This window comes from Oryctolagus cuniculus, chromosome 10 (assembly GCF_964237555.1).
Source record: "Oryctolagus cuniculus chromosome 10, mOryCun1.1, whole genome shotgun sequence".
Taxonomy (NCBI): domain Eukaryota; kingdom Metazoa; phylum Chordata; class Mammalia; order Lagomorpha; family Leporidae; genus Oryctolagus; species Oryctolagus cuniculus.
This window is the reverse complement of record NC_091441.1, coordinates 29,339,657-29,913,142: the sequence shown is the minus strand read 5'-3', so window position 1 is coordinate 29,913,142 and position 573,486 is coordinate 29,339,657. Positions and strand designations below refer to the sequence as shown.

The window sequence follows — 573,486 nt, the reverse complement described above, 5'->3', positions numbered from 1 at the left end:
TAATTCTACACGTCCCATAACTCCCAACCTTTTCATTTTTCCACTCTACTCCCAGGCTTTTGGAGAGAAACAACCTAAACTCAAGTAGCTTCTCCTTTCCTAAATCCCCAAAGTTAAGCATCAGCGGCTACTTGCAGGTGCACGCCCGCCTCACTCCTCGACTCCTGGCCGGGTAGGATTCTTCCCCCTCAGGCAATCCTGCTTTCCCTGAGGCGGGCAGCAGCGGTCAGCCATGCCTCCTTAGATTTTCCCTCTGAAAAAGCTCGTTTTTCTGGAAAACTCTCACTTGCCCAGAGTGAGGACATAGATTCCAGGAAGTTGGTTTCAAATGCTAAAAATAGAACAGGAAGCAGATCTGTGTGAGTAGAGAAGAATGGAAAAATCCACAGCTCCTTCCTGCCTGCCGCCGGCGGGAGTCCCAGGCCCTCCATCCCCCCCTCCCAAGGCAAGTCAGGCTGAACACACAAAACACTTCTTCCTAACGGACCCCAGGGTCCAGGGAAGGAGGGAGGCTGATTGTCACCGCGAATCTTTGTGCACAGAATTTTAAAGTATATAACGTGCATGTCAACCCTCTTTACAATTTTTCCTTAGAAATTAATCTCAAGGGAAAGGTTTCTGTGAAGGGAACCCGAGGCCTCTGTCAGGACACCTGGTGATCGGGGGTTGCGCATTGCTGGTGCTGCTGCCCTGCCCTGAGCACCCACGGTGGCCCCCTAGGGGGCGCCTGCTGTCTGCCAGGGAGGCAGGGGACGTTTCTCCAGGAGTGGCAGGTAACCAAAGCCAGACCTCAGATGCTCTTCAAAATAGGATCAATACTTAATATTGTAAAGACGGTCAGGTCATAGCACGCTCTGCAGCCTGCAGGGACAGAGCTGGCAATGAAAATGGGAATTACTGGATTCACTGGGGGCTGAGCTAGTCCACCCACAATAATGGAATTATGGGGATGGCTGGAATGCAGCCTGCCGTTTTATTGTCATTCGATTTGCCTTTTTTTGTTGTTGTTCTTATGTTCCCACTTTCCTTCCTCTTTTATACTACTTAAGTATATTTTTAAATTTGTATTTACATATTTAAGAGACAGAGATACAGAGAGAGAAAGAGAGAGAGAGAGAGAGGATTCCCCATCTACTAGTTCACTCCCCAAATGCTTGCAACAGCCAGAGCCAGCCCGTGGCCCCAGCCCTGGTCACCCACGTGAATGGCAGGGACGTAATCACTTGAGCTATCACTGGTGACCCCCAGTGTGGGCACTGCAAGCTGAATCCGTGCTGGAGCCCAGGTACTCCGACATGGCACGTGGGCCTCTCAGTCAGCGGATGAAACACCGGGCTAAGCACCTGCCCCCACTTAAATATGTGTTACAATTCCTTTCTAATGTGCCTATTGGCTTTTCAGCTAGAAGTACTTGCATTACTTTTTTTTTTTTTTTTTTTTTTTTTTTGACAGGCAGAGTTAAACAGTGAGAGAGAGAGAAAAAAAAGTCTTCCTTTTTCCGTTGGTTCACCCCCCAAGTGGCTGCTGTGGCCGGCGCGTTGTGCCTATCTGAAGCCAGGAGCCAGGTGCTTCTCCTGGTCTCCCATGCGGGTGCAGGGCCCAAGCACTTGGGCCATCCTCCACTGCCTTCCCGGACCACAGCAGAGAGCTGGACTGGAACAGGAGCAACCGGGACAGAATCCGGCACCCGACCAGGACTAGAACCTGGGTGCTGGCGCCGCAGGTGGAGGATTAGCCTAGTGAGCCATGTCAGCCTGCATTGCATCTTAAAGATTGCCCTAGGGATAAGAATACACACCCGGAATTCTGCAGTTAATATTCTGTCCTTTCATGGAAGAGGGAGGAGTGTCACGGAGGCATAGTGGCCCTGCCCAGCGCTCTTCCTGCTGGAGAAACGCTGTGATTTCTTATTAAATAGTCATATATCTTAAAGAACTAGAGAGGAAAACGTCACAGATTTACCCAGCTGTGTGTGTGTGTGTGTGTGTGTGTGTGACTGATATTCTTTGTTCCTTCATTAAAGTCCTGATTCCCTTCCTGCATAATTTCTGTCCAGCTGGAAAAACTTCTTCTGCCTTTTTTTGCAGTGCAGGGCTATTGGAAGTGGTTTTTTGTTTTGTCTTGTTTTGTTTTGTTTAGATCTACTGTTGTCTTGCTATCCATCAGGGCAGAGCGGGGCTGGTGCAGGGGTTGCGGGGAGTTGGTTCAGGACCCCCACAAATACTACAATCCACAGAAATGCTCACGTTCCTTACAGAAAGCAGCATAGCACACGTGTGTGCCTGTAACCCACAGCCTGCATGCTTTAATCCGTTTCAGGATTACTTGCAATGCCAAACACAATGCATCCGCTCTACTGAATTGTTTAGGGCAGAGGGACAAGGCAAAAGGCTTGCGCAACACAACCACGGTAGATCTAGTAACATTTCCACTCCAGGGTTGGTTGATTCCATAGACGCGAACTCGTGGATATGGAGGTCTGACTGAATCTGCTTCTTTTTTTTTTTTTTTTTTTAAGAACACACTTGCTTAGTATAGAATTCTGGGTTATTCTACCATTCTCTGGCCTCCTGCTTTCTCATAAAAGTCTGAGGATATCAAACGCTTGTTCCCCAGGATACTGTATGTTGTTTATCTCGGCTGCTTCCAGACTGCCTCTTTATCTTTGGTTTTCAGTGGTTTGCATCTAATGCACCTACTACATGCAATTTTTCTTTTGTCCTACTTCAGATTCTCATCGGGGGGTTTTAGTCTATTTACATCTTCCACCAGATTTAGGAAGTTTTCAGTCATTATTTCTTCAAATATATTTTCAGCCCTCTTCTTTTGCTTTCTTCCTCTGAGACCCACAGATGCACCTGTTAGACCTTCAGATAACGTCCCGCCGTCCGAGAGACTGTGCTCATCTTGTTCTCTCTTTCCCTCTTTCCTCTGTTGGATCATTTTTATCCATGGATCTTACATTCACTGATACTTTTTTTTTCACGCCAGGCTCTGTCCTCCGACCAGCTAGGGCAGAGGGAAGGTGGATTCTGTCACAGTTCTAGTGCCCCCAACTCACGCCGCAGCATCTTGTTCTCAGCCCAGCGCCGTTAGAACAGGAATGCACCACACGCCGGTCCATGTTCCCACGTTGTAATGACCTTCAAAGCTCCCCATTTCTTCAGTCTGCAGAAGCTTCCAGTTGTTGCTTTTTGAATTGTGTCCAGAATCTAGTGTTACTGTCTGTGGGATGCTTAGTTTGTTAGCATCTTGTTCTGTTTCAGGATTGGAATGGGTCAGGGTGGGTGTTTCAGCACAGTGAGTTAAGCCACCATGTGGGATACCCACGTCCACATCAGAGAGCCCGGGATCGAGTCCTGCCTCTGCTTCCAACCCAGATTCCTGCTAACGTGCCTGGGAGGTCCTAGGACTTAGATTCCTGCCACCCCTCTGGGAGACCTGGCTGGAATTCCAGGTTCCTGGCTTCGGCCTGGTCCGGCCCCAGCTTTTGCATATATTTGGAATAGAGGAAACACTCACCTGCACTCTCTTCTCTCTCGCTCTCTGTCACACTGCCTTTCAAATACATTCAATTTTTTTTTTTTTTGACAGGCAGAGTTAGTGACAGAGAGAGAGAGACAGAGAGAAAGGTCTTCCTTTTTCCGTTGGTTCACCCCCCAAGTGGCCGCTACGGACAGCGCATTGCAGCCGGTGCACTGGGCTGATCCAAAGCCAGGAGCCAGGTGCTTCTCCTGGTCTCCCATGCGGGTGCAGGGCCCAAGGACCTAGGCCATCCTCCACTGCCTTCCCGGGCCACAGCAGAGAGCTGGCCTGGAAGAGGGGCAACCGGGACAGAATCCGGCACCCAGACCGGGACTAGAACCCGGTGTGCCAGCACCGCTAGGTGGAGGATTAGCCTAGTGAGCCGCAGCTCTGGCTCTACATTCAATTTTTAAAAAAGAAGAAATTGAGCACACCACTATATATTAAGCCTCCCCTATAAACCCATTTTCCCCTCTTCAAGAGCTCTTTTTTCTTTTTAGATACTTTTAAATATTGGTACAGTCGTGTATATTCATGGGGGAAAAGAACCACAGCACAGAGTGCAGTGGAGAGGGAAAAGGCCAAGCCCCGTGGCCTCCGCGCCACCAGTCCCTCATGCTCCATTCTTCACTGTTGTGTGCACGGACAAATGCAAGCGTGTTCATGGACATCGAGTCCTTTTACACCAAAGCAACACAGCAGTTTTTTTTTTTTTTCATTCTTTTTGTTATTATTGTTAATTCCAGAATCCTCACAAACAAAACATGGTACCTCTTTGCCAGGGCTTTTTTTTTTTTTTTTTTTTTTGACAGGCAGAGTGGACAGTGAGAGAGAGACAGAGAGAAAGGTCTTCCTTTGCCATTGGTTCACCCTCCAATGGCCACCGTGGCCGGCACGCTGCAGCTGGCGCATCGCGCTGATCCAAAGCCAGGAGCCAGGTGCTTCTCCTGGTCTCCCATGGGGTGCAGGGCCCAAGCACTTGGGCCATCCTCCACCGCACTCCCTGGTCACAGCAGAGAGCTGGCCTGGAAGAGGGGCAACCGGGACAGAATCTGGTGCCCCGACCGGGACTAGAACCCGGTGTGCCGGCGCCACAAGGCAAAGGATTAGCCTAGTGAGCCATGGCGCCGGCCGCCAGGGCTTCTTTAAAAGGACTATACAAACATTGTGATTTCAGTAGTATGTTTGTTTCCCATAAGAATAAGGGTGGCTAGCACCGTGGTTCTCTAGGCTAATCTACCACCTGTGGCACCAGCACCCTGGGTTCTAGTCCCTGTTGGGGCGCCAGATTCTGTCCTGGTTGCTCCTCTTCCAGGCCAGCTCTCTGCTGTGGCCAGGGAGTGCGGTGGAGGATGGCCCAAGTGCTTGGGCCCTGCACCCCATGGGAGACCAGGAGAAGCACCTGGCTCCTGGCTTCAGATAGGCACAGAGCGCCAGCCATCTGGGTGGTGAACCAATGGAAGGAAGACCTTTTTCTCTGTCTCTCTCTCTGTCTAACTCTGCCTGTCAAAAAAAAAAAAAAAAGAATAAGGGTCAGGGGGCCGGCCCTGTGCCATAGCAGGTAAAGCTACACCCTGCAGTGCTGGCATCCCATTTGGGGCGCTGGTTCTAGACCCTGCAGCTTCACTTCCCATCCAGCTCTCTGCTAATGACCTGGGAAAGCAGGTCATTAGCTCAAGTTGGCTCAAGTCCTTGGGCCCCTGCACCCTTGTGGGAGACCTAGAAGAAGCTCCTGGATCCTGACTTCAGCCTGGCCCAGCCCTGGCCATTGTGGCCATCTGGGGAGTAAACTAAGGGATGGAAGATCTCTCTCTCTCTCTCTCTCTCTCTCTCTCTCTCTCTCTCTCGGTCTCTTTCTCTTTCTATGTTAACTCTGACTTTCAAATAAACAAATCTTTAAAAAAACAAAAGACATGAGCACTCTGAAAGTTTCCCAAAGCTATAGTAGTAGATTATATCCCAAAGAATAAAATAACATCTATTAGTTCACACTGATACAAATACATAAATGATTGAATGAATAAACAAACAGGAGACACAGCGGCAACTCTTCTTTCATGAGAATCCTCACTAATAAGTATAGAATGAATGCAGGGCTGGCAGATGGCCACGAGAACACCACAGTGACGATGGCTGTGGGCAGGATCCATCAGTGAAGGCCGGGGTCAGCATGCAGTCAGGAAAAATCAGGAGGGGCCAGCGTGGTGGTGCAGTGGGATAAACCCGTGCCTGTGATGTTGACATCCCACATGGGCACTGGTTTGAGTCCCGGCTGCTCCACATCTGATCCAGCTCCCTGCTAATGTACCTGGAAAGCAGTGGAAGATGGCCCAAGTGTTTGGGTCCCTGCTACCCACATGGGAGACCCTGATAAAACTTGTGGCTCCTCGCTTCAGTCCGGTCCAGCCACGGCCATTGTAGCCATTCGGGCAGTGAACCAGAGGATGGAAGATGTCTCTCTCTTGCACGTGCTCTCTCTCTCTCTGGCTCTGTAGTTCTGCCTTTCAAATAAATAAATCTTTTTTAAAAAATGGAGATAACCTCAAAATACCTTCCTCAGACTATTGTTTTAAAGATTTATTTTATTTGAAATAGTTTCAGAGAGAGAGAGAGAGAGATTTTCCATCCACTGGTTCACTCTCTAAATGGCCACAAAGGTCAGGGCTGGGCCAGGCTGAAGCCAGGAGCCAGGAGCTTCATGTAGGTGTCCTTCTTGGTACAGGGGCCCAAGGACCCGGGCCATCCTCCGCTGCTTTCCCAGGCTCATTAGCAGAGTGCTGGATCGGAAGTGGAGCAGCTGGGACTTGAGTTGGTGCCCACCGGGGTGCTGGCACTGCAGGCAGTGGCTTAACCCTCCACACTGCCACAGCGCCTGCCCCAGACCATTTACTAATTCGCATGGTGGAATGAGCTCTTGGATTCTCCGCCAGGAAGTGGACCCTAATCCCCCACCTCAGAGTGTGGGCTGAGCTCGGTAAACCCTCCAACGAACAGAGCAGAAAGAAGACGCTGACTTTAGCGCGGAGAAAACTGACAGAGACCACATCCAAGTGATGGAGGACGTATGGGTACCTCTAGCGACAAGGACACGTCACCTCCGTGGGCTTCCTCCCCAAACCCTCGAACCTCACTCCAGTCCTGAGAAACCCTCAGGCAAATCCCCTCTGGTGCACGTTCCGCAAAATATCAGCGCAGGACGCGGGAAAGGCGTCGAGGCTGTGAAAGGCACAGACACCCCAGGGAGGTGAGGCAAACGGGGATCAGTGCAACGCGGTAGCCGGGCCGGGATCCCAGCACAGAAAAGGGGCACTGGAAGTAGAAACGGGGAAATCCACTTGCGACCTGCAGTTTGGTGGGCGGGATCGTCCCAAGCTTTGCCCCATGGTGGTGACCTAAGATATCCTAGGAGAAGCTGGGTGAAGGGGACGCGGGAATTCTCTGGATAATCCCAGCGAGTCTTCTAGAATCCTGAATTACTTCCAAATGAAAAGTTCAGAAACAGTTTTTCCAGTCTCCAGCCCCCGAGAGTGGGTAAGAATGCCGGTCACCTCACCTGCTCCCCAGCACTGAGAACTACCAGGCTGGCCGTCTTGGCCAATGTGATGGGTAAAGTGGGATGTGCTATGTGGATTGCTAGTTCCTTTATTGTGAGAGACCCTGGCATCTCTTCTCGCGACCTCTGCCCATTCGTGTTGCTTTTTCCGGGAGCTGTCCGTTTAACGTGCTGTTCATTTCTGCAGCATCCCTATGCAGCAAGTGTTTTTATGCCGGTTTTATACTGAGAAATTGAGGCTCAAAATGGTCAGGAAACTGGCCCCCAGCTTCCCCCACGAGAGTAATGGAGATGGAACCCAGATTTGCCCAACTCCAAACTCCAGACGCTGCCCAGTCCCCGGGGTAGGTGGGGGTAAGCAAACAGGGTAATCAGAGCAAAGCCACCTTACTCTGGTCTAGTTGTTTTGATTGAGGATGAGGAACCCGTGGAAGAAGGGAGGAGAGTCACCCAGGTCACACAGGGGCGGGCAGAGAACTAGCACCCAAGTCTGCTGGCTCCCAGCCCTGGGCTCTTCCCACCATGATTCCTCCTGGGGCGGCGGGGGGAGGGGTGGGCCAGGGGCTCCTGGAGCTGCTCCCACCTGCCCACTCGTGGAAACTCTCACATGGGAAATTCTCAACCTCCTGTTTCCTAATCAGGCCTCCCATAGGACTGAAGCATGTTAACAAGGTTTGCTTCCATTTTGTCATACTGCAATCAAAGTTGTATTTTAGGCCAAGTAGGGGATGCAAAGCTTTAACATGGCTTGCGTTAACTCCTGAACTAGGCGATCCACAGGTGACAGCTCCTCTTCCTCCCCTGGTCATGTAATGTCCTTCCTCTGTGGACTGCAACGCAAGGTCACCTGAGCCGGCAGGCTTCCATCTCACCTGGCTGGCACCTGCCGAGACCACCCTTGGGGGGTGTGGCCTTTGTCCGTGTCTTGTGTGCAGTGCCGTGCACCTTCCCCTTTGAGACGGGAGACTCTTTAGCGTCCGTGCAGCTGTTCTATGCCGAGAGCTTGGGTAAATCTCGCGAGGCTGACTCGGTGCTGTGTTCAGGGCAGACACTCCAGCAGTAAGAGCTGACACCTTTTGCAGACTCCACATGCCATATCCTTTCATACTCCCGATAGCATCCACTCCGTTTGACAGATGAGATGCTGAACACACAGAGCCAAGGTGACAGGGCCAAGGTCAGACAGCGCGTTATGGCCGGGAACTACACCCAGGAAGTCTGGCTGCAGAGCCGTGTTCTTCACCCACCAGGCTCGGTCTGAGGGATTAGGAAGCCCTATTGCGGTAGGCACTTGAGTCACTAACAAGAGCCGCACAACAGAGGGCCAACCCCGTGGCACCGCCCGCACTGCCAGCCTCCCCCCTTGGATCATCAGCTCCAGCGCCCATGGCTCTGCTTCCGATCCAGCTCCCTGCTGACGTAGCGGGAAGGCAGCAGAAGATGGTCCAAGTCCTCGGGCCCTGTCACCCACGTGGGAAGCCAGAGCGGAGCTGTTCCCTCCTGGGTCCAGTCTGGCTCAGCCCTCAAATGGCTGTTGTGGCCATTGGAGCTGCGACCCAGCAGATGGCAAACCTCTCTCGCTCTCTCCCTGTCTTTCTCTGTCACTCTGCCTTTCAAATAGATAAATAGGGAAATCTTGTTTTTAAAGCCATAAAATAGGTAGATAACCCTTTCCAAAGCACAATCTAGAACCTTCTTCCCCAGACTTTAATCTTCCAGTCACTCCCCTGATCTCTGCTCTGGCTGACCCTGAGTCACTTAACATCTTTCAAATTGGCTCAATTGTCTTTGCCTAAGTGAGTTATGTGAAAAGAAAAGTGACCTCATGTCACTATTTTAAGTGGAAAAACAGTATCCTTGACGTTAAGCAAACAGTAACCTAAAAATAAATGCCATAGAAACAAAACAATGCCAATAAGTGCCAGCAAGCCTCCACACGCTCTGTTCCTTTTTGGCTAACATAGGGGAGGGTGTGCAGGCAGAAGGAGAGGTGTTCATGACAGGTTAACACCAGCAGGTAATCCAGAGGGGTGCGAGGAAACTGGGAAAAAAAGCAATAAGAGCCTCCAGTAATTTCAGAAGAGACAGAAACCCTAAAAGGAGAGGGGTCCAAACAAAGCAGAATTTTGTTTCTACCTCACACAAAAGTCCAGAGTTATGCAGGCCGGACCCAAACTCCCAGTGTTGCGAAGAGGAGCCTTCTATCTCGGGGTTCCATCATGTGTGGCTTGCAAGGTCCCCTCAAGGCCTAAGATTGCTGCTCTAACACCAGCCATCACATCTGCTTTCCAGAGAGCAGAAGGAAGGAAAAGGAGAGAAAAAGCAACCTGGGGCCGTGGTTAAGTTGCTACTTGGGATGCCCACATGCCGCGTCCCAGTGCCTGGTTCAGGCCTTGGCTTCTCAGCTTCTGTTTCAGCTTCCTGCTAAGGATCAGATCAGGGCTTCCCGCATGGGAGATGCACATGGACTTGTAGGCTCCGGGCTTTGGCCTGGCCAGCCACGGCTGTTTTGAGCGGATGCATGGGAGATCTCTGTCTGTCTTTCAAATAAAATGAAAATCAATAAAGATGTTTAAATGCCTTTAAAAGAACACAATGTTTAATCAGAAATAAAAGGAGTATCCTTTCTCTGTAAAATCACTCTCTCACTTTTGCTTATACCCCTATCAGAACTTGCCAGGGAGACCAGGAAACAGCAATTATGTTAGGCAGTCACATGCCCGGCTTAATAGTATGACAAAGGGGTTCTGTGACCAGGGAAGAAGGGGGACGTGGAGACAACAGCAAGCTCTAAGATTCCCTGATGCTCCGGGTGCCTGCGTGCCCCCAGGACTCACCTTGGGGGACCCCCAGCTGAGCCCTCCACCTGGCTCTGCAGGTGCCCTGACCCCAGGCTCCTCTGGACAGCGTTGCTTCTCAGCTGGGAATGGCACCTCTCTTCCCCACCAAGGTTGCACTTGGTCATGAGAGCCTCCCAGGCTGCCCTGCGCTCTGAGCCCATCACCTTCATGCGCCTGGGGCCAGGCAGGCCGGAGCGAGGCTCAGCAGTCACGGAGCAGACAGCACTGCTTGGGGAACCAGCTCCTCTCCTCTCTGCACCAGCTGTGCTGGCCATCCACACCCACTCTCTGAGCCTTTACCTCATTGAACCTGGCACCACCACTCCAGACCCACTTTCCCAGGCCACAGCAGAGAGCTGGATTGGAAGTGGAGCAGCCGGGACTTGAACCTGAGGTGTAGTGGGTTAAGCCGCCGCCTGCAGCGCTGGCATCCTGTATGGGCACCAGTTCAAGTCCTAGCTGCTCCACTTCCAAATCAGCTCCTGCTGTGGCCTGGGAAAGCAGTAGAAGATGGCCCAAGTCCTTGGGCCCCTGCACCCGTGTGGGAGACCCAGAAGAAGCTCCTGGCTCCTGGCTTCAAATCAGCTCAGCTCTGGCCGTTGCGGCCATCTGGGGAGTGAACCAGTGGATGGAAGACCTCTCTCTGTGTCTCTACCTCTCTCTGTAACTCTTTCAAATAAATAAAATAAATCTTAAAAAAAGAAAGGAATTCTTGTGAGTGAGTGGGTCAGCTCCACAGCGCATACGCCTCGCTGTGTTTCCTGGCTTGCCACATGATCCACCCTCTGCCATCCCCCAAGCCTCAGCAGATGCCTGGAGCAACGGGTCTGCTCAGTCTTCACTGTGAACCCTCCTTGCCTCCTAAGTAGCTTCTCTCCAGTATTTTAAAGCAGCAAAAAAGCTGACCAATGCGGACACTATCTGCAAAGCCTGGTGTCAGCTCAGGTCCCTCAGCCGCTGTGTGGTCTTAATCAGTCCTAAGGAGGTCTCTGTCCACGGTCGGCTTGCAGGAGCTGCTGTGCCCCAGAGCAGGCGCTTCAACAGCAGACGTGTGTTTTCTCCCAGCCCTGGAGCCTGGCATCCAGGACCAGGGCATCGGCAGGGTTGGTCCTTCCAAGGGATTTGAGGGGAAGATGCGCTCCACACCGCTCCTGGCTTCTGGAGCTCCACTGGGACCCTGGTGTGGCTTGGCTCCTAGAAACATCACCTTGGGTCTTCGCCTTTCCCGTCACGTGGCCTCTTCCCTGGATGTGTCTCTGCCCCAACCTCTCCCCCCGCCCCCAACAGGACACGAGTCACATTGGTTTACCTCAACCGGTTACACTCACAAGGAGCACATTTCCAAATCAGGTCACAGCGTAAAGGACCAGAGGTCCCAGCTGCACCTGTAAGTGTGCCAGCATGGCCTGTGGGGCACGGGGGCCAGGCAGGTGAACACGTAGAGGCAGAGAGGCGGCCAGGATGGAAGAGGACGTGCAGTCTCTTCAGGGTCGCGCAGCTGCAGAGCTGTTGTCTTGCCACAGGCTCCAGCTGGCCAGACTGACCGGAACCAGAGGGCCTGGATGTGTGATGTGGCGTTAGGAAAGGATCCGAGAGATGGGCGTGGCCTGGAGAAGGGCAGAATGTTCTACCACTGTGCTTGGGCAATTTCCAGTTGGTGCCTGCGAATGGAGAAAAAGACTGAAACCCAGCTCCCTGCCAGTGCAGACCCTGGGAAGCAGTGGTGATGGCTGGAGCAGGTGGGTTCTAACCCTAACCCTAAGCCCAAGCCCAAGCCCAACCCCAAGCCCAACCCCAACCCTAACCCTAGCCCTAACCCTAACCCCAACCCCAACCCCAACCCCGACCCCAACCCTAACCCTAGCCCTAACCCTAACCCTAGCCCTAGCCCTAACCCTAATGCTAACCCTAACCCTAGCCCTAGCCCTAGCCCTAACCCTAACCCTAACCCTAGCCCTAGCCCTAACCCTAACCCTAACCCTAGCCCTAGCCCTAACCCTAACCCTAATGCGGGAGACTTGGATTGAGCTCCTGGCTCCTGGCTTTTGCCCAACCCAACCCCACCCCACCTGTCACAGGCATCTGAAGAGTAAACCATCGCATGGAAGCTGGGTCTGTCTGTCTTTCTCTCTGCCTCTCAAATAAACTTAAAAAACAGAAAGAATCTTAACCTCGCTGCTAACAGGCAAAAGGCAAATGAAAACCCATTGACACACCGTCTCACGCCCCGCCGCTGTCTGAGCCTGACAGTACGGAGTGCAGGCGAGGACCAGGCCAGCTCAAGGGTACACAGGCGGGAGTGTAAATCAGCAGAACCACTTCTGGGGGAAGACGCCACTGCTCCATGGCCCTGGCCTCCCACCTCTAGGCCTGGGCATCTAGAAGAGGCGCCCAGGGGACCTCACAGGCCCCAGGGTCTTCCAGCAAGGTCATGTCCTCCGCCCAGCCCCACAAATCCAACACATCACACGCTGTGCGGAGTGGACAGTGAGAGGGCCATGAACGTCTCCAGTGTGCAGCAGTCAGATGGGGAAAACCGCAAAGAAATCAAGTAGCCAGCCAGGCAGGGCAGGGGGCCAGGGGAGGGCCGGGGTCCCTGCAGCTAACAGGGGAGAGGGATGGAAGTAGCAGCAAGGTGACAACTGGCCCAGGAGGGCTTAGGAAGCCACGTCAGAGGAGGATGGCTCCGTGTGCCTGATGGGATGAGCAACGTGCAAGCCACTGGCCAACATGAACAGCTTAGCGTCCAGAAAGATCCACCGGAAGTGGACTGAGGGGCAGAGGGAGAGGCGGGCGGGGTGGACGCCTCTCCTGCCAAGCTGGCCTGGGAATGAGAGTGGGAGCACAGAGAGCGAAGGGAGCTTTTCTTTGACAACTGGAGAGACAGGGCAGTCAGGCCCCGGAGGAAGTCAGGATGAAAGAGGCGGGGCCGTGCAGCCTGCAGTGAGGCTGGGGGCCCAGGGCACGCGACGTGCAGAGGCGGCCCAGCCTGGGGGAGGCAGACTCCCCACTTCTACCCCTGCGTTCTGGCTCCCAGGTCAGGACTCTGAAAGTCCACGTGGGGTGTGAGGGCCGGGAGCTGGGCACGTGCGGTGGCGGCGGTCACGGCTCTAGGACGTGAGCCCACCCTGGGGCACCCCTGCGACCCCCTGGGTGCCCTGTCCTGGCGCCGGGCATCGCTGGCTGGCCCCAGGCGGGGATGTGCAGAAGTCTCTTCCTGAGACAGAGGTCCCTCCCAAGGCAGAAAGCTGTGAAAAGCCCATTCGGAGCCAGAGCAAAGCAGAGGCCGGCCAAGCTCGGGTCATCTCTCAGGCGTGCTCCAGGCCTCCACAGAACTTGACTTTGATGGAGCCAGGAGCAAAGGGCCAAAGCAAACAATAGTGGGACCCCCGCCCTCTGGAAGCCAGCCCGGGGCCCCCAGCCTGCCACCCAGTAGACAGAAGCTCCAGTGACTCACTCCTCCCCAGGGAGCCAGCGTGGGAGGAAATGTCCTCAGCGTGGGGGCTCGGGAGGGGCTTTGTGTGGAGGAGCCTCAGGAAGGTCCCTGGTATCCAGGAAGGAAAAACAAAGCAGGGATTAAAATCACAACAGCTGGCAACAGCGATCTGGATCTGTCCCGGGCCTGTGGGTGCCTGGAGGAAATGCGGTGAGCAGTGGAAGGCGCTCTGGGCTGGGCTGGATTCAGAAGCCGGGTTTCCCACCCTGGCCAGGGCTAAGCCCCATCCTCCTGTGTGGTGGCCGGCACAAGCATGGAGCTAGGCCCAGTGGGCCCGTCTGCTTCTCCCGGACCAAGATAGCGCCACCCACTGGCCATGCGATGCTGACAGCCTCATGGCGTCACCATGGTGTGGGTCTCCAAGGACCGGGAAATTACTGGAGATTTTGCTTGCACGCGGCTAGCATTGTTAAGCACCTGTACTTTAGATTCCTCACCCAAAAACAATTCTCCTCTGCATTAAACGTCTCTGCAGAAATTCATGCACAAGGTAAGGAGGTAGAGGAGACAAAAAATATATAATGTGTTGAAGCCAGAACCTTCCGAAAGTCAATCCCAGACCCCCAAAGGCGTCAACTGGACACACACTTCGCCCTTGGCACGGCCAGGAAAGAAGAGTGACATTAGGGCAGCAATAGTGGGGGGCGGGGGGGGGCCCCTGAGACGGCCCAGGTGCTCTGAGTGTGGCTGGAGAGAGGACTCGAAGGATGGAGTCGTAGAGCCAGGTGGCTGGAAGTGGCATCTCCGTCCAGCTCTCTCAGACACAGGACGCCTGGGGACAGACCCTGCGCAATGCCTTGCTCGAGCCCAGACACACGTTCCTTTCTACCTTTGTCCATCCCTTGTACCATCTATACACAGGCCCACGCCAGGGGTGCCCCAGCAGCAGAGAGGGGGCCAGAGAAGTGTTCTAGAATATTCTTAGAGTGCATGTCACGGCACCTAAGGGACTTGGAAGGACTTCAAATCCACCCTAAATGAAAGGTGGAATTCATCAGTCTCAGACACCGCCCAGTGTGTCTGCATCTAAAACAGGTTTACAACATAATCCTTACTTCAGGTCCATGTTTGTCGTTTCTAATTGAACGTTTCCTGAACAGGAAAACCATACACACCTTTTTTCCTGTCCCTCCTTTTACTGTCTTGCACAAGTCCAGAAATCGACCCATTCTTCCTTTGTTCATTCGGCCCACAGCCGCGGGCCCGCTGCCCCGGGGGCCTGACGCTGGGCCAGGGCTCTGGAGCGCAGCAAGGCACATCCTTGCCGGGGTGGCCAGGGAGGTGGGAGGGCCCCGGAGCTGGAACAGCAGCAGCTGTGACAACGCAGCGCAAAGCCGTCCCCGTGCCATCCCCGCGACCGGACGGGAGTGCCTGCTCGCTCAGGCCCCTGCCCCGCGCCCTCTTTTCAAGGAGCTCCTGCTGACCACTCCCCATCGCACCCCCACCCCCCTTACCTGCCTCTGTGTCCTCCCAGTACCATCGTCACCACGAAATCAAAGCTCTGGCTCTGTTCCCTGCTGCGTTCTCCTACTTCAGTGTTCAGCAAATATTTGCTGAAAGAAGCAAGAAAGAAGGGAGGAGGCCGTGACCCACCCACCCTGGCCGACTTGAGGAGGGCTTCCAGGCGGAGGTGGCCTTCGGGCTGAGCCTTACAGCATGAGTGGGACAAGGGAGGGAGACAAGCAGTTTAGGCAACAGGAACCTGCAAAGTCAAGGAGACCGGAAGAAGCCACCCTGCCATTGCTCTGGGTTTGGAGCAGGTGCAGGAAGTGGGGCCAGCGAGGCAGGTGGGGACAGCTCCTGGAGGGCCTTGTCACTGGCTGTGGGGACTCATCCAGGGCTGCTGATGCAGCAGGGTTGTGAGAGCACCAGCCAACCAGGGAGGACCACAGAGCAAGAAGCTGCGGCCTGGGAGGCTTCGTGGAGGAAGTGAGACCCATGCAAGGCCCACATGGGAGGCAGGCAGGCTCAGGGCTCAGGGGGCCACGGTAGCTCCCAGTCAACAGGGGAGAGAGTGAGCGGTGCCAGGGGCAAGCTGGCAGGGGCCAGCCTCCTGGGTGAAACCCTCTCCCCACAGCCCCTGGGCGGCTCGTGCTAATTTTCCAGTTGGGGAAGCCCTGAGTGCACAGCTCCCGGTCCCAGCTTCACCCCGCATTGATCAGCTTTCACTCTCCTCTGCCCCCCCGCCTGCCTGGTACCCGCTGAAGGCCAGGATGCACCCCAGACACAGCTCAGCCCCCCCCCCCACTGCCCGCCCCGTCTCAGGTCCTGCTCCCTCTGTTTTCAGGAGCATTGGGGTTGGCCTCAGCTCAGCAGGGCCTGGGGAGAAAGGGGCGCAGAGGCTGGGTCTCCTCCTGGCTTTCTGTGCACCTCCCCACCCAAATCATACTGCCTTCCCCGCCCCTCCATGCCACCCCACACAGGCGAGGAGGGACAGACACCCCAACACAGGGCTGCCCCTGGGCACAACATTGGGCACCTAGAAGAGGAGCAGAGACTGTCCAAAATCTGGGAGACCTGCAGGAGGCGCCCCCACATTTTGGGGGCTGGGGAAGGGGCATTAATATGGACTCACTCAGCACTGCAGCAGAACTCAATGTCATTTTGGGTACAAAAACCAAATGCATTATGTATGACTTGCTGGCACACCGGATATATTTAACGACGTTTAGAGCAGAAAACCTACAAGACCTCTGTTGGGGGGGGGGGGCATCGGGGCGGAAGATTCCCTCTCCCCACAATTTCTGAGCTTTCCTTGGTGCCCCCTCCCCAGCTCTCCCTTGGGGAGAGGACAGGCAGAGGCCCCCAGCCCCAGGAGCCCCGCTCTGGGCGGAGGCTGTGAGCCGCTCATCTCCCACGGTGGGAAGCCAAGTTGATTAACTTCATCATGGTGGTGAGCTCCCTGATGTTTTTCTTTGAGACGTCTCGGCTCGAAACGATCCTGACCCGAGGCAATTTACAGTTACTTCCATTTTTTTTAATGAAGTCTGATTTAATAGTCGGAATGGTTAATGGCCTCGTCTGTCAGACGTAATAAAACAGAGCCTAATTGTATTTTAAAAAGGCCCTTTTGGTATGAACAGAAGCAACAACTTGATGGAATTGAGAGAGAGGGCTGTGGCATGTGCTAAGATGGCTTCCCAAGGGTGCCCGACACTTTCTCCACCGCCATTCCTCCCTCCCCTCATCCCACCGTCCTTCCTCCTCCAGGAACTTCCCAACCTGTTGGACCCAGGGCTAGAGGCCGCTCCCTGGATGCCTCGGCCTAGGGCTTCACCACCTTCCCTAATTACAGTCCTCCATGCCCTCCCACGGAAGCAAATGGCCTTCTACCCATTTCATGCCTGGGAAAACTGAGGCCGGCTTGCTTGACTTGCTTAGAGCCCCAGGGCAGCGTGAGTCAGGGCCTCAGCAGACACTGCGGCCAGCCGACACTCCCCACTGGCTCTCCCCACCCAACCAGCTGCCTCATGAGAAGGAGGCCCAGGGATGGGCCCGGCACGGGCTCATGTCCTGCCCTCTGAGGTCCACCGTGGTCAGCCACTGACTCGGAGGCAAAGAGAAGCAATTCACCCAAGAGCCCCACGCTTGTTCAAATGGACCTGAGGCTCAGCATCCGGCTACTGCATAAAGAATACAGTCAACCTTCTACAAGACACAAAAGCAGGCCCCTTCCTGCAGGAGAGCCTGCAGAACCCCTCACCCCAACCTGCCTGCCCGTGGCCCAGCACTCCAGGTTTACCAGTTATCCCAGCCGAGTGTGTCTCGGGTCATGGTCTTCTTGAGGTTTGCTGTGGCTCAGGTACGTGCAGCCTGGCGTATCCTGCACCAATGCAGAATGGCCCAGTCCTGAGAGTGACAGATGGAGAAAAGCGCGCAGAGGCTGTGGCGGGGGGAGGGGGCCCTCCACCTGCAGCCACGTGGGCCCTGGTGAGGGTCGCTGGACCTCCGTGCTGTGGTGGCCACATCTGGGGATCATGGCATCTCAGGAGAGCCCTCCTGTGGGGTCACCTCATTCCTGGCCCTGACTTCAGTGGGCACTAGGCTGGGGGCGGAGGTGGGGGCCGGGAGGGACCACAGAGCCGTGGGAAACAAGCCTGCCAAGGCAGTCAGGTGGAGGCGGGTTCTTGCCCAGCACCTCTGACTGCGAGGCCAGGGTCTGGGAGAGGCTTCTGGGAGGGCCTGTGAGGCTCCCTGGAGCTTGGCTGGGCATGGCCTCTGGGGCAGGGCTGCCGCTGCGCAGGTCTGTCTGGCGGGCCCCCGCACCCAATGGGAGGCCTGCAGGAAGCTAGCTCCTGGCTTGGTCCAGGCCATTTGGGGAGTGAACCAGCAGATGGAAGATCTCTCTCCCCTTTCTCTGTAACTCTGCCCTAACCCCGCCCACCTGCTCTTTTGATTCAGCTACTGGCAGCGCCGTACTTAAATCATTCAGGTCAATACCTTGGGTGTCGCTGCCTCGGCCAATATACCCTCCATCTGCCTACGTCTCACCGCGTGGCTGCTGCCACTTGGGTCCAACACAGGCATCAGGGGCCGGATTGCCATTGCTGCAAGAGCCTGCTCACCGGGCCTCTGCTTCTGCCCTCGCCCTCCTCCAGGCCGGGGCGACTCTTTAACTTAGACCAAGGCAGGGACAGAGCCAGGGACTGCAGGGCCCTCACTGTGAGCCGAGCGTTCCACCACTTCACCCTCACCCGGAAGCGCACGGGCTCTGCCCTAACACCTGCTGCTCTCTTCTCTGGTGAAGGCACGCACGTCTCTTAAACTCACTCTGCTCGGCCCTTCTCTCCCATCGGCCCACCGAGGCTTGGCGTGGTCACCAGCAAACCCCCTGACCTAACCTGACCTCATCCGTACCAGCAGGTTTGGACAGGTTGACCATTCACTCCCCTGAAGCACCACACTCTCTGGTTCTCCTCCGTCCTCTCTGCAGCTCCTGCTCAGAGGGTTCCTGGCTCCTTTCTAGCTGTAGCTGCATCCCCGTGCCTCTTCTCTGCCTGTCTGGAACCACTCCTTGGAGAGCTCACGCGTGCCTCGTCCGTACTTGCCCACACCCATGCCAGTCCCGGCGTGCTCACCCCTTTCTACCAGGCCCCACTCCTCTGGGCCTGCAGAACTCCCTCCAGCATCTTTGCTGAGTGGGGCATCAGTTCTCCCAGCCTTTGGGTATCTGGAAATGTCTATCTCACTGCCATATCCGAGGCCACATTCCTGCAGGATGCAGAATACGAGACTGACATGATTTGCTTTGACTTTGTTTTCCTTTCAGGACCTCAAAAATTCATTCATTAGCTGGTAGCTTTTATTTTTTTGGAGAGGGTTCATTCAGTCAGTATGCCTGCTGCCACGCCCCTGTATATACTGTCTTTTCTCTTGTTTACAAACATTTTTTCTCACGGAGGCTTGGCACTGAGGCACAGCAGGTAAAGCTGCCACCTGCAATGCAGGCATCCTATACAGCGCTGGTTCAAATTCCGGCTGCTTTGGCCGGCGCCGCGGCTCACTAGGCTAATCCTCCGCCTAGCGGCGCCGGCACACCGGGTTCTAGTCCCGGTCGGGGCGCCGGATTCTGTCCCGGTTGCCCCTCTTCCAGGCCAGCCCTCTGCTGTGGCCCGGGAGTGCAGTGGAGGATGGCCCAGGTGCTTGGGCCCTGCACCCCATGGGAGACCAGGAAAAGCACCTGGCTCCTGGCTCCTGCCATCGGATCAGCGCGGTGCGCCGGCCGCAGCGCGCCGGCCGCGGCGGCCATTGGAGGGTGAACCAACGGCAAAGGAAGACCTTTCTCTCTGTCTCTCTCTCTCACTGTCCACTCTGCCTGTCAAAAAATTAAAAAAATAAAAAAAAAAAAATAAAAAAAAATAAAAAAACAAATTCCGGCTGCTCCACTTTCAACCCAGCTCCCTGCTAGTGCACATGAGAAAGCATCAGAGGACGGCCCAAGTGCTTGTGCCCCTGCACCCACGTGGGAGACCTGGATTGAGTTCCAGGCTCCTGGCTTCAGCCTGACCCAGCCCTGGCTGTTGCAGCCATTTGGGGAGTGAACCAGCAGATGGAAGACCTCTCTGTGTCTACCTCTCTTTGTAACTTTGCCTTTCAAAATAGGTAAAACGAATCTTTTTAAAGCGTTTTCCCTTTATCTTCCATATGGTGATTTAACTGTTCAACTATGTGTACTTAGGTATAGTTTTCTTTTTATTTATCCTGATATTCCTGGACCCGTGAGTTGCTGTTTTTAAGGAAGCTTGAAAAGTTTTTACTTAATATTTCTTCAAATATTTTTCTGTCCTATTTGCTCTCTTCTTCTGGAATTCCAATATGTAGGTTGCATTTCCACGTCTCTGAGTCTGCACTTATTCTTTTATTTTTATTTAGTTTTTAAAAATATTTTATTTATTTATTTGAGAGGTAGAGTTACAGACAGAGAGAGGGAGGGACAGAGAGAGAAATCTTCCTTCCGTTGGTTCACTCTCCAAATGGCCGCAACAGCCAGAACTGTGCCAATCCAAAGCCAGGAGCCAGGAGCTTCTTCTGGTCTCCCATGCAGGTGCAGGGACCCAAGCACTTGGGCCATCACCTACTGCTTTCCCAGGCCACAGCAGAGAGGCAGATCGGAAGAGGAGCAGCCGGGACTCAGATCAGAGCCCGTACGGGAGGATGAACCCACTGCAGCACAGCGCCGGCCCCAACACTGATCTCTTCAGTGTCTCTCCCTCTGTGTGCTTCATCTGAGTGCTGATTTGAAGCTCACTGATCCGTTCTGTGGTATCTAATCTCTTGAATTTTTACTGCACGTATTATATATCCCAATTCTGGGGGTTTTAGTGGTTTGTTTCACAGGTTCCATATCTCTCCTGAAATGTTCCGTATCTTTACCATTTAATCTACTATTCCTAGTGGCTCTGCAAAATCTTTAAAGAGCTTTCAGTCCACGTCTGCTAATTCCAACATCTGCATTGTCCGTGTGTCCTTTCCTGCTGCCGTTTCTTGACGGTGGCTCCCATCATCCTGCTTCTTTGCACATCTTGGGACTCCGGATTCTACGTTGGACATCTGGGGGATGGAGTGTAGAGACCCGGGATCCTGTCGGCTTCCTCTGAAGAGGATTGTTCTAGCAAACTCTTAGCTCCTCACAGGGCTGATGCTGAGACGGCCTGGCTTCAGGGTCTATTCAGGTGGGTCTTCTTCAGTTTGGTCCTTAGTCCCCGGCCTGCCCTTCCTCTGAGGGTGCAGGCTTTCGGGAGTTTCGGCAGGGAGCCTGGGGCCTCACCCACCTCTTCCAGCTTGGAAGGACTTACACGGCAATGGGGGTGACGTCTCCGCTCAGCTCCTCCCCCCGTCCAGCTGCGCCTCTTCCCTGGGCGACAGCTAAGGAGTCGGGCGAGGATTTAAGGAGAGTTCTAGGACTCCCTGGCTCAGGGCTGCTCCTTCAACGCTTCAGTTTCCAGACTACCCATGAGCCCCAGACTGCCACTTGCTGCATCCTGCCTGGGCCAGCAGGTGCCCCCAGGGAAAGCAGCCTTAGTAACGAGGCTCTTATCCTGTGTGTTTCCTCTCTCTCAAGTGTTGAAGATCCTCCCATATATTTCGGCTCAAGGTCAGTCTCCCATGCCTCCAGAGTATATAATTACCATCAGAAGAATTAGTCTGATATAAAGCCACTCCGTGGTTACCAGACACGGGACATTCAATCTGTTGGTTTCAGACAGTGTAATCTGATGAATCCCAAATTTATGTCTACAATCCCGATCTCCCCAGACCCAGACTTGAGTGTCCAACAGCTTTTGGAATGTCAAAGAGGCATCTGAGACTACACATGGACAGAAACAATCTCTCAATCATTTCCCTTGTGAAATTACCCTGCCTGGACTCCGCCTCTCAACAATGTGTACCTCCACCACGCACAGCCAACTTTGCCCACGTCCTCGGTGCCTCCTTGTCCTCACATTCTACATCTGGTCCACCAGCAAATGCTCAACCCTGTATCCAGACGCAGAGATGCATCTGAGATGTCCATAAAGCAATGGGAGAAGGAAATGAAACAAGAGCAGGCATGAGCTGACAGCTGCCACAGCCGGGGGATGAGTCTCCGGCTCTGCGCTAGTCTTTTCTGGTTTTCTGTCTGAAACGTCATAGTTACAAGTCCAGACACACGTCTCCCAACCCAGCGCAAGTTGCCACCGCTGGCCTGGATTTCTGCAACAGCCACCAGCTGGCCACAGGGCTTCTATCCCTACCCTCATGTAAATGACTCTCAGTCCCGCTGTCCGATCAAAGCAAACAGTGTTAAGGCTTCTGTGGAGAGGCACTGGCGATGTTCTGCACAGGTGCCCGGCCCCCAGGCAGCCTCTGCCCGGGGCTTTCAGTGCCCACTGATGACCCTTGCTCGGACACAGAGAATCATCTTTTGTGTCTTTTGTGTATTCCACTTTCCAGCGAGGCCTTGGGACCGTCACCCCATCCCTCCCCCTAAACACACACACACGTGTATACACACACACACGTGTGCACACAGCAGGGCCGAGCTGTCCCCAGGACCACCATAATGCCCACCGAGAGTGCTCCTTCAGTCTCCCAGCCTGTTTCTCCTCCACCCACCCGCCTGCCAGGCTCCACACTTGCCCATCCTGCGCCCCGCTCCTTTGAGTCAGGTTTGCTAGCCATGCCACTTCAGACTACTCATTCCACATTCTGCGTGCAGAGCCCATCCGCTCCCACATGGCCAGAGCGAGCCACACAGCAGCAGGTGTCTCAAGCTGCCTCCTCCCATGTCCTCCACGCATAGGCGCTCGGTTCCAACTGTGCACCCCTGCAGCTCAGGCACCGGAGCCGGTCAGGTCCTTGGAGCCCTGTGCTGGTCACACTCCCCATTCCACTCCTGCTTCCTTCAAACTAAGACGGCAATGCACCAGTCCTGCTCTTGCCCATATACACGTGCACGGGAACCCAAGACTGAGACTAACCCACTCAGGGAATGACACCTCCTTGGCAGCCTGACTGGAATGACTTCCTGGGACTTTCACCTGCTTGCAAGGATATGGAACCAAACATCTCTTGACTCTTCCTGGAATGCCACGGGGTGAGAGGGCTCTTGCGATGTGGGTGAGATTTTGTATCCATAGAAGCTTCCTATCTTGTTCTTTTTCTTGCGCTGACAATACCTGGGACACCATGCACACCCACGAAGAGAAGTGCAGTGGGTGGGCTTTGGTGTAGACAAGTAGGAAACCACAGACTTCAGGGTGGAAGCAACTGTCCGTGTGCTCATGGTCTTAATGCCACCTTCCCTTGTGCACTGCTTTATAGCGACATGGGCAAATGCACATCGTAAATGCTTTATGATGACTCAATAGGACGTGTGTGACGTGCTGTCCTTCGACGGCTATGGGTGGCTCAGTGCATGGTGCAAAATTGTAAAGAACACTGGGCACAGATGCCATGTTTCCATCAATCCCTCCAGTAATTTCCGTCTCTGGTTTTCACTGAATAAAGCTGTCCTGTAGCATTTCCCACGAGAGGCCACCTCAACAGGGCTCAATCTGGAAACATAAACGAACGGACACTACCCACTGTTCTAAGCTTCATGGCCACTGTGTAGTTTATAAAGCAGCCATTGCTCCTGGCATCTCCCCCTCACCCTCTATATCACCTACAGCCCAGAGAGAGCACCCAACACTCACCATGGACAGTGCCTTGAAGACAGGAGCCCAAGGGCTGCTCTAGACACCACACAGGCAGATTCTTCCACGTCCGTACCAACGCACGACCAACCTCTGCCTGCCTGTGATCCCCGCCTGCCCCACACCCAGGGGAGATGACGCCACACAGCAGGAGCTGGCTCGGGGTGGGGTGACGAGGACGTGGGAAGGGGGTGCCAGGGGAACACAGCCAGAACAACTCAGCTTCCGACCTTTCCCACCAAGATGGCTTGAAGGGGCTGAGCAGAGCCAGGCAGCTTCGGGTTCAACCCCAGGTCTGTCACTCACATCCAGGGGCCCCTGGGCAAGTTCTTCGAGTCTGGAAACAAGGACAGTGACGTGTGCTTCCACGGGCCATGGCATCTGAGTGCACAGCTCACACGTAATACAAATGAGAATCGGAGCCCCTGAGCTTAAGGAGCCCGAGACGTGTGCCGATAAATTCATTTAAATGTTCTTACATCGGCGGGTGTGGTACATTCCGTGAGAGATGTTCTGTAAAGTAGAGACAGAAGCACACAGAGAGATGGGGGGGGGGGGGGAACATGCAGGATCAGAGCTCACACTCTGCAGTAAAGAGGTCTAGATTCAAACCCACGCTCCATTGAGCAGCTGGGTGACCATGGGCGAGATACTTATCTGAACGCTCAGTTTACCCATCTGTGAAATGGGGACACTACCTGGAGTGCTGAAAGGATCAAGGGAGACAATGTATATAAAGCTCGGGTAGGGGGCCGGCGCTGTGGCATAGTGGGTAAAGCCGCTGCCTGCAGTGCTGGCATCCCATATGGTTGCTGGTTTGAGTCCTGGTTGCTCCACTTCTGATCCAGCTCTCTGCTATGGCCTGGGAAAGCAGAAGATGGCCCAAGTCCTCGGGCCCCTGCACCCATGTGGGAGACCCAGAGGAAGCTCCTGGTTCCTGGCTTCGGCTCTGCTCAGCTCTGGTCGCCCCAGTCATTTGGGGGAGTGAACCAACAGATGGAAGACCTCTCTTTCCCTCTGGCTCTACCTCTCTATAATTCTGCCTTTCAAATAATAAATAAAATAATCTTAAAAAAAAAAAAAAAAAAAGCTTGGTTAGAAGACAAAAGCTCAAGAAATGTAAAGATCATGTTTATCAGCGATTAATGAGTCAGGCCATGTCGTCCAAAGACTTCGCTGAGGCGCTCCGTGGGCCCAGCAGAACAGTTGGTTTCCACAAGGTAGCCTGAGTGGGAACAAGGAACCAGTGTAAAACCAAAGGGGACTGTCTAGCACCCGGATACTTCAAATTCCTTCCCACCAGTGAGGCAGGGACCTTGAGGAGCTTCCCCATTATCTCAAGAGATATTATCAGGGAGATGGGCTTGGTCCCCCTTGCCCTGCCTGGACCAGGCTCAGACCAGTTTACGGGGCCAGCGCTGACCAAGACTGACCCACAGCTCCTAATGTACTCCCTCAAAGCTTCTGCTTGCCACACGACACCCCTCCCAGCCGCCACGACAGCCAACGTCAGACTATACAGGGAGTAAAGATGGGGGCCGCTGGATTCTGGGACAGCTTCTCCGACTCCCCAGAAAACCCAGGAATACCCCTCCTCTGACTAGAAGGGACCTCCCCTTTCATTAGACGGCCCACAGAACATCTAACACGGCGCCCCTCGAGGCAGGCCCCCTCCATGGCATGTGTCCTGGCGCGCTCAGGAGAACGCCTGCTGCTCACGGAGTCTGACGCTGACTCCCTGCTGAGATCCTTCTCAGAGCAGTCAAGGATCTGGGTCCTGGGCAGCCCCGCAGCAAGGACCCACACCAGCTGGAAGTATCCAGTCTGGGAGTCCAGCTATGGTTTTTCTCCAGGTTTCTCGGAGAGTTTAGATTTGGTGGCACGGGACCTCAGCATGAATGACTCCCTTTTGGTTTGATCTACTGGGGTTGAGTGCAGGAGCTCAGGCGAAGACACTGGTGTCTCCTAAGCTGTACGTCACCGACCTTAGCAAAGTGCCTGGCTCGCTGAGACCACCTACATGGCTCATAGCCTTGCTGTGCTGAACATATTCCTAGATGTCTCCGTAAAAACTTATATCAGGGGCCGGCGCCGTGGCTCAATAGGCTAATCCTCTGCCTTGCGGCGCCGGCACACCGGGTTCTAGTCCCGGTTGCCCCTCTTCCAGGCCAGCTCTCTGCTGTGGCCCGGGAGTGCAGTGGAGGATGGCCCAAGTGCTTGGGCCCTGCACCCCATGGGAGACCAGGAGAAGCACCTGGCTCCTGCCATCGGATCAGCACAGTGCGCTGGCTGCAGTGTGGCGGCCGCGGCGGCCATTGGAGGGTGAACCAACGGCAAAAGGAAGACCTTTCTTTCTCTCTCACTGTCCACTCTGCCTGTCAAAAACAAAAGCTTATATCAGGGTTCGATCTTCACACCCACAAAGAAAATCAGTCTTGCCACTTCACTTCCACCCTTCCTGCCAACCCCCAACACCCAACAGCTCCTGTGGTGGTAGTGAGCTCCATCACCATGACCGTGGCCAGCAATCTGCCCGCTACCTGGCCAAGAACTAAGGCCCCTGACAGCACTCAAGGACGAATTCTCAAGAACCTTCCCGGAGAGCATCGCGAGAAGCCAGCGGGAAGGAGGTGTCTGCCCTTCAGAGAAGGATCTTATGCGTGTTAATTTCTCTGCTTCTTCCCCCTTCCTCTTCATTCAGTTCCTTCAAGCACAAGGAGACGTCAATGGACCGTAAAGGAATGTCTCCGTCTTCCAGGCTGGGGGCAAGCAGGTGGGTGTGGGGGGCACGTGGTATGCTCTATCCCTCCAATCTGGAAACTGAGCCAGGTGGAGGTGAAGGTAACCCACAGGGGGACTGCAAAGTAGATTAGCCGGTCTAGACGTGTGTACTCAGGAGGAAATGGCCAGCCTGCTCTCCCCGCCCCCACCCCCATTCCCTGCAGGCTAGAGAGGACCCAGAACCAGAAAGGCAATTAAGCGCTCAGGGGAGTCTGTGCCAGGTCTCCCAGACTCCTCTTCCCCCCAGGTCAGGGCTGGAGAACCGGGCAGTGACTCCAATCTTTTAAGAGCTTTGTTGGACGGCTGCCAGTGCTCAGCCCTGTCTGTCTGTGATTCTCTTTCATTCTTCTGAGGTTTCCCCAACTACCGAGTGCTCCCTGGCCCTCTCCTTGCCTGGTGATTAAGCTCTGAGGGCGAGGTCATTTTTTCCCACCACGTACCTGTTATTTGGTGAAGATTTCTTAAACTACCCACTTCCATTTGACTCGGGGTCTGAGACACACTTGGATGGGGGGGGGGGGGTGGACTTGCTGAAAAAAATCTTTTAAAAGAAGACCGAATGTAATTTTAATGCACAGTGGATTTTTTCCCATCTGCCAAAAGCCATCCGAGAGAGGGCTGCTACGGGCTGTTAACGCTGGTGATTGCCGAGTTGGAGCACGTACCCCTGCAGACACGAAGTCAGAGGCCTCTGCCACCCAGACTACCAGGACCCGCTGATCTGGGCACAGAGGAGCCCCGGGGAAGCACCGCCGCCCAGGTCCCCGGAGTCTGTGGCGTGGTCTGTCGTCCAGGAGAGAAGTCACCGGCCCAGGAACACTGGGATCCAAGCAAACTCCAAACTGGGCTCACGTGGAAATAAGCTAAGCGGTCACCGCCCCAGTCTCTCCCCTGCTCCAGAACCCATCGCTGAGAGCAGCCACAGCTGAACCTTCAAACCCCTGTTCAGCACCACCCTGCTTACACTGTGGGGTGCGAGTCACAATCTCCTCGTGCCCAAACAGCGCCTGTGCCTGCCCGGCTCTGCACAGACAGCAATTAGGGCCCCGGAGGATCCTCTGGCCGAGCAACAAAGGCCAGACCCACGCTGTTCACGTAGCTGCCAGGGGCAGGATCAGAACCCTGGAGCGTAGCCCCTCTCACACTGGAAGGCCCAGGTGGCTTTGAAGGAAGTGAACTCTCAAGTCCACGGCAGCGATTCAACACCCCTCAGGGACCCACTCCACAAATCCTTCAAGCCAACCTTTGCTCCGAATAGTACTTCAAAGCTTAGCAGAACCTTGGATCACAAAAGAGAAAATAAGAATAGCAGATCAAGTTGTGGGAGGAGGGGGAGGCGGGAGAGGGGGTTGGAGAGGCCTAGCAAGCATTTCAAGGAAAACAACTGAAAAATGAATGAGCCATCAGGAAATGAAGGCATTACTCCACTCAAGCCAGGTCTTCTGAGAAAGCTGTCAGGGGGTCAAAGGGCGTTTCTCGCATACCTGTGATAAGTAAGATACCGTGGGAAACGTTGAAGGAAGAGAGGCGGCACCCTACAAAGAAGTATTTAGGAGAGGATGATAGGACCCTCTGACCTTAAAACCAAAGAGGCAGTCACTGAATCTGAAGTACGCCCCTTACACTTGGGCAACCCTCGTGCAGCACACAGACTCGCCGGGCCCAGGCTTCCTTCGTGGGGGTCCCCACCACTGCCGACCCCGGGACCCGCACAGGAGCCCTTGAACAAGTAGCTCAAGAAACGGCAAGTGCTGCTGCCAGTTCCTGCTCTGGGAGGGGGCTGTTCGTTTTCAAAGTGGGCGGTTAGTAGGGAAGACTTTGCAGAGAGCAAATCTTAACTGGGTCTTGAGGAATGGGTCGACTTTAGGAGTGCCAAGTCAAGTCGAGAGAGTTTTCTGAAGCAGAGAGCAGCTCATGGTCTAGCAAGGAAGTCAGGTGTACAAAGGCCCCATTAGAATGAGGCGAAGGAAAGCCCTTTCGCCAGCACCAACAACCTCCAAAGGCAGCGCTGCCAAGGGGCAGTGAAGTCTGGGGAGAACGGGAGACTGTGGTGGTGCCGACTCCTGGGCTGAGCTTTCAGGAATGAACGGTGTTGCATCAGGCCATCAAGAAAGCAGACATTCAAGGCACTTAGGTCAGAAAGAGCAGCACTGTCTACGCTGGGAGGCTGGCATCGTGGCACAGTGGGTTGAACACCTGCTGCAATGCTGGCATCCCATACACGAGCACCAGTTTCAGTCCCGGCTGCTCCACTTCCGATCCAGCTCCCTGCTAATGCGCTTGGGAAGGCAGCGGAAAATGGCTCGACTACTCGAGTCCCTGACACCCACGTGGGAACTGCGATGGAGTTCCAGGATCCTGGCTCCTGGCTGTTGCAGCTATTTGGAGAGTAAACAAGTGGATGGAAGACCTTTTTCTGTCTCTCCTTTTCATTCAAATAAATAAAACAAATCTTTAAAAAAAAATCTACGTTGATTCAATACTTTGACAATATTAAAGATTTCATTTTCCTCATATACCATGCTGTGTTCTTTCCAATAAAGTGAAGCCATGAAGCTTAAGGAGATGGTGTGTACTAGAGAATCACACCGTCTCTACTCAACGGAGGCCTCCAGAGCCTGTGCTGTTTGGCCTGACCCTTTCTCAGCATCTCTAGGAGCGATAGTCCTGTAGGTCAGGCTGTTCGCTTTTACGAACGCAAGGCAGCAGCATCTGCACACAGGGGCTCCTGGCGCCTTCCGGCTTGAGCAGTAATGGGCAGCAGCCCCTTGTTCCCCACCACTCTGGCCCCTCACCCGTCACTCGCCCTCTCACGCCTTCCCCTCATCACACCAGCTTCCCCATTGTCCTTGCCCAACCAGGAGCACCCATGTGGGAGACTGGGATTGACCAGGATTGACCCGGTCGAGCTCCAGCTGATGAGAGCAGCTGGTGAGTGAACCAGTGGATGGAAGACTTCACTACTGGACAAAGGCCAAAAGAGGAGTGGGGTTTCCTTACACAACCTATAGGGATCCACGCCCATGCTGTAGAAACGAAATGATGGCCTGTCAGGTTAGAGCTTAGAGAAAGGAAAGAGAGAAGTCAGGTTGTTGAAAGGGGGGCTTCTGAACTCTAAGGGGGCCATTCACATACCAAAAGCAAATGATGAACACGAGTTTAACCCGAAGCCACAGACAGAAGCGGCTCAGGATATGATGTAAGAGGTGTCCCTTGTGAAAATTAAGAGGAAATTACAATGCGAGAAACAATGCAAGGACTTCTCAAAATGGACTCTGGAGGCCACCAGGAAGCAGGAGCCCAGCTGTCGCCTTGAATGTGAGCTTTGGTCAGCCCTGCTCTTTAACCACAGGTGTCTGGAAGAATCAATTACATCGTGCTCTGGGGCACAAGATGTGTATCTGGGGGTTACGAGACCCCGATTTTATGGACATGTCCAGCTACTTATACATTCTTTATCTTCACTGTGTCACAAGGCCCCTGAATAGCCCAGGTAAGCTGCCACTTTTCAGCTCTCCTTGGAACATTCCGAGCTATCCGAATCTGTGTCTCCCTGAATTACAATCCCCAAGTTCCCAAATAAGCTTCCCCTTCCACTTTTATAGTTTCTGAGCTTGCATTCACCAACCTGCTTCATCAGAGAGGAAAGAGTAACTCCCTGGACAGGGAGAAAAATTTGGTAGGAACAGAAAAAAATAATCACAGTCCAGGTGCATCGGACTCTCAGAACCCTCAGGGCTTGTGGACTCCTTTCCTAGGCACAGTCCCGGAAACGCTGCCAGAGGCATGCATGCAGCATTGTGGAAGCACCAGCCCAGCACTGACAGAGGCAGGTGTCTCTCTGGCCTGAGAAAATACTACTGGCTACCCAAGGCTGCAGCAAGATGTTCAGGACATCCCAAAGTCCCAGCATCCCCCTTCCCATCCACCCCAAACCCAAGCAGATCAGTAGTCCTACAGTAGGGAAGTGGATGCTGTTAGAGGCAGCAAGACAGGACAACATGTGAGCAAAAGCCAGGGCCCCGCCTACATCACAGTAAGCACAGCCAATGTGTATGAGACCCCAGAACCCCGGCAGGACGGTAAAGGATCTAGCTATACACATAAAGGAACCTGCTTCGCGTCTCACCTGGGATCCCCCACCCCTTCCCAGCCACCAGACGCCACCATGGCGGGGGGCGGGGGAGGGGGACGGAGGGCACAGAGGCTTTGAATAGCTAAGCACCTATTCCAAAGAGACAGTTTTAGCCTGAGACAGACTGTTCTAATCCGAAGAGAATGCTATCCTTGATAGGCAAGTTTAAGGTCACCCCCCTCCCTTCCCACAGCCAGATGGGGCTCATGAAGAATTTTAAATTCATGACATGAAATGAAGAAACTGCATCTTTCTTTTGCATGGTCTGAGTTTTAATGTGTGGGAAGAGGGGAGAGGGAGAGCGTGGCTGGGCCAAGGTCAGAGGGCCCACAGGGAATGCAGCTTAAATCCCGGCCGACAATCACTTAGGTCTCAGCGCTCCCACAGGCGAGGCCGGGGAACCGGTGTGTAAAAGCTCTCCTGCAGACGCCATTTGGGAACCACTTATGTAAGCACTGGCCGAGAATCGGCCTTGGACAGGACTGAGGGAGAGGACACGTGTAGCATCCAAGGGCAGTTGTGGCAATGGCGGAGTGGAAGAAAATCCCCGGGCTTCGCTGGGAATGGCAGGGAGGGAGTTACGGGGGTTGCAAGAAGTTCTCCTACCAAGGGGAGTTACAGCGCCGATGTGGGCTGCAGGAAGGGGCCCAACTAGAACATCACAGACCAGAGTAACTGTTGGGTAAGTCTAGATTTGCTGAACTAGCTGGGGTTCAGTGTGTAAGGCCTGGACAACTGGCCCTCTGCCTCCAGGCTAAGGAGCTGAGGAACTGGAGGGGTGGTGGCGGCTCAAGGAAAGCTTTGGAGTCACAGCGATGGCAGGGGACTGCCCTGAGGGACTGCAAAAGCCCAACTCACCAGCCAGCCCGTAGGCAAGATCAACCGTAGGCAAGATCAGATTCTGGCTCCCAGGACCAGCGCTGCGGTGTAGCGGGTAAAGCTGCTGCCTGCAGTGCTAGCTGGGCACCGGATCGAGTCCTAGCTGCTCCACTTCCAATCCAATTCTCTGCCATGGCCTCAGAAAGCAGCAGAGGACAGCTCAAACGCCTGGGCCCCTGCACCCGCATGGGAGACCTGGAAGCAGCTTTTGGCTTTGAATTGGCTCAGCTCTGGCCGTTGTGGTCATCTGGGGAGTGAACCAGCAGATGGAAGACTTCTCTTTCTCAAATAAATAAATTTTTGTTTGTTTGTTTGTTTGTTTTTAATTCTAGCTTCCATTTTACCTTTAGTAACAATGAAAACACCAAAAGGCTTTCTTCAGGAAGAGCAGTAGAAATACACTGAGGGAGAAGGGATTTCGCAAAGCCTGCATCTATGTATTGTTCAGGGTTTTTTTTACTCAAAATAAATAAAAAGGTTCTTCTATAATCATTCAGCTTCTTTAGAGCACCAAAATGTACAATGACCACCCTAAAAATACTTCCTGAAGAATACATTTATAAGTTGGAAAGTCAGTCAGATTCTGGCTAACCAACTGATCAACAGCATTAACAAGGAGTTATTCACAAACGCTCTCATGTACTGCTAATGAACTTGGCATGTTTACCACCACACATGGTCCATGTATTTTCTGTTCATTATATTTGAACACTTAACACCAGCTGATCAGTAAAATTCTTTGGTTTCACTGTACACTTTTATTTGCGGATGCTTGTAACACATAGGACAAGGACATGTTTAGTTCTAAATATACTAGTCAAAGTATTCTCAATTTGGGATACATTTTTTAAAACCACACAGTAAAAGCATGTCTAAAAATTTTTTATCTTTTAATATTTAACTTCAAACACCAAACTAGACCAACACAGATCCTCTGTGGTCCCTAAGGCAAGTTTTAAAAACTGATACTTTCACATGTCCCTTACACCTTGCCAACTGATTTGTTGCATTTTAGACTTTTCCTATGACTTGTCTTATGTTTCTCTTTCTGAATAAGCTACTAGGGAAGCTTCAAGTGTTTCCTGTAGAATACATATACTTCAAAAAGTCTGTGGAAAATGCAATCAAAAGATGAGTACATTTTGGTGCAAAAATTTTGAAACCTGGGGTGGAGCAGGTAAAGCCGCGGCTTGCAATGCCAGCTTCCCATAGGGGCGTTGGTTCAAGTCGCGGCTGCTCCACTTCTGATCCAGCTCTCTGCTATTGGGCCTGGAAAAGCAGAAGATGGCCCAAGTGCTTAGGTCCCTGACACCCATTTGGGAGAACAGGATGAAGCCCCTGGCTTCAGCACGGCCTAGTCCCCGTCATTACAGCCATCTGGGGAGTGAACCAGCAGACAGAAGATATCTTTTTCTGTCTCTCCCTCTAATTCTTTCAAATAAATAGATAAATCTTTGTAAATTTTTTTTGAAATCCATACATATGAAGGGTCTTCAAAAATGCATACTGTGAAAAAAATCAGGATGGATTTTAAAAATTCTTGAACTGGTATCTTTTAACTCCATTTTCTACAAACTTCTTGATGTATCATCTTGCATTTACAAGCTGGAAAAAAAAAATACCACCACCAGTGGTTTTCCCTGGTTGCTGGAATCTGGGTGATTTTTTGTTGGTGCTTTTACATTTCACAAAGCTAATGGGCATATTTATGAGGATTAAAATCAGCAAAAAGATGAAAATACATTTTCTGTGTATTTATAGAAATGTGATCATCAAAAGTTATGGGAACACTGAGGATCGGCGTGGGAAGAGGAGTCTATTTTTTTAACAGATGATTTGAGAAGCAGAGAGACACAGAGAGAATTCCTATCCAACGGCTCACTCTGCAGATGCCAGCAGCTGGCACACACCAGGAGCTGGGAGCAGTCAGGTCTCCCATGCGGGTGTAGGAGCTCAGTCCCTTAAGTCATCACTGCCGCCTCCCTGGGTTCACAGGGGCAGGAAGCTGGAGCTGGCAAGTGAATCCCAGCACTTGGATGTGGGGTGCAGGATCTGAACCCCTAAGCTAAACGCCTGCTTGGAATGGGAGCCCATCTCGACAGACACTCGAGGAGACAGAGATGCCCATCCTGGGCAGCCTGGAAGAAAAGCGGGGCACACAGAAGTTGGAGGCTGAATTCCGGGGCTACCAGGCACAGGTATCAACGAGAGCAGCTCACTGTGGACCTGTCACAGAACTTCACGCTACACAGTTTTTGATACTCGTAATACAGAAAAGATGGCGCAGACAGTTAGGGTCTTTAAAAAACCCTCAAAGTCAGAGCACGCCTTGACCAGGCCACATTACTGCTCAAGCATATGGGTAAAGCTTCCTAAAAGCACTCCACGCGTCTTCACCCAGGCAGCAGGTGGCGTCTGCACTCCGGGAGTCTGGGGCACATGTTGGAAGGGGCTGTGACGAATGTGAACGTGCATCACTAAGGAAGAAGGTTCCGCTGGATCCTGACTCCTGCTCGGGCCAGGCTGAGTCCAGAGGGTGTGAACTCCCAGCCATCTGACAAGGACCACGAGGAACCACCCGGACACACCTTACACAAAACACATTCCTTGGTTTTACAGCACATGTTAGACGAGCTTTTAATTAATCCTCTGAAGTAGAAACCCTTTAGATTTAAAAAAAAAAAAAAACAACACTGGTCCAGTTCGAGACCACTCCAGCTTCCGCATTTTCCTCCGCGGGCCAACCTTAGCCACAGCCACATCCCACCCAGCGAGGGTGCGGCGCGCCCTCCTCCTCTGCCTACGGGCTGGTACTTACCCTTCTGGTGAACACTGCCAACGTGCAGCACGCAGATCTGAACGGGTCTGTGGGATTCGACGTGGCTGTTGTCGCCCCCTGCCACCTCCGCAAAAACACATCCGGGCTGGCCTCAGGGAGGACGAGGGGCACGTGGGAGCTGAGTCCCTCCCGCAGTGAGCCAGACAAGACTAGAACTGCCCCAGAGACGCTCCTAAGCTGGATGTTCATTGCATGCCACTGGGTTTGTGTGGTGTTAGATTTCTTCTGTGGCAAGCAGTAGCTGCTCCAGCAGGCTTTATTAAGCATTTCTGAGTTTGCCCATCTTGCAGTTTTCCCGAGACCTGCAGGTAGGGCCTGACACTGGGTACTGACTGTGCCAAGGGCTCTCGCAAGTCCTCGCATCTGATCCTCAGAGCCACCCTCAGGTTAACTTCCCAATTTTGGGAATGTGAGGAGAGACGATGAACTTTGAGGCAGTCAGATGAAGTCATTTCTCTGGTCATATAAATTGGCAAAATCGGGGTTCAAACCCTAGAACTTTGATTCTCATTCTAATTACATTTTCCGTTACATCAGAAATAACCAAGGCTCGAAGCTAGCAGAATCTTACTTTGTCCAAAAATGGCAACTGAATTTTGTATTCTGTTCTTAATATTTTTATCAGTTCAATGGCCCTTAGTATTTCACTATTCCTGTCCGGCTTCCTGTTAATGCATCCTGGGAGACAACGGATGACAGGCCCAAGTGCCTGGGCCCTCGCTATCTACGGAGGACCCAGAGTTCTGGGAGCCTGCCTGGGGCCTGGCCTGGTTCTGACTATCCTGAGCTCTCGGAGAGTAAACCAGTTAAAGTTAAGATCTCTGTGCTGTCTTCTAGTTGCTCTTTCAAGTAGATGGTAATAAACATTTTTATATGTAAAACAGCTACATGCATAATAGCTACTCCCCGTTGAGAAATACTCAAATAAAAGACTAAATCATACAGATCCTACACCTTTTCCCAATTTCATCTTAAAGGCTTTATGTACAATACTCCTCTGCAGCCAATCACTGACCATGGACTCTCTGAACCAGAACACGAGTTACTCCTTGGTGGCAATGCTACGTAGAGAAAAGCGGCACGCTCACTCCTCCAGTGGTTAGATGTAAGCAGGGGAATCGTGGTGTGCACCCGCTGTCAAAGGTGAGCTTGTGAAGAATGTAATATAAACAAGCCAGGTTCTTAGACACGTCTCCCTTTTTAATCTTTGGATCTTAAAAAATACAGAAGCAAATCCATTAAGTATTCTAAGATGAGGCCGGTTTTCTAACAGCTGAAAACCAGAGGGAGACAGGAAGATGGGGAAAATAGGGCCACAGGGGATAGAAAACGAAGCTGACATTTAGGCAAATCAAAATTGCACAACACACAGTCTAGGAATTATTAATGGAACCCCAAAATTTGGTTTACCAAATCAAGTTTTTAATAACTTTGATTTTATGTTAAATGCCTGGATACCAGAAAGATAAAGCACAGGAAAATAAACCTTTAATTAAAAAAATTAAACTTTTAAAGTGTAACACTTTCAACAGTTTTCATTTTACACATAAAAAGTTCGATTTCCCTTTGCTTCTAACTTCCTGTATGTATGTAGCTTGTAGCAGCAAATTCCCCTTCATCAGCTGCAGAACAAGAAACCACAGTGGTTCGCAGGCCGCTAATTCTGCTACAGATGAAAGCATTCAATTATCACTACGAAATCCAATTCCTTAGAAAATGTGCTCGTGGCTGATAAATACGGTTTTAAAATGTGGTGATACCCACATGCTATTATTCCAGATCTTGATTTAAACACTGGAATGAAGTAGCTGGTGGTTTTTGGGTAAAACAAAGACACTCATCTGTTTGTTTTCTTTTTCAATATAAAAGGGTAACCTAGACATTACAATAAAATATTTTATTAAGCCAGATGGCAAGTTAGACTTGTTTCAGTTTTTTTCTTTCCCACTGCAACCTAAACACATCTATCAACTGCAAACAGCTATTTATAAGTGGGCCATCACTTGTATTAAACTCCTACTTATATGGCACTTATATTTTAAATAATGAGATCAAATACTGCTAGTAGCAAATCAGTATACAGATAAGCTCTCATGAAAAAAACACCCCAGCAAAACATGAAATCAGAGTAAATGCATTTTTAGCTTAAGTTCAATGGAAGTGGTCTCAATAGAGAGCTGATGCTGGGCAGTGGTTAAGGTCTCATCCCATTTGTTACTCACCAGGAAAAGCAACATCCATAAAAAAAGAAAAAAAAAAAAACTGCACAAATTTCAGGAAGTTCTCTAGATGGACAATCTCCAGCTAAAAGTGAGCAAAATGGTAACAGTTTCACTAAGTAGACACACCAGAGGTTACCAGTGCGTTTCTGTAACAACATCCCTCACTCCCTGCCACGCAGCCCATCCTTGGCTGCATTATAGCTGGTATCTCCCAACTCCTGACTCAGCCTGCCTAGGGGCTGAATCCTGTGGCAGGTTATGAAACCCCGGGTGGGCAGCTCTTTATGGCTTTCTGTCTGAGCTATGTGGTCTCCATTATTAGACGTGAGCTTCATGATACATCTACTTGTCTTGTGGTCATCATTTCCTGCTCACCACGTTTGGCAGCAGCTCAGTAATGCTCACTTTCACGCACGTTCATACCCACAACAAGAACTCCTCTTGTCCTGCTTCAAGAGTGCTGCCCACCTGCAAATCCAGGGTGTCATCAAACCCTGCACTGCAACTCGGCTCTGCCCCCGTGCTCCTGGATAGCATTTTCCAGAAGCACTTCTCCCTTCTCTCATCACATCCTCCCCACTACTGCAAGACTTGTCCAGGGATCTTACGATCACATAGCACTGAGAGGAGCAGAGGCAGCCAACAAAACTATTGAAGGCGAATTATACAAACTAGCAAATCCCTATCATAAACGCCATCTACCCTAGGACAGGATAAGGGCATGTAGCTTGAACTGGGGGTAAACTCACACTCATTCTCCGACAGTCCCTGAAGAGCATGCTTGGTCTATAATCACCTGACTTAATTTGCTGACTAGCACGACCTACAAGAATCAGTTAGGAAGTCCACAAGTATTTCCATAACTGGTCACTACAACAAAAGGTAGTTTTTTATGTATGAACACTGGCTAATTGTTCTTCAATTCCTAAATTTGTGAGCTTTTAGCTTGGGCTCATTGTATATCTTGATGATACATCAAAAAGGAAGCTGAAAAGCTGTACAGTGTGAATCTTGAGTCTCCAATGAAGCCAGTGCTTAAAATGACTGCACTGGGTTTCTGCAGTTTGATGGGAATACGCCTCTTGCTACAACTGGGCTTTCAAAATAGTCTGAAGCCAATGAGAAGAAAAGATCTCCGAAGTGATTAGTGTCCAAAAGTAGCCTTTTATCTGTCCTTTCCTCTTTAGCCACTTGATAAGCATTGGAGTTACGGACATTGCAGCCATTATAAAAACCTGCACAGATACCCAGTGTCCCTGTGTATGGCAGCCTAATCAGCAGGAAGTGTTCCCAGATGACGCCAAGGACTCCAGGGGCTGGAGCTGCGGCAGTGAGTAGAGCAGCCGCCTGCAGTGCCGGCATCCCATATTGACACAGATTCGGTTCCTGGCTGCTCCACTTCTGATCCAGCTCTCTGCTGTGGCCTGGGAAAGCAGAAGATGGCCCAAGTCCTTGGGCTCCTGCACCCACATGTGAGACTTAAAAGAAGCTCTGGGCTCCTGGCTTCAGGTCGGCCGACTCCAGCCATTGTGGCTATTTGGGGAGTGAACCAGCGGATGGAAGACCTCTCTTTCCCTCTGCCTCTCTGTAACTCCACCTTTCAAATATTTTTAAATAAATTTAAAAAATAAATAAATAAAGAGACTCCAATTCCCTGTTAGCTCAAGGGAAGTTGTGGTTCAATGTTGGAAGGTTCCTTTCAGATTGTTTATAGCTGTGTGTTATAGAACATTAGTAGTAAACCTGTTCCAGTTATCTCCTGATTAAAAAAATTTCAGGATGATAAAACTATGATGATGTCTTTTGTTAAAAATATTTATTTGAAAGGCAGAGTTATAGAAAGGTCTTCCATCTGCTAGCTCACTCCCCAAATGGCTACAACAGCCAGAACTGTGCAGATCTGAAACCAGGAGCTTCTTCTGGGTCTCCCACATGAGTGTAAGGGCCCAGGGACTTGGGCCATTTTCAATAGGCCTTTTAAAAACCAAGTGGTATTTCCTTTCATGCTAAAAGTGCATTTCTAGAGTAAACTTGAACTCCACCTTCTGATTTTTGTTTCCAGCACAGATCTTGGTTTAGATCACTAACCTGGCCTACGCAAGCTGTGAGATAAGCTAAACTGCCTAACACCACCAGGGGTGGGGGGAGGGGATGATACTAAACAGTGCCTGTCTGTCTGCACGGGGTGCGGGGGGAGTGGTCTTTTTGTATAACTTCAAGTATAAAACACGAAGTGCACTGTTCAGATCACTTCTGTATGTGGAGTACACACATCACGTGTTTTCTTTTCCCAGATGACTTAAAAAGCATCAGTTTAAATATGTCAAGGAACATCATTAAATAGCAGTCCCACAACGAGGTCAACAACTCCAATGGCTCTTCCTTTAATGCTGGGGAAACTGGCCACCTTTCACTGGTGACAGTACGGAAGTAGAGAGCATACAGAGTAAAAGGAGAAAGCACACACATGTGCACACAAAGTATACCCAAACTGACCAGAGTCACAGGACACTGAAGCAATGCTTTCTTAAGCAGAATGAAAAAAAAAAATTTTTTTTGGTACTTTAAATAGACTAAAATATTTGGTGTGGGTGGAGGAAGGAAATCAGTATTTCACAATTTTCACTTGAACACCAGCTGCCATAAAGGCTCAGCTCCCCGCTCAACGATACAAAGGAAGCACAGCTTACTGTGGACAAGCATCGGCTGAGGGCTTCCAAGGAGCACAGTTACCCTCTCCACTGCAGCGCAGATGCGGCCACGAAGGACAAGCAGAGGGAGGCGAGGACAGAGTCTGCAGCCAGCACAGCGTCTGCCCCGTTACTGCCGCGTGACCAAGAGCTCGCCTCACGCGCCTGCCGTCCTGCCTGGGACACACCTCAGGAGGACGGAGGCTGCAGATCTGACAGTCCCTGCTCCCTCTGCATCAGGACTCGCCACTGCCTGCTCACTCCCTGCAACTCACATTCACCAAGAACAAACAGAAGACCACATCCTGGCTTCTTGAGCAGGGCAGACTGGAAAATGCAGTGGAGGCCAGAGCATCAGAAGTCATAGTTTCCCTTGCAAGAGAAGAAATCTACAACCACACTCAGTTTTCCTTAACTGTGAAAAAAGTGAGATTTAACCCTGCAGGGACAGGATGCATACCCAGGTGCTGGAAAACTTAACCTCGTTACCTCTTCTCTTCGTAGTGGAGCACCAGTGACTTCTGCTGGTGCCCTTTACTCTCAATGCTGTGCTGGTGCCTTAAGCTAGGATCGGTCATAAACTCACAGCAATGAGTGATGGGAGGACATGGATCCAAGAAACTAACGGAAGCCAAGACAGCCATAGGGCAGCTAAACAGCGGCCACGACCATGTCCATCTAAGGAGATCAACTCTACTTGGGGTGCCAGGGACAGGCCTGTGTTTAGCACTGAAACTCCTGCAAGCAGGGAACCCCCTCAGGCCCGGCACCAGGGCAGCTAGTCAGCCTAACACCACTGGCTCCTTCCTTTGTATCACCTAAGAAAAGACAACATTTTTCAAAAGTGTAAGGCAAGGGGCCAGCGCTGTGAAGCAGGTTAATCCTCCACCTGTCACGCCGACATCCCATACAGGCGCTGGTTCTAGTCCCAGCTTCTCTCGATCCTGCTCTCTGCTGTGGCCTGGGAAAGCAGTAGAAGATGGCCCAAATGCTTTGGCCCCTGCACCCATGTGGGAAACTCGGAAGAAACTGGTTCCTGGCTTTGGATCGGCTCAGCTCTGGCTGTGGCAGCCATTTGGGGAGTGAACCAGTGGATGGAAGCGCTCTCTCTCTCTCTCCACTGTAATTCTCCCTCTTAAATAAATAAAATCTTAAAAGAAAAAAATGAAGAATCCCAGTCGCACCTCTCACTGCTGTTGTGAGCTCAGCCCTCCCAGTTCTACCCTTTAAAAACAAACAAAAGAGTGTAAGGTAAGCTTTAAGGGCACTGGCCCCCAAGACACGCTTAGGTTACTAACGGCTACCTCCTCCAAGCCTGTTCAGCAGCTAGTTATAACACAGATCTCTAATTTAAAGGTATTAACTTTAAGAGTAGTTGGTAGAAACTTGGCCATTTAGTGAGCAGTGTGCAGAAATCACTCGAAGATAAACCTTTTAAGGCTTCTTCTGGCTTTGTCCAGTTATTCGGCATTTTACTGTTATCTTCTTGAGGTTCTCAGAGCTAAGTGAATAATCCGGTTTTGCATGTCTTTTCACATTCTTTTTTTAGGTGAGAGCATTCTATGCCAGCTATTCCCCACATTCTTGCTTCATATACTGAAGGAGGGCTGCCAGCTGGAGACAGCTCCCCGGTTACGAAGGACCAGGATTGCGCCACTGTGCTCCGCGCTCGGTGAGCAGCTCTGCCCTTGGGAAAGAATATTCTCAGATCTGAACATCTGAATTTTGCCTGCAGTGCTGTGGTCTGGTTCAACAACTAAAGAACCGCTTTCATCTTTACCTCTAGTTTTTCTTGACTTAACCTGCTTGTGTAAAATGAACAGTCTCTCAGGTTCACTATCACTCCTAAAAAGACGCAATGCGTATGCATTCCAGTCAGCACCACAGAAACAAAAATGAAGCCTGCAGCATAAGCAGCTGCAGAAATGATGTATGTGGGCTCTGCATTTTGGCAGGATTTTTTTAATAAAAGGTCGTAATTCATGCACGCTACCTCTTGCTACATGTAATAATCATTCCTCCCCATTAAATTGAGCCATGTATGCTGTGTATCAGTTACATAACCGACAGAAGATGACATTCTGGAAGCAGGGACGTACGCTCACCAGAAAAGGATCCTCACTCTTTCTCACCAAATTTTTTCCAGTTTGAACAACCCAAGAATGTTATTAATGAGAGTGGCAGAGACATTTTCTTAGCGACTTACTGAGAAGAAGAAAAATCTCACCGGGAGAACAGAGACTTTAAGACTTCTATTTCTACAAATGTTGAAACCCAACTTTATGCTACAGCATTGTAAAGGGTAGAACTTAATATAGAACTAGGAATATGGCAAGTTACCTAGTGACTAACACTGTAAAATAGCCAAAAACTTTAAAGACACAGGGAGAAAGAACAGTGAGATGCAAAATACATAGTTAAGTAATTTTAAGATCTCACTTTTGTTCTTAAGTCACCATATATGGATTTCATTGTTCAATAAATTATGATTTTTAACTACAAACAGGAAGTAAATCCCTCTCCCCTCACCTAAAAGAGCACACGGTAAATTCTGGAGAAACCCAAGAGCTCTTTTTTCTTTTTTTAGGAGGGTAGCACAATGCCATTTTTAAAAAAAATCTTTTGAAGAAAAATCTGTTTTCTTAGTGGAATTAACAACTCCTCTTCCTCCCCATCTGGAGGGACAGTCTACTTCTAAGAGGCCCTTGCACCTTAAGCAACGGTGGCCTTGGGGGCCCATTATGTTCCCATGGCAACAAACCAAGTGACACTGAAGTTAGCCCAAATTCAGGCTAGACACCCTGTGGGTCAGGGATGGCCACAGGCCTTGGAAAACCCATCTGCATTGAGCAAGTGGCCTGAACCACTTAAGGGCTATCATTAGATACAGAACTTGAGGTGGTACTTCCCAGTATTAGGCAACACTACCACACTGGAGGGAAGAGGTTGTAAGGAGGAAACCACCTAGGTGTATCATCAAATAAAGAGGAAAGTGAATTTTAGGCCATCACATTCCAGATACCCACGGCACGTGTAACTCAGTGGGAGTCCACGGCAGTGCTTTATTGGCTGTTGTAAACTCCACTTAGGATTCTTACTTGTCAAGCTGCTTAAGAATGCAATACTAACTCAACTGCCAAATTAGGACTCTGGCAGAATAAAAGCCAAATTACTCTGCTGGTCTGTCAATGGCAGGACAGTGTCGGCAAGCAAATGAAGAACTTTTTACTGACACCTGAGATTCAAACAACAGAAGCGTTTAACACTGCTGAAATGACTCCAACTTGGTGCTTCTGTGAGTGTACGTACATATATAAATGTATATGCAGATCATAAACAACACTTCATACTAAAAAGGTAGAAGCAGTTCTGCCATGTTTAAAGTCAGCTATAATATGCAGAACAAAAACAGCTGAAGAAATTACGAGAACCCATGAAACAAGTTCTTTCCATAAAGGCTACCATGGGACTATTTCCTGGTGGTGAGGTTCACAGCACAGGAATTCTACTCCAGGAGATAATCTGCCCCTCAATCCTCACATACACACAAAGGTAAGTCTATAGAGAAAAAATATTCACAAAAACTTGAAAACTAAGATATAAAAGGAACTCAACAGCAGGAATCTTTGTGCCTCTGGGAACTACATACTGTCATCATTATCCTGATAGTACCAAACACAATCACGTAGTGTGCCCCAAGATGGAAGGTGGGCTAGTATCGTAAGGAAAACACCGGCTGCAATGCCAGAGACACTGACAATTGTAAACCAGAACCTGGCCATTTAGGGTATCTGCCAGATGTGCAACTACACGGAACATCTGAACCATGTGAAGATTTAAGGGGCTGACCAATCGGACGACTACTACTTCATGATGAAAAAACTGAACTCTGGGCATGGAAAGCACCTTCCTTTTTGGTTAACAGTAAAATCCCAAGGGCAGAATCATTCTGCTATATGCAGATAAAACACAGTTGACAGGGACACCAGTTGCTGCCACTTGGATTTTTTTTTTTTTATTTGACAGATAGAGTTAGACAGTGAGAGAGAGAGAGAGAGAGAGACAGACAAAGGTCTTCCTTCCGTTGCCTCACCCCAGAAATGGCCACTATGGCTGGAGCTACGCCAATCCGAAGCCAGGAGCCAGGTGCTTCATCCTGGTCTCCTATGCGTGTGCAGGGGCCCAAGGACTTGGGCCATCCTCCACTGCCTTCCTGTGCCACAGCAGAGAGCTGGACTGGAAGAGGACTAACCGGGACTAGAACTGGCACCCATATGGGATGCCGGTGCCGCAAGTGGAGAATTAACCAAGTGAGCCACGGCGCCGGTCCTTGGATATTTGTTATCAGGAGAAAGGAAGGAAGAATAAAACTCAGTTGCTGAATATTAAGGAGTTACTAAAACATACGGAGAAAAGTAAGCAGGCAATAATTCAAGCATCAATGCTGTAGACACGGGAAGGAGGAAAGTCTTTCATTGTTCATGTCCACAGATTGCTCAGTTATTCTTAAAGGACACTTACTGGGGTGGGGCTGGAATGTGACGGTAAACTGGGAATCTCGAAGCAAAGATTGTACGCAAAGACTGATCTTAAGATTGTCCCGTGTTACTGTGTATCCCACCACCAACTCATCAACCCTGAGACCAAGAATACCCAATACTGAACCAGTGCTCTAAGTATCAGTAATTAAAATAAAGATATCTCAAAGATACACGTGAAAAGCTTTTGGAAGAGGCAGAGAAACTAACTGGGTATATATTCTCTTTTAATTTATCCACCTAGAAGAGACCAGACTGATTGTTTGTCACCATCAAAGTCTTAGTCTTGGTGAAACTGACAAAAAAGGCACAAATAAAGCAACACTAAAATAATTTTAACAAAGGAGGAAAACATGATGATGTATAATGCAGACCAGACACCACTGGATGTGGCTGAAGGCAGAAAATATAGAGATGGTACACTACCTGTAAATACAGACTCGGAATACAGGAGGGACTGCAGAGGAAGAATATTCAGTCAGCGAGAAAAACCAGGCCGATTTGCCCCTGGCAAGGTGACAGGTCCTGATCTGCGAGCCAGGACCACGGCGGCGTTACCTTCTACTACTCCACATCTATCGCAGTGTCTGCCTCCGACGAGACAGGCACCAGCACACGTCTAGCAGCCGAATGAAAGCACCACGTGTAATCAGGAGGATGATGTGGTTCAAACAGTCTAGACTGCTCTGAAGCGGGTGAACACATCACAGCCAGCAGTACCAAAAGGGTGGCCCAAATTCAGATTCTCTAAGCTCAACCTGCGCTTACAAAGACTATTCTAACTTTTCCTTTTAAGCAATGACATTTTTGCCCTCCCCAAAAAAATCCTGTGTATAAAACCCAAGCTGCTACAGGTTAAACCAAAGTCACTAGGGAACTCCCCCAGGCTCTAGCCCCCTCAGCCAGCCCCACAGCTGTCTCGAAACCCCCCGGGAAGACTAGCGCTCATCCTAGAACTGTGGTAGCAGCCTGGCTGCTTTGTTGTCAGTCATGAAAATACACTGTTAGTACAATGAAGGATAAATTGTGAATACTGTTGCTAATTTAAACAATGATTACAATTCAAGAGAGGGGACTCTTATCACCTAGAATAAAAATCACCCCTGAAAAGGAAAAATAAATCTACCAGAGTTTTAGGCAACAGTAGGCAAAAATATAAAGCAAAAGAGAATCCCATTTGAAAAGCAAGTAAGATAGTGAAACAGATTCACAAAAATGTAATCCCCATGATGAAGTCAGGCGCTTAACATGTAGGTATATCGGCTCAATACAACAGGCGCTTCCGAAGAGTCAAGTGTCGGTTTCCTACTGCACAGAAAACCCCCCAGAGTTATGGAGACGTTCTCCGCTACGGAAATGCCAGAGGGGGCCACTGCTTCAATTAACATGTCTATCAGAGTAACTGCCAGAACCTTCTACCACTTCCAAAGTTGTTCTCTGACCCCAACTCTGTCCCCCATCACTAAAAGTTCTCAAGTAAATAAAGGCTTTCAAAGAGGGGCAGAGGGCTCCACTGGTTATCTCCAGCGGGCTCGACAGTGATGACCCCTGGGACACTGACTAATCACAAGATGGGCAGCAGGGAGCAGGAAGTCTAGAAGCAAGCAGCAGAATGGGGGGACACGTGCAAGGAAGTGGTACTGACCTGGCGCACATGAGAAATGTGCACATCAGAGTTTCAGGGAGAAGAGATGTTAGTGAGAATGACACCAAGCAGTCTACCACAACATAAGGCCCCTTCAATGTCATACAAACTGTGCCGGTCTTCAGGTCTGGATTAGCGCAGCTCATTCTGCACAGAGCATCGGTGCCCAAGAACCAGCCTCCGAGAGGCACGCTGCTCTCGTCAGCAGCAATGCGTATTCCCCTGGCTCATCTCGTGCCCTCCAAGTCAGGGGCTGGTCAAGCATCACTTCCTTCCAGAGGTCTCCCCAGACGGCCCACGGAAGCAACCCATCCGTTAGTCTCCAGCACAGCAATCTGCTCACCTCCTTCACAGGCTGAGTAAGGGTTTGAGTAACTGCTATCGAGAAAGGCCGGGACCACTACCTGTCTTGTTCACCCTCACCCCAAACCTAAGAAAGCTCCTGGCATATAACAGGTGAACAATAAATACTTGTTGAACGAATAAAACATTCCTAATCCAAATGTACATGAACATATACATACATAAGGATAGGAAAATGGGAGAGTATCCAACAGAAAACCACCAAATGCTGAAGGTATCAAAAACGATGCCTGTACACAGATAAAGGTGAATATGGTTTCAAAGAATAAGTGCCAAAGATATCTTCGAAACTACGGAAATTTATGAAAAGGGGCTCAGGACTGGCTATCTTCCATTTCTTCCAAGACGAGAGAAATGTTTGCACGGCAGTGAGTCACCAGGTGGCTGCAGAAGGGGCCGTTGCCACCTCTGCACGCTCCTCTCCCGGCAGACACGGAAGATGGCCAACCACATACCCAGAGCAACAGCTCAGACTGCACCTAATTTTAAGCTGAAAATCTTGTTAAACAGATTCTCCCTCACCGTCTAAAATTCTGCATTCCTAACATATAAAATAACATTTGATTTATAAACTGAACACAACATACTTGTTGGTCCTTATCTGCTAACCACGCCTCAGCATTGCTTTCCTAGGCATTTCACAGAAGCAATTACATTTACAAAAGGTCCATTTCACAATACAATCTGGTAAACTAAATCCAATGAAACTACTCAAAAGGGCAGAAGGCCTGTGTTGGATTACTTTAAAACACCTTTTCAAAAAGGCTATTTATACTTATGATCAGAATTTTTTAAAAATTAGGATAAATCTGATGAAGTAATTCTAGCATATCCCTGAAAATAATTATACTGCTACTTGTGCATTTTTTTAATGAAATGAAGGGAAAAATCCATAAACTACTAAGTTATACAAGTCAATTATTATCTGGTGCAGTTAGGTTGTAAGGCAACGGGACTTCATCCATAGACACTTACACTGTACTCCAGAATCAACTGGTGCTGGCTCTGTCAGTGCAGTACTACTGGCAATGATGTCATGCTACACTGTTTTGGTATAAGAACAAAGTGGTAATGGAGATAAGAGGCTTGGAAAGATTTTCAGTATGGTTTCCTTATAATGAAACTTAGCAGTAAACAAACACAAAAAGAATGAGTATTTAAGCCCACTGAACACATTAAGGTCAAGGATTTCAAAAATTAATCCACTTTTCTTCCCCCAAGAGTTTATTTTTGGTAAAAGGCAGAAAAATTAGTTTTTCTACAAGGAAAATCTGCTTCTAAATGATAATTTGAAAATCTTGATATATATTATATATTAAAAAAGACACACAAAAATAACGGAGAAATGGGAATAACAGATTAGGTACTGTAACTTTATAAAGGCTTGCCTAGATCAAGAAGCAGCACACACACACCTCATTTATGCAAATTAAAAATGTGTATAAACAGCACAATACTGTGATACTGGATCATGATACATTACCTGTACACATTACTACTACTGTTATTAATAAACCTTTGGGACACGCAGTTTTATGCCCAACAAGACAGCATTAAGTCTTTAAAATCTTCTCTTCCTCCTTTATGGGAGGGTATTTCTAGACACTAATTTTCCCATCTAATATTCAAATATAGGAAACAGATTCCACAAGGTGCTTTAATTGATGAGACCTCAAGTGCTGTTTTCTCTCTTGAATTTCTGGACAGTAAACAGTCCACGGGGACCATACACGAATACTATGATAGAAGAGCTGTTACACGGAGTCTGTCGATGGACTTGGCTGGTGCTGAAGCTTTACGACATGCTTGAGCAGCGCACTGACGGGGATCCCATCTGAGTTAATACTTTGTCCAACCACTGTAGAGGTCCATTCAGATGAAGTTCAATCCAGCAAGGAGTACTTGTGACTGTCTGCCTTCTGTTTAAATGAATACAAGAAAATAATTATAAATTAAAGCAACATGAATAGGTTTAGGCATATACGCTAAGAATTGAGAAATTAGAAGGCTGCATATACTAAAATCTAGTTTCTTTTTCTTTCATTTACAGCTGGGGCTCTGCCAAGGCCAGGTGGTGCCAAGGTGCCATGAGCTGGGAATGCAATCCAGGTGTCCCATGTGGGCACTCAATTACCTGAGCCTTCCCACTACTGCCTCCCAGGGTCTGCATTAGCAGGAAGCTGAAGTTAGGAGCAAAAGTCAGAAATTGAACTCAAGCACCCTAATATAGGAATAATAATTAATTAGTAATTAACTTTGGAAATCTCATTATTTTGAACCCTGTTGATCCTCAAAGTCAAGCAAGGTACTTCTAATGAATTTTGGGGGTGAGCACTGTGGCACAGTGAGTTAAGCAGCCGCTTGGGACGCCTGCATCCCTGGAGTACCTGGGACAGAGTCCTGCCACAGGGCTTCCAATCCAACTTCCTGATAATGTACCTGGGAGGCAACAAATGATGGCCCAAGTACTTGGGCTCCTGCTATCCATGCAGGAGACCAGGACGGAGTCCCTGGATCCCAGCTTTGACTTAGTCCAGTCTTAGCTGTTGTGGACATTTGGGGAGTGAATCAGTAGATGGAAATCTCCCTCTGCCTTTCAAATAAAAATAAACATTAAATAGGAATTCTTCAGACATCTAAATTCCCTGTTCCCTGTATTTCCTAAATGTTATGCTAACAACTAAGCTGGCAACAAACTGAAAAATCATTGTAGAAATGTAACCATTAGGTCTCTGAGGAACTCCACTCCGGCACCATCGAAGACAAAAGCTCCTGGTGCCCACCCACAGTAAAGCACACAGGTTCGATTTGTACACATTACAGGAAACTGCTTGATTATCTACAACCAGAGGTACCTGACTCCAAACACCCATCAAAAACCTATTCTATATTGCTGCTTCTATAATCATAGATTTCAATTTATCTCTGATTAAGAATGTGAAGGAAAGATGACAGCATCTCTCTCCACAATTAGAACTCTTCTTAGCAGACCACCTATAGACACACACTCTCCCTAACCCCATTAAATTCCTACTGTACTCGGCATTATTTTGATGTTTTGAAGAAAACAAAGTCTGACCTAAAAAACTATTATCAGATAGTACCACCTCAATCTAGTTTTACTGTCAATTTAGGTCAATTCAACTCCAAATGAAAACAGGCATTCAGATACTACATATCAAAAGGATAATGATCAAACAAAAGAACTACAGTAAAGTAACAAAATTAGGTATTCTCCAAACAACCCAGCATAAGAATGATAAGCCTTCACTGTAGGATATAAATGTTTAACATACTTTGTTTTTATAAAACTGTTCAACCAGCAGACTTCAAATCTGGCCATTTCACAAGGCAGATGCCTCAAGGCTGACACTGAGGCATAACAGCAGAGCCACTGCCTGTGACACTAGCTTACCATGTGGGCACTGGTTTGTGCCCTGGTTGCTCGACTTCCCATCTAGCTTCCTGCTAATGACCTAGGAAGAGCAGCAGAGAATGGCCCAAGCACTCGGGCTCCTGCCAGAGTGGGAGCCCAGGATGGAGCAGCAGGCTCCTGGCTTTGGCCTGACTCAGCCCTGCAGCTGTGCTCACTTGGGGAGTGAATCAATGCAGGGAAAATCTCTCTCTCTCTGTAACTCCTTCAAATAAATAAATGACAAAAGTCAGATGCTTCGTAACTTGTTCAAAAACAGGTAACCAAGTCCAAATCAAACCAAATAAATGTTGAAGGAACTAAACAAAACAGGAATACAACTACTATATGATATGAGTATTTCTTAAGCAGGCATGCACAGAGTAAGCAATACTTGGACAAGTTGCCGAAAGACAGTGTCTTAAGTCCTATCCTTTAGTGTGCTAAGAGAGAACTCTTCCCACTCTTTGATGTGGAATCCAACCTATCACCTAATTTGGCAATAATATTGTACACATTGATGACAAATTAAAACTGAGTTTTGTGAGACCCAATTATGTAACTGTTAATCCTCTCCTTAGAGAAGAGGTTAAGAGTCAAGCAGAACTGTCTTCCAATCCCATCTCAACCACTTACGATATGTCCTGGGGCAAATTATCAAAATTTTCGAAACAAATTTCCAAACAATTTGTAAATCACAAAGAGTGCAACTGCACCGATTTTAATCATTTAAACAAAGGATTAACAACATAAAGCGTCATTCTTCTCAGGATATACAGTACAGTGGCTGGCATCACAACAAGTACCCTTCTACTCCTGAATAACAGTCCCCTGATCTGAACCTCAAAGAGCAACCCCCATTTTCTTTGGAGGATATGTTTTATCCAGTGGATGACCAAAACCATGGATAACACCGAACCCTATACACACTATTAAGGTTTTACCCATACATACATACTTAGTACCTATCATTTACAAATTAGGCATAGTAAAAGATGAATAATGACATAAAAATAGAACAATTATAAGAATATAATAATTTACTTAAAGCTTATTTCAGGAATTTTCCATTTAATATTTTCAGAACTTGGCTGATCACAGGAACTGAAAACTGTAGATGAAAGAGGACTATTGTATTTGGCCTTAACTTACTTGTCCAGTCTTATTTTTCTCTATATGCTTTCTGCCAAACCAAACTGCTATTGAATTGTCAGGATTATAATTTCCTATCTCACCCACCCTGTCTGTGACCACTGCATCTTACAGAACCTGGACTGAGACCGTGTGCCATCTTTCCCAGGCAGCCATCCTCAAGTTCTAACTGCCAATGCTTCTCTTTCCATGAGCTGACATAGCCTTGCAATATACTCCTTTTATGGTATTCAGCAACCTGCATTATGTTAAAATGTGTGTCCGTGTTAATCAGATTTCCTATAATGCCAGCACAGTAATTTGCAACAATTTTGATTCTACAGACCTCCACCTTTCTTTCATTATTTTACATAAGGATCGGCTGACTCTATTACCAATATGAAAACAGACACATGGGAACTCCAAAAGATGCGAACAATGGAATAAGAAAAGAATTACACAGTGGAAACTTAAAAACTGAACATGGATTTCATACCGGTATTCTGCTCCCCAGCCTTTCACAAAACTCATTCTTATGGTGCACATTCTAGTTAGCTGATAGACGGCTTCAAACCCCTGATTAACAGACTGAGCCAGAAGAGCAGCAAATTCCTGGTTGTTGAAGATCTTGAGATTACAGCCTATGATTGAGGGGAAAAAATAAAAGAAACTGTGTAAAAAATAGTATCACTATTAGAAAGTAATTTTAAAATAGCTAGAGGTTTTAGAATACAAGCATGCAAATCATTGCCTGATTCCTAACATTAGCAACTAGAAAAACGAAGCGAATTGATGTGACAGGTTTATTGACATTGTTGAATCATACCTGGTGGAATTTTACACACTGTTGCAGGGTGCCAGCCGTATCTCTGATTACAATTGGGGCTCTGCACAAAGATTGCACTATCACTTAGGCACTCAGCAAAAACTTCCCCACCTATGTAATATAAGCGCACTCCTCTTCCTAAAACAAAATACATATGGGATTAGTTTTATAACACTGTTTCAGTGTGACTTTAGAAGAGTCTTCGTGGAGACATTCTAAAATGGTGTGAGCTATTTCACAGCTATGCTTTTCTGAAGTCTAACGTCGAAATATACCACTGTATATTTTTATAGTTTTTTTTTTAACTATAATTTTACTAAGTTTTAAAAGCAACATGAGGGTACTTCAAAAACCTCATGGAAAAAAATGGAATTAAAAGATAAGTTTACTTCGGTGCAAAAACCTTTTTGAAATCCATGCATACCTTTGATAGCACACATTTGCCACGACCTTCTTGAAAACCCTGCACATATGCTTATCAAAAGCATTTAAACAAGAAAAGGACAGGGATAGTAAAATATTTTCACACAAAGTATATATTATTTTAAAATAAGAAACAGTTAATTTAAGGAATTAGCTAATGCTTTGACAAAGATATCTTCATTAAAATAGTTTTTCCTTAAAGATCCACTAAGATTAAGAAGGTAATAAAAAAGATTTCAAGAGTTTAAGCATCATTCACCTTTTTTGAAACTATGTATCATGGTGGCAACCAAAATCTCTCTTAACATAAACGGAATTAGTTAAGGGAAAACTTATCCTAGCAGACAGTTCTAACAGCTCGTTCAGCATCTGACAGATCAAAGACACACACACACACAAATCAGAAATAAGAATTTGTAAAACAGAACTGTCGGAGGCAGATCCTGAAGTGTCCCTAAGAGTCAGCCCTGGCACACGTGCGCCTTCTCTGTTACTCAATCCAGCCAGGTGCTGTTGGGAAGGGACTCTGCAGGTGGCATTAAGGAAGCAAATCACTGGAGGAGGATTATCTTTGTTGTGCAGTAAAAGAAAACAGGTAAAACAACCAATAAGCCAGATTTGGTAGATGCAGAAACTGGTAACTTATTAAGATTATGGGATATTTGTAAAACAATCAGGTGCTTGCCCATTAGTAAAAGATTAAGTTGAAAAAAAAAAGATTTTTCAGGCAGTATTCTCTGATCAAAACTACTTAATACACTAGAAATCTGAAGTACAAAAAATGATCTGATAAATACAGCAACCCAAAATTTTATAGAGAGAAGTGAATAAAGTTTCTGTTAAATTTTTATGCGGAACCCCAATTAAAATACAAATACACAGAAAACCCCCACAATTATTCTGGTAAATGTAGGAGTAGACAGATATTCAGAAGCCTTTCTGAGCTACAAGCACATCTGGGTACGTTAACGAGATTATCCACATTTATACACCAAGCAAGATTTGAGAACTTCCACGTGGAAACAGTTAACAGATCTCCTAATCACTATCATTTTGCAGGACCAAAATCACTCTGGCTATCAGCAGTATTTCCCATGGGAGATGAGAGCTAATTCTAGGAAAACAGAAGCAAAGTTTGGTTAAGTTACTTTGAAGATAAGAATGACATTCAATTATTAAAGGCTTTCAAACTTATTTGATTCACTGCTAGAAAAAATATTGAGGACTCCAAAGAGCTTCTGTTTGTATGGATCACATTTATGGAAACTTAGACGTCAGATATTAAAACAGACTTAAAAACACGCACAAGTTCAATTAAAAATAAATCAATCATATCACCATTAATGTTTACAGAAAACAACCATATTATCCAAAAGAAAAAAATAGTGAGAAGAGTGACAATGCTTCACATTTTTGCACATCTCTTAGGTCTGTCAGAACATAGCTGGATTTTCCTATCAGATCTACATTTGGTAGATCTTGCAAATCCATATGCCATGTAGCCTTTGAAATACTCCAGTGTGTACTTATGAAAGAATGAGAGTAAAAATGGTACCATCGTAATAGTTCTGACCTCAGAAACTTGCAAGTGTTTCTGGGATTACCAGATCCGAGACCACACTTTGAGACCCCCCTGAATTATATTAAATGATAGCTCTTGCTTTAAATATTCAGCCTAAGATTTTTAAAATCATTTAATATATGAGCTCACAGAAGGAAGAAAAAAATACAACAGGGGATATAAACAAACTGAGGAAGAGGACCTCATGATTTATAACAATTAACCCTACTATCTGAACACACTCATTTTATGATGGCAAAAACTTAACAAACTTATGTTATTGTAACACACATTACTGAAGAACTTTTCAGTGTCAAGGGTGCCAAATAATAATTTGAAGGCAAGAGTTTGCAGATTGAAGAATCAAAGAAAGCCTGTGTACTTAACCATGACAGCAGCTGAACTGCCAGAGGACTGGGTTCTTATACGTAAGTTCTTTGCACAAGGAACATAAAACATACCTATATGTCTTCTTGTCATTTCTACTGTGGCGTTTCGGTTCACATTGGACAGTAACCCTAAGCAGAACCTCTCTGAGTTTGATGGATCTGTAAAGCCATCTACTGTGAGGGAAGGCTGTGAGGCATGGAAGGTCTCTCCAACCCTCTGGTTCAATTCATAATATGCTATTGAACACCAAAAGGCCGGTTCTGAATAAGTAACTGGCTGCAAATCTAGGAGAAATGAAGCATAAAAAAAAGTATGTGAACAATTCAAGTCATAAAGAGATGGAATCTCATCATCTCACATGCCCTGTGCCAGCACACACTGGCAACACCTAAGAGACCGAAGTAACATGTGTATCCGTTTCCACAGCTCCTACCAGATTTTCCAATTTTCAAATCTCCCTCATCTCACAACGTCACATTATGTTGGATTATTCGTTTTACCAGTAGTTTCAGCTTAGTTCTTACTCAAATACAAAACTACCAGAGCCCAACTCTGCAACTTGTTGTACTTAGCGCATTTCTAAAAAGCATAATAAAGGTAAATCTACTAGAATAAAGCTGGAGCAAAGATTAATGAGTTGGAAGTCACAAGAAAAAACATTGTCTTAAAGGAAGACAAAAAACGTGAGATATTTTTTGACAGTTCTCTATTTTAACATGAGACTCTCAGTGAGTTACCAAATTAGAACCAAAAAGTACTAAAACACAAAGAGTATGCAAGTATCAATAGAACAAGGGCTCAAGAGTACTCATTTCATCAGAAAAGTGGGAGCACATGTGCTGAACCTTGGCACTCTTGACTAAGTGTATCATAAATAATAATATTATGGAAGAAAAAAAACCCTGACAACTTTGAAGAACTTTGAATGGCTAGAAACTGAAGGGAAACTATAAATATAAAAGAGCACGTAAAATAAATCACAGGAACGCATAAGTATATACACACATATATGTGTATACAGCTCTAAAACACATACATATTTTATATGTATATACATATATTTATATATACCTCTTATAGTAGTAACTGATAAGATATACTGTAAAACAAACCCATAGATACATATAATAGGCTATAAAATTTTTGATGAATAAAGTATAATTTCAATGAATATAAAGATCATTTATTACATTCATATGTACCAATAGAGACTTTAGTGATACTGAGACACAATAATATCTATTTTGTCTTTTAAAATATTTATTAATTTATTTGTAAGTCAGAGTTAGAGCGAGGTATACCACCTGCTGGTTCATTCCCCAAGTGGTTGTACCAGGCAGGTTTGAACCATGCAGAAGCCAGGAGCTTCATCCAAGTCTCCCACAGGGGTGCAAGAGCCCAAACACTTGGGCCATCTTCCATTGGCTTTTCCCAGGCCATCAGAAGGTAACTGGACTGGAAGCAGAGCAGCTGGGACATGAACCAGCACGCATATGGGATGCCAACATAGCAGATGGCAGCTTGATCCGCCATGCCACAACACTGGCCCCCAGTAATCTCTATTTTAAAAAAGCACTAATGTAGGGACAGGTGTGTGGCCTAGCAGTTAAGCCGTTGGTTAAGATGGCCATGTCCCACATCACAGTGTCTGGGTATAATTACAGCTGGGGTTCCTGCTCTGGCTTCCTATTAATGGGGACCCTGTGAGACAGCAATGATGGCTTAGGTAACTGGGTCCCTGCCACCATGTGGGAGACTTGGCTTCAGTTCCTAGATCTCAATTTTGATTTGGCCAAGCTCCAGCCATTATAAGCATTAAGATAGTCAAACAGCCAACTGCAGCTTTCTTTCTCTGTCTCTCAAATAGATTCATTTTTAAAAAATTAAAAGCACTAATTTAAACCATTTGCATGATTACCTGATTATTCCTTGGTACTCCTTTCTTGCTTAGAAAATAGTTTTATGCAGGTGATACAGTGTATGAATGGCAGGGGAAAAGCTATTTGCAACTTACCCAAGCTGTGATTAACAGGGGAAAGAGTAGTAGGAGACAGTTCTGCTGGAGAGCCTAAAACAAAAGGATTCAATTCTTTAATGCTCAAGTATTTCTAGAACTTCTATATTACTTAATACAACTGGTTATACTGGTTGTAATTATCACCAATAATACACAACTTAAATGCCAAGAATTCAAAACATACTGCTGCTTTAATTTGGAGAGCTCCTATACATAAAAGGTACAAAAGATTATAAACAGTCTGGCTTCTAGCCACCCAGCTCCTCTTTCCAAAGCCATCTAACGTTGGAAGTGCTTATGTATGCTCCAGAAACACCGTAAGCACACATACTTGTAATGTGCCTCTATCAGAGATCGCTCATGTTGCTGTGTTTCCTATTCACCATCTACACCTATCAGCCAGCTGTGTGGCATCATACTATGAACCCATATTGATGGTCAGTCAGGCTATTTCAATCTACTGCTTCAAAACCCAAGATGGGAACAATTCATCTTGCACATTTTGCATACTTCCAATCACACTGAAGGACAGTCTTATCAGGGAAACTGTGAGATCAGATTTGTGCATTTTGTAATTCTGATAGATATCTGGCAGAATTACCACTCAGTAACAACACAAATGGAGAGGGATGCCCTTGGTAAGAGGTGTTGTGTCTTAATTTGCATTTCTCTTAAAAATGACATTTTGCTTCCTTCTGTGATGAGTCTGTTCTGCTCATTTCTGTATTGTGCTGTTGATCACACTGTCCTTACTGACTTGTAAAGGCTCTTTTAGGATTAAGGATATTAGTCCTTTCACGGATGGATGCTTGTATTTGGTCATCAGTTTTGCAACTCAATTCATTAAAAACAAATGTTACATGACTTAATTTGTGAATCATTTTGGGGTTTGTCACATGTTGATAAAAGTGGTGGTGATGGTTCCTTCTGGCTGAAAGACAACATTTCAAGTATTTTCTCAGTAAGCATGATACTGGCCTTAAGACTAAGAAGAAAAAAACATTACTTAAGATTTTTGTTCATGGCTAGTATCAAGCAACACTAGTCCGCAGATTTACATGAGTACTGTGTGTAAGACTCTGTGAACAAGGTCCGAACAATCTGGAAGCTTAATGTCTTTATGCTCTGGAACGGTTTAAAGAGTATAGTACCAGCATAATCAGTCAATAATTTCCTAGCATTTACTCCAAGACATTCTGTTTCTTCTATCCAAGTGATTTGTTGAGAATTTTATTTTCCTATAAAATTGATCTCTCCTTATATAGGTTAAATCTAATCAAGAAAATAAGGTGAGGTGAGGGAGGGGGAGAAATACACAAACTAGGAAGATGAACAAACACACACAACGGAAAAAGAGGAAAAAACAAACACCGATAGACTACTTGGCTCAATTCTATGCAACTATATTTAAAAGACAGTTTTCACAAAATGTTAAATAATCATAATTACAAACATGAGATACATTTTGTTTCTGGTCCTCATTCACTACACATTTAGGGGAAGTTATCTAAAAGAGGATGACCCAAAGCTTTAAAGGTACCCCCAGGCACAGATGCAGAGTAAGAGGTGAGCCTAAGCTGCGCTCCCTCTCACCACACACCACGATAACCAGGGCGGAAAATAGCAGGCGAAAGGTGAAACAGCAGCTCCTGGATAAGCAGGTGAATCCGAGAGAGAGAACAGATGAGGATTATTTTTTTAGAAGACAAAAGTCTTCCATAACACAATTGAGTTATGTTCTTTTTTTGTCCCTCACTCTGAAAAATCTGTTGGCAAGTCACAACAGGTACAAGAAAGGTCAAAATATATTTAGAACAATGAAGAAAAATTCACTGCTGTTTCCTGAAGCAGATGTAAGTAAACAAAAGTCACTACCAGAAATGGAAGAAACTGTCCAATTACTCATATCTATTAAAGACTTACTTCTCCATTCAATACTTATCAAAAGGGACCAGCAGAATCACTTAGACTAACAGGAGTCCAGGCAAATGTGACAAAAATTAATTTACAGATTACAGAAAGGCAGGCTCATTATAAAATTACAAAATTAAGCTTGTTAGTTAATATGAACTTTGAGGCAAATGCAACTACTCAAGTCTGGCCCACTAGAAGCACTCAGTTGTTAGACGTGATAATTGTCCTGTTTCAGCTACTTTCAATCAACTGTCTGCTACTGCAGCTAAAACAGCTACAGAAATCTTTGTAAATATATTCTTGCATACAGGTTCATATATATTTACAGGACATATTTTTCATAAAGGAATTGTTCAATAAAAAGGAAATTTTACTCAGTACCAGAGAGTCCTCTCAAAATGTTCAGTCTCACCAAGAGTTTATGAGCTGGTGTTTCTTCACATCATGTCACTACACGCTGACATCAGCCAATCTGACGGGTTTAAAGGGAGCAATGCTTTTTTTGTTGTATATAGTACACTCATGTTCTTGTTTCCATTTTTCTATTAACTACTGTATTTTTTTTTTCCTTTTCTGTCTACAAAATTTTAAATTTAGAAGTCAGTTCTTCCGACTTGTCAGTCATTTGCAAATATTTCCAACAGCTTTTGGATCTGTTCTAAAAACTTTTTTTTAAACAAATAGATGTTAAAGTGGTTTTAGGTTCAAAGAAAAATTGAATAGTAAGCTCAAAGAGCTTTCATCTACCCTTCCCTTCCCCCTACCCTATCCACAGGAACACCCTCATATCACAATGTACATTTGCTACAATCAATAATCCAGCATCGACATACCATTATCACCCAAAAAGTCCACAGCTTACATTAGGGCTCATTATTGGTGTTGTGTGTTTTACTGGTTTTGACAAACGTATGACAATATGTATCTACCACCTACAACACATACAGGAACTGCCCTAAAAATGCCTTGTCCTCAACCTAGTAATCCCTCCCATTTCTATAACCCCTATCACTGGTCATCTTAACTGTCCTTCAGTTTTGTTTCTTGCAGAATGTTCTAGAGTCGGAATCAGACAGCTTATGTAATCTTTTCAGAATTGCTTCTTCCATTTTCATGCCTGTTCATGCCTTGATAATTCATGCACTCAATATTCCACCATCTGAATGTACCAGAGTTTGTCCATTCACCTCTGATAGATATCGTGATGGATTCAAGTTTGAGCAATTATGAATAAACATGCTATAAACATTTATGTGTTGGTTTTTGTGCAGATTCATCTAGTTTTGATTCATCTGGGTAAATACAAGGGGCAAAACTGCTAGATCATAACCTAAGAATATGGTTAACTTTTGTTAAGAAACCATCAAACTCTTCCAAGTGGTTGTCCCATTTCACAAACCCACTAGTAATGAATCAGAACTACTGCTCCCCATCCTTATCAGCATTTGGGGTTCTCAGTGATTTGGATTTTGCCATTCTAACAGGTGTATAGAAGCATCTCATTGCAGTTTTAATTTGCTTTGACTTCTTTTTATCTGTTGTATATGTACAATCATTTTTTGCTTGATGGGTACAGCGAGGCGTATATAAAGTATGTTTTCATTAAAAAAAAACTTTGTATTCAAAGACTACTCTGTTCCACATACTGCTTCTGATGTCATGACTTGCATCTTTTTACGTTGTGTGTCCTAATTATAGTTATGTTTCACCTTTCCACCTTCATACTACAGACATGTGAGTTACATACCTAACTATGTTATTCTAAATTTGACTATAGATCCACCTTTATCAGTGCATTTTATCCTTTGTGGGTTTTCAGTTTAGTAATTAGCATTGTTTTGTTTCTGTTTGAACAACTCCTTTGAACATCTGAAGGCAGGTCTTATGGAGATAAACTCTCTTAGATTTTTGGCGGTCTGGGAAAGTTTTTCTCTTGCATTTCTGAAGGCGAGTTTTGCTGGATAGAGTATTTTTGGGTTTTCCTTTCAGCATTTTGAATGTATCAAACCACTCCCTCCCAGCCCGGAAGGTCTCTGCTGAGAAATCTACTGATAGTCTAAGGTAGATTCCCTTGCGCATGACATGCTCATTTTCTCATGCTGTTTTTATTCACAAGAGCAAAGAAAGAATCTAAATGTTGACAAATGAACAGATAAAGGAACTACAGTATATATGCATAACAGAACATCATTCAGTCTTAAAAATACAGATGCTACTATGTATAACAACATGGAGGAAACTGGAAGATATTACACTAAATAAAGACAAAATATTGCATGGTATCATTTATGTGAATGCAATGAATGTAAAAAATTCAAATACACAGAAAAAAATAAAACAATGAATACAAAGGAGAAAGGAAATTTAGAGATGTATCTTAAAGGGCATAAAAAGTTGCAGATACATAGAAAAAGTCTAGAGATGTAACATACAACAATTGTAAGGCATATAGGAAACTTGTTGAGAGTATATTTTAGGAGCTCAATACATACATACACACACACACACAACTATGAAAGGATGACTGTTAACTTGCTTGACTTAGCAATATCTCAAAAACACCCATTCTTCACAACTCCCTGTCTTTGGAAACTAGCCAGAGGTAGTCTAGTGCAGCAATTAATAAAAGAAACTCTAGATTCTGACAGCCTAGGTATGAGTTTCTGTCATTTTCTGTGATATTCATTACAATGTTGGGTTTCTAACTTTTGATAAATTATGCACCTTTTTATATTAAGTCATTTTGCTAGCTGTAATTATATGTAATATTTAAATTTTGCTATTTTACTGTGCTAAATTTTTAGAATTCACATGTATCATAATTTTACCTGTAAAATAACAGTTTAAATGCTATTTGACTCAGAATAATGGTAGAAATATAAAAAGATTAAAAAGAAATGTTATGTGTATTGTATGTCAAATCCAGCTACAGAAATATACAATGTGTAACTACTTTCTCAAGCTTATTAAGTTCTATATATTTCCAAATTTTTTATGGACATATTTCTGTTCAAATTCTTTCTCATTTGTTTTTGGTAAAAACTTCTGCAGAGTTCTCCTTGAATATAGAAGACCAGGCAAAATCTTTACTTTAGAAATAATGAGGAAATGCTGAACAAATGAAAAACATCCGATTTTCTTTTGTATCTTTTTAAACTTTTTTGTTTAAGATTTTATTTATTTATTTATTTGAGAGAGTTACAGACAGAGGGAGAGACAAAGAGAAAGGTCTTCCTACCATTGGTTCACTCCCCAAATGGCCACAAAAGCTGGAGCTGCGCTGATCCGAAGCCAGGAGCCAGGAGCTTGGAGCTTCTTCCCGGTCTCCCATGCAGATGCAGGGACCCAAGGACTTGGGCCATCTTCTATTGCTTTTCCAGGCCACAGCAGAGAGCTGGATTGGAAGAGGAGCAGCTGGGACTAGAATAGGCACCCATATGGGATGCCAGCGCCAAAGGCGGAGGATTAACCTACTGCGCCACAGTGCCGGCCCCCTTTCTTTTACTTAAAGACTTATTTATTTGAAAGGCAGAGTTGAGGCCAGCGCCCCGGCTCAATAGGCTAATCCTCGCCTGTGGCGCTGGCACACCGGGTTCTAGTCCCAGTCGGGGTGCCAGATTCTGTCCCGGTTGCCCCTCTTCCAGGCCAGCTCTCTGCTGTGGCCAGGGAGTGCAGTGGAGGATGGCCCAAGTGCTTGGGCCCTGCACCCCATGGGAGACCAGGAGAAGCACCTGGCTCCTGCCTTCGGATCAGTGCGGTGCGCCGGCCGCAGTGCGCCGGCCGTTGCGGCCGTTGGAGGGTGAACCAACGACAAAGGAAGACCTTTCTCTCTCTCTCTCTATCCACTCCGTCTGTCAAAAAAAAGAAAAAAAGGCAGAGAGAGAGAGGGGGAGAGAGAGATTTTCCATTTGCTACTTCACTCCCCAAGCGGCCACAACAGCCAGGGCCGGGCCAAACTGAAGCCAGGAGCCTCTTCCAGATCTCCCAACGTGGCTGCAGGGGCCCTGGCACTTGGGCCATCATCCAGTGCTTTCCCAGACACATTGGCAGGGAGAAGGATCAGAAGTAGAGCAGCTGGGACATGAATGATTGCTCACATGGGATGCATCAAGAGATAAAACAGCCAATAAAGCGCATCTGTTAAGCAGACACTGAAACTGCCAGATAAAACTTTAAAATGCCAACTGTAATACTAAAAAACTGGCAATGTGAAATGAATTCATATAACTGGATTAACAACAGACCCAAAGTCAGACCCACAAATACTTATCACTTGATTTTCAACAAAGGAGCCAAGGCAAATCAAAGGAGAAAGGAAAGTCACTTCAACAAACAATGCTAAAACAACTGGAACAAATAAATTCTGAAGGGAAGTTATGAAGAGCGGAGCCACTAAATCCAAAACATTACTTTTAACACTTTAACAAATGTTCTTGAAAAACCAGTCTAAAGCAAACATACAGTAGTGCACACTTGATTAGCCTAAAAGGCAAGAAAACAAGAATAGAGAAATAAAAAAAAAAAAAAGCGAAATGGTAACCTAAATGCAATATCAATGATCATTTTTAAATGGAATAAAAATTCTCATTAAAAGACAAGACTATTAGGCTAAGCAAGACACAAAAGACTGTTAAGCTAAGTCACAAGAAACATACCAGCTGCTCCACTTCTGAACCAGCTCCCTGCTAATGGCCTGGAAAAACCAGTGGAAGATAACCCAAGTGCTTGGGCCCCTGCCACCCATGTGGGAGACCCAGATGAAATCTCCTGTGTCAGCACCAGCCATCACAGCCACTTGAGGAGTAAACCAGTAGACGGACGACCCCTGTCTCTCCTTTTCTAACTCTTTCAAGTAAATACATAAATCTTGAAAATTTAAAATTAAGATATATTAATGAGACATTTTATACTCAGAGTCAATGCATCAGGAGGAAGTAATAATTATAAATGTGCATCACTTAATTACAGAGACCAAGAACATACAAAGTCAAAACTAAGAGAATATTAGAAACAAATAAATCCAAAATCAGAGTTGAAGATTTTGAGACTGTTCTGCATGATGACAAACAAGTAGACTGAAAATCATAAAGTATTAAGAATATTGAAACAATCACCGTGTTGACATCATTGACATTTATAGAACACTAAACTACATCCTATACTCTTCTCAGATATACATGGAACCCTCAGAGCACGCCCACGTACATCATAAAACAATTTTTCTGTAATTTCAAAGGACTGATGTTGTACATTGTATATTCTAGACCACAACAGAATCAAATCAGAAGCAATGAAGAATCTAGAAAGAATCTAGAAAAAAATGCACCCTTGTTTAAAAAGAACTTTCAAGTAACTCATGGAACAAAACATTTGAGAAAAATTAGAAAATAACTGATAAATAAAAATAATGCACAAAAAATCTGTAGCATGGAGCTAAAATAAAACTTAAAGGTTTACATTAGAAAGTACTTGATTCTTTCAGTCTCCCTTCCTCTTTCTGTAACTCTGCCTTTCAACTAAATACATTAACCTCCAAAAGAGAGGGGCCAGTAAACCCCTATTGGTGTGCTGGTTCCAGTCCTGGCTGCTCTGCTCTCCAGACCGCTCCCTGCTGACGCCATCTGGAGAAGCAGCAGAGGATGGGCCAATTACTTGGACCTCAGACGTCATACAGGAGACCCCAGATGGAGTTCTGGGCTCCCGGCTTCAGGCTGGCCCAATCCCTGCTATGGAGGCCATTTGGGGAGTGATGCAGAGAACAGAATATCTCTTTTTCTCTGTCTCTATCCCTTTGTCACTCCAACTTCAAATAAATTAAAAAAATAAATAAAGAATTGAATGATCTACTGTATTGACAAAAGGAAAGCAGACTAACTGCAAAGTAGCTGTAAGAAAATAATGAAGAACAGAAGTAAAATAGAAAAGAGACAAAAAATAGAAAAGATGAAATTGGTCTCTTGAAATTACTGATAATTGCCCTACAAGATTTATCAAGAATGAAAGAAATGACAAATTATCAATATTATAAACCTGAAAATAGGACTTTATTAAAAATCTTACATACTTTAAGGGAATAACAAGTTTTAGAAATAATTTTATAGCAATAAATTCTACAATTTAGATGAAATGAATAAATGTCTTAGAAAACACAAGTTACCAAGCATAAACTGAAAATGGGGGTTGCACTGTGGCACAGCAGGTCAGGGCACAGCGTCCAATCCAAGTATTCCGTACGAGTGCTGGTTCAAGTCCCAGCTACTCACTTCCAATCCAGCTCCCTGCTAACACGCCTAGGAAAGCAGCAGCAGATTACCCCAATGCTTGGGCCCCTGCACCCATGCAGAAGACCCAGATGGAGTTCCAGGCTCCTGGATTCAGCCTGGCCCCTCCCTGGCTAGCAAAGCCATCTCGGAGTGAAGCAAAAGATGGAAGATCTCTCTGTAATTCTGCCTTTCAAATAAATAAATCTTAAAAAAGAAAACAAACTGAAAATCTAAATCCTCAATTTAAATAAACCCTTCCCTACAAGAGATGGTTTCTCTGGTATAATCTAGAAATAAAAATAATACTAACCTGACACACAGTCCTTCTGAAAACAGGAGTAGAGAATCCTTAACAATATATTTATGATATTAAAGGGCTAATTCATCATTATTAAATAGATCAAGGTTGGTGTTATTACAAAATCACTTAGTGGAGTTTACCACATAAAGATTAAAGCATTAAAACTACAAGGGTATTTCAAAATGCTCATGGAAAATGGAATTAAAAGGTTAAACTTATTTTAGTACAAAACATTTTCTGAAATCCTGCATTCAAGGGAAATGAACCACCTAACAGATGTAGAAAAAGCACTGGACAAAATTCAACAATCATTCATTAAAAAAACTCAGAGCATCAGGATCAGAAAAGAACTTTCTCAACCAGATAAAGAAAATCTACAAAGTATCTACAATTTCATCTTACTTAATGGGGAAATACAGAGTTCCTCTATAATCAAATGCAAAAATATGACTTCTATTCAATTGTGTACTGTGATCTTAGCTAAGACAGGAAAAGAAAAAGGCATATATTTAACAGATGACATAGTTGTGGATGAGAAAAATCTAAAGAACCTACAGAATACTAGAACAAACAGTGAATTCAGTAAGGATACAGGAAAAAAGATCAATATACAAAAATTTTCCTAAATCTTAGGAAATAACTTAAAAATAAAATTTAAAAATGGCAACATTTGCAATAACATTAAAAAGTTTAAAGTGCTGTGGAATGTATCTAATGAAATATACACTGTACCTTGCCACCAAAATCATGAAAACATGGCAGAGCACTGGTGATAACAGTAAGCTCACTATCCTGACATCTGCAAGCCTGACCCCATATTTTTTACAACCTTATTTTCCTATTTTATAGAGAAGATCCTGAACATGAAGGTGAACTACATCTGTCTGGATTTGTTTGTTGTTTTCCTTCAAATCTTTGTGCAAAAAGAATTTCCGTTTTCTTAATGGATAATATTTTCTTCAAATATATTTATATCATACTTAACTGAGTTAGGAACATTTTCAATTGCTTTACAAATAGTAACCCTGTTGATACCCTATGAGTTAGATACTATCATTATCAATTATTTTACAAATAAGGAAGCTGAGGACCTCAGTCACCCAGCTAGTATGTGGAAGAGGAACAATGCAAACTCAGTAATTCAACTCAGAGTCTGACCATGCTGTCCTGAATATTTACATATGGCTAGAAAAGCAGTCTTCCAAGTGGAGTATCTGAACCCTAGCCTAGGAGTAATTTTCTATTAATTTCTAATTTTTTCTGTGCTTCAATCTGTACACTAAATACCTGCATACAATTTATAAATAATTAAATATGTATTTGCTATTAGTAATATTCTCTCAAAACCTCTTTACTAACTGTATTAGCTTTCCAGAGCAGCTGTTACCAAGTGCTGGCTTGAACCAGCAGAAATATATTCTCTCCCAAGTCTGGAGGACAGAATCCCAAATCTGTCAGCCGAGCCATGTTCTCTCCAGAGCTGGCAAAGTCTATTGCATGCCTTTCTATTCAGTTTCTAGTTTCTCCAACAATCTTTACAGTTGCTTGGCTGGTAGCTGGGAACGCCAATGGCTGCCACATACGCACATGGCGTCCTTCCCTGCATGCATCTTCTCTTCTCCTAAGGATAGACCCTCCAATCATACAGGACTAGGGGCACACCTTTCTCCAATACGAGTTCATTTTAACTAATTACATTTGCAAAGATCCAACTTTAGAATAAAGTTACATTCTGAGGTACCTGAAATGTCTAGGACTTCAATATATCTGTTGGAATACCAAATTCAACCTATTGATACATGCAGATTAAAAAATCTTTTAAGGGGCTGGAATTGTGGTACAGAGGGTTAAACTGTCACTTTGAATGCCAGCATTCCACATCAGAGTGTCAGTTTGAATCTCAGCTGCTCTGCTTCTGATCCAGCTTCCTGTCAATGCACCTGGGGAGGCAGCAACAGATGGCCCTAGTGTCTGGGTCCCTAGGATCCACACGGGAGACATGGATGGAGTTCCTGGTTTCTGATTTTGGCCTGGCCCACACGTGGCTGTTGTGACCATTTCGGGATCAAATGAGCAGATGGAAAATTTCTGTGTCTTTGCCCTTCTGTCACTCTGCCTATCGAATAAAGAAATAAATCTTAAAATAAAAACAAAATCCCAAAAACCTATAAGCCTGCATCTTTATATAAAAAGAGTTCAAAAGGTTCATGGAAAATATATATCATGAAAAAAATATGCTTGATTTCCAAAACGCTTCTCACTCAAAAAACTTATCTTTTAATTCCATTTTTCTAAAAATTACCTTCATATAGCCTGGACCAAATACAGTATGTTTAGAAGATAAAAGACTAAACCACAGGGTATGGAATCCACATCTGAGGATCCATCCTACAGATGCTATTTCTTGATACAACTGTTTGGACAAGTATGTTCGTGAAATCATCATGACTTGAAAAGGGACTAATTACAAAAGGCACCAGTTAAGCCAACTTTCAAATTTCATGTGCTGTTCAGCCTGAGCACTAACATCCACAAGGCTTTAAAGATTAAAGACATCAAACCAACTTCTACCATCTCATGAACCAGAATTCAGTTACTACAGGAAGTGCTTTCAAATGTGTCATTCTAAAAGTCACTGATATCACTCTGTTGAAACAGAACTAGAACTAACCATCACTGAATGGGTGTTTGCACACTAACTGGAACTACTGTGGTCTTTTGTGTCTGGCTTCTTTTATTTAGAGTAACGCTTTCCAGTTCCAAGGTTCACCCATTTGTAGTACTTCATTATCATTTATGTGGCTGAATAAAGTCTGCTGTAGGGCTGTATCTCATTTTATTCATTCATTCATCATTTTATGGATATGTTGCTTTGTTTCCATTTTGGCAATATTATGAATAATGCTTGCATAAGCATTTGTGTACGTTTTTTATGGACCCAGCTTTAATTCTCTTGGGTATATGTACCTAGGAGTGAGGCTATTAGGCCATATGGCAACTCAATACTTTTCCAAAGCAATTAAATCGTTTTACTTCCTACTGACAACGTATGAGGACTCAAGTTTTTCTATATTTTCACTAAAACTCAGTACTGTTTTTCTTTTTTGATTATAGCCATCTAGTAGACGAGAAGTAGTATCTCACTGTAGTTCACGGTATTTAGCATCTTTTCATGCCATTCACTTTCAAAAGCCACAGCAACAGCTGTCCAACACAATGAAAAAAAAAAAAGAACATTTTTGCTGATTCAAGAACAGAGTTCTTTAACATCCAGGAATGTCAGAAAGACATATTTGGAAAGTCAAACAATTTGCATTCAGGCTATGCAACATATTATTTCCCATAATCATGTTTCTTAATTATCTGCTTCTCCTAACAGCTCTTGTAAGTATAATCAGGTACAGGAGTTTCTTTAACCTGGAATCTAAAAAAGGAAAGAATTTAAACAAAAGAATTATTGTGGAAAACTTCCTCCTCCTAATGGTAATCTATTTGAAATAATTTAAATGATTCTAACTGCACAATGGGGTAATGTAAAATGTACAGAAAGGCTGACCATATACTTTGTCAGACTGTGATATTAAAATATGCAATTCTTAAGACAGATGGCAGAATGACAGAGTCAAAATTGGCACAGCTGTTTAAGCCGCCACCTGCAGCACCAGCATCCCATATGGATACAGATTCCAGTCCTGACTGCCCCACTTTCAATCCAGCTCCCTGCTAATGAGCCTGAGAAAGCAGTAGAAGATGGCCCAAGAGCTTGGGGCCCCTGCACCCACGTGGCAGACCTGGAGAAAGCTCCTGGCTTTGGCCTGGCTCAGCCCCAGCTGTTGCAGCCATTTGGGAAGTGAACCAGTGGGTAAAAGATCTTTCTGTGTCTCTCCCCTTACCTCTCTGTAACTCTGCCTTTCAAGTAAATAACACAAAAACTTTAAAAAGCTTTGTTGTATGTGGCATTTCTTGTATGATCAAAGTTTTTCTCCATCACTGTTTGGAGTGGATACCCAAATATCAAAATTTAATCATTTTAGGTCAGGTACAAGGTTTGATGAGTGAACAATTTGCTAGAATTCATAACTCACTTAAATTAAAGGAGCACTGAAAAGCTGAACACCATCCCCCTACTAAATTCTTCTAAAAATCTGTATTGGGCTAATTCTAGTCATTCATCACAAAGAGTTATTCATAAAGTAACTAAAACTTGATAAACAGAAGCAAGCCTAAGAATACTTAAAAATAAATAAAGCATATGAGTGTCTTCAGAATTCTGACAATTATTCTGCAGAGTAGCATATGTTAATATTTCAATGACAGCATCACCCTCTTTGATAGTTCAGATATGGTTACATAAATGCAGAAGATTCTTCTTTTTTTCTTTTGTACATTTCTCAACTTCTCTAAATTTAAGAGAAATATCTCTTGAGAGTTTCAGAAAATGCAAGAAATGCATAGCCATCCTTGGTATCCACAGGGGACTGGTTCTAGGACTCTTTGAAGACACCAAAATCTGCAATGCTCAATTCCCTAATACAGAATTTATATAAAATTTCTGCAGTATCTGCATATACTTTATGTATCTTCTGCTATAAATTTAAAATCACCTATATATTACCTATAATATGTAGCACCATGTAAACACTGTGTAAATAGTTGTTACACTGTACATCACTGTCAGGAAATGATAATGAGTAAAGTTTGCACATGTAATCTCATCTGCAGCTGGCTGGCTGTGTATCTAATTACCAAGGACTTCTGAAAGACATTTTTTACCTGTGTCCATACTTTGGTTCAACTGTTGATCACTTGTTTCTCCATCTTCACTGATATATCCAGGAGGTGGTGTTTCTACAAAAGTTTAGACGAGGTCAGGTATGGCTGCAACGTGCTCTCACTACTTTTTTTCCCAGGCATCAAGGATAACCCATGAATCACTCCAAATAACAAATAAGAATGTTATATGACATTATTATAAAAAGCAATGTTGTATACTGAGGGCTTATGGATTCAGGCTCTGATCTAAATCCCATAGGTTAAGTCCTTAAAACGTATTTAAATACAATTCAGCAGACTTCTGGGCATATTTCCTCAGACATTATTTACAGAGCTGGCTCATACCCGTATCTATATGTGCGATTATATATATGTAGATACATAGCTATAAACCCATATCTATATTTGGCAAGATCCAAAAATGTAACTTCAAAGATGTCTCAGTTCTGAATCAGTAGGCTTCGAAGGCAACAGTACCTATAATGTTGTTTGCTTTTTTTTAAACTAATATAATAGATGGATATAGAGAAGATTAAAGGAGAAAGACACTTGTGTCTCTGGAATGCAAAAGTAGCACTGGCTTATGTTGTATATTAAGATCTACAAGGTGGGGTCGGCGCTGGGTTCTAGTCCCGCTTGCCCCTCTTCCAGTCCAGCTCCCTGCTGTGGCTCGGGAGGGCAGTGGAGGATGGCCCAAGTGCTTGGGCCCCTGCACCCGCATGGGAGACCAGGAAGAAGCACCTGGCTCCTGGGTTTGGATCGGCGCAGCGCTGGCCGTGGTGGCCATTTGGGGGGTGAACCAACGGAAGGAAGCCCTTTCTCTCTGTCTCTCTTACTGTCTAACTCTATCTGTCCAAAAAAAAAAAAAAAAAAGTTCTACAAGGCAATATATGGCTAATGGTTCAGGACTGGTCTAATTTGGTTAATTCTAACCAAAAACTACATTTCTCCAGGAATTTCTAACTAGTAAATTCTAAGAGGCTGAAGGAGAAAAATTCAACTCAAATAGACTGCTGCAAAAAACAGGGGTAAAGCCTCTGAAAATAAGGATTAAATTCTAATGTGTCATTTCCAACATATTTCTGACACTCAAGGAGGCATCATGAATAGCTGAGTACATTTACACGATTTGCTATTTCAATAAGGAAAAATAAGTTCAAGACTTTCAAGGGTTTCACATTTTACATTTGCTAAATTGTTTTAAGCAATAAAAGATAATGGAGACGTATTCCTAAAAATAATTTTGTAATAATCTAAAGAGGAGAGGGAAAAAGTGGGTTAAGAGTCTCCTTCATTAACCTTTTACAGTGTCATTTCTATATGATTAACACAAATTTTTAAGTATCAAATTTTTTTCATTTAACTGTCAGTATGTCCAAATTTTAAATACTAAAAAATCAAAGAGTAAAATATCTGGATATACTCAAACAACAAAGAATTTAAAAGTAAGAATACATATCATTAAGCACTACTTTAATGGCTAAAGCTAATAAAATTAAACATACCTAAGCTTTGCCAATTTAACCACCAATGTCTCAAAAGGACTAAATAGGAAGAGCTGCTGAACTTTAAAATAGCTTATCCATTGTATTTCTCTACTTATTTTCATTATTATTTATCTGTAAGATAATAAATAATGAAGCTTTTAGCATATTAGAGAAAATGCTAAAATTTCTTTTGAGGTAGACTACAACTACATCTTTTGGTTTCTTTCACTTAGAGCTGGATAAAGCACTACTATCAAGAAAGGCAAACAGGTATAAACTACTTCTAACTTTCTAAAATCCATTAATTAAATAATTAAAGAAATCATGGAAGGAAAATGAGCTGAAACATCTTTACAAGTGGAAGTCACTGAGCATTTTTATTAACATCCTTCCAGATAATCACGGGGATGTGTCTACCAAGACGGCGTGCTAACCACCTAAGTTTTCTAGGCCCTCCCACACCCAGGCAATGTCCTGTTTCACAGCCCACCTCCTTCCCTCATCCTAGCCCATCACACGGCACTCCTCTTTCCCCTTTTCTCCCAAGTCCTCTAAAAGCTTCTATTTCCTGGCAATCCAAGGAAGCAGCCTTAGATTCTCTCATGAATACAACAGTAATCAAAGAAATGTACAGTGAGAAATCACTTCCTATCTGTAAAACCAGTTATTTAAAAATAAAATAAAATAAAACTCATCTTTTCCTTATTTAAAAACTTTTTTTAATGAACAAGCATGGTTTTCAGGATGGGACACACTGAGGAATTATTTGTGTGTGTACTTGAAACTCTTAAGTTCTCTATAAATTTTCAGTTGTATAAAAACAGGAGTGGAGCAGAGGAACCTTAAAAAAGAAGGAAAACACTAAAAATCCAGCACATAGCTTCATCCTCATCCTAGTCCTTCCTAACTTCTGTAGTGCAAGAGAAAAAAACAAAAGAAAACATGTAGGAAAAGTAACAAAGCATTAGCTATTCTCCTAAACAGCATTAAAATCCGAAAGTCCAATACCACATGGTGGAATATTACTGGAGCATATGACTTACACTGCAATCTGAAGACCATGAATTTGAAACTCATTTTTCATAAGGAGTTACTGAGACCCAGATGAAACCTAACTGAAATACAGGTTTTCTGGTTTTCACTGTGTTGCTACATCTATAGAATCAAATGCCACATCTCAAACATTACCAAAGTTACCTAAGATAATCGGTTGTTTTTAGTTACATTTCTATCAGGAATATTTTTCCTGTACCATTTAGTTTGTTTACATTCTATATCTCTCTCAGCTTTACAACCAAGATAGGTTTACTAACAGCTTTTCTTTTCTGCTCCCCATTGTTCTCTGATTAAAGCCACTGCAAAGAAAATAAAATATAAGGTAAAACTTTTCTCCAAATAAAACTTTAATATTTTACTAAACATTAATGTACATTAAGCCTTAATGAACTAGGCTTATATATTTCATAAAACAGACACCCCAAAAATCAAATTTTTCTATTCAAAATCCCAAATTCACGATTTACTAATACTTGAACATTTATGGACAAAGTGTGTGTGTATCCAAGTTTTAGAAGAGTAAGAGGGCAACAATACCTGGGATGTAATTACTCTGTGGCTCAATTCCTGCGGGAAAGTTAGTGTTTTCTGGAATGGAGTGGGTATAGTCATCCAGAGGTGGAAGTTCAGTTAAGATCTCCGTGTGCCGGGGCACTAATACTGGAGGCAGAACTGAAAGAGTTAAAGAAATGTTAGTCAATGCCAAGAGTAAAAGGTGTGGGGGACTTTATCAAGTTTTCACCAAGAAAGAGGAAGGCGGGAGGAAGCTTCCTTTTCAAAGTTAGCATCCATCTTTTTGGTATTATAGCAGCAGTCGGGAAACTGACAAGTCTGATTGAGACTTTTAATGTATTAGCATGTAGCACACCATCGAAATTTCCAACTTCAAATTTACCTCATGTTTTTGGGGCCAGTGTGACGGGTAATGTAATACCACAGAAGTTCATAAATCCCCACTGGAAAGGCTGAGGAAAGATCTGCCTTGAAGTATGAAATCCCATTTAGGGAATTTCCTAAGAAGACAGCTATATGTCTAACAAAGTTTCACGCACACAACTGCCTGAACAGTCCTGCCATGAGCTTCACTAAACTGCTCCTGTACACATGGTGTCACCCAAGCACTTCTGCAAACACATGGAGAACAGTTACTGCGCAAGCCTCGGCCAGCTCCAGGGCACTGCTCATCGGGGCGACCGCCGGACACGACTCTGCCATGAAATCCCATCTCTCCCAGCAAACTGATGCACCACGTCATGTTTTTCCATGTAAGGCATCCTTAACTACTGCCAAATAATATGCTGAATTTAAGGCAATCTGTTAGGATTTCAGGCTAAAAATTCCCTGGGTCACCAGAGTACCTGAATATACTTAAATCCAGGCACTTAATTTGAAACCAGGGAAAAAAAAATCTCTGCCATGGTCCTACCTGGTGTCTCAACTCTCTGGTAGTGGTAAGGGTTTACACATACTTCATCCTTTTTAAGATTGAAAGCATATTCGCAGTTTTCAATTGCCTTGAGTTCATGATGGCTGTGAAGGTCAGGCCAGCGCCACAACCGGCAATATATAACATGCGGCAGTCCTTTCCGATGGGACACCTGAAGACGACCGTCAAGAGACCTGTGGGGAAGCAAGGGGGAAAAAGGCGGGAACTTTAAAAAAAGAAATGGATGTAGTCATATGGGCTAAATTAGTACAATGAGAGCACAAAGAAAGAAATGACAGCCATTTAGTTAGTTTTAGTGACAATCAGGAGGAAAAAGGTACTCTTTAATGGCTCTGATAAAAAAAGTAAACAGCAGCACTAGCAGATGTTTCTTATAAATATGCTACATAAATGACTCAAATGCCAATGCAAAGCTAACCACATGGGGAAAATTGATTTTTGAAAAAGAATATCATATAGTTGTACTTGAAAAACTTTTTGTCAATTTCTACTAAGCCAAACTTGGATTCAGAGATACTTCTAAGGGCATTCACTCTGCAGGTGACTGGACAGTCAAAAAAAAAGGACTGGTGTGAAGAATGATAAATACCAACAATGATGTGATAACTCACTCGGACTAATGTAACTCATTACCCAGTTGTGGTTATTCTGATAACTCAGGCATATTTGCATAATTCAGATAAATGCAGATGGTGATGAGATGAAATGAACAAATACTAATATACTCAAAAAGAAAATGAGGCGACTTTAAAAAAGAACATAAAATGAGTTAGCCTACTGTTAACTGTGACATAGGGGTTCAGTAAGTAGCTATATATTAGTATAAAGATGAGATTTAGATGATAACAAGAAATTTAGCAAAAACTGGTCATGTGTCTACTTAAAAATTGGGCCAACAACAGTTCATAACCTAATCTCAAACTAAAATGAGAATATATTTATCAAAGTTCTTATTTAGGGAATAAAATAATTTAAAGAAGATTCAAAACTAGAATTGCATTGATCAAAACATCAGCTGAAACATTTAATATATCTTTCATAACGGCAAGCAGGTGTTTTAAATGCTCTGCCTTGTTTTTACATTAAGGAAACATCCTAGGCAAAATGACACTCAGCAACCCAGTACAGGTCTTCCAGAACACCCCCCTCCCACAAGATCGCTAGGATTCCATAGAGGGCAGAATATTCACCTGGTTTGTTCAGAGAAGCTGTAAAGGCCTGTTGTATCCCACTGATCTATCGTATTTGGTGTACTCAGTCCCCAAATTTCAGAGCAAGTGCTGTGCATAAATTGAAAAACAAAAAATTGATGTGAACATGGAAGCATGGTTATTCAAAATACCATGATGTAAAACATGGAGAATGTACAGAACACTTCCTTCACCCAGAAAATATACACTGCTTCACTTTTCCACAGGCATTTAGTGCTGGTGACTATATTTTCTATATGAAGGAAGCCAATAAAATGAACATGTGACTCCAGATAAGTTATGGTTATGTTTTTAAAATGCTCTCTAGCTTAATGAAATCATGACTATGATGCCCTTCCCAATATCCTCTACTCAAAAGATGTTACCTATGCCATTAGCCTTATTGACAGTTCCTCACTTTATAATCCAGATTTTTGTTCATTGGTATCTTTAATACAGGAAAATTCTAATTGAAACAGACACACCTCCACATGAGGATTTTCACACTGTTTGGCTGTGATACTTACACATTCAGTTTTACTAAAAATTATTATTGCTCTCCAAAAGGTAAGATTTTTGAAATTATTGTAATAAAATAGCACACCACCTTGAAATTTTTCTCCCACACTTCTTTCCAAAACATGGGCAACCTAGAAAATTCTCCCTGCTTTCCCTGCCACTTCTTTTTAGTCACTCATGATCCGCGGGAGAAGGAAAGAGCTTACGAGGAAGTCCTGGAATGGAATTCTTAACTGCCAACATCTCTCAGGCCCAAAGGTGTGCTTTTAAAATTAGTCCAACCTAATTCAATTTCTCACTTATTCTAAATCGCCAATATTTCATGCATGGAGGATGGAATATATCAAAAACACCTTCTGATAATAAATCAAACTGGTTAACTTCCAAATGTGCACACCACTGTCGGCTACCTGGTCAAAGTGCTGAGTTCCTGTAGCCAGCAGCACGATCCTGGGGGCTCCTGGTCAGGCTTCCATGCTACATACAGGTCCTTCGCACAGCCACTGGGCTGCAAGAAAGTCATAGGCCCTGCTTTGGAGCTACAGTAACTGAGCTTTAGCTAAAAAGCAAAGTGAAAAAAGCATGTTCCTAATACCTCACGACACTTTAGAGATTCGCCTGCCTTTTAGTAGTCTATAAAAGTCAGAAAAAACTCCAAAAACACATCTTCAATCTTTTCTTCTTCCCAAAAAAAATACTGATTAAAAATCCATGACATTTAAGAGACATCTGTCAAACACCTACCAGAAACACACAGCACGGTATAGTTTAAGGTACAACAGAATCACCTAAATTTTAGTCTTATGAATATATGTTAAGGAAGGGATAGTATACAACTGATTATTCTTTCTTGGACAATAATCCAAGGAAAACAACTGACGGAAGTGTAAATCAAGACATTATTCTACTCTTAAAATACTTGAAAGAGCTCTTCCTCAAGTTACACAAAAACCAGAATCAAAAATACAGCATGAAGAGCGTCAGTTCTACTTTAAGTGAGCTCTCAGAGGCCGCAGCTCCGAGGCAGCCAGACCCAGGCCCGGTTCCACCCCGGCCACCTTCAGACTTCAAGTCTTTCATTCACTATACATATCCCCTCACATAACTGGAAGGATTATTTACAAATAGTAAAGTTGCTTCTAGCTAGTCAAATCCTTGCTTATATATGAAAAATACTTTTAAAGGAACCCAAACACAAAGTATCTAGAATATAAAGTGTCTCAAAACTAAACACACACTTGAAAATTAAAAAGGACTCTGATCAGAGAAAAACATCCATGTCCACAGACAGAATGACAATACCAGAGATACCATCTCTACCAAATTTATACATTTTATGCAGTCTCAATAAAAAGGACAACATCTTTTTAAAGATTCAGACAAGACTATTCCGCATATAACACAGCAAAATAATACGACCAGCAAAGCCTGACAAAAAGAGACTGGCCCTACCAGATTCTGAAACACATTATACATTCTCAGTAATTAGAACAGCATGCAGTCAGCTAAAGAATGCACACACAAAACAGAACAGAGTTCTGCTTCCAGGAACCTCCTAACTTTCCTTCAGATAACAGTGACAACCTAGTTAGTGATTAGAATCACTAATATCTGAAAACAGGCCAAAACCAGACTGAAACAGTTCAAGAGGGAACCGCGCTGAAGGGCTGCTGTGCTCCCCAGGCTGGGTGCCCGGGTGCTCTCCAGTCTCAGGCAGGGCAAGTCCAGCTCTGGCAGAAAACTGCACTTCCACTGACCTAGAGTAAGAGCACGAGCTGGGGCTGCTGGAGAAGCTGCGAAGGAAGGAAGAGGTCCTGCCAAGAAGGAAGCCGCAAAACAGGAAAAAAATGTTTAAAAAAAGCAAAATACAACTCTGAATCCCATTCACCTTTTTTTTGTTGTTGTTAATTAATTAATTAATTTGAAAGTCAGTTACAGAGGGAGAGAGAGAGAGAGAGAGAACGACCCTCCATCTGCTGGGTCACTCCCCAGATGGCAGCAACAGCCAGGGAAGGACCAGGCTGAAGCTGGAAGCCAGGAGCTTCTTCCTAGTCTCCCACATGGTCCACCCACCTCCTTGACTAAGGCCTAAACGACACATGCAGAGACTGTTGAGGCCCTGCTACGCACCAGCCCCTCAAAGTGGAAGAAACGGAGAAGCGGCTGGATTGAGGCCACCCAAAACTACCTGCCAGAACAAGGACCAACAGCCTGGGAGGAACACAACACATTCAGAAGCTCCACAATGCTTAATTCTGAATATTCAATATACAACCCAGACTCACTAACCACGTGAAGAAACGGGAAGATGTCACCCCTAGTCAAAACAAAACCAAGAAAACTAACAGTAACAGACCCCAAAAGGAAATAGAGGACTAGGATTTGAGAGTAACTATTATGAACATGTTCGAGGACTTAATGAACAGATGGAGAATTTTAGCTGAGTAACAGAAACTATAAAAACAAATCAAATTATAGAACTAAATTTACAAAATCAGAAATTTATAAAACTTAACCTGATGGTTGGAGAAGACAGATTTGAAGATGGGTTAGCAGAAATTACCTCATTGGAAGAACTGAAATTAAAGACTGAGTGACAAAATGAACAGTCACACAAACATGTGCAGTCCCAGCAAGAGAAGCAGAAGGCAGACCAGCAAAAAATAAAAATAAAAAAAAAATAAAAATGGAAATAATGATGGCTGAAATATTTTCAACTAAACTTACAGATCCAAGAAGTTCAGTTAACGACAATGAGTTTAACCACACTACAAGTAGAGAAAATCCCATTTAGGCGCATCATTGTCAAACTAACACAGACAAAAAGAAATTTGTTTAAGCACTGAGAAACACAAAACCTCCAGGCACGAACAACTCCTTCCAAACACCTCCACTAAGAGACCTGCCCAAACTTCAGCAGGGCTTCAGGCAGCACCCCAGAGACCATCTTGGTTCCCTGGGAACTCCTATCTGGAAAGCTCAAGGCTGTCAAGACAATATACCAGTTGTTCTACAAGTGATGACAAGGCCCCTGACCTCTCAAAGCTTCTAACTGTATATCCATTTTTTGAGTTGTAACAGGGGTCTTCAAAATGCCACAAGCTTCCTGAAGTATCCTCATATATGTATCTCCTCTAAAATCAGGAGAATCTTTAGATCAAAAACCTGAAAGTCATTCCTTCAAAATTCAGGGAAAAAAGAGGCCTCTATCTCCCAGTCTGTGGGAGGAGTAGAAGTCTAACTTCAATAAACTCCAGTGCCAGTGACTAAGCCTTTTCCACTTTTCCGACCACCTGAGCACCGCTCTAGCCTGCACCCTGCTCCCGCATTTGCCCTTAGTGCCCAGTCACCCCTGTGTCAATCAGAACCGCACTCGCCCTCTCTAACACAGCAGGCACTGAACCAGCTCCTGCCTGCACTGCCGACCTCTGGTGGCAGCCAGAGCGACAACCCACCACACTAGTGGCAGGCGAAAGTGAAGGATTTCTCATCAGAGGCAATGCAGTAGATCTTTAATGAAATGAAAAGGAATGCGGGGAATCCCGCAATTGCAGTGTATACCAACTAAAACATCTTTCCTAAAAGAAGACAGACAAAATAGCCCACCATGTTCAAGTAAACCAAAACTAAAGGGATTTGTTTCTAGTAGACTCTGCACAGAAGACATGTCAGAGTAAGTTCTTAAGAATGAAGAGAGGCCGGCGCCGTGGCTCAATAGGCTAATCCTCCACCTAGCGGCGCCGGCACACCGGGTTCTAGTCCCGGTCGGGGCGCCGGATTCTGTCCCGGTTGCCCCTCTTCCAGGCCAGCTCTCTGCTATGGCCAGGGAGTGCAGTGGAGGATGGCCCAGGTGCTTGGGCCCTGCACCCCATGGGAGACCAGGAAAAGCACCTGGCTCCTGGCTCCTGCCATCGGATCAGCGCGGTGCGCCGGCTGCAGCGGCGGCCATTGGAGGGTGAACCAACGGCAAAGGAAGACCTTTCTCTCTCTGTCTCTCTCTCTCACTGTCCACTCTGCCTGTCAAAAAAAAAAAAAAAAAAAGAATGAAGAGAGGCTGGCGCCGCGGCTCACTAGGCTAATCCTCCGCCTTGCGGCACCGGCACACCGGGTTCTAGTCCCGGTCGGGGCGCCGGATTCTGTCCCGGTTGCCCCTCTTCCAGGCCAGCTCTCTGCTGTGGCCAGGGAGTGCAGTGGAGGGTGGCCCAAGTGCTTGGGCCCTGCACCTGCATGGGAGACCAGGATAAGTACCTGGCTCCTGGCTTCGGATCAGCGCGATGCGCCCGGCCACAGCGCGCCGGCTGCAGCGGCCATTGGAGGGTGAACCAACAGCAAAGGAAGACCTTTCTCTCCGTCTCTCTCTCACTGTCCACTCTGCCTGTCAAAAAAAAAAAAAAGGGAAAAAAAGAAAATATATGACGTTGGGCCCTGCGCCCGCATGGGAGAATAGGAGAAGCACCAGGCTCCTGGCTTCGGATCAGCGTGGTGCACCGGCCGTAGTGGGCCGGCCACAGCGGCCATTGAGGGGTGAACCAACGGAAAAAAGGAAGACCTTTCTCTCTCTCTCTCTCTCTCTCTCACTGTCCACTCTGCCTGTTTAAAAAAAAAAAATTTTAAAAAGAAAGAAAATATATGACGCAAAACCAGAGATTTAAAAGAAATTAACACATCTCCAATCCAGGTAACCTCAGTAATTCCTTGGACAGTTAGGCTGCAAACAAACACACGCACGCACGCGCACACAGCGCTATACTATACCAACCAATTTCACCAACCACCTTGATCTAACTAATAACCAACACTTGGGGGAATCCTTTTTTTTTTTTTTTTTTTTGGGGGGGACAGGCAGAGTTAGACAGAGACAGAGAAAGGCCTTCCTTTCCACTGGTTCATATCACAAAAGGCCTCTACGGCTGGCACACTGCGCTGATCTGAAGCCAGGAGCCAAGTGCTTCCTCCCGGTCTCCCATGGGGTGCAGGGCCCAAGCACTGGGGCCACAGCAGAGAGCTGGACTGGAAGAGGAGCAACTGGACAGAATCTGGAGCCCTAACTGGGACTAGAAACCGGGGTACTGGCGCTGCAGGTGGAGGATTAGCCTAGTGAGCCGCGGCATCGGCCCGGGGAATCTTCTTTAAAAAAATAAAAATGGAACATTTTAAAAAGAGAGAGAAACACATGCTAGGGACATAAAAAATAGTCAATCGTTTCTAAAAACTTTTCAAATCTGTGATTATGTTCTCTGGTGAAAAGGAAGTGAAGTTAGAAATCAGTAACAAGATATTTAGAAAAGTCTCAAATTTTTGGAATAAACAACACACTTCTAAACCTATGCCTCAAAGAAGAAATCACAGAATAAATTAGAAGATAGCATCAACACACAATATAAAAAAATGAAATAAAATAGTTCTTTGAAGGAAATGTTTATACAGAAAAAAGAAATTTCCAATTGATGATTTAATCTGAATTAACAATAACATATTCTAATCAACATCGTACTAGCTGCTAGCCAGTAAGATACAGCGAGAAAAAAATAAAGATAAAAATATTGGGATGGAAAGAACAATACAACTGCCCCTTTTGGGCCAAAGGCAAACCACAGAAATGTTTACATAGAAAATTCCATGAAATCTATGAAGCAACCTCTAGAACTCACTAGCGAGTTTAGCAATGTTATAGACTATAAGGATTATTTGTAAAAATCCATCATTATTTCTGTTACAGAAATTAGTAATAAACATATGAAAAACAATTCCTCATCAACAATAAAAGCTGTTATAATTTCTATACCGTGGAAACTATAATGAGCAAAAAATTTGACAATTAAAATTTTAAATTTCATTTGTGTCAAAACATAACAAAAAAAGTTCAATGTGTAAGAACTATACATTATGGGGCCGGCACTGTGGCGCAGTGGGTTAAAGCCCTGGCCTGAGGCGCAGGCATCCCATATGGCTGCCAGTTCTAGTTCCCGTTACTCCTCTTCCGATCCACCTCTTTGGCTATGGCCTGGGAAAGCAGTAGAAGATGGCCCAAGTCCTTGGCCCCTGCACCCACATGGGAGACCCAGAAGAAGCTCCTGGCTCCTGGCTTCGGATCAGCACAGCTCCGGCTGTTGCAGCCATCTGGGGAGTGAACCAGCAGATGGAAGAGCTCTCTGTGTAACTCTGTCTTTCAAATAAATAAAAATACATCTTTAAAATAAAAAAATAACTATACATTAACCACCAAAAAGCTCGCCCAAAGATTTTTAAAACCTAAGCATATAAAGAAACACACCATATTCACAGACCAGATGATTCAATGTTAAAATATCTATTTTTTCCAATTCCCTAATGATTATCTTTTTGTTTCAAACTTACTATATTTACAATTTTAGCAATGTATTTTTTGTAGCATTTAACAAGTTCATCCAAAATGTGTATGGAAATAGAAAACATTTGAAATTTTGTTTTATTTACATTTAGTTGATCGCATGAAGCTGAGCACAACAGACTATCAGTGAATGGATCTACTATACACGAAGTTCTAGAAGAGGTAAGACAAAGTAAAAAAAACTTCAGAGCAGTTACCTCAGGAAGAACAAAGAACTTTCTATGTGATTGTAATGTTCTGTATCTTGATACACTAGGATACAGGGAAACTACAAGAAGTGGTATTAAAAGGTAAGCTTATCTTGGTGCAAAGTTTTGAAATCAGGCAGTTTTTCCCTAACATGCATTTTCTATGAAGCTGCACCTATCACTTGAATGCATGGATTTCAAAAAATTTTGTATCACAATAAACTTAGCTTTAAACCCACTTTCCACAAACTTTTTTTAAAATTTATTTTTTAAGGAATACAAATTTCATCAGTACAACTTTAAGAATATAGTTATTCTTCCTACCATACCCGCCCTCCCACTCCACAAACTTTTCAAGTACCCTTATACGCATCTGTCAAATTAAGATTGTACACATGGTTTATGCACATAAGAATTTTACCTCCTCCTTACCCCCCAAAGGAAGGCAAGAAAAACACCACAAGAGCACTCAAAGAAAGAAGGAAAAACAGAATGGGCAGTACCAACACAAAAAACTTCACAGGGTTGGTGTGGTGCAGGTTAAGTCGCCAACCTGGCTGGAGACCCGGGATCCAGCTCCTAGTCAGCTCCCTGTTAATGCTCCTGGGAAAGCAAGGAGGATGGCTCAATTACGTGGGCCCGACACCTATGTGGGAAACCAGATGGAGTTCCAGGCTTCTGGCTTTGGCTTGGCTCAGAATTGGCTATTGTGGTAATTTGGTGAGTGAACTAGAGAATAGAAGATCTTGCTCTCTGTAACTCTGCCTTTTAAATAAATTAATATTTTTAATATTTCATATGGTAATTTAGCAAGCGATAGAGAAGCTTCCCTGTGAACTGATATTCAAAGATCTCTAAAGTATTACCATAAGCGAAAAAGGCAGGCACGCAACAGCACCTATGCAGGTGAAAGGTCTACAAGTATCTGCTTCCATTCGCACAGACACAAACCATCAACAGCAGGTACTTCAGGTGGGAGGGGAGGAAGGATGGCTTTTCAACGTGAATTTGTATGTATGTAGACATAAAAATATACTTCTATTAACTTTATGAACGTATTACTTTTTACCTAAATTAAGCAAAAGAAAATACTGGCGCAGAATTAAATGCAGGTGAATCTTGCCTCCCAAGACTTTAAACAGATACATCGCTTCTAACCTTAGATTCATTCCTAAGCACAGATTACTGTTTGCTAGTCTGCATTCTTTCAAGCTCACTTCGGGCATTAGTAGGGAAGGAAAGTATTACCAGGCCAGCCTGAGCCCTATTCATTCTTCTGGAACTATGTTCTAACATGGGCCTTTCCTACCAATCTTCTTCCATGTACATTTAAGCTCACTAGCGTCCCACAAAGTGACCAATTCTTTACTATGCCTAGCAGACTAGGTCAATTTTCAAAACTTTGGGGCTTTAAATCATCTTTAATTACCCACTCTTCCTCAAAGATTGACCCTGCCTAGCCACACTGTAGTTTCCCACGAGACTGAGCACCCGAAGCCCAGTCTGTGCTACCTAGCAAGCATGGTACTTGATGACTCAACTACATCTATTAATTTCAACTATTCTTCGTGGAGTCAGTTGATGGGAGGTTCTTGTCTTGGCCAAAGCAAGAATTCAGATATGAGACAGAGAGTAGCAGTAAGCACACTAGGCACGTTTAATGAAGACAACACACCTGATGGACCAAATGGGCATCTCTGTAAAGAACCAGTGAAGGACTGAAAACCCAGTCTGCATTCAGGTGAGGATGTGCGCATCTCCCAGCCCTCACTTCTGCAGAATTACTGGGTTGGGGATTTCAGGACATAGAGTTCCCAAAAATCCTCCCTGACCTTATCAGCACAGTGTTGTCAGACCTAACAGCCCCTTTGGTGAAGGCAGGGAAGATTTCCCTTGGCTGCCTCCAGGGAGAGGGCTGAACCCATCTAACAGGGCTACTGAACAAGAACAACTACTTCAGAGGTAACTGCTGGTCTGTTTTCAGGGCTTGCTTCCTCATTCCATTGCACAAAAACTCATTTTCCTTAAACATCCCTTTTCTTTAGCTCCTCTTACAAATATCAGCTAATGTCTATGTAGCTACCTTACAAAACGTTTATGGAGATGTGGATGTCTGGAGCTGTGGTTAAGATGCTGCTTAGGGTGCCTGCATCTCTTTACCAGAGTACCTGGGTTAAAGCCTGGACTCCGCTTCCAATTCCAGTTCCTGCTAATGTGCACTGTGGGAGGCAACAGATGACGTCAAGTGCTTGGGTCCCTGATACCACATGGAATATCCATATTGAGATCTGGCCCAGCCTGGACTACTGCAGACCATTTTAGGGGTGAGCAAGCAGACAGAAGCTCTTTGTCTTTCAAATAAGATAAAAATAATTTTTTTAAAAAAATTAAGTTCATGGAAAATGTGTATTATGTCAAACAATTTCACAATTTTTTGCAGGGGCTGGAGCTGTGGCACAGCAGGGAAAGTCGCTGCCTGCAGTGCCGGCATCCCGTATGGGCACCAGATAGTGACCCGGCTGCTTCACTTCCAATCCAACTCCCTGCTAATGTGCCTGGGAAAGTAGTGGAAGACGGCTCAAGACCTTGGGTGCCTGCACTCAGACATATTAAGAAGCTCCTGGCTCCTGGCTTCAGATCGGCCCAGCTCCAGCATTGCAGCTATCTGGAGAGTGAACCAGCAGAAGAAGACTTTCTCCCTCTCTCTCTGCCTCTCTGTAACTCTGCCTTTCAAAGAAATAAAATTTTTAAAAACATTTTCATTGCAATTTCACTTTTCCATGAACTTTATCAAATATCCCTTTATTCAGAATGGAGAAAGATGGGTTTGAAAATGTTAAACAAATAGTTACTTGTTATGTGAAAACAATATTATCATAGTAATAATAGCAATATCTCAAATACATTAGTTCACATTTCCTAAACTTATCTGACAATCTAACCTCCATAAATCCTGAATTCATAAGTATTGAAAAATGCCATGCAAAAATTAGTCTCTACAATTCTGCCTGATCAAAATTTGATACTGATTCTTAATGCAATTAGGACAGACTATTACAAAATGCTGCAAGAAGATGGAATGCACTATAACAATCCACAGTGATGTCCCTGCATCAGTACATGAGCAAGCACACCTGCACTAGTCTCTTCTGCAAAACCCCGCAGTTCACTGGATGGAACACAATTTCTCAAAGGTAAATTATCCCCTACCAACTAGGTAACCTTCCTGTTTACTATCTTGAAATATATTGAAATCATATGAACACTAATATAACAATCTTTGTTGGGGCTTATTATTAGCTAACCACCAGACTAGCCAAATGACTTGGTAGTAATTCTGTCAGCAATTCTTATCAAATTTCCCTAGTAATCACTCTTACAGTACTTACCAGCAAAATTAACACATTAAAGATTTTCTTTATCTAATAACTGACCTTTGAAAACAAGTTAAAAATCCAGCGTACAATTTTATACACTTGCATTTTTTAAAAAAATTTATTTATTTGCAAGGCAGAGTTACAGAGGAAGAGAGAAAGAGATCTTCCATCCAATGGTTCACTCCTCAAATGGCTGGAGCTGAGCCAATCCAAAGCCAGGAGCTTTTTCTGGGTCTCCCAGACGGGTACAGGGGCCCAAGCACTTGGGCCATCTTCTATTGCTTTCCCAGGCGCATTAGCAGGGAGCTGGATTGGAAGTGGAGCAGCCAGGACACAAACAGGCGCCCATATGGGATGCCGGCACTGCAGGCAGGGACTTTAACCCACTGAGCCAAAGAGCTGGCCCGGCATATTTTTATATACATTTGCATTTATATTCATTTGAATTTTTGCTCAATCATCTACAAACATTTCAAAATGTTTGTACGTTAACATACTTTTTTTTTACATCAAGGATGTGTATTTATTCACATTCTCGTTATCAAAAGATAAGAGAAGCAATGAGAACTAAGTCGAAGAAAACACCAACAACACTGGGTAAAGGAAAGCTCCTATCACAGAAGTCTGACAGACCTTCAGTTTCACCGTTCCTGCCAAACTTGCAGGATTCACTGCAGCAGTTTAACCACTGTCAAAAGTAATAAACCCCGCTGTTTTACTAATTTGTCATTTTCCTTATCTTTTTGGTTTAAGAGTACATTCTTCTACAAATCAAAAAGGATATGAATATAGGCTGTCATCGTGCAAAGATGAAAGTATACTGAACATGAGTAAAATAATAAATTAGCAGAATGGCATCCACAAAATAAACTTGCTAAACCTCCAGCTCTTGATGACTGATAAACTCATGCAATAAATATGACTTACAGGGGAATAATCCGTGGCAACACATCCATAATTATTACAACAGGACAGTCCTTTCATTTGTACATGACCAGCAAGACTCTGAGTCTATATATCAGGTAGCTCACCAATCAAAGGCTGATCATTGTAATAAAAAGAATTCTCTGTAATTCACATACTGTTGTCTGTATAACCATCATCACTGTACAGGTGGGGGAACAGAGAAGAAAGTCCTGCTTCTATAGCTTCTATCTTTACACCACCAAAAAGAGAACTCAGCAAAAGATACAGATAACAAATAAAAATATTCATTGATGCAAAGTTGCCCAAAACAAAACAAAACAGGATTCCAGGCAGTTAAGCAACAAAACATCACAGAGACAATGTGATAAAGCCAGGGTACAGGCCTGAAAAGCCTGAGCCTTCAGGGCACACTGCACTCTGCAGAATGACAGCTTGATCCACCAGCTCCCCACTTTTCTAAGGATGGAAACTTGCAGTTAAAATTTTAAGTTTAAATGTCTTCATTTAGAGGTCACTGAGAACAATATAACTGTTTTGACTAAGGTAACATTCTTATCAATGACTGAAAATGATGGCCTTTTATCTGTATCAGAATCTGGCCTTTTCCCTACAATTTTTTGCTGGCAAAATGTAAATAACCTGATTGAGAAACATGTAGTTGCAAATGCACATTTTTAGTTGCTTTATTTGCAAATGCTATTAACTACCTCTTGAAAACTTGGGTTATTCTTGAATAAAAATAATTGAGAAATACACAAGAAATCCAGTAGGCTATTGTCTCAAAAAATGAGTCACCCACAATAAACGAGCACTGACATTCTTTCATAATTAAGGCATTATCAAATCTGGAGACAGTTAATAGGGTCTTTAACTGGCTTAAGCCTCCATTCCATACAGAATGTATTTCTCAGTTTATTTGTAGCAACAAAACATTAACCAAAGTCATTCAAAAGCGAACTCAGTCATCAAATGTGCATCTTAAAATGCCAGGTTTCATTTCAAGTTCCAAAACTGAAAAGAGTATGCCCAGATCCCAGATACCTTAGGTGTTATATAGCTTCCACTGGAACTCACTGTTCTTAGTTACCTAATTTTACAAGAAGACATACAAAACAGAATTCTTAAAAATATGAAGGTAGGGGCTGGTGCTGTGGCATAGCAGGTAAAGCCACCGTCTGTAGTGCCAGCATCCCATATGGGTGCTGGTTCAAGTCCCGGCTACTCCACTTCAGATCCAGCTCTGCTGTGACCTGGGAAAGCAGTAGGACATAGCTCAAGTCCTTGGGCCCCTGAACTCGCGTGGTAGACCTGCTAAAAGCTCCTGGCTCCTGGCTTCAGATGGGCACTGCTCCGGCCATTGCAGCCAATTGGGGAATGAACTAGTCGATGGAAGACCTCTCTCCCTCTCTCTCTCTGCCTCTCCTTCTCTCTATGTAACTCTTTCATATAAATAAATAACTCTTTAAAAAAAAAAATGAAGGCATTCCAAAAAGTACAAAGGAAACTGGAATTAACTATTCAGTACCCAAAAAGCTAGAAATGCAAGTGTAGTTTTTTCATAATATGCATGTTCTGTGTACTTTCTGAAGAATGTATTTCTTTTTTTTTTTTTTTTTTTTTGACAGGCAGAGTGGACAGTGAGAGAGAGAGACAGAGAGAAAGGTCTTCCTTTGCCGTTGGTTCACCCTCCAATGGCCGCCGCGGCCGGCGTGCCGCGGCCGGCGTGCTGCGGCCGGCGCACCGCGCTGATCCAATGGCAGGAGCCAGGTGCTTCTCCTGGTCTCCCATGGGGTGCAGGGCCCAAGCACCTGGGCCATCCTCCACTGCCTTCCCAGGCCACAGCAGAGAGCTGGCCTGGAAGAGGGGCAACCGGGAAAGAATCCGGCGCCCCGACCGGGACTAGAACCCGGTGTGCCGGCGCCGGTAGGTGGAGGATCAGCCTAGTGAGCCGCGGCGCCGGCCCTGAAGAATGTTTTTCATGTGAATGTTTCTCAAAATCTTTTGAACCAAATAATCTTTTACATTTTCCATGAATATTTTGAGGTACCCTCCTATGCGAATGTTGATTTCTCCTGATCAGTAATACAGTGAGTTCAAATATATCCAGAGACGTCAGGAATTAACTTTCTTTCAAGATCTTTGGATGCTCATAAAATAAACACTCCTTTGAAAGACTCTTAACAATCCATACTACAAGAAAGTCTGAGCTCCAGTCTGTAAAGCTGATGTATATACCAACCTTTACAGGAAGCAAGCAAACTTTTTTGGGGAAAACCACTTCCAAGTATGTATTTCAGCTTCTTGGATACCTCAGGGAACATGTATTCCATGCCCTCTGATTTTTGTATTACAAAACGTTTTAAGCACCCATTAAAGTAAGAGGAACTATGGAATAAGCAGCCATATATATTAATCAGAGTCTACTGTCAACATTTGTTTGCTCTAGTCTGTATCTATCATCTAATGTTTCCTCCAACAACACGCCTTACTTTTTTGCTTTTTTTTTTTTTAAAGTGAAGTTGCACACACCCTAAATCTAGACAAGTAAATATATATGTTAACTCGAGTTCATTGTTCTTTTTTAAAGTAAAATTTACCCAGTGTGAACTACGAATCTTAGTGGTATCATTTTGAGTTTTATCGAATATGTAAAACTGGGTACTTTCAACCCTAACAAGATCATCACTCAGGACCGTTTCTCAGTCAATCCCTGTCCCCGCCCCAGGGGCAACCGCTGATTTCAGTGTCTCTTAGAATGCCACAGACAAGGAATCACACAATATACTCTTCTGGGTCTGGTTTTTCTGGGTCAGCATGACCCCGAGATTCGCTACGCTAACATACCCCTTGCTTTTTAGCTTTCCATGACCGCCCACCAACTGCTTGGGCATTCTTTACAGACCAGTGCCTGCCTGTTGCTACGAACATACCAGGGCATGTCCTTCTGAGGGCGTATGCGTTCATTTCTCCTGGTTAAAGCGTGGAGGTAAAATCCTTGAGCCAGTGGGCAGATGCACAGTTTTGTAATAAACTGGCAGACCTCTTTCCAGACTGGAAGCACCATTTTACATTCCCTCCCTCGACCTAGAGTCCCCAGGTGCTCCGGAGCCTTCCCAACATTTGGAGTGGTCAGTCTACTTAGATATTCTGGTGCTTGTGCAGTGCTACTGCATGGTGGTTTCAGCTGGCATTTTCCTGATGACTAACAATACTGCATACTTTCCCATGTTCTCATCACTGAGCCTTTGTATATGTTTTGTCAAGTATTCAAATATTTTGCCAATTTTAAAAACTGAGCAATTTATCTTTTCACTCTTGAGTTAGAAAATTCAGATAAAATCCTTCAGAAATGTTTTGCAAATATTTTCTCCAACTCTGTGACTTCCTTATTACTAATGTCTTCAGACAAGCTGTTTTTAATATTAATGACATCTAACTTAACAACTTTCTCTCACACTTACTGCTTTCAATAACCTTAAAACTTTGTCTCCAAGTCACAAACATATTCTCTTATTTTCTTACACAAAGCTGATAGTTTTAGCTTTTTATTAGGACTATGATTCACATGGAACTAGTTTTTCTTAATGTTAGAAGGTCAGGTCACCGGGCCAGCATTCTAGTGCAGCAGCTTAAGCCTTACCACTTATGACGTCAGCATCATTATCAGAGACTACTCTACTCCACTTCCCATTCAGCGTCCTGTTAATGTGCCCGAGTACTTGGGCCCCTGCCACCCATGTGCAACACCAGGATGGAGTTCTTGGCTCCTGGCTTCAGCCTGGCACAGCCAGTTACTGTAGCCTTTTGGAAAGCAAACCAGCAGATAGACAATCTCTGTTGTTTACCTTTCAAATAAAGAGACAGATGTATCTTTTATATAATGAGCCTTTTCTTTCCCAAAGAAGCGCCTCTAGGTATTTTAGTTAAAGTAATAAAGAGCGGTTTAATTCAGTCATCTGAATCTCCCCTGGTCTCCTCACAAGAAAGGGTCACACTTCCTGGGTTCTTCTTCCGTCCAGTACTTTAGAATTATATGCTAGACATTGTGAATTATATGTGACACAGAGTCTAGGTTCTATCACATTCTTCCAGTGTTAACTTTTGTTTTAGTAGACAATTAACTGGATGACATTCAACGTGCAAACTGTCTTTGAGCGATTCAAATCAGCCTTTATCTATAGCAGGGCTCACTAAGTGTATCCCACACAGGTGGGGTTGGGGGCCAACCACTGATTTCAGCAGCGTTTGTAAGCAGAATCCAATGCCCCTCTGTGTCGCTCTCCGTGCTGGGATTTTTCCCCCTCTTCAGTAGCTGTGGTTGTCCCAAACTCTTGACCTCTAGTTCTTTACGCCAGAAAGACAGCAGTTTTACACTGAATTCTATGAAAACAGAAAATTCACCCATGCCAGTGTCAAATCCCTCTAACATATGCCTCTTTTTATTACATTCCACTATCTTTCATTGTTTTTCAAACCTTGTGCAGAGTTTGTTATGTGAGGCAGGGTCAATGTGGGTAAGAACAGACCTGGCCATAGGAGACTCGTTTTCTTTAATTTCTCTCAGCAAGATTTTGAAATTTCAAGTAGAGACTTTCTTTTTGAAATGTATTCCTACCTATGTCAGTTTTTTTTGGATACAATTCAAGGAAATGGTTTATTTCCATTTGTTTGCTGCTGTACACATGAAAATCCAATTTTTAGACACTGAAATGTTAAGTACAGCCTTGCTACATTTGCTCCAGTGGCTGTATTTACAACTCCTTAGGTTTCCTACAGAAGAAACCATGTCGCCTATGAACAGAAAGCACTGTGATCCCTCCTCGCAGAGCTCCATGCCTTGCATAGGCTGTCCTCTTGCCACACCGGCTGGGTCCTCCCCCCACAACGGCTGCTGAACAACAGGAGCGCACCTTCTTGTCTTGCTTCTGATACTCAAGCATGGCGTTTCAGGATCAAGACTATTCTTAACTGTCAGCTTTTCTTGAAAGGCCTCTGAGGCCAAGGAAGGCTCTTACATTTTTGAGTTTCTAGCAGTATTTAATTTGAATGAATGATGGGATTTTGTCCAATGCTTCTGACCAAGTGAGGTGGGCCTCCTGGTTCTCTTTTGTTTATCCAGTGACTTAAATTGACTAAAACCCTGCCTGGTTGGGATAAATCTTAATCACAGTATTATTATTTTCATATTTAACTAGAGAATATTTTAACAATTTTTTCATCTATGCTCATGACAAATATTCATTAATTTTTCTTCTTTTAAGAGTTGTCATGGGGGGTGGCGCTGTGGCATAGCAGGTTAAGCCACCACCTGCAGTACCAGCATCCCGTATGGGTACCAGTTCAAGTCCCAGCTGCTCCACTTCCGATCCAGCTCCCTGCTAAGGCCTGGGAAAGCAGTGGAACATGGAGCAAATACCTGGGCTCCTATACCCACATGGAAGACCCAGAAAAAGCTCCTGGCTTTGGATTGGCTCAGCTCTGGCCGTCGCAGGCATCTGGGGAGTGAACCAGCAGATAGATGGACGATCTCTTTCTCTAACTCTGCATTTCAAATAAAATAAACAAACCTTTTGGAAAAAAAAATTGCCATGGAGGGCTGCAACTATGGCATAGAAGGTTAGGCCTCTGCCTGCAGTGTTAGCATCACATATGGGTACCGGTTCAACTTCCCGCTGCTTCACTTTCAATCCAGCTCCCTGCTATGGCCTGGGAAAGCCACGGAAGATGGCCCAAGTGCTTGGGCCCCTGCACCCACATCGAGACATTGTTGTTCCTGGCCTCAGCCTGGCCCAGCCCTGGCCCCTGGCCCTTGTGGCCATTTGGGGAGCAAACCAGAGGATGGAAGCTTACTCTATCAATCTCTTTCTGTATTTATGCTTTTCAAATAAATTAAAAGTTGTTGCAGTCAGGTTTTACTATTAGGGCTACATCAACCTCATAAAACAACCCTTTTTCTGAGTTTCTGTAAGGTTGGTGCTATTTCTTGTGCAAATGTTTCAAATGACCGGTAAAAGCACCTGGGCCTGGAGTTCATTGTGGGAAAAATTCTGATTATGAATTCAATTTCTTTAATCATTATAGGGCTATCTAGATGTTCCATTTCTTCCTCCATCAATAGAGGAAGCCTAAATTTTATCATTACAAATAGTCATGAAATTTAATAAAGTCATTAGTGCATTTTTTTATCCTTTAGATCTGTAAGATCTAGTCTTTCATCACTGCTACAACTGATTTGTGGCTGTGCACTCTTTTTAAAATCAGTCTAATGGGGGAAAAAAATCAGTCTAACGGAGATCTTAGCTTTCCAAAGAACTGCCTTTGGCTTTGATAACCATCTTTTTTGTTTTAAATGACAGGGCTCCTTCAGGGATGTTACAGGGGTGAGGGTCCTGACACTTCTTTTTCCCCCCTTTGAAAAGCAGAACAAGAAACAGAGGCAGACAGAGCTCTTCAGCCTGCTGGTTCACTCCCCAAATGCCTGCAACAGCCCAGACTGGGCCGGGCTGAAGCCAAAGATCCAAGTACTCACTTGCTGCCTCCCAGGGTGCACATCAGCAGGAAGCTGAAATTAGCAGCAGAGCCAGGACTGGCACCTAGGCACTGTGATAGAGAGACGGGTGTCCCAAGTGGCTTCCTAACTGGCAAGTGTTGCTCCAGCTGGTCACTGATTTCTTCTCATATGTTTATTATTTCTTCCTTTTACTCACTTTCCATTTTATCTGTTTCCCCTAGTTTCTTCGGAAAAATCTTAGGCAACTTTTTCTTAGCTGGTTTAATTATTTAAAGCTGTAAATTTCCAGTCAAGCCTAGCCGCATGCCACATATGTGATGTTATATTTTCACGATGTCTTAGTTTCAAGTATCTTTTTTTTTTTTTTTTTTTTTGACAGGCAGAGTGGATAGTGAGAGAGAGACAGAGAGAAAGGTCTTCCTTTTGCCGTTGGTTCACCCTCCAATGGCCGCCGCGGCCGGCCTGCTGCGGCCAGCGCATCGCGCTGATCCGAAGGCAGGAGCCAGGTGCTTCTCCTGGTCTCCCATGGGGTGCAGGGCTCAAGCACTTGGGCCACCCTCCACTGCACTCCCGGGCCACAGCAGAGAGCTGGCCTGGAAGAGGGGCAACTGGGAAAGAATCCGGCGCCCCGACTGGGACTAGAACCCGGTGTGCCGGCGCCGCAAGGCGGAGGATTAGCCTAGTGAGCCGTGGCGCCGGCCTCAAGTATCTTCTTATCCCCTAATTTTTTAGTAAATAACCCCAAAGTCAAAGAACTATGTTAATTTCCAGTTTTTAACAGATGTCCTATTGGTATTAATTTCCTATTGTTGGCAGAGAACATAGTCTGTGGATTTCCAACTTTTCAAATTTTCAAAATTGAGACTTGTGGCCTGCCAAGAATCTTTCCTGATGAGGTTAGCGTGACCACTTCTGAGTATTCTACTGATGTTGGGTTTAGTATTCTATAACTATCAATTAGGTAGTTGTTAATCTAACTCAGAACTTCTAAGTTATTGTTATTTTTTCGTCTAACTGTACTAATTGCAACTGTGATTTTGTCCCATCAATTCTATCACGTTTTGTTGCATGCACTTTGAAGCTCTTTTTATCAAGCCGACACGCATTTGCGATGATGACTTATCCACCTAAGTAAACAGCGACCTGTCATCCACAGTGTCCTGGCTCCACTGCTTCTGATTAACAGTCACCAGCTGTTCACATCTCTCTTCTCCTGCACATTCATGCATTTCTCAGCAGCTGTTCTAAGACGTCCTGTTTCATCAGTCTGACTCTGATGCACCTGAGTGGGGTTCTCTTCTGGTTACTCTGTGTGAGTCAGAAGGAATCTCTTGTTTGGTATTCAACTGCTGACAGATTTCAAGCTCTACCACTCTCTCTCCTTCCGTCTCAAATCTGGGAGAGCCTAGCCACTCCCTCTCTACTAAGAGAATTTCAAACCAGGGCAGTCTCAGCACATGCACAGGACATGACCTGTTACCCCAGCCCCCACCCCTAACCGCAACAAAACCCCAAACTTTCATCACTGCTCTCACCAGGCATTTTTGGACCAACCTGGGAACCTTTCCTGCTTTCCCCAGAAAGCCTCAGTACGTGAGTAATAAACTTTTCCAAGTTCTCTCGGTGCATGTATAGGAAACATCATCAGTCTCACATTAAGATCAAATTTGGGGTGGGGAAAGTCCATCCCACATGAGGGTACTCAAAAACACCGTAAAAGTACGGAATTAAAATATTTTTATTTTAGTGCCAAAAAATTTTGAAATCCATGCATAGTTTTTGCTATATGATTCACTTAGTGACATGTGCCAGGCACAGTACTAAACCCTTACACATGGATGAAATCTCTCAATCCTCAACACCAGCGCGAATTCGGCATTGTCGCCTGCTTTTGACAAGTAAGGTAAAGAGATAAAGTAATGTGCGGGAAGTCAGCTAAGCAGCCACGTGGTAGGGCCCAAGTCTGCCTTCTTACTGACATCATCTGCTTCTTACAAAGTTAGCAAAAAGTAATTAAATGCAGCAAGCCAAAATTCTCCAAATATACAATACACAATGTGCAAAATGACAAAATTAAACATTTCACTACAAGAGCTATGTCCTCAGGAAAGACAACCCCTTTGGACAAGTACATATACTAACACAGCCCTTTCCAAATTAAAATAGAGGAAATAATAGATTTCTCTAGTTACAGTCTTATAAAAGTAAAATCAATACTCTTACTTTTCTTCAGTTTAAAACAGCTCTTCTCAGAGGCAGAAGAAAAAAACCAGGCCATGATTGAAAATACTTTTAATCTCTACCTTTAAATGTGATGTTAAAAACATATACCTTGAAATTCTGCTAGGTTTCTACCACCTTTGAAAAATTACAAATATCTCCCACCACCCCCACACACCATTCTGTATTGCTGAAAGGATTTAAATATCAGTTCTAAAAATGCCCTTCCAAAAACAGAAACCTTTTTTACTTAAATAAGTATATATGGCTAAGACTTTATAAAGTCCTCAAAAAAAAGTTCCTTTGATAATGCAGCCTATGGAATTTCTAGTTTTATTTTCACATATATTATTTTAAACATTTTTTTAAAAAGGAGCATCTAAATGACAAAAGAAAATGTAATAGAAAAACATGCCAGCTCAATCTTTTAAGTGAACAAAAAAACTGAAATACACGTCAAACAAAAATTACAATCCAAAATGAGACTCAAATTCTAATTTTTTTGTAATGGTTGATTTCGCTTTAAACAATTATCTTTTTTTTAAAAATCATTTTTTTTTAAAAATTTCACAAAAGCAAAGCTCAACTACTGTGGTTAGCATTTGGAAGTTCAGCAAGTGCATTCATGTGCAGAGGTTAAAATGTCAGACTGGGCCCACTCTGTGGCCTGCCTAGCAGATTAAGCCACCGCCTTCGGTGCTGGCATCCCATATGGAAGCAAGTTCCAATCCCGGCTGTTCCACTTCAATCCAGCTCTCTGCTATTGCCTGGGAAAGCGGACTCCTTGGTCCCTTGCACCCACATGGGAGACCTGGAAGAAGCTCCAAGCTCTTGGCTTCGGATTGGTGCAGCTCTGGCCGTTGTAGCCATTTGGTGAGTGAACAAGTGGATGGAAGACCTCTCTCTCTCTCTCTCTCTCTCTCTCCCCCTCTCCCCCTGTCTTTCTTTCTCTACCTCTCTGTAACTCTGCCTTTCAAATAAATAAATCAATCTTTAAAAAGTCAGACTTCTGTATTACTTATACCTATTAATGCAAATGATACAAACCCATCACATAAAAACTATGAGGAAATGTCCTTTCGAGTTATTTCAAACATTCTGCATAATTTTTTGCACAGTTTCAACTGCAGACTTTCACGGCACTCTGAGGACAAAAATAACTTTCCTTCACTGCCCCCAACCGGATTGGCTCAGCAATTTGGTAAATATTATATCCCCTGAAATATATACAAAACCAAGATGTAAAAGAAAAAAGCCTGTGATGAGGGAGCTAATCAGAAATCTCCTAATATATTTCTCTAATTTAAGCATTTATAGTTTTACAAAAGCCTCAAAATGACCATTTCACACAGCTTCCCATAATAACCCAAATACAGAAATGGAAGTAATATTGGAATTTGAGAATAAAGACTAACTTAACACTTCAAAGAAAAACATAGCAACAGAAGAAAACCCTAGTTACACAAGTTATAATAAAATAGTCTCTGAAAATAGAGCATCATTGGATAATTTAACAGGTATCATGGTCAAATATTTGTGTAGAATAAAAGTTTGTTTTGTTGGAATGCACACACTTGATGCAAATGCCTCTCATGTCCCTCGAGCTCCCCATACCTTCTTCCTGTTCCTGGCAACCACTGAATCTGGAACACCACACTGTCACAAGGAGGAAGCAGAGAGCTCATAAGACAAGCACTTGGTGAGCTCCCTTCATTGACTTCCAGGAAGCTCTTGTCAGCCTGCTTTCCTCCTTTTTTGCATTAAATTGCAACAAGATCTCAAGGCTTTCCCAGCCATGCCCAGAGAGATGTATTAACAATAAATCTCTTTTCTGAAATGGAAGATTCAGCTTGAACTAGATCAAAGCTTCATCGTCTCAGTGAATTCTACTCACTCCATGCCCTCCAGGACGTGCCAGCTGCCATCTGTAAGGCCCCTCCCGGTCCTGGAACAGTGGCAGGGAGTTCGAGGGCGAGGGCACAATCCTGCCTGGCTGACTGGACTGCCATCTGCTGCAAAGCACTGTGGGGCTGGGCTCCCGTGGAGGTCAGAGGCCCTACAGTTGCTTCCTCAAGCAGCGACTTCTCAGGCTGCTTCCACGCGGGTCACTTCGACCCTCCATCCACGTTGGCCTCTTGATCCTTTTAAGACAAATCCAGCTATCTCACTCAAGCCTGCTCAATGAAATAACGCTTTCATCTTTGACTATCAAGTGCAGCCACCCCATCGTGACTTCTTCCTTTCACTGATGCAGAGGCAGCTCCAGCTCGTCTTTCACTTCTCGGCTTGTCCGCATAGAAGTCAGGTCTCAGTCTATCTCAAACCTCCGCAGACACACGTAAAACTGAGCAGTTCTAGTGAAGTCACCAATCTGGACAGAGGAGAAGGGAAACGCTACCACATACTCTCCCCATGGACGTTCTCCCTAGCATCTGTCCCTGGAGGCCTTCTTCCTTGGGTCAGCCTGTAACTGTATGGACACTCCTCTCAGGAAAGCCTTTCTGCAAGTCCTGCAGCAGCTGGGGGAGGGGCTGGGATGGGAAGAGGGTAGCTCCTCAACACCGACTGTAGGTTACTACGCACTGTCCATTGCTCCTGGATTTAGGATGCATTATGAACGCATGCCAGAGGAGTTTCCACGGCAACTTTTGGTTATGGTTCTACTTCCAGATCAAACATGATCAGGTCACAGCAAGCCAATATTCCTTTTGCAACAACTACAGAAAGGGGGAGGGGAGGGGAGGCAACCTGCTCAAAGACAATGCACAGCTGCCAAAGCAGTGAGATCCAGACGACCTAGACTGCAGCAGAAAGAACACTTTCTAGGTGAAATGAGAATCCTCTGCCAATCCTCTCCAGGGGTCATCTGCAGGTTCTAGGCACAGGCTAAGGACTGGGTTCAATCTGGCAAAAGAAACTTTACTGACTACACAGTGGAACTCTGACAATCATGAGAGCCTCTCCCCTCAAGTGAGTATCAGATTCTAAAGCTGAGGGGTGAAGACTCAAACTGTGAAAGAGTAAACAGGAAATCTCCCAGTGTCTGTGGGATCCAAGAAGGGAACCTCCGGCCCATGGGCTGTGTAAGGCCTGCAAAAACCATCTGGTCTGGCCCTGCCGAGGCAGCTGCAGGCAGGACTCGTACACATCTATAGCAGCTAATGTTTTAAGTTGAGAATTCTGTGTGGCCTGCAACTAGTGTTATAAATATCCAAATGGCCCTTGGCAGAAAAAAGGTCCCCCCCCACCCCGGCAATTAGGTGACAGCCAACCAGGTTTTCAATCACAATCTCAGTACAAAAGGTAGAGTAAGCCAGTAATAGACTACACAAAATCAGGATGGCAACCCAGTCCCAACCATATTCAATCTGATTACAGAGTAAGATGATAGGCCTCTCTTGCTATCTACCTGACTTTGGTAGGGTCAAATACTGTTTGGGAAGACATCATTGCGGCCAACAGAATACTCTTAATACATGAATTTTATATATTATATGCAGTATATGACATAAAACCAAAATTACATGATCTGAAGAGGTAGGAAAATGTGATAACCTAAAAAATGAATAGATAATAAATAAGTATATGATCCAGACACTAGAATTTGTAGACCAAGTCTTTAAAGTAATTATTATAAACACATTAAGAAAAACAGACAAAATGGAGAAATTCAAGAGAGACCTGAAATCTAAATCTATACCATCTAAGGAACATACTAAAACCATACTAAATACTGAAACAGGCCGGCGCCGCGGCTCAATAGGCTAATCCTCCTCCTGTGGTGCCAGCACCCCAGGTTCTAGTCCCGGTCGGGGCGCCGGATTCTGTCCCAGTTGCTCCTCTTCCAGGCCAGCTCTCTGCTGTAGCCCAGGAGTGCAGTGGAGGATAGCCCAAGTGCTTGGGCCCTGCACCTGCATGGGAGACCAGGAGAAGCACCTGGCTTCTGGCTTTGGATCAGCGCGGTGCGCCGGCCACAGCGGCCATTGCGGGGTGAACCAACAGAAAAGGAAGACCTTTCTCTCTGTCTCTCTCTCTCTCACTGTCCACTCTGTCAAAAAAAAATATATTAAAACAATATTTGAAGTTAAGAACTTATTAGGGGGCCAACACTGTGATGCAATAGGTAAGGCCACCCCCTCCAGCACCAGCTGGAGCTCCCAGCTGCTCCAGTTTCAATCCAGCTGCCTGCTAATGCACCTGGGAAAGCAATGGAAGACGGCCCAAGTACTTGAGCCCCTACACCCACATCAGGGACCAGAAGTTCCTCACCCCTCGCTTCGAATCTGCCCCCAAAATACACAAGCTGTAAATGAGGAAACAGGAAAAAATAAGAATACAGTATTGGAGACATTTTAATGTTAGGCTAAGTACAAAAGAAGATTTAAGGCAAGAATGTAGGACATGCCAAACTTATGTTTACTATTATGTTTCCTCTCCATAGTCCACATGTGGTACTTAACTCCTTTGCAGGCACCTTGAGTAGTGATACATTTACTTTATTGCCAGTGGGGACCACAGACCTGGAAATACTCTACCACAAAACAGGAAGGGGTAGGAGTAAATAGTATGTTTAAATCTCATCCCAAATAATTATCATCTTTTCAGAATGTAGTCAGTCAAATAGGAATGGTCCGGGCAAGCTGGAATGGGGCCACATAAAGTTGGAAAGAGACCAGGAGCATTGGGAAAACAAAAATGGTTTAATTTTTATAACGCCTATTATTTCAGCAATGCTGACTCTCGTCCCTGCAGCCAATACATTCAGCTAAAAGGACAAGGAAAAGTGCAGATGTTGCCTACTCCATCAGCTGTTAAAATTACACAGACTGCTTAATCTGAGTATAATTCATTTTGTAAAGGTACAAAGGACAAGTGGGTATTTTCTCTGACACAGTAACAAATATGCCCCACACACATGTGAATGTATCATCTACACACAAATGCTCTGAATATCGGGGTCCTGGAGAAGCCTTTTCAAAACATCAACAACTGTAAACGCAGGCACCAGATGAAGGGCAAGGGCTTACACAGCGCCCTGCAGAGTGCACTTCTCAGGATCCCAGGGCTCATCATTCACAACCTCAAAGTTCTAATTTGCATCTACGAAGTTTCATGGTTCTAACTCACTTTAACGAATAATTGTTGCACAGTTGAGTAAACTCAATTATGCATAATATGCTGCTGTGTGGCAGAAACTCTCCCTAAGACACAGCCAATACAAGTTGCCATCTAAAATGTAGTGAGCTTCCCTGGAGAAAATAAAAGGAAGGAGAATGAAGATGTGGAGTATCTGTGACTATTTCAAATCAACGTATCCCTGCTGCAGAGCTTTACAGTTTACAACCTTCCCTAGAGTGGTATGCAGAACTAGGTATCCTGCCGAGATGGCGCAGGCTCACTGCCCCGAGCTCACACTCAGCAGTCACCAAGAAGTGACTCCAGCACAGGTTCGTCAGTGTCCGAGTCAGCGCCCATCAGCACAGTGCTCCCTGCATACCTCAATACACACACACATCTATATGTATGAATGACAAGGCGAGAGAACCATCCTCTTCTGAAATAAGGAAAAAGAATTAAAGAACTGAAGAACATTACAGTTTTGGTTCAAAAAGACTTCTCTTCAGCTGTTTCTGATTATCCAGAGAAGTAACAGGAAATGAATATAAAAACTCAAACACAAACTGACAAATCCCTATAAAGTTATTTTAAATTACTCTGATGTTTAAAACTTTAGGAGATGCAAAACAAAATTCAAATGTCAATGACAGCATTAAAAAAAACATATTACCCTGAAAAGATACCTATGACACAAATAATAAAACTGTCACCCAAGAGGGAAACTGGGTGACAAGAAAACAAGGGTGGGTGGGAGACTTACTCTTTTACTGTGTAATCTGTGGTTGATTTTTGAATCATGCGCACGTACTTTTTGTTTCTAAGTAACATACTTTTGGAAAGCAGAAAGTCATAAAAGAGAACGCTCAGAAAATGAAAACAATTGCCCTTTAACAGAAATACTGACTTCAAGGAAATGAAAACATAATCAAGTTTTTTCTCTAAAGACTGATACCCAGAATATATATAAATACATATGTATATATGATTTATTTATTTATTATTTGAAAGGCATAGTTACTAGAGGCAGAGGCAAGTCTTCCTCTGGTTCATTCCCCAAATGGCCGCAACAGCCAGAGCTGGACTGATCCGAAGCCAAGAGCCAGAAGCTTCTTCCAGGTCTCCCATGCAGGTGCAGGGGCCCAAGGACTTGGGCCATCTTCTACTGCTTTCCCAGGCCATAGCAGAGAGCTGGATCAGAAGTGGAGCAGCCAGGACTCGAACTGGCACCCATATAGGATGCCGGCACTGCAGGCACTGGCTTTACCCACTATGCCACAGCAACAGCCTCGATAATCAAGTCTTAAGTAAGACAATTAACCTGCTTAAAAATCCCACTTAAATATTTAATTATGCAGGGTATAAACATAAAATACAGTTTTACATACAAACACGAGTATTAGGGAAAAATATTTAGGTCATCAATTAAGTAACCACTATTAATTTGACTTCCAAAGTTTAATGATTAAGTATAACATTTCCAGATGTATACTTTGCAAACTAAGAAAATGCCTATTTCTATCTTGTTACCAAGAATAGTAAATATTATAGAAAGCATTTTCTAGATCCATCAAGACGATCATAAAGTTCTTCTTAAATATGTGTGGTATCCCACATAAACAGACTTCCTACAGTTTAATCAATCATGAATGCCTGAGATAAACCTTCCCTACTTATGTTTTTGTGGTTTTGTTTTTAATAAACCACTGAATTCTTGTTTCTGATATTTATAACATAAAAAGAGGCTGGCATTCCGGTGTTGCAGCAGGTAAAGCGACCGCCTGAGACACCGGCATGGGAAAAAGTTCATGTGCTGTTTGCTCCACCTCTGATCCTCCAGCTCCCTGCTAACGGGCTGATAAAAGGCAGTAGAAGATGGCCCAAGTGCTTGGGCCCCTGCCATCCATGTGGGAGGCCCAGATGAAGCTCCTGGCTTCAACCTGGATGTTGGGACCCTCTAGGGAGTGAACCAGCAGATGGAAGATCTCTTATGTCTCTCTTTCAAATAAATAAATCTTTAAATACATATATAACTTAAAAGACAATTTATGTGAAAGGGACAGAGAGATTTCTCATGTGCTGGTTCACTCTCCAAATACCCCCACCGCTGGCACAGAGCCAAGTCAAAAGCAAGAGCCAGGAGCTGGGAATTCCATCCTGGTCTCCCAAGAGTGAGCCCAGAACCCAAGTACTTGAGCCATCACAGGGTGAGCATTAGCAGGAAGCTAGAATGAAAGCAGAGTTGGAACGCAAACCCAGGCACTCTTGTATGCGCTGTGGGTATCCTAGGTGGCATCTTAACCACTGTGCCAAATGTCTATCCTGATACTCAATTTTTGGATTTATGTTTATAAGTGAGATTGATGGGGCTAGTGTCGCTGCACAGTGGGTGAAGCTGCCGCCTGTGACACTGGAATCCCATGAGGGTGCTGGTTCAAAGCCCTGGCTGCAGAAGATGCCCCAAATGCTCGGCTCAGGCTCCTGAACTGATGTGGGGGACCTGCAAGTGTCTCCTGGCTTCAGATCAGGCCAGCTCCAGCCACTCCAGCCATCTGAGGAGTGAACCAGAAGATGGAAGAGCGCTCATGTGCTCTGTGCTCTCCCCTCACCAATAAATAAATAAATCTTAAAGAAAAAAAAGTCCAGTGACATCTATATAAACAGAAGCTGACTTCTCTTCATACTGGAGATTGGTATGAACACTTCTTTTAGTGTCTTTGTTTAGTTGAGTATTAAATGAGTTCAATTTTTTTTTATTATTAGCATTCAAGAAACAAAGGTTTAGAACTGGTGGTTTCTAGTTCTTTGCTATGATAAAAAATACTGAAATAAACATCAGAAATATCACCATATTCTTTGTTTCCTAAGGATGAAAGATGAAAAATGTGCTTACATGGTCAAGACATCACTTTAGGAAAGCCTTTATAATTTATGATTATGAAAATAAAGTCTGTGTCCCTACACATTTATGCGTAACAGATATTACAAAACTGCCATTTTGGGGCCCAAGGTGCCTTGCTTTTAACTTCACAAAACTCCGTTCCCATAGATTTTCAATCCTGTTTCACTGTAAATTATGTGTTCAAAGTCAATCTTCCTTCTTATGTGATCCTTACAAAAATATCAATCGTGATTCTGATTTTATGATTGAGATATCACACATTCCCCAGTCTCAAAAATGTGTGAGATGGAAAAGCTTCAACTCTGTATTACTTAGCTCACTGCAGCTTAACAGGCAAGTTCCACTTCTGAATTACTTTGTCTCTTCACATACAACAGTGAAAGGAATCAACGACGACATGTATCTAACCGCAGCTTCAGACCTTCTTAAAGCCAGGACTGTTCTGTCCTAGCTTCAATCCCACTCTAAAAAGAGGGGTCAAGTGGGAGGGTAGGAGGAAATTCTTGAGACAACAAAACTGGCATTTTAACAGACAACATTAGCCATTTAAAAAAAAAATTTATTTTCTTGAAAGGCAGAGTGACAGAGAGAGAGAGAGAGAGAGAGAGAGAGAGAATATGACTCTTCCACCTACTGGTTCACTCCCCAAATGACCAGAACAGTCAGGACTGGGCCAGACTTCTTTTCCATCCGGGTCTCCATGTAGGTGGCAGGGGTCCAAGGACTTGGGGCATCCTCTGCTGCCTTCCCAGGTGCAGTAGCAGGGAGCTGGATCAGAAGTGGAGCAGCTAGGACTCAAAATGGCACTAATATGGGATGCCAGCACCACAGGCAATGGCTTAACCCACTGTGCCACAATACAAACCCCAAACCACTACTTAAAATTAGGTAATTTTGGGGCTGGTGCCGTGGCTCACTTGGTTGATCCTCCACCTGCGGTGCTGGCATCTCATATGGGCGCCGAGTTCTTGTGCCTGCTGCTCCTCTTCCAGTCCAGCTCTCTGCTGTGGCCCGGGAAGGCAGTAGAGGATGGCCCAAGTGCTTGCGCCCTGTACCCGCACGGGAGACCAGGAGGAAGCACCTGGCTCCTGGCTTCGGATTCGCACAGCACCGGACGTGGCGGCCATTTGGGGAGTGAACCAACGAAAGAGCTTTCTCTCTGTCTCACTGTCTAACACTATCTGTCAAATAAAAAAAAAATTAGGTAATTTATGTATCATGATAATATCGATGAAACTTATTTTAGATTTATAAAATCATAAAATATTAACACTTGCAATTTTAAGTAAATAAGCTTACATTAAATCAATTTGTATTACAGCTTAAATAACTGTTTCCTAGCCTCACTTCCAATCTTTTACACTCCATAAACAAGTTAACTGAAATACAACTAAGATTTAAGGATGTTTACTAGTTAAGAAATGACTAATAATCTAAGATAATGTAAAATTACTAAAGACACAGCCATATACTTTATATGGCACCCAACTACAGTGTAAGAAGCCAAACTTTCTGATAGACAACAATTCATACTAACAAAATCTACATTTTAGATCTACAAAAATTTACTTAATTCTTTGAAAGGCAGTGTGACAGAGAAAGAAGGAAAGAGATCTTCTATCCATTGGTTCACTCTTCAAATGGCTCCAACAATCAATACTTGGCTAGGCCAACGCTAGGAGCCCGGAACTCCATCTGGGTCTTCTACATGGGTGGCAGGGGCCCAAGCACTTGGGCCAACACTTGTTGCTTTCCCACACATTAGCAAGGAGCTGGATCCAAAGCAGAGCAGCCAGACTTGAACCAATATGGGATGCTAGCATTGCAAAATGGCAGCTTAACCTGCTATGCCCCAATGACAGTCCCCAAAAATCTACACTTTCAGCATAAAAAACTCAAAGAATATAAACAAGTTTCTAAAATTAAAGAAAATTTTGATAATGAAAATAATTTATGAAAAAGCTCTAGAATATGAAAAGAAAGCTCTATACGAGGCTGTAAAAAGCATGAAAAAATGAGAGAAAGACACGTGACCGAGGTGACCTCTGTGGTTCAAATGCCTCCCACAGTTCACTTTCACCATCAGGCGCTTAAAACAGTCCGCTCTCGGGCTCCGCTCTGGAAAACCACTGCAGTGCTAAGCTGAGCCTTAGCCACAGCTGTCCAGAAACTCCATCTCTGTGCCCCAGAGTACCCTCTGATGAGGTGGACACCCACTAACTGGTCTCCCTGCCTCTACTCTTTTTTTTAATAAATAAATACATTTTTAAAATACATTTTAAATATTTATTTATTTATTTGAAAGTCAGAGTTACACAGAAAGAGAAGGAGAGGCAGAGAGAGAAAAAAAGAGAGGGAGGGAGAGAGGGAGGGAGGGAGGGAGGTCTTCCATCCACCGTTTCACTCCCCAATCGGCCACTATGGCCGAAGCTGTGCCGATCCAAAGTCAGGAGCTTCTTCTGGGTCTTCCCACGTGGGTGCAGGGGCCCAAGGACTTGGGCCATTCTCCACTGCCTTCCCAGGCCACAGCAGAGAGCTGGATTGGAAGCGGAGCAGCCAGGACTCGAACTGGCGCCCATACGGAATGCCAGCACTGCAGGCAGCAGCCCTACAGCTATGCCACAGCACCTGCCCCACGCTATCTCTACTCTTGACAGCCTCACAACCAGTTTCCTCACTACAGCCAGACAAGGAACCTGAAATCCAACTGAGTTCGGAGCCTCCTGGCCCTAAGACGCTCTGAGGACTCTGCCCTCAGCGACCACACTCAGCTGTGTGAATGCCCCAGCACACACGGCATGCTGTCACTTTACAGCCTATAGAGACTCACCCCTGCCACCTCCCACCCCTCCCTGTGCCCTCAAAGGACACCAGCCTGTTTGGGACCCTTCAGCAAGAATCCCACCTACACCATCTGCATACCTCACACACACTGCTCTCAAGGAAATGGGCTTCAAGTTCCTCCTCCACACCACCAAGACCCCACTCGCTATTACTCCTCCAGAAGCAGTCTCTGGACCTACACCTACCTCACACCCACCACACCTCGTGAAATTATCTTTTCAGCTTATCTCCTCTACCAGAGGCAACTCAAAAGCGAGGAATATATTTTAACCCTGGGGAGGAGGAACTTACCAGGCATGCCATGGGCGTTTTATGTTTACTGAACTGAAATGCCAACCACTATGCTAAGAAAAATTAACAAATACAGCATGACTTGTCCCTAGCCAATTTACTAGCAAGTCCCATCAGCTCGACTTCCAAAACACATGCCCAATCTGTTCACTTCCCATGCCAGTGCACAGCCACACCACTCAGCTTCCATCATCTTAAATTTATACAACTCTTAACAGCTTCCTAACTGCCCTGCTTCTGTCCGCCTTTACACCACACACACACACACACACACACACACACACACCTATTCCCCCCAGCATCTCTCCAGCAGCCAGAATGATCTTGTAAAATGTAAAATGTTTACATCCTTTAAAAAGTGATTAAACAAATGCCTTATCTGCTTCCCATTATATTCAGTGTCCAACACTCACATAATCAAACTCTTTCCACATTTTGGACTCTCCATCCAGAGGGCTCCTTCCCAGTCCTCCAGTCCAAACAGCCACTTCCCCCTCCCAGCCTTCACCCTGCTCTTTCCCTGCCTGGAGGCCTCTTCCCTCAGCTCCCTGCTGCTCCCGCAGCGCTCAGCTCAACATCACAGCCCAAGCAGAGCTGCTTTTCGTCCTGCAGTCACTCCCTAGCCTGTCACCACCCTGGTCTCCTTTGCACTCACACCCGTGGTCAATCAGAGTTTGTTTCCTTCCTGTTCACTGTGTGTGCTTGCCCAGGAGGAGAGCAGGAACTTGGGGTTTTGTTCTTTCCTGTCTAGAAATAGTGCCTCACACATAGCTGGCACTCAAGCATTTGGAAAACACAAGACTTAACTGACAAAAACGGTCCTTATTTAAGATATATCTGAAAGAAGTAAGGTAAAAAGAGATCACAGTCTACCAACTGAGGCAGCAAATACCCTACTGTTAGTGTTTGCAGTGAGGCTGGTGTTATCGAGGTCTGTGATCTACAAGCATCGGTAGTATGTTTCTCAAAGTTCACCCGGAATATGTCAAGCATATTAGTTTCACATGCTATAGACACTAGCCCAAATGTATGATCACAAACAATCATTTTAGAGAATCCCACATTTTTGACACTTCCCCAAAACCCTATAATGTACAAAAGTCATGAAACATTTAAAAACCACCCACCACTGTTTAAAGAGCAACGCTTCTAATAGTGGTGCTTCCCTGTAAGTGATTCTACATGCCGAAAACCTGAGCCTCGTCGGTATGGGGCTTATCTTCCAGACAGGTTCTGACTACCACCCCCGACCTCTAAGGACTGCTCTCGCTACTGCTTCTTCTTGGAAGTAATGCTGAAACTCTAAGTACCTTATTCTGCTTGATCAAATCTTCTCACTGCTCAAGAAAATGATTTGTAAAATCAACAAGTCTTAACTGGTAAAACAAAATTGATGACAGGTTAAAAACAGCATATTCATTCAATTCCTGCAAGCGTTTTCAACAGTAAGGTCACCCCGACTTCACTAACGACACTCACCTTGGTATGGTGACACATTTAGTATTACAATTCTGAGTGGTGATGGCTTTCTCAAGCTCATCTAGTCGTCCCGTTTTCTTCAGCTTCTTCACCAGACTCTTCACGGCCTTCTCACACCACTTCTCTTCCTGGCCATTCTGCTCCCCTCCTCCCGCTCCTCCAGAGCCACCGGCCGACTTCTTCCACCCCAGCAGTCTCTTCACCACTGGCGGAGTGAACGGCAAGATGGACGACATGCTCTCACAAGAGGCGGACCACACTGCGAAAAGAGCCTCCTGTAGCTAGCCTAGAAAAGATATTGAAAGGATCATATGAGACTAATTTTAAATTTAACTAAAAATCAACACATTATAGAAGGAAAACTAAAAAATCATACAGGGGCTGGCACGGTGGCACAGTGGGTTAATCCTCTGCCTGCAGTGCCGGCATCCCATATGGGCGCTGGTTCTAGTCCTGGCTGTCCCTCTTCTGTTCCAGCTCTCTGCTATGGCCTGGGAAAGCAGTACAAGATGGCCCCAGCACTTGGGCCCCTGCACCCGCATGGGCGACCTGGAAGAAGTTCCTGGCTTCGGATCACCACAGCTCTGGCCGTTGTGGCAATTTGGGGAGTGAACCAGTGGATGGAAGACCTCTTTCTCTGTCTCTCTGTCTTTAACTCTACCTCTCAAATAAATAAAATTAAAAAAAAGAGACAGATGTTTCAAATTATTACTTTTACAACCATGAAAATATTGTCTTTACTAATTTAAATGGTCTGCAGAAACAGGCTCTTCAGAAACAAAGACAATGTTACTACAAGTACCAAAGTCTTATGGACAAATACAGTAATTCTGCAAATAAAATCCTTTAGAGAGATCTTCCATCTGCTGGCTTACTCCCCAAATGACCGCAATGGCAAAGGCTGGCCAGACCAAAGCCAGGAGTTTCATCCAGGTCTCCCATGCAGACACAAGGATCCAAGTCCACTGCCACTTTCCCAGGCTAGGCATGTTAGCAGGGGGTTGGACAGTAAGTGGAGCAGCACCCATATGGAATGCCAGCATTGCAGACAGCCGCCAAATCTGCCATGCCACAACACCAGCCCCTACAAGTAAAATCTTTCTGAACATTATTATCCCTATCAATATGACTTCATATTTAAACTCTTAATAGTATCAATGGTTAAAATATTTTTTACAAAAACAAAGTTGTTTTCATTTATAGGGCTTCAATTTGTTCTCAAAAGACCTAACAAAAATACACTTAAAAAGTACAAGCCCACTCTTGCCAAAATTTTAAACTTTCATAACTAAGTAAGTATCATAAAACAAAATTCAAAGTTTTAAGATGGGATGGAGTTCCTGGCTCTTGGCATCTGGGCTGGGGTTGTTGTAACCATTTGGGGAGTGAATAAGTGGATGGAAGATTGATCAATTACTCTCTCTTTTCAAATAAGCATTTTAAAAAAATAGAATTATATTAGAAATAAAGTTTTAAGAAGGGAAAATGCATGAAGTCCAAAGTAAAAACAAGAATAAAGAAATAAAGGTAGGGAACTCACAATGTGGCCCAGCAGGTTAAGCCACTACATGCAACACCGGCCTCTCACATAAATGCTGGTTGAGCCCTGGTTGCTCTGCTTATCATCCAGCTCCCTGCTACTGCATGTGGGAAAGCAAGTGCTTAGGCTCCTGCCACTCCTGTGCCACACCTGGCCCAGCCTTGGCTACTGGAGCTAGGTAGAGAGTGAATGAGTTGATCGAAGATCTGAGTCACTCTTTCAAATAAAAAAAAAAAATCTTAAAAAAAATTTAAAGGTAAACAGAGCCTGTGGAAAAAAGGTCTGGTTCACCTTCACCTGCCTTTAGCGGGATGCCTAATTTAACCTCTTTTTGAACATGTCTTCATTTTCATCCAAGCAATAGTGTGAGTAAAGTTGAAACAGTTTCTCTTCCATACCAAAGTGCAATTTATAAAAGTATTTTCATGTTATATTTATACCTACGCTACAGGCTTATCGCACCTGCAATTACAAGGTAAGGTATTATCTTTTGATATTTCTATGAAAAATGAGGATTAGCTTCCTTTTATCACATACTTGCCTTCTTGTGAGAATTAGCTCCCAATTGTAATTAAATAATTATGTATATAATATTGTTACTTGATGAGATTGAGCAAACTATGTTTCTTCTTATACATTTTTGCTTTCCCAGAGTTTTCTTATCTTTCATTGGCTTTCTATGTATTTACCACAAATTCTTCCCACACTCTGTCCCAGTTCTTCAATTAAATGTTTCTTAGTCAAAAACATCAGCAAGCAATTAGCTCTCCTTATTCATAGAACCCTCATATCCTATAGCCCTGTGTTCACCCACTCCAAACCAAACCAATACTCATCACCCTGCTGGGTTACAGTTGTCCTAGGAACTTCCTTCTCTCTCTGGGAGGGAGCCCCTACCTCTTAGTACCACAACTTCTTCTTTTCTTGGTTCTCTCCTCAAATGCCTGAGGGCTGTGCCAGGCACAAGTCAGGAGAATGGATTCCAATCCACGTCTCCCACACGGACGGCAGGGACCCCAGTCATCACCTGCTGCCTCCCAGGTGCGCATGAGCAGGAAGCCGCACTGGCAGAACAGCAGCCAGGACTCAGACTACTATTAAGCTGAACCACAACACCCACCACACACCAGGTTTTTTATTTTCTTTTAATAACTTGATATTAAAATAAAGAAAAAATATATAAAATGACTAATATTGACAAAAGGAAACATGAAGACTTTCACCTCTTTATTTCAAGATTTACTAAAAATCCTTATTATCGATAGAGACTGCACATAAGCAAAAAAAAAAGGAAGAAAAAGAAAACCAATGGATCAATGGAAAGGAACGGCATCTAGAAATAGAAACCCAATTTCCACCAAGGCACCAAGTCAGTCTATTTTCAACAATTTCTACACAATCTGAAAGATAATAAACCTCAACTACTATTTCATACCATCCTTGCTGGGAAAACATCTTGAGATCTTGGGAGGAAAAAGGCCTGATATTTTCATGACATCAAGACATTAAAAAACAAAAACCAGAAAGAAAAAAAGCAAACTATCAAAATTAAAAATAAGGTTGTCAGTGGGTTTGAGTACAGCAGTGAAGACACAACTTGGGACACAGTCACCCCTTATCAGAGTACTGGGGTTCCCAGCTCTTCCTGCTTCCTTCTTCCTGCTAACGCAGACCCTAAAAGGAAGCCAGGTGATAATGGCCTGAGTACATGGGCCCCTGCTATCCACACAGCAGACTAGATGGAGTGCTGGGCTCCTGGCTTCACCATGGCTCAGTTCTGGCTATTGTGGGCATATGGGAAGTTAGCCAGCAAATACAAGATCTATCTCTTGTCTCTTGCTCTGCCTTTCAAATAAAATATGTCTTTCAAATAAAAATGAAAAACATATGCGTATCAAAAAAATACCAGTGAAAAATGAGTAGACCAGGGAAAGTTTTTTATAGTTCATATATCTGATTAAGAACCACTATAGAATATATATATATAAACACAAATCAAATTTTTTAAATGGAAGCCAGTGTTGTGGCATAGCAGGTAAAGCCACCACCTGTGGCACCAGCATCCCATACAGGCAGCAGTTTACTCCGCTTCCAATCCAGCTCCCTGCTAATGTGCCCAGGAAAGCAGCAGAGGATGGCTCAAGTGCTTGGGCACCTGCACCCACATGGGAGATCTGTAGAAGCTCCTGTATTAAGCCTGGTCCAGCGCTGGCCTTTGCGGCCATGGGAGTGAACCAGCAAATCGAAGATCTCTCTCTCCTCCTCTGTAACTCTTTCAAATAAATAATCTTATTTTAAAAATTAAATGTAAAAAATGAACTCAATTACTTGTTAGATTTAAAGAATTGGCCGGCGCCGCGGCTCACTAGGCTAATCCTCCACCTAGCGGTGCCGGCACACCGGGTTCTAGTCCCGGTCGGGGCGCCAGATTCTGTCCCGGTTGCCCCTCTTCCAGGCCAGCTCTCTGCTGTGGCCAGGGAGTGCAGTGGAGGATGGGCCAAGTCCTTGGGCCCTGCACCCGCATGGGAGACCAGGAGAAGCACCTGGCTCCTGCCATCGGATCAGCGCAGCGCACTGGCCGCGGCGGCCATTGGAGGGTGAACCAGCAGCAAAAGAAGACCTTTCTCTCCGTCTCTCTCTCACTGTCTACTCTGCCTGTCAAAATAAATAAATAAATAAAAATTTAAAAGAAATTAAAAAAAGATTTAAAGAATTAACTAGAGGCATTTCATGAAAGGAAAAGGAGCACATTAAGAGGTGTTTAATGTCACCAATCATCAGAAAAACACAAATTAAAACCACAATACAATGCTGTTTCAAACCACCTAAAATGGTTTAAAGATTTCCTGACAGTACCACATGCTGGTGAGGACGTTAACATGAAATATGAGCATTGTCACTACCGATAAGAAAAAAAAGAAACCGCAAGCTCAGTTTCTTCAAACACAAAATTACAAAAGTCAGTTTTAATTGTAAAGTCAAGGTGTTAGCAAGACTGGACCTTTAAGTCTCCTCTTGTCTTTTTCAGCTTCTAGTGGCTGCCTCTACTCCTTAGCTTGCTCCCTTTCCTCCATCTTCAATCACCCAATCTCTGCTTCTACTGTCACACTGCCTTCTCCCCTCCCACAGTCAGATCTCTCACTACCACCCTCTAGTAAGGACACCTGAGATTACGCTTAGGCCCAGGCAGATAACCTGAGATAATCGACCCATCTCAAGACCCTTAACTTCATCACACCCACAAAACCTGAATATCTCTGGGGACCTTAGCCTACTAGATGGAGCAAACGGAGTCTTCACACATTGCCGAATTCAGTATGAAATGGCACAGCGCCTCTGGAAAAATCAGCAAGCTCCTACACACCCATCTAGCCTGCATCACAACTCCCTCCTAGACATATATACAAGAAAAATGGTAACAGGTCCACAGAGACCTGTACAAGAATATTTATAATCATATCCAGCCAAAATATCAAAAAATGGTATATTCACATAAAGGAAAATATGTTGCGCAAAAGATACCAAACAGAGCATCCACTGTGCGACTCCAAGCAGGTGATACAAGCTCAAGGACGGTCTCAGAGGCACTGGGGAAGGGAACAGGATGCTCAACAAGGCACAAAGGACCTTTCTCACATGACAAGCCAGGAAGGACGTGAGCACACAATTATGAAAACTCATGAAACTGAATATTTAAAGTTTTTGTACAGGATGGGCATTGTGGTGGAATGGGTTAAGCCACCTCTTGGGATGCCCGCATCCCATATCAGAGTGCCTGGTTCAAATCCTGGCTACTCCAATTCTGATCCAGCTTCTTGCTAATGCACCTGGGAGATAAACGATGGCTCAAGAACTTGGGTCCCTTGACACCCATGTGAAAGATCTGCACTGAGCACCTTCAGTCCCAGCCCAAGTTTTTGCAGGTACCTGGGGAATGAGCCAGCAAATAAAGATCTTTCTCTCTAATAAATCTTTTAAAAATCATGTCTATGAACTTAATTCGAAAAAATTTTAAATGTGTCTGGAAAGTTCCATTAAGAAGTTCCTTAAACAGATGTTTTCATTTAAGAACTTCTCCAGGAGCCAGCATTGTAGCTCAGCAGCTTAAACCTCCACCTGCAAGGACAGCAGACCAGGCTGCTCTACTTCCCATCCAGCTCTCTGCTAACGGGCATGGGAGAGCAACGGAAGATGGCCCAAGTACTTGGGTCCCTGCACACACATGGGAGACCCAGAAGAAGCTCTAGGCTCCTGGCTTCAGCCTGGCCCATCCCCAGCCATCGTAGCCATTTGAGGAATAAACCAGTGGATGGAAGCACTCCCGCTCCCCCTCCCCCCTCTCCCTCTTCCCCTCCAACTCTACCTTTCAAATAAGTAATTAAAAAAAAAAATCCTTAAAAAAAAAGTAAAACTAAATAACTTCACCAAACCTTTAACTTCTTTAGGAAGGAAGTTGCGACTGACCGAAAGATATTAACCTAAAGGCATCCGCCCACAACTTGCAGGCAGCCCTGGAAATACATCTAGGCACATGCTGAGGAACAGGCCTGGGGTGGGAGGGTGGAAAATTGGTTTTTATTTTCTTAAGGACAAAAATGAGAGCCCCAGTGACATCAAATCACAAATGTTACTGAGGTACTGACAGTAAGGTGGCTATAATAGATATACATTAACTTTAAAACTTAAGAAAGTTAAATACAACCTCAAGGAAGAACTTTGGATGTTCTTAACGCCACTTTAACACATGGTCTTCTAATTGAAGATTCGCAGACCTTGACACAGTTTGCTAGAAATTAATGGTCACAACCTAATTAGGAATCACATCACTCACCTCAAAAGGGAAAAATAATTAACGGGTCCTCAAGCTCTGTTCAGGAGACTGCCCCAAGGGCCTCCCAGAGGAGGGAGCATGGTATGCCCAGCCTCGCAAACCTGGCCTAGCACCCTTCCCTAGGAACACAGGACTCCACAAGGTGCTGCACTGGCAACACTGACTCCAGCCATGGTTCGGACATTAAAAACCTGAAAGGAGTCAATAACACCACTGTGTCTCTCTTTTTCATGATTATTACTGATGAATTTATTTGAAAGGCAGATTGAGAGAGAGAGAAAGGGAGGGAGGGAGGGAGGGAGGAAGATGCAGAGAAAGAGAGAGGTCTACCATCTCCTGGTTCACTCCCCAGATGGCCACAACACCAGGGCTGGGCCAGGCTGAAGCCAGGAGCCAGGAACTCCATCTGGGTCCTCCTCGTGGGTGGCAGGGACCAAGTACTCAGAATCTGTTCTGATGCCTTCTCAGGTGCATTAGCAGAGAGCTGGATCAGAAGCAGAACCACCAGGACTCAAACTGCACTATGACATGGAAGGCCGCAGGTCTCAGGCAGCAACTTAACGCTGTGTCACAATGCCTGCCTGTCTGCCTGCGTTTTTCTTTAGCAATATAGTAGAAAGGGTGGGAAAGTGCCGCCGCTCAGAGGGAGGGAATTATAAAGCAAGTAAAGAAACAACAATGGGAACTTGACAGGCGCCTCATTTAACTGTGTGCAGGAATGGACTCTAGAGTACACATAAATGTGCATTAGAGTATATAAAGCTACATCTCACCAAAACAAAGCAAACAAAACTCCATCAAATACATGTAATAATCCACCAACTAAAAGCTTGGGTCTACGAGGCAGCAAAAAAGTATACCCGGCTCCCTCTGGCCCCGGCTGAATTCCCACACTGTGCCACAAAGTATGCTCTAGGGGCGCCAACTACATGAACCTTAACTTCGTCTGACAGTCAGCCTAGCACAGAGAACCCGATGAATTCCACCTCTGACAGCACGTCACAAGAGTGACACCAGAGCAGAAACCTGGAGAGCACACCAGGCAGAAAGCTCGACATGCTTTCTAGAGACAGGAAACATTTTAGGAGCTACAAGAAAAATTTAGGTTATCGCTAGAATACGGAGTACAGGAAGCACAAGGCCAGCCCAGATTTAAAAGCTCAAGACAGAACTTAGTGCTAATGACAGGAGTAAAAGTTCCACTATTTCAGAGACAACTCACGTGTCTTACTGACTCACTGCATGTGGACAGTCAGGGAGGAGAACGCAAAGGTAACTGAGTGGTACGGTAACCATGACTGGAAGTTTCAAAGAGGAGCAAACCTGAGGACTGAGTTACATGGTCAGTTTCATATAGGCCTGATTAGTAAGTCAGTAACCATGTGGTCACAAGGCCAGAGCAAGCAAGAACTACAGCAGACTGAGGACAGAGATTAGTCAGTGCACAAACCAGTGAGAGCCCTGGCCCTGGACAGGCAGAGAGGATCCTATCTTCCAAAAACCAAAAGCAGGCTTGGTTTCTGAGGACAAGTCCAAGCTCCAGCTCCACACCAGTTGTATTCCTAGAATTAATCTGTCTGAGACAGCCTAAGTAATCTCTGCTTCTTTTGAAACACTGTTAGAAAAAGCAAAATATAAACACAATCTACATAAAAGTGCCCACACTTTTGGCTCAATTATTATTGGCCAGCATTGTGGAAAAGTGGGTAAAGCCACCGGCGTTGAAGGCAGTTGCAGGTACCCCAAACACTGTTTCAAGTTCCTGCTGCTCCACTTCCGATCCAGCTTCCTGCTAATGTGCCTGGGAAGACAGCGAAGATGGCCCAAGTGTGTGTGGGCCCCTGCACCCACATGGGAGACCTGGATGGAGTTTCAAGCTCCTGGCTTCAGCCTTGGCTAGCCGCGGCCATCACAGCCATTTGGGGAGTGAGCCAGAGGATGCAAGACCTCTCTGTCTGCGAGTCTATCTCTGTTAACTCTGCCTTTCAAATAAACAAATCTTGAAACAGAACTTAACCTAAGAAAGTCAATAAACGTTTATAAATAAACTCACAAAAATGAAAGTGATTCTCAGAATAAACAGTTATACTTTTGTTAGTAAAAATGTTTTTTAATTTTTAATTTATTTGAAAGGAAGAAAGACAGGCAGAGAGATCCCCCATCCACTGTCACAACAGCTACAGCTGGGCCTGGCTGAAAACCAGGAGCCCAGAATTGGACACAGCTTTCCCACATGGAGCCACACAGCTGAGCCTCCACCTGCTGCCTCCAAGAATGCGCATCAGCAGGAAAGTGATTTGGAAGTTGGGCTGAGATCTGAACCCAGGAACTCCAACATGGGATGCACGCATGCCAGGTGGCAACTTCATTGCTCTACCAAACGCCTGCCAAGAGAAATGTTTATGGGTTGTGATGTATTTTTGAGGGTTTCCAAGTTTCCTATGAAATATTTCAAAATTTTTGTTCTTCGTAGAGAGGAAAATATCTTAAATGTAAGCCTACTCTGGGTCATCCGAATGACCATGTGGCCTGCACTGCCACATGATTTCTTACAGCAGCAGCTATAATCCCCGGGGAAGTAAGGGAACACTTGCAGTTACCAGTTTTACATTTGCATGTCTCAGTAACCCTGGGTGGCTAACATGGTCACTATCTCTGGAAAATTTGTTAATAAAACGGTATTTGTTAGGAATGCTGTTAACATATTTCAGTTAGTTGAGTTCTTATTTTAAGAAACCAAAGCATACATTTAGGCGGTATTTCTGAAATATAAAGATGGAATGCAAGTTGAAAAGGAATAATGTGCTCCAAGTTGGACAACTGGAATTAAACAAAAAAGAAAACTAGATTTATGACCAAGTTATCAAAATGTAAATGAGACATTTACAGAATATATGCAGATGTCTTCTATGGCACCAAGTGCTCTACTCAAATTTTTTTCAGCATTGCAAGAACTGAAAACTTAAGCTCAGATGCTAAATGTTTCTAATTCCAATAGTAAATGATACTTACATAATGCACATTGTAACAGAAGACTTCACCACTCAATGAGAAAGCTTATAAAACGGTACCATAGCAAAACCAGGATTCTGAGGTTACTCATCGGGAAGTTTCAGTTGGGTCAAAGATCTGATTATTCTGAACACCTAGTAAGTAAAACCTCCAAGTTAGTACTAACTCTAACAGTTTTACAGTGGCATTCTCTGCATGCTTTATTCAACCACAGGTCACCTTCTCTGCAGACCTTCAACTGTCAGTAGTCCCAGCTGTCTTGTACTATTCTTAATGTTTTTATTCTGACATAAGTAGGCCCTGTCACTGATTATGTATTAGCAAAAAACCTCCAAATCCTTAGCATGATTTTTCACTTTGTCCTATGAAATACACAAATTTGCACTTCAGTGTAAAAACTTTTTTTTTTTTTTTTTTTTTTTTTTTTTTTTTGACAGGCAGAGTGGACAGTGAGAGAGAGAGACAGAGAGAGAAAGGTCTTCCTTTGCCGTTGGTTCACCCTCCAATGGCCGCCGCTGCAGCCGGCGCACCGCGCTGATCCTGGCAGGAGCCAGGAGCCAGGTGCTTTTCCTGGTCTCCCATGGGGTGCAGGGCCCAAGCACCTGGGCCATCCTCCACTGCACTCCCTGGCCATAGCAGAGAGCTGGCCTGGAAGAGGGGCAACCGGGACAGAATCCGGCGCCCCAACCGGGACTAGAACCCGGTGTGCCGGCGCCGCAAGGTGGAGGATTAGCCTATTGAGCCACGGCGCCGGCTCAGTGTAAAAACTTTTATGATGTAATGTTGCTACTTTATAGAGAAATCCGATCTCGCCCCCAAGTATGGCAGGAAGACTTTACTGAGTACTTAGGTCAGAAAGCATAGGCTCACTGAATCCAAGAAGCAAGTGGGGCAGGTACTATTAGTTACATATCAGAAGTCCAGACACAAGTACCCTGAAGTTATAAAGACAATCCCTGTTAGACAGTCTTATAGACATTTTAGCTTTACTTTTCATATTTAGGTTTCTGATCAGCAATTTGCTTCTGTTTAAGGAGATGGTGATTCAATCATCTTCCATGAGGATAGCCTATTTTATCGGCATTATAGAATAAAGTCTACCTTTTAATAATGCCACTCCTGCACATATCAAATCCCTATGGAATAAAAACCTGATGGGGGCCATTCTGTTCACTGTGTTCTTACTCATTTAACACCAGTATCACAGAATTTTAATTACCATTGCCTTCTAGTTAGTCTTGGTATTTTCCAAGGTAAGCCCCCTCATTTTTCAAATTTATGTTAAGATATTGTTGGTTATTTTAAATTTAGCATATTACTTTCTACAAAATCCCTACCAGACTTTGACAATTAATTTATACAAATTTGTGAACAAAAAGTGTTCCTATTGTAAGAATTTTTGAACTACATATCCATTAGAAAGTACAGTTTTTTCCATAAAGACCTCACACATCTTGTTAAATTTACTTATTCCTTGAGGAATTTTTATTGTGAGTAGGATGTTCCCATTATTTAAAAAATCAAGCATTTCAAGCTTACAAAAAAATATCACTCTGGTGAACCCATATACATTCCATCCAGCTGTCAGATCTTAATATTTAAAAAAAAAAAAAAATTGAGAGAGACAGAGTGAGAGAGCTCTCATTTGCTGGTTCACTCCCTACTGCCCTAAACAGAAAACAAGAATTCAGTCCAGGTCTCTCACATGAGCAACAGGAATCCAACTACTCGAGTCACTACCTCCTAGGGTCTGCATTAGGCATGAAGCTGCAAACAGGAGCCAGAGGCAGGACTCAAACCCAGGCACTTGGTCATGAACCAACAGGGTAAACACCTGACTGTATTTTGCAGTATTTGATTAGATATTAAGACTTGATGGATACAGCTAAAGTTCTTATGCACACCTGTCTGATCTCGTTTCCTTACTTCTCAGAGATAATCACTATCCTGATGTTTGCCACTGCAGCCACACAAGTTTACAAATTTTAAAAATGTACATATAAGTCAATACTGTTCACAATTTGTTTTCACTATTACTATCCATGTCAATATATACGTGTGTGTGTGTGTGTGTATATATATAAATTCTAACTTCTAGTTCATTCATTTTAGCTATCATACATCATCCCATTACATGAGTTCATTACAGTTCATTGCCCATTTTCCTCTTGACTAGTCAGTTTCCCAATGTCCCACTCTTAGGAGGTGCCATCAAAGTATCTTCTTATACTATGTGAAAGTTCTCCTCGGGTACAAACTGCTTAACCAAACAAGCCCCCGAGAGAACCTAATGTACACACACTCTGAAGAGCAACATCTCACCAGAGGGTTGTACTTGATTCTCCAAAGTAAGGGTCATGAATCATTAGTGAGCATGAAATCACTGTTGTAGATCCAGAAATGTTATCTTTCAAAAACAATAAAATTCTCTGAAAACAGCCTTCCATTCAGTTGTCACACATAAAATATATTTCCCACTACAGGTCTATCAAAAAACAGCCTAAGGAGGTCACAGTTTTAGAATATACACCAAGGAGTAGAAATGCTGCTGTCCAGCTGCTCTGCCTCTGACCCAGGCACCAGCTAATGCATCTAAAGAGAAAGGAGATGGCTGGTACACGTGCTTAGGCCCTTGCCATACCCACATGGGAGATCAGATGGAGTCCCTGGCTTCAGTCCATCCCAGACCTGGCTATTCAGCCATTTTGGAGTGAGCCAGAAGATAGAAATATCTCCTTCTGTGTCACTTTGCCTTTCAAATAAATCTTCTATAAAAACCCTTTCATGCACTATGATCTTCCAAAAATCATTAAGTCGAACACTGTTTAGTTCATTTTTTTAAAAGATTTATTTATTTGAAAGGCAGAGTTACAGAGAGGCAGAGGCAGAGAGAGAAAGGTCTTCTATCTGCTGGTTCACTCCTCAAATGACCACAAAGGCCAGGCGGAAGCCAGGAGCCTCTTCTCGGTCTCCCACGTTGGGGCAGGGGCCCAAGCACTTTGGGCCATCTCCCATTGCTTTTCCCAGGTGCATTGGCAGGGAGCTGGATCGGAAGTGAAGCAGCCAGGACTCAAACTAGTGCCCATATGGGATGCTGGTGCTGTGGGCATCTGCTCACCCAGCTGTGCCGCAGTGCAGGCACCCCATCATGTCTTAATTACTAAAACTACATAATACATACCCTGTTATTTATAAAGTGAATTCTCTTTCACATGCTACAACTTTCATTGAAATGACACTGAACTGGTAACTGGAAGCTGAATTGGAAACAGAGCAGCTGGGACTCAACCAGGCTCTCTGATACAGGATTATAGGTATTCCAAGTGGCATCTTAACCACAGCACCAAACATTCACCCAATCTGATTTCTACTACCAACCATTAGTTTTACCTAATCTAGAACTGAATTACATCTTACGTAGTCTTCTGTGTATTCTCTAAACTAATACCCTTAAAAAAAGTTCTCTTCTCTTTCTAGTTTTCTAAGAATTTTTGTCATGAGCAAATACTGAATTGTATCAGGCCTCCCCTATCCCACTCCCTCCATAATTCAACAAGATTTTCATAAGCGTTTTCTCTTAATGTGTTAATATGAAGAATTTCATTTACAGGTTTCCTAATGTTTAATCATTCTTACATGGCTGAGACAAACTCCAATTAGTTATAGCTTTGTTTTACGTAAATGCTAATATTTAGCCTAGAATTCCTGTTATATTCATTAGTGAGATACGGCCTGTATGTGCCTCCTTCTCATACTCCTCCTACTCAATCTGGGTACCAACATTATAGTGTTTTACAAAATACTTTTTTCCATTTTTTTAATTAACATTTTGTTCAAGTCTAGAATTACTGGATTCTTCACCTGTTTGGGAATACCTGCCCATCTTGGGGTAGGGACCAGCATTTTATTGGGGAATTTTTAATTTCACTTTGGTATAGCTTGCTAACTATTAACTTAAGCTTTTCAATCATAATCTAGGGGCCGCTGCCTGCAGTGCCGGCATCCCATATGGATGCCGGTTTGAGTCCCAGCTGCTCCACTTCCTATCCAGCTCTCTGCTATAGCCTGGGAAAGCAGCAGCAGATGGACCAAGTCCTTGGGCCCCTGCACCTGGAGGAAGACCTGGAGGAAGCTCCTGGCTCCTGGTTTCAGATCGGTGCAGCTCCAGGCGTTGTGGCAATTGGGGAATGAACCAGCGCATGAAAGACCTCTCTCTGTCTCTGCCTCTTTCAAATAAATAAATAACCTTTTTAAAAAATCATAATCTAGTCAAGTTTCTAATTATCATTAAGCCAATTTGATAATTTATTTTGCTAGAAATTTTACACTTGGCCTATTTCCAAATTTAAATAAAGCAATTAATAGCTTTCTTGTAGCTTAAAAATCTCAATCTGACTCCAGCTATCCCCCTTTTCATGTCTAATATATTTGTGTCTTCCTATTCTGCATCAACCATGGCAAATCTAAGTCTATTCATTCAGCTTAGCACCTCTGCTTTAGTTAATCTAGCTGTATCTGTTCTCTGTTTATTAACATCTGCTCTTAGCTTTATTATTTCCTTTCTTAAACTCACTACATTCAAAACTATTTTTCTAACTCATTATACTACACTGTTAGCTCATTAATATTCTGTATTTACTAATGAGCAATAATGGTTTGTTCCCCAAGTAGGCAAACGTGCTTTTGTTGTAACCCACATTTGACAAGTATTTTCATCATTCTATTCTGTTTTTTAACTTTCATGGAGATTTTCTTCATTCTATATCTTTTTTTTTTTTTTTTTTTTGGACAGGCAGAGTGGACAGTGAGAGAGAGAGACAGAGAGAAAGGTCTTCCTTTGCCGTTGGTTCACCCTCCAATGGCCGCCGCGGCCAGTACACTGCAGCCGGCGCACCGCGCTGATCCGATGGCAGGAGCCAGGTACTTATCCTGGTCTCCCATGGGGTACAGGGCCCAAGCACTTGGGCCATCCTCCACTGCACTCCCTGGCCACAGCAGAGAGCTGGCCTGGAAGAGGGGCAAATGGGACAGAATCCAGCGCCCCGACCAGGACTAGAACCCAGTGTGCCGGCGCCGCAAGGTGGAGGATTAGCCTAGTGAGCCGCGGCGCCGGCCTTCATTCTATATCTTTAAAAACATGTATCTCAGTATATGACCATCGACTTGGGGACTGCTGGTGCTGCTATTCTGCTATGTTACTAATTTAATTGCATTGGGGCACAGGCTGTGATTTGGAAACTACAGATACTTTGAAATTTGTCACTTTTTGGGGCTGGCGCTGTGGTGTAGTGGGCTAAGCTTCCACCTGCAGTGTCGGCATCCCATATGGGCATCAGTTTGAGTCCCGGCTGCTCCTCTTTGATCCAGCTCTCCACTATGGTCTGGGAAAGCAGTGGAAGATGGTCCAAGTGCTTGGGCCCCTGTATCTGTGTGGGAGACCTGGAAGAAGCTCCTGGCTCCTGGCTCCGGATGGGCTGTTGCAGCCATTTGGGGAGTGAACCAGAGGCTGGAGGACCTTTGTCTCTGTCTCTCCCTCCCTCTGTAACCCTACTTCTGAAATAAACTAAAACAACTTGTTACTTTCTTTCAAGTCCAGCACATAACCAATTTTTATAAAAATCCCAATAGGTACTTTAAATAATACACCCTCTGTAATTATTGGATGCTTGCTAAGCATACTCTTTCATTCCTTTATAACCTTATTGTAATTCTTAATTTTTCTTGAATTACTGAGAGGTGTGTTAATATTTCCTACATTTAAGGGCCAGCACCAAGGTGTAGTGGGTAAATCTGCCAACTGCAGCACTGACATCCTACTTAGGTGCCGATTTGAGGCCTAGCTGCTCCACTTCTGATCCAGTTCCTTGCTAATGCACCTGGGAAAGCAGAGGATGGCCCAAATACAAGGGTCCCTGCACCACATGGAAGACCTAGAAAAAGCTCCTGGTTTCAGACTGACCCAGCTCCAGCCAACGCAGTCATTTGGGGAGTGAACCAGCAGATGGACTACTGCAACTCTGCCTTTCAAATAAATAAACCTATCTTTTAAAAAAATATTTCCTACATTTGTACATATGCATGTTCTTTTTTTTTTTTTTTTTTTTGGACAGGCAGAGTGGACCAGTGAGAGCGAGCCACAGAGAGAAAGGTCTTCCTTTGCCGTTGGTTCACCCAGAAATGGCCGTTGTGGCCGGCACACTGTGCTGATCTGAAGCCAGGTGCCAGGTGCCAGGTGCTTCTCCTGGTCTCCCATGGGGTGCAGGGCCCAAGCACTTGGGCCATCCTCCACTGCCTTCCCGGGCCACAGCAGAGAGCTGGCCTGGAAGAGGAGCAACCGGGACAGAATCCAGCGCCCCAACTGGGACTAGAACCTGGAGTGCCGGTGCCGCAGGCGGAGGATTAACCAAGTGAGCCACGGCGTCGGCCACATACGCATATTCTTGTAATTCCACTAATTTTCCCTTATACATTGCACTTAATAAAACTTTTTCCACTCCTTTAATTTTTAAAAAGTTACTTATTTTATTTGAAACGCAGAGACAGATGAACAGACATGTTTCATCTGCTGGTTAACTCCCCAGCTGCACAGCAGCCAGGACTGGGCCAGGTCAAACCAGGAGTCAGGAGCTTCATCTGGGTTTCCCAAAGAGCAGCTGAGCCATCCCCTGCTGCCTCCATGTGCACTGGCAGAAAGCTGCATGGAAAGCAGAAGAGACAGAGCTAGAACCAACACTGCAATCAGGATCGCAGGCGTCTCAAGCAGCGACAAGAGTGCTGTGCCACAACGCCCACCACCCCCTTCACTTTTAAACTAAATCATTATGGCCGGCGCTGCAACTCACTAGGCTAATCCTCCGCCTGCGGCGCCGGCACTCTGGGTTCTAGTCCCGGTTGGGGTGCCAGATTCTGTCCCGGTTGCTCCTCTTCCAGTCCAGCTCTCTGCTGTGGCCCGGGAGTGCAGTGGAGGATGGCCCAAGTGCGTGGGCCCTGCACCCACATGGGAGACCAGGAGGAAGCACCTGGCTCCTGGCTTCAGATCGGCACAGCGCCGGCCGTAGCAGCCATTTGGGGATGAACCAACGGAAAAAGGAAGACCTTTCTCTCTGTCTCCCTCTAACTCTGTCAAAAAAAAAAAAAAAAAAAAAAAAAAAACCTTAATCATCACACTTTAAGGAGTACTCTGCTAACACACATCTAACACACATTTAGGTGGATTTTTTCTTTCCTTCATTCTTCTCTAACAAGTTTAATCTGAAATGATGTATTGGGTTTACAGAGACATTTAAGGTTATTTCTACCATCTTATTTTGTGTATTCTAACTCCTATGCATTTTGCTTCTTTGTTCTCCTCCCCTGACTTCCCATTGATTTGGAGTTATGTGTATACTCTATCTCAATTCTTTTCAAGAGCTACCCTACAAGTTTTTGTAATGAAAAATTAACTCATCAGTAGGTTGCAGGTAAGGACAGGAGTTTATTAAAATTCATAATAAAGGGAATTATAAAAGAAAATAATCTCATGAAGATAGGGAGAAGAGATTTAAAAAAAAAAAAAAACAGAAGCAAGATTCTTAGAAACTGCGAGCAGATCAAAGACTGTTAACTCCAGGCTATCTACAGGGAAAGCTGAGGAACACCCAGTCACACAGAATCCTCCAAAGGTTAAGCAACTGACAACAGCAGTTGTAGCAGCTCAGGAGAGGAAAGGAGATAAAAGAGGTAGGACTGGCCGAGAATTATTTGAGAAGGCCATTCTGTGTCACTGGGAACTGCCCCTCTGCCACGCTGACGCACTGCACTGGGTCAATCTTCCTGGATGAGGAGATGCCTGGCTACCATTAGGAAGGGGACACTGGGAGGAAACGCTAAGAGGTCACTGACTCCCAAGCCCATCCTGCCAGTAGGTTCTGGCTCCCAGATACTAGCAGCCTAAGGTTAATCAGATCAAGATTCTTCTCTAGAGTACCTTGTGGGGAGCAACTCGGACTAGACTAAGTTACTGGAATTAAGACTTATTCTATGCATCTGCTCTCCCACAATATGGCGCTGGGAGAGAAGAAAACAGCTTCTACACAGCTGCCTCCAGTTCAGCCAATAAACTGTAGGACTTGCTCCTGATTGGAGGAGAGCAGCGTACTCGGCGTGTGGGCAGCCGAGTTGGGATTGGCGGAGGAGGACTATAAAGGAGGAGAGAGATGGCATGCACCAGGAACATCTAAGGGAACACCTGTGCAGCCCCCGAGAGAGCCGGCCGGCGGTGTGCCGCTCCCCTGCGGAAGTGGGGAATGTGGCCAGGGGGAACCGCCCTTCCACGGAGGTGGAAGGGACAGTAGCCAACCCGGGAAGGGACAGCAGCAAACCCGGGAAGGGCCGAGCAGACGAAAGAACAGCGCAGGGTTTAGTGTCGTTCCTCCACGAAGAGGGGGAGCGACATAATGGTGCCGTGACTCGGATATGAAGCCTAGGCAGGGTCCTGTGTCGTTCCTCCACGAAGAGGGGGAGCGACATAATGGTGCCGTGACTCGGATATGAAGCCTAGGCAGGGTCCTGTGTCGTTCCTCCACGAAGAGGGGGAGCGACATAATGGTGCCGTGACTCGGATATGAAGCCTAGGCAGGGCTTAGTGTCGTTCCTCCACGAAGAGGGGGAACGACATACCTGACCAACCCCGAGGAAAGGCGTGCAGAAACTAAGATCGAGGGTGTAACAGCCAACAGCCCACACAGATCCCTCCACAGAAACTGGAGAGAGACAAGCCTCACTCAACCTTCAGTTCCTGATCAGCTTTAGAGACTTCTACTTACTCATCAAGAATTACTGATTATCTGAAGAAAAAAGACAAACAGAAAAATGCAGCTCCAGTAATACTGAGACTATATAGAGAAAGAAAACATCGTGAAAATCAACAGAGCAACCCTGAAGCCAGAGCTGCAGGCTCTCCAAGGGAGCATTCAGGGAACAGAGGAAAGCTCTAGGGGAGCTCGGGACAGCAGAGAGGAGAGGGGATCCAGAGGAGCTACAAGATAAAGGAGAAGGAATCTCCTATTTAAAAAAAAGACAGATGGAAAACAGAAGAGAAAATAAAAATTAGAGGACAGTTCCGGAGACTCAATGTCCAAAATACTACTAGGAAGACCTCCGAGGTACATGGAATAGGGGACCCAAAAAAGAAATTGAGAAAAATCCCCTTAAGTGAAGATGAGCTTTCAGCCTGGATTATGATCCCAGTAGAATGCATGAAAGTACACTTAGACCCAGGCCTGTGGCAGTGAAACTTCCCATCACTGAGGAAAAGGAAGAGCCTAGTCTCCAGGGAGAAAAAATAGGTCATACAGAAAACCAGAACGGTTTTGGTTTCCTCAACCACTGTTTAGTGTTTAGAAGTGAATGGAGCACTACAACTGTCAAAAAAAAAAAAAAAAAAAAAAAAGCTTCCAACCCAGATTTCTATTACCAGCCAGGGTGGAATAAAGGCATTTTCAGACATGTTAACATCTCCAAATATTTACCCGACAAACTCTCTCATGAAAGGTTCTGTAGGATTGATTTCATCAAAAGAGCAAAACAAGAGAAAAACAGACCTAAGAAAAGAGAAAAATGAAGGAACTGCCTGACAGTGAAAGAGGGTCCCAGCCTGAGCCCGTGCAGCAGGCAGACAAACCGGTGCCAACCAGAGCAGATCCAAAACACTGCTGCGCTGGGGCCGCCTGCAGCACCGGAATCCCATATGGGCACCAGCTGAGTCCCGGCGTTCCACTCCGATCCAGCTCTCTGCTATGGCCTGGGAAAGCAGCAGAAGATGGCTCCAGTCCTTGGGCCCCTGCACTTGTGTGGGAGACCTGGCAGCAGCTCCTTGCTCCTGGCTTTGGATCAGCACAGCTCCGGCTGTTGTGGTCAACTGGGGAGTGAACCAGCGGATGGAAGACCTCTCTCTCTGCCTCTCCTCTCTGTGTAACTTTGACTTTCAAATAAATAAATCTTTAAAACACACACACACACACACACACACACTGCAGACACCTTTCTCCCAAGTGAATACCATCAGTCACAGAAACCCCACTGTCACTGAGGAGCCCCAGGATGAGAAAAGTAAATGAATGGGAGATAATGGCAAAGGGTTGTAGTAGGGTGTTATGGCTGGAACACAGTATGCACACACACACACAATTAAATTCCCAAAGTCCACACACATACACACAACTCCCCAAAGTCTAAAGAGACTTTAAACAGTTGATGGATTAAGGGTGGAAACTTGATCTAACTGTGGCATCTGGGCAGTGGGCCTGGCTGGAGGTCTTTTTAAGTCACTGGGGGCTGTCCTCAGAAAGGCAGTAGGTGCAAGGGGGTTGAATACATAAGCCAAGCATGCGTCTCATGTCTCACCATGTAACCTTCCCTCTGCCACCTTCTGGCCTAACCGCTGCCTGAACCAACGTGCCACCTGATCGTGGACTGTGAACCTCTAAACTGCCAAGCCAAACAAGCCATCTTTCCGCCTGACGTTCCTACGGGGTATTTTAATTAAAGTAATGAAAAGCTTACTGACAAACGGGTTATCAGTATCTTAGCCAGCAATTTCTGATCCCACAGAATACAAATGAAATAGACTTGTGCCTAAGTGGAATTTGTGTATTACATGTGCATTTTCATTACACATGGAATTTCTTTTGACCAGAACTCTTCAATTGACATGGGATAAAAACCACAGACAAAACTGTAATTTTCTATTAACCACATCAGAAAGGTAAAAATAGGCATACCTTAGATCAGGCTGCATAACAAAGCACCATCAACTGGCTGGCTTATAAACAAGGGAAATTTCACTGTCACAGAAAGGCTGGAAGTACAAGATCAGGTACTACCATGGTTGAGTTCTTTGAAGCCCTTCTTCCAGGCTGTTGACTGACACCTTTTCTGATGTATCCTCATGTGAAGGGGAGACAGTGAAAAAGCTCCCTGGGCTCTCTTTTATGAGGGTACCAATCCCATCCAGGAGGGCTCCGCCCTCACGATCTGACTGCTTCCCCAAAGCCCCAAAAACATCATGTGGAAAGTCAGGATTGCATTGTTTGAATTCTGCGAAAACATTCAGTTCATAGCAAGATGAAATAGTTTTAATAACTTAGTAATTTATTAATTTGTCCCAATACACCCAAAATATTGTTTGCAATCAGTATTAAAAAATGACTGTGATATCTTACATTCTATCTTTATACCATTAGAAACCTGGTTGGGGTCTGGCGTTTTAGCACAGCAGGTTAAGCCACCTGCATCCTACACAGAACACACGTTTGAGTCCCAGCTCGTCCAAGTCCAGTACAGTTTCCTGCTAATGCAATTAGGAAGGCAGTGGATGAAGGCTCAAGTATTTGGACCCCTACCACCCATATGGGCAACCAGGATGCAATTTCTGGCTCCTGGCTTTGGCCTGACCCAGACCAGGCTGGTGCAGCCATCTGGGGAGTCAACCAATAAATAAAAAGATGGTTCTCTCCCTCTCTCTCTCTCTCTTGCTCTTTCAAATACATAAATATTTAAAAAAAAAAAAAAATCTAGGGGCCAGCGCCGAGGCTCACTTGGTTAATCCCATCTGTGGCGCCGGCAGCCCAGCTGCTCCTCTTCCAGTCCAGCTCTTTGCTGTGGCCCGGGAAGGCAGTGGAGGATGGCCCAGGTGCTTGGGCCCCTGCACCCGCATGGGAGACCAGGAGGAAGCACCCGGCTCCTGGCTTCGGATCGGCGTAGCTCTGGCCATAGCAGCCATTTGGGGGGGGGGGGGGGTGAATCAACAGAGGGAAGACCTTTCTCTCTGTCTCTCTCTCTCTCACTAACTCTGTCAAAAAAAAAAAAAATCTAGTGTGTATGTTACACTTGTGGCCCATCTGAATGTGGAGATTTCAGGAATTCATAGTTACATAAGGTTAACAGCTACCGTTCTGGACAGAGAAGCTCTAGGAGGATACACCAGAAGCTAGTAACAGTAGAACTAGGCAGCAGGAGGAAAGAGATGTATAGGAACTTCTCATTACTTACTGTTTTGTTCTTTCTCTATTTTGTACCATGTGCATATATTACATATTCAAAAAATGAATATACCCCCAAAATAAATCACAAAGGTAGATTCTCTGGCTTATTCCTATAAATCTTGCACACATATCTACACAGATACAAACTGATATACAAAGAAAGTTATCTACTACACACCACAAGACTGGAAACTTCAATTTTCATCAGTATGGAGTGATGAAATAGTGATCCATACAGACTGGGGCACTCATTATGTACTGACATAATGCACAAAATGTACTACTAAGTGAAATACATGACCATCTGTACTAAAAGGCAATATATACACAAAACTGCGCATTTAACTTAAAATCTCTGGAATACATGAAACCCTGGTAACACTACAGGCCTTTGGGAAACAAGGGGCCAACTGGCAAACAAGAGTTGTCACTGTGTGCTCTTTAATTTCTAATTACAATAATGGATTGCCTATTTAAAAGTTCACCTTTGCTATCTAGCTGTAGATATTTTTACTTATCCCGCTTTACTTCGATGATATTTAAGTCCATCTAAGAGTATAATTCTTCCATAGAGTTGTGAGGCTTCTTTCCCCCAAAAGCTACAGATGTCTTGGCTTTGGCTAATTTTTTAGCCTACATTTCCCAAAGTTCTTTCTCCTTTCATCAAATGGCATTACAACCTCATCCCCAGATACTAGACCCTATTTTAGCAAATTCCTCAGGACCAGCTTTTTCTTTAAAAAAAAAAAAAAAAAAAAAAAAAAAAAAAAAAAAAAAAAACAAGAAAGAAAATCTTTTACTTATTTGCAAGGCAGGGTTACAGACACGGAGAGGCAGAGACAGAAAGAGATCTTCCACCCATTGGACTTACTCCTCAAATGGCTACAATGGCCAGGCTGAAGCCAGGAGCTTCATCTGGGCCTCCCACATGAGCGCAGGAGCCCAAGTACTTGGGCATCTCCTACTGCTTTTTCCAGGCACATAAGCAGGGAACTGGATTGGAAGTGGAACAGCCAGGATTCCACCCAGCACTATAAGGGATGCCAGCGCTGCAGGCAGCAGCTCTACCCACCACACAATACCTACCCCAAATAGCTTTTTCTTAACATTGAGTGATTTTTCTTCTAGTACCTAGGAACTTCTTCTTAAAAATCCACAATACGCATAAGAGAAAACTCATCTTGGGTTTTATCCAACATTTCCTTGTGTTTGCAATAGGAGGAATGGTCCTGTGTCTGTTCCACAGTCTATTAGTGTCATTTTAAGAAACTTTATATAGAGTAATATAGTCATAGTCAATAACAGCAAAGACTGAAAAAAGCAGTATCAGAATCAAGAAAAGATCGCTCAATTTAGCAGTTGATTTAGAAGGGCAGTTGATTTAGAAGGGCAGTGGAAAGGAATATTGAAAAAAGAATGGTAAAAATCATAAGGTTGAAGTCGAGGACAGAGGAGTTACACATAGAAAGCAAATGTAGATTGACCTTTTAAAAAGTATGGAGTGTATGGGTGCCAGTTCGAGTCCTGGCTGCTCCTCTTCCAATCCAGCTCTCTGCTATGGCCTGGGAAAGCGACAGAAGATGGCCCAAGTCCTTGGGCCCCTGCACCCATGTGGGAGACCTGGAAGAAGCTCCTGGCTCCTGGCTTCGGATCGGAGCAGCTCCAGGCATTGCAGCCAATTGGGGAGTGAACCAGTGGATGGAAGACACCTCTCTCTCTGCCTCTCCTCCCTCTGTGTAACTCTTTCAAATAAATATATAAATCTTCTTAAAAAAGAAAAAGTATGGAGAGAAACTTCAATATCTTCAAACCAGAAAAATAAAAAATTTCCCCCCAAACACCTATATGAATTTTAAAAAGAAAATCAAAGTTAAATATTTTAGTATAAAATACTTGAAATATGATGGCGCTGCCTCATCCGGGATGCTGCTGGTTCCACTGCAATAGTGGAAAATCAGTCTATTAGATTCTTGGCATCTATGTTCAAATACATCACGCCAAGCAGAGACAAAAGGCAGTGTCACTAATAATCCTGGAACTTCACAACAAAGAAATTTTAGTAACCAGGGCAATAGAGCATTGAAGTACATAAAAACCAGTTTTTCAAAAAAAGATTTCTCAATCCTCACTGAACCACGTACTTTCCAAAGTAGTAAGCTAGTAAGGAAACATACTGCCAACTGGAAACCTAAGTTGGCCCTGTGGAGGGTGCTGTGCCTTTTAAACAAAAGCAAACAGGAACATTCATCTGTTCCATTTTATGAACTGTCAAAACCTAATGTGATGGGAGACCAGGAGAAGCACCTGGCTCCTGCCTTCGGATCAGCACAGTGCGCCGGCCGCAGCATGCCAGCCATGGCGGCCAATGGAGGGTGAACAAACAGCAAAAGGAAGACCTTTCTCTGTCTCTCTCTCTCACTATCCACTCTGCCTGTCAAAAAAACAAAAACAAAACAAAAAAAAACCTAATGTGAGAGTTCGAACTGAACCCTGGAAGCCAGCGTCAGGTCAGTGAAAGTCCCCGTGACGGAGGGTTCTGCTGTGTAGAGACGTCTGTCCTTTCCCTTTGAGTTGTGCTCCAGAACCAGCTTATGAACACGCGGCTTACGTACTAGCCTATCATTCCCAGACTGCAAGAAAGCACCCATCAGGCAACTACGCAGCAGCAGGAGTAAATATCAGGTACTCCTGCCCGTCCCGGAGCAGCACCTAATACCCACGTCAGATCACGTGCGCTGGTACTCCGGCGGGGCAGTTCACTTACAGCCAAGTCTGGAGTAGCATTGTCCAAGAGAACTTCCTCCAACGGCAGAAATGTCCTTCATCTCTGCTGTCCAATATAGATGCCATTAGCCACATATGGCTATCTAAAGTTAGGTTAAAATCAAACAAAAGCAAACCTACCACTCAGTTCCTCTGGCCCGGGGCCACATTTCCAGCACCACACAGTCGCATGCGGCTCGCAGATACCTCAGAGAACAGTCCTGTTCCTCAGGGGTGCTTCAAAGGCTTCCCGGGGCAGTGAGAGGAACACCGTTCAGGAAAAGCTTCAGCCACTGCCCGTGCCCGCTCCCACAAAGCAGCTCGACCCCTTTCATCTGGTCTACATTTTGAGATTCCGCACAGTGCTTTTCAAGGCTTTCTCTGGCTGCTGCTGAGTGCACCGGCGTGCATGCTTTAAGCATGAAGACTACTGGTTTAGAACAGAAATGGCCAATAAACCTCAGGACACTGCTCAGTCCTCCTGATACTTAAAACATTTTAAAAAGCAAAGCTTCATAAACCAGCTAACATTAACAACAGCCTAACCAGTTGGCCAGGATGTATTTAAAAAGTTAGTTTAAACATGGAAAATTTGCATTCATTGACACAAAAAAACCATCTCTAGTTAACAAAAAATTTCCATAGCTCATTCAAGTTAAGAGGAAAGACTCAGGTCCAGCCTCTACTGCACCACTTCCAAGGAGCTAAGGCTGTGTCCTCTAGGCCCACTGCCTCCTACTTTGAAATGAAAAATATGACTGAGACAGAGCGTTGCATTACTATTTACAAGACCTCAGCCATTAGCTCTGCACAGACTTGCTGTTAGCAAGGAAAGTGCAATTCACTTTTCAAGTAGACAAAGCAGATCACATACTTACTAAGATATTTCCTCACGTCCAGAGTCTTCTGATGTACAAGGCTTAAGGTCACAAACAGGTGGACTGCCAATGGTTCAAAATCATGCTTCCTTGCTAACTACACGTTAAGTCAGAAATTACTCTCATTCCCCAAAAAAGAAGGGAGGTGTGGAATATTTAAGGAACTGCAGGTTTTCATGTGCATACTAGACATACTACCTAATAGACTGAAACCAAGTGCACACTCAATTTCCGCTGCTCTCCAACTCTGAGGTCAAGATAATCCCCAACCTTAAAAAATGCAGACTATGAGGAAGAATTAATGACAATTTCACAGCAAATTCAAATGGTAATGAGAATGAATCACTTTAGGATTTGTTTTTTCTTAAGAGTATAAAATTAAAAGATACACCTGAATTACCAAGTACCTGTCTTACCCGTGTGATCGGTTATAATTTAAAATCCATTTAAGGAAAGGAGAACCACTCATTCTATAATGTAAGTCACAGAACTACCTTAATAGTTCCACCCATCTGGTCAAGTTAGAGGCAGTGTCTAAATCCACTTGGCGTGGCCAAATCATATCCTCCCTACTTAAAGTTGCTGAATTGTGGTTGAGTGCTGTGGCATACTAGCCTCTGCCTACGGCACCAGCATCCCATATAGACACGAGTTCCTGTTCTGGCTCCTCCTCTTCCAATCCAGCTTTCTGCTATGTATGGCCTGGGAAGGCAGTAGAAGAAGGCCCAAATGCTTGAGCCCCTGTACCCACGTGGGAGACCCGGAAGAAGTTCCTGGCTTCAGATCAGCAAAGCTCTGACAGTTGCGGCCATCTGGGGAGTAAACCAGCAGATGGAAGACCTTTCTCTCCCTCTGTCTGTAACTCTACCTCTCAAATAAATAAATAAATAAATCTTTTTTAAAAATGCCATTTGGGGCCAGCACTGTGGCATAGAAGTCTGCCCCAACACCAGCATCCTATATGGGAGCTGGGTTTGTGCCCCATCTGCTCCACTTCCGATCCAGCCCCCCGCTAACAGTCTGGGAAGAATGGTTCAAGTGTCTGGGTCCCCTGCCACCCATGTGGCAGGCAGAAGCTTCTGGCTGCAGAAGACTGCACATTTGCAATCATCTAGGGAGTGAAGGAGCGGACTGATCCCTCTGCCTCTCCCTCCACTCTCTGTAACTCTGATTTTCAAAATAAAAATAAATAAATCTATTTTAAAATGATATTTTAGGGGCTGGCACTGTGGCACAGTGGGTTAACGCCCTGACCTGAAGCACCAGCATCCCATGTGGGCGCCGGTTCTAGTCCTGGCTGCTCCTCTTCCAATCCAGCTCTCGGCTGTGGCCTGGGAAAGCAGTAGAAGATAGCCCAAGTCCTTGGGCCCCCTGCACCCACGTGGGGACCTGGAAGAAGCTCCTGGCTTCGGAACAGCGCAGCTCCGGCCATTGCGGCCATCTGGGGAGTGAACCATCAGATGGAAGACCTCTCTCTCTCTCTCTCTCTGTCTCTCTCGAGTGAACCATCGGATGGAAGACCTCTCTCTCTCTCTCTCTGCCTCTCCTCTGTGTAACTCTTTTAAATAAATAAATAAATCTTCAAAAAATAAATGACATTATTAGAAAATTTATTTCTACTTTTATTGGAAAGACAGAGAGAGATCTTCTCTCCACTGTTTTACTCCCCAAATGCCTGCAACAGCTGGGGCTAACCAATGCCAAAGCCAAGCGCCAGGAATTCAATCTGGGTCTACCCCATGGGTGGCAGACCCAAGCACCTGAGCTATCACCTACCACCTCCCACGTTATGCATCGGGAGAACGCTGGAACTGGAAACTCCGTGGAGACTGGAACCCAGGCACTACGATGTGGGATGCAAGTGTCTTAACTACACCAAACACCCACTCCCTATTTTTGTTTTAAGGCTCAATGCTAACATGGAGCGGACGGTTTAAAAAGTAACTCTGAGGTAGGAAAGTGGATAAGTGGATCTTAAAAAGCTATCAAAGCCAATAATGGATGTAAGTCACATATAATAGGCAAGAAGCCCTCAAAAGAGAAACTGGCCAATTGTCCACATTCACTCTGTCCTAGAAATCTAATATACTCTCAACGCCTGAGTGAAAAGTTTTACATGACACTCCTGCACAACAGCAAAAAGAAATGACTTCCTCTGAAGAAAAGGTGTGACACAGGGTGCTACACCACTAAGATCGCCACCATTCGTCACTTCTGGCTAGCACGAAGGCCATTTCTGTCTGGAGTCATGGCTCTCTGAATGGCGGATAAATCAGTTATCGCGGTCATGGTAGGTTTGTGGGTCTCTCACGAAGTCATTCACTACTTCATAATGTTCTACCCCTTCAGGAACATGTGTTAATCATCCTGAATGACAATCTGAAGTATATTATGTAGATTACTGCACTCTTAAAAAGATTTTCCCAAACGTGATTTAAGCTAATTGATTAACACTCATTACTAGGTTTTCAAGTCTGGTCCTGTTCTCAAAGGCCCCAGACATGCTAGTCAGGCTCTGCAGATTATCTCCATTATCCTCACAGGCTGTTATCTGTTTTTCCTTACAATAGACCATAGGTTAACAGTCCCTGTCCTCCTCCACCCCTCTTGAGGCCTCCCCACACTACCCATAATCTACTTGCTTCTAATCTCCTATGGGCTTAGAAGCCTGATAACTTGGCTTGTTAGAAACATTTTAAATACATGCCAACAGGTTCTGATTAAGGTTCTCAAAGGCTCTCCTATGCTCTAAGATATGGACTTGGACAATTTGGCCACTCCAGGTCTTTCCTGCTTAAAGGCTGCTTGTCAGGGATAATAGTGTAGGCAAAATATGTGGATTAGAAAGAGCCCAACAGGGGCCAGCGCAGCAAGTTAACACCCTGGCCTGAAGCGCCGACATCCCATATGGGCGCCAGTTCGAGTCCGGCTGCTCCACTTCTGATCCAGCTCTCTGCTATGGCCTGGGAAAGCAGTGGAAGATGGCCCAAGTGCTTGGGCCCCTGCATCCAGGTGGGAGACCTGGAAGAGGCTCCTGGCTTCAGATCAGCTCAGCTTCCGCAGTTGCAGCCAATTGGGGAGTGAACCAGCAGATGGAAGACCTCTCTCTCTCTGCCTCTCCTCTCTCTATGTAACACTGACTTTCAAATAAATAAATAAATCTTTAAAAGAAAAAAAAAAAAAAAAGAGCCAAACAAAGTGAAACTCACATCCAGAAGAGAGCAAAAGAAGAGGACCCTATGTCTCAGGCAATGGAAATCATTTAATCCCCACAGTAACAGTAACAGGCAGGCCTTACTACACCTATTTTCTAGAGTTGAGTAATTTACTCAACATTGTAACTGAGAAACCAAACTTCAACCTAGAGCTCTGATCAAAACCCCAAGGCCTCTCCTTCACCTGAGACTGCTACCAAACCCTTATTCTCAGTTTGTTTTGACACCTTATTCCTAATTCTCTCACCCGGACCCTGACTCAGATTTGCTTTTTTCCCCTTAATCAGTTTTTATAACTACAGGGCAATAGGTAATCAAATTAAACTGCTCTGCAGGTGTGTCTCTGCTCAACCACAAACTTGTTTCTGAAAGATCAGCTATACCTTCAGTTTCCACAGACCACACACATCGAAACACAGTGGCTGCTCCAGTGATCCCATGAGTTCACACTACACATCTTCTCCAGTACCCTCTTGTCCAAAGCACAGAGAGCACCGTGAGCTCACTGCCGCAGGCATCGTGTGCTCCCACACTTAGTACACTATCTTACTCAAACACTAGGGAATGGGGCAGAAAACATCAAGTGTCCACTGTCCTAATTGCATTAAGGAACAGGGATGTAATGATTTGCTGTGAAACACTTTATTGCTAGCCCACAGTCTGAGACACAGAAAAAAACCATTGAATAAATGTGACTTGTCCACAAATACAAGTTGTTCAAGTAATGCATAACCTCTCCTAAACCAGTTTTAAATTCCTTACACCTCATTTATTTAATAAAGATTTATTTATTTATTTGAAAGAGTTACAGAGAGGCAGAGAGAGAGAAAGGTCTTCCATCTGCTGGTTCACTCTCCAGATGGCCACAACGGCCGGAGTTGTGCCGATCCGAAGCCAGGAGCTTCTTCCAGGCCTCCCACAGGGGCCCAAGGACTTGGGCCATCTTCTACTGCTTTCCCAGACCATAGCAGAGAGCTGGATCGGAAGTGGAGCAGCCAGGACTCAAACCAGTGCCCATATGGGATGCCAGCATTGCAGACCAGGGCTTTAACCTGCTGTGTCACAGCGCTGGTCCCTACTTCACATTTTTGAGATTTATTTTTTTGGGGCCGGTGCTATGGTGTATCAGCAGTGAACCAGCGGACGGAAGACCTCTTTCTCTGTCTCTCCTCTCTCTGTGTAACTTTCAAATAAATAAATAAATCTTTAAAAAAGAAGAAAAAAGATTTATTTGGGGGCCAGCACTGTGGCATAGCTGGTGAGGCTGCCGCCTGAGTGCCGGCATGCCATATGGGTGCCGGTTCAAGCACTGGCTGCTCCACTTCCAATCCAGCTCTTTGCTATGGCCCGGGAAAGCAGAAGATGGCCCAGGTGCTTGAGAGAACACATGCGAGACCCGGAAGAAGCTCCTGGCTCCTGGCTTTGGATCGGCCCAGCCCCGGTCCTTGCGGCCATTTGGGGAGTGAACCAGTGGATGCAAGATTGATCTCTCTGCCTCTGTCACTCTGCCTTTCAAAAAATAATTAAATAAATCATTTTTTTTTTTAAATCATTTCTTTGAACAGCAGAGTGACAGGGAAGGAGACAGAAAGATCTTCCATCTGCTGGTTCACTCTCCAAATGTCTCAGGCTGGGCCAGGCCAAAGCCAGGAGCCTGGAAGACCAGCTGGGTGGCAGAGACACAAGTACCTGCGCTATCACCTGCTGCCTTCCCAGGCACACTGGCACTGAGATATGGGGTGTGGGCGTCGCCAAGGGTCCCTACATTTCACATTTTCTGATATACTCTTGTAATATTTAGTGGAAAACCACCTTGCTTTTACAGAAACTGCGGGCCTAAAAATGGCTCCTCTGCGCCCATCAAAACAAGTCTCCCTTCATCCTCTAAAAACTCGTTTCCAAAATATGAATAAACCTCTATCTGCCAGAATGCTCTAAATACGGCTTTTACATACACCACAAAATCCACTTGTATTTAAAGCTGCCAGAGGGGCCGGCGCAGTGGCTCACTTGGTTAATCCTCCACCTGCGGAGCTGGCATCCCATGTGGGCGCCGGGTTCTAGTCCTGGTTGCTCCTCTTCCGGTCCAGCTCTCTGTTGTGGCACGGGAGGGCAGTGGAGGACGGCCCAAGTGCTTGGGCCCCTGTACCTACATGAGAGACCAGGAGGCGGCACCTGGCTCCTGGCTTCGGATCGGCACAGCGCCAGCCATAGAGGCCATTTGGGGAGTGAACCAACGGAAGGAAGGCCTTTCTCACTGTCTATAACTCTACCTGTCAAATAAATAAATTAAAAAATTTTAAAAAACTGCCAGAAAATTAAGTTTTGGGGGTCCTAAAGCACAGTCAAAACCAAACAAGCGTAAGAAAAACTTTCTAGGCTTCCAAGTCAAAACTGACAATTTACAAAATGTAAAAATTCAACAAGTCTCTGACCAGCAGCTAAACGGAGTGTGTTAATTCCCACTCATGCATTTCCCCCTACTGTGAAGCAGTAATATTTCAACACCGTGATTCTAGTACTTACAATATAAAAATGCAAGGGGGCCTCTTGACATCTTGAAGTAGAAACCACCTCTTCCTATTAAACACAACTTGTGCTGAAATACAAAAATCCAGCCCCAATATTCCCACCTAGGAGTTAAAACACATACCAAGGCTGACAAACCACAAACAGGAAATCACCCTGCACAATTTCTTACAAGACTATTATTTCATTACCGATTGTGTAGAAAATTAACCTCTTATGACTAAGCACTGGTAGGTTACAACCTTGAAAAACCCAATTTTTTGTTGAACACCTAAAATTCAAAACCACACTGGAAGGTGAACGTAGAAAAAGCACGCTCTTCCGAAGAGCAGTTTCTTACTAAAACACCCCCAGAAACGGACTTTCCAAGCTCGTTACATTAAACACAGCCAACACTTAAACGCAATGAAATGCGGATTTCAACTGCGAGAGGGTAAGCGGGCACTTGCTTTAGCAATGTTCAAACACATCAACTGTTTATATTTACCAACACAGCTACGTTTATGTGAAAACTAAGAAATCTTAAAAACAAAACCGCTGTGTTTCAGAATTTAATACAAACGTCTGCCACATGACTTTCTAGGGAAGGGAATTCTCAAAATACCCTAGGTAGGGGTTTTAAGGCAAATGAAAAAACCCTCACCACGATACACTGATGAAACACGTTTTACATTCCTTCCATCACTGATACATTTGCCTCACTAATCCGTGTACCAAGCAGTTCAAACCTCATTTAACTATCTGACTAACAGCTCTCCACCAGACGAGAACTTTTAAAACTGAGGTCGAAAGTAGAACAGCCTGTGTACTTTCTGTACAGTAACAGCAAATTTACTCCATCAGACCCAAGGAACGCATCCTTATCAGTGGTACAGGTTCAACTTATGTGAAATTAGAAGAAAATAACAAAAAAAAATTTTTTTTCAACCTTAATTCATGTCAGGAACTTCTGAAAAGACAGAATTACTCCAAAGCAGTTTACCTGACCGTCTACTAACAATAACTTTACAAATGGCATTTTACACAAGTTTGGAATACCAAGTCGATATTCCACACCGTAGCAAACAAGAATGCCTGTTAGAAGCACAACTTCCCAATCCGTCCCACCTGCAGGCTTTTCAAAAAAAAACAAAGGTTTGGTAGGCGACGAGCGGGCGGTATTTAGCTTTTCAAGGGTCCAAAGGAAAACACCAAAAGCAACCTAGATCACGTTTTTCTCGCGTCTTGGATCAAACAAGGGTTTGTAAGTAACGAGACAGACAGACAAGCGCCTGACCCACGGGCAGGTCCCGCCAGAGAAGGCAGGGATCCGAGCTGCGACTGCGTGCGGCCAGTCTGCAGCCCGCGGAAGGCGAGGGCGCCGAGCAGGCCGGCTCCGGGAGCAACTTTGCCGGGCCGAGCCGCAGCCTGCGCGCGTTCGAGAGCGCACACCGCCCCTCGCAGCCCGCGGCTCTCACGGTTAACAAAGGTTACAGCACCACACGACAAAAAGTGGAAGCAAAGTACCAGCCGCTCCTCACGCGCTCCCGACAACTCCCGCAACCCGAGCTCCGGCCCTCGGGCTGGAGCGACCACAGCCACAACCCACCGAGCGTGCGGCGCCGGCGACCCGCCCGCGGCCGGCGCGCCCACGGCCCCGATCTCGCCCCACCCCAGCCCCCACCCCGCCGGAGCCATGTGACCCCGCCAGCGGCCCCGGCCGCCGCCGCACGCAAACACACCCCTCGCCCGCGGCCCGCGGCGCCCGGGCCGTACCTGCGCCGAGGCGCCAGGTCCCGCCCCGTCAGAGCCGGGGGGCCCGGGACCTTTTGTTCCGTCCTCTTCCGATGGGATGGAGGGAGCTGGGAGGCCGAGAAGGGAACGGGAGAAGGGAGGCGGAACTGAGAACACTCTCGGCGCCGTCCCCGCGCCCCGCCCCCAGGCCCGTGCCCGGCCGGGCGCCCCGCCTCGCGGCCAGGGTGGGGGCCCGGCCACCGCCCGCAGGCAGGAGGGGGTGGGGACGCGCGCGCCCCGCCGCCGCCGCCGCCCCTCCTCCCCACCGGCGCGCGCCCGCCGCCCCTCCCGGCGCCCGCGCCCGCCCCCGCCGGCCCACCTCCGCTTCCGCCCTCCGCCCTCGGCCGCCGGCCGCCGCGGCGCAGCGCACCCACCTCTGGGCGGCTCGCTCGGCGCTCGCGGGCTGCAGGCTGGCGAGCTGCTCCTCCGCCGCCGCGGCCGCGCGGGTAGACCCGCCTCCCACCCCGGGCCGCGAGCCCCGCCGATTCGCCGGCGCAGCCCCGGGGCTGGCACCCTGCCTCCCGCTGATTGGCGCCCCCAGCCGCCCGTTAGGGCGCGAGGCACGCCGGCCGAGCGCCGCGCGGGGCGCGCACGGAAGACGGAGGGAGCGGAGGAGGGAAGGAAGGAGGCCGAGCGCCGCGGGAAGGGCCAGGGGGCGAGCGGGACGCGGGGAGTCGCGGGCCACCGCCTCCCACCTCCCTTTGCCTTCGGCCCGCCCCGCCTCCCGGCCGGACCGGCGGCGCGCGCAGCCAATCAGCGCGCGGGGAGCTCGGGGTGTGAGCCGCGCGTCGGGGGCCTCGAATCGGAAGGGAGACGTCGTTCGCTGATTGGTCCCGCCTCCCCCGTCGAGCGTGAGGCGAGGCGCGGCGCGGCCGGGCGGGGTGGGACGGCCGCGGTTTCGCTCGAGTTGGTCGTCGGCGCGCTCAGGGGCGGGGAGGGGCGGGAAAGAGCCGTACCCCACAGGGCCGGGGTGACGATCTCCGGCGGCCCCGGGCCCTCCCTGACCCCTCGCCAGCGCTGCTGGGTAGCGTCTGTGGGAGACTGACGGCCAGTTCACGCTCCGTCCTGAAGCCGAGAGCTTGCACGTGCTCCTCTCCCGGGAGGCCGCTGGCCTGCCCCAGAGGAGGGGACGCGCCTCGGCCAGCGAGAGGGTCCTGCGGAAGCCCGGGTACCAGGCCGGCGGCTGGCCGCGCCCGTATGCAGATGAGCGGGCTGTGGGCGGGGCCTTCGTGCGGGGCGCCGGGGGGTGGGGGGGCGGGCCCGAGATCCGTTCTGTGCTTTTGGGGTCCGGGTAGGAGATACTGGGTACTTTTGTTAAACCTGAACCTTGGGCCCCCCGTTAGTAAAAATGACATTGGTAATGCACGTGCAGATTGGTCCTTGCGGAGTCTGGAAGATGAGCACCCGGCGCACTGCCCCTTGACTGCTAGTTTGTCTCCCCTTGCTCTTTGGTCCCCGTGCGGGCAGTGTTCCTTGGCCCCTGTTGGAGGCAGCAAGGCCCTAAACTGCCCAAGCACGCACAACACTTAGGCGCAGTTTTCTTGGTTTTATCTTGGGGGCACGCAAGCCCCTAAGAACTGTTGAGCCCAACTAATCACGCGAAGGATTTCTTAAGACCCTACTAGTGGGGCCAGCTTTGTGGCTTAGCGGCCTAGGAAGTAAAGCTGCTACCTTCGAGGCTGGCATCCCAAATGGGTGCCAGTTCGAGTCCAGACTGCTCCACTTCCCACCGACATCCCTGCTAATGGCCTGGGAAAAGCAACTGAAGTTGGCCTGCGTGCTTGGGCCCCTGCCACCCACGTGGGAGACCTGGATGACGCTCCTGGCTTCCTTGTGACCCTCTGGGGAGTGAACCAGCAGATAGACGATCTGTCTCCACTTTTTCTGTCCATAACTCTGACTTCCAGATGAATTAATCTTTAAAAAAAAAAAAAAACTAGTTGGGCAGTGAATCCCATAGGACTGAAGTTGAACAGAAACTGAGCTCACACAGGTAGCTGGTGGCAGGAACAGGAGTTTGCTTGGCTGGATGTCCAGCCTCATCCTCTCGTGGTCCGTCCTTTCTAACATAATTGGAGACTCTAGAGAAACAAGCTACTGTAGCAATACAAGTCAGTAATCAGGAAGTACTAAGTGAGCATTTGAAACAAGTGTTTGACATATACTCCTCTTTTCTCAAAAAACGGGGCATCCCAGAGGAGGGTGTCTTCAGATGCACCTTGAGAGAGAACTGACCTTCCCACAATCTCTCGGGTTTCCCAGATGCCCTTGCAAACTGCCCTTCATTTCTGCCATCCTGCTCCTCAAACACCAAGAACGTTTCCCCTGGAAAGCTGGAGTGAGGAGCACGAACCCTGGAGCCAGGGAGATTGCAGATTTGGACTCGGCTGGCAGGTCCCCCGATCTGTGGTCATTTGGCCAGTGGAACTCACCTGCAATGATGCCTGCTTGTAAACAGTTGTGCAATGCTTCATTAAAATTATGAAAGCAGATAGCGGCTGGCGCCGAGGCTCACTAGGCTAATCCTCTGCCTTGCGGCGCCGGCACACCAGGTTCTAGTCCCGGTCGGGGTGCCGGATTCTGTCCCGGTTGCCCCTCTTCCAGGCCAGCTCTCTGCTGTGGCCAGGGAAGGCAGTGGAGGATGGCCCAAGGGAGACCAGGAGAAGTACCTGGCCCCTGCCATCGGATCAGCGCGGTGCGCAGGCCGCGGCGGCCATTGGAGGGTGAACCAACGGCAAAAGGAAGACCTTTCTCTCGGTCTGTCTCACTGTCCACTCTGCCTGTCAAAAAAAAAAAAAAAGCAGATAGCACAGGGCTTTGAAGTTAAAGGAAAGTCAGTGCTTTGCAGACATCTAGGCTAAGATGAACCTACTCAGCAGAAATTCTTCCTTAAACAGTTTTCTTGTGAGGTTATTGCATTGTCAGTTTGGAGGCAGCTCTTACAACTTTTTAAAAGGGGCTTGAGAAAGAGAGCCAGGAACCCACCTCCGGGCCTCCTGCTTCCATGCTCCAGAACCGTCAAGAAGGACCATGGAGGGCAGAGCCCATTCTTGGGTTTGGCTCCTTGTTCCTGCTAATGCAAGTCGACAATTTTACCTGCTATGAAATGGCATATAAATAATGGCCCTGGCACACAAATATTTTCTCCTATCGCATTGGGTGTCCACCCGGGTAGTGGGAGTAGGAGCAGAAGCAGGAATGGCTGGGATTCCGGGAGAATCTGTTCCTAGTGTAATTCAAGCAGATTTTGTTAAATTCATTTACTTATTTGAGAGGCAGAACACTCCCATCTGCAGTTCTCTCCTAAAATGCCCACCATGATTGGGACTGGGCCAGGCCAGGTCAAAGCTGGGAGCCAGGAACTCCATCAGGGTCTCCCACGTGGCTGACAGGAACCCTGCATTAGCAGGAAGCTGGAGTCAGGAGCTGGAGCCAGGAATCAAACCCAGATGCTCCAGTATGGGGTGCAGTATTTTCACACTGGCATTTTAACTCAGGCCAACTGCCCACCCTGAGAAGATTATTCTTCATATTTTTATATATTTTTTACAATTCAATAGGCAATATGTCTGAAGTCTCACTTAGACCATCTCTTCAAAGTATCAGACTCCGGGTCCTTAATTCTTCCATTTAGGAAGCCTTCCAGAATCTGTAAGATTGGGGAAAGGAGAGGCTACCAATGTAGTCCCCAAATGGCTTAGAAATGAGAGCGTGTCTGCTGTCCCCTCTGTTAGAAATGCATCTAAACCAAAGTGGGTCAGGACAGAAACTGAAGGCACGTAGAGCAGTGATTGCCATGGCAACAATCGGCTTGGAAATCCACTAGGGTTCCTCAAGATCTATCAGTAGGTCCCTATCGTATACATTATACTGAGCGAGTCTTATTTTTATATGGACAACACCAAGTTTAACCCTTCATTACACATGACATTGCAAAGCCCATAGAATCTGAATCAGTTCAGGAGGGAAAAAAAGGAGTTCAGTGTGATAGAAAGACACATCAGAAAAATGATAATCATGGTTGCTCCTGGAAGGAGCTGGAGGGTCATGAATGGAAAACTTAAATTGCATCACTGATTCTTCTGTAGTTCAGTTTTTAAAAAATATACCCATGTGTTGATTTTTTTTTTCAAAAGACATAAGTCATACTCCATCTTCTTGCTGATCAATCTGCAAAGCCCTTCCTGGCTTCCCCAGCCCAGAGCTGTATCACTCACCAGTGAGTTGTCCCCTTACAGAGTGATAGACCATGACTTCTCTTGGATGAATGTCTTGGTCCATTAGTTTAGTCTTAGGCAGTTTCCTGATTTTTCTTGTGTGTATATTTTGTCTCCACATCGGCACTGTCAATACCTGAAGTAGAGAGACAGTTCATTCTCAGTTGTCCTCCCACATCCCTACCAAAATACTGAATAAAGAAAGGTGAAACGTAGCATCTGTGCCACAGAAAAATAATACATGTGCCACAGACTGCAAGCATTCCCTGTGAGTCTGCCCCCTCCTTCCAGCTCGCCCTTACCCTCGATACAACTGTTAGAGCTCGTCTCAACAGCCAAGTTCTATATCTGCTCATCCTACTGGGCCTAAGTTGCAGGAAGCGTTAACAAGGTAAGCAAAGAGCCAGTGACTTGCTACTGAAAGGACAGTGACATTAAGTGAGGCAGTCTTAGTAAAAATTGTAAAGAACCAATGTGTGGGCTTACTTTCATCATAAATGATAATGGAAAACCCAGCACTAGCTGCATTTTTATATTGATACAATGAAATTTGTTGTTTTAAATGAATTTCTATCAATATCATACACAGCACACACCCAGTCCTTCTTTACATACTAGGCTGTGCTAAAAGTAAAAAAAAAAAAGTGACATTTAATGGGAAATGCTAGAGGCAAGAATCAGACACATGCTTGTACAAGAAGAAAACATGAAGTTTAACAGGTGTTCTTCAGGTATCTGGTATGAGCCTGCCATAAAAGTATTGGTTGAACATGATGAAAAACTCTTCTTGTTTTTTGGAATTAAAGATAGAAAGAGATGGAAAAAGAAGTTGGTTCTGCTTGAGAGAAAATAGATGGCCAAGCAAGTTATATTTTTCATTATTCTCCAGCTATTCAATAATGATATTTCTTGTCTCTGTATTTAAAGACATAAATGATCATTGAATTAATTGATCCTTGGACAACTAATCCAGTAATGTTTCAAATATTACTTGGGAAATCATAAAGGCACTTAAATATTATCTGAGATGTACATATTCTGGGAAAAGACTAAATAGGGGCCAGTGTCTCAACCTGAAAAACAATATACAAGTTGCTTAAAGCTCTGTTGTGAGAGAAGATTATGTAGCAGTCGTATGTCAACAATAGGGCCCTCTGCCTTGATTGTAATTGTCTGTGTGTGACAATATTGACTGAGCCAGGCGGCTGCTAGGCAGGACAAGTGTATGAAGGTATAATACTCTGGGAGAATTTCAAGCGTATTAGCATAATTGCTCTGATGAAGGCTGAAGAGCTTATTTAACATAGCTGACTGCAGTAGACAATAGATGCATAATCAGTGTCCTAATGATTGAATTAATGAGCCCCAATTGTTTGTCCTTACTGTAAACAGTCCTTAGCCATGAAAAAGACATTTTGCTGAAGCAGTCCAACAATTGTGTTAGCTGATGAGTGGCCAGAATATAATTAATGGTAGGAATGAGCCAATTCCTGTAGGGCCCTAGAGACCGCAGCCGTGGCTCTCAAGAGATATATCATGTATGGCTTCATGGAGGTTTCCTACAGCACTTCCTTCTCTTCATATCATCCCAGAGCCCCTCTCTATGCTCTTACTTTTCAGTTAAGGAAGCTGAGGCCTGGGGCCTCTCCAAAGGCCTGTGACAACTTACTACCAGGGAATTCACACCTCACACCTGTCTTTTCTGCTTGGGCACTGCCTGCCCCCAGGCTGCTCCCCCACAGTCCTGACCCTTCACCCCTCTTCAGCCCCCCGGTTCTCAGTACCTTTGCTGCGTATGTCCTAACCAACTATTCCACAGTAGATATGGCGGCAAACTTCCTAACCATGTCCACACCCCCAGTGACAATACAAATGAGTCTGTCTTCAGGTTCACCCTTGCAGCCACTGCCTGTAAAACACTTGCTCCTCCCTCTGGAGGAATTTCCTTCCTCCATCTGCTCTCTGCCTGCTTGACACTTGATCTACATTGGAAGCCCACCCAACACACACACATACCACCCCCCTACCCCACCCCACCCCCACACAATCACCATTATCACCATCATCATTTCACCTTTTAAATTTTTTCTTCAAAACTCTTCGTAACTATCTGGAATCTTCTCATGCGTTTATTTCTTGTACCTGTGTCTCATTTGTCACTGCCTTGGTTTAGACTTCGTCGTCATTTTTCACGGGAATTATTGCTATTACTGATCTTCCTGTCTAGTCTTCCTCTCTGCCAATTTATTCTCCTCCCTGTTCCCAGAATTCTCTCTCTCTTTTCTTTTTTTTTAACTAGAATTTTCTAAATGCAAATCTGGTGTGATTTGTTAGTGATTAAGTTAATAGTTTGCCCTTTTATTTCCCCATCAGGATAAAATCAAAGCTCTTTAACACATCCTTAAAAATCCTTCAGGATCTGTGCTGGGGCCAGTCTCTCTAGTTTTGCATCTCAGCACTCGATTGGACTGAACTCCTGACAGTTTTCCTAGTACACCTTGTTCCTCCCATTTCTCATTGCTTATGCTGTGCTCTCGCTCCTACAGCAATGCATTCACCCCGTTGTGCCCGGCCAGCTTCTACTCACCCTTCAAAATTCTGTTCCTTGTCAGCCCATTCATCTGTACATGTGTACACACACACAAGATATTCATCATCATAACCAGGGTGCTTAGTTGCAAGCAACAGAAGAAACTGGTGTTGGGCGACTTAAGGAGAAAGGGAGTCTATTGAAAGGATATGAGTGGCTGGCTTGGTGGCTGGGAAGCCTACCAGAACAGGCTCAGGCAGTGAGGCAGGCGCAAGGCAGATGAGCAGCAGCCAGGAGCACAGCCCAGACAGCGCAGCACAGCAAGGGAGGGGCGCCAGCAGCACTGCTGCCACCCTCCCACACAGGACCCCTTGGCTTGCCCCTCCAACCCAGTGCTGCCAGGAACCAGTGCCACCAACTGCTGGTGCTACCAGCACTGTTGCTCCTGAAAGCCAGATGTCACCGCAGTGCCTGCTGCTGCACCCAAATGCAATCTCCGCTAAACCAACTCTGCATTTCTAGAGCTCCTTCCGTGAAGCCTGGAGCAGGTTCCAGGACGGAGCTCAGCGGAGGTTCCACACTCTACTCCCAGGCACATAAGGAGCTTTTCTTGGCTTCCGTATTCTAACTGACCTCTGCCACCCTCTGGTAATCCTTAGGGAATTCTTTAAACAAATACAGGGAGTATTTGTTGTGGAGCCTGCAAATGGCAAAAGTTTACCACGTTCTCAAATCTGTTCAACAAATAAACGGTGCGTCTACCTGTGCCTGATTCTCTTTGCAGCTTCGGGATATAAAGATGAATAAAGGGACCACTTCATCCCCACTAGGCTGGCTATGATCAAAAGACAGAAAAAAGACAAGTGTTATCAAGGATGTGGAGAAATGGAAACGCTCACATATTGCTGGTGGGAACATGAAACAGTGCAGTCATTTTGAAAACCAATCTGAAGTTTCTCAAGGTGATTCAGCAACACAGCCATATGCAACCAGCAATGTTACTACAGGTAGATGAGATGCCCAAGAGCGATGGCATACAACTTGTATGAGAAGACTCATACACAAATGTCCATAGCAGCACGGTTCATAAGAGGCGAAGAATGGAAACAACCCATGGTCCACAAGCTGTTGAATGGATAAATAAAATGTGGCAAATCCGTGTCACTCAACCATGAGAAGGAATAAGGTATTGAGACCACGCGCTGTGGGATTCCACTGATACAAAGGTCCAGAATAGGCAAATCTACAAAGACAGAGAGTAGATTAGCGTTTGACTGGGTCTGGGAGTGGAGGCGGCTGGATGGGAAGTGACCACTAACAAGGTTTCTTCCTGTGGCAGTGAGAATGTTCTAACATTAGATTCTGGTGATGATGGTTCAGCTCTGTGAATGTATTAAAAGCCATCAGATCGTATGCTTTGAATGAGTGAAATGTTTGCTACAGGAATGACATCTCAATAAAGCTGTTTTTAAAAACAGAATATGATTGATTTTAAAGGGCTCTTTTCCCTCCAGGAAGTGGCACACTTTGGGACAGCGAAGAGTTAACAAGGAAACTGCACAACTTCCAGTTAGGCTGAGCCTTTTCTCACTCCTCCTGCCTGTCCCGCACTCCTCAAGCTGGAAGAGGTCCCCTGTTTCCTGTCTCGGTGTTTACTCACCACGGCTTTTATTGTCTTTCTTGGAACACTCTGATCCTTGAAGTAGGTTCTGTCTTTGAACATTGAATCACCAGGGCTAGGTGCAGTGCTGGGTATACAGTAGGCTTCCAAGAGTTGTCTGTGGAATGGCGAATAAAGGAGAGAGCCAGAACTGGGACCTGGGTGTCCTGAGCCTGAAATCAGATTCCTTCCAACTACACCAAATTTGTGGGGGCCAGAAATGAAGACTCCCCAAACCTGACAGCTGGCTGGAGAGAAACCCGCACCTTGAACCAGGGTGTCTGCCACAAGCTGTCAGTTTCCACGTTCGTGTTTACATTTGCACTGTAAACATCATCTTGCAGTTTTCTTCCTAATTGTGCTATGTCCTTCGAATAATCTTTTCACTCACCTCATTTACAGCTCTCTCCCTTGAGTTCATGACTCAGCAGAGACTTGGCAGGCATCTGTAGCACCCTGAAAACACCCATTGGCTGGCTCGCATGGAGAGGGGCTCTCTGCCTATGCACACGGGGTGCTAAAGGCTGTGACTTTAGAGATCTGGGTTTTCACTTCCCGAGAAGCACAAGTAGAACTGTTACAAGGAAGGATCACTGAGAAAATTAATTTTTTTCACAGGCTGGTCAGGTTGAGCTTTGCAACAAATGTTCTTTAGTACTTTTGTTAAAATGCTTTACCAAGGGAGCGTCACAAGCCATTTAAATTGTACAATCAAGGCAAGTATTTGGTGCAGGGGTTGAAACACCCCTTGGGACGCCTGCATTCTTTATCAAAGTGTCTGGGTTTGAGTCCTGGTTCTGCTACCAAATCCAGTTTGCTGCTGCTGCATACCCAGAGAGGCAGCACTTGAGTTCCTGACCCATGGGGAAGACCTGGATTGAGTTCCCTGCTCCTGGCCTTGGCCTAACCCAACCCCAGCTATTGAAGACACCTGGGAATGAACCAGTGGCTGGAAAATCTCTCTCATCTCTCTGCCTTTCAACTAAATAAAATAAATAAGTTTTTCCAAAGTATTCAATTGTTTTAGAATATTAACAAAGCTGTGCAACCATCACCACAATCTAATTTTAGAACACATTCATCACCCCCCCAAACAAACCCCAAGCTGTTACCATTCATTCCTCATTCCTCCCTCCCTTGCCCTTAACCCTAGCCAACCTCTGCTCTACAAGTTTGTCTTTATAAAATTGCCTGAATTTATTATTCTGAATGTTTCACAGAAATGGAGTCATATAGTTTAGAATGTGATTTCTGTGTATCTTCTTCCACTTAACATCATATGTTCAAGGTACACCCATGTTGTAGCACATGTCAACACTTGATTCCTTGTTGTACTGAATAATATTCCATTATTTGAATGTGCCATATTCTATTTATCCATTCATCAGCTGAGGGGCATGTGAGTTGTTTCCACTTTTTGCCTCTTATGAATCCTGAATAATTCATATATTTTTCTCTACTACTTTTCAAATCATGAGTTTGTTGTATAATTCCCTCCACCCTCCTTATACTCCATTGCTAATCGTGCTGCACAGCAGTTTATAGGATTCTGCCAGACTTTTTTAAATGGCTGATTAATGGATATTGAAGTCTGAGATCTGCCTGACAAATGAACAGCCTTGATGCTACTGTAGCTGCTTACCAATATACAAAATACCTCTACAAACTAATAAAATGATTGTCTCTCCGTTGACATTTTGTGAGTTCTGCTAAAAGATGCCAAGGAGAGATCTGGTATTTAGTCTACCATATTGGATGAGTCCTTGGTTCCGACACCTGGCTCTGGCTCCTGACTCCAGCTTCCTGCCAGCACAGACCCTGAGAAGCAGTGGTGATGGTTCATGCCATTGAGTCCCTGCCACCCATATGGAAGACCTGAATTGAGTGCCTAGCTTCCAATTTCAGCCCTTGGCTCAGGCCCATCCTTTGGGAAGTGAATCAGCAAATGGGAACACTCTTCTCTCTCTTTCTCACAAATAAAAAGTTTTGTAAGTAAAATAAAAAAAGCTAAAGAGCCAAGTTTTCTATTCATTCAACAGGTGTTCTTGTAGAATCTGCTGAGTCTTAGGGACTGTGCACTGTGCTGGGAGACCTGGATTTAGACATAGCCCTTGCCCTGCAGGCTCCTCTATTCTGCAGGGGAGGTGGTGCATCCTGGCTCGGAGGTCAGAACAAATAACGCTGGCTGGGATGATGTGGCTAGGAATTAGCCAGGCAAAGGTCAGATGGGAGAGGACCATGGATGGGAGGAAGGGAGAAAGGAAGGGGGGAGAAGGCTTGAAAAGAGTTGGAATTAAACAACGAGCCACATTGTCAAGGGCTTTGAATGCCAAGCTAAAGAAAAGATTCTCTGGAGCCTTTGCCATGGCTTGGTAGACTAAGCCTCTGCCTGCAGCACCGGTATCCCATATGAGTGCCAGTTCGTGTCCTAGCTGCTCTTCTCTGATCCAGCTCTCTGTTATGGCCTGGGAAAGCAATGGAAGATGGCCAAGTGCTTGGGTCCCTGCACTTACGTGGGAGACCGGAAGAAGCTCCTGGCTCCTAGCTTCAGCCCAGCCCATCCCTAGCCATTGTGGCCATTTGAGGAGTGATTCAGCAGATGGAAGACCTGTCTCTCCCTCTCTCTGTAACTCTACCTCTCAGAAGAATAAATAAATAAATAAAATCTAAAAAATAGCAAAAGTAAACATTCATGGAATGTTAACCCTTGAAAGACAAAACAAACGCCAAAGCTGTTGAAAATGCACAATATGAAAAAGCAATAATCGATTGTTGTGGGGGTACTTCAAAAAGTGTGTGAAATGGAATTTTAAAATGAGTTTATTTTGGTGCAAAAATTTTAAAATTCGTGCCTACAGTTTTTGCATAAGATGCATTTTACATGAACTTTTTTTTTTTTTTTTTGGACAGGTAGAGTTAGACAGTAAGAGAGAGAGATAGAGAGAAAGGTCTTCCTTTTTCCGTTGGTTCACTCCCCAAGTGGTTGCTATGGCTGGCGCTGCACCAATCCGAAGCCAGGAGCCAGGTGCTTCCTCCTGGTCTCCCATGCGGGTGCAGGGCCCAAGCACTTGGGCCATCCTCCACTGCCTTCCCGGGCCACAGCAGAGAGCTGGACTGGAAGAGGAGCAACCTGGACTAGAACCCGGCGCCCATATGGGATGCCAGCGCCACAGGTGGAGGATTAACCAAGTGAGCCACGGCTCCGGCCCCTTACATGAACTTTTCAAAGACTCATTGTATGCAGTGACTTCTAAGACTGTATATATGATACATAGACAATAAAATAAAATAAAAATAATAGACACTTACTCAATAGAACTGGCACTACAGAAGAATGGGAAGAGATCATCAGTTGTACTTCACATTAGCATAAATATAATTAAGACCATTTAAAATTGTCTATGCTTCTATTTTTTATTTATTTGAGAGACAGAGAAAGAGAGAGAGAGAGATCTTCCGGTCACTGGTTCATTTGCCAAATGCCCTCAACAGCCAGGGCTGGGCCACACAAACACCAGGAGCCTAGAACTCAATCGAGATCTCCCCCATGCATGGCAGGGACCCAAGTGCTTGAGTCATTCCTTGTTGCCTCCCAGGGTGCACATTAGCAGGAAACTAAATCAGAAGTGGAACCAGAACTTGCACGTAGGCACTCTCATATGGAATGTGGCTGTCCCAGGCAGCATTTGTTAAAATTTATTTTTCCTTTTTAAAGCTGTATTCATTTATTTATTTGAAAGGCAGAGAGAGAGAGAAGGAGAAAGAGGGAGCGAGAGCGAGAGATCTTACATCCGCTGGTTCTCTTCCCAAATGGCCACAACAGCTAGGGCTGGGCCATGCTGAAGCCAGGAGCCAAGAGCTTTTTCCAGGTCTCCACATGGGTGTAGGGGCCCAAGAACTTGGACCGTTGTCTGCTGCTTTCCCAGGCGCGTTAGCAGGGAGTTGGATCGAAAGTGGAGCAGCCGGGACACAAATCACTGTCCGTATGGGATGGCAGTGCTGCAGACAGAAGCTTAACCTGCTTTGCCACAGCACCGTTCCCCACCACCAAGTAGCGTCTTAACCACTGCACCAAATGCCCATCCAGAATTAATAATGAATACCATCTTGGAAAGAGCCTTCAACCAAAAGGGCTCTTCATTATTTTTGCCTGCAAATATTACATCCTCTTGTTGTGTCAGGGCAGAACACAGGGAATATAAAAACTAAGCATTTATTGGGGTGGACATTTGGCCTGGTTGCTGCATCCCAAGTGGGAATGTCAAGGTTCAGGTGCCATTTCCACCTCTGATTCCAGCTCCCTGCTAATGGAGCCCTCAGAGGCAGCAGTAACTGCTCAAGTCGTTATACCCCCTCCATCCACGTGGGAGACCTGCACTGAGCCATTGAGCTGGCTACTGGCTTCGGCCTGGCTCAGCCCTGGCTGTTGTAGGCATTAGGGAAGTAAACTAGCAGATGGGAGTCTCTCTCTCTCTCTCTCTCTCTCTGTGCCTCTCAAATATAGAAATAAATAAAATTATGCATTTATTTTATTTTATTTGAAAGACACAGTTACAGAGAGAGGGGGGAGAGACGAGATAGAGAGAGAGAGGAGAGCGAGCTCCCCTGTCTTCTGGTTTACTGCCCAACAGCTGCAGTGGTTAGTGCTGGGTCAGACTGAAGGCTGGAGCGAGGAGCTTTTTCTCGATCTCCTACGTGGGTGCAAGGCCCTTCCTCTGCTGCTTCCCCAGGCCATTAGCAGGGAGCTGGATCAGAAATGGAGCAGCTGGGACACGAACTGGCGCCCATACGGGATGCTGGCATCTTAGGAAACGGCTTTACCCGCTACGCCATAATGCCAGCCCCATTAAGCATTTCTTATACATTACAAGCAAAGTACTATCCTATGGGCTGTGCAGAAGATCAAGGAATGAATTTCCAGCTCAGCTGGGAACGGGGGAGGTAACAGGAAGGAGGCTGCCGAGAGGAAGACAGCCAGCAAGTATTGCTTCCTGTCGTGCCAGCTCCTTACAGCTCATTTGATTTCATTTGATCTTCCAATAACCCCATCAAGAAGGTGCACGGATCATAAACAGAAGTCCCCATACAGGTAAGTAACCTGTCCAGCTGACGTGAAAAGCAGGAAGTAGACATGTGAACAACCAGGAGTGGGGTTGGGCTCTCTTAGAACCCACGTTCAAGGGCATGTTTGTTTGTTTATCTGCTCTTTGGCTTTGGGGAAGAATCTTTTTTTTTTTTAAAGATTTATTTATTTATTTGACAGGTAGAGTTACAGACAGAGAGAGGGAGAGAAGCCGGCGCCGTGGCTCAATAGGCTAATCCTCCACCTTGCGGCGCCGGCACACCGGGTTCTAGTCCCGGTCGGGGCGCCGGATTCTGTCCCGGTTGCCCCTCTTCCAGGCCAGCTCTCTGCTATGGCCAGGGAGTGCAGTGGAGGATGGCCCAGGTGCTTGGGCCCTGCACCCCATGGGAGACCAGAAAAAGCACCTGGCTCCTGGCTCCTGCCAGGATCAGCGCGGTGCGCCGGCTGCAGCGGCGGCCATTGGAGGGTGAACCAACGGCAAAGGAAGACCTTTCTCTCTGTCTCTCTCTCTCACTGTCCACTCTGCCTGTCAAAAAAAAAAAAAAAAAAAAAAAAAAAAAAAAAAAAAAGAGGGAGAGAGAGAGAGAAAAAAAAGTCTTCCATCCACTGGTTCACTCCCCATATGGCTGCAATGGCCAGAGCTGGGTCAATCTGAAGCCAGGAGCCAGGAGCTTCACTCAGGTCTCCCCTGTGGGTGCAGGGGCCCAAGCATTTGTGCCATCTTATACTGCTTTCCCAGGCCATAGCAGAGAGCTGGATTGGAAGAGGAACAACCAGGACTCGAACCAGTGGCCACATGGCTTGCCGGTGCTACAGGTGGAGGCTTAGCCCACTACGCCACAGCGCCCCTCCTGGGGAAGGGTCTTTTAGACCCAGGCTGGTGCTAGCATCAGCTGGAGGTGTAGTCGCTCTGGTGTCTGGCAGGTGATGCTGACTATTGGTATGATGTTTTGGGCTTTCTCGTGAAGGATAATGGAAACAGAGACGTACAGACCGCTGAGGGAAGACGCAAGTTTAGGGGAGGGTTTCGATACGATGGAATAGGTTGTAGACAGAAGGGAGTGACCTCTTAGGAAGGGAGAAATGATGGTCCAGGAGAGAGAACATATAACGGTGAGGTTGATGCTCTTGGGTTGGTGAGGCTGTGACCCCATACACAGCCAGGGAAGGGGGGTTCACAGCTAACGTTTCAGCATGAGATTCACGTTCTCACTAGGGGGTCAAAACTGGTTCTCCTGTCTTAGCTGTTCCACTTCCAATCCAGCTCCCTGCTAATGCGCCTGGGGAAAGCATCGGAAGATGGCCCAAGTGCTTGGGCCCCTGCCCCCACATGAGAAACCCAGAAGAAGCTCCTCGCTTGGGCCTGGCCCAGCCCTGGCCATTTCGGCCATCTGGGAAGTGAACCAGCAGATGGGAGATCCTCCCTGCCCCTCTGTCTCTCCCTTTCTCTCTGAAACTCTGACTTTCAAAATAAATAAGTAAATCTTAACAGAAATTTAAAAAGTAAAAAAAAAATTAAAAATAAAAGCAGGTTGAGAAACACTGATCTACGAGAGCTGCAGAGCAGGCAGAGAGGACGCAAGCCTCCAGGCGCGTGGTCGGAAACGTGCGGCCACTCTCGTCTGACAGCATCTATTTCCCTAGCGAAACAGGGAAGGAATGATGAGAAGCAAACTCAGGGAGGAGAAGAGAGTTTCGCAGGTTGAGCATAGATGAGGAAGTGTGAAGTTGACAGCCTGCAAGGCAGGAATGTGAACTTACTAAAGTCTCAGGTGACGTTGGTGACTCTGATGGGAGACCCATCAGCATGCTGTTTGTCCTCCAGCCACATCCAACTGCTCGGATCAGGCCGAGGATGGGGATCTTACAAAGGGAGTTCAGTGGATGCTGATGTGGGCAGAGGTATGTGTTGTCACTCCCCCACTCGTGGATGAATGACACCAGACCCTGCGCTGTTCTCTTTGCCCAGCCCTTCCCAGGTTTGCTGCCACTCCCCGACTCGTGGAGGAACGATGCAGTCCCAGGTTTGCTGCCGGCCCCCTACCCCTCCTCCGCGGAGGGGAAGCACCCCCGCCGCTTTCCCCGCTTCCGCGGAGGAGCGGCACACCGCCGGCCGGCTCTCTCAGGGGTTCCTCAGGGGTTCCTCAGATGTTCCTGGTGCATGTTGTCTCTCTCCTCCTTTATAGTCCTCTTCCACCAATCCCAACTCTGCTGCCCACATGCCGAGCACGCTGCTCTCCTCCAATCAGGAGCAGGATCAGCTCCTGCAGCTTGTTAGTTGAATTGGTGAGGCAGCTGTGTGGAAGTTGTTTGCTCTCTCTCAGCGCCATATTGTGGGAGATCAGATGCATAGAATTAGTTCTAGCAGTTCCAGTAGTTTAGTCTAGTCTTGGTTGCTCCCCGCAATGTGTCAGAGTGGAAACTTCAGAAGTTCATGGAAAATGGAATTGAAAGACAAAGTGAGGGGCCAGAGCTGTTGCACCATGAAGATGAAGCTGCCTCCTGCAGGGCCCACACCCCATATCAGGGCTCTGTTGGAGTCTTGGCTGTTCCTCTTCCTATCCAGCTGCCTGCTGGTGCACCTGGGAAAGCAGCAAAAGGATGGATCAAGTACCGGGTCCCTGCCACCCACATGGGAGACCTGGATGGAGTTCCTGTCTTTTGACTTCAGTCTGGACCAGTCCCAACTGTTGCAGTCATTTGGGAAGTAAACCAGAGGATGGAAGATTCCCTCTATCTGTCTGTCTGTCTGTCTGTCTCTCTCTCTGCCTTTCAAATAAATAAGTAAAATCCTTTGAAAGATAATGTAAACCCACTTATAACCAAAAGAGTAAAGCTTGTGGTTGTCAGTGCCCCATCTGCTCACAGGGCTCCCCATACCAGTATACCTGTCTGTGGGCATCCTGCTGGCCAGTGTACCCTGCTGGCCACTGTCAGGGCAGGCCAGAAGTACTGGGAACGTAATGGACTGGCCTTCAGCCAATGGCAGGTGGAATGCCCCAATTTCCTTGCCCCTGTGGGATGTTCCATGTATTTTTTTTTTGAAGATTTATTTATTTATTTGAAAGTCAGAATTACACACAGGGAGAAGGAGAGAAAGAGAGAGGGAGAATCTTCCATCCGCTGGTTCACTCCCCAATTGGTCGTAATGGCCGGAACTGTGCTGATCCAAAGCCAGGAGCCAGGAGCCAGGAGCCTCTTCTGTGTCTCCCATGCTGATGCAGGGGCCCAAAGACTTGGGCCATCCTGTACTGCTTTCCCAGGCCATAGCAGAGAGCTGGACTGGAAGTGAAGCAGCTGGGTCTCGAATCAGTGCCCATATGGGATGCTGGCACTGCAGGCGGCGGCTTTACCAGCTACGCTACAGTGCTGCCCCCCCCTTATATTTGTTTGATAAATACCCTATAGGAGATATTTTCAAAAGTTCTTGGGAAAAATGTAACTAAATGATAAGATGATTTTGGTGCAAAAACCTTTTGAAATTCATACAGCTTTTCATCATACACATTTTCCGTGAACTTTCGGAGACCCCTATGCTCACTTCCTTCCCTTCCCTGACTTTCCCTCATTCTACCAGTGCTTTCTGGGATCAGCTCCGAAATAAACACTGGCACCCAAATCTTTGCTAAAAGTCAGCTTCCGAGGGAACCAGCCTGGGACAATGATGAACCATAGTTGTTTTTGTTTTTGTTTTTGTTTTTAACAAGTTTTTTTTTTTTATTTGAAAGTCAGAGCTATACAGAGATAGGGAGAGAGAGAGAGAGAGAGAGAGAGAGAGAGAGAGAGAGATCTTCCATCTGCTGATTCACTCTCCACATGGCCGCAGCGGCTGGGGCTGGGCCAGGCCCAAGCCGAATGCCTGTGAAGCACTCACGGTGTGCCAGGTTCTGTGCTGGGACCTTTGTGTGTGTTGTGTAATTTAATCTCATACGCTGTGGGGTAGGAGGCAACTAGACACAAGTGCTCATCTGCAGTGGTTTTGCCTTTGGTCTTGCCTCTCGGTCTCCAGGTCTCTCCCCTGCCATAGTCTCACCCTCAGCCTCACCAAGTCACATGCTCCTGTGGTCAAAGCCTGACCCTTGTCAACAAGAATTGCATCCACCCAGTTTCAAGTGCTCCACTCCCCAGTCACTATCTCTGTTACCCTAACGCCAATAGTCCTCAGGTCCTCAGCCCACCTTTCAGCCCACCTCCATCAAGTCTTAAATTCGCTCCTTACCTGACTTAAAAACTATGGTTCATCAGGACCAGTGCTGTGGCATAGTGGATAAAGCTACTGCCTGCAACACCAGCATCCCATATGTGTGCCAATTCAAGTCCCAGCTACTCCACCTCCAACCCAGTTCCCTGCTAATGGCCCAAGTACTTGGGCCACTGCCAACCACCTGAGGGACCTGGATGAAGCTCCGGGCTTCTGGCTCCTGGCTTCTGTCTGGCCCAGCCCTGGCCATTGAGGCCATTTAGGAAGTGAACAGGCAGATGAAAGACTTTTTCTGTCTCTCTCTCCCCCTCCCCCGCCTCCCTCTCTCCCTCCCTTCTCCCCTCTGCCTTTCCCTCTCTGCAACTCTACCGTTCAAATAAATAAATCTTTTAAAAGAGAGAGAGGCTCTCCAGTGAAGATGGAAAATCCTAAAGCATCCCCTTTGCTCCAAAATACTATAACAAAGAACACTAACATGACATAACTGGGTTCAAAACCAAGATAAAAATCTCTATGATCTAGAAACAGAATAGGAACATCAAGAAGCTGATGGGGCCGCAGGCACAGTGTACTAGGCTTCTGGGCTAGAGGCGACAGTGCCTACAGAACAGTGGAAACCCACTGGACACATTATGTGATGGTGATGGGTCATCGAAACATGGAACATGCACTTGACCATGAAAAGGAATGGAAGAATAAGGCTCTGCTGTCTTATGTGGGAGCTTGCAGCTTTTATAAAGGCGAGAGGGATGATTAGGGAGGCAAGAGATACAAATACGGCCCCACAACTGGGAGCTGGCCCGAGCTGCCTGCTGGCCTGAGGCTGGATCTGGAACCCGGCATCACTACCTGGCAGGTGCCCCCACCACACCACAAAGATGAGACCCAGTTCCAGACTGATACTCTAGTAAGAGGGTGAGGGAAACTTAACTAGACTCTGTTCCACACCTACTAAGTAGGGAAGAGACAGAGAGACATCAGTCTCCCTACCCAAGTGAGCTTACAAATTAAAATCATTGCAAGGTGCTTGAGGAAAGCTAAGCTAAGAAACCCCACAATCACAGTCGATAACTAAAACATCAATTTGCAGGGCGAGCTTTCAGTGCAGCAGTTAAGACATTACTTGGGATGCCTGCATCACAGTTGAGTGCCTGATTCAAGTCCCAGCCCCTCAGTCTGATCCAGCTTCTTGCAAATGTGCATCCTGGGAGATAGCAGGTGATGGCTCAAGTAGTCGGGTCCCTGGCACCCACGAAGGAGACCCAGATGGAACTCCAAGCTCCTCACTGTGGCCTGGCCAAGCCCTGGCTGCTGTTAGCATTTGGGGAACCAACAGAAGGATGATCTCTCGCTCTCTCTCTAAAATAGAATGAAACTAAATAAATAGAAATGCAAAAATACAGGGATTTGCTCTACTGGAAAGAAAATTTAGAGGTTATTCTGAAGAAGATTAAAATATGAGTATGTTCAGCATGCTAAAATCCATCTAAAAAGAGAAACAAAAAATCATGCAGGCATAAATAAGAACTATATGTGACATAAAAATTAGTACAAATCTTTGAAATAAAAATATAGATTTTGAAACTGAAAACATTATAGGCTACAAGCAGGCACTGTTAAAGTGCAAACTAGTGGACTGGATCATAGTATCACAAATCCACTCAGAACACAGCAAAAAATATATTCAAAGTTTTAAAGACTAATTAAGAGACATGGAGAATAATTGAGAGATTCTACATCTAATAAAAGTTCCACAAGGAAAGACAGAGGGAATGGAGAAGTAATAGTTGAAGAGGTAATAGCTGCAAATTTGTCAGAATTAAGTGACATAGTCCTTGATGTGAAAGTATGTTCCAAGTGCCAATGAGGAAATATAAAACAAAAATCCACACTTACATTCTTCACAGTAAAACATCAAGACCATGCAAATAAATGGAAACACTTTAAGAACTCCTGGAGAAAAAAGTTAATCACCTAAAAATGAATAATTAGACTAACAGCAAGTTTCTTGTTGAATACAATATGGGCTAAGAGGCAATAGACTATCTTCAAGGTACAAGAAAGAATATTTGGCAAACTAGAATTTTATACCCAACGAAGCTGTCATTCAAGAGAGCAAAGCATAGGTACAGAAATCCTCACTGAAAGATAATATTCAAAACTTTAAATCTAAGGAAATAAGAATGGAAGGAGGAAAGGAAAAAGAGAATGAAATAAAGACAAGTGAAGGCATGAAACACAAGAAAAAAAATGGTGGGGGCTGGCATTGTGGCGCAGCAGGTTGAGCTGCCATTTACAAGGCCGGACTCACCTATTGGAGTGCTGGTTTGAGCCCCAGCTGTTCCAGTTCTGATCCACCTCCCTGCTGCTGCACCTTGGAAAGCAGTGAGAGACGGTCCACACCCTTGGGTCCTTACCAGCCAAGTGGGAGACCCAGAGGGCGTTTCAGGCTCCTGGCTTTCATGTGGCCAAGCCCCAACTGCTGTGGTCATCTGGGGAGTGAACCAGCAGATGCAACATCTCTCTCCTTGTGCCTCTCCCTTTCTCTCTATAACTGCCTTTAAAGTAAATAAAATAAACCTTTTTAAAGAAAAATGATTAGCAAAAAATAGAAAATATTTTCGCATGTGTCAATAATATTGGCTAAACAAAAATAGGAATAACTGCTGATATACCTTTACAAAATGGAAGGTAAATTGATATTCTAAACAATAAGAAGACTGGAGACATAGTGCATTCAGGTTCTCAGTGTTTTTAAAGGACAGAAGTGTTAAATAGTTATAGAAAATTTAAAGTTAAATCTGTATAAATATTTAGAATAACGACTTTAAAGAATACAGATAATATCTATCGTTTCCCCAAAAGGGGTTTCAGAATGGGGGCTACACAGTCAATGACTTGAGAAAAGCAATGGAAGATAGCCTGAGTACCTAGGCCCCAGCACCCACGTGGGAGACCCGGAAGAAGCTCCTAGTTTCTATTTCCACCTGGCCCAGCCCTGGCCATTGTGGCCATCTGGGGAGTGAACCAGCAGATGGAAAATCTCTCTGTCTCTCTCTCTGTCTCTCTCTCTCTCTCTCTCTGTAACTCTTTCAAATAAACAAATCTTTAAAAAAATGGATACATGTACAAGAGAAATTGGCAAGTCTCTAATTACAGTGTGAAACATTAATCTGTCTTTTTTATTAACTGCTAGATCAAGAAGACAGACATTAGGAAGGATCCAGACGATGTGACTAGAGTATTAAGGAATATGATCTTAGCAGATTGCTTAGAAAATCCTGCTGTTTGGGAGGCTGGCCAAAAGGACCACTGGGAGAAGACAATATCACCAAAAACGCATAGGCTGGGGTTTCGGGACGGACAGTCAACCTCAGCCAGCAAGTCCCGGGTGCCTATGGTGGGGCAAGGATTTAGTAGATGGAAAAAGGCTCAAGTGTGGGTTCCAGACTTGACTAGGTCACCTTGAGAAAACCACTTTGCTTCTTCTAAAGATCAGGTTCTTCTAGACTAAACACCATCGAGTTTTGTCCTGAGGACCACGGAGTTCACACCTTGACTCATATTGAAAGCCTCCTGTATGCAAGGCATGATAATGGCTGTAACAATCAGAAAGACAGTGCCATGTAACCTGCCTTCCAAGTGCCAAGATGCACTTCGACTGCGGCTTCCAGGGATTCCTTCATCACTTAACCAGGCAAACACAGGCTCTGCAACCAGACTTATATAGATTTCAAGTCCAGCTCCACCACTGTCTGTCTCTGGGCCTTCTTTCCTAATTCGCTAAACTCACATAATAATAGTACTGTGACATAGCATTGCTAGAAATGACTGGGCTAATACTTTGAACCCGGGATTGGATAAATCAGAAGCATTCATTAAGTGGTTATTGATAAAATCCGTAGGATTCAACGACCAATAGCTATTGTTATTAATTATATTAGTAATATCACATTAGTAGGAAATTATACAAAGAGTTAAGATAGCTAAGGATGGGGGAAAGAACCAAGAAAGGGTTTGATTGCCAACGTATCTTAATGCCCCCAGGTCCAGAATGATAGTGGGAACAATTATTAGTTGGTACTAGGGAAGCATTACTCTCTCCTTAGGCTAACATCTTTGATGTGGTGTAGGATTATCAAATTCAGCCACTCGCGGTTTTTAATTCCCTCATAGCCAATGGCCACATCACAGTTCTCTGACAAGAGCCAACTGACGAATGCATGAAAGTCTATAATTAAAGATCCTCTTGGATTTCAAAATCAATAGGAAGTACCTGTCATTTTCTGATGATGAGAATCATGTTACTAAACAATGCCTGAAGATTAATCTTGCTCTTCTAATACAGATTATGGCATTTACTATGTTACCAATACATGCACATTCATTAATGTTGCCCTTTAGGCTTCACAACATCTTTCTGAGATAGGCATGGGTACACACAATTTTCCCCATCTTTAAGGAAATAGAAATACACAGTTGCAGTACCCAGTCTAAGGTAGCTATCCAATTAGTGGCACAGCTAGGACTGGAATCTAATTGCCTGCCTAGGTTCCTTGAGCTAGGTCCCTCCCAAGAGAAACAACATGGGTCAGAAAATTTTGCATGGACAGCAGAGAAGACAAAGCATATAGATCAATCAGTTCAACAAAACGTGATAGACTCAGCCTAACCTGCTGAATGAATTGATGTATTCTTTTAACAGTATTTCTGCTGGCCCTGGTAGCATACAGAGCCTTAATGGTTGTCCTATCCAGAATTTAAATTTAGCAAGGAAGGAGAGCAGAAATGAGACTTTTTTTTTATTACAGCAGAGGGAAAATGTCCACGAGGCTCACAATGACAGCAGCACAGTGGAACTATACCTCCCTTCTTTATAAACGGCTTCTCTTCCACTTACAAGGACTCCATGGGGGCTACCTATTCTTAAATGACCTCTGTCGTCTGACCATAGCTGATTCCTCCATGGGTGGACCACTGACCCAGTCTGTGCCCGTCAGAAAGCTACCCAGGGCCACCGCAAGCCCATATGGCACCTTTGTGCAAATCAGAAAAAGTGGCTTTTCCTTCAAAACACGTTCTGCTCATTCGTGAAGAAATTGTTGACATCTACAGTGTTTATGGCACTGGGTTTGTAACAGTGACTCCAACATCAGGAATCCTGAACTCGAATCTAAAAACAAACATGACAGCATTTTCAATCCAGTACAGGGCTAATAAAATTCAGGAGCTTGGACTAGACATCCATGCTGACACCTGGCTAAGGCTGGTCTACCTTGAGACACAATGGACTCCCAGGGTGGACCGAGGCCAGCTGCGTAGCAGAAGGGGAGGGCTGAAGTCCTACCTGGGGTGGTAATTCTGGTTATTCCTGGAGGTTCCTTGATATCCCTGTCTCTCGTGTTGTTTGGATGCCCAATTTTTCCTTTTCTCCACAAGACAAAACATCCTTCTCTTTTGCTTATACAAAAACCGAACAGGATTTTGTTGTTGTTGTTATTTTGCAACCAATGGAGCTGCGAGTTTATTTGCACTAATTCCTGCATCCCACAGTTTGTTTTTTTTTTTTTTTTTTTTTTTTTTTTTTTTTGACAGGCAGAGTGGACAGTGAGAGAGAGAGACAGAGAGAAAGGTCTTCCTTTGCCGTTGGTTCACCCTCCAATGGCCGCCGCGGCTGGCGCGCTGCGGCCGGCGCACCGCGCTGATCCGATGGCAGGAGCCAGGAGCCAGGTGCTTTTCCTGGTCTCCCATGGGGTGCAGGGCCCAAGCACCTGGGCCATCCTCCACTGCACTCCCGGGCCACAGCAGAGGGCTGGCCTGGAAGAGGGGCAACCGGGACAGAATCCGGCGCCCCAACCGGGACTAGAACCCGGTGTGCCGGCGCCGCTAGGCGGAGGATTAGCCTAGTGAGCCGCGGCGCCGGCCGCATCCCACAGTTTTAAAAGCAAATGGAGAAGGGTACATTGGCCTTAATCTCAACTTGAGCAAGTATGATTTTTACACAAAGGGAACTGCTCTGTTTCTATCTAGTCCAGCCCAGTAAGTCGTTTCATTTTCTATGTCCATGCCTAAAAAGAAAATTACATGTTGGCTGTCTGCTTTAATTGTTTGTAATTACTGAAATTTGCAATCCTATCCTGTGGTGTGTTCTCAGACCTCGCCTCCTGGGGCATTCTTTCAGTGCATTTTGTTGGCAGTAGCTGTAGCAATTAGAAAATTAAGAAATGTATAAAATCCCGAGGGTTATCGATTTTGACATTCCTTTCCTTCAGTCCATGTTATGGTTAGAAATGCGGAGGGCCCTGGACAAAATTAAATGGAATCATGAACGTGGCCATGGATCCACGGAGTACATCCTGTTCCAGAATCCTCCACTCTCCCTGCTGGTTCACGCAACTCCAGGACTGTCAGTTTTGGGGCTAGGATCTCTCTTGGCCTCTGACCTCTTGTAGAGGCCAGTATCTTCAGAGAGCCATCTCCTGTCCAGGGCACAGCATAGCCTCTTGTGTTTCTCTGTCAGGTTGGACTTTTAATTTGTAGTTACAGCCAAAAATGCAAAGCAGGAAGATTGGACCTTATTTGTCTGTATGGGTACACACACCTGATTACATGCAGCTGTGAAGCCATAGGGCTAGTTTAAAACAAACACAGAGGGCCTGAGACCGCCTTCCAGTCTTGTGCAAATGGCTCCAGGTGTATTTTCTCTGTGGATTCAGAAGGATTCACTTGGAACCATATTACCTGGTAAATGAGGTGAATAAGCGACCTGCAGTGTGTAGTTTAGGAGCAAAAATAAAGGATGAATAAGTCTTTTTTTAAAGATTTATTTATTTGGGCTGGCGCCACAGCTCACTGGGCTAATCCTCTGCCTGCGGTACCAGTATCCTGAGTTCTAGTCCCGGCTGGGGTGCCAGATTCTGTCCCGGTTCTCCTCTTCCAGTCCAGGTCTCTGCTGTGGCCTGGGAGGGCAGTGGAGGATGGCCCAAGTCCCTGGGCCTTGCACCTGCATGGGAGATCAGGAGGAAGCGCCTGGCTCCTGGCTTTGGATCGGTGCAGCGCGCCAGCTGTAGCGGCCATTTGGGGGGTGAACCAATGGAAGGAAGACCTTTGTCTCTCTCTCTCTCTCTCACTGTCTAACTCTGCCTGTCAAAAAAAAAAAAAGATTTATTTATTTGAAATTCAAAGTTACACAGAGAGAAGAGACAGAGGGATAGAAAAGTCTTCCATCTGCTGGTTCACTCCCTAATTGGCTGCAATAGTCAGAGCTGCGCTGATCTGAAGGCAGGAGCCAGGAGCTTCTTCCAGGTCTCCCACATGGGTGCAGCAGCCCAAGGACTTCTACTGCTTTCCCAGTCCATAGCAGAGTTGGATCAGAAGTGGAACAACTGGGTCTCGAACCGGCTCCCATATGGGATGGCAGCACTGCAAGGCGGCAACTTTACCCGCTAAGCCACAGCACTGGCCCCAGGATTAATGTCTGAAGACTGGTTTTCTTTGTGCCTCAAAACCTGCTTCCAATCAGCAAAGAACTTTCCAGCAATATCCTTAGAATAAATATATAGTTGTCCAAAGAAAGTGCTCAACAGGGAACCATTCATTTCGATAGAAAGAGGTTATTTGTGCTTGCCATTCGGAATAAGTCAAGTACAAGGGAATGATACACGGCTGAGGTGATAGAAATGCTAATTATCCTGATCTGATCCTCACGCACTGTGGCCCTGTATTGACAGGTCACACACTGCCCCATAAATGTGTGTGATTACTCTATCAATTAAACAAACACAGAAATGATAGTTAAGTGACGGAAGCCAGTCATAACCGACTACATGCTGCATAATCTCAGTTGTATGAAGTGCCCAGAAGTACATAAATCTACAGAGACAGACGGGAGAGCCGTGCCTGCCTAGGACTGGGTGTGGAGTGTGAAGACAGAGTGGGATGGCTGCCAGTGGGTTATTCTTTGGAGTAATAAAACAATGTTCTAAAACTTAAAAAAAAAAAAAGGATGAAAAGCACTAACATTCACCTATATGAGATATTATAGTTATATTTATATTATATTTATGTTTCTAGAATATTCACCGAATGGTTCTGGGGAGAAATGGCAACTTAGTAGTAATGAATTTAGAAGTAATTAGATCTTTACCTTCTGCTATATCCTAAAATAGCATTCCAATATATTAAAAGGACAACATAAAATCATAAAACTTTTAGTGATTAAAAACTGTGAAAAGAAATGTAAGCAAATATCATGTGGTCTTTTCTAAGTACAAAATTATGAAAAAGTGGAAAGATGAGAATAATATATCCACATAAAGCATAAGACCAAAACATTGTATAGAGAAAAAGTGCTTTATAAAAGGTAGAGTTAATAACCTTGCTATATTTAGAACTCTTATAAAGCAATAAGAGAATATTGCATACTTACATAAATAAGAAGCATTATTTTTAAGGGTTAAACTTACTAGTAACTCAGAAAAAATTATATATTAAAAATATTGCAACTGGGATTGGCTCTATGGCGTAGTGGGTAAAGCCACCGCCTGCAGTGCCAGCATCCCACAGGGGCACTGTTTCGAGTCCCTGCTGCTTCACTTCTGATCCACCTCACTGCTAGGGCCTGGGAAAGCAGTAGAAGATGGCCCAAGTCCTTGGGCCCCTGCACCTGCGTGGGAGACCCAGAAGAAGCTCCTGGCTCCTGACTTCGAATCGGCCCAGCTCTGCTATTGCAGCCATTTGGGGGGTGAACCAGCGGATGGAAGACCTCTCTCTCTCTCTCTCTCTCTCTCTCTCTCTGCCTCTGCCTCTCTGTAACTCTGACTTTCAAATAAACAAATAGCTAAAAACATAGGGGATGGGTATTTGGCCTAGCAATTAGGAATCTGGTTAAGATGCCATGTCCCATGGGGGTGGAGCGCTTGGATTCATTTCCTGGTTCCAGCTCTCAATTCCAGTTTCCTGCTTGTGCAGACTCCCAGAGGCAGCAGTCGATAGCTCAAGGAATTGAGCTCCTGCCACTCACACAGGAGACAAGGATGGAGCTCCTGGCTCTTGGCTTCAGCCTGGCCCAGTCCTGACTATTCTGGGCATTTGGGGGATGAAGCAACACATAGGACCTCTCTTTCCCTCTCTCTCTGTGCCTTTCAAATAAATTTTGTTTAATGTTGTACCTGGAGCCATATTTCTAAGTATATGAATGTGCTTTTTTGCTTAATGGCTCCATGCCTTTGATGTCAACGTAATCAGCCTGGGAAATCCATCTGGGCTGGAATAAGGGGGAGGCAAGGAGTTGCTGAGTTGAGAGGTGGGAGGGAGAAGGGGGCTGAGTGAGGCAGGTAGAGTTCTTACCATAGCAAAGAGTTAATGATTTGCTTCTAATATCTGCGATAGGGACTTGTAACCTGGAGAAAGTCTTGGGAGACAGGCTTTGTCAGGAGGAATGTGACGTCTGGATTCCTACCACTGCTCTTTTAATCCTGTTAGGAGCTCCCCCGGAGGACTCAAACCATGCAGTTTCTTCCACTTCTGCCTGGGATGGCAGGACTTTGGAGTCCACTGACTCGGGGACAAGAGGACCTCGTACGGAAACACTGGAGGGTCCAAAGGCGGACTTCTGCTCAGACGGGACAAACGACAGAGAAATACGGACGCAGGGCAAGGAAGTCAGCAGCTAGAATTCTCATTCTCCTCCCTGCACAGGCTGGGCAAACCATCACCATACAAGTAAGCGTGGGGACGCTCAAGGCTGACAAAGTCGGAGCTCCTTTGCCATCCCCTGCCCTGATTTCCAATTATCTGTATTGCTGGAAGTCCAACACATCCTTGCCCTATTAAGCATATGCTTCGTGGGATCAGCGCAGGTGAGGAGATCCACTGCCCAGCGAGGCTCTCCCTGCTCCCAGCGCCATCTGTGCCACCAGCCGTATCGAGGGTGACTTGGTGAGTCACTGGAACCCAGCAGAGGGTCTGGCGAGATTCCTACAGAAAGCAGGATACGGTCATCGTCCTGAGCCCTCGCCCAGCCTGCCGTGGTTTCTCTGACATGCCCTCTGATTCCCCCAGACCAGCCTTTGGTTCTCACTGCTAGGCCGTGGCTCTTCGACACACGCCCTTGTTCAGACAGAATGAATGAGACGAGGTGTTTGGGAACCTGGTTCCTCTCCACGAAGCCCAGAGGACAGTCTCTTCCTGGGGGTCACACGGTAGCTGGTGGCAGAGTGAGGACACAGCAGGTGCCTGAGCTGCTCCCCCAGGAGTCCTGGGCTGGAGGAACATGCTCCCATTCATTGCCTAGCAATAGTCCTATGACCCCCTTTGAGGGCAGCTCCCCTTCGAAGTGATCTAGACCCACATGGAATTCAGCACAAATGGTTTGTACACTTGGACAGGATTGAGTGATTTTTAAATATGGGCATTCTCCTCCTTGGGCTCCCCGCCCCCCCAAAGAACACCCTTTCCAGGGCCTCCCTGCTCCAGCCACTCCTGCCAGCCACAGGGCTTGCACATAAGGCAGCTACACTTTGTGACTTTTTCCAGGTAATACAAGCACATGGTACAGAACTCAAAAAGCACCAACAAAGTAAGCGGTGGAAAGTGACTCTTTCACACTCCACCATTCAGTTCTCCTCTCCAGACAAAACTGTTGATGTCCGAGTATTGGATACCTTCGAGAGTCACTCCTTGAATACACAGGTTTGCATATTTATATTCATATGTATGTCACTTTTCAAAATGGGTAGACAGTTGCTATTTGTAGTGTTGCTACTTGCTATGTTTTCATGTAACATATCTTGACTAGCGTTACATATTAGCATACATGATTAAGGAGTCTATATATTTTCTTTTATCAATTTTTATTTATTTCCTTTCAACTTGAAAGGCAGAAAGAGAAACAGAGAGATCTTTTCACCTGCTGGTTCTTTCCCAAATGCCTACAACAGCGAGGGCTGGGTCAGGCCAAAGCCAGGAGCCCAGAACTCAATCAGAGTCTCCCACCTGGGTGGCAGGGACCAACTACTTGAACTCTCATCTGCTGCCTCCCAGGGTGGGAAGCTACACTTGGAAGTGGAGCTGGGACTCAAACCCAAGCATCCCTAGCAGTATCCTAACTGCTGTGCCCAACACCTGCCCCAATATTTTCTCTCTTTATTTATTTTTCAATTTATTTATGTGAGAGGCAGAGAGACACAGCGAGAGAATGACCTGTCTACTGATTCACTCCCCAGATATTGACTAGCTGGCCTTTAGAGAAAAAGTGCACTGCCCTCTGCTCAGAGCTAATTGTGATGATCCCATTCTCTTTGCTGGGGAGTAGATCAGGAGTAGACACAGGACCCGGATCCAAGGAGTGATGGTGAGAAGAGCTCGCCTGGGCACTCACCGGCAGCCTCTGGACAGGATGCCAGGACGTACTACTGCTGTCTTGCCCCAATAGAAGGACGTCAAGGGAGCTGTGCTAAGGACGGCCGCGTGCGGAGATGAGAAGAACCTGAATTCTGGCTATTTCACGTAATCAAGCCCAGGATCTGATTTACCCCTGACCTTCTATTAGGATGGAGGGTCTCCCTTGTTGTTTAAGACAGTTAGAGTTAGGAAAGTCCATGCCTTGCAGTCCACATACATTACGACAGGCTCGTTGTGCAATGGCAACACATCAATCCCAACACCCAGTGGCTTTTACATCAGAAATATGTACGCCCTGTCTTCACTGTGCAAAGCAGGTTGACAGGCACTCTGTGATGCCCGCTGATGGAGGTCCCAACACTTTGCAGCTGGTGCATCTGGAAACAGAGAGCTTTATGGTCAGCAGAGGGGAAAAGAAGACCTGGGGAATGAAACTATTGCTTCTCTATTATAGAGTAAGTTTCTTGAAGATAGAGGCTGGGTTTCTTCATGATCTATCTCCAGAATCCAACAGTGAGTGGTTTCTCAATGACTGCTTGTAAGAAGCCATTTCTCTCAGTGGAACAGGTCGAAGGCACGTTAAGGTGGTGACAGTTCTAGGTCCCCAAAGTCATTCCATGACTGAGGTTCCTCCCATCACTTTAAGATCTAAAAGGATGTCTTCATCTCCATGGTCAAAGTCGGCTAACGAGAAAATGGATTGACTGCCTCAGGCAAGCCTAGGAGAGAGTGAAAATGTCTTAAGAGGCGATCAAACAGGTTTTCTTATGTGAGTGACATGCTAGTTGCATGTGTAACTTCCGCTCAGTCTGCTGAAGAAAACTTAGGTCCATGACCAGACATAGCTGCAAGGGAGGCTGGGGAAAGTTAATTCTATCTACACAAACATATGCCCAGCCAAAACACTGCACCAGTGAAGTAGGGAAGAGTGAATGGGGGCCCATGACAATGTTTTACCCCAGGAAATAGAAGTCTTGGGTGAACAACTGGTATTCTCTGCCACAGAAAGCATGGGTAAAGTAAACATGTAATAACTAGAACTAGAACAATGAAACCAGAAAACTTTTCTGTTTCAAACACATTAAGGATTACCCATTTCAAATCTACTATTTTACTTTTAGAAGTTATTGTATTAGTCAGGGAGCCAAAAGAATATATATATTTTAAAGATTTATTTATTTATTTGAAAGTCAGAGTTCATAGAGAGAGGAGAGGCAGAGAGAGAGAGAGAGAGAGAGAGAGAGAGAAAGAGGTCTTCCATCCACTGGTTCACTCCCCCATTGGCCGCAATGGCCAGAGCTGGGCTGATCCGAAGCCAGGAGCCAGGAGGTTCCTCTGGGTCTTCCCACATGGGTGTGGAAGCCCAAGGACTTGGGCCATCTTCTACTGCTTTCCCAGGCCATAACAGAGAGCTGGATCAGAAGTGGAGAAGCCGGGACTCGAACTGGCACCCATATGGGATGCTGGCACTGCGGGCGGCGGCTTTACCCGCTACACCACAGCCCCAGCCCCAGAAGAATATATTTTTAAGAGCTGATGTGGCACAGCAGGTTAAACTCCCACTCGTGATGCTGACATCCCATATCGGAGTTCTCTTTCCAGTGCTGGCTGCTTTGCTTCCCACCCAGCTTCCTGTAACACGCCTGGGAAGGAAGCAGATGATGGCTCAGGTACTTGAACCCCTGCTACCAAGGTAAGTTCCTGGCTCCCGGCTTCAGCCTGGCTCAGACCTGGCTGTTGTGGCCATGTGGGGATTGAAGCATTAGGTGGAAGATTCTCTCTCTTTCTCTGCCACTGTTTCAAAAAAGTAGATCTTCTAACAAATGAAAACCATACAATGACCCTCTGCAAGCCAGAGAGCCTAAGAATCCAGTAGCAGCTCATTCCCAAGACACTAGAAGCCTCAGCAAGAAAAGAGACCAATAACACATCCCCAGTTCAAGGCTAAAAGCTCAAAAGCCCTGCCCCCAGAGGGTTGCTGGTGCAAGTCCCAGGGTCCGAAGGCCAAAGGACCTGGTGTCCTAGGGCAGCAAACCGCAGAACACGTGCCCACTCCAGAAGGAAGAGCTGGAGTGAGAGCGTCCCTTCTCTGGTTTCACCCTCTGTCTAACCCGGCGTGGTTGCATGGTGCCTGCCCACATTCAGGGTGGGTCTCCCCACTCGGCTTTCCGGCATACCGCCTGTCTTCCCTGGAAACACCCACACAGACACACCCAAGTGTCCCTCAGCCCAGTCCACCTGACACCCAAAACCGAGCATCCCACACTGCGGTTCCATCAATAAATCCAGTCCCATGACTTGGAATATTCTTCTGTGTTTAGGACTCAAATTCCTAATGTTAGCCACGACCTCTTTCTGTAGCTTCAGACTATAAATGCCTCATTTATATCCTCAGTTAGATGTTTCATGTAAATATAAAACATAATATCCCAGAATAGAACTCCTGATTTTCCTCTATCACCCTCTAAGCCCTGGCCCCTTCCGTTGTCCCATCACAGTCATTCTCATCACAGCAAACGGCACCACCTGTTGGGTGGGGCTAATCCCAGGAGACGGGGAAAGCCTGGAGGACTGCACAGACTGGAGACCCAGAAGAAATTACAAATGTAGAATGGGATCTCGGATAGTGTCTGCAACAGAAAAAGGACATGCATGCAAACCCTGCTGAAATGCAAGTGGGATTTGTGGTTTAATTAGCAGTATTGGACCAATGCCAGTCTTCCACATTGATCATTGCACTATGGCCATGTGAGGTATATTAGCACTAGGGGAGGCTGGGAGACAGTAGATGAAGGCGCTTTCGTCCCTCATTGCGTCCGTCTGCTTCCAGCTCTTGCCCTTGTGCCATCACCATGTACGCGGCAGCCATGTCTCATTTTTAAGACACAGATTAGGGGTTGGCATTGTGGCATATGTGGTTAAGCCACCACCTGCAATGCTGGCATCCCCAGCTGCTCCACTTCCAATCCAGCTCCCTGCTAATGTGCCTTGGAAAGTAGAAGAAGATATCCGAAGTGCTTGGGCCCTTGCACCTATGTGGGAGACCTAGAAGAAGCTTCTGGCTGCTGGCTTCAGCCTGGCCCAGTGCTGGCTGTTATAGCCATTTAGGGAGTGAACCAGTGGATGGAAGAAGATCTCTCTCTCTCTCTCTCTCTCTCTCTCTCTTTCTCTCTCTCTCTCTCTAACTTTGACTTTCAAGTAAATAATCTCTAAAAAAATACAGCATGCATTAGATTACGTCATTCCCTTGCTTAATACATTCCATGACTGTGTTCAAGCCCCACCTCTAGCTCCCTACTCTGGCTTCCTGAGAATGCAGATTCTGGGAGGCAACGGTGACTGCTCAAGTGGTTGGGTCCCTGACACCCCCATGGGAGACCTGAATTGAGTTCCTGGCTTAGGCTTCCCAGGTGGTTGAGGAGTGAGCCAAAGGATGGGCGTCCTCTCTTTCTCTCTACTTCTCTAAAAGTCAGAACAAAAACCATTTGGGTGACTTTCCCTATTCCATCGCAAATAAAGTACAAAGTCCCACCTAGTGCAGGACCGGTGCTGTGTGATGCAGCCCCTACCCACTGTTGAGACCTCCTGTTCTCTCACTGGAATGTGGGCCCACAGCCATGTCTGGACAGCCTCTCCTCCTCTGGGACTTCTGCTCTTTATTCCACAAGGAATAGTCATTTGAGCTTGGTCCACTTTAGGCCTCTTATGAATAACACTGCTAGGGACGTTCCTGTACAAGGTATTGTGTAGACATAGGTTTTCATTTCCCGTGGGCTCGCCATCATGGATTCCTTCTAAAGCAGGGATTAGCCAGCCTTTCCAGCAAAGGGCCAGATGGTAAACACGTGGGCTCTGTGGAGGCAGTCAATACCTACAGAAGTGACTCAGCCCTGTCACGGCAGTGCAAACGCCAACACAGACGATATGCAAACACGTAGACCACAGTGCATTCCAGTAACATTTCATTTATGGGCACTGAAATTTGAAATTTCATATGAAGGTTACTTGCCATGAAATAAGATTTATCTTGTGTTTTTTTTTTTCCTACCCATTTAAATATGTAGGAATCATTCTTAGCTCACAAGCCATACAAAGACACAAGGAGGGGCTGACACTGTGGTGCAAGGGCATTAATCCTCCACCTGCATCCCATATGGGCACCAGTTCATTTTCTGGCTGCTCCTCTTCTGATCCATCTCTCTTCTACGGCCTGGGAAAGCAGTATAAGATGGTCCAAGCTCTTGGGCCCCTGCACCCACATGGGAGATCCGGAAGAAACTCCTGGCTCCTGACTTCGGATCCACCCAGCTTCAGCCATTGTGGCCATTTGTGGAGTCAATCAGCAGATGGCAGATCTTTCTGTCTCCCCCTCTCACTGTCTGTAACTCTACCTCTCAAATAAATAACTAAAATGTTAAAAAAAAAAAAAAAAACAAGGGGAAGGCCCGATTTGGTCCATGGCCCATAATCTGCCAACCCTGGCTCTAGAGCACATGGTGATAATGCCCTGGGAAGCATTTATTCCAAAGCCTCCACGGCTCTCTTGAGATCTCCGCTCTGCACTTCCTCCCATGAGAACGCAAGCATTATCTGATGTAAACAATCAGCATTTGGTTGAATTAATTAGTCTCATTGATCCTTATCAATAAATATTTGAGTTGTTTTCAGTTTTATAAAGCTTCAAATGGTATTTCAGAAATTGTTCTGCCAGTAAGTAAGTTTTAATAGATTTGATAAACCTTCCTTCTAAAAATGTATATTAACAGACATACGAATGTACAGATTTTCCCACACCCTAGCCCATCTGGATATTATTGAAGGGGTAAAGGAAAGAATAAAACAAGGAAGAGACTCATATGAGGTGTGTGTGAAGTATTTGTGATGCTGTGGACTTTCCCCTAATTATTGCATTGTGTTTGGTGAGACCTCGCATGGATTTGTACACAAGGGAAATTAGCCCCTTATCTGTTAAATGCATTGCAAATGAATTTTTTGTGGTGTTTTTCTGCTTTGATTTTTTTAACTTTGGACTTTTTTTTTTTAGGATGTCCTTGCTTCCATATAAAAATTTTACAAGGTTTTTGGAAGAGATTAATTTATTTGTTTTAAAGGGAGAATGACAAGAAAGAGAGCTTCCGTTTGCTGGTTCACCCCCTAAATTCCTACAACAGCCAGGGCTGGGCCAGGCTAATGCCAGGAGCCAGGAGCTCCATCTGGGTCCACGCGTGGGTGATGGGAACCCACATACCAGGCCAGCACTGATGGCCTCCCAGGTGCATAAGCAAGACGCTGGATTGGAAGTGGAGTAGCTGGGCACTCACATCGAATGGGCACTCACATGAGATGCAAGGATCTCAAGTAGTGGCTTAACCTGCTGCAACACAACACCCACTACAGTTTATGTGTTTTCAGTTGTCAAATTCATTAAATGTTTCCTTATTGCTGTGGCTTTTGTGTCATACTTAGATCTTTCTCATTGCAGGATGACAAAGGTGGGGCCAGTGCTTTGGCATCGCTTGTAAAGCTGCTACCTGCGGTGCCAGCATTCCATGTGGGATGAGCTCCTCTTCCAATCCAGCTCCCTGCTAATGTGCCTGGGAAAGCAGCAGAAGACGGCCCAAGTGCTTGGGTCCTTGAACCCATGTGGGACCTGGATGAATTTCCTGGCTTTGGATAGACCCAGCTCCGGCCCATTGCGGCCATTTGGGGAGTGAACCAGCAGATAGAAAATGTTCTTTCTTTGTCTCCCCACCCCCTTCTTTGCACCTCCACTCCATGGAAGAGGACCTCTCTTTTGGTTTTGACTGCCTTTATCTGCCCACTCTCGAACCGACCAACAGGTCATCAGGAAGGGTTTTCCCCAGTTATGAAACTGAGTAAGACTGAAGGTGATATCCTTGGCAGCCCTACAACGCTGCATGTTTGTAGGCCTTTGTCTGGAAAATCAGCCCCACACCAGACATTCCCTGGGTCTTTTTAAAGATTTATTTATTTATTTGAAAGGCAGAGTTACAGAGAGGCGGGGGCGGGGAGGAGAGAGAGAGAGAGAGGGAGAGAGGTCTTCCATCCTCTGGTTCACTCCCCAGATGGCTGTGACAGCTGAATCTGGGCTGATCCAGACCTAGGAGCTGGGAGCTTCCTCCAGTTCTCCCACAGGGGCCCAAGGACTTGCTTTCCCAGGCCGTAACAGAGAGCTGGATTGGAAGTGGAGCAGCCAGGACTTGAACTGGCGCCCATATGGGCTGCCGGCACTGCAGGCAGTGGCTTTACCTGCTATGCCACAGCGCCGGCCCCTCCTGCTGTGTCTTCTGTGTGCTGTTCATCATCCCTAATTCCCTATCCGTGGAAAGGGACTCTAACATCAGGAAGCCATCGACCACAAGCCCACCCTCACTGCCGACACTAATTGCAGGTGCTGGGTCCCTCTGACCGTCCCTGAATGCGAGGGTTCACTAGGAGGAGTCACAGCCCGCTGAGCTCTGCTGTACGCACTGCCACGGTTAGTGCACAGAGCACAGTCAGCCAGCGAAGAGGCACACGGGAGAGCCGGGAGCCCAGCGCTTGCACCCGTCATTTTGCAATGGAGTCAGCAGCAGTGGCTCTGTAGCCTGCACTCTTGTGAGATGACGCACACAACGTACAGCCAGCCAGTGTCTGGGGCTTTTATCGGGGTCTGTCACCAGGCACGGCTGCCTGCCCCTGTGACCCAGCTCAGGCGCCAGCCCTCTCTGAGGAGGAGCAGAAACCAGGGGACTCCAAGTGCCTGCCCTGCATCACCAGGTTAGACTCCCCAGGGAGCCCCAAGGCTGCTGACAAACAACACATTCCTGTCAGGCTTGACATTCCATGGGCTTTGAGATTCCCTCCCAGAGAGGGTGCGCAGCGCTGTGTCCAGGCCAGGTCGAATGCTCCACGACAGGGCCCTTGCACGTCTAAATCCGCACCTGCTCCGAATTAGAGGGTGAGGTATTGGGCCCACGTGTTCTCTTTTTGGCTCAGTTCTCTCTGTATCTGGCTGCTGGAGCTCCCAGCTCCTATGGGGCAGTCAGTGAGTACGTATGGAAAGGATGACGTGCGTGTGTGCATGTGTGTGTGTGTGTGTGCGTGTGTGTGTGGCTACTTTTGACTGCATCCTGGGAGGTTGTGGTCACTCTCTGGTAACATCACGGCTGACGTTTTTCTTTGTTGTCCTGAGAGAACGGGGATCCTACCATCTCTCCGGAAGGCAGCCCTTCCAGTCACCTGCTCACCAAGGAGGCACCCAGATGGGAGTCAGACCCTAGTTTTTTTGTTTGTTTGTTTGGTTGGTTTTTTTTGACAGGCAGAGTGGACAATGAGAGAGAGAGACAGAGTGAAAGGTCTTCCTTTTGCCGTTGGTTCACCCTCCAATGGCCACCATGGCTGGCGCGCTGCGGCTGGCGCACTGCACTGATCCGAAGGCAGGAGCCAGGTACTTACCCTGGTCTCCCATGGGGTGCAGGGCCCAAGCACTTGGGCCATCCTCCACTGCACTCCCTGGCCACAGCAGAGAGCTGGCCTGGAAGAGGGGCAACCGGGACAGAATCCGGCGCCCTGACCGGGACTAGAACCCGGTGTGCCGGCGCCGCTAGGCGGAGGATTAGCCTAGTGAGGCGCGGTGCCGGCCCAGACCCTAATTTTCCCAACGTTTAGAACTTCGGCAAGCCAAATGCTTATTTTAAGTTCCTCTTTTCCTTTCCAAAGGGACAGTGAAACTCTTTCTACCTGGTTTGTTCTGAACCATGGAATCCCTTTATTTGAGACAGCCTGCCATGGCTCGGTCTGTATTAGGGGATGGTGTTAATGAGTCAAATTCATCAGTGCCGGGCTGGAATAGAGTAAGACTACTAAGGAGCTGAGCACGGTTCCACCTGTGGATGACTGGGCGCTTACTGTGCTTGCACTGACTTTCAGAGCTGGTTCAATTGAGCCCCTCAACTGCTCCACAGTTTTATGGTTTTCAAAGGAAAATTCCCACCCAGGGATGTGTTGGACCTTGGCACTCTTCAAAAGTGCTTTTTTAAAAATTTTTTTTCATTTAGTTTTCATTTGAGAGAGAGAGAGAGAGAGAGAGAGAGAGAATGCTTACTTGCTGGTTTATTTTCCAAATGCCCACAACAACCAGGACAGGGCCAAGCTGAAGCCCAGAGACAGCAGCTCCGTCTGGTCTCCCAGGTGGGTGGCAGGGACCCAAGTACCTGAGCCATCACCTGCTGCCTCCCAGAATGCACAGCAGCAGGACACTGGATGAGAGGCAGAGGCAAGGATCTGACACTGTGGCGTAGTAGGTTGGGCCTCACCCGTGGCACTGGCATCCCACATGGATGCCAGTTTGAGTCCCGGCTGCTCCATTTCTGACTCAGCTCCCTGCTAATGTGCCTGGGAAAGCAGCCGAAGACGACCCAAGTACATGAGCCCCTGCACCCATGTGGGAGACCTGGATGAAGCTCTTGGCTCCTGGTTTCAGGCTGACCCAGCCCAGCCATTGCAACCAAATGGGAGTGAACCAGTGGATGAAAGATTCTACCCCCTGCCTCTGTGTGTGTGTATGTGTGTGTGTGTCTCCCTCTCTCTAATTATGCCTTTCAAATAAAGTAAATCAATATTTAACAACGACAAAAAGCAACATTTGACCAGATGTTTAAGGATAGTAATGAGAAGCAGCAACAGCAAGTCCTGGACACACCCGGCGTGTCTCCTGCAATCACCCGTGCCGTTGAGGTCCTGCCACACTCTGATAGCACAGTAACTGCAAAGTGACCGTTCACTCAGCACTTACTGTGTGCCAGGCAATGTTCGAGGCATCTGTAGACACTGAACCCCGTGAGGGGCTGGCGTTGTGGTCGTCTTTGCCCGGGAGGCTGAGCACAGAGAGGTTGGGCGACTTCTCCATTCCACTCAGCTGCAAAGTGGCTCTAGGACTCAACCACCAGTAGCTGAGGTGGGGTCTGATGGATCGCCTCTCTCCTCCCCACCTTGCCCTTGATGCTAATACCAGGTAAATTGCATTATCCTGAGCTTGAAGGGTGTCTTTGTTTTCTATTGCAATGTAACAAAGTAGCGCAAATGGAGCAGCTTCACATATCGTCTCCTAGTTGCCTTGGACTGGGAATCTGGATAGCATTTAGCTTGGGTCCTCGCTGTGAAGTCTCGCCAGGTGGAAATCAGGTTGCTGGGACGGGCTGCGATCTCCGCCAAGGCTTGGGGCCCCTTCCAAGCTCACTGGTGGTTTGCAGAACTCAGTTCCTTGTGGCTGTAGATCTGAGGCCCTGGAGCTTCCATGGGCTGCCTGCCGTCCTCTGTCATGCCCTCCTCCCGACACAGCAGCTGAAGAGTTGAGATAGGACAGCAGCAGGACCTGCTACATCAAGCTCCCCCTGACCGGACGTGCGTCCAGCTCCAGCTCCAGCTCCAGCTCCAGCTCCAGCTCCAAACCAATCACAAGCAAGACGTGTCCAGACTCTAAGGGCAAAGCGTCCTCGGCTGTCCCGTGAGAGACTCTCCCCCGACCGTGGGCATGCTCAGAATGCCCAATGCAGTTGAAACGTGACCTCCCTGGGGTGAGCCAAAAAAGCAGCCCCGTCTACACAGAACACTGCCAGGTGCAGATTGAAGTGCTGTGTGCCAAGGGGAGCAAGCCAGAGACCAAGATGGCACGGCCATGGCTGCCCTACCTGAGAGAAACCTCCCTCCAGCTACTGCCAGAGAGCCAGTCACACAAGCTCTTCATGCCATGCTGTCCCCTTGCGTTAAAGCCAGAAGCCCCCAGTAAGCCTTGTCTGTGTCGCACGTTGGGCTCTGGTCATTTTCCATTGCCAGGAGTCAAAGAACCTGAGGCCAATATCACTTTGCTTCTCACTTTTTTTAAAGTTTTTTTTCTTTTTATTAATTTATTTAAAAGGCAGGGTGACAGATCTTCCATCGGCTGGTTCACTCCCTAAATGGCTGCAATAGCAGGAGCTGGGCCAGGCAGAAGCTAGGAGCCAGGACGTCCTACTTAGGGTCTGGTCTCCTATGTAGGGACAGAGGCCCCCAAGTACTTGGTCCATCCTCTGCAGCTTTCCCAGGTGCATTAGCAGAGAGCTGGACCCAAAGCAGAGCAACCAGGACTTGAACAGGATGCTGGTGTTGTAAGCTGTGACTTAACCCACTGTGCTGGCCCACGAATCTGGTTTCTTCTACCTCTGACTTCCAATCATGCTGCAAAAGGGTTCACCTGATAAGGTCAGGCCCACCTAGGCCAATCTCCTTTTTGATTCAACTCATTTGGGCCCTTAAATACATTTGCAAAATCCCTCCACTTGTGCTGTGCACCTAACCACTCGCTCTCAAAGGGAGGAAATGACACAAGCCACAGCCCCCTGGAGGCAGCAATCTTGAAGACTTATTAACAATGGATGGGATTAATGTTAATGGTTCATGGATTAAAGACAGAGGCTTGACCCAATTACAGTGTCTGAGCGGTGGGCCCAGTGGGAGGTCTGGGTCCCCGGGGGTTGCGGGGGAGCCTGTGCTTGCAGGGTTGCCCTTGCCAGAGGGTCGGTTTTCTAAACCCAGCTGGGCCCAGCTTCCCACCTTGCTTCCTGGTTCGCCAGGGAACCCTCTGCACACATGAGGCCTTTGCCAGCCTCCACCCCCATCAGAGGCCAGACACACAGCATGGAAGCAGAAGACCTTTCAGGGGGAAGGAGGGGGTAGGAATGGAGGCAGGGGGAGAAGCAGCCCCCTCCCCGTAGGGCGATGAACTTCAGGACTTCCCTTGAGCAGCCAGGGCTCCTGCCTCACCCCCAGCCCCTCCCTGAGACTACCAGGCAGTCCCCCCCACCCCACCCTGACCCTGCGCGCACACGCCTGTGTGTGTCCCGCATTGGCGTGCCTTGTCGTAGAAAATCTTGGCATCCCAGATTCCTGACGCCCTGCCTCCATCCTGGGTCATGTGGCCTTCGCCATCCAGCTACCAAGGCTGGTGCACTTGGAGATTTGGGTGTCACTGAGAGCTGGCTGAGAGAAATAAATGAAGGATTGGCCATGACATTGCCACGGGCAGGCCAAGGGAAAAGGAAAGAGGAAGCGTCCCAGTTTACGTCACCGTTGCCCTTTCCAAAGCATTCTCAAATCTTTTTGGGAGGAGTCTCGGCCTCTTAGACGGATATTCTGGGGTGGTCAGCTTCCTACCCTATAGGATCTTAATCAAAATGCGCTTCCCTTAGGATTCCCCTGAGCCCACGCCATACATGCCCTTGCAGTGTTTGCCCAACATCCTATCTGCAAATCTGGGGGCTGGAAAAACGTGTGTCCTGGCATGGAGCCGCATGGAGCCCTGTCCATGGCGTGGGACAAAGTCATCAGCTTGGTCCTCCCAGGAAACAGAGCCTTGTCAATGTGACAGCTACGACAGCTACTCACCAGCCATGGAGCCAGGGGTTGGGGAGGAGGTGTTTGTTTGCTTTAGGAGATAGAGGGTCTCTTCTGTCATTAGATAAGACCATAAGAGCTCCAAAGAAAGTTGGGAACATAAGCCAGCAGGCGGAACACTTCTTCACTTAAGAACAAAACATCAACACCAATGATGCATCTAGACTGAGAGTGTGAGTAGAGTTTGTGAACGATTCTGGGTCAAGATGGTGCCGTTGGCCACTGTATCCACTCCCCCTTCATCTCCCAGTGTCCAGTCCAGCACCGTGCCTGTAGCATTGGAATAAAGATGTAATTTCTACCCAGAGTGCCTTTGGGGGAAGTGGTGCTTATGAATTCTTGTGAGAATTCGTTTTGTTCATCCGTTCTTTCATGTATGTAAGCAGGCCTTACTTAAAGCTGAAAAGGGATTCTTTCTGTCCTGAGGACGCTGACATTAGGCTCTTTCCCCTTCGTAGGGTAGGTAAAGCAGAAAGAAAACCACCCATGATGCAATGTGACATAATATAGAATGTGGGGTATTCATACGTGATACAAAGTTTTCTTACGGGAATCTGATGACAACTGTAGTCCCTCTCTTAAGTGTAAAGTTCAGGTTCAACATTCAGTGTTACCTCCACTTTCTAGAAGGTGCCCATCCTCCGACTCCTAGTAGCAGAGCTGCCCGCCAGCAGTGCTCCCGAGCCCATGGAAGGTCCACTTTCATAGGACAGGTGGGAGGTCTGGAGTCTCCACGTTTTAGAGTTAATGCGGTGATTCTGCTGCGTGAATGGAGTTAAGAACTGTTGTTTCAAGGGATCCGATTTTAATATACAATATAGAAAATGAAAAGACGATACAAAGGATGGCTTCCAGGAGGCTGCAGAGGAAGACAAGCTGAGCTACAAGGCCCTTGGCTGAGGGGCTGCCCCGAGCCCCGGGGCCTGAGCGAGCAGTGGTCGGTGCACACAGGTTCTCCAGCCTGGGAGCCGCAGACCAGTGCGCCACTGAGGCCGCCTGCACTTGCTGGAGTTCTGTCCTTTGTTCAATGCAAACCTCTCCCCCTCGGAACACATGGATCCTCCAGATCACAGCTTAACTCTCACCTCCTGCGAGTGGGCAGCATCCCCAGGGGAGAAGCGCTGTGTTTGCAGTGTCATCTTGCAAACCGCACACCGACGCTCTGTTCACCTCCATTTCCTAAAAGTGTCCAGATCAAGCCCGCGGGGCCTTTCTAATCCACACCTCGCAGTGCGGGTCCTTCCTTGTCCCTCTCACCCTCTTCCTGACACCCCTCGCTGAATGTGGTGCTGTACATTAAGGACGGGGCGGGGGGCTGCTTTTCTCTGTTCCCTGTTCTCACTCTGGCAATCCAAGGGGAAGAGTAGATAGGAAAAGGAAGGGAGAATTTGAATAGCAGGGAGTTTTGTATGAAGACACAAACATTGATTTCATTGCCTACTGAAACCCAATTAGAATGTCAGTAAAGGGATTTTTAAGGCGTCAACCCAAGTGAATGGGGAAAACGAAAGAGTAGAAAACAGCAATAAAATTCAAAAGCTGAGAAGCAGCTAGACAAGGGGTAATTTGCCTGGCAAATCCAGGAAAATGGAATTCTAAGGCAACAGTGTGGAATGTGCGGACCCAGCCTGATCTGTAAGGCTAATTCCCACAGGGCTGGGGAACTGGCAGCGGCCGGCCCTCTGGAAGCGGTGGGGAGGGGGTACTCAAGTCTGCAGTCACAGCCCCCAGGTCCTGAAGCCAGGTGGCCCTCTCTCCACAGCAGAGAAAGATGGGAGAGGGCAACACCCACGGTCTCTGGACTGCTAGAGGCAGGCTGTGAAGAGGACAGGGGATCTGAGTTCCCCTGGGGTCATGGTCCCCATTCCCAGATGCCTGGCAGCCAGACCTTCTCCCTGGGGCTTGAGGAGTCCCTTGCTAATCTGAGCGGCCCTGAAGGCAAGAACTGAAGATGTGGCATGGCAGTTCTTACAGGGAAAACCCAAACACACCAAGACGACGGTTAACAGTTGACAAATCCACCCACAGCCCAGTGCTTCCAGGAAGATCTTTTGTCCTCTGACTTGAATATAAATGGGGGGCAAGATCCTTGTCACACAAGATTGGTCTAAGTATTAAGTGAAATAGTACTTGTGGGCCGGTACTGTGGGGCAGTGGGTTAGAGCCCTGGCCTGAAGCGCTGGCATCCCATATGGGCGCCGGTTCAAGTCCCAACTGCTCTTCTTCCGATCCAGCTCTCTGCTATGGCCTGGGAAAGCAGTAGAAGATGGCCCACATGAGAGACCTGGAAGAAGCTCCTGGCTCCTGGCTTCAGATTGGCGCAGCTCCGGCTGTTGCGGCCATCTGGGGAGTGAACCAGTGGATGGAAAACTTCTCTCTCTGTCTATTTCTCTGTAACTCTGTCTTTCAAATAAATAAAAATAAATCTTTGAAAAAAAAAAAAAAAGAAACAGTACTTGTGAAGTGTGCACATAGTAGGAGTTATGTAAGTTTTTGTTTTTGTTGTAAATAGATTAACAAACTAATGATGACCAGAAATCTAAAGAAATCCTGAAACAGGAACTGCAGAGGCCAAGACAAATGGAAAATGAAGTTGCTTAGAGACTGCCATGTAGAACAAGAACCAGTAGCTCCCGACACCCGTCATTTATGGCTATGTAAAATACGTTTATGTGGAAATACATACACATAATAATATACTAAAAGATAAGTTATGTTGGCATGCTCACAAGGAGTATTTAGGGATTGCAAATACAATAGTAAATCTGGAAAATTTAATAGGAGCTTGGCAGTTAAAATTAAGGAGCTCTCCTGAGAGAAAAGATAATTGAATCATCCAGAAATTCTGACAGTCACATATAGAAACTCCAGAAAGTGAGAGAAAGGAGAAAATAAAGGAGAGAAAATCAAAGAAATCATTCAATAGGAGTTCCCAGACCTGAGCTATTTTCTGGCGTCTCCATGAGTGTCCAAAGGGACTCACAGAGAGATGACACAATGGGAGACATCAAAATACTGGGTTCAAGTGGACCCTGCTTTTTCCAAGGAGGATAAAAGATAACCAAGAACCGGGATGGAAGGAAATTTCCCAACAGTGACAGCGGGAGCCAGAAGGCGGGAGCAAGAAGGACAACGTCTTCCAAAGTCTAGAGGAAAATGGTTTCCGAACCACCAATCAAGACGTTCCTACACAGTCCAAATCCGCGACATTTTATTTTCCGTGCAACTTTTTCTGGGAACTACAAGAGGGGATGCTCCACCAATGTGAGGGAGGAAACCTACGGGAAGACAAGTCTTGGAGGCAGAACAGAGAGAGAGAGAGAGAGAGAGAGAGGTCAGAAAGGAGAAGTTACCATCATACCTTTCTGATGGCTTTTGGTTTCATCATGAACAAGTTGGACAGGACAGCCAGGATGACAAATCCTGCCTTTTGATGGGTTTTGTCCCCTCCCCCTGACTGATTGTTAGCTGCTGATCTGATTTTTTTTCCCCAAAAATTGCCCCTAGAAGACTGTCACAGCTTCTCAGGTCTGCCTCTCTTAGAGCCACCATTCCCCACCCTGCCCCCAGCTGCTACTGCAGGAAGTTTCTGGCTGAAGTGACTCTTGCCTTGCTCACCGCCTTGTCCATGTGGAAATTCTTCTTTCTCATGAGACGAGAGCCAAGGTCACTTTCCTTCGCTGCCCTTTTACCTGTAACACCACGCAGATGCTGGGTGCTTGGGGTGGAATGGAACCGGCCCACGCTGCACCAGGCTGCGAGGTCTGGGACAGGTTTGTACATGATGATTAAATCGCTGGAAAATCTGTCTCATATGAGAGAAGAGAGAAAACTGGGGAAGAATTTGGGGCTGAATTAGTGAGACAACTATAGCAATAAGAAAACAAGATTGCCCTTCTAGCGAACACAAGTGCAGGACGGTAGAGCCATCAGCCATAGCGAGCTTCCCCACAGCCGCAGTAATGGACAGAATAAACACTGATCAGCGTTACAGAACTGCAGAGGAGGGGGTGGGAAGGGAGCATGTGGGGGTGGGGCCGAGCCGAGGGCATGGGGGAGGCAGGAGTGCTGTCACTCCTATGGGATGTCAGCAGATAATGACTAAAATGCAGAAAGTACAACCCGGGGTGGGGGGTATTCCTAGGTCCAGAAATGTCGACACCAAGATGATTGGCTAAGAGGATATCGCTGGTTGTCTCTGGAACGGGAAAACTCAGGGTAGGGAATAGTGAACAGTGATTTTTGGTAAATTTGTCTGCAAGGGAGAGGGAGAGAGAGAGAGAGAGAGAGAGAGAGAGAGAGAGAGAGAACGCTCTCATCTACTGCTTCACTCCCTAAATGCTCACAATGTCTGGAGCCAAAGCCAAGAACTCAATCCAGGTCTCTTATGTGGGTGGCAGGGACTCAAACTACTTCATCCATTACCGCTGCCTCCCAGGGTGCACATCATCAGGGAGGCAGAGTCTGGCTGGAGCAGGCCGAGGCGGAGGACCAGACTCTGATGCAGAACACGGGAGTCCCAAACAGTATCATAACTTTTATGCTGAGTGCCTATCCTGGGACTGCTGTGTGTGTGTGTGTGTGTGTGTGTTTTAACAATAAAACTAAACTGGAAAAAAAAGGCATTTGGCTTGACAAAAATATAATGTCTATTCATAACTTTAGTAAAAAAAGAAACTTTTAGAAAAGTCATAGAAGTGGCGAATGGATAATCACTGCTTCTTTTCCATTCGCGCCCAGGTGTGGAGCAGCTCCATCAATGCCCAGAGCAGCTTGGTGTGGCTGTTGGTGCTGTCATGTGGTACGCACACCAAAGCCTAAGTCCTAGGTTAGACCTTGGAGGCCTGAGCCCAGGTAGTTAGGGAGACTTTACCAGGCAGGCCCCGCGGGGCACAGGCTGGGGAGAGCGGCAGTCAAGAACTGGTGCCTCCACACTGCTATTCTTTAAAATCTCTGGGATGTTTTCAGTGCTTGCTTTCTGTCTCGTCTTTAACCCCGTTGAGCTGGTCTCTGAGAAATCCCTGCTTCAAAGATGTGTCTTAGCTTTTTTTGTTACTACAACAAAATGCCTGAGGCAGGCTAACTTTATAAAGAAAAGAGGTTTGTGTTGGATCACGGTTCTGGGGGCTCACAGGCCAAGGTCAGGCGGCCCCCTTGGTTCAGCCTCTGGTGATGGTGTCCTTGTTGGCAGAGCCCAGGGCACACAGGGCACCACATGCCAAGCTCCCATGATTCATCCTAATGTCCTAATCTAATTCAATCGTTTCCAAAGGCCCCCACCTCTGATGACCACAACTGGACTGTTTCCACTTGGGGAAATAAACTCCTGTAGGAGTCCAGGGATCAAATGCTCAAATCTCAGCAGGATGCCCCCGGCACACACACAAGGTGCATGTCTGGCTCCCCCGGGGGCTTCAGCGTCTGCCTGGTGAAGGGATTGATCTAGAGCCTGCCCAAGGGCCCCTTGATGCGTCCAGAAAGTTGCTGACAAATACAGCTCCTCTTTTGAACCCATTTACATCACCCACACCCAGCAGTAACAGCCCTTGTTACATCATCTCACAAACGACCAGTTGTGAGGTTCTGGCTAGGGGTGTGTGTGTGTGTGTGTGTGTGTGATTTGGGCTTGTGTCCTCCAAACTGATGGAAAGTTCTCTGAGAGCAGAAGCCCACGCTAGGCCTCCTGTGCCCCGCCCCCAGCACCTACTGCAGTGTTGGAGAGACAGCTCATGATCAGGCAAAATCCCATAAAGGACTAATGATGTAGAGATTTTCTGCGGGATGGGAACAGAATTGCTCCTAAGCCTTGGTTCTGTTCTCTGAGCAGTGCCTGGAGTTAAAGCAAGCCCTCACAAAAGCAGTGGTTCCCTCCCTACGGGGGCTTGCACGCAAAGCAGGTCGGAATCTCAAAACCAGCCCCTTTTCTCATTAAGACTCCCAAGGGCACAGTGCATGGAGAAACCTCCCAAGAGGACGGGTCAGCTAAACCTGTAAAACCTTACAAAAATGCATCACCAGCTACTTCCTGTCTGGGAACTGAAAAAAAAAATACAGCAGAGGGAACGAGCCAGGACTTCACAGCACCCCTGAAATGTCAAATAATCAGGGGCTGGTCACAGAAAAGTGGCGCCTGTATGTTGCTTAACGAGGAAAGGAAAACAAAGTGATATGTATCTGTGTGTATGCACGTGTCCATGGAGGTACGTACGAGGGGACTTCAAAAGGATCATGTAAAATGGAATGAAAATGTAAGGTTACTCTTGTGCAAAGACATTTTGAAATCCATACATAGATTTTTCATAAAATGCATTGCCGTGAACTTTTTGAAGATGTTATATATATATATATATATATATCCTATATGCATGCTAGAAAGATACAAATGGAAAGATTACAGGAGAACGAATGAAAGTTGAGTTTGTTTTTTTAAGACTTAAAACTTGCATTACTTTTGGATTTGGAGAAAAGATCTATATTTTATTCCTTCCAATGACACCACATGGCCACATTGCCAGCCACGCTTATGTAGGCAGTGGCACTGGTAAACACACGTAATGTGCAGTAACCAGTGCTCTCACAGACAGCCGGAGACGGCACCTGTCCCCACTGCGAGACAAGCGAGGGTTCATTCTGGGCGGCCCACATAGCTAAGGAAGCGTGATTCTGGGTGTCTGGGTGATGCACCAATTAACTCCAGAGCGGGACATGCCCAGCAGGGGCTAGAGACAGTAAAAGGGGTGGTTAAGAAAGCCTGCTTTTAGTGGTAGGGGAACTGGACTGGGCGGGGAGAGGGAAGAGGAGCAAAGGGAAGACGGGAGCCAAGTGGAGTCAGACATATCATTAAACTTTTACTATGCTTGCTCTACTCCATGGCAGGTGCTCTGAGGCATATTAGAGACGCAAAAGACTGGTTTATCGTCTAATTAGAACGACAGGCCTAGCATTTATAAAGCCATTACAGACAACTGTCAGACTGGATTGTTTATAATTAGTGCCAACTAGCGAGACTCAGTGAGTGCTCTGAGAATACTCTAGATTTTTAAATATTTTAAGATGCTTTGGATATGTGCATTATGTAAGTACATGACATATATGTATGCACATACTTGTTAAGCAGAATTTAAGAATTCAAATCGGCTAAAAATGAGCAAGGACTGAACACTGGAATAAGATTATGGAATCTGCTGTCCATATAATCAGACCTCCATACCCACAACCACAGCATCCACCAGCGATGGACTGAGAAGATTCTAAAGTTATAGTGGAGAGAAGGAAGCTCTTCTGGTGTTCTCTTGCATAGCAGGGCAACAGTAAATGGTGATAATGTACTGTATAGTTCTCTCCCTAAAAAAAGTGTTTACAATGTTTTTACCGTAAGGAAAAGTTCAGTTTTCAAGGAAATAGGTGTGATTACCCTGACTGGGCATCACCCAGTGCACATGTGTATCAGAACATCACACCGCACCCCAGCGATCTGCACAATTTTTATGTATCAGTAAAAAATTTTGAAATTATTAAAAAAGAACATATTTTGGGGCCTGCGCCATGGCCCACTTGGTTAATCCTCCACCTGCAGCGCCAGCATCCCATATGGGCGCCGGGTTCTAGTCCTGGTTGCTCCTCTTCCAGTCCAGCTCTCTGCTGTGGCCCAGGAGGGCAGTGGAGGATGACCCAGGTCCTTGGGCCCCTGCACCCGCATGGGAGACCAGGATGAAGCACCTGGCTCCGGGCTTCAGATCGGCGTAGCTCCAGCCATAGCGGCCATTTGGGGAGTGAACCAATGGAGGGAAGACCTTTCTCTCTGTCTTTCTCACTAACTCTATCTGTAAAATTTAAAAAAAAACTTCTAAAAAATCAACAAAATAACAGTACAGTAATAAAAGTGATAGTACTGTAAAACTACCACATAACAGCTATTTACACAGTAATGGGTGTATTAAGTAATCTAGAGATGACTTAAAGTAGATGGGAAGATTTGCAAATACAAGGCCATTTGATAAGAGGAACTTGAGTAACTGGATTTTGGTAGCCAGAGCGGCGCCAATCCAAAGTCAGGAGCTTCTTCTGGGTCTCCCACGTGGGTGCAGGGGCCCAGGGGCTTGGGCCATCTTCCACTGCTTTCCCAGGCCATAGCAGAGAGCTGGATAGGAAGAGGAGCAGCTGGGACTCGAACCTGTACCCGTACGGGACGCTGACGCCATAGGTGGAGGCTTTAGCCCAAGACACCACAGCGCCAGCCCTCTGTATGAACACGTGGTAGGGAGGCTCCTTGAGATTGGCGGTGCAAATGGGAAAGAAGCACAGGGACCGAATCCGTGGGATCCGCAAGCCGAGCTGCTGAGACCCTGTGCCCCCAGGAAAGGCTCGGTGGACAGGGGAGTCCACCCCGCTGAGGGACTCCGGTGCGGAGGCTGTCAGTGAATTTGCTGGGGAGAGGGGATGGGCTGTAGAGTCTGCAGGAGATTGGCCGTGACAGGCATTCATCTATGACCATGAGGGCATGGGGCTGCAAGCTGCTGCGAGGCTGGGGCCTCGAACCCACGCGTGGACACCGGGAGGGAGCTCACGCCACCTGCCCCCCAGGCTGAAACTTACCCGGAACCCGACTCGGCAGAACAAGGCCGTTTGCTCAGGGATTGCAGTGCAGGGTTAGGATTTTTAAGTGCATATCCGAGTAATGCCTGCTAGGGCTGGTGGTGTGGCACAGCAGGTTAAGCCGCCACCTGCGATGCAGCACCCCATGTCGGCTTACTGGTTCAAGTCCTGGCTGCTCTGCTTTCCATCCAGCTTCTTACTAGTGCGCCTGGGAAGGTGGCAGACGATGGCCCAAGTACCTGGGCCCCTGCCACCCATGTGGGAGACCTGCATGGAGTTCCAGGCTCTGGGCCTCGGCCTGGCCCGGACCTGACTGTTGTAGCCCTCTGCGGGGTGAACCAGTAATGAAAGCGCTCTCTCTCTCTCTCTCATTGTAACTCTGTCTTTCAAATAAATAAATAAATCTTTTTTAAAAAGCCCATCTAAGAGCTAGTTTAGCAAATATAGAAAGAGTCAAAGGGAGAAATAAAAAATCACCGATAATTTTCCTTCAGTTAGCATTGCTAGATTTAGCCAAGAAAAATAGAAAGGCAATATCTGCCCTCCCCCCTGCCACACACACGCACACACGCGCACACAGGGACATGCATTTGCTCCATATACATGTACCAGAACATGATCCATTGCTTGGCTGTAATTCAGACTCTGAGAGTGTGCTTTGCATCCCTGCCTTCACTCCCCGCCCGCCCCCTTTCTGAACCTCCTCCTGCCCCAGTGCTGTTCCTTCACTGCACTGGGTTCTGGGCCCCAGGCCAGATTTAACTGCACCCCCAGGAGGCTTCCGGGTTCTCCAGCGCTACCGCTCCTCTCCAAAGCAGCTCCACCTCCGTCCAGCCTCTGGGGTTCTCAGCGGCATCTCCCATCTCCTGGGAGGCTGGAACTGCCCAGGCCATTGTCTCTGGGCAGGCACCAAGACATGGCTCGCGGTGCCTACCACGGTCCCCGCAGGTCCCTGCCTTCAGGCCTAGCCCCTCTCTGATGCCACCTGATGCCAGCTGGGCCTACGTGGTCACCCTGGGCAGAAGCAGAGCCCTGTGCCCCTGGGCCAGCTCCCTGACCTTGTCTGTCCCACCGGGCCACAACCAGCCTGCAGCATATGTCAGCCTGCTCCCTGCTTCTGCAGCTGTCCCCGTGTCCATCGCCCACCCTGCCAACGCCAAGAGGACACAAAGGACAAACAGACCAGCCTGCTTTGCCCCATCTGCTCTGTATCCAGTCCCCAGCCCAGTGCTCGGCCCAGGCTCCTCTGCTTCTATCTCTTTGTCCCGCCCCCTCTCCTTGTCTTCCCCCTACAAATCACCTGTGCCCTCCGTGACCCCTACCTTGGCCTTCTCCGTCCAGCTTAGGAAAGGAGTGGATGTGAACTAAAGACCTGGGGGAGGAAGATGGGGTGGAGGCGGCGAGAGGGCGAGAGGAGAGCAGCAGGGTTATTTTTCGCCTCCCTCTTCACAGGCGAGGCGGGTTCTATTCCTTTTCCTCCTAACCAAGAGTACCTGGGCACTCCAGTACCTTGCCACAACCCTACCTACAGCCTTCTGTATTTTGCATCTTCTATACATTGAACACTGTTGTCTTATTTTTGTTTTGACAAAGAATGGCTGTGCTCCAGGGACATGTATTTCAGAATATTGTGGGGGACCCCTCCCAATTTTAGCAAGACAGGGAAACATTGCTGAAACCCCAGTCAATTAATAGAGCCAGGAAGAAACAAAACGCACCCAGGGTCATTCCTAAAGCAATCTCTGTCAATTCTGCCTCAAGAAATTGACACACACAGGTGCGTGATGAACCAGAGCCCGCCCTCTTCCCGCTGAATTAAGTGGTGTGGGGGGGGACATAACGTGATTTCATAGGCACGTGCTATGAACCCCAACCCCAGCTTCAACTCTGTCGATGCTGGGCCTCCAAGGATGTCTTCTTCGGTGTAATCCTTTGATCTGCCTTGATCTCCACCCCCTCCTCATTTGACTACTGAAGTGGAAAAATCCATCATTTCTGCAGCTCGTGCCAGGCAAAACGCACACAGCCTCGGGCGCGCCAGCTCTTGGGGAGGGCTGATTCAGGGAGAGGAGCCCAGGAACCCCCACCGTGGATTCAGCCGCTCCTGCGGCTTGCGACTTGAGCACCCTCACCTACAGAACCGAAACAAGCAGGAGAATGCGCAGTGTGGGGCGAATGGGGGCTCGTTGTCACTTCTTTTGCTTCTTTTTCCTTTGCTGTTTCTAAAACCATGAAAATGAGGCACACCTGCTCTTTCCTGAAGCGGCAAACCTTTCATCACACAGAAGTGTGTGAAGTGGGTAATGAGCATGGGTCTTCAATTGAAAAGTAAACACCAAGAAACCACATTATTTATTTATTTGAAAGGCAGAATTGACAGCGAGGGAGAGTCAGAGAGACATCATCCATCTGCTGGTTCACTCCCCAAATGGCCACAATGGCCGGAGCTGGGCCAGTCCGAAGCCAGGAACCAGGAGCTTCATCCAGATCTCCCATGTGCGTGCAGGGGCCCACGCACTGGGGACCGTCTTCCACTGCTTTCCCAGGTGCATTAACAGGGAGCTGGATCAGAAGTGGAGCAGCTGGGACTTGAAACAGTGCCTATATGGGATGCCAGCACTGCAGACTGCCATAGCACTGGCCCCACAAGCCACGTTGTTCTTGCTGTTGTTGGTTTTTCATGTATTCGTTTATTTGAAAGGCAGCATGGGGTGGGTGGCGGGGAGAATCTTCCATCTGCTGGTTTGCTCTCAAGTGGCTGTAACAGCTGAGACTGAGGCTCAGGGCCCAGGAGCTCCATGTCAGCGTCCTATGGGAATGGCAGAGGCCCAAGCCCTTGATGCATCATCGGCTGCTTCCCAGGTGCTTCAGCTGGGAGCTGGATGGGAAGGGCACAGTGGCTGGGACTGGCACCCGCGCTCTGCTGTGGGATGCGGGCGTCCCAGCCTGCACCACCACAGCAGCCCCATAGACCACTTTAATACTTTCCAGGCATCCTTAGACCGCAGGTTTTGCATCCCCAGGGGACAGGAGCCCAGACATCCCTACCAGAAAGTGTGGACGAGGCCTTGGGGTCTCGTACGGGCAGGTGAGCTGTATCCCTGGTACTCCATCATCCATGCGGGGTTCTTTCCAAGTAGAACCAGCTAACAGGGAGTTTGAGGACATCGGGGGGACCAACCGTGGGGAGAGCAGAGGCTGCTGCCCAAAGCCACGGCCGAGGAGGGCCCTGCTGGCCATGCGTCTGTGCGGCTCCCTGGGGCCTCCTCTCCTGCCCGCTCCCGGACCCGTCCTGCACAGACCTGCTGGGGCCGCCAGTAGGAGACACCACGTTCCCATCTTGCCTCCTGGCTGAGGACTGAGCACAGGTTCTTTAGGTCTTTGGGTCAGCTGTGCTGTGTCAAGTAGCAGCAATAACCATTTAATACGGGGGCAGGCAGGGGCTTCTGGAAAGGATAAATGCACAGTGCCTAGCATTAGGGTGGCCCTTGAGAGGGACACAGGGAACGGGGAGCAGAACAGCAGAGCCCCCTGATCCCCCTGGGGGGCTGGAGTCCTGGTGCTCACAGCCCCAGCTCTGCGCCAGTCTGGACAGATTCCTGCTCAGAACGGGAGCTGCTCGTAGCTCCTTTTGAAGGTCGTGCTGTTTTCCACATCCTTCTGAATTTGGGGCTTTCTCAAAGTCAGCCAGACTGGCCGCAGGGGCCTCCATTTCCAGGTGCTGCCTATAGGCTGGGGTCTGGGGCTGCCACGGGGTCTAGGCAGGGCCTGCATCTCCAGGTCCCACAAACTCCCACTCCGTCACGTCTGCACCTGCAAGCAGCGCACTCCCCTCTCCTCTCTGCTCGGACCCTGAGACCTTTGAGCCTGAGGCCGCCGACCACCCTAGCTCAGGCCCAGCGAAATGACCAAGCGTAACACAGCCCTGCAGACGTGAGCGTGGGCCTCTCTCTCCCTGGTCTCCGGCCTCAGAGGTCAGAAGAGCAGACGGTGTCCTGGGGACTCCAGGCCTGGAGCAGGAGCCTCGACATGGGCTACCTGTTCCCTACCCTCCCTTCCCCCAGTGGACGCCACAGTCAACCCCCAAGTCGACCTGCCCTGTGCAGCTGGGGTCAGCCTGCCTCCAACCCTGCCTCCTCTTCCTCGCGGTTCCCGGTGACAGGAGCCAGGAGCCTGCACCGCGTCCCAGCAGCTGCGGCTCAAGTCCTCGGACACGTCCTTTCCCCGGCACACTTTTCTGGCTTTCTCTCCTCCCCTGGCTTCCGCATCCCCTCCATATGGTTGCAGGCTGGAGAGGAATTGTGGTGGTCACGTGAGGACCACCCACCTCCTTCCTCTAGGGGGCCCCCGCAGCTCCTCTGGCTCCTCCTGGTTCCCTCCCTGCAGTGAGGGTTGAGCGGTGCCACTGTGGTTCTCACAGCACACTGCCGGCCCCACCTGCCCAGCTGCTGAGTCTGTGGGGCTGCCGGGTGGGGGAGACCAGAGAACCTGCCTCTCCAGTGAGCTCAGTGGTCGCTTTGATGGTGCTGGACCAGGGAACGCACTTGGAGAACCACTGATCTGCGTCCCCCAGAGAGGCGGAGGCTGAGAGCCTTCTCCAGACACCTGCTTCTGCGCTTCAGCAGTGGGGTGCTTGGCCCCTGCTGGCTCCTCTAGGCCCCCCCCCCCCCGCCGCCTCCGGCCCCTCGCCTGCATTGCTCCTCCTTGCCCACCGGGTTCCCCCCCCCCCCCCCCCCCGCCTCCGGCCCCTCGCCTCCATTGCTCCTCCTCGCCCACCGGGTTTTCCTTCCCTCCCCGCCCCGGCTTGGCGTCTGCGCCTCGGGGCCCCTCCACACACGCGCGCATCCCCAGCCATGAGCTGGCACTGACTCTGCAGAGTGAGCTCACAGCCATCTGGAGACGCTGGGCCACCCTGACTGACATATGCTAAAATACAGGCGGCAGAAAGAGTCTGGGCAAAGAGACCAATTTGTTAATTTAATTGAGTCGCAAACAAGCGGGAAGCCAACAGGGTCCGCGTGAAACCTGTCAGGTGTTCTCAGAATCCACCTCTGGGCTGGGCCAGAGCTGAGGCCTCCCCGTGCAGGCCAAGTGCAGGTGCGGGGGTGGGGTGGGGGTGGGGGTGCTGCCTGTCCTGCCCCTGTGCTGTGTCCCAGCTAGGGGGCTGGGGAGCAGAGAGACCCTTCACAGGGGCTTGTGTGCCTTCCCTGGGTGGGTGAGCCACCCCCTTCTCCCGAGACAGCCCAGATCCCGTGACTGACTTGCAATATAAAGGTGGGGCCCAGACAAGGGGGTTTGCTTGGAGCTAAGGGGGTTCAGTTTGCACCAGGACGGTTGGTCAGCCCCCTCCCAACTCCGTGAGGGTGGCAAGAACTCGCCACAAAGCTCCCCACAGGAGGAGGCCACGCTGAGCTCCTCGCTGTCCTGGCCTGCACTCCTTGCCCGGGAACACACTCCCCACCCCTCCCAGCCATCATGTGTGCTGAATCCTTGTCCCAGGCTCTGCTTCCAGGGAGCCCAGCCTAAGACTGCCCTACCCCTGTCCACCAGACCGGAACCAACAGCACTTCTAATTGTTCTGGGGGTAAGAAATGTTGAACAACAACAATAATAATACTGGATATTTGCTGATTTCCAGGGGCCTCTCAGCTTCCCTGTGATGTCCCCTAACGCCCGCAGGTTCCCAAAGAATTAGTGCCTGCACAGATGGGTAGGGCCTGAGGCCAGAAAACCATTCTTATCCTACTTTTTTTTTTTTTTTTTTTTGAAGGTGGGGGAGGCAGAAAGAGTTCCCGACCAGTGGTTCACTGGCAGACTTCTTTACTTCTAAGAATCCCAGGCTAGAGGGCCAGCACTGTGGTGTAGCGGGTAAACCCCTGCCTGTAGTGCCAGCATCCCATGTGGGCACCGGTTTGAGTCCCAGCTGCTCCACTTCCAATCCAGCTCTCTGCAGTGGCCAGACCCTTTTGCTGAATTCCCTTGCAAGCCGAAGCCACAGTGTCTGCCTCCTGCCCTTGGAATAAGAGCTCTGAGCCTTGGATCAGTGTTCAAAGCCCTCGTGCTCTGTGCTCTGTCTGCCCTCCCCCACCCTGCTTGAGCGTCAGTCAAGCTGTGACCCGCCTCTTAGACCCTGGCTCTGACTAAAGTCTCCAGGCCTGCCCAGCTCTCCTCTGCAGCTCCCAGCTGTCTCTTGCACCATGTCAGCCCAGGGCAAGGTGGCATGTGGTCCACAAAGATGGCCGCCGGCAGCCGTTTGCACCTCTACAGCTGCCCAAGCCCCTCAAGCCGCAGGCTGTGGTCTGTTGGTCACCCGTGTGGACTTGAGCTGGCCTCGTGCTTTGTTTTGGCCACTAAAGCCCAGTGGAAGCTGGGGTTCAGGCCAGAGGAGCCCAGAAACTTCTGGACTGGGATTCTTAGAGGTAAAGAAGTCATCCTGCGCTGCTGGAGAGAGAAGCCAGAGAGACTGCAGAGCGGGGAGTGAGCCCTCCTGGGCCCCAGCAGACCCCACACAGAGCAGACAAGCCTGTCCGGCCCAGCCTGTCAAACCTCAGACTCGCGAGCCAATCAGTAGCACTGCAGCGTGGGGCTGTTTCTTATACAGCAGTATCTAACCCAACCTTAGCATCTGCTGGTGTGAGTCGGTCTGGGAGGGACCTGGTTTCACAGGGCAAGTCCCCGGAATCGGCTCAGTTCCTGGAAATGGGGAGGTTACCCGCCCTGGCGGGGTGCCTGGGAGGCTGCGCAGCACCGGGGACAAAGCACGGTGTTGGGAGTCGGCCTCCACCTAGCTGAGTCCTGGTTTCCCCGCATACTAGGAGCAAGTTACTCTCCAGGACCCACTTTGTGCTAAGTCCCTGTGCATACACAAAGTTCATGAGAAATGCGCATTAGGAAAAAGAGCTGTCCCTATATCAACTTTGTTTGCATGAAAGAAAACGTACCTTTTTTCTTTTTAAAGTCTGGCATGATATTGACAGGCAGAGTGGACAGTGAGAGAGAGAGACAGAGAGAAAGATCTTCTTTTTTTCCATTGGTTCACCCCCCCAATGGCTGCTGTGGCCGGCGCGCTGCACCGATCCAAAGCCAGGAGCCAGGTGCAGGGCCCAAGCACTTGGGCCATCCTCCACTGCCTTCCTGGGCCACAGCAGAGAGCTGGACTGGAAGAGGGGCAACTGGGACAGAATCCGGCGCCCCAACTGGGACTAGAACCCGGTGTGCCGGCGCCGCAGGTGGAGGATTAGCCTAGTGAGCCGCGGCGCCGGCCGGCATGATATATTTTTAAGTCTATTTTGATTTACTTGGAAAGGTAAAGGGACAGAGCAAGGGAGAGATTTTTCACCTACTGGTTCTGTCCTCAAAGACCCCCAACAGCCAGCGCTGGGTCAGGCTGAGACCAGGAACCAGGATTTCCACCTGGGTTGCTGATGTGGGTGGCTGGGACTGGAGCCATCCTCAAGGGCCTCCTGGGGCGCCCCTCGGCAGGAAGCTGGGTCAGCAGCCGAGGCAGGACTCTATCCCAGGTGCTCTGGTATCGATCGCATGGACTTCCAAAGGGTAGGGTATTGAGGAAGGGCCAGCTTGGCCTTGACCTCGAGCTTGCGAAGACCTGAAATGCTGCCTGCTGATTTGGGACAAACGTTGCTGGCTGTTCTGGAGCAGGGAGGAAGACTGGTGGAAAAAGTACACCCCAGGGGCCGTGCTGTGGTGTAGCGGGTAAAGCCGCTGCCTGCGGGACCTGCATCCCTTATGGGCGCTGGTTCAAGTCCTGGCTGCTCCACTTCCCATCCAGATCCCTGTTCATGTGCTTGGAAAAGCAGCAGCAGATGGCCCAAGTACTTGGGTGCACCCACGTGAGAGACCCAGAAGAAGCTCCTGGCTCCTGGCTTCAGATCAGCCTGGCTCTGCCTGTTGCAGCTATTTAGAGAGTGAACAGTGGATGGAAGATATTCTCTCTCTCTCTTTCTCTCTCTCTCTCTCTGTCATTCTGTCTTTCAAATAAATAAAATTTTTAGAGTGCATCCCAACCTTGAACTTCATCCTTTGTATTTTTCTACCACTCACATAGTGACTGGCAGGGTTCTCTCCAAGGAACTGCTAAGTGCTTAGCGCGGCCATGAATGATTCATGGTTCTGTCATTTTCTGACAGCTGCTTCTGCCACCGTGGGGGTCTCTTGCTCAGAGAGCACCCTAACGAGTTTGCGTGAATGCTCGCCCGGGCTGGACCAGGTGGGGTAAACCAACAGTTTAATGTTACCTGATCTTGCGAGCTGCTGAGTTGCTTCTTTACTAAACTTCCTTTTAGCTTTGTGTCTGGTCCTTTGCGGCTTATTCCATAAGAAGCTGTCCCTAATATTGGAGATTTTTTTGGTTAGTTTTAAGCCTGGTTCATAGCAGCAGAAGTACATCCCATTCCATCGAACCATTTGTTGACCGATCACGCTTTATCTTGTTTTTCATTGATTTTATACCCGTGTTTTCTGACACAGTCACGCCTCCTCACAGTTTTGGTTGTTGCGTAAGACAGTGACCGTGGCTCAGTGTGCATGGGCTGTGAATGGGTCACGTGTGGTGGGCTCATGTGACAGAATAGTACAGGACAAGACAAAGGCCCAGGCTGCAGCCGTGCCAACAGCACAGGGGAATCTCACAGGCAGGATGTAGAGCGAAAGGAAGCAATGATGTAACTGAAAGGAAGCAATGATTTAATGATGCATTCTGGGGTGAGGAAGACGTGAGAATTATGAGCAGGGATAGCTCTGAGGGTCCTGGAGACGCCCCTGGGGACTGCTGGGGACTCTGGCCAGGTGTCACTAGTTGGCCTTAAGGTGGTTACCCACATGTTTGCTAGCACAGGTAATTGTGCTTTTGACAATTAAAAGGTTGAGGAACGGCACTGTGGCACAATGGGTTAACGCCCTGGCCTGAAGCGCCGGCATCCCATACGGGCGCCAGTTTGAGACCCGGCTGCTCCACTTCTGATCCAGCTCTCTGCTGTGGCCTGGGAAAGCAGTGGAGGATGGCCCAGGCCCTTGGGCCCCTGCGCCCACGTGGGAGACCTGGAGGAGGCTCCGGGCTCCTGGCTTCAGATCGGTGCAGCTCCAGCCGTTGCGGCCAACTGGGGGGTGAACCATTGGATGGAAGACCTCTCTCTCTGTCTTTGCCTCTCCTCTCTCTGTGCAACTCTGACTTTCAAATAAATAAATAAATAAATCTTAAAAAAAAAACGGTTGAAAAAGCAACTGCTGTACATAGTGAATTGGGAAGGAATTTTGGCTTTACCAAATTCCATCCCATTCATCAGCCATAAGCTTCCTGATTTATCATTTATCTCTGTGTTTGCCAGTTAAGTTAGACTGAAATTCATCCAATACCAGCTCAATCTAAGAGTGAGAACTTCAGGGTCTGAAAACTGTAGAGGCCTCTTGGATATTTTTGCCTTTTTTTTTTTTTTTTTTTTGCACTTTTAGATTTAGGCAGAGTTACAGAGAGAGAGAGGGAGAGATCTTCCATCTTCTGTTTGGTTCACTCCCCAAATGGCTGCAATGGCTGGGGCTGGGCCAGGCCAAAGCCAGGAGCCAGGAGCTTCTTCCAGGTCTCCCACGTGGGTGCAGGGGTGTAAGTACTTGGGCCGTCCACTGCTTCTTTCCCAGGCCCATCAGCAGGGAGCTGGAGCAGAAGCAGAGCAGCCAGGGTCTTAAGCTGGTACCCACATGGATTGCCAGAATTGCAAGTGGCAGCTTTACTTGCTATGCCACAACACTGACCCGGGTAATTGCATTTTTAAAAAGATTTATTTATTTATTTGAAAGACATAGTCAGAGAGAGGCAGAGGCAGAGGAGGGGGTGTCTTCCATCCATTAGTTCACTCCCCAAATGTCCCCAATGGTCAGAGTTGGGCCAATGGGAAGGAAGCCAGGAGCCAGGAGCTTCTCTTCTGGGTCTCCCACGTGGGTGCAAGGGCCCTAACACCTGGGCCATCTTCTACTGCTTTCCCAGGCCATGGCAGGGAGCTGGATTGGAAGAGAAGCAGCTGGGACTCAAACTGGCGCCCATAGGGGAGGCCAGCACTGCAGGCGGTGGCTTTACCTGCTACGCCACAGCGCACTGACCCCTGGGATAATTGCATTTTAAAATGCATTTTCCCTGGCAATTGTGACCATTTGGGGAGTAAACCAGTAGATGGACAATTTCTCTCTGCCTCTCCTTGTTTCTCTGTAACTCTGCCTTTCAAATAAATAAAATAAATTTTCTAAAAAAGATAAAACTACATTTATTTTTAAAAATGCAATTACCCAATTTGTTGATGGGAAATTGACTTTTTTTAAAAAATAATTTATTTGAAAGGTAGAGACAGAGCTCTCCCACCCACGGGTTCACTCCCCAAATGCCAGCAACAGCTGGGGCTGGGCCAAGCCAAAGTCAGGAGCTGAGAATTCAATCCGGGCTTCCTCCATGGGTGGCAGAGACCCAAGCGCTTGAGCTACTTTCTATTTTCTCCCAAGCTGGAATCCGGAGTGAACCAGGACCCAAGCCTCAGCCCTCCTAAGCAGCGTCTTAACCGCTATGTCAAATGCCTTCCCCTCTCTCCATTGTAGCTGCTAAAATGGATCTGGACATGTGCGGGGAGCAGCCGCTTTCTCATAATTCACCTTGTCAGAGAAGCAAAATGGGCCGTGCACTGCACTTCCCCATACTCCGGTACACGCCAGAAGGCAACCCGGGATGAGCGGGCTTTACTGCGGATGCAAGAGACCCAGCGGCCAGGCCAGGCCACGCTAAGCGAAAGTTCCGGGCGCTGTCCAAGGCTCCTGCGGCTGATGGCTCTGGCTCTCGCTCCTGTCGGATCGCACTTTGAAACTTCAGGCGCGCCTTTCTCTAGAGGGAGAGTATTATTAGCACAGCACTTCACCTTATCAACCTTGACCCGAGGCTCTCTGGAGGTTACAGATGTAACGTAATGTAATGGACTAAGACAGGTAGCAGAGGGTTCAGAGACAGCAAGCAAAGCGGGGAGAGGGGAGGGAACCCCAACACAGGAGAGATGTTTGCAAACAGAGAGGCGGGCTAACAGAGGTGGGGACTGAGCTGCGCCGAGGGCACTGTGGCTGTGGCAGAGGTGGGGTTGGTTCTGGTACCGCCAAGGTAGCGAGCAGCCGTCCAGTGCACACCGGGCTCTTTCTCTTCTTCTAAGTTGTGTAGCAGAGGACAGCACGGTGGGTAAGTTCCTGTGTCCGATACTGGAGTACCCGCTGCAGTCCTCAGCCCCACGGACCCGGCTGTCGGATTCCCCAGGATGCCAGGCTGCCTGGAGCAGGTGCTGGCCCGTAACTAGCATGCGCCAGGCACCGGCAGTGACAGCTCCTGCTGAGGTCCTCTCCACCCCGGGGTTGGCCAGACAGGGTCAGATCCACTTCCTGGGAGCGAGATCACAGGCCCCTGGAGAGCTCTATTGTGGTCTTCTCGTGGCCGGCTCGTGGCTTGCATGTGTGCAAACCTGGCGGCATTACGTGGGTCAGCCCTGATGGCCAGACTCTGTCCTCCTCCCCGGCACAAAGGGGTCTCATCGGGACACTCCTGCTGCCTTCAGCCACAATCACCTCAAGTCCTGCTCCCCGGCCTACCCGAACACTGGCTCCAATGCGCTATCTGCAGCGTGTGGGCGTGACCTTAAGCCAATCCAAGTACTTTTCATTCGTCAGGCGATATGCAAGTCCCCTCCTCCATGCAGCCTTCCAGACCACTCCAACCCTGGCTGTCCTCTGACCTTCAGCTGCCCTGGAGGTGCCCAGTGTGGACCGTGGTTATCCACAGGTGTGCTGTTGGACTGGCCTCCACGCGAGGTGCTCTTGCCTCCTGAGTAATTCCTTTCACTCTTTTCCAACTTGCTCATCTCTGGCCACTCGCCTGATCCCAGCCGCCGTGCTCTGGACCTGGGGCCCCTGCCGGAACCTCCTCACCGATGCGCTGCGCCCACCCCTGCCCACCCAGGGCTGCCTTTACAAAGCTCCTGGGTATCTCAGCTTCACCCTGCCGTGTTGCCTGAAAAGCCTGCAATGGCCTTGCGTGGCCCTCGGCAGCCCACCATGAGCTCTGGCAAACCCACAAACACAACAGTGGGGGGGCGGGGTCAGTCTTCCCAGCCGCCCTGCAAGCCGCCGTGGGCAGTGGCCTGGTGGGCTCTGGCAGCCGAGGCCAGCAGGAGTGCTGGTCTGCACGTGGGTTCTAAGGAAGGGCCCTGGGGGACGCCACGAAGTGAGCTGGGGGAGGCCAAGAGAGTACAAAAAAAATAGACTTGGACTTCGGTCTGCTCCTGGCACAGAGACTCCTAAACCCTTGGCATTTCCTGAGTGACTGGAGCGGGCATCTTTTGTTATTCGCAGCAAGTCCCTCCGGGCTGTACCTGAGTCCACACTGATGAGCACTCCTGGCAGGGCCGCCAGGCTGCGCCGGGGTGGGGGCTGCTCACCGTGGTCAGAGGGTCTGCCCCAGTGTGCCAATAGATAATTTTCTTAGAAAGGGTAAGGGCTGGGTGTGTAGCCAAGCAGTTCCGTTGCCGGTTAAGACCCTGCATCTCACATCAGAGCAGCCGGGTTGGACTCCAGCTTCCTGCTACTGCAGACCTTGGGAGCAGTGGTGACGGCTCAAGTCACTGGGCTCCTGCCACGCACAAAGGAGACCCGGACTATCCCTGGCTGTGCTGCGTGGCCGGGGCAGTGAGCCGTCCTGGCCACTGGAGGATCGTCACCACTGTGCCAGCCACATTGCTGCTTTGCTAGCCATGGTCTCCCCCATGGCAGGTGGGAGGCAGAGGTCTCTCTGAGACCCCGTTCCTGGTGGGGAGGAGGGGATGGCGGTGGGGGTGGAGAGGCCGCTCGGGACAGCACTGGCTGCCGAGCCAGCCATGCACAGTCCCGGGGCTCCCTTCCAGCTGCCGACTGCTCTCAGTTTTCTGCTTGGGACAAATCATTAGAGCCAGTCTCTGCGCCTGCTCCCTGCCACCTCGTTTGAATATTAATTGCAGCCAAAGCAAATTAGGAGAACAAATCTGCCGTTCCTGAAACCCGCTGTGTACGACAGAGCCAAACGTGAATTTGTTTTCATGCGATTGCTCGCTTCCATTGGTGCCGACAGAGAGATGACTGGCTTGGAAACAGGAGGTGAGGGCTTCCTCAGTCACACAGCCAGGAGGCAACTGCTGGGAGAGGAAGAGCTCCCGGGGGGCCCGGCCAGCCCAGGCTTAGGAGGGAAGAAAGCAGAAGCAAATGCCACCTCCTGATATGCACGGAGCAGGGCATGCTTTGGGATTGTCCCCACCACAGCCCTGGCCAAATGCGGGGTGCAAGCCACATCCAAGCTGTGGCCCGTCTCAGGGTGGTCAGAATTATCTCAGTGTCAGGCTCCTTGCCGGCTGCCCACGGCGAGTGACAAGGGTCAAGCTAGTCCCTTTGTCCTTGCTACCTCCAAGGAATCTGCAGATAGGATGTGGCCAAGGGACGGAGTGCACGTGTGTGCCACTTCTGGTTGATCGATTATTCAACAACAAGCCGGGGTGCAGAGAGAGAGCAGGTGAAGGAGTTAAGGTTTGGGTATTCGACACTTCGTCCTGTATGGACAAATGTGACCACTGGTAGATGGCTTTTGGCTCATTTTAAATCAGATGTGTGTTGGGGGATTTGTGGGGAAGAGGTGGGCTGGGGCAGGTCATCTGCTCAGGGCTCTCACCGTCTTGGACACCTGCGCCCCATGGCAAGGTGGAGATGGAACACGAGTGAGCCGGGTAAGAATCTTCCTCTCTGGGTGGCAGGTGAGTGTGGGATCCAGAGGGAAGCAGCCCAGGTCCTGGGCTTTGCTTGGCTCTTCCTGGGGCCCAGGAATGGCCCGGGCAGTGCACAATGAGCAGGTGCAGGGCTCATGGAAGCAACCTGGGTCTGTGTTCTAGCAAGGTGCCCCACCTGCAGGACCGCTGGGCTGCAACAAGGCCCGGCAAGCCCAGGCAGCTGTGGGCCAGCTCCGGGGTGAGCAGAGGTCATTGGGTCCATGGTGGCTGGAAACTGGAGCTGTCTGTGGGGACCACAGCAGGTGCTCGCCAGTGGTTAACAACCAGCTGTGGGCTGCAGGGGGCCGGGGAAGCCCTGACTGTAGGTTTTGTCCATTCCTTTTTTAATTAGAAGATTATTTTCTTACTTCATTTGAAAGGCAGAGAAACACATACACTCACAGAGACAGATGAGACCAAGAAGAATCTCTCACCTGTTAGTTGATTCCTCCAAATGCCCATGACCATGAGGGCTGGGCTGAGCAGAAACCAGGACATGGGAATGCAACCTGGGTCTCCTACATGACAGGCAAGGAGCACCTGATGCCTCCCGGGCAGCTGCATTGGGAGTGGAGCCGGGACTTGAACCCAGGCCCTCCGGTATGGGATATAGGCACCCAGGTGGTGTCTTAACTGCTAGGTCAAATGCATACCCAGATTTTGCCAATTTCCATGGTGTAAACACTCCCATCATGGCCAGTCTCAAGCTGCTAACACAATGACACTAAGTGATGGGAGCAGACATCCATAATTAGTTCTTTCAAGAGCCTGGGGAGGGGAGGCTTCCGGGGGGGGGGGGGCGAGGAGCAGACCCGTAGCTTGGGGTGTCTGCTGGAATGATCCAAGTATGCACAAGTCCAGAGGCCTCCTTGGCCGGAACCCAGCCAGGATCTGCAATGGGGGAAGCTGGAACCAGGAGCCGCCTTTGTGGGCTGCAGGTGTCTTAACCAGCATTTGGCTGAACCACTAGGCCAAATGCCTGCCCTACACTTACCTTTTCATTCCACTCTCCGTGAATTTTTACAGGTTCCCTGCTAGAAGAATAAGGAGTGGGATGTGTGGCCAGAGAGAACCTGGGCTTTTCCCTCCAGGAGAGAGGATGCTCACCTTTGGCCTGCCTGCCCTTGTCCTGCCTGCTGATTCGGGACACAAAGAACAATTCTGTGTTTTGCTCCTTAAAACGTTAAATATTTGTATATGTAAACTTTTTTCTATTTCTTTTTAAAAAATATTTAATTTGAAAGGCAGAGAGAGAGAGAGAGAGAGAGGTCTTCCATCCGATGGTTCACTCCCCAAATGGCCGCAATGGCCTGAGCTGCGTGGATCTGAAGCCAGGAACCAGGAGCTTCTTCTGGGTCTCCCACATGGGTGCAGGGGCACAAGGACTTGGCTCATCTTCCACTGCTTTCCCAGGCCATAGCAGAGAGCTGGATCGGAAGTGGAGCAGCCGGGTCTCGAACTGGTGCCCATATGGGATGTTGGCCCTGTTGGCAATGGCTTTACCGCTATGCCACAGCACTGGCCCCCTTTCCTATTTCACAAAGGTAAATTTGAAAGAGGCACAAAAGATAAGAAAAACATCACGTAGTATTCCACCAGGCAGAAATGCACACTGTTGCTCTCTTGGTGAATATTCTAGCGTTTTCTGAACACCACAGCGTGCACCCGTTCACGCAGGTTTTAGGAGTCTTCCTTGTCCATGCCGGAGTCCCGTGGGCTCGTTCTCACGTCGTGCAGCATTCTATAGCAGAGGGCTCTGTGAGGGGGTGCAGCCCCTGGCTTTAGAAGGCATCGTCGTCCATTTATCAACCCTCCTCTTCTTGAAATCTGCTTTGCGTCCGGTGTCTTATTTTATTTATTCATTACAAACAGGCTCTGCTGCGGTGCCTCCTAGCCAAGCCCTGCCACTCTACGGCTGTTCTTGGCGTTCTGCGGGCTCAAACACAAGCGTGCATGTTTTCACACTTTCGATGCATCGCGGGTGGCTTTCCAGAAACCCCCCCACGGTTAGCCTCCAAGTGCGCCCACTTCACCAGTGTCGACGCTGGATTCCACTAGTTTTAAAAACTCAGATGTCTGAGCTAGTTTGATTTCTGTTTACACTACAGAAATTGGCAAAACACAGGGCCGGCGCAGTGGCTCACTTGGCTAATCCTCCGCCTGTGGCACCGGCATCCTATATGGGCACGGGTTCTAGTCCCGGTTGCTCCTCTTCCAGTCCAGCTCTCTGCTGCGGCCCGGGAGTGCAGTGGAGGATGGCCCAAGTGCTTGGGCCCTGCACCTGCATGGGAGACCAGGAGGAGGCACCTGGCTCCTGGCTTCGGATCGGCGCAGCGCATCGGCCATAGTGGACATTTGGGGAGTGAACCAACGGAAGGAAGACCTTTCTCTCTCTCTCTCTCTCTCTCTCTCTCTCTCTCACTGTCTATGACTCTGCCTTCAAATTAAAAAAAAAAAATTAAAAAAAGAAATTGGCAAAACCTGGGTATGCATTTGACCCAGGAGTTAAGACACCACCCGGGAGCCTGTACCCCATCCTGCAGGGCCTGGGTTCAAGTCCTGGCTCCACTCCCAATGGAGTTTCCCAAGAGGCATGACATGAAAGAGTCACATCATGAATGACTGAGAACAATCAATCAAAATACCAGCCCAGTAAACTCCACATTTCCACAAGAGACTTCAACATTTGGCTCCCAAGGAGATAACAAACATCCCAGCTGTCACGCTCAGCGGCACTCGCCACACAGCACACGGCTCCTGATTGCAACAGGGAGCCCAGGGAGGCCATGACCAAGGAGCTGCCACCGAGCAGACCCATCTCACAAGAGACGTGTGCACCTGGCCACACAATCCCTCAAAGGAACAAAGAACGGACAATAGCAGGAAGTGGGGGAGAAAGAGACAAGCTGTTAACAGGCGAATTAGGACCCGACAGGAGCGCAGACTCACAAGCGATTCAGCGCGCCTGGTTCTGCCTGGGATTTCACAGTGGTTGGCTTCAAATTGCTAATCTCTTTTGAGAGCCTTGGCGCTGTCTGGGAGGAAGGGGTAAGTGGGCGATGGAGCCACGTGGCAGCCCCCACCACGCTGCAGCACGGCCGAGCACGTGCACCGTCACGCCTCTTTGCTTTGGGATTTAGAGTGGAGCTCTGGCTCAGAAACACAGAGTTCTGGAGTTCAAGGGGGCCTCCACCTGTCATTTTCAGTTGCTTCTTGGTTTAGGTTGAGGCAGAAAGTCACCTTGCAGGGGACAGTTTCGCATGCACGTGTCTAAAGCAGCAAAGGCACCAGGTGCCCTGGGAGAGGTAAGATCTTCTGTGGCTGTGCAAGAGCCGGGGGATCAGGAGAAGCGGAGTCAGAGACTGGGGAGCTGGCCCGTCCCTGGGCCTACGGATGGAGGGAAGCCTGTGAGAGCAAACCCCTCCCGGCCCCGCTTCCTGGAGTAGAGCTTGTGCAGCAGAGCCAGGCGGAGCTCAGGGGAGTGTAAGCAGAGCCCCAGGTTTGGGGTCTGTGCCTAAACAGTGTTGCCTTCTGTTAGTCCTACTGTGGCATGGAAATGTTGAAGCATTGGCCCAGCAGCCGCTGCGCAGGGCAGGAATAGTGACCGTCAGCGCCCCCAGGTGGCAGCAATGGAAGCGGCACAAATACCCCCTTTTGCACACCTGGCAGCCCTCTCTGGCTGGTATTTGCCACCTGGACCGCGTTCTTTGGGATAAGTAAACCCTGGGCTATGCTGGAAAAGCGAGGTGTCCCTGGAGGCACGTGTCGGATTTTCTGTTATTTGGGGGGTAGCACTGGGTCATTTAATTGGTTTGAAACCTAACAACAAATGGGTCTTGTCTTGTACTCAAAGCTGGCTATTACAAATCACTAACCCAAACCCTTGAGAGCACAAATATTTACAAATATATGTGGAGAAGTCAGAGCTGAAGTCCTGGACAGTGCTGAATGGGACACGCTGTATGGTATTTTGAGACGTTCGTTTAGCTGGGGTTCCCAGCTCCGCTTGATTCTAGTAACAATCATAGTAATCCCAAAACGTCGGGTGCGAGCTCACTGTATGCCTGATTCTCCGCAGTGCTTGGAAGCGCTGACTCACTGCGTTCTCACAGCGACTCCTCCGCGAGGATTTGTCTCGTAGACAAGGAGCCTGAGGCCCTGGCGGGCAACTTAGGGCTCCCCAGCAGGCAGCGGCAGAGTGAAGACTTGAACTAGAGCCAGCTGACTCCAACATGCCGCCTCTGATTTATGAGTTTTTAAATTTCTTCTTCTTCTTCCTCCTCCTCCTCCTCCTCCTCCTCCTCCTCCTCCTCCTCCTCCTCCTCTTCTTCTTCTTCTTGACAGGCAGAGTTAGACAGTGAGAGAGAGAGAGAAAGGTCTTCCTTCCATTGGTTCACCCCACAAATGGCCTACAGCCGGTGTGCTGTGCCAATCCAAAGCCAGGAGCCAGGTGCTTCCTCCTGGTCTCCCATGTGGGTGCAGGGCCCAAGCACTTGGGCCATCCTCCACTGCCTTCCCGGGCCACAGCAGAGAGATGGACTGGAAGAGGGTCAACCGGGACAGAACTGGCGCCCCAACTGGGACTAGAACCCGGGGTGCCGGTGCCACAGGCTGAGGATTAGCCTAGTGAGCCGCGGCGCCGGCCAGTTTTTAAATTTCATGTATTTGAGTGTGTGAGAGAGAGAGGGAGAGAGAGAGGGAGAGAGAGAGGGAGAGAGAGAGGGAGAGAAATCTCCCAACTACTCCCCAAATGCCTGAGCTGGGCTGGGGCTCACGTTGAAGCTCAAGGGGCAGGAACCCAGTTACCCAATTCCACCTTTTCTCCGTGAGGCCTTTCCTTCCCCCCCATGCTCACCTGCTCTGGGGGCCCCTGTACGCCTTGCTGGGGGCCTGCCAGAGTCCCCAGCATCCTCGCAGCGCCGTGAGGGGCTGGCACCAGGGGCTGTGGCTGACAAACTTGTCTTCGGCCCGGAGTTGCTGGGAGGAAGCCTCGGGTTTGGTTACTTGCTTTTCCCAACCTCCCTTTCCTCATTTTCACATAGGTGATATCTAGGCCGAGGCTAACGCGTGCCGGGTGGATACGGACCTGTCCACGGAGTCAGGGTCAGTGTACTGTGGGGTTTTAGATGCGAAGGACTAGTGGAGACTTTGATTCCATTACCTGCCGACTGCGCCACTCTGCTCCCCGAGCCTCCGTGGCGTAACTGGTTCTAACGGGGACAATCAGTTCTCGAAGTGTCCAAAGCCCAGTGGGGTAGACCCAGGACAGCTCAAACCCCACGCTACTGCCCTCCCCCCACGGTCACAGGAGGAGCCCTTGGGTGAGGGCCTTACGGACCTGGGGGTGGAAGGTGGGGGTGGAAGGCAGGGGTGGAGCGCCCTGAACCTTTCCCTTTAACCCGCTGTCATCGCTTCGTGACAATACCCACGACCCCATTGTGGGCACCCACACACTGCCTCCTGCCTGGGCTTACGCTGGCCCTGTTCCCACTGTGCCAAAAATCTGAGCCTCAGAGAGGCAAAGTGGCCTGTCCGAGGCCATTCGTTACCAGCTGATTTGGACTCGGTGCTACTGCTTTGCCATCCAGTTGCGTGGCAGGCCCACGTACATGCGTGCACCTGTGTATGCGTCTGTGCACGTGTGTGTGTGTGTGTGCCCGTGTGCGCAGGCGTCTGGGCAGGGAGAAGGTGGTTGCGTGTGAGACCTGGAGCCGAGGAAGGCAAGCGCATGAGCAGCACTGCAGGTGTCCTGCATGGGCCAGTCTGGGGGCTCCTAGTGCGATCACATTGGAGCTGCCGTCCCACGCGCTTCAAGCCCATTCTCTCGTGTCCCTGGGACTGAGCGCTCCCTGTCTCCCAGCTCATTTTCAGCCGCTTGGGTGCTGCCCCTCCTGCACCTGCTGACTTCTCTTCCAGGCCACTCCACTCCCTCTGGCCCCTGCTCAGGGCCCTGGCTTGTCCCCTGTAGCCTGTGGCCTGGCCGGGGGCACTAGCATTCCAGCAGGGGTGACATCAGCACCGGCGCCCACAGCAGGCTGTGAGGGGAGGTTGCTGGGTCACTCGATGGCCTTGGCAGATCATAAAAGCTGGAAATGCCTGGTGAGGTCATCACACCAGGCCCTGGGGGCTGCACCCCACCACCTCCCCTTGGAGAGGCAGAGAAAGGGGGCCAGGCCTGCAGGGCTGCGTGCCCCTCCCTCTGCCCTCAGGCTGGGCAGCCCTGAGCCCAGGCTGCTGGGCGCCACCCCCAGGCCGCTGCTCTGCTGAGACAGAGGGTGGGGAAGAGCCGGGAGGCAGAGCAAGAAATGAAGCAATGAGTGTGGCTGGAGGAGCCGCCGGGCTGCTGGCCTGCCCTGCGGCAGAGCTGAGTGCGGGTCACAGGTCGCTCAGGGGCAGGCCTGCTCAGCCCCTGCCCCCGGGGTGGGGGGTGGGGAGCCTCATCTTCCTGGGCTGGGAGCACAGAGCCCTCTGCAGTGGGAGGCAAGCCCGGGGAGACTCCATTCTTCCCCACGTAACCGCCAGCCCCTCCTCACAACCTCTGCTGCTCTAAGGTGGCCAGAAAATGACACGGAAGCCCTTGCAGCCTGAGCCTGGTCTTCCCGGACGGAGCCCAGCCCCAGGGCACAGTGAGGGCTCCAGGCGGGGGAGCTTCTGAGAGCAGCTGGTGACCGGCTGGGTCTTGGGCAGGGAGAGGCAGCCCTGCGCCATCCATCCGCCCTCGGAGGCGCACGGCGGCGGCGGGCACTGGAGTGAGGCTGTCGGAGCTGGCCGGAGGTGGCCGCCCCACCCCAGGGGAGCTTGCCCTGCTCACTGGCGCGGAGGCCCTGGCGGGAACTCTGCTCCGCAGCTGCAGTCGGCTCCCCGGGCGCCGGAGGGGTGGGAAATGCAGCGGCAGAACCATCGGAGAGCTGGGAGAGATGACCCGCTCGGCTGGCTGGCATTTCCAAGACGGCGGGAACACCGGCGGCGATACGCCCAGGCTGTCAGCTTGGGCAGGGACCTCCCGGGCCGGGCCACGCACAGGCCTCCAAGCCAGTCCCAGAGGGGCCTCTACCCTGTCCCCTGGGAGCCTGGGTCCTCAGGCACGCGCGCCGCGTCACACCCAGCCACCCGTACACGTGTTCTGCCGCGGCGTCTGGGTTGATGGGTCTCAGGTGCACTACACCTGGAAGACCCCCTATTCTCAGATGAGCGAACTGGGACTTGGAGCCAGGGCCATTGAGGGAGCAGCCAACAGAGCACAGGGTTGTGCACGAGGCTGGGCGCTAGGGTGTGGGGGCGGGGAAGAGCCCTGGGCGCGCAGCCGAGTCCAGATTGTCCTGGCTTGGTGCAGGTGGTGGTGCCCTCTGTATGGCCCCGCCGACATCCTCCACAGCAGTGCTGGCCACAGGGCACCCTGGGTACAGCCCCCGGGCAGGACTGGTGCACGGGAGTTCACGTCCCTGCCCACACCTGGCAGTGAGAATTCGAATGTCCCTGTTGGGGTGGGTGAGGGTCCTGTGGGTGGTCGGTCTACAAGGTTTCTGGGAAAAAGGGGCCCTCTGGAATTCCCCCTTGGGAGGTGGGAGGGGACCTGCTGTGGTCCCCATCGGGAAGCGGGCCCAGGGAGTTGACCAGAGAGGCTGTGCCGGCCACTGCAGTCGCTAGCCCTTCCCTCACCCCCACCCCCAGTCGGGCCTTGGTGGATGCTCCCTGGTCTCAGGCCAACCCAGGGTTTTGGAGGGGTGCTGTGGCCAGGCCTGGGCCCAAGCTGGGCAGCACGTGGCCTGTGCTCCCCAGGGTCTCCTCCTCTTGCCAACTCTGGGTTTTGTTTTACTGGAGAAAGTGGCACTGCCTCCTCCTGCCCCTCATGGGGGAGATGCTAAGCCAAGGTAGCCTCGGAAGGCAGGAGGGGTAGGGCCAAGTGCTTCCGGCGGCCAGGGGCGGGGCCCACACTGGGACCCGTGCTGGGGAGGTGGAGGGGGCGGCCTGGCTGGATCTCCGGGCTCACCGTGTGCACGCGAGACTTGGGGGTGGCCCTCTCCTGCCGCTTCTCTGCCTCTCTGCCAGCTCCGGCCATGCCCCGGGCGTCTGGGGCCCCGGGGTTAGTCCCTGCGGACCTCGCCGGATGAGCCCAGGTCCTGCCCGCAGCGGCCGGCCCTTCCCTCCCTGCACTCACACTCGGCCCGCAGCCCATCTGCCAGCTCAGCGCTGAGTCGGCGCTGCCGGGATGGACAGCCTCGCCCGTGGGTGGGCGTCGTCGTCGCCAGCCGGGCACAGCAGCTGTAATTGGGACGACAGCCCTCTGGGGTCCCCGGCGCCGCCCCGCCGCCTGCTTTGTTTCCCGCGGGCGCACTGCGCGCGGCAGCCACGCGGGGGCGCTGGGGCAGCGCCTGGGCGCACCTCCCGTTCCGCGCGCCCCGCCCGGTCCCCGCCCCTCCGCGCGCCCCGCCCAGTCCCCGCCTCCTCCGCGCTCCCCGCCCAGTCCCCGCCCCCTCCGCGGGCCCTCGGGCCCTCCAGGCGGGCTGCTCCGAGCACCGGGCGCGGCCGCCCACTGGGGCGGGGTCTGGGTCTCTAAGGGCTGGGAGAAAGCCATGGCCTTGACACTGCTGTCAGGACAGGCACGCAGTGGCCGTGGAGCGCTGCCCGCCCGTGCGTTCTTGGTGGTGCAGTTGCATTTGTTAAAGTTTTATTGGCACGCCGGCGTGGAGGCCTAACGGGTGAGGCCGCCGCGTGCAGTGCCGACTTCCTGTGTCTGTAACTCCGCCTGTGGAATCAAGAGAATAAATCTCTTTAAAATTGTATTTATTTGTTTGGAAGGCTGAGTTATGGAGAGAGAGGTCTTCCGTCCAATGGTTCACTCCCCAGTGGTCTCAGCAGCTGGAGCTGGGCTGACCAGGAGACAGGAGCTTCTTCCGGGTCTCCCATGCAGGTGCAGGGGCCCAAGGACTTGGGCCATCCTCCATTGCTCTCCCAGGCCGTTAGCAGGATGGGAAGTGGAGCAACCGGGACTTGAACCTATGCCCATATAGGACACCAGTGGCGGTTTTACCCTCTGCACCACAGCCTCAGCCCCAGTAAGTGAATCTTGTAAAAGAAATTATCTTGGGTGTCAGGGCTGTCCGTTTGCACACTCACTATAGATCATGAGTGTGAGGGAGACCCAGCGCTCTGTGGGTGCCAGGCCCATGCACTGTGGCAGGTAGAGACGGGTCCAGTGGGGGCCTGCGTGAATCCTCTGGCTGCCATGTCTGAGTATCAAGCTGGACAGCGCAGTGCCCAGGGCTCCTCTCCCTCCCTCCCTGGCCCTTAGCCAGCTCTATCACCTTCTGTGCTGGGCCCACTGCCACCCTCCTGGGCCTGGACCCTCGATGATAACCCACCTCCTCCACAGCTGGGGCTAACCTGGTAGCTGTGTGGTCTCAGGGCGACAGAGGTGCACAAGAACAGCTTAGCGAGGACCCTGTTGGGGGGCCAGGAAGAAGGTTCTAGAAGATGGGCACGCTGGGCTCAGGTCCACCCCATGGCCTGGAAAGGGACTGTGTGGAGAGGAGCAGCAGCAGACTCTGCACTAGCCTGGGGGAGGGGGGGCTCCAGTCTAGTGGGGGAAGACAGACGCTGTCCAGGCAACACAGATGTGCTCAGGGAGCCCCTCGGGTTCCAAGCAGGCAGTGGCCCCTGCTCCCTGGGAGGCCAGGAGTGGCTTGAGGAGGAGCTGCTGGATGGAGTCCTCCAACGTGGGGTGATGTTGACAGAGCTGGGTGAGGAAGGGGCCGGCAGGCTGGCAGCAGAGAGGGAACCTGAGGGCTGCCAGCCAAGAGCAGGGGCCTCCCACTGAGGCCTTGGCCCCCAGAGGCCTCGCCGAAAGCCCCTTGCCCTTGGAAGCTGGGTTACTTCCTCTGAGCAGGCAGAAAGTGGGAAAGTAAAAGCATCAGGATGACAGTTTGGTTCCCATGAAGTCAGAGAGGTGTCATAGATGCAAGATGCAAAGGATTCTGGGAGTCTCAAGAGAGCTCCTGCTGTGGTCCCGGTAAGCAACAGTGTGGGGTGGGGAGTCGGGCCCGGCCCTGGCATGCTGGGCGTAGCACCGGCCGGGCGCAGTGCTGGCCTTGCCAGATTCCTGTGGGTCTCCCAGAGGTCTTTTCTACTGTGAACACCCACAACCTCTGCTTTCATATTGCCAGCTTTGAGGTCTGGTGAGGGCTTCTGTCTGGTTTTGTTCTGAATCTCAGTTATTTTCCTGTATCTCCCACCACAAGACTTTGGTGAAATGATTTTCTAAGCCAGACCTTTCTTTTTATTTACATGCAGATTTTTTTTTTTTGTCTGCCAGCGCTGTGTTTCTCACCATGTCCGCGTCTGTTCTGCCATTAGAGTGTTTCCGGCTTTTGATGGCTGTGCACTTTGGTGAGGGGACGGGTGCATTTCTGTTGGGCATGGAGCTCGGAGCAGAACCACTGGGTCTCGAGCTCCCGTCATTGGACCGGTGAACACTGCCGCCAGCAGCAGGCAAACGGTGCTGTTTGCTCCATGTCCTTGCCAACACTTGGTTTTATCTGCTTTAAAATGTGGACAGTTCTGGTGTTTGGGCAGCAGTATTTCACTGTGGCTCTATTTTGTGTTACTCTGATGACAAAGGGTTGAGCACTTTTGCTTGTGTTTATTGGTCGTTTTGGTCTCCTCTTTTGTGAGGTGCTTCTCCAAGTCCTTGTTCATTTCCCTAATGGGCCGTCTGCTGTCTTCACCCATCTTGGACGCCAGCTCCCTTTTTTTTCCAGGTGCAGCCAGCGTCCTCAATGTGCCCACACTGTATTTATTACAGTGTCACACGATGCCCATGGACTGGCATGGCAGATGACAGTCAGCATGTAGATGCCAAAACTTAAATGTGTAAATATCTTCTTCTTTTAAGATTTATTCACTTATTCAAAAGATAGTTTCAGAGGAAGAGAGAGAGAGAGAGAGAGAGAGAGAAAGAATTTTCCACCCACTGGTTTATTCCCCAAATGACCACAACGACCAGGACTGGCCAGGCCCAAGTACTCGGGCATCTTCTGCTGTTTTCCCACGGTCAGTAACAGGAAGCTGAATGGGAAATGGAGCAGCCAGGATGCAAATCAGCACTATTATGGGATGCTGACTTACAGGCAGCAGCTTAACCCACTATACTATGAAGCTGGGCCCTAAATGTACAAATATCTTAACTTTAAAATTTTTCTGTGACTTTGTTTTAAAGTCCTCCATTCCCACTGCGAGTCTAATTGCTCTCTTTGGATTGTTTTTTGTTACTGCATTTTCTCCAGTAGTAGCAGGTTAGCTATGCATTATTTTAATATTTCTATTGACTTTTTTTACTGTTTTAAATTTTTTATTAATATAAAGAGAAGAGATTTCATGTAATTATTGGCTTTCTTGAAGGTGAAGTCATGCATCCTCAAACCTAATACTTTTTGCCTCCTTAGCAATGCAATGACCTCAGAACACTTTCATTCCATTTATTCCCCCTCTTGTTTGTGTTTTTTTGCATATTCTCATATGTTAAATTCCATTAGTAGCTGATATTATTTCTTCTTCTTTTTTTTTTTTTAATTTGACTTGCAGAGTTGAACAGTGAGAGAGAGAGAGAGACAGAGAGAAAGGTCTTCCTTCTGTTGGTTCATCCCCTAAATGACTGCTACGGCTGGAACTGCGCAGATCTGAAGCCAGGAGCCAGGAGCTTCTTCCTGGTCTCCCACGCGGTGCAGGGGCCCAAGCACTTGGGCCATCCTCTGCTGCTTTCCCAGGCCGCAGCAGAGAGCTGGACTGGAAGAGGAGCAACCAGGACTAGAACCCGGCGCCCATATGGGATGCCAGTGCTGCAGGTGGAGGATTAACCAAGTGAGCCATGGCGCTGGCCCCTTTCCTTATTTTTTTTTTCCTGAAGTTTTGTGAGTCCATCTGGAGTGCTTTTCTTCTCCCAGAATAACTTCCTGTAGCCTTGCCTTGGTATAGTTCTACCGGCAAAGCATCGCTTCTGAACGTGAACTCAGCTTCACTTGTGCCTGTTTTGCTGAGTGGATTCTGCCCCGGGTTCTGTTCCTGCAGCATCCTGAAGAGACTAGCATGTTGACGTCTGGCTACTTTGTTTCTGTTGAGAGATCAGTCATCTGTGCTACATTTGCTTCTTTTAAAATACATCTTTTTTTCTTTTTCTTTTTTTATTTTTGTCTTTAATTTTTGGTGGGTTTGCTCCGATGTACCTAGGTATGTGTATGAGTGTGTTCTTGGGGTATCCAGAACTTTTTGAATCTGTAGCTTGATTTCTTTAATCAGTTTTGTACAATTCTCAATGATTATTTCTAAATTTCTTACCTGGTCTGTTTCTCTTCCTTTGCTGGGACATCAGTTACATGTATGTTGGATCCTCACATGACACATTTTTTTTGTCTCTTCTGCCTTTTTCTGTATTTTCTATCCTTTTGATTATGTCTCCCAATTCAACATTTTCTTTTATCCTTCTTCCAGTTCACCTATGCTCTTTGCAGCTGAATGTAATCTGATATTAAATCCATCTATTGAATTCTTAATTTTATATATTGTGGTTTTACTTCCAGATTTAACATTGATGCTTTCTTTATACTTTCCAGTTTCTGCCAAAATTCTTTATCTATTTCTTCCTTTTTTTGAAAAAAAGATTTATTTATTTATTTGAAAGTCAAAGTTACACAGAGAGAGGAGAGGTAGAGACAGAGAGAGAGGTCTTCCATCCAAAGGTTCACTCCCCAGTTGGCCGCAACTGTGCTGTGCTAAGCTGTGCTGATCTGAAGCTAGGAGCCAGGAGATTCTTCTAGGTCTCCCACGCAGGTGCAGGGGCCCAAGGACTTGGGCCATCTTCTGCTTTCCCAGCCCACAGCAGAGAGCTGGATCAGAAGTGGAGCAACCAGGTCTTGAACTGGCGCCCATATGGGACGCCAGCACTTCAGGCCAGGGCATTAACCCACTGTGCCACAGCACAGACCCCTATTTCTTTCTTTATTAAAAAAAGATTTATGGCCAGCGCCGTGGCTCAATAGGCTAATCCTCCACCTAGCGGCACTGGCACACTGGGTTCTAGTCCCGGTCGGGGCGCCAGATTCTTTCCCGGTTGCCCCTCTTCCAGGCCAGCTCTCTGCTGTGGCCTGGGAAGGCAGTGGAGGATGGCCCATGTGCTTGGGCCCTGCACCCCATGGGAAACCAGGAGGAGCACCTGGCTCCTGCCTTCGGATCAGCGCGGTGTGCCGGCCACAGCGCGACAGCCGCAGCGGCCATTGGCGGGTGAACCAACGGCAAAAAGGAAGACCTTTCTCTCTGTCTTTCTCTCTCATTGTCCACTCTGCCTGTCAAAAAAAAAAAACCGGATTTATTAATTTATTTGAAAGTCAGAGTTACAGCTGGAGGGAGAGGCAGAGAGAGAGAGAGAGAGAGAGAGAGAGAGGGAGAGAGAGAGAGAGGTATCTTACATCCACTGATTCACTTCCCAGATGGTTGCAATAGCCAGGGCTGAGCCAGTCCAAAGCCAGGAGCCAGGAGCTTATCCTGGGTCTTCCATGTGGGTGGTGGGGGCCTGAGTACTTGGGCTGTTTTCTGTTTCTTTCCCAAGCCATTCAGCAGAGAGCCGGATCGGAAAGTGGAGCAGCCCATATGAGATGCCCGTGTAGCAGGTGCGGCTTTACCTGCCACGACACAACCCTGGCCCCTCGAAGTCTATTTCTAATCATTTCCAAATGTGGACATTCTGTGAGTTTCTTTCTTTTTTATTGCTTTCAGAATAGATTTATTGTGTATATTTTATGTTTACCGTGATGTTAAGGGACCTGTATAGAGAGCGAAATGATTACAGAAGTGTAACAGATGACCCTCTCTCTCACCTCACGTGGTTACTCTGTTTTCTCTCTTGGTTTGTGGTCAGATCTTGTCTCCGTGTAAGCCTGGTTGTTTTTGCCGAACATCATACATGAGAAATATTAGAGGCGAATTTGAAATTCTTAACCACCTTATTTTGCTTTAGGTATGCATGAGGCTGAGAGCAACTCATCCTAACTCACGCAGGTTTCAGTGTGACTGTAGCCGCCGTGAGTACTGGTTTATTCCCGTACGGGTGGGGTGCAGGCCTTTTGTATTTCAGCTGGGAGCCTGGGGTATTCACGAAGACCCATTCACTTGAGTGGTTCTGAGTCTCCTGGTGAATTACCTGGGGAAGTCTGGTCCCACGTTCCTGAGCCTCCTTTCCCGGCTTACTTGTGAATGACGCCCCCTAAAGCAGCAATTACTTTCTGATGCCTTCAAGAGCTTTGCTTTTCAAAAACATTTTTTCCAGCTTTTCCAGGTGATCTCGGTGGGAGGACTGGCTCAAGAGGCCCCATCAGCCGCCCCTCATATTTGAGTGATCCCAAGCAGGGCAAAGGCTGGGGCTGTCCTAAGGCCAATTTCCAAGGTCCCTGATGAGTTCCCAGACATTCTTGTTACTGAAAACTGACTCAGGGGCCGGCATCCTCTTCCTTCCTTCCCTCCTTCCTTCCTTCCTTTTTCTTTCTTCTTTCTTCTTTCTTTTTTATTTTTTAGCTTTTTAAAGATTTACTTTATTTGAAAGCATTACAGAGAGAGGTAGAGAGAGAGAGAGAGAGATCTTCCCTCTGCTGGTTCACTCCCTAAATGGCCACTACTGCCGGAGCTGAGCCAATCTGTAGCCAGGAGCCAGGAGCTTCTTTTGGGTCTCCCATGCGGGTGCAGGGCCTCCGCTGCTTTCCCAGGCACATTAGCAGGGAGCTGGATCGGAAGTGGAGCAGCCAGGACTTGAATTGGTGCCCATGTGGGATGCCGGTGCTGCAGGCCAGGGCTTTAACCTGCCACACCACAGCATCAGCTCCATGACTTGCAAATAAATAAATAAATAAATCTTTTCAAATAAATGCTCATGATGAGGCTTTCTGGTCACGGATGCCATAAAGGTCTGTGTTTTACATGCAGTCACGTGGGTGCCGCGTGAGCTCGGCTTCTGACGGCTTGGGATCTTGCTTACGGAACTGGTGGGAGACTGGCCCCGAGAGGTAACCGCGGGGTCACGCTCAGCTCACGAGGCCCAGGCTCACTGCCCTCCTGTTGCCCTGCTGTCTCCTGGCAGGTCTGGGCAGGGGGCTCTGAGGACGCTGGCCCTCACCTCGTAAATCAAGGTACAACCTTGGCTGTGGCCACAGAAATTGCATTTGTCTCCAGGCAAAGCTGGGAAGCAGACACATCTATCTCGACAGCCCCATGGAGTGCTCCCTGCACTGGCACATAGGGTCAGCCTCTGCTCCCCTCCTTTCTCCTCCTGCCCTTGGGCTGCCCCAGGAAGCTGGGGGTGGGGTGCAGAAGAGAGGCTGCCGCTCAGAGAAAGCCGGGTGTCTTGTGCCGGGCTTAGGGCAGTCAAGGTTTGCAGCAATGTATCCGTCCCAGAGAGCAAAGCCAATGATAACGAGGCCAGCACTGTGGCGGAGCGGGTAAAGCAGCTGCCTGCAGTGCCGGCATCCCATGTGGGCTCCAGTTCAAGTCCCGGCTGTTCCACTTCCAATCCAGCTCCCTGCCAATGTGCCTGGGAAAGCAGTGGAAGATGGCCCAAGTCCTTGGTAGACCTGGAAGAAGCTCCTGGCTCCTGGCTTTGGATCAGCTGCGCTCCAGCAGTTGCAGCCATTTAAGGGGTGAACCAATAGATGGAAGACCACTTTCTCTCTCTCTCTTCCTCGCTCTGTTACTTTGCCTCTCAAATAAATAAATAAATCTTAAAAAAATATAGTGAACAATGACATGTGAGCGAAAGAAGGCTGAGATCTTGCTTGGTGCCGGCCAGGAAGACAGAACCCTCAGGAAAGAGGAACTCCAACCCTCCGTGACAATGACACGGGCACACGTGGGCACGCGTGTGTGTGTGCATGCATGCACACAGAAGAAAAGAATATGTAGCAAGCTTCCCCATCCAGGAAAGACAGAAACAGAAAGAAATTCTGGGTGGTGTTTGGCAGTCCGGCTTGCAGGCATTTCCAGGGGGTTCTTTTGGTCTTGGAGTGGAGTCACTCCAAGACCACAATATTTACATCCCACAGCCAGGGACTATGCAATCCTGCCTAGCGCGCAGCTTCAGTGCTGACGGGGAGACCGGGTCTCTCTCAGTGGCTCCTGGGAACAGACACGTGGAACCTTGCAGTGGGAGAGTGGAAAGAGGCGTTGGAGGCCATCTCATCTACCCCCTCGTTTTCCGGATGCTGAAGCCCAGAACTACAGCGTGGAGATGGCTCTCTTGGGCTGTGCAGAGAACCGTGGCACGGGAAGGCTTGGAAGCCAGGCTGTAAGTCCCGGTAACCCCATCAGGCTCTCCTTGGCAGTGCTATACAAAAAAGGATTGAAAATAGATGATTAGGGAAGGGACACTCTCCTCAAATCGCAAGCAAGAGGCTTTGAAATACTAAGTGCTACGCCAATGGTTAGAGCCTGCTGTTGGCATCAGAAGCCATACTGATGTTTCTCGCTCTTCTCAACAGATACGAGTCACGCAACGCATCTGTGGCTCTCAGCAGAGTGCGTGGACCGCAGCCGGCCCCCACCTCACTTAGGCTGTCCTGCATTCAGCCAGCTTCTGTGCAGTGGGCTTTGGAGGAAGGCAGATGCTAACAGGGCTAGGGACATCCTGGTAGCCAAAGTCGGGGCACCTGCACCTTGGCCTTGGCAGTGACCAAGTGGCTGCTCCGCCCTAGGGTTTTGTGTCTGGAGAGACCACGCACAGTTGAGATGGTAGAGATGGGCTGGAGCCTCTTGTGCTGGGGCTGGGGGTAGGGTCAGCCCCTAGCAACATTGTTCTTGGGGCGTGACCTTGACCCCTTGGTCTGGAGCCCTGCCTTTTTGAGTCACTGCCAGCTCACTGAGGCTGGGTCTTCCATTTCCTGTGAGTCTTGTGAGCTAGGATATCCCTTTAGACCAACTCCCTTTCTGCCTCCTAGTTGGTCTCCCACCACCGGTGTGCATGGACGGCGGATGCCAGGGTCTGCACGAGGCTTTCTTGGCTTTGTGCACCTCCCCACAAAGATTAGAAATGCACTTGTCTAAATCAAACAAAGTTGGAGCTCGAATTAAATTTCACCAGTGCCTACAGTCTTGCCCCAGGAAAGGAATTTTTGGAGTGAGAGAGAGAGAAATCTTCCATCCTGCTGGTTCACTCCCCAAATGACCACAATGGCTGCGCCTGGGCCAGGCCAAAGCCAGGAGCTGCTTCTGGGTCTCCCACACGGGTGCAGGGGTCCTAGGACATGGGCCATCATCTGCTGCTTTCCCAGGCGCATTAGCAGGGAGCTGGATTGGAAGAACAGCAACCGAGACTTGAACCAGTGCCCACATGGAATGCCAGCCTCACAGGCGGAGGCTTAACCTGCTATGCCACAAGGCTGGCCCCAAAAGGAATTTTTGAAAAGTTTATTTATTTTCAGTTTCTTTCTTTTTTTTTTTTTTTTATTTTTGACAGGCAGAGTGGACAGTGAGAGAGAGAGACAGAGAGAGAAAGGTCTTCCTTTGCCGTTGGTTCACCCTCCAATGGCCGCCGCTGCAGCCGGCGCACCGCGCTGATCCGATGGCAGGAGCCAGGATCCAGGTGCTTTTCTTGGTCTCCCATGGGGTGCGGGGCCCAAGCACCTGGGCCATCCTCCACTGCACTCCCTGGCCACAGCAGAGAGCTGGCCTGGAAGAGGGGCAACCGGGACAAAATCCGGCGCCCCGACCGGGACTAGAACCCGGTGTGCCGGCGCCGCAAGGTGGAGGATTAGCCTATTGAGCCACGGCACCGGCCTTATTTTCAGTTTCTTGAAAAGGAGAGTGAGAGCAAGAGTGAGAGTGAATCTTCCCAATGCTTAGAACAGCCAGGGCAGGGCCAGGCCTAAGTGGAGAGCCAGGAACTCCACCTGGGTCTCCCGTGTGGGTGGCAGGGGCCCAAGCACTTGACCATCCCCTGCTGCCTCCCAGGGTGCATGAGCAGGGAGCCGGATGGGAAGGAGAGCCGCGGGGCTCAGCCTGGGAAGGGAATTGTAAAGGACAGAGTGTCTCAGTGTGCAGCTGGTCACCCGGCCCCCGGGCTGGTTTGTGCAGTACCAGACTTGTTGTAGGACATCAGCCAGGGGCACAGGGCACCGTGGAAGGTCCTAGTGCGGGGAGGACCAGGTGGCATTTGGACAGAGGGCCCCGCCCACCTGCGGGTGCCACCTCCTCCTTCTCTGGCATCGCTCCTCTCTGCTGGTCCCTAGGGGAGCTGGAAACAGTCCCTGGTGTGGTGCACAGACCTGCGGACCTGCCACAGAGGGCAGCACAGCCACTCCCCCTCCCCCCGCCTCCTCCCAACCCCTCCTCTTCTCATTCTCCCTCTTCATTCTGAGAACGAAAGCAGAGTAACAAGAAGCAGGTAAGAACAGTCAGGTAGGCACGATGGATTTACTGCTATTCACAGCTCAGAGGAGGACCCCCAGGTGGGCTGACACCTGCTCAGAATCAGGAAGGGCTGGGGTGCATGGCCCCTCGGCTCCCAGGCCCCTCCACGAAGGTGTTTTCCTTTATCTTTTTTTTTTATTAAAGAAAATGTCTTTTATCATTTTATTTACTTCTTTTACACTTTATTTCAAAGGCAGAGAGAAAGAGACAAACAGAAAGGTCTTCTATCTGCTGTGTCACTCCCCAGACGCCTGCAACAGCTGGGGCTGAGCCAGGATGAAGCCAGGAGCCAGGAGCTCCATCCGGGTTTCCCACCGGGGTGGCAGGGACTCCGGGACTTGGGCCATCATCTGCCGCCTTCCAGGTGCGCATCCGCAGGACACTGGAACCGGAAGTCGAGTCGGGACTCAATCGCAGGCGCTCTGATCTCTGGTATGGGATGGGCGTGTCTCAGCTGGTGATTTCACCAAATGCCCCCCCCCCTTCCATCTCTTCTGACTATGAAGAAATGAAGGAGCTGGGCAGGATGCTGAGTGATGCAGGGACTCTCAAACCGACAGGTGCACTGGGGCACAGAGGACCAGGGAGGGGTCTCTCCTGTGCCTGGAGGCACAGAGCGGCCTCTGTGTCGCCTGGGTGTCCACATCTTGTTATACGCTTTCTTGTTCTGCCACCTCTCTCTCTCTCTCTCTCTCTCTCTCTCTCTCTCTCCCCCTCTCCCCTCCCTCCCCCCGACACTGCCACCCCACAAAGGCCCACCTGCCTGGCACATCCCAGCCACCAGAAAATGAGGTGGCTCTTTGCCACCTCAGAGCATGGCTCCTGTAGGAGCGATGCTGGAATGGCAAAATCAGAAAGCATTTTCATTAACACATGCGCTTTCTCTGCCGCGCCAGTTCAAGGAGAAACCCCGTTCCACAGAGGGAGGTGGAGCGTGGGGCTGCGTCTCACAGTGTGGATGTCAGGGCTTCTGGGCTCCGATGGAGGTGAGAGAGGCGCCGTGGCTGTGATGCTACCGAGAAGCCAGGGGAAGAGCCGAGCGTGTGGACAATCCACGTGGACCAGAGCTCTCGGCTTGGGCTCTCCCAGCAGGGGTGCCGGGGGTGGGCTCCAGCAGAGAGCAGGCGGGGTGCGGGTGGGTAGACTCCGGGAAGAGTAGAGAGGGCGTTCCCAGGGAAGTGCCTGGTGCAAGTGGTGAGAACATGGCGGCTGTGCCAGGAGCAATGTGGAACAGTGTGTTGGGGTTGTGCTTGGCTCCCTGGTTTCTAGGCCAAGGGCTACCCCCAGTCCATGGGAAAACTATGCAAATTAGACAAATGCACTCCTTGAAGACACTTTACTGCCATCTGCTGGAACGTGGTTATAACATGCAAATCTCTGGTTTAACACACAAATCTGTCTAGGGGGTGAAGGACTCCTCTCAAAGGTGGTGGTGTTGTGCAGTATGCAACCTGCACAACTGATCTCAGTGGGCCTGCAGGCCTCACTCTTCTTGGCCCTCGGGGAAATTCTGTGAGAGACTGAATTTCCCTTAGCAAATGCCCTTTCTGCTTAAGATTGGGGGGGGGGTAGCCTGGGAGCCCCACCTGAATCAAATGAGCATAATGAGGATCAGAGATGTTGGAGGCCCCTGGGAGGGCACCGACCACCCACGCTGCCCCCAGGGTCCCTGCGCATTTGCTGCTTGCGGTGGGGGGCACACAGGGACAGGCGGAGCTCACTCTATCTCCCTGCCTCCTTGGTTTCCTGTTTGGCTTTTGTTGCCAGGGGCAGAGTTCACGGTGAAAGAGAGGGCGGACAGGGATGAAAGCGAGGCTGTGCAAGGCAGACATTTCCGCAGGAGACTCTGCGGGGCCCTGACTCTGGCTGTTAAGGAGGGATGACATCAGCCCGTGCACCCCCAAGTGATGTCCAGGCGCGGGTGCGCGCACGCTGGCGCAGACAACGGGATCGGTTTCCGGGAGGATTGGAGACGCTTTGTCCCTGCCGGTCAGAACCTCGCTGGACTTGGGTTTCTTGGTTTAGGCCACGTGGGCCTGCGGCTACAGGTCAGAGCAGCCCTCAGCCAGAGGCTGTCTCCCCAGGGAGTCTTCCGCCCACCTTGCACGTGGCCGTGACCTCTCCCTAGCTCCCGGCCCTGAAAGGGATAAAGCAATCTGCTTGCTCTGCCCCCAGCCCCGCGTAACTAGGAAGGGACTTGAAGGCCCCTGTAGCTCAGAGGCCACCCTTTTTGCCTCCGGAGGCTTCGTGCACTGGGGCCTTTCTTCCTAAGGCCGGCAGAGGGAGCCAGGGAGCCGCGCACACCTCCGCGCGTCCGTCGCGGCCTCCGGTAGCGGCGGGATTGGAGGGTCCCCGCAGCGGCCGGAGAGCCCCTGAGGAAGAAGGGCGGGCCGGGGCAGGAGAGGGGGGCTGGGAGCTGGGAGTCACCGGTGCAAACCCCGTGCGCCTTTTTCTGAAGACTGTCCTCTACCCCCTCCCCCGTCCGCAGGGACTCAGAGGACTCCCGGAAGGGGGCTGGGGTGGGAGGCCTTTGTTCTCAGGAAGGGGCAGGCGCTGTGGTCTCCTGAGGGGTGATGGGCAGGGGCCCTGGACCCCCAAGTTGAGTTTTGTGAATTTGTCCCACCTGTCCTGTTTCTTGGCACCCATGCTTTCTGGTAAGTCTTTCTCCGTGTCGGCGCGGGGACATGATCCACCTTCTCAGCAAGCTGATGCAGGCAGCCCAGGAGCATGGAGATAGCCCCCTCCCCCTCCCATCCGGAGTCTCCTCTCCAGCACTCTCGAAATGCAGGTGACCCCTTGTGCTTTGGTTTCACGAATGCCCCCAGGTTCCTGTGTTGGAAGCGGAATCCCCCGGATGCCTTTGGGACAAAATGAGGGGTCATGAGGGTGGGCCCTGGATGGCGTTAGTGGCTTTAGAAGAAGAGACACTCAGACCAGCACACGAGCCACGTCTCACTGCGATGCCCTCCGGCAGGCTGTGATGGAGAGAGGAGGCCGGCTCCGGGGGCTGAGCAGGTGCATCGTGGTGGTCTTGAACTTCCCGGGGTCTGGGTCCACAGGCAGGCCTGGTTCTTTGTGAGTTGTGTGGTCTCAGATACTCAGTCATGGCGACAGAAGGTGACTGAGGCCCCTTCCGGTGACTGAGGGACCTCATTCCTTCCTCATCTCTCTCCAGGGCAACTCACCCAGGCGGCCGGAAGTCACCTTCCAGCACGAGGGCACTAGCTGCCTCCTGGAATCTCTCCGCTATGGCTTCACATGGGCCAACGTTTTGGGCAAGCGTGTGGAGGTGTCCGGGAGCCGCCTTCTGCAGGTGAGGGCGCACGTGTTTGTGGTGCGGGACCCACAGGCCTCCTCCTCCTCCTCTTCCTCCTCCTCCCACTCCACCTGCTGCCCTGCACTGCAGGGAGCGCTCTGGGCCAACCCCAGGACACCCAGCTGAGTGGAGCCCTGGCACCTAGCCCTGTGCTTCTTGCCTGGGGCCATGCTCATCCCCAGGCCCAGTGCTCCAGGGTGGCTGAGGAACCTCACTAGAAGATTCTGGAAGAAGGTGAGCATTTATGTAGCTGGTAGCTCTAGGCATTATTGTTTATGCTCAGACACAGGCATCGATGTGATGGGAGACAGACGCCCACACATGCATTTGCAAACCCAAATGGGAAACTTCCCAGGGGTTTTCTCCTGTAGGGGGCTGCTGCGGCCCCCAGCCCGCCACCTGCTGAGGAGAGCTTGGAGAAGCTTCCTCGCCATCACGGGCCATTCCCTGGGGACCAGAGGGAGGGAGGGAGTGGGCTGAGGGCGCACGGCTCAGAGCAGGCTGCACTGGAAACCCAGAGCCTATCAGAGAAACGCTGCAGGGCCACCTCTGCCCCAGGGAAGGGGATGATGAAGGGAGACCCCTTGTGTGCCACGGCAGGTGACGGGTAGGGCCGGCTGTGCTAAAACAGTCAGCAACCCTGGGACTTTCCCCCAGCTCTCCCACCAAGGGCTCTACCTGGGCACACACATGCACACGTATGCACGCACACACATGCCTGTGCCCAGGCTCCCGGGGCCCACAAGCCCAGGATCAAACAGTGCTCACAGGGCTGAAACGTGAGCTGGCGGGAGAAGGGAGCCCGGGGGTGCCCCCGGCACACGGCAGCCCGGATGACTGACATGAGAACCGGAAGCGGGAAATCAAGCTGAGCCAGCGAGTTCCACAAGCTCCGCCCACCTCCCCTCCCAGCAGGAGGCAGGTGAGTGTGTGTGTGGGTGTGTGTAAGGGTGTGTATGTGTGGGGGTTATTTTCAATAGTGGCTCCCAGTGGACAACAGCCTGGCCTGTTGCTGTCCCGAGAACTTCCAGAAATCCCGGTCACAGAAGTGCCACTCGCACCATCATGCGGTCAAGTCAATGAATACTGTTTAATAAATAGGCCAGAAAATCAGCGGAGAGCCTTTCTCGGCGGGATGCAGCGTGCGACCGACGTTCTGGAAGATTGTCCCTTGAATCACTAAGGCAAACTTTGTTGAGTGTCATTTTACATAGAGCAATCACATAAAAAGAGTTATAAATAGAAAAAAGTCCAAAGTTCCCCGGCAGCCACAGAAATCGAAACATGAAAAAAAAAATTGGAACGAAACAAAAACACAACCACGCCTCCCCCTCCCCCCTTTGCATCAAGGTCTTGGTCCTACAGTACGAACATCTTTGGATATTTTACAATGTACAACTCCAAACCGCAGCCAAGAAAAAACCCAAAGAGCTAAGCAGTCATCTGAAAAACTGAGTTTATAAGAAGTCGTTACCTTTACAAAATATAAACAAGAGCCCAACACCGCAGAATTGCATTTGTTCCTTTGTTTCTGGTCAGTTTTGCTCCACCCTAGGCCCTCTGAGGAGGTGGAAGGAGGGGGCGTGGCCCGCGGGCTGCGGCGTCCCAAGAGCGAGGGTCTGAAATGGAACCCCGGGCCCAGGCGGCCGATGGCTGGGGACCGCGCCCGCGACCACCGTCTCCGCGGCTCCAGGAGTCCGCGTCTCTCCCCGCGAGCAGCGCAGGGCCGCAGTCTGAGGTCTTCTCGTGCCTTTTTGTTCGTGTTTGTTCAGGAAAAAGCCAAGGCGATGGGAAGAGCCGTAGTCTGCAGTGGTCCCAGCTCGGATGAGGGGCTCCAGGCCAGGCCCTCGGGGATGGGGTACCCCGGGGCAGCCTCAGACTGGACCGTGGGGGTGGGGATGGGGCCGGGCAGCAGGAAGGCACTGGGCTCTTCTCCCGCACCTGCCAGGGAGCCAGGACGGCGCTGTCAGAGTCCTTGCAATCCCAGAGGCACTGGGGCCTCCCTTCCATCCAAAGAGGGGAGCCCAGCGCCTGTGCTTCCGAGGGCCCAGGAAGGGGCTGAGCGGGATCAAAGACAGCAAAGGGGGGCGCCTCCCCCCTCCCCGCCCCCGCAGCACCGAGGCCCTGAGAAACCCTGGCTCGCCGGGTCGGTTTCCAGGACCCACTGTGTGTCTGTGGAGGGCTTGGGGGGGGTGTTAAGAGGTGGCCTCTAGTCCCCAGGGACCCTGTGCTATGCTGGAGAGGGCACCGAGATGGGGCATTTGCTGGGTCCTGCTCCCCAGGGGCCTGCTGAGAGCAGGGCTGCGTGGCGCGTACCACCACAAGCCCCGCGCCACCTCTCCCTCTCTCCGCCAGCACAGAGGTGGAGGTGATGGAACAGTCCAGGGGGAGCGAGTGTTTGGGCAGGGCCTTGGGGAGCACTCCCACATGCAGGCTCCCTCTGCAGGGATGGGTGTGCGCATGCGCGGGGTGGACCCTATACCACCAGCCCCCTTCAGAGCCGGGTGACACCGAGGCACAGAGGAGGCCTCCCTGCCAGCAGGGCATTCTGCCTGGATGGCAGGTGAGCATTGTCAAAAGGATCCCCCACCCCCACCCCCACCCCCACCCCAGGGGAGCTGGGGCTCAGCCCTAGTGGCTGCCCCAGGACCTGGCCCTATCTGGCTGGTCTCCCGGCCATATGGTTGCCCCTGACGGCGCCACACAGTCAAGTGCTCCTGGGACCCAGTGTGGGCTCTGCTCCAACTGTGAAAGCCAGGGAGACAGCCTGGGAGAGGCAAAGGCTGGGGCCATGCGGGCGGCAGGAGATGCTGGGTCTCAGACCCGGGAGAAGGCAGACAGGTGCCTTGGAGGCCTGGGCTATAGGTCGCTGCTGATCTCTGTATCTCTGTTTTCCTTTTCCCTTTGTGAAGCGGGAGGTTCAGGCCCCCTGTGGGGCAGGGTGGGCCTGGGGAGGGGGGAGCAGGGCAGAGCAGGCTGATGGCGCCGGCAAGGACCAGCCTAGTTGTTGGCTTCAGACATGGAGGCCACGTGGTTGAGGCCGGCGAGCCCGGGCAGCCCAGCCAGGCCCGCGGCCCAGGGGTCGGGCAGCGGGAAATAGGGCCGCGCCGCGGCCACGTTCTCGGCCAGTGCAAAGGCCAGGAGGCCGCCGGCGTTGCGCTCGGCCTCCAGCTGCGCGCGGCCGAACAGCTTCATCTGGGTCTCCTCGAACTGCCGCTCCAGCTCCTGCAGGCTCAGCGCGCCCTTGGGCGCCGCCAGGAAGTGCTTGGCGGGGCTGGGGCCCGGCAGGCACATGGCGGCGGCGGCGGCGGCAGCAGCGGCGGCGGCGTCGCCCAGCGCGGGCGGCATCACGAAGGCCGCCTTGTCGGGCGCAGGGCTCCCGGGCCCGAAGAGCAGGCTGGCGGCCCTCCAGGCGGCGGGCTTGCGGCCGCGCCGGGGCCGCGCCATGCGGCAGCTCTGGCGCTTGATGTGCCGGTGCAGGTGGTCGGAGCGCGTGAAGCTCTTGTAGCAGAACTCGCACTGGTAGGGCCGCACGCCCGTGTGGATGCGCATGTGGTTCTTGAGGTCGTAGTTGTGCACGAACTTGGCGTTGCAGTGGATGCACAGGTAGGGCCGTTCGCCCGTGTGCTTCCGCATGTGGATCTTCAGCTTGTCCTGCCTGCAAGGCAGAGCCCGAGGGTCAGTCGTGGGGGGATGCCGGGGCACTCCTGACCTCTGTTCCCCCCCAGCCCACCCTCCAGCACCTGCGCAGGCTGCCTACTGCCATGGTGTCAAGTTCCAGGAACCGAGGTCCGGGCGAGGATGTACCTTCAACAGCTGCAGGGCTCCAAACAGGAATGGATTACCCCGTGGGGGAAGAGCCCTGTCCTCAATCCCCTCCCCCACCTTTATAGGCGCTCAGAGCAGGGAGCCCCACTCTTCATGGGGGCCCGCCTCACAGACTGCAGAACGGACTTGCTAGGTGGAGGGGTTGTCGCAGTCAGCACTCTGCCTTGGTCCCCTGATGGCGCAGCGCGGTCCCCACTACTGGATACGCGCACAGCCACTTTGCCCAGATAAGGGTCTTCTGGGTTCAGCCTGGTGCTTTTGCCCGCAGCCTTGGGCTCCTCCCAGCCCCCTGTTGAGCTCTGACCATCCTGGGCCCAGGCACACCTCCTTCTCGTCCCTTGCAAGGCGGTTTCTGATCCTAAGCCCTGGGCTCTCGTCTTTGCAGACAGTTTCAGGGTTTACAAAAGAACCAGGTGCAACAGGAATGCAGCCTCATCTGGGGCGCAGCTTTTGAGGGCTTAAGGGTATTATTCAGAGGGAAGGTATGGTACAGGGTGGGGCTCCCCCAGGGAGTCTGGGAGCCCCTGCCCCAGCCGCAAGCCCATCACCAACTTGCTGGGTGACCTCAGGCAAGTTACTTGACCTCTCTGTGCGGAGCTGAGGCTAGGGCCAGATATCAGGCCCCATTGTGTGGGGCTGGTGGGGAGAACCAGCCAGCGAATCTCTTGGTGGTCTTGGAAGGGAGACTGGCACCATGGGGCTGTTTTCCTGAACACGGGTGCTGAGTCCAGCACCAGCATCAGGAGCCGCTCATCCTGGCTGAGCTGGGGTCGGCTGGGCGGCAAGAATGCCCCCTGGGATCTTCCCCAGCTTCCCCAGCCCTGCACGCAGCCTCCCACCTCCTCCTCCCAGGCGTGGCTGCGGTGGAGCCTCGCTCTCTTTCCAGGCTGGGCTTGGAGGTCAGAGCAGATGTGGAGTCCCGCTGGCCTCCCTAACGTGGCCGGATGTAACCAGACCTCGGCACAGCTGAGCAGGAGCTGGTTCCTGGTGCCTCCTGGCCGCGGGAGCTCTTGTTGGCTCTCGTGTTCAAATGGATTCTCCAGGGGTGGGACGGGAGAGAAAAGTGCATGTGCGTGCGTGTGTGTCTATGTGTGCGTGTGCGTGCGTCTGGCAGGGGTGGGGAAGGAGGACCAGGGAGGACGCAGTGTTCCAGGGAGGTGGGGCAGGGGGAGGGAGCAGAGTGGATAGATGGGGAGGAGGGAGAGGGTGCCACTGCCAGAGGCAGGCTGGTCTCTCCACCACCAGACCCTCCCCCGCCACAACCCACTGGCCCCCCTCCCGGCTGCACACCACGTGCGTGCCACCCCACGCCGGCTACTACTGAACCCGGAAGTCACCAGGGCAATTGGATTTTTCAGCAGGAGGGGCCTGGGGAGCATCGAGGCCGGTGGGTTTCCAGCTTGAGCTTGCACCTAACCACAGTGAGGACCTGCTCTCAAGGCCCTGGACCCCTCCCCCTGAGGGTGACCCAGGAGGGTCTGCATGCAGTCTGCATGGCTGAGTTGTCGGCCACTGATGCTGCCGCTGGTGGCGACAGCGCATGGAGACCCGCGGCTTCGGTGACCCTCTACTCTGTGGGTGGGCACACGGAGGCCACCTGCCAAGCTCATCCTGACGGCGCTGGCCTAGCTGAGACTACACTTCAGGCCCTCACCTCTGCACTGTGACCCCGGGGAGAAGCGTGAGGGTGGTGTGCACAGAGCCATCCGTACCCTTGCGGGGATGCCGTGACACCGTCCCACCCGGCATGCCTTAGATCTTCAGAGATTCATCCCAGTGGCTATTGAAGCCGAGAGGACCCCACAGAGGGCTCAGTGCAGGGTCATCAGCCCACTTAAGCCTTGGGTGGTTGATCATTCTTAGACACAATTAGGAGAATTGACCCCACGGCACTGTGGAACAATGAACAATGCAGCTGACAAATCTGCAAATGTTAAGGGCCTCCTCTAAACACCCACACGTTATCCCTAACTCCTCATGAGGTCATTGGAAAGAAATTCCATTTCCATGGCAACCAACCCAAGTGCAGAAGAGGTGTTGAGAAGGCGCCTATGAGGTCCTTTTATCCAGCACCTGCTGGCAGGTGACCACGCTGCGTCCATGACCCCGGCAGGTGCTACTCAGAGGGGAGCTATAGGGTAGGGGTGGGTCCTCCCCTGGGGGTTCCTGCTCCAGCTACAGACCCACTACTAACTGTGGCGGGGTGACCTTTAGGGAAATTATTCAACCTGTCTGTGCAGAGCTGCCGTGAGGGCTGGACACCAGTCCTCATTGCCCAGAGCTGGCGGGGAGACGCTGGGTTCATGTGAGCCACTGGAGTCAGCAGGGCCTGGCAGAAGACCCTCAGCCTTAGGAAGCTGATTGCCTTTGTAAGGTACCCAGTCTTCCTCGCGGGGCACGGAGGCCTGGGCGTGGTTGGTTTGCAGCTGTTCTGGGGGTGAGCGAGGGTGGATTTTCCCTCTGAGGGCCCCCAGCCTGCGCCTGTAAGGGCTGCCCGGGAAGGTGCAGACACAGCCATTGGAAGAGGAGACGCCTGCGGGAGGAGCCATCTTTCCCTGCTGGCAATTTTCATGAGAGCAGGAGGGAGGGGTGGGCAGAGTGGGCAAAGCCCATTATAAGCCAGTTCTGGAAACGCCTTTTTTTTTTTTTTCGGGACCTTGCAGCTCAGCAGGCACACTTGAACCCCCTCAGGTCCACACCCAGGTGGCAGGCCCTGTCCCCTGCGTTATCAGGGAAATACTGAGCCGACCCAGCTCCCGCGCCTTCCAGATGGCGAAAGCGGGGATCAGAAAGGGAATGGCTTTCTAAGGCCACAGTGCGATTTTTCACGTGGGTATCAGGATGTGCGCACTGGTGGAGCTGGGCTCAGGGCTGCGCATGCTCCAGGGGCCGGGCCAGGACCCTGAGCTTCAGGGGGCTGGGCTGCACCACTGTGACCCTGGGGTGTGGAGTGTCCGCACCCAGGGCAGGGGTGGATAGGCACTCTCTGGGAGCTGCTCTGGCTGCTGGCCTCCCCTCTGACAGCTCTTCCCTCCTTGCCCTGCTGCTGACAGGCACGAGCCGTGCCCTTGGTTACTTCCCTTCGGGTAGGAAGGTCGGGGTGTCCGATGGCTGGTGTGCTGACTTAGCCCGTGCACTGCTTGCAGAGCGCTTTACGAAGTCGCCAGCCTCCTGTCTGCACCCACATCCCTTGCAGGCCAAGCTCTTGCCAACTTTGCCTCCCTGACCACCTGCTAGAACGCGCTGTACTGCCAGGCCCCGGTGCAGGGCCGGCCACATCCCAGCGCGCATGCTCGTGAAGCCTCACTTCTGCACCTGCTGCGCCCATCTTCTGTTTGGCCACCGAGGCTCCATGCTTCGGGCTCCAGCAGGAGGCCCAGCCCGGATGCCAGCGAGTCCCTTCCCCACTCCTCCCTGCACCCACCTCTTCCAAGTACCCTCTTGCAGACTAGTCTGCCTGAAATGTCTCCTGCTACAATCCCTCCCCACCATCTTTCAAGGTCAAACTCAAGGGCAGTCCTCCACAAACCTTGCCCTGTCCATATAGGTCTTGTGCTGTCACTCAGAGCATCCTTCTGAATACATGTGGCCTGAACACTGCCCCTCAAGGCAGGTCGCCTGGTGGACAGAGGGAGGGGTGGGGGTGATGTGTCATGGGTTCTGCTGCCTCCTAGAGGTTTCACACGTGTCCCCACTACCCTCCTGGCAGATGCGGCGCTGGCGGGCAGGACTCCGCATCTGCATCGTCCGAGGCCTCGTCTGGACCACACAGGTGCTCCTGGCAGACGAGCACTGTTTTTCAGAGGTCGCCTTTGCCGGCGCTGCCTTTGTCTTCTGTGTGCGTGTTCTTTCCTATCCCCTCCTATTTCCCCTCCTGCATGCAGAGCCACTGCCTGTCCCCGTCTTGTCAGGAGCGTGGGAGGCAAGAAGCCATGGCGGGCAGCAAGTTCACGGGCAGGGAAGCAGCGGCCCCAGACTCCGGCCTCCTGGGAGCTCCGTGGGCCAGGGTGGGAGGTGGCTGTGGCCACGGTTGCCTTGTGGAGAGGGAGGCACAGCAACGCGCTCGTGGCTTCCCTGTCCTTGGACAACAGGAAGCTGGGAGCCACCTTAGGGAGCACCTACTCCTACCCTCTAGGGTTACATGTGCGAAACAGGCTCGGAGTGGGGTGAGGACGTGGGCAGGGTCACAGGGCCAATCAGAGGCCCGGCCAGGCCTGACATGGGGCGGGGGGGCTCTGATAACCACTCCATCGCGTTTCCAAAGCAGTACGGGGCGGAGCCTGTGTCCACTTATCCAGGGCCTGGGGGCATGCTGCCGGGACCTGCTCTGCAGACACCCTCGCGCTTCGCACGGTGCGCACACCCCGCATAGGTGCGGCCGGCAGGGGGCGCGCTGTGCGTTTGTTGAGGGGCCAGCCGGGGGCCGATTTACCCAGCTCCAAACCCCTCGCTCTCCTCGCTGGCTGTGGCGCTCCTCTGCCATCTCCTCCCTCTTCCCCGCCTCAGGCACCGAGACCAGGTCACGTGCAGCCCCTCTTCCAGCTTGGAGAGCTCACTGTCGGGAAAGCCGTGCGCACCCGCATGAGCTCATTTCCTGAACGGAGGCGAGGGGTCGTGAGGCCTGGGTCTGGGGTCCACAGCCTCCAGCCTGGCCCCCTTCTCCCCCCCCGGGGGGGGGGGCAGACCGCTGCCCTGCTGCATCCGCCCGGGGCTTCTCGGTAACCTGCTGCCCCGGCTAATGACATTACATTATCTTAATAAGGTTCCCAGAGCTGCCAGCAGTGGGGAGACGAGAGAAAAAAATAGATGGAGAAAGAATCCAGGCTCCGGGCCTTGTGTGGAGCACAGACGCCGGCCGGGGAGGGGTGGTCCGCGTAGGGCTGGCCCCGGAGGCAGGGATGGCGTCGGGGGCTAAAAGTTGCATCCACTGGGAAGTCAGAGGGCGGTTTCCTAGGCAGCAGGGTTTGTGCCGCCTGCCCAGGGCTCCACACTGTCCCAGGGCCAGTCTCCCCTCATCTTGTCCCATGAGACACGGGCGCCGCTGCGGGCAGTCCAGCCAGGAAGCGGGGGCTACTGCAGGGGAGGCTGGTCAGCGTGTTCACTAGGAGCCCCTGGGGAGGCAGGAGGCAGGGCGCCCAGCCCCTGAAGGAGCAGGCACATGGCGGGGAGGAAGAAGAGGCAGGAGCAGAGGCCTTGGGAGGGCCCAGGCCCACAGTGGGCAGCACGGCCCACCCAGCACAGCTGTGGCCCTCCCTGCCAGAGGGCTCCTCCTTGTACCTGGGTCGCCGCTTCCTGCTCTTCAAGGCCCATCCTAGCAGTTGCCCGGGGCTCCCAGCTCCCAGACCTCCTGGGAATAGAATTATCAGGCAACCCCCGATGAGGAGAGTCCTGGTCACCTAGGTCCCGGCTACCCCTGCCCTTGGTCCTGGCGGACCTGAGATGGACGGGTGTGGGCAGAACCTGAGGGACACAGCGCTCAGTGACCTCGGGGTGACCAGAGCAGGGAGGGGCCAGTGTGGGGTGGATGCAATCGTCTAGTTGAAGCCTGTGAGGCCCTGGTCCTATCTGGAACGGATCCATGGTGGGATAGCAGGTGGGACTGGCTGAAATCCAGAGTGACTCAGCGATGAGGTGCCTGAGAGCAAGAAAGGGACAGTGCCACCGTGGGAGGCCCCAGTGCCTTCTCTGCAGACAGAGAGGACAAAGCTGCCGGCAGGGCCTCCGGGTGGGCGTGGCCTGCTGGGCAGCCCCCATGTCCTGCACCTGGGTTGTGGTTGCTGAATTAGGAATGATGTCCCCACGGGGCATGGACACTATGGGAGGCCACCACGCAGGGGAAAGGCAGACCCTCCACCTTCCCATAGAGGGACGGCAGGTGGCGTCCGAGGACTGACGCCAACTCCAGCAGGTGACATGGTGTCCGAGGAGGTGGAGGGCAGCGTGTCAAGGCCCCTCTTAGCTTCGGGGGCTGAAGGACCCAGCTGGGTCCAGTCTTAGGGGAGTGACTTGGCCTTGCAAGGGGGACTGGGGATTCCAGGTCAGTGAGGCAGCCCTGGCCTAAGTGGCCGCTGAAGGGTGGTGGCGGGGACATTCGGCCACAGAGCAGGCCTCTGTGGAAAGGCTGCAAGGGGCCCTGGCTACAGGGCACAGGCTCAGGGGTCTTCAGGGATAGAACAGGACCCTGGAGACGGCTGGGACGCAAAGGGCCAGTGATTCATAAGAATGTGGGGGAGGGGAATGAGGGGGCAGCCGCAGCCCAGCGAGAAAGAAATAAGGCCCCTTATGGCAGGCAGCCCAGAGAGGCCTCCTTCTCCCCTCTCCCTGACCAACCGGGAGTTACTCTGCTCCTGGGGAGGCTGGGTGTGGGGGTGGGGTGGGGGTGGAGCACCCAGGGCTGGTCTGATCTCTTCCGAGGGTCAGAGCCCAGTGGGAAGCCAGCGTGGGAGGAGTGGCTGGGGGCTGGAATGCAGCCGCTGCAGCTGGAGGCAGGCCCTGGGCCCAGATGGCTGTCTTCCTGCGCGCAGGGGTAACCAGGAGAGGGCAGGGCGCACGGCTGGGTGGCCGGAACTGCCCCCGGGCCCATCTGGCCTGGAGGGGTAGGGGGACTGCAGACCCCGAGGCCACCTAACTGACCACCAGGAATGTGCAGGGAGGGAAGGTTCTGGAATGTTACTCCCCTGGAGCTCAGCATCACGCACAAACAGGGAGGCCCTGGAGCACGTTCCAGCGTCCGGCGGGTGAGCCGTCTGTCTGCAGTGACCGAGTTCAGACTCTCCCCAGGGAGGTCGGGCCCGCGGACTGGCCACACCTCGTGTGGATCTCAGGGAAGGCTGAGCGTGGGCAAGGCCCACACGGGGGGGTGGGGGTGGAGATGGAAAGGGGCTGGGGACTCGGGGTGCAGGGAGGGCTCGCTGTCCTACTCTGGGATGTGTAACCTGTGACGGCCACCAGCGAGGCTCTGCTCTGAAGGAGAGGGGCCCCCAGTGTTAGCCAGGTGTCTGCCCAGGGAGCAGGCATGGGACAGCAGGGGGCGCTCCAAGCAGATTCAGCTGCAGGCCTTTGGGGATCTGGCCTGGGTCTTGGAAGCCATTGCCAGGGCTGCGAGGAGGCCCTGGCTCTGAAGATGTGTGAACCATTCTTGAATTTGGCCTTTGGCCGGGGCTCTGGTCTGTCTTCCCCTGTGTCATCCCAGTGTTGTTTGGGGGTTCTGGCCCGTCCTGTGGCGGCAGCATCGGGTGGCAGAGCTGTCACCCACAGGGAGGGGGATCTCGGGGAGTTTGGCTCTGGCTGCCCTTCGGGGTAACAGGAGCAGAGCTCCAAGGTCAGCATGGCTACGGCCCAGAGGAAGGGGGTGTCCTGGGCCTGGGGGTCCGTCCCTCTTTTTCTCCCGCTGATGCCCCCTCCACTGTCACCGAGAAGCACTGGGGACAGAAGCAGCTGTGAGCAGGGCCCCAAGGCCACCTTGGGAGCAATGGGCGCTGCTCCTGAAAGCCATCAGAGGGGTCTGCAGAGCTGTTTCAGCGGCGCCACTGTCCCCTGCAGCGGCTGGAGGGGCCTCCTCTTGTTTTCTCCCGGAAAATCAGGGTCCAACTTGATACCCGGGCCTGTGCCGCCAGCTGTCACTGCAGCCTCTAGGGCCCAGCTTCGGGCCCACACAGGAAAATCCCGGCAATGAGGCTTTCCAGGGGGATGGGAGGCAACGGGAGCCCCCAAGAGAGTACGTGGTGGGGGGGTCTCTCCAGGTGAGTGTTCCCAGGACAGAGGCAGCGTGGGGCAGTACTGAGTCTGGTCAGCCATGGCCGGCACTGCCAAGCTCACTCCCCACCGGGCACAAAGCCGCTTGTTCCATCCCTCACCCCAGGGACCGCCCACGTCATTTACCCCAGTGAGGCCCACCAGAAGCCAGTGGGTGGACAGATCTGCCCCGTGTCATCCCGCCAGCCAGCTCTGCCCACAGAAGCTGCTGCGCATAGAAAGGCACTATCACACCGGCCGAAGGAGGGGAGGCCACGAGCCAGCAGGAGCTGCTGACGTATATGGGTTTTCAAACTTTGTACCGGCACCACGTGTCTCCACTACACGGACAGGCGGCGGGCAGCACGTGAAAAGAGGCCTCTCTTTACGGTCCAACCCTGAAATGACCGCAGGGGTCTCTGTGGTCTCCTGGCCACAGCCGTGGCTGCCCCTCGTAGAGTGGGGTTCAGGTCTCAGTGCCACCACTTATGGACTGGCGACAAAGGCAGGAGAGCCTTCACACTTAGGGCAGCCTGGGCAGGCAGAACAGGCTGCCTACGGAGCAGCCGCTGCCGCAGGTGCTGGTGGGAATGAAATGAAGGGGCTGCTCTGTGCCAGGGTCGGTGGGGGGGACTTCCGCCTGCGTCCCAGGCACTTGCAGCAGCGAAGGGGCGGGGAGGCTGACTGAGCAGGGGCCAAGGCTGTTCCACATCTCTCAACCAGAACAGCTCCGCTCCGGCCTGCTCTGTCTTGGGCTCCCGCCTAATACTGCAGGAGGCTACTTCCAAAAGTTCCTGGGAATGGAATGAAAGGGTAAGCTGATACCGGTGCAGACATCTTTGAAATCCATGCGTGGCTGTTTCATAATTTTAAATAATTGGTGGGCTTTTGGAAGACCCCCTCATAAGCACGGATTTCAAAAAATGTCGGACACCAACATAAACTTACTTTTCATCTCCACATTCTGCAAATCTTTAAGTACCTTTGTATCGGAGAAAACATGTGAGTGCCTAAAAAAGGAGTTGTGAATCACTGCACCAGGCTGTGCCTAGCAGCCCTCCTGGCAATGGACTTGGCCGGTGTCTGGGATCCATCGGGGTCTCTGGCCCCGCCCCTGGCCCCGCCCCCGGTCCCACCCCCTGCATCCCTCCCGTGCCCACCCTGGGGGGGGGGTGGGAGGAGCGGCAGGTGCGCACCTGGTAAAGCGGACCTCACAGATGTTGCACATGTATGGCTTCTCCCCGGTGTGTGTCCGCATGTGCCGCGGCAGCTTGCCGGCCCCCATGATGACCTTGTGGCAGATGGGGCACTGCTGCGAGGCCTTGGGCTTCAGCTTGCGCTCCTCCACCAGCGGCCAGGGCGGGAAGAGGCTCCCCAGATGGGCGGCACTCAGGAAGTTGAGATAGGCACCGTAGTCGTTCTCCGCCTTGATGGGGCCCAGCGGCCCCGCGGGCAGGTCGGGGAACACGTCCTTGAAGAAATCGTGGGGGAAGGGCGGCGGCGGGGGCGGGGGCAGCTCCTCCTTCTCCTCCTCCTTGATCTTCCGGCTCCCGATGACCAGATCCAGCGGCCCGTTGTCCAGGGGCTCCATGGGCTGCTCGGGCAGCTGGGCAAAGGCCCCGAAGTCGCCTGGCCAGAGGTGGGGGAAGAAGTCCGGGGCGAAGGGAGACAGGGAGGGTCTCCTGTCGGGGATGCTGGCTTTGGGGTACAGGTTCTCCCTCAGCAGAGACTCAATGGAGAAGTCCCGGATCACGCCCAGGTGGCCGGGGCTGCCGGCGGGGAAGGCGTCGGGGAAGTCGCTGGGGGCATCTGAGTACGCCTTCTCCATGAGGTGGTCCGCCTTGGAGGGGCTCTGGCGGCAGCTGATGTCCTGGGGATCAGGCAGGTTTTCCTGGTCGGCGAAGTCCTCCGTGTCGTCATCGTCCTCCTCCTCCTCCTCCTCTTCCTCCTCTTCCTCCTCCTCCTCGTCCTCCTCGTCCTCGTCGTCCTCGTCCTCGTCGTCCTCCTTGTCGTCCTCCTCGCCGCCTTCGCCGCCGGGCTCCATGATCTCCAGGCACACGTTCACGATGCACTGGATCTCCAGCAGGCGGGCGGCGTTGAGGACGTGCTTGACGTTGGCCGCGGTGATGGTGAGCGTGGAGGTGTAGGCGAACTCCAGGATGGCGGCCAGGGCCTCGGGCTGCACGAAGTCGATCTCGTAGACGTAGGGCTGGCTGGCTAGGGTGCCGGCCGTGAAGAGCTTCTTGAAGTACTTGCTGCAGGCGGCCAGGACGGAGCGGTGGGTGCGGTACTCCTGCTGCTGCACCACCAGCAGCACGTCGCACAGCAGCCCGTCGTGCCGCTGCTCGTTGAGGCTGCACAGGACCTCGCTACTGTGGTTGGGGAAGGGAATGCCGATGAGCTCGTCAATGCCGCTGGCCATGTTCTCAGCCAGAGCCCTGCGGGGACACAGAGAGGGGGACGCGGGTGAGCGAGCGGGCTGCGGGATGGGGGACTCGGCTCTGGGGCTCTGGACTGGCTGCAGGTGCACACCACGGCTTTGCTTTCCCACCTCGCCTGTAGCTCTCAGTCTGGCCCCTGCACCGGGGCTTTCGCTCACCACTGGACTCTCTTCTTTTTCCCCTAAGACTCCTGGAGTCGGGTCTCTCGCTGGACAGCTAGGGGCAGCTATTTAGCAATCTTACAGACGCTTCCCCAAATTCTCCTTGGTCAGTGTGCACCGTGGGAAACCGGGACGAAGCCACGGGCAGGCCAGCTGGCCCTCGCGCTCCAGGGATGGGATCCGCCTTCCGCACAGGCCACGTGGCGCTTCTGCCAAGACATGCTCTGCTGGGCCACACACCCTCTGCCCTCTGACTTTCACAGGCTCACTCATCTTTTGCACTGGCTACTACGAAGCTCACACCAATCTTGTGGTTCGTTCTCAGAAGCAAAAGGGGGTTCTGTGCCATGTTTTTGCCTCCTGACCTTACTCCTGGCTTCACATTATTTGAGAAAGTTGCCTTTCACTTGAAATTCTTGATCATTTTTTTTTAAAAAAGGTTTATTTATTTATTTGAAAGTCAGAGTTACACAGAGAGAGGAGAGGCAGAGAGAGAGAGAAAGAGAGAGAGGTCTTCCATCCACTGGTTCACTCCCCAATTGGCCGCAACAGCTGGAGCTGCGCTGATCCGAAGCCAGGAGCCAGGAGCTTCTTCTGGGTCTCCCACACGAGTGCAGGGGCCCAAGGACTTGGGCCAACTTCTACTGCTTTCCCAGGCCACAGCAGAGAGCCGCATCAGAAGTGGCGCAGCCGGGACTTGAACTGGCGTCCCTATGGGCTGCCAGCACTGCAGGTGGTGGCTTTACCTGCTGTGGTACAGCACTGGCCCCTTGATCTTATTTTTAAAAACACTGATATCCTGGCCGGCGCCGCGGCTCACTAGGCTAATCCTCCGCCTTGCGGCGCCGGCACACCAGGTTCTAGTCCCAGTCGGGGCGCCGGATTCTGTCCCGGTTGCCCCTCTTCCAGGCCAGCTCTCTGCTGTGGCCAGGGAGTGCAGTGGAGGATGGCCCAAGTACTTGGGCCCTGCACCCGCATGGGAAACCAGGATAAGTACCTGGGTCTTGCCATCAGATCGGCGCGGCGTGCCGGCCGTGGCGGCCATTGGAGGGTGAACCAACGGCAAAGGAAGACCTTTCTCTCTGTCTCTCTCTCTCACTGTCCACTCTGCCTGTCAAAAAAAAAAAATACTGATATCCTGGGGGCTGGTATTGTGGCACAGCAACTGCCTGTGATGCTGGTTAGAGTCCTGCTGCCCCACATCCGATCTGGCTCCCTGCTAATAGCCCGGGGAAAGCAGTGGAAGATGACCCAAGTGTTTGGGCCCCTACCACCCACGTGAGAGACCCAGATTAAGCTTCTGGCTCCTGGCTTTGGCTTTGCCCAGACTCAGCTGCTGCAGCTCTCCGGGGAATGAACCAGTAAGTGGAAAATCCCTCTCTCTCTCTTTCTCTTTTACTCCCTCCTTCCCTCCCTCCTCTGTCTAACTCAGACTTTCAAATAAATAAATATTTTAAAAATGCTAATATCCCATATATATGTACTTATGAGATGTTTTACCTACAAATACCAATTTAAATTCAACATAAATGCAAGTCCCTTCCTGGTCAGAGAGGAGGGAAGCCCTCGCCAGGGGTGGGGGACAGGATCCGAGTCTCCAGGGAAAAACAACAGTGAGACAGCTGTCAGCAGCCAGGACCAGCTAAGTGGGACCACTCAGAACAGACCCTGCCTAATGCGGTCGGCGACGGGGCCTGGGAGAGGGACTTTTGCTGTCCCTGTGAGACCGGGTGAGGCTTCACAGGAGAGAGGGCTGGCAGGAAGCTCTCGGCCCCCTCTGTCGCCACCTCCTCCACGCTGTCCACCTGCTTTCCGGCTTTCCACCAGGAAGTGAAGCTGCACAAGGCCCTCAGCCCAGTGAGCAGGTGCAGTAGCCTCGTCCTGGACTTCCAGTCTCCAGGACTGTGACCTAAATAAACCTCCTTTCTTTATCGATTATCCGTGTCAAGTATTTAGTGATAGCAAGAGAAAACGGACCAAGCCCTGCTGCTCAATCCTGGGGGAGCTGGCTGTGAGGCGTGAGGACGCCTGCATGGCACAGCCCCAGGGAGGGCTCTGCGCAGTGAGGAACGGAGGCCTCCTCAAGCAGCCAGCACCTGCTCGCCAGTCCTGGAGCCCCAGCTCCACCTGGGCACCCAGCTGCCCTGGCTGACACCCTCGCTACAGCCTCATGCACTCTGGGGCCATGGACAACCGAGAGACAGTCGGAGTTTGCTCCTGCTGTCAGCCGCTAGTTTGAGAGTTCTCTGTCGGGCAGTGACAGAGAACAGTACAGGTGTGTGACGGGCAGCAGGGTGGCATCCCATTGGGTGGCAGGTAAGACCCTCCATCCAACAGAACCAGGAGACCTCGGCCGTGTTTTGGCGGATGGGATGCGACTCTGCTGACGAACCAGCTCATTTCTCTGACCCCCCCCCCCCCCAGAGCCCCCTGAAGGTGGCAGCCGGCCGGAAGCCCATGAACCGTCTCTGAAAGGCCTGCTGGCAAGTGCCTCTCCCCTTGCCCTGCTGAGAACAAAGCCAGAGCTGGGCAAACCCCAGGAAGCTGTTCTCTCCGCAGAGCCAGCTCCTTGCCCCTCGGCGGCTAGCTCCTTCAAAGATAATGCTTTAAACGCTTCTCGGGAAAAGTCTCCCCGTTTCTCTGCCTTGTGTTTTAAAGGCAGGCAGAGTGTGAGAGAGAGAGAGACAGAGAGAGAGACAGACAGACAGACATACACAGAGAGAGATACTCCCCCAAATGCCTGCAACGGCCAGGGCTGGAGCAGGGCTGAAGCCAGGAGCCAGAAACTCCATCTGGGGTCTCCCACAGGGGCAGCAGGGGCTCAAGCACTTGGACCATCATCCGCTGCCTCCCAGTTCGCATTAGCAGGGAGTTGGATTGGAAGCTGAGCAGTCGTGACTTGAACTGGCACTCTGATTCGGGATGCCAGCTCTGCACACAGCAGTTTAACCCACTGTGCCATAACCCCAGGCCCCTTCTGCCTTTCTAAATCAAGCAGCTGGAAGCTGCTGGTGTGTGTGTGTGGGTGCCCAGCTGCATGCGAGCCCCCTGGGGAATGGAGGGTGGGTGTCCTGTGCCACCTGTGCCATCTCCTGCCCAGCCCAAGCAGTCTCTCTTTGGGATCTGGGTCAGCAAATCACAGCTGGATGATGTTGGGAGGCCTTTTTCCCCCTGCAGGCTCCTGCTTCCTCGTTCTGTGACTGGCTGGTCACGACAAATCTGCTAACACGAGACCCCGAGGAGCTAGAAGCATACAGTGGATCTGGCCATGGGGAGCGGGCAACAGGTCCCCTTGACCCTGGACTTGAAGGCTGCTCTGCCCTGCAGCAACTTCTCCCTGTGACTTGGCGGGTGCTGTTCCGTTCCTGGAGGAACAGATGTAACCATGGTAGCTCGGTGCTGTTTTTCCAGGCAGGAGACTAACCCTGGGGTCAGGGATGGGAGGCGTGGGCTGCCATCTGATGTCTCATTGTCTCTTTGGGCAGAAGCACCCCTACCCTGCCCTCTGGGAGCTTCCCTGCTGACCTTCAGATTCCCATGCCCTGGTGGGCCTGCAGAAAGCAGTGTGCCTGAGGGGACGCCATGCCTCCCCCACCTCCCCTCGCCTCCCATTGCCCAAGTTAGGGCAACTCCAAGAAAAACTTGTGCAGGGGAAAAACTGTGTGTGCACGCACACACACACACACACACACACAAAACTAAACAGAAACACTCTCAACAGCTAATAGAGGCTTGATGCAAATATGAACCTCTGGTTGCAAGGGGACAGAAAAATACGTAGTTCAGATATAATGAGGACAGGACAGTGGACAGAGGGAGCTCAGATTGGGGCCAGTGCTGTGGCGTAGCGGGTAAAGCTGCCACCTGCAGTGCTGGCATCCCATATGGGCGCTGGTTCTAGTCCCAGCTGCTCCACTTCTGATCCAGCTCTGCTGTGGCCTGCAAAAGCAGTAGAAGATGGCCCAAGTTCTTGGGCCCCTACATCTGCGTGGGAAACCTGGAGGAAGCTTCTGGCCCCTGGCTTTGCATTGGTGCAGCTCTGGACATTGCGGCATACTGGGGGAGTGAACCAGTGGATGGAAGACCCCCCTCTCTCTCTGCCTCTCCTTCTCTCTCTGTATAACCTTGGCTTTCAAATAAATAAATAAATCTTAAAAAAAGAGGAGCTTAGAGATTGAGAGACAGCCGTGGGCATTGTGGTACAGGGGGTTCATCTGCTGCTGGGGACTCCCAAACTGTATCCCAGTCAGGCCTCTGCTTCCAATCCAGCTTCCTGCTAACGCACACCCCGGGAGGCAGCAGGTGATGGCTCAAGTCCTTGGGCCCCTGCCACCCACATGGGAGACCTGCATTTGGGTTCCTGGATTTGGCTTGGTACAGCTACAGCTGTTGTGGGCACTTGGGGGAATGAACCAGCAAAGGGAACATATCTCTCTATCTCTCTCTCCTGTCACTCTGCCCTTCAAACACATAAAACAAACACATAAACTTAAAAAAAAAAAACACAAAGAAATGGAGGAGAGCAGTTAGAGGAAGGCTGGGGGTCTGAGACCTTCTTAGGTGCAGCCACCACAGCAGAGGGCCTGAGGCCGAGCCAGCATCCCCCAGGCCTCTGTCCTCGGTGGAAGCTCCTGCAGCCCACACAACCTATCTGACAAAGGCAGCGGTTCCCACCTCTGGTCTGGGTTTATGCAGTGGTGAACAGGAGCCCCTCCTCTCCCACGGGGACCTGTGCTCCCCTCTCTCTGTACCTAGGGGCCAGCATGTATGACGGTGATCAATTCATTCATTGAGCACCTGGCACCTGCCAGTCACGACCCTCTACTCCTTCCTCAGCCAACAACGTTCTGAAGGGTGCATGTTTTTATCAGCACCTGCAATGCTGAGACAGAAAGCGAGGTGTGAAGAGGCAGGTGATGTCCCCAAGGCCACACAGCCAGGAAGTGTCTGAGCCCACACTGGAACCCTTCTCACCTTCTCCACACCTGTTCCCTACAGAGTCTGGCTGAGGGGCAGAGGGGCTGGAACTCCTGCCCCTGAAGGTGGACTCTCTCTAGGGGTTTGAGGAACGGGCTGTGCGCCAGGGAGCTGAGATCCACTTGAGCCAGCTCAGGGGTGGGCTCCAGCACGGAGTGTAGACACCACGGCAAAGGAGCCCTGTGGGCTGGGCATCAAGGCAGGCTTCCAGCAGAGCCGCTCCGCCTGAGCTGGGAACGGGAGAGAGGATTTCCCTGGGCAGGGAGGCAGGAAGACCTTGCCCTGCATCGTCAGAAACGGGAAGGCTTTGGGCTTCTAGAAACCCTCCGAACAATCTGCTTACCCTGATTCCCTGAAGGGGACCCACACGGAAGCTGTGCCTGGAGTCGGCAGACAGCGGGCGGGGGCGGGTGGGGGGAGAGCAGGGGTGAGGGCGGGGCTCTCAGACAGCCTGGCTCCACCAAGGTTGGCCTCTGGGACCTGGCACTCACCCGCCCTGAGCTCAGTCTCATCTGTACAACACAAGCCAAGTCACAAACGGAGGGATGGTCCCAACCCTTGCCCCGGGGACCTCTGCCAGCTGAACAGAGCCCTGTCATCTCATTCTTAAGGCACTCGCATTAGCTCATTTCATCCTGACAGCCGGTCTTATGATCCCTATTTGATGGGGACAGGAGACGCTGCGTGCCTTGCCCCAAATCACTCAGCCAGAAACCAGCGGGGCAAGACTCGGTATCTGCTTCAGTCCCGTGGTTTTCTTGTCCTCCATGGCTGCCTTGGTGCTGTGACTTTCGGGACAATTCTGTTGCTGCGATCCTCAAGTTCAGTGTCTATGTCCTTGAACTCTGCTCCCTGCAGCCTGTCTGGGGCTCCCCTCTGCCACATCCCAGCATGGGCTGCCCACAGTCAGCGGATTCCCCCTGCCCCCAGTCCCCAGTGCCTCCCCAACCTGCAGCTTTAAGGCCACCTGCAGAATGAGTGGCTGTGGGGAAGGTGGGGGTGGGGCAGGAGGGGCACAGCTCAGGATGAGAAGGGCTGTGAATTTCCATTCCGGCCCTGGGAATGAGGCTGGGTAGCAGCTACCTGGGTCCTTAGGGTGGTTCTGTACTCCCTGTGGTCTGCAGGCAGTGACACCCACAACGGGGTGGCGGGCCCAAGCCAGAGAGAGAAGGCGGCGAGGCCTGGCCCCAGCAGCTGGCCAGTTCCTGGTCTCTGCTGGGCGTGCCCCACCCTACCCTTGGCAGTCTCCCCAAGCAGGGCAGCCACACCCCTTGGCCCTGGCATGCCCCTGGGCCTTGGCCGCCCTGGAGGCTGGGACTAGACGTGTGGGCTGGAGGCTGGACGGCCTGCACCCCGCCTGCCGAGAGCACCCCAGGCAGAGCGCCCACACTGGGTGAAGCCTGCCGCACCTGCTCTGCCGCCCTGCCAGGACACGCCGGGAGCCTGCAGTCCCGAGCTCAGCCGGCCCCGTGAGGTCCCTCAGGCTCTCTGTGCTGTGCAATCCGTTCTGAGCTTTCTTCCTCTGCCAAAGGCGATGGCCATCCAGATGTCCCCGCACCTCTGGAATGCAGCCTCACCCCCCAGGACCATGCGCCGCCTTCTCCCCAGTGCCCAGCCCCGTCTCCCGCCCCAGGACAAGTGAGGGCAGCAGCAGGGACCAGACCTGGGAGGCAGGCACTCCTGGGTCCTCTTCCCAGCTGCAGATTTTCTCTGCGTCCCCACATCGGGGGGCCTGCGTGTTTTCTCCCTGCTGAAGTCCCCTGAGTTAGTGACGTCATACGTCTGCCGGAACTGAGGTTCGGAAGAGCTTGTTCACACGCGATTCTCTCCACACGCTTGCCGCGCCCCGCAGGAATTATTCTGCCCATTGTGCTGACGAGAAACAGGCTTGTGCGGTGGCCTGACTTCCCTGAGGCTGCAGAACTGGTCCTCTGGGCCCGGCTGTGTCCCTGGCCAGCCCCTGGCCCTATCTCCTTCCACACTGGAATCGGTTGAGCAAACAAGGCACAGGGCCTTGGGGTAGGAGGCAGCACAGGTGGGCATCCCTCCTCCTAAACTCTCGCCAAGGAAGAAATAAGAACAGACAGGAAGGGTGCCAAGGGGGTGGCCCAGGGGGTGTGCAGATGGGAGAATGAGAGGAGGCAGCCCCACCTCTGGGCTGTGAGGTAGGGGTGGGGTGTACAAACCCAGTTCTGTCATCACCCCCTGGAGGAGCCCCTTCTTCACAACAGGTGTCCATGAACCTGTGGTGGGTCCCCCGGGACTGCTGCTCCAACCCCTCCATCCACGGAGTGGCTCAGAGCCCTTTACCTGTCAAAACACCTTCACCTCCATGGTGTGGCCAAGGCTGTATTATACCCATTTTACAGATGAGGAAACTAAAGGGAAGTGGGGCCGAGGTCACAGAGTGAGGTAGGGCTTTGGCTGCTGCAGAGTACACACCGTCCCCAGAAGCATGGCTTTTTTTACTGCCCATGGAGTGGACAGTGTGAGGGGAGACAGAAAGGTGGCTCTGTAAGGGGCCACATGGCCTGGGAACTGAGGGCAGGAGGGGCATCAGGCTGGCGGGCTCCTGATGGTAGGGTGGGTGCAGGGTGGGTGCACACGCTGGCCCGGGGGTGTCTGGGCAGGCAGAATCAGTGAGGCCTCCAAGCTGCCATCCTGTGATTATTTTATTCCTTCTTGATTTATGAGAGGGCATGAAGGGGCCTTGGGCAGGGGGTTGGGGCGAGGGGAGACTTATTTTCGTCTAAGCAAAACTGCGCACCTCTTCCTTTATGTTAAAAATAAAGGCTTTACTGCTTGTGTTTATTACAGGCCATTTCCTGAGCCAGAAAACTCCTTGGGAGGCTTATTAAACCTTATTAAACCACCGAAAATGTAGATAATAAAATCAATCACTCGTCTCTGTGCAGAGCACCAGGGCACGCGTTGCTGGCTGCAGGAGCCCTCCCTGGGGGCCTGCTGTGGCTCCCGGCAGCTGTGTCAGGGGGTCTCAGCCTTGCTGGAGCATCGGGGAGCCCCCTCCAGCCCCCACCAAGCACGATTTCTGCCCTAAGGGGCATCTTCGGTGGACGAGTAGGGATGTTCAGATTTTGTGAGGTCAGGATTTGGGTGCAGCCACCAGGGTGAAGCAGTTCCCAATTCCCGCCTTTCCTGGGGATGTCCGGGTATCTGTTCTAGAAGATACTGCGGCGGCTGTGCAGCTGTCCAGCCTCTGAGTGAGTGCCCCACCCCCCAATGCCACCTCCATGCTGCAGACATGGTCAGGGAGCCGAGGTCTTTGCTGCTGAGCCTGGGGCTTTACATGGAGCAGAGAGGGAGGTGGCACCGGTGAGGGCATCGGACAGGAGCATGAGGAGCGAGGGTGGGAGTGCCCAGGGCGCCCGAACTCTGGCGGGGGGGGGATTAGAATGAAAACCCTGGCTCTGCTCTGACACTGATGAGTGCTATGACCCCTGTGAGCTCGTTTCTTCCTGCCCGTTGGACCAGGAGGCTGTGGAGAGGCCTCGCTGTCCTCACACTGGAAGGCTCTGTGTCTGAATGGGTCCTTGGACTCCAAGGTCACGGGCAGCCCGACTCACATGTCTTGGGGCTGCTGTGTCTGACTGTGGGTTTCCCACTTCCTCCCCTCGCCTTTCCCTGCTGGGTCACACGAGAGAGTAAGTGGCAGCACCCCTTGGGCTTCCAGGAACTTGGCACAGTCCAGGAGGGGCCGAGAGAAGGGGACTGCACGGCTTGGCGAAAGGACTTGACCTCTTCCCCCTCGTGCCCCGAGAGGTGGGAAGAACCCCGGCTGGGTCACCCCGAGGATGGCCTTGGCACTGGGGAGAGGCACTGCTCTGGCAGCTGCACAGATCCCTCGCAAACGCCCCCCAGGCACCCCCCGCCCCCCCATGTGGGGTCGGGGACGGGACGGGGTTGCAACCGGCCCGGATGCTATGCTGACTTGACGAGCTTGACGGGAACACAGCCAGAGGGAGACCGTGGGGTCAGCTCGATTTGGCTGTCCAGGCCCAGCGGCCGCCCTAGATCCTTTACGTGCAGTCCTTAGTTCTGTCCTCTTGGAAACCCACACAAGTGGCTACTGTCACCAGGATTACACCATTTTATCAAATGGGGAAACTGAGGTGGAGCTGAGACTCGGAGCCTGGCGGGCGGCCTCCTGCTGCCCTAAGCTGTCTCCAGCTCGGCCTCCAGCTGCGCCGCATCTACCCAGTGCTGCGGGGGAGGAAGGAGTTCTTGGCCCTGAGAGCTTGCAGTGGAGCCGGCGAGAGATACAAGTAGAGACCCCCAAAGGAAGGGTGGGCTTCTGGACTGTGGTTAAGACGCCACGTTGCAGAGTGCCTGGGTTGGAGTTCTGACTGCATTTCTGATCCCAGCTTCCTGCTACTGTGCTTGCTGGGAGGCAGCAGGTGATGGCTCGAGTGCTTGGGGTCCTGCCAGCCACGTGGGGAGATCTGGATTGAGTTCCCAGCCCCTGGCTTTGGCCTGGCCTAACCTTGGCTGTTGTTGGCAGTTGGGTAGTGAACCAGGGTGTGGGAGATTTCTCTCTTTCTCATTCTCCCAAATAAATAAAGTATACAATAAAATAAAACCTTATTTAAAAAAAAAAAACAGTGCTAAGAGGTGCAGATGGGGTGCTTTGGGCCAGAGAGCAGGGGCTCCTCTGGGCTTGGGGGGGGGACTCCACCAAGGAAGTGAGCCCCACCCAGGCAGCCAGGGGGTGAGGCGGGAGAAGGAGAACATTCTAGCAAGGGGAACAGCATGAGGGGAACTGAGCATGCGCGTGCAGACGGGCGTTGCCTGAAGTGTGGGGCTCTGAGTTCAAAGCCGAGCAGTTCAGTAGGGCAGCAGCCCACGCCCACGGAGGTGGGGGCCAGGGGAGGAGGGCCAGGGAGGTAGGGGCACAGGATGGAAATCAGGGAAGGTCTGCATGGGAGAGGAATCGGCTGGGGCTCATGATGGGGGAGAGGAGGGCGACTGGGGAGCAGTTAGCAAATTGCGTCATCTGGCCACGCAGCCACTGCCCAGGATTCTCGGCCCCTCCCCTGCCCTTCTGTTACCCTGGACCTCTGTGTGGGATCCGATGGATCCAGGGGGAGGAGCCCACCAGCGGTGGCAGAGGGCAGAGTTACAGGCGTAGGCGCCCTGGTTATACCTGGAAACATCTCTGCCTCTGTCTCCACCCCCCACTGCCCACCTCACCCGGGAGGCCAGCTACAGGGCAGCAGCCCAGCCGGATGCCCTCAAGGATCCCACCGCTGCCCGTGTTTTCCAAAGGAAGTGAAACCTGGGATTTGCCTCTGAATTTGCACTTTTGTTCCAAGCAAATGCACGCACCGCGAGAGCCGCCTGGCATTTGGCTGGGCGAGAACATACTGGCAGCTTGCAATTTCCAGGCGTAATTACACAGCTACGTGTAATATTATTACATAGAACTTTTATTGCACTGAGAAAGTCCAAGCACTTCCTTCTGCTATTTATACCCGCGCCCGGCCTCTGCTCTGTTAGACTTTCCTCTCTTTTGCAGAAGCTCAGCGCTGTTTGGGTCCAGGAGCCCTTTCCAAAGACAGGGCAATCAGGACATGAGATGGACACTCATTTGTCACCAGCGGTTTACTTGTGGCGTATCAGTCAGTCAACAAACGCCACTGATCACTTGCCAGAAGCGTGGGCTTCCTCCCACGTGAGACTCTATCAAGGACCCCAGACCTGCTTTCAGAGGGCTTCTGGCTTTGTTGAGTGAGTGACGCTAATATTACAGAGAAATAGGGACCACTAAGGCATCCGGTGTGGGAGCGGTCCTCCTGTCTCAGGGTTACGGGATCTGTCCAGCGCCTTCACAACCCCCAGGGAGAAGCCCCCACCGGTCAGCACCTCAGGGGTTCGGTCCCATCTCAGTCAGGCCACCACCAATCCATCTGTCAGGAGGCTTCTGGTCTCCAGGCAATCACAGACGACAGTGAAAATACTCAAGGAGGAGAATCAGCCCCAGCGCACGGAGCCTGACCGAGCCGGCCATGAGCCAGGATGGGCCCAGTCATTTTCTTGCTCCGAGGAAGTCTGCTCCCTTTTGATGTCTCAAGTTCAGAACTGTTGACTATGAAATACAAGGTTAAAAAGTTGAACAAGAGCTGGCATAAAACCCCCGTTACTTGCAGGCGATATGGTTGGATACTTTCCTATACAAATAACGGGCAAGTTCAAAACTAAGTTAGAAGACCTCGTTAGTTGGCAGTTAAAATGGAGACAACACCTCGAAAGGTAAAGACGTGTGCAGGATCCCTACTGAGAAAGGTTTAAAACACGACCCAAGTGCTTTTTAAGAGACTTAAGTCAGTGGGATGATCCACCCTGTTCTTAGCTAGGGAATCGCAGGAGTGTGAAATGCAATTGCCTCTAAACAATTCAATCAAGGCCGTGCGGTCCCAAGAAAAATATCAAGCAGAATGTCCACTGAAATTAGATAAGCTGATTCTAGAGTTCATTTAGAAAAATAAGGAGTTCAGAATATTCAGGACATTTTTGAGAGAGATGAGTAATAGAAGCAGGGGAACTAGTCCCACCAGATACGGAAACACATATTACCAGATATGAAAACATATATGACCAAATATGAAAACATACGTGGCCAGAAAACATATCTGACCAGCATCATAAAGATCAAAGATTTAGTCCTGGATCAGGTGCAGGGCAAAATACCAACAGAAAGTCCTGGGCAATCCACAAATAGCCTCACATGAGTTTATATATATACATATACATTTAGCATGCAATAAAGGTAGAATTTCAGCATTTACTTTAAGGTAGTTTTTTTTTAAATAAATCTAATTGGGACAACTGGTCAATGATGTAGGAAACAGAAGAAAAGAAATCTGGGATCCCTTCCTCACTCCTTACACCAAGGCAAATGATACCTGCAGCAAAGATTTAAAAGATTTTGAAAATCATGAAAAGAAAATATCGGAGAGCTATAGTCACAAAAAGAAAACATTTTCTAAGTAAGATGGAAATCCCAGAAGTCGTAAAATATCGATACATTTGGCTAAATAATGATTTCAAAAGTTACACGTGTCAAAAATCCCCTAACAAAGGCAAGGCACAAATAAACCGGGAAAAACATTTGCAGAATACATGTCAGGAGCTCATTTCCTTATAGAGACAAAGTTTATATAAAATAGCAGGGTGAAGATACTAGCATTCTGGAAAAACTGGCAAGAAGCATGACCAGGAAGATCACAGAGAAAAGAAACAAATAGCTTTTACATGTATGCAAAATGCTCACCGTGAGTCAGCATTAAGGACACAAAGCACAGACTTCAATTTGTGCCTATCAGACGGACAAAAGTTAAGCACTCGGTATCTGTGTTACTTTTACTAACTGCATGTACCTAGCGTACAGACAAGGATCTTCCCTGCAGCACGGATTCTACAGCCAACACCTGGAAACAGACACATATGCCCACCCGTGGGGCCGGCTGCGTGCGTCGTGGAGTACTGTGCATTCCTCTAAGTGGACGCGCAGAGCTCTGATTCAATGACAACCGCAAAGCATGCTGCTGCAGGGTGCACGGTTTGTCGGCACGCTTGGAGAGAAGGTGGCGCCCATGTGTCCTTTTTTTTTTTTTTTTTTTTTTTTTTTTTTTTTTTTTTTTTTTTTTACAGGCAGAATTAGATAGTGAGAGAGAGAGAGACAGAGAGAAAGGTCTTCCTTCTGTTGGTTCAGCCCCCAAATAGCTGCTAAGGTCAGTGCGCTGCGCCGATCCGAAGTCAGGAGCCAGGTGCCTCCTCCTGGTCTCCCATGCGGGTGCAGGGCCCAAGGACTTGGGCCATCCTCCACTGCCTTCCTGGGCCACAGCAGAGAGCTGGACTGGAAGAGGAGCAACTGGGACAGAATCCAGTGCCCCAACCGGGACTAGAATCTGGGGTGCCAGCGCCACAGGCAGAGGATTAGCCAACTGAGCCACGGCACCGGCCCTCCATGTGTCCTTAGTGGCTCCTGGATGCCTGGGTACCAAGGAGGGGTTGGAGGGCCACCAGAATTGGGGGGTGGGGGATGGAGGATGGGGTGGGCGGGGCTTACTTTTATCATGTATGCTCTTTGGTGGCATTTGATCTGGATTCTTTCACAAACTCCTAAGTCTTTGTGGGATTTTTTAAAAAAGCTTTATTTAATTATTTTGAGAGAGAGAGAGAGACAGAGACAGAGACAGGTTTACTCCCCAAATAGCCACAATAGCTAGGGCTGGGACAGGCTCAAGCCAGGAGCCAGAAGCTTCTCCCAGGTCACCCACGTGGGTGCAGGGGCCCAAGCGCTTGGACCATCTACCACTGCTTTCCCCAAGTCATTAGCAGGGAGCTGGATTGGAAGCAGAGCAGCTGAGACATGCCAGGCTGAATCGGCGCCCACATGGGTTTCTCTGTCACAGCTTTTCTTGTTATAAAATATTGTTAGTGATACAGGGCTGTCTCTGGTGCGTGGTTGTGAGGACCAAGTCAGAAAATGGGTGAGAACAGGTTTGGCTGCCATCGAGGCCTGTGGGACACAGGGCAGGGTCCTGGGTGGGCCATGTGCTGCCCTACACCTGTCTACTGCGATGGCAAGGTCCTGTGGCTGGGCAGGCCACGCGCCTGAGCTGGGCTCTCCGACGGTGGAAGAGGCAGGATTTCAGCCCAAGGGGGTGATCTGTTAGTCCCACGTGTATTGCACTGCTATGGGGAATACCCACGGTGGAGGGGACCGTGGGGTTATTTTGACGCCATCTGAACTTCAGGAATCCTAGGGAGGTACGGCTACAAATGTCGGACCTCACAATGATGAAAGCCTTGTGGTTTTCCAATCGCCGCTTCCAAATAATGAATTCCTTGGCTCACCCCATTGCCCACTGAGCTCTAAGGGTGGGGGGGGAGGTGGCGCGGATGAGCTCCTTAGGACACACAGCTGGGAAAGAGGCTGGGTCTCCCCCACTGGACTTGTCACTCTCTTACTGCCAAACAGCTCACCACCGGCCCCAGGAGACCCCACTGTCCTCCATGGTCCTTTAGGGCCCTCCGCAGTCTGGGCTCCAGCTTACGTTCCTGGTTTCCGACCTGGACCCCTTTGAGCTGGTCTCTGCCCCCCTTTCCAAGCCCCGCAGGCTCAGGTCAGCTTGGGGGTCTGTGCCTGTGACCTGCTCACCTCCCCAGGGCCACCTCTCTCATCCTAGCCTCTTCAGCCCCAGCATGAGCGACACCTTCCCCTCTAGCCTGCCTCGTGGCATTCACACCTCGCATGTCCGCCCCCTCCTCGCCACTGCGTCAGAACAGGCGTGTATGCCCACGGACCACAGGGAAGCGGCAGTGTGTCACTTCCACTGCTGGCATGCACGAGGTGCTGGGGTGGGCAGATTCCCACGTGGAGGAACGAGGCCTCCCGCCAACCAGCCCCGGCTGGCCCTCGGCATGCATGGCCCATCCCGGACACAGGTCCTTCTGTCCCTACCAAGCCTTGCAGTCCCCACCACCATCTGGGCTGCAACCGAATGGGAGGCCCTGGGCCAGACCCTACAGCTCAGTTACACCGGCCTTCCGGGTGAGAGCCAACACGAGGCTGTAAGTGACGCAGCAGCTCCCTGACGCATATCAGCTAACTCCACGAGGCCCTTGTCTCCTTAACTGTCTTGCCTGGATTTCTGGAATCTTGCCTGGATTTCTGCAATCTTGTCTCACCATCAGGACGGCGAACACATGTGGTTGATAATTCTCCATTTCCCACCATGCTTGGAGGGGGCTGGGCTGGGATCACAGGAGAGAGCAACCCTGACCTGCCGGCTTACGATTGTGAGGAAGGCAGGCAAAGCCCCGAGTGGCTCTAGCACAGCCGCGCGCACACACACACACACACACACACACGGCTTCTCATTCGGTTGCTGCCCTCCTCCGTTGCTGCTAGGGTTTGGCTCTGGTTTGAGGGGGCCCCCAAGGGTTCACGTCTGGCAGCTTGGTTCCCTGCACCCCCCTGCAGTGTGGTGGTGTTAGGTGGGGACAGTACCAGGTGGTTAGATCATGGAGGACGCCCTGTTCCCCCTGCACAGATTCATGTACTTTTCATGGGACCCCAATTGGTTTCCATGAGAACAAGTTGTTACAAAAAGAGCAAGCTTCCCTTCGGATCCCTCCAGCTTCCCCTCTCACTGTGGGATCTCTCCTTATCACGCATGCTCCCACCACGATGCCATCAGCCATGTCGGGTGTGGCCAGCAGGGCCTCCCCAGAGCCAAGCAGGTGCGGGCTCCACACTCTCCAATCTCCAGAACCATGAGTTGAACCAACCTCTTTTCTTTGTAAAGTACCCAGCCTCGGGCATTTTGTTATAGTCACAGAAAGCTGACTAAGGCCGTGTGCAGGTAGCATGCACACAACACCTGCAAGCCCACCACCACACAGTCAAGGCCACCACACTGCAGCCTTCCCCCAGGGGGAGAGAGCTGCCTGTCTTCCTGCACTGGGTCACGACTGATTTACTCACTATGCATGCTTTCCAAAAATGCCGCCCTCAGAGCTGGGGAGACAGGCACTTTCAACCTCTAAGACACGGGACACAAAATCCCACAGGAGCCTGAGACGACTGAGCACAAACACTGGGATGGGAGCTGAGCGCTACTCCGGCGACAGCTACCCCCCCCCCCGCCCCGCCCCCAGCAGTCTCCCAGGGAGCCGGGAGCTGGGAGCTGGCCTGCCTTGTCCCCTGGGGACAGAAGCTCCCAGACCGCCCAGGCTGTTCCCCAGAACAGCAGCCGGGAGAGACGACAGGACCCTTCCTCCGCCTCCTCCCACCCTTTCCCAGGTGGGCCGGCTTGTTTTTCCAGACAATTCAGCAGGAGCTGGAGGGAGGCAGAGAGCCCTTTGCTACAACAGTGTCCCAACAGAGGCCGCCCCGCTGAGTCTGTCCTGTGTGTCGTGGGCCGGGTGGGAGGAAGTGGCCAAAGATACAATTAGAACATGTCCCGGCCTCCCCACAAGGCCCACCAGCCCCAGCGTATAATAAGGCCCCACGCATCCACCCTCTGCTTTGGGTCAAACGGGATGCATTTTTAGATTTTTCTAGGGATTCTGTGCTAGCAGGAAAAGCAGAGGGGAGGGGGACAGGGAAGGGGCCAACAGTTCCCAAAGAGAGGAAAGCAGGATGAACGGAGCCAGGACCGGGCGGCCGCCTTCGCCTTGCCAGCCTTGTCTGTTTCCAAGTGAGCCACTGGGGCCCAGGCTGTGGCTGTGACTGTGTCTCCCTCCCTCCTGACACCAAGGTGTCTGCTCCCATCCTTGGTCCCATGGTGTACATGTGCACAGTTCTACCTGCCGGCCTCCTGCTGGTTACCTGGCCCTGCCAATAGCCAGAGGTGTCACCAGCATGCCCAGCTTCCAGCCTTGGTCTCACTCATCTGCCTCCTCAGCTAAAATGAGGTTTCTTACACCCCCACATCACCTTTACTGGCCTGACTCTTGGTCATCTTTTAACACTTGACCTAGGAGTCACCTCCTCCAGGAAGACCTCCTGAGTTAGGAGTTTGTCCTGCATATTTCTTTCCCTCTCTCTCCGGAGAGATGTACCTGGAAAGTGGGTGTCAACGATGATGGGTTTGGGGAGAAGGCAGAAGTAACCCTGGGGGTGAGGCCCTGGAGCTGGGGTTGGCAGCTGGGGGTGTGAGGAGAATGTTGGGGTATCCGGCGTTCCCATAGTCCATGGGGTGAGGGGTGCTGCCTGGAATGGACAGAGATACAGTCCATCTAACCCTGGCTACTTGAGAGGTGGCGGGCGGGCCGCCTGGGAGCGAGGGGGCTGGGTGCGTGGGACAGTAGGGGACACAGGCACGTGACTTGCCCTGGCTCCCGGAGGCCAGAGGATTCGCCCGGTGTGGGAGGCAGGACACCTGGGAAATGGTTTCAGGCCACTGACAAAGCCTCAGCCCAAGGGATGCTCGTTATAAAGATCCTGAAGGAACACTGTGCAACAGACGGAAAACTGCAGAGGACAGCGTGGTGGGGACGGCTTCCTAAAATAGACACAGTCTGACGGCGGAGGCCCAGGAAGGCGCCGTTTCTTCCTTCACTGCTGTCCCACCACCCTGACCACCCTCCGTGCCCTGGGGGCCTCCCACCTGGGAGCCCCTGGCCTCGTCCTCCTCTGTCAGGGCTTCTCTCATCCTCCCTGCCCCGAGTCCCCACTATGCCCCTTCCAGTAGCTCTGAGCGCCCACCAGTTCCCTCGGGCAGTGGGGGGCACAGCAGGGGTCTTCAGACCATAAGGCCCCTGACTCCACCGGGACACTGTGTGCCGCCACACACGGCCACAGACAGCTGCTGTTCGGATGCTCACAGGAGGGACTGAGGCTGCTGGAACACACGGATGGGGAAGCATCACCCAGTCACAGGAGCAGGGTGTGGCCAGGAAGGTTGCCCGTCCAGCCCAGGAGTGGAACGTCACCTCCCTGATGGCCAGAAGGGGGCGCTTTCTGGACCCTCCACAGGCTGGAGCACCGAGCTTCACCTTGGTAGGCGCTTGGTGTGACGTTTATTGAGTGATTGAGCACATGTGGCCTCACTGACCCAGAAGGAGTATCATCTCTACTTTCTTTCTTTTTTTAAAGATTTATTCATTTATTTGAAAGGTGGAGTTACAGAGAGGCAGAGACAGAGGCAGAGAGAGAGGTCTTCCATCCACTGGTTCACTCCCCAGAGGGCCGCAAAGGCTACAGCTGGGCTGATCCGAAGCCAGGAGCCAGGAGCTTCTTCCCAGTCTCCCACATGGGTGCAGGGGCCCAAGGACTTGGACCATCTTCTACTGCTTTCCCAGGCCATAGCAGAGAGCTGGATGGGAAGTGGAGCAGCCGGGACTTGAACCGGCGCCCACATGGGATGCCAGCACTGCAGGCGGCGGCTTCATCCACTACGCCACAGCGCCGGCCCCTACCTCTACTTTCATAAAGAGGAATGGGCCCGGGAGCACGGCACCAGAGCCGGGCACAGCCCTCAGGCCCTATAGTCCGAGCTGGTGGACATCCTGCCCTGCCCTGCCCTGCCCTGCCCTGCCGTGGTGCTAGACCGCACACGTGCCAGATGTCTGTTCTTACATGTCGTCAGGACAGAGGAATGCGGCCGGACATTTATGTGAGCCGAATCTCCCAAGGAGACACGAGAGTCTTGCTTCTTCTGATTAAGCAATCAGGATAAAGAGGATTTCCTCGGAAAACCTACGGCCCAAGAGGGCTTCGAGACTGCTGCAATTTCACAGCGTAACAGAGATGTTCTGTTTTGTTCCCGAGTACAGCAGGGCCCTCTGAGGCACAGGACGCGTGTTCCCAGGTGCTGTGGTTAGCACCAAGCCCTGTCTGTGCCATGTTTTCTCCTAGACATGCACACCTATGGTGACGCTTGTTTATAAATGATCACAGTAAGAGGAAAGAGAATTAGAATGACATATGGTAATGAGAGTTATCTTAGGGGGCCGGTGCTGTGGCGCAGCAGGTAAAGCTGCCTCCTCCAGTGCCGGCATCCCACATGGGCACCGCTTGGAGTCCTGGCTGCTCCACTTCCCGTCCAGCTCTCTGCTGTGGCCTGGGAAAGCAGTGGAAGATGGCCCAAGTGCTTGGGCCCCTACAGCCACGTGGGAGACCCAGAAGAAGCTCCTGGCTCCTGGCTTCGGATCAGCACAGCTCCAGCCGTTGTGGCCCTCTGGGGAGTGAACCATCAGATAGAAGGCTTCTCTCTCTCTTCTCTCTTCTCTCTCTCTCTGTAACTCTGCCTCTCAAATAAATACATAAATCTTTAACAAACATAAAAGAGCTGGGAGCATTGCTGTGTGCAGCGATTAGACGAAGGGTCCACAAGGGCAAGGCTGCACAGGATCTTTTACAGTCAGGGCTGCTGAGGCCCAGAGAGGGAAATGGTCACGTCCACCTCATCCTGGCCCGAAGTTCAGCTGGCCATCATGGCCGGACGCCCTCCTGGCATGGGGACCACAGCCCCGGGGCCCACGTTTGCCTCCTCCTGCTTGGCTCTCCCCATGAAGGGCGGAGGCCCAGGCACCCCGGGGTGGGGCGGCACCCAGTCAAGGTGAGCACGACACACTTCTCCCCTTTGAGGCCACCTTCCCTCCTTCCTGCCACCCAAGGACTCAGCTCGGTTCCTCAGGACCTTCCCAGGGCCAGCACTGAAAGCCCCATGTTCTGGAAGTCTCTACCATGGCCAGCGAGCTGGGCGGGTTGGTCACCCTAGGCTGACTCCACCTCTCTGCAGGTGCCGCCCCCTCCAGTGCCTTTCAGAACCACGGGACTGCAGCTTCACCAGACAAGCGGTGCCAGCCTCTTTGCTCCAGCCCCGCCCTGGAGGTGCTTCCCTGCCCACCAGATGCCAGAGAATTCCTGCTGCCATCTTGGGCTGCACCTTCCTGCCCTTTATTTTGGGGGGGGTTGAGAACCTCTATGGAATCTTGCACATGGCAGGTTCTGAACTGTTCGCTAATAAGGACAGTGACAATCGTGGGATCAATCTCTGGCAATCCAGTCCTCCTGAGCGGGTCTTTCCAAATCAGTGTCAACACAAAGCTGGATAATTACCTTGGAAATTTGAGCAATGTGGCCACCGTGAAGTATGAGGAGGTGGCCCCGGCCAGCTGAGGAACAAAGCCGGGCTGGTCCACATGTAGGCGGCAGCTGGATGGGGTAACCAGAGGGCACCTCGCTAAGCTCTGCCCACGCCAACGTCCATCTCCCCTGCCAGCCCAGCGAGATGCCACCCAGCTGGCTGTTCCCACCACTGGGAAGTGCCACCAGGGGAGAAGGCAGCAAGGGGCTCTGGCCATTTCTACCCCGCACTCGGTGACTGCAGCATTTCTGGGCCAACCCCAGAAAAGCATGCGTGAGCTCACGGATCAGCCAAGGACCTGACTCCTGGGAAGACCCAGGGACCTCCGGCCACCATCCACACCTCTGTGGGCGTGGAACAGTGGTGAGGGAGGGGAACAGTGGTGACAGAACCAGGAGGGGAAGGCGAGTCAAACGCAGGGCAGGCATCCTGGAGGAGGAGCAGCAGGGGGTCGGAGGGGCACTAGAGAGGCAGCCCAGGAGGCAAAGTGTACAGGGGGCTTCTCACGGCCCTGGTCCCTCAGGGTCCCGTCAGGCATCCTTTTCCTTCAGGAAGACAAGGAGTCCATGGCCGAAGGTGCTGAGTGCGCAGCACGTGGCTCGTCTCTGGGGTCTGGGAGAGGCCCCCCGGGAAGCCCTGATGGCAGAAGGGGCTCCTCCTGTCCCCATTCCCCTGGCAGCGAGCTCATGAGCGTGGCACCCAGGCCAGGCTGCTGCCAGGACTTTGAACCGTGAGTGAGCAGCAGCAGCGACAGAACTTGGTGTCTCTTATTTACAGCCGTGATTTCTGAATGACACCGATTTCGGGGATAGCTGGATACCAGCGCCTGCGAGTGCACACATACCCGAGAAAGTCCACAATAACATCCACTCCACCCCGCAGAACTTTGCATTTCTCTAACCTGTTCCATCTCTCTGCTTGGCCGGCCCCTGGCGATCCTGGCTGGAACAGGCAGGACACGCACGCCTTTAGGGGGTACTGGTCTGGAGCGGCGTTTGCTAAACGCTTCGGTCGTGGAATTCGTGGAGAAGTTACAGGGCCAGGGCACACGGGAGCCTGGGGAAGCTCAAGGACGGGGCATGGAGCCCTCTGGGATGGACGCCCGGACACCGGGCCTCCTGCTGCAGTTGGATGGGGCCCTGTTGCTGCTGCCAGAGGTAAGGGATGGGGGGCAGTTTATCTTTCAACCCACTTCCACCCCCGGGGTAGCTCAGGGTGGGGGTGTGCCAGCCCTGCCCTCTGCCAGCCCTCTCCACTCTCACACCCCACCCAGCGCCAGGTTCCAGCTCAGCAGGCAATGCACAGACAAGCCCCCGGAGGCAGCCCCCACTGCAGAGGGCTCCCTTATCCAGCCTGCAGTATACGCTCTCTCCTCTAGCTGCTGGGCCTCACCTTTGCCTGCCGAGTTCCCCCCAGTCCTTACAGGGTGTCCCTGGGGACTGGGCTGGTGGCCGCCTTGGCTCCATCTGCCCTGGTTTGCAGCCCTGTCCCCAGAGCCCACCTCTGAGTCGACCTCATCCAAGTTCCTTCTGGATTGTAGTCTCTGGCTAAAATCACACACATGCTCAGAGGACCCACTCGCCCCGCTGGTGTGGGCTCTGCTAACCTCAGGGGGTGGTCGTGTGTAACTAACAAGATCAGCCATCATAGCCAGCTTCAGTGTGAAGCAACACCTATGGCACACGGCACATTTAATGCTGACCAAGTGCCATCTCTGTGGATGATGGCATTAAGGGTGCAAACTCAGGCATATATGGAGCGGCCACAAAATTACAGGCATCTGCAGGACCTGGATATAACTCCAGGGAGCTGGCCACCACTGGGAGCCTCCCAGCTCTCCCCTCTACTTACAGCACGCTACTTTTATAGCTTCCTTGTCCCCTGCTCCCGGGTCCTTCAAGGGTGAGTCTGCAGGACGGAGAGAGGGAGGCTGGGCACAGTCACCTGGGACTGACTGGAGCTCCTCTTCTAGCCGTGCAAAGTAGGGGCCATGAGGAGGCCTGGGTTTAAGACCTGGCTCTAGTTCCTGCCCAAATGCGTGCCCTGGATAGGGCGGGTGGCCTTGTGGGGTCACAGCTTCCCTCTGGAAGAGAAGGGGCTGGGCTCTACCCTCATGGGCTCCTGATGGCATTGCAACCACCGCGTCTCGATAAGGGAAACAGCAACAGTTGGACAGGCGATGGGCCCCTGGGTGGGAGGTCTACCTCCCGGCCTCCCCTACTTGCAAAGTGAGGCGTGCAGTGGCTAATCTCACGCGTCCACCTGGCTAGGCCGTGGTATTCAGGTTCTCGGTCAGACACAAATAGGTGTGGCTGTGAAGTATCTTTTAAATGAGGCTGACATTTAAATCAGTAGACATTGAGGAAAGTGGAGTGCAGGTGGGCCTCGTCCAATCAGGTGAAGGCCATAGGAGAAAGAGTGGGAGGACCAGAGGAAGAGGGAACTATCTCCAGACACCTTTGGACTGGAGCCGCGGCATCAGCTCCCCCCGGGCCTCCAGCCTGCCCACCTGCTCTGAGCCCTGAGCGTATCACAAGCACCAAGTCCTCGAAATAGGCAGATCTCTCCCTCACTTCCTCCCCCTTCTCTCTATACACACATGCACACACCACTGGGTGTTTTCTCTGAGAGCCCTGACTGGTACAGTGCAGCTGGATGAAGTCAGTGGGGCTCAAACTTCAGCTCTGGGGGGTCTGAACCCAGGCACCCACCCATGAGACACCCTGGAGACTGCTGAGAGACACCCACGTCCAGGCCAGTTAATCGAACTTTCTGGGGCTGGACATCAGTGTTTTTCCATCTCCAGGACCTCCCCAGGAGCAGCCAGGGCTGGGCCTTGCAGGGGCACCAGCAGAGTCACTTCGGAGCTGACAATAATGTGTATTCCCTGGCCCACCCAGGGCTGTGGAGCAGGACCTTCAGGGGTGTCCCTGACTGCTGGGTTTCTCCAGCTCCCCAGCTCCCCAGCTGCCATCTAAGGGTTGAGAGCGCCAGGCAGGGGCCGTGTCTTTTTGTCCCCAATGTTCTGCTATGACACTTCTGTGGCTTTGAGGGCTGGAACAGACCGACTGGTCTTGGGTGGAGTTCAAGGGCACCCCTAAGGTGTGATCTGAAAAGGGGACCCACTCTGCAGAGCTCATGGGGTCACACGGACTCAGCACCGTCCCTGTGACCCCCCCCCCCCGGTAGGCCACCTGTGCTCCTGGAGAGCACCCGCCCTGCCCCGCCCACCGCGGTACCCCCAGCCACAGGCCAGGGCAGGGCACGAGGGGCGCTCTCTGTTGCTTGCCTGATTCAGTCACTGAGTGCACTGTCCCATCCCCCTCGGCCCTCCTGCCCAGGTGTCACAGCAGGTGGCAGGCCTCTCGCCCGCCCCACGCTCCCCTGCCAGAGTTGAAAATGCCCCTCCTTCCCCCTTTGTCTCACTCTTCCTGGCAACTGTGTTGGTGAAGAAATATCCCCACCGTGTCTCACAGAGACCCAAGAAAGCACCTGGGTGGGGGGGGGGTGCCTCTCCCCTCCCCCTCCCCACCATGCATTCTGAGCCTCTATTACCAGGAGCGAGCTTCGTGCTGCACCTGCCTCAGCCTGCACCCTGCTCCTCCCAACTGCAGGGCCGTGCCCCTCACCGCCAGACCCAGGGCCTCCCCGCTGCACTGAGTACATCAGAGGACGGTCTTTGTCCTTGAGAAAGGCCAGGATGAGGGCAGGACTTGAGGCAGTGCAGCAGATTAGAAGGAAGATCCCATACAGGGCCCAGGAGCTAAGTACTGGGAAATGGTTTCCAGGGAGTCAGGTCCGGGCCTTGGAGAGGGAGGAATGTGTCAGAAACGTGAGGCCTCACCAGAACCCTGGCATCGCTGACCCATTTCCCAGGTGGGGCAACTGAGGCTCATCCGAGGTATCAGTGCTGAGTGGCAGAGCCAGGACCCAAACCCAGGTGTGAGTGACTTCATGGGCCCAAAGTCAGGGTCAAGGAGGAGGCATGGGACCTCTCCCTCTGCTCATTCAATGAACACGTGGGAGAAGCAGGTATCACAGGGGCAGGCATTGAGGGTGCGAGCACAGAACAGAAGGCTCAGCCACGATGAGCTAACGTCCAGCGCACGAGGGAGGGAACACTTCAGGCTACGGCATCCTAGAAGGTGACCAGGCTGCTCCTGGTGGCCTGGCTCTAGCGTTATTCTCAGCAGGGCCTTGTGCCCTAAAGCCTGGGCCGCAGACGGGTCCCTGGCCTCCAGCTGTGAAAAACATAAAGACACTGTCATCAGAGTATGTCATCGGGAGAACAGGAAGGTGCTACCTGCTGGGCCGGGATCAGAGGCAGCAGGAGGAAGGCGAGGAGGGCGTCTGCCCCCATCCCAGGGCTGCCAGCCCAGGGCCTCAGCAAGGCTGGATGGAGCCTGCCGCACCTCAGTGTGGGACGACACCTGCTCACCCTGACACAGCAACAGCAAGGCCAGAGATTCCCCCCGCCGCCCCGAGTCATACTTTGTACCCAGGCATCAAGGCAGGCTCTGCAAGCCCCGAGCAGCCACCAAGTGGGCCAGCACCTGTGCCTGCAGGGAGAGAGGGGCACACAGGTGCCACCAGAGGGACTTCCAGGTTAGCCAAGCTCCGTGAGCTTCAGGGTCCCCCACAATACCCCCGCCCCACCCCATCTAGTTTCTGCCCTGAGCCCCTCCTCACCTTCCTGATGAGTCTGGGGTCTCCCCTTGCTCCTGACCTTCCCCGGGGGTCCTGGCCTCTCTCCCAGCTCAGCCTGGCACAGCAAATTTTCCCGTGGTTTTATACACTGAGATTCTGGGTTCAGAAAACATGCACATCTCACTTTTCCCACGGCAGGCTAAGCTCCTTCCGTGGAGGGCCCTTGTTGTATTCCTCTTCATGTCTGTAGCACAGGCCCGGGTGCACAGCAGGTGCCTCATACACATACGACAAGTGAGTATTTCCCAAGAGCTGTAGATTTCCGGAGATTGTGAACGCGATAAACATACTTCCCATGAAAGCACTCCTCGCACTGTTTGGAGGATCCAGAGGTTTCTGGTGTTACCCAGGGGTCTGGCTGATGAACACTAACGAAGATCTGAGAGTCTGACACACTTCCGGTTATTTGTGATTCGGGGTGAAGAAGCAGAGATGACGCAACAATGGAACAACCACACAGCTTAAATATGGGCAAAGGGATTGGACATTCCTCCAGAGGACATACCAACAGCCGATAAGCATATGAAAGACGCTCAATGTCACTTAGCATTACGGAAACGCCCACCAAAGCCATAACAAGATACCACTTCCTACGCGGCAGGATGGCTAATATCAAAACCAGAAAACAGCGAGTGAAAAAGGAGAGAAACTGGAACCCTGGCACATACGGCTGGTGGGGACATAAAGCACTGTGGCTGGGAAACAGTGCGGGGTCCCCCGACATTGAACATGGACTTGTCATATGGCCAGCAGCTCCACTTCCAGGCATGCAACCAAAGGAAGCGGAAGCAGAGACTTCAGGGAGCACCTGCCACCCTTGTAGCAGCAGCATCTTTCACAGGAGCCGAGAGGCGGACATGGCCCCAGAGTCGAGGACGGATGGCTTCCTAAGCAAAATGCAGTGTACTACAGAAACACGCGGCTTCACCAAGAAAGGGAATTCTGACACGTGCTACCACATGGGTGAGCCTTGGGACAAAGCACTGGGTGACAAGAACCAGGCACAGAGGTCAAACACTGTGTGGCCAAATTCCTAGAGACAGAGGGTGGGGGTCACCATGGACTAGGGAGTGTGTGAGTGTGTGAAAGGCAGGGAGCGGGGGGATGGGAGTTAGTGTTTAATGGGGTCAGGGTTTCAGTGGGGAACCCGAGAAAGAGCCAGAGCTGGATGGCGGTGACGGTTGTATAGCCACGTGACTCAGTGCCACAGAACTGTCCATCTAGACAGCTGGATGGCTACTATCAAAACCAGAAAATAGCGAGTGAGAAAGGAGAGAAACTGGAACCCTGGCACATACGGCTGGTGGGGACATAAAGCACTGTGGCTGGGAAACAGTGCGGGGTCCCCCGACATTGAACATGGAATCTTAGCACGAATGAATGCATGAACGCAGGAAGTAAGGGTGTGAGGATGGCCCTAGACCCATGCCATCAACCAGCCAGGATTTCTCGTCCCTGCTGTGTGAGATGGCGCCAACACTTTGCTCCTCTGAATTTCCAGTTTCTTATCGGTAAGATGGGACAAGCAGCTCCCTCACGGGGGTAAAGATACCCATGTTACAAAGGGGGTCCACGGAGGAGACGTGCAAGCTCTTCAAAAAGGTCACAAAAACCCCTATCGCCTAGAAAGCGTGCAGGGATTTCAATCTCGTTTCCTGCACCTAAATACACGCATGACTCTATTTCCCCTCCAGCTTTCTCACATGTCAGGTCTGGATCCCTCCGCCAGGATGGGCCCCTTAACTCCCCTCTGCCCTCTCACGCTCCGTCCCTTCTCCCTAAGCAGGCCCTGGGCGCTGTGGCCGTGGGCCACGTGTGCCTGGTGCCCCGTTCCAACTCCCTCGTCCCAGTGCCAACCCCGAAGGAGGCCTGAGAGACTCAGTGGGCAGACAGGGGTGCAGCAGGCACGGCTACAGGCGCTCCCCCCAGGGTGCTCGCAACAAGCAGAGTGGAGCGCAGAAGGCAGAATGTCCCTGTGGGAAGTTTGCGGCAGGGGTATTTTTAGGGTGGGAGAGGGCGGGGGCTATTTTTAGGATGGGATGCTCTTCCCAATAGCTCTCAAATCCCACCTCCCTGTGGGGAGTGCAGGGGAGGCAGCACCGGGGCCTCACGTGGCGGGTGGGTCAGCTGGCACGGCGTGCAGGGCAGGAAGTCGCTCCAGCCCTCGTCCTGGGGCGGGGACCCCAGATGTCTGACCCCGGCCAGGCCCCTCCACAGCCACTTGCCTTGTGGGAATGGAGCCCGGAGTGCCCTCCCTTGCTGCAGGCCACACGCCCACTCCCTCCGGGATGACCTGAAAGGGAAGTTTATAGGAGGAAAAGGACTCAAAGGGCCCTATTTAACAGCACGCACTGGGCGGAGGGGCTTCCTGACAGGAACCAATGTGGAAACCAGGCCCAGCTTGGCCGGGGAATGCTGGTTTGGCTTAGGACCGGCCAGAGTGGACAGCAGGCTCAGGCAGCTGCACGTGGCCAGAGCGCTGGCCTGGTCCCAGGTCACTCTCTCTTGTGTCTGCTTTCAGTAAGCGGCCAGGAATGATCTGGGCATCTCAGGGGCAGAAGGGTGTGTGTGTGGGTGGGGAAGTGGCCCCTCAGCCTTCCTAAGGTCTCAGGGACAGGCAGGGCGGCCGGCTGCGCTGGGCAAACCAGGAGCAGATGTAGGCCGCAGAGCAGGCCTGAGTCACGGGGCGGGCAGGGCAGGCAGGCGGTGGTTGTCTTTATTCTTGGGCTTGGGCGTGGGGTGCAAGGAACAATGCGAGCCGAGCTGTCCTCTGGGCTGGGATGGGCGCAGGGCCCTGGGCAGGTACAGGCAGGCTCCAGGCAGGCTGCTCTGAAGGCCAAAGAATGAAAGCAGGCCCCGACTGTGACCGGAGGAGGCCTGGGTCCCTGCCTCCCCACCCCCACGAGACCCAGCAGGAGGCCTTGCCTTCTGTACGGAGCTAAGTCTGGCTGCGGCTGGCCAGCTGGCCTCCGCCCTCACTCCCCACCGCCTTTTCTTCAGAGCCAGGACCTGCGGCTGCCAGGGGAGGGCTGGTGTGGGCGGCCCAGCCCCTGCCCGGGCTCGGCCTGCTCTTGGGCGCCATGCTCCTGCAGGGTGCCCCTCCCAGTCTCCCTAGCTCTCAGGGGTCTCACGTGTCTCCTCGGGTCCCCAGCAGGAATCCAGGCTCTTGCGGGGGAGGGCCTCACGCTCCTAAGGTTGGCCTCCAGCTGGCGTCCATCAGCCCTGAGCTGTCACTTTTTCCCGTCCCCTGGAACACGAGCCCTCAGGGGCAGAGAACAGCCAGCGCCCATGGGCAGGTGGGAACACGGGGCGCCTCCTAGGGACAGCAGTGAGGCCCACCCACGTGCATCCCCCCCGCATGGAAAGAGGCGGCCTTCATGCTGAGCTGGGATGTCCCAGCTTGCACAAAGCTCGGGCGAAGGGCTGGAGACAAGACCAGGGCTTATTCTCAGAGATGCTCTCCCCGGTTAAAGACAGCAGACAGAGGCAGGCTGCCTGGGGAAATACTGGCCAGGCCTCCCAGCTCCGAGCTCAGCACCCAGGCCTCCCAGCAGTGGAAGTCCTTCCGGTCCTGTGATGTCTGTGTGACAGGCCACAGAGTTATGAACACATCGACACCTTCTTGGCCTTTTAATTTTCAAATTTCCCTCGACCCTATGACCCCTCTAGTTAATTAAACTCACATCTTGCCAGCATCAAAATAGGTCATCTCTCGGAGTGCACAGAGAAGCGGGCGGCCCGGGGGACAAGGAGAGAAGAGCAAAGAGCCGTTAGGCAATTTCCCGGGATGCAGGCCACGCATCCCCACGCAGCGTGTGCGCTCTCTTTCTCTCTTACATGCACACACACACACACACACACTCACACACACACAAGCGCCCCAGGCACTGCCACCAAGTACACCTCTGAGTGGGAGCTGGCTGGGTTGCATCTCCTTGGGAGGCTGTCAGTCTCCACCTATGTCATCCCTCCCCCTCCCCAAAGGCCACCTTCTTTGACGGCAGGCCAGGGACACAAGGGGCACGGGGGGGCCCTCCAGGTGGAGCTCCTCACTTTCTTGAGCTTGGAGGCTGGTGGTGGCACAATGGGCTCTGGCCCAGCACCCAACAAAGACACAAAATGCAAGTGGCAGCAGCCTGGCCAGAGAGGAAGAGTGTGCGTCTGCCTGACACCCCTGCTTCCCCACCGTGGCCCTGGCACCGTTCTGGCCACCTCCCCACTCCCAGTGGGGGATCTGGGGCTTCACCTGCTGCTTCAGGGCTGGCACCAGCCCTCAGGCCGGCTTCCAGGGGTGGGAAGGACAGGAAAATCCTTTATACTTTTCCCCAGAGCTGGTTTTGTCCTGCCTGCCTCTGACGGGGTATTCAGGTTCAACAGAGGGGACCACCTGCTCCGCCGCTAATCCCCCAGCACCTGCAGGCATTGGAAACACCGGCTCAAGGGGCCTCCTTCCCAGCCCTCTTCCCCCTATTGAACGTGTAATCCATCCACGCACACCTAGCAGGTGCCCTGCCACCCCTCTCCACGCTCCTCCCCACACCTGCCCTGCTCCCTCTGCCCCTTCTGAGCCTTGGCCCTGGCTGTTGCAACAGCATGAAGTAGACAGGTTGCCACTCCCCGGGGCAGGGGACTCCCCCTCCCCGCCTCAGTGAGTGGCTCCTATGTCCAGAGCACTCCCGCAGGAACTTGATCCCCTGACCCCTCATTTTATTTCACAAGCGGGCTGGGAGGCAGCTCAGAACCCCTGAATTTTATTAACGAGGACGCTGAGATTTGAGGGTGAAGGAAGAAACTGGCAGTCTGGGACGTGCAAGAGGTTCTTTGTAAATAGCCCTGAGTTCAAGGTGGCAAGGGCCTGGGAGAGCCAAAGTGCTGGGCACAGGGGAGGGCACTCTTCCTCCATTCGGGCTCCATCCGGGACACGGACCCCAAACACTCCCCACGTTCCCAGTGCTGGCCGGCCGGTTGTGGTGGAATGGTTGCCCAGGTAACTGTTTTTCCAAGTAGAGAAGATGCAAAGGGGCAGCCCACAGGGCCTGGGGCTTGGCAGGAGCCTCATTCAAGGGACCTATTGACGTGCACCTTCTACAACCCACTGGGCCCTGGGGACGGCTGCCATGTTGATGACCCCACAGGAAACCTTCTGCACATGCAGGTCCAAGCCAGGGGTCCTAATGTGCATGGCTCCACCGAGAGCCATGGGTTACAGGAGCACACGGTCCCTGCACCCCATCTAGAACCGCATCCACGTTTGCATTTTCAATGCAGCTCATTGCACCAGCCTGGTGACCATCATTAACAACGTGCATGAAACCTGCGAGAGAGGGCATCGTCAGTGCCCTTGCCACAGAGAACAAAGAAAGAGCAATGTGGGTCCACAGTGCCGAGGGCGTGGTGGTGCACCCCTTACCCACCCACCCCAGGGTGCTGATATGGAATCGTCCCTCCAACACCCCCCCCCCCCAGCTCTCATGGAGAATGAGCCGGGGAAGGAAGAAGGATGAGTGGGGTGCATCTTCTGGACCCCGCGAGACAGAGCCCAGTACAGGTCCCGGCACAGGGCTGAAGGCAGTTTGCTGAGTGAATGAGAGGGCAGAGGAGCAGGGTGAGAAGGCACCAGCCAGGGCGCACTGAAAGGCTGCCAAAGAGCACAGCTCTCCTTGCAGCCCAAGAGGTGGGTGAGAGGACCCCAAGGATGCACAGCTGGCTGTGTGGCAGCAGCAGCAGTGACTTTCAGGGAGCAGCCACTGGTGTGCATGCCCTGTGTCAGGTCATCCTCATACCCAACTTGGTCTCAGCATCGCCAGCTGTCCACAGGCCAGCCCAGGACCCCCGAGTGGTGCCGCTGCCTCCCTGGTTGCCAGGGGAACGTGTTGGGCAGGAGGCAGCCCAGGCTGATTCAATCCCTCAGCCTGCCCCGCAAACCTGGCAGCACTCCAGCTTCAACTGCGGCTGCGTCCACTCGGACTGCAGTGTGCCGGGGCACATCCGGGAGGGCGTGGGGGCCAGGGACTGCCCTCTGTTGTGTGAAGCAGCAGGCTGCTCCCCAGCTGTGATCGGCCCCAAGGCTCACGGGCTGTAAAGGTTACGAGCTGGATCCTCAGGGGTTGGAGGTGACAGAAGATTGGGGAACAACCGGATTTACTTACTAAGATGGCCCTCTGGCTTATCCCCCATTCATTCATTCACTCACTCATTCATTCATTCATTCACCCAACAAGTAGGTGTCAACCACCAGGATGGAGTCCTGTAGGGAGGAAGCCCTGGTGAGACCCAGGGCTGTCTCTAGCATTTGAGACTTGGACCCAAGGCTCCACAAAGGCAGCATAAAGGTGGGGAAGAGGGATCAGCTGGACTCTATAGAGAACACCTGTGCTGGCCCTGGGGGTGTGTCCTGGGTGGGGGCGGGGCCTGCTCAGCCCTGGCCTATGCACCACAGGGAGTCCAGGAGGCGTGCAGCAGAGGGGAGCAGCCCTGGGATGCCCGGCGGTGCCGAGGGTTGTGCAGAGTGAGAGCGCAGCCCCCGACCCTCTGAAAGGCTCAGCGATCCAGAGTGGCAGGAAGAGCTGGAGAACTTCCACCTGCTACCTCTGTCCTGCCCCTAGTGTACACCCAGGGAGGATGCGCAAGACACACATGCTTTACATAGCAGTGGTTGCTAGGAAACACAGAGGGACCTTGTTTTTTTAAATTGAGGTAAAATTCCCACAACAAAACAAACCAGTTTAAAGTGAACATTTTCTTCACTCGCAGTATGGTGTAACCACTCCCTACCTCTATCCGATCCCCAAACTCTTCCCTCACTCCGAATGGAAACTCCACTCCTATCGGGCAGCGGAATGCCCCGTCCTTTCTCCCTACCTGCTCTGCTTTCTCTTTCTCTGGATTGACCCAGTCTAGACGCGGCACAGACAGAATCGGGCAGCACGTGACTGTCGTGGCTGGATTAGCATGTTTCAAGATCCACCCATGCTGTGGCGTGCGTCAGAACCTCATTCCTTTTCTGTGGCAGAATAACATTCCCCTGTATGGATGTACCACGGTTCGTCCTTCAGTCCTCTGTGGATGGCCACTGGGTTCTTCCCACCTTTGGGCTGTTACAGACGGTGCTGCTGCGAACATCTGTGCACTAGGGTCTGTTTGAGCGCCTGATTTAATCTGTCTCAGGTACATGGCCTTGAGTGGAACTGCTGGGGAGTTATAGTTTGTAGAGCTGGTCAGTGGGTCCAGATATACAGACAGGGCAACTACAGCCTAGGTGGTCTGTCTGCCCTGCCACAGGTCACACAGGAGTCAGGGGCCCGTTTTCAGTTCAAGCACAGGTGAGCCATGACTTGGCCTCCTTGCTGTGGGCTCCACGGTGCCCGGGGCAGTGTTTCTTACACACAGCAGTTGCTCAGTGTTTGTTGAGCGAATGACAGAAAGCAGCCACACACATCCCGCCTGAGAAGGAAGGTGCCCTCACCCTCAACCCATCTCCAAGGTTCAAAGCTTCTTGCAGAACCAAGGGTCAGAATAAACAGGCCCAGAGCCTTCCTCCTTGGAGGGATGAACTCACCTAGGCTGGTGTCAGGGGTGCTGCCTCAGGGAGCCCCCGCAGCCCCAGGAGCCAGCCCACCCCTCAGTCACAGCCTCCCAGGACCAAGCCATGGCAAACCCATCCTCACGCTGGGCAGAGGGGTGCACCTGGGTGGCCGGCTGCTCTTCAGGGCTCTCAGGTGCCAGGTCATTCCACAACAGTGGCATGAGGTGGCCCTCTGAGTTGACAGGGGCTCTGGGGAAAGGGGCTTTGGTACACATCCAGGGGGACCCAATAGTGGCGTCTCTGCTGGCAAGAAAGCCCAGGCCAGGGGCGGCACACGGGTGCCCAGCGCTGACAACACAGGCAGGGCACCTCCTCGGCCTTCCAGCTCCTCTGAGGGCAGCCAGAGAGGCTGTCGTAATGACACAACTGGCTCTCGGGGTCGGCATGGGATGTCACCACACACTGGCAAGCGCCACTCCTCTGGGAGCCACTGGGTACTGCGACACCATCTCCGTGTCCCTGTGAAGACACGAGTGCTTCAGTGTCACTGTGCTGGGCCCACACTGCCCTGATTCCTGCACCCAGTGGCCCTGGTACTGGATGCACACACACGCCCATGCGACTCTCAGATGTCTGAGGGCAGGCATAGGGCTACCCGCGGATAACAGCACATCTGGGTACTGGGCTGTGTCCTTCCACTACACATCACTTCCTGTTTCTCTGTGAGCCGTTGGCATACGTCCACTGAAGTCACGCTCATTAAGGCGTGGCAAACAGCTGCCCGTGGTACGCTGGTTAACCTGCATGGAGGCAGTAGCAAGAGCTGGGAGTTTCTTTAGTGTAGCTGCTAGGAGAGTTTTTAAGTGGAGATGTGGCTGGTGTGGTACTTCTCTGTGCACTTGGGGATGTGGAGAGGAGGAAAAGTGGCCCTTGTTCTTCAGTTGTCACGGTGGTTTGACGCCCAGGGTAGGAGGGGCATTCTGTTAGCGGAATGAAAACAGTCCCCACGAAGCATCATCGTGCGCCATCCCCTGCACCGCCACACTGCGCCCCGTGACAGGGCAGCTGACTCGGGGGACATTCAGAGCATGAGCAGGGATCCGAGTCATCGTTTTTTTCTTTGCAGGTGGGTCGACGGGTGAAAAGCGCTGGCAGTGGTCTCTGGGTGTGATCAGACTGTTTAGTGAATTTGCATTTTTTTTTCAGCTGACCTACGTGACCAGCAATCCCTCTCCTTATCTGCAGGGACCCAAGATGGAATGGGGCTGCCACACAGGCCCGCAGCTGAGAACCGGCAAAGTCCGCTGTCCTCTCTGGTTATGAGGTTGTCAAGGGCCTTCTGTCAGCAAGCCCTATTAGGAACTCACTTCCCTCTCACGTGGGCCCTGAACAATGGTCTCCCGTGGGCCAAGGGCAGGGAGCCGTGTGCGCCCAAACCGCTCGCGGGGACTGTGAACTCTGCTGGCTGAAGCTGCCCTCAAACTCCACTGAGACGGTCTCTCCAGGGACAGCCCCCTCCCCCTCCCTGCCAGACACCTGTGCAAGGGTCTCCATGCCAAGTAGCCTTCCAGAAACTTCTGTGGGCATGATGTCTTCTTGGCATCCAGTTTCCTTGTCTGTGACCCCTGGCAGGTGTCCCCTGTGCTGAAGTCTGGGACAGAGGGTGCAAACAGCTCCCCCCACCCAAGTCCTGCAGTAGTGAGAGCTGGAATCCAGCTGTGGCTCAGCCCTGGTGCAGAGGAAGGAGCTGGCCATGGTCAAGGGCCAGCAAGCAATGAGGCCCTGCCAGATGACTGACAGATGCACTGTCCCCTCCCCATGCTGGCTGCTTTAGGGCCTGTCCCCCGCGGCCTTGAAGGAGCAAATGGCTGGGTTGTACTTTGCACAGTGACTGTTCTTTGACTTCTCCTTCCCCCCTGGGAGCTGTTCAGGCTGTGGCTTTGGGTTGACTCCCAGCAGTGGTGGCAGGTGGCTCTGGGGTCCCAGCCAGACACCTCCCTTCCCTGCTCCCTGGGTGGACCCCACTGGGGCACAGCTGGAGCGCACAGCATGCCGTGGCCCCGCTCCCTCCCTCAAGGGGGTTTCCCCCAGCACCAGCTGTAGTTGAGCCCTCCCACACCATTGTCTGGCTCTCGGAAGCCTCACGAAGACCCCATGTGTACCAAAGACCTGAGTGGCACCTTGAGTCTGAAGCTCCCGGCAGGGCACGGGGCTGTGGAGGATGGTGGCCGGGAGCTGGAGAGGGCCTCTGTCACCCCAACCCCTTTGCTCGCAAGCAGCCTCCCAGCAGGCTGCTGCCCACAACTCCGCATGCAAACCCTCACTCCCCTGGGGTAAGCCAAGCCTGTACTTCAGCCCAGCCCCCGGAGCGGCCTCCTTAAATCTCCTCTGTCAACTACATCTCAGAATGACCGTGGTCCCTCAAATCCACTTAGCTGAACCCCAAGGATGTCTGTGCCCGGGCCTCTGCTGGCCCAAAAGGAGGGGAGACCCAGGTCCTTGCTCTCAGGGGCCTTGGGGCTACAGCAGGCTTGGGAGGTACTGTGGGTGTGTGCTGGGGCATGGTCCCATTGCCCCAGCCCAGCTGCAGCTCGGTGTCTCTCTGCCAGCAGAATTTTCCTGCCCAGAGAAGTTTGTCACAGGCTAATGTTAGGCTGGAATCTGTAGGGCAGGAACAAACACGGACAGACAGGCAGCAGAAGACAGGGGAAGGCAGCCCTGGTGCAGGGTCTGGATTCTCGGCTGTGTGACTGCGCAAGTGCCTGCACTGCTGGGTGCTCAGTCTTCTCATCTGTAAAGTGGGCAGAATGGTAACCAACTCCACCTGGTCGGCTCATGGAGGACGGTTCGGAGAGTTCATAGTGGGGGCACTTAGACCAGTGCCTGGCTGGGAGGCAGCTCTTCTATCATCATCGGCAGTGAATATCTTCAGGGACAAACAGAGTTGACCCCGCAGAACTGGGCTTTGGAGACTCACTGTAAGGAGACTGTGGAAATGGGAGATCCCGGGCCGGCATTGTGGCACTGTTCACATCACTGGCATCCCATATCAGCTGCTCTGCTTCCAATCCAGTGCCCTGTTAATGCACCTGGGAAAGCAGAGGAAGATGGCCCAGGTGCTTGGGCCCTTACCACCATGTGGGAGACCTGGTTGGAGTTCCAGGCTCCAGGCTTTGGCCTGGACTAGCACTGGCCATTATGGCCATTTGGGGGAGTGAACCAGAAGAGCTCTTTCCTTCTGTGCCTTTCTCTCTCTGTCACTCTGCCTTTCAAATAAATCTTTGGAAAAGTAGCAGAGGGCCGGCGCCGTGGCTCACTTGGTTAATTCTCCGCCTTGCAGTGCCAGCATCCCATATGGGCACCGGATTCTAGCCCCGGTTGCTCCTCTTCCAGTACAGCTCTCTGCTGTGGCCTGGGAAGGCAGTGGAGGAGGGCCCAAGTGCTTGGGCCCTGCACCTGCATGGGAGACCAGGAGGAAGCACCTGGCTCCTGGCTTCGGATTGGTGCAGTGCTGGCTGTAGCAGCCATTTGGGGAGTGAACCAACGGAAGGAAGACCTTTCTCTCTGTCTCTCTCTCTCTCTCACTGTCTATAACTCTACCTGTCAAATAAAAAAAAAAAAAAGTAGCAGAGACAATCATCCACCATACTGAAACGAAGGAACACCTAGGATCTTCAGAGACCCTGCCTGCCTGTCTGAGCCTTAGGTCCAGGACTCTGCTCGATGGGGGCCTCTGTGGGGGCTCCGGCTGCTTCCTCAGGGTCCCTGGTGCTGCCTGACTGTGCCTGAGCCTCAGCCAGCGGTGGGCAGCAGCCCCCCTGCCCCCTGCTCTGCCTACTCAGAATTTTGCTGATTCATCCAGTTCGGGAACAGCTTGGCTCATGTCACCCTCTCGCTCCATCACCTTCGACGGGTCATCACCCACGGCTAGAAGGCTCCTCCTGAAGTTGGCTTTCCACTTGCTGCCACCTGCTTCCTGCTTCCCCACACACTAACCTCGGTGAGCACTGAGCTCTCGGATGGCTCTGCCCTGTTCCCAGGGCGCCGCCGGCATCATCTCATTCAATCCTCATAACAATCCCGTGAGGGAGCTACTGCTCCATTTTACAGATGAGGATGTTGAGGCATAGAGCAGTCCAGGAGTGCACTCAGGGTCACACATCTAGGACAGGGTAGAGCTAGGGCTGAGTTTCAGAAGCCAGGCTGCAGAGAGTGTGTTCCCACCTGTTGTCCCTTAGGGCCCCATCCAGTGCCCTAAACCTAAACACAGCTCTGGATCTCAACGCCGGGGATGCATCCCGAGAAATGCAGTCTCGTGGTGCACATGGCATCTGGTGTGCCTGCACAGGCCTAGACAGTGTGGTCAACCACTGCATGTGACCTCCTGAAGCACTTAAGAGACGCAGTAAGCCTGAGACGTGTGGGGCTGCCCGCTGGGTCACAGTCAAGCTTTCTTTATATGTATAGAAGGAGGATACAGAACACAGTCTGGAACACGGCCGTTTACTGTCACCCCCGTGTTAGGCACCACACACAACTGCACGTCTGCTGCACTTTTCTGTGACACCAGTGTCATCAGCAACACAGGGGCACACGCACTGCATCCCAGTGTGACCGTGGCTACCAGGCCACTGAAGCAGAGAACTTTCCAGCTCCATTATAGGACCTATTCCAGCACGCGGTCCCTTGTCAGCACAGGACTGCAGTGGCTCTCCACACCACAAGGCTTCTAAAAGCCACTGGTACCTGACTACTGTAGCCCAATTAGTCAAACTCTCTGTAGGTGGGTGTCAGGCCTGGGTGCAATCTGAAAGCTTCCCAGGGGAGTCCACTGACCAGGTAGGACTGTGACGCACCGTGCCAGAACTCTGTAAGGTAGGAGATCCTGCCCGTGACTCAGAACTGGGCACAGAGGGTGGGCTGTGGCCAGCCCTAAGATCTTCCCACTATGGCCAACAGGAAGGTCCCATGGGATGGGCTGGGGGCTTGGAAAGTGGCATGGCCAGAGAAGGAATGTGTGCCCGTTTTCTGGAGCCCTGGGTTTTCTCCATTATAACAGAGGAGCACGAGAGGCCAGCCACGTGCACCAACACCGTGTTCTGACATCCGAGGCACGAGTGCTCCTAAGGCACTGGCATGAGGGTTCAGCAGCAGGACCCATCAGCTAGTCTGAAGTCTCTGTCAAAGGCCCAGGAAGCCAAAAGTCATTACAAGGACACCTGCAGAGCTCTAGGTGCCGTCCTGCACTGTCCTGATCAAACATGGTCCCCAGGTGAGTCACACTGAGGTGGGACCACCTGGTCCCACGGCTCAACTCTGCAGGTGACGGAACAGCCGCGGGCAGTGAGAGCAAGCAAGGCAGGAAGAATGGACCAAGTCCTTTCTGAGCTCCTTCTGTGTCCTGAAGGCCCCTAGCCAGGCTGAGTTAGCTCATAGGCAGGCATCAGAAGGAGAAGATGGGAGGTGAGCAACAGGGGGCAAGAGGTTGAGACTGGGCATGCTCGGCAAGACCTAGGCCAGTCTTCCCAGCCTCGGTGCCCTCTCAAAGCCTTCACTTCCGGGAAGGTTGGCCACTGGCGGGCAGACGAGTGTTCTCCTGTCCCGCTGAGCCTGACACACCCACTCCGTGCCTCTGTGATGCAAGTCACACCTCCACCGCCTTGCTGGACGAGGCCAGCCCACTGGACACGTTCCTCTCTGCTCCTGCAGCAGAGGCTGCCGGGTGCCAGCCGCCTCTCCCTGCAGCTTCCGTGTGCAGCATGGTGCTGACAACAGAACTGTATCGTGGGCACACACGCAGTTTAGAAGGGTGTAGCAGCCACGTTGAAAAAGTAAAAAGAAACAGTTAAAATCAATTTCAATGATACATTTTTAATTAACCTAATATATCCAGAATAACATTGTCTTGATATGTATCAATAATGAGATACATTGTGGTGTTTTTAAAAAATTAAGCTTTCAAAACCTAGTGTGTATTTTCCTCTCTCAGTGCATCTGAGAGGGGTCTACATTTCAGATGCCCTCCAGAGAGAGGCAGCTCATGGCCCCAGCTTCGGACAGCTCTGGACTGTGTGTCTCCAGCGTGGAATCATGTATTAGGGCTCTTAGGCACATCAGCTGCGAGACCTGGGGGGAGTCTCTGGACCACCTGGCCCCACTGCTCAGCTCTGCAGGCGACGGAAGAGTGAGCGACTTGCTCTGGATCACAGCGATCGGAGTCCAGCCAGGCCAGAGGTCTAACCTTCCAAACAAGACCCTGATGGTCTTTGCTGTGCGCCGTGCTGCTGACAGGACTCTGCTCACCTTACCCACTGTGTGTCCCTGAGAAAGGTGGCCCTGGACACTGATCACCCAGCAGTACCACCAGAGGCCACCCAGAGGCTCCCATTTATCCCACTTGGTTGAGTCCAGTGCTTGAGTATTTCCACTGAGGCCACGGCCTCCCTTCACCCCTCACTCCTCCAGTCCTGGGTTAAGCAGCGGAGAGATAGGGACGCAGGAAGAAGGGACGTGGGCAAAGCAGCAGGGTGTGGCTGTCAATCACGCAATCTGTGGCAGTGGAAGTCACTCCAGAGTCATCTGTGCACTGACTGCGAGAATGAGGGCTCCCTCCATGCCATGAGCCCCAGAGTGGCCCTGCGTCCCAGCCACAGCGCCCAGGATGAAAGGGCGGGGAGGGGCAAGCTCCACTTACCAGACTCATGGCATTCATACTCTCAGCCCAAGCCCTCTGCCCCCATCAGCTGAGCTGCACGGCTAGGAAGCGGCAGTGCTGTGCCCTAACCTGCTTCTGCCAGTTGTACTTGTTCTTGTGAGCTCTGAATTTAAATACAATGCAGACTGACGAAACAGAAGTCCCCAAAGAAAGCAAACTAAATGCATAGACTCAAAGGTGAGTCACAAAAAAACATGCTGTTTGGCTGGGAGTGGAGGAGATGATAAAATACTGGAAAGCAAATCAGAAACCTACAAGGGTTTTGCACTCACATACACTTCATGAAGGTCTAAGTTCTTACATCATGCTGATCAGGCCAATCTGGAAAGCCCAGGGGATTCAGGACAGTCAAGGCAAGATCAGTGGGAATCCCAGCCACAGAGGCACGCAAATCCAAGTCCCCGATTCATCTCAACAGACAGGTGAAGAAATGCACATGGATATGTCCTAGGTTGGGTGTACAAGTTATTCAAGTGGCTTTTCCTGCTCTGGCTGACCTCTGGACTGCCTAGGTAACTTGAGCCCTGATCAGACAGATAAAGGCTGAGCAGGTCAAGGTTTTGCTGGCCTTGCTTGCAGGGGCAAGAGCATGGGACACAGCTGGACCCCGCTGGACACTGAGGTTGGGGGTAGACAGAAGCTTTGAATTTTAGCAGAGACCTTATATGGGTCAGGGACCTGTGCGGACTAGGTAACTCAACGGTGAGAATTTAATGCAGGATTCACTTGCAGTAGGAGGTTGTTAGGGGACGCAGGGGGATTCAGAGGAAAACTGCACTAGCAGAGTGCTGACCCTGGGCTTTGCAGGTGGAGCCGGAGCCACAGCAGGAACTGCCTGGGGGCAGCGGGGTGGAGATGCCCCTTGATGTGGAGGTAGGCTGACATCTGGCTTCTCCCTGTCTCCTGCCCCAACCTTGCCCTGCCCTCCCATCGGCCAAACCCAGCCCGAATCTCATTGGCAAGGGAGCCTAGCAATGCAGCCTGTATGTCGGCCCCCAGGATGCAGAGGAGGGATGAAAGCCGGGGTGCAAACAGGCCAGGCCTGGCCCAGATCTCCCAAAACCCAAAAGACCCCACTGAACGACCCAGAGAGTGGAGTTTAGGAACTTCCCGGGGCCAGTGTCATGGTGCAGTGGGCTAAGTCACCTCTTGTCCTCCTAGTGTTTCTAGGTCATGTGCAACTATCCAGGCAACTCCCAAGCTTAGGCAGCTAAGACTGGGGAGGGTGGCAGGCCACAGCTGTAGCACTGGAGCCTGTTTCTGGCTGCCACCTGCTGTGTGCCTCAGGGAAAGTTGCTGCCCTGCTCTGGGCTTCAGGGCCTCCTCTGCAAAATGCAGGGCTCAAATGCTTCCTGTACATTTCAGGGCCATCACTCTGAACATCGGTTTTTACCCTGCAGGCTTTCAGGGGAGGTGGAGAAGAAACCAGGGAGCAGGTAGCTGGTAGATGGAGACCAGGCTGACTCTGGAAATGGCTGTAAAAAAATTCCTCAGCTGAGACTTTTTTTTTTTATCCCTTATCACGTGCTTCTTCCCACTAAAAGCAAAATTCTGAGAAATAAATCCTGGTTAATTGAGAGTTCTGGTTACTTGGGGTGCACTCCATCAAGGTTTTACTGCGTTTTCAATTGCAGCGAGTGACACAGTGGTTTGCATATGCAGTTACTTCTTAAGTGACTTCTGTTCCCTGACCTCATATCTGTTTCATTAAAATTGAACGCGCTGAGATGGAGGAAGGAGCACAGGGCAGGATGTTTCCACGTGGGTCCAGCTCTGGGGAGACAGCGTGAAGGTGACGAATAGGAGAGCTCAGCCGTGCCCATGAGATAGTTGCCCTGCCAGGAGCCAGCCGTCGGATTTCCAGCCGCACTTTCTAGCGCTTTGCAACCTGGCCGGGCATTTCTGGGTTATTTCTTCTTACTCCAGGGCAGGTCAATTTGGTACAGAAATCTCCCCCAGTGTCCTCCAAGGAGGGACCATCATTTAGCTTTGGCTGCCTAAGCAACATAACAGATGATTTCACTACTCCCCAAAGGCTGTGAGACCGAACTCGGTCGCATTCTTAGGCCTGGGGGACAGTAAGGAGTGTGTGGATCCCCACGGCCACGGAGGCCACTCTGAGGCAGTTCCGTGGCCAGCAGAGCCAGATATACATCTGCAGGGGCCAAGCGGTCACAGCAGGAGGACAAGCTGCCCGGGGCAGGGTGGAGAAGCTGCGGGAAGAACCTAGGAGTGGGGCTGACCAGCAGGGATCTCCCTAAATGACCGTGGAGTGAAGGAATGAATTAACTAGCTGTGCCTCCCTGAGGCGTCTTCCCACAGCCCACAGCTGAGGGACAGATGGCTGTCTCCCCGACTTGCTTCTTTCTGAGCAGCCAGATGGGGGAACTCCCTGGCCTGGGCACTGATAAACAGGTGGTTACCTTCTACGCGGAACCCAGCGATGAATGGGAAGCCTATTTCAGCTGAGCGGAATGGGCCAGAGTAAGGCAGCCACTGGACGCGTCCATCACCATCCCGTAGCACCCAGGATTCTGCCTTCCTTGGAGGCTCAGACCCCTGGTCCCAGGAGTGTCCTTGCACCCCTTTTCTAGAAGTTTCCTTTAATTCAGGCAGCTAAACACAGTTACATTCCTTAAGCGGGAAAGAGAGTGCTCCTGGCAAACATCTGATTGGAAAGCCAAAATGGGAAGAAAAAAAAAAAAAAAAAAGAAAGCATTTTGGTTTCTTAAGAGGGTGTGTGGGAAGCAAGAGGGAGACGAAATGGAATCACAGGCCTGATTCCTTAAAGACAGGTTGCAAGCTGAGCTGTGACTTTCACGAATCCTCTGAAATGCTCTGAGCACAATTCTCTGACTGTAAATGCGCTTTCTGGGCAGGGGACAGGGGAGGAGAAATGGGGCTCCTGGTGACATCGGGGTGGCCACTGATGGTGCCCCGTGCTCCTGCATGACTCTATGCTTATTTTTTTCCTTTTAAAGTAATTACCAGGGTGTGACAATGACAGGGAGATGGCTGGCAGGGCACCAGGCTGGCGTTCTGTGCTCCAAGCTATGGCCTATGGGGCCGACAGCACTGCTCCACTGCTTGGGGGACAGCAGGGGTCAGTGGGGGAAGACAGGGGACAAGAGACTTTCACCTGTGCCTGGAAGTCTAATTTTTATAGCACACATGTTGACACGGCAGCTAAGACACTGCTTGGGATGCCTGCCTCCCACATCAGAGTGCCTGGGTTTGAGTCTGAGCTCCACTTCCAATTCCAGCTTCCTGCTCATGTGCACCCTGGGAGGCAGCAGGTGATGGCTCAAGCGGCTGGATTCCTGCCATCCATGCGGGAGACTCAGAGTGGGTTTCCAGCTCTCGGCTCTGGTCTGGCCCAGCCCTGGCATCTGGGAGTGAATTAGCAGATGGGGGATCTCTGTCTCTGCCTACAACTCTGCCCCATCGTGTGTGGGGGTGGAGAGGAATGGGTGAGAAGAGAGCCAAGGAGCGTGGTGACTCAACTCACTCAGTGGTCCCCTCCTTCCCCTCCAGGACTTCTCTGTAGCAGTTCTCAAATTCTGCATTGTGTCTACACTGCTTTCCCCACTACACTGCAAGTTCTCTAAGGGTAGTCTGAATTTTCTCTCTCTCTCTCTTCTTAAAGACTTGTTTATTTAGTTATTTGAAAAACAGAGTGATAGAGAAACAGAGAGATCTTATATTTGCTGGCTCACTCCCCAAATGCCTACAACAGCTAGGCTGGGCCACACCAAAGCCAGGAGCCAGGAACTCCATCTGGGTTTCCCACCTGGGGGACAGGGACTCCAGGACTTCAGACATTGTCTGCTGATCTCCCAGGTGCAGCAACAGGGACCTAGATCAGCAGCAGAGTAGCCAGGCCTTGATGTAGCACTCTGCTATGAGATGTGGGCGTTCCAAGTTGCAGCTTTTACCTACTGTACCGCAACGCCTTCCCCAGCTGTATTTAGGTCTGTGTCTCTGTTCCTGCCACCATCATCACCATTATTGCTACTCCCGTTGCCATTGCAGCCACCACCACTGCAGTCAAGGGGCCTCCTGCGGAGCACGTGCCCAGCACTCTCGCGTCACACAGCCTTCCCCTCCCACGAAGGAGGCCCACACACTGACTGCAGTGGTCCAGGGTGGGCAACTGACTTAAGCCAGGCTAGCCAGGACATCTCTATGGTGGCTGAGCCGGTACAGGCCATAGCAGTAGGAATCTCAGATGTTACCTCCATCTCGTCCAAGGAAAACCCAAGAGAGCTCACCCGTGGAGCGAAAATGAGTGCTCAGCTATGCAGAGGGAAGCCGAGATGAGAGAGCACATGGCGCCAGAGAGATAAAAAAGCTGAGAAAATAATCAATTGTCCATGGCTTCTGTGACTTCTCTCAGGAGGCCTGGCTGTAGTCTATTTCTTACTTTTAAGACCCATTAACAAACCTCTACGTCCTTATAACCCTTGGTATTTTTAGCTCAAGCTAGCTTGAGTTGGCTGTCCATACTCCCAATCAGAAGTGTCTTCACTAACCCCAGGTGTGTGTAGACACCCCTTCACAGGTCCCAGCCGTCTTCCTGCTAAGCCTCAGAATCCCTCATCCAACACCCACTACCTACAGAATCCAGTGAGTAGGCAAGCTAAAAATCAGTTGGCAAAGCAAATCAAAACCTCCCGCCCCAGGAACTATTGGCTATGATGGCTGAGAAAACAGAAGAGTTTACGACAGGAGAGTGTGGGAGGAGGGCGTCACAGTGAGGCCCTCTGAGCACAGATTGAACAATGGGTAGATTTCACCAGGCAGAGCTGGGCAGGTGTGAGGGAGATCCAGGCAGCCGCCCTGGGCCAAGTCACTGTTTGGGATGGGCCCAAGGCTCATCTTAGTGTCTTTTAAATCACATCTCACCAGGCTGACTCTGGGTCTTGGCAAATCGTTTTTTTTTTTTTTTCTTACTGTTGCTTGGGATGCCCTAGATGAAGGGAGCACTTAGAAGAGGGACAGCAAGCAAAGCCAAAGTGTGGGCCTGGCCAGAGCTGGGACGCTTGGTTCTCCCCCTGCCGCCCAGCTCTCGTGGGCTTGGGGAAGTGCCAGGGAACTCGGATGGGCCTGGTTTCCAGGCCTGGCTTTGACACCAGTGTACTCTTCTAGGGAATTCTGTACTTTGGCTTCCCAGAATTCAATCTACCTCTGCAGGCTGCAGCTCCTGTTTGCCTTTGCGGCTCCCTGGCTCCCACCCTGGTCCAGGTGGAAAGGATTCATCCTGGCTTCCAGGGGGTAAAGCACATGACCAAGTATAAACCAATCCGTGAATTCCATTCTGACTACAGGGATTGGCTCAGGGATGGACGTGTGACATAAGCTAGCCAATCAGGCTCAATCAGAACGAATCCTAACCAAGCCCATTCTTTTTTTTTTTTTTTTCCCCTTCTGGACTTGAACTATGAGGCTGTGCAGCCCTGAGAATGAAGCCAACCTCTGTGGAAAGCAGAGCTGGGAGACAAAGAAACCTGTGTCCTGGCTTCTCTGAGACTGAAGCCGTGGGGCGTGAGTCTGACCCCATGCACAGACCGTCACGTTAGGCACCAATCCGTGTTCCGTCTTGCTTAAACCAGTTTGATACGGGGTCATCCTTATTTGCATCCAAAAATCCTCTTGAGACACTCTGTCTCAGTTGCGATGGGATTCTCAAGAGTGGTCCTTTGCAGGGGTAACTGCCAGCAAGAGCTGAGGGCCCGAGAAACCCTCCATTAACTACCAGTGGGCCCCAGCGCGAGATAATGACCCCGGATACAGGGTTCTGGGAAGCAGCATCAGTGTTCTCCGAGCAAAAGAAAATGTGCAGCACCTGGCCTCACCTTTCACACGACTCATCCTAGAGCAATGCTTGGCACAGAAGAGGAGCTTAGTAAGTGATGGGCACGTGCTTAGAGCTACCGAAAGGACTCACGTCCAATGGCCGACCCTTGCAGGCCTCCCCGCCCCCCATGCTGGGTGAAGCCTGCCCCAGGAGGCCCCTTCCCACAGAGAGCACTTCAGAGGACTTACACTCTCTCTCTGGCTTTGATTGAACTTCGCAACCACCCAGCAGCCCTCTCTCCAGCCGTGCAGGCTTTTAAGTGCTCCCTTGTGCACCTGCCTCCCCGGAGAGGTGGCTGGGCCTGGCCAATGCTTCTGTCATTCCCAACAGCCGACTGGCAGGGTACAATCCTCCAATCCCTCTTACGGTGGGGGTGAGCCCCACTGGTTCTGAGCTGGCCTCTCGCAAAAGGGGGCTGGTCATCACCTGTCCACCCACCTGCCAGGACAGGTGCACAGGCTCCAGTCGTCCATGTGTGTCATGCATCACTTAAGTCTAGTCCAAACACTACGCACTTTGACATTTTCTGTGCTTCCTTTAGCCTGCTGAGCTGTAGCCACAACTAGGACCTCATCAGAGCCCAGGGCCACTCCTGGGTGGGCACCCCTGCCCCGTGTCCTTGGCTTTCCTTCACTCCTCTCCATTAATGCCCTCGGTCTCCTGGACACGGGGTTGCAGGGTGGGGGTGGGGGTTGGCCGCATTGCCCCAGGTTTTTTCTCACCAGGCACCCGCTTCTCCACCTTTCCTCCATCGTCAGCAGATTTGGGTTGGAAATCACTTCCGTGGGAGCCGGGCGACTCTGCAGTCAGCCTGTGTGCTTGACAATCAGCTAAATAAATGGCGCGGGGGTCACTGGGAGAAGCAATCCACAGACTTCCTGTGACAGGCAAAAGTGAAGCCCCTGGGCGAGCTGAACCTCCCCTGGGGGTGGGCAGGGGGTCGCTGCTGCAGGAGGAAAATTCTAGGCATCTTATTATCCACCGACTCCCTTTCCAATTCTGACCTTAAGAGTACTCTTAACCTTCCTCCTCCGGCTTGCTAATGGGGAGATAAATCTTGGGAGAGTATCTTAAATTCTTTTTTATCACAGACTGTATCGCCGAGATAATAAGACCAGCCTTCAGAGTAACCATTAAGCCACAAAAGGTGTGGTCATCATTTATGATTTTTTTAGCCTTAATTGCTAGACAGACACTTTAAGTGGGAAGTCTGTCTAATGAGCCCAGTCATTAAAACATCAAAAACTGTTATCTGGGGTTTCTATTTTAGTTAGACATTACATTATTTTAATAAGGGGGCCGCATTTCTTGTCACTGGGTTTGGTAATGGAGGCTTAAAGCCACCCCGTGGGGATGGGGGGAGGGGAGGCGCACGCTCGCCTTTGCAAAACAAGGTCGCAAATCAAGAGCCCTGGGAGGCAGATGCAGATGAGCGGGCCTGGGAACCAGAGGGAGGAGGGGACCGCCCCGCTGTCCTAGCTGGGGACAGGGGAGGGTGGGGGGGTGTTCTGGCCTCCTCATGCATCACTGATCTCTTGCACCTTCGTGCAAGCGTCCACGGTCTTGGCCCTCCCTGCTGCCTGGGGCAGGGGCCAGTGCACAGGCTCAGCCCAGCTCTCCTCCTCCTCTCGCTGGCCTGCAGCTTGGCACCTGACAGCGCCCTTGATCTGCGCACACCCTCAAGATTTTGACACTCATCCTTTGCTCCTTCTTCTTGATCCAGACCAGTACCGTCCTAAATGGGCCTCACGTGCAATTTCAAATGCTCCAGTAGCCACATTTAAATAGTAAAAATAAACAGGTAAATTTCATTTTAGGGACATTTTATGTAAATCAATATATCAAAAAATTATCACTTCAACACATAATCCATATTTGAAAAATGATGACTGAGGTTTTTTTTTTTTTTTTTTTCACACTGTCTCACACCTGCCGCTCACCTCCAGACTGGCCCAGCGCACTCTGATTTTCCCAGTAGCTGTTACCAAGCACATAGTCGGGGCCTAGCTCTGCTCTCAGCAACTTCCTTACATTAACTCATTAGATGCAGTATTTCCACCAAGTAGCTCAGGTTACAACCGAGGAGGCAGAGGCAGAGAGAGGCTGTCACTAGTTGGAGGCCAGGGGCTTGTAAGTGCTACTTCCCCCTCAATGGCACCTCATAGGGAGGGGCTCAGCATGGTTTTGATGCCCACCTGTTGATGTCCCAACTCATTCTGCATCCACCTGGGCCCTGGAGGACTTGGGGAAGGGCCAGTGCTGCCCTCTCTCTGTGTGTCTCACATCCACAGCTGCGGGAACCCCAGGAACCCCAGCTGCCTGTGTGGGACATGTGTCTAAGACCAAGAGATCTTCCTCCAATGGGGAGGTATGCCAACCTGCAGTCCTTCTTTTGAGAACAGAAAAAGAAAATTCCCAGAGGTTAAAGAGTCAGCCTTGAAAGCCCAACTTCTAAGAACAAAAACAGAAAGCACCTGACATGGGAGCAGATGGCCCTGGTGTTGACTGTCAACGAAGGGAGATCAAAAGGCAAGAAGGCTACACTCACAGCAAAAACGTCACCCATTACCCAGCCAGGGCCGCACAGCGGAGGCTCCACACACGCCCTTGCTGGCAGACGCTCAGCGAATCCGGACTGCAGGAACGAGCCGGCCTCGCCTTCCTGGGCTTCATCCACTGTGGGAGCGTCATCTGGGAGCACCCTTCCACCCAACACAAAACGGAGAGCCAAAACCAGGCACCGAGGCCAGGTGGCCCTGTGCAGAGAGGTTTGCATCGAAGGAGAACGACGGCTCCAGGTTGGAGGATGGAGGCAGGGAGCGAGGAGGCCTCCAGGGTCTGCGTCGCTGTTTTGCTTTGATCACACACAGGCACAGTGGACCTCTCTTCGCTCACGGGATTTGCAAAACACAGAGAAAGAGGGGCCGTGCGGAAAAGGAACACCGGCCTTTCCCAGAGGGAGTCAGAGCTCCCAGCACTGGCATTTGGCCTTCCGATTGTCAGAATCCAAGCCAGCTGACTCTGTTAATAAAGAACAGAGCCAGGGAGGCGAATACAAGACAGGGAAGAAGTGACAGGTGCTAGTGACTCACAGACCCATACTCTCAAAGCTCACACAGTCCCAGAAAGGGACATGAGAGGTTCGCTCTGGCCCTTCCAGGAAGGCAAAGGCTCAGAGCAAACCATCAGCAGCCAAGACCTCTGGCACAGAGCGAGGACGTGAGGGCTGAGGGACAGGTTAACATCAGCCTGTAAGATCCAGAAGATTCTGACCCCCAGCTGCACCAAGGTCATGGCACGGGAGGGACTCGCACACCACAGCTTTGAATCCAGCCAGAGCACCCTCCTTGCCCCCTGGTCTTGGGCAATTGCTTTACCTTTCAGGACCTTGCTTCCTTGATCCGTGAGACAGGATGACGACAGTGGCTTTGCCAAGTTGGGCAAACTGGTAAAGATATATGCACGGTAGTGTTATCATATGACTGAGCAATGCCACTCCCAGAGGTGTCCACCCAAGACATGAAAACTTACATCCACATAAAAGCCTGAACGTGGACACTCACAGCACCTGTATTCCTGAAAACCAAGAAGTGGACACAAATCAAATGCCCATCAACTAATAAGCTGGACAGACAATACATTCCTGCAGTGGATTATTTGGCTATGAAAAGGAATAACGTACTGTTGTATGCTACAATGTGCACAAACCTTAACATTATTACACCGAGTGAGAGAAGCCAGTCACAGGGAGTATGATTCCATTTTTATGAATTGTCCAGAAGAAACAGAAAGATTAATGGTTGTGAGAGCTGGCGGGAGGGAGCAGGTTATTGGAAGGGGAGAGGAACTGCTAATGGTGTGGTGTTTCTTTTTCTTCTTTTTTATTTTTTATTTATTTGTTTTCAAAGAGCTACAACGAGAGGGAGAGAGAGAGAGAGAGAGAGAGAGAGAGCGAGCAAGTGATCTTCCTTCCACGCTGGTTCACTCCCCAGATGGCCACAATGGCCAGGCTGAAGCCAAGAACCGGAGCTTCATCCAGGTCTCCCATGTGGGTGGCAGGGGCCTAGACACTTGGGCCATCCTCCGATGTTTTTCCCAGGCGCATTAGCAGGGAGTTGGATTGGAAGTGGAGCAGCCGGGATGCAAACCAGCACCCATATGGGATGCTGGTGTTACACATGACAGTGCAAACCTGCTGTGCCACCATGCCAGTGCCTGAGCCGCACACTTTTAATGATTAGATAGCCTGGTGTGTGAGTTACACCTCAATAAAGATGTAACAGGGCACTTCAAAAAGTTTGTGGAAAATGGGATTAAAAGACAAGCCAGGAGCTTCTTCCAGGCCTCCCACGCTGGTGCAGGGGCCCAAGGACTTAGGCCATCTTCTACTGCTTTCCCAGGCCATAGCAGAGAGCTGGGTCAGAAGAGGAGAAGCCAGGACTCCAACCGGTGCCCATATGGGATGCTGGCACTGCAGACTGTGCCACAGCGCCGGCCCCTCAAATTCTTTTTTTTTTTTTTTTTTTTTTGACAGGCAGAGTGGACAGTGAGAGAGAGAGACAGAGAGAAAGGTCTTCCTTTGCCGTTGGTTCACCCTCCAATGGCCGCCGCGGCTGGCGCACCGCGCTGATCCGATGGCAGGAGCCAGGAGCCAGGTGCTTCTCCTGGTCTCCCATGGGGTGCAGGGCCCAAGCACCTGGGCCATCCTCCACTGCACTCCCTGGCCACAGCAGAGAGCTGGCCTGGAAGAGGGGCAACCGGGACAGAATCCGGCGCCCCGACCGGGACTAGAACCCGGTGTGCCGGCGCCGCAAGGCGGAGGATTAGCCTAGTGAGCCGCGGCACCGGCCCCCTCAAATTCTTAAACTGTGACACGGAGCTTGAGCCCTGCAGGCTGGTGCCAGCACCGGCCCCTGCATGCTGGGGCCGACAGTGTGGTGCTTCCCACACTGTACCACGTGCTGACAGAAGAGCGCCCTGAATTAAGAATCCATCGGCACAGTCTTGCTGGTCTCGTACTTTAGAACCTAATACTGCTTCTCCGTCCTGACAACACACGCGGCAACCTGCACCAGGCTACAGAGCGACGTGCAAGGCTCTGCCCACAGCAGCAGGTGCTGGTGCCGGGCAGGCACAGGGTGGGGACTGTGCCACCCTGGGAGGGGCTGAATGACCCTGCTCTTCCCTCCCAGCCTCTCTCTGGCCTTCCGGAAGTCCTGGCAAGCTCCTGCAGCCTCAGGTACAAGGACTTTTGGTGGTGTCTCCTCCTGGGAACCTTGCGGTTCCAAAAGGGGCGGGGGGAAGGCACAGGGCCGTGTGAAAGGCAAAGCATCACAGGCCTGTGCAGAGAACCGGCAGGGCAGAGAGAGAGCAGCTGCCCCTGGAGATGGGGGCCGAGCCCTGTGGTCATGAGAGAGGGCCAGAGACGGGGACGAGGGGCAGATGACACAGGCAGGACAGCAAGACCTCTGCAGGAGAAAGGGGGTCGGCAGCCCAGGAGGGATGGAGGTGGGGGGGGTCACTCGGGACCCCCGGGCTGTCGCTGTTTGTGGTGATGGTTTCACGTGTATCTGCTGGTGTCCAGAGCTATCCAGCTACATTTTAAGCATTGGCGGGGGGGGTGTTATTGTTCAACAAACCTGCTAAACACGTGCCCGCCCTGCAAGCAGGGGACAGGGTCTCCATCCTGACACTCACTGGCTTGGGACAAAAATGGCCCTGGCACTAGGAAGAACTGAGAGGGGTGCTGGGGCCGGCTAGGGGCCCGGGGAAGCGGCATGGAAACAGTTATATAAAGCGGCAGGCTGCCCGGAATGGTCTGGTTGCGAGGATGAAGGTGATATAATTGGAATCAGAGCTTTGGCTGAACTAGGAAAGGAGTGGAGACTTAAATATCAGGATGCAAAGGTTACCTAAGGGGTAGAGAGGAGGGGAGGGAGGGGAGGGAGGAGGAGGAAGGGGGAGGAGGAGGCGGAGGGCTGAGGAGCAGCTGAGGCAGCAAAGCTGGAGGAGTTCACACAGGGGCTGGCGAGAGGATTCCTGGAGGTCACCGGCACTCCCAGGGGGCCTGGAGAGGCCAGTGCAGATCAGCCCAGCTGCGGCAGAGGCCAGAGGCAGCCTCGGGGTGGGCAGAGTGGGGGGCAGGGCCGCTCAGGCACTCCCAGGTGGGGAGTCATGCACCCACGAGGGAACCCGGTGGGCAGCGTCCCCTTCCCCTCCGAGGGTCATTCTCAAACGGAACCATCTAGGGTCACCTGGAGGCCAGGCAGGAGCTTGGCTCGGGTGCAGGGTTGGGGCGGGCCAGGGACAGCTCCACAGGTGCCCATGAGGGAATGCAGAGCTCCTTGGTACCAGCTGGGAGTGCCGATTCCTTTGGCCCGAACTCCTTTGCTCTCAAAAGGAGACGCAGGTTCCCAGGGTTTGATTTTGGGACCGAACGACACTGCCTCCTCCTCCTTTCACTAACAAGAAAGCTTTCTCAAACATTTGCCAGCATGAATGTGACGTTCCACCATTAGAGGGTCACTCCTTTGAGCGGCGTCTGAGGCTGGGAGACTGAAGTTACTATCACGGGAGTCGGACTCTGGAGCCCAGGCCCTCTCTACCTGCAGGTGCAGCTGGTGCCCTTAGGGTAACATGCTCAGGTACAGCCACAGCCACAGTACGGTGGCCTGCAAGGCTCCAACGTCTGCAGTTTCATCAGGCTCGCGGACACGTAGAGAGAAAAGTGGAAAAGAAACATTTGGCCAGCTAGAGTTGTTAAATGTCCCTGAAACTCCATAAAATAAAGTGGGGAGAGAGGCCAACGCTATGGCGCAGTGGGTTGATGGTGATCGTTCAAGTCCTGGCTGCCCCACTTCTGAGCCAGTTTCCTGCTAATGTGCCTGGGAAAGCAGCGTAAGATGGTCCAAGTGCTTGGGCCCCTACCACCCATGTGGGAGACCCGGATGAAGCTCCTGGGTTCGGCCTGGCCCAGCCCTGGCCAAGTGGCCATTTGGGGGGAGAACCAGCAGACAGACGATCTCTCTGTGTCTCCCTCCCTCTCTGTAACTCTGCCTTTCAAATAAAATAAATCTTAAAAATAAAAGCGGGGAGAGGGGAGCCCTGGAGGGTGAGGGGCAGCAAGGGCTGGACAGCCCCTCACAGGAGACCCTCTCAGGGGGTGCAGAGTGGGGAGACCTCCTGGAAGAGGGGATTTGAGCATGCAGTGTGGGGGACGGGCACGAGGAGCCCTGCCAGGAACCCACAGCTGTCATGGACCCACCGGGGTCCCAGGGGAGGAAAGCCAGGGGGCCAGGGATGCCAAGCACAGCACCCCCCAAGGAGACGGACCCCCCACACCCAGCCAGCCCTGACCCCCACCCTTGGTTTTCCAGTTCTGAACACCTGGAGCTTGTGGCTCTCCCCCCCACCCCGCTACCCCCATGCAGCCTCTTCCCTTTCTAGAGCCCGGAAGACTCAGAGGCAAGTGAGAAACGGTGCTTAGGAAGCATTCATGACTTTGAGATGTTCCCAAAGATGAGCGGACGAGTGAGCAGCGGCCTTGCAACAAGCCCACAGCTCGGGCAACGAATGCGTGGAAAGCTGCCTCGCAGGTAGGGGTGGGTGATGGGAGAGGCGGAGTCTGGGGATGGGGCAGGAGGCGGAGCCATGCACAGGCTGCAGGTACTGATTTCCCAATGCCCCACATAAGCAGATGTTAGTGTTATGATGGACACAATTGAGTGTTATTTATTAGAAAGGAAAACACGATATTTTTATTAGAGTAAAAGGCACCTTACACACAGGTGGATGAACCACAATTGGCCACCTTTCCCATAAAACACTTCTCTGGGTTACCCACCCTCGGGCTCAAGGAACCGGTTCCTTCTCATTTCTCCCAAATGTTCTACGGGCCTAAGCAGCAGCAAGGTTGGTCCTCAGAGAAAGGCACAAACCACTGGGCACCCATGGAACTGCAGGCTGGAGGCTGGTCCCATTTCACAGACACAGAGACTGAGGCACAAAGAGATGGAGTGACTGAGCCACGGGCCCATGGGAAGGTAGTCAGTGGTGAGACACCACGGGTCCTTATTTTCAGCTCAGTGACATTTCCCATTCCGGTATTGAATCTGTGGTTATTAGCGTCGGCAGCAGCATTCCCGGGCAGGGGTGGGGAGCGCTCGCTGTGTGTGTTGTCAGCGCGCGGGTCCCATCCGTGAGGCGTGCTGATCAGAGGGACGCCCCGGGACTGCCTTGACCACCCCCACTCCACCCTGGATGTACTGTGTGGCCCAAGGCCCTGCCCTGTGCCCTCACCTGCTTCCAACAGCAGCCCCGTAGAAGCCTCCTCTCCTCCAGCCTGCGCCGAGTTCGGAAGCGGCGTGGTCTTTAGGGAGCTAATTACCTAATTAGCGCATCCAGAGGAAGGCTTAGGCTATGAGGCTGATGATAAGGCAAAAACCACGAGACAATTGTGTGAGGTGGCTCCTCGCTGTCAGCCTCCTCGTCTGCATCAAATCATTCATTACGATTCTTAATCACTGCTTTTCCCGGCAGAACCCCCGAGATTGCAGCCCCCTCCTCACCGGCCTTCCTCGAACACACACGCTGCACATCTTTCCTCTCCCGGGCCATGGCAGCCATTCTTTCTGTCCCGCCCTGAGAGCAGCCAGAGCCCCCGGCCTGGCTCTGCGGCTGGCGGGCACCTGTGCCAGCTGGCCCTGTCCCCGAGAGAGAGGACTGGCTCCAAGGGGGAGGCCCAGGGAGAACCGAGCAGAACCGAGCCTTGGGGCGTGGTCCGGTGTGGTTGCTGTCAGCAATATTGTGCAGCTGTCAGGTGCCAGGCCCCTGGCCTTCTCCCACCGCTGATGGACAGAACCGTGACCAATGAGTAGGTTGTGTGAGGTTTGAGGTTCACACAACGACTTTCTAACACAGCCACGCCAGGGATGGCCTGCACTGTCTGGGCAGCAAACCCGCCTCCCTTTGCTGGACACGGCGAGCAGCTGCTGGGTCATGGTGGAGGTTCCAGAAGATTCTTCCCCTTCCCAGCCAAAGCTGCTTGTGGCTTTCTGTGAGTCCACGTAATAAGCAATTAATTGCAAACTGAGAGCGCCAGCCAGGAGCCTCTGAGAGTCCTTACATGTGTTTTCCCTTTGCTAAATACGGGGTAACCCATGGTGAGCTGTACCCCAGGACTGTCCTGAAACTTTGGCCATCGTCCAGGGCAGGGAGGCAGAGGGGAGAAGGCAGGGTGGGGATCGGCAGGAAGTGGAATGGGAGACAACCTGTGCTCCCCCCACCGCCGCGGGCTGGCTGTGAGGGTTAAGGCAGCCACGGTGGCACCTTAGCCACGTCAGGGCCCGAGTCTGGGACCTTCCTGTGGGCTGGCTGCCCCTTCTCCCCTCCTTGTCAAAACAGGAACCCCCCCACCCCAACATGCATGCATGTATGCATACATACATACATACACACACAGGGCCTTCAGAAAGTCCTTGGAAAATGAAAATCACGATGCATACATTTCAAAAACTTTTGCACCAAATATCTTTTCATTTTCTACACGCTTTTTGAAGACTGCTTAGTACAGCTATGTATGTATCGTACGTCTAAATATTTATACGTGGGGTGTATGGAATCAAAACACTCAAGCATAGGCAGTCTGGGAAGAAAGAGAAAGCAGCAGCGCATAATTTTTTGTTAGGCAAAGGTAGCAGTTTAGAACCCTAAAATGATTATATATGTTCTCTTTGAGTTGACAATTCCACATCTAGTTCTTTATCCTAATGGCTAAGAATGTGCAATGGTTTTGTTATATAATATTAATCTCAATGTTGTTAGTTTGTGGGGAAAACAATTTAAGTGGCCAACAAAGAAAAGGATATAGGGCAAGCGAAGTGTGAGGTGGTACATTTATACAACGAAACGACTCGCAGCTATTAGAAGAGACAGGTGTTTCACTGTATGGAAATCTGCTGGGCTGTGATGTGTGCACACTGTGTGTACAGAATGATCCTGATTTGTTTAATACATTCATAGAAAAATGCCTGCAGCAATATGCATTTATAACAACAGTGAGTGAGAGGAAGAGTATAGCAAATTCCTTCTCTTTTCCCTCCCTCCCATCTCCCTCCCTCCCTCTTTACAAAGAACATGGACTGCTTTTATGACTTAAAAAGTTTAGTTTATGTACGCTTTTCCCAGGAAAAGAAGATCAGAGCAGATGGTCGAGCGAAGCATTTGTAAAATGCGTGTGCAGTAAACCCGGCGTGTGTGTGTGTGTGTGTGTGTGTAGCCACACAGTCACCAAGGAGAAAACAAGCAGGCAAGGGATTAGCGGCCGCACCTCTCAGCACTGGGGCTGCTCCTGCTTGTACTTGTTTACGTTTTTCTTTATGAAATGTGAATTTCAATGAGAACGAACTTGAACTTAAGAATCCTGCGGCCTCTCAAGTGCTTGGTGGTTCAAGTGGACTTGGTGCTTTGAGGGAGCAGTGACACGGGGTTGCCCACACACACAGCCCCAGGCCCGGGACACTGAGTGTCATTGCCTCTGGTGCCAGGCCACACTTAAAGCTCCCTTCACCTACCCAGCGAGGGGAGATGTAGAATAGGCCACACCCCGGCAATGCGGTTGAACACAGACGAATGCCCTGCCCTGCCCCACCCCCCTCTCCTCCCTGCACTAGGGGCAGCACCCCAGCCTGCTGTCACCAGGAGTAATTCCCAGGCCCCACACTCGCAGCCTTTCCTGCCTCTCATCCCAGGCCCTCTCTGTGCTCTGCGTCTTTTGTGCCTTCCTGCATAGGCCGGGGTCCTGGGCACCCAGACTGGGCTGCAGAGGTGGCCGAATAAAGTTTTGGACGTCCAGGCAGGAGCCAGGGCCAAATTCACGCCATGAATCAGGACCTCAGAGTTGCACAATTCCTGGACAGGGCTGGGCAGTAGAGCCTAGTACATCGAGCCTGTGCCTGGCAACGGTTTGCCACGGGCACAGCCTCTGCTGCCAGGGTCCTCCCGCTGCTGGGGGCTCCCGGGGGCATTGCCTCACCACTGCCTGGGACTGCTTTCCATGCCTTGCTTACCAAGCCTTGTGTTCCTCGTGACTCCAGCAGGTACCCGCTGCTACCTCCCGGATGCAGCCTTTCGCTCACCCCACACGTACACGGCAGAACCAGCACTCGCGCTGGCTGCACTGGGATGGGGAGAAGCCACAGCCCGCACACCTCAGCCCGTCACAGGAGACCTCCCTGGTGGCCTGCACACCTCAGCCCATCATAGAAGATCTGCCTCGTGGCGGCCCCACCCGCATTTCTGGTGGGATGCTGACTCTTGCCTACGCAGAATTTCCAAGCCAACTTGCTCCATGAGGGCCGCTGAGCCTAGCACCTGCGTGTGTTTGCTTCTGTCATTCCTCAACCATTGCTGCTGAAAATGCGCTTCTGGGGACATCTCCTCCAGCAAGCCTTCCTGGCTAACCCCTCGGAGGCCTCACATCTGAATGGAGAAAGCACAGGGCCGGCACGCTCAAGTGTGGGGCTGCACTACCCCAGAGGGAGCTGCCTTCCTCAAGGCAGGGACTATTACTGATACTTCTTCTCTGCTGTGGCTCTCAGTGTGCTCCTGGGCCCCCTGGGAAAACCTGCGACCAAATGCAGCCATTGCCGTGCCCTCCAAGGACCCAGCAGCCATTGAAACTGCAGGTGCGTTTCCAAGCACGGCAGGATATGCCATCCCTCCATGATGACCATGCACCTTCCAGTCATTATCTGAAACGTAGATGCTCCCAGTGCAGACAGCCTGGAACGCACAGCCAAGGTCAGGAGACAAAGGGACGTGGGAGGGGAGGAGTCAATGAATGAATGGGTGGCTTGGGGAGGGTGACTTAGCCGGCTTGCCTCTCAGTCTCTGCTGTGTCTAACAGCACGGGCGTTAGGGCGCTACAGTCTGGGTTAAGATCCTAGCTCAGCCCCTTCCCTGCTGTGTGACCTTAGGCAAGTTCCCTGGCCTCTCTGGCCCCGTTCTGTCATCTATCGAGTAGTGAGCAGCTCCATCCCAGAGCCTTGTGAGGGCTCGGGAAGATAACACAAGTAAAGCATCTAGGACAGCCCCATACCAGGACGGAGGTCACGAGCGGGCAGTGGTTCTTCAGTGCAAGTCCCCAGAGAGCTGCCCCCAGCGCAGTCAGTCCTGGGCACCCTTCTCTCCACACCTCCGCTCGCCAGATCCTTTCAGGGTTTTTGTTTGTTTGTTTGTTTGTTTTACTAGGCTTTGTGAAACTGGTGAGGGACCAATGGAAGTATGTTGGAGCTTGAACTGGAATTTTACTGGCAATGCTAACTGGTCACCTGCCATATATAAGCTTCTATTTATGAACTGCTAACTTCCTCTTTTCCTCTTTTTGCCATCAAGATGCAGGCCTGTTGTCTAAGGGTTATAGAAACCATTTCTGGCCGGTGCCGTGGCTCAATAGGCTAATCCTCCGCCTGAGGCGCCGGCACACCGGGTTCTAGTCCCAGTCGTGGCGCCGGATTCTGTCCCAGTTGCCCCTCTTCCAGTCCAGCTCTCTGCTGTGGCCCGGGAGGGCAGTGGAGGATGGCCCAAGTCCTTGGGCCCTGCACCCCATGGGAGACCAGGAGGAGCACCTGGCTCCTGCCATCGGATCAGCGTGGTGCGCCGGCTGCAGCGTGCCAGCCGCAGTGGCCATTGAGGGGTGAACCAATGGCAACAGGAAGACCTTTCTCTCTCTCTCTCTCTCTCTCTCTCACTGTCCACTCTGCCTGTCAAAAAAAGAAACCATTTTTACAGGGTTCATATACACTCTTCATTTTTTTTGGTGCAATACACACCTATGATTTTACACTTTTTTTTTACAGTAAAAAGTTCATGTAAAGAAACTAAAATATTTAGCCTTTGGCTTGGGCTTTCTTTTCTAGCAGCTCATCCCAAGAAAACAGTTGGAGGTTATGAGCCACAGGGTGCATATTGGTATTTGGGGAAATGGGAAACTCTCCAAACACAGAGCAATGATGATATGAACAGCACAGGGTCATTAAAATAAGATCTCCTTTTAGGAAACGCTCACAAAAAGATGCTAAAGGTAAAAGCAGCATCGTACCCAGAATAATCTTGATCTTTTTTTAAAAGATTTATTTATTTATTTGAAAGGGTTGCAGAGAGAGAGGGAGGTGGGGGGGGGGAGAGGGAGAGGGAGAGGGAGAGGAAAGAGAGAGGAGGGGGGAGAGAGAGAGAGAGAATCTCCCATCTACTAGTTTACTCCCTAGATAGCCACATCGGTTGGGGCAATTCAATGTCTGGAGCCAGGAGCTTCATCTGGGTCTCCCATGTGGGTGGCAGGGACCCAGGCACTTGGGCCATCTTCTGCTGCTTTTCCCAGGCCATTACAGTGAGCTTGATTGGAAGTGGAACAGCTGGGTCTTGAACAGGCACCCATATGGGATGCCAGCTATGCCACAATGCCAGGCCCAATCCTGATCTTGTAAAGAAAAAAAATAAGCACATGCTTTAAAAATGGTGCAAGACAGGACATAAAATACTAACAGGGACTGACGTTGTGGCACAGTGGGTTAAGCCACCACTTGTGATGCCAGCATTCCTGGTCACAGCGCCAGTTCAAGTGCCCTCTGCTCCACTCCCAATCCAGCTCCCTGGCTAATGCCTCTGGGAAAGCAGAGGAGACTGGGCCAAGCACTTGGGTCCCTGCACCCATGTGGGAGACCCAGATGGAGCTCCAGGCTTGCGGCTTCAGCCTAGCCCAGCCCTAGCTGTTGTGGCCATTTGGGGAATGAATCATTGGCTGGAAGATTCTCTCTCTCTCTTTCTCTCTCTCTCTCTCTCTTTCCTTTCAAATAAATCAAGTTAAAATATTACTAGTTCTAATTGGGGTTTTTGTAAGTGGTAGAGATGTCATAATCTTCCACTTTTCTGGTTTTCTAAATTTTCTAAAAATAAATTAATTATGAGGAAAAAAATGGACTCTTGGCACATCAGTCTCTTAACCTCCAGCCTGGATGAGAACGACCTGGGGGGGTGTTAAAACACAGGCCGCTGCAATCCACCCCAGGCTTTCTGGTTCAGGGTGGGGCCTGAGACTCTGCATTTCTCATGGGTTCCCAGGGGACACGGATGTTGTGGTCCAAGGAACCCACTTTGAGCACCTGCGTCTGAGTTCACGTCCACGTGTGGCAGGCAGGGCCTGAACATGGCCTCCAGGAGGGCCCGGGCACCTGCTGAGACCCTTCCCGGGGGCCTGCGGACCACGTGTTGGTTTGATGGGGTCCCTCCTGTGCTCTGGGAACTTCGGAGGCTGGGGGGGGGGGGCGCGTGGTGGGGAGCTGCAGGGGCTGCGATCCTCCCTCGTGAAACATCCATGGATCAGGACATCACAACCCTGGAAATCAGGGGCTCCCTGACTGGGGAGGGGGGTGAGGGCCGGTGCGGTCCTAAGTGAGGCCAAGGCCTGGCACATTCTGCCTCGGGGGCCTGGGGTAGGGCCTGAGGGCCTGCATTTCCACCACAGTTCCTGGGCCGGGGTCCGCGGCCGGTCCCCAGCAGCACCCCTTGAGTGCCACGACCTTGGGTGCAGGAATCTGGAACCCAATCTAATTACAAGGGGGAACCCCCCCGGGGTGGGTGTCTGAGGCAGCAGAGTGTCAGATTCCACTTGCCTTGTAAGAGACGACTGGGGGACACAGAATGTGAGAAGGCTCAGAGCAGAAGCGGGGAGACAGGAGTCCAGTCCTGGTCCCCGAGAGGTGGCCGTGGCCGTGGGCAAAGCAGTCAGGTCCAGGGCGCACATGGGAACCTGGACAGGCAGGACAAACTGTGGGACCAGATGCTGGAGCAGCAGGGTGGGGAGCGGGGAGGCTCTGAGCTGCCACGCAGTGGGCAGGGCTGCAGGCACCCAGAAAGGAGGCTCACGCTGACCCCCCATAGGCTGGGTGAAGCAGCTCTTCTGGCATCCGCTCTCCGTGGGAGGCACGGGCCCTCTCCCACTTGCCTGCAGAGGTGCTGGGAAGGCTCACACACCTCCTTGGGGCACCAGCCCTGAAAGGAAGGAGCCCGGCTCTCTGACCAGAGTCAGGGGCACCCCTGGGGAAAGCAGCCGCTTCCCACGCCGGCTACTAGACCATGAGGGCTTCTAGACCACGCCTGCCCCTAGACCACGCCCACTCACAGGCCACGCCCACGAGCAGGGTCCTTCCCTGTGTCCCACCGCAGTAAAAACACCGATGTTCCTCCCAGAGCCAGGCCATCAGCTGGGCCTTCATTCAGTTGGGAGTGGGGAAGAGGAAGTGGGACCACCCACCACCATCTGTGCAAAATCATGCACAAGCAACGCTGCAGCCTCTGGGGACTAGATCTTCCGGCAGCCAGCGTCCCTTGCTGTTGCCGGAGTCAGGGGACAGGCAGCGTGCACATTTGCTCTCGCTGTGTACCCTCACCTCTCCCTGCCACTTTTCCTTTCTGACGTTTGCCTGATTACGCTCCCCCCTGCCCTTTTAAAAACCGCACTTAATTGTATCACAATATTAAAGGGCGACTTGGAGGCCATGCACACTAGGACTCCCCTCGTCCCTACACGCTAAGGCACCTGATTCCTCCTGTGCCTGGGTCCTGACGCCTCCCCTTTATACAAACTGGCCCAGGCGGGGTGTCTCCCCAGTGCCAATGGGAGTGTGGATTTAGCTGCAGGTGGAACTGATGGACAGTAATTCGCAGGCTTCTGGATTGAATTAAAGAGCTGAGCAGCAGCGCCGGGGACAGCAAGACGGAGCCTTTGCGTGGCCCGAGAGGCAGCTTCGCATCAGGGAAATGAGTTTTAGAAGGGGGCTGAGGCCTTTGCCCTCCCCACCCCCTGCCCTCCCAGTCTCGATGCCAGACAAAGAGGGTAGGCAAGGGCTGTGCAGGGCACATGGTGGCCATGGTGTCCTGCGGGCTCGGAGTGACCACGGGAGAAATGCATTCGCACCCAGCAGCGGCAGGAACCTCAGAGGTGGAGGCTGTGGAGCTGACATCACCGCTGAGCACGCCTGGAGCCCAGCGAGCTGCTGAGGTCGCTGGTGCTGACTTTCAGCAATCACGGGAGGCTTCCTGCAGCTGTGGGAGGAGGCACCCGAGCCCAGCAGGTGCACAAGCTGAACCTGCAGCCACTCCAGTCTGGCTCTCCATGCTGCTGTGACCAAACCTACCCCAGAGGTACGCCTGGGACCGCCAGTGATGCCAGCACGGCCCGGCGGAGGCACAGCGGTGGGGGCAGGCCACTTGTCACTCAGCCCCTTTTGCAGCTAACAGTGCTTTGTAAGCCCAGGCCACATGACTGTGCCACGTCCGGCTTCATCCTCTAACAGGGCACACTATCCAACCGAGGGAATGGCCCACAGCTGGTCTCGGCATTCCTCTGTGGCTCCATGGGCTGCCCCTCGTTGTCCTCTCCTGCTATGAGGGTGCCATGGTTTTATGCATGCTTTCTCAGCTGGGGCAGGCTGTGTGGGAGGCGGAGGGCAGAGCAGCTGCCCACCCCTGTGCCTCCCATCACCGTGCTGGCATCACTGTGGGTGTGGGAATGAATGAGTGAGTGTATGAGCCAACGAACAGACTAGACAGGAGCAGATTAGGTACTGCACACGCTCCAACTCTCCTCTCCCTCCTGGACCCCGGTTCCCTGCAGGAGGGGATATGGATCCATGGGACTGAGGGAGCCCCTGTTTGGATCTGTCCTGAGTGGCAGCACAGGTGCACGGAGCAAGCAGGCCTGATGCTGTACCTCCCCCGGGTGCATGGACTGCTCTATGATCACCCGTGACGCGCTCAGCTCCGTGCTCAGAGCTGGAAGGAGCACAGAGAGCAGCATGGGATACACCTCCTGCCTGCTGGGGGGTTGTGAGCCAGTGAAAAGAGGTGGCCCCAGTTGTGGGGAGCGTGGTCCACTGCGAACCCTTAGCCCGGGCCGGATGGGGGACCTCAGCTATAGATGCCACCTGGCCCAAAGTCATAACCTTCAAAGACCCACCTGCCCTCAATGACCACATAAAGGGGAGGGCATTTTGAGAGCCAACTGGAGGGGGCCGTTTCGCTCTGGGGGTGTGGGTGGGCTGACGCCATGGGGCCAGCATCACTGTACAGTCTCCTTGTGCCTCTCTGCCTCGTGCACGAGTAGATTGCCCCGGGGCACTCCTTGCAAACATCCTGCACCCTAGGGCGCCTCCTCATCAGCTGTTCAAAGAACCCAGGCTTTGAGAAGCAGGGGAACCCACACTGTAAAGCCATCTGCACAGCGACACTCAGGGTTAATCCTGGAGTCCAATTCTAAGCACTGTGAGGACAGTGGGTGCAGAAATGAGTGGTGCAATAGGAGGCTAGCAAAACTCCCTCCTCGGAGCCATCACATGTGTTCTTACTAACGCATCCGCAGGAGCTGAACACATGCATGCCGCAGCCTCCTTTCTTAGTACGCAAGTTGTTTGTCTCGTGTCTTATGTTAGTGCTCAGCTCTGGGGTCGCTGATGGACAGGAGGCGATGTAGCCTGGAGACGTGAGTGGCTGTCCTGCAGGGCTCAGCCACCCAGGAAAAATGCCAATTAAGGCGAGGCTGTCAGTGAGGAATCATTTTGGTTGTCATGTTTAACCCCACGACCTGGGGAACCACAGGCTGGGTCCCACCTCCCCAGCTCTCCAGCACACGGGGTCCCTTAAACTGGCATCTGCTGCTTTGGGACATGGTGCCATCTACCAGAAAGGTTGAAATCTCTGGGGCTGATGGAAAAGCAGGGGCAAGCTTGGGATGGGTGGGGTTGGGTGGGGGTGCCCCACGTGACCACATTGGGAGACAGGGGTGGCAGATCCCTACCAAGTGTGCCATCCTCCCTGGAGCCGAACACAGTGCAGCCAGCAGCTGCCTCTGAGAACCGTGGTGCTGTGCGGTGCCTTCCCCTCTGCGGTGGCTTTTGCTCCTGAGTTGGTGTTTTTATCCCACTGTGGTGTTGAGTACAGCTGCAGGGGGGTGGGCGGATCTGCACCCCCCCCCCACAGGCCTGGCCTGCGTGAGGACCGCAAGGGGCCTCAGGAGTAATGGCACAGGGGGCTTGCCCTGGAGGCTGCGTGGCCCCAGGACTAAGGCTGGGCCCTCACTTTCAGGTGGCTGAGCCCAGGGATGCTCGTGGGATGCCGGTTGGTGTCCAAGTCTGTCTGAGCCACCACTGGGGACTCAGTTCCCTGAGGAAGAGGAGGAAACAGGGACTCAAAGAAGGAAGTATGTCCGTGTTAACTGGCAAGAGTCCCACGATGTCACCCTCAGCTCCCCTCGGCGGTGGCAGGAGAGATGCCACAGTCGGAGCAGACCTAGGGAGCTCCCCGAGAAGCAGAGCTGGGGGCTCTGAGTCCTAAACGTTTCAGAACCATGGCCTCTATGTGCCGGAGACAGTGCACGAGTTATCCTGGCGAGCCCCTCCTCGGTAAGCTGGGATCATCCTACCCCCAGATAAGCCACCCGAGGATCAGGGGTTCCGAGAAGCCCACCGTGCCTCAGTGGGAAAGGGGGAGCTGAGATCCACGCCAGGTCTAAGCGGATTCTTCCTCCCAGGAAGGAGCAGAAGGGATGTCGCTCCTGAACAGAACTCAGGAAGCAACAGCATTTCCAGGGAGGAGGCTGCCTAAAGCTGCGCCTCTTCTGGATGTCCCATCGGCTTCTGCTCCTGTGCCACTGAGCCTCTGGCCAGGGAGTGCCCTTAACAGGTGCAGGGGCAGCCTCTGTGCTGGGCGTAAACCACCATTCAAAGGCGACTCTTGGGAGCTGCTTCTAACTTGGTCCCTGGACCCCAGCGGGCTGGGGAAGGAAGTGCTGGACTCAGCAATAGGACAGCCAGGCAGGTGGTCAAGCCCCATGGCAACAGCGTGGTCTCGGGGCCGGTCACCCATACTACGACTCTGCCATCCGTCAGACTAGGAGGGCTCTGACACCCCACAGGTGTCTGCCTTGCCCCTTTCTAGGTGGCCCCAAAGCACAGGGTGATCCAGAGCGGTGGCCCTGCCCCGGCAGCCTTGGGAGACCCCATCCATCAGCTGTCTTTCCAAGGTGGTGTAGCCGCACCACAGCAGCCAGCTAAGAATGCATGGCACCAGGCAGCCCTTACCCAGTGTGCTGTGGGCATGAGAGCCCAGCGAAGGGGAGGCAGAAGTGGGCAGCAGGCCCCCACAAGATCACCCGGGCATCTGCAGTCCACTTCTAAAAGCCGTGCACATCTGGCCAGGGCTGGGCTGGGGCAACGGGCCATTCCTGTAGCATTTCATCTCTTCAAAGGATGCCATTTCCACCATCCACATGCGGGCTTTCGGCTTCCTCTACCACCTGTCACGCTGACTTCCCCCGTCACTGCTACCTGTTCCGATTAAGTCCCTGGTAATCATTACCCTGAAATACGCATTATGAGAGAATTCTTCACGATCACCGGAAGAATGACTTCATCTAAGAGCATGACAGGATTTCGTCATGCTCAGGTCTCAGCAGCTTCTTGGTATTCTTTACTTTTTCTTATTTATTAGAAAGGCAGAGTGGGGAGGAAGTGGAGGGGAGGGGGGAGAGCAAAGGGGGGAGAGCAAAGCGGGGAGGGAGGAGGAGGAGGGGGAAGGAGAGGGAAATCTTCCACTTATTGATTTACTCTCCAAATGTCTGCAACAGCAGGTCCTGGGCCAGGTCGAGGGTGGGAGCTGGGACTTGGTCTTGGTCTCTCATGTGGGTGGCTCTCGCATCACCTGCCGCCTCCCAGGGTGCACATTAGCAGGAAGCTGGAGCTGGGGGGGTGGAGCCGGGAAGGGAAACCAGCCGCAGACATCCCAAGAGGCTTCTTAACCACCGTGCCAGATGCCTGCCCTGGGAGTTTTATTAAACACGTGAAAATGACTGTCACTTTAATGGACTCCTCGACTTCCTGGGACTTGGAGACAGTCCTGGGTGCCACTCCCCTCTGTCCACATCAGAGCAGGGCTCAGAGCCCAGGCTGGACAGTGTGGCCACTGAGTGGCCCTTGAATCAATCACCTGGGACTGACTGTGGGCTTAAATCCCCACTGCTTTCCAAAAATCTGCTTATCCCCAGAATTGCAGAAGTCCAAGGCCCCAGGGGAGATCCTGGACAAATGGATGCCTTCTGCAGTTCCGCATTCCCTGGGGGTACCTGCTTGGAATGGGCCATGGCTAGCTCTGTGGGTTACACACGACATCTCCCCAGCTTTGGTTCCCATCAATCCCCACCTCCCCCGAGAATGGCTGTGTGATGGGAGAGAGGGAGGAAGACCAGAGCTCGGCAAGTCTGTGCAGTTACTTAACCTGGTCAGGGTCACCTGCAGGCTCCCCGTGGGTCTGAGCAAGCATGAGTCCCTGTACAGTCAGAATGATCACCTACAGGGGCCGGTGCTGTGGCTCAGCTGGTAAAGCTGCCACCTGCGGCACCAGCATCCCATATGGGTGCCGGTTCAGTCCTGGCGCTCCTCTTCCAATCCAGCTCTCTGCTGTGGCCTGGGAAAGCAGTGGAAGATGGCCCAAGTCCTTGGGCCCCTGCACCCATGTGAGAGACCTGGAAAAAGCTCCTGGTTCCTGGCTCAGCTCTGGCTGTTGTGGCCATTTTGGGAGTGAACCAGTGGATGGAAGATCTCTTTCTCTCTCTCTCTCTCTCTCTCTCTCTCTCTCTCTCTCTGCCTCTGCCTCTGCCTCTGCCTCTCTGTAGCTCTGCCTTTCAAATAAATAAATAAATATTTTTTAAAAAATGACCACCTGCTGCCTTGGGGCAGGGAAGAAGGGGGAGCGAAATGGAGAGATGGGAGAGGGAGGAAAAGGGCAGAAGGGGTGCAGGAAGACGCATTGCCTAAGGAAGCTCTTTCCGTGCTTACACAGCATGCGTCCAGGCCACACACCAGGGCTCAACCCTCGCTTCACAATGAAGAAACCGCAGCACAGAGAGGCGACTTAGCTGGCCCGTGAGTGCCAGAGCTGGGACTCGAACCCGAGCCCATGTGCTTGGAGGCTGTGCTGAGCTGCACCCTTTGCCCCAGCTCAAGGCGCCACCCTAAAGAGACCTCAGCTCAAGCCTCATCCCGGCTTTCTGCACACTCAGCCAGGGGCGGGGCCTCATCTTCCAGACTTGCACTTCCCTTCCAGGGGCTGCTCCTACCTGGCTCAGACGGCAGCCACGCAGAAGGTGCAGGGCGGGATCTGCGTGCCTGTCCTGCTGGAGCCCTAAGTCTGCTCTGAGAGGGTGTCCCTGGCCACGGGGAAGGCCCTGTGGGCCAGCTTTGCCCCTCCCCCCCCACCCTGGGCCCTACTGCCCTCTCCTAGGCTCCCCCCACGTGAGCCTCGCCCGGCCTTTCATCACCGTGGGGGCTCCGGCCTGGCTGCTGCTCAGCCCTCTCCTCCGCCTGGGTCTGCACAGAGTTCACCGCCATGTTCCTGGAAAAGCTCCCAAGAGCTGGAGGCCAGGTTCACTTGGAGGGTGCACGGCAGGGTGGGAGGGGAGCGAGGGGGAGGACCAGGGGAGGAGGCTGCAGCTCAGCAGGGAGCAGCCGCAAGGCAGACAGGGCAGAGGAGAGGACTGGAGAACCCCACAGCTGTGGGTCCCCCAGGGCCGCCCAGGGGCTCTCTGCCCTCAGGCTGGAGTCGCCCGGAGTGCCCCTTATCCGCCGTCTTGCCATCCACCCAGCTGTTCTCCCTCCCTCCTGGGGTCACAGGTGCTACCTCGAGGAAGCCCACAGGCCTGCTTAGAGGGAACAGACTCTCACGTGTCTGGATAGCTCAGCTCTGCTCCATTCCAGAACTTTCAGAAGCCCTGGGTCCCCCTGCAATGCACCCCCAAAGCGCCCACACTCAGTCCTCCCCCGCTCCCAACTCAGCACCTGCAATGCTGATCCTTAACAACCCCGCCCCAATGCCAGGCTTTGCCCGCAGCTACCTGTGCCGCATCACCAGGGGTTCCTGGAGGCCCTCAGGCCCCACGCACTGCCTGGAGTTCCTGGCTGTGCTTCATCCTCACCCTCTGTCCACTCCCCCCTGGGAACAGGCACCCTTGGGCCTCCTCGGTCAAACACGGACCCTCCCCTGACCCACGGGGGCTGGGGAGCGGGGTAGGCAGGGTTAGTGTCTTCCAGGCCTTAGGTGAATCAGGGCAAAGAACAGGCTTTTTCCTAATAACCGGTCAGATCGCCAGGACAGGGGCCAGAGATGGCCGTTCTGAAGGGGTGCTGAGAGCTAACGTGGGGTGATTTGGGAATGCAGAGCATTTCCTGGATGGGGAAGGTATTTGAGTGGTAGAAGCAGAACAGGAAGCGATCGGGGAAAAATGTTTCCTGGGAATGCCTGTGTCACTGCCCTCCCGCAGACTGCCAAGTGAGACACACTCAGAGGGCTTCCTCACCGCCTGGTGTCCCCGTCACCCGGTTAGAACCCCAACGTTTGGGCATTCACCGAGGACAGATCCCACACGCACACATGTCCACATGCACACGCATGCACTCTCAGAAGGAAAACCCAGCAACGCCCAGCAAAGTCCCCAACATGTCCCTCTCGGAGCTGCCAAGTGTGGAGCCCTCGACCCTCGGCTGGAGGCAGACCAAGCGCGTTTCCTTTCATTGCAGCTTCCAGCCCTCTAGAATTTCTCCTTCTCTGCAGCTCCAGGCCACAGAGACATTAATCCCCCTTCAAATGAACCTTCTAGGCCCTTCCTTCATTAAAAAAAAAAAAAAAAAGTCTTCTCAAAACACGCAGGCAGTGGCTCTAATGTCCTCTGCTGTGTGCGTCTGCCAGGGAGGGAGGGAGGGGGCGCTCCTCACCTGGCCCCTCTCTTGCGCGGAGGCAGAAACGTGACCCCTCCTGCCCTCTCCTCCCCCAGCTTTCAGAAACAGCGATTATTTCAGTGCTTAGAACACAGCTGTCCTGTGAATTGTCCAGGAGGGGCGTGGGGGGAGGGAGCCGGGGGTTGCAGCACCGAGAGTTCTGAATAAATCAGCCCTCCCAGGCCCAGCCCCGCCCGCCTGCTCTCTGCCAGGTGGGAGCTGGGGAGGCGCTGGCCGAGCCCAGGGGTGGCAGAAGCACTTTCGGCACAGGCTGCTGAGGGCAGGGCCCCAGCGGGGGAGGCTGGGGAGCACAGTGTGCAGCCAGGGTGAGGGCTGGAGCTGCCTGCCCCAGCTATGCACCGTGAACTCAGAGCAAGACTCTCCTTCCTCCAAAGCAAGGAGTCCCCAGATCATCCCGACTGGGCTGCCTCTCTGCTTGACATGCACCCTTATGTTATCTGAGGACAGAAATGGAGCTTTGGTCGGTCTGTCAGCAACAGGAGGTGTTTGGGAAACACTGGTTAAATGAATGAATGACTCTGGACTACTACTGGAAACCATAAAGGGAAGTGGGGAAAGCGCTAGGGGTTTGAGGGACATGGGCAGGGATGTCACTGAGCAGGAAGGAAGAAACTGCTGCTGAGTCACGTGCTACCTCCCAGCTGGGCACACAGCCCGCAGGGCAGCTCTGGGAGACCACCTGCTCCCTGCCCTCAGTTGGCTCTACCGACATACAACTGCCACCTGTGTGACTCCTGCGTCGTCCTGCTCCAGGAAGTTGGCACGCCTGTCCCATGAGAGTGGGCCACTCCGAAGTGTCCAAGTTGAGCCTTGGGCATGACCTCCTTGGGGGCTCTCCCTATTGTCTTCAGTGGCAGAAGCCCCCTCGACGGATCAGATTCGGTGTAGAACCAGATCCAGGCAAAGCTCTTCTGCTGCAAATACTGAGTTCCCACGCGGAACACCAGTCTAATGCCAGCCCTCATCTCAAGAGAGGCACCGAGGGGCTGCACTGGCTTTCAGACTTCATCCCGGTCACCTGCAGGCGCCCAGCTGCCTCCCGTGAAATTTGCCTCCAGTCCTTCCCGGGGAGGGCCCAGGCATCTGTCATCTTTTCCAAGCCTTATTAGGGGATTACACTGTGGAGTCAGGTTTAGGAGCTGCCGGACTAAGCATGGGTTTGCAGGTGAAAAGTTCATCACGAGCAGAGCCGGGCTCAGGCTGCCCCCTGGGTCACACAGGCCAGACTTGGCTACAGCCACTGCAAAGCTGTGACGAACATGAAGCCACCACCCGGCCAACGACCGAGCACTTGGGCCATCTTCTGCTGCTTTCCCAAGCACATTAGCTGGGAGCCAGATTGAAAGTGGAGCAGCCAGGACTTGAACAGGTGCCCGTGTGGGATGCCGGCACTGCAGGCTGTGGCTTTACCCACTATACCACAACACTACAACCCCTCCCTCACCCCATGCTAACTTCTGAGGGGTTATATTCTCCAGGAAGCATCCCGATGAGAGGCCACATCTTTGTGATCTTCCAACTAGGTGAGTTTCTCATGCCAGTGGGCTCAACTTTATCTCCGTTTAGAGTGTTAGCCCAGCGAGTCCCATGCAAACAGGGTAAGACAATGTTGCCATGGAGCCGAGGCACCAGCGTGAAAGGGACACACAGCCACACACAGTAACTGCCCCAAGAAGTTTACAGAGAGAACTCGGGCCACGCCCTGGGACGAGGAGGAGAAACATCAGGGTGTCCCTGGGGGAGACCTCAGAAGTGGAAAGGCTCCCATTCTACCTATGGCAAATGACCACGGCTGAGCTGACGCCAGGATATTCCCTGGATACTGCTTCCTGGAGAATATAACCCCTCAGAAGTTAGCATGGGGTGAGGGAGGGGTTGTAGTGTTGTGGTATAGTGGGTAAAGCCACAGCCTGCAGTGCCGGCATCCCACACGGGCACCTGTTCAAGTCCTGGCTGCTCCACTTTCAATCTGGCTCCCAGCTAATGTGCTTGGGAAAGCAGCAGAAGATGGCCCAAGTGCTCGGGCCCTGCACCCACATGAGAGAGACCTGGAAGAAGCTCCTGGCTCTTGGCTTTTATCTGTCTGAGCTCTGGCCATTGCAATCATTTAGGGGGCAAACCAGCAGATGGAAGACCACTCTAATTCTTTCAAATAAATATAATACTTTCAAAAGAAGAAGTTAGCATGGACATAAACATGATATATTATCATTTATTAGTGAGGCTATGGTGGACCTGGAACCATCGTACACTACTGCAGAGGTATACAATGGGGCAGTCCCTGTGAAAAACAGTCTGGGAGTTTCCCAAAAGGCTAAACATGGATAGGGTTGTCCCATGACTCAGGAATTCTCCCGGTGGGCGTATACCCAAGGGAAATGACAAACACAGGCGCACCAGAACACAGACACAACTTGCCACCCATCCACTGGTGAACAGAAAGACCCAATGTGGCAGGTCCAGACGAGGAGGATTCTACAGCAGTGAGAAGAATGGAAGTGCACACGCTACCCCGTGGATGAATCTAGAAAGCAAGAGACCCACTGAAAGCAGCCACTCACAAAAGGCCCCATGTGGCAATTCCACGCGTGTGAAATGTCCGGCTCGGGCACGGCTACAGAGGCAGGAGTATCGGTGGCCTAGGCCTGGGGTGTTGGGGTGAATGGGCAGAGACCGCTAATGGGTACAAGGCTTCTTTCTGCTCTGAAATTGATCTTGGGATGGGTGCACAGCCCTGGGATGGGCCCACAATCCTAGAATCCGAGGTGAATTTGTGTAGTGTGTGGGCTACATCTCAGTGGTTCCAAAATGAAACAACTCTCAGAAAAGCTCCTACTGTTCAGGTTCTGCTTCCAAGAGGCCGGTGTCAGCGGGGGCTAGGACCACCATCGCCTGGCCAAGTGGCCATCACTGGCAGCTTCTCAAAGACCAGAGAGCCAACCTCGTATCTCCAGAAAGAACATCACAGAATCCACAGGCAAAAGGGCCAGTGTGGTGTGCGTGTGCACACACAGGTGTGCGGGCACCACAGACTCCCCTGAAGGCCAAGTCCAGTGACACGACAGCAGAGGGGAAGGTCACGTGTACCTTTGCACCTGGTTTGTGTCTAATTGGAAAAGGCCGGCCGAGACCGTGTACCACGTTATTAGGCAAGTGCTCACATGTGGAGCCGCAGAGTTGCTGTACTCCATCTGTTTGAGGGTGGACTCTGCTGGACAGACGGTCACAGCCCCCCGTGGGGAGCCCACTCTAGCAGCGCAGGCTGTGAGCAGGCCACGCTGCACTGGGCGGCGGCTCTGACCCTGCAGGGGCAGCTTCCTCCTCCCCAGCGGGCCTCCTGCAGGGTGGAGGGAGGTGCAGGGCTGAGAACGAGATGGAAGGGAGCCGGTGCTGGCTGATCCCCTCCCAAGCAAGGCCCGGACACTGGGGCCTTCCAAATGGAGCAAAAGCCAGTGCAAAGCAGAGAGCAAGCACCCCATTGGCCTCAACACAGGAGGGAAAGGGCCCCTCCGCAGCAATGCTGAGAGCCAGGCGCTGAAGAAGAACTCTGCCTTCCGAGACATCATTCTTCTGACCCCATCGTGGTACCTCGGGGGTCCGCCGGTACTGAAATTTACTAATCAACGTCATGCAGGATATAAAGGACCCGTTTCATCATCCCATTTCCAGGCCTTTTTTTTTTTTTTTTTGCTTAGTCATGAGAAGTCCAGTAAGTTAAAACGAAAACTAACAAGCACAAGCATATACCACAAAAGACGGGGGTGGGGGTGGTGTCGGGGTGGGCGTCCTTCGTGGAAGCTACTATGAGGCAGGCAGCTTCAGAAAGGAAAAACACAACCTCTGACTAACAGGAAGGAGACTCCAAATTGCTCTTGGCAACAATCTCTCAACCCGATTCCCCTCCCTCTATTCATCTCCACAGTTCCCAGCCGAAGGAAAATAAACCAAACAGCTCTCTCCCCGGCCCAACCTGTAGAGCTGCACAGCCGAGCGGGGACTGAACAAACACCCTCCCCCCCCTCCAATGCACTGATACACCTGTGCCATCGGGGCCAACCTGGGGCGGCCGCCCTCCGTGAGCCCATCCTCTCGACATCAGGCGGAAAATGCGCTTTGGGCATCAAAATGGAATGCAATGCAATCTTGTGACTTCAAACCCAGGAGATTTTTTTTTTTAAGAGAAAGAAGAAAAGTCTCCTGGTGGGAAGAGTGGGTGTCAGTTCTGGGGAGGCAGGTCCCAGAGGCAAGAGGCAGCAGCTCCCCATCCTTACAAAAGTGAGAGTTAATGTTAGAGCTGGTTATCACACACCTATTGCACCCTTCAGGATGGGAGGAGAGTGAACAGGCCAGACATTCCAGAATGTTTACGGCCGCTCCGTCTCCCTACCATCCAACGCCATTCTAATAGCACAGAGGCGTTGGCAGCTAAGGCTGGACGTAAGTGGTGATGGAAGTGGAGAGAATAGGGTCTTTCTAGCTGAGCCCTGGAACCACCCAGGCAGGCCTGTGTGAGCTGTGCTGGGAACTGCTGGGGGCCAAGGGGTCTGGGTTCCGGTCCTAACTTCGCTCCCTGCAAATCCTGTGACTACAGAGAGCTCCTCTCCCAGGACCGGGGGCTTGGAGCACGTGAGGCATGCATCAGTGCATCAGGAGGGCGAGGGACTCCGGCAGCTCTCAGCTCGTCCGCCACCACTCCAGAGGGCCCACCTTCTCGGAGGCCGCGTGGACCTCATGTCCCGCTCCCATGTGCCAAAGCTACAGGCTCATTTTGGAACCCACAATCATATACTCTAAAGGGATAATCTGGACAGCCAAGGCTTACAGGGCTTCCTGGGCACTTGGGCAGAGGCTGCTGGTGCTACGTGGCCTCCACAGCGGTCCCTGGAGCCAGGGACGAGCCCTGGAGACAGCAGCATGGGGCCAGCCCTTGAGTCCCACATGCCTGCCCCTTCCTCCCTTCCAGTCTTTCCTTCTCCCACGGCTCTCTCCCCCGACACCCCTCCCACGCAGGTCCCATTTCACCCACTCCCTGCCCACGGAGAGATGTACTATTACTCCTGCTTCTACCAGTGCTGTTTCTAGTACTGTTCCCACACACAGAGGCCAGGTCTGACCTCACTCACTGGAGTACGCCCAGCAGTTAGCACCCAGGAGACAACGCGACAGCTGTTGAATAATCGATTGATCGATGGATTACATGAAAACAAACAGGTTCAAGAACATTCACACTATGTGTAACCCTTATATACTATTTTGTGTTGTGCTACAATTATCCCAAGGCGATTTCTCTCCCCTCACTTAGGAGAGTCTATCATGTGCTTTAACGGGTAGCTTTGAGTTCTCTCTCCTTCACTAACCAGTTGGGGAGCTCCAGAGTTTGCTCATTTACAAAGTGGGGAGAACCGTTCATCTCTGCTGGAGTTGGGTGTGTTAGAGGTGACAATTGCGGAACACAGTAGGTGGTCACTAAATGTCTCACCCCTGTCTTCCTGCCCTTACCCTCTGGGCTTTGTGTCCCTGCACTCACACAGCAGGACAAGCCTCAGTGTCCGGGCCAGTTAGGGCTCCCTCCTTCAAGTTCCTGCCCTGGTGCTACCTCCTTTAGAAGCCATCCTTGCTCTTGCTGGATCCCAAAGTGGCTCTCCCCACGGGCTGCGGAGGGGCTGCTACGCCCTGCCTGGCTGCACTTACTGCTGTGTGAGTCTCATCCATCTCGGCCCAAGGCCTTTTGGGGGAGTTTGGGCCACTTCGGAGGGCAGCTCCCAGCAGGGCTCAGAACATATCTGGTGGGAGCAGATTCTACAGATTTCGCCAAGTTCTGCAGAGCACGCAAGCTGGGGCCAAAGGACGCCCGTGGCACAGCTTGTAACCTGGGGGGCTTGTCTTGCCCACAGGGCAGCAGCTGTGTCCCTCAGCTGGGAATGAGGGTGATGAGGATGGCAGGGGCTGCCTGGGCCATGATGCTGGGACTGGTAGTTCAGGAGAACGTGGGAAACAAAAGCCATTGCCATATTCACTGGGAGCCGGGCACACGCTGGGCTGGGTCTTCCTTGGGAGGGTGGGGACTCTGCTGGTTCAGTCCAGGTTGGTCCTGAGGGGACAGATGGCTCACAGGCTACTTCCTCTCCTACTCAGAGGGGTTCCTGAGCCTTGCTCCGCCCAGGAGGACTTCACTGAGCAAGTACAGAAGGCAGGCCCAGTGCAGCCCAAATCCAGGATGGCAGAGCCTTAATCACCCCCATCCCCTCGCGCCCCTCCCCGTTCTATCTAATCTGAACAGTGATGGGTTCAATCACTTCCTTTCTATCTGGAGGAATCTGCAACTAGCCGGTTAGCTGTCTGATAAACCGGAGGAATGGGCTCCTCCCAGGCAGATCCGCGGGTACCAGCTGTGGAAAGAGATAGGGTACCCGCTTTGCACACCCCAGTCTATCCCCTGCCCCAACAGAAGCCAGAAGCAGACCCCAGCGCCCCAGATCCCTCAGCGCACAAAACCAAGCAAAGCACCCCGCTGGGCGCTGGTCCTTCCCGGGCCAGACCGGGACCCAGGCATTCCGGAGGGTGACAGGGACCGCGGCTTGCGCTGCGCTTGGGGCTGAGGACACACAGGGCTGGTCCCCCGCCTTTCCCCTCAGGGGCCTCCTCCAGGGCTCCTGGAGGCCCCACTTGCCTCACTCGCCGGGCATTTTCCCAGTGCGGCACCTCCAGGTTGGGGTGTGAGAAGGCCCCCCACACACCCACCCTGGGCACAGACGGGGCTCCCCCGGCGGCAGGCACATGGACGGGGCTCCCCCGGCAGCAGGCACATCACGCCTTCTGCCCACGTTTGAGGACCTCCATGTCTGCCAAGTTGCCCTTGTTTTTGTTCCTCCCAAGTTTTACATCCGACACTCCCGGGACTAACAATGTACCCTTCCCAGTGCCCTAACAACTGGTTGCTGTCCCCTTGCTCCAAAAAGGCCAGCCTCTGCGGGCATGCTATCGGCAGCAGGGCACCGGTGGTCGCTTCTGCCCAGCTCCAGAGTCCCTCCCTGTCTCCCCCGAAAGGCGCACACCCACCTCGCATACACCGCCCCTTGCTAGGCTGCCCCGCAGACCCCCAGGCGCTACCCCGGGGGCCGTCCTGCCTGGCTGGGCTGGTCGGTGGTTTCCTCCCACCCCCCACTCCCCGGGCTCCTGGGAGCCCCTTCCATGCCCGCCCGCCTGTCGGTCAAGGCTGCCCCAGACCCACCTGGGCGCCGCGGGGCTGCTGCGCTCCTGCCCCGGCTGTGTCCTGAGCGCCGCCAGGGTCCCGGGCTGGGAGTCCACGCGGCAGGGCTGCTCTGCTCCTGGAGCCTGCGGCGGCAGCGGCGGCAAGAGGCTGTCATTGATTCAAGCAGGGCGAGTTAAGCCATCCCAGGAGTGGTTTGGAGCGAGCACTCCCTCCCCTCCCTCCAACCAGAAGTATCTGGCAGGGAGCCCCTTCCGTCCACCTGTACGCGGAGCGTGGGGCAGGGACCAGGGCCACTGCTGGCACTTTGGGCTTCACTTCACGCCCTGCAAATTGAGCTCTTCCCAGAAGGTAAAGTAGAAACGAAAGCAAGCGTGGAGGAGGGGTTGTTCTCTCTCCCTCCTCTCCTGGGTCCCTGAGACCAGTCTCTCTTTCCCTCCCCCGCCTTCCCCCCCTTCCTCCTCCCTTCCTCCCCCTCCCTCTCTCAAATATTTTACAAAACATCTTAACGTTTATTTCAAAGCAAGGGAGGCTTTTTATTGTTATTATTTTATTCAATACTGCGTGTCTGTCTTTTATTTTTAGAGGCAATTTTATTTCCATTTGCGTGAAACCTGAGCCCAACAAAATTACTGGAATTATATGTTTTCTCCTTAAAGGGTCGTGAGTGTAACTTAACCAAATCAAACACTTGCACGGGCCATCATTCAGGTGACAAAAACAGGGTGGAAGCGCAGGCAGCTGGCACAGAAACACAGCCCCTGCCTAGCAGGACCTGTCCCAGCAGGGGTGGGGGTCATGAGACCCGAGGGGGCACCCCCGGCCACCTCTTCCCCTCTCCCAGAAACACATAGCACACAGGCTGACTCAGACACACCACCCGTGAGGCCCGCCGTCCACACTGGGGTGGGCCCAGAGGCGTGGCCACAGCACCCTTTCCCTGGCCTTTCCTGCAAACCACACAACCACACCCTTTTTGAAAACGGTCAGCTGGGAGGCTCCAGCCAGCTGGCTCCATCAGGCCTCTGTCCCCTGGAACTGTCTGGTCACCTGGGGGACATTGCCACCAACTCCTGAACAGCTGGCTGCTCTCAGGACCGGGGGAGGAGCCAGGGGACTGATCCTTTCCTGTTGACCTGCTGCCCTGCGTGCCACGGAGAGTGAGCACCCCAGGAGTTCTGCAAGACGCTGGCCTTACACAGCCTTCCAGGGCCTCTGCTCTTCCAGGCGCAGGCCATGAGCCCTGAAGCCTCCCAGAGCTGAGGGTAATCCCAGAAGCACACGAGCCCCGTGCATTGCCAGGGAGGGGGCAGTGATTTGTAAAGTTCCTCCCAAATTCCTCCGACTGACATGTCCCTGCCCGAGAACCCAGCGTCAGCGATTCGTGCTTTCTCAGGGCACACAGGCGACACCTGCCTCGGACAGCCAGGCCCGACTGTTTCACGGGGGGTGGGGGGTGGGGGTGGGGGTGGGGTGGTGGTCTCTGTGCTTCTAAAACCGGAAATACCCATGGGCCAGGGGAGCAGGAGTCTCCATAAGGGCATGGAATGGGACTTCCAGGGGCCCCCATGCTGCCGTGGGAGGGCCGGGCAGGCCAGAAGGGGGCCCCTTGTCGGAGCAGGTACACAGTCTCCAAGGCTGGATGGTGACTCCAGCACTCCCAGGAACACCCAAGCCGAAGACTGAAAGGTTAAATCCCTTTGTCCACACAAGTCACTAATTAAATATGCAATCAAAGCCTCACTCCACGATCCACTCCCCGCCCTGGGCAGGTGAAGGTGCCCATGTGTGACCTGGATGGAATCACTATCGACCCAGAAGTGTTTCTTGGGCGCCCATTGGGGTTTGCCTCAGAGGACTGGGTGGGGATGGGGTGCGGTGGGTGCAGGGGGTACCACCCTCGGAACCTCAGGTATGCGGCTGAGATAAAGCACAGGTGGCCTGTGCTGTGTGGGGCAAGGTGCACACAGCACGGTGTGGGGTCTGTGAACACAGGAAGCCCAGGGCAGTTGGTAAGACAGGGTGGGCTCCAGGAGAGGTTTGTGCTGTTGTGAGCAGGAGGGCTTGTCCAGCAGCGGATTGGGGGGTGGAGGCACTTGGGGAAGCCGCTGGTGGCCTGGCTCAGGGGTCTTTGCAGTGGGTGGGCTATCAGGTGGGGGCCTGCGGGGGTGGAGCCAGTTTGTGAACTCAGCTTTCTGGTGAAAGCAGAGGGCACAGGGCAGGGCCTGCTTTGGAGGGGAGGGAGGACTTCAAGGCCTCTTCAAAGCCAGCTGGAGCGGGATGTGGGCAGAGGGGAGAGAGGGGGAGGGAGGCTGCGGGAGCGGTGGGGAGAGTGGAGGTGCCCAGCCCAGCCCGCCTCCAGGCGGCCCCTCCCAGTAGGGCTGCAGCTCCAGGCTGGAGGGAGTGTCTGGGTAGGCCAGGGCCAATGCTATTGCAGCCAAGAGCCTGGGGGAGAGCTGGCCGCTGTCCAGCCCACCGGCTGGGTCGTGCAGTGGACAGTGAATGTCCCTCCTCCCTCCCCTTTAATCACTGGCCCTGTAGGGACACGCCCTTCCGAATGGCCCCTGGCAAAAAGTGGGGAGCCCCGCCCTACCCTACCGCCCCTCCAGCCCCACTCCAGTGCCAACCGCCTCCTGGGAACAGGAACATAAAGGAGTCTCAGAGGGGTGTGGTGGGGAGAGGGGACGGAGGCGGCTCCCAAAGCCACCCACAGAAGGGCTCTGGGCAGCCAGACTCCAGACCAGTGGTTGTGCATTTTCCTTAGGGCCCTCTTCAGCTCCCTCCCTCCCTCCCTCCTACCCCACCTCTGCCCCCATCCCTGGCTCTTCCCCACTTCCGTGGTCAGGTCAGCCAAAGCACTTGGAAATAAGCTGGCCTCTCAGCTGCTTCCAAACCCCACAAGTCCCTTGTGTTCCAGGGAGGGCGAGCGCCGACTTCCCCAACAAGCAGAGCTTGGAAGGAGGGCTACACAGCAGTGCTAGGCACGAGCCAGCGAGCTACTGTCTCAACCTGAAGACCTGGAAGGGCCTGGGGGCTGGCAGTGATGTGGGTGCACACACACACACACACACTCACACACAGGTCCAGACTGTCCTCCCATACACGGGAAAGAGCTGGGTGCCCACAGGACGGGTGTGGGCCAGAAACACTCAACTCTGCAGGAACTGCTCCCTCCCTCTGTCCTTCCAACAACACCACGGGGCCCATCCTGTTGTTCTCCTCCTCTGCCATCTGAGGCTCAGAGAGGTCTTGCAGCTTGCTCAAGGTCACAATGCACGAGTATCACAAAACTGGACACGCGCCTCTGTCTGTGAGTTCTCATGCCCGAAGGCTCCCCTGGGGTTCAGGTGTTGCCTATGTCCGATTCATACAGCTTGTTCCCTCAGGGGCTCAGCTTTGCCACGCTGTGCCTCAGTCTCCCTGTTTCTCCTCCTCCCACACCTGTTACCTGTTTCAGGCCCTTGATCAGATCACTCATGTCATGTGTATGTTTTTACTTGGCTACATGCTTTTATTATTTATTTAAATTTCCTGAAAAAGGGAGAGAGAAGAATACCTCCCACCTGCTGGTTCACTCCTCAAATGCCTCCAACAGCTGGAGCCAAGCCAGGCCAAAGGCAGGAGCTTGGAACTTAGTCTGGGTCTCCTACCTGGGTAGCAGGGACCCCGTGACATAGCCATCACCTGCTGCCACCCAGGATTCACATCAGCGGGAAGCAGGAGTTGGGAGCAGAGCCAGGACTCGAACCCGGTTCCTTCCCAGCCGTGTCATAAGTGCTGCACCAAACCCCCAGGTTTTATTTTGTGACCGTTGCCCCAAGAGTGGAGGCTGCTTGAGGGCAAGGACCCCGCGCGTCTTTTTCGCCCGCTGTGACTCACACTCATAGGCCCTGGCAGTCAGGTGGAGCAGAGAGGCCAACTGAGAGAAGTCCAGATCTGGCCGACGGGAGGGCAGGACCCAGGCTCAGCTCTGCCACTGGCCGGCTGTGTGCCCTCCTGGACCCTGGGACGGCAGGATGACCGAGAGCCCTTGCAGCCCCAGCGCCTCGCAATCAGGTGTGCTTTCAGCCGTGAGAAATCGTGGGTGCTGGTAAAGAGATGAGAAGACCACCCCGGCCACATTGCTCTGGGTGCGGCATCAAGAAGGCTTTGCTGTCAGCTCGGCGAGCACAAGGCATCCCCACAGCTGTGACGGCAGAGGCTGGCAGGGCCACGGCACACAGCACGCACTGCCACCTCAGAGAGGGCCATCCCTCCCCAGCACCAGGTCTGAGGCTCGGCCCCGCTGTGACAACGGGGCTTGCACTCTCTGCGGCCTTCTAAGCCCGTTCACAACCAGCCCTGAGAGAAGTCAGAGAATGGATACGGACGGGAAACTGGGGCCCAGGCTAAAAAGTGAGCCGCGGAACGAGGACCTTGGAACCCAAAGGTGAGCAACCCTCAGGGAGGTTCACAGACTCTTAGAAACGGACAGGAAATCCTTGCACGCTCAGAAACAGGCGGAGAGGTGGCCACGGTCTCACCACACTGCCCAGGCTGAAGTTCACGGCACCCGGGCAGCCAGCGGGCAGTCTCCTGCCGCCTCTCTCTGGGAACGGTGACCAGCCGCACTGCGCCTCACCTGCTTCTCCTGACATCACGCCCGGCACCCAGGAGCTACACAGGTGCTTAGTGAAACTCTGCAGAAAACGGAGTGAAAACTCAAGCAGCTGGTAGGAAGAGGTTTGGCACCAGCAAGGTCCCTCCAGGGGGAAGGGCACGCCTCCTCCCTCTGTACCTCATGGTCCTGAGGTCCCTGGTTTGTACCCACAGCACCTGGGGACTTCCAGCATCACTTGGCTCTGTCGCTCTGTTCCACCGATCAGATCTCCCGGAAACGTGATGCTGATGGGTGCTACTAACTCATTGCTGGGTAGCATCAAGAAGAGAGAGGAAACCACAGCCTTGCGATGGCCACTGAGCTTTCCCAAATCTGTTTGCTGCCCGTGCGACACCCATGTCTGCCAAGGTGCTGTAGGGGCACGGAGCCTGCCACGCGTCACCAAACCCCTCTGCTTCTTCAAGTACCTGGCGGCAATCCAGGGAAGCTGAGGCTGTGGCCTACTGGCCTTGGCTGCCCTGTCCTGGGGGCGCTGGAGGGTGAGAGTGAGGTGCTGTGGCCCCGGGAAGAGGGGAGTAGGTCCAGCTCCCTATCCCCCGCCCTCGGCTTTTCAAGTGCGCTGGGGGACAGCCTTGGCTTGCCTGGGCCTCCAGGGGAGGTGCTGTGGCTCTCGCTGGGGAAGCCCAGGGGAAGTACCTGCAGAGCACCTCCGGGCCACGGAGAAGGGCTCCCAGCCTGGCTACTGCAGAGTGAGCAGGGTGAACGGAGGGTGGGTGTGGGGGTCCCAGACCTCTGCTCCCAGCCTGGCTACTGCAGAGTGAGCAGGGTGAACGGAGGGTGGGTGCGGGGGTCCCAGACCTCTGCTCCCAGCCTGGCTACTGCAGAGTGAGCAGGGTGAATGGAGGGTGGGTGCGGGGGTCCCAGACCTCTGCTCCCAGCCTGGCTACTGCAGAGTGAGCAGGGTGAACGGAGGGTGGGTGCGGGGGTCCCAGACCTCTGCTCCCAGCCTGGCTACTGCAGAGTGAGCAGGGTGAACGGAGGGTGGGTGCGGGGGTCCCAGACCTCTGCTCCCAGCCTGGCTACTGCAGAGTGAGCAGGGTGAACGGAGGATGGGGGCGGGGGTCCCAGATCTCTGCTCCCAGCCTGGCTACTGCACAGTGAGCAGGGTGAACAGAGGGTGGGGGCAGGGGTCCCAGACCTCTGCTCCCAGCCCGAGGGCCCCAGGGCTGCCTGGGGCCTTGCCCCTCCTCCCAGATTGCCCTGGCACTGCTGGCGGGAGGAGGGAATGGTGCCAGGCAGGAGCTTTAGTTAAGCCTAGCTGGGCTGGGCCTGTCACCACCGGAGCAGGCTGGGAGCCTGGGGAGGAAGGGGGGGTGGCTTGGTCAGAACCGGGCCAAGGTGCAGCAGCAGCGAGAGAGGGGGCGGCACTATTAGCTGGGAGAGGCAGCTCCCCTGTGTGCCACCATCTCTCCTTCCTACCTGCCTTTACCTTTCCTCTCTGTTTCCCTTGGAGGCGTGCACCACCCGTCCACACCGCACGCTGTTCCAGGCTTCGGCTGCTCACTGATGAGTAAACCCGTGTGGTCTCCACCCTCATTCAGGTGTGGGTGAGTCTGCTGAGCCCTCGGCTGCTTCCCAGGAGAGCCACCTGGTCTACACCTCCAGCGGCCTCTCACCTCAATCGATCCCCACCCTGAGGGACTGGGAGAGCAGGAATTATGGCTCCCATATAAGTGAGCGAATGGGGCGGAGGGCGGGGAGGGGACCTGCCCAAGGACACCCTGGGAGTGCAGCCGGAGTTGGCTGCGGCCACCTGACTCCCTTTTCCGAGCGCTCCCGCCATTGTCTCTTCCCACAGCGCAGCCACCTGGATTTACCTGCAAAGCAGAAGAGGACTTGGCTCTGGGCTTCTACACTTTTTTTTTTTCTTAAAGAGAAAAGTAGGAAAGAACAAAGAACTTCAAGCTAGACAAACCACAGATTTGCCTAGTATTAAATGAACGCTTGCTGTGTGCAGGACAGGGTCCTGGTGGGTGGAGGTGAACTGGGGAGCTGAGGCCCAGCCACGCAAGCTATAGATTGGGTCTTGCCTCTCACTGCCTGTGCTTCCCGGGGCCCTCCAGATCAGTGAGGATCTCTTTGCCCAGCCGGGTAATTAGCACTCTTCAGGCAGAACAAATACTTCCTGGGAGTTGGCCAGGATTCTCTCCTGGACCAGACTTCAGGCAGGCTCCTCTGAGCCCTCTTCTCCACTAGACCTTGTCCTTGGGCCCTGTCTGGGGCCTGCCTAGCCCAGTAGTAACAAGAATCCTGCTGAGTCAGCTTGAGGAGAGTCCCCTTTGCTTGGTATCCAACTGCTCTGGCCTGCTGGTTGGATCGGCAAGCGTCTCCCTTCGTGCGATGTCTCCTCTTAGTACTGTTCCACCCGCCCTCTTCCCATAAATCCCTGCTTGTCATTGTTCTCCATGGAATAGTCTGAGCCCTCTCTCCTGCTGTAGCCAGGCTCACCCCCAAACACCAGGACGAGTGGGGCTACCCCTACGGTAACAGTACCAAATAAAGTCTCCCTTACCATTTAACCACGTCTGGACACGGTTTTATTGAACAGGTATGGTGCTACAACTCAGAGGGGGTCAGATTCACCACTGGACCCTTGGACTCTCACTCAGAACAATAAGTGGGCACCTGTGAAGCCCCTTGGAGGGGTCTGGGATTGACGGGAGTCGCACTCCTGACCCACCCAGTCCCGGAAGGCAAAGACTGGAAGTGCGGTGAGGCCACTTCGGGGTGTCTGGGGGTTCAGAACGCCCGAGCCTGGGCTGGCAGCATGGCTGAAAGGCACCTGTTGGAGCAGGAGTCTTCCTGGCCCCCTTCTGGTGATTTTTTTCCCCTGAATCTGGAGCGGGAAATTCCTAGAAGCTGGGTTAGGGTCCCAGGCAGACAGGCTGCGCGGGAGCCCCAGGTTTCTCTGTCCCTGGGGCACGGAGGCTGCATCAGGGTCCAGGCTTCGTTGTCTGGGTGGCGTCACCCGTGAGGAACTTGGAGGTCCTCAGCCGCCTGAGACCGGGCTCCCAGAAGCCCTGCTGACCGTGAGCGCCACACCCCAGCACTAGCTCTGTCCTCTTGCTTCTTGCTGGCATGACTGCACCGAGGATAACTTGGGAGCTTAATACCCCGGACCCCGAATTAGCTCCTCTAAGACCCCTTACCTCAGTGCTTCCCTTCCTTCCTCTTCCTTCAGCCACTCCAAACTTCCCTTCAGCACCTGCAGTCCTCTGGCAAATCCTCCTGCAGGGGGCCAGTGCTGTGGCATAGCAGGTAAAGCTGCCACCTGCAGTGTCAGCATCCCATATGGGCACCGGTTCAAGTCCCGGCTGCACCACTTCCGATCCAGCTCTCTGCTATGTCCTGGGAGAGCAGAAGATGGCTCAAGCCCTTGGGCCCCTGCACCCATGTGGGAGACCTGGAAGAAGCTCCAGGCTCCTGGCTTTGGATTGGCGCAGCTCCTGCTGTTGCAGCCAATTGTGGAGTGAACCAGCGGATGGAAGACCTCTCTCTCTCTGCCTCTCCTCTCTCTGTGTAACTCCTCCTTTCAAATAAATAAATAAATCTTTAAAAAAATCCCCCTGCTGGCCTCATACTCTTCTCCTCACCTCCCCACAGTCACCTGACCTCCAGAACCCTGCCCCCACTGGGCTCTGCAGGGACTCAAGGACCCCCTCCCCAAAGCACTGATACATTCAGGGTGCAAGAAGATCCCAAGTCTCCTGCACTCTTTTGGCAGAAAGTTTTAGCCCACCTCAGCTTACTCCATCTGTCAGAAAGGTAATTCAGACAAAAATAGGGAGTGGGGCAAAGATGAAAGCCAACCATTGCATATAAACCTGCGCGTTTTGATTTACTGAGTTTATATAGCTCGTGGCTAAGCTCTTAGAAGGAAAGCTAGAAGGGCTCTGTTTCGTCTCCATGTGGAAGTGCATGAATGCATGGTATAGTGCATGTAATATCGTTCTACCTGTGCTTGCACTTTCCACAGCTTCAGCTACCCATGATCAAATGCAGTTTGAGCCGGTGCTGCGGCTCACTTGGCTAATCCTCCACCTGCAGCGCTGGCACCCCAGGTTCTAGTTCCGGTTGAGGTGCCAGATTCTGTCCCGGTTGCCCCTCTTCCAGGCCAGCTCTCTGCTCTGGCCTGGGAGTGCAGTGGAGGATGGCCCAAGTGCTTGGGCCCTGCACCCCATGGGAGACCAGGAGGAAACACCTGGCTCCTGGCTTTGGATCGGCGCAGTGCACTGGCCACGGCAGCCATTTGGGGGGTGAACCAAAGGAAGGAAGACCTTTCTCTCTGTCTCTAACTCTGCCTGTCCAAAAAAAAAATGCAGTTTGAAAATATGAAATGAAAAATCCTAGAAATAATTGGTAAGCTTCAAATTGTATGATATTCTGAGGGTCAGTGGAGCACAGCTGCTAGATGGCTACACGTGACTACCGGGTGGGCAGCATACACAGGGCGGACACGCTGGTCAGAGGGGTCCTTCACATCCGGGCGGGATGGAGGACAGTGGGAGATTTCGCCACGTTCCTCGGGACAGCTTCCTGGCGCTGGATGCAGGAGGCCACAGAGTGTGCATCATCACCTCACTGGACCTCCTCGCCTCCCATCAGCCCAGGAAGGGCGGGGAGGAGGGGTAAGCCCGGTACAGTAAGACGCTTGGAGAGACAGAGGCCACGTTACATTTATTGCAGCATCTGGGTAGGACTGCTCTACTTAACTATTATTGCTAATATTCCTACTACACCTAATTTAGAAATCAGACTTGATCATGATAGATATGCATAGGAAAATGCACAGCACGTAAAAGGTGTGGGACCATCCATGTTCTCAGACTTGTACCGGGGAAGGGGTCTTACAACACATCCGGTGAGATAAAGGGGGGCTGCTGTGAGAGCTGCTATCAGTTACATATCCCTAAACCTCTCAGACATACAAAACTAATCCAAATGTTTCCAAGTTCATGTAACACAGGTAAATCTCTGGCAAATCAGACTAGTTTAATATTGTTGGTTTAACAAAACCAGCTGTGTCTTCTAAACCATCAACAAGTATAATACACTTTGTATCTCCCTTTTGTTTTTTGCTTTTGTGATTTTTTTTGGACATTTGCCTAGCACACATGTGTTATAAAAAATAGTTAACAGGGAAATAACTTGAGATGATGGATAGCTGTGTTTATGAAATTTTCATGAACAATTCAAGTGTAATTATGAGGAACATGTGTATTAAGTTAACATAAGTGAGAGAAGAGTTTTATGACTAGAGTTTTCAATAATAATTACGCTAATATCTGGCTAAAAATAGTTTCCAAAATCTTTTTACTAACTTGCAACTTTAGACCTATGCTAAATTAAATTCAATAATATTTATTAAATAGCTGTATCATTTCTAAATAAACTACCAAGACATTCATTACTAACCATGAGTTGAAGTTCATAAACTTCTGGTTCCCTATTTTTAAATAGCACAGAGAGGCTATAAGTGGCTGAGTCTCTTGATAAGCACGTCCTTTGTGTGACATGGAGAACTGCACTGTGACATAGCACACACCAATGAAAAATGTGAGACGCTGTGTTCATAAAACACGCGAGTCTGCTACCGAATCCTGGAGTGCGACAGATGGCTCGCGACTGTCTACGACCAATCCTAAGCGAAATCCTCATCTCTCTCTGACCCTGGGATTTCCCAGAGGGGTCCTGAAAAAGCTCAAAGGATTTTTTTTTCACCTTGTAAAAATGGAGTTCAAAAAATCATTAGGCGAGGGGCCAGTGCTGTAGCATAGCAGGTAAAGCCACTGCCTGCAGTGCCAGCACCCCACGGGGACACTGGTTTGTGTCTCGGCTGCTCCACTTCTGCTCCACTTCTGCTCCAGCTCCCTGCTAATGCACCAGCAAAAGCAGTAGAAGATGGCCCAAGTGCTAGGGCCCTGCACCCACGTGGGAGACCCAGAAGTTCCTGGCTCCTGGCTTCAGATCAGCCCAATTCCACCTATTACAGGCATTTAGAGCGTGAACCAGCAGATGGAAGGTTCTCCCTCCCTCCCTCCCTCCCTCCCTCCCTCCCTCCCTCCCTCCCTCTCTAACTCTGCCTTTCAAATAAATAATAAAGAAAAATCTTTTTAAAAAACCATTAGGTGGGGCAGATGTCTGCCTTAGCAGCCAAGACGCTACTTAGGAGCCCACATCCCATACAGGAGTTCGTGAGCTCAAGTCCTGGCTCTGCCTCTGAGTGCAGCTTCCTGCCAGTGTGCACCCTGGGAGGCAGCAGGGGATGACCGAAGCAGTTGGGTTCCTGCCGCCCACCTGGGGAACCGTGATGGGGTTCCTGGTTCTTGGCTTTGGCCCAGCCCAGTCCTGGCCCTGTGAGCATTTGAGGAACAAACCAGCAGACAGGAGCTCTCTGTTTGAATCTCTGCCTCTGGAATTAATAAAATACATCATAAAAAAATAAGATAATTAAGTTTATTTGTTAGGTAGAATTACATGAAAAATTTTGTTAAATAAGGGATGCTTAATCTTCCCTGTGCTCCACGTGCATGGGTAAATGTTACTAATAAAGCTATTTCATACACTGTAGAAGCTTCCTGGAAACCTGTCAGGTGCCCTTGCTGGTCACGCTGTGCCTTGGTGTGGTGTTCTCAGTCATCTGCTCATTGCTCTAAATTGTGCGGTGCCACAGAAACAGCCACGTTCCCTTGTCAAATGAATTCTCATCATATCTTTTTTTAAAAAAAGATTTATTTATATATTTGAAAGGAGGAGTTACAGAGAGGCGGGGGGGGGGGTTCTTCCATCCACTCCCCAAATGGCCACAACAGCTGGAGTTGAGCCGATCCAAAGCCAGGAGCTTCTTCCGGGTCTCCCACCCGCGTGCAGGGGCCCAAGGACTTGGGCCCTCCTCCACTGCTTTCCCAGGCCATAGCAGAGAACTGGATCAGAAGTGGAGCAGCCTGGACTCCAACTAACACCCATATGGGATGCTGGCACTGCAGGTGGCAGCTTTACCAGCTACACCACAGAACCAGCCCCATCTCATCAGATCTTTAACCATGGCCTTCTTAAGTCTCCTGTCATCCGTGGCAGTTTTTGTTTTGTTCTGATTCTTCTCTCCAAGTGTTGACCACCAAATCCGGGCCAGAGGACTTTGTCTTCAACACATAGGGACTGTCTCGGAGCCCCGTGGAAAGGACGTGCCGGGTCCTCTAGGCACAGGCTTCTGATGGAGTTGTGGAAGCCACTTTGAGACCACCCATCACCCTGGACCAGGATTTCCAGGCCTCCATAGAGAGGCAGATGGGTTCCAGAAGCTATTAACCAGAGATCAGGCAGAGCAAGAGTTAATGACACAGGACTGAAGAACCTGGGAGGGATGCTGACGGCTCTTGTCCAGGATACTGCTGCTGGCTTGGGGGAGCCCCTTTTCCTTTCCCCTTAAACTATCCACAGCTCACAAGCTTCTAGTAGATTATACTTTTGGAAATAGAAACGAAACACTTAATCTCTTTCTCCCTGCCTGGTCGCTTCAGAATTTGGAAACTCTTACTGGATATGCTTATTTTCAGGCAAATATAATTACTTGGACAAGTTCAGACACATGCTGTTCACCGTGTAACGGGAAACACTGGTCATATAACCAAGGCTTTGACTGGAATGTCATACATGGGAATGACGCATCAGATGTGACCCGTCTCTAGGAACAAAGTTTGGCTTTGCACAGCCGATGCTTACAAACGGAACAGGGAACCAGCCTGGTGCATGGCTAACAGGGCCCCTGGTTTTACAGGTGAGTAAGGAAGGCCACTTCCTGGCAGGTCCAGGAACCTAGGATATTTTGGGGGCTGCAAGAAGATAGGGTTCACCCAAACCTATAGATACTGCAGGCAAAATCTGGTAGCACATCTGTTATTTGGCTTCCTAGTCTCCAGTGGCTTTTAAAGATCTGATCTGAGACCCTTTATGAAAAGTTCCAGTAAAGCAAACCCTAAGGGGCTGGCCCTGTGGTATAGTAGGCTAAGCCTCCTGCAGCACTGGCATCCCATATGGGCACCAATTTGAGTCCCAGCTGCTCCTATTCTGACCCAGCTGCTAGCTGATGGCCTGGGAAAGCAGAAGAAGGTGGCCCAAGTGCTTGGTCCCCTGCACCTGCATGGGAGACGCAGAAGAAGCTCCTGGCTTTGGATCCGCCAAGCTCTGGCCATTGCAGCCATTTGGGGGTGAACCAGTGGATGGAAGCCCTCTCTGTATCTCTAACCAAATAAAAAAATAAACTTTAAAAAAAGCAAACTCTAAAAAGCCTGTGTGGTCAATTACCACTCTCACTGCACTTAGGTAAATAATTGGGCCAAATCTAATGAGACTCAATGTGTTCTATAAACAAGCATAATCTTACTTTGACCATCTTTGATCAAAAGAGGAGGGTGGCTGTAGAGAGCCATTCTGTGTTATTAGAGCATCCACTCGTGGGCTTGCAGATTCCACTCCCACTCTTTGGCTGTGAGGCCTTGTGACCCACCTATGCACAGGGCTGGATCTTGCCACCTTACATGCCATGTCAGTGGCTGGTGCTGGACCAGGAAGAAAGACAGTGACAAAGACAGTGAAAATGAGAGTAGGCCTGTACGTGCGTGCACAAGAGGGTGTACCGTGTGAAGGGTGCACAGTGAGTGGGAGGCCCAGCAGTGGGCCAAGTGGCTGATGGTGAGAAGGGAAGGGAAGGGGAGTGCACCTGCAGTTTCTTTGTGGCATCAAGCACGGGTCTCTGATGCCCTCCCAATAGGCCTGTGACCTAAGCTCCAGGGTATTTAGGCAGAGGTTGGCCTTAGGTGGGTGACCCTGTACCTGGCTGGGAGACTGCCCATGCAGGGGGTTAACCCGACTGCTGGCAGGTGGCAGGAGCCCCAGGCACATTTCCTCTACCCCCGCCAATCCAGTAAACTGCTCCCAGGGGTGGTTCAGGCCCATCAGGAAAGCTACTGTAGCCTAGGAGACCTTCAAGCTGATTGGAGAAGCATAGTGCTGCTAACATCAGCTTCACCCTATAGAATTAGTGTTGCCCTGAATTAGCTACGCCCCCACTGCCTGCCCTTTAAAAGCTGTGCTTGACTGTTAATAAATGGACATGTTCACCAAAACATATCTCCGGTGCTTCTTGTCAAAAAACACCGTCACCCCACCATCCCCACAGTGTGCGGGCCCCGAGGGATGAGCCTGTAGCCTTAATCTTAGTGCTGGCGGGGGGGGGGGGGCAGTCCAGGCCTCCTCCAGGGCCAAATCATCCAGGGTTGAAGATCAGCACCATGGCTTTGTCCAGTGCAAGGTCAGTTTCCCTAAGGCCAAGGTTGAGCTTGTCAGACGGACAGGGGAACAGAGAACTGTCGCTTCCCCTCTTCATGGAGGAACGACACTAAACCCTGCCTAGGCTTCCTATCTGAGTCACGGCACCATTATGTCGCTCCCCGTCTTTGTGGAGGAACGACACAGGACCCTGCGCTGTTCTTTTGTCTGCTCGGCCCTCCCCGGGTTTGCTGCTGGTTCTTCCCGGGTTGGCTACCGTCCCTTCCACCTCCGTGGAAGGGCAGTTCCCCCTGCCACATTCCCCACTTCCGCGGGGGAGCGGCACACCGCCGGCTGGCTCTCTCGGGGGCTGCACAGGTGTTCTTTCAGATGTTCCCCTTAGATGTTCCTGGTGCATGCCGTCTCTCTCCTCCTTTATAGTCCTCCTCCGCCAATCCCAACTCGGCTGCCCACACGCCGAGTATGCTGCTCTCTTCCAATCAGGAGCAGGTCCTACAGTTTATTGGCTGAACTGGAGGCAGCTGTGTAGAAGCTGTTTTCTTCTCTCCCAGCGCCATATTGTGGGAGAGCAGATGCATAGAATAAGTCTTAATTCCAGTAACTTAGTCTAGTCCGAGTTGCTCCCCACAAGAACTAAATGGCTACTGCACAGATCAAAAGACTGGACTCAGCCTCCTGCAAAGCATAGACCTGCTGTGCACCCCCAATGACAGGAGAATTGCAATTATGATGGCTCTGAGCCCTAAGCTTTGCATGCATTACACCTTTGGACCCTCAATAACACTCTTAAGGGTCTGTATGTTATTATTCTTTTTACAGAATGAGAGCTCAGAGCCAGGATCTGAACTTGGGTCACATTTACCACCTCTACAAGACACGTTTACTCTTGGGGACCTGCATACGGTGGCTCTGAATCTGCTTAGACTTGCAAGGCAGCGGGAGAAGCCACAGGAAGGGGGAAGGAAACAGACAGCAGACGTGGCCGTGTCTGAGCCGTGGCTGTTGCTTGGACATTTCAAAGCAGAGAACCAACAGCCCAATGTTCAGCGTGGCGACCAGGTGGAGCGAGCCGTGAGTCCTGGGTTTTGAAAGCCTTGCGTCTCACTGGTGAAGGGAAGAGGGGCAACTGGCTGGCAGGGGTGCCAGTGGTGGCCTGTGGGCAATGGCTGAAGCACGGCGTCTCTCAGGGCTGGGATTTCAGTCCTCCACCAGTGCCTCTGGGACAAAACGTCCCAGCTGCAGAGTCCTGGGCCCCGCCTCACAAGGTTAACTCCAAACTTGCATTCTCAGACTCCGCGGGTGATGCTGAAGGGGGGAGAATCAGCGGCGATTAGCAATTGATTGGTTTGACTGAATCCAAGCCAGACCTGGGATAGGAGTCCAGCGAGTTCTTATTCCCTGTCCAGGGCATCTTGCCACTGCCGAGTTGGGAGTTCTGCACTCAGGCGTGGAACGCCATTCTCTCTCTCCCTGTGTCCCGACCTCCCTGCCAGCTCTGACTTCAGCCATGCTAGGAGCTCACATTTCAGTGCCTGTCGGGGCTTTCCTGCCTCTACAGCCTCTGCGCAAGCCCTGTATCCCCATGAATCCTCTTCTGATCAGCTGGCGGTGGTCCCTGCACACTTGCTCAGGGGGCTGCATCTAGAGGAACGGGTGGGGGAAGGGTGTTCGAGGGTGAGAGGCCGTGGGACAAAGGTGAGGTGACAGCTAAGGGGAGGGACAGAAGTGGGCCTGCCCCGCCACAGCCAGGGGTGCTCCTGAGGGAAGACACAGAGGGAAGGGAGTCAAAAAATGGGCGGGCCTTCAGCACACACCTAACCATTCACGTTGACTACTAGGGCAAGGCTGTTTGTCTAGGAGGGCGGGGCTCTGGCTCCAGCAGGGTCTTAACAGGTGTCTCGTGCCTTGGGTGGGCTTCATAGGACCCCTACGCCCCCAGCTAAACTGTCTGTAAAACTGTTTGAGTGTGTGAACATGCTCCCTTTTCTGTGGGGAGTCTATCATGTTCATCAGATTTTCAAAAAAGTTTGTGACCTGGAGCCAGTGTTGTAATGCAGTGGGTGAAGCTGCCACCTGCAGCGCCAGCACCCCAGACGGGCGCCAACTCACGTCCTGCCTGCTCCGTTTCCCATCCAGCTCCCTGCTGATGCGCTGGGGAAAGCAACAGAGGATGGCCCAAGTCCCTGGGCCCCTGCACCTGCATGAGAGACCCACATGGAGTTCCTGGCTCCTGGCTTTGTCCTGGCCCAGTTCCAGCCATTGTGGCCATTTAGGAAGTGAAACAGCAGATGAAAGACCTCTCTCTGTGTCTCTCCTTCTCTCTATTTCTGTCACTCTGCCTTTCAAATAAATTAAATGTCTTTTTTAAAAAGTTCATGACCTCCATACAGTTCAAAAACAAAATTCAGGTGAGAGGTAATGAGAAGTCAGCTAGAAATATAAACAGTGCTGTATGAGTTAAGTATTTTTACCTGCAGCATGGAGAAAGGGAAGAAATATAGGGGATCCTTTTCAGACAGACAGGGATGATAGGCAAATAGATGGATTGATAAATGACTGATGGCAAGACAGGACAAACTCACCAAAAGGAACGCTATGGAATCACTCCAGAATCACTATTTCTGCTGCCTACGTTGGATTTTGCACAGCGAGCAGGGGCGCTCCCAGAGCTGGGGACCTGGGTGCTCACAGTCGCTGCCCTCCCAGGGTGATCGGAGGCGGAGATAAGGCCTTGGGGAGGCGATGAAGTCACGCGGTGGGAAAACAGGATTTGGTTTCGCAAGTTTTCCAGAGCCACCTCTTGCATTAGATGGGCCACATCTGCACACAGGCCCGGGGAGCCCTGGTGGAGGGAGCACGCAGTGGGTGTGGGGCACCGTGCTGAGTACTTTACAAGTATTATCTTGTTGACTTCTCGGAGCTGCCTGGTGCTGTGGGCAGTGCCCTAACTCCCATTTTACAAGGCAGGAAATGCAGGCCCAAGGATGTTAAGTCACTTGCCCCAAAGCAAATAGCTGTCAGTGGAACAGCAGGCAGAGAAGTCAGGCAGGGTGGGTCCACAGCTGGGCTCCTGGGGCCTGGGCTCTGATGTCAGTGTCCATCCCAGGGCCAACCCCAACTCTGTCCCCTGCAATGGGGCTGGACCCCTGGGATCTTAACCCTACGGTTCCCTTTGCCTTTAAAGGGACAATGTGGTGTACTGGCATGTTTCACACATGCAGGGGAAATGGAATTAAAAGATTAACTTGTTTTGCTGCAAAAAATTTTGAAATCCATGCAAAGTTTTTACACAGTATGCGTTTTTCATGAAGACCTCTTATATGCACAGCTTTCAAAATTGTTTTTTTTTTTTTTGCAACCGACATAAATTTATCTTTTAATTCTATTTCTCATGAACTTTTTAAAGTACCCTTGAATATTCTTGAAATGATCCAGGCTGATTGTTCACACAAGTACAGAGACAGTAAGAGCAGCATTTATATTAATACCCTCCATTTACTGCGCACCGAGTATGAATCAGACCAAACATAAAAGGTTTTATGGTCACAGTCTTAATTTTACCCTTGCAGCAAGTTTCCAAGGTGAGTATCAGGATGTCCACTTTACAGATGGGGCAGAACGCAGATGAAGATTCTCATTTTATTTGAAAGCCAGAGGGGGGAGGGGTGGGGGAGGGGCAGGCGGAGGGAGGAGAGGGAGAACGCAGATGCAGAGTTAGGAAACCTCAGGTTGGTTGGTGAGTGGAGGGAACTGGACTGTACCTGTGTTCTTCCTGCTCCTCTGACCAAGGGAGCTCACTGCCACGGGCCAAAGGAAGGAAGGAAAGGAAGGGAGGGAGGAGAGGGAAGAGGAGAAGGGTGGGAAACTAGGAATAGGGGAGGGGGAGAGGAGAGAAAGGGAGAGGGAGAGGGAGGGGGAGGGGAGGGGGAGGGGGAGGGGAGGGGAGGGGAGGGGAGGGGAGGGGAGGGAGGGGAAGGGAAGGTGCTGACGCCCATGAGTGATCCAAATCTGGAACTACCATTTCCTACAAGAAGGGGCACTTCACGGCCCACCGGCATGGCCTACGTCTTTTGGAATCTGGCTATAGCTCACAGCCTCATAAAACGCTCCAAGGTGGGAGCACGAGCCTTTGGTTGCAATCCGCGGCCCTCTTTGCTTCCTCCCTTTCTCCAGGTTTTGCCTTCGATTCTTAGAAGCCCTGAGACCTGCAAGGTATTTAGTGCAGGAGGCAGTAGGGGCAGCCAGCCCAAGGGCAGGGTTCCATCTGGGAACCATGATGGGGGCCTGTGCAGGTCTCGTCAAGTCAGAGGCCAGAGCCAGCTGCCGAGCGTGAGGCCTGTGCTGGGAGTACATGGCCTGCGTTCCAGGTAAGCGCCCTGGGTCAGGGCCGGGTGCGGTTCTGGGCATGTGGCCGGGTCCCCTGGAGTTCTGACCAGCACGAATGACCTGAGGTCAGGAGTCCATCTGAGAGGCAGGAGGCGGGTCCCGGTGAGAGGAGACAGTCTGGGGATGGCCCCCTGGCCCTGGTGGGGGTGAGAGGAGCCCTTCATAAACAACTCAATGAGACTGGGGGGTGGGGGCGCAAGCACGGGAGAGCTCCCTGCCTGGAGGGGGAAGACAAGGGCTGGCCTGGGACCAGGGGCGGTGGCCCTTACCCGAGTGCCAGCTGCCAGGTGGGCCCCTCCAACAGCAGCCTTTCCGTAGAACAGTCTCTAAAACCAGCCCTAGCCTGACTCCATCGCCTTCTTGACACAGGCATTTCCTTTTATTCTAAAACAAAACAAAACAAAACAAAATAACCCCAAAACTGTATTCTTAATCTTGACAGTACCATATGTGCCTTGTGTTGGAGTTTATTATAAAGGTAGCATTTTTTTTTTAAATCCTGTTTTCTTCACAAGCCATTTTACAGTAAGCATTTCCCATGATGCACTTGCCCTCATGCTCCATCCTTCAAATCAGGTTGTATCTAAAAAACGCCTCCAGTTGGCATCTGTCCTCTGATTAAGCCACCGCGTCCCACTCTTCCCAGGAACTGCTTAAATGACCTGGAGAGGTCTGCATAACAAAGAACCAGAGACCCTCACCCTAGTGTGCCAACCATCAGAGGCCACCGCCTTCCCCAAGCCACCCAAAGTGGAAAGAGCCAGTGCCTCATAGAACTCCCATGTGTGGTTCTACACCCTGACTCCCATTTGTTGTCTGGGCCCACTGAGGTTTGGAAACCTGAAAAACCCGACATATATTAGAACTGTGCATAAAACAAGAGCAAATAAGCCCCGAGTGACACAGGCCCCAAAGGAAGGTCTTGAGGGCACACGTTCCGTGGCCTCTCTTGCTTTTTCCTCTCAGCTGTGTACCAGATAGAGGAGGTAACCAAGGAAATGAGACTCCCCTGTATCTGTAATCTTCCTCGCGATGTCATATGGGTTTTTTTCCCCTAAATTTTAAATCCTTGCTGTAGCACACTTGTGTGATGTGGGCATCTTGGTGGGAGAAGGGAATTGAATGCTCCCAGGGGGGCCTGTGGCCAGGCTGAGAGCCACTGGGCTGGCACAAATAGGGCGACACTAGCAACAGCAGCTTTTCAGACCTGACTCTGTCTCAGACACAGCTGTGTGACCCCACCACGGAGGGAAGTGGGGCACACACAGGGTCACAGATGCTGAGCTCCTGCGAGACCCAACAGACCCGCCCCACTACCTTGCCCCTAAGGAAGTGCAGTGTGTCCAGGGTTACAAAAGAAGCTCTTGGCTAATCTCTAGGTATCTCCTCCCAGGAGACCTGACCTTATGAGATGACTGACACAACATCCTGCATAGGAACGCCTGTGTTGATAACCGCCTTGTTCCAAGGAGGACTGGCGACCGCGGTGCGAGGTAAACTACACGTGGAGAATCAGGAAGAGAGGGCCAGGCCTTCAGTCAGTGCCCAAGATGAACTCTGAGGCCCGTGCCCTTAATGCCACCCAGCTGTATGTTGATTTAGGAATAAGTCGGCTGCAACGGGCTAGCCCTGGGGGCTGTGCTTTCTTGTTCTCCAGGGCTTGCCCCTAACTCACAACACACTTCTCTCTCCAGGCATCCGCTTACCAGTGTGTTAAATGGGCAGATCCTGCCTTGTGGGGGTCCTGGTGAGGCTGCAGTTAGATCGCGTGTGTGAGAGCAGGCATCTGACAGGGAAAGCAGGGTCTGCACGGCATAGCTTCTCATTCCCTCTCCCCAGCCGTCTGCTTGTCATGCGTGAACCGCTGCTCACCATCACCTACTGTCAAGTTCTAAAGAACACCCAGCACAGTCCACACACCGGGAAGCTGCACACCACTGCCCAAGCCCAAACCACGCCTCTTTCCCTCCGTATACCTCCCCCCCTTTCCCTGCTCCGACTGAGAAAAATAAAGGCACTTAGAAGGGAGCACCAGGTGACGTGAAGCTCACGTATGCCTAGCAAAAGTCAGTCTTCTACCGCAGGAGTGACGTTGGCTGCTGGTGGGGAGGGGGCAGGGCCAGGCAAGTGGGATAAAGCAGCTCCTGAACACAGGCCAGCACTATAGTTAGAAATTAAGTAGTGGTCCAGGGTAGGCAAGCTGTGAGGGTGAGAGGGGACAAGGGAGCCCCAGGGGACAGGCAGGCAGCGCTCTGGGCGAGGGCTCTTCAATGAACGAGAGCATTTGTAGCAAGAAGAATCATAGAAACATCCAGGCAACACATGAAACATCTCACACACACACACACCTGTGGCTTGGGGCTGAACGTGAAAGGCTGCCATGTGGAAAAGGGGTTTGACCACCCCCTTGGGTGCTCACTGGTTCCCCAGGCAACCAGGGCTGCCAGAGCCCACTGGCCCGCCAGGGCCGAGAGTCCACGCCAGCTGCAAATGTGGAGCAGCCCTCCACGGCCACGGCCCTTCATGGTTCTTGAAGCATCCACGTGAGGGGTAATGCTGTTACCTCCACGTTTCAGTTGGGGAAACTGAGACCAGGCTGGTTTAATTACTCATCAAAGTGGCAAGAACCTGTCCAGGCAGAAAGGTAGCCTGGAATCTCAAGCACCCGGGAGCTGGCCCCTGTGCCCGGCTCTGCTGTAGCTTGCTGGGGTACCCGAGGCGAGCTCGGTGGCCTCCCCCTGCCTCGTGCCCTCATGTGGAGATTCCCTGAGCCGATATTTGCAGAGTGCTGAGAACAGCCCCTGGCACTCATAAAATGCCACTCAAACGTGCTGGGTACATACTCCCTCCCACTATCCAGCTCAGTGCCCACTTCTGCAGTTCTGAAACCAAAATGGGCCGATGGCAAGCTCCCCAGTGTGTGCCCCTCGCCCCAGGGGTGGTCGCTGGGGGAGGGATGGGGTGAAGAGAGGGGCTAGAGCTGAGGGAGAGGGGAGCAGGCACCTGGCACTCTCCCTCAGTGTCCCAGGGCCAGACCCTGCTTCCTCTCCCTCCAGGACGTTGCCAAAGAGGAACACCCAAGGCTGGATAAACCACGCCAAGCAGGAACGAGATGGTATCTGGGTCAGGGAGCTGACAAGTTAAATACGCCCAGGTCACCACCAGGGGCAAATACTGCTGCCAGCTCTGTCCCTCCTCCTCCTCCTGCTCTTTGTCTTTGCTTTTGGTGGATTTGTTTTAGCTGGTGCCAAGGGCAGGTTTGCCTCTGGGGAGGGCTGCAAAGGTGTCAGGCAAACAAGCCCTGGCTGGCTTTCTAGGGACTCTGGCCCAAACCAGCCGCAGAATGACCACAGGACTGAACCGTGCTTCTCAAGGCCACAGCCCCCAGCCTAGAGGCCAAGGGCAGGAAATTGCTTCTCTCCATGGCTTAGGCAACCACTTCTTTGTCTTGGCCCTTTCTGAAAATGAGGGTCTTGGAGCTGCAGAATTCGCAATGGCTCTTGCCTGGGCCTGCCCCCTCCCAGCTCCTGGGCCTTCTTCTCTAAGACTCCGGGTTGTTATTAGACTTGGCAGTACAGTGAGGAGTTCGTCCACTAAGCAAACACACAGAGTGCCCCGTGTCCCTGGGCCTGTTCTGCTGGGCACCAAAGGTGGCCAACTATGCAGCAGAGGACACAGAGAGAGAGAAGCCCAGGGGACAGCGTCAGGCACCACCGTCTCCAGCTCGCTGTCTCGTTCACCCTCTCAAGGCTTTGAAGGAACCTGGTTTGACTAAAGGATTAGGGTGAGCGTGAAGCTTGCGGGGAAGGGACAGCCTAGGGCAGAGCACAAAGCCCAGAAGTCCCCAGGGCCTCCCCACACAGCAAGAGCTCCCCAGAGCCTTGGACTTGACAATGGGGAGGCAAGGAGGGAGGGAAGGGATGAAGTCCCAGCCACTGTCTCACTTCCAATCAGCCAATCAGGAGGCTGCAAGGAAGAACCCTGGACTGGTACAGGCTGTAGCCTTGGGAAAGTCCCCCTATTGAAATCCCCTCCTCCCCGTCACACAGTAGTTCCTGCAGGCCTACTGGCTGTTCCATGTCGATCACACAAGCACGAGTAGGAGAGAATACACTGGCCTGCTCCTGCTCTCAAGGGCCTCCATCTGCACCCACACTCTTTACGCAGCTGAGTCCTTTGGCAAGCACCTACTATGTGCCAAGTCCTGTGCTTACTTCTCCCAACTGATCAGAAATTGGGGGGAGGGGTCAAATGTCATGGCTCATCCCTTTTGATACTCCCCACTGCCCCCATCCCCCAGTCCTAACACATAAGACACCTGCACATGTGGAGGTTAAGGGCATGAAGCCAGACTGCCCTGGTACGAATCCTGGTGGTGTTCCACTTACCAACCTCACTTCTGTAGCATGGAAAGAGGAATAGTTCCCGCCTCATAGGGTTCTAATGTGGACTTATGAAACCAGTGCTTATAGAACACTTAGCACAGGGCCTGGCTTAGAAAGTGGCCAATAAATGTTTGCAAATAAAAAGCTTAGCACAGCGAACGGAGCTGAATTGCTTCTGGTCAAAATTCCTCATTGCCAGCAGGTCACATGCAGGTGCCTTCCTTCCTGCGCCTGTCACATGTGCACTGCTTGCTGATTCATGGGGGCCATGTGGTCACAGCACCCAGACGTGAACCTTCCCGCAGCCAAACTCAACCACCCTAAATTCCCAATCAGTGCGGGGTGATCTGCCTCTACTACCACCACAGGGGCTATTTTTAATCATTCATTCAGCCTCTTTCCCTTCCAAATGCTTTATTATAACTGATCACAGTAGTCCAACCTGAATTTCTCCTAAAACACTGCTCCCCCAGAGTACTGCACACAGTCCAGCCCAGGAGGCAGGAGCCCTGCGACCCTGGAGCACAGCAGCTTCTCAGAGCCCCGGGAAGCCCAGAGTCAACGCCAGGGGCCCAGGTCTCCTAACACAATGCCTGGCAGGGCGGCAGGACAAGCACCCCGCGGGCGCAGACATGCCCTGGTCTTTGGTAGCCTGTTCAGAGGTGGGTTGAGGGGAGTGACTGGAAGAGTTACAGAACTGACGGCTCTGACCTGGAACTGCTGACTGTGGCTCCTGTTAGAGCCACCACTGGATCCACTGCATCTTCAGGTACCACAGCCTGCACTGCAGGCAGCCAGAGGAGAGGCCAGGCTCCTGTGGGGGCCGACGCTGGACAAACATTTCACTAGCACACTCTGGGAAGTCCCACATACCTGTGGAACCTGGGGTCTTTTCACTTCTTCCAAAAGACCTATTAATCCAGGGCAGGCATGTGACGCAGCAGTGAATGTGCCACTGGGGATGCCCATGTCCCATATTGGAGTGCTGGTTTGAGTCCTGGCTACTCCACTTCCTATCCAGCTCCCCAATAATGCACCTGTGAAGGCAGCAGAAGACAGCCCAAGTGCTTGTGACCCTGCCACACATGTGGGAGACCAGGATGGAGTTCCTGGCTCCTGGCTTTGACCTGACCCAGCCCTAGATGAGGAGGGCATGGTTAGAAGATCTCTTTCTGTTTGCCTTCCAAATAAATCAGTTTTAAAATGCTGCATGAATCCACCTCTCTTGTTGAAGGCTCATTGATTCGTCTCACAGTATTTAATGAACATTAGCTCTTGGGCCATGCACCTGTTATGCCAGGGCCCTGCCACAGAGCCACCCTAACTGCACAGCACAGCACAGCACAGCACAGCACAGAAGCAGCCATCCTCATGAGGGTCCCAGCTCGGCCACTCGTAAGCTATGGGTCCTTGGGCAGCTCACTTCCCACCCTGCTGCCAATGGCTTTCAGAACCCAGGGCTGGGCTGGGCCTCATCCTGGCTCTGCGATGACTTCGGTAGTGCCCAGCAGTAGGGACAGTGGCAATCTCAAAGAGCTCCAAATGGAGGGAAAATACCACCAGTTCAGGAAGCTACAAAGCTCTCTGTCACCCTGGGGTGGAAGTGGGATTTTTAAGTCAGGACTTGACACAGGATGGGGTGATAAGCTCCGATTAAGTCGCAGGTCTTCCCTGCCTGCCAGCAGCCAGCCAGATGGCCTGTGGCCCTTGGTGCCTGGGACAGGGGGACCCGAAGGGGATGTTGGGCACAGACGCGTCCAGGACTGATTTGCAGTCTCCTTCGCTGAGACAACAGGCTTGGGGAAGGCCAGGAAAGAGGAGCCAGTACACAGGAGTCTCAAGCAAGATATGGGGTAGGGGTGGGGGAGAGCCAAGAGGGAGGTTGGTGGGCGGGGCCGAGATGCGGCTCAGGAGGAATGCCTGAGCGTGCTGAGGACAGGGGACTCTGGGCAGACTGGTTCCTCCATCTCCGCCCCACCGAGCCCCTAGCCCAATCCTTGAAAATGCAGAGCCTGGATATTGCGCCCAGGGCTCCAGGGCTGGACCCTGGGGGCCAGTGCATACCGGCTGCCAGAGAGCCCTGGACCTGGTCCCAGCCTGCAGCCCCGCCCCTCCACAAACGCCCCGCCTATAGCCCTGCCCCTCTGGTGCCCCATCCAGCTACCGGACCAGAGTACCTGGCCTCCCCTCCCGCATTCCCGCAGCACCCCAGCCCCAGCCCGACCTCTTCACCTGAGCAGCCAGCGCCTCCCCTGCCCAGGGTCAACAGCTGGAGAGGCCCAAGCCTTGCCGGGGTAGGCGAGACATGCGGACCTGAAACAGAGTCGGCCCCTACCTGCCCACGGATGCTGGCTGCCCACCCACAGGCCACATGTGTGCCACTGCCTGCAGGCCGCTGCCATTAGCAGGGTGGAGGCCAGTACCAGAGCTGGGACCCCGAGCGGTGAGAGTCGCCGACAGATGACCTAGTGGGCCTGTTTTCTGGGAGACTGGAGCACGTGGCTTCTCTCTGGCTCAGCTGCTACATGTGTACAATGGAAACTCTCATAGGTCCTCTGTAGCAGCAGGGAGATCTGTGAAGCTCCCACTGTGTGCAGGGAGGGTCACGTGGCCCTGTGCCAGTCTTGGGCTTAGATGTGGGATTCATCCTAGCTGTAACTGAGCCAGGCGTTACTCTGCAGAGAAACAGCACAGCAATGCGCACCGTGCAGTACCAATGCTGGGATTAAATGGGATAATGTAAGGAGAGCATCCAGTTCTCAGCACACAGTAGGTGCTTCTCTGTAGTAAGTGTGGGGAGAGGATGAACTCAGTGTCTGGAACAGCAGAGCCTCGGGGAGGTCAGAGCTACACGTGGAAACACCACTAACCCCGGGCACGGAGGTTCAGTGCCAACCTCCAGCAGGAGGGCAGCAGGGCAGCCTTGGTGCCCCTCAGAACCAGGAGAGTCCTGGGGTGCACCCCACATGGGTGCTTCTGGACGGGGCCCTGCCCTCCGGCATCCCAGGCAAGGCAGCAGCCCCTGGGTGTGAGCAGGGATGCAGAGGCCCTCTCAGGGAGGCCCTGAAGGTGGGCTGGCCAGCTCTCTCCGATCCCCATGGGAGAAAGGAGTGAAAAGAACAGTTGGGAGAGGAGCCCTGAGCACAGTCTCTGCCTGTGAGTGTGGCCATGCGTGGTCTGCTCTGTGGCCGTGTGACTCCGAAAGTCCGCTGAATTCCCTCATCTGTAAAACAGCTGGTTGGCCGGATGCTCCCTGGGCCCCAGAGCAGCAGCCCTCCTCCCTGCCTGCGGACAGTATGCACCTGCTTGTAGGAAAGCGGGGGAGAAGCCACTTGCTGTTGGAGGGGCAGGGCATCCCCTGGGAGAAATGAAGGGGATTCAACCCTGGGACAGGCCCCCGAGGCAGCAGGGAGAGGCCTCCTGCAGAGTGGAAGGCACCTTGCACGCAGGTGTCTAGCCGGGAGAAGCGAAGGGACTTGCCCAGGTTCACGTGTCTTTCCAGGGATAGAACCAGCTGCCTTTCGGTCCACGATACCTCCTGCCTCCAGTGAATCTGGCTGACAATAGCCAAGCCCCCTAAGCTGTTGTGACCACCGCCAATAAAAACCTCTCCAACTTCATGGCAGGCAGGCAGGCAAGAGGAAATGCATTACTTTCACCATCAGATAAGCCAGAGCCTTGGGAAGTGACAAGAGTGATGCAAACAGCCCCAGCAGTGCCCACAAACTCTGTCCCAGGGGTTAATGGCAGGCAGTGGGAGGAGGGTCAGAGGGGACTGGCTTTGTGACCGATGCTGCAGGCTACGCGCACAAAGTCCAAGGACGCTGGGCTCTGGTACTAATATGCATTTTTATTCTGCAATAATTTTCCTACCAAGTTCAAGAGGCACCAGCTCCAAGTACATAAAACCAAATCAAATTAAATTAATTGATTTTATTGAAACCTGCTGCCATTGTATTCAAGCCCACAGCCAGGGGCATGACCCTCGTGAAATACCAAAGGGGCTTTTGAAATAATTAAATTAATCACACTCTGGGTTATGCACAGGGGCTTGCTCCCACACTCAGAGGCAGGCACTTTGCCCATCACAGCCACAGGCAGGAGAGGCGTGACACGTGGCCACGAGGCCACAACACAACCCAGAATGCGCTGTTGCCTAAGGACGCAGCCAAAACCCCTGACTTCTCCCTCGGGATAAGCCTCTGCTTGTGCTATTTTGGCAAACACATGCTCACACACATCCGGTCAGAACATCACACACGTGCTCACATACACACGTGTACACTCACCAGCTAAGCCTGGCTCAGGCCAAGTGCGCTCCTCCTCCCCCTGCCCTGACCTACCCAGAACCCCTCCAGCCCTGGCGCTAATGCTTGGATGATGCACTTCTTGTTGGATATCATCCTGCATCACAGCAAAGACTACTAAACCCCTCGAATGCAGAGTGTGGGCTTCGGCTTCTCTGGATCACTCAGCAAACTCAGCATAACCCAGGCTGTGACTGATTGAATTGAATTAAACACTCTACACATGGAAGGAGCTCCAAGCATTTATTAAGCACCTGCTGTGTGTGAGGCTCCGTTCAAATGACTACACCCCTACCTCCCCACCCTCGCCTCTACCCCTCCTCCCACCCACTCTGGGATTGTTGTCCTTAGTTTGTGGATGAAGACATCGAGGCACAGCAAGGCCAGGGGCCTTGCCTGAGGCTACCCAGAGCTGGACAACCTCATGGTCACTCTTAAACCAAAAACGCTCCATAAACCCTGCCACTGCTCAGGAGGTGGCGGCACCTTCTGCTGGGAGATACTCTGTAAACCAGGAAGGGTTCAGATGCCCAGCGTCACAGGTGGAAGGGACACTCACGGAGCTTTCTTTCTACAGAGCAGGAAATCTACAGGCCAGCCGGAGGAAGGTTCCTGTCCAAGGTCACAAAGCAATTTAGAGACAGACAGCACCTTGCCTCCTGGTGGCCCGCAGCTCTGAACAGCTCTGCCTGGGGAGGGAGTTACTCTGTACTGGGGGCCAAGAAAACATTGCATATGAGCTCGTCCTTGAGCGAGGACGAGCGTCTGGGGACAGGCACGTGTCGTTTGCAGGAGCACGGGCTTTCACACTGGGCAGAAGAGGGGGCACCTGGCCCTGCCAGGGCGCAGCCCCATCACTCATCAGCACCTGCTCGTGTCCTTGCTGAACCCACGTGACACCTCAGGACACAAAGCCTGTCGCCCTACCTGGGTTGCACAAGGAGCCTTCGGAGCCGGCCCTCCCCACTCTCCCTCCACCCCTACACACTCCTCCCTCTATCAAACGCTACGCCCTCAAGGTTAACCTCAAGATAGAGCCCTGGACACTGGCCAGCGTGAATCCCTCCCTCATGCTGAACTTGGGCTGTGTAGTACTAACAGTGGACATTTTCACAGCCACGGCGGCTCCTGTCCACGTGTCCGCACCGCCCTGTGCCAGGCGCACACCCTGCTCTTCCTGCTCCGTCCTGGCCTCCACCTCGTTCCACAGATGAGGAAACCCAGGTGTAGGGCAGGGAGGAGCCTGCCAGAGCCAGTACCTGCCGGGGCCTGCGTTCAGAGCCAGCTCTCTCCTTTCCTCTATTTCAGTTTCTGCCGCTTTTTATGCGTGGCATGGAGTACCTGTCTGGCACACCTGCCATGATGAGTTTTTTCATTTTCTCTGGTACTCTTTGATTGCCTCTTTATAGGAGCACTTTTTTGAAAGAAAAATTATGGTAAATACGTAGCATAAGCATTGCTATTTTAACCATTTTAAATGGCATGAAATGCACTCAGAAGGTTGAGTACCCGTCACTGTTATTTCCAGAACTTTTGCATCAACCCAAACAAAACCTCCACAACCATCAAGCAACAACTTCCCAATTCCCCCCTCCCTACAACCTTTGGTCACCTTGACTCTTCTCTCTGTCCTTACGAATCTGCCTATTCTAGAAGTTTCTGTAAGAGGAATCGCTCTGGATTCCTGCGTGTGCACAAAGCAGTTCTCTTCCACGGTGAGCCAGAATCCTCCTCTCTCACTGGCTGGCAGGACTCAGTGACAGAGCCCTGCCCCCCCAGGGGTGCTGTGGGGCGGGGAACGCCAACCACCTGAGTGACAGCATCACAGGGAGGGGCAGCGACCCTGGCTATGAGCAGGTAGAAGGACCTGGCTGAGTCCTGAGTGGTGCCAACAGGACCCATGAACCAGCACATCAGGGGAGGGGCAAAAGGCGTCTCCAGCAGGGAGAAACACCAAGAGGTGCCCAAGCGCTCCCAGGGCCTGGTCACCACACTGTCCCTAGTGGACAGGAGCAAGCTGGAATGGGCCCCATTGGGTGACAGTTTTGCCAAAGTGACCCTGGACGCTGCCGTCCACACTAGAGCCAGCCCCTGGGGACTCAGCGAGGCCACTGGCACTTCTGGTCCCTCCTATACACCGAGTGAGGCACTGGATCTGTCTGTGGAGTTTGCTGAGGGGGAGGGAAGCTCCCGATGCTGTCTCCTTCCTCCCAGGAAGAGGCCACTCCCACCGAATCCCTGCTCAGCCCTGCCCCTCTCGGGCCATGACCCGCCTCCCCCACCTTTGCACCAGAGTGGCCTGTGCCCGCACTCCGCTCGATGGCCACCAGGAGGGAGTCCTGTGTTCCGGCTAACGTCCTAATGGAAACTGCCCCAAGAACGGTATTGGTCTTGTATCTTCTGCATCAAGCCTGCTTCCCTTCTCTGAACAGCACCCAAACGCTGATCCCTGGCCCTTCCCCGCTCTCTCCACTCCAGACACAGGAAACAGAAGGATTTATTGGGTAAGCTTCCAGCTGCGGAATCTAAGAGCAAGGAAGGGGAGTGACTGCGCTAAGACCCAACCCCGGTGTGTGTCACGATTGGTCCGGGGCTCTTGCCCTGTCTCTGAGGGGGACCCCTATGCCACAGGGTCTGCTGTCCAGATGGCTGCGTGGGGGACATAGGCAAGTAAGAGTTAGACAGCAAGAAGGCAAGGTGGGAGCAAAGGGCACAGACTGTGTCATGAGGACAGGTGTGGGTTCAAATCCCAATCCTACCACCTCCCAGCACACTGTACCGTCTCTTTGTATCTCAGGTTCACCTTGCACAACGACACAGGACTTCCCACCTTCCTGCCTCCATGCCCAGTGGACATGTTCCAGAGATGGCCCTACCCTGCCGTGACCGAGCTGTCTGCTTTGGGCCTCCAAACTAGACCAAGTGGGCTCTAGTTGTGTCTCTAGAGGAGACAGGGACCCCAGAGGCCTGAGAGAGCTGGCCCAGCGCCAGGGGCCTGCCGGGGTCACTTCTGAACTTGGAGCACCCGGCCCCTTGCTTCACCCAGGTAAGGCACAAACAGTGTCTGTGGAATGAATGACGGGATCCGATGGGCAAGGAAGCCGGGGCCAGGGAGGTGATGTCGCTGGATGCACGCTTCATTCCACAGTGGCAGAGTGGCACAGTCTTCCCTCTTTGTCATCATGGGCAAAATGGAGACGATAAACACAGCCAAGTGTACTGCTCATGGCCCCATCTCACACCTGTTCCCGTGTGACTATAATAACGCCTACTTTCTCTCTCCGAAGTGTCCCACATGGGACGACAAATGGTCTGTTCTGCGAGTGTGGGAGAGGGAGGGAAGGCCTCTCTCTGGCTCCATCCCCTCCTCCCCTCATACCTCTTTTAACCTGTCCAACAGGCAATCAAGGTCCTTCCATTATCATTCAAAGTCCCACCACAAAGGACATCCTTCCCCAGCTACATCCATGAGCCTGCAGGCCAGCCAACCAGGGTGCTCTGGTGGGGTGAGGGGCGGGGTCTCAACAGCTGAGCTGTCCTCTACTGTGCCGCCAGCCCAGGGCACCACCTCGGTGTCTCTGGGGTGCTGGGTATGAGGGGCACCCAGCGCCAGGCCGGCGGCCAGTAGCTCCTTGCTCTCACTGGGCTGACCTGCCTCCAGCCTTTCTATCCTGCAGGGGCATCTGGCCGGGTGGCACCCATGGGCCTGGTGCTTCCTCCAGAGGAGGGCGGGCAGGCTGAGCAGAAAGCCCTGGCTGGATAGCCAGGGGAGCCCTGCATTGCCAGAAGGCAGAAAGGGAGTCCCCCAGACTCGGAGCAGCCTCAGAGTCATTCAGTTCTTGGGCCTTGGCTGTTGGCTTAGGGGAGGGGGGGATGCAGCCAGCCCTTTGGCTGGTCCTCAGATATTCAGAGATAGCCAGGAGGAGAGAGACACCTGCTAGGTACATGGAGAGCCCATGCATGTATGGACGCCATCCAGGCCCCCTGCAGTCAGCTCAGCTCCTTGGCTCACCCCTCCCCCTGAGCCTGCAGAGAGGGACAGACAGCAGAAGCCCCTCCTGCATGTGGCTGCACAGGTTTCCACCCTACACCATGGGGCAGGCACCCCTCACTTCCTGACCCCACGGGCAGCTGCACCCCAAGTCTGTACACAGCCCACACCCAGTAGCACTTACCAGCCGCCCAGTAGGACCTGGGGGTGGCAGGTCCCACTCTGCTGAATCTGGACCTGACCCGAAAGTTCCCTTGGACCCGGGAGAAGGCAGCGGCTCCAGGTCTCACTGGCTCTGTCCCTGGTCCTGCCAGGCCCTGTGGCGCCGACTGGCCCTGGCCATCTCTTGGGGGGAGCAGTGGGGATGCCACACTATGAGTTATTCTGGGCTCAGGAGCCCAGCCCTCTGGTTTTCTTAATCTCTTTCCACACAGACCAGACCCTTTACTTTGTGAGGAACAGGCTAGAAGCCCTCCATCGCCAAAGTCAGGAGATGGGACCTGCGAATCCACTGTTGCCACCATGAAAATGGCTGTCGGCACTTGGGTGACAACCAGACCCGGGGGCTCTCAGAGAGGCCTGCAGGCTGAGCTCACCGGCACCTGCTGGGTACCAGCTCCCGTCCCAGGCTCTCTAATTTGCTGCAATAGCCCTGCAAGGCAGCCAGGACTGTCCCATTTGACAGATGAGGACATGGAGGTTGAGGTAGGTAAAGCAGCTCCTGGGAGGCCACAGGGCGAGTTTCAGGCCAGCGGTCAAGCTGAATACTCCCTGTCTCTAAACACGATGGTCCTTCCATTTGCAGCTGGGGGCTCACAGCGGAGTAAGAAGTAGCTCCAGCATGAAGAGAGGCAAATGGCCTCATTCACTTCCACCTGTGACAACAGACGTGGCAGGGCCAGGCCCCCAGAACTGGAGCCCATTGGTGCAGAGGAGGAGAAGGTCACGCCCCCTCCACAGTGGAGAGAGCCATTGGGAAGAGGTGGCTGGGGACTGGGCCATGCAGGCTGGACAGGCCCAGAACCAAGGACCGGCCCTGGAGCTGGGGAAACTTTGGCAATGGATTTTAGCGAGCCCCCTGATGGAAGGGTGAGTGTGTGCTGGGGTTTCCCAGAACCCCTTTAGTAACACGGTGCTGGTGATCAAGCGGCCCCTGACACAGCTGGGCAGAGTGGCCCTGGGGGCGGAGGGGCTGGCAGGTCCCTGGGGAGGCTGCTCCAGGATGTTCCGTTCTCTCTGCAGCAGCCGCAGGATTGGAGAGGGCGGGCAGGGCGGTGGGGGAGGAAGCCGTGAACTGGAATCAGCTGCCCTCCCTCCTTCCGCCTCACTCGGGTGCTCCTGAGAGAGTCCACCACCTCCTGGCCTCCATCCCCAGGAGCCCAGGGCAATGCAGACAAGGGCTCTGGGCAGAGCAGCCAGACTGTCACCAGGCCCAGGCCCAGGCCCGGGCCTGCAAAGGAGAGGGCAATGGTAGCCCTGCTGGGGGTTGGCTGCCCTGTCCCACGCCTGCCACAGTGGGACGCCGAGGGCCTGGCTGCTCCCGGCTCTGGCCTTTTCTCCTGTCTAGGTTAGCAGGTTCAGGGGGGGAATAATCCCTGAGGCTGTGTATGCTTTCTAGGTACTGGGGTGCTGGGAAATGAATGCCCACATCTCTCTGGAGGCTGTCCAGGGCCCTGTGTGTGGCATTAAGTTGCTGCCAGCTTTCTCAGGCCTCAGTTTCCACCTCTGTAAAATGGGCCTCAGAGCAGTCTTCTGGCTCTGACTTGAAGCGTAGAGTCCTTGAGCAATGCCACTTCCCCAAGGTGTTACCAGACCTGAGTGGCAGTTGTGTCTGTTTTGCTTTGCTACTCACATCCTGTGAACAGGCACACTGTCCCTGGGGATCGAGCTAAGCAGTGGACCTGCTCCCAGTGGAGGAAATGAGGGACTGCTGAGTCTCCACACCAGTCCAGGGCTAAGTGAACACATTTGCATTGATTAGCTCGTTGGATCTGGACATCACCTCTGGGAAGAGGCTGGGATGTCTCCTCCTTCCCCCCAGTAGGCACAATTTCTTAGATAAGTCCTGTGTGGCTCCCACCACCTTCAGGGTACACCCAGACTCCCCCCAACCCCAGCTTCCCCATACCCAGCCACACCCACTTGGCCAGCACCCTGATGGATGGACTGCTTCTCCCGCCCACGCAGTCTCGGGGCTTACAATATGCACCCCTCTCCCCATTTCTGCAGGGCCTGGCTCCAGTCCCCGTTTCTCCCCACAGGAGGACTAGACGGGGCAAGGAGAGTGAGGCACCTAGGAGGTGCCCACTCCCAGGAGCCAGCCCTGCACCTGCACGTGCATGACCTTGAATGCCTCGCCCGAGGCCTGGCCCTGCCCCAAAGTCCTAGTGCTCAGCCTAAGGGACCTCTCCCTCCTCCAAAGTCCATAGCCCTCCCTGGTGGCTCCCGTCACGGGACAGGGTCAGCCCCATGAGCTCTGATTCCTGCAGGTGTGTCCATCACTGTGGCCAGACAGCATTCTCCTCTGTACCCGTCTTAAACCAACAGGACGTGGGCAGCCACACCCCTGGCCTGAGCGCCGGCTCCCTCTCTGGCCACATCAGCCTGGGAACTCCAATTTGCCTTTCAGTGCACGTATAAAGATGATGGTTCACCTTTTCAATGAGGCATTATATAGCCATTAGAACATTCTGTTTCCACATGGGTGAGTTAGTTTATAACCTGGGCGTTAGAAGAGGCTTCCTAACTATGAGTAAAAATCCAAAGGTAACAAGAGAAGGTTGACTAATTTGACTATACAACCAAAGTCCCTATATGAAAAACTCTGTAAGGAAAGTCAAAGGTAGGCAAAGGGCTAATGCCATTTGTGTAGAAAAGACTTAAACACTGGAAGGACAAAGAACCAGACGCCTAACAGGAAATGGGCAAAAGGCATGAACAGCCGATTCGCCAGCAGGGGCATTCAAAGTGACTCTGAGCATAGGGGATGATGCTCCATTCATTCACAGCAAGAGAATGAGAATTCAGATTCCACTAAGATGCTGTTCCATGTCCACGAGATTGGGAAACATTCCAGAACGTGCTAAAACCTTCTGCTGGCACAGCTGTGGGTAAACAGGTGCAAATATGAACTGGCACAAGCCCTCGGAGGGGAATCTGGAGACACGTAACACAAACACACACAGTTACGGTGCGACTCCATCATCGCATTCCTAGAAACTCCCCTCAGGTGCATTCCCAAGCCTGTGAAACAGATGCACAGACCTTGCAGCTTTATTTGTGCCTACGAGCTATGGGCAACGCCCTGGGCGGACGTCCACGGAAGAGGAGTTAAATAAAGAGTGCTATGTGCACCCAGCAGAGTGGCATGAGCTGTTAAAAGGGATGAGGAAGACCTCTCTAAGGTGGTACAGAGAACTGTTCAGTGAATAAGGGAAAAGGTAAAAAAGAAAGCATACATTATACGTCACCTTTGGTGTAAAGAAGGGAAAACAAGAAACCATCGTGTTGCTTATCTTTCCAAAAAGCAGTAGAGTGCAAGCAGAAAACAGCTGAGTTGGGGAAGATGGGAAACGGGAGACAGTGATGTGCCTGGAAGCATACCTTTTTGTACAGGTTTGAATTTGAAGGCTTTCCATTCCTCACTAAAAAGAACCAGACTGCCTCAGAGGAATGGCTGAATCTGGGGGCGGAGTGCTGGGCAGGTACAAGATGCACCTATAACGAACAGCGTGCTCACAACTGGCAGGTGGCACATCAACATACGGGTGCTAAGGGCTGGGCTTGCTCAAATCTGGGACAGTTTAAGAACTGAAATAACTGGGTGCAGTGAGAAGCAACAGGCATGGGGAAGGCAGGAACTCCTTGGCCCACACAGATGTACGTAGATAAATAAGTACAATCTGCTGCTTCCAGGAGAACATCAAGGGCCAATCAGGAAACAAGGGGGCAGGCCTGGGGCTGGAGAACTTTCGCGTGGCAACCCTGGAGTAAGGATTGGCTGAGGCAAGAGTCGTGGCTGGAGGCTTCTCCGGGGGAAACTGATGCAGAGCAGGGCACCTGCTGTGTCTGAGAACGCCTCCCCACGGGATGCTTACCTGTGCCAAGGGAGCAGAGAACCCAGTTATTATATAGGGGAGAAGTCGGACAAGTCTAGGAGAGCGGAATTAGCCTTGCCAATGAAAACTGATGAGGGCCTCTAGTGTGATTCCCCGAGAAGAACCCAGCGTGGCAGAGGCCAGCCAAGAACCCATAACGTGGACCTAATCACAAGGAAACATTATACAAACTGGAAGTAGGATGATCTGATTAAAAATAAGACAGGGGCCTTGTGACTCCCAGGTACCTGATGTGTAGTATTCCCGTCCCCCGCATCAGCTCCTGTCCCAGGTAGGGACCCACGCTGGCGTGTCTCCACCATGGTCCCATGTCTCCTCTCCCAAAGCCTGCTTTGTGACAAGGCCGCCATTTTTGAGTTCTGGGCAAAAGGGGCTGGGAGCCCTGGTGAGCAGCAGTATGGGTATCTCATGAAGCCTGGAAACCTGCCCCCAGCCAGGCCACCCCGACCCTGTCCCATCCTTGCACACTAAGACGCTGTGCCGCTGCCCGGACTCCTGCCCTGAGGCTGATCCCTGCAGCCCACAGCAGTGCCCACCCTGCTTCTGGCTTCCTGCTAGTTCCTCCTAAGGGGACCCAGGAGGAGATGGAAGTAGGGGAGAGGTCAAGGTCAAGGTCAAGATGTTTACTGCCCTGACGCCCACTCTTCAGGGGGGCCATGGCCAGAGTAAGGTGGCTCCCTGACCCCACCCTCACCATCGCAGCTTCCTTGTCCTTAAGCCCCGTGGATGGGGCAGCCCCCAGGGTCACCAGCCCCAGGCCCTGCACTGGTTTTGCTACATTCTGCACCAGCCTTGGGCCTTAACTGTCTTTAAGGCACCCACAGGCCACCTGCTTCCTGCTGGGGCCCCAAGGAGCAGGCAGCGGCTCCCCCATGGGTGGCGTTTGCTATCTGCGCACAAGGTCCCGTGTCCCCAGTGAGGGATCCGTCACCAAGACGTTCGTGCCGCAGAACAAAACCAGGCTGCTGTCGCTGGCCTCCTCCGGAGGCGTGCTGCCTCTGGTTCCAACATCATTTCATTTTTTCCTAAGTTTCCACGAACCGAGACGCATTACAAGGCGGGAATGAAAAGAGGGAAGTTGGTGGAGGAGGGCCTTTCTCCTTGTGTCTAAACCTTTTGTGGGGAACTCGCTAGGAGCCTGATTCAACGAGAGGAACATGAGGCAGAACGTGTTCTCCAGAATGAGCTCTGAGAGATGTGCACGCGGGACTCTTTATTATGCATTCTATTAAAATCGCAACACGGGCTGATGCCTGTCGCGTCGTCAGGGAGGTCCGGCAACTTCTCTGATGCATTGTCTACTTCAAAGCAGAGAGGGAGGCCTTTCACGCAATGCCACGGTCAGGTCCTTTCTGCCTTCTCTGTGTCACGGGAGCTGGCGAGGTCTGGATGGAAGCGGCAGAGCCGATCATCCATCCCGTGGTGTGGGAGCCTCTTGCTCGGCCCCGCCCTGCACTGGAGCCCCCCGAGTTGGCTGTGGAGGCAGGATGTGGCCCCTGCCAGTCCCAGGAGCGTGGTTTCCCACATCCAGGTCAGCAGCTGATTCTGAAGTGGGTGGACAGGATGGTGCCTGGGGACACTGAGGCTTGGACATCAAAGCTGCACTGCGATTTCTGGGGTCCCCATTGCCACCTCTGTCCCTGGAAGGCACAGCACAACGTGGATGCCTTCAGTGCCCCTGTCAGGACCGAACACAGCTGGCTTTCGTCCCGCTGTTCCCGGGCTCCCTCAGGGGGCTCCTGGTGATCATTCTGGTCAGGCCCTGGGAGACTGAGGTTCTTGGCTTCTCAGAGGTCCTCCTGGGGGACCATGGCAGGAGTGGAGCCCTAATCTAGGGTTCTCCGAACAGTGCACGTGGCTCGTGTCTGTGGCCTGCCTCCCAGAACAAATGCCTGTCCCTTGGGGGACTTTCCAGCTGCCCGAGGAACAAGAGCGGCCACTCTGCTGTGGGGTCTGCAGGTGGTCAGAGGAAGCTAAGGTTCCCGAGGGCTGCATGGACCAAGGAGGGCTTCCCAGGGGAGGTGTGAGCTGACATGTCGGGCAGGAGTGATGCAAGGGGAAGGCTCTCTTGCCTTTCCTCTTTGCTCCTGCTTCCTTGAGCAATCCCCAATCCAATACGAATCTCCCAAGACCTATCGTGCTGATTCCCCTGCACACCTGTTCCTATCTCAGATGAGGCTGTATCATGAAATCACTCTGCTCGGCTGGTGGTTGCCATGGTAACAGGTGCACGCCCTGCGAGGCCAGCGCTCCTCTCATGGTCAAGGTTCTGGGGCTGGGCTGGGGGGCTCTGCAGGGAGACGCGGGATGGGTCAGGGACCCCCTGGTGTGCTACATTGTGGATACAGCTGGACAGCTCTGCAGGGTCCCACGGGAAGAGAGGATCTGGGCTTCCAGGCGGCCACCATCAGGCACCTTGACAGGAAGATCATTCCAGGCTGCCACCCCATGCAGCAACCCCTTCATGGAACATGACACAGGTAGAATTACTACCTATTTCTGGATGATGGTGTACAGTCTGGTGAGTCAGGGCTGTCTGAACTCTATTATTCAGTCCTGAAACAGTCGATTTTAAGTTGTCAAGCCTCCAAGCAGACTACTTGGCTTCAGGCGCCAGCTCCACCACTCACTGGCTGTATGACCTTGGGCTAGTCACTTAACCTCTCTGGGCCTTTACAGTAAAACTATCCAATACTTGCAACTGTTGTGAGGATGAAGTGAGGTATTGCATGTGCAAACGGTTGCAACAGTGCCTGTCACAGAGGAAGCACTTAGAAAAGGGTCAGCCATGGACACCTTCATTTCCACAGGTGCATGGATGACTTTCCATAGGCCAGACCCTAGTGCAGTGGAGAGTGAGGACCGGACTGGACCAGACTTGCCAGCGGTGCGGTCGGTCTTGCTGTCTACCCAACTGTGCTGTAACGCGAGGGGAGCTGCTCTTCAGTCGCAGGAACTCAGCAGTGCAAGGAGCAGAGCCGCGGAGCCCCAGGGAGCCAGCGACTTCGCTTCTGAGAGTTCTGGGAATAGCAGAGCCGCCCCACTCAGTGGGCGGGGCACAGTGGGGAGAGAGGGGCGTGGCCGGGCCCCTGCACAAACCTTGCCTCGCAGCTTTCGCCTGATACCCCCGTGTCACCCTCTCTGAACAGTGAGGAGTGCCCGGAGCTGCACCAAAACCGGTGCAGGTGGGACTGGCGCCGAGACCCTCCGCGGCCCTGCCCACAGCTCTTGCAGCTCCACTAAGACACAGGGCAGCCTGCTGGCCTCTGGTCATCCTGTTTGCTGCCCCAGAGAAGGCCCCGGCGCCCCCTCCTCAAGCCCAGTCTTCCTCCGACAGAAGCCCGAGGAGCTCCGGCTCTGGGGACACAAGCAACCCGGGCGTGTGCAGGCTCCCACACTTGGCCACCGGTGCTAGATGGTGGGGCCCTACACCGTTCTAGGCTCCGTGCCACCCTCTTTGGGACAGAGCGGCGTTTGTCATCAGCGGAATTAGTTCACATTGCACCAGCCATGGTCTAATCCCCTCCCAGGCCAGGAGCTGAGGACTCCGGATCACAGAACCCACCTCCCGCCCCTCCCCTCCGGACCACAGAACCCACCCCCCGCCCCTCCCCACCGCGGCTGACAGGCCATTACTCTGTCCTGCAAACTCGGCGGAGATAAGGAAACACCACCAACTTCAGACTTTATCTGGTTGCAGGTTGGAGAGAGATATTATTTCAATCAAGATAATAATTCTATTTCATGGACGGAAATGAGATTTTTTTTTCATGGCCTCCTGGGGGTGCCACCAAAATCTGGATCGGGGCTGGAGCAGGTCATGCACAAGTTAGAGAATTTTCTCGCAACCCAGGAGTGCAAACATGAAGGAAGGAGCTTGTCCGCAGGAGAAAAGCACACGTATCAGGTTGACGAGGTGACAAAGGGTGGTCCGGGTGGACATTTGTAGGCACCGGACCAAACCTGGGAGACCAAAATTCAGACGCCAGGTGCAGGTGAGCTGAGGGCGAGTCACTGGGAGCGCAGGTGCATGGACCAAGACTCAACATGGTGGCAGTGCAGAAGTCTGCAGAGTGTGCCTGTCGCAGAGTGTGCCTGTCGCAGAGAGTGCCTGTCATAGTATGCCTGTCACAGAGAGTGCCTGTCGTCGAGTGTGCCTGTCATAGCGTGTGCCTGTCGTGGAGTGTGCCTGTCGCGGAGTGCACATCTCCAGACGGGTGACCTCAATGCGACCTCCACACCTCCTACAGCAGGCAGCTCGTCCAGAGGAGCCCGCTCCACTGCTGGCCAGCTCCTCCACTGAGAAAGGACCTCGGACAACGCACGAGGCGTTGAGGGTGCAGGAGCTCTACCTGCACTTGGAAACGATGCACGGTTCAGTAAGTCATTAAATACTATGCAAATCACAGCCGTGAGAGATGCAGTGAGACCTCCATCATTTGCACTCCATAGCAAATTTCCTGAAATTTAAAACCCTTTTAAAGATCTCCAAGATTTACGACTTCCAAGGGCTGTAATATCGTATCTCCATGTGTGATCTGCTCTAAATAATGATGATTACTGTCTGCACTGGAAACAATAATGATTTGCAATTCTTACATCAGTTGTTTATATGGCAACTCCAAGGAGTTTGGCAAAATCTGCAAACTTTTTATGCTTCAGAAACAGTCCACTGAGAGCGGACTCGTTTTAGGAACTGTTCCCTCTTCGAAAACGGCTCATTTCAGCCTCACCCCCTTCTGGAATAGCCCCAGCTCCTGCTGCTGGAGGCCTAGGAAGGTGGAATCTTCTACACTGCGTCAGCCTCAACACAGCTCTGAAATCCAACCTCCCGTGACTGGTGTGCATCGTCTATGGCTGGAAAGCAACACAGAACCCGGTCATAATGGCTGTCACCAGGAAAGTAGGGAGACCATGCAGGGCCAGTCGTGGGCAGGCTTTTGCAGAAAACCTTTGGTACTTTTGAATTCAGAGCCATGGGACAGTATTACTTATTAAGAATAAAACTTGAGTCCAGAAGGCAAAAAAAAAAAAAAAAAGCATACATCATTTACAGTAGAAACAGACTTGGGCGTTACTGGTTTCTGTTTTAACACCTGTGCTCTTAAATCGCAGAGTTGTTGCCGTGACAATGCCTGCCGGGTCACGGGAAAACGGCCTGTGGCTGTGTTCTCCACAGCCACGCTTGCAGGTCTGAGCATGCGCACAACCAAGGCCCCCGCTCGGTCCCCTGGGGCTGCAGGGGCACCCATTCCCCAGAAGGCACGAGGCTTTCACCTGTGAACTCCTTAGGGCCCTCGGCTCTGGGCTGAGGTCATTCCTTGGAGGCAGCACCACCAGCAGCACTGTGGGGGTGGCTGATGACACCAGAGTAACATGAGCCCTGCCCCTTGCCCACAAATGACATCGCTGCAGGCCACTGACTCAAATCACACCGACATCCTCATTCGGCTCCTTCTTCCCTATTTTGCGTTCCTCTCCCCTTACAAGTGCTTCCAAAGAGCTGCCTGAGGTGCAGCACAGGCACCTGGTATCCCATCTCAAGGTCTGCTTCTAGGAAAACCAGCCCAAGTCCATGACCAACGGCTCCAGCACAAGGATGGGTCCTGGTGTTAGAAACACAAAGGATGCGGCAGGTGCTGTGGCATAGCAGATAAAGCTGCCTGCAGTGCCGGCATCCCATATGGGCACTGGTTTGAGTCCCGGCTGCTCCACTTCTGATCCAGCTCTCTGCTATGCACCTGGGAGAGCAGCAGAAGATGACCCAAGTCCTTGGGCCCCTGCACCTACGTGTAAGACCTGGCAGATGCTCCTGGCTCCCGGCTTTGGATCAACCCAGCTCCAGCCATTGCAGCCATTTGGGGAGTGAACCAGTGGATGGAAGACCTCTCTCTCTCTCTCCCTCTCCCACTCCTCCCTTTCTCTCTCTTTAACCTGCCTTTCAAATAAATAAATCAAATAAATAAATCTTCAAATAATCTTTCAAATAAATAAATCTTAAAAAAAAAGCAGCACACAGGAGCCTTCCTTTTGGGGGACAGAACCACCACCATCTTCCCACCCTGCCAAAGACCACCAGTCTGACACAGCCAGCAACAGCCGAACACGGACCTCCGGAATGGAGAGGATTCTCACACGCAGCCCGTGGTGCCACGGGGCAACACTCTGCTTCCTCAGGACGAAAAGCTGGGCCTGCTCCGCAGTCAGAGGGGCCGCCAGCGATGCGCAGTGGGAAGCCAGTGCGGTACCTCGGCACCACCACGGACTAGTTCTGCAAACCGGAGCAAATCCAGTCACTCCAAACCCCAGTCTCCTCACCTGCAAAACGGACCCACTCGACAGAGCCCTTGTAAAGTGCACCCCACCCCACCACGAGCCAGTGACGCTAAGTGAGCACTGGCTGGCACCCAGCTTCCTCTGCCTGCGTGCAACACGCGACTAAGTGCCCTCTGTTAAGGAAACACATCCCAGCGGCCCTCTTCCTGCTCACCTACCCAGAGCTCCCTGCGTGAACAGCAGCTCCAGAGAAAGGCAGGGGGCACATGGGAATGGCATCTGGGGGACCCTCACTTGCAGCGTGGGGGTGTTCCCACCTCCAGTCTCCTGAGGCTGCAGTGGGGGGGCCTTCACCTGCAGCTAAGCCTCTCTCTCCCCCACTAGATTCAGGGAGGACTCTCATATGGATTTCAACCTCAAGTTCAATGACAGATTCACAGAGCCCTTTTCACGTGCCGGAGTGACAGACCAACAGGCAGAAACATTAATTCTACGTACACAGATGCGGGAGTCTTCACATGCTGCCCATTCCACAGGCTGCCCCGAGCCCCGAAGCCCCTGACACTCTCCCCTCTCCTCTCCCAGACACCGCTGTCCTCCACACCGCCGGGGATGGGGCCACCACCCATAGGAGCCTCTGCCCCTGTTCCGTTCCTTCCTCCCTGGGACAGCCGCCCTCCACCACCAGCCCAGTTCCAGCCTCTCCTTCCCTGACCATTGCACATCACCAGCACTCCTGCCTGAGCCATGGGAGCCAGAGCTGGCTGACAAAAGCTTCCAGAAAGTTCTGTAATGGCCTCACGTACACATGTCTTCCTGTTTCCACACCAGACTGAAAACTCCTCTGAGGCACAGCCTAGCCCTCTTCTCCTGAGTTTCCCAGAGCCTCCAGGTAACGCCAGGCACCTGGCAATTAACGATATTTTCTGATTGATGAGCGGCTGGGTCCAGATGTTTGCACTTAGTTTTACACGCTGTTTCACAGCCTCTATAAAATTTTACTGTTGCAAATACGGTCAGTCTGACTAGCAGCAAACTTAGAGCCGTACAGATGCTCATCTCTTTTTCCCAGAGAAGTCTGGCTCTGCCCCACACCCATCAGTCAAGGGAGCCCCCTCTCTGTCCACAGCTGGGGGGCAGAATGGGGGGACACACAGCCTCCACTTAGAGGGCAGAGCCAGGATACCAAGCGTCCTCCTTCTACTCCATGCCCTGGGTGCCTGGCTCCCACCCCACCCAGGGCCAGGCACCTTCAGCAGAACCCAAATCCCACCCACCCAGGTCATGCCCCCTTCCCCTCACGGGGAAGCCCACGCACGTTTCAGAACGCAGTGAGATCGCAGAAGGGAAAAGGCGAAATCCCTACTCACCAGCACCGACGCCTTGGTCTTAAACTTCAGGCCACCAGCTTCCCTGAAAACCTGCTCATTTCCTGCAAAGAGAAGACGGGGACGGAGAATCATATTAGCATCTGCTCTGGGTATCCTTGGGCAATTTCCTGGCCCACCTCGGGCTTCTGCACCTCCTCTGTGATCTCCCTCCGCGGGAGCGCCACGTGCTTGCTAGCTGGGTGGGCACCCTGCGCGCCCCGAGGACCCCGTCCCCGCCCCCTCCCCGGCGCTGTGCCAGTCTTGGATTGACCACTGCCTCCAATTCCCTGAAGGCGCCTGGCTCCTTCCCACTCCGGAGCGAGGCCTCCACTTCGGTAGCCGGGGGTTGCCTAGCAACCCCGTGCGCGCGCGCCGCGCAAGGCCCTCCTAAATTGGACCTCACAGCACAGGGCATCTCCTTGTACAGCTGCCTGCATCTTAACAATCTGCCTCTGAATAATAACACAATGGTAATTGCATTCATGGACCCCAAACTACATTTAAATAATGTTCAAGAGCTGACACAAACCAACGAAGGCCAGACAACGCAGCGCGGAGGTTGACTGTAAGGCCGGGCAGGAGCGCTGCGGCGGGGAGGGAGTTGACACCAAAGACTTGAGTTAATGACAATGCCAGCCCGAACTGTGAATTCTCCTGCCTCTCGCCTGAGCGTGTCATCACTCTAATGTGTTGTCATGTGAGTGTGGGCAATTAACGCCAGAGGCAGTCATGCTGCAACAGGGGATGTTCCTTGGTGCTGCCCATGTGGACGCAGTTTTTTTTTTTTTTTTTTTTTTAAGGGGGGGGCTGGGGAGGGTTGGGGGCTAAGACACCCGGACGGATGGGAAGGCAGGCTGTGCAGCAAGGACTTGCCTCGTCTTTTTCGACTGAGGCGGAATGCAATTCAGAAAGCGAGGGGAAAAACTTAGCAGGCAGGGGCACAAAGCACTTGCCTCTTCAGCGAGGGACAAATTCAACATGACTGATGTATTTTAGGATCAGAAGGGAAGGCAAAGAGGCCTGGACACTGGCTCAAGCACAGAGCGCGGCTAAGCGCCGTGTGGGGAAAGGCGGCTCGCCTTGGAGCAGAGAGGCAGGGCTGTGCTCCAGGTGGAAGGCGTGGGCGGCGGCTGGCACCTGCTGCTCCGGGAGCGCAGCAGTGACGGCCGGCACATCAGGCCTGATGGTTTGAAAGCCTGAAGCGCATTTAAAAAAAAAAAAAAAAACTCAAAATCTTCTTGCAAGAGACTCAAACAGACATAGGTGCACCCTTGTTCACAGCAGCAGAATCCGCATTCACCGGGCTGTCAAGCCACAAACGAATGGGTTGAGAAAACGGTGCCTCCCTACGATGGAAAATCATTCAGTCTTGGAGGAAAGGAGATCCTGGTATGTGCTCCAGCCCTGTTCAACCTGGAAGTCATGATGGCCAGTGAAATAAGCCAGACACACAAGGGCAGACATTGTGGGGTTCTACTTAGGAGCTTCCTGCAGTCATCAAATTGGTAGGGACAGGGGCTGGAGAAGCTGGGTTTGATGGGGACGGAGCTCTGCCTGGGAAGTTGTGTCCTCAGTGCCACCAAATGGTAAGTCTTATGTGATGTGTATTTCACAATTAAAAAAAAAAATCTTGCAACAGGAACGCAGCTGTCTCTGGCCCATCTTGACCTTGGAAAAGCAGCGGGTGTCATTCACAAATCTAGGCAGGAAGACAATCACCAGGATCGAAGGAAACAGTGTTGGCATGGCTCGGAGCACAGGTGTGTGTCCAGGGAAAGGATTCTCTCGCACCTGCACCTTGAAGCCCATCACCATCCCCGCCTAGAGCATGAACTCCCTCCACAGATCAGTCCCTCCCCAGTGTCCCCTGCCTGCTCCCTCCCCAGGCACCTGCCTCTGATGACGCCCCATTGTTAGGTCACTCACCTGTGCCCCCTCCTCCACCTGACCTGCTCTGGTTCTCTCTACAAGGCTCACATCTCACCACGTCTCCACCATGAAGCCTTCCAGATCCCTCCCGATGGCTCCTCCTCTGAATGCCACAGTTGACAACCAACACTTGCTCTAGTGCTATCTTATGTTCGGGTCCAGACACTTTGCCTCCTCCAGATAAATCCCCGGATGAGGATTGTGGTGAACACACTTTGTCTGCCACAGGCCCTTGTGCCGGGCTCAGCACACGCTGGGCTGGGCCACTGCCTGGCTCCTTTCACAGGCCATTTTAATTGCAGCTCCCCTGTGCAGGCTCTGAAGCAGGTGGAGCCTGGAGTGGAATATTCCAGGCGGGCCTGCAGCTCCTTCCAGTTAGAGGCGCACCTCAATGTGTGCAATAAACAATGGAGCATTTACAGATTTTATTAATTTGGAAAGGTCATTAGAACTAACAGCTTCTCCGAGTGAGAATGAAGAAACTGCATGAGCCATTTTTTTTTTCTGTGTGTTGATTTTTTCCCCCTCTTCTTGGAATATGCTTTAAAACTCAAAAAAATAGTTACAAGCGAACAAAAAAAGAAAGTAAGACAAATTTAGGCCTGGGAGGTCAGAGGAGCCTGCTTGGAGCTTTGGATGAGCTCTGTCCCCTCTGAGTGTTCCCACCTACAAAAGGACAGCAAAGGTCCGCTCAATCTCAGAGCCTAACTGTAGTCACGGCCGGTTGGAGGTGAGAGTGTGCAGGCAGCCAGCGACCCTGCGAAGTCCCAGGCCGCCGCCCCACCATCCTCCCAGGCACAGGGCCCACTTCACTCTGAACAGACAAGGCCAGCCCACCGCAGCCACAGCAAGGCTCTTGGTCATTCCAGGGGCCTCCTAGAGCTGACGACACCCTGGCTTGTCTTGTCCTCATTGGGTCATTAAGGAATCCATGAGCCTGCTGACTTCTTTCCTCACATCTCCAGGAATGGCTGGAAACAGGCCAAAGGCCCTTATCCGGGCCCTGTCTCCACAGCTCTTGGCTCCGAGACCAGCCGGCCCTGTCTGGGAAGGGCCAGCCTCTGTGGCAGAAGACTCCGGCTCCAGCCTGCTGTGCTGCAGAGGAGCCCTTGACCCTCGACCAGACTGCTGCCGGCCCAGGCACTCTCTGCCTCCCTCCCTCTCCCTGGCACCGTCCTCTCTCCTCTCCTCTAATCCCTCATCACCCCTCTCCTCCCCTACCTCCTCCCTCCCTCCCTCCTTCCCTCTCTCTCTCTCTCTCTCTCTCACACACACACACACACATTTATTTATTTGAAAGGCAGAATTAAAGAGAAGGAGACACAGAGAGAGATCTTCCATCCTCTGGTTCACTCCCCAAATGGCTACAATGGCCGGAGCTGGGTCGATCTGAAGCCAGGAGCCTCTTCCAGGTCTCCCACATGGGTGCAGGGGCCCAAGCACTTGGGCTATCCTCTGCTGCTTTCCCAGGTGCATTAGCAAGGAGCTGGATTGAAAATGGAGCAGCCTGGACTCAAACTGGTGCTCATATGGGATGCAGACCCTGCAAACTGAGCCGCAGCACATCAGGCCGGCACACCGGCCCCTTCTTCTCTTCTCTTCGCCTTGGTTACAGAAACGGGGGTTGGGGGTGGGGCAGCATTTGCCTGCAAATGTGTGACCACAGACCCTCCTGTCCCCACCTCTGGTCACTTGTGGCTGTCAGTAGCACCAAGGAGACACAGAGTGGACTGTAATGGGATGAACATACACGTTCATGCCGATGTTAACATCAGCTCCTACTCACTCACATTGTGTGATGTTCCCTGATGACGTCAGTGGGCTCCCGCCCGCCTGTCAGCAGGTGGGACAGAATCAACATGTCTACATTACCGGCTATGACCTAGGCTCTCTGCTACCTGATGGGGGTTCAGACACGAGAGGGTGTGGCTCCTGCCTGCAGACTCCTCCCAGGAGGGCCGGGAGGCAGGCACAGCTGGGGGCCCAGCAGAGCTACGTCCTCAGAGCCGGCCAGCCAGCAGGTGCCCCAGCAGCACTGAAGCCACGTCCTCAGCCCTTTCTGACTCTCTGCACAGCAGGTCAGTTTATTATAAAATGTAGGCCATGCGTTGTCAGCCAGAAGGCGCAAGCCCCTGGACAGCGTGGCCTGGGGACACTGGGACTGTATGGCTACAATGACTGGCACAGCACGGGTAAAGACCTCCAGCCAGCCGCCACCCAGGGGCCTGAGGAGAGGCTGTCTTGAGAGCTGAGGCAGGTACATGACATCCTGTTCTATTTAACATGCACTAAACTTTCTCTGCACAACACACTAAGTCCCTGTTTCAGACTTCCCTGCAGTCAAGGGCACACAAGACCTCAAGAGGGAATGCTGCCCCTCACCCCCAGGCCAAAGGCAAGACCAGAACTGGGGTCCCCGAACCCCCAGCCCAGCCTGCGCACCTCCACCCTTCGTCATGGGTGTCCTGCTGCCTTTGCCCCCCCCCTCCCCGGCACCTGGAGAAAGACCAGCACTCAGTGGCCCTCTTGCCAGCATCTGAGGCTGGCACCAGGGCTCCTGAATGTTGGATGGCAGCTGGCACAGGCAGGTTCCCCCGAGGAACAAGACTGGAGGGGCAGAGGCCACGAGGGGCTCCCCGGGAGGGCGGCCGGGCACTGGCCCTGCAGCAGGGTCTACACTCTCGGGAGACCACGATGCCTAGTGGTTTAGAGCCAGACTGAGCCTGCTGTTGGCCAGCTGCGGGACCTCGGACAGCTGCTCACTTCCTGTGTCAGATTTTTGCTGGCATAATAATGGCTTGAGTTCCGGCTGTTCTGCTTCTGGTCCAGCTCCCTGCTATTGCCCCTGGGAAGGCAGCAGAAGGTGGGTCGAGTACTTGGGCCCCTGCCCCACCTATGTGGATGACCAGGATGGAGTTCCTGGCTCCCGGCTTTGACTTGACCCAGCCCTGGCTATTGTGGCCATTTCTCTGTCATTCTGCCTTTCAAATAAATAAGAAAATAAATCTAAAAAATAGCTCCTGGCTAATGCACCTAGGAAGACAGCAGGTGATGGCCCAAGTGCTTGGGCCCCTGCCCATGTGGGAGACCTGGGTGGACTTCCAGGTTCCTGGCTTGGGCCTGGCCTACTAGCCTTGGCCATTTCAGTCATTTGGAAAGTGAACCAGCTGATGGAAGATCTCTGTCTTTCCCTCTCTTTTTCCTCCTTTTGAATAAATAAATTAATTAATTAAGAAAGTAAATAAACAAAACTGAGTGCCCTGGTAGAGCTGCCTTGGAATGCACACGGGCAAATCCTCCCAAGGCTAACCACAGGCTTGTCTAGGACCCGGCACCACTCTCTGGGGGCTTCACCCAAAGGCACTGAGGACCTTTAGCCCCACAAACACCTGTGCATGGATGTCAAGAGTGGTTTTAGTTATAATTTCCACAAAGTATGAGTAACCAAGATACCATTCAGGAGGTAAATAGACAACAGGATATTACTGTGGGAAAATCTGAAGAGAGAGGTTGGCTTGGTGGCACGATGGGTTAAGCCACTGCCTGAGACGCTGGCATCCCTCATGAGCACCACTTTCAGTCTGGACAGCTCCACTTCTGATCCAGCTCCCTCTGGTGCGCCTGGGAGAGCAGTGGAAGATGCACCAAGTCTCCATGTGGGAGACTCAAATGTAGTTCTTGGCTCCTGGACTTGGCTAGACCCCACGCAGGCTGTAGCAGTCATTTGGGGAGTGAGCCAGCAGATGGAAGCTCCGTCTCTCTCTAACTGCCTTTCAAATAAATAAATAAATAAATCTTTAAAAAAGAGAGAAAATAAGAAATGAGCTATGGAGGCACAAGAAGGCCTGGAGACATCTTAGCTCACGTGGTGAACTGACCGAAGCCCCTGGAAAAGGCCACGCTCTCCATGATGGCAACTGTAGGACCTCAGGGAAAAGCCAAACTACAATGACAGGAGGACCAGTGATGGCTGGGGCTAGGCAGGCAGGGAGGGGGGAAGCACAGGAGACCTGGGGGCAGTAACAGTATTCTGTAGGACACTGATGGTGGGTGTGTGACAGCGTGCATTTACCTAACTCGTAAACGGTGCAACACCAAGAGTAAGGCCTAATGTAGACCGTGGGCTTCAGTTAATAATGACCTGTTGACACTGGCTCATCAACAAAGGGGCCATGCCCATGGCAGATGTGGATGAGAGGCTGGGGAGAAAGGGGTACACAGGCTCCCTCTGCACGTGCCGCTCAGCTTTCCTACACACCCCCAAATTGCCCCCACATTGGGGAAGCCAGCAAGTGTCTACAGAGAGCGAGCTGGGGTTGAACCCAACCTACTTAAGCCACCAGGGCATGAGGCCAGATTGGGCTGGTCTGATTCACAGAGGGTGGAGGGAGAAGAAGGAGAGGAGAGAGGCAGAGGGGGAGAAAGAAGCAGAATCGCCCATCCTCGTCTCAGGCAACCAATCCTTCTTTGGGATGATGGTTCCTTGGAAGTCTGAATTTCTGTGACCTTGGCCTCGAATCTTAAAATAACCCTGAGAAAGAGGGAGGGCTGAGCCCAAAGCCAAGGCCAACAGTGGGGCCTGGGCGAGGGGAGGGGTGGGAAGGAGAGGCGAGCCTGCCAAGGAACAAAGGCCTAATCTCCCTGTGCAGGCTGCCTGCCCTGGGCTCGCTCAGTCACGCACATTTTATTTTCTCTGGCCTCAGGGAAGTGTTCCTGGGCTGGCAGATCTGTACCAGGGCTGCCAGTGGGGCTGGCACGGAGCCGCGGGGAGAGGCAAGGCTGACGGCCCAGCCCCAGCCCCCCGCGGCGGGCAGCAGATACTCAGTGTGATAATATTGACGGACAGTTTAAAGGACAAGGCTTCTTTCTGGAAGGCGAGGACAAGACACACAGTGTGGCCAAGCTCTGCGGCTGCAGAGCCCCTGGGCAAGGGTCCACAGCAGAAGCCGAGGCACGGCTCCCCTGCAGGGGCGCGGGGTGGTGGGTGTCTCACGTGGGTTAGAAGAGCCGGGTTTTGGGCGCCTGATGCCATGGGTGGACGGTGTTTGGGCAGGTGCATGCCAGGCAGCTGCCCCGGTGCAGGGGGGGCAGCCCCAGGCCTGCCCTTCCGGTTCTGTGCCCAGTGGAGCTGGGGATTTGAGGCTGGGCAGAGGGGATGTACTGGAAAACCAGAGAGCAGGCACAGGAATGTGGTTGGTGAAGGTGGAATTCCTGGCACTGGCGAGCTCCAGGAAGCAGAACAGGGCGCCAGGTTTGCTGTGTCTGCCGTGACCACAGCTTCCCCTGCCTTCTGTGGCTTTCATCCCTTGGCCTATTTCCTGGTGCCCTGAATCCAATTACATTCCTCCATCCATACCTGCTTTCCAGAAAGTTCTATGTCCACCTGGTATCCAGTGTGATGAGAATGCTTAAAGCCAGACTTTCTCTTAGGGAAAAGGCAGCCCTGGCCACACCACCCTCCCCTTAGATGTGAAAAAAATCGTATCCCTGAGAAAGGGACATTTTATTTCTGAACTTCGCTCTTTGGGACGCATGACAAGCAGCAGCAGGCTTGGCAAGGCATCTGCAAGTCGCAAGGCTGGTGCTGACGGATGCTGCCGTGGAAGCCGGCCCCGCCTCGCCCCTGCTCACACTCCACACCCAGCACTGCTGGGCGACTGTAGCGTGATTGTCCAAGTCTGGACACTCATGACAGAGAGAGGGACACAACAAAGAGTTACTCTGAACAGCAGGCATCGAGGGACGCTGCCACGTCACCAGGTGTGGCCTCCCCCCGAGGCTTGGGAGGATTCTGGAGCTGTCCCACCATGACTTGGGGGAGGGGTGTGGCTCCTGGGAGGAGGCATCAGAAGGGTCCCCAGGGAGGCCACAGGCCCATCAGAGGCCTGGCGGAAGCCCTGCGTGCGTGCATGCAGCACTTCTACAGCACCTCTGCCTGCGAGGGTCTGCCCCTCACGCCACACCTCCTGCCAGAAGTCTGCGGGATACCCTACTTCCCCCAGCATCCGTATCTCACATGTCTGAGTCCCGCAGGTGTGAGGCCACCTCCTCCAGCCGCTCTGGAGGCGGGGACCCTCCCTGTCCTCTCCACCCAGCCTCCCATCCTGCATGTTTTAGTCTCTGACTTGCAGTTGCTGGAAAGGACCAAGCTGAACCGAACTCCTGCAACCTGCTCTCTCCCTCTTCCCCCAACCCCGTGCTGGGCACCCAGGGCTCTAGAAGATTCTCTAGCACCTGTTTGTCAGTCATCCTGTGTCCCTCTGTTCATGGTATGTGGGTTCATGTCGGGATCGGTATAATCAGACGGCATGGTCGGGGCATGCAAAATACAATCCAGAAAGGGACTCAAGAAGAGCTCCGTTTTCATAGCAGGGGTGGAGGGTTTGGCTGGCAGACCTTGGTGAGAACTAAGAGTGGGAGAGTGGGACCCACAGAAAGTCCAGGGGTAATCAGAAAGGGCTCCCTGGAGGCAGCAGCCAGCAGGCAGAGTCTTGAAGGACAAGGAGACTGTGGAGAGGTGGGAGCAGAGCGCAGTCTGGAAGGGGGAGTCTGTGAAGATGCAGAGGCAGGAGGGACAGGTGGAGAGTCCCCAGGCCTGGACACGCAGCCAGCAGACGCCGGGCTGGCATCTTTAGAGCCGGGAACTCAGCCCCACCCCCAGTGCCATCATCTAGGAAAGGGGAAGAACAGCAGAGGGCAGAGCCTGGACTCGCCCAGCTGACGCCGTCCCCAACTCTTCCTGCTTCTCCTTGGCTGCTCTCAATTTTGCCAGTCCTGGGAAACCCAGCTAGCGAAGCCCCAGAGGCCCCCAGATGTCTTCTCTCTGCACACCAGCCCCTGACTCAGAGGGGGAGCGAGCTCCCAGGCAACAGCGCCCAGGTAGATGTCCCTGCAGCCGGCACGGCTCAGCGGCCACCGGAAGCAGTGAGCGCCCGGTGTGGCCTGCACATCCACCCCCACGCTCCTGATGTGACGTCAAGGCCCTTTCTTCGCGTGGTGTCTCCTGGATGCAACTGTCCCTACTGGCCTTCTCGCACTAATCACACGCATAGGACTTTGCCTGTAATTTCCAATTTCAGTTGCTTGTATTCCCAGCAAAATGAGGAATGAAATCCACTTGCAACACCATCAAAGTGCAAGATGTCTTCTGGCTACTGTGGGTGCTTCCCCCACCTCCCAGAGCTGTTCCACCCACATCTGACTCCCCAGCATCTTGAATCTCTCTCCATCTTTCCAAAGTTTCAGCTTAGTTTTCATAAAAACAAGGCTCTTTTTTTTTTTTGCAACCGTATTTAATTGGTCTGTCTATGGTTTAATTAAATTGCATAATGACAATAGCGAGTTTCCTTGGCATAAACAGCGTTGGGAACAAAGCCAGCTGCCTCCAGGAAAGCATGGGCTCAGCCTGTGGGAGCAGCCTCCGTGGACGCTCTGGACAGTGGCCTTCCTGTCTCCAGTGTTCCTGCAGCTGTGGGCATCAGTCAGAGATGAGGAGGAAGCTGGGAGATCTGGCCAAGGCAGCTAATTGCAGTTTAGAGCACATCCCCTTAGCAGAGCGATTCTCCGGGGATTAAGGAGCGTTGGCTGCTGCCCTGCCCCCACCTTGGCCAGTCCTCACCTGCTGCTTCCTCCCAACTCCACCCTGGTGCTGAGGGGGCCATATCCCTCCAGACACCCTCCTCTGCCCAGCCCGTCCACCCAGGACTTCTTCCTTTGTGGCCATCTGGGAAGGACTCAGGAAGCTCGCTCTAATCTTTAGGAACAGATACCCACATGGACCCACTCTCCCAGAGGTGAGTCTCAACGATGCCATTTCAGGCACCTGCAATCGGAGAGACCGGGAGCCAGGAGCCCACGTAGGAGCCCTCAGTCTCCCCATCTTCCTGGGGCTGAGCTTCCGGTCGTGTCCAGCTGTTGCCGTGGTGGCCTCGCAGATCTGTCTTCCTGTTCCCGAATCCCTCACGTGGCGTGGGATGCCCTCCCCCTTCCAATCTCCCTCACCAAAGGCACCCTCTCTCCACTCAGCCTCCCCTGTCTCGCGGGGCACACGGAGTTAACATTTCACCCCAGAGCCATCAAGCCAACCAAGCAATCCTCTACAAGGAACACCCTCCCCACGGGAATGCCTCCAAAGACGTTTGGTATTTTGAGCCGTCCACCACCCACCGCCTCTTCCTCCTGGCAAGAGAACCCTAACTTCCTTCCAGACCACCACCTGCTCCCAGCAATCAGAGTGTTTCAGGGATGAGCCATGCTCGACTTTAGCCAATCAGTGCAGCAACCTGGCCGTGGTGATTGGCTCTGTCACATACAATGCTTCTGGGGAAGCAGCTTCTTCACGGGAGACGTGGAAGGTGCGCGTGACACCTGGAGCTGCTGTGGCCATTTTGTTACCTAAAGGAACCTAGAGGGCAGCGCTGAGCTGGAGTAGGAGCTGCAGACTGGATCAAACGCCTCCTGAAGAGCATCCTGCCCTGGAACTTTGCATTTATCTACGCCGACAAACTGCCTTTGTTGTTGTAAATTACTTAACTTCTAAACAGCAAACTAATACAAACACATGGCTTGAAAAAAAACAAAAGTAATAAAAGGCCAGTGATGAAGAAGAGCGGCCTCACTCCAGTCCTCCCCGTGCAGAGTCCCGGCTCCCAGAGGCGACAGCAACTCACAGCTCAGCCACTGCTGCTCCTTCCATGGCCTTATGTCTAGATAGCATGACGGAACGGTCGCTTCAGACCGCCGGGGCGAGATGCCACAGACAGGAAGTGGGAGACTCCAGCCACAGTTGCAGGTGCCTGCTCACACGGGTTCCCCTGAGGGCTCTCTTCTCGGTGGGCAGACGGCCGCCTTCTCCCTCTGTCCTCCTGTGGCAGAGACGGCATGTTCTCTGGTGTCTATGACCTATGACCTCTCTTAGACCTTAACGGCCTCCTAACTCCAAACCAGCTGCACCTGCGCTGAGGTCAACATGCGAATCTCAGAGGGGCACGAGCCAGCTTGCAGCACATGGATCACAATACTACCTCCACATTTCACTTTTTTTAAGATTTATTTATTTGTTTGAAAGGCAGAATGACAGAAAGACACACACACACACACACACAGAATCTTCCATCTTGTTGGCTCACTCCCAAATGGCTGCAACCACCAGGGCCGGGCCAGACCACAGGAACCCCAGAGTGGGCCCCCCAAAAACTGGCGTGGGTGGTGCATAATGGGGCCCATCCTGGGCTCCCGCACAGGTGGCAGGGGCCCAAGGACTTGATCCATCATTGCTGCTTCCCAGGTGCATGAGCAGGGGCCGGGTCCCAAGTGGAGCAGCTGGGACTCAAACCCGCATTCACTGTGGGATGCTGGCACGGCAAGCAGCAGTCTAACCCTCGTCCCCCTGACCCTGCAGCACCACGACGCCGGGCCCTAGATGTTCCGCTTTTTAGATGTCACTGATGAGGGGCTCATGACGGAAACGAGCGTTCACCTCCCTGACACTCCCGTCCCCGTCTCCATGGAACGGAGTTCGGCCTCTGCGTCTTTCCCCCTTTCAGCGTTCCCAGCAGTGTGGCGAGGCAGAGGTTCACACACAGGGGCCACACAACAGTATCACCTTTCCGCCACGACTTCTGTTTTCCTCTAGTGTGAAAATGGCTTTCTATGCATCTGATTTGTCGGCACGCACCGACCACCAGAACCACCAGAAGCCGCTCTGGAAAGAGCTCCGTGGGTCAGGAACCTGCTCCCTCTCTTTTTCCTGGAGCCCCCCGTCCAGAGCACCCCATCCTCCACATCTGGATGGAGCCCCCTTCCGCCCCGCCCCACTCTGCAATTCTCCCATCAGACCTCCCAACACACCACACTCGCTTCCGATACTGCACACCACCTCTTGGCTTAGGATGGCGTATGAACACAGCGTTCTGCAGGCCAGGAGTTCATAGGGGGCTCTGCTGGGCCAGTGCCCAGCTGTGGGGAGAGCTGATCCCTTCTGGGGACCCGGGGAGGGTCCATCTCCTGGCCTCTTCTGGCTTCTAGGGGTCGGCCACACCCCCGGGCTCAGCACCCCCTTCCTGTGTCCTCAAAGCCAGCGGGCTTCAGTCCAACAGTGACCCGCTCTGCTTCCCCCCACCCCACCCCAGTGTGGGCCCTTCTGGTGATCCTGGGCCCAGGCGGATAATCCAGATGGTCTCCCCGCACCAGAGCCAGCGTGTTAGCAGCACGGACTTCATCAGCCGCCTCGTTCCCCATGTGCTGTGCGACCTCCTATGCTCGCAGGTTCTGGATATGGGCGGGCATTGGGCTGCTTCGTGGGGGCATTATGCACCACCCACGCCAGTTTTTGGGGGGCCCACTCTTTCAGTGTTGTCCTCTTCTGGTACCTTCTGGAGAAGGGCTGCCTAGCCCGGACGACACTGAGACCAAGCCTGCTGGAACCGACTCCATCCCCTCTCTTTCTCCATGGTCCACTGGGCTGTGAACACAGAGCTGGGCTGGAAGCCACATTCCCTGGGAAGGCTGCAGGCGCTGCCCCAGGGTCTTCTACATCCCAGGGAGGCTGGTGGGAAGTTCCAGCTTGTGCATACCACCTACTTGGTTCCTCCCCGTCCCTGGATTCCTGGGTCTCGCAGCAGCGCTGTGCTTGGCGGTGGGGTGCGTTGCGGTCACCGCGTTGCTTCACGCCATCTGGAAGCCATGCCGCAGCCCCCCGGGGGGACCCTAGGGCCTCCCCCCCCCCCCCCACTCCTGGAACTCCTCCTCTGCCCTTACACTGCGTTTCTGATTGCCTTGTTTCTACCTCATCTGCACGCCTCTGAAGTCCTTCTCCACTCTCCTACTCTCTCTCCACCCTCCTGTTAACATTTTAATGTCTGCTGGTACTTGGTTAATGTCTCAAGGTTTCTTCCTTATTTTGGGGCCGTTTGCTTTTTATGACCTCCGATTCTCATTTTACGGTGGCGTTATCTCCTCCCCACTCCCTGGAGACATCAGTCACAGCTTTATGGAGGCTTTGCCCACTCCTGGACTTGGCTCTGTTCCTGCCAGCTCCTTTCCTGAGTCCTACCCCCTCCCAACCCCCATCCTCGCGCTCTGCTTGGGGTTTCCTTTCTGCAAATACCAGGGAATCCTTGACCATCACTTATATTTAAGAGTCAGACACTAAAAAGCAGGTACTTTCTTTCTGGGGACTGGGGGTGGGTTGGGGGGTGGGGGTGGGACAGGGTCATTTTTTGGGGGGAGTACACACATGAGGATAGATTTACGGTGTTTCTCCTGGACCAAGGCAGTTTACTAGACAGAAGCCTCGAGTCCCCCTGCCTGGATTCCTGGGATCCCGAGTGGAGAGTGCTAGGTGTCTGGCCACTTGGTGTCCAGTCTGTCCCCCGTTCTAAGGACGGCGCTCATACCTGCCCTGAGCCACGTGCGGTCTCCCAGTCTAAAACAGCTCAAGATTGTTGCCCTTGGCAAAGAAGTTTCTGGGGTTTGCCCAAGGTGGGGAGGGGGCGTTAAGGAAGGGGTTCTGGGGTCTACCTCTTCATCAGTCTTCAACAACATCTTAAGGTGTCAAGCACATTCCTCGTCTCACCTTTCTGATCGGCTGGAAGGTTTGGGGGAGGAATCCTCTCCACCCCCGAGCGCGGGCATCCACCTTCCTCTCGCCTGAATGAGTAACCAAATCATCCGCCCACGGGCTCCCCAGCCGCCTCACGCCCCTGCCACCTCTCACGGCTCTCATCTAGCCTTGTGCAGCTGGGCTTCTGTCAGTCTCTTCCTTGTCTGGGTTGGGAAGAGGGGCTGACGAGGAAGGGACAGGTGCCCTCCACTTTGGGGATGCTCTGGGTGGTGCTGCATTCCCGCTGTGTGTGCACGTGCGAGCGCACACACAGCCCTGCCTCCCAGTTCCTAACATGCCGCCCACTGTGCCAGCCACAGGCTCACCTCCACACCTCCCACTGCCTCTGACTGCAGCGCCAGGAGCTCCCAGCAGGTCCCACTGACTCATGCTCCCAGCCCTCAGCCTGCACTGCCATGTGAGATGGAGCCCCACCCTGCCCCAAACAAGACCATAACTGGGATCCCCTGTCCCCAGCAGGCAGAGCCCCGACGTGGGTCAGCACGGGGTTTTCTAGGAGACCCTACTGAGTGAGCCAGCCATGAAAGACCAGCAAAGAACCCTTCCCCCTCCCCAAGAACTGTCTAGTGACCCGCACTCCCGTGTGGCTGGTGGGCTGGTGTGCGCAACACGGGCCCCACCTGGGCAAGACAAGGGCGGGCATGGGGCTCACCAGCTCCATGCCATGCCCACCATGAGTGGACAGAAAAAAATGCCAACACACAGGCATGCGCTGGAGCCTCGGAGCCAGGGGCCAGCCGCTAGCCTACGGCTGCAGTTTCCTTGTGAATAACATGGCTGTGCACTGAGTCTCGGGGATGGAGTCTGGCAGCAGACAAATGCCCTCTAGCGAACAGGGAAGGTCTCCTTGTGCCTGGAAGCATCTTAGAGAGGTGAGTGGCCCTAAGTTGTGCTCCACCTTCTAACCCACTGCTCCTGCAATACAGCCACAAAGTAGATGGTAGGGGGTGGGTCCATCTCCTATGGGGCAGGCAACCACAGGGTCCCCCACCCCACCTCCTGGACAGGCTGGTCCCATTTGCTGGGGAGGAGCAATGGTGCCCCAGGCCCCAGGGAGAGCAAGGCCAGCAGGCGTTGCACAGCCCATCCGAGGTTGGAGCTGACCATTCCAAAGCTGCAACCCTCGTTTCAGGCCGGCCACAGGTGCTGCTAATGAAGCCATCATTTCTGTAGTGAGCCGTGCCCCTCTCTGGCCTTCCCGCACCCCCACAATTGATCCATTTTTCAGAGATGCATACCCACAATGCCAGGCACATGGAGGAGGGTGGCTTGCTTTGGGGTTATTTTTTTTTTCAAATACCCACAGAAGGGGACCATCCCCCAGCTCTGCCTGACAGCCACACTGGGTATCAGGGCGGGGGGCTGGTGGGCTGCAGAGGGAATTCTTTCGTGTCCTGATCCAGTCCCCCGCAGCCCCTGTTGTCCATTCCTGCGGTGACATCACCCCTGGCTCTGTCCCTGCCCCGGCACGGCCCCTGTCCCACACGCTGGCAAGTCTGACGCAGCCCAGTGACTCACGACTTCGGGTTTTCCATGCACCTTCTCCCGTCCTCTTTCTGGAACCCTGCCCCTCCTTCCACCCACGCTCCAGGTGGCCTGCCTTTCTTCAGGCCTCTTTCCCGCCATCTTTCCCAGAGCCACCCTCCTTTATCTTGGCCCCAGGCACCTCTTTCTTTAAAAAAAATTATTTTTGTTATGAAATATTCCAGACACATACAAAGGAGGGGGGAAGAAACACCTGTGTACCCACCGCCCACTGCACACATAACAGGCAGCTCCTCCTAATCCCAGCCACATCCCTCTCCGCCACCACAGTCCCTAGCAGTCTTTGTTCCAGGCTCTGCAGAAAAAGCCCGGAAGCCACTGCACCCATCCCAGGCGGGACCAGCAGCCACCTGGACTCTGCTGCTCCTATCTGTTACCCACGCTTCTGGCTGCGCAGAGCAGCCACCAGCCAGCCCGCTCCCCTTGCACTTCTCATGCTTCCCTACCCAGAAGGGCTCTACCTACTTCAAGACCACGTGGACAGCCAGGGAGAGCCCAGGGTTGGAGCAAGGACTGGGTGGACCACCACGCAGGACCACCAGAAGGCACCGGGCCCCTCTGTGTACCAGGCACAGTGTGCCAGGGTGGGGACAGGCAGGACAGGGACCCTCTGCCCTCCATGGCCCTGCGGTATCTTAGGGGCAACAGACACAGAGGCAGCTCAAAGCCAGGTGGGCAGGCTGGGATCTGGGGAGGCCACCAGGGACGAGCACCTGAAATGAGGGTGACGGAAAGGGAGTCCAGAGACACAGCCGTGGCTGGAGATGAGAAGGGGAACTCAGCCAGGCTGGAGAGGAGGGGAGCAGGTAGGCCACACGGGGCCAGCAGTGGGTTTGAGGGTGGACATTGATGCCAGCAGGACGACAGTGCCTGCCCGCCCGCCTGCCCGCCCATGCCACGCCCGAGTCTTGAGAACCTGCCACTTTGTGGCTGTGAGACCTCCCCCCAAACCCTCAGTCGGGGGGATGTGCGTCAGGAAAAGGGGAAGACACTCTCTACAGCTGCCTTCAGGTCATCCCAGTTATCTGCGACCCTCCCTGGGCAGGTCCTTTGGGTGCCACCTCCCCTCATCATCAGGAGAGCCGGCCCCGTGCCTGCCCACCACACACAGGCCGTGGGAGGCCGCACTGTTGACGCTGGCACGGCCCAAGCAGGCGCAGTGACTCACCAGCCACCTTCTCACCTGGAGCCTCTGCCCCAGGAGACAAAGGGTGCCCACACATCGCAGAGTTCCGGCACGGCTGGCGCCAACAGCCTGGGCAAGGGCCAGGGTCAGGGGCAGGGCACGGCACAGGCTGCAGACTGCACCCACCACTCTGCCTGCACCTTTACCCTCAACCTACACCCAAATATTCACACAGCAGCCACGGGGCTCTGCCCCTCACTCACACCCACCAAGGCACCTGTGGGGTTCCCTGCATTGATTGTCAGGTATTTTTTAAATTATCATTTATAATAGCATCGCCCCCCCCCAATTAGGTATATAAGAAATAAACTGAAATTTGAGTACAATATCTGCACTGGGGAGTACAAAAATAATGCTGAGAGGAAGACTTAAATAAATGGAAATACCGTGTTCATGGATTGAAATAATCAACAGTGTTCAGATGTCCGTGTTCCCATTTGATCTATAGATTTGTGCACGTGTGTTTCTGTATGCCTGTGTGGAATCTCATAAGGGATTCTAAAACTGTACAGAAATGCAGAGGACTCAGAACAGCCATGGTAATAGTGAAGAACAAAGTTGGAGAAATTACACCATTGGATGTCAAGACTTCTACCACGAAGCTACAGGAATAACTGCGATGGCATAGGTTCAAGGACAGAGCGAGAGGCCAATGGGACAGAGTCCACAAACAGACACAATCACACACATGCTACTTGTGACAAAGGCTCCTCTGCACTTCACGTGGGAAACCCTGGGGCTTACAACAAGTGGTGCTGAGTCAGCTATCTAGATTAAAAAATAAACATTAAGCTCTCCCTTATACTACAGAAAAGTTAATTTGAGATAGATCAGAGACCTAAACATGAATGACGAGACAATAAAGCTGCTGAAAGAAAACACTGGAGAATTTTTCTCCATGACCTGGGGTGGGCAGACAAGCCCCTTCACCAGCACAGAACAAAGCACTGGCCATAAATGTAAAGACAAGTTGTTCTTCATTAAAGCTAACAACTTCTGTTAATCCAGAGAGACCACGAAGAGAGTAAAAAGGCAAGAAAAGATAAGTGACAGAGAACCCAGGTCCACCAAGAAAAATGAAAAGAAAAAGGAAGACTTACCTGTTGAAAAATGGAGAAGTATTTAAAAAATATCCACATGGCCAATAAATGCATAAAATCATGCAAAAACAAAATAATAAGAGTACAGTGACAAGCCATCACACCGATCAGAATGGCTAAAATAAAACCCCAAGTGTGGGTGCTTTTGTATAGAAATGGATCAAATTACCAGTTGTCAAGTGAGACTTCAAAGGAGTGACGGCGGCACGATCCCATTGGTGTGAAGCTCAAAGAGTAGAGCGACTGTGCAATGACAGAGCCAGGCTGGTGGTTACTCTAAAGGGGTTACCCACTGGAAGGAGGCAAGGGGGCACCACTGAGCTGGGAATGTTCCAGAACACCATCCCGTATGGTTCCCAGAGAGTTTACTATGTGAAGATTCATCAAGCCGTTCATTTAAGATTTGGGAACTTTACCAAAAAGGTTCGAAGGGGCCTGGGCAGGGTCACAGTCAGAAGACAGCAAGGGAACAAGACATGGTTGGCAGGGTAGGAGGAGGGCTCAGGGCTGACCGTGGTGGCCTTCCCTGTGCCCAGGAGTTCTGGGGGACAGAGGAGCGTCACAGACAGATGCTGACTCAGCAATGGTCATGCCTGAGGCTGCCAGCACTGTCTACTTTGAAACAACAAGGAAACAGGAGTGGCTCCCTGCGTGCTTGTGAAGTGTGTGTTGCTAAGTTAAGCGGCCACATGGGGGCTGACAACACAGATGCAGGTGCTTGGGCCCACGGTGGCCTCTGTCCCCACCTCTGGCTTTGCCAGGGTTGTTCGAGAGGACGTAAATAAAATGAGTTTTCTTTTCTTCCTTCTTAAAACTCAGGAGGTACAAACTCACTTTTCTCCTGACTTCTACCTACACCCCCAGGAGAGAACAGCCTGGACTCTTACCCAGATCACAGAGACGTTGCTTTAGGTTTCATTTCACTCCTTCGGGCTCCTCCACATTTGCACCTGCTGAACGTGGTACCTGGCTTAGGTATGCCCAGTCCTTAGCTGCTCTCCCTCCGCCCAGACATCTGTGATGTGCTGATACTGGCTCGCCCCCAGCAATCCTGCAATCTGCTTGTCCCCCCACCCTGCCCCAGCCACTTCTATTAGGGTGGCTCTGAAGTCTGTTATTTGGATTGCTTTCCATCTGTCCCGGGCTCCGTGTTGCTGTACGCCGTGTTGTACTGTTTAAAAATAAAGTTGAAAAAGTAACAACTAAATAGATGACAGCCTGGCAAAAACAGCAGCTGTTGCCCATAAGGCAAAATAGGAAGTATTGCCCTGGATATATTTACAGAGAGACGGATACCACAGAGGGAGAGAGGAGGAAGGGCTCTGGGCTACCGCGGTGGTGTGACCCTCCCCAAGGCCGAGGTGGCAGTGCCCGCTCCCTGCTGCCACTTGTCACTCGACTCTGGGGCTGCAGGTGGGAATGCAAGTCTGAGGGGTCTGTCCAGGAGTGCCTGTGAGAGGAGTTCTGCATCCTGACCTCAGAGCCAAATCAAGGTACCAAGTCCAAACGCTGCAGCAGATAATCTACAACAGCGGATTCCCGGGAGTTCTGCCCCTGCCAAACTTAACCTTGACTTGAGCTAGCACCACAGAGCTACCAAAAGTTAACAATAAAATTTGTTTAAAAGTCCAGTCGTATGACACCAACAGCACAAGTAAAAAAGAAAAATGACATTAGACCTCATCGAAATGTAAAACTCCGGACTTTCATGAACACTATCAAAGAAGCAAAAGGCAACCCCCAGAGTCAGAGAAAACATGTGCAAATCACTTATTGGAAAAGGAACTTCTGTCTAGAATATATAAAATATTCTCAGAACTCTAAAATAAGCAGGCAAGCGAATTTTTTAAAAGTTTTTTTATTTGAAAGGCAGAGATAGATTCATTGATCTTCCATCCTCTGGTTCACTCCTGAAATGGCTGCAATGGCCAGGGCTGGGCCACGCCAAAGCCAGGAAGGAGCCAGAAGCTTCTTCCAGGACTCCCACATGGGTGGCAGAGCCTCAAAGACTTGAGCCACCTTCCGCTGCTTAAAAAGGCACATTAGCAGGGAGCTGGATCGAAGTGCAGCAGCTGGGTCTCTAACCGGCACCCTTATGGAATGCTGGCACTGCAGGTGGCAGCTTAACCTACTGTGCCACAGCACTGGCCCCAACAGTCCAATTTTTATTTATTTATTTATTTATTTATTTATTTATTTATTTATTTTGACAGGCAGAGTGGACAGTGAGAGAGAGAGACAGAGAGAAAGGTCTTCCTTTTTTTTTTTTTGCCGTTGGTTCACCCTCCAATGGCCGCCGTGGCCGGCGCGCTGCGGCCGGCGCACCGCGCTGATCCGATGGCAGGAGCCAGGAGCCAGGTGCTTTTCCTGGTCTCCCATGGGGTGCAGGGCCCAAGCACCTGGGCCATCCTCCACTGCACTCCCTGGCCACAGCAGAGGGCTGGCCTGGAAGAGGGGCAACCGGGACAGAATCCGGTGCCCCGACCGGGACTAGAACCCGGTGTGCCGGCGCCGCTAGGCGGAGGATTAGCCTAGTGAGCCGCGGCGCCGGCCAAACAGTCCAATTTTTAAACCATGGCCAAAGGATCTAAATGGTCATTTCTCCAGAGAAGATATACAAATGGTCAACAGTAGTGCTAATACACTCCACATCACCAGGCACCAGGCAGATATAAATCAAAACCACAATGAGATACCACATGTGTTAGGATGACTAGAAACAAAAAAAAATCAACAAATAACAAATGGCTATGGAGAATGGGAGCCCTCATGTGCTCTTAGCAGGAATATCAGATGGCACAGCCACTTGTAACACAGCCTGGCAGCTACTCACAAAGTTAAATACAGAACTACAATATAATGCAGCAGCTCCACTTGTAAGCATAGAACTGAAAGAAATGAAAAAGTATGAAGATCCACTTGTATGTGTACCTTCACAGGAGAATTATTCAGATTAGCCCAGAGTGGAAACAAATGTCCGTCAACTGATAAATGGACGAATTTGGATAAGCAAAATGCGGACAATGGGCCATTATCCAACCATAAAAGAAATGAAATTCTGAACCTGCCACCACACGAACCTTGAAAACATCATGCAAAGGGAATCAAGCCAGTCACAAAAGACCACGTATTCTACGATCCCATTTATATGAAACGTCCAGAATGGGCGAATCTATATAGAGAAGCAGCAGGCTGGAGAGGAAGATGGGGAGTGGCCGCTAACATGTGTGGAGTACCATTCTGGGCTGATGGAAATGTTCTAGAATTAAGTAGGGGTTACGGGCTGTACAACTCCATGAAGGTACTGAAAGCCCTTAAATTTTATGCCTAAATGGGTGAATTGCATGATACGTGGGATATACATCAATGAAGCTTTTTAAGAAGAATTCTAGGAAGTTTAAATGAAGACATCAGAGACCCAGAATAAGCATCTCGGTATTGAAAAAGAAAACAAAGTGGTCAGAGGACTGATGCTGTCAGATTTCAAGATTCGCAATACGGGCACAATAATCGAGACAGTGTGCTGTGGGGGAAAGAACTGACAAATAGATCAATGGACCGGAACAGATGGGCGAGAAGCAAATCCACAAAGAGGTAGTCAACTGATCGACACGACGGAGCACAGCCCGCTCCACACGTGGTGCTGGAACGACTGGATGGCCACACAAGACACGGGCGGCCTTACACACTGGGCAAAGATGCCTCCAAGTGATCACAGACCCAAGAGTAAAACTAAAAACTCCTAGAAGACGAAACTGGGGATGGTGGTGGCTTTTTGGATCAACACCAAAGGCAAGAGCCACCAAAGAAGTAATTGATAAGCTGGTCTACATTAAAACGAAAATAACGGCTCCATGACAGTGCTGAGAGGATGAGAAGACAAGCTAGAGACTGGGAGAAATTATTTGTGAAAGATACTTCTGATAAAGAACTGATATCTCTTGGCCGGCACCGCAGCTCAATAGGCTAATCCTCCGCCTGTGGCACCAGCACCTCGGGTTCTAGTCCCGGTCGGGGTGCCGAATTCTGTCCCGGTAGCTCCTCTTCCAGTCCAGCTCTCTGCTGTGGCCCAGGAGTGCAGTGGAGGATGGCCCAAGTCCTTGAGCCCTGCACCTGCATGGGAGACCAGGAGAAGCACCTGGCTCCCGGCTTCGGATCAGCATGGTGCCCGGGCCACAGAGCGCCAGCCATGGTGGCCATTGGAGGGTGAACCAACGGAAAAGGAAGACCTTTCTCTCTGTCTCTCTCACTGTCCACTCTGTAAAAAAAAAAAAAAAAAAAAAGAACTGGTATGCCGGGGCCAGCATTGTGGCGTAGGAGACAAAGGCATCCCATTTGGGTGCTGGTTCAAGTCCTGCCTGCTCCTCTTCTGAGCTGACTCCCTGCTGGTGGCCTGGGAGGGGAGTGGAGGATGGCCCAAGAATGGGGCTCCTGCCTCCTTGCTTTGGCCTGGTTCAGCCCTGGCTGTTGCAGCTACTTGGGGAGTGAGCTGGCAGATGGAGGATATCTCTCTCTCTCTCTCTTTTTTGCTCTCTCCTTCCCTGTATTTCTGCAGCTGTCAAATAAATTAAAAAAAAAAACTGGCATCCTAATTATGCAAAAAACTCAATCATAAGAAAATGAACAATTAAAAATCAGCAAATACCTTACCAAAGAAGATACACAGATGACAAGTAAGCACATGAAAAGACATTCAACATTATGTCATTAGGGAGCTGCAAATTAGAAAAGGAAATATCGCTACAGACCTGTTACAATGGTATGGAGCAACAGGAACTGTCACTCGCTGCTCGTGGGAATGCAAGATGGTATCTCCAGGTTAGAAGACAGCTCGATCACTTCTCACAAAGCTAACTATTATCTTACCATAGGGTCCAGCTCCTCGCTGCTTATTCCAATGAACTGAAAACTTACACCCACACAAACCCTTTTACATAAAGGTTTACAGAAGCTTTATTCATGATTGCCCAAACTTGGAAGCCACCAAGATGTCCCCCAGCAGGTGAATGGACAGACAAGCTATGCCATATCCAGACGATGGAATATTACTGAGCACCACAAAGGAGTGAGCTAGCAAACCACGAAGGGACACAGGGGACACAGTACCGAGAGAAGCCACTCTCCTTGCAAATTCCAGCTACATGAGTGACACACGGGAGAGGCAAAACTAGAAGATTCTATAGTAAAACTGAAAAGGTTAATGGTTGCCAGGAGTTGGGAGGAGAGCAGAGAGGGCTTCCAGGACAGTGAAAGGACCCTGCGTGATCCTACAGTGGTTGGTAAATGATGTTGTGCACTTTTCCAAATTCGTAAATGTACACCAACAGAGGACTCTACCGTGAACCATGGACTTGGGGCGAGAGCCATGTGTCAGCGTGGCTCATCGACTGTAACCAAGGAACCACTCTGATGAGGGACGAGGAGAACAGGGGAGTCTGGGGGCAGAGGGGATCTGGAAACCTCTGTACCTGCCGCTTAATTTTTTTGTAAGCATAGACGTCCTCTAGTTCACAAAGAAATCCCAGACAAGCAAGTTCCTGACTCACTGCTGCACAGCGGACCCAGCACAACAAGCAGGCATGGTCAGGGCAGCGACAGCCCCTGCTTCTCAGAGGGGGACTGGGCTGGGTCTTAAAGGGGCAGGATTTGGAGGAAAGCTGATCCAGGTCGGGGCAGGAGACCAAAGGCCAGGCTCCAGGGACGGCACAAACCCTCCTCTTTCCGCAGCCCAGGCTGCACCCACTCCAGTCCTGTGTGAGGGCTGGCTCGGACACACAGAGGGAGAGACTTCTTGTAGAAGGAGGTCAGTGTGTGTGTGTGGGGGGGGGTCCTCTGCTCCCAGGCCCCAGGCTCCTTGTTCCGGGGTGGGGGGCTCCAGGATTCCCTCTACCCAGAGAAAATGTCCTCCTTGCTTGAGGGCGCCTGGCCCTGTGTTAATCAACTCTTTGTTAATTTAGTAAGTACCCAAGAAAAGTTACTTATGAGGGCAAAAGGTTGATTTGGGCTAATGACTTTGGAGTCGTTCATCCAAGATGGTGGATGCAGCATGTAGGGAGGAATCATCATGGTGAGCCAGGAAGCAGAGTGAACACTAAGCCCAGTTCAGCTTTTTAGAACCAACTCTCCCAAGAGAGTTTCCTTCTGAGGGCCGCCCCAGGGGCCGAGGGGCCTCGCACCAGGGCCCCTCCTAACACCAGGATTGCATCAGGACTCCACCCTCGCAGCACGACTTCGGGGTTTGGGCATCTGCATGAGTTTGGGAGTCAGATCCTATGGAAACCACCACGGCAGGGCCCAGTGATGGGAGCTGGGCTGACCTTAGCCCAGTGTGGGGCAGACGCAACATGGACACCCAGACAGGAGGCCCTGGAGCCCCCAGTGGGAGGGAGAGGCTGGAAGCACTACGCGGAGGGCCCGGAAGGCAGCAGTGCGTGAGCAGACAGTGGCCACTCCGCACTGGGGGTCCAGGGGCTGCAGGGAGACTCTGGAGCAGCCGGTGCAAGCGCCTGTGGAAGGGAAGGGGTTGATGAGGCAGAAGAGCAGAACGCAGGCCAGGTGACTTCCTGCCTTGGACGTGGTTCTACATCCTGTGTCCCTTTGCCTTCTCAAGCACCAGGGCTTTGGCTTGAGCACACAGGTGCCTCTGTTTTCATTTCTCCATCCCCAGAGCATCCAGTGTCACCACTTGAGCTGACTAGGAGAACTTGACATTTTCACCATTAAAACAGTGTCTTGCCCTGCTTGCTGCCAGGGGAGCCAGACTTGCTCCAGGCCTTACCGCCCTCAAGGGCTACTCTGCCTGAGGGGACAAAACAGCTCCTACTGAATGCCTCCTGGCAACGTTTCCATGTTATCAAAATACCTCACATTCATTAGCATCTTATTGCTCTTTCAAAAAAATCATTTTATTTGAGAGGCAGACAGAGAGAAAGAGAGCGCTTCTATCCACTGGTTCACTGTCCAAATGCCTGCAGATGGCTGGAGTGGGCTAGGTGAAGGCCAGGAATCAGGAACTTAATCCATGTCTCCCACATGGGTGGCAAGAACTCAGCTGCTTGAGCCATCACCTGCTGCCTCCAGGGTCAGCACGCACAGGAAACCCGTCTGGAATCAGAACTGGGTGTCAAACCCAGAACTCTGATGTGGGACACAGGTGCCTTAACCACTAGACCAGACACCCACCCCTGCGTCTCAGGACTCTTGACATAAGGGAAGCAATCACCTTAGCCTACGTGAGACTGGAAACTAAGGAAGCCACGACTTAGTAGGCTGAACGGTAAGAACAGGGCACAGAGCATGTGCCATTTCCAAATTTATCAACCTCTTTTTTGGGCACTGATTCTGAATGTGCTGACCTAAAAGCAGAGGTCCCACTGCAAAAAGAACAAGCTGGAGACTTTGGGCAGGGATGGGAACTGGCACGCACGCAGGGACGGGACTGGCGGGCAGGCACATCGTGATCAGTAGTACCTGGGCTGTCACACGTGGGTGGCTCCACGGAGCTGTCGGAACGTGGAGCTAGCATGACAAATGGCCTCCCAGTGCACAGCTGTGGCGACGTGTGTGGCAAACCAAAGACCAGGTGAGTCAAAAGTTCCTGGACACGCCTCAGCCCGGCCCGTGGGAGAGTGAGCACGGTGCGTGCACCAGGGTGGCATGTGCTGCCTGGTGCCACTGCACAGTCGGCTTGGAACAGCTGATGGCTTTTTTTCCACCAGGTCGGCTTTTTAAATACACAACACAAACGTAACATAAAACTGGCCACTTTAGCCACGTGTTAAGTGTCCATCCCAGGTACGCTAAGTGCATCCACTTTGTTGTGAAACATCACAGCCTTCCACCCACAGAGCATCCGTCCTCTTCCCAGACTGGAACTCGCTTCCTGGGAAATGGCAACTCACCCCTGCCAGGCCCTGGTGGACCCCTGCGATCACACAGCGTGCGCTCGTGTGCGACTGGCTTCCTGTCACTCAACACAAGCTCTTCAAGACTCATCCATGTTGCAGCGGCTGTCAGCACATCCCTCCTTCCTAAGCTGGGATAACGGTCTCTTGTCTGTATCTTCTGCGTTTTGCTGGTCCACTCAGCCATCACCCGACACTTGGGCTGTCTCCACCTCTACGCTGCTGGGAATGAGGCTGCGGCGAACAGGGGTGTGCAAACATCTACCAGGGTCCCTTGCTGTCAATCCTCTGGGCATATGCATGGCTCATAGGTGCTCCCAGCCTATTTTTAACCATCATGCTGTATATAGGTACCTTAAATATTCACATTGCCACCGGTTTTTTCAGATGAATGCAGAATAAAATGATTGATAAATAAATCTCCAAGATGATCTGGGTTAAAAACGACCAGTCCCAATACTGCTTGTGGAATCCAGCCCACCACCATCCCTTGATCTTGACAGCAGCAGGCCTCGGGGACAGCCAAGCCACTGCACTTGATGCAGACCGCTCTCTACAGCACGGTCACCCAGGCGCAGGAGGATTGCTCCTAGCGACGGGGCAGCGGGCAGCTGACTCCACTGTGGGCAGCCTTTTCTGTTTCCAGGTTCTTTCCTGTGCAGAAGAGAAACTGGCTTTCCCGAGTCCAGGCCGAAGGGAGAGAGTGCTGGTCGGCGGGTTGCTGGGCCCCGCTGATGCCTGAAGGAGTAGAAAAGGCTGTGCCTGGTCTCTGGGACTTGCAGGCTTGTGGGGCGTGGCAGGGGACATGACGGAAGCGGTTGCACAGCCAAGCAAAACCATGCAGGATGCAGAGGCAAGCGGGCCGCAGAGGCGCAAGGCTGGCGAGTGGCGTGGAAGGCGGGTGTGCGTGGCACTTACTCCCTGCAGGGAGAAGAATGCCCACCCAGGAGCCTGCCAAACCCGGGTCTCCCCGCCTGAGTGCTCCCCTGAGCTCGGGGCCCACTTTCCAGGCCGACTAAAAACCCTCTCGTCCCCTGCTCCCAGGATCATGTGTCAGTCAGAAGCCAGAGTCTGTTGTAAAATCCCCCTCCCCTGCCGTCCACCCTCATGGCCTCCTCCGCCCCCTCTCCTTGGCTACACCACACCAGCCTCACCCAGCCGTCCTGATGCCTTCACAGGCCTCCATGGCACCTGCTGTTCCCGACACACTCCTGGTCCTCTCTCAGGACTCCTGGTCTACCTGCAAAGCCCCAGCTCAGCCCTGAAGACAAACGCCACAAAGGGCTGTGCTCCCATGCAGTCCTGTCCGTCACGGTGATGCCCTGTCCCCAGAGAGCCCTGTCCTTGGGCCATGTCCCATCATCTCAGGACTCCCAACCTCCGGTCAGTGCTGTCCAGTCTGGCTGGAGGGTGATGGCCTGGGGAGACAGGACAGTGACAGCTTGGTTGTCTGTCTGTGGCCCGAGCAGGGTGGGCGTGGTGGCAGGACCAAGGGAGAGGGAGTTTGGAGCGAGGGCTCTGGCACACTGCCTCCCCCGTCCTTGGCCAGTGTGGTCAGAGTGTTGAAGCAGCAAAGTGAGTTGATGGGTCCTTGTTCCAGTCACTGGAGTCAGGGCAGAGGACACACAGGTAGAGAGAGATGGGGACAGAGCGATGGCTGAGGTGGACATTGCCACAGAGCTGTGCTAAAGCCCAGGTGTTGGAATAAAGAGGAAGCCCCCAAATTTCTGCCTACGTCCTTCCCCAAAGATGGGCTGGTCCTGGGTACGTGGGCCAGCATCTGCCCAGCAGCTTCTGATGTCTGCAGAGCCCACAGGTCTGCCCGCTGGGCCTGTCGGTCACTGCAGAAAGCCAGGCCTCTCACTGCCCTGCAGCCTCCGGAACAAACGGTACTGAGGACCCAAGGGCCCGGCTCGGTAGGAGTGAAGGGTATGGGGATCTGGCTCAGTACCCCGCCCACAGTTCTCATGTTCTCACGTGCTGGCCTTGGGTCCCAGGCAACCGGGGTCCCAACAGTCCGGGGGACCAGATTCAGAGGGTCTTTGCCCAACCATGTAGATAAAGATCAAGCAACACTGGTTCCAATGCATTAAGTGTCGGGTGCTTTTCTAAGGGTCTCGCAGGTGCTAATTCACGGAGTCCCTGCAGTAGCCCCGGGGAAGCAAACACGACGGTGAACTCCACCATCTGCGGAGAGAATGCAGGTGCAGAAAGGCAAAGTCAACTAGGGGACGAGGCATGCACACCAGGTAAGCAGGGAACTCAGAGCCAAACCCAGGTGATGAGGCTCACAGCCCCTGCCTGTCACCTCCAGCCACAGGCCTGTCTCCTCTCTACGATCCTCAGAGTCGCCTCCACACTGTCCCCAGGCTCCGCTCTATCCTGTTCTCAGCCTCCCTGCTATGCTGTTCCTAGCCTCCCCTGAACTCCCACAGCCTGTGCACTCTGCCTCAAGCAGGCAGGCCGTGGGCCCAGGGTGCTTCTAAGGCTGCACAGGAGGCAGACACGGCGGGGTTCTGCTTCCTGCACTCAGCACCCCCACCCTGGAGCCACGTGCGACGCTCGACTGGAGGAACAGTGACCCAGAGGAAGTGCGTGTGGCAGGAGCGACAGCTTTGTGCTCGGAGCCGCGCTGTTTTTGCCCGAGCCCTCTGTGTGTTGAAAAGCATTTCATGTGTGTTCTGTCGAGGTGGGTAGTAGTGGCACCATTCCCATTCATCAGCTGGGAAAACCAAGGCTCATGGAAGCTTTAAGGGTCCTGGCAGCCTCCCAGAGCTGGTCCTGGACACTTCCCCGGGCAATTCCCATCACCTACTGCTTCCTGAAGGAAGGCGAGAGCTCCCTCCCCCTCCCCCACCCTGCCCCCAGGCGCAGGATGCCAGGGACTGTCTGGCTTTCATAAGTGTCCATGTGACTGAGACGGGCTGGTTACCAGAAGTCACACACAGCTCCCCCTCCAGAAGGGCACGAGAGAGTCCCCTCCAGCGTTCTCGTCACTCCCCAGCCCTGGCGGGCGACTGGCTCTGGCCACCTTGCCCTCTGCATTCTGTACCCAGGAAGCAGCAACCTGCAAAGGGGAGGCAGGGGCGGAGCTGGAAACTCTGGGACCAGAGAGCCCCGCGCTGCATTCTGGGACAGCAGCCCCCAAGGGCAAGCTCTGGGCCGGCCAGTTTTAAAACCTCACCAATAAATCCTGAAGATGGAACGAACAGAGCAAGCCCAGCCCAGCCACCGCACAGGATCACATAGGCGGGCTCCACGCGAAGAGCCGCCCGGCTTCCCCAGGGCCGAGCTGGGGGTGGTTTTCCACCAGGGCTTGCAGACAGCAAGAGGATAAGCAAGGCACAGGGCTGTCAGCAGTGTGGGCAGCCTGGTTCCCGACCTGTGGCTGATGGCCTGGCCCATAAAGGCAGAGGGGTCTGCACCCCTATCCCAATCATCATCACTGGCATATCCTGGGTCCCCGGGCTCCCCCAGCTCCGGCCAGCAGGCTGAGGGCAGTGCATGTCAAGCACGGCCATCTAACAAACTGGCCTTCTCATGGGGCAGTCCTCGCAGGATCTGGAATATGTCTTTCATTTCAGTGCAGGGCAATGGGCTTTTTGGGCGACAGATCCTAGTCACATTGGGCCCGTGGGTGTGTGGCTGTAGGACGGGTGGGCTTGGTGTGCCACCTTCCTTCTCCCATGGAGCAGTCACACAAAGAAGTGGCCAGGAGCCCCAGTTCTGCCGCTGTAACTTTGAGCAAGTCCCTTAACCACCTTTAACCTCATGTTCTGCGTCCGTCAAATGGGAATCCTGCAGGCTTGTGCCCCAGCCCATCCGACGGGTGGGTCTCAGATCTGGAGAGGCTCTGTCTCAGAGATGCTGTTTGCTTTTTACCTAAGAGTCCTCCTCTCCCACGTGACTCAGACATCCTAAAGCCAGCAGCGGTTCCTGTTACTTGCAGGCGAACCCCGTGTCAGAGGGGCACCGTGCCACCCAGTGCCTGCATCCGTACTAGCAACCTGCTCATCTGGGGCTCATGGGTTCAGCGCTCTCAACCCTCAGCTCCACCAAAGCCACGCATCTAGAAGCAACGAAGACACGATCCCATCAGTGCTACTACAGAAAGTTAGAGGCGTGGGGGAGAGAGTTGCCACGAGCACGAGCAGTGGTGGGAAGTCCACGTGACACAGGTGGCCAAGGGTGGTGGCTGCAGAGGATGGGGAAGGGGAGGCAGAGGGGACAGCAGGCAGCCAATGGCTACGCATCCTGGCTCAGCGCCCACGGGGACCCCTGCACTTCACCAAAGGTGAGCCACAGCAAGGACAGACTTTCTGGAACATTCAGCATGGGATGCTCACAGGGGGGTTTCTCTCTGACAGATCTAAGTTCCAACACCAACACCACCACTTACTAACCATGAGCAAGTCAGCCGACCTCACCAGGCCTTCCTCTTGGCCTGCAAACTGGGGGAAAACCCCAGGTACCACTCAGCTGCTGTGTATTGCAGATGATGCATATAAAATTCTGTGCACAGTGGCCGCCAGATCAGAACAGCAAAACAGCCTAAACAGAGCCTACACAGCAACACCTTTCTCTCTCTCCCTCTGTAATTCTGCCTCTCAAATAAATATCTTAAAAAAAAAAAAAAAAAAAAAAAAAACAGCCAGGTCTTTTGGGTAGCGCCACTGACTGGGTCAGATGGGGTGGCAAGTGCACCTCCCTTCCGCGTATACTCAGGACCCCTTAGAACGTGACTCGCTGCCCTCCCCCTCAGACACTGATGCTAAAGTTCGTTTGCTCAGCCCCTGAACACAGGCTGGCCTTGTTTTGGCCAACTGAAGGCAGTGGAAACGACCGTGAGTGACTCCTGAGGCCAGGGCCCCCAAGGCCTTGCAGCTGCTCCCTCTCCCTCTCCCTCTCAGGAGGTCACTGTCACGTGCAGAAACACAGCCGGCTTCCTGAAGGACACGAGACACAGGAAGAGAGGGGCCTGGCTCCTTGGGCTGCCCCTGCTGAGCCCGGACGCGTGAGCCAGCCAGGCACTGGCACATGGGGACCAGCCTGCGCTCTGGGCAACAGAAGAAACAAGCCATCGCTGCTCCCAGCCAGCCAGCCAGTTGGGCGGCTGTTTGCTCGGAATCAGTAGGTAACCGAGACAGGAGGACCCCACTACGAGGAGACATCTCCGGCTGGGGCTGTCATCTCCGGCTGCCTGCTGTCCCGCCTTCTCGGGTTGCACTTTCTCCCAGGCTTGGTCCTTGACAGCCAAGGTGCTGTGTCCCTAAGCAGCTGGGAAGCCGCAGGTGCCTTTACCCAGTGGTATGGCTGGGGGGCTGGCACATGAGGCATCTAAGCCCTGCCTCCCCACCTGTGAAGATGGGAAAACCGCAGGTCAAAGTTATAGGCTGGATGTGCAGGACTTCATGGGCTGAAGCGCCTGGGGGTGGGACAAGCGTGGTGCACACCTCTGTACCCTGTGGGGTGCCCCCTCCCTGGTCTCTGCTCTGAGGGCGGTCACTCTCAGAGGTGCCCCCATGAGGCTCTCTGGGCCGGAACTTGGCGAGCATCTGGGACGTGTAGTGTGTACAGAGAAGAGGGAGGGGCTGCTGCAGCCGCTGACTGTGACGTGGGCACCCGGGCAGTTCAGAGGTCACCGGTGCCAACCTCCCCCCTCCCGCGCCCTACCCTTCCAGGCAGCGGCATTTCTGGGGGCTGGTGGGGGACCCGGCTGCCCCGAGCTCTTCCTGCAGGAACTGGATGCCTCCCTGTCTTCCTGGAAGCAGCCTCTGCCCAGCACCGCGGCTGGGGCTTGGATGTCATCGTCTGTTTACCCCCAGTGTCCCCCCGCTTCAGGAAGCCCAAGGGGTCCTAAGCATGGCAGATTCTTGCTGTGATGACCCGCAGCCTGTAGAACAGGGGATATGTGGACCGCCTTTCAGAGTTGTGCTGATGTTTCCAGCCCCCGGTGAAATGGGAGCCCTGTGTGACTGCCTCCGGCTTTACCGGAAGGCTTTCGGTGGGAATGGTTGGACTGCTCCTTGCCTTTTAGCAACTAACGAGGAAGATCAGGCCATCAGCAGAAGACAAAGTATGGGCTTCCTGGAAGGTGTTAGAACTTTTGAGGATGGGGGAAGAACCCATTTCCTGCTGCTTCTCCCCCTCCCACTCAGAGCAGATGGCAGGAGCCCCAGACTACACCTTGAGGAAGGGGTCGCTAAGGGCACAGCTGCTGATGCCAGGACTCTGCAAGGTAGCAAGCAGAAAGGAAGAGGAGAGAGGCGAGGGGCGAGGGGCGAGAGGTGAGGGGTGATGAGGCCAGCCTCTCCCGGAAGCAAGGGGGGCTGGGCAGGAGGTGTCTCCATGGTGACTCCTTGCAGGGAAGTGGTCCGCAGGCCTAAGTGGCCGCACTGTCACACAACAAGCAGGGGCTTCGCTCACATCCTTGCGTTTCTCCTGCGTGGGCCTCCGTCTCCTCATCTGTGTGAGGAGGGGTAGGGGTGGAGCACAAGATATTCGAGGCCAGTTGCTGGTTCTGAGCATGCGTGATTTTGTGAAGCGTCAGCGCTGAGCCTGAACCCCTGCGGAAGCCTGACTGCTGGATGGCGGCCACGCGCGGCCACCTGCCCGGCTCCGGAGTTTATGGCCCTGCTGGTGGCCTTGCCACAAATAAGTGGAGCAGGGCCTCCTCCACCTTTCCCTCCCATCACCCCGCCTCCTCCCCTTTGGCAGGACCCCTCCTCGCTGCCCCACCCACCGAGGGCCTGGGAGCTGCTGTCAGGGTCCGGGGCTGGGGCAGGAAGAGGAGAGGCAACACTCCCCTTCCACTCCCTCCCCCAGCCATTCCTTGGATGCCAGGAGCTGGGAGGCTCCAAGCAGAAGTAAAAACCATGGGCCTTTCGGCTCAGAACACATCAGATACACACACACACACACACACACACACACACACGGTCAGCAGCAAGGGTATTTCTTCCCCTCTACCCTCGTCCCTGACCCTTGCGAATGGAATCCATCTGGCTCTCCCGTGGCAACCACACCATCTGGAAACACAAGTGGGGAGGAGCCGTGCCAGGCTGGAGGTGAAGACGGCCAGGGTCACTGGAAGCAGCAGCAAAAACAAGGCAGTTGCCACATTCCAGTGGAGGCGGCACGTCTACCCCCCTCAAATCTGATCGTCCCCAAACGCCCCACCACGGCCCCCAGACATCCGCCAGGCCACGTGTCAGCTGTCCCCAGAGCCCACCCCTCCCCGTGTGGGCTTTGCCACCCAGCCTTCCTGCCCCAACACTTCCACTTGTATCCACCCTGGCAGCATCAAAACACAGCTACCCAGGGTCTAATTTTAGCACTGATCTTCCCTGGCCATGGTTGTGTGGTTTCTAATTATTTTATTCCCAAGATTTACCTTGATGGATAGTTATACCTTTTCCAATTTACTGTACAATATCTAGTGAAGTGTCTTCTGGAAAAAAAATGTGAGGATTATTCCACATTGTTAATTTCCCCAGCTCCGAGGAGAAATCTGCAGATAATCAGCGCCCGGGAAGCTGGAATGCAGTCCCACTTCCTTTAATACTAATAAAATGGACAGTTCATTTATGAGAAGTTCCCTAAAAGAGGGGATTGGAAAACATTACATTTCTTTTAAAGTTGTTAAAGGGCATAAATCCATTACTCAGATAGAGGTCGCTTAATAATTTAATGCCTTCGGCTTGGCATTGTTCCCGGAATATTTTCACTTTATCTGTCTTTATTTTCAGGTTGGAACAAATTGGGGAATAATCAGCTCCGTTGGCGGGAACTGTCGAAGAGTTGGCAGGAAGGAGTGGGGAAGGCTTGGGGCAGCCAGGCAGGGGTGGCCTGCGGTGTGAGGAGTGACCCCAGTGCCGAGGGTGTGGTCAGAGTGGGAACAGCCTTTCCCCATGGTAATATGTCCCCCACGTTGCCTGGCCTGCTCAGCCCCCTGGGAAGCCGAGAGCAGCTGCCACACCCACATCTTCCCACCCTCCTGCCCAGCCAGGCAAACAGGTGGGAGGGCCCTAACCTAGGGCCTTGCTGCAAAGGGGATTCATTTGCATTTCCTAAAAAAATTGATTTACATGATGTGTTAGCCCAACCCCAGGATTAAAATCATCTCTTTGTGCAGGTTAGCGATAAACAGAAACTCAGTCCAGACATCAACATCTCTTCTCAGGCTTACCCAACAACCCCTGGCGTGAAGGAAGAGGGCTGGGAGCCACCTCCTGCCTGCCCTCTCCCCACCCGGGGCTCTGCTGACCCTCTAGTCTGGTTCTCTTTCCTCTCCATGTTTTAGAATGAGCCAGGCAGGGGTTCAGATCCGACCTAGCTCCATAGCTCATTCTCTGTGTGGCTTTGAATAACTTGCTTAACCTCTCTGAGCGGCTGGTTTTCCCACATGAAGAGTGAGTATAGCCTGACCCAGAACGGGTAGGAGGGGGCCGTGAGCACCAATGTGAGAAACATCTGCTGTGGCCTGTGGCACCGCGCTCTCGCTCTGCAGTGTGGCAGGTGGAATGTGGCCATGGCGTCTCGGATACTTCCGTGAGAGCCGCAGTCTCATCCACTTCCCTTGCGGAACGGTTGACCTTGTGACTGGCTTGACCAATGCCAAGTGGTGAAAGTGACATTCTGTGGCTCCCAAGGTCACTTTATAGGACGGCTTGCAGCTTCCAGGTGGGCTCTAAATCCACTGTTACCAGTGTCCCTGACGGTGGGGTGCAATGGGTTCAGCTGCTACCTGAGATGCCAGCGTTCCACTGGTTTGATTCCTAGCTGCTCTGTTTCCATTCCAGCTCCCTGCTAATGCACCTGGGAAAGCAGGGGAAGACAGCACAGGTGCTTGGACCCCTGCCACTCACACAGGAGAGCAGGATGGAGTTCCAGGATCCTGGATTCAGCCTGGTCCAGCCCTGGCCGTTACGGCCATTTGGGAAGTGAACCAGCAGATGAAAGGTCTCTCTTTCTGTCTCTCCCTCTAACACTCTGCCTTTCAAATACATCGTAAAAAATAAATAAATACATAAAAAGGAGATCTGAATCCAGAGTCCAGAGAAGACCGTGTGAAAATTGAGGCAGACACTGGAGCGACACCTCCACAGGCAGGGAACGCTGAGGATCTCTGGCAATCACCAGGAACAGGAGGAGGTGGGGAAGGATTCCTCCCTAAGCCTTCGGAGGGCGCAGCCCAAGCAGCACCTCAATTCCTCCGGGACAGTAAGAGGATGCATTTCTATCGCTTTAAGTCACCCGGGGAGAGACTCTGTGACAGCAGTCTTAGGAAACGCATACAGCTGCTGAGACCACGCACCCTCCTTGGAGCCTTCCAGGTCAGCGCATCCTCCAGCCCAGCTCCACTGCTGGTCCTCAGTCAAGGTCACCTGGAGCAGGAGATGTCAGCTGAGATCTGTCCAGAAGCCTGACCCACAGAATCATGAGATATAATGATAGGGAACGCTGTTCTGAGCCACAGAGTTTTGGGGGAATTAGTTCTGAAACCATCGGCAGCACCCACTGGAAGTCCATGACTGGTTTGGACCTAAAGTTTGGCTTTCTTGCCGCCCACTGAATTCAGCAGCACTTTCCAGGCTCTCGTGATTTCTCCTGTTCCGAAATCAGTTCTGATTCTGTTCTTAGCAGTTTCCCAGGTATTCGCCTCGGAGGTCTTATCCAAGTACTCCAGTTTAGCAGCACCGCTAGTTGAGCATAGGGGAAGGGCACCTCTGGATACCTCCATCAACACGCAGCCTCTGGCCGAGTTTGGAGGTGGAGAACAGAAGCCACGGAGAAACAACCAGACACTCAGGGCAGCGGGAGCAATGGTGTGCTAAGAGCACTGGTTTTGAGGGGAGGGAAGCTAAGGATGTTGAATGGGAGAGACGGATTCAGATTGCAAAGCACTTTAAACGCCAGTCTGGGAAGTTCGATCCCAGCAATGTGATGGACCTCCCAGCAGGAGGACCAGTGAGCAGCAATCGTTCAGTGCTGCCTGCTTGCCCACACTAGCACCCTGTTCTAGTGGCTGCACGTCGCTGCTTTCCTCTGGGCTTCCCAGCAGTTAAGGGCACTTGGGACACACTTAGCTGCACTCAGAAACCCAGCTGCCGCATAAGCCAGTTTGATGGCAGATTTGAACATCAAGGTCTGGCTGTTGGAGAGCCACGTTGCTATTGTTTTTTCAATCGGTCCTCATGGCTTCGGGGAGAGGACCCATGCTCACCTGCGCTTGTGTAATAAAGGGAAATCGCTGGCGACATTATCTCAGCTGCTGCAGGCGGGCAAACGCCAAGACCTTTCGGAAGTCCATTTCTGAGAGCCCAGCTTTGCTAGGTGGGGTCTGGCCCAGCACAGGGGGGATCACCTCCTGTGGTCCTCCCAGCAGTAAACTCTGCCAATGACATGCCCTGCCCACACACCCATCTCCAATCTGGGAGCTGCAGTGCAGTGCTTCTAGAGGTTCAAGTCCCAACCTCCACCCCAGCTGAACCTGCAGACCCAGCAAAGCCCTCCTCCCTCCTGGTGTCCTGGTGTCTCCTGCAGCCCACAAGCAGGCTGCACCCCTCCCCCCGCGCTGCAAGCAGCTCACTGCACATCAGGGCTTATGGATGGTGAGCTGTTTTACAGGTTTTTTTTTTGTTACACTTGCTTAAATATATTTTGCATTTATGATTTTAATAAAAAGTCACACCAATGGCAGAAAAAAATTTAAACACACACATGAGGGTACTTCAAAAAGTTCACAGAAATGCATATTATATACCATCACATACTACAGACATGGATTTCAACACTTTTATACCAAAATAAACCCCTTCGTATTGATTTGTTTGCTTGCTTGTTTATTTATGAGGCAAAAAGGCACAGGTGGGGGAGGGGGAGTTTCTATCTGCTGATTCACCACCCAAACGCCCACATCAGCTAGGGTTGATCCAGGGCCAAAGCTGGGAGCCAGGAGTGAAACCTGGGTCTCCCCCATGGCAGTAGGAACCCAACTACCTGAGCAGTCACTGCTGCCTCCTCAGGCCTGCATTAGCAGGAAGGTGGAGCCAGGAATTAACCCAGAGACTCTTTTTTTAAAAGAGTTATTTATTTATTTGAAAGTCAGTTACACAGAGAGAGGAGAGGGGGAGGGGAAGGGGGAGGAGGAGGAGAGAGAGAGGTCTTCCATCCACTGGTTCACTCCCCAGCTGGCTGCAACCTGGGGCTGTGCCAGGAACCAGGAGCTTCTTCCAGGTCTCCCATGTGGGTGCAGGGGCCCAAAGGACTTGGGCCATCTTCTACTGCTTTCCCAGGCCATAGCAGAGAGCTGGATCAGAAGTGGAGCAGCTGGGGCTTGAACCGGTGCCCATATGGGATGCCGGCACTAGAGGTGGGGGCTTTACCTACTATGACACAGCACCGGCCCCAAACCCAGATACTCTTAATTGCTAGGATAAACATCTACTCCTAAACTTGGATTTTAATTTCATTGTCCACAAACTTACCTGAGATATGCATATACATATATATAATATACAATGAAAAATACATTTCTGTCCAGCCCTAACCCTTCATCCTCTTCCCCAAAAGAACCTGCCATTAGCAATTTTTTGCTTATGCCTCTACGAAGACACTTCAAAAAGTTTGTGGGAAAATGAAATTAAAAGATAAGCTCATTTCTGTGCAAAAAGCTTTTGAAATCTATGCCTACTTTTTTATAATGCACTTTTTCCAAGGATTTCGTGAAGACCACCCATACAGCCGTGTGTGTGTGTGTGTGTGTGTGTGTGTGTGTGTGTACCTGCTAGAACGCACACTGCAGCCCACCATTCCCTCTTTCCACAGACGGCTTTTCATGATCTAGCGAGCCTCGCTCTGTGGCCTAACGCAGAGCTAGCGTGAAGAACTGCTCACCCGTGCTGAAGGTGAGACATACTCTCATTCAGGCATGTGGCCACTGTGGGAAGAATCTTGAAGGACTTTCAAGTTTTTCATTTGCTTGGTTTTTTTTTTTTCTAATCTACTTTATCAATTACTGAGAGAACTGTGTTTAAACTTCTGATACATGAAGTTGCAGATGGCTCGAGTACCTGGATCCCTGTCAGCCACATGAGACAGCCAGCATTCCAGGCTCCTGACTTCGGCCTGGCCCAGGTAGAATATGGATATCTGTTTGTCACTCTGGCTTATAAATACTTACATACATACATGCATGCATAAATTTTTTAAAAATAATTTTTATTTATTTGAAAGGCAGGATTACAGAGGTTGTGGTGGAGAGACACACAGAGAGATCTTCCATCCCATGGTTCACTCCCCAAATGGCTGCATTGGCCAGAGCCGAGCCTATCCAAAGCCAGGAGGCAGGAGCTTCTTCCAAGTCTCCCAGGTGGGTACAGGGGCCCAAGCACTTGGGCCATCTTCCACTGTTTTCCCAGGCACATCAGCAAAGAGCTGGATAGAAAGTGGAGCAGCTGGGAATCAAACCAGCGCCCATATGGGATGCCGGCCCTGTAGGCAGCGGCTTTACCCTCTATGTCATGGCACCACCCACCAAGCATAAATCTTTTAGAAAAGCAGACAGACATCCTCCCAGACAGACAGTTCTACCACGAGCTATGTTCTCTATCCAGCTGTGTGATATGGCTGCCTGAACACATGCCCAGAAGAGTTAGAACAGTCTTGTTTGTACTTGGCTCAAGCTGTAACCAAATATCCAACGAAGATAATTAATCTTAAAAATTAGCATTTATTCTCATATATTCATACAGTGGAATATGGTAATGAAAACGAACTACAAGTACACACAACCTAATGGATGATTCTGATAAGCATGGTGTTAAGTGAAAAACAAAGCCCCAAAATAGACACATTAGTGATTCCATTTTTATTAGGTTCAGGCCAGGCAAAAATAAATGATAATGATGAAAGCACATCATTACTAAAAGAAAATTATGACAATTTCTACCTTGAAAAAAGGATAATGGTAACCTTGTGTGGGGAGGGATAGAGTTTCTAGGGGTTCCTATAATGTTCTGTTCTTTTTGTTAAAAAAAAATTGCTTCTTTTAAATGTTTATTTATTCATTTGAAAGGCAGAGCAACAGAGACAGGGACAGAGAGATTTTTCCATCCACCAGTTCACTCCCCAAATGCCAGCAACAGCCAAAGCTGGGTCAGGCTGAAGCCTGAAGCCAGGAACTCTGTCTGGGTCTCCCACATGCATGACAGGGACCAAGGTACTCAAGCCATCATTGGCTACCTCCTTGTTCTTTTCTTGAAATGGGCAGAAATTGGGTATTTGCATTTTAACTGTCTGTACATATAAATTTTATGTACTTTTCTACGTGACATATGTTTAAGAGTTAAAAAAAAAAAAGTGAAAAAAGTAATGGAGAGAAGGAGGAAATGTCTCAAGCACCTGTTCTCATGGAGTTACCACAGGATGTGCTCCATCAAAACGAGGAAGCAAACCAAGATAGGAAAACATTTCATATCCAAGAAACAGGAGATCCAGGAGCTGAGAACTCAATCCAGTCTCTTACATGGGAGGCAGGAACCCCATCACCCAACCCATCACTGCTGCCTCCAAGGATCAGTGCTGATGGGGGAAGTGCAGTCAGCAGCCACAGTCAGAATTAAACCCCGTCACTCTGATGTAGGATGCAGGCATCCTAACCACCAGGCTAAAGCCCACTCCTATCTGGCTCTTTTTTTTTTAGAAAAAAAAAAAAAAAGATATATTTATTTGAAAGGCAGAGGCAGAGAGAGAGAGAGAGGCCTTCTATCTGCTGGTTCACTCCCCAAATGTCCATGATGGATGAAGCTGGGCCAGTCAGAAGCCAAGGGCTTCTTCCAGGTGTCCCATGTAGGTGCAGGGGCCCAAGGACCTGGGCCATCCTCCTCTGCTTTCCCAGGCCATAGCAGAGAGCTGGATCGGAAAAGGAGCAGCCAGCACCAGAACCGTCATCCATATGGGATGCCAGCACTGCAGGCGGCAGCTTTACCTAGTACACCACAACACAGGTCCCTTTTCTGGCTCTTTAAACTATGAACATACATATTTTAACAAAAACCAAAACCAAAATGGAAAAGGAAGGTTGAGGACCATGTTTTGCATGTCTGAAGGTTGGGCTAGAGGCATCATTATGGTACTTTGATGCACAGAACCCCTCAACACGACCACTCACACTCCTGACCCAGGGCTCCCTCAACCACAGGGAGGGCAGGACCAAGTCAGGGACGGAGTGGGCCAGGCTGAGCTGACTACCAGCACAGACACAACCGTCTACAAATAATCACAGTGCACTCATTGGTACAGGAAAACGACACCATGACAATGCGGGATCACGCTAGGATTGCAAGCACTGCTTCGTACAAGAGGCTCTGCGGACATGCTGTGCCAAGCCAAGACACCAAAAGGAACAGCATGTTGTAATTTTAATGTGCACATGAGAACTACGTTATGGAATTCAATAGCCACTCCTAAGAGAAACTGAAGGACTAGAAGAGAAAGAGTTCTTGTTAATATCATACAGCATCCCTATTGAAACTAAAGTAGCAATAATTTCTCCACGTTAGAACATACAAAGAGGCCTATTATTATTGTTATTGAAACCATTCATAAAAATGTAATTATTTAACCTAAAAATAAGATCTAAAGATTGTCTAAGGCAAATAACTATTGAAAAGACTGAGAAAAAATATCTCTTGTGTGAGGTATGATTATATACCGAGAAAATCAAATAAAAAGTGATTCAAATAGAAAGCCGTCTAGTGACCCTGCTACACTGGAGGCCAGATCACGTCCCTCCACTCCAGCCCCCAGCTGCCATGTCCCCTGGCCTGAATCCAGTGTCCCTGCCCCTATCACCAGCTGACAACCTCCTCTTCCTCCATGCTCTGCCTCACCTGCTCCACTACAAACTTACAGTTTTCTTGTTCCAAAGCTGAGTGTGACCCCTGCCTCGGGGCCTTTACACTTGTTCTTGCCAGCCCCTCACTCAGGCCTCTGCTCAAGTGAGACCTTGTGACAGTGGCGTCTCTGACACCTGTGCTCCCTCCAAGTGTCACTTTGTGAGTGGCCTTTCCCAAGCACTAGATCTTTCCCTCTCCTCTGGCCCGGCTTCGGGTTTTTTTTTTTTTTTTTTTTTTTTTTTTGACAGGCAGAGTGGACAGTGAGAGAGAGAGAGAGAGAGAGAGAAAGGTCTTCCTTTGCCGTTGGTTCACCCTCCAATGGCCGCCACGGCCGGTGCGCTACGGCCGGCGCACCGCGCTGATCCGAAGCCAGAAGCCAGGTACTTATCCTGGTCTCCCATGGGGTGCAGGGCCCAAGTACTTAGGCCATCCTCCACTGCACTCCCTGGCCACAGCAGAGAGCTGGCCTGGAAGAGGGGCAACTGGGAAAGAATCCGGCGCCCTGACTGGGATAGAACCCGGTGTGCCGGCACCGCAAGGATTAGCCAAGTGAGCCACAGCGCCGGCCCAGTATTGTTTTCTTTACAAGATTTGCTGCCTGACATGCAAGAGTACTTCAGATAGTCCATGGGAAAATAGAATTAAATGAGACGTGTATTTGGGTGCAAAATAATTTAGAAATGCATGCACAGTTTTTTCATAATATTCATTTTCCCTGGACCCTTGGAAGACTTCTCATGGGCATGAGGTTCAAAGTTTTTGCCCAAAATAAATCTTTTAGTTTCATTTCCATGAGCTTTTTGAAGTACCTTCATATTAGTTATGTTTTTGCTTATCGTCTCTCTTTGCTCTAGAATATAATCTCTAAAAAGACAGGAATTTTGTATCCTTGGAGTCTGGAACAATACCCAGCCCATGAAAGGCACTAGAATAACTCTGTGAATATATGATTAAATGACAGGCATAAAAAACACTAAAAATTTCATAGAATATGACTTCCCTTTCATTACAAAAGCAAAAAGTATGCACAGATTAAGAGATGGACAATTCCTATACGTAACAGCATGAACCTTCTCTACAACGAAAATTAAAACAAAAAGAAACTACAGGAAATGTTGGATTCAATAACAGAACAAAGACGGTTAAGGCTTATAAAGAGTCCATCTAAAATTGTAAGGAAAAAGCAAGAATACAGAAGAGCAATGAACAGGTAGGTCTTAGCACATTCCATGCAATAGAAAACATAAATATGAAAAATATAAATTGTGGAGACACAGCAATCTTCCCTAGTAAAGAAAGGAATGTAAAGCCAATTGGGATCCCATTTTACCTGTCAGACTGTGGGGGGAGGGAGGAATGTTTTTGCTAACTGCTACTGATGTTGAACTAAAACTAGTAGACACACTCTCGAGTGATGACACAGTCCTCAGCTATATTTCTGGAAAGCAATCCAGCCATATAGAAAAAGAGACAGTTACATGTCCGGGGCCTCTCTCTCTGATTCTCCGTTAGGAATTATTCCCATGGAAAGTCAACAGCAGCCAAAGGCCATTTGCAAGAAATGCCTCACTGCAGTATTATCTGTACAAGCCCCAAACTGAAATCATATTAATGGCCAACGTTAAGGAGAATGGTTTAATAAATTACGGTGCCTCTGCACAATGGAATATTATGTGCCCATTAAAATGATAGTTATGCAGAAACATGGAAAGTGTTTATGATCCACTGGTTGCTGCAAACAAGCAGAATATAAAATAGGAGCCTGTGCCACGGACGAAAATGCAGCGTGTGTGCAGGTTTAGAAGCGATAAGACGTAGAAGCAGTATCAGAGTCGGACTGGGGTTTGTGGAATGTTGTACGTGACATCAGAAATGGTGTTTTTAAATGCTCTCTGCTTTTCCTTTCCACAGAGGCTCCTGGGAGTCCTCTCAGGTTAGATGCTGAATGCGGAAGGAGCAGGACGTGAACTAGCAGTCCGCGCGTCCCTGCGACCCTGCCCTACCTTTACTTTTATTCTCGTTGTGCAACAGAAGGATCCTCCTACTCCACTCTGAGCACGGCCTCTGCTGCGGAGCTTCACAGCGAAGACACAGACATATCAAACAAGCAAACTAAACGCGCCCCTCTGCAGCCTGGGCTGTTTCTTCCTGAGCTTTGCTCGGATCTCTGAGAGCGTCTAGAGGAAAACCAGAGAGCACGGCCCCCAAGCCCTGCCGCCTCCCGGGGCAGTGGATGGGTCTCCTGGGGTCATGTATGGGAGTGAGCAGCCTCAGGGACCCAGAACCCCGAAGCCAAGCAGGGCCTGATGGGAGCCCCATCCGCCCAGAATGCTGGAATGCTTTGCTCCCCGTCACCCCCCGGGAGCAGACCCTCCACCCTCCTCAGGATATACTCCTGGGCTTTCTGCTACATCCTGGCCGGGAGAGCTGCAGCCAGCTCCTGAAACACTGCGCCTCTGCCCTCGGCTGTGAGAGTGGGCACAGTGGAAGTCCTGAGCCCTCGGTGAGAATTAAGTGAGCTGACACCTGTCACATGACGAACGCTCAGAGCTGGCTGTCACCCCGGCAGGATCAGCAGCTCTGGCCAGCTCCACTCTGTTCTGTGCACAAACCTTCCCCAGAAATACAACCCCAAACTCGGCACGGGGCAGGACCTTATTGCGTGATGTCATTGCCAACCTCCTTCTGGGAAGAAATTAGCGTTCATAAAATGCTTAAGCAATTTTCTGATAAACTTGAATGAGATTAAGACCCTTCTGGGAAGCCAGGTACCCACCCTCTCAGCTGCCTGTCAGTCAGGATCGAATGATGGAGAAACAGTCTGCTTTTCCCTTGTATCCGGTCTTCCAGGGGTTACCGAATCAGCCCGACATCCTATACAATATGTTTATGGGAGACGATCTCTGGACTGACCGGTTTAAGCCTCTTTTCTTGTGACCTCTGAATCAGAACCTTGAAACATGCTGAAAAGTAAAATGTCTGAAAAATTTCACACACCTGTGATACTACATAACAGAGCCTGTAACCTTTATCTGAATGAAGGGTCTTCATCCATGGCCAATGTGTAATATGAAAAAACTATGCATGGATTTTCATTTTTTGCACCAAAATAAACATTTTTTCATGAACATTTTGAAGAAGGCTTCTATTAATTTTTTTTAAAGATTTATTTGTTTATTTGAAAGGCAGAGTTACAGAGAGAGAAAGAATGAGAGAGAGAGAGACACACACACAGACCCAAATGGCTACAATGACCGGGGCTGGACCAAGCTGAAGCCAGGAGCCAGGACCTTCATCCAGGTCTCCCACATGGATACAGGGGCCCAAGCACTTGGGCCATCTTTTGCTGCTTTCCCAGGTGCATTAGCAGGGAGATGGATCAGAAGTGGAGCAGCCAGGACTTGAATCAGCACTTACACGGGAATGCCGGTGCTGCAGGGCATGGCTTAACTCACTGCACCACAGCACCAGCCTCAGCTTGTATGATTTTCTAATTTTATACTATAGAAAGGACCCTGGGAGGGAGGGACACTTACTTTTCCTCCTATTTTCATCCAGTATTTATGTGATTTGTGAAAGGTAACCAATAAACGTTTGTGAGAGAACAAATTAATGAAAGAAGAAATACGCTTTGAAAAACAATTGAGAAGAGCACGCACTGTTGGCCCGAAGAGCTCCGAGTCTGTGGCATAGAACGTTATGGACTTCGGCTTCAGTTACTGCCTTCAGAGTTGTTTTCGCTGTGTGGCTTTGGGGGAAGTTTCGTCACCTTTCTGGGCACTCTGTCCTCATCACAGGCTGGGAGTGACAGTGTGCTGCAGAGGTACCACGAGCTGGCACAGCTCAGACCGAGGGTGCAATGCAATGTCAGACACATGAGGACTGAGGTCCTCTTGCTTCCAGGGGCGGCAGTTTGGTGCGGTAGTTACCTGCACCCCGAACCAGAGTGCCTGGGCTGAGTCCTGGCTCTGAATCCACTCCAGCTTCCTGCTGACGCAGACCCTGGTGGGCAGCGGGTGGTGGCTTGGACACTTGGGTTCCTGGCACCCATGTGGGAGGCCTGGGTTGAGTTCTGAGTTGCTGGCTTCAGTCTGGCTCAGCTGTGGCCATTGTGGGCATTGGGGAGTAAACTAGTACATGGAAGATTCTTTTTCTCTGCCTTTCAAATAACGAAGAAGAAAAAAAGCCCTTACTTCCTACTCTTGCCACTGACTTTTTCTAACGTTGAGAAAGTCACTTCCTCTCTCCAGGGCTCAGTTTCTTCATCCATGGAGTGGGAATTTAGAAACAACAAGAAAATCCTAATGGGCCAGGACTGCAGTCAGGACAACATAAGAATTATTTTAAAGATGTTTGTGAAAATAAAGATGAGGGGGGCTGGCGCTGTGGAGTAGAAGGTAAAGCCCCTGCCTGCAGTGCTGGCATCCCATATGGACGCTAGTTCGAGTCCCAGCTGCTCCACTTCCGATTCAGCTCTCTGCTATGGCCTGGGAAAGCAGTAGAAGATGGCTCAAGTCCTTGGGCTCCTTACTCACTTGGGAGACCCAGAGGAAGCTCCTGGCTCCTGGCTCCAGATCAGTACAGCTCTGGCTGTTGTGGCTATCTGGGGAGTGAACCAGTGGAAGACCTCTCTCTCTCTGTCTCTGTCTCCCTCCCTCTGCCCCTCTGTAAATCTGCCTTTCAAATAAGTAAATAAATCTTTTTAAAAAATAAATAAAAAATAAAGATGAGGGCATATTTCTGCTTCCAGCCAAGGACAGGACTCGCCCTCCTGGCTGGAAGGAAACACGGGACAACATGCAGCGGAGAACGAGCTGCTGCACACGAGGCCTTGAAGCACAGTGACACCCCAGATGTAGAAGGAAATCCACGCGAGGACCACAGGCCCAAGGTGGAACTGAGGCTGAGGCTGGCATCCTCCCGGAGCTGAAGAGACAGAGCTGAGAGCTCAGGGGAACCGAGTCAGTTAAAGCTCCCAGCACAGGGCACAAAGAGGGAACCCCCAGAGACTTGTGGGGGTCTTCCTCAGGTATTCACCGGACTACACCCATCTACACACCTGAAAAAATAACCAAGACCACGGAAGAACCACCCCAGAGATGACCAGAACCAGACGTTCATGGAGTGGGAGCAGCGCTGCTTCCACTGGACGGACTGCACTAGCCCGCGGTGCACACGGCACTGGTTAGAGTGCTCAGACAGGTCTCCACCACGGAGGGAGAAACAGCTTGTCCTAGACTGCGTGTGGCTCTAGTTCCACCCAACAATCTTAAAAGAACAAGATCAAACAATTTCCGATAACCTGAGTCTTAGAACACATTTCAATATTTAAAGAGATGGCAAAATGTGCAGCACACAAGATCAAATCCACGATGCCAGACACCCAATCAAAAATTACCAGGTAGGCAAGGAAGCCAGGAAATATGACCTTAAAGGAAGAGGAAAAAAATGCATCAATCAAAACTGACCCAGAACTAAGAGAAAAGCTACAATGAGCAGAGAGGGACAATAAAAACACTTCTTATAATTGTATTCCCTATGTCCAAAAAGATACCAAAAGTAAGATCTAAGAAGACCAAAATCAAACTTTTGGAGATAAAGACTACAATGTAAGATGAAAAATACAGTGGATAGGATCCAGCTAACAGAAGGTTAGACCTTACCCCTTCCTCCCAAAAATAGGGAACCAGAACACAGAGCAGCAGCAGGTTATCCAAAAAGAAACAGAGGAAGAGGAATGAAACAAAGCACGGAGTATCAGGGTACTGTGTGGACAACTTCAAGCAGGCTAACATTTGAGCAACTGGAGCCCCGGAGGAAAGGCGGGAGCTGGAGGGCAGCAAAGACGTACTTTCAAATAATGGCCAGAAAATCACTAACTGTGACTCAAAACACAAATAAATAGAACAAAACCTACAGTCTAGAAACCCAGAGTTCCAAGAAGTTCAACAAACTTGTTCAAATACAAGATATATGAAGAAAAGTATACCCAAACACATCATAATCAGTTTGGCCAACATCAATAAAGATAAAAATCTTAAAAGCAGACAGAGAGATAAATTCAGAACCGTATAAAGATTACAGCAAATTTCTCATAAAAATAATATGGGCAAAAGACACTGGAACAATGTCTTTAAAGAACTGAAGGAAAAAAACTCTCAGCCTGGAATTCTCTATACAGTGAAAGTATTTTCAAAAGCAAAGGTGAAATAAAGACTTTTCAGACATTCGAAAGCTTAAAAAAACCCGTAAGCAACAGACTCATGCTGCAAGAAATGGTAAGGACATTCTTCAGGAGAATGAAAGGGAGACCAGATAGAAATACAGACCTATGCAGAGCAAGGGTAGAGAAATGGTAATTACATTTATGTCTGTATTGTAAAAGATAATTAAAAGTTTATACAGAACAGTAAAAACAAAATGTGGGGTTTATAAGTTAAAATGTATGATAATATTAGCAGAAAGGCCAGGAAGGGAGAAATATACTGTTATGAGGTTTGCATACTTGTACATAAAGGGGCATATTTCATTTGAAAGTAGATTGTGATATTAAAGGTTTATAGTGTCAACATGAAAGCAACATTAAAACAGCAAAACAGAGTTACAAGTCGTAAGTGAACAAGGAGATAAGAGGGAATCATAAAACATATTCATGGGGCTGGAGCTGTGGCATAGTGGGTAAAGTCGCCACCAGCTGCTCCACTTCCAATACAACTCTCTGCTATGGCCTGGGAAAGCAGCAGAAGATGGCCCAAGTCCTTGGGCCCCTGCGTCCATGTGGGAGACCCGGAAGAAGCTCCTGGCTCCTGGCTTCAGAGCTGTACATGCTCTGGCCATTGCAGCTATTTGAGGAGTGAACCAGCAGATGGAAGACAACCCCCCCCCCCCGCCACCCCGCTTCTGCCTCTCTGTAGTTCTGCCTTTCAAATACATAAACAAACAAATCTTTAAAAAAAAATTCAATGCAGAGGAAGGCAAAGTGGGAAAAGGGAACAAAGAAGAGATGGAATGACTAGAAAACAAGAAAGATGAGAGATTTAAACTGGAATGGCAAAAATTACATTAACACCATATCCTATATTTAAAAGGCAGACATTGTTATATTGGAAAAAAAGGAAGACTCAACCACTGTATATGATGCCCATACAAACCCACTTTAAATATAAAGAAATAGATTAAAATATAAGCATCAAAAAAGATATATCATGCTAATACAAATGAAAAGAAAGCCAGAGTGGCTGCATTAATGTCAGACAAAGCAGATTTCAGAGAAAAAATATTACCAGGAATAAAGAGATAATTTCATAATGATGAAAGGATACTTCATCAGAAGGAAGAAGTAATAATTAGAAACAATTACACACACAATAACAGAATTTAGAGAAACTTGAAGCAAAAACTAAAGAAAGAGGTAACCTTAATAGCCATATATCGGGGCCAGCAGCACAGCAGGTTAACACCCTGGCCTGAAGCGCCAGCATCCCATATGGGCGCCGGTTCAAGACCTGGCTGCTCCACTTCCCATCCAGCTCTCTGCTATGGCCTGGGAAAGCAGTGGAATATGGCCCAAGTCCTTGGGCCCCTGCACCCACGTGGAAGACCCAGAAGAAGCTCCCAGCTCCCGGCTTTGGATCAGCACAGCTCTGGCCATTGCGGCCAACTGGGGAGTGAACCATTGGATGGAAGACCTCTCTGCCTCTCCTCACTCTGTGTAACTCTTTCAAATAAGTATATCTTTTTTTTAAAAAAAAAAAAGCCATATATGTATACTAAGCTGATCTTCTGTATATTAAGATAATCGAAAATGAATCTTGATGTGAATGGAAGGGGAGAGGGAGTGGGAAAGGGGAGGGTAGTGGGTGGGAGGGACAGTATGTGGGGGAAGCCATTGTAATCCATAAATCGTACTTTGGAAATTTATATTCATTAAATAAAAGTTAAAAAAAAAGCCATATATCTATTAAGGTAATTAAATTGGCAGTCAAAAGCGTTCCCACAAAGAAAATTCTAGGCACAGATGGCCTTACTGGTGAGTTCAGTCGGTTGTTTACAAACTCTCCCTGAAACCCACAGGAAAGGGAACACCCCCAGAGCTCCTTCCATGAGGCAGCACAGCCCAGTACCAAACCAAAGACATCACAAAAGAACGACAGACCAAGAGCCCTCATGAGAAAGATACAGAAGTAAGTGGCATTTCAGCAAATAGAGTTCAACAGTATTCTAAAGGGATAAACCATTGTAACCAAGTAGTATTTATCACAGGATGAGAAGGTGGATTGAACATTCAAAAATCAAGGTAAGTCACCCTTAAAAACCTAAACATGAAAAACCAAATGATCATCTGAATCTATATAGAAAAAACTTTTGACAACATCCAACACTGTCTCTTAATTAAGAAAAAAAATATCAATGAACTTGGAATAGAAAGCAACTTCTTCAGCCTCCAGGGGCATCTCTAAACAAATCTATGCCCCCTGGCTAACACCATCCTCACCGGTGAAGAACTGGACGTCCTCCCCTAAGGTCAGAAACAAGTCAGGACACCCATGCTCACCACTTCCATCTAACATTGTCCTGAAGGTTCCAACAAGTACAGTTTAAAAAAAAAAAAAAAAAGGCAAAGCATCCAGAATGGAATGGAAGAGATAAAACTGCTTTTACTCATGGACAACATAATTGTCTATGTAGAAAACCCAAAGGAATCTATCCAAAAGCCGCTAGAACTAGTAAGAGTTATACCAACTTTGCAAGATGCGATCAATATACAAATACCAACTGTATTTCTATACAACAGCAACAAACAGCTAGAAATTGAAACTAGAAAATAGTCCTTACAATAGCATCAAATATGTGAAATGCTTAGTGATAGAATCACTGCGCAAAGTGTTTTGAGAACTATAAAGTGTTACTTATAGAAATTAAAGATCTAAATAAATGGAGAGATATACCACGTGAGTTGGAAGACTTAATACACGTCAATTTTCTTCAAATTGATTTATAAATTCAGTGCAATTCCAATCAAAACCCCAAGAGGTTTTTCTTGTTTTGTAGACACTGACAAGTTAATTCTAAAGTTGATATGGAAATACAAAGACCTAGAATAACCAAAACAATTTTGAAAAAGAACAAATTTGGGTAATGGGTAGGTACTACCTGACTTCAAAATAGCAACAGTGATCAAGACAGACTGGTATTGACATTAAGTGATCAATGGAACAGAATAAAGCCTAAAAATAAACCCACCCATATAGGAACAACTGATTTTTTAAAAAAAAGCATAAAGGCAATTCAGAAGGCAAAGGACAGTTCTTGTAACAAATTGTGCTGGAACGATTAGATATCCATATGCCAAAAAAGGGAACTTTGATATACATCTTGTACCACATACAAAAATTAACTCAAAATGAATCATTGTCTAAAGTATACCACTTACAATTAAAACACTTCTAGCCAAAAAACATCAAACAAAAATCTTTGGGACGATGAATTAGGCAACAATGTCTTAGGTATGACACCAAAAACATTTTACATCAAAAATTTCATAAAACTTCAGGTTTTTGTAATGCATTGCCAAGAGAATAAAGGTCACAGTACAAGGGCCGGCACTGTGGCGCAGTGGGTTAAAGCCCTGGCCTGAAGCACCAGCATCCCATATGGGCGCCACTTCAAGAACCGGCTGCTCCACTTCCAATCCAGCTTTCTGCTGTGGCCTGGGAAAGCAGTAGAAGATGGCCAAAGTCCTTAGGGCCCTGCACCCACGTGGGAGACCCAGAAGAAGCTCCTGGCTTCGGATTGGCACAGCTCTGGCTGTTGCAGCCAATTGGGGAGTGAAACATCGGATGGAAGACCTCTCTCTTTCTCTCTCTCTCTCTCTCTGCTGCTCTTCTGTCTGTGTAACTCTGACTTTCAAATAAATAAATCTTTAAAAAAAGTCACAGTATAGGAGAAATATTTGCAATTCATATCTGATAAAGAACTTATCTACAAGGCCGGCGCCGCGGCTCACTAGGCTAATCCTCCGCCTAGCGGCGCCGGCCCACCGGGTTCTAGTCCCGGTCGGGGCGCCGGATTCTGTCCCGGTTGCCCCTCTTCCAGGCCAGCTCTCTGCTGTGGCCAGGGAGTGCAGTGGAGGATGGCCCAGGTGCTTGGGCCCTGCACCCCATGGGAGACCAGGAAAAGCACCTGGCTCCTGGCTCCTGCCATCGGATCAGCGCGGTGCGCTGGCCGCAGCGCGCCGGCCGCGGCGGCCATTGGAGGGTGAACCAACGGCAAAAGGAAGACCTTTCTCTCTGTCTCTCTCTCTCACTGTCCACTCTGCCTGTCAAAAAAAAAAAAAAAAAAAAAAAGAACTTATCTACAGAATACATATCTCCCAAAGCTCTACAATAAGAAATCAATCTCCCCCTCCCAAATGGACAAAATATTTGATTGGACACTTAACCAAAAAAGATAGAGGAACGGCATGAAAGCACGTGAAGATGCCCAACACCCTCAGTTACATGGAGGATGCAAAGTGAATCCACAGTGACATCCCCGTCCCCAACACTGAGAACGTGTGAACTTGACACTACAAGGAGCAGAAGGCCGTCAAACGACTAGAACTCTTGTCTACCACTGGCAGGAGTGGAGCATGGTACAACTGCTTTGGAAAACACTTTGGCAGTTTCTTAGTCAGTTAAAGGTTCATGTACCACACCATCCAGTCCCTTCACTCCTAGGTGGTACCCGAGAGAAATGAAAGCATATGGCCACACAAAGGCTCATGCAGGGATCTTTACAGCAGCTTTATTGGTAATAGCTGGGAACTGGAAGCAATCCAAAGGTCCATCAACAGGCAACTGGATAAACCACCATCATATGTCCACAGCGTGAACACTACTCGGCAACAAAAACGAGCTATTGAAACATGCCACAGCTTGGATTCAGCTCAAATCATTGTGTTGAGAGAAACCACATAAGAAACAGCGCATATTGTATGGCTGTATTTGTATAAAATTCCCCCAAACGCAAATCATCTGTAGTGACGGAGATCTGTCCCACAGCATCCGCTGCCCCCTGCAGATGGGAAGGAGTGGGGAGGGCCAGTTACAGGGAGCAGGAGGAAGTCAGGGAGGGGGGTGGGTTAGTCACAGCTGTATACAGAACTCAGACTTACAGAACTGTCCACTTTATCCATGTGCAGTGTAGTATGCTTCAATTATAGCTCAATAAAGCTGTTACAACCCCAACATGCACTGCGGCGAGGAGTGGCTGTCACTGGCTGCCGCTGCGTGCCCAGCAGTAGGAAAGCTGAGTCGGATTGTGTGCGACAGCCACTGTGCGGGAACAAGTCCAAGCCCCCTTCCATCAGGGAGGTGCTCTCTGCAGCCCACCTGCTCTCTGTGACTCACCTGGGTGGGAGAACTGCAGTGCGGAGTTTAAGTTGACAAAAACCAAAGCGCGCAACCCCAGGGACGGCCCCCAGAGAGGCAGGACTGACCCCGACAGAAGCCAGGCTCCGGAGCGCCCGCTTCCCCCAGCACACAGCAGCGAGGCCTCACTGAGAAGCTTGCCTTCCCCCTTACTTGAAAACTGGTTTTCATTTTTTTTTAAGGATTTTTTTATTTATTTGAAAGACAGAGTTACAGAGAGAAGTACAGAGAGAAAGGTCTTCCACCCACTGGTGTACTCCAATTGGCTGCAATGGCTGGAGCTGCGCCAATCCGAAGCCAGGAGCCAGGAGTTTCTTCCGGGTCTCTCATGTGAGTACAGGGCCCCAAGGACTTGGGCCATCTTCCACTGCTTTCCCAGGCCACACCAGAGAGCTGGATCGGAAGTGGAGCAGCTGGGACTAGAACCGGCATCCATATGGAATGCAGGTGCTTCAGGCCAAGGCTTTTTTTTTTTTTTTTTTTTTTTTTTTTTGACAGGCAGAGTGGACAGTGAGAGAGAGAGACAGACAGAAAGGTCTTCCTTTGCCGTTGGTTCACCCTCCAATGGCCGCCATGGCTGGCGCGCTGCGGCCGGCACACCGCGCTGATCCGAAGGCAGGAGCCAGGTGCTTCCTCCTGGTCTCCCATGCGGGTGCAGGGCCCAAGTACCTGGGCCATCCTCCACTGCACTCCCAGGCCACAGCAGAGAGCTGGCCTGGAAGAGGGGCAACCGGGACAGAATCCGGTGCCCCAACCGGGACTAGAACCTGGTGTGCCAGCGCCACAAGTGGAGGATTAGCCTAGTGAGCCGTGGCGCCAGCCCCAGGCCAGGGTTTTAACCCACTGCGCCACAGCACTGACCCCTGAAAACTGTTTTCGAAAAGCAATAAACAAAACCACGATGGGAGCCATGTCCCAGGCTTCAATGGGCAAATCTGCATGAGCAAGGGCAAAATGAAGGACGGCAAGTAAAACACTGAATTAAAAGCCACTTAAATTAAGAATCCAATAGCATCCACTTAACTAATAAATAGTATTCCTCTTTGCCATTGATCGAGGCGGGATCATAATGAAGAGTTCCGGGGCAACGGCGCGACGTCTTTATTCATGGTGTAAACGTCACCAACTCTTGGGGTCCTCAGATTGACTGTGGCCGAGGGGAGAGGAACGGAGAGCCCACAGGAATTAATTCTTGGCACATCCCTGCAGGGTCAGCGTTATTACACCCTGCTTCTAGGTGGATTTAATATCTGGAGTGCTGGGCAGCGCGCCGTTTGCCCGGGGGAGGGAGGAGGTTTGCTCCGTAATCGTTATTAAGTGATGATGGGGTAGATAGACCAGGGCTGGCGCGCGCGCTCGATCAGCTGTCTTCTTTATTTCCAAGTTAAGAGACTGAACAAATGCAGCGTTGTTACGATTGTGGGGATGATTATTGCCATGGCATGTAACGGCGGCCCCGCAGCATCAAGGCGCTGGCTTCAGGGAGAGCTGTGCTCCTAGGACAAAGCTTTGCAAAACCAGAGTTCATCCGAGGGAAGCCCCCATCCCACCCTCGCCTCACATGCAGCAGGTCTGCGCGGAGTCCTCTCCTTGGAGCCACCCCTACATTCTAGGCTGGCCAGTAGACCCTGAGCCCTCGCAATCCCTTCTCCATAGAAAGCAAGGGCCCAGTGACCCCAGCTGGGCCTCCGCAGGCTTCCTCAAGCAAGATGGGCAGTTACGGGAAGACATCTGGGGGTGTAGCCACTCTGAACCCAAGTCATCACCCAGGTCTACTTCCTGTGCCAAAGGAGAGCAGGGGCCTGGCCCGGCTCCTCCTTGGATGAGTGGTTTGGACAGCACTAGGAACAGAGCAGAGCAGGATTGTCGGAGGGGACACAGGTGGTCTTCAGTATCCTCTGGTATGTTCTGGGGGTGGGGTCACAGGGCTGGTGTTCCTGTCCCGGCGCTCACATGAGCATGAACACGGGAACACACCCAAGATAACCTTGTTGCATTCACAGGGGCTCTCTTTCTCCAGGTTTTGCAGAGGAAAGTGAGATGCAGGGTTGCACAGTGAGAGGATGACCAAGCGCAGCAGGACCTGTAAAGCATGCCGTGCCCCCAGGCTCTCAAGGGTTTTGTGAGTTTGGGTGCAGGAACTCCTGAGAGTAACAGGTGTGGCTGGAACATTGACCCGGTCCCTACCCTACAGTCAGGGCCTGTGGGGCCTCTGGGGAGGAGTGTAGCTGTGCCCTGTCTTCTGAGACCTCACTCTCCCCTCAAGGACATGGGGCCTGCGTGCAGGAGACCCTCCGAGAGACAGCAGGTGGCATGTGCAATCAAGGGGCACTCAGACGACGTGAACGTGCTCAGCCCATGGCACTCTTAGTGTGGCCTCAGCATGAGTCCTACGGATCCACTTCATAAATAAATGTCTCCCCGGTTACCAGCACACACAAAAACGCCACTCAGCCTTTCTTTCCTGTTGGGCGAACCCAACAGAGTGTACACAGTCACGTGGAGGCTGTGTCCCTCTCCCGCCATGCTGCCATCTTCCATTTCTACCTGGACCAGGGAAGTTTGGGATTGCACCAAGACCCAGCCTCAGAACAGCACAACCCTGAGAACTCACAAAGCCAGTGTCTCCTGAGGCGGAACTCAGAAGTGGAAGCCTCGCCTGCTCCCCACTGCCGCCTCCGGAGAGCCGTCCACCTTGGATCCACTGCTGTCGTCTGCACACTGTCACCACGAGAAAACCATCCAGGCCTTCACCTGGCCCAGACCCAGGGCTTCTTACAGCAAGAGTTCCTCTTCCAAGAGCAGCCCAACTCCATGGGAACCACATGCTTGAGTCCGTTTCTCCCACGCCACCCACACTGTTACAGGTCACACCCTCGGTGCTTGGCGGGCGCTCTCCCGCCCCCAGCACCGCACCTGCGGGAAGATGTCAGCACACCTGCCTGGGCTCAGCAGCACCCTGGATGGGCAGCTCGCCATGTTCATCTCTGCAGCCCCCTGCACCTGTCTGTTGCGAGATGCAGGAAAGGAACTGACACCCAGGTCATCTAGGGTCCCCTCCTTCCTGGACTTAGAGAATGCATGTGCCTCAGCTGACCCCTGCCCTCCTTCCAGCCCACCACCCCCACCTCCCACAGCACGGTCCCGAGCCGGGAGCGGTTGGTGATGTGGCTGGGCTATCTGACTCCAGCCGCTGGAGGACTATGGTTATTCAAGTCCCTGTGGCTCCCTGGTGGCAACAAAGCTGCTAAAAATCTCAGCAACGAGGAGCCAAGGGCATAGACCAGACACAGAAGGAAACGCAGATAATAAGGCAGCCTACAGAATAGACCAGTAGTTAAAGTTGTACCAGCTAAATCACTCCTGCACCCAAAATGCAAAGTAAGGCAGTAATGTACCATTTTCCCACTTATAAATTAGCACCAAGAGACGGAATTAAGAAATGGAATGCTGGTAGGACTGCAGAGAAATGAGAACACGCATAAATGGCTCACATCATTAAAAATCCAGTATAATATTTGGGGAGAATATTTAGCCAGCCAGACACATCAAGACCCTTCTAGATAGCTGTGCCCTACAACCTAGTAATCCCACTGCTGGGATTTCACCCCAAAGGAGCGAGCCGGGATGTGGAGCCCCGCCGTTGCTGAATCAGCACTCCTTAAGGCCGATGGCAGCTCGCACCTCTGGGCTGCGGGGGACATCGCTACAGTCAATTAATGAGCCAATCTTCCTAAGACAGAACATTAGCCAGCCTGGCCGGCATCCATCACAGCCAGGAGCTGAGCTGTAATCACGGGGCGCAGATGACTGTGCCGCCTGTTGTTTAAAATGACCACGGAATCCAATCACCTTTGGGAACTGAACTGGGCTACAGTGGATAGAAACAAAGAAAGGGGCCCTGGCCGCGGGCATCTCCTGCCACCGCTGGCTCAGTGCCATGGCACCTCCCCTCCGCGCCCCAGGCTTGGCCTGGCGCGGGCCCCTCTGGGGTCTTTCTGAGGGGCTGAGTTCCAGCTGTCAGGCAAGGCCCTGGTTTCCCAGAGGTGGTGACGGCTTTTCCATGGGCTTGCAAAGCCGTGCTTCAGAGAGCTGGCTGCAGGGCTGGGGATTAGGGAAGCTGGGGAGGACAACCACCGATCACCATGGCAACGGCCTCCCTGGCATCACCCTGCGCCTAACCCTCTGGCCCCCACCAACTGGCCTGCTCTGTGGGGATTGTGACTAAGTGCAGCCGCAGCCGCCACTCCCCCACAGGCCTGCCTGGCGCCGGGGAGCTGCAGAGGACTCCCTTCCCTCCTTAGCCCAACTCACCCCTTCCCCGCCGGCAAGGGAGCTAAAGGACAGAAAGGAGAGGCCCAGGGGAGTGAGACCCACCTCTCCCTAGCGGAGGGACCCACACGCCTGTCCTGGTGGTACCTCCCACACATCACCTAACCTCTCTGGCTAACAGGACAACTGGCGGAAGGGACCCTGGTCAGGGAGCTCCAGGCTCTTGGAGTAAACAGATGTCTGTATAGATGAAAATAGGGGGTGACGGTGGGCGTCTGACCTAGCGGGTAAGATACTCTCAGGAGGCATCAGAGTGCCTGGGTTCAACACCCAGTTCCTGACTCCAGCTTCCTGCCAGTGGAGAACCTGGGAGGAGTCCCGATGGCTCAAGCTGCTGCGATCCTGCAGCCCACGTAGGGGACGCGGATTTAGTGCCTGGTTGCTGCCTTTGGCCTCATCCCAGCCCCCAGGGTTAGGTGTAAGGTGATGCCAGGGAGGCCGTTGCTGGCACTGGGGAGCGAAGCAGTGAATGGAAACACCCTCTTCCCCCTGCCATGTGTCTCTCTGCCTCTCAAGTACAATTTTTTAAATTAAAAATAGTAATGAAAATGGGGTTTCTGACACAGGGTTTCCAGGTTTGCCTGTTACATTCCAAACCACCTACTGCCTACTCTTGGTCACTACCAAACCAGCTGGTCTTACTATGGTTTCCTAAAAGGTGGGCATCTTAACTCTGAAAGACAACCACAAAATAAAGAATAGCCCTATAACTAAGTGGTAGAAAACCATTTTTCTCGCTTCTCAGTGAATTACGCCCCAGAGCTGGTGTTCCGGAATCCCCGAGCGGTCTGCCGCCCTGGAGGAAGTGGCTTTGCAGCTGTCACTGTCCCCAGAGCTCCTTGAACCCGGGGTGAGCTCCCGTTTGCACTAAGCCTCCATCCACCTGGGCCAAGGGAACTGCCTCCTGGGCACAGCAGTGCCAATGGTATCCTTTTTTGATTGATGAAAAATCAACTGATGGCAGTACACCTGTTTTTAACTATGTTCAGATTTTCTTTGCAGAATGCTTCTGTCGTCCATGTAAAGTAGCTTGACACAGTTCATTGTGTGTTAGGGGGTTTTCTTTTTTTCTTCTCAAAAACTCTAAGGCTCTTCCACTACTTTTCTTTTGCTCAAGAAAGGGCACCTTTGAGACCTGAGCTTTTCTGCTTTAGGGGGTCTGGGTGGGCCCAGGACTCCCTTGTCTAACAACCTCCAGGTGCGGCTGAGGCGCTCGTCTGGGACCACATGCTGAGAATCACTGCTGTAGCTCAACCTTCCTGGGCACTCCCCAGCCTGGGACAAGGCATTGGGGATCCCACAGGCTAAGGGATGGGGCAGTGGGCAGCACAGAGGGCGAGGGTGCAGCTGTGGGGAGGGGTGGTGCCAGCAAGTTCTGGACACCACAGCAGCTCCCTGCAGGATGCCTGTAATCCTGCCAGGAAGGTCCGATCACAACTGCGCCCCCTGAGCGCCAGACTCCTGAAAGACCCCCCCAGGTATGAGCCCCCTCCCTAAGCAATGCCAGGCTGGCCAGAGGCCCTGAGGTCAGGAGGGGGCACTACATCTCCCACCCAGTAACCCCTCAGTTCAGCCCATGCACAGCCCTGCAGACCATGGGGTGTTTAGAAAAAAATTATTTCTGACGCTTGTTAAAGCAGCAAGGCATAAGGCAAAGTGTATTTAGGGGGACTGCTGCCTGGGGCTTTAAGTAGGGAAGAGATGAGGCTCAACTCAGATACAAGGAAAAGAGGAAATTTATGGCCATGGTCAGAGTAAGGGTCAGTGGGTGGAAAGTTATTGAGAAAGAACACTGGGGCCACGGGGCATCCAACTAAAGCAACCTGACAGTGTCTCTACTGAGCACGGGCCAGCGTGGCCAGACACCACTTGGAGGCCAGTGCAGGCTGCAGACTCTACTGGACACTGACGCTGACCAGACATTGAGGGAGGGGGGTTCTGGGTACACAGATCGAGGATTCCTGCTAAAACTGAGCTCTCAGGTCATGGCCAAGGGCAGGCCGTGGTCAGACTCAGAGGCACTCAGCCCTTGGGTCAGGTAGAACAGGCCGGGGGGGGGGGGGGCTGAGTGGGGCTGCGCAGGCAGTGGGGCTCCAGTGTCCACACTTCCCTTCACAACTCTTCCCCGTCTTGCTGTGCCCAGTGTCTCAGTCTCCCCAGAACATTCTCGCCCAGCTTCACTGCTTGCCGTGCCCAGCTGAGGTAGGCCTCAGAGTCTCAGCTCCCGAAGGGCATAGTGGTCACTGCTGGACTTGAGGAGGTGAGAATATGAATACGCACGTGTGTGGAAAGTGTGAACGTAGACTATGACGCCAAGCATTTTGTAAAACAAGAGAAACCTGACAAAGACTCCCTCCTTGACCAAACTCTGGTCATTGAGTGTGTTCTCTAATGAACCTTGACCTTGAACCCTGTCCTTGTAGGAATGGAACGGCCTCCACTCCTGACACCTGATCACCTGGCCAACCTTGAGCAGGAAGGCAGAGAATGATCCAGCTACCCTAGTGATTTTCTAACTCCGCTCCCCACCTGCGCCCCTTGGCTGTAAATCCCTATTTGTCCTTGTCGCACCCGGGGCTGGGCTCTGCTCCCTACTGGAGTCTATTCCCCTATTACAATATTTCTGATTAAAATTTGTCTTTACTGCTTTTTTTTTTTTTTATAACAATTTACTTTTATTTGAAAGGCAAAGTGACTGAAGAGACACATGCAGAGAGAGAAATCTTCCATCTGCTGGTTCACTCCTCAAATGCCTATAAATAACCAGGCTAAACCAGGCCAAAGCCAGGGGCCTAGAACTCCATCCAGGTCTCCCATGCGGGTGGCAGGAGCCCAGGTTCTTGAACTCTCACCTGCTGCCTTCAGGGTGTGCATTAATAGGAAGCCAGACTAGAAGCCCGGCCAGGACTTGAACCTAGGCCCTGCCGTAGGGGAGGCAGGTGCCCCAAGCAGTGTCTTAAATGTCTGGGCTACAACTCCAGCCCCTGTCTTTACCACTTAACTAGTGTCTGGCTCCTGTTCTGACAATGGTCAATTTGTTCCAGGGTCTGTGAAGCTGGGACATCTGAATACAGTCTCCATTCATCTCTAATTATCACTTAAGCTGGGCGAGTGACTCACCCTCTCTGAGCTACCATTCGCTCGTCTCTGAAGCAGTAACTGTCATGGAATGTGAGCCTCAGGCCTGAATGACATCATCCCGGTGGAGCTCTTGGCCCGGCGCTGGCCACGGTGAGGGCACCATAGAACAGTGTTCCTTATGATTGCATTTCAAATCCATCTGCCACCGGAAGGAACAAGGTCTGGCTTGTGTAGCCGCCTTGTCAGAGGCACCTTGCAATCTAACCAAGGCAACACCGGTCAAACCCACCCACCATGAAGGGAGCTTACAAAATAGCCAGCCAAAAGCACACAGTCCATGGGGGCCAGGGCAAGGCAGAGAACCTGTTCCAGGCTTGCAGGAGACTAAAGTGGACGCGACTCCTGATTCTGAACAGAGCTCTTCTGCTACAAGGACACGACTGGGACACGGCCAAACCCGATGATGGCCTGAGGATTATGGAGTCAGGGCCTCAGGCTGCGAGTTTCCCAATTTTGACAATTCTTAGGAAAAATAAGTATAAGGTCCCCTTGGGCGGGAGAGCATCGGGTGGCAGCCTTCTCTCAAGTGGCCCAGAGGTGGGGGAGGTTTTGGTGAACTTTATTGGTGCTTTTTCTCTGAGGTTGTTTTCAAAATTTCGAAGTAGTGTTCAGAGATAATAAATGAAGTAAAGCTGATGTGTGCAGAGGTTGAAGTGGCTAAGATTCAGGCATACGGCCTCCTGCCCCAGAGCCTGTGCTCTCCCGCCCGTTCCTCCTGGGCAGGCCAGGGTTGGGGGGCATCCAGGCGGCAGATGGGATGTGAAAGGGCCTGGGGTTCCAGCCCCCATTCGGCCTGGGAGCACAGGCTAGCCCCTCCCTTCTCTGCACATCAGTCTCTTCATCTACAGAAGGAGCAGGTGGCAGGAGCCCCAGGCCTTCAACAGGCCACGGACACAACCTAGGTGCGTGGAAGGGCACAGCCAAATAAGCTGCCACACATCCACAATCCCACGGAGCCAACACCTGCCCTGCACCGCTGAGAAACCATGCTGTCTTCTTCTTAGTAGGAGTCATTCACTGTTCTAGAAGAAATTCCGTCACAATAGCAATGCCGCTCTCTTGAACGGAGCTGCCCCCACAGCCCTGGCATCAGGGCCGAGTGTGGTCTGGGGCTCTGAGCACAGGGCACTTTCTGAGCAGGACCCCAGGTCTCTAGCCTGGGCCTGCCTAAGCTCTGACGGAGAGAACACTCCTGGTTTTATAACCATTCACTTTCCTCTGAGTTCTCTTTTATGTTCCTGGCAGCTTGGTAGAATGGATTTATTTTAATCTTATGTGCAGTAGATTTTGTCGCGGGCTAGTAAAAGCAGTATTACAAGAAATGTGGTGTTTTCAACGGCATTGGGTCTACACTGGGACCTGTATCCTCACGGGTGCCACCTCACTCTTTTAAAGGGCTATATGGTATTCCAGAGCTCGAGTACTCCTCTGCTGAGAGGTTCAGATTGTTCGAGGCTGGTTTCCACTTTGCACTGCTGCAAATGAAGCTGCAGGGAGCACCCTGGGGCCTGCCTCTCTGGCCCATGACTAGTTTCTATAGGAGGTCAAATCAGATCCATGCCCAAGGTCATCTCCTTCTGGCCCAGCCCCCTGCATGCCTCATCAGACACCCGCTCAGTCCCATGGACATGAAATGACAGTAACACTTTCACTTTTCCTGTCCAGGACCTCGCCCTGTTAACAGCTGGCCAGTGCCCTGGCAACAGCGTGCGCAGTGTCAGACAGGGCAGTGCCCACTGTTGAGTTCTATGCAATAAAACTGATGGGCAGGAAGAAAGCATGGCTGGCCCCAGGGAATTCAGAGCCCTACCTGGTGCAGTGAGACAGGAAAAAAAGTCATAATTGGAAGGAAAGAGACAAACGCTCTCATTATTTGCAGATGGCATCATTGTTCATGATACGGTTCACTAGGGTTAATTTTATGTCCACCTGGCTGGGCTAAGTGATGCTAAGTGATCCCTGGGCTAAGGGAAGCCAGGCAGCTGGGGAGGCAGCATTTCTGGGTGCTCCTAGAAGAGGTCAGTATGTGACCCAGCAGGTTGGTGGAGAAGTCTCGCCCTCACCAGTATTGGGGGCCAGCACCCAGTCCTTTGGGGGCCCACGCAGAACAAGAGGGAGGAGGAAGGGATGTTTGTCTCCTCCTGCTCGGGCACGTCGGTGCTCCTGGTTCTTGGTCTCTGGACATGGAGGAGGACTCACGCCGTTGCTTCCCCTGGTCCTGAGGCCTTGGGCTTAGAGCAGCCTTCCTGAAGCCCCAGCTTGCAAGCCGCAGACTGCGGGATGTCTCCGCTCAGAAAATCACGGGAGCCAGTCTTCCACTAGGGATCTGTTCAGTACATCGCCATACCTTCTATCGGTTCTGCTCCCCTGGACAACCCTAATACACGAAATGCTGAGTAAGTTATGGCTTCACACCCACTAGACCATAAAGGGATGTGGCCACACCGGGAAACAGGGACAGTTTCCCAAAAGGTTAAACGTAGATTTTCCAGAGGGTTCATCAGTTTCACTTCCAGCTCTATACCCCAGAGACATGAAAATCCATGCCCACACAACTTGTACAGGAATGTTCACAGCAGCGCTGCTCATGTTAACCAGATGTTATTAACCGATGGGTGGATACACAAAGGATGACCCATGCACTCCAGGGAAAGCTATTCAGCCATAAAGAAGGAATGACGCGCCGACTGACGCTACAGCGCGGAGGAATTCTGAAGGCCGGCTCGGAGAGGTCAGCCAGAAACAGAAAGCTCCATCCTGGATGACTCCACTCACAGGGAATGTAGACAGCAGGCAAAGCCACGGGAAAAAGCAGACTGGTGGCTTCCAGGGGCAGGGCGAGGCAGCCATCGGCACTGCCTACAAAGGGTTGTGGGGCTGATTCGAGGTGGTGGAAATGTTCTGGAATTAGTAACAATGGCTGCAGCATTCTGTGATTATGTTAAAAATCACTAGATTATAGTCTTTAAAAGACTGAAATTTATGGGATATACGTTCTACCTCAGTATTTTAAACATTTCCATCAAGGGTTTTTTGTAGCAGGTGATACAGGTCATAAAACTCATAAGAGGGGCCAGTATTGTGGCATGGTGGGTTAAGCCACCACAGCATCCCAGAGTGCCACTTTGAGTCCAAGCTGCCCTACTTGGGATCTAGCTTTTTTTTAAAAAAAAGATTTATTTATATATTTCAAAGTCAGAGAAGGAGAGGCAGAGAGAGAGAGAGAGAGGTCTTCCATCCACTGGTTCACTCCCCCAGCTGGCTGTAACGGCCGGAGCTGCACCAATCCAAAGCCAGGAGCCAGAAGCTTCTTCCGGGTCTCCCATGCGGGTGCAGGGGCCCAAGGACTTGGGCCATCTTCCACTGCTTTCCCAGGCCACAGCAGAGAGCTGAATAGGAAGTGGAGCAGTCGAGACTTGAACCGGCGCCCACATCGGATGCCAGCACTGCAGGCGGTGGCTTTACTCACTATGCCACAGTGCTGCCCCCTCTAGCTCACTGCTAATGCACCTTGCAAAGCAGCAGATGATGGTCCAAGAGCTTGGGCTCCTGCGACCCACAAGGGAGACCTGGATGGAGCTCCAGGTTCCTGACTCTGGCCTGACCCAGCCTGGGCCATTGTGTTCATCTGAGGAGTGGATCAGCAGATGGAAGATATCTGTATGTCTGCCTCTCCCCCCCCCACCCCCCGTCACTCTTTTGGATAAATAAATTTAAAAACTCATATGGAAATGTATAGGGCCAGAAATTTGCAAAGAGAATTTTGAAAAAAAAAAAAAGTATTGGAGAGACTTGCTCTTTCTACTTATCAGAAAACTCAGTAGTCGTACTATTTACATGGTATCATCCTAGAGACAGACACACCACAAAGAAACAGCAATCCTCAAAAGAGACTCAGAGATAAATGCAAATTTGGTACATGACAAGCAGCTCTACAAATCAGTAGAGAAAGAACAAATCATCAAATAAATTTATCCAAAATGGAAAAAAATGAGATTGTTACCCCACTGAATTTTAATACAATGAAATACCACTTTACATTCAGATTAGTCAAAAGTGCACTACACTTGTTTCATTTTAGGAGAAAGGGAGGAGAACAGGGAGGGGAGGAGAAAGAGGGAGATTCAGTGGTATCTGGGATGTGTTACTTCTACAGTGGGAAAGCGTGTGAATCAAATACGGCAGAAATGCTAAGATCGACTCATTATGGCTCCTGGCATATGGATAATAGTTACAATGATTTCTCCACACATTTCTATATAAGCATCCATAAAAATATTACCCACGGGAAATATGCCGGAATAGTAAGAGTGGTTTTCTCAGAGCAGTGAAAAATTGGGTGATTTTCTATTTTACTGTATTTCCCTTTTTCTCCTGTTCTGACAAATAAGCGGTAGGGTTCTGCTGGGAAAGGAGAACATTACGACTCTCACAGAACCCAGCGACCCACTTTCTCACCACTCTCCTGCTAGGAACCCACGTTAGAGCGTGAACGGGACGGGACGGGACGGGACGGGACGGGACGGGACTTCTGCGGACGTCACAGCGTGTTCCGCCCTCCAGCACAAGCCTGCCCATCTGGTTCACGCTAGGTGTGTGGAGCAGACAGCACAGCCTCTCAGGGAGTGGTGGCTCCAGCTGCACGTGGGTCACTGGTGACGGAGCCGTCCTTTGGGGCTCTTGCCCTCCTGCATCTTCTGCCACACCAAACTACCTCTCGGCAGCCTGCAGGAGGCCGTCGTTGTGGGTCCAGTGATTCGGCTGCTCCCCGGGAGGCTTGGCTGTCACGTCCGGGATTCCAAACTGGAACCTGTTTTCCCAGAACTCACTTCTCCACCCTGACCTCTGTCAGGAGACCGCCACCAGCCACTGGTTTTTGCCACCCCATCAGGACGACGCCTTGGTGTCTCAAACTCAGCGCTGCCAGGATGAAGCTGTTGGCTTCTCCCAACACGCCGCTTCCTGGTGGCCCTGCCGCCAAAGCCACCTTGAGCCCCACAGTAGCTCCAGCAGAACCTTGGGGGGTGCTTCCTGCCTCATGCCTCTTCCTCCCCTGCACCCAGCCCCCTCTTCCACCACTGCTGACATCCAACCCGTCATCAAATTCTGCAGCATCTGCCTATAAACTGCTACCCAGCACCAGCTGCTCAGCTCCGTTCTCTTGTCCCTGCTGGGGTCAAGGCCATCACGCATTTTCCCCAGAGCTCCCGGTCATAATCACTGCACCTTTGGCAAGAAGGTAAGGGGAGGAACCTGGTCCTCAGGCGGGGGCCCTGGCTCCCATGTGCAGTGAATTCGCTAAGCCAAGAGCACCCATTTGCAGCCACGACCTTGCTGCCCCCACCCCAGCTTTCCTCACGAGCTGCTAACCACCACCCTCTCACAGGGACTCATTCCGAGGCCCTGGTCAGCTCCAACTTGAAGCCAGCGTTATTTTTCCTAATTATATGAAGTGCTTATTACTAGGAGAGAGTCACATGTGAGCTGAGGACTTAATTAAAAGAAACGCCTGATCTCCAGCAGTGGGAAATTAATCAATTAATTTATGCCTTAGTGCCACACCCAGCCTAGCTGAACTGGCTGCCACGGTGCTTGTCTACGCCAGCCTTGTGAAAACCAGGACACATGCGGATGGTCAGGTCATCACATGGTGAAGGGTGCCTGGGAGACAGCGATGGCCACCACGTGGTTTTGCCACGTGGAAGGTGGTGGTGCTGACGATGCCCAGGTTCAGACTGTGCGATGGTCTGGACTTGCGAGGATCACAGAACGAACGCCAGTGGTCACTCATGACCACGAGTCCCTTGTGGCCAGGAATTAGCCCAGCCCCTGCTCTAAGCCCAGATCGATACCCAACCCAGAGTTTGACAGAACGAGTCGAGTCCAAATCCCTGACTTGGAGACACAAACAACAAAGGGCCAGGGAGTGGCCAGATCAGGATGACAGGGTTTGCTTCCGCAGGGGCTGGAAGCTGGGGTCAACATCCCCAAGCCTCCTGGCCCCCATGCACGTGACTTTATGGGTTCAGACAAAAGCAATGTGTACTGCACACTCTCTCCCCTGCACTCAATGTGTTTTTCGGGCGTTAAGCGATTTTAAACGACTGCTTGCCCCCATCTTCCAGGAGGCGGAGAAGCAAAGTACGCGGAGGTGAGCCTTGTTTCTGCTCCCCCAGCCCTTAACACCACCACATTTAACACCGATGGTGAACAGAAGCCCTCTCCGTCCGAGCCGCCCGCTGGGCAGCAGTACCGTGAGAGCGTGCAGCACCGGGAGTCAACTAACTACACACCTGTCTTTGTTCCCTAAAGGCCAATTTTCTGTGGGAAATGTTGTAGGTGTGGGATCCTGGAAATGGACTCAGGATATGGAAGCGGATGTCAGGGAGGTAGAGGGGCAGAAGAACCTGGAACACACAGGGCCAGAGATCATAACCTCAGCAGCAACCCCGATGGGCAGAGGATCACACCGGTCTCCAGGACCACACAAAGACTGCAGAGCTGGTAACCTGAGGCCGGCTTCAGACGCTCAGATGGCAAAAATCCTCCCTGCGCCACATGGGAGGCAGCCTCCTCCCCTCTCCATTCTCCCCTCCCTGCTGGTTTCCTAGCACAGCGGGCAGCAGGTGCATTTTTTTTTTTTTGACAGGCAGAGTGGACAGTGAGAGAGAGACAGAGAGAAAGGTCTTCCTTTGCCGTTGGTTCACCCTCCAATGGCCGCCGCGGCCGGCACGATGCGGCCAGCACATCGCACTGATCTGAAGCCAGGAGCCAGGGGCTTATCCTGGTCTCCCATGGGGTGCAGGGCCCAAGCACTTGGACCATCCTCCACCACTCCCTGGCCACAACAGAGAGCTGGCCTGGTAGAGGGGCAACCGGGACAGAATCTAGCGCCCTGACCGGGACTAGAACCCGGGGTGCCGGTGCCGCAGGCGGAAGATTAGCCTATTGAGCCGCGGCGCCGGCCAGCAGGTGCATTCTTAACATTTACTGGAAGACTCTCTGCCCCAAAGTGCAAAATAAAGAGGTATTCTGCTTCCATTTCTGAGGATTCAGAATTCATGGCTCTTCTAGGAGAGGCTAGAACAAGTCATAAACTGTTGAACGGCGCGGGGGCTGCACTACTGCATCAGAGCGCAGTGCTGGCTGGTGAGGCCACGCCGAGGGTGCGTGAGGGGTGCTGGGATGAGGCCCCGCTGCACAGCACCTACAGGGGGTCGAGTGCCAAATCTGCAGAGATAATAGGTTTACAGCAAACCATGGAGCTCGAGAACTGACATTTGTAACCACAAAAATAGCGCCCAAGCCCTGTTTCTGCAGGCAGCAGCAGCAGCATCCTGTCGTTCAGGACCCCAGGGGGTGGAAGGGGAACAGGTGTGGGCAGGGCGGAAGGCGGTGGCTCAGAGGTGAGGATGGCGGGTTGGGGGGGGGCAGCAGGGAAGGGGACACAGCACTCACTTCCTGTGACAGACTAGTCCCAGATTTTCACAACAATCTCCTACCAAGAGGTGGGTTCCCTTTCCCCATCCCTTCATCTGGACTGGCCACCTGATGTCCTGCCCAATGGCCTGGGGCCCAAGGGGCCTTCTGGGTTGGAAGTAGCCTTGCAGCTTCTGCTTTTTTTTAAAAAAAAATATTTCATTTATTTGAAAGGCAGAGTTAGAAAAAGGAAAGAGATTGATTTTCCATCCACTGCTCCACTCTGCAAATGGCTGGGGCCTGGCCCAGGCTGAAGCCAGGAGCCTGGAACCTCACCCAGCTCTCCTGTGTGAGCACACATTCAGGCCATCCTCCGCTGCTTCCCCACGTGCATTAGCAGGAAACTGGATCAGGAGTGAAGCAGCCGGGACTCGAACTGGTGATCACATGGATGCTGGCATCGCAGGCAGAAGCTTAACCTGCTGCACCACAATGCAACCCCATGGCCTCTACTTTCATAGGGGTTCCTGTCGCCACAGAAAGATGTCGGAGGTTTTTGTTTTTGTTACAGAGAGAAGCTACAGGAGGGAGAGAAGTCCGGGGGAATGTTGGGCCAGCATGTGAGGACTAGGCCGTGAGGAGAACCAAGGCTCCCAGCCAGGAGATAGCTCCAAGGCCCTAGACAATAGAGTGGCACCATCTTGGCTCCTTCAGCCCCAGCCGAATGGCCCAGGTGCAAGACAGAAAAGCCACCTCCAGAGAGTCTGCTCAGCTCCTGTCCCCTGTGGTTGTGGCACGTCACGAGAGGGTGCTGGGCCAGCAGGGTCGGGAAAGAGGAGGGGAGGGCAGGCAAGGCTCGGCAGAGGCCGGAGAGGGGGCAGCTCGCTGAAGTGTCCCCAGGGCACAGGCTTGCGAGGCTCTACCCACAGCTGAGGGCACCTTTGCCCCCTCCCTGGACGCCCACATTCCCGTGTCAGTGCCCTCGATCCAGCACTCACTGGATTCTGCCTGTCTTCCCAAAGATGTTTCTAGAACAAGCTTCCCATGGCCTCTCAAGCCCTGTACAACCTTCCTCAATCCATCAGAACACACCTGGGACAAAGGTCCCCACAAAGGGACACCTCGGCCCTGCTCATGGTCACCTGTACAACCACGTGACAACTCTGACCACACGTACCCATGTATCTGTGAGGGTCTCCATTTCTGTAAACACTAAACACAGAGGCTGTACATTCACGTGGGCACACCTGGTGGCCATGCGCCCCAACAAGGTGCATCACGAGAAATCCAATTAGAGGCCCCAGACCCCACTAACACCCAGCGCTCAGAGGATCTGAAACCTCCCATCAGCTTCACTGGGTGCTACTTTTCCCCTAACATTTTAATTCACTTATTTGAAAGGCAGAGACATAGTTCACTCCTGCTCCCCGAACTCCAATGTTCACAACAATAAAGGGACTGAACCTGGGAGATGGGAACCCATCCAGGTCTCCAAACTAGGTGGCAGGGACCTGACTGCTTGAGCCATCACTGCTGTCTCCCAGGGTCTACAATAACTGGAAGCTGGAATCTGAACCCAGAGCCTTGATTCAAACTCAGGTACCCTGACGTTGGACATGGGTGTCCTAATTGGCATCCTAGCTGCTGGGCCAAATGCCAACTCCAATTATTGCTTTTAAACCAAAAATACTTAGGATTATGAGCCAGCAATTCTGGCCCTGGGTATACACAGCCATAGGAACATCAGTCGCCAGAGGAGCTGTATAAGAGTGCTCATGGGGGCCGGTGCCGAGGCTCACTCGGTTAATCCTCCACCTGCGGTGCCGGCATCCCATATGGACACCGGGTTCTAGTCCCGGTTGCTCCTCTTCCAGTCCAGCTCTCTGCTGTGGCCTGGGAAGGCAGTGGAGGATGGCCCAAGTGCTTGGGCCCCTGCACCCGCATGGGAGACCAGAAGGAAGCACCTGGCTCCTGGCTTCAGATCAGCGCAGCGCTGGCCGTAGCAGCCATTTGGGAAGTGAACCAATGGAAGGAAGACCTTTCTCTCTGTCTCTCTCACTGTCTATAATTCTACCTGTCAAAAAAATTTTTTTAAAAAAAAAAGAGTACTCATGGGAGCTGGCACTGTGGCGTAGCTGGTAGAGCCTCAGCCTGCAGTGCCAGCATCCCATATGGGTAGATCATGGCCTGGTTGCACAATAGAACATGATCAAAGTCAAGAATGAGAAAACTACATGGCAATGCTGAGAGAAATAAGGCAGCCACTAGAGGAGTGAGGCTGCAGGATTTATGTAAAGCATGTAAGAAGTGTGGGCTAGTCTTAGCCGTGGCATTACAAGCTCAGGACAGCACTTGCTTTGGGGCTGTGACAATGACTAGAAGGGGCACAATGGTGGCTTCTGGGAGGCTGACAACCCTCTGCCATGCATGAGCACTTTCATTGCGAGAAGATTCACTGAGTCATGCACCTGTGATGTCTGCATTTTTTATGCATATAAATACTTCAAGAAAAAGGGCACCCTAGTTAGGGAAAAATACGTAAAATTAATGAAGGGGCACAGTAATACTTTCTTCTACTGGGGATTTTACATTAGTGGAGCTTTAAGGAAAGCAGTCTGGCAACATTCATCAGAAGAAATTCCAGCTTGGGGGGCTGGTGTTGTGGCACAGCTGGTGAAGCCACCACCTGTGATGCCGGCATCCCCTATGGGTGTCAGTTCGAATCCTGGGTGCTACACCGCCAATCCAGCCCCCTGCCAATGGCCTGGGAAAGGCAGTGAAAGATGGTCCAAATGTATAGCCCCCTGTACCCACATGAGAAATTTGGGTGAAGAAATTTGCTTTGGCCTGCAAATGTCATTGCTGCCATCTGGGGAGTGAACCAGCAGGTGGAAGATCTCTGTCTCCCCCTCTCTCTGTAACTCTTTCAAATAAAATAAAATGTTTTATAAAAATCCCATTAGAATTGTATAACAGAAATAATAGGGTACAGAAATAGGTGTAGAAATAATAAGGGTACAATAGTATTCGTCATGAATTTATTATTTATAGGAAATTACTTATATGAAAACTTGGAAATAGCCTAAATGTTGAGTACATGTATACTTATTGTGCAGTCACGCAAATGTGTTTTGTAAAATATTTAATGAGATTGAGAGATTTTAATTTTTCCTTTCTAATTTCTGCTTTTTCCAATTTCCCTGTTAGGAAAATATATCACTTTTACCATGAGAAAAGCATGCTTTAAAAATAAACCAACACAGGGCCGGTGCCGCGGCTCAATAGGCTAATCCTCCGCCTTGCGGCGCCTGCATACTGGGTTCTATTCCCGGTCGGGGTGCTGGATTCTGTCCCAGTTGCCTTTTTTCCAGTCCAGCTCTCTGCTATGGCCCAGGAGTGCAGAAGAGGATGGCCCAAGTCCTTGGGCCCTGCACCCGCATGGGAGACCAGGATAAGTACCTGGCTCCTGGCTTCGGATCAGCACAGTGTGCTGGCCGCAGTGCGCCAGCCGCGGCGGCCATTGGAGGGTGAATCTTTCTCTCTCTCTCACTGTCCACTCTGCCTGTCAAAAAAAAAACAAAAAACAAAAAAAAAAACCAGGAGCTAGCGCTGTGGTGTAGTGGGTAAAGCTGCCACGTGCAGTACCAGCATCCCATATGAGCGCCTGAGTACTGGTTCAAGTCCTGGCTGCTCCACTTCCCATCCAGCTCTCTGCTGTGGCCTGGGAAAGCAATGGAAGAGGCCCAGGTCCTTGGGGCCCTGCAGCTAGGAGACCCAGGGTGGGAGACCCAGAGAAAGCTCCTGGCTTTGGATTTCCTCTGCTCCGGCCATTGTGGCCATGTGGGGAGTGAACCAGTAGGTGGGAAATCTCTCTGTAACTGCATCTCTCAAATAAACAAACCAATATTTAAATCAAAATAAACCAACCCAAATATTCATGCAGATATCAATTCAGCATTCATTCAACAAGTATGTCCTGAAGCCTCTGTCAGGCATGGGGATGGTGAGGATGCGGCTTGGGGCCTGTTCTCAGAACCTCAGTCATCAGACAAGATGCTGAGTGGGTGGCGTTCACAGCTGATGCGATCAGAAATGCAAGCGATCGGAGGCTGGAACAGATGAATACGAGTTTTCAGCTCCTCTATCATCAGCTCCTTCGCCTCTAAAACGAGGCTCAGTGCTCTCCTGGAGCTGCAGAGACGCCTTCCGCGAGCGTGCTTTGCAGAGGCAAGCTGCAAATATCGTGACTGGGTCATCACGCATGGCATGAGTAAAAGGGGCACACGACACTCTCTCCGGTCCTGCTACCGCACGTCATGCCCCCGTCCCCCGGGCTCCCCATGAGCCTTGCTCCTGTGGGGCCAGCAGAACTGGCAGGGTGACCGGTGATTAAAGGCCCAGGGAAATGCTTTGTGTCACTGAATTCTGGCGGCACCGCATGGTGGCCCGGAACGTGGCCTGCATCCTGTTGTGTCCCTTAGCAGTCTTGTCTGTGGTTGGCTCCTATCAATGTGCACCTGAAAAGGCGGCACAGTTTCCATTTGTAGGGTGCGGGGTTATTTCTAGCTCCACGGGCTCAGGCTTGTTACTTGTCTTATTTGAACCTTTTCTAGCCCTACTAGTTTGTTTTTCCTTGATCTACTTCTAAAAGGGATGTTCAATTCTCTTATAGTCATTGTGGATTTGTCTGTTTCTCCTGTCAGTTCTTTCAATTTCCTACTCACACGGAGCTTACAATCTAGGGCACATACATACACCGCTTAGATATAGGCCTTTGGACCCTATGTGGTCCTGTGTGTATGTGTCACATAGAAGATGTCCTAGAGGGGTACACAGTAGTCACAACAGGGGACAGCACTGAAGGCAGACAATGGGGTAGACATTCATACAATGAAATGCTACAATAGCATTCAAACCAGCCCATTTGCTGTCCACATGGCCACTCGGACAGGTGCTCCCTGTGCTGTGGTCACCTACTCTTGCTAAGGTTCAGTAGCCACACTTGTCTGTTAAAATGGAAATTACAAAGGTTCTGCTAGTGCTTTCTCGTTGTGCGCCTTCCAAGAGACAATCATTTGAGCACTGAGCAGGCAGCACACGCTCCACAGATGGTAGCTGTGAAAATCCTTACGAAAGGTTGGAAGGAGAACCAAACCATCCCCAGGCCCAAGGATGGCTTCACGGCACCTCAAACCACGCCTGGGGCTCTGGCTGGGGCAGTTTGCTCCAAGCACCAAAGGTGGCCACACCTAGGCCCTCAGGAAATCTGGCCAACCTGGCTCTCTGTCAGGGTCCCAGCCAGAATCTGGGGGCATCATGTGGGGGTAGGGGGCTGCCCAAGCTGTTCTGGAGGAGGGGGTAGCCAATGGCCTCTGCAGGTGGTGGTGGTGGCAGGGGCGGGCAACCTTCAAGCCAGGGAGGATGTGCCCTGCTCTCTGATCCACTTTCTGGAGGGCACCCCCTAATTATTCTTCTGTAGGGGGACTGGGCACAACTGCTCCCCTGTGGTGTCTGGAGGGCCATTGGGAACAGGAGGGTAGGAACCCAGGGACAGCTGTCACTTCCTGGCCAGGCCATGGGGCCTGTTCTGGGAAGAAGATAAAGCAGGCACCTTGAGTTGGACCATTAGCGAGCTCCATGCAGGGGCCCAGCCCCCGGGCCTGCACACGGCTCCCTGCACTGTGGAAGCAAGCCCTCATCACAGCTCCAGAACAGCCAGGAAGGACGGAGTGAGGTCTGAGACTCCAGCCCCAGCACTTTCTCCTCTAACCTCCAGCCTCTGACCTTGGCGCTGAAGCAATCCAGCAGAGAAACAGCCTGCATTTAGGCACCTGCCTCGCAGAGGGTCCCGGCCTCACATGAGAAATGGCCACTCCTGCACTTGACCCTGAGAGGCCAGAAGCAGCATCCGGCGAGAGGGAAGCAGAGGGACAAACAAGAAGAGCAGCCACCCATGCCCTTCACTCTGCTGCAGGCACCAAGCAGGCCAGGGACCTGGGGTGGAGGCGGTACTGAGGCTTGGGCTGCCCTTCCACAGCTGAAAATGGAGCCACTGACTACCTGGGGAGGAGCAGAAAAGCAGAGAATCTGCTCCAGAACAGATTCAGGGGCTGGCGAGAGGAGCGCAGGAGGCGGCGTAGACAAAGGAGGCTCTTCCCACTTCCACCCATGGAGCCCAGCTCACGGCACGAGGCAGGGGAATCCACTGCTGTTGCTGTGGTTCCTGACTGTCCAGCCCTCACTCGGGACGGGCGCCGTGCTCACGTACCCACCACCCCCCGCCCTAGATGGGGGCTGACCCCTCCTGCGCAGCCTCGCAGCCACTGCAGCGTCAGCACGACGTCTGGCCCACCGCAGAGCCCTCGGTAAAGACTTGGCTGGTGCCTGAGCTGAGCTGGTGTCTGTCCCTGGACGGGCAGTCTCAAAAGCAGCTTATTCCTCTCGTTTCTGAAAGCCGGCAGGTCCAAGGTCAAGGTGCTGGCTGATGCAGTTCCAGTAGTGTTCTCACATGGGAGCACAGAGACCTCTCATGTCTCCTTTTCTTCTTTAAAGACTCTATCACTCCATCTATCTATCACTCTATCTATCACTCTATCTATCACTCTATCTATCACTCTATCTATCACTCTATCTATCACTCTATCTATCTATCTATCTATCTTCAAGTCAGAGTTAGAGGGAGAGACAGAGAGACCTTCCATCTACCGGTTCATTCCCCAAATGGCAACAGTGACATTTGCAGGCCAAAGACAAGAGTCAGGAGCCTTCCCTGGCTCTCCCACGTGGGTGCAGGGGCCCAAGCACTTGGACCATCTTCCACTGCTTTCCCAGGCACATTAGCAGGGAGCTGGATTGTAAGTGGAACAGCCAGGACTCGAAACAGCACCCATATAGTGTACTGGTACTGCAGACAAAGGACTTAACTCACTGTGCCTCAGCACCAGCCCCAGCATTTTACTCTAAAAACCAAGACCCAAAAGAAAACATGGGTGATATAAAGGTGGGAAGATGCTGGAGGTGGGAACTTTACCCTCCATGCCATAATGCCAGCCCCTCTTTTTCTCTTTATAAAGGTATTAATCCCACCACAAAGGCCCCATCCTCAGGGCTTATCTAACCCTAACCATGTCCCAGAGGCCACCTCACTCTGGGGGCTGGCATGAGCTTTCGGCCCAGAAGTTATCCACGAACCACCACCTGCTGCTTATTCCCACCCAGGCCCCTTCCCTTTTCTGACTCCGTTCAGTCTGGGGGAGATACTAACACACTTCAGAGCAGCTCCCAGGGTGTGGGGAGGGCAATGAGGAGAAAAAAAGTCCCCCAAGGTGGAAAACACCAAGGTGGAAAACACCAAGGTGGAAGAGGTAGAACTGGACCAGGGATGGTGGGAAGAGAGTCCTCGCCGCTTCACCCTGGGAGGCCCGGGCAGAAGCACCAGTCCTTGCCATCCAGAAGACCACCACACTTCCCACCTTTGTTTTTAAACCCTGCTGAGAACAATGAAAGAAAACAAGCTTGAGATCAGGCCCGGACAGCAGTGTTTCGGGCTGAGGGGCTGAGCCTGCTGTGGCCACCACGGGAGTCATTAGGAGGACACAGTGTCACCTCCCCGGGGAAGGGCGAGCGAGTTCCCTGGGTGTTTCAGAATGTACGGCCCCTTGGGACCTGGGGAGGGAACATGAGCAGAGGCCTGGAGAGGTGACCAGCCATCAGCAGGTGCATGTGCACCTGCCAGCCCAGAGTTCAGAATTAATCACCTGCAGAAGGCACAACAGGCAGACGGGAGGGGGTTGCAGGGAAGGAATCAAACCAGCAGCTGAGACAGCTGCTAAATTTAGCCTGGTCCCTAAAGCAGGACTTAATTAAATTAACCCTGTGCGCGCATGCCCATACAGACAGACACACACACAGACCACAGCCTCAACCCCCAGGCCCCGTTCCCAGGTGGGGTTTTTCTGTCTGTAGCCTGGCTCCCATTAGAATAGGGGCCTCTAAATCCTAATCCCCTTGACAGGTGCCCCAGGCCAGCTCCTCTGGTGCTGGTGCTGAGGAGGACGCACAATTCCCAGCTGTCCCTGGCCCTCCTGCAGTGCCGGGTGCAGCCGGGAGCAAGGCCATTTATGGGCATTTGCCAGGCTCTGCCTCTGCTGAGATGGACCTGGCCCTTGGCTATCCACCGCCTCCAAACGAGGCAGGGTCCCCACACCAGAGCAAGCGCCCTGCTGCCTGCCCTGCCTCCTGCTTCCTCACTGGTGGCCATCTCATTCCCTGGTCACTGTCTGTCCCCACGCAGAGGGCCTCAGCTCCCTCCAGCCCTGCAAGGCAGTTCTTCCAGCCCATATCTCCCCACTACAGCCCCAGGGGTGTGGCAGTAAGAGCTGCGTGCAGCTGAGTGAGTTAGCTCCCAAAATTTCCACCGATCCTTTCCCCTTGAATCTGCAATGTCCTCCTCTGTTCCCCCTCCTCCTTCCCGTTTATGCAATGGCAGCAGCTGCAAAGGAATTAGGAGCCCCGAGGCCTGGTCTTGGCCCACGACAAGCTTGCTGCAGGATGTCAGACATCTGCCCTGGGCCTCCTTCTCCTCACTGCAAAATAGGAGATGGAGAGGGCACACACGGGAGCCAGGCCCAAAGGCAGGGCCATGGAGAAAGCTGTGCTGCACTGGCCTGGCCTGGCCTGGCTCCGTGTGCCTCAGCATCACCCGCAGGCCTGTTCTACCTAGGTCTCTGCCTCAGTGGGCCCAGGGGGCCTGAGAATGGGCATGCACACAAGTCTCCCGTTGGCGCCGCTTAGCGACCCCACTTGGGAGTTGCAGCTCCCGGAGATCTAACACATTCCCAGGTTCACTCCAGATGCTTTTTTCTGATTTGCTAAACACTATGTTGCGGGAGGGGAGCAGAGATAGGACCAAGCTCCTGGTCCCAGGTAGACCCTGCGTCCAGGGCTCCTTCCAGAATGTTCCCTACGTGTAATGTGAGGAAGGTGGGGGCTCTCCCCTCCCTAGCATCTCCCAGGACCCAAGCCCAGGAATAGTCGGGCTCTGACTGCTTTCAGACCGAGGGGCTCAGGCACAGCGGACCCCCCCACACGCACACACCGGTCAGGGTCAGCTGCAACCCTGCAGACCTCCCTAAAGCTCTGGCCTGCCCCACTTTGGGACTAACATGGTCCAGAGGCCTAGAGCAGCTTGCACACACACCAAGCTGGAAGCAGACAGAGAGCATGGAACAGCTCACAGGCAAAAGCCCCACCTGTGACCCGGCCTCTCTTCTCTATCTCTGTCCAGCAGGGGCAGGAGGAATAACATCCGGGGGAGGGGTCCATGCCAAAGTCCACGTCTCGGAGCACAGTCACACATCCCTGAACAATGGGCAGCAGCCTGAGACAGTCACCTACAGGCAGTGGCGGGGCTGTGGGAACAACCTGGGGCGGGCTGGCACCAGCTGGGAGGGCCATCGTCCACGCGGCCTGTCACTGGCCATAGCGCCATCATGTACGGGTGACTGCATCTGAAAAGTCCTGCATTGGGCCCATTAGAGACCAGGCCTGGGCTGCTGCCGTAAGTCACCTCTAGTGTATCACGTCTCCCCCTGCACTGGTGCCCAACAGTCGGCGACCAGACGGGAAGCCACCTGAGGCCAGGGGCTCAGACCCAGGCCCTGCTCCACTTGCACACCCCTCAAGAAAGCCTGTCACCTGGACCACCTGCCACCTCCATCCCACCCCACCTCCCTGCACAGGCTGGCCATCCCCGTGGACTGCCCTGGGTTGCTAGAGGTGGCTGAGGGCCGAGGCAGGGCAGGCCAGGAGGCGCGAGGGCTCCCTGCAGACCCCTGGACGAGGCAGGCAGTAGCCGCCTCCTCCCACTGTCTGGAGCTGCTCCCTGGAGGGCCCCGGGGTCTCGGCTGAACGAGTTCCAGCATCCCAGGGACCTCTGTGCTCCTGTCCCCTCTGCTTTGTCCTCCACAGCTTCTCCTTTGGGCTCCTCCTCTCTCTCTGCATCCTAAGCTTTGGAAAACACCCACACTGCTTAGAAAATCAGGTGACACAGGCCGCTGCGGGGACATCCACAGGATGCGAGGGGCCAGCGAGGAGAAGGCTCTCTCCAGCCACAAGTGCCGAGTCTCGGTGGCCCCTGCTCTGTCGTCCCTGGGGTGCACCTGGGGACCCTCCCTGCGGGTGCCAGTGCATTCCCAAGTGTGCTCCTTCCCGGAGCCAGGCTTACATGCAAGTGGCCTGCGCCTCTTTTCTTCTGCATTTTGTGTCATCGTATGATGTTCCAGTGACTCAGCGATTGTGAGTCACACAGCAAACGCTCCTAACCGCCCCCTCCCCACCTCCTGCATCTTCCCACCTTCACATTATGCCCCCTTTGCCTTCGGCTTTTGTTTTTAGAAGTAAAATGTTAGACGCTGTTGGGGACTTCTTCCCCCAGTCCCCCAGAGAGTCACCCTACTCGTTGTCTCCACTTTTCTACCTGCTCCCCCCAACCCCACACCCACAGCCTCCCAAGGAACTCCTCCCCGGCCAGGACGCGCTCGGCGCCTTTGAACCTGAGCCGCAGCAATCCCCGGGGGTCCGGCAGGCAGCCATGGTCATTTCTCCGTTACCCTAACAAATGAGGCGCCGTCAGATCAGGGGTTGGCACCGTGCATCACGGGGCAAGTGCAGGGCATTTTAAACCTCACAGGCTCCCAAACAGCATCGTCCCCATCAGTGCACATCACCGGGAAAACTCAGTGCCTACCCACGTCCCTGCAGGAAGGCAGACACGTTCACGCTGTGAATCCTTCAGCTTTCCTGCTCATTGAGAGGATACAACGGGACCTGGGTCGGTCAGGCTCCTTGCAGCCTCAGAGGTGGTTCTGCGCCAACTGTGTGCCTCCGTTCAGGTACGGCTCATGCCGCAAGGGAAATGACTACGGGGAGCTACAAAATGCAGGCTCCAGCTCTTGCCTCTGTGGACACCAAGCAACCTGAAGGAAAGAGCTGTCAACAGGAGCTGGGGACAGCCCGTCCGCGGCTCCCTGGATGAGGGCTCAGCCTTTCCTGGTGGGAGGCGATGGCAGTGGGTGCTGGGCCCCTGAAGGCAGCTCTGTGCTGCTCCTGCTGTGCAAGGCCATCCCGCTCTGACCTCCACCTCCACACCAAGGCTGCCCTCGAGCAGCAAGACACAGCGTCCCCACCATGCTCCCTCCCTGCTGACGACCTGACCTGCACCACCTCTCACAGCGACCCTCAGCCCCACGATCGATATTCTAGGCCAGGGGGTCCTTGCAGGCTCTCCCCTGGGCTGCCAAAGGGGCCAGTCCCCTGTAGCAGGGGCCAGCACAGGCGACAAGGGAGCTCCTTTTCAGTCCCTGGCCCTTTCCTGCTTGGTCCCGGGTCCTCAGCCCTCCCTGGCTTCCCAGGCCCAGATTCCAGCCCTGGGTTCGTCTCAGGAGCCACCAAGGAGGGAGGGCAGCAGAGAAAGGCAGAGATCCTGTCTTCCTGCAAATGTTGCAGCTCTGGTCTCTGTCCCCTGTCCAGGGAGCTCAGCGTCAAGTGCTGCTTGGCTGTGTGGTGCCTGGGGGACAGAGAGCCATGCTCAGCCCCAGGCCCACCACCTTCTCCTCGGAAGCACAGACAGCAGCACCCAGCCCCGTCCTGCTGCAAAGATGCACCCTGGAGGCCCCGACCGGGATGGACAGGCAGGGCACGGGTGGGAGGTGGGCGCCGGAGAGCAAGGGAGATGCGAGGACACTGCCTGGCCATGGGGATAAAGAGGAGTGGGGACCAGAGGAGAGGGGTTTGTCCAGGACCAAAGGCTGCGCAGTCCTTGCACTCGCTGCATTCTTGCTGCTCCCTCCCTTCCCCAGCACAGAGCGGAAGTGCAGCTCCTCCATGCTGTGGAAAGCACCCACCACTTCCTCTGACCCTACAGCACCCAGGCAGGTGGGCAGCAAAGGGACATGCGTGGCCTCTCCTTCCACAAACACAAGGAAAGCAAGGGTCGGAACACAGGAGGTGGAGGAAACCGGATTGTGACGTTGGCCCTTGTGCTACCAGACTGGGTTCCTTCCTTGTGCCTGGATCAAAGAATGGGGAGACACAGGGTGCCATGCGTGGGACAGAAGAGTGGCAAAGGACGTGGCTTGGACAAAAACAGGCCCCCTTGGTCCTTTAGTTGTGGCTGAGCAGATATGGGGAAGTCAGAAGGGTTGCAAAGCAGATGGGAGCACACCTGAGAGAACACAGCATGTACAAAGGTCCTGGGGTGGGGGGTGGGGGGTGGGGGAGAGCACAGCTCCTTAGAAGGTACAAAAATCGATACAGCAAGGATACGTTTTTTCCTGCACTTGAGTACTATCAGATGCTGGATACACTTTTTTTTTTTTAATGTCACATCTATGCCCAACATCATAAGCAATCATTTATAAAAAACAACAGAAGTATAAGCTAAGAGAATGCACAGACTACTTTGTGGGTAAGTGCAGCTGCCTTGCATGTTAGACGGCACAGGAGCCCCTGGGGCCTGCTGGGTGGTCTAGGCAGGCCTGAGATGCTGCATTCCTAACAAGCTCCAGGGAAAGGCTGCCGAGACCACAGCTCAGCAACAGAGCCGGGAGCCAGGCACAAGAGCAGACTCTCTGCCACACCTTGAGGTCACTGGGGAGCTTTTAAAATATAGAAGCCATGGAATCGGGCTCCCTGGGGTGGGGTTGGCACAGCTAAGCTCTCTACCTAGAACAGAGTTAACCCTCTGTATATAAAGTTAAATGAAAATAGATCTTGGTTAAAAAAGAAAAAACAAGACAGGGAACAGGAGAGAGAAGAGGAAGAGGGGTGGGAGAGAGCAAGTACGGTGGGAAAAATTACTATGTTCCTAATGTTGTATTTATGAAATGCATGAAAAAAAAAAAAAAGCTCCCTGGGGGAATTCGAACGTAAAAGCAGAGTTGAGATCAGAGGCCAGGACTCCCGCAAGTTTCAGGTCTGTCAATTTTCTTTGGCTGGCAGACAGCTGTGAACCCAGGCTCAGGCCTGAAGCCCAGTATCACCAGCAGGGGGCACACAGCCTCCCAAAGGGAAAAACCACACACTGCCAGCCCCAAGCAGAGCTGGACACATGATTCAGTCCTCATCTCAGAGCGGCCACGGCACGTGGGCCCACACAGGCGGTGAGGGACCGGGCCAGGACTAGGCCCGTGACCCCAGGTCCAGTGCTCCCCCTTGCAGACAGGAAGGACTGGAATGGGGGCAGGGGCAGGAGGAGCTGCCAAGGACAAAAGACAGAGCTGAGGTGTGCATGTGTCCCCCAGAACGTGACACCAGGATTCCTGTATTACAGGTATTTGGAGGTGGGGCTTTAGGGAGGCAACAAGGCCCTGAGGACGTTGCGAGGGTGGGGCCCCCCCAAGAGGAGGCGGGGCCGGAGCTGCTCAGGTGAGCGCCTGGAGCGTGATGCCCGCCTCCAGGCTCTGATGCAGCCCCAGGGCCCTGCCCCAGTATCAGCGCCACGCTCTGGGACTTCCCAGCTTCCAGAACCATGAGCCCAACAAACCTCCATCCTTTAGAAACCCCCAGTCTGTGGCCCTCAGCTGTAGCAACAGAAAATGGACAAAGACGGATGTCCAGGAAGGAAATGGGCCAGGGAGGAGGCCACTCCCAGGCCCCACCAAACCACACCACATGGACAGCGGCTGCTCTGCCCCGGGACGCGGGCCTGGACGCTTGCTAGGCAGACACCATGGGGGCAAGACAGCCGTTGCCAGGACAGGTGGACAGGGAGCCCACAGGACCACTTTGCTACGAAGCTGAGAACATGCCCTTGTGACCAGCCTGGGCCTGGCTTTTAGGAAGTTTCCAGAAAACACGAAACACTGCCTATTTGGTCATCCTCACATGCCCTTTGAAGCCTCAGTAATGCTGTTTACTTGTTAGGAGCAAGGGATGCCATACTCATTCTGTTGGGCACCCAGGCACCCCAGACAGATGAGGAAGGGGAGGAGGCAGAAGCTGTTCAAGACAGGACAGCCGGCTGTGGGCAGAGAAAAGGGGACAGAGTGGCAAGACACAGCGAGTGGCTGGGAATGCGGGTGCGGTACAGGAAGAGGGGGCGCAGAAGGCAGCCCCAAAACGTCCCCCCGGCGAGAGCTACGAGTGGTGCTGTGTGCCTCCCAGCCTGGGAGCCCCGATACTGGTAACGGCTGCAGGGCTCGCGTGGGTACTGTGAAACCAGAACGGCCGGGTTGCAGCTGGCTGAGAAGCCAGTGGTGTTCTTTGCTAGCTCCTGGGAGATGTCGAATTTTCACGGTGAGATTCTACTTTTGATTGCTCCAAACTGCTGCTGGCTGGAAGGGCGAGCGATTGGACAGTGAGGAGAGGTGGTCACTGGGCTTGGCCACGTTACTAGCCGGGAGGGCCGCTGACAGGCTCATGTCAGCCAGCGGGAGCACCCCGATGCACAGACCTGAAGAACACATGGACAGCTCAAGGGTTCTGCACACGGCTCCTACCCATCTGTAAGACTCGTACTGCCACGGCCTTGCCCATGAGGAAGCCGGCACCCAGCCCCACAATGTCTGAGGATGCCCCGTTTCCTCCACCCCTGACTTCTGCACAACTCCCCTTCCCTTCTCCTTTAGCTCTGCACGTGATCCCCCAAGCGGAGGGACCTGCCCCCCATCAGCGGGCTCGCAGGCCAGGTGTAGACAGGGAACGCCACGGGGGCATGGCTGCAGGAGCAGGGTGGCCATCAGGGAGCTGAGGCTCCTGTTCTCTGCCAGTCCCTGGGCCATCTCCACAAACTCAATCATAGCCTCCAACCAGGCCCTGCCCGCTCTGCCTCTCTGTGCAGCTCCCACTCACCCACCCAGAGGAGTCTTCTCTCTGCAGCTGCTGCTTCTCTTTCCGCTCGTGGCCTCAAGGCCTCATCTCTCACCCAAATGACTTAGCAAGGCAGTTCTTAAACCAAAGCAGCTCCTTTCCCCGGAAAACCTGAGGCAAGCAGGTAACATCGTAATTTCTCACTCCGCGGTGCGTTCGATAACAGAGGGCAGGCGAAGTCAGGCCAGATTGATGTCCACCCATCAAAGGAAGCGGCAGGGATGCCCGAGTCGGAACGTGAACCCCTGAGGATCCCTCCGCAAAGTCCTCACCCCCAAAACCTGGGCTCCACGGAGGACACCCCGTGGTTTTTGCTGGTGGCCAAGATGAATCCCAGGAAAGCCAGCCATGGACCAAGCAAGCATTCAGAGCCATCGGTTTGCAGTGGCCGCAGCGTTCTCCGGCCTGGAGGCCTCGGGAACACTCCCTCCCCCTGCAGCCGCAGCGCCCACAGTCCAGGCAGAGCCCCTGCTGTTCAACACTTCTCGGCCCATTTGTGTGCTCAGTGCTAGAAATCCTGCAAGCAAGCGGGCACAGCAGGCAGCCTCAGGTCGGTGGTGCCGGCCTGTCTAGGCCAGGCCACCAACGCTTCCACTTCTTCCTGTCCTCTTTCTGCTCCTGGGAGTGTGCAACATGGACCCCTGCACCAGACCAGCTTGCAGCCATGATGGATTCCTTGACGTCTGTGGACCTTAATAGCCAGCGGTTTCCCTGTTTCAGTCTTGCCTCCTGACCTGCTCTCCCACAAGAGAGGAAGAAGAGGACGAAGGTAAGCCAGACCCAAAGACCCCTCATCCCTCCCCCCATAGGCTCTCAGCGGCAAAAGGCCACGTGGTGTGACAGCGAGGCCTGGGGACACACTCCAGTTCCCAAACACCTTCCTAGCTTGTGAGCAGGGCTCCTGAGACGGCGTCAGGCACTGACCCTATCAAATCGCCAATGAACCTGCAAGGGATGAGGCCTTGAGTCCATCTTGGCCATGAGAGCGGAGGTGGGCATGCAGACTGTCGGAGCAAGGCCTGGAAGGCGGCTGGGAGCAGCACCCAGGGCGGCTGGGAAGAGGGAAGCCTGAGGCCGAGCAGAGCCGGCTAGGCCGGGCCAACCTCCACGGCCCGGGTGGTACCTGGTCCCCGCTCCAGGCGGTGGTGATAAGGCCTGGATTCTAGGCCTGGCTCTGCTCGCACTGGGCTCTGAGAACCGAGGTTAACTCACGCCTCTGCGCCTCCAGACCCCTTCTGCAAGCAGAAACCCAAAATAAACTCCTCTCCCTCCTTGCAAGGTCAAGGGGAGCTCTGCCGGTTCCCTTGCTAGGGAGGGCGTCCTGTGATGAGACCAGCAAGACCTGACTGTGCCAGGTACTGCTGTAAGCCTTTAACAACACCGACTCCTGTAGCACATCCCAGGCTCCAGAGGCAGGACCTGTGACAGTGCCTGTGCCATAGCAACCGGCAGGGGGCAACCCAGCTCGGGGCGTGGCAAGGCCAGGATAAGGCCGAGAAGTTTGTGCTTAAACCACTGAGCTCTGGGGCCCCTCTGTGCGCAGGCGCCTCCTGACCCAGAGTAGGAGACGGGCTTCCCGAATCCTCCCGGTGCTCACAAGGGGCATGGTGGCCCCCGGGGGACCCAGGCGCAAGTCATTTTCCTAATCACTTATTCTGCCGAGAGACCACAAGAAACTCGCAAAATCCATGTTCAAGCTGCCCCTTTCTCTGGGAGGGGGTTCTCGGCTCCAGCGTGGGCTGGGCATCTGTTGTTCCAAAAGACGGACTGGCGAGCTATGATCTGGGCGACCCAGACCTGGTTTCCGTGGCACCTGAGCCTAGGCTTGTTCTCCTGCTCGGGCTGAGAGTGAGGATGGGGCGCCCAGAGCCTTTGCTACCTTTAATTAGGTGCTCTTGATGACTGATTAACTTTCTTCCCCTAGTAGCAAGAGAGGACGGTGCCCGGCTCCCCAGCCACGTGGGAATTATAACAAGTGCTAAGCAGGCCCAGCCCACCCACCCAGGTCTGCGAGACCTCTGCCGGCTCCCTGTCAAACCTCAAATTGATTCTGCAGTTGCTCTGAGGACACAGGGTGGCGAATGGTTAGAAAACTGAGTGGCTGGTCCTGGGCGCGGCCATCAGTCCCTGCGACCATCGGAAGAGGCTGGGGCTCCTACCACAAGGAAAAGTTTACAGAGTATTGAGCACGGTGACTCACACCCTGCACACTGGGTCCCGGTGCTCCCTATGCAAAGCCCTGGTGAGGGGCTGAGCTGTGGACATCTTAAACATCTGTCCAGGGGCCGGCGCTGTGGCGTAGCGGGTAAAGCCACTGCCTGCAGAGCCAGCATCCCCTATGGGCACCTGTTCGAATCCCAGCCGCTCCATTTCCGATCCAGCTCTCTGTTATGGCCTGGGAAAGCAGTAGAAGATGGCCCAAGTCCTTGGGCCCCTGCACCCATGGGGGAGACCCAGAAGAAGCTCCTGGCTTCAGATCAGCCCAGCGCCACAGCTGTTGCAGTCATTTGGCGAGTGAACCAGTGGATAGAAGACCTTTCTCTCTCTCTCTCCCTCTGTAACTCTCTCTCTCAAATAAATAAAAATTAAAAAAAAGTCTGCCCTGGGAAATATGGCCCAGACCGTGGCTTTAAGAGCAGACAGAATACCTGCTGAGCACGTAGCATGCACCCCGCATGGAGGGACACACAGTGGGCCTGTGAAGAGGGAGCGCCCCCCCCTCCGCTGGGGGCTATACCATCTGAGCGGAGAGAGTACCAGGGGGGAGAAATGACAACTCATAAGACATTCTTAGTGGTCACTCTAGGACGTCCAGTGTCCACATGAGTGGAAATAAGCCATGCCCACACCTGCAGAGACTCGATGCCCACCAGGTCATACCACGGAAGGTGCCAGAATGCTTTTCAGGCCTCCAGCACCTGTGCTCAGAACCGCCTAAGGGCTGGGTAGAGAGCGAGCTGCAGTCACTTGCCAGTCTCCTCTCGGCCGCCAGGGAGGTGTGCACCCTACTCACTGATCCCCAGGGAATGGTGTGGGAGCCGGTGCCTGTGTGCTGCTGCCCAGCTCCTCGAAGCTCATGAGAAACACATTCTGGAGAGCAGAACGCCCCAGCCTGGGCTCAGGGTGTGGCCATGGTCGCAACCGCAAGGTTAGCACAAGCGAGCATTTCTGTGAACGCAGACCAGTTCCCAGTAGAAATTCAAACTCCAGCGCAGCCCCCAAGCTGGCAACATCTCAGAAGTCTCGTCTTAGCAAAGTGTGAGTCAAGGGCAGGCAGCACCCCGACTGCAGAGACACCGACCTCGACGGGCGTGCGTGTGGCCGGGCCTCCTCCCCAGCCCCCCACCCCCACCCCCGGCCACAGCGAGGGGGTGTGCAGAGCACTATCTACTTCCTGGGAAGCAGAGACCAGATTCCATTTCGCTACCTTCATTTTATTGTGGGAAAATACAAAGTCGGCCATTTTATTTTTTAAAGAGATTTATTTTATTTATTTGAAAGTCAGAGTTCCAGAGAGAGAGAAGAGGAGGCGGGGAGAGAGAGAAAGACAGAGACAGACGGAGGGAGGGAGGGAGGGAGACAGACCACAACAGCTGGAGCTGCACTGATCCAATGTCAGGAGCCGGGAGCTTCTTCTGGGTCTCCCATGGGAGTACAGGGGCCCAAGGACTTGGGCCATCCTCCACTGCTTTCCCAAGCCATGGCAGAGAGCTGGACTGGTAGTGGAATGGCCAGGACTTGAACTGGCGCCCACATGGGAATGCCGGCACTGCAGACGGCAGCTTTAACTGTGATGCCACAGCGCTGGCCCCAAAGTCGACCATTTTAACCACATTTACCTGCACAGCTAAGTGGCATTAAGCATGTTCACACTGCTGTGTGACCAGCGCCCAGCACCTACCTTCAGCACTTTGTCCCCAGTTGGCTCAATGACTGGGAAAGAACAGGTGCTCATTAAACAGTTGTGAATTCAGAGAGTCCAAGATCCAGGTGCTGGTGGCTCCTCGGCTCTTAGAACCCCACACAGCTGCAAAACCCCAGATGTGTTCTCGGCACACACTAAACCTCCTCCCTCTTCCCCCATAGAGCAACATGGCACAGCAAGGAGTCCCCTCCCCTCAGGGACGCCCACCTTTTGTGCAGTGCCCACCGCAGAACAAAGCAGCAAAGAAGGTTCTTTCCAGCCCAGCATTAAAACCCGGCAGGAATTGGCCACAGAAGGAAAACAGGTGTGGCACTTGGGTAGCTATGCCCTTCGCACTGGGATCCTTTGAGGCACACAGCAGGAAAAACACGAGACGGCGCTCTCTGGAGCAGGCCAGGCAAGGGGTGACGTGCCAACTATCTGCCACCTCCTTCCCACCTTCCCTCCACTCGCCCACTCCACCCTCCGAAGGAATCCCTGGCCTGGCACGAGATGCAAACGAGGGGCTTTACTGTGCCTGTAATTGCTCCAAATCCCATGAATTACACGGGAAGCCTCCAACAATAGGCAGGCTGCCTGCCTTAGCACAAGCCGACTTGGGGCAAATTCTGCAGCCTCACTTTCCACCACTGTGAAGCGAGGAGTGGGCTAAATGCAAAGCCCCCTCCCTGGCACCGCAGTTGGTGAGTCTGAGTTTGATGAGCCAGTGGCTTCCCCATGGGCCCAAAGGCACAAGACAGCTAATTATATCCCGCACTGTCACCTGTCACCCACGAAACATCCCAGACGGCAAGTCCAACGCACAGAACTTTCGCTCCCAGCTCAAGGGCACTGGCCCAGGCCAGGGGCTGGTGAGCGCCTGTGCCTAAACCGGCTGCCACGTCGTCCCAGGCTGTCAGCCCAGAGCCTTCCAATAGGAACTATTTATCACTGCCGTGTTCCTCCCCAGCAACTTACGGCACTGAGTCACGGCCCCTCCTGCTCCACCCCTTCCTCTGCAGGAACAGGGCTGCCGGAAGCCAGGCACAGGACTCCCACAACTGATCCGTCTCAGAGGAAGGAAGGAGCCGCACAACACCTGCCCATCTACCCTCCTACTCTGGAGCTTTTACACACTGTTTTTTTTCTTTTTTTATTTTTCTTTATTTTTTTTTTTTTGACAGGCAGAGTGGACAGTGAGAGAGAGAGACAGAGAGAAAGGTCTTCCTTTTGCCATTGGTTCACCCTCCAATGGCCGCCGCGGCCGGCGCGCTGCAGCCGGCGCACCGCGCTGATCCGATGGCAGGAGCCAGGAGCCAGGTGCTTTTTCCTGGTCTCCCATGGGGTGCAGGGCCCAAGCACCTGGGCCATCCTCCACTGCACTCCCTGGCCACAGCAGAGAGCTGGCCTGGAAGAGGGGCAACCGGGACAGAATCCGGCGCCCCAACCGGGACTAGAACCCGGTGTGCCGGCGCCGCAAGGCGGAGGATTAGCCTAGTGAGCTGCGGCGCCGGCCTTTACACACTGGTTTTACATAAAGCAGGAGATACCTGGCAGACGGCACGGATGCAACTGCCACACGAGTGCCCACACCACCGCTGCCAGGACTCCCCCACACACACACACGTGACCAGGGCACCCTGGCTGAGTGGGTCTCACATCACCCCATCCCCACCCCTGCCTCTCTGCCCCCGACCCTGGAGAGAAGGCAGGGGGGTCTGGAGTGAAGTAGCTTCTCAGCTCTGCCTTCCCGGCACTGTTTCTCAAAGGGGCTCCCACTGGCACTGGGGGCAGGACGATTCTCTGCTGGGCCCATTAAGTGCCATCCCCCACCCACTAATCATACCCTACCAGCCACGTTCCCAGTCCCAGACGCTTTCTGGGACCAGTCCATTGCATGCCCAGGCCGCCTAGAGCCCTACTTTGCTTTCCTGATGGACACGCCCACTCTCCTGCCAGCCCCACGGACTGCTCTGCACCCTATTAGGCTGCTCATTCATAACCAGAATTCCCAAGAGCTCCTACCTATGGCCAAGAGATGTGTGTGTTTTAAACTATCCAACCATCACGCCCCTGGTGTCTCAGGATGAGTGTGCCACACCTTGAGCGGCACAAACGCTGCTGCTCCAGGCCACCGGACAGCGGCAGCATCGATGTCACCTGGAACCGGATGGGAATTCACGCCCTCTGGCCGCACCCAGGCCTCCAAGTCCAGAACCCCGAGAGACCACCCAGCAATCTTCAAGAAGTCCTCCAGGGATCGCAACCTCAAGCAGGAGACCCAGAGCGGTCCCTGCCCTGGGCGAGACTCTAGGAGCCCTGCAGAAGATGGGGGCTACTGAAAGATTCTAGAACCTTCCAGGCTATGTTCCCTTTGCCACCCAGCCTGCGGTTAGAAGAGCCCTCACAGGGCCGGCCACTGGCCTGTGGAGATGAGAGAGGAGAAAAAGAGGGTATGGAAACAAAGCTCACTAGAGCCCCCACACTGCTGGGAAAACACTCTTTAATTAGGGCCAGGCCACTAGTCCCCATTAGCATTTTCCCAAGGGCTACATTCAGGTTATGAAATAGGAGGGCCATGCGTGATTTGCATATAATTTGCATATGCCTACTTGGACTGAACGCTTCTCCAGCAATTTTCAACAAAATTATGATCTTTCCTTTAAAAACCACTGCTGCCCTAAGGGTTGTCACTATCAATTTCCCTGCTCTCTCCTTCTGCTCATTCCCCTCCTCTGACAAATCCACAACCCTAAGCAAAAAAGTGTGAGAAAGTCAGAGAAGCACAGAAGTGGGGACATTGGCTGCCTCCCAAGAAACATGGCAGTTAGGGTTTCTCTTGGGGGGTGGGGGGAGGGCTGTGTGACCTAAGCAGCCCCATCATGAGGGAACTGTTAGACATAAAACATACATTCAAAGGGTGCAAGGTGCACCTACTGGTTCATAAAATTAGATTGTGCATCCCAATGACCACAAATGTTGGAAGAACATGTGAACTCCCAAATAAAGGCCAACCCTGTAGAGAGAGAAAGAGATTTAATCTCACAAGAAATACACTACATGATGTTTACTTCTCTTATTTCTTCTTGGACCCAGAAAGCACCCACGCATGCTAGCTGGGCAGCCTTGGGCTCTGTTTTTCTGCCTATGCCATGGGACAGTGAGATCCATTTGCAGGGCACTGGTGAGAGTTGCCAATGTGAAGAGCTTGGCATACAGCAGTGGCTCACAAATTGGGTGTCCATTTTTCATTTAGCATTGTTTTTAAAGAAATTACTATTGTTGGGATGGGCGTTGACTCTGTTGGTTATATATATATATATATCTGAGCACCGATTCAGGTCTCAGCTGCTCCACTTCTGATCCAGCTTCCTGCTGGTGTGCTTAAGAGCAGTGGATGATGGCCCAAGTGCTTGAGTACCTGCTATCTGTATGGGAGACTCATAAGGAGTTCTGGGATCTGGGCTTTGGCCTAGCCCAAGTCTGGCTATTCTAGGCATTTGGGGGAATGAGCCAATAGATGGATGATCTCTCTTTTACCCCGTCACTCTGCTTTTCAGAGATGAATAAATTTTAAGAAAATAACAAAATCATTCTTGTTATTATCACTCTTGGGGATTTTAGTAAACTTTCACGTCTTGCCACTCCTGAGCAAGCAAACACCGTTCCTCCCACTCTGCCTTCCAGAATGTTCACACAGGTCTGGAATTTAAAACCAGAAATGTAAGGAGTGGATTAAAGCTAAAAAACTGAGCTATGTCCAAGACTTCCAAAGAAAGGCCAATGCTGGAACACTCAGCTTTTCTGTCTCGCCTAGAGCTTACCTAGAAAGGCGAGTCAGAGACGGACTTTTTTCCTCTTCTGTTTTGCACCAAAGGATGGTGAGCAGCTGCATCTCAGAATGCCCAAGAGAGGCACTCCCCACCACGGCCGCCACCTGGGCAGCCAAGCCGCCGTGCTGACCTCTTGTGCGGCACCGGGACCCAGTAAACCCTCTTGCTCTCCAGTTTGGCCTTGCCAGGAGACACATCCGCAAGCCCCTGGTTGTCTGTCCCTGATGTCAGTGCCATCACTGCCCCTCCGTGTGACACATTCATGCACATCTCTTGAGCTGATCTGGGCAGGAAATTTTGTCATGTGCAACCTTTCCCAGCCTCTCACTGTCAACAGGGAGGGGGGATGGAGGGATTTTGGCACCCGCAGGTCAATACCCATAGTACCTGTGACCACTGTCCATGCCCTTGGCCCTCTAGGGAGAAGTCCAAGGTTAAGCATCTCTTCTTCGTGTTCCTACCCCCAAGTTGCATGCCCCACAGTCACCTATGTTCTCCCAGGCTGTAGCCGCGAGGCAGGCAGCCTGTATGCCCCCCCAAGACTCTCCCAGTGCCAGCATCTCACATCTCATCTACATATCAGTAAATATCTGAATGCCTAAGAACGTCCTCCTACCCCCCCCCCAGGGCAACCCCAACCAGCCGGCTGCTCGCCCACTCTCCGTCCAGCCCTCCAAGAGAGCAGGTGGGCTCCTTCCTCCCTGAAGCCGGGTCTGACTCACTCAGGGGAAGCCACCACCCTGTTCCAGGGGCATCGAAGGTGCTCTCAGGTGGTGCCCAGCTCGGGGCCTGGGCTTCCAGCCCCCAAGGCTCTCCTTGTGCAGTCCAGGGAGCTGGCACACTTGTCCGTCCCATGGCTCCAGCACCGGCCCCGCCCAGGAGACTGGTCACCATCACCACCTGGTCTCTGGTCACCCTGTGTCTTGACTCTTTCAACCTCCAGCCAAGTGATGGCTCTTCTCACAACATGGCTCACCACGCACATGGCTCTGTATTTATCAGAGAATCCACCAAGGGCAGTGCTTGCCAGCACAGCTTCTGGAGTCCAGCTGCCTAGGTCCAAGTTGCGGAATCTTGGGCAAGCTACTTAAGTCCTCTGCACCTCACATGGGGAGCAAAGGCAGTAAGGGTGCCTACCGCCTAGCAGTGTTGTGAGTTAAATAAAGAGCTTAGCAGAGAGCAGGCACACAGTAAGGGCTGCACAGCAGTCAGCTCTGGCAGGTCCCGGGCCCTGCCCATAGGGCTCAGATGCCCCAGGTCTGGGACCCACTATATACTTCAGCCAAGCATGGGCTCAGTGAGGTGTTTGGGGTGCCTTTCGTGTGTCAGGTATGATGCTGGGGTTGGGTTAGATCCAACAGCTGTAATGACCAAGACAATCTCCCGCACTGTACCATGGAGCAGCGATGCCTCCCTAAGACTTCCCTGATCTCTTCATCACCACGAGCCCGGAGTTTGACGAACTTGTTCCCTCTGGTTCCTGGGGTCATCATCTCTCCTGATATTCCCAGGGCTGTGCACAGATCCAAGAAGCTCTTGTACCACACCATGGTTCACGGTCCCCCTTTTGCTGGAGCTGTCACTCCAAGCTTTTGTAAGTGGGGACCTGAGGCTCAGAGAAGGGACGGGACTTGCCCAAGATCACACAGTACTCAATGTGGACTCAAAGCTAAACTTTCTGCTCCCCAGGCCCATTGTGGCCGTCATGCCCAGCTCCGGGGCATGCCCTTCTCAAGAACAGCAGCCTGGGAGATATGGAGTGCATCCACCCAGAACTGAGCAAAACCCGGAGGCCACAGGCCAGCAAGAGCAACGTTGCCAAGAGAGATTCCAGGGCAGGGGCTCTCCCGCCTGCCTGGGAATGAGAGGAGCGAGGCGAGGCCCCTCCAGGCAGAGGAAATCGCCCCTTCCCCACCTGACTCCATGGTCCTGAGGCTCAAGCCTGCAAATACTGGTCTTGCAAGGGAACAGCAAAGTGTTCATGGAAAACAGAATGGAAAGATAACACACAGGTCCCCTATCAGGGTGCCTGGGTTCAAGGCCCGGCTCTGGCTCCCCATTCCAGCTTCCCATCCATGCAGACCCTATGAGGCAGCAGGTGACGGCTTACGTAGTGGGTCTCCTGCCTCCTATGGGGGAGACTTGGACTGCATACCTGGCTCTTGTCCCAGCATTGTGGGCATTTGAGAAAGCACCCTATCTCTGCCTTCCCCTCAAGTAGATCAAGATTTTTAAAGAGCATATGCATTTTCCATGAATATTCCTGAGACTCCTCCCATATCCTTGCTGCTCAAAGTGTGGCTCCTGGAGCCAGCAGCATGGGCATGGGTGCACATGGGAGATGCTGAGCCTTAGCTCTGTCTCAGACCTGCCGACTCAGAATCTCCCATCACAACCTCCAAGGCCACGGTCAGGAGGATGGCAGCCACAGCACACACGCACATCATCCTCTTAGTCCCAGACCTGCTGGGAGGAGATTCCTCTGTGGGTGAGGTTATCAGGTTTGGCTAACGAACATACAAGATACCCGGTGACATCTGTCGTTCGGACAAAGGACAAACAGTATTTCATATAAGCATGTCCCGTGCACTGCTTACCTGAAACTCATGTGTAAGTGGGCATCGATCGTGTGTGTCACCTGGCAGCCCTGCCATGGGAACTCAGTGAAGGAGGGGGAGCCCAGAGTGCAGACGAGAGGGCGGGGTCGCTGCAGGCAATGGCCCAGGGGTGATGGCAGGTGGCAGTGTGGAAGAAGAGACGTCCAGGTGAGATGCTCAGCACTTCCTTCTGGAAAGCTGGTCCAGCCCACCACTGTCCCCTGCCCTCCAGGCCAGCTTCCACCTCCCCAGTCCCCAGGGACAACTGGGAGAAGGGTTCAGGCTGCTACGGGCCACCCTGGCTTCCACTTTTAATGAGCCTTTCTCCCGGGCTGCACAAGCAGGTAGGCAGCCATTGTTTGCTGCCAGCAGGGGAGCCCTGAGCTGGCTGCTTGGTTCTCCTGGGCCTCCCCTCCTCACTTGGGGTCTGCATAGCCCCCTCCCTCCCCTTAGAGGGCATGGCGATCCTCTCCTATCCTCAAAGCCGACCGAAACCTGCCTATGGACGGGCATCAAGGTGCCAACTGGAACAGGGGCATAATAACGTGTGACCTCAGGAACCAGTGGCATGCAGGCTCTCAGAAGGCGCTGGCCCTGAGACACACGGGCAGGGAGCAACACCTGGACACTTGCTGGGGGGTCAACTGTTACACTCATGCTGAATGAGGCTCAGAGGACACAGGGAAACACCCAAAGGCGCTCTGTGACCTGGCAAGGGAGGCAACCCTGCAGGCTCCCGGACTGGAATTCACAGCGGAGGGAAGGTCATCCCCACTGGGCTCTGAGGTCCAAGGTCATCCCATTTTCTCATGGCTGCCCCCGCCCCCCACCCTCACTTGAGTGCGAAGCGCGCCGGCTAGTACTCAGGAGTCCCAGCTTTGCTACTTACTGGCCTGGGGACCCCACCCCCCGCCGGCTCCCTTCTATTCTGGGTCTTGATGTCCTCAAAGCAGGCGGTAGGGAGGTAGATTGGAGGCCGTGTCCAGCCCCAAGCCCCACACTCCCAGCAGCCATGGCCACTCCTCAGGGCACAGATGGATCAGCAGTTGAGGGAGGGGCAGGAGGCTGCAGGGTTTGAGCCCCCCACCCCCCCGCCAGTGTCCTGAGGTCCTCCAGTCTGCTCCAGCTCACTTCACGTCCCCAACCCTCAAGGGGAAGAGCCGCAGAAACATGGCCTGCAAGACAGCCCTTGTGGGTGCGAGATAGACCCACGGGTCCACAGAGGCAATGGGCACTCCCAGCAGCCCCTCCGCAGGGAGGACCAGAGAGCCCCAGATTCCGGATTCTTCCTGCCCTGGGAGATTCCTCCCCTCCACAGTCCCACCGGAGACACCTGGCAGAGCTCCCCAGTTCTCCCACCCAGACCACCACCTCCCAGGGCACTAGCACCTGTGGGGCATCCACACAACACTGGCGATCCCCTTCCTTACAGATGGAGTGGAATTGGGAGTTGCAAAGAACATTATTAAAAAATCTTCATGGAAAATAAACAGAGGAAGTCAATTTTGAAAAAAAATAAAAATAAAAAAGGTGGGTGGGGGTTTGTAAAGAGTATTCCACACCTGGACTTAGGAACAGCAGTTGATGGAAGTCGGGACGTGGGTATCTGGCAGCCCACACCCCGTGTGCCCCTGAAGGAGGTGTCAGATCTCTCTGGGCCTCAGTGTCTCCCTCTGTGAGATGGGAATATGCATCTGTCACTCGAGGTCTGAGACCTGTGAGAAGTAACACACATGAACACGTCTAACACACAGGAGACACTCAGCAAACCTGGCCCTTCCAGCAGGGGTGGCCGAAACACTGCTCCCTCACCAGGCGTCATGACCACACCTCAGGCCCCAAGTGAGGCCGTCTTCAACTAGCGTCTTGCCTCACCCCAACCAGCACGCATCTTACCATACCACACCCACTGTTTTGACCCTGACTCCTAAGCTAGCCTCACGTACATCCGATTCCAGAAGCAAAATGGCCCCCCAGCACCCCACCGTCCCTGCCCTGAGGAGGTCGTGTCCAGAGCTGCAGTGCAAAGACCTAGGGGTGGGCGAGAGTCGGCTGATGGCCCAGGTCCCTCCTGGTGTCAGCCTCCAAGGGAGCACATGCTGTCCTCTTACCATCTCCACTGGACAGGCCAGACAGGTCAGTGCCGGAAGTCACTTGGCTGTCCCTGGAGCTGTCAGTCAATCCTGGGGCAGCTGAGAACATGAGGTCCCCAGGTCGCTCCTGCCGATCTCTCATCCCCTTGTCCTGGGCGGGCCTGGGCATCAGACTGTTAGATGCTCCTGGGTCGGTTCTAATGCACAGCCTGGGCTGACAGAGCTGCCCTCTGCTTCCTTCCTGCCCCCACCCTGCCGCCCAGGGGGTCCTACTTAACTGCACACACGTGGGCAAGGGGCCCCAGCCTCTTCAACAGCACTGCACACGTGCACGCAGCCCAAAGACTCCTGGGCTGTGTTTGGAAACAGGGCCAGGCTGCGTGGCCAACCAGTGGAGGCCCAGCTGCCTGTCTTCTGCTCTCTGCCGCCCCCTATTGATACCAGCAGGACATGTCACTTTGAAGGCTCCTGGGAACCTCCCAGGTCACACATCTGCATGTCCCCAGTTCCCATCCCCCCCAGGTGAAGCATCTGTGCTGGAGACCCACCCCACATGGTTCTCGGGCGTCTGGCTCCCTCGAGAGGCCCCCTCTGCCTTCCTCTGGCTGGCCAGTGAGGGAAGTTAAAGCAGCCCTGGCCAGACCCACTCTGCTTCAGCCTCACACAAATGGTGGCATGGTGGCCAGGCCACTCGTCACACAGGAAGGGTGAAATCGGTGGCCTACATCCTCCTTCTGGTCTACCCTGGTACTTAGGAGCCCAGCAATGGGCCTGGGACAAAAGCCACCAAGGTGTCCCTAACCCTGTGCCTTCTTGGGCCTGCTAAACCAGGGGCTGTGGCCATTGTTCTTGGGACAGCACCAACTGTTTGCACAATCCTGCGCCTAGACCTCTAGTTCCCCACCACTTTCAACTGTTCCTACAAAGAAAGGGTCTCACTGCTGGGTGGGGGTGGGGGTGGCAGGCGCTCCAGGTGCCAAGAGGAGGTGGCTGAGCGACAAGGTGAAGGACGAGAAAGCTCACAAGATGTTGCCCCTCCCCCACTTCCTCCTCCTTCGGCGAGATCCCCGTGCAGAAACCAAGTTCAACCTCCCCCAGACTCCTTGCAAAACAGCTGGCAAAACAGATAAGCTGCACAGGGCAGCTTGTGAGACAGATAAGAGGAAAGTTCCCGGCAGCCTCTAAAAGCCCCCTATTCCCTTCTTCTCGCTTGCCTGTAAGCCCCCTACTTCCCAAGGCAGCCCATCCCCTCTTCAGCCAGATAAAAGCCCAGCCCAGCCCCATGCGCACCCTGAGCCCAGCCTCCTCAGAGACATCACCCCTCTCTTTGCTTCAATAAAGCACCTGTCTCTGTCAAGGGCAGTCTCTTTTCTGGGAGCCACGAAAAGCCAGAACTGTGAGCTATTCCAAACCTAACGCAAGGGCCCCTGTAAAGGCCAGCCCTCCCACAGGCTGCCCCTGCCCGCCCAGTTCTACTGAGTGAGGTCCCTGCACTCACTGGGCCCTGGGGTGGAGGGAGATTCACTCTTCCCTGAGTGCCTGCTGCTTCCCACAGGCCACAGGCAAGGATCCTGGTCACCTTCCACGCCAGGTGGCCACGCCCAAGAGCTCAGCCTATTGGGGTAGGTGTTGAGGCCCCAGATCCTGTAAGGAAAAAGCCCAGCTAGCTGTCTTTCAATAGAGAGAGAAACAGACAGATCTTAAGAAGCATCGGAAGGTCTATTCTATCAACTACCAAGTATCTGAGCAGCTCCAGGGTGGCAATGTGTCTGCGTCTGTGTTGACCCTGCGCCATGCAGTGCGGTTCCTACAGAGCTGGCCATCCTGGCGAGCATGCTCACTCCCTCAGCTGTTCATTCACAGAGACAGCATAGTGCAGGGGTGGAGGTGGAGCTGGGGCCTGGGAGCCAACTGCATAGGTTCAAATCCTGCTCCTGGCCACTTGAGTGTGATCTTGGGCCATTTAAACACCCCACAGGCCGCCTTGCACAGAGGCAGTACTTAATAGATGTAGAGATTATGAATTTGTCACTGAGGGAGGACGCAGGGCTCAGCTCTCACTCCATAAACATCACCTGTCACCCCCGCACACACACCACGCAGGTGGGTCTTTACTGCTGCAGGGGGCGAGGACTCCAGAGGTGGCATGTGGCAGAACAGCTCGGGCTAAGGTGCGGTGAAACACGCCTCTCAGAAATACAGATGGACGCGGTAGACCTGGGTCAAAGACAAGCATGGGAGCCACAGCACAGGATTAAGGACAACGGTCACCTCGGGCAGGGAGGCCTGGGTGAGGGGTGAGGGCCGAGGCAGGATCATAGACAAGAGTCTTCAAAAAATGCACGGAAAATGTGTATAACAAAAATACCATGTGTACATTTCCCAAATATTGCACCCCAATACACGTATCTTTTAACCCCGTTTTCTGTGAACTTTTTGAAACACTCTCGCAGTCAGATGTAGGCTTTTGTTCAATCTTAGCTTTATGCTGAGTGATGGGCTGTTGGGTGACTATTATATTAATAAAAATAACTAAACACAAATTATGTAAAAGCAGATCCCACGTGGAGCAACAGAGAGGCTCTCGTGAGCCCAAGACTATGACTAAACCAGCTCTCAATACCCTTGGTCCCTAAGTGGGAGGTGGAGACAGAGAGACGGGGGCCCCTGCTGCAGGTGGGAGACCTTCAGGATTCTGGGTTTACACCAGGGGTGCAACAGGAAAAAAATCCGCTTTTCCCAGCACTCATATCCCGATGCAAGGAGGTTGACGTAAATGCAAGACGTGGCACTGACTCGTGAACACCGGGGAGGCAGGAAGCTCTGGCCATCAGAGGCCTCACGGGGAGGTGACATTCAGGCAAAGACATGGCGACGGAGAAGCAGGAGGTTTCTGGGGGCCGAGCTTCCAGGCGGCGGGAACATCCCATGCAAAGGCCCTGGGGTACGAGTGCCCAGAGAACCAGGGGGCCAGCTGGGGAAAGTGCACAGGTGGGTCAGCAGGCCAGAAGCCCTTGGCTTCTGCTCTTGGAAGCAGGGGCAGCCACTGAGGCATCGGAGCAAAGGAGGGAGCCAGAGGACCCCGCTGCCTGCTGCCTTGAGAACAGGTGCTAGGGGCAGCCGCTGGGCTGCGGATCGGAAGGCTTCCATAAATCCAGGTGAGAGAGGAAAGCGGAGACGGAGAAAGGCAGCCAAAGCCTGCACATCACCAAGACTCACGGCACGGCTGCTGCTCTGCAGGTGCTCCCAGCCTGGCAGCGAAGACACCTGGGACCTATGTCCGAGTAACCACAACAGGAAATCTACCAGCTCCCCCTCAAGGCCAAGTCCAGGGGATGCCTCTGTCTCCTGCCCCCTCCCTCACCTCCATGCAGTGTACCTGCCAGCTGCAGGAGTGTGCACCTGCCCCCTTGGACCCTGGCTTCAGGCAGCCACCACCTCTGCTTCCTGCCCAGTCCCAAGTCCTGGTGCAGCCAGTCGTACGGCTGGAGGGGCAGCAGGCCTCTGCATCAGAGCCTGTTGGTCCTGTGACTTCCTCCCTGAGCTCCAACCAGAGTGCTGCTTGCACCCCTGTTACAAGCCTCAGTGTGGCCAGACTGACTTGAAATCAATGGTTCTCTTCCTGGGCTGCCTGTCAAAGTCTGCTGGAAGAATTGAAAAATCGCTGGTGCCCAAGTCCCACCCCTAGAGACGGCTGCGATTGCTCTGGGAAATGGCCTTGTTGGAATTTTCTCAAAGCTTCCAGAAGGTTCTAATGTGCAGTGCAGGGTTGAGAACCACTACACAAGTGACCCGATCCTAGCCTTGCTTCCCCAATCATCCCTTGCAGATGCTGCTGCTACGTGCCTGTCTCAGTCACTATTCAAGATAAGTCCTGGCTGCTGTCTCTTCAACCCAAGTGAGGTTCCCCAGCAGGGTCCACCCAGAGGCCAAGACAAGCTGATTGCACCCACACAGGTGGGAGCTGTGCTGGACAGGGCATGTGCCTGGCTACCTCGCACAGTGGGCTAGGATCCAGCCACTTTCTGCAGAGCCACCCACAGGCCCAGAGAATGGTGTGGGACCTCCCAGCCACATACACTTCCAGGGGCTGGGGCTGCTTCTAAGGCCAGGAAAGCCCTGGACTCCAACGCACTGAACGCCAGCCGTGCCGAGCTACACTGGCCCACCCGCCCTCCTTCAGCACCGGGACTTAAAGCGCATTTTTCTCAGACTCGCCCTCGGTGAAAACGGGGTCCACTCCGGGGGCTGAGAGTGGGAGGGAGTATGACTCACACCTGCCCTGTGTCCTCATGCCTCCCAAAGGCAGCCACGTCTTCAAGCAACACCTTCCGCATCCGTGCCCCCACTGAATCTCCAGCACCCGGAGGCCCCTAGGAAAATCAGACGGCAGCGGCGGCAGGCTCCAATGGGTTGGTTGTAAGGTTGCTGCAAAGATGCTGGCGCCGCCTGCAGAGATAGACCCCTACACATCTGATCAGGCTCCCACTCACGCTGGCCCACAGGTCCCACCTGCAGCCCTCCACAGCCCCGGGCTGGGGCCGCAAGGCCCGGATGAGGGCTTCACAGGGTCAGCTTCCAGTGGGCCTGGCTTCCCCAGGGCCTGGCACATTCTGGGGGTCCTCTGGTGGGTGGGCTGCGGGGGGAGGCCACTCTGTGCACTGCAGGACGTCAGGTGGCATCACAGTCTCTGCCTACTCAATGCCTCCTTCCCAAGTAGGTGACAAGCAAACTGTCTCCAGACGTCACCAAATGCTACAGCAGCCCAAATGGACTAAGACCCGTGGATCAGGGGCCTATTCCAGCCCAGAGGACCAGGGAAGGGTTGGCCTCACTGCTCTCTGCTGGGTGAGCCGGGGTCAACCCAGCAAAGGCGAGGGAGGTGCTCAGGCAGGGACGGCTGTGTGCACACTGCACGAGAGCAGGAAAGCATGGCTTCTTCCACCAACCCAAGGAGAAGAGCGACTGACGCGGTGGGCAGGAGCGTGTGGGGCCGGGACAAACCTCTGCCTTCATCCCAAAAGCAGAGAGCTACTAGGAGGGTTGGAAGAAGCAAGCCAGAGACCAGGAGAACATTCGCACTGGAGCTGGGTGAGGACTGGGCGGGTGCTGGGGGTGTGAGAGGCTGCGGGGACACCTGCTGGGCTCCTACTGCGTGTGTCCAGGGCAGGAGCTGCTGATCTGGACAGCAGGATTGGATCAGAAAGAAGCCACAGACCCCAGAGGCATTTAGTGCACACAGCGAGTGAGGGAAGAGGAGGGGAGAAGCTGGCTGAAGCCAGCTCCCAGGGTGTGGGGCTATGTCAGGGGCTCCCCTGAGGTTACACCGAGTTTGAAGGGTGCTGAGCATGACAACCCCGGATTGAACAACTCATTGGTCTAATAGCTGATTGACTGATGAGTAGCATGAGATCTCTTTCCTAAGATGAAGCTCACGCTGAGGGTTCCAACAGACTCAGACACACCCTGGACAGGAAGAGATGAAGAGCAGACAAGGCATCCACACAGCCTTGGCGAAGGCGCCCACCAATCCAGATGCAAGTTGTGCTTCCTGCTACCTTACGGGATGTGACAAGGTGGCAGGGCAAGGCGGGCGCAGCAGCCTGCGACACAATGTAAGTGGGCCCTTGCGGGGCAGTTGGCTGCTGCATTGATTCCTATTCACTTAGAAGCTAGGTCTCGGGGCTAGCGGGAAATGTGAGAGAGAGAGATGCCTTTTTCATGCACTAGCAGTGAAAGTCTTTCACAAACCTGCAGCCCGGTGAACAGACTCACAAATCACGGGGACGTGCACATGTGTATCACTTTATAACCCTAGACAAGCCACTGTGTCGGAACTCTGAGCTAAAGAGAGCGCGCCAGGCACCAGGGAGGGGAGGCCCCGAGCCGAGAACATGACGTTTCATTTGCTACCTGGTTCTGGGGTTAGAAGACCAGACTTAACACCACCGGGCTCCCTGGTCCCGCAGAAGCCTGGAAAAGGACCTCGGGTCACACAGCGCACCTGTGTGACCACTGAGGAAAGGGCCCTGTGCACGTTGGCCCAGCTCACCAGTGGCTGACCTGGGACTGGAATCCACGCCCTCAGGCCAGGGAGGAGGCTGGGAACAGGGTGCAGAGGGAGCCGGGTGTGCTGGGAAGCCTCATACGGAAGGACCGGGAAGGCTGAGTGGCGCTGGAGTTGCACTGGGCCAGCTCTGTGCAGCGCCTGGCCCTCCCCAGGGGGCTGTGCCCACATCGGCTCCCCGGCCACCCTGCTTCACCCCAATTCCAGGCTGGTTCCACGGGCAACCACACTGATTCAAATTCACATTCAGATGCCCCTACCTGTCCCTGCTTCCACTCCCACTCTCCCAGGGTCTTATGTGCTGTGTTCCCAGGTCTGCACCCCAGCTTTGGCCCTGGGGCCGACGTCCCGTGCCCTGGCGTCACTGAGCCACAGAACCTGGTGGAGAATGATCACTGGAGATGGGAGAGCAGCAGCCTGGGTAAGGATGGAAGCCTCAGCTGCAGGGACTGCTCCTCGGACCCCGCCCCCGGGAGGAGAGGGGAGGTCAAAGGTCAAATCCATTGAAATTTACTGCCATGGGCTGGCACCGTGGCTCACTTGGTTAATCCTCCGCCTGCGGCGCAGGCATCCCATATGGGCGCCAGATTCTGTCCCGGTTGCTCCTCTTCCAGCCCAGCTCTCTGCTGTGGCACAGGAGGGCAGTGGAGGATGGCTCACGTGCTTGGGCCCTGCACCTGTGTGGGAGACCAGGAAAAAGCACCTGGCTCCTGGCTTCAAATCAGCGTAGCTCCAGCCATAGAGGCCATTTGGGTAGTGAACCAACGGAAGAAAGACCTCTCTGTGTGTGTCTGTCTATGACTCTGTCAAATAAAAAAAAAAAAAGAAATTTACCGCCACTTCTAGGTATCATCAAGGTGGTGAAATTAGTTTTATTCCATTAACAAATTATATCCACCTTACAGAGAGCACACTAAAGTGAGCTAGAGTGATACAGGAGAGCAGACTTTTTAAAGATATATTACGTGAAAACACAAGCTGCCCAGCGTGATACCACGGCTTGATACCACCTGTAATATGGGCATATTTTCCAGATCTATGATACAGACACAGACAACTAGGACAGCGCTTCTACAAGCCCATTGGAAAATGGGATTCAAAGAGATGTTCATCTTGGTGCAAAAAAGGTATGGGAACCCTTCCATAGTTTCTCCCATGCCAGGCATTCTCCATGCACCTTGGGGAGCCCCCTCCCACGCACACAGTGACACGGACATGGGGAGGGCAATGCCCCGACCTGCTCATAGTGGTGACCTTTGCTGGCAGGGGTGAACCCCAAGCTCCTTCACGCCCCCGCCAAAACTGAACACTCTCATGCTGTTTTAACTTTTTTACATGAAGCAGTAACTGGTTTTGCAATATGAACAATGATTAATTGACTGCAGGCCCACCATACACCCTTGGGCTGGCCCCCATGGTGTCTCAGAGGCTTAGGGGAGCAACTTCCTGTTGTCCCCACCCCACCCATCACGGGAGAGCCTGAGGCTTGGAGAGGCCACATGGCTCTCGTTGGCCACCAAGTTCCCAACTCACAGTCTCACGCTCTTTGCGCCATATCACATGGCCCTGAAATTGTGCGTTAGTCGGGGATCTTTATGTTTGGTACGGGAAATGTTGGCCAGAGAGAGCAGACTTGGCACTCCAGGACTCACTGCACGGCTCCCAGGTCAACACCAGCACTTGCTAAAATTGACCATTGATGGGGAGAAGATTCCAGACAAGTGTTCATGTAAAGAATGAGCCATTAATCAAAGGCTGGAGTGAGGGCTGAGTTACAAAGCAATAGTGTAAATGGGTGGGTAAGTGCCTGGCTGGTCTCAGCCCCACTGGCCACCTGACCGGTATCTACCAGGGCTGGGAGAAGATACATATTCCCTGACTCACAAAAGCCGCTGAGGGCCAGGGCCAGCTGCTTTAAGGAGGGTCTCTCTTTCATATAAAAATATCCACCCCTGTCTCCTGAAAGGCAGCTGAAACGGCAGGATGCACATTGGTCCATTAAAAGCCTTTCCCAACCTTTTGTTCCATGGGGCGTGGGAGGCCTGGCTGGCAGGCATGAGGATGGTGGTTTCTTGCATCTGATCCCAGCTTTACGGCTCTGAAGACTGTAACCTGTGGCACCACCACCCCACCCCCTCATGCCCTGGTGGTTTGCGGCTTTAAGGGCACAGCAAGATACCAGCTCTGCTAGCCTGGCCTGTGTGTGTCCCTCTCACGCCACACTCTATGGGGACAGCAAGGGGCCAGAAAAGCAATCCAATGGTCCCAAGGCCAACCCAAACAAGTCTAGGGTTGGGGCTAAGGTCTCACCTGCTCGGGCCTCCGTGCCACAACATGGATACATGTCACCACCTTGAGATTTTTGTCTTCCAGGTACAGTGTGTGGATGTGGGTTTGGACAAGGGATCTTCAACAACACTCATGGGAAGTGGAAATCAAAGGAAAGTTTATTTAATTACTTATCTTTGAATCCTCTTTTTCCGTGAATGTGGTTTTTTAAAGATTTTATTTGAGGGGCTGGCACTGTGGCATAGTTGGTAAAGCTGCCACCCTCCATGGGAACCGCTTCAAGTCCTGTCTGCTCCACTTCTGATCTGGCTCTGTGCTATGGCCTGGGAAAGGAGTAGAGGATGGCCCAAGTCCTTGGCCCCCTGCACCTGTGTGGAAGACCCAGAGGAGCTCCTATCTTTGCATCAACTTAGCTCCAGCCATTGAAGCCAGTTGGGGAATGAACCAGCGGGTGGAAGACTGACTCTCTGCCTCTCCTCTCTATTTAACTCTCAAATAAATAAAAAATCTTAAAAAAATATTTTAAAGAGAGAGAGTGAATCTTCAAACCACTAGTTTACTCCCTAAATGGCTACAATGGCTGGGGCTGGCCCAGGATGAAGCCAAGAACCGAGAGCTTCTTCCAGGTCTCCCATGTGGGTACAGGCTCCAAGTACTTGGGCTCCAAGTTGCTGCTGCTTTCCCAAGCTATGAGCAAGGAGCTGGGTTAGACGTGGAGCCTCGGGAACTGGGATCAGTGCCCGTATGGGATGTCAGTGTCGCAGGCGGCAGCTTTACCCGCTATGCCACAGCACCAGCTCCCTTCCATGAATGTTTGCTAGATGAGCACACATGCGTGCATCTTTTTCATGTTTGCCTGAAATTGTTTCTGCATCCACTGTCCAATAAACTCTCAATTCATAGTCAAACAGTGTCAGGAACACAGGTAACCTAATTATTGCCATTTCATAGACAGAGAAACAGAGGTTGGGGGCAGCAGCATGTCTCATGCCTTATTTCTTCTCTGTGGCAGAGCCACTGAGGCTCCGAGACACAACGTCACCTGCCCCATGCGGCAGAGCCAAACCCCAAAGAGGAAGGTCTGCAGTCACTGGGCACGTCCACAGCGGGGGCGCCTCTGCCAGGCACTGAGTCAGTCTTTTCCCAAAATACCAACACTAACAATAGCCCACCCTCAGAGAGCCCTGCTCCATCCACCCAGGACTCCTGAGGACTGGGCATGTGTTCAGCGTGCCTTTAAAAGGGGATGTGGCCCAGGGCAGGGCACAGGACACACCTGTCCAAGTGGCCACTACGAGCCACCTGTGCTGTGCACACAAAAGGACAGCACGGTCTCCCCGGCAGCAAGTGCTCTTGTGAAATGTCTTATGGATGTATGCACGCATTTATATTTGAAGGGCAAGAAACGGAAGTGAAGACAGAGATGGTCCATCCACTGGCTCACTCCCCAGGGTACCCAACCACTTGAGCCAGCACCTGCTGCCTCCCAGGTAGGCATCAACAGCAGTCTGGAATCTGATCCAAGCACTGGGATTTGACGCAGAACCTGGACGTCCTAACTGGTATCTTCACTGCACGTGACCACGGAATCCACTTTTTTTTTTTTTTTTTTGACAGGCAGAGTGGACAGTGAGAGAGACACACAGAGAGAAAGGTCTTTCTTTTGCCGTTGGTTCACCCTCCAATGGCCGCCGCGACCAGCACGCTGCAGCCAGTGCACCGCGCTGATCCAAAGGCAGGAGCCAGGTGCTTCCTCCTGGTCTCCCATGGGGTACAGGGCCCAAGCACTTGGGCCATCCTCCACTGCACTCCCTGGCCATAGCAGAGAGCTGGCCTGGAAGAGGGGCAACCGGGACAGAATCCGGCGCCCTGACTGGGACTAGAACTCGGTGTGCCGGTGCCGCTAGGTGGAGGATTAGCCTGTTGAGCCGTGGCACCGGCAGCATCTGCTTTTGACCACTGTTCCCAGCTTGAATAAGTCCATGCACCCCCAGCAAGCTCTCGGTACCCAAGATGCTGAGCCAGCTTCCTGTGCACCACAAGTCCCTTCACCTCTACTTGAACAACCACTGCCCGCCTCTCCAGGACTTTTCCCAGGGCTGTGCTCCGAAGCGGTTTGATGCAGCTAACCCACATTTCCATGTGAAGACTGGGGTGTCTGAGTCCCGGTTCTTTGCCTTGACTCAGTGGTTTCTACTTTTTTTTTTTTTTTTTTTTAATTTAAAACACAGGGCAGGAGTGAGTGTGGATGGAAGTAATCCCAGCATCTCTGAGCTCTGTTGGGAGAAGGAAACAGAGCAGAGACAGGGGTGAAGACAGGAGGAAGGTGGGCAGGGCTGGGTAGGGGGAGTATCGACCCCAGCTCTGGAGCCTGCAGCTGTGGGCCCCCAGGTCAGACGATACTGCAATCCAAACAAGGCGTATGTGCTCAGCTGCACAATGTGGGCATGTGGAGGTCAGGGGAGGGAAGTGTTTCAGCCGAGAGAGCAACAGTCAACAGAGGCATGGCCCCTCTAAGCCACCACCTCCTCCAGGTGGCCCACACAGACCACCCTGGCCAAGAGCAGTCCCTTTGTTCTCTGAAGCCAGGCTGTTCATATCCCCATGGGCTGGATGGCTTTGCCAGTCCCCTCATGCTTACCCCAACCCCTCCCCTCTTCCATCACAAGCCCCAGAAGGGTAGAGGGACTCCTCCTCCTCCCCTACCTCACCACCCTCTGGGTGATGTTAGCCTGCACCCTGTACATGTGCATAGGCTGGGCCTCCCAGCAAACACAGGTGGACCCTAAATAATCATCACACAACTCAGCCCCCAGTCTTGAGCTCACAGAAACATCCAAAGCCGCTTCACATCCTGGTGAGGTTGGGGGCTGCTGCTCTTGAGCTCATTTTGCACACAGGAAAAGCGAGGCTTAGAAAGTTTGCAAGATTTTCCGATGCCCAGTGAGCAAACAAACTGCCCTGACCTTGCCCTGACGTTCCCTGCAGGGGCTGGAGGTCTCCGTCTCCTTCAAAGCACATGACAAATGCTCTGGGGGAACTCTGCATTGCTGCCGGCCACCCCGACTCAAGGTGCACCCCAAGTACCAGCACAGCCAAGGCGCCAAAGAAACTTTTAGTCTGCATCTACGCAACCTTCTCTAACCCACCTTAGCCTGGACTGCTTTTGCGCATGGCCCCTGCAGTATTCTGGCCTGGGAAAACATGCTCCCTCCTGGTCCCCTCCTAAGGGGTCAAGCCCATGCTGTTGGCACAGCAGGTTAAGCTACTGCCTGCAAAGCTGGCATCACCCCACATCAGTGCTGATTTGAGTCCCGGCTGCTCCATTTCAGATCCAGTTCCCTGCTAATGCACCTGGGAAGGCAGCAGAAGATGGTCCAAGTGCTTGGGTCCCTGCCACCCATGGAAGACCAGGATGGAGTCCCTGGCTCCTGGCTTCAGCCTGTTCTAGACCTGGCTGTTGCAGGCATTTGGGGAGTGAGCTGACAGAGGGAAGATCTATATATATCTCTATCTCACTCTGCATTTTGCATACATACATTAATCTTTTCTTTTTGAAAAATGAGTGAACCACCCCCCAGGAAAAGCTGTAAATTATTGGCCTGAGGAAGGATTCCGCCAGGTGAACACCAGCGGTGAAATCCCAGGGCTCAGCCAGCTGGCAGGCCCAGGGCTGCTGCTGCTGCTGCTTTTCTGGTGGTGAAATGTTCAAACACAAACTTTCCATGTACCCATCAGCAGTCACCAAACTGGCTTCAACAATACTCAATAGCCTGTTTGTGCTTCATCCACATCCCTTTTTTCTTTAAACCCATTAAAGAAAATCCCAGATACCCTAAGATGCCATCTGTATACACTTCAGCACCTAACATTGCTACAGTATCACACGTCCAAAAAATCACCACTAAGTCCTCACTGTCTCACACACACGTGCCGTCTCCACTGTGAACTTGAATCAGCCTTCAGACAAACCTACAGACAGCATATGATCAGTGTCACTTAAGGCTCCGTTAATCCATACCGATCCACCAGTCCCCCTTCCCATGCCCCTTTCACTCCATCGGCATCATTGACGTTGAAGACATTTGAAGACATTAGGTCACCTATCCAGAAGAGCTTCCCTGGGTCTGGATGTGACCGTGGCCTCAGGGCCGGGGCGGGGGCGGGGAGGATGGCCCCTGCATAAAGGGGTAGGGGATCCCCGGCTTGACAGGGTCAGGCTCTGCTTCATGGATGCAGTCCTGTCCCTCCTTGCTCAACCAAGTGTGAGCAAAGCTAACATTGATCCGTGCACCTGGAGGGCGAGAGACACATCTTAGTGAGCAGCTGGGTTTCCCAGTGTCTCCGAGTTCTGGGGCACCGTGCGGTTCTGTCCTGGATATACTCATTCCCCACGCCTTCACGGGAGACTCCGACCTCCAAAATCCTAGCAGCCCAGCCTTGCCCAGCCTGGCTCTGGGTGACCTTTTGCCTTTCCCTTTTTATTTTTTATGTGAAAGACATTTTCGAATTATCCAACAAGCTGGGGACCTCACGCTCCCCTCAGGCCAGGCCTTGCCAGAGACCCTGAGCTCAGTGGAAGCTGCGACCTCAGCAGCCCCTGGGGCTCCTCTGCCCACCCCCCACCGGGAGGCAAAGTCGCAGTCACAAGGAGAACACCACCCCACGGCTGAACGCGATAAATATGCATCCCAAAATTTTAAAAACCAAATTACACAAATCAAGCTTATTCTGAGAGGTTCCCGTTGCCGGAGGCCTCGAGTTGGCCAATCAGCATAATTAAATAGCACCATCTCTCTAGGACTGATTGTGCTTTTCATATATTTTTTTAATCACCCAAGGACCATTTCAGGGAGATGATTTTTACGCTAATAAGAACCCCCAAATTAGAAGCTAATTAAGGAGATGGAAAATACAAATGTATTTGTTTTCAGTCGGGCACTATTTTTATCAGAAGAATCATGAAAAATTAAAATCGTTAAATACACACAGGAAGGTCATCAGTCAAGGGCAGGGTGGCCTTCTGCCTCTCACGCCACAAACTTCAAGGTGATTTATCACAAGCTGCTCCCTGGGGGCCCCAGGAAGCAAGGACGAGACTGATCTTGCAGGACAGGGTCACACACCACTACACGTGCAGGGGAAAGGGTGCTGCCCGAATGTTCTCCGATCGTTGGCAGATAAGAGCTTTGCGTTTTTGAACCCACGTGCACTGGCCACAGGACTAGCTCCCTGCGGGAAGCTTGCTCTCACCCAGGTGCATGGGGGTGGGTGTTTGATCTGATGATGAGGACACCAGTTAGGGTGCCCCTCCCCCACGCTGGAATACCTGGCTCTGACTCCCAATTCTGACTTCCTGCTAACACAGACCCCGGGAGGTAGAAGTGATGGCTCAAGTAATTGTTGGGCTCCTGCCATCCATGTGTAGCGCTGAGTTCTGGGCTTCTGGCTTGGTCCCAGCCAAGCTCCAACTACTACAGGCATTTAGGGAGTGAACAGGTAGATGGGGGCTCTGTCTGCCTCCCTCTCCTGTCTCTCAAATACATACAGTTGAGAGAGAGAGAGACAGAGAGAGAGAGACCGAGACCCTATCCCACCGGGATTGCCTGTTGAAATAAATAGCAAGTTGCAACGACACTTTGGAGGACTGTTAAGGCTCATGACAGTCTTGAGCACTCGGGCCCTGGAAGAGGCTGCAGGAAGCGGGAACCAGCTGCCGGGAAGGTGTGGGCCCCTCAGTCTAGGGAGGCAGTAACACGGGGGCCCCAAACCCCACTGCAGTGAGTGCCACCGGGCCACAAAGCCAAACACACACAATCCAGCCTAGAGCCAACCTTACAAACACCATTTCAGCACCCGGATCTGAGAATTTCCCTTTGCTCTGCAAATGCGGTTACTCTTCAGGTCACTCTCCTACACATCCTGATCTTGCTCCCTCCTTGCCAGGCCACAGGAGGTGGGACTTGCTGGGGAGGAGAGGTGCGGGGGAGGGGTCCGGCTTCCCAAACCCAAGCCAGGGAGGTGGGGGAGTTCTGGATCCTAGACAGCTTCCTTCCATGTGTGCCTTCCCCTAACCCCCTGTCTCAGGACGGTGAATTTTCCTAACTTGGGTTGATCCAAACTCAGGGTCTGGCTCAACACCCAGCAGGCCAAGGAGAAATAGAGCTGTCAGAGAAAGCTACTGCTGTGGCTAACACACAAGTCCCTCTCTCCTCCCAGAGAAGGGCAGGAGGTTAATTCAGGGGCGCTCACCAATGCAGGTGCCTGGGGATTGTGCCAGGGATCTGTGGGGAGACCGGGCACCTCTGGGATCAAAGCTGCAGCCCCAACCCTACCCACACACCAGAAGATGCCTCCAGTTTGGAATCCAGAGTGTTGCCCACTAACTTTACAAAGGACATGTTCACAGGCTCCTTGGAGTTTCAGGAGGACTCCGGAAGGCAGCACTGTTTAGCTCACTCTTCAGTCGGGCCTGGGCAGCATAAGAGAACTTGACCTAGCAGGGCACTGGTGCCGACAGACACCGGGGAGCTGCGTTAACAACTGCACACAGCAGTGGCCACACTCTGCCGTCGGTGGGGGCCGGCGGCTACAGCAGATGCTGCTCATGAAATAAGATGCATGCTCCCCAAAGGAGCAGCCGCAGTTGGTAACAATGAGATCTGGGTTCCTTGACCCAAGGAGGGATCATGTGTTTTTATGGCTCGGAGAACAAAGGAGGCAAATAAGGTAGGGAGGGGCCAGAGGGTTGAAGGACACAGTTTTCAGGGGAGGGCCCCTGAGCTGGACCCCAAGAGAGGTGGGGTTGTGGCAGAGCTGGCAACCCTGGCCCTGTTAAGTGGCAGTGCCTTGCTGGTGCTAGTGGCCCGGGGGCTCCAGCATCCCGTTGGGTAGAGCAGGGGTAGAGACACAGGCTGGCCGCAGGCAGCTGTCACCTCCCGGGGCTGGCGTCTGGGCCTCACTCGCATCCCTGCAAAGGTTCCAACTACACGACGGAAGGGAAGAGGCAAACAGGGCTACAGAGATGCCTGCTGGGAAGACACGTGCCAAACTCAGCCAGTGGGGAACTCAAGTCTGTTTTCATTTGATTTAGAAAAATAAAAATAGCCGTTTGCTGACATCGCGTGTCACAGAGCAATTATTCATGATTTTATTCAGCCGTCCGGGTTACGCAGCGAGACTGAAGTTAATGCTTCTCTTTCTACTGCAGCATCTGGGGCTCAGGGAGCTTCTAGAACTACCCGAAGTCAGTCTCGGAGCCGGCGAGTGGTGGAGTCCTGGGCCTCGCCGGCCAAGACCTGCAGCCAAGGGCTGTCCCCACCAGGGACAAGCTCTTCAAGACCCCGCTGGAGTGAATTCCCCTGGGAGTTCCTCACTGATGTTTCAGGCCAAGGGAACTTCGCAGCAGATCCTCCTTGCTCGGCTCAGGGTATACCTGGCCCCTGGGTGCTCCTGGCGAGATATTCCAGATTCCAGGCCTGCTTTTCACATGTGGCTGACCCACACGGAGACGTGCTAGCAGTCTAAGATACACCCCAAGCTCAGACTTTGTAGGAGGAAAATAACTCATTTGTAGAAATAATTTTGATAATGATTACATATTGAAATGGTAATATTTTGGACACTAAGCTAAATGAAAAACTTAGGAAGTTTTTAATCATGTGTATCTTTTAATTCCATTTTTCTGTGAACTTTTTAAAAAAAAAAGTTTATTTTTATCTACTTGAAAGGCAGAGCAACAGAGAAAGAGAGACACAGAGGGGAATCTTTGGCTGCTTCACTCCCCACAGCCAGGAGCCAGGAATTGCACTGGGTCTCCCACCTGGGTGGCAGGGGCCCAAGCACTTGAGCCCTCAACTCCCGCTGCCTCCCCAGGTGCATTAGCAGGGGGCTGAGTAGTTGGAAGTGAACCCAGCGCCGAGACCCCGGGATGTGTGTGTGCTGCAAGCCTCAGCGTAACCTGCCGCATCACCACGCCAGCCCCTGCGTGATTCAAATTAATTGAACTTGCTTGCTTTCACTTTTTAATGCAGCTATTAGTGAATTTAAAGTGACCTGCGTGGCTTGCATTTGAGCCTCCCCCATATCAACTGCTAGTGGGCCGCCCCACTCCATGTCCCAGGTCTCCCCTGGGTGCCTGTGCCTCTGGCCCTGCCCTCACTCCCAGGGTCTGCATCGGAAGCGAGGAGAAAAGACCCCCTGAGCATTTCAAGAATGTCCTACATTCCAGGTCCTGCCTCCTTTCTCACGCTGGGCCGAGCACCCAGCAAAGCACACAGGGGTCCGGAGCGCCAGGTTTTTGGAACCCGGACCTGGAATCTGATTAGCATCAGCAGCCCGGGAGTCAGGATGCATTCCTCCCAGCCCCTCTGACTCCCACCCCACCAGGCCCTGAGCTCCCCCGAGAGCAGAGAATGGACGTGAAGGGAAGACGTGGATCAGGGAGTGTGGTGCCAGCTGCCGCACAGAGTGTTTCACAAGCTTTATTTCATTCTCCCGAGTGGGACAGCACCATCTCCATCTGGAAGACAGGGGCCTGGGGCTCCTGGAGGCTTGGACCAGGCTTTGTGCCCTGGCTTTCTCCTGCCCCCTCCACACCCCTGCCTGTCACTCTTCGCGTCTCTGGCACCCAGTGTGGTGCCCAGACGCTCCATACAGATTGGTAACATAGGGGAGGAAGGTTCTAGCGGATCCAGTCTCGTGCTCCTCCTGGTCTCAATCAGGAGGCAGGCTGCCCCTGCTTCCCGACACCACACGTAAGGTGGACGTCCTCACCCACCCAGTTCCCCACCACCTCCCACCCAATCAAGCATGAGATGTACAGATCACCTGCAAGCTAGGGTCTGGGGCTAGCCCAGGGCCAGTACACGGGGGCATATTCAGCCCCAGGCCCCTGTGGAGGGGTCAGCTCCCCAGCTAAGACCTTCCCGGTCACGGCCCATCTCTTGCCCATTGCTCATGGGAGTCCCTGGAACTCAATCCCTATTCTGTTTCCTCATAGAGACAGCAGGCAGGTCCTGGACCGGCCTGGTGCCCGTGGCTGATTCATTTCCTAGAGCCGGGTTCAGCCTTCTGGATTCCATCTGTAACTTACTCTTCCTGCCCGATTTAGAACAAGGCCACCCAGAAGTCCTAACGTTCTGCCCCTCCCCAGCCCTTGGCTCTGACCCTGGAGACCCCGACGCTGGCCTGCACTGGAATGGAATTTGCCACACCCTCCAGGGCCTCCTCCCCCAGGCCACTGGCCCTGCTCCCCTTGGCCCGGTCAGTTTCCCAAGGCCGCACGCTATTTTTGCTTCCGTCCCAGCCTGCCGTTCTCCCCACGGCGGAAGTTGCCAGAGCGGTACCCTGTAGGACACGCACACGGTGGAAACCGGACGTCCGCCGGGAACAGCTCTGCCATTGGGCCCAAGTTCACCTTTGGGGCCTCCCTTGCTGGCTCCGTGGCCTGGTCCCAAGGCCCCACTTTCCAGGGTCTAGGGACCAGCTCAATGCTTCTCACCTTGGCAGGCCTGCCTGGATCAACTGCCAGGCCCAAGTCATCTGCCTGATGCCGCCTGTCCTCCAGACCCCCACTCACGACCCCCTCAGCCAGCCTGGATCACCCGCTCTATGCTGAAACACCTGAAGGGGCTGGGCAGCCACAAGCCCTCTTTTCCTCTCTCCAGGGGAAGCTCCGTGCATCACTGCTCCACCACTGAAAACGCCGGGACCAAACCTGAAGGCTAATGAAGTCTGTGGGGCCACGCCTCCCACACCACAGGTGCACAGAACAGCACCTTCGCCCTTCGCTGCCCGCCCCCCCCACCCCCGCCTCCTATGGGAGCTCACGGGTAACAATAACTTCTTCATTTGTTACTCCAAGTTCTCAAAAAAGACTTGCTACATCCATAAAGGCACTGGGCCTTCCCATAAGGCATAGGAAGTGAACCCATGTGATGCTAAATCTTCCGGTGCTTGGCTCCAGCCAGCGCCTGGGCAGAAACTAATAACGATAAAGCAGGCATCGATCATCGTATCAAGCCTCGCTGCGCTGTGTTTGCATAGTTATCTTCCCGAGGGCTGGTGCTTTACGTCTCCAGCAGGCTGATATACTCTCCTCCCTGCCATATCACTCACACGCAATGGACAAACTCCAGCTCCTTTACCTGTCATTACACCGCGTACATGGTGCCGGGGGCCAAGGCATCGATCCTTCCCGAGTCTCCTCCGTGGGGCCGCCCCCGCCCGCCAGGCTGTGGGCTGCACACGGTCTCCAGGCCCTGGGCGGGCTCCCTTCTTGCTGTCTGCAGACCCACTCTTTGGAGATGCACGGACTCCCAGGTGCTTCAGAGGGAACCTGCAGGAGAAGAGAGGCCTCCATTACCTGCCAGGGACACAGGCAAACATGCAGGTTTTTGTTGTTGTTGTTTTTAAGATTTATTTTATTTGAAAGGCAGAGTTAGAGAGAGAGAGAGAGTGGGAGTTAGAGATCTTTCATCCACGGTTCATTCCCCAAATGGCCACAATGGGCTGGGCTGGGCCAGCAGGAAGCCAACAGCCTAGAATTCCACCCGGGTCTCCCGTGCGGGTGACAGGCCCCCAGCACTTGGGCCATCTTCCGTTGCCTTCCCAGGCATAGGAGCAGGGAGTTGGATCGAAAGTGGAGCAGGTAAGACTTGAACCAGTGCTCACATGGGACACCAGTGTCACAGACAGGAGATCAAACCCACTGTGCCACAATGACAGCCCCAAACGTGCAGGTTTTAACCATGTTTGATGTTTCTGTCTGTCCTCTGATTGCCTTTTATCGTTAGCGCTTGCAATTCCCGGTGGCTGTGCCAACTCACATACACACCCTCCGTTCCTGTTCTGCCTTGCACATTTGGGTTTATCTCCCTGAAAGACCCATCTGTGATCACGCAGCCAAAAACCCTGGCCATCATTCAGAGTTTATCTCACACCCACCCACAGTGCCGCTGAGCCGTGCCACCGTCCTGGAAAAAGGAAGGCAATGGATGCTATCATCCTGCCGTGAGATGCAGAGAGAGCAAGGCACACGTCCCAGGGTACAATCCTGCAATGGTCGAGTCCAGGTCCCAAGGTGCAAGGTCCAGGTGTGCTGTGGTCTGCAGGCTCTGAGGAGGCCACCGCAGCCTGTGGCTGCTGCTGCATGTCCGTGAGCGACAAGAAAGGGAACGCAACCTCCCTGGGATGAGGGACACAGGACTGGCTCCACCACGGATGACCGCTCATGGCCAAGATCACGGCTCATACTCTGTGCAGCAGCGGCCAAAGGGCTTGCAGCCGAAGCAGTCCTTGCCCCGGGGAAGAAGCTCATCCCATCTCTGGACACGGGGTCCTCACTGCCCGCAGCCTTGAGCCTCTGGCCGGGCCATGTGGCTGTGAGCTTGAACTCTACCCCAGCTTGGGCTCCTCCAGGGCTCAGCAGACCCCCTGCTGGGAGGGGCCGTGCGGGTGGAGGGGTCTGCTGCAGACCACAGCACCGCAGGCCTGAGGCGGCGGCAAGGACAGTGAAGACACGCAGGAAACGGGGACGCGAAGCCCCTCAGGGAAGGCGTGTTCTTGCAAGCATCAGGAGGGCGTCTTCCCCACCACACGTGCAACAACTTACACCCCTCACGCTGCTGCTGTACCCACCACGTCCATCTGGGAAGGGGTGCTTTCAAGGTATGTAAACAGACGCACAGAGAGGCTAAGCAGCTTGCTAAAGGTCACACAGCAAGTTAGCACAAGAGTCAAACCTGGAATTCCTGACACCATTCTTTCCAGCAAGCTCCCCATCCCAAGCTTGGTTTCCTCTTCCTGTCAAGTCCCCTTAGGTGCTGGGGTTCAGTGGGCGTGGGAAAGGAGAACGGAACCACATGCCTGGCTGTGGGGGTGGGGGAGAGAACCCCACATTTGGTTTCTCCCCTGATGGGAGGGGTCTATGAGCAGCAAGCCCAGGGAGGACAGAGTGACCAGAAAAGAGTGACCAGGGAGGACAGAGTGAGGAGGGGAGCGTGGGGCCCTGGGTCAGCAGGAGCTGCTCAGGCAGGAAGGCAGTGGTCGTGACCATGACCAAGAGCCACAGACGTGGGGCAGCCGGGCCTCCTGGATACCGCGGCCACCAGGTCTCCGAGGACCTTCTGCACAGGGCAACAGTGTGGCTGAAAAGCCCCTTTGAAAACTCAAAGCCGGGGCCGGCACTATGGCGTAGTGGGTAAAGCTGCTGCCAGCAGTGTAAGCATCCCATATGGGCACCGGTTCTAGACCCAGCTGCTCCTCTTCCAATCCAGCTCTTTGCTATGGCCTGGGAAAGCAATAGAAGATGGCCCAAGTCCTTGGACCCCTGCATCCACATGGGAGACCCCGAAGAAGCCCCTGGCTTCAGATTGGCACAGCTCCAGGCGTTACAGCCATTTGAGGAGTGAATCATCAGATGGAAGACTTCTCTCTCTCTGCCTCTCCTTCTCTGTATAATTCTGACTTTCAAATAAATAAATCTTTCAAAAAAAACCATAGCCATTACGAGTGTCACCTTGCAAAGGTACATGTGTATTTCATACGTTCTCTTGTACATGCAATGTATTTCCAAAAGGACAGGGAAAACCCACAAAAATCCTGCCCACACGGAGAGAGATTGCAGCTTCTGGGCAGTGGGATTCTCTGCTTGATTCTTGACACACAGGAACTCACAGCCTGGGAACTCCTACTTGGTCGTGAGAGCCAGGGCAGCCACGCACCTCAGTGCAGACCTAAACGCTCACCACCGGTCAACAGAGGCCTCAAAGCATTGGCCTACGAGCAGAAAAAAATATCACCTCCCCAGCACCAGCACGGAGTCCCACGGCTTTCAGTGAGCCTGCGATACGCAGGAGAAGCCACGACGGTGGGTGAAGAGTCTGCACCCCTAAGAAGCCGGCCGCCACCCCAGTGCACCTGCTGCATGGTCACCAGACTGCCTGCCCCAGGAGCAGACAGGGAGAGTGCACGCATTGCGGCTGGGGTGGGGACAGGGGCACTCCCAGGCCCTCCTGCAAGGTGGGGGTGAAACACACACACGGCAGATGGTGCTGTCGCCCTCACTGCAGGATTCTCACTCCTAATTATCTGTGCTGTCAGCAAAACAATTAACCCTCGAAGAAAAATTGCACCATCCACTCCCAACCATATGAAAAGACAATTTTTCCAAGGACAGGGGACACTCGGGGCAGCCTCGTACTCGGTTTGGGATCTTGCCAGCCCGGGCGATCTGGCCATGTTCTGACCTCCACAGTCTGTCACACAGGCACTGCAGCCACCACCCCACCCCCACCCTCCCCACTCCCCTCCCCCTCTGAGCCTGCGGGTCCCTTCCCATAACAGCAGGAATGAGTCAGATCCCAAGGGTCCCCTCCACCCAGTCCCACGGTGCCGCCGTCCTACAAGACCTTTCGCTTTCCTCTGAATGTCAAGTTCCTCTGGAGCCGAGACCGAGTTTCCATGTGCTCCTTCACTCACTGGCCACCTCGATTCTTCACCCACCCGTTCATCCGTATAGTGACTGACTGACTGTTTACCACGCTGCTTCCAGAAGACAGAGGCAACATCTGTCCAGCCTTCGGACCACTTCTTAGTGCTTTTCTCCTCCGAGGCGCAGGCAGGGGAGGGAAGGATGGGGCAAGGCTGTGGGGGCCGTGATGCTGGCTTGGGATCAGCCTGGGGGAAGTCTCGCATGCAGCTGCAGGAAGGCAGGCTCCTCCCCAGACAGCTGAATTCACGTGCAAGCCTTTTGGGTCCCAGGCCCAACCTGCAGTGGTGGGAGGTAAGGAAGACAGAACGCCTCCCACCCCATCATCCGTGGTCTGAGAGGGCTGCCTGCCTCGGCGAGGTGTTTATTAAACATCTGAGACCTGTGTGAAGGAAAACAACACCTCTCCTTGTAGGAACTGCTTTGTAAGAAAGCAGGGCTTGCAGAGGGCTAAAGCACAGTGTCTGTGACCTAGGAGGGCGGCAATTTAAGGCTGGAATCTCTGGGTCCATGGCACCCACCTTGGAAAGCAAGCAGGAAAACGCGAAACTGGCACGGCCCCATCAGCGGGCATTGCAGGGGCAGGTGGTAGGTGTTACCCAGAGGCAGGCTTTACAGGTGCAACCTGGAGGGGCTGACGACTCAGACACAGCAGACAGAGTGAGCCACGCCCAGGCCGCCTCCCTCCTGTCCCACAGGCTGGGGAATCAAGAGGTGGAAAAGGGGAGGGCAGAACGGCTCAGAGCAGGGCACAGCCTCACCCACCATGGGGCTTCAGGCAACGCTAGTCCTGGGCAACCAGGCAAGAGATGTAGCAAACAGATCGTGGCAGGTAGGGTGGGGAGCCGGGACCCCTCCCCCATGGCCACGTTGCCTAGTCCAACTCTGACATCTTTCTCCTCTCTCCTTGCTGTCCACCCACCTCCAGGCCCTGGCCGCTCCTGGTGCCCGAGCATGGGCTCTAATGGCAACTCCTTGGCCTAAAGCCTCTGCGTTTGTATCCAAAGTGGGCTACAGCCCATGGAAGGCAGCGAGCGTGACGACGCCCCCTGCCCAAAGCCCAAGTGGGACAGACGCCAGCCTCTGGCTGGAGACGTTTCTAAATTCGAGCTTGGCACGAGGAGTCAGGTTCCCAGGCCTCCTCCACCCTGGGAGAGCCAGCCAGGATTTCCAAGGCTGCAGGGAGGAGGTGGGGGAGGGCTGGGGGCAGGTAGGATGAGGAAGCAGCCAGCTGAGACCACCACGGCCCCCTGCAAACGTTGCTTGAACCCTTTCCGGCCCCAGCCTCGTCAGGGGGAGAGAAGGATTACCCTGCACCCAGAGAGGCTAATCAATTACCCACAAGCCTTGGTGGCAGGGACGGCAAAGCCACTGCCTGCTCCAGTGTGCACGGATTAAAAATATACAAATGGAATATTTTTTTTCTTCCCCTCTCCTCAACCCCCTGAAGCCTGGGATGCTTGTTAAAAATAGCCTTGCTGTGGCATGGATCCTACACAACCCAACGGCTGGCAGGGAAATTCAGGAGCCATTGGAGACGGTGCTGCTAAGTGGCCACCCCTGGGGAGACGGCTTGGGGAGGGCTGGATGGCGGGAGGGGTGCGGTCTCAAGTGTTTCCGGATGCCCTTCTACATGGCTTAGGTCTTTGGCAGCAAATAGCAAATAGATTTTATTTATAAGGTGTTTTTTATTTTTTTAGTATAGGTTCATCTTTTGCATCCTCCGGCAGAAGCTTAAGACTGAGCGATGCAGCAGCATGGTGTAAGCTGGCCGCCCGGGGCCCCGGGGAACAAACACGGCCCCTTGTCATCGAGAGAGCTCCAGATCTGTCAGGAGCCGGCTGAGTGACCTCCGACAAGTCACGGCAGCTCTGCGGGCCTCTGCCGCCTCCACTGAGGCAGGTGGGTTAAATGCTACGCCAGGCACCGCCAGCCCTAACGCTGCAGAACTCTACGGATGGAGGAAGAGCAGCTCAGATGTGCCCGTGTGTGCCCCCATCACACGCAGGTGATAGGAATGTGTCTCCGGTTGTGGCAGGAGCAGGTGGGAGGGAGACAAGCGGTCTCAGACAGGACTGCACGCCTTGCTCACTGATGTGTGCCCGGTAGAGAGAACATCCCTGGAACACAGCACATCCCGGGTTTGAATCCTGACCTTGGCAGTTAGTAACTCTTTCAATCCTGGTAATTGAGGCATCACCGGGGATCACTGCCTCCCCCTCGGCAACATCAGTAACAACCCCAGCCCGCCAGGGCTGTTGTGAGCTTTCAACACAATGAGGCAGGGGCTGGGGTCACAGCATAGTGGATAAAGCTGCCACCTGCGACACCAGTATCCCATACGGGTGCCACTTCAAGCCCCTGCTGCTCGGTTTCTGATCCAGCTCTGTGCAAACGGCCTAGGGAAAAGCAGTGGAAAATGGCCCAAGAGCTTGGGTTCCTGCCACCCATGTGGGAAAGCCAGATGAAGCTCCTGGCTTTGGCCTGGCTCTGCCCTGGCCATTACAGCCACTTAGAAGAGTGAATCAGCTTATGGAAGCTCTCTGTCACTGTTTGAGTAAATAAGTTTTTTTTTTAAATAAACACAATAAAACAAAAAACTCTTGCTTATTGTAGATTGTAGGAACTCATCCCTTTCGGCCTTTTCTTCTGTCATCCACCCTGTACTTTGGAGGCTGAATCTCAGCGTGGCTCTGGGTGCTGTGGCACTGCGGATTAAGATACCACTGGGATGCCCACATCCCATACTGGAGTGCCGGTCAGACTCGAGGCTCCTGTGCTTCTGACCCAGCTCCCCAGCGTACCTGGGAAACAGTGGGTGATGGCTCAAGATGGGTCCCTGCCACACCACCCACAAAGTAGATCTGGATGGAGTTCCTGGCTCCTGGCTCCTGGCTTCAGCTTGGCCCAGCCCCAGCCATTGCAGCCATCTGGGGAGGGAACCAGCAGATGGAATATCTCTTTCTGCTTTTCAAGTTAATAATAATAAAAAGAAGTATGGGGCCAGCGCCATGGCTCACTGGGTTAATCCTCCGCCTATGGCACTGGCATCCCATATGGGCGCCAGATTCTAGTCACGATTGCTCTTCTTCTAGTCCAGCTCTCTGCTGTGGCCTGGGAAGGCAGTGGAGGATGGCCCAAGTGCTTGGGCCCTGCACACGCATGGGAGACTAGGAGGAAGCACCTGGCTTCTGGCTTCTGGCTTCAGATAGGCACAGCGCCGGCCGTGGTGGCCATTTGGGGGGTTAACCAACGGAGGGAAGACCTCTCTCTCTCTCTCTAACTCTGCCTGTCAAAGAATAAAAAAATTTTAAAAATTAAATAAAAAGAAGTATGGACTCTGACACCAGGTTTGCAACCCAGCTCCACCCCTCTTAGCTGTGTGACTCCGTGCCTCAGCTCAGTCATCTACAAAATGGGACCGAGGAGAGAGTGGGGATTGTGCTCCCCAGCCACAATCCTGCCCGTAAGAGCCAACTGGGCTCCCAGATTTCAGTCCTGCATCTTCTGTGGATCTGGTTTGTAGAATTCCCTCACAGGCCTCCTCCTCCTCTCCCTAGTCTCTCTGAAGTCCCTGGTCCACAGCTGCCTACCACCTGTGGAACATCCCACTGGCCCAGCCCCTTCCTACGCACCACCTCCCACACCCACTACTCAGCAGGCTGGACACACCTGGCTAGGCCCACTCCCGGAGCCCTGGGGAATGTGCTGGAGCTCAGCGCTTCTCCAGCTTCAGCGTGTTTACAAAGCACCCAGGGATCTCGCCCAGCTGCAGGTGCTGACTCAGGGGGGCCCAGCTGGGGTCTAAGGGTTTGCATTTCCAACAAGCTCACCACTGGGCTGAGACCACCTTTTGACAAGCTTAGCTGGTGTGTATGACAGAGGGTCGGGGGAGCTGGTGGGGAACAGGGGCAAGGCAGGTCCTTGCAGAAACCAGAGAAGTAGATTTTAGACAGAGCTGGTTCTATGGAGACCGCATGTGGATTCAAGAGACCCAGCAGGGGTAGAGGGTGGTGGCGTTGTGGTGTAGTGGGTAAAGCCTCTGCCCCCCAGTGCCTACATCCCATATGGGTGACAGTTCCAGTCCCGGCTGCCCGATTTCCAGTGAAGCTCCCTGCTAATATGCCTGGGAAGGCAGCAGAAGATGGCCCAAGTGCTTGGGTCTCTGTACCTACAAGGGAGACCTGGAAAAAGCTCCTGTCTTCAGCCTGACGCAGCCCTGGCCATTGTAGCCATTTGGGGAGTGAACCAGAAGAGAGAAATCAATTTTCCATCTCTCTTCACCTTTCAAATAAATAAACATTTTTAAAAAGACAAAAGGAAAAGTAGGAGAAGTTTTTATGAGATTACATGCAACAACACAACCAGCAAAACTAATCCTTCTTGAGATAATGCAGTCACACAGAAAGGTGCTTCTGACATCTGAACTTCATAAAACCACCAGCCAGTTTTGTGCACACTGTGTCTCGAAGCTGCCAAGTGCACGTCTAAGGAAGCGGATCATCGGGCTGTAATTTGGAAGCACTACGAAGGCTGCGTCGCGATCACGTAACCACACGTGTTTTTGTCATCTGCTGGAGTTTCCTGATGATGTTTTATCATTTTTGCAATTTCAGGTTTGCCTTCTTTATACTCTCAGCGCCCCTCCCCAGCCTCCCCAGTTGCCAGATATTCATTATCATGATGGTTCCGTGCAATTTGAGCACAAACTACCGCCGTTGCAAAGGCTGGAAAATAGTGCATTAAATCTGCTCAGTCAAACCCAAAAATAAAGCAACCCAGATTGTGTTTTTCCTCTAAGCCAAGGGTCCAGCGCTTTGGAAGGCTGGCGCTGTCACCTCTCACTATAGCAACAGGAAGACCTTGGTAACCCTGAGCTCGCGGTTATTAAGAGCAAAGATGGGGAAGGGTGGAGGACGCTCGGGGAGGAGCTGCCGCAGGTCTGTGCTGCACAGGCTGGATTTGGAGCCCTCTTGGCCTCTCTTGCAGGAAACAGAAAGCAAGAATCAGAGGCTGGGAGCTGGTGCCCGCAAGACTATGAGGAGCTCTTGGCATTCTCTTTGTTTCCCGTTTCAGAGCTAGGAACTGCCTTTCCAAGCAGATCCTCACGTGCCTGAAGGTGCTGTTCTAGGATGGCCGTCACAGAACGTTCCGGCATGGCGACGCCCGTGGCTCCCTTAGGTACTGAGCACCTACATGCCACTGCCAGGCGCCTGTGCCGGCCGCCCTGTGTACTGCTATGCAGCTCCTGGCTCACCAGCACCCACCCACGGCCTGCACCCCAAGCCCCTCCCCTTCTGTGCAGCATCTCTTTGCTGTGTCCAGGGGCAGATGTTCCTGTCCCCACCCCCTCCAGGCCTTGGTTCCAACCTGGGAGGCTGAAGGGGGTCCCAGCCCCAGCCTGGAGGACCACATCTGAGGTCCAGAGTCTGAAGCCAGGTCCGCCGCCCAGTCCCCGAATCCATCTTGCACAGTGGTGAACCACCTACAAAGGCCCTGGTTCTGCCAGCTTCTGGCTATGGGACCCTGGGCCATGGCTTTCCATCTCTGAATCTCCACAATGCCCCCTCTGAAAACTTAAAGGACGGGTGGGGGCCTCTCACGCTCTGACACACTGAGGGTCTAACCCTCTGCATAGCAGCCCAGGTGCGATCATTCCCCAGACAACTGACAAGCCACAAAATGTCTTTTAAAGTCTTTTTTCAAATGCCACACACTTCTCCTTTTGTGGCAAAGGACATAAAACGCGAGATTTGTCTGCATGCACCTTCCCCCAGTTCTCCAAGGCCGAGTCTGAGCGTGGCTGGGACGGGGGCGCTTCCAGCTCTCCTGCTCTGCTGCTTCTTCCCGCTGCCCCCTCCTGCGGCAACAGCCAGGCTCCTGGGGCCGAGCTGCCCTGTGGGTCTGCCTGGCTGAGGGCACCTCCCCCACCTCCAACAGATAACCCGAGGCCCTGGGTACACAGCAAGGCTGGGGAGGGCGTTCTGGGAAATGAGGCGCCAGGCTCGTGCCATTCTCACTGCCCAGAGAACGTTTCCCTGGCTTTGCCGTGTTCTTCGGCACCACCCCCCACCCCCCGGCACAGCTGACTTTCCTGGGGTGGGGGCAGGGGCACAGGGACCATTGGAGGAGCCAAGGCTATCACAGGGGCTGGACAGAAGGATGGGCTCTGCTACAGGATGCCACCCAGCCCTCTACATCCCAAGCACAGCCCCTTCTCCAACCTGACCCCAGATTTCAATCTGCCCTGGCCCCCTGCTGTTACCGGTAAGAAATCCCCCAAGTTGAGCTCTCTTTCCCATGCTTCCTAGAATTCCATTCTGAGGCCTGAGGTGAGGGGCAGTCTCTCCCTAGCTCCAGACCCAATGGCGAGAGCAATGCGTGCACACCCACAGCCCTGTCTCCATGGGTGGCTAGACACCCCCACCCCCAGGCCCCTCTGGACTCCGTGCACACGCCCTTCACTGTCTGCTTGCACACTCCGTTCCCAGGGGCCTCTTATCTGCCCTCACCCAGCAGCCTCTGCATTCATCCCTGAGCCTGCCCGCCCCCACCCTGCTGGAGCCAGCAGTCACCAGGGGCCGTGATCGGGCACCTGCCAGAGCTTCCGGGGTGGGGGGCTTCTGAGGGATGCAGGCTTCTCTGAAAAGACCTTCACCAGAGGGGAAGGGCCTGGGGGTGAGACAGGAAAGTCACTTTGCACCCAGGCTGGGAGACGGCTCGCAAGATGCTGAGGTTGACAGAAAAAGGACAGGGAACAGAGGCGGAGGAGGCCTGACCCAGGAAGCAGGCGTGGGAGGCGGCTGAGCAAAGATGAGGTGAGGGACAATGGAGACAGGAGCAGGAAGAGACACTCGTGGACAGCAGAGCTGCCAGGCCTGCCTGACAAGCCGGCTCCACCCCGAGGGCAGTCGGGCAGCCCCGCTGGGCTGGCCCCAGGGAATAGGACGTCAACAAAAGCCTGAGTCAAGTCTCTAGAATACCCTGGAACATTCTAGAATACCCTGACACTTCCAAACCAGTGACAGCCGTCAGGAGGCAGGCACCTCCTCGCGTCAGTCACTGCGGCCATCACGACACCCTAGCCCCGGATCAGCGCCTCTTTGTGCTTGGCTGCCTGGTGTCCCCGTGGTGGCGGCTCAGACACCATCAGGTGCCACTACCACAGGGGTCAGAAAAGGCAAGTTGAGAGTCAGAACTAAACTACACATCCCGGGCATCACCCCAGCTCCAAGGGCACCCCAGCTTTGACAGCCTAGACAACCGAGGTTTGGAAAAGTTTAATGACCAAGGTCATGCAGTTCGACAGTGAGGGGGTCGGACCCCACCTACCTCATTCCCACACCTCTGGCAGCTGGCAGCCCTTCCCCCAGGACAGGGACAGTGGCTGCCTGGCCGCCAGTTCCAGAGCCCCCTGCCCCTTTCCCCCAGTGAAGATGCTGCTCCATAGCCACATGGAGGTGAAGACGGCAGCACCATGCTCTCCTCCTGGACACCCGCTGCCGCTTCTGCTCACACACACACACACACACACACACACGCACACACACGCATGCACACACGTGTGTAGCACAACTGGCCCAGAGAGGAGGCCTGGAGGGATGGATCAGTGACGGGGGAAAGCAGAAGCAGACACAGAAGGAAGCAGAGAGGCCCGGAGGTCGGGCACTGCACCTGCAGCTGGACACGGTGCAAGCAGGATTGAGGAGCGCCTGTGAGCTGCTCTGTGACCCCCCACAGCCCAAGTCACAGTACCCTGGCCATACGTGCTGGGAGTGAGCACGAGAAGGGGAACTCATCCCCCTGCCTCGAGTATGATCCCCAAAACACGCTGGGCACGCACACAGGGAACAGCCGAGAAGAGGGAAGCCGAGCTGTCTGTCCTCGACAACCCCAGGACAGAGCCCGCGTCTCCACCTTTTCCTTTGCTTCCTGTACCCTTAAGGTCCACAAGGGTGGCTAAAGGGGCCTGGAAGGTGCTTCTGGTCCTCAGGTGGCCAGAAGTCCTTGCCACATGGCACACCAGGTCCTGCCGGGACGGCTGGGGAAGGTGACGAGTGAGTCTTGCAGGCAGGAGGCAGCGAGCGTGGGGTGCCGTGCACTGGGGCGGCCCACACTGCTCCCACACACAGGCCGAGTCACCCAGCCCTCGGCAGAAGCTGGAGAGCAGCATGGGCCTGTCGGCAGGCAGGTGCGTCCAATCCTGTCCACCCTGGAGGGGTCCACACCTGCTGGCCGGCCTCCAGAAGGTTGGATGAGACCCAGCCCAGACCCAAGGAGCCCCAGAGGGCAAAGGGCCTGCGAGTGTCATGGACAACAGAGGCCATGGAGGTGACACAGCCACAGGGGAGAACGATGGCCAAACTTGCCACAAAGACCCCACCCCTCAGGGCAGGGACCACATCCATTCCACTCACCAGGGCCACAGTGGACACTCCACCCAGCCTTAGCAAAATGAACTTGGGGCCACAGGGCGGAGGGTCTTCTCCCCCACAGCACCACACCTCATGGGGAGTGAATGGGTCTCCTCCAGGTATGGCTATGGGTCCCGCTCCAACCAGGCTGGGAGCGTTTCTCAAAACCATCTGGAGCCACACCTTCACCTTCTAGGAACCAGAGCCTCAAGCAATGCCAACTTATCATCTTGCAGTTCCAGCAGACAGCAATCTGACGCGGGTCCCACTGGGCTGGAATCCAGGTGCCCCCTGGGCAGGGAGCCTTCTGGAGGCTCCCAGAGGGACTCACTTCTTGCCTTCTCCAGCTTCTAGAGGCTGCCCGCAACCCCTGGCTTTTGGGCCCCTTCCTCTGTCTTCCAATCCAGCAGATGACGGATCCCCCAGCCTCATCTGCACTTCAGACCCCAGCCCAAGGGGCGTCTCTGCTCCGAAGGATCCCCAGTCAAGATCGGACTGGGCCCACCTGGAACGAGCCAGGAGTCCTGGGTCCAAGGACATGGGTGTGTCTGGAAATTCCCCAGCTCCCGCTGAACTGCCCTCCAGAGTGTGGACCCATTCCCACACACTGCCGAGCCCAGCCGCGCATGGGTGTGAGACGGAGCTCGTCTTGGCACAGAAACCATGAGCTTTCCAGGCCCCCCCACAGTGCTTATTCCAGGGACAAATTCAGGGAGCTCTTGGGGATGGTTGCTGCTCACCACTGCCTGGACTCCTGTTGCTGATGGGGACGGAAACTGGAGAGGAGGAAGCCAGCAGCTGAGGAGGGGTCTCACTCAAAGGATTTAAAAGAGCAGGGGTGAGCCGGCGCCGTGGCTCACTAGGCTAATCCTCCGCCTGCAGCACCGGCACCCCAGGTTCTAGTCCCAGTCGGGGCGCCGGATTCTGTCCCGGTTGCCCCTCTTCCAGGCCAGCTCTCTGCTGTGGCCCGGGAGTGCAGTGGAGGATGGCCGAAGTGCTTGAGCCCTGCACCCCATGGGAGACCAGGAGAAGTACCTGGCTCCTGCCATCAGATCAGCACGATGCACCAGCCACAGCGTGCCGGCCGCAGTGGCCATTGGAGGGTGAACCAACGGCAAAAGGAAGACCTTTCTCTCTGTCTCTCTCTCTGTCCATTCTGCCTGTCAAAAAAAAATTTTTTTTAATTTAAAAAAAAAAAGAGCAAGGGCTTTGGGCATCCTGACCAGCCTAGCTGCCCCTCCACATGGTCGTCCTACAGGTGCCCAAGCCCACGGGGGACACGCATGACCGCTGTCTAAATGCAGGGACTCTCAGCGCTGATGTGCAACAAGAGGAGATTACAAGTGCATTTGGGTCTCCAAAGTGCCGGCCGCACCGGTGTGCAGAAAGACACCATTTTCCTGCTCTTAATCCATTCCTAGTGGAGCTATTACTTTAAACTAAAGGAGCCTTTTATGTGCTCAAGTCCATTGCGATCTAAAAGATAAGTCCAATCGCTTATGACGCCTTTGATCATAGCGATTGATTAAGAGTTCACAGCAGCAGCTGCCGGATCAGGAGGGCTCAAAAGGTACCCATTGTCCCTGTCCCAGCCCACCCCAGCTTTGTCCTGGACTTGGCACCAGGGCAAGCTTGGGCTCGGGGACAGGCACAGAATCCTACACTGGGAGAATTCTCTGCCGCAGAGTGGCTGGGCTGGAGATGAGAGAGGGGTGGGGAGGAGGCTAAGTCCCAGCAGGGCAGACTCGGGGTGGGGGGTGGGGGCAGGCAGGAACCAGTGAGGCCACGCCCTCTGCCCAGCCCCTTCCTCATCTCCATGTGACCACTCCCAGGCCTTCCAGGGACCCTCTTCCAAGAAGCCTCCCTCAGCCTCACTGGGCCAGGATTCAGCAGGTGACTTTACAACAAGTTCCAAGAACACTTATGCCTTCCCCATCCCAGCACCTTTGATTTTTTTTTTTTTTTTTTTTGACAGGCAGAGTGGACAGTGAGAGAGAGAGACAGAGAGAAAGGTCTTCCCTTGCCATTGGTTCACCCCCCAATGGCCACCACGGCCAGCGCGCTGTGGCTGGCACACTGCGCTGATCCGAAGCCAGGAGCTTCTCCTGGTCTCCCATGGGGTGCAGGGCCCAAGCACTTGGGCCATCCTCCACTGCACTCCCGGGCCACAGCAGAGAGCTGGCCTGGAAGAGGAGCAACCGGGACAGAATCCAGCGCCCTGACCGGGACTAGAACCTGGGGTGCCGGTGCCGCAGGCGGAGGATTAGCCTATTGAGCCACGGCACCGGCCAGCACCTTTGATTCTGAAATGTGACCTGTGTGTGATCTGCTGCTGACTGCACCCAGCATGGCATTTCATGCACACAGAATGCTCAATAAAAGTCCAATGCGTGAGTGAAGCTGAGCCCAAGGAGTGGGCGGAAGAGCCACCTGCCCTAACAGACTTTCCCAATGGTCATGGCTCCCCAGGCTGCTAGCCGCTGTGCAGGATGCCCAGCCTATGGGCACCCACAGGCTTCCTTCCAACAGAGCTTCTCGTCCTGAAAGGCTGCCCACCCTGTCCTCAGGAGTCCAGTCACCTCCAGACAGTCCCTGTCCCCAAGGGGCGGCACACTCTCACTCAGCGGCCCTCCTGATGGCCTCAGCCAGCCAGCAATGCAGCCCAGGAGTGGGGAAGGAGAATTTCAAGGTGCAGGGTGCTGACCAGGGAGGGCCGGCTGGAGGAGGCACTGCAGGGGGAGGTCCGCAGGCAGCCTGGTAGCACCAGGCTCCAGAAGATGGAAAGGTACCTCAAAGGTGTCAAGGCAAGATCTACCCCCAACACCCAAAAACCTGGGAAGAGTGCAAGAAACCCATGTGCAGGACAGAACAGAGGTACAAGCAGTGAGCAAACAATGTCAGGATTGGAGGTGAAGCCAAGGATGGCGACAGTGGTTGCTGCGCTGGGGGGTGCTGGGGCCCAGCTCAGCTCGCCCACCTCTCAGTGGTGGCCTGCGGTGAGCCACCAACCTTAGACGGCGGTCTATGACAGGCCCTGCCTGCCTTGCACAGCTGCTGTCCGCCAGATCAGAGAGGAGAGAATGCTCTCTGAAAGCCTAAAGCAACAGAGAACTAGAACCTGTTATAAGAATACTCCGTGGTTCTGCACCCTGTCTTGCATGGAGCTTTCCTACCCATCACCCTCCTGATCCCCAAAGCCACTCTGGGTGACAAGGAGGGCCAGTTACACTCAGTTTACAGATGTGGAAACTGAGGGGCAGACAGCTCCAGCCCCGCATCACAGCGGATAGCAAGGGGCTGGCCTGACAGCTGTGTCCAGGTCTCCTAACTCCAGAGTATTTTGTCTACCACACCAAGACTCAGGCTCCACTGCTTAAAATCACACTCTCTGGGGCTGGCGCTGTCGTGCAGTGTGTCAAGCTACAGCCTGAGATACCGGCATCCCATAGGTATGGGCACCGGTTTGAGTCACAGCTGCTCTGCTTCTGATCCTGCTCCCTGCTAATGCGCCTTGGAAACCAGCAGAAGATAGCCCAAGTGCTTGGGGCCCCACATCTATGTGGGAGTCTCAGATGAAGCTCTTGGCTTTGGCCTGGCCCAGTTCTGGCCATTGTAACCATTTGGGAAGCGAACCAGCAGATGGAAGCTCACTCACTTGCTTTCTGTTACTCTGCCTTTCAAACAAATAAAATAGATCCTTTTAAAAACTCTTCCCTCCTTCTGCAGTCCTTCTGTGGATTTTTGACTGGCAAATCAGCTTCTTTGGTCTCTCTGTAGCCAGTAGCATTGCAGAGAGCAGAGGGCAAAGAGGCTGCAGGCTTGGGTCCGCCTTAAGCCTGTCCCCAACTTCCTCCAGTCCCAGCTATCGTCAGTATTAAAACCACTTAAGGATCCTAATGCAAGCACTCCCAGGCACGGGCACTGGGAGCCTCTGTCAAGAGGCCGCCATCCTTTGTGACAAGACAGAGCAGGCGGAAGCCGGCCTTCCCCACAAGTGTACCTGCTCAGACCCCAGCACTCGGCACGCACCTCCCTGTGAGAGCTCCAGGTCTGTGTTGGTATGGATGATGGCAGAACATGGGCGGGCCTGCCCCTAGTTCCCACACAGCCAGGCAGTGGTGGGGTCAGGAATGAGGTGCAGCAGGTCAGGCCTAGGGGGCCACCTTGGCATCCAACACAGCATGAGACGGAGAGGGAACGCAGGCACAGGGACCGACACCCCCACCCACACCACCTCCTGGCCTTGCATATTTTCTCTTCTTCAATGAATTAGGGGCAACAAAAGATACTCAGCTGGTCACAGAAACAAGCCTCCAACTTCTCAGACTGCGTCATTCTAGAAGAGCATCCCGGGAGGGGGCGGGTGCCAGGGAGCACGCCTGTGTCAGCCACACCCACAGGTGACACTCCGCCTTCTGAGGAAGCCCATCCAAACACCTGTCTGGCCAGTCTCAAACCACACACAAGTAACGTGTTGGCTCATAACAGCTTCCTGTCGGAAGCCACAGCTCCTTTGTGTGCACGGACGCTGTTCTCACCGAGAGGCCATCCCGTGTCTAAGAACGCGACTTGGAAACAGGAGACAACGGAGGTGACTGATCACAGGGACACGGCCTCACCGCCACCTCATCAGACCATCGCCCCTGAGCACAGCTAGGATAGGATTCCCCTTCCCACATGGTGTCTGTGGAGCGTGACTGGAGTGGCTGCTTCCTGCTTCCTGTCTGCAAGTCCAGCGTCCGTGCCGGCCCCTCAGGCCAGGGCGGCGGCTGGGGTGTCAGGCTTGGGTCTGAGGTTCAGGAGCATGCCCTGCAAGGGGGCTGCAGAAAGTGAGGGAGGAGGAGTGGCCAGGGAACCTCGGCTGGGCCTCCGGGAGCCTGCAGCACGTGGAGGCCCTCCCGTGCCCCGGCCTCATGCCACCTTAGAACGTTCTAGTCACAGGGGCCTCCCAGAGGGGTTCTCCCCGTACCCACTCTGCTTTCCTCTCTGCCCCCACCAGCCTTTCCCCTCTCTGCCTCCAGGTTTGTGAAAGCTGTCCTGTCCCTTGTCCCCTCCCCACAGGCACAGCGTGCTAGGTTAGTTGCCTTCCTTCTTGGGCATCTCTGGTTTATATAACAAGAGCCTCTTGCAGAGGGGAGTATTTTAGACAAAAAGAAATAACCTCTAATTGTGAAATTTCAAGGGCTGCAGGAGGAGAGACGAACGAGGCTGCAGGGAGGGCATGGGGGAAACAGAGACATCTCTGAGACGCAGCAGCCTTGAAATCCTGTCACACGGACTGGCCATGAGCTACTACTGAAAAATCTGTTTTTCAAAATGTGAAAGAGTCAATTTCCAGATGTCTGCTTTGGGGAGCCAACTGCTGCTGACTCACTCCCAGGTCACCACGGAGCAAAGCCTGAACTCACCGCACGCTTCAGATCCTCTAAGCTCCAGCTCCTGCAGAGCCACCCGGGCTGCCCACGCTCCCCGGAAGCCCCTCCCACCTCTGGCACAGTCCGCAGGCCCATCTGCGCTGCCCCACTGCGCTCCTCTGCACTCACCCCGTGTGCAGCACGTGGTATAGCAGTCAGGGGCTGCCCACTCTCCTCAGCCTCCCGCCCACCCACACACGCCCTCTCCTCCGATTCCCCAGTGTGTGGGTTCCATGGCTCTCTCCAGTGCTGGACACTCACGGCCTCACATTCCCTAGATCTCGGTGATGGGGACAGGTCCCCAATTGGGAATAAGTGCCCTGGGGAGGTAACGAAGTTCCGAGTCCCTGGCAACCCCTGCACCCACAGGCCAGAGGGCTAAGCAGGCAGTGACTTCAATGGGGCATCAATGCCTGGCATCTTGTTAGAAATGCCTGTTCCCAGGCCCTGCCCCACCCGTCTCGAGTCAGACGCCATGGCCTTGGGGTCCAGCATGCTGCTTCAGCAAACCCTGCAGACCACCGTGAGACACATGAAGTGTGACAGCCAGCGAGGAACGGACCCTCGCTGCCCTCCACGGGGTGGGCTGTGCTGACGAACAGGGCTCTGCAGCCAGCAAAGGAGCCGGCACCTTTAGAGCTGCCCATTTGACGGGGGCCCCAGCTCCCACGTGGGTTCTCAGGGATCTCAAAGTGGACCAGCTGAGAAAGCCATCGCAGCTGCCTGGGGCGTCGTCACATCACGGAGTGCTAGGCTGCCTTCCTGTCTCCTCCGAAGGGCACTGCTGTTGCACAGTGCTTCCCTTGATCCTGCTAACTGGGTGGCTAAATTATTCAGTAACCAATTAGCGCTGAACAGTGCCCCTGCCTCCCAGCCAAGCACCATGCTCCGGCTGCAGCAAATGCTTTTCCAACACAAGGTAGGGCGGTGCCTCCTCCGCCCAGGCTAACGCCCCCGATGTCCCACCTCCTGGGGCAGAACTGGAGGTCGGGCAAGACACAAAGAGCCGGATTCTGGGCCCCTCCAGACCTCGGGAGTCCGGTCGCAGGCACAGCCTGGGAGCGCAGACCCTGAACGAGCCTCCCTGGCCACATTCCTACTGTGGAGCAACCTGAGACACCATCAGTAGACCCATCTGCCTATTTGACAGATGGGTAAACCAAGGCCCAGGGCAGCAACTTGGCCCTGACCATCCAGACCACACAACATTCCCTCCACCCACTCAGCCCCCACTGTAGTCCAGGCCTGGGTCCCCCTGGCAGTTCCCAACACACATGGCCCCACATGACACTTGGAAACACTGCCCCCCCCCCCCCCAGCCCTATTTCTTCCTCACCGGAAGGGCCTAAGGCAGGGTCAGGCTTGAGCTTTGAGTTCCCTATAGCACCGTGCTCTGTGCTGAGCACAGGAGAGCCCTCGAGATCCGTCCCCATCACACTCTACTAGCGGGTGCGCTGACATTAACCCATCAGGGCACCTGCCCCTCACCTGGAAAAGCCCTGGGCAAGAGGACAGGCAGCCAGCCACCTGCAGAACAGGAGAGAAGGGCTGGGGCTGGGAGCAGAGCCGTGGGAGGGAGGGGCAGGCAGAGCCTCCACCTTCTTGTTGATGTTGCCAGTGCTCAGAGCTAGAAACAGGGCAGGGCGCTCACGCCTCCTCGCCTCTGCCTCTCAAGAGCTCTGCCGCTGACACACAAAACGTGAGGGTGAAACAGAGACACGGCTCCCAGGAAGGCAAGAGCCTGTTCAGCTGCAGGGGCTGGGGGATGCTCTCCTACCAGCACGCGCCCTGGGGACTAGCTTTCCCCATCAGACAGAGGGGCTGTGGAGGGCTCCAGGAGGGCCTCACATCACAGCCCCTCCCCTATTCCACATCCATGGGGGACACAGCCCAGAACCCAGGGGCTGCCTGAAATCACAGATAACACAGGGACCCCCCTCCTCTCATTAGAGGGTGAAGCTTTCAAAGCAGGGACAGGAAGAGACCAAAGGTGACAGCAGGATTTTATCACAAACATGCGGATGCTACAGGAAGTTTGCTTACTTGAGTGCAAAACACCAAGATCCACAATTATTTTCTCATACTATGCATCTTCCATGAGCTTTTCTGAAGTGTGTTCCTATATGACAATATCATCCCGCCACATAATAACACTCAGATATGGAACATTATACTACGCAGGTATAACGGGAAGCTGAGGTGTGTACGGTAAAGGGCAACATGTGACAGACAGCAGAGGCCGATGTGACAGGGAGACCGACACACGGGGTTTTAGGAATGAGCTTGACCCTGATTGCACCTTTCCAACAGACCATGGATGCAAAAAAGGACCCAGAGAAGGTCCACCCCTGCCCCACCAGCAGGCACAGCCCCTTGGAAGCCTGGTGGCATCCACTCTGCAAGGCTACCGTGACTTCACCAGCCACCCGCTTCCTGTTGCCCACAGACAGAAGAGGGGAGTGCCTGGGAAAGGAGGTCCTGGGGGCGCACACCAGGATCAAGAAGTCACCTGTGCTGAGCCCAGGGGAGAGGAAGAGGCAGTGCTGGTGCAGGGGAGGGGAGACCAGGGACCAGCACCCTTCCCAGGTGCTTGTCATGGGCAGGGGGCTGCGAGAATTTACACCCAGGACCCTGGGGTTGCTCCCTGGCTCGGAGCTGCAGTGCCACGGCTGCTCCCACAGGCTCAGCCCCAGCATCCCAGATGTGTCCATGCACTCAAGACAGAACACAGCAGGGGCGGGAAAAGTCGCCTCCCCCATCTGACTCGGCAATACCCCCAACTCCTAGAGTGCGCCAGACCTTTCTCTAACCTCCAGAAGTCACTGCTGCCTGTCCGGATGCTCCAAGCCATCAACTGCAGAGCAACTGATTCAGCTCCGTTCTACAATCGGTTGCTGAGCTCCAGCCCCACCCTGGCACTGCAGACTTGGGAGCAAGAACACAAAAACCAGAGTGCCAGCCGCGAGCCTTCTCTCCAGGAGCTCCCAGGTCCCGGGAAGGCCAACACATCACCCGGGGTGGGACAGCTAAGGAAGCAGCAAGTCTGTGAGCAGAGATGATCCAGGACCACACCGGGCAAAACTAACCTCATTGGAGATGGAGCAATCGGGGCAGGCTCCTGGCGGGAGGTGGCAGTTGAGCTGGGATCTATAAAATGAACAATCACCAGCAGGAGGCTGGGGTGATGATAGGCAGGGAGCTTTAAGAGGGGAGATGTGGTGGGTAGGAAAATCACAAAGCCTGGGACAGCGGAGGAGAGTACTGCGGCTGCTTTTTGCCTGCAAGGCCAGCATCCCATATGGGTGCCGGTTCGAGTCCCAGCTGCTCCACTTCCCATCCAGCTCCCTGCTAATGTGCCTGGGAGAGCAGCAGAAGATGGCCCAAGTGCTTGGGCCCCTGCACCCATGTGGAAGGCTCTGATGGAGCTCCTGGCTGCCACCTGCCTGTTTGTTGCGGCCATCTGAGGAGTGAACCAGCAGATAGAAGATCGATCTCGATCTCTCTCTCTCTCGATCTCTCAGTAACTCTGCCTTTCAAATAAATACACCTTTAGAAAAATCACAGAGCACAGCACAGCCCATTGAGGGAGGAAGGCACATGCAGGGGAGGAGTTGGAAGGAGTCTGATGGCGCAGACAAGGCTGGAGCACAACGAGCTTTGTACCGGCCTTGACCCTGGAGGACGGAGGAAAGACAGGAGGGAGGTCAGGGCACCCGGAGAAGCCAGCTCAATGGCCCAGGTGAGACGTGGGGGCCTGAGCCAAGGTGGCAGCATATGAGCCACCCCAGGGAGCGGGAAGGGGTGGGGGCTACAGCTGGGAGAAGGATTTGAATATGAAATCCCTGAGACTCCTGATTGGCCAGAGGTGGGGAGGGGCCAGAGGAGAGTGTGTCATGGAGGGAGTGGTTCCAGGCCAGCCAGGGGCCATGGGTCACCGGCAAGGGGGAGAGAAAAGGGGCTCTCCACACAGGTCTCAGAAAGCTGCTTGCAAGGCACAGGCGAGGATGGAGGCGAGAGGGCTGGGTCCTGGGTGGGGCTTCACTTTTCCTGGGGCTGAGATGAACAGGGCAGAAGCCAGTGGAAGGGGGTGGAATTGGAAGATGGGGGCTGCGGGAGTGGGGGCTTGCTGGCTCCTAGTGCCAGGATGGACGAGGTGGGAGCAACACGGTAGGGGCAACCAGGAACGGGGGCCATCTGGTCTCCCCGTGCGAGGAAGGCTCACCTGGGAGGGAATCTAGGAGAATCGGAACAACACCTGTTCCCACCTGGTCTCACTTATTCCTCACCACCGGTCAGTGAGGGGGCACAGAGCCGGCGCCGAGTTCAGAGAGGGCAGGTGGCCTCCTCAGAGGCACACAGCAAGCAGTGCAGGAGCCGCCTCGGCAGGCCGCCCTGCAGGCTCCGGGTCTGTGGCTGTGCCCTGCCGCCCAGCTCCACGCGGTCTCAAACTCGGATCCCAGAGGACGCTCGAGCCAACTCATCCACACGCTGCTGCTGAGCAGCACAACCTGACACACTCTTAATTTTACTTGGCATTGCAAAACACCTCCAGTAGCAGGCTCAAAACATACCGCAGCATCTAAGAAACCTGCTTTCTCAAGTCTTCCCAGGTGCGTAGGCTGCCCTGGGGATCCCACTGGCCTTCCCTCCAGGGAGGGGAGGGAGTCTCCACCAGGGCAGCCACAATCTCCTGGGAAGCCTTTGACAAAACACCAAGGCCGGGGCCAGCACTGTGACACAGCAGGTGAAGCGACCACTCGGGATGCTGGCATTCCACATCCGGAGTTCCTGGTTCAGGTCCCGGCTACTCCACTTCTGATCCAGCTTGCTGCTAATGTACACCCGGGAGGCAGTGGTGATGGCTCCAGTAGTTGATTCCCGTCACCCATGTGGGAGACCCCAATAAAGCTGCTGGTTCCTGGCCTTGGCCCGTTATAGTCCTGACTACTGCAGGCTTTGGGGAGTGAACCAGTGGATAGAAGATCTAAGGCAGAGAGAAAAAGAACAGAAAGAAAAAACAGAAGGAAAGAAAGAAATACCAAGACCAGGCTACAGCTTGGCCCAAGGGCTCAGCACCTAGGCAGCTGGGACCCAAGCATCAGGGGTACCCGGGGCATTTGGTGCCCCCAGGAGGGCTCAGCAAGCAGCCTGCAGTGGAGGGGAACCTGGCCCCAGAAGGATCATGGGACAACCCAGGGAAGGAGGGAGAGAAGTAGCAGTGCAGATTCAGCAAGGAGCCCAGCAGTCAGTGTGGCAGGAGGAGGGCACAAGGGGACGCTCCTGCTCCTCCCACAACCCGCCAGCAGGTGCCTGCCTGCCCCTGTCAGGTGCACCTCCGATGGCTCCTCCCTCTGCTGAGGCAGTCATTGGGGCTCAAGGATGTGAACTGCCCGAGACAGCCCAACTCGCCTGGGCCAGGGGTTGTCTCCAGCCCCTCCCCACCGCCAAGGCTGTCCCACAGCTGGGCGACTTGCACTTTCCAAAGGGGAACCCCTTTCCAGTGAGCTCGCCTCCCACCATGGCCATGGGGGCTCCTGCCCCGTTGCTCATCAGCACCCTCAAACACAAATGATTCCAAACCCCTAGGAACAGGAGTTTGTGCCCCCACATTCATGTTGAAATCCTAACTCCAATGCGATGGCACAGGGGCAGGGTTTGTGGGGAGGGTGAATGGGTTATGGGTGAAGAAGCCTCAAAAACAAGACTCTGCCCTAAAGGACTGGGGAGACCGGAGTTCTCCCCATTTTTTGGGTTTGGAATAGCTCGGAGTTCTGGCCACTCATAGCCCCCAGAAAGAGATAGATTGCCCTCAACAGAGACACGTTGCTTTACTGAAGCAGAGAGGGGCAACAGAGCCCAAAGAGGCTGGGCTTTTATCTGGCTGAAGAGAGGATGGGCTGCCTTGGGAAGTAGGGGGCTTACAGCCGAGCGGGAAGTAGGGAGTAGGGGGCTTTAGAGGCTGCCGGGAACTTTCCTCTTATCTGTTTCACAAGCTGCCCTGTGCAGCTTATCTGTTTTGCCAGCTGTTTTTTTTTTTAAAGATGTGTTTATTCATTTGAAAGGTAGAGTTACAGAGAGGCAGAGAAAGAGGTCTTCCATCTGCTGGTTCACTCCCCAGATGGCCACAATGGCCGGAGCTGCCAGCTGTTTTGCAAGGAGTCTGGGGGAGGTTTGCGCTTGGTTCCTGCACTGAGGGTCTCAACAGAAGGGGGGAGTGGTGGAGGGGTAGTATCTTGTGAGCTTTACCGCCCTTTACTGTCCACCCTGTGAGACAGCTACAAACCCCTGCTGGACCCTGCCTGCCTTGCCCCTGGACTACTGTTCTTTATAAGCCACCCAGTTTTACAGGGCTTGTTGTCATAGCCTGAGTGAATGACGAGCGAGCCCCACACAGGAGGCCTTGCCACCTGCCTCACCACGTCCCCCTGCCACTCTCCAAAATCACAGAGCACAAGGAGGCCCCAGGACAACTCACAGGCACCCTGAAAGTCAGCCTCCTGGCTCCAGGAAAGGTGCAGAAGTCCCCTGCCTCCTGCTCCAAGCCAGCACCCCTCCCTGTCTCCCCGAGACCAGGAGCATCCACGCTGATGCTACTGTGCCACCTAAGGCAGCACCCAGAAGCCTGGGACCCCACCCCAGGGGTGGGGAACTGACAGGCACTCACGCAACAGGCAAATTCAGTGCTACACTGGGTGGAGCTACTCTCAGGTCTATTCTGGGCTTGGGCAGGTGATTCAATCCCCTCTCTTAACCGCCATGGCCTAGTCAAAATGGCAAAGTCACTACCAATAACAGTGCCTTTGTGAGCAAGTGAGTGCTTTACTCCAGGTAAGGTGTCTGGGAGGCACAGGCTGGCAGCGCTCAGGGGTCTCAGCAGGGAGCAGGTGCTCAGGAACAGGGATCAATGGCCTGGAGCGGTCAGGAAAGCAGGTGCGCAGGAGGCCAGCCTTTCACACATGGACTCCATCAACAAGAGAGGCTGCCAGGCACCAGGAGTCGCCAGAGGTAGAACCCTGACAATGACAATCATTACCACCAGGGTGTCAGGGAGCTCCCTGCCCCAGTGCAGCCCCGCCCCCTCCCCCATACTCCCTACTGCTGCTGAGAGAGGGACTGTGTTATTAAAGAGGCTGCCCCCCAGGAACCTAAACCAACAACCCAGGCAGCACGAGTGCACAGAACCTTTGGCTGTCTCTCTCATGCAATTGAAAAGAGCTCAGAACAGATTAAAATAGGGGATGAATTTCGAAGCCTGGGAATATGCGGAAATGAATCCTGTGATGGAGGAGCCAAAATTATTCTTTCATTATCTGGTTAGAAAGTGTAAGAGGTGTCAGGCGCTTTCCCGAGACGAAGCCAGGGCAGGGACCGCCTGGCCATGACGGGCACATTCTTTTAATATTAAATAAAAAAAGCAACTTCACCCTGAACTTGGTTTCAATCAGAAAAATCCCATTGGCAGGGCTGTTTGCCCTTCCGCCAGCCTGTGTGAGGTCAGTTTAAGTGGTACATTCCCTGGATCACGCCCCCCATACGAAGCACATCTGTCTGAAAAGTACCCCTCCTCAATAGTACAAAATCCTGGATCTGCCAGGACAGGGTGCCCCCACTAACTCCAGAGAAAGCCCAGTGGCCAGCAGGCCCTCTGCAGCCCCTCCCACTTTTCCTGCCCCCTCCCTGTCTTCTCATTCTCCTCCCTGGGCAGTCACAGCTCTCACGTCTGTCTGCTGTCCCAGCTGCCTTGTGTCCCTCATTCCCTTGTTGGCCTTGTTATTCATTAAAACATGCTCAAGGCACCAACTTGCAGGCTGCAGGGTGTGCTGGAGGCCCAAGTTTCAAGGTCGACTTCCTGCCCTCAGAGAGGCGAGAGTGGAATAAAGACGACAGGTGCAGGGAGAGCTGGTGAGGGGAGCAGAGGAGGCTCACTCGCCCTGAGCACAGCCATGCAGAGAGGAGTCCAGGGAATCCTAAACCAAGCCATGCCCCACAACCCAGGGGACACTGGAGAGACACGTTGGACTGGCAGGAAGAGACCACGCAGGAAGTAAGGAGGGCGAGGTTTTTGCACCGAAATTGACTCGCACCCAAACGCAGCAAAAGGACGCACAGAGAAAAGTCCCCTCGGCCTCCCTGCTCGCAGCCATCCTTACTCATCTCTCCTGGATCCTTTCAGAGAGGTTTCACACATCCACAAGGAAACACCCCTCTACCTTCCGTGCTCAGATGGCACGTGCCATGTAGAGATGTGTTCCACTGGACTGTGTGCATCGTTCAACAGCAGCTCTCCAGACGGAGTGCGCATCAGAAGCACGGGGCTGTGCTGCTAACCACAGACTGCTGCCCGACCCACCCCCGCCCCTCAGACTCAGGGCTCAGGGGTGGGGCCAGGGCTTCTGCAAGTCCCCAGGCGATGCTGATGCTACTGGACCAGGGGCCGCACTCTGAGGATCGCTGTGTAGACTGTAGCACCGCCGTTATCTTCGTGGCTGAGCTGGGATGCAGGGAGATTTACGTGGCCAGTCCCCTCCATTTCAGTGGTCCCTGGTCTTTTGCCATTTCAGACAGTTCTGCCGAGGTTATACTTGGCATTCATCATTTCACGCGCATGGAGCAGAGCTCCAGGACAAAGCCTGGGTCACAGAGGACGTGCACTGGCCACGTGGACAGACACTGCTGTACTGCTCTTGAAGGGAGCCTTGAATGCTAAGGTGAGGACTTACGAATTTTAACTGATTCAGACTTTGGAGTAGAAGACCATTCAGGGATGTACCACAGGAACATAAGCCTAGCTCCACGGCTCAGACGAGAGGAGACAGCACAAGGGACAATGGCCCTCACAGGGGACGGACTCTAAGCGGTACCCGCGAGCCCCGCTCCTGGGAATCGCACCTGTGAGAAGTCCCTGCCCTCGACTGCAGGTGGGACCTGTGACTGCTGACCAACCCAGCACACCAAAGGTCACGGGTCGTCACGTGGATGATCCTGCTCGGACATGACTGCGTCACGCTAGCAGGCTGACACTAGGGCTCTCCATCTCCCTTTCTGGCTTTGAGGACGCAGGCGGCCAGGGATCCCACAGCCGCAAGGAACCAAATGCTGCCACCAAACACAGGAACGGGAGGCAGGGCCTTCTCTGGTTGAGCCTCCAGATGAGACCTCAGCCCTGCCAAGACAGCCTGAAGTCGGGACACAAGCATGCCTTCCTGACCCCGGCCTGCAGAAACTAGAATCCCGAGACAAGGAAGCGTGTCTCTAAGTTTGAGGCAAGGCATCAGGAAGTCGAAGGCAAGAAAAATACTTGGGAGGGCATCCAAGAACCAGGCCACGGAGTGAAGGCCTGAGGCGAACAGGGGTCGTGAAGAAGGGGCAGGACCTGCAGGTCCACCAGAGGAGTAAGGAGGGGCTCAGTGCCCCAGCCACCGGGCAGGCCAGGATGGGGGGCAGCAGACCCCTCGCTCCCATCCCAGTCTGGAGTGTTCCTTCCCTCGCCGATGGCCCCGAGGTGACCTGCTGCAGCCTCCCCAGGCCATCGGCTGCACCTGCAGTTTGCTGACAAGGCTGCTAAGCACCCACGTGGGGAAGACCCAGGTGCGTGTGAGGCCAGCGGGGCCAAGGCAGACTTCGCCACCGCTTGCTTCGAGACAACTTGGGGGTCATCTGAATATCTGGATTGCACATCTCACAGACCAAAACAGAGAAGGAAGCTAAAGAGAGCTAGATGAAAAACGTGTACATGTTTATAACGACTTTCAAAGCAAGTTCCAAAGCCAAATATATTTTAAAGGTTACATCTGGGTTTGAAATTTTAAATATACAACACCAGAAAATAAAATAATCAACAAGGTGGAGGGGGCACTATTTGCGACACACATGGCAAGCACAGGGCTAATTTCCTTATCGTATAAATAACGGACACAGGCAAGACCCTAAGAAAGGCCAATAATCCAGCAGAAAAATGTACAACAAAGAAGAAATCACGGGGGCGGCACTGTGGCACAGCAGGTGAAGCTGCTGCCTGCAACGCGGCTTCCACGTGGGTGCCAGTTCAGATCCCAGTTGCTCCACTTCCAATCCAGCTCCCTGCTGATGTTCCTGGGAAAGCAGGGGAGGATGATCCAAGCGCTTGGGCCCTTGGACCCATGTGGGAGGCCTGCATGAAGTTTCTGGCTTCAGCCTGGCCCAGCCCCAGCCCTTGTGGCCATTTGAGGAGTGAACCAGCAGATGGAAGACCTCCCTCATCTTCCCTCCCTCTAACTCTGCTTTTCAAGGAAATAAATCTTTAATTAGAAAAGAAATCATCAGTCCAACACAAGTGCATTTTCAATATTTGAAATTATGTTCACTCATATGATACAGGAAACACAAATTAAGGCTACACCGAGACCGACTTTTTCATATGCCAGATGGGTATCAATAGATGTTAAAAAACACACAGTGCGTACTGAACCACAGTGTGCCCGACCTTCCTCATCTAGTTTAAACCGGTGCCACCACCAAGCATGTAAAGGAGCACACTCACCCACAAGTATCGGCACACGCATGCGTGTACATAAACCTGGACTCCTGGGAGGAGACCACACAGCCCTGCGGACAGAAGCTGACTACACCGGTAGAGCAACCACGTGACTTTCGCCTGTGCACAGGAGAGGAAGGGAGACTTCACCACATCCCTCCCGTGCTGTCTAAAACTGTCCCAAATACAGGTCTGACATTTTCAACAATTTTTAAAAGTAATGCAGAAAAAGAAGTAGCAAAGGCTTCCAGTTCCAAGAAGATGGAACACACATACTTTTCCTATTTCTTCCCCCTAAGTGCAACCAAAACCCTCGACATTGTACACAAACGAGAAGATCCTAACGGGGAAAGGATGCTGGGAATGACTGGATGGCGAATGCCCCGGGTCTTCTTGAGGCCCCCTGTATCCCGGATTCGGAGCTGAAGAAGTCAGTAACCTGGAAGTACCGAGAGCCCCGACAGCAGCCTGCTTTCTCTGGGCAAAGGACGAGGGAAGCAGCAGCCTGGAAAGACAGAACTTTCAGACAATAACTGCTCCAACAAACGGCCCAGCAAGAAACGTGCCCGGAGTCCCACTCCCACCTGGCAAGGACGACACAGTGTCCCAACCTGCCGACTGCAGCATGTGAAAACAAACAGAGCCAGCTAAGGCAAGAAAGAGTCCAGTGAGATCCACAGCTCCAAATAGGATACTCAAGAGGTCTACGTTTCAATGGAAAAAATCACGGGTCACGCCATGAACCAGGAGGGTCTCAACCTGCATGAAAAAAGATAATCAACAGATGTCAACTCGAAGATGACAAAAACGTTAGAATATCTGACACAGATACAGAAATAGCCGTCACAACAATACTCAAACAAGCTTGAGACCAATGGAAAAAAAAATCAAGGTTGGCAAAGAAAATATAAAGAAGCAGCAAAGAACTTTGAGAACCAAAAAAAAACTAGTCACTGAAATAGAAAGCTTAATGTGTGCGAGTTCAACAGCAGAAGGAAGAGAGAGAACACGCACACGCCAGGGAGCCCTCTGGGGAAAGGGTCCATGAACTGGAAGATGGAACAATACAAATTACTCAGTCTGAAACATGTAAAGGAGCACACTAAAAGAAGCCCTGTGCTAAGACACATCCCAGTCAAACTTCTAAAACAAAAGACAAGGGGACACGTGCAAAGCAGCCAGGGGAGAGACACCCATCGGTGGCAGAAAACCAGTCAAGACGACTGCCGATTTCTCATCAGAAACCGTGGAGGAGGAGAGCAAGGACCACAACGTTTTAAGTGCAAAAAGGAAGAAAAGAACCAGCAGCCCAGACTCCTACGCCCAGTGGAAATATCCTTTTAGGAATGAAGGGGGAATCAAGCCATTCTGAAATGAAAGGAACTAAGAGAATGTCACCAGTAGACCTCCCCCTAAAGGGCTAGAGAAGGTCTTCACACGGAAAAGGACACATAAGAGGGAACCCTGGAACAATAGGAAATAAACAACACGTGGGCAAAAGTGGAAGCAGGGGCCGGCAGGGGGCCTGGCGGTCACTGGCCTGCACCCTGCGTCATGGGGCTACGTTTCAATGCCAGGCTCTGGCTCCTGACTCAAGCTTTCTATTAATGCAGAGATAAAGGCTAAAGCAATAGAATTCTTGCCTCCCACTGGGAGACCTGGCTGGAGTTCCTGGCACCTGGCTTCAGCACCAACCCAGCCTGGCCACTACAGGCACTGGGACAAATTTTGGGAGTTCTTCTCTGTCTGTGTATGTGTGTGCATATTCTCTGCCTCTCAAACAACAGACGATGTCCTCTGGAGTTTCTAAATTATATCTGACGATTGAAACAAAAAATTGTAAGACTGATATCTTTCTAAAGTATATAGAAGAAATATTTAAGGAAATTATAATTAGGAACACGGTAAGGAGATAGAGAGGTAAAGTTTCTAGATTTCACTTGAATTGGTATTGGTGACACCAGGACATTGTGATAAGTTATATATATACATATATATATATGTGTGTGTGTGTGTATATATATATATATAATGTAATATGCAGAGAAACTCCTAAAATATATAAAAATAAATTAAAAACACTATAGATAAGTCAAAGTGTATTCTCATCCAAGTAGTAACCAGGCCCGGACCTGCTTAGCGTCTAAGCTCAGACAAGATTGGGCACACTCAGGCTGGTGTGGTGGTACACAGATAGGGCAGAGTGCAATTCTAAAAAATGTTTAGCCTACAAGAAGGCAGAAAAAAGAACAAAGAAATAAAAGAGACAACAGAAAGAAATCAAAAAAGTCATACTTAGTTCCTAAAAAACTGATGATTGCAGTAAGTGATCCATAAGGATACCGATTTAAAAACGGGACTAAGCCATCTGTGAGATTCACATCAAGTGTAACACAGGCAGGTTGAGAGTGAAAGAATGGCAAGTGGCGTATCATGCAAACAATCGAAAGAAAGCAAGAGCGGTTGTCCCAATCGGAGATAAAGCAGACTTCAGAGCAGAGCAAATGACCAGGCACAGACGATAACAATACAAAGGCCATTCCACCCAGGGGACGTGGCAACGGTGAACACACAAGTACCGAAGAAGAGAGCTGAAGATCGCACTGAGTCGAAGCAGCCAAGCCTGAAAGGAGAAACAGACGTCTCCACAACCAGCCATAAAACGACCAATTAGCAAGGATATGGACTAACTCATCAATACACCAGCCCCCAGGCTCTCAGCAGCACTAAACAACATAGACACCCTTCTCAAACGCCCGCAGAATGAATACCAAAGTAGACCAAATTCTGGCCCACAAAACAAACCTCACTGAGCTGAAAAAGAGTTGAAATCTTGCCAGTGCATTTGCTGACCTCAATGGAGTGAATCCAACCAGAAATCAATAACAGTAAGATAACAGGAAAACCTCCAAACACCTGGAGACCAATCAACCTACTTCTGAATGACCCACAGGCCACAGAGGTGCAGGGCCAAGTAAGCCGTGGGACACACTTGCCATGGAACGCTACTCAGAGAGTAAAAAGGAACAAGGATTGACAGCTGCCTCCACCTGGATGATCTTCAGGGAAGGTCACATCCATACTGAGTGGCTGCAAGCACAGAACGTTCTTGAAAGAACAGAATCACAGAAACGACAGCGCAGTAGCGTCCAAGGGCAGGGGCGGGGGGAAGGAGGCGGGGGCAGGGGCGGGAATCCGTGTAGCGACAGAAATGTCCTCCACCTTGGCTCTACACATGTTGGTATCCCCACTGGACATGGCTCTACAGTTTCGCAAGACTTCATCCTTGGAGGAAACCAGGTTAAGGACACACAGGAAGTTTTTGTTTTTTGTTTTTGTTTGTTTTTTTTTTTACAGCTGAACATAATTCTACAATTATCTCAGGATAGAAGAGATTGCATATTAATTAAAGATTTATTTGACAGGTAGAGTTACAAACAGTGAGAGAGTTACAGACAGTGAGAGAGAGAGAAAAGTCTTCCTTCTGTTGGTTCACCCTGCAAATGGCCGCTACAGCCAGCACACTGCGCCAATCTGAAGCCGGGAGCCAGGAGCTTCTCCTGGTCTCCCATGGGGTGCAGGGGCCCAAGCACTTGGGCCATCCTCCACTGCCCTCCCGGGCCACAGCAGAGAGCTGGATTGGAAGAGGAGTGACCGGGCTAGAACCCAGCGCCCATAAGGGATGCCGGCACCACAGGCGGAGGATTAACCAAGTGAGCCACGGCACCAGCCCCCATATTAAGGTTTTTAAACTATGTTTTGATGAAGATAAAACATGCCAATACATACATGTGTGCACATCATTCTCTCTCTCTCACACACACACACACACACACACACACACACACCAATGCAGTGCCTTCAGAAGCTGCCACGAAAACCTGCACCCATTTTTTCATTTATTTGATAGGTAGAGTTATAGACAGAGACAGAGAGAAAGGTCTTCCTTCCGTTGGTTCACTCCCCAAATGGCCGCTACAGCTGGCACTGAGCCGATCCGAAGCCAGGAGCCAGGTGCTTCTTCCTGGTCTCCCATGTGGGACCTGCACCCATTTTTGTGGCGATTTCCTGCCTCTCCCCGGAGAGGCCTCCCCCAGTCTCCCGTGAGGCAGAGAAAACACCTCGGACACTTTCCATTTGGCCCTCTTGAGGCTCTGGCACAACTAGGCTCTGAAGCAAGCCTTGAATTTGTCGGAGAAATCCAGAACCCACCGGGAAAAGACGGGGAGGCAGGTGGCAGGAGGGGACCCAGCTGGGGCACCACGAAGCCCCCAAAATTCAATGTAGAAGTGAGGATGTGTGCGGCACACGGTTCTGTGTGTGTTGCATGGTTACCTGGAGAGATCTGTGACTTCTACCACCTCTCTCCCAGGGGTTCACTTGCTGAACAGGTAGGAGGAGGAAGCCCACACCCAGTGCTCACAACCCACACTTTCTGCAGCCCCCGCAACCACCCGTGAGCTCTGCCAAGCCCGGGGCCACCTTCTGGAAAGCCCTCCACGAGGCTCCTGGCTGAAAGAGCTGCTCTGAGAACCACTCACCTCAGGGGAGAACGTGGCCATCTGCGGGACTGAGTGTCCAAGTTGGGGGTTGCCTTCATCTCCATTTAAACCCCCCTGCCCACACAATCCAGAAGAGGGAACCAAGGTCCAGAATGACTCCCCAAGATCACCCAGCCAGCAGAGGAGTCTAAGCCGAACTCTCCTGGTGACTGCCAGCTTTGGGACATTCATCCCCTAACTTGGCACAAGAGCCTGACACTGGGCATGGCCACCAGGAGGGCAGAGGTTGGGGTAAGGAGGGTGTCCGTTCCCCCCATGACAGCCTGAGCCTCGCCAGGCACCGAGTTACAAAGAAAAGGTAACAAGCAAAAGTTCACTCTGATGATCCCGATAGCACTTCTGATCCGGCAGCTCTCCTTACTCCCAGGAGACACAGGGCGGGGACGATGCAGCTTAGGGACCTGGAGAGACGCTATTGCTTGGAAGACAGGCTACTAAATGCCACCAATTCCCTGGGATGTCCCCACACCCCACCCCACCCCACCCCTCTTCCTCTGAGCCCCTTCATTTACCTCCAGCTTCATCCACCTGTTGCTCACTCCCTGCACAGGTGTTAACGGAGGACCTCTGGCTGTCGGGAACATGCAGGTAAGGAGACAGCCCCCGCCAGGCCAGGCCAGTCGGTGCCAGGAAAAACCACCTGCTCAGCTCAGGCCCCCGAGCCCCATGTCTGACTGCCCCCTGGTCGGGTCAAGGGGTCCTTCACAGGTCCCGCGTCTGTCCCCACAGCTGCTCTCCTCCCAAGGCTTCCCTGGCCCCCAACCAAGCCGAGTTTTGGAGCAGGAAACCCCTTTCCCTGGCCACCTGGAAGGGCCTCTGCCCGGCCGCTCTTCCCTCTGCGGCCAGCGTCAACATCCTGAATCCCATCACGTACCAGATTCAAGTCCGTCGTGGCTGCGACCCTCGCTGCTCGCCCCATCCCTGTGCCCGACACCTCCCAGCCTCCTTTGCTGCCAAGGCAATGGGTAGAACCACGTTAATTCCAGGCTGAGGGAGCTGTAGTGACTTTGGGGTTCTCAGACTTCGCAGGAGCAGAATCAAACCTTTACTGTGGGTTAGATGCTGGGGGTTGCCTATTAGACATTCAGCACTGATCAACTAACATAAAACTTCCAGATGGCTCCCCACGGCTCTCAGAACATGAGCCCAGGACTTCAGTACAGCCCTGTTCAAGGCTTTTTACGGGCCTTGCCCTGTCTCCCAGCCCTCCCCTACACATGCCCTGACAATACCACAATCCCACTTTCTCTGAAAGGTCCTGGAAGGGTCTTGCTCCCTCCCACCTGAAAGGCGCCCTCCACCTGGAATGCCCTCTCCCCCCCCCCCACTTCCACCTCCTTGGCAAACTCCTGCTCATCCTCCAACACTCAACTCCAATGCCTCCAGCTCTGCCCCTCCCTGGCCAAGATCCCCCACCCGCCCCTGGTCTTGCTCACACGGCCTCTTGGCTCTTGGGTTTCTGTGTCAGCCACTGGACTCTGCTGAGCAAGGGCCGGGCTCTCCTCTTGCCCTTCCCAGCGCCCACCTCGCCACACCGTTCCTAGGAAGCCAGCAGGGGATGCCCAGCCCCCACCCTAAGGGCTTTCTGCAGAGGGACATAGGCACGGTCACGTTGCAAGGACTCTTCTTGAGCAGTAGAGGCCTGAAGATGACCTGTTATCACACTGGGCTCTAGAAACGACTCCATCCTGGGGGCCAGCAGGGCCAGGTCTGGCATCTGTCACCCACCGACTCCACAGCCCCCTGGGAAAGGCAGTCCCTTTCTCCATCTCTGGGGCCTCTCCCAGCAGCACGTGACACAGTGCTGAGCACTGGCAAGGCTCTCTGCCATCCCCCCTTGCTCCTTCTCGTTCCCTGAAGCCCCCACTGGGGGTTCTTGGCCTTCTAGCCCCTGAGCTCTCCTGCCTGGTTAACCAAGAGCTGGTGAAGTGCTCGCCTGCTGGCGGGCAGCCTCCTTAAACATCCCACTTTAACATGGGGCCACTGAAGCACCAAGGGGAGGGTGCTCACGGGCCGATTTCAGGCCTAAGACAAGCAGCGGTCCGGATGCACATCTGGTCAGCGGTGACACACCGTCCCTGCACCCTCCTCCCCATCACACGGCCCCAGGCGAGAGCGGTTAGAGCGGCAAGACCCCGGCAGACAGCAGGGAGGGGGTGGCCCGGAACAGAGTTAATATTGGTGGAATATCCTGAGGGTGGGACCTGAGCTCCTCATTCCTCATTCCATGGTTTCTTTTATCTGGGATTTCTGGGCAAGACAATGAGCAGGCAGACTGGAAAGTTACAGGCCAGCCTCGCAGGGCCCTGCCAAAAATGCAGCAGCGCAGGCTGGAAGGAAGCTAGAAGAGACCGGAGCCTCTCTTTAATTTCCTCTGCTGTTTGGCTTTCCGTGCTCGCCCCTGCCCACCCCACTTCCATGGCAGATGTCTGGGAAACCCAGCAGCAGCCCCCCTACCCAACGGCCACGCTGGCCACGCGTGGGGAGGCTCTGGCCCTCCCTTGAAGGGCAGGGACTCCCGGCGGCACAACATCAACCAGAAACCCCAAGTGCCGGCCCAACAGGGAGACTCAGCGGGAAGAAAGGCCGGGTGGGTCTTTCCTCTCCCTGCGGACTGGAGCCAGGACCCAATCAGAAGCAAAGCTGAGAAGGTGGCAGGGTGGCGGGCGGCGGGGGGAGGGGGGGACAACACCTCCAAGTTGCCTTGCCTGGGCACAGGAGGAGTCTTCAGAACGTGGCCACGGCCACTGGGAGGGCCCGGCCCCCCTCGGCCCCCCTGGCCCAGCAGCTGCTGGCCACCAAGTCTCTGGGTTGTGCGCAAGTGCACATGTGACACCCAACAAACGCAGTGAGGCACAGGAGGGAAGAGAAGAGGTCAGGATGGAAGCCCTCTCTCTGGGCGGGTCACTTAACCACACGGAGCTTCAGCGTCCTCCCACACAAGCTGGGCCCACTGCAGGAGCGTGAAGATCACACAGGGGAACGCTCCTAAGTGGGCACTTGCGCCCATAGGAGTTCCTTCCTGCATCCTGCCCAGTGCTGTCAACAGTGAGCTCGCAACCTTAGCCACATGCAGCTCTTTTTGCTTCCAAATCCTTAAGAGCATCGGACCCCCCAGGATAACACAGAACCTCTGGTTCAGGGGTCTGGGGTGCAACCCGAGAACCTGCGTTTCTAACCTGACCCAGCTGCGCCCAGCTCTGTTTTAAAGTTAGAGGCAGCCTGAAGCCTCTCTCCAGCTCCAAGACCTTAATGAGTATTTTAAACTCATCCACGTGACGCGGTTAGTGACCGACAGTATTTAATGTGTTCATCTTATGACTATTTGCATTTTAAGTAGAATAATGTCTTAACCCCCAAAGGTCACCTACTCTACCCTGGGTACAGAGGAGCCCAGCAGTCTGTGACAGGGAGGACGATCCCAAGGCAAAGGCTGTCCAGGCCTCTCCAGCCGCGCACCCTAGGCGTCACCTGCAAGGCGGATCTTTGGAAGCCCCCGGCCCCCCACGTGACTCAGCCACATTTGATTAATTACTATTTGGGGACACCACGTCTGAGCCTGGACAGGCCCTTGACTGCCTGAAATCAGCCCAAGGCCAGTCCCCATGGCTGGAAGCAGGGCTGTCAATCAGCTGGTGACATTCAGGCACGATCCCCCACCCCCAGCCTCCTGCCTGGGTGGGTGGCAGAGCCCAGGGCCTGCAGCCCCGGAGGCTGTCACTGTGCTAAGTCTCCGCAGAGGCCGGTGTACGGCCCCTTCTTAGCTCGGCTCCCTGCCTGCCTGTGGCCGTGAGACCTGTCCAGCCAGGTGGCTGGGCTGTGAGCGCTGCTGTCATTTTGCTGATGCTCTGGGCCTCGCCTCAGGGAAGAGAGCTGCCCTGCATGTCAGTTACAGAATAATGACACCCTCCTCCCAGCCGCTCACCATCCCCCACCCAACAGGGCCCCCTGCCTTGGGTGCACAGAAACGCAGCGAGGACACACATCATTAGGAAGCTGCATGTCTCCCACCAGGTCTCACTGCCGTCTCAGATCGCACGTGGATAAAGTCTTTACAAGGGAAGAAAAAGGTCTAGGCTGCGAGAAATGGTTCCCAGAAAGAATCCAGGCATTGAAGCAGGACAGAGATCCGGGCCTCAGGGATCCGCCTGGGCCCTGACCCCAGCCCCGTGTGCTGAGCTCAGAGGACAGGACAAGCCCAGCCCCACAAAGCTCCGTCCCACATAGCTCCTGCCGCCACTGCTGGTGCCCACTGCAGGCAGTCATTATGAATCGATTCGAATCAGGACGCTGGGTCGGATGCCGATTATCTAAAATCAATAAGAGGCAAACCCCCAAAAGGTCCTGGGCTAGGAGGGGGAAGACAACTGTACAAATATCATCATTCAGGCTGTGAGGGAACTGAGTGACAAGTCTATGGGAGCTTGGGGAGGGGACAGCAAAAGAAAGTCCCCCCCCCCCCGAGGAAAGACCTTGACCTGGTTGGGAGAAAGCAGGCTTGGACAGGGGTAATCTCCAACATCCTTAACAATCGCTAAGGCCCACGGCCGGCCCCACAAAATAGATGCTGATTGAATGCAGCTAGTTAGACCTGAGCAGCTACTTTTACCTCCTCTCCAAACCTTACTAGGACAGTTTTTAAAAACGAAATGTAAATATACATGGACGGGAAGAACTGGAGAGGAGACAAAAGGAACACAATTTTGGAAACTGGAAATCAGATGGATGAGTGATAAATGACTCATGAAGAAATAAAAAGAAAAATAGCCAGTTTCTAAGCCGGCAGTGGGAGAAGCCGAGAAGCAACCCACTTTACACTGCACAAAGGTGGGCAGCACAAATCCCTGCTGGAAGCAGGGGTCCCGGGAAGCGTGCAAGATCAGAGCAGTTAGTTGGCAGTTCTTTTAGGAAGCATCAGTACCTGGGTTCTCTCCTTGATTGGTGACTGCCCTCTGCCCAGCCCAGCAGAAAAATGGACATTTACTCTTTGAAAAATATCAACAGAGACTTTCCAGTCTGAGAGACAGCAGGCGGAACTAAAGACATAACCACCATGCCCTGAACACAGGGCAACTCGGGACCACTCATTTTCATCCTGGCTCTTGAGGCTCTAGTTTGCACCCCCTGGGCACTCAGAACACCAGCCTCAGTGCCTTACTGAGGACACAGGCAGGAGACAGTGTTCTCTGAGGATCTCAACCCAACTAAGAAGGAAGACTCCATGATGTCAACAAAGATTCTGCAAGAAAACCGCCCAACCAGATTATCCTCCAGCGATGCCCATAGTTGCTAGTCCCATCTACAAATTCTTAAATGTGTGCAAATAAGAATAACCAGACAATGGAGGAAAGCTTCAAAAAGGAACAATGTAGAACAAAAGCAAACAACCTGGAGGAAACAGACTAGGCAAGGAGAAAACTTGAAAAAGAATCGTTCATTTCTGCAGAGAGACAATATGCAATCATCAAAGAACAGAATCCTATTAAAAAGGAACATTAGGAGGAAAAAAATTCTTGTAAAGTAAAAACGTAACGAATGAAACATTCAATAAAGGGATAAATGGCAAAATTGAAGAAATCTTCGAGAAAGTAAAGCAAAAAAAGAGTTGGAAAAGAAAAAGCCTTATCCTACAGCGTCTGTCTCCTATCCAAATTAGAGTCTTAGAGGGAACAGAAAAAGCAAATAAACAAAGAATAAATCAAGAAAAGTTCCCAACACTGAAAGACTAGAGTGCACAGACTGAAAAGATCTGGAAAGACAGCCTCTAAATAAAAACATAAGCAAAACTGATCAAAATAGAACCAGTACAAGGCAAAACCCATCACCATTTCAGAAAACCGTGGTCAAAAACAAAAACATCACAGTTCCTGGATTAGAAGACTCATTCTGACTTTCCAGATTCAACGCAATCCCAATCAAAATCTCAGAAAGCTATTTTGCAGATATGGACAAACTCAAACTAAAGTTTCTATAGAAAATCAAAAGACCTAGAAGACCCAAGCCAATACAGAAAAAGTACAAAGGTAAAGGACTCACTCACACCACCCAAAATCCAAACTTAACTCTAAGGCTATAGCAATCGAGATAGGACCAAATTAGCCATAGGAATGGCCCTGTCTAAATACTGATGGAGTCTGTGGGCTCAAAAGTCTTCCATAGCCTTGGCAGCTTAAGTCAAGAGTTCCAGGTGATCATTGACTTCATAAATAAGAGTGTCAATTGTTAAATCAACAACAGGGGTCACTGTGCACTTACTCCCCATGTAGGACCTCTGTCCTTAATGAATTATACTATGAGAATTAACTGTGAAACTTGTCTTCAAACAGTACTTTATCCTTTGTGTGTCTGTGAGGGTGCAAACTGTTGAAATCTTTACTTAGTATAGAGTTTGTCTTCTGTATATAAAGATAAGTAAAAATGAATCTTAATGAAGATGGGGCTGGCACTGTGGCATAGCGGGTGAAGCTGCCGCCTGCAATGCCAGCATCCCATATGGGCACCAGTTCAAGTCTCGGCTGCTCCACTTCCAATCCAGCTCTCTACTATGGCCTGGTAAAGCAGTGGAAGATGGCCCAGGTCCTTGGGCCCCTGCACCCACATGGGAGAGCCCCAGGAAGCTCCTGGCTTCAGATTGGTGCAGCTCCGGCCATTGTGGCCAACTGGGGAGTGAACCAGCAAATGGAGGACCTCTCTTTCTCTCTGTTTCCCCTTCTCTGCCTTTCAAATAAATAAATATTTTTTAAAAAAATTAAGAATGGGAGAAGAACCACTATATTCCTAAAGCTGTATCTATGAAATATGTATTCAATAAATAAAAAAAATTCTAAAAAAAATTTAAAAAAAGAATTAGCCATAGGAGACACCTAGGTCAAAAGACCTGAAAAAGAGAACCTAGAAGTCGGCTCACTCAAATGCAGTCAACCAATTTTTGCCAAAGGAATGACAACTTGTAGAAAATACATTCTTATTAAAATAATGCAGGACAATGAGATGTCTACCTATTTTTTAAATGGACCTGGACAAAGACTGTATACCTTACACATAAAAATCCAAACAGCTCAGGGACTTACATGTAAAATGTAAAATTATAAAACTTCATAAAAACAATCTAGCAAACCTCCATAAACTTGGGTTTGGCAATAGCTTTTTAAATATAACACCAACAGCACAGGTATCAAAAAAGCCCAAGTGTTGTAAAGAATAAAACTAATAAGTTGGACTTTATTAAAAGTAAAAAAAAATCTCTGATCTGTGAAAGACACTGCTAAAAGAAGTAAAAGACAAGCACTAGACTAGGAGAAAATACTTGCAAAACGCATGTCTGAGAAAGGATAGGCAGCCATAAATATACAAACAACTCTTAACACTCAGCAAGAAAATAAAGAATGCCAGTAAGAAAGAGGCCAAAATTCTAAGCAGACACCTTGACAAAGAACATATACAGATGTCAAAGACATGCATGAAAGATGTTCAAGCCAGTTATAATGTGTTATTAGCAAATTTCTAATTTTAACAATACTACTGTACATCTGTTAGAATGGCTAAAACCCCCAAAACTGACAACATCGACTATTGTCAAGGATACAAAACAACAGGAACTCATTCAATGCTGGCAAGAGTATAAGATGGTACAGCAAATTTTGGAAGCCAATTTGGCAATTTTTTTTTTAGCAAAACATCTTACAGGATCAAGCGTGCTGTTAGGCATATACCAACTGCTACAGAAATCCATGCCCTCATGAAAACCTTACGTGAATGTCTGTAGCAACTCTATTCAGAATTTCCAAGAATTGGAAACAGGCAACACATCCTTCAATAGATGAATAAACAAATCGCAGAACATCCATACGATGGGATATTACTTATTCAGTGACAAAATAGAAATGGTGTTTCATGCCACAACAAGATATGGACAAATCTTAAATGCATAGTGCAAAATTAGTCAATGTTAAAAAGTCACATAGTGCTTAATTCTGATTATATGACATTCTATAAAAGGCAAAACCATGGGACATTACCATACCCCTAAGGGCTCAGGAGAGAAGGAGGGGGATAACTGGCAGTCCATAGGGTATATTTAGTGTGAAGAAATTCTTCTATGTGATACTATAATGGTAAATATGATATTAAAGCATTTGTCAAAACTCATAGAACTTTATAGCACAATGATTAAACCTTAATGTATGAAATTAAAACAAGAAAACATTCAGAAGGTGGAGAAATCCCAAGATGGGAATGTAAAATGAGACACCCCCCCCCCCAATCTAAATCTATTACAAATCATGAAATAATTTCACTGAAGGGGCTGGGGATAAGGTGCTGACCTAAGCACCTCTGGAAACAAGTGGAATGTATGAGACTTAAGGCAAAAGGGACTGTGTACCGCACTCTACTCTGATTTGCTACCCATAAGGATACAGGTTCACAATTCCCAAACTACACTGCATGCTGGAAGTATTAAGTAAATGGATAGCAGGTGGTGGCAGCCAGGTTGAATGTGCAGTTACAAATAAGCATAGTAAAGAGGATAAAATGACCCAGGTGATAGTGGATTAGAAGTGGACACTTCAGTATGTGTTCATGGTTAGTTTAATATAGATACAGATGGTTACATATAGAAATACTTATACATCGTACATGGAGGTGAGTTCATGTGCAAATACAGAGCCCCATTCGGTCATCTGAGAGAGCCTAAAAGCTTCTAGAGAGTCAAAGAACAAAGCTAGTGCCCAGATCTTTGTTTCTGACACCATTCTCCAATAAAAGGAACTAGGGTTCCTTGGAGAAATGGTTGATGCTAGAACTGGGGTAAGAATATCCATGATGAGCCTGCCCCTCCCTCTCCCTCACACACTCCCTCTCACACACGGGAGCATGCCAAAATGAGTACAGGAGCCAAGTTAAAGAGCTACCAGTGTGGGCTGGCACTGTGGTATAACGGGTTAAGGCACTGCCTGTGATGCCAGCATCCCATAAGAGCACCAGTTGGAGTCCCAGCTGCTCTACTTCCAATCCAGCTCCCTGCTATTCCACTCAGGAAAGCAGCAGAAGATGGCCCAAGTCCTTGGGCCCCTGCACCCACATGGGAGACCTGGGTAAAGCTCCTGGCTCCAGATAGGCCCAGCCCTGGCCATCATGAACATTTGGGGAGTGAACCAACGGATGGAAGACCTCTCCATGTGTGTGTGGGTGTGTGTGTGTATGTGTATGATTCTACCTGTCAAATAAAATAATTCAGAGATAGCACACAAGTGCTACCAGTGGCCAAAGCTGGGATAATTTAAGCAACAAAGTACATAAAGTAGTATTGTATTTTAATTCAAAGTAAAAAATGATTACTCATAAGTTTGTAGTGATATAAGTGAATAATTAAATTTTTAAAAAGGGAGGGAGTAGACAACTCTCCCATTCAAGAATCCCCAACAACTTACACAGATACTTGGCCTTAGGGAGTGAAGTGTAACTCCCACTCCCTAAGTGTGGTGGTGCACAGGGACCCTCTCAAAAAGAAAATTATGGAAAGGGAAAAACAGCCAGAGTAACCTAAAGTGGGGAAGCTGACAAGCACCATCTTATTCAAGGTGGTTGGAGTCCCCCCTCATCAATGACAGGACACAATGAGAGCAGTTTACAATCATCATACTTCACCTCTGTGGTCTTCTTCCCCAAAACACAGCACGCCAGTTTAAGACAGAGAAACCAACAGAACCAAGCACACCCGACGACATGACTCCTAAACACCATGTAATGGGATCCCAAGACGCTGGAGGCAAACTAAGGAATTCCAAATGAGGAATGAATTAGTTGATGAGAATACACCAATACTGGTCTCTTGTGACCAACGTGGCATAGTGATTTAAGATGTTACTAAAAGAGGCAATTCAGTGTATAATATATGGGAACTCTCCAAACTATACAATAATTCTGTAAATCTATAAGTACTCTAAAATTAAAGTTTTATTTTTAAAAAAAAATCTCCTACAACCTTTCAGAGAGAAAAGCAGGGCAGGTACAGAGAATCGGCTGTCCGAACAGCTGTAGAGTTCAACAGTAACAGTGAACTAGAGGATAGTGGGAAAACACTTTCAAAATTATGAAGAAAAATTATCCCCACATCAGAATTCTTTGTGCAGCCAAACTATCAACCAAATGTGATAGGATAAAGCTACCTGAGGACATTCAAAGTTTCAGGTAACTTGTGTGCCTTAAATTGTCTTAGGAAGCTGCTAGAAGATGGGCTGCACCAATATGGGGGCATTGAGGGCCAAGAAGCAGCCATGGGATTCTGGAAACAGAAGACATGCACAGGAGAGTCCAAAAATCCCAAGGATGATTGTGCAAAGTGACTCCCACATGAGAGCTGACCCCAAGCCAGAGATCAACCACTCCAGACTGAACCAGGACTTCAGAGATATAGAGAGATTCACACAAGAAATCTGACTTGAGAATTGGTAGAGATACAGGTGGTGAATTAATAATAAGTGAAGTATAAGCAAATAAAAATAACGCGCAATGATCAACTCCAGGGAAAACAAAAAGTGATTCAAGAAAGGAGCAGCATCATAGGTACTAGACGGCTCCCCCGAGAAGAGTGTGCATATACTTACAAGCATGTAAATACTCAGTCCTTCTCTCACCAAAATCATGACATAAATACGTTGGGAGGATGAGAGATACAATGCTCAGTCAGCTTTCGCTAGACTGTATTGCAGCAACAAAAGAAAGCTCAGTGGGTTGCAAGTACAAAAGCTGTTTCTCATTCCCGCTGGAGCACAGCTGTGAGCCAGCTGCGGCTGGACCATGTCTCCTTCTCTTTGGGACCTGTCCATCTTCTTGGCACAGAGGAAAGAGTAACTGATTGAGACCACAACACCATGGTGCCTAAGCTTCTGATCAGAGGTGGCACACACCACTCCCGCCCACATTTCACTGGCCAAGATAATCACAAAGCCAAGCTCAAGGTCAGTTATGGGAATCCTCCCATAGGGAAGTCAGAGGACAATGGAAACAGGTGTGTTACCCATGGACAGGAAGGTGAGGACTCAACAAGAACAATCCAATTGATGAGTGTGTACTGAAGTACAAGACAGAGGGTGGGTGCAGCAAAAAAGAGCTAAATGTTTGCTTTCCTTTGAGGGGGAAGCCAATAAATAGTGCCTTAAACTGAAAAGTCCCTAAGTAGCCACTTGTACATGTGATTTAGAAATATGGAGATGGGCATAAAAACTCAGGAGATGGTTGCTTCTACAGAGCGGCACATGTAGAAAGGTGAGCAGAGGATTCTTATTTTTCATAAGTTTATAAAACTATTTTTAAGAAATTAGTAGAAGATGACAAACAATGAGGTTAAGCAGCTCTTGGTCGCCAGGCTTCACTGAACCATGGCTGCTTCTCCCTCTGGTTTTGACAGCAAGAGAGTATACAAATCTCTTCACTTTTAGACAAAAGGAGTGAAACCAAGGACAGCTGCCGGGATGGAAACGCCCCTCCAAAACCCACCACCCAGTGTCCACATCGTCAGGAAGGACTCCTCCCTACGTAAGAGGAGCCTGACTACCCCTCACTTTCTTTCAGTCAACTCTGTATTATCCAAGCCACAAAGGCAGGCTAAGAATGCAGAAACCCATAACAGAGTGGAATTCTAAAGCTCAGAGGCCTTTTAGATGCATCAGCGTTAGTGCTGTGCAGGAGACCTGCTTACTCGGAATGCTCAGCTCCAGCTAACGTGGATTCTGTGCCTAGATGCAGGGGAGGCTAGGAAGGACTATGCTGGAAGCCCTCAGGAAGACAGAGCTTGGAAATAAAATTTACTCAAGAGGACCGGGAGTTCGCTCTCAAAGCCAACCCCGCATCTTGAGAGGTATAAAAGTAGGAGCCAGGTAAACATTGCGATCGTCTGACAGCAGCTTAAATTAGACCCAGTATTATCTTGTTGAGTGGGCCCAGCCACACATCACAGGTGTTACACCCAGCCGATTTCCACGACCTTAGCAACCAGGAGTCAAGTTGTCAACCCAGTGACCCTCAGTGTCACCAGGCTACTGGCCCAGTCACCATGCAATTCTGCTTCATTAACAACCCCTTCCAGAAGCTCCTAAGAAAACATTCCGTGGAAAAAAATTACTAAAAAGACTAACTGAATTCATTTAGCTGTTGGGGCTTCTCACTGCACTACCTGTTATATGTTCTCCATGTTTGGATTGTCTAAAATCCTGTGTGTACCTTCAAGAGTTCAGAGAAAGAAGATAAAATTTTTGTGCAAATTTTGAGCCACTGGAGACCTCTGCTGAGGCTTCCCATGATGGGAAGCTAAGGTCAGGGTTTCAGTGCCTGTGCAGATCCCATTTTGGAGGGATGCCACCCTACCAAGTCACCCCCACTGCAAGTCTGAATGCACGGGCTTTGGTGAAGTGGGTAACACGGGCCCCAGCTGAGGGCAGGCCTGCCCAGAACGCAGGTACCATTCGCAGTGGGAGACGGCAGAGCAGAGGAGCCACTGAAATCTACAAAAGCCCCTTCAGCCACTTCCAGCCAGCAGGGCAGAAACACACAGGAAACGCTCAGTACGTGTAGAGTCGTGATCTGTGGTTTCAGACATGCACAGCAAGGCCTGCTCCTTGCTGCTCGCCAGCCGGCATGGCCACACTGCAGACAGCCAGGGAGCGCGTGCACACGTGCACACACACACACACACACACACAGCTCCCCTCCACCTGGCTTTCTCAGCGCCACGACTGTGCAAGCAGAAGACTCTCCCTTCTCCCCTGCCACCCAGTACGCTCTTTAACTCCCCTGGCTTAGTCCCAGAATGACAGGAGGCTTGACCCAGAAGGCAGGGGCCCGAGAGACCCCTCTGTCTCCTCTCCCAGATCCTCCCCTTCCACTCGTGCCTGATGCAATCAAAAGGAGAAGGCTACAAACAGGCACTGCTTGATCGCTCTCTCACTCACTCTCCCCCTGGTTAACACATTGAAGGCTGAACTCTGTTGAAGGAGGCTTCTCCTTCCACCCCAAGGGCAATCAGCACTGTTGCACTTGACTCAGAAAACCCTTTCTCACCCCTACCCCCACTAAAAGCAAGGACCCTCTGGGCTATGTTGAAAGGTGAAAAAAACAGGCAGACAGCAGACACCAACAGCACCCAGAAAAGGAACACACTCCAACCCAACCAAAGGCGAACCTGGATCCTAAGCCCACTCCCTCCTCTCATTCCACAAGCACTGGCCCCAGCCAGTGCAGGGGCACAGAGGCACCGCCACCTGCCAGCGGGGAGACACAATCCACACGGCAGAGACTGGGCTTACCCGCCGTGACCATATTTTTCAAACCACAAGTCGGAGCTGCTCTGGAAAATCCAGGTCATAGGAGAGCAGGAAACATTCAAAAACCACGTTGAACGCAGGCCGATCGGATACAGCCTGTGCACAGATGTGCTGGGAGGACGCGATGGGGAACCTGAAGAAGTGTAAGTGCTCCCAGGCAAAGACGCAGGGCCCGGAGACCCACGATAATTGAAAGGAAATTCCAGCCCTGTCTTGCCTCCCCTCAAAGAGCTCATCAGACACCAGCTGCCAGCCGCAGCTGTGTCACACAGGTGGCCCCCCGACTGCTCCCCAGGTCTCCCACCCCACTCTGGGGACCCTAGTTTGCCAGTAAGGACAGGACTGCGGTACCCTCTAAGCCAGCCTCCCTTTTAATAGAAGGTCCAGATGAACGGGGTTTTATGTCTACCCGGCAGTCGTAATGGAGGCTGTCGGGAAGTCTGAAATCCAAACTCCCAGGCCCCATTCTAGCTTCACTTACGGCCAGCTGCCTCCTCCAGTGACTCTGTTCCCTGAACTGCAGCGAGTGGCAAAACAAATGAGTTTAACCTTCACATCTCTTTGCCTCCTTCTTCCCTGGAGCCAGGGAGACCAGCAGTGGGACGGGCCAAAGAGGGAGAGGCAGTGGGAAGAGAAAGCCAGGGCCCAGCCCCCCCCCCCCCCCCACCGGCACACACAAGCAAGGGTAACTTCTCAGGAGAGACACGCCAGCTCAGAGAGGATGACGAAGAGCACCTTTTGCAAAAAGCACGGGTTTCGCCCTTAGATGGATCAAGTGGGCTGTGTGGATGTGTCTGGGTCCCATCTTCCAAGTAAAACCACAGCCACAGCTGAAAACCCACCGCAACCACAAAGAGGCCATATTCTCCCCTTCCTCTCTGCCGAGCCTTCCTGAACACGGTCAATACCCACTGGTGTGCCACCTCGTCTCAACGCCAGCCTGCTTACTCCTCCTCTTCTTTCAGTGGATATCCACGTCTTCTCCACAGCAAGGGAGCATGCCCCTTCAGGGCAGGAGTTGTGCCTTCTTGTTTTTAAGACTTTATTTAATTGAAAGGCAGAGTTACAGAGAGAGGAGGACAGAGAGAACCTTCCATCCAGTGGTTCACTGCCCAGATGGCTGCAATAGCCAGGAATGGGCCAGGCCAAAGCCAAGAACCAGGAGCTTCCTCTGGGTCTCCCACGTGGGTGGCAGGGACCCAAGCACCCTGGCCATCTGCCTTCCCAGGCACGTTAGCTAGGAGCTGGACCAGAAGTGGAGCAGCCAGGACTCACAGCAGCACATGTATGAGACGCTGGCGGCACAGGCAGCAGCTTTACCCTATTGCATCACAGCACCAGCCCTGCCCCCCCCCCTTTTTTTTTTTGACAGGCAGAGTGGACAGAGAGAGAGAGAGAGAAAGGTCTTCCTTTTGCCATTGGTTCACCCTCCAATGGCCACTGCGGCCGGCGCATCATGCTGATCTGTAGCCAGGAGCTTCTCCTGGTCTCCCATGTGGGTGCAGGGCCCAAGCACTTGGGCCATCCTCCACTGCCCTCCCGGGCCACAGCAGAGAGCTGGACTGGAAGAGGGGCAACTGGGACAGAATCCGGTGCCCTGACTGGGACTAGAACCTGGTGTGCCGGCGCCGCAGGCGGAGGATTAGCCTATTGAGCCGCGGCACCGGCCACCGGCCCTGCCTTTTAAGATTATTTTTAATTTAAAGGCCGAGTTAGAGAAAGGAAGGAAAGACAAAGAGATAACTTCTATCCATGGTTCACTCCCTAAATGGCTGCAACAACCAGGGCCAGGCCAAAGCCAAGAGCCTGAAAATCCATCTGGGTCTCCTACACGGGTACAGGGCCCAAGGACTTGGACCATCTTCTGCTTTCCTAGGCACATTAGTAAGGAGCTGGATAGGAGGCGGAGCAGCCAGGACTCAGCCTGGCACTCACGTGGGATGCCAGCACCTTAACCTGCTGCACAACAACGCTAGCCCAGGGGTGCCTTATATTTCACAGAGATGCCCATAGCACCCAGCAGTGCGTTCTGCGTACAGAATAAATGAACTGTCACTGAGTAGCTGTTTTAGAAGTGGGGTGTTTTTTTGGTTCAGTTTTTTTTTTTTTAAAGGCAGTTAGAGATAGCTTTCATTTGCTAGTTTACCTTCCAAATGCCCACAACAGCCAGGGCCAGGCCAGGCCAAAAATCAGGAGCCCAGAACTCTATCTGGGTCTCCCACACGGAGAGGGTGGCAGGGACCTAGCACCTGCCGGCTGCCTGGAGCTAAGGCCTCCAACCCAGGCACTCTCACGTGGGAAACGCGTGTCCCAGGTGGCATCTTAACGGGTGCACCAAGCTCCCACCCCTAAGAAGTGCCGCTTTTCAAACAGAGCAGTGCTCATACATGCTTTCTTCTTCTATGCTGGGAAATCTATGAGAGGTTGGCTTCAGCAAATTGATTTTAATCGACCTTTTTTTCATTGAAGCTGACGAACACTCGCATCACAGTAGTCGAAGCCGGAAGAGAAGCATTTGTACAGCTCGGTCCGCCCTACATGGGAGGAACTGGCACATGACCGACCTAGAACAAGCAGGGATAAAGGATTCTTTATAAGTGTGTACCACAGCTAGACACCATGCTCCCTCACTGAGTTCAAATGTTGCGCCCTCTCATCTTGCTTACAGGATTCAACTGGCCGCCACCCCCCAGTCTTTATTTGGACCGAATTATACTTCAGCCCAAGCCTGAGTCATCACACTTTCTAAATAATCACCCTGCAGTCTGAAGTAATGTAGAGGCTTCGGGCTGGGAGAAGCAGGTTAGCTCTGCAGGCTGCAAAACCACACGTAGTCATTTATTCAGAGGGTGATGATCAGAGCTCCCCCACCCTTTCCCTGTGTGTGTGCGTGTGTGTGTATGTATACACATGTGCATGGGTGTCTGTGCCTGTGTCCGAGTGCTGGGCCTGGGAGTGGGCTGTGCATTCTGCTTCTCCCTGGAGGTGTGATCTGAGCCAGGTCCTTCGTTTCTGTGCCTCTAGCTTCTGTTGCCTTGAAAGGGTTGTCATTGAGGTTTAAAGGACGTGCAAACACACAGGCGGGTGCCCGGTGCAGGAAAACACCAGTACGCGGTGGTGATGGGCTGCCTGTTTGTTGCAAAGAGGCCAGCTGAAGCCACATTCCCGTGCAGTGAGGCCATGCCCCACTTACAAAACAGAGCTTGGCTGGGTGTAGAAGGAAGCCCACAGGAAAAGCCAACCACCATGCCCAGCCCAACGCTGGCACACAGAGGCGCCTGGTTCGTATTTTTTGAAGAGCGAAGGAGCTAACGCCTTCTGAATTCCAAATTTGCATTTTTTTCCCCTCTAGAATCCCTTCTGCACACCAGGGGATGCCCTGTGGTGCCTGAGAACTTCCGAGCGAAAACCATGTTCAGTGTCAAGAGGTCATCTCTGGTGTCAGATGAACCTGAGACCACCCCATGACTCCTAAGTGAAGACACCTGTGCTTATCTCAGCCTTGTTAATTGTTTAACTATAATTTCCGCTTGCACTAGCAGAATAGAAAACATGCACAAAGAGGCTAAAACAAGACAGTGCTGGTATTCCTCGCTCCTGGGACCCACAGCACTGCAGTGGGTTAGGCCAATGCCTGCGACACCAGCATCCCATATTCAAGCGCTGGTTGGAGTCCCTGTGCTCTGCTTCTGATCCAGCTCTCTCCTAACGAACCTGGGAAGGCAGGAGAAGATGGCCCAAGTGCTTAGGACCCTGCCCACCCATGTGGGAGACGTGGATGGAGCTCCAGGCTCTTGGCTTTGGCCTGGCCCAGCGCTAGCTATTTGGAGAGTGAACCAGCAGATGGAAGACTTCCGTTTCTCTGACACCCACCATCACTCTTTCAAAAGTCTTTCTCAAAGGTTTATTATTCCAGAGTTTTCTGCACTTTATCAAAATGGCATCTCTCAGAAGTGTGCATTTTTGCTTAGTGATTTTCCTTTCCATCCACGAATTCTCCAGAGAATATTTCCTTGGTCTACAAAGAGCAGGTTTTTTTCATTAGTTTAACACACACATAATGAAAGACAAAAACTCAGTGTCTGAGATTGTCAATCAAATGCAGATTAAAAGCCCCTCCCACTTTCGTGGCCAGGCACCGTCCTGGTCCTGAGTAGTAGCACCTGCAGCCCTGTGGAGTGATGGCTGGTGACTGCAGCACTGGTAACCTGCACTGGGGACGCCGTGTGGGCTGGGAGTCCTAACCAGCTTGGTCCCCAGTGTGGTGATGTGAGCAGTGGTGGTGGCTCATGGCAGGGGATGAGGGGGCTACAGGGGCTGCCCCTGGAGACAATTCATGCTGGTCTCAAGGAGGAAGTCAGTTCCCATGACAGAAGCTTCTTACAGAGGAGGGGGCCTGACCCCCGAATCACTCGGGTTTTGGCTCACCACAATACTACCTGCCACGCTACGATGCGGCCCAGGGGGCCCTCGGCAGAGGCCCACCCGCGGATTTTCAGCCTCCAAAGCTGTGAACTAAATAAATCCCTTTGCTTTAAGGTACCCAGTGTCAGCACTTCCTCATGGCAAGTGAAAAACAGACTAACACCAAGTCCCATCACTCACCTGCTTCAAGCCTCAAGCGCACAGCCCACGGATAGCAAGTTCCAACTCCACCCACGGCTGCTGGCCGACCGAGACGCTGCGTTCCACCATCACAAGGCTGTATTCCAGCCCCAGCGGGCCGTGTCCTGCCATCCCGACGCCTGCCTCCCAAGGAGACCGCATTTTCCTCTCTGGAGGCTAAGTTTGCCACATGGAGAAACTGAGGCACTGAGCATCAGTTAAGACAGGAGCTGGGTAGTGCTCAGGCCCCCTCCCCTCTGTCCAAGGCCACAGCAAGGGACAGAGGACCTGGCTCCTGTTGGGGCCAGCATTTTCGCCTTCATGCGCTACAAGGTTAAAATGCGTGAGGACAGAGGCCCGGGAGCCGCTGAGCTGGGCTCCGGCAGACCCGGGCTCCAAGCCCCCTGCTGAAAAGTGCTCGTGTGGCTTTAAACCCCCAAGTTTCCATCCCCTCGCCCATAAAATGAAGTTGTGGACGGAGCCTACAAAAGTTCCCAAGAGGCCGAGTGACAGCACCCGAGTGACTGCCACCACGCCCCAGCAGCTCCCCAGAACTGGCCCAGGCTGAGGGGGAAAGGAGGCCGCTGAGGCCTGGGCTGGACTCTGCTGCGAGGGATCGCTCAGGCTCCTTTATACTCAAGAACTCCACGCGATGGCAATCGCTCCCCTGATTTCACTCAGCAAGGAAAACCAAGTCACATGGGCAGCTCCCGTGGCCACCAGGAGTTAAAGTCTGGGCTACCTGGCTCTCAGGATCCCTTTTATGCCCAGATGTAGTTCATTGGATGCTTGATATGCAGTCAGTCAACTCTGTCTCTATAGAACAATAAAACTATTACATCAACCAGAAACGACTTAATGAATTACCGTATTCACAAAAATCACACCGAATCCCACTCTGATCCTCAGCTCTTAGCCATCACCGCCCAACTTCCCATCTTTCCACAGGTGTGGTTCTCAGATGCAAGAGCTCATCAGAACCTTCTGGAAGCCCTGTGGGCCCACCCCTGCAGTGCCTGACTTGGGGGGGCCCGGTAACGTGCATTTTTTTCCCAAGCACCCAGGACCTGCTGCTGGAGTGTAGGGGTGGAGCTGGCCCAGGGAACCACTGCCCTGAGAAGCTCCTGGCTCCAGCTTGTCCAGCTCGCCAGGCCCGAGGAGGGCTCTGAGCGCTCTTGCTGTCAACCCCTCAGAGCTGGCACGCCTCCACCCCTCTGCTCAGGGTCTGCTGCCCACCGACTTTTCCCCTCCCTGGCTCTGGACACAAGGACGAGCCTGGCTTTCTGCCCCATTTGCTGGCAAGGGCTGAAAGCAAAGGCCTCTAAGTCTGCACACCCCAGCAGCATGAATTCCCTGTGAAGGCCCCGTGAGCCACAGGGACCCTTTCAAAGCCTAGGATCTTCCCTCCCCCACGCCCCATGTTGGACAGCCAGCAAGTACTTGGATCTACATCTAATCAGTTTCTTCACTGTTTTTCAAACCTTTTGAATGCTGAGAGATGAAATACCCTTTTTATTCCAAAATACAGTTTTTTCCAGGACTTTTTCAAAACGCATACGCGTGCACACACGGCCCAATAGGAAGCAAGCAGGATGTAAAAAAAATTTTTTTTTTTTTGCACAGAAGTCCAAGTGCAGGCTATGGCTGTGTTCCCCCGCTTGGCCTCATTTCTTGCTTGGAGTTAGCAGATATATAACCAAAGCAGCACAGCTTTTGGAAGACAGGCCTGAGTTAGGAGGGTTTCCACTTGAACTCCACTGTTCTCACGGTTGCTAGATGATAACTGCTTTAAACTCAGACTTGGGGGTTGGGGGAGGCAGAATGTCCTTCCAGCGAGGGCTTTAAAGAGTGAGCAGCACCCAGAGCCGAGCCAGGCAGCTGGGAGACCAGAAACCCAGACAGGAGAAAGCTGGGTCTGCGGTGCCCTTTACCTGGCCGATCTGCCCACCTCCTCCTCGCCCATCTGAGACCATGGCTGCAGGGCAAGGCAACAAGAAGAGGCTGATCCACAGGCCTGGAAAGGCAGCCCAGCTGCAGGCCGGTGAGCGTGCCTGGATCACTTCCCCCAGCTCCAGGGACAATGCGGGATTGTGTGAATACAGGGGGTGCTGGCCTGGCTGACCTCAGAAATCTGCTTCCGCATGTCTGAGTGAGGACCGGAAGTGGTTTGGGCCAAACGTGCTAATGAATATGCTTTTGATGTGACAATACCTTGGCATCTGTGAACTGTTAATGACCAGGGAGGAGCTGGCGTCCAAGCACTGAGAGCCCCACCTGCCGGGAACCCAAGTGGAACCAGGAGGGGTTGTGCCCCCGCTACTGTTGAGCCCCCTCCCTGCCCCTAGGTCTGCTCCATCCACCACCCCTCCTGCCCACGTGGCTCCCTTCTGCTGGAAAGGAAAAGCAGGACACCTGTGTGTGCTTGGAACAAAAGGATTCCTTTCACTGCTATTCCCTTTCTTCAGCCTCCGCCTCGGTAATACTCTCTCTGACTCTCCATCTAAAAAGTTCATCACTGAATTGTCTACCTAAGATAAAGTGAATCCTATGGCAAGTAAATTATAGCTCAATAAAAGCTGTTAAAAGAGGGGCAGGTTTTTGGCCTAGTGCTTAAGACACCTGCATCCCATATTGGCGCACCTGCCCCAGCTTCCTGCTAATGCAGACCCTGGGAGGCAATGGTGATGGTTCAGTCCCTGCCACCCACGTGGGAGACCTGGACTGTGCTTTCCCCACTCCCGGATTCACTTATAACCCAGCTCAAGCCACTCAAGCAGGGATTTGGGGAGTGAACCAGTAGATGGGAGATACATCGCTGTTGCTCTCTATCAAATATATACTTTTTTTAAATGTTAAAACAAAAAACTTTAAAGAATTCATTTGAATCCCCCTCCAATTAAACTCTGAATCAAAACTAGAGGCAGTTTGGGTTGGGACACCTTCACAATGACCATACTCACACACATGTGTGCACACACACGCAAAGGACAAATGCTCCTAATTTAAAATAAACCACAAAAGGGGAGCACCTGAGAGGTATCATGGTGGTCGCAACCCACGTGGGCTCGGCAGCCTCAGGCACCTGAGCCAGGACTGGCTGCCCATTCAGCAGCTGGAAAATGATGTTCTTTGGCTTCCAGGAGGCTGGGACCTGCCTGGGCACCCTAAAACGGATGAGAGTTCTCCGTATTCAAGGTGCTCCAAAGAGCAGAGTGGAGCATGCAAGAGAGAAAGAGAGAGGCCCATGGCGCCCCTGCCCAGCCTGGCCGGCCTTCTCCAGCCTCAGTGACCCCAAGGTTAACAACACCGTGCTGGATTTCGCAGCACGTCTGTCACGGCCATCACACGTGACAACTTCTCTAGTTCAGCTGTTGAATTCTTGCTGCAGTGGAGCAGGGTAGAAGAGACTTCAGCATAGCATCCTTAGCTTCAAAAAGAAGCCTCCACACAATCATTTAAAAACTTCAGGCGTCCCTACAAGATCTTACAGACGTCTCAGGAGTGCCTTGGCTTCCTGCTGCTCTATTTTGTTTGGTCAAATCAAGCATTGCCAATGGCAAATTCTCCACTGATTGATTCGAGGCTGGGGTGCGGGTGGCTGGGTTTTCTGGTGATGTCAGCTGGGTAGACCAATTCCTGGAGAGTCTTCTGCCTTGTGATGGAGGTTGGCTAAGCCAGAGGCCGGGCAGGTGACGCGAGCTGGAGGTGGGGTAGGGATGGCAGCCCAACTGGGGGTTAGATCAGATGCACTGGGTTCAATTATTTTGACAAGTCTTTTCTTTTTAATCATCTGTAATGAGACCACAGTATACTGTGCCTTGCACATGATATATTTTGGAAATGTAATGAAGTCTGGAGAGTAGGCAGCGTAACTCAGCTCCAGCTATTAAATATCTGCTTCGAAGCAGGGTATAGTAAAAGATTTGTGTGTGTGCGTCTATGAGTGTGAGTGTGTGTGTGTGTGTAAATATTACAGGGCTGGCACATTAGCAGGGGCAAAAATTAGCCAGGTTCTCCTACCATATTGAGATTTAGAGCACCAGAGTACAGGGACTACATTTTTCTGTAGAGATCTTTACAGCTATTTGGAATTATGAACCCATAATATGCAAATGCACGGGGCTAAGAAATACACATTCTTGGCAGAGACTGAAGATGTTATAATGTGTGCTGTAAGCGGCGGCGCGTCTGTGTGTAAAATCGACGCGCACATACTAACTGGTCGATTATCCCCTCTAAAACCACACATAAATTCTCCTGACAGCAATGGGGATTTTGCACACATCCCAAGAACAAACAGACTCCTAATGTGCTGTGTGTGGATGAAAGATGGAGTATTTAAAAACACAGCAGAAAGGGTCACTCGGCTAAGGAAGAGAGCTTTGAGTCTCCGGCAGGACAACAAAGGGATGGGGACCACATTTGCCTTCTGAGCATGATAATTATGTTATTAGCAGCAGTCGATAATATTTAGTGAGTTCCAGGCTCTGTGACGGCCACTGTTCTGGGTGCTTCCCATCCGCGGCCCCTTTTAGAGAGAGAAAGAGAGAGAGAATGTGTGTGTGTGAGTGCGTGTGTGTACACATGCATGTGGATGTGGATGTGTGCGCTTACATGCGTGGTCCGTGCAAACACACTACCTCCCTGGCAAACGGCCACTTTCCCAGGGAGTGTGGTGATCTACACTGCTGAGACAGTCAGTCTGTCCGAGGGGCCCGTAGGCAGGTGCCCAGCGACAGGCGGGGCAGAGTCCGGGGACAAAGGCCTGTCCCTTTGTGGTGACACCGCTTCAAACCTGAAGCCCCCCATCTAGGTAACAGCCATGTCTGAGCAAACAGCAGAAAATTAAGGAACTGCAGTCCAGAATCTGAGAACAGGTAACAAATCCCCAAAATAGAATGTTGCTGAGTCAGGTCTGTGCAAATGCAGGGTCTTGAAAACTGTGCAATGACTTCTAATGATTTCTGCAGGTAGGCAGGTGCTGCCCTGCAGGGCGGTGCATCTGGTAGACCAGAACCTGCAGGAGTCGAGGATCCCTGCAAAGCAAGGGTCCATTGTCCATCGTGTAAGTCGAGAAGGATTTTTACCAAAGAATTCATTTTAAAACCTTTCTCCCAATCCCTGCCCCACTCACAAAACTGACTGGGAAAACTCAAGGACTCCAGGTAGACAGAGGCAAGCGCACCCTTGGCTGTTTCCCAGTGCTGGCACGGACAGGACCTAGGATTTCACCCTCCGCCTTCTCACCTGTTCTACTCAGTAAGACGACTGAGCGCCCAGGAACGAGCACGCATGTGAAGCAGGCGCAGGTTTGCACAATGGGCGCAAGCACATCAAACATCAGAGCTAACCCACAAATGGGAAGCCTGTGCCCCTTGCCTTTGGAGAGCTCTCAGCAAACATCCTGCAAGACCAAGGCAAGAAACCTGAGAGGAACCCAGCCAGGTCACGCCAGCCATCCACTCACTCCTGCACGGAGGCACGGACACTCCGGGGCTCGAGCCGGTCCAGCACCGAGGACGTGGCTTACGTTTGTTAGTCAGTACTAGGCCAGGGGAACCTTGGGGTTACCAACAGGGATATAAATCCACGGAAGGAAGTGCATGCAAACCAGGGCCTTGGAACAGGGTCCTTGAATCCCTGTACAACACTCCCAGCCTAATCACGCCTTGAGATTCATCAGCCCTCAGCCCTTTCCCAGTTCCTGTCCGCTCATCATCCCCAACCTCGCACGTTACTCGGCCCAGACCACACAGAATGAACCCAAGCAGCGGGATCCTCGTCCTCCCCTGTGAGCCACACTCAGTGGCAGTGGTCAGCAAGGCACAGGGCTCACGCACAAGTTGAGGGAAAGCACTGCAAGAGGACTACACACACACCTCTGGGGTGTCCTAACACCTGGCTTCAGTGTCCTGATAATTCTTTATGCTAGTACTTGTATTTTTAATTTAAAAAATGTACTTATTTATTTGAAAGCCAGAGTTAGAAAGAGAGAGATCTTCCATCCACTGGTATACTCCCCAGATGGCCACACAGCCAGGGCTGAGTCAGGCCAAAGTCAAAGCTAGAAGCTTCATTCAGGTCTCCCACATGGGTGCAGGGGCCCAAACACTTGGGACATCTTCTGTTGCTTTTCCCAGGCACATTAGCAGGGAGCTGGAACAGAAGTGGAGCCACCAGGACAGGAACCAGCACCCATATGGGATGCTGATGTTGCAAGGGGTGGTTTTACCCAATATGTCACAATGCTAACCCCAACAGTTCTTTCAACAGTGCTTTGAGTGGCTCTTTAGCAATTTGCTAAAATGCCATATGAAAGCAATGTTGGCCACTGAGTACAAACCATTCCAGTCTGGTGCTGGACTAAAATACATGGTTTTAATGCTTGATACTGAGTGGATTATCACTTCCAAAATTCAGGTTAAAGTCAAATTGATGCCACCCCCTGAAGCATATCAGACTTAACCAAACTAGGCAGAAAATCCAGAACTGGACTGGATGGGGGGTGGGGGGGTGGGGGAGCCAGCCTGGAAGATTAGCTGCAAGGAACTCTACAAGCCTGACGCCTTAGCCAAGTGTACTTCCTCCTGCTGCCTACACACATCCCCTTCTGCACTGAGCCACCCTCTTCAGGCTGGGCCCACTCCCATCCTTTGCCCAGGCTGTTCCTCCCACCCTGAATACCCTCCGGGGGCCCAGCATCAACTCGCACACAGCAGAGAGACTGTGGACACCTCAAGCAGCTAACCTGGCCACCGCGAGCCTTAGTTCTTGTTACATGCGAACAATGTCATGGAACTGTGAGGATGAATCGTGTCACATCGGGCACTGGCTCCTGCATGTCAGACCCTGGTCCCCCACCACCCTCAAGTGTCACAAGCTGCCGCTCTCAGCACACAGACTCCAGGGCTCACAGCTGCTCTTTCTTTGATATCTTGTGGCCCTTACAAGCTGTGCTACACCACTTAAGCTTGGATATGTCCTGTATACACAGCATCATCTTCCCAACCAGATATTCAGACCCTCGGAGGCAAGGATCCTGGCCTTCTCCTGGTCCTCTGCAGACATGGGAGGATCCCAGAGGCACCTTGTGCTCCTGGGAGGGTCGCAGCTTCCCTACCTGCACGCACACACACACACGCACGCACACACAAGCAGGAAAGATTCTGCAGGACCAGGGAGTCTCCAAGGCTGGTCTGCAACTCTGTCAACTTCAGTGTGGCAGCTTCAAGCCCACGGATGGAGGGCCACACTCAGCCTGGGGGCTTCTCCCGAAAGCACTCTGAGACTTCCGGGAGGGGGTCAGCATCTGGGGGAAGCAGGTCCACCTCAAAGCCAGGAGGACAAGAGCAAGCTGTGTGTGTGCAGGGACAAGGCCCGGAATCTGCAGGTCAGGCAGGACATGCGGGCCTCCTCTGACTTAGCACGGTTCTCCCCACGGACCACAGCTCCTCGGGCCACAACGCTGCACTGTCATCGCTGCCTATTTGGTGCAAAGGGATTGGCCCAAAGGAGGGCTCTGCACCGCTCTGTGGATTCTAAAGCCAGCCCTGATCCCCCAGGACAAAAGGAGGCTTCAAAACCCTTCGAGGTTGGAAGAAGCACACCAAGGATACCGAATGTCATCCTGGCTGAACTGGGGTCCTGAACGCTGTGCTTTGGGGGAACCCTGCAAATGGGCAGTGATCATGAGAGGCAGCTGGTGGGGGGAGGAGGCAGGGAGAGTTAAGGACATGGTGCATGAGCTGTGCTGTTCACAACCATCCAATCAGCCAGCCCCGCGCCCCACCCCCCTACTCTGAGAGCCCGGCACTACCTCCATGGCTTGCACTGCCCTCCGCTGGGGCCGTGCCCAGTGCTGCTTTGACCTCCCTTCTCCGGCGTGAAGCTGCACCTGTTCTCCCACTAAGCCACTCTCATCTCAGACCCTGGCCCCGCCCCCAGAGTGCACACACTCCTCCAGGCCTTGGCTTCTTGCTACCCCAGCTCCACCCCTTGCCCGGCCCAGCACCTAACGTGCAGTGGGAGCTCAGGAGACGCTGGCTTAATCAATCATCGTCGACTGTGTGATGTGTTTTCCAGGAAGTTCAGCCAAAAACTGTTGAACTTACTCTGAATCCTTAAACAAGGAAGCAATTTTTTTTTTTTATTTTTTGAAGTATCCTGTGAATAAGTCAGCAAGCTTATTCTCGGAGTGCTATAAATTTGCCTGTATTCAGAAAAATCAAGGATCATGTTCATGAAAGAGAAATCACTAGATACTCCATCAGCCAAAGAGCAGAAGCCATCAACATATCCATGTGTCAGGGACGGTCGAATAAGCCCATGTGTCTAACAGTCAGGACCGGGGGCTGCAGAAAGCTGTGGGAAAACAGAATTTAAAGATACTGTGCATTTCCCATGAACTACGCACATTCCCCTCATATCACCAAGATAACAGGAAGTTAAATACAGTGTGTATGGTATGGCCCTATTAGAGTAAAAACATTTAAATATACACATGCATGTAGGTCCACGTACATACACATTTGCACTTGCTTTCTTGTATCCGCATAAAACACCTCTCAAGTGAAGAAACCATTCCTAGCAGTGGCTCTAACAGGCAGCAGTGAGAGGAAGACTTTTTTTTTTTTTTTTTTTGACAGGCAGAGTGGACAGTGAGAGAGAGAGAGACAGAGAGAGAAAGGTCTTCCTTTGCCGTTGGTTCACCCTCCAATGGCCGCCGCTGCAGCCGGCGCACCGCGCTGATCCTGGCAGGAGCCAGGAGCCAGGTGCTTTTCCTGGTCTCCCATGGGGTGCAGGGCCCAAGCACCTGGGCCATCCTCCACTGCACTCCCTGGCCATAGCAGAGAGCTGGCCTGGAAGAGGGGCAACTGGGACAGAATCCGGCGCCCCAACCGGGACTAGAACCCGGTGTGCCGGCGCCGCAAGGTGGAGGATTAGCCTATTGAGCCACGGCGCCGGCTCAGAGAGGAAGACTTTAAATGCCCCTTTGTACTTTCTGAATTTTAAACCACGTTAAGTGTTGACCTACTCCAAAAAATTAAATTAAAAATTCAAAGCAAACAATGTGTGGAAAGGTGATTTTTTAAAATCGAGTTTAGGAAAGCATAAAAGAGAAAGCCTCATTGTAAAGTGGTTCAAGACAGCCTGCTGAGCCATCTGGGGGCTGTGGACGCTGGCCCACAGGGGGAGATGGGAGGCAGGCTGGGGTCCCAGAGCCAGGTCCAGTCCCTCCCCAGCCCGCCTGCTGTCTGAGGTGATCTCGGAGACTGCTGCAGCTCCAGGTTCCTCATTTCTTTCTTTCTTTTTAAGATTTATTTATTTATTTGAAAGTCAGAGTTACACACAGAGAGGAGAGGGAGAGAGACAGAGAGGTCTTCCATCTGCTGGTTCACTACCCAGTTAGCCACAAGGGACAGAGGAGCTATGCCAATCCAAAGCCAGGAGCCAGGGGCTTCTTCCAGGCCTCCCACACTGGTGCAGGAGCCCAAGGACTTGGACCATCTTCTACTGCTTTCCCAGGCCATAGCAGAGAGCTGGATCAGAAGTGGTGCAGCCGGGACTCGAACCAGCAGCGCCCAGCTTTACCCGCTAGGCCACAGCGCTGGCCCCTGGGTTCCTCATTTCTGAACAGCAGCACTTGGAGCAGCTCTGGGAGCACGCAGGCTCCTCCCCTGTCTGGGCATCAGGGTCCTCAGGTTGACGTGAGCTAGCCGCTCGGTGACAACGTGGCTGACACTCCGTACAAAGGAAAGCCAGCTTCCTCTGCCCTGAGGAGTCTGTGTTGCAGAGATAAAACCCAGACCCCTGCTGACCGGAGTGCAGTCAGACCAACGCCTCTGACTCCAGACGCCCAAAATACACTCAGCGCCACACCCTTCCCCGACACACCTGCTGCCTTTTCCTCCGCATCCCACATCCTCTCCACGCAGGCCCGGTGCCCGTGCATGACAGAGCTGAAAAGTTTCCTCTCCTGTTCTAATATTTCCCGTGCGGCCCCTCCCCAGGTTTGTGACTCCCATACACAGCCATCTGCGATGGCCCAGGAGCGAGAAGTTTCAGAATTCAATCCCAGTGACAAATGTGTCACTTTTTAAAAATAACAGCGATCCTGCACCCGCTCCGAAACACACTTTTTATATATGTATAAAAAAGGCAACGGGACACTGTCCATTCTTGGACTGTTGTGGACCAACTGTCCAGACAGAACTTCACCACGGGGTGCCCAGCTGTGCTCTCTGCCACCCAACCTTACCTTCCCTCCAAGCCCCACCTCTGCCCACTGCAAACTTAGGAAGTGGCTACATTTGCTTTCCATGTCTTTCTCTTAGCATCTAGATAGAGAACGCCACAGCCAGAATGGCTCTTTTTTTTTTTTTTTTTTTTTTAATGGCAGCCATTCTGTGTTTATTAGCAGCACAGGCTCAGGCCTTGACCGCGTACTTGCGCAGGGGGTACAGCCGCTCCTTCCGCTGCTGCTTCTTGGTCTTCAGGCTCTCCTCGTGCTTGTTGAGCCGGCGGCGCATGGCGCAGGTCTTCTTGGGCCGCAGGTCCAGGGGCTTGTACTTCTTGCCCTTGTAGAATTTCCTGAGGTTTTCTTTCTGGGTCTGGTTAATGACGGTGAGAACGCGGGCGATGGATTTGCAGACAACTCGAATCTTGGAGAGCTTGGACGCCGCGCCGCCGGTCACCTTGGCCACGTGCAGCTGGGACAGCTCCACCTTCAGGTCGTCCAGCTGTTTCAGCAGCTCCTCCTTCTTCTTGCCGCGAAGGTCCCGGGCCTTGATCTTGGCCATGGCTGAACAACCCCACCGCCGCCGCTCCTCGGAGGGAAAGAGCCAGAATGGCTCTTAGAGGTAACCCAGCCTCATGCTACAGAGCGAGAAACTGAGGCCACAACAGCAGAATGGCTCCCTTAGCAATACGCCGTGTTCCACCACTAGGCCACGAGGAGGGACAGATCTCAGGGCTCCCTGGCTCCTTCCCTCATGCCCACTTCGGACATGCTCACTTCCAGGGGCCCCACCACTCTCCCTCACCGTGCAACGGCCCCCAAGCAGCCCCAGCCTCCCCAGGCTGGCCCTCCCAGGCTCGCTGCGCTGTCCAACATGGCAGCTGCTAGCCTCGTGGCACTACAGGGCCCTTACAATGTGACGAATGCCTCGTGTTGAAAAGACAATGTTGTAACACACTGGGTTCAATAAGCTACTGAAAGTCATTTTACCCATTTAACTTTTCAAAAAGGGGCCACCATGGCAGCACAATTTGTTAAGCTGCTCCCTCAATGCCAGTACCCTATGTCTGAGCACCAGTTTGAGTCCTGGCTGTGCCACTTCTGGTCCAGCTCCCTGCTAACGCCCATGGGAAAGCAGCAGCAGATGGCCTGAGTGCTTGGGCCCCTGCCACCCACGTGGGAGACCGGGATAGAGTTTTAGGCTCCTGGCTTCAGCCTGGCAGGAGACTGGCCAGGCCACTGAGGCCATCTGAGGAGTGAACCAGCAGATGGATGATCTCTCACTCTCTCCGTCTCCCCCCTCCTTCTGTTACTCTGCCTTTTGAATAAATAAAATACCTAAAAGTAAAAATAATGCTGGAAGGCAATGTGAGGTGCCACAGAAGGCTCACCTTGCATTTCCACGAGGCGGGGCTGCTCCAGGTCACACACTGCCTTCCCATTCAGCACCCAACCAGCAACACGGACCTGGCCATCTCCATCTCAGTGTGGCCAGACGCTCCCTATTCTGAAGACCCATCCAGGTCTGTGTGATAGCATGGAAGCGGTGTAACCCCACCAGTGACATCCACTTGGGGCCCCTGATTTCAGTAAACGCACTTCTTCTTCCATTTGCTTTAGGGAAGCAAGCAGGGATCCTAGTCCACCTCCAGCGATGTGGATGCTACCTACCGTCGGGAGCGCCGCCTTCCTGAGAGTTATCACTCCTGTAGACTGGACTGGTGCCCCCTGAAATACAGTGGGATCTTGGGGAAGAGGAGGAGGAAGACCACAACACAGTCTTCTCCCCGCCCCCTCCTGGGCAGGAATAGAAATTCACAAAAAGCATGAATCGTGATGGCTTCCATGTGGCAATGTCCTTGTTCGTTGTCCCGGGAACTCTTCCAAGGGCTGGGTGTTATCTCATTCTCCCAAACACCCTATCAAGTGGTCTTGTCACCACTGCATAGACAAGAAAGCCAGGCTTGGAGATGCAGCCCAGCCACTACGACCCACTCCCAAATCTTTGCTCCGCATCACCCCCCAATGCCTTCTGCCTCAGTTTCTTCATCAGCTGCAGGGAGAGGTGAGGCAGGGAGAGGTCTCACAATCCCCCAGGATTCACGCTCCCTTGGGAGGCTCTGGGCCCAGTGGGAGCACCATCTCTTTCTCTTGCCCTTCCTGCCTTGGCAGCATCCAAGTCCTGACTCAGGAGCTCCACCCACACCCTCCTGCCAGGGCCCCTCTAGGCCCCATCTCCAGGGAGTTGCATGCTTCTAGCCCCTCACTTCCCTCCAAAACCCATTGAAATGACAAAGTCAGGGCACTGTGTCCAGGGTCAGCCTCTCTGTCCTCCCAGGATGCAAAGATCCTGCCACTCCTTCAAGCCCCAGGGTCCTGTGTTCCACCCCCAGCCAAACACCCTCTCCAAAGAGGCCTCCACATCCATGGCCTTCATCAGGGTCTCACCATGCACAGGGAGGATTCTTCATTGTATTGATTCAGCGAAATTGTTCCCGAGCCCCTGCTGCGCACCAGGCCCTTTTCTAAGCCCTGGGAATACGTCAGGGAAAGACCTGTGGAGTGAGCATGGCCCCAGCAGCAGCTCCCCAAGCACGCCGATCGCACCATGCAGCATCGTATTTCCCTAGTCTCCCCTGCTTCTCTTATTCTCGGTCCAAGAACGATGAGTTAATGGGCAATGATTGAATTGTATTGTACTGGTTAAATAAGGTATGGAACATTACTCGGAGGCATAAAGAGCAATGATGGCGCCGGGAAATGTGATAGAATGTTCAGGAAGGGCACAGCTCACACCGCAGACACCCCTTCCTCCCCGCACTTCCCAGGACGTCAGGAGAGGCAAGCGTGAGCCAGCACAGGGCAGAACACATCACAGCGGGCAGGGCAGGCGGGGCAGAGGCGCCTTTTCACTGACTCAAGGTCTAGGTTCTTACAGGGCTGGGGAGCTTTTCCCCGCCCCAGGGCCATTTGGACATTTACAGCGTCATTCACAGACCCTACAAAAGTCATCAACCTAAAAATCAGCTTGTGGCCGGTGCGCAGCTCACTAGGCTAATCCTCTGCCTGCAGCGCCAGCACACCGGGTTCTAGTCCCGGTTGGGGCACCGGATTCTGTCCCGATTGCCCCTCTTCCAGGCCAGCTCTCTGCTGTGGCCCGGGAGGGCAGTGGAGGATGGCCCAAGTGCTTGGGCCCTGCACCCCATGGGAGACCAGGAGAAGCACCTGGCTCCTGCCATCGGATCAGTGCAATGCACCGGCCGCACAGCGCTGACCGCGGCGGCCATTGGAGGGTGAACCAAAGGCAAAGGAAAACCTTTCTCTCTGTCTCTCTCTCTCACTGTCCACTCTGCCTGTCGAAAGAAAGAAAGAAAGAAAGAAAGAAAGAAGGAAAGGAAAGGAAAGGAAAGGAAAGGAAAGGAAAGGAAAGGAAAGGAAAGGAAAGGAAAAAGAAAAAGAAAAAGAAAAAAAATCAGCTTGTGGCCAGCACCGCGGCTCAATAGGCTAATCCTCCGCCTGTGGCACTGGCACCCCGGGTTCTAGTCCCCGTCAGGGACAGGATTCTGTCCCGGTTGCTTCTCTTCTAGTCCAGCTCTCTGCTGTGGGCCGGGAGTGCAGTGGAGGATGGCCCAAGTGCTTGGGCCCTGCACCTGCATGGGAGACCAGGAGGAAGCACCTGGCTCCTGGCTTCGGATCAGCGCGATGCACCAGCCGCACAGCGCTGACCGTGGCGGCCATTGGAGGGTGAACCAACGGCAAAAGGAAGACCTCTCTCTCTGTCTCTCTCTCTCACTGTCCACTTTGCCTGTCAAAAAAATAAAAATAAAAATAATCAGTTTGCTATGAATGTACTGAATTTCCAGTCCAGTCTGCAGTTGTGTTGGTGGGGACGGTCCCAATGATACTGTGGGAGCTGATACGGCCCACGGGCTGGACGCCCCCTGGCCCTGACTCCAGAGAGCACAGCTCACAGGGGCTGGGTCCATCAGGGAGGAGACCCGAAGATGGTTTCCTCTAGGATCCGCAACCAAGGAAAAGGTCCACTCTGTTCGGGAAGAAGTGACACAGGTTTTCAGAGTCTGGGGACACCAACTTCACTCCCAGTGATGATTTCTGTGTCAGCGAAGCTCATAAAAGAGCCTGGAAGGAACCCAACTGGAATCAGGGTGCCATGACCATTTTTCTTTAATTTTAGTTTTATTCTTTTCCACATTTTCTTTCACCAGCCTTATTGTCTTTAAAATCAGAAAAGTAAGCAGTAAATGGAATGCTAATAGTCTTCTAATTTCCTCCAGAATCTGATGTGAAACAGAATGAACCCCCCAGCTCCTGCGGGGCATGGGCTTGGGGGCCCCTGCAGAGAAAGCTCCCCGTGCCCACGTCGGCAAGCAGCTGTCCACAGCTGCTCCGCAGAGGCTGCCAGCGAAGGGGGCTGGTGGAAAAACACAGCGTTCCTGACCCTCCAAGGATGGCATTGCGCTGGGAGCTCTTGCCCACCAAAGAAGTAAACGGAGAGAGCGTGAGCCAGGTGAACTGCAGGCCGCGAGGTGGGCTGCTGTGAGCTCCCACACTCCTAGCATCACCTGGAGAAGCAGCCCTCCTGAAGCCACCTTCAGAGTGCTTGAGATCGAGCTTCACGTCTACCTCCCAGCTAATGCATCTCCATCCAGCCCAACGGCACGACTCGGCACGGTCAGCCACTCCAGCACTGCTATGTCCACACATCCAGGGTCAAGGATAGGACAGGCAGCAAAACAGACGTGGCCCCTGCACTCGGGGATTTCACATTTCAGGGTGGAAGATGGGCCACACCCAAGAGAGGAATGAATGGAGACTCGGTCCCAGACAGTGTCGGTGCTGTGAAGAACACAGTGCAGTGCAATGCTGGAGTCCTAAATGACAGGGAGAAGCCGGCTGTGGGAAGATGGGAGGGAAGGGCCTTTCAGACAGAGAAAGCAGGTGAGCCCCAAACACCTGAGCTCAGTGGCTTCAAGAAACAAGAAGGTGGGGCCGGCATTGTGGTGCTGCAGGTCGAGCCACTGCCTGTGACAATCACGTCCCATGTGAGCACCGGTTTGAGTCCCGGCTGCTCCACTCCTGATTCAGCTCCCTGCTGTTGTGCCTGGGAGAGCAGCAGAAGATGGCCCAAGTCTTTGTACCTCTAACACCCACATGGGAAACCTGGCTGAAGCTCTTGGCTTCAGGTTTTGAGCTGGCATGGCCTGGGCTGTTGCAGTCATTTGGGGAGTGGACTAGCAGATGGAAGATCCTTCTTGTCTCCTTGTCTCTCTCTCCAACTCCACCTTTCAAATCAGTAACTTTTTAGAAAAAATTAATAAATAAAATCAGCAAACAGGAGCTACAGGTTGGGGTGCAGAGAGTGGGCGGGAGGTCAGAGAGGCAGGCAGAGGCCAGATCCCAGCATCCACAAAGCATTCTGCAGGGAGTGGCCTGATATGCCTCACTGCCTGCAGTGTCCCGTGATCACTGCGGAGAGAGGGGTCTCCTAGCTGCTGAGTGCGTGAATGGTGATGTGGACTGGCCACCAGCTGAGCCCCAGGGCTCCCACCATCCCTAAGGAAGCCCTATCTGTTCTCACCCGCTCTCTGCTTCCATACCCGTGCCCTCCCGATGTCCCCTCCACAGTGCCACGGAGCCCACCTGATGGCAATGGAGCAGCTAGTGTGACTGCCGAGCACCCGCCTGCCCACGCCTAGGCCTAGCGCCATGTGCCAAGGACCCAAGGCTCAGCAACTCCCAGCCCAGCTCTCCAAAGCCCCAAGGTGAAGGCTTCTCCCCCTGCAAGCCCTGCTGTGACCACCTGAGATGCTTCTGATGGGCAGATTAATTCACACCGAGTGAAATGGAGACAAGCTTGGGACTCGCCTGCTTCCTCCACCCCACCCCTTATCCATCTCAGGAATGAAGCTGTAGCCGGTGGCTTGGCAGATATTATTTATTCCAAGACAAAGGAGGACTTTGGTGTTGGTCTGAGGAGGGGGTGGCCCAGGGGGTCACCAGGGACCGGTCTGGGAAGAAGCCGAGGAAGAAGCAAATAAATATGGCACGTGTGCCCCAAACCCTCTACCAGCCACACACAGAGACACTCGGCTGGGAGTCAGAGGGAGACACGTCCAAGATGCCACTTTCAAACTCCCCTGTCACTGTTCAGTTCTGCCCTGGGAGATTTCCAGGGTGAACGTCGTGTTGTGGGAATCTGGGGTGGGGGGGGTGGAGGAAGGAGGGACAGTGCCTCAGAAAGAAAGGCACACACTGGCTCCAGGAAATTCTTCAATCCCAAATCCTCAGAGCAGCGGCTGTGCCAAGGGGCCCTGCAGGCCCCGTCCGCACGGTCAGGGGGCACCGAATATGCCATGTGTGGCTGGGTGGTAGATTTTCTCCCAATGGGACACAGCCGTCCCAGGGAGAAGTCACACCGCAGATGGCTCAGACCCTTGAGTCCCTTTCTCCCCAGGAGGGAGGCGGGGTTATAAATAGCCTGGACTCCTTCAGCCCTACACAAGCATAGATCCCCGCCCCCGCCCAGCCTCAGCCAGCTGGTCCCTCCGCACCCAAGTTCCCACAGCCTGCTAGGAGGAGGAGGCCAACTGCCCACCCTGTGCGGGGGCGGGGAACAAGACGACCCCGACACCTGCCAGGAATGCAGCTGCAGCCCCTTGGCCTCTGGAGTGGCATCACTGGGAAAGGAGCAGGGAGCCAGCAATGTGACCAGGGCATCTTTCAGACCCCAGCAGCCGGGAAAGCGCAAGCTAGGAGCTCAGTGCCACCACGCAGTGCGAGAAGTTACAGGAATAACAACACACACGTGCTCTCAGTTTCCCCCATCTGAAGGATCCAGCTCTTGGGAATGCTGATGTGCTCAGCCTGAAAGTAAAAGGCAGGGTCACAGCCTTAACACTGGACCACATGAGGACGCCAGGTTCTGTGTCCTTCTCTAGGAATCCTAAGCATAGCCACAGAGACACAGCCTCTCCCCTCCTCACCAAACGAGAACTGCATCAGCCTTGAATTCCCGATACTGCGTGTCCCTGAAAGCAGTAAATTCTACAAAATATTCTCTTTTTTAATTTTTTTAGGGGAGAGTGCGAACGCAGTTCCCCACTACCACAAATTCTGCAGTCGAGTTTCCCACATTTGGGGAAACTGCAGAGGTCAGCACATTTGGAGTGCAATGGATGAGCCTGGCCCTGGGCAAACCACCTTGGTGATCATGGGACCTCCCCTGCAAGGTAAGTACACAAAATATTCTTACAGATCACTTCTAATGACACGCCATACCCAGCCTTATTTTAATAAGTTGCTGCCACACTGTAAATGACACTACAGATTGAAGGCTAAGAAGTGTCCCAGAATATTCTGATTTGGGGAGAAAAAGTTCTTTTCGCAAGCATTCTGTTTATGGTGCCGAGGTTGGCGCTGGTAGGAAACAAGTTGCTGAAATCTAAGTGGCCAATTCACAGCTCTTTTTAATTAAGACACTTTGTTTGCTCAATGAAATACAAAGTAAAAAACATTTACTGAAAACCTATTCATTAATGTTTAATAGCTGTGTCAAACACTCGCAGCAACATTGATGCCAACACCCCCCATAATTGCTCATCTCTCTCATTTGCTATCCACAACAGCGCAGCGTTTGTGTCCAAGTGTAATTGATCCAAAATTAGGCTGCCTTTCAAAACTCTCTGTAAAACCTAATTACCAGGAAAACAGAGCCCTGGCATCCTGGGGAAGTGGGTGCTTCAGTGAGAGGAGCTACGAATTCATCTCGGCCAATCAATCCACATTATGTTACAAAAGCATCCAGAGAGACCTGGGGGACCACAGAGCTGGCAAGCTGGGAGGTCCTCAGCCCCGCCTGTGCAGTGACAGTCCTGAGATTTTTAAGCCAAGGACGGGGACAGGAAATAAGCCACACTGGCTGGCAGGCATGGATTTGGAAAGTACCAGATAACGGGCCCCTACTGGGCTCAGGCTGTGGGGGTGGCATTGGTGACCTCAGACCCTCCAGGGCCTTGTCCAGGGAGCTCCTGGCACTGCAGCCGCGCAGGCGGACGTCGCTGCCAGCCCCGCGGGGCCTCTAACCCCGTGGCAAGCCAGGCCAGTTTCCTTCCCGAAGCCTGAGTTTGCTCATCTCTAAAAACGAGCCCTCCAGGGCCTCTCTCTCAGCCCCCAAATGCTGGGACCTTCTTGGCAGCAAACAGGAGGCTTTCTGCCTAGGAACTCTTGGGGACTGGGGGACAGGCCCCGGAGAATGAAGGGCCGGAGTGTTCGCAACTCTCACGCAGGTTCTACCCACTGGCAGCCCGCGCAGGGAAGAATGCTTGCTTTCAGCCCAGCCCCGACCGACCGGCGGGTTCTACCTCGCCGCCGGGGATTCATGCGCTAACCTGGCCAGGAAGGAACCCGGCCAAGCCACCGGGCTCCTCGGAGCGTGTCTCCAGGAGCTGGCCACAGCTTAGCTCCCTCTTTGCAGGGGGCATCCCTGCGCACCCCCTCTCTTCCTTTCGTCCCAGAAGCCCCCCGGAGCCCGGCCCGAGCCTTGCGAACTGCCCAGAGCAGGCGGCACCCGCCACCCAGCCCCAGCTCCCCTCGGCCCCGCGCCACCGAGCCGCAGGCCTGGGGCCCGGCCTTCGGGTCTCCGAGGCTCTCGAGGTCACCGAGTCGCCGCTCCGCTTTTCCTGGTTCTCTCCCGGAGAAGCCAGAGGAGCTGGCGGGTTAACAAAGCGGCACGGAGGCGGAGACGATTTGCTCTCCACGGAACAAGACGACGGGCTCACGCCGCCCGCGAGACGCACGCGGCGCCCGGGCGTTCCGCTAGGTAGCGACCCCCGCGCTGCTGTGCGCGGGCGACCGCGGCTGGGCCGGGTTCGGCTTAACTTCTCCGAAGCTCGGAGCAACTGCGTGCGAGCGCCCACGGCCCTCAACTTCCCCATCTGACAGCCCCAAGGATCGCAAGGTCCAGCCTGAGCGCCGCCTCGGGCCAGGGCCGCTCGGTAGCGACGTGCGGGATCCCAGCCTTGCTGGTCCCTTTCCTACCCAGTGCGGTGTGCGGGTGCCAGCGTCCCGGGAAACCGTCACTCTCCAAAAAAAGCTCCCACGCCTTCCCCGCAGACGCGCGGTAAAACTTTAGGCAGAAACCACCTGTGGCTGCTGACAAGCCCGCCCCGGCCCGACCCTAAGGCGCCGCCGAGCCCGGGACCGCACGCCGCACAAGTTCCCTTCCAGCCCCGCGCGCCACTCTGGCCGCGGTGCCAGCCAGGAGGCGCGGCGCCCGCTCGCTGGCTCGCTCTCCGCCGGCTCTCGCCTCCCTCCGCCTCCCTCCGCCTCCTCCCGCCGCATGGCTGCCGCACGGAGCCCCTGAATGGCCACCGCAGCCCCCCGCCCGCTGCCCGCCCAGCCCCGGGCACTCCGGCCCCTGCCGGCCTCCTAGCAACGGCCCCGCGCCCGCCTCCCGGCGCCACCGCCGCAGAGCCGCCTTCCCGGCGCCCCGCGACCTCCCGACCCGCCGTGGCAGCCGAGGTGCGGGACGACCGCGACCCGCCGGAGCCCCGCGCGCCCCGCCGCTCACCCCTGCGCGCCGCCCGCACTCGGCGCGGGGCCGCGGTCCTCGAGTCCTCCCGCGGCGCCGCCGCCGTCCGTCGGTCCCCGAGCGCCCGCACCGCGCCGGCCGCGCCGCTGTCAGAGTCTCGTGGCGGGGCTGCGCCGGCGGCTGTGGAGTCGAGCGGCGGCCGCGGGCGCGCGGGCAGCTCCGCCCTCCCGCGCCGCGCCCCCGCCCTCCTCGCGCCCCGCCTCCCGCGCGCCGCTGTCAGCCCCGCGCCCCGCGCCCGGCGCCCGCGCCGCCAGCTCGGGGGGCGCACGGGTCGGAAGGGCCCGGATGTCTGCGGTCGCCTCTCGCTCGCGCCCGCCGCCCGCACGTGCACTTGCCGCGCCCGCCGCCCCGGCCCCGCGGAGCCGTCCCGCCCGCGGCCGTGGCCGGAGGGCGGCGCCGCGGGGGGCGTCCAGGACGCGCGCGGGGGCGGCGCGCCGCTCGGGGCCCCGCGTCCTTTTTCTTTCTCTGCCTCCTCCAGGATTTAAAGGGCCAGCCCCGGCCGAGGCGCGGGCCGGCGGCCGCCGTTTCACCGGTCTCCAGACGCCCTCTGCGGCCCGGCCGGACCCGCCCGCACGCGAGCGCACGCCCCAGACCGCGGGTATTTTTAGGGGCACGCCCGACCCGCGGCGGCGGGTTTGGCGCGGTCGCCTCGGTGCACGGCTATTTTTACGAAGTCTGACTGGGAGGGCAAGTCTGACAGCAGAGTCGCCGCTCTCCCATTCCAAAGCGGGGAGCACGGAGCGGGGACGAGAAGTTTCCCAAATGCTCTCGGGACCCCCGCGAGCGCAGCAAGCAGCCCGCTCGGCCCCGGAACTCGCGGGCCTGCAGCATCCCGGGGTCCCCATCCCTACGAGCGAACCCCGCCCGCAGCCGCTGAGCCCAAGGACCTCCTGCCCCGTGCCAGCCGGGGCTCCCCGCTCTCCGCATCCCGCGCGCGGGGGACGGCCCGAGAGCCGTCTGCCAGGCAGCTTCCGAAGCAACCAATCAAAGCGCTATACAATCGGGGGGCGGGCCCTGGAGGGCTCGGCTCCGCCCCATCCTGCCGAGCCCCACCCCCGAGGACCGCACGGGAAAGGCACTGGGTTGTGCGGGGCGCGGAGCGGGATGGGCCCCGCTTCGGGAGAAACGTCTCGGCCAGGAGTGATGGTGCTTGCGGCCGCAGGAGTGGAGGTGCGCCCGCGGGAGGTCCGGCTGCCCCCGCCCACGCACGCCGCATAGGCGGTATCCCTTGCCCTCGCTTGCGTGACCGCTGTGGCTGTGCACCCACACGTCCGTGGGACTTGTCTGGGCGCCTCCCTCAGACGGGGAAGGTCCGACGCGCGGGACGCCTAAGACCGGCGAGAGCGCAAACTGCTGCTGCTGCAAAAGGCATCCTTGGCACCGAGAGGGCCAGGGCTGCTGCTTCTGTCTCGGAAGTGTCTTTCGATGTTGAAGACACTCGGTGACGCCCTTCGCAGCTCCCTCCTGTCATTCCCTGAGCTGTTTCATCCGTTCGTTCGCTGGGGGACCATGCACCTTGCAGGGCAGCGCGGCGGGAGTGGCAGGGACGGGAAGCCGCACTGGAATAGGTTGTCCGGGCAGAAGGCTTTACACCACCCTCCCACCCTCGCGGGGCATCTGGAGCGCAGGGCCATTTGCCAGGCGGGCCCGGCTTTTCCCAGCGAGTAAATGTCACTCATTTATTCGTCCGAACAGCCACCCTAGCCAAACCACCCAAGGGCACACGGCTAAGAAATGTTCAGATCCGGGATGTCAGGTTTGCAAGTTGCTAGAGGTGCCAGAGGGCAAAACAGCATCCCTCACTTGGGACAGCCCGGCAGCCACCGACCTCCCAGCGCAGGTCGTGGGTCTCCTGTGCTATCCCGGGAGGTGCGCCTCGCTTCCTTTCTTCCAGGGTCTGCAGCAGTGTGCCCTACTGCTGACCCAGCCCATGGAGTCATGCTCCTAAACAGAGCCTGGGAGGTGCATTTTAGGGCGCCCTGGAGGATCTGAGCCCTGGCCTGCAGGGAAAGGGTGTGAGGGCAGCTACAACCACGGGAAAGGTATTTCGTTTGAGAAAATTAGAAATGGCTCTAAATCAGAAATGTCTCCGCCCAGCTGTCACCCAGGGGAGATGCAGGGCAGCTGAAGATCTTGAGCTGTGGAAGCAGGGAGGGTGCCCTGTCCCGGGGTCCTGAACTGGATCACCAGAGGCAACACTTAGCAATTAAGAGCAATCAATCACCATGAGAATGGCCGGCTTGAGTATTATAGAGTACTTTTGAAAAGAAAGCTGTTTACACTCTGCTGATGATCATTCTTTTTCCGCACAAGACTTAGTGCTCCTTGTCCATCTTGGTACCCAGAGTGCTTAGCACCTGGTAGGTGCTCATGGAAAGATCCGCTGAATGAGCAAAAAGCCATGGTAGAATCTGGAAGTTAAGTGTGGTGACACAAAATGACACAGAGCGCTTTGTGAGACTCATTTGCAATTGACTTGTTTGGATGTAGGTGCAAATGGTAACATTTGCTTTGCCATGATTAATAGGATCCACTGCCAGCCCTATAACCTAGAAACGAAGGTCATTTAATTCCTCACTGCTTCCACTCCAAATCTATGATAGGGGAATGATAATGAGGCCTTTTCCACTGCATGGGGACGCTGGAATGATAGGTGAGAAAAGGTGTGGACAAGTGTTACGTGATGAGCAGCATTTCCTAAGGGAGTACCAAGCATCAGGCTCTCATTGTACATTGTCAATATTACTTATCGTTCTATGTTTTAAAGAAATGATCCAGAATTGGGTCCAAGAAGTTATCTGTTTCCCAAAGCTGTCGAAAGGGGTTTAACATTTTCATTGCTCCTTCTAGAATCAGAACCCATGGCCCCTGTTGCAATGCTTTCCTCGTGACGACTGTACAGCGCATTTTGTTATTACCATTGCATAGATGAGAAATCTGATCTCAGAAGCTGTGATAATGACCAAGGACCCACACAGCTGGATAGTGGCAGAGGCAGCATCTGGACGCAGCTTTCTGAGTTCAGAAGGTCAGGAGCATCCTACCCTTGATGCTGCCTCTGGAGGAGGAAGGGGGAAGGAGCCTCGGGGAATCAGAGCTGAAGAGAAAGCAAGGTCCATGGCCCTTGTCACCTAGCGGACAGCAGGACTGTTAAGGTTCAGTCTACTGAGACGCACTTCCTGGAGCCTTTGTGTTGGATCTCTCTCTCTCTCTCCCTCTCTCTCTCCCTCTCCCTCTCCCTCTCCCTCTACCTCTCCCTCTACCTCTCTCTCTCTCTCTATTATTTCTTTAATTGACAGATAAAATTATATGAATGTATCATACACAACGTTGTGGAATAACCATTTCAGACTAATTAGCATACACATTACCTGATGTAGTTATCATTTTTGTGGTTTTTAATCTTTATTTTGAAATAACTTCAGATTTCCCGAAAAGTGACACAGATGGTGTAAAGAATATATGCATATCTTCACCCAGATTCCTTAAATGCTAACATTTGGCCATGTTGCTTTATCCTGCCATCTCTCTCTATATGTATACATTTTTTTCTTAATCATTGGAGCATAAGCTGAAGACATGATGTTCGTCTGTGGACAAATTCTTCAATGAGTGTTTTCCAACAATAAGAACATTCTCTTACATAACAATCAAAATCAATGTGGTACTATTGTCTAATCTAAACCATATGTGGATTTCACTGACAGTCTCTCATTAATGGCAAAAATGATGAATAAATAAATTCTGGTCGGGATCCAGTCTAGGATATTACATTTGTATTCAGTTATTGTAACTGCTGAGAGCTTTTTTTGAATTATTGCATATAAATTGTATCAGTTTTGCTTCTTATTTTAATGGCCATGCATATATGGCCCATATCAGGTAGCAGCTCTCTCCTTGACCTAACTTGAGGTAGTCTTCCTTGAACCCTTCTCTTGACTGGGTTCTCACTCTTGGGACGTCTCTTCTGTCTCTCTGGTCCAGTTGTAGCAAGAATCCTGCTAAGTCAGTTTGGTGAGAATCCCCTCACCCTTGATATCTGATCAACCTCAATGTTTGATCAAATTCCTCACCCCCACCCTTGATATCTGATCACGTTGGCCTGCCTTTACCAAGAATCCTGTTGGGTCAGTTTAGCAAGCATCCAGCTACCCTTGATGTTGTTTCTGGGTACTTTTCCTTCCACTCAGGACTCCCGACTCTGCTCATTGTCCCCAGATCCCCCGTTGCCCTTGGTGACAACCCCCCCCCCCGCAGTCCTCTTGTTGTATAGGATTGAACAGCCCAGCTTACTACTTTAACAAGTATCAGAATGTTTTTTCTTTAACAGGGCCAAATAACGTGTGGGACAACTTAAAACCCACTTGTAATCACTCCCCAACTGTACCCAGTATTAATCATTGATATTTTCCATGTATGCATGGAATCCAGGCATACAGCCGCCACTGCCCCCACGGGGCCAGCCTCCCCTAGAACACGTGGAGGATCTACAACTTTGCTTTCAGGTCCTCCCGAGTTCTTCCTCAGTGGCCAGGATGCCTCCAACTGCTCCCAGCTTGGCCATGACACCCTCCTGCTTTGGCTCTTCCCCCCCAGACTCCGGTCACCATCCCCAGTAACTCCCCAGGGAGAAGCTGCTGTGGCTGGGCCAGGGCCTTACACACACCTGTCCTTCTGTCTGTCACACCAGGACTACAAAGGCTGCGCAGGTGGCAGAGTTCATGATGGGTTGGCAGGGCTCGAGGGAACTGGAAGATAAGACTGAAGAGTCGGGCTGCTCCTAGTGTGACTCCCCCGTATTGCAGGGGTCCAGGCCCCCCTAAGGAGCCCCTTGATGGCAAACCCCTATTTCCAACCTAGCTCCCCCGCATTCGGGAACGCTGCTTGTCCAGAGACAGTTCATCTACTCTTTGATGTGACTCCCCATGGGGGAATGAACCCCTAACCTCAGGGAAGGACTTACTTGGGATGCCCTTGCCTTCCCCCTCCCAACACACATTTTGGCAAGCCTCGGCCAGTCAAGCCACCTAAAGTCACATTCGGGGGCAGTAGACTGGTCACCAGCACAACACTCTGGTGGCGGTCATCAGCATTCCAGGTTCAGCTGAACATCCAAGCCTGCCAGGGCAGGGAAGGCCCACTGCCAAGTACAGCCACCTACAAGGTCCCCCACCACCACCCCTCGCAACGTGAGTTGCAGGGGTGCCTATGTGTGCTTCCAACAGCTCAGCAAGTAATTGCTGAACCGTGTGTGTGTGTACACGTCCCCCTGCACCGTCCAAGGACAGTTCTGAGAGATGATTCAGTCCAAACCTGAAAGGATCAGAGACAGTTTGCTGAGTTCCTCCAAGTTCTTCAAAAGGCCAGATGTTCCTTCCCTTTGTCCCTCCTCCCCCTGGATTGACATTGTCTCACTGGCCTGCCCCCTTCCCCCATGAGATTTCTCTTGGTTAGCCAAGCATCAGGTCAGGGCTGTGCAATTATCAGAATGTGATTAAACCTTCAAGGAAGAGCCTTTACCCTGTGCAAGAATGACTGCTTTGTCCAGGATGTGCAGGGCACCAGGCAAATATTTGTTCCAGAGTTCCTGCCTGTATAAACAATTAGATTTTTTTAATGCACTACAAAACTCATGACCCAGTGAGAAGTACAGTGATTTAATGATAAAGACTTAGAATAATGGGTAGAGAAGAGGTATTTCCATATTTATTTGCATAAATGCCATCAGTCTGTTTTAAAGAGCGTTGATAATGTCCAGGCACATCTCTTCCTGCTCCTGTCCGAAAGCCATGTTTTCATTTTCTTTCTTGTTCACTATTGCCAGGTGCACCGTTCTTGGCTAATTCCAAACTGTAGCAAGAGAACCCACAGAAATGCAGACATTCCTCACCAGGCAAGGCTCTTCAGAGCCTGTTTGTATTGCAACAATGTAGCTCTTCTTGCCTCTGCAGCTTCCCTGGGCCTTTTGCTCCTCCTGCCCCACACTGCATCGTTCCTGTGCTTCACTGGTGAGGACCTCAGATGCAGGTCTCAGAGCATGCAGGAAACTGGTGGCATCACCAGTCCCCAGAACCATTTGGAGGTAGATTGCACAAGGGCACTTCAGGAAGTTCATGGAAACCAGAATAAAAGATGGTTGTGATGCCAAACGTGGTCCAATCCACACATGCAAGAGGTCTTCAGAGAGTTGATGAAAAATGCAACTATGAAAAAACTATGTATGTATAGATTCCAAAAAATGTTTGCTCCAGGACTGGCATTGTGGTGCAGAGGGCTAAGCCGCAATTGTGACAATGATCAACATTACAAACATCCGATTTGAATCCAGCTTCCAATCCAGCTCCCTGCCTATGCACCTGGGAAGGCCAGCAGAAGACAGCCCAAGTACAAGGGTCCCTGCCACCCACATGGGAGACTTGGAGTTCTGGGCTCCTGGCTTTGGCTGTCCTATCCTTGGCTGTTTTGACCATTTAAGGAGTAAACCAGTGGATGGAATATTTTTGCTGTGTATGTGCGTGTGTGTGTGTGTGTGTGTGTGTGTCTCCCTCCCTCTCTCTCTGTAACTCTGCCTTTCAAATAAAATACATCTTTAAAGAAACTGCACTAAACAAACATATTTTCATGAACTTTTTTTTAAAGATTTATCTATTTATTTGAAAGTCAGAGTTACAGAGAGGCACAGAAAGAGAGAGGTCTTCCATCTGGTGGTTCACTTCCCAGGTGGCCGCAACAGCTGGAGCTGCGCCGATCCAAAGCCAGGAGCCAGGAGCTTCTTCCGGGTCTCCTACATGGGTTCAGGGGCCCAAGGACTTGGGCCATCTTCTACTGCTTTCCCAGGCCATAGCAGAGAGCTGGATTGGAAGTAGAGCAGGCGGGTCTTGAACCAGTGCCCATACGGGATGCCGGTGCTTCAGGCCAGGGCTTTAACCTGCTGTGCCACAGCTCTGGCTCCCATTTTCATGAACTTTTTGAAGTACCATTGTGTAAATATAAAACAGCACATCTTCTACCCATGTGTTCTCTTAAACATAAGAACTGCATCCCAGAATGTCACCTGTTTTGACACTGGATAGTGTCCTCCCCCCGCCAAACTCATGTCCATCTGGAACTGGTGAATGTGGCCTTATTTCACAATACTTTGGTCTGTAGAAGCACAATCAAAGTAAGGTCACAGTGGGTTAGAGAGCTTAGAGAACGAGTCCTAAACCTAACGGGTGCTGTCCTTATAGGGAGAGGGAGGGTTGGCACCAGAGGCACACAGCAGAGATGCCATGTGCCCACAGAGTGCAGTGGTGCCTCACACGCCAAGGAATGCCATGCACTGCTCAGTCACAGAAGCTAGGAGAGGAGCGTGGAGCGGATTCTCACTCAGAGCCTCTGGAAGGCAGCAGATCCGCTGAAACCTCGACTTTGGACTTTTGATCTCCAGAACTACGAGCAGTCTCGGCTGTTTGGAGATACCACGCTTGTGGTAAGTTTTGTTTTGCTGGGACAGCAGCACACGCCGTGTTCTACAGCCACCAACACAGGAGAGCGTAGGCAAGCGGCAGTGGGCAGAGCGAGGTGGAGTGTCTGCCCGAGGTCAGGCGTGGTGTGAAACCAGTGTGGAAAAGCATGACGTTGGCTGGAGGCCAGAGAGAACATTGATGTGAAAGGCCCACGGGCCCTGCCAAGCCATCCCAGGAAAGGGCCACAGCCACTGCTGGAGGAGCTCCTGACCCAGGACAGGGCACCTGCCCGGGGCATGGGGCGATGGCCAAGTGTTGAGGTACAGCTTTGCCAAGCTTGTTTTTTTTTTATTTTTTTTTTTTTATTTTTTGACAGGAAGAGTGGACAGAGAGAGAGAGAGAGACAGAGAGAAAGGTCTTCCTCTGCCGTTGGTTCACCCTCCAATGGCCGCTGTGGCCGGCGTGCTGCGGCCGGCGCACCGCGCTGATCCGATGGCAGGAGCCAGGTGCTTCTCCTGGTCTCCCATGGGGTGCAGGGCCCAAGCACTTGGGCCATCCTCCACTGCACTCCCTGGCCACAGCAGAGAGCTGGCCTGGAAGAGGGGCAACCGGGACAGAATCCGGTGCCCCGACTGGGACTAGAACCCGGTGTGCCGGCACCGCAAGGTGGAGGATTAGCCTAGTGAGCCGCGGCGCCGGTCCAAGCTTGTTTTAATGTACATTTTAAACATACAGGCTCATATTTTTTTCATAAGCGTTCTGGCCATTAATATCTCTTTCTTTGTGATTGCGTGTTTGTGCCCTCTGCCATTTTCCCATCGGCTGTTGATCTCTGTGCGCATCAGAGTTCTCCGTGCCAGGAGGATACTAACCTTTTGTCTGACACAAAGGCTGCAAATGTTTTTATTGTTTTGCCAGTCACTTTTAATTTTTTTTTGCTGATGTCTTTAATATTCTAAGTTCCCCAATCAATATGTTACCTCTTTAAATGTCTAATAATACATAATTATATTAGGTTAAAAATTAAATTCCCTTCCACATCCAGAGAATCCCAAAATGTGTCTCTAATCCCCAAAGACTTTAACAAAGTGCTGCTTGCCTCCCAAACTCTTCCCTCTGCGTTTCCATGCAGAGTCCTTCAGAGGCGCCCAGGTTTCCAACTTTGCCGGGTTAAGTTCTTTGTCCCTGGAAGCTGAACTGAGATACCGTGCTTTCTCAGACAGTGTTGTATTTGAAACAGCTGCCCAGCTCTGAGACAGATACACGCTCACCTCTATTTTCTTCCGATGTGTTTATGGTTTTTGAATTCCCCTCACAATTAAATCTGGAAATAATCCAGAATGTATGAATGATGTGAGTGAAGAATCATTTCACTGCATTTTTCTGGATAGTTAGACATGATGTAAAGCGTGTTCCATAATAAAAGAAATGACCAAACACACGCAAAAGGTGGACATTGCAAAGTTAGCCAGAGAAATAGCCACCTGATGCGGCTGTCACATAGGTGCGATTGCTGGAAACAGAAGTGAGTTCAGAACAGACGGGAGTTGGAAACCAGTGTTTGAATCTGTAGGTGAGGAGACTGAGGGGTTGGGGGAGAGGAAGTCCCCGACCTGAGCTGCACAGGACAGGTGGGAACCTGAGGGCGAGTCAGGGGGTGAGGGAGGCGCTGCCATGGCTCGGGGGATGGGACTTGGGCAGAACTCAGGAGGGTGGTGAGGGAGGGGGGCAGACAGGAGTTGGGATCAGGAGAGAGCTGGATGCCAGTGAGCGGCAGCTGGACTCGCACAACCGAATTCCATGGGGAGGGGGTCTGAAGGTGGGGTTCTTCTGAGAATAAAACTCACTCAATGAAGGGTGCTGGCTTAAGCTGCTGCCCGCAATGCTGCCATCCCATGTGGACACTGGTTTGACACCCAGTTGCTCAATTTCTGATCCAGCTCCCTGCTAATGGCCTGGGAAAGGTGAGGATGATGGCCCAAGTGCTTGGGCTCCTGCCACCCATGTGGGAGACCCCGAAGAAGCTCCCGGCTCCTCGCTTCAGCCTGGCCCAGCCCTGGGTGTTGTGGCATTTGAGGAGTGAACCAGTGGATGGAAGATCTCTCTCTCTGTCTGTCTCTCCTCTCTAACTCTGCCTTTCAAATAAATAAAATAAATCTTAAATAAAAAACTAACTCATTAATTGGATGTCATTGTTCTTCCCACTTCTCCATCTGTGTGCTCAGGTGAAAGGTGGAAAAAGTTTTCCTTTCTTCATTTTACAGATGAGGAGGGGCCGGTGTTGTGGGTAAAGCCACCACCTATGATGCCAGCATCCCATAAGGGTGCCAATTAATATCCTGGCTGCTTTACTTCTGATTCAGTTCCCTAATAAAGGCCTGGGAAGGCAGCAGAAGATGGCTCAAGTGTTTGGGGCCCTGCACCCATGTGGGAGACCTGGAAGAAGCTCCTGGCTCCTGGATTTGGCCTGGGCCCAGTGCTGGCTGTTGCGACCATCTAGGGAGTGATCCAGCAGATGGAAGACCTTTCTTTCTCCCCCCCACCCCGCCACTCTGTAACTTTAACTTTCAAAATTCTCTCTCTCTCTCCCCCCCCCCCACTCTGTAACTCTAACTTTCAAAATAAATAAGTCTTTAAAAAATTATAGATGGGAAAACTGAGATTTGGGCAGTCGGCAACTTGCCCAAAAGCAACAGGAGAGCTGGGTCCCCATTTGTGGCACCAGGGGTGGAAAAGTAGGTGGCAGGGGCCTGGGACTCTGCTGCTCCTCTTTGAGCCCGGTGAGCTCCCCCTCGCCTGTGTGCATGTAGGTGGGTGTACGTGGGGTAGGTGGCACCCGCCGTCTTTCTGTCTTGGGAGGTGGTGATAAACACCCATGCTCTCTGGGTGGCTTCCTCTTCCCAAATAAGCAATCATATGACACCATGTCTGAAAGCCCAGAATATTTCCTGTCGCCTTTGGCCCCGTGCCCTGCCTGATGCAAACCTGGAACCATTAGAGCCACCCCAGCGGTCCATTTCCCTCCACCCCGGTCTCCAGCGCCGGGACCCATGGAGCAGCATGAGCTCACCGTGCTGGCCTGCTTGGCACCAGCTGCAGGGACAGGCTGGCCCTTCTTCTGCCAGTGAAAGCCCAGTGGCTGAGCCAGTAACTTCGGACCTCTCCAGCACACTGGCTCAGCCACGCTACCAGCATGGGGCTCTGTCCCTCCCAGGGATCTGATCTGCCCACCGAGACCCCCATCTGAGGGTCCACCATTCCCACAGAGGAAGTTACCTTCTCTAGGAACATGACCTTTTCTCTAAGTTGCAAATAAGCCAGCAACAGTGCAGGGAGTGAAAGGAGACCTAGAAGTTTCTGACCTACAGAAATCCCCTGGACGGGTCACCTGCTCTGTGACTTCCTACCCAAGTTCCACGAGACAGCACCAGCCACTGCTTCTCCCCACTTGTATCACACCTTCAGAACCCTTGCTGCCTGGGAGCACAGTGGTTCCATCTGTGCCAGACCTGACGGATGGGCTGGGATTGCCTGGGAGCTGTCTCAGGAAGGAGGCTGGGGTCCCAGAGAGGAGGCGTCCATCACCCATTAGGAAAGACAGCTGCACTGAGCAGTGGCCAGGCACCGCACGCCTGTGTCCACCTGTGCAACTGCCCCCATGGCCGTGTGAGCACTTCAGGTCAGAGCTCCACTTGCTCATCTTCAGATCTCCAGGAACTGGTCCAGTCCTGGCGCTTAGTAGGTGCTCAGGAAATGCTTTGCTGAGTGAATGACTGGTTGGAAGACTCCCTAATCCTCCCCACCCAGGGGGAAGCAGATGCACTCAGACACTCCCTCTAGCCTTGCCTCCGGAGCCCCTCCCCCAGGGATGCCTCGCCTTCTCTGGGCCCTCAGAGTCTCTCCTGGAATCCTGTTCCTGGTGACAGCTTATCTGACAATATCTTTTCACAGCTTCAGCTGCATGGCTCCAAAATATCAACCTGAAGTTAGCCACGGTAGCATCTCCTGTAACTCACAGCACGCCTGGCACGTTGGCACCTGCAGGCAGTTAGTGACCCGTGGCTAAATGAATGACTGTGCCATCTCCGGTCATCTTTCACTCCTCTGCTTTTTATAAATTTTGATATATTTACTTAAAAGACAGGGAGATATACAGGAAGACAAATTTGAAAGACAAATGTACAGGAAGAGAGAAATCTCCCATCTGCTGGTTCACGTCCCAGATGTCCACAACAGCTGATGCTGGGCCAAGTCACAGCCAGGAGTTAGGATCTCAATGTGGTTCTTCCTTGCAGGTGTAAGGAACCAAGTGTTTGAGCCGTTCCCCCACCCCCACCCCACCCCCCGCCTCCCAGGGAGCAGAACCAGGACTCAAACCCAGGCACTCAGCCGTGGGATACAGGAGACCAAAGTATAGTGTCTTAACTGCTGATTACACTTCTGCTTTTAAAATACCATTTTTTTCGGTTTAATATGTGCTAGCTGGTGGATTGCCCCATTGCATAAATATATCGGATTTCCTCTTCTCAATCAGAGGTCATCCTAACTGAATTCATAAATATGAGCGGAGCACAGAGTTGTAAGTCAGACTGCTCCACACAGTTCAGATCACTTAGACGGTGAAGACTCTGAGACCCTAATCCTTGACAGAGTCGCTGTCTCCTCTTCTTGTTTAAACACCTTCGTCTACTCCATCAACAATCATTTTCAGAGTGAAATATTTAATAATAACAATCATCACAGATAAGTTCTGGAAGAGTGCAGAACAACCCGTCTTCCTTCATGTCTGGATCTCCGGTGTATGTTTGTGTGAGCTTTTCTATAAAACCAGTGTCAAAGACGGACAGAACAGGCAGGGCCACCCGCCCGGACTCACTGGACTTCAGTTACTAACCTCTGACTGTGTGCCTTAAGTAAGTGTCACCAGCGATAGAAAAACAGGGGACACAGCTCAGCACCCGCGTCCTCCCCCACAATGCTCTAGAGCTGAGCACACCCTCACATACTGTCAGAGCTCACATACTGAGCCAGGAGCGTGGATTTTTCTAGACACCTAGAGCTTAACCCTACAGACACTGGAACTTCAAATGTTCACATCTTGTTGCCTGTATTTGAAAGCAGCTTCCCGGGGCCGGTGCTAGGGGGCAGCAGGTTAAAGCCCTGGCCTGCAGTGCTGGCATCCCATATGGGGTGCTGGTCGGTGTCTGGATGCTCCCCTTCCAATCCAGCTCCCTGCTAATGCACCCGAGGAGCAGCTGGAAGATGGCCCAAGTCCCTGAGCCCCTGCACCCATGTGGAAGACCCAGAGGAAGCTCCTGGCTTCAGATCGGTTCAGCTGTAGCTGATTGGGAGAGTGAACCAGCAAATGGAAGACCTTTATCTCTGTTTCTACCTCTCTCTGCAACTCTTCATTTTTTTCAAACAAAGTAAAATAAAATCTTTAAAGGGAGCTAGCTTCCCAAAACCTATCACACGCCCATTCGGAGGCAGAAAACACTCAGGGCACCTGACCCTCTTCTTGAGGATGCAGAGGTCTCTTCTCAGGCACAAACCCTAGCGAGCCCAGGGGCACTGAGGTTTGTGGGGCGCTGCCGCGCTGAGGGGCCTCGCAACGCCATGGGTTTTGTGTCCTCCCATGTAAGTTTAGAAGTTCGCCCACCTCCCTTCCGACTGTGGGGCTGGCCTGGCTGCATATTGCTGGTCTACCCATTTCTTTTCACTGTTCTGCTCCTCATGAGAGCGGCTGTGGCCCCTGGCTGCTGTTTCTCCCACACTCTTCTCTGCCACCTTCCCTTTGGCCCAAGTCATGCCCTGGGTTGGCTTTGCAGCCAGCGACCTCACCAGAGGCCATGGACGCAGAAGGGACCCACACTTGCGCCTCTGCTCTGCTCTGACACAGCTCTCTTGAAATTCTTGATCATTCCATCTCTGGGTTCTCGCTTTCTAAGCTTGCACAAAGCAGGCAGCATGCTCAGGGCTAAGGATAATGATATGCACACATTTGAGGCTACAGCGCTGGTCTCCGTCCCCAACCAACCACCCCACTCACACTGGTGTCAGCGGCGCCCACGGCGCGGCCTTCACAGTCCCCCTCACCTGTCCCTTTGTGTCTCGCTGAGCCCCCAGGCATCCTAGGCCTGCATGGACTCCGTGCTCAGTATCCCCACATCCAGGCTGAAGGTCAGGGAGGCTGCTCTTCCCCTTCAAACCAGACAATAACACATCCCAGAGACATCACTGCCCAAGGAGCTGCACTGTGCCCTTTGTGACACCTGCTTCTCAAGATGTCAGGGAAAGAAGGAGGGCTGTGGGTCAGGGTTCCCACCCAAGGATGCAGGGACCCCAAGAAAAGCAGGGACCGCAGAGGAACTATGGGCTCTGCTTCCAGGGTCCAGACCGGGGTGTCTGCGGCTCCACCGCTGGGCTCCTCGGCCGCTGCTCAGGGCATGATGCCGCAGGGGTGCAGGTCACGGCTCTGGTCACCTGGAACCACTGCTCTGCTCTGGACCACACGAGAGCCAGGTCCCGCCCAGCTCCATTCATAGTGACACTCGTTCCCATCGTGCTCAGTAGCCCCCACAAATAAGAATCTGGAGCCTGATAAAGAAACTCTTTTGGCTGGAGAAGCGCTCACTGCCCAGCCCAACCAGCCCGGAAGCGTATCCAAGCATCAGTGTCTGTTAACAGCGAGACCCCTGTGGTCATTCAGACTCAGTAAGGACATTCACATTTCCCAGTTTGTGAAATCAAGTGGGCGGAACCAGTTTACAATAAGGCATTTTATATTGTGTCATCATTTTTTTCTAGATTTTTAGTATTCTCTCCCCCCCAAAAAGAGCAAAATCCTGTGTTTCAAACATCAAATCAGATGCCCATAAAAATATGATGAAGACAACAAAATATTTCTTAAAACTGGCCCAGGGCCGGCGCTGCGGCTCAATAGGCTAATCCTCCACCTGTGGCTCCTGCACACCGGGTTCTAGTCCCGGTCGGGGTGCCGGATTCTGTCCCAGTTGCTCCTCTTCCAGTCCAGCTCTCTGCTGTGGTTCGGGAGGGCAGTGGAGGATGGCCCAAGTCCTTGGGCCCTGCACCTGCATAGGAGACCAGGAGAAGCACCTGGCTCCTGGCTTCGGATCAGTACAGTGCGCCAGCCGCAGCAGCCATTGGGGCGGGGGGTGAACCAGTGGAAAAGGAAGACCTTTCTCTCTGTCTCTCTCTCTCACTGTTCACTCTGCCTGTCAAAAAAAAAAAAAAAAAAAAAAAAAAAAAAAAAAAAAAAAAACCTGGCCCAGATATGGAAATGGCCCCCTGGAAACAACAGCTCCCTGGACGTTTCAGGGGTCCCGAGCAGACTGGGATGACCCTGGGGTACTGACATGGTGCATGTACCATGGGTCTGTTACTGCCTCCTGAAGTCACTCATTGCCATGAGGGTCCACTGCCGAGGCGCTCTATGGAGACTGTTTCTGCCGATGGCCCAGGGCACCTCAGAAGGCCCTACCCCGGGGTGGACGTTGGGCACAGCAGCCGATGCTGCTGATGACATCCACATCCCCTGTTGGAGGGCCTGGGTTTGGGTCCCACGCTCACTTCCAATGCCAGCTTCTGCCGATGTGCAGCCTGGGAGGCAGCAGGGGAAAGATCGAGTCCTGGGTCCCTGCCATCCACCTGGAGACCTGGCTGCAGTTCTGGGTTTCTGGCTGCAGCCCGACCAAGCCCTAGCTGTGTGAGCATTCCAGGTAGAAGATCTGTGTGTGTGTGTGTCTCTGTCTCTCTGCCTTGGCGGAGTGGTCCTCAGACCTCTGACCCCTCCGTGAGCCACTCTCACCCTCAGTTTCCAGGACCCCAAATGCGCTCCCTCCTCCTCTCTCACAGAGGAAGGGCCCTCTGGGGCTGCCTTGAAAAGGTGGCCAGCCACAGCCTGAAGATGAGCCGTCCCCACGTCTGTCCTCTCACTCCCTTTCTCCTCTTGGAAATCCTTTGTTCATGTTTTTCCTCTTTCCTCTGAAGAGCATTTTGTCTATTTTTGGTTCACTTTTAATAAAACAAATACAAGGGTACTTCAAAAAGTTCACGGAAAATGGAATTAAAATATGTGTTTATTTTAATGCAAATGAGGTTGAAATCCGTATGCGTCGTGTTTCCATAAAACTCACTTTCCATGGACATTTTGAAGTCTCCTTGTGTGAACACGCACAATGCTTGGAAGAGAAGAAAGGCCGAGGAAACTCTGAGGGCTGGGATCAGATCCTGAGCATCTCTCTACCCAGCCCCCTCTTTCCCATTGTGTTCTTCCAGCACCTGGCTGTGCCCCCCCACACACACTCAGTGCTCAGCAAAATGTCTGCTGGGGTGGGGCGGGGGGCGCAGAGTGGAGTTTGGCCCAACAGCTTAGCTGCTACTTGAGATGCCAACATCCTACATCTGAGTGCCTGGACGCAAGTCCTGGCTCAGCTCCTGATTCTAACTCCCTGCTCGTGTGCACCCTGGGAGACAGCAGGGGGTGGCTTCAGTCCCTTCCATCCCAACAGGAGACCCGGATTGAGTTCCAAGCTTCTGGCTTCAGCCTGGCCCAACCCCAGCTGGTGCAGGCGTTTGTGGGGAGTGAACCAGCAGATGGGAGATCTCTTTCTCTCTTCCTTTCAAATAAATAACATTAAATTGAAAATGTTTGATGAAATAAAGCGCCAGTTTGATTGGGAGGGAGAGGAAAGCATTCATGACCCTGTGGGTTTCCAGCCCTGCAGGCCCTGACATCTCCCGGCATCCCATGGGCCGCCAAAACTTGCCAAACACATTACCCGTGACGTCACAGGGTCACCAGCAGGGCACACGGGGTGTGGTCAACAAGAATTCCTAATTTTGTAAATTGCACCATGCCTTGGTGCACACACCCATGGGTGGGGGTGAGGCAGAGGAGGGAAGGAGAGGCAAAGGAGACATTTCCTGGGAGTAGAATCCCAAGGCCTTGCAGATGGCTCACAGGCCCAGGGCTGGCTCTGGGTGAAACCGTGCAATCGGAAAGTCCGTTCTCACTGCTGTCACTCGCTCCATTTCATCACTTTCTCCGTCCTCATACTCATCCCCCCCACCCTGGCACTCTGTTCTCTGACACGCCCCACCCGCCTCTGGGGGACCACTTGCCTACCCCACTAGGGACGGTGACCCGTCTTTCCCCACTGCCCGGCCCCACTCCATCTCTTACCAACGTCCCCTATGCCATAGCCAACTTGTTGGAAAATTGAAACTTGCAGATCTAACAGCCCTCCCTTATCACACTGGCGTTGGTGACAGAATGCAAGCTCCATCTCGTGTTGCCATCCCACGAGCCCAGGCCTGCCTTCGAATAACAGGGCAAGTTTCTTGAAGCTAGGGACCATCTTGTGGGATGGAGTCAGTTTTTAGACTAAAAACTCCCCAAAATGGAGGGAATGAGCTCCTTAACGGGCCTGGCTAGACCCTTACTGCTTTGGGCAGTGTCATGGAACCTCGGTGCAGCCTGAGTGGAGGATCAACAGGAAACCTGGGTTAGTTCTTGCAGTTCTTCCATCAGCCTAACAATTATTCCAAAATCAAAAGGAGGAGACAATGAGATTCAGCTGGCTTTATATAAGTGTTATCAAACTAGGAGGAACAAATTATTCTTCTTGCCTACATACTCTTCCAGAGTGTGGAAGAAGCAAGAGAATCAATGAAATCGTACGGTATCAACACGGCCCTCAGTGCCAAAGCAAGCAAGGTTACTACAGCACAAGTCAGGCTCAGGTATGAACTGATAAGGACTCCAGGACTAACCGAGCAACAGGTTGGATATTCAGTATAAAGAAAAATATATCACAATCAAATAGGCTTCACTCTGGGAACATAAGGATGATTTAACATCAGAAAATCTTCCTAGTAGTGTTATTTATTTGAAAGGCAGTGTGGGGCCGGCGCTGTGGCACAGCAGGTTAAAGCCCTGGCCTGAAGCACTGGCAACCCATATGGGTGCTAGTTCTAGTCCAGGCTGCTCCTCTTCTGATCCAGCTCTCTGCTATGGCCTGGGAAAGCAGTAGAAGATGGCCCAAGTCCTTGTGCGCCTGCACCCACGTGGGAGACCCAGAGAAGCTCCTGGCTCCTGGCTTCAGATCAGCGTAGCTCCAGGCATTGTGGCAATCTGGGGAATGAACCAACAGATGGAAGACTTCTCTCTCTCTCTCTCTATCTCTGCCTTTCTCTATAATTCTGTCTTTCAAATAAATAAAATAAATCTTTTAAAAAAGTAAAAGAAAAAAGAAAGGCAGTATGACAGAGGGACAGAAAAAGAAAGAGATCTTCTGTCTTCTGGTTCACTCCCCAAATAAGTTGCACTGGCTGGGGCTGGGTCAGGCCAAAGCCAGCAGCCAGGAGCTCCATCCAGGTCTCCCACATGGGTGGCAGAGGCCCAAGCACTTGAGCCATTCTCCACTGCTCTCCCAGGGAGCAGGATTGGACGTGGGACAGCAGGGAATTGAACCAGCTGAGATACTGGCATTACAGGTGGCAGCTGAACCCATTGTGCCAAAATGCCAGCCCTAGAAAATCTTTTAATGAATGAGCCTTATACCATATTAACTATTTAAAGGAAAAATTGATGTGCTTGTATGAGTTCAGGAAAACCATTAAATATAATTCAACAGTTATTCATAAGAAAGAAAAAGAAGTCTTGGAAAACCAGGAATTGTAGAGAATCTGTTAACACGGCAAATCAAATCTATCCAATTCTTTAGAATAAGGAAATCCAGGAAACTTGCTACATCTAAGAGAGACATGTGTTGCTGATGTTAATGCAGTTCTATGAATTAATAATAGATGACTATAAAGTGTGATGGAGAAAAAGAGCCCATTCATGAGAGATAAAATTTAGAAGGAACACAGAACCATGTTTGAGAAAAAAAAAATGTGTTCCCAAGAGCTTCACAAAGTGGTCTACAGATCGCAGCAGTTATCTGTGGCTGCGGAACAAGTGCCTGAAGACTTAGCAGCCTGAAACCCCGTTCTATTTCATTTGCTCGTGTTCCTGCACGTCAGCAAGCTGGTCCAGGCTTGGCTGGGCAGCTCTTTTGCTGTTCTCATCTGGGATCACTCTGGGGTCTCAGTGGGCTTGTGGGTCCACTCGTGCATATGGTGCAAGGCACTGTCTGTTGGCTGGGTCATGGCTCTGCAGTCAGCTAGCAGTGGGAGAATCTCCAGGGTAAAGACAGAAGCTGCAAGGCATTCTGGGTGAGGTGCAGACACCATATCACTACAGTTTGAACATTTGTGTCTCCTCTAAAACTTATTAATCAGTGCAAGGAATGCAAATGTATTAAGACCTGCAGCTCTGGCCTTGTGAATAGATTCGCACCTTATACAAGGGCTGAGGGCTCAGTTTTCCATCCTGTTCTTCATGAGAACAGTGTTTGTCCTTTCCCAGGGCGCAGCCCCAGGTGCGCTCTCGGAAGCAGAGAGTGGCAGAGAACCTGCCGGTGCCTGGCTCTTGGACCTGTGAGAAGTACATTGCTGTTATTCGTAAAGGACCCAGTCTCGAGTATTTAGTTATAGCTGCACAGATGGAGGCAGACAGACAGCAGCATTTCCCCTGTGGTCTCTGATCAAAGCGAGCCTTAAGGCCGGCCCAGGCTCCGTGGATGGAGGGGTGAAGAAGCAACAGCGCTAAGGGCTGTGCTCCAGAGGGTGGGACAGGCACTGCGCTCGCCCTTGCTTGCAGTCGGCCACCGAAATATCTACTGAGTAAATGCAGAGTGTGAAGCTCAGAATCAAGAAGTCCATCAATTCTCTCCAAGTTATCCCATAGGTTTAAAAATTGTTACAAAAATCCCAAGACAGGCTGGCGCCGCAGCTCACTAGGCTAATCCTCTGCCTGAGACCCCGGCACCCCAGGTTCTAGTCCCAGTTGGGGCGCCGGTTCTGTACCGATGCTGCTCTTCCAGTCCAGCTCTCTGCTGTGGCCCGGGAGTGCAGTGGAGAATGGCCCAAGTGCTTGGGCCTGCACCTGCATGGGAGACCAGGAGGAAGCACCTGGCTCCTGGCTTCGGATCAGCGCAGCGCGCCGGCCGTAACAGCCATTTCGGGGGTGAACCAATGGAAGGAAGACTTTTCTCTCTGTCTCTCTCTCTCTCTCTCACTGTCTAACTCTGCCTGTCAAAAAAAAAAATCCCAAGACGGTGTTTTTGTTTTGTTTTCATTTTATGTGTATTTATAGAGTTTAAAGGAATAAGATAGCGGCTAGAGAACTGGATTGAACACATACTTCCCTATGCACTTTCTCCCTAGATCCCATCATCCCAAGTGACAGGCAAGTAATTTTAAAACAGGAAAACAAGGACAGAATTCCAGCCACCAAACTCTGGAAGCCGCAAAGCAGATGAGAGGATGGTAAATACCTGTACCGTCGCAGCTTAGCAGAAGCAGGAAAGTGGAGCTCCAGGCTAATGACAGAGAACTCCCGGAAGCACTGGGATGAAATGAGAGAATTCTCACGAGGCTCAAGACGGAGTGAAAGCGGTTATCCCTGGGAAGAAATGAGAGTATGGGGCTAAAAGCAGCAGTAGGTGACAGCCTTCCTTAGCTGCTTTCCCAGGCCCCCGCCCACAGCCGTCCTCCGCAGGGGGCCACACAGGAAGTCTCCAGGTTGGGGATCCCCAGGCAGAGTGCGGGCAGGATCTCCCCGTGGGAACCAGAGCACTGGGGAGAAGGCACACTCGGGCGGTGGTGACTCGCAGCGCTGTCCCTGGACCCCCGAGCCAGGCATTCACACTCATGGTCAGCCCTCCATGTGCTCAGCCAAAGAGACGAACACCTCTAGGTGGTGACTTTGCCAGATGGTCTCAGGACGACCCCTGTTCACGTGCCCGAGCTTACTCTCAGCCCTTTCGACCCCCTTAAAGGCACACACCGAAGAGCTCCAGGCAGATGAAGAGAGCTGACAGCATGACAGAGCAATGCCCAGACAGGAGCTCCATATAAAAAAAAGGAGAGAAATGGAGAAGAGGAATTGAGAGAGAGACAGAGAGAGACAGAGAGAGACCCTCCCAGAATTGAAGGACTTGAGTTTATAAAGGACCCCACAAGCACCTGGCCCCAACAGATGAAATATCATTATGAAACTTTAGAATGCTCTCCACAACATTCTTTTTTTTTTTTTTTTTTTTTTTTTTTGACAGACAGAGTTAGGCAGTGAGAGAGAGAGACAGAGAGAAAGGTCTTCCTTCCGTTGGTTCACCACCAACGTGCTGCGTCGATCTGAAGCCAGGAGCCAGGCACTTTCTCCTGGTCTCCCATGCAGGTGCAGGGCCCAAGCACTTGGGCCATCCTCCACTGCCCTCCCGAGCCACAGCAGAGAGCTGGACTGGAAGAGGGGCAACCGGGACAGAATCCTGCACCCCAACCGGGACTAGAACCCAGGGTACCGGTGCTGCAGGCAGAGGATTAGCCAAATGAGCCGTGGCACCGGCCATCTCCACAACATTCTAAAAGGCTTTAGACTTTCCAAGAGCAGTCTTAGACACTCACAGAAAATGATGAACGCTTTCAAAATTCTGAAGATAAAGCGCTTCCAATTTGGATTCCATGACCATTCCAAGTATAAATCACTTGGGAAGGAGAAAGAAAGAAATTTGCAGACATGGAAGGTCTCCCGACATTTCCCTCCCTTGCACCTCTTCCCAGGAAGCTCCTACAGGACCCAATTCCCCGGAATCAGGAGAATAAACAATGATCAGACACTCACGGTGTGCAGGAGCCTTAACAGGGAGGAGAGCTTTCCTGAGGAGGAAGGGGCCCTGGGACAGCTGTGCCCCAGACACCAGGCTGCTGGGCCAGGCTGGAGATGACATCGGTACCTGGTGACTGCAGGGAGAATCCGACAATCAACAAAGCCTTTGGGATTGAGCTAGATGTAAATAGAAAACCAAAGCAAACAAAGGATTATTACCTCCAGGACAAACAAAAAGTTGTATGGAAAAAAAGAAGTGTTCACACTTTACTCCGTGGGTTGGTCATAAAGGGTATTTTTTGTCTTAAGAGTTATTTATTTTATTTAAAAGCCAAAGTTACAGAGTGAAAGGAAGAGAGAGAGAGAGAGAGAGATCTTCCATCTGCTGTTTCACTCCCCAAATGGCCGGGGCTGGGCCACGCTGAAGCCAGGAGCCACAAGCCACGAGCCACGAGCCAGGAGCTTCTTATGGGTCTCCCACATGGGTGCAGGGGCCCAAACACTTGGGCCATCCTCTGCTGCTTTCGCAGGCCATAGCAGGGAGCTGGATTGGAAGTGGAGCAGTCGGGACCTGAACTAGCACCCATATGGGATGCTGGCTTCGCAGGCAGTGGCTGTACCCACTGCGCCACAGCGCCGGCCACACAGGGAGCTTTCACACAGTCATGCTAATGTCCGTCCCAAAGATGGCTTTAACCAGAGCTGTGACACAGCCAGGCTGGGAGGAGGGCGGAAGGCACGGGTGCGCATGGGCGGGAGGTCAGGGGACTCCTCAGTGGAGTGATGTTTAAAGTTTAATGATTACCACTAAAAAAAAAAAAAAAAAAACTAACTGCTGGAAATGCGAGTGTAGACACACTATTCAGATACGGAGATAAACACCAAAATAGTCAGAGTTGACTCTGCTGCCCCTGGGAGGGAGGAGAGGAGGGGACAGCAGGGACCGCTCTTTCTCCTATCAAAATGTGTACAGCGAGCTGATTCCTCAGCACAAACATACCTGACTAAAATGTGAACCTTCACGGGTGAGCATCTACCCTAGGGGTTTCCTTGACGAAGCCTGCGTCTCCTGTGGACAGACCTGGGCTCCAGGCCTGTGGCTCTGGCTCCAGACTCCAGCAGTGGTGATGGCTCAAGGTTGGACATCAGACCCCCAGGGAGGAGACCTGGACTGAGTCCTGGCTTCGGGCTTCTGTCCTGGCCCCAGCTGTTGTAGGTAGTGGAGGAGTAAACCAACAATAGAAGCTTTCTCTCTCTCTCTCTCTCTCTCTCTCTCTCTGTGTGTGTGTGTGTATGTGTGTGTGTCTACCTCTCAAATAAACAAAATAAAATACAGACTTAATATGTAAAGCTGTAATGTAAAAATTTTAAGACAATTAAATGATGGCAACAGCGTAGCCCCTCACACTTTATGAAGTTTGAAAAAGTGTCACGTGCCACACGAGGAGGAGGGATGGGACGGCTAATGAGGCAAGGTCAGTATTTATCGTCTGGCTGATATTTTGAAATGTCAACGTTCTGTCATATATGCCCAGTCCTCCAAATTGTTTGTGCTTATTTAGCATAATTTGCTCCAAAATCAAGACAGCATTCATCAGACACACACAGACACACACAGACACACACACACACACACACACACACACATGCCAATCGCCAAAACAATGGAATAACACAGCGGCAGGGAATTTGCTTTATCAGATCTTTAGAAGGGGAACTGTCTTAATTAAGTGTGATTTTTGGCACTGAGGAAAGCAATGCACCAGTAGGACCCAACAGAAGGTCCTGAGACAATTCCCGACGTTTGACCAACGTCGGGGAGAGCACACACTAAATAAATAGGGCTGGGATGAGTGCTTAGCTACCTGGGAAAATTAGCATTAACTGTCATGCTTTCATTTTAGGGGGAAAGCTGAAACAAATAGCAAAACACTAAGATCCAAGTTTGCATAAGCTGAATGAGAGCTAGAATGCAACCGTCTGAACGTCATGTTCCCCCAAATCCTCACCTGGAAGGAGACAGCATGAGGAGGTGGAGAATTTGAGAGGCAACTGGGTGGAGAGGACTCATGATTGGGATTGATGTCCTCGTAACAGAGACCCCAGGAGCTGACCAGTTCCTCCCCACGTGTGAGAAGGCTGTGAATGAGGAAGACGGCCTCGCTGGCCCCTAGATTTGTGGTCACCCTGACCTTGAACTTGCTCACCTACAGAATCATGAGATATGAGATCATGCCATTGGTAAGCTACCCAGTTCAGGGTATTTTTTGCTGAGGCAGCCCAATCAGACTGAAACATAGGTAAAAACAGAAAAGCAACCTGTGGTATAATAGGAAATACACATTTGGTCTCTGCCCCTGGGTTCTGGCACACAGATCCTAAAACCCTTGTACACGGGGCACTAGAGAAATGTTTTGTTCTGATGCTTGGTCTCTGGCCCCCGTTCCTGACCCTGAACTCCGAGGAACTTTGTAATTTCCTGGGTGATAATGCCTGACACAGAGCTCCTGAATCCCTTGAACTTCTCAGGTGTGAGAGAAGCATCTTTTTGTGTCAATGAAGCCACTCTTGGGCTCCTGGATAGCTCCAAAGTGGAGCTGGTTGGGAGAAGAACCCACCGTGATTAGAACGTTGGAGCTTTCAGTCCCTGCCCTCTCACTTTCTGCTGATGTTTGGGTTGATCGCCAATTGATCAGGGACCTAATCAATCATGACTACATGATAAAGCCTCCATAAAGACCCAAGGACAGGATTCAGAGGGCTCTGGATAGCTGAACACCCGTAGGTGCCTGGAAACCCTATGTCCCTTCCCCGTACCTTGTGCCTCTTCCAAGTGGTTGCTCATCTATATCCTTGGTGATCCCTTTTGTAATAGAGGGGTAAACATACAAATTTTCCTGAGTTCTGTGAGTCATCCTAGCAAAGAATTGAACCTAAGGGGTGGGGAGGGATGTGTAGCCAGTGGGGCAGAAGCCCAGGTCCCACCCTGGGGCATGTGATTGCCTCTGAGTGCCCGGCCTGCAGGGTCTGACGCTATCTCCAGGTAGAGTAGTCAGAAATGAGACGAACTAGAGGCCTCTCGGCTGGTGTCTACTGCAGAATTGACTGGTTGTGGGCGGGCAAGTCGGGGAGAGGGGAATATGTGAAGCAGTCTGTGTTTGGAGAACAGCACCGTTTCTGCTTTTATTCCTCCAACAAATACAGCTTCAACGTGGGGGCCGGCAGTATGCAGCGGGTTAAGCCAATGCCTGCCACATCAGCACCCCACAGTGAGGCGCCAGCTTGAGCCCCAGCTGCTCCACTTCTGATGGGAAGGCAGCAAGTACCTGGGCCCCTGCCACCCACATGGGAGACCAGGATAGAGTTCCTGGCTCCTGGCTTTGTCACGGCCCAGTCTTGGCTGTTGTAGCCATTGGGGGGATGAACCAGTGGATGGGAGATTTGTGTGTGTGCGTGTGTGTGTGTCTGTCTGTCTCTGTCACACTGCCCTTCACATACATAATCCTCACTGGAAGAGCTGTGTACTTGATGAACTGGAGGTGAGGAATCCCACAAGGAGAGCAGTGGGAGGCTATAGCAACAGCACGGGGAAGAGACGAGGTTTGAACAAAATTTGGGGGGAGGGCTGAGAGGGAGGGCCTGGGCCCCGCAGACATCTCTAGGGGGCTCAGCAAGGCCAGGAGATGCATCAGTGATCACAGAAAGAGGAGTCCACCAACCCCCAGGCGTGTGTCCTGCAGACTGGGAAGCTGGGCCCTGTCAACAGCGACACCTGCCACCGGATTCGCCACACTCCAGGTGGGAGATCATTATTCCTACTGAGGATAGGATGGCTACAGAGCTTGCAGGCGGAGCCGGCCAGGGCGTGGTGACCTACGGAAGTCAAAAGAGAACTGGAGCCAGGAGATCTGCAGAGTCCTCGGTGGGTGGGGCCGAGTCCCTGTTACATGCCCCCAGTCGCTCTCTCTGCTCCCCGGCCCCGACTCCCCAGCCTCGAGCAGGTCGTGACAGGCAGACTCATCACAGCGGGGAGATCCTGTGATGGTGGAGATGGTCTTGTTCTCGCTGGATTCTTGGTGTCTGGAACACAGGAGGTCCTTTACTGAGGACCTAATAAAGCAAAGACAAGCAGGGCAGAACCACAGGAAACACCGGTCCTTAATGGACAGACAGCAAGAGAAGAGCAGCCAAGGCAGTGGCAAAGTGGCCAGCAGAGGAGGGGGAGACCCCGGGACCTGGAGCCCCAGGGGCCAGAGGAGCAGGCGTGTCTGGAGCGAGCATGGCCAAGAGCTCAAGGTGTTCCTGTCCCGAGCAGGATTTGCACTCGCCCCAACTCAGCCCTTCGGGAGAAACTGGGACTAGAACCTGGGGTGCCAGCGCCGCAGGCGGAGAATTAGCCTAGTGAGCCGCGGCACCGGCTGCCTCTCCATTTCTGGTAACTTCCTAGTCCCCAGCTCCAGGCCTCGCAAGATCTGCCTTGTCCTGAGGATTTATAGCACTCAATGAATGCCCCCTCCCTCTTTTTAAAAGCTTGTGTGGATGGATTTCTGTGCTTCCTACCCACCCAGCTCCTCCCAAGGGCTACGGCTCCCGACAGTCATAACTGGAGATTGTCAATTACCCTCTGCACATTACAAAGATAATCTCCACTTGCACTTGGAAGACCGCCGCTTGGAATTTGGGTGTTAGGAGGATCCAGGGGCGGGACGGATTGCTGCAGTTGCACGCCGTTTGGCAGCCTGGGAAGGACTTCACTCCGCAATCTCTGACTCCCAGTCCAGATCTTACCCCAGCCTCTCACCCTGCTCCCCTCCTCCGCCCAGAGGCCCCAGGAAACAGTGCCAGTCAGGCCCGAGGAGGCCCCCCGCCAGGTCTCACTCTCCCAGCGCTGCACTGATGGCTCTGCCCTCAGACCCCTCTCCCAGGAAGGCATTGCACACTCGTGAAAACCTGCCTGGCTCGGCCCGTGATGACCCTGACTTGGCACCGAACGCTGCCGGATTCCATGTGTTGGAATCCACTGCTCCTGTGCAAAATCATAGTCACACGTGGTGCTGACCCCAGAACCAACGCTTCTGTGCTGAAGGAGTGCAGTGTGGTTGTGTGGGCTCAGGGCTCGGACCTTCCCTGAAAGGCACCCCTGGCCCTCCCAGACTGGCACAGGATGTCCGGCCGTGCTCGGCTTCCTGGACCTCGGCAGAGAATGCCAATCGAAACACGGCCTCCTGCCAAGACTCTGGGGCCGTGCTCAGATCCAGGCCCCAGGAGCAAAGGCAGATCGGTGCCAGGTCCCCCAACGCCCGGCTCCCCCCTGGGCTCTCACCCTGAAAGGGTTCTGGCCTCTTCTTTGGAAAGGGGACATCAATCTTCTGAGGGGTGTCTGACATTGGCCAGCGCACTGGAAGCGGCAGGCCCTCCTCCGGCTGTCAGCTCGCCTGGCGCTCTCCAGTCCGGCTGGGCCATTTGCCACATCTGGAAAAGCATTTACTGGTTTGGTTGTGGTCTGCCCTTGCAGCTGAGCCAGCTCCAAATGCCACGTCTCCAAGTGCCACATCTTCCACTGGCTGCTCCAGCCCAAAGACACTCAGGATGAGTGACAAGGAGGCACGCTTGTATAATCACTGGGTGCTGTCTTTCATCTGTTTCTTGCCACTCCAAAATGTTTGTTTTGTGGAATGAATGGGGGAAAAAAACCAGTCTTCCCCATAGTCTGGGATGCCTCCTGCGTCGCGGCCTTCTGAGCAGAGCATCAGGACGAAGGAGATCGCTGTCGCTTGAGTGACACGTTCCTGCCTAATATTTCACAGGGCTCGGGCTGCACGGGTCTGGCTTGTGAGGCCATTTATCTCCATGACCTTCTGAGAATGGAGCAGGGAAACACATTTCCTGTCTGTCTAAGATGTGGGAAATCGGGGCTAAGGGAAGCTCCCAAGACAGCTGCAGGAAAGGGCTGGCAAGGCAGCAAAGCAGGGGAAGGTGAGAAAATTCACACTTGAGGGGGTGGATACGATGGAGGGCAAATAGGCGGGGATCCGGAGGGTGGGGGGACAGGAGGCGGGTCCCCTGGAAAAACTGATAAGTGTGCACCCCAGCCTTTGATGCCCCCAAACTTAGCACAGGCGACCCCGGCCCCAGGAAGCTTTTCCTGTGACCAGCCGTCCCTCCCGTCCGGGAACTGTTCTCCCAATCACAGCCTGAACCGCCCTTCGTGCCTTACTGCTCTTTGCTCTCCTCCAATTCATATCTGTCTTCGCTCATGCAACTGGATGACTAGCCGCTTCTGCAGGGCAGCGGCTTGGGCTCTAGGTTTTGGAAACCTCAATGCTACTAGATTTTCTCATGGTTTGCCAGATGGTGGTGTCCTGAGCACACAGCCCCAGGGGTGGGATCAGAGAAGGCGGTCCTCTGGGACTCTGGGGAAAGCTGTCTTGTTTTCCATGAGAACCAACCAGAGCCGGGAGAAATCAAAGTCTGGAATGACAGTTGGCAAAGAAGCGTGGCTTTCTCTCCCAGTCGTGGGAGGCGGCTCCGAGGTTAGCTTCACACGCGCAGAATGGGCCCAGGGTGCACCCTGGTCAGCTGGCTCGGGCTGATTCAGCTTCGGGGAGCTTTCCCAGTAGCACCCCACGGGAAGCTTTCTTGTGTGCTAGGTCACTTGCCCCCTCATCACCCATAACGGCAATCAGAGAAACCTCCCCCACCCTCCACACCCTCACATTCCATCCTCGTGCACCTCCTGCGTTCACGGCCACCAGTGAGACCTGGAACCAGGGGGCCGCTAATCTGCCTTGACCTGGAGCAATGATTTCTGGTCTCTGGCTCAGGGTTTGTCCAGCTGACCTTGGGGCAACCCCCAGCTCCACAATGGCAAGATCTGGAACAGGAGGAGGGATGTGGACTTGGTTCTTGTTTAGTCGTTTTCCGTGTGTGTGTGTGTGTGTGTGTCTTAACCCAGCCAGGGCCATTTTTGCTGGAACGGATAACATGGTTAGTTGCGTCAATACCACCTGATTGGAGAGCATCTCTGTAGCCTCCTTTCCCAGCTGCCCTTGTGGAACTGCGGCTGCCCGGTGACACGGGACATGTCCTTGAAGGTTCTAAGTGTCCCCTAGGAACTCCCCTGAACTTTACCTTCTTTCTTATGGGATTACTGAGTTGCTTAAATAGAACGTGTTGTCCCCAAATCTTAGAACAAAGTGACCCTCCAGGAGCGGGTGACCTGCTGCCTACCCCTGCATCTGGTTTATAAAGCACCAATCCACAGGTGTCTCAGGGCTGAAAAGTCAATTTCTGGTTTATAAAGCACCAATCCACAGGTGTCTCAGGGCTGAAAAGTCAATTTCTAACACCACTGGTATTCCTCCTTTTCTGATCACACGCAAATTTGTTTAAGAAGGAGCTAAAGGTTGAACAAAACTGAGACAGACACAAGCCTCTATGCTTGGGCGCTGGGAGCCGGCCACAGCAGGGCAGGCTGGAGCTGTCTGTGGGGGGCAGTAGCTGGTGGGAACCGCTGACACTGTTGGTGAACTTCAGCTGAGTCAAGGCCATGGACATGGTTCTGCTGGGCCCAGCACAGAGCAGGTGCCCCTGAAGAGCTGTGTCTGGAGCCAGAACCCCACTTCAGAGGGACCTGGGCATGCTGGCCACAGTCAGAAGGGAGACCATGGAGGTGTGTCCCATGGAGAATGAATGGAGAGGGCCGAGGGGCTGCAGGTGGGATAGTCTTTGTGAAGCTGGGTTTCTGAGCTGGGTAGCTCCAGGGGGCAGAATCCAGACTAGCGCCATCAGATGATGGGAGTGTGGATCTAGGCTGCCTCAGAGGAAGTGAGCCCCCGAGTCTTGGCCAAGTTCAGGCAGGAGCTGAGGACCCCTGAGCAATGGGACCTGTGAAAGGTGCAGTTTGAATGTGGCTCCTTGAGTCCTGTTCAAGGAAGGACTTGCATTGCAGCCCCGCTGTGGGCAGTGTGGGCAGCAAACAGTTTCCAGGATCTGCTTTCCAGAGACACTGCATCTGGTGTTGAAGAGAGGCCTGGACAGACACAAAGAAGTGACAGAAGAACATGTGGTGGGGGGCCAGCTTTGTGGCGTATCAGGTTAAGCTGCTACCTGAGATACCAGTATTGCATATGGGTGCCGGTTCGATTCCTGGCTGCTCCACTTCTGATCCAGCTCCCTGTTAATGTGCCTGGGAAGGCAGCAGAAAATGGCCCAAATACTGGGGCTCCTGCACACATGTGGGAGACCCAGAAGAAATTCCTGGCTGCTGGCTTTGGTCTGGCCCAGCTTCGGTCATTGCGGCCATTTGGGGGAGGTGGGGGGGGGTGAACCAGCTGATGGAAGATTCTCTCTCTCTCTGTAACTCTCCCTTTCAAATAAAATAAATAAATATTTTTACAAAAAGATCATGTGGTCAGGATCTCTGCTGGGCATCACTCACTCCAGAGCTAAGTCGGCCTGGGCTTCGTCGGGTCTGCACCCCAGTTCGGCATCTTCCTTTGTACCCCACACTCAGCCTCTGCTTCTGCAAAACCACACCTGAGCCAGAGGGGTGCACCTGGGGTGTGGCGCCCTGGGATTCCAGGCAATGGCCCTGTTATCCATCACTTACACCTGGTCGCTGAAGCCTTTACAGGGAACAAGTTTACAAAGGGGGAGCTCAAGGAAGTAGAGAGGGAAAAAGTCAGGAGGCGAGGCGGTTAAGAGATAAAAGATTGAGTTCTGCGCTGGTGGTAGTTAACGTGGAGGCGCACAAGCATGGAACGCAGAGGTGGGGAGGAGCTTCCCTGTTTGCTGTCCCAGCGAAGGATGGGGAAGGTGGGCCAGCACAGAGGGACGCTTCCAGTGGGAGCTGCTGGGAGAGCCCCATGCTTGAAGCTTGAAGCAAACTCCCCCGGCTGTGCCCTGAGACTCCAGCATTGCAGCCCAACACTGGCAGCTAGAAAGACTCTCGCCCCTCCGCATGGCTGTCGGCCCCCACAGAGCAGACTCAGTCTCTCCAGGATATGATTAGCAGCCCAGGGAGGCTCCACCAGTCCCACTCCATCCCTGGGCCCCAGGGTGTAGCCAGTTCCTGTGACCACCACTTTATTGTCCTAAAAACAGAGGTCAGCAGAATTTTCCCAGGAAGGGCCTGATAGTCAATATTTTAGGCTGTGTGGGCAGGGCGATCTCTGTTGCAACTACTCAGCCCTACTGCTGTCACTCAAAAGCAGGGAGAGGCACTACACAGATGAACAGGCATGGCTTTGTGCCAATCAAACTTGACTTACAGAAGCAGGCAATGGGCTGAACTTGGCCTCACTCGCTGACCTCTGTCCTAGAACCATGGCCTGATCTATCTGGAGATAATCCCAGGGCACAGGCCGGGAGGCGTTGCTCCGTTTGGGATCCAAGCAGGCACCGCGTGGCTTGTCTTGCAAGCCCAGCTGGAGAAATGGGAGCAGGAGTCTGACACATGACAGACTGGGAACAGGGGTCTGTGTCTCATTCTGGAGACACACACAGGAGCAGAAAATTCTCATTTGCTGCCACACGTGAGAGACGAAGGAGCACAGGGGTGTGTCTGGGCTAAAACCATCACTGGCCAATGGCACCAGGATGCTCATCATTCGCTTTGGGGGCCTGGGTGGGTTGGCCCGTCCAGCCGTGGTCTTTGCACATCGACAGCCTTTGTCAGGTTAAGCTTGGAAACAAGGACAAACACAATCCAGCTTGTTGCTGAGCCAGATCCTACAGGTTATTGTTTCGTGGATAAGTCGCAGCAGTGACACCAGGAAGGGAGGGTGTCACAGCCATTGTATGGGAAAGGCCACAGGCCGGGTGTGGCTTCAGATGCTTCATTCCTGTCTCCTGGGCCTGCCAGAACATTGCAACTTGTGTGAACGCTCTTCCCTCTGCTGTGCCCTGACACCCCACCAGGGCTTTCTCAGCTGCCAATAACAACCTGTCTGTCCTCCCATGAGTCTCTGGTGCTGGCCCAGGCCCTGTGTAGGGGCGCCCTCTGGTGGCCTGTCTGCTGGAGCGTCTCGGCTCCGGTGGAGCAGGGAGAGGCTGAGAGGAAGGGGTGAGAGTCAGCTGCGGACATTTCTACCAGGCCTCGCCTCTGCCAACACAAACTCAGCCCTCCGCCCAGGGCTTCAGGAATGCACTCAGAGCTCCCAGAAGGAGCAGCCTTCGTTCCTACTCATATCCCCTTCTTTCTTTCAACTGGGATGAATGACTCAAACAAGCAAACCACACAAGAGGCCTGGCGGCCTGGATTGGTCATGAGAGAAACGGCACGGCGGTGCAGGGCCCCGGGGTGCGGGAGGTCTTCTGAGGGCACTGGGCACCCCATGGGCAGGGAGGCAGCTGCGAGGACCCTTCTGTGAGACTCTCCCCTGCTCCCTGTTCCTTCAGCTGGCTGCCACAGCTGGGGTCTCCATGAGACAGGGCCACAGGAAGTGTGTGCCGAGTACCTCCTGGAGAGATATCTCAAGCGGTGGATGGAAGAGTTGCCCTGGCTGAACCCTCACCCCGTCACCCTCCCCGGGGTTGCCCCACACTCTTTCTCTCCCAGAGGGCAGGGCCGTGGCCCGCCCCTGCATCATGGCAGCGCCCGTCGTGGTAGACTTCTCTTTGGTCCCCATCTCCCCATTCTCTCACTCTTGTTCAGTCCCAGAATGCACTTCTTGTCGCCTAGAAATCTATGTGCTCCCACATGCACCTGCCTCTCTCCCCAGGGAGTCTTGCCGCTTCCAACCCAGGTTTCTTTCACCAAGGAGCACTGGCCTAGGAGTAAAAGGCTGCATTTTCATTCCAGTCCTGGCCCTGATGGCCACGGGACTTGAACAAGCCACGTTCTTTCTCAATAACAAGACCACAGGTTGTGGCCGATGGTTCTCAACTTGGCTGCCCATTTGAATTGCTCAGAAAAAAAAGAATCATTCAGGAAACTTAAAAATTACTATCTGTTGCTCACGGCTGGCCCCAGAGAGTCTGGTTCATTCAGTATGTGGTGGGCACCACCATCGGGATTCGATTTAAATTCTCTGGAAAGTTCCCACATACAGTCAAGTGGAGCTCCCAGCCAAGGCGCCACCGCCCAGTGGAAGTGTCAGGAGTTTAGGGGTCAGAGAAGGGAGAAACTCTGAGAGCCCCAGCACCATCCACTACTGTTTGTCCACACACTAGGCCGGTTCTGGGGTCTGGAAACACAAGTGGAATGCCCTCTAGAGGTGAGAGCAAAGCACAGGCCCGCGAGAAGTGAAGTATCAGAGCCAACAGGCTTGGCATCAAGACTCTCAGCCCAGAGCACTCCCCGGTGTCTGGAACAGGTGCGGCCTCCGTCAGACCGGGATGAGGCTGAGCAGCATTCACTGTCAAGTTCAGCAGTAGGTCCATGCTGTGCCTAATGATGGTGGACACAGAAAAAGACTGGGGCTAAGTCCAGACAGCAGTCCTGGTTCTGGAAACACCATGCTGACTGGTCCTGCCTCCCCCCGACCTTCCCATATGTCTGGGAGACTCAGCAAGGCCCATAGCACATAGGTTGACTGCGTGGGCCCCTGGTCCAGGCTGCACAGGTTCAAATCCCAGTTCTGCTATTTACTGGCCATGGAACCTCGGATAAATTACTTAAACCCTCTTGGTTTCCTTGTCCTACAAGAAGGGAATAATTAATACTGCCTACTTCTTAGTGCTGTTTTGGTTGTTCGTTTGTTTGTTTAGTTTGACATGTTGGTGCCTAAGCAAGTACTCCATGAGTGCTCCCAATGCTTATTTACACTGAAATGCGAGTCTCAAGGCCCAGCTCTTCCTCCAGCCCCACCTGACTGCTGTGTGTCCTGGGGCAGCTGCCTCCCCTCTCTGCTCCCTGTGCTCTCCTCCCAGGTGAAGCGTGGGGCTGCCTCCCCATGGGACTCACAGTAGAGCGCCAGTCCCTTCACTTGGCCTGTAATGACCTTCATGCCCCAGCCCCTGCCCTTCTCTGTACCCTTGGTTCCTGCAGCGTCCAAGGTGCAGTCTTGTAGAGCACCCGTCACATCATGGCTCAGAGCCTACTGACGGCTTCCCATCCCTTTCAGAGCAAAACCCAGGGTCTCTCCTGCAGCCTGCTGGGCTGGATTCCAGCTCCCACCATTCCCTTCTCATCACTCTTCTCAGCCCCGTGCCTCAGGGCCTTGATGCTCGCTGTTGCCTGGACCTGGGCCTGGGCCCCTTCCTTCAGACAGCTGCTTGGTGCAGTGTCACCTGCTTCAGGTCTCTGCCCAAGTGCGTCCTTATGAGAGCTTTGCAGAGCTTGGCATGCCGGCCCCTCCCGCCCTGTCCCCTCGCCCTGTTTTATACTTCCTCCTGGCCCCATTGTCAGCTTGGCTTTCCATCACACCACAGTGCAAGCCTCCAGAGAGCAGGGACTTGGTTTTGTACCTGCAACCATGCTGGGCACACGACAGGTGCTCAAAACTGTGCTGAGGGCCGGCGCCGCGGCTCACTAGGCTAATCCTCTGCCTGCGGTGCCGGCACACCGCGTTCTAGTCCTGGTCAGGGCGCCGGATTCTGTCCCGGGTTGCCCCTCTTCCAGGCCAGCTCTCTGCTGTGGCCAGGGAGTGCAGTGGAGGATGGCCCAAGTGCTTGGGCCCTGCACCTGCATGGGAGACCAGGAGAAGCACCTGGCTCCTGCCTTCGGATCAGTGCGGTGCGCCGGCCGCAGTGCGCCTACCGCGGTGGCCATTGGAGGGTGAACCAACGGCAAAGGAAGACCTTTCTCTCTGCCTCTGTCTCTCTCACTATCCACTCTGCCTGTCCAAAAATAAATAAATTAATTAAAAAAAACTGTGCTGAGGCCTGTGCGATCCTGCCTGCCTCCCCAAGGAAGTTGTGTGTTTGCAAGGAGCATTCATGGGAAACATCTGTTAGCCTAAAAGAATAAACCTCTTTTATAGGCAGTGGCAAGTGCTGGGGACAGATGGAGGGGAGAGACACTCTAGGAGCCGTGGGAGCACTCCTTTGCCTGAGGTCCTCCGGGTCACCCATACGATGCTCGCCACCTGTGAGCACCCGGGGACGCTGTGTGGCGCAGCCCCCATCTTGCCCTGAGTTTACACTTGATGGCACCTGCCATCTAAAAGGCTTGCAGGCAAGGAGACAGTGCTCCGGAGCCCCCTTGCCCACCGCCATGCACCATCACGCCTCCAGGCACCTGCGGACGCACCCCGATAGATGACACCCCGAGAGTCTGGGGGGGTGGCCTACCACAGGCAGGAGCACCTCTCTTTACTCCTTCAGCGTTGAGGTACCCTGACACAGCGTAGCTTCCAAACTGAAGTCACGTGGTTTGATGACAGCTCTCTGGGCGGGGTGGGAGAGAATACCGCTGTTTAATTGTCCTCATGACTGTGCTGAAAATAGAGTCCTTTTTATTCCAAGCTTAACGCAGTTAATGTTCCCAACACAAGCGAACAATATAAGCCGAAGTGCAGTCTCTCCCGGCCCAGTCTTTCTCAGCTCTATTTAAAGACCCTTCCTGGGCAGAGCCTGTGCACTGCTTTTCCAAACTGACTTAAAAGTCCCCACCCCAAGGAACTTCACCGATTTTCCCAGGGTTCGGTGTGTCCTGGGAAAGGGTGTGACACGGCACCAAGCCCACGAAGCCAGTCTCCCAGGCTGTGCACTCTGTTAGTCCCCTGCACCAAGCGGGCCCAAGGGGAACACAAGAGAAGCCCCGGTCCCCAGAGGCATCAAGGGTTTGTGGTCCTAAGGACTGGGCCACACACATGAAGAGGAGCAAAGCCAGATGGAGCCTTATTACGTCACCACACACAGAAGGCTGAGTTAGCTCCACGAGACAGGTGCTGGGGCTTCCTCTGTTCTGGGAGAGAAAGAGCAGGGTGGGTGGAGTTAGTCTGGAAGCCTCAAGGTCCAGCCCAAAGACACTTCTTCCAGGAAGCACTCACAGCTTTAGGGGGCCGGTTCCCACGGCTCTGGTTTGGCTGAGCTGTCCCAGCCTCCCTGTGTTTACTTAGGCACAGGTGGGCTGGCTCCCTCAGGAATGCCTGCACCGGCCCCGCGCTCCACCACTCCTCCAGCTTCCCTCCGTGGTGCCACCATTGCCACAGTGGGGCCAGCAGCTGGTTCTGTGCTTGTGACTCTGTCCCCCACCCTACCCTCAGCCCTAACTAACACACCCATGTTGGTCTGGGTCACAGCCATGCACTCCATGCCTAGAGTGGCACCTGGACCGTGATGAGTGTTCCATCAATGTTGTGTTGTGTGAAGGAGTCTCCCCTACCAGGACACAAGGTCCTAAGCATCCCTTGTTTCTCTGTCCCCTCACCAATACCTATCACAGGTTAGCCTCTGTGGCTACTTGCTGCCTAGACGAACGCAAGGAAAGAAGTCGTCTCAGCAGAGATGAGATGCAAGTTGGGTCCCCAAGGACGAGGCGGTCTAGAAAGTTCCTGGAGGAGGGTGAGTTCAGATCCCATCAGTCTTTTCCTGTGGTTGGTTGGCCCAGTGGGGTTTTCACTGCTAATCCTGGTGAACAATGGGGAAGACCACCCAGAGACATAACGGAGAATGTGGGTCTTCACCCGGAGATCATCCATGCGTCCTCAGAGGCCAGTGCAGCAATCCGCACAAGGCAGATTCATAAAAACGCACTGGGTGCAGTTGGCTATCTCAAGCCCATTAGCATCTGCAGTCCACAAGACAGGGCCATCCAGGACCCTGGATTTCAGGAAAATGTACGCAGGGGCAAGTGTGCTACAGCCCAAGATTCTGCAGAGATGCAAGGATTGTACGTGCCGGACAGCCACTCAGCACAAGCTGTGACGTTTGTTCTGACGGCCCCTCACACGCAAGACCTGGAGGCAGGATTGGCTCCTGACAGCTGAGCTGGGAGGAGTCTGACTCCGCCCCCAAGTGGGTGGGTGAGCAGAGTGGCAGGGTCCCAGGACAAAGAGCTGCCCAAGTCAGAGCAGGGCACGGTGTCTGCAGGCCTCACAGGCTTGTCCTTCCTGGAGAGCACCGGGTTCCCAGATCCGTAAAATCTCACTTCCCCTGGAGGCTCTGACCAGGGTAGTTTGTACTGCAAATATTCCAGATGCAAGGGCAGTGACCGCAGAGTGAGGCCCAGTGGTACCCTTCCTCCTGCCCACACTATTGCCCCCAAAAAAATGGGAAGAGAGAGAGAAAGTCAAGGCAGCTGTTCAGTTGGCTGACTCAGTCCTCCAGGCTGC

At 52.1% G+C, this 573,486-nt stretch overlaps 3 protein-coding genes and 1 non-coding gene across 20 annotated transcripts; all 4 read right to left on the bottom strand.

Annotated features, from left to right (window-relative positions):
- Nucleotides 1–46,389: 46,389 nt before the first annotated feature.
- On the bottom strand, nt 46,390–139,886 carry SMAD2 (SMAD family member 2). 15 transcript variants are annotated; one of them, XM_070050201.1, is made up of 13 exons: nt 139,056–139,415; nt 138,664–138,749; nt 122,343–122,619; nt 106,118–106,403; nt 73,375–73,464; nt 72,164–72,357; nt 71,275–71,409; nt 68,195–68,269; nt 54,941–54,994; nt 52,998–53,210; nt 50,553–50,690; nt 50,223–50,367; nt 46,390–47,102 (listed from the first exon to the last, which is right to left on the bottom strand). In XM_070050201.1, exons 4-13 carry the CDS (start codon nt 106,351–106,353, stop codon nt 46,979–46,981), a joined length of 1,404 nt encoding a protein of 467 aa, XP_069906302.1. In that variant the 5' UTR covers nt 106,354–106,403; nt 122,343–122,619; nt 138,664–138,749; nt 139,056–139,415; the 3' UTR covers nt 46,390–46,978. The 15 variants fall into 15 exon arrangements, with proteins under 15 accessions (XP_069906302.1, XP_069906300.1, XP_069906301.1 ...); XM_070050199.1 differs by lacking the exon at nt 122,343–122,619 and having other exon boundaries at nt 139,056–139,414; XM_070050200.1 differs by lacking the exon at nt 139,056–139,415 and having other exon boundaries at nt 138,664–138,885.
- Nucleotides 139,887–224,440: 84,554 nt separating this feature from the next.
- ZBTB7C (zinc finger and BTB domain containing 7C) lies at nt 224,441–537,230 on the bottom strand. Of its 3 annotated transcripts, XM_051851242.2 has the most exons (6): nt 537,062–537,229; nt 467,062–467,252; nt 354,773–354,834; nt 312,013–312,141; nt 236,133–237,374; nt 224,441–227,032 (listed from the first exon to the last, which is right to left on the bottom strand). In XM_051851242.2, the coding sequence occupies exons 5-6, from the start codon at nt 237,356–237,358 to the stop codon at nt 226,375–226,377; spliced, it is 1,884 nt and encodes a 627-aa protein (XP_051707202.1). In that variant the 5' UTR covers nt 237,359–237,374; nt 312,013–312,141; nt 354,773–354,834; nt 467,062–467,252; nt 537,062–537,229; the 3' UTR covers nt 224,441–226,374. The 3 variants fall into 3 exon arrangements, with proteins under 3 accessions (XP_051707202.1, XP_051707203.1, XP_051707204.1); XM_051851243.2 differs by lacking the exon at nt 312,013–312,141 and having other exon boundaries at nt 537,062–537,230; XM_051851244.2 differs by lacking the exons at nt 354,773–354,834; nt 467,062–467,252; nt 537,062–537,229 and adding an exon at nt 312,254–312,396.
- Nucleotides 527,605–530,976, bottom strand: LOC100341094 (large ribosomal subunit protein uL29-like). Its single transcript, XM_070050207.1, has one exon. The coding sequence runs from the start codon at nt 528,032–528,034 to the stop codon at nt 527,663–527,665; it is 372 nt and encodes a 123-aa protein (XP_069906308.1). The 5' UTR covers nt 528,035–530,976; the 3' UTR covers nt 527,605–527,662.
- On the bottom strand, nt 534,567–534,730 carry LOC127492583 (U1 spliceosomal RNA). Its single transcript, XR_007922091.2, has one exon. It is a non-coding gene; the product is annotated as a U1 spliceosomal RNA (small nuclear RNA).
- Nucleotides 537,231–573,486: the final 36,256 nt, after the last annotated feature.

Bases quoted from the DNA above. Each gene is read 5' to 3' on its own strand.
- SMAD2 (XM_070050203.1), bottom strand. From the start codon at position 106,353: ATGTCGTCCATCTTGCCGTTCACTCCGCCAGTGGTGAAGAGACTGCTG. The intron at 73,465-106,117 runs GTGAGTGTCGTT...ATTTATGCACAG, and splicing joins AAATGTGTCACCATACCAAG to CACTTGCTCTGAAATTTGGG. The intron at 53,211-54,940 runs GTAAGTTGCAAA...CATTTCTCCTAG, and splicing joins CCCTGTTAATCACAGCTTGG to ATTTGCAGCCAGTTACTTAT.
- ZBTB7C (XM_051851243.2), bottom strand. From the start codon at position 237,358: ATGGCCAGCGGCATTGACGAGCTCATCGGCATTCCCTTCCCCAACCAC. The intron at 227,033-236,132 runs GTGCGCACCTGC...TCTGCCTTGCAG, and splicing joins TGTGAGGTCCGCTTTACCAG to GCAGGACAAGCTGAAGATCC.
- LOC100341094 (XM_070050207.1), bottom strand. From the start codon at position 528,034: ATGGCCAAGATCAAGGCCCGGGACCTTCGCGGCAAGAAGAAGGAGGAG.